Below are 510,638 nucleotides of genomic sequence, written 5' to 3'. Positions count from 1 at the left end.
GGTCCATAATTTCATTGCCATCATCCACCATAATTTTCAAAACCATAATGGTTCCCACCACCACCATAGTTAGCTCCAAAATTTCCTCCTTTGTTTTAACCCTCATATCCTCTACCAACACCACCACAGCCGCCTCTGTGGTGTCCATATCCCGTTCGGCCACCACCATAGCCTCCTCTACTGCTATAACCAGCACCACCACCATGGCTGCCACCGTCACCTCCAAAATATCCAGCCTCATCTGCTCCATATCTACCTCTGCTGCCACCACCTCCACCACCAGAGCCTCCCCTTCCACTGAAGTTTCCACCACGACCCATAGAGTTGCCAGATCCATCTCCGTGACCTCTTTGTGATCCAGTAGACAGCATTTCGTGTTTAGAAAAGGCCTTCCTCACTTCATAGTTATGCCCGTAATAATGTGGTATTTCTGAACAACGATTCTATCAAACTGTATCATGATCATCAGAAGTCACAAAAGCAAATCCTCTTTTTTCCACTCTGCCTATCTTCCATAATTTCTATGGTTTCAATTATGCCACACTTTTTGAAGCAGTCTCTAGAATCATATTCTTCTAAATCTTCTTTAACACCACCAACAAAAATGTCCTTCACTGTGAGATGGCACCAGGCTTTACCGAATCCTCTCGAGGAACAGCTCTCTTTGGTTCCACTAGATGCCCATCAACCTTGTGTGCCCAGCACGCATTGCTGCATCCACCTCTTCAACGCAAGAGTAGGTCACAAAACCCAAACCCTTGGAACATCGGGTTTGGGGGTCTCTCATCACCGCATAGTCTGTAAGCTTGCCCCATTTTCCAGAACGTTTTCTTTAACTATCATCTGTACTTTCAAATCTCAAACCACCAATAAACAGTTTCCTCAACTGCTCTGGTCTCTTTGGATCATGGCTCTCCATTTTGACACTGGACTTACCTCCTCCAACTCGAGGTCAATATGGGACTGAGAGGCAGATTTCCTTCTTTTTTTTTTTTTTAAGATTTTATTTATTTATTCATAAGAGACATACAGAGAGAGAGGCAGAGACACAAGCAGAGGGAGAAGCAGGCTCCCTGCAGGGAGCCCGATGTAGGACTCGATCCTGGGTCTCCGGGATCAGGCCCTGGGCTGAACGCAGACGCTCAACCACTGAGCTACCCAGGCATCCCGAGAGGCAGCTTTCTTTGCTTTAACTGGTGCCAAGGAAAAAAACAGGGGTGGTTACAGGAACATAGAAAAAAATTATTAAAGGTTATACAAGACACTGTTAACCGTTTACCTCTAGGGAAGGCTCTTAGGGGAAGAAAGAGATTTTTTTCTACTTTGCTTCTCTCTGAAAAATTTGAATTTTTCATAATGACTGTTATTTAAACATTTTAAAAGGTAATTTACTCATAAATAATACTCTATACAATATACCCTATAAATGACTCCAAATGTCTATTTTAATTTTCTTTTCGTTGCAGTGTAGCTCATCTCGTTGCCAGTTATCTCTTACAAGAAACACTCATTCAGGCTACATTAAGTAAACGGGGAGGTTTATGATAATGATACAACCAGAAACATCCTTGAGATCCAACATCAAAAAATGAAAGAAAGCCTGCTGTTGGGGAGCCTAATATAGAAAATTCAACAACCCAGCTACTTTCTCTGTTTCTCCATGTATCTAATTTCTGCTTCTTCTTGTCTTCCCAAATAACTACCTGCTCTCAGCAGACAGGTTTTCTTAATTCCTTTAAGAACCCATCATTATTTTATATGATCAAAACTCACCACCGTGGCACCTGAGTGGCTCAGTTGGTTAAGCATCTGCCTGCGGCTCAGGTCATGATCCCAGGGTCCTGGGATCGAGCACTGTGTCTGGCTCTCTGCTCAGTGTGTCCCTCCCCCACTCCCAGTTGTGCTCTCTCTCTCTCCCCCAAATAAATAAATATATATATATATATATTTTTTTTTTTTTTTTAAATGACCACCAGTTCTGGATAGGGTTGAGGTATCTATTCCTGAGTCTCTAAAAGTTTTCTGTCTCTTTAACCAGAGCTTCCAAATGTCAATCTGCATGTGAATCACCCAGGGATCTTGTTAGGCTGCAGGTTCTAACTGGATAGGTCTAGGTGGGCCCAGAGAAAACCAGGTGATAGCTTGATGCTGCTGGTCCACAGACCACCTCTTTGAGGAACAAAGCCTTAGGGCCTTTTTGAGAGAAGGAGTCTGAATAGCAGCTAGGCTGCCAATGATTTGGGTTGGATGCAATCATCCGTGGCCTGGGACGGCTGCATGGCATGCCCACTTGGCAGGAGCTGTGGATGGGAGCGCAGCCTATGAGAAAGAGAGGAGTGGGAGGGCAGCACCTTCAGAATGTAGGTCACTTCCCTCTTGTCTGCAACCAAAGTGGCCATAAATGCGATCCAGTTGTTTGTAGTAGAAAACGTTGCCAGTATACAACAAGTCGAAGTCAGGTCCAAAGGTAATTCCGGTTTCTTAGAGCTCACCACATCCAGATGGTGGGCGCCCTGCCTTCAGCTTGCTTCTATCTATTCCAGCTGTGGGTCTTGCCATTTTGAGCTGATAGAGTGATCAGTGGTTCTCAAGCTTGAAATTCCGATTCACCGAATCCAGTGTGGGATCGAGGCATTGGAATTTTGAACAGGCCTCATGCATGGGTGGTTCTGGGACTTTGGTGGACTCCCATCTGAGACCACAGAACTGGAGAAATGAAAGTCCTTCCCCGAGGAGAACAGGATGGGGCTCCTTCCGTTAAAATGCATGTGTAACTACATGTTACACTGGTGGTTTCCAAACTTCAGCATATATTAGCATCCTCTGGAAGGCTTGTTAGAGCACAAATTGTTGGCCTCACTCCTCAAATTCCTGATTCAGTAGGTCTGGGACTGGGCCCACTACTTTACATTTTGATGAGGTCCCAGGCGACACCGCGGCTGTGGCTGCGGAGCACGCTGTGAGAGGCCTTGTGGCCTGTGTTAACGCTGCGGATGCTCACCCACCTCACGCGCAGGACCGGCAGGAAGGAGGCATGTCAATATTTATGACCTTACTTAGAGCCATAAAAATGATAGTAGGTAGTGAATCACTTAGAGAAATGGCTAGAAGATGACCCCTCCCAGGCTTTTGCTAATATTTAAGTATCTGAGATAAAAAGGCCAACTTACAGTTGCCTTAATTCTCTCTGCACAGGAGGCATATCAGGAAAGAGGCATCCTCAAACTGGGTCATTTGAGAAGCGCTTAACAAAGGCCCTCTCTGCAAAGATGTGGGCAGGGATTACGGAAACCACCAAAAAACCGCCAATAGACTGTGCACACTCTGGGGCCAGCGGCAACAAGGAGCTGTTATCTCCTCTAGACCTGCTAACAAAAGGAGGAAGTCATCCCCCTTCTAAGAAAGGGCGGCTCTGTGAAGAAAGCCTGGCACCTACGGTGTCCTCTGCTGAGTCCTTAGAGAAGAAACCAGGAAAATAAATGCCCCAGACTTCCTCTTCCTTCTGGCCTCCGTTCTGTCGCCTGTGCCTTCCTTGTTCTGCCCTGTGACCCCCAGGGCCCCCCGTGTGTGCAGCCCACATTGGCCAGACTCTGCGTAGAGGGAGGTAGAAGATGAATCCTGGAGACAGAAGATACTTAGCACACAGGGGACACAGGCTGTGCCCACACCTGGTGGTTTTGCAGCCTGCGATTTAACAGCACAGGTAAGAAAGGAAGGTAGGGGGTTTTCACGTTTCTTTCACAGAGGCAAATCTTAGCACTTTAGGCTCTCCGAAATAATTACCCTTAAAAAAAAAAAAAAAAAAGACACAAGTGACATTTACTGTAGCATGGCACTTAGCAGAAATAATAGGTGTCGCTCTGATCCAATGTGCAGGCCGAGTGGTTATCCCGGCTCAAAATTCACAGGCACAATAACTAACTAAAAATACACCTATTAGCCTTTCCTTTTTCGTATGAGTTTTAGAATCACATGGTTTTTCTTCTGCCTGCTTCTAAGCACCAATTTCGGTTTATGGTGGGGAGAAAAAGGGCCTCATATACTGTAACTCCAACATGTATAGGGGTGAGTACTTCACATCAATTGTCAATCAAAAAAGTGAACCCTGCTTCTCTTCTGTGGCCACTAAGGGCTGTCCAGGCAGAGAAGAGATGCCCGGATGATGCATTCAGCTCAAAACTAGATCTCAAAATACCCACTTCCCCCATGGGCTGTCATCCATACACGCGTTCATTCATTCATTCATTTGATGAATATCACTGCGTCCCTCCTAAATGCTCAGCACAGCATCAGTCCTTGGGGGTCAGTGGTGAATAAGTCACCTTACAGGGCCCTCAAGAATCCTGTGAGAAATATGGGCAAGTTAGTGATATTGACCTAATTACAAAAATAACTAACGGTGTTGGGTGCCTGGGTGGTTCAGTCGATTAAACATCCGACTCTTGGTCTCAGCTCAGGTCATGATCTCAGGGTCATGAGACCGAGCCCCACATCAGGCTTCATGGTTAGTGGGAAGTCTCCCTGAGATTCTCTCTCTCTCTCTCCCTCTTCCCCTCCCTCCACTTGTACACAGTCTCCCTGTCTCTCAACAAATAAATGAATAAAATCTTTTAAAAAAAAGAGTAAGTAACAGTGTTTATAATAATCCAAGGTTTACAAAAGCATTTTTTTTTTTTACAGATGTTACATTATTGAAGTCATTTTGGGGAAGTTATTTTTATTTTTCTGATATTACAGGCAAATAACTGAGATGCTGGTGGGTACCAAGTAATGATTGGTGGAGAAGGGAATTGAAAGCCAAGTTGCAGGGCACCTGGGTCGTTCAATGGTTGAGTGTCTGCCTTTGGCTCAGGTCATGATCCTGGGGATCCGGGATCGAGTCCTGCATCGGGCTCCCTGCATGGAGCCTGCTTCTCTCTCTGCCTGTGCCTCTGCCTGGGTCCTCTCTCTCTCTGGGTCTCTCATGAATAAATAAATCAAATCTTTAATAAAAAAAAAAAAAAGGAAAAGAAACCCAAGTTGTAGGACATACACCTCTCAGCCAAGCATTGTTCTGTAATTGCCATCTTTGTTTGAAACCCAAATATGCCCAGAAGGGTAAAATACCAAGTCATTAATTCTAAAATATAAATCAGGTTTGACTGTGACAGGAGCAGAGGCCTTGAGGAAACACAGAAAAGAAAGGAGGTACGTAACAGAAGTTGGCCTAGAGAGGAGGAAAATCGTGTAAAAACAGAAAATGAGGGTCCCCAGGAGACAACATTCACTGCTTCACAACCCCGCTTAGGTTGTCCCCATTCCGGGACCGCTTTCTGGGAGGTTGGTTCCTAGGGCTGAGTCTATGGCCATGTCAACTATATTTAAGTTTGGATTATTTGTTCCAGCTTTGCTTCGAGGGAGTGGGTTACCAAGTTCCTGTGACAGGCCATGTCCTATCTGCCCTCATGGTCAGCATTTTCTGGGGCCACAATGAGTTTGACCCCCAAACAGCACACGAAGCTCCACGAATTAAAATGCCCTGTTAGTGGTCCCAACCCCATGTTTTTCTCAGTCTCCAAAGTGGCGTGACCTAATAGCGAGAGTGCAGTGAACAAGAGACAAACTCTGCTGACCCTTGAGGGAGACGTGCCCTGCTTTCCCCTCAGCTCGCCTGGCCAAGTTTGGCCAAGTTTGGCGGCATCAGGGTCTCAGGGAAGATTCAGGACGTCTCGAAATCAAAGTACATTAGAGAGGAATGTGGTGTATGTAAAGAATGAACATCATGGTCTGGTTGGAGTTTCAAGACTTAGAAGTTATGGGTACATTTTGGTGATTTAAAAAAAAAAAAAAAACACTGAACACACCTTCAAAAAATGCTACGTCCAAACTACTGTGATTTATCTCCCATCTACAAACTGTTTTCTGTGTTCCCTAAAGTACTAAGTGCAGAATAGTGATTTTTTGGAACAGCCCTATATGAATCCTGAGGGAAGCACTAATGATAACAGATGTGACGTGCCGAACACTTACCTCGGCGACAGTCACATCACAAATATTTTCCCCTAATCATCTGCAATATTTTGTGCTTTATGGGTGAGGGAATTGAGAGGTTAATCAGTTCGTCGGAGATCGTGGAGCTAAAAGGTGACTGAGGGGTGGGAGGGGGGTGGGGATTTCAATCCAGACCAATTTAACTCCAAAGTCAGCTCTGTCATCACGTCACTCTCCCCGGGAGGAGGTGACCCTTCTGACCCTCAGCTCCAGCTTTGAGAGCTGCATTGATTGTTGTGGGCAGCAGGGAAAATCCTGTTAAAACAGCTTGTGACGGTAATTTTACGGGTCGCCCTGACTGGGTCACCGAGTGCCCGGATGTTTGTTCAGCCAGACATTACTCCAGTCAAGCATCATGGGAGCCAAGCAGTGAAGGTGTTTTGGATGAAAGTAAGGCTGGAGTTAGGAGGCCGGGTAGAGAAGGCCTGGCCTTCCCCAGGGGGTGGGAGTCACTCAACCACCTGAAGACCGAAAGAGAACAGAAGTGCGCCCCGTCTGTTGATAAGCACTGATTTCCCTCATCATGAACTGTCTTCCAGCTGGGACGTCTGGCTTCTCTGCCTTTGAACTTGGGCTTGGACGGAAACTACCACCGACCCTCCTAGGCCTCAGCTCGCCCATTGCGGACGTTGGGAGGTCTCTGCCTCCAGATCCTCCGTATCTCCACCTCGTGTGAGCCATGAGCCAATTTCTTGAAAACGAATCCATCCATCAGTCTGTGTAGCTCCATAGCTCCTGGTGGCTTTGTTTCTCTAGAGAGCTCAGACTAATAACACACAACTCCTCCCAGCAGATAATCTGAGATCAGGCAATCAGCCGGTTGTTGTTTGTTCGTCTGGTTCTGGTTCGCTTCCAAGCCACGGACACACTCGTCCCTGATCATCCTCTGGAAATTCCCACTGCGCTTTCCTGTTGGCAAAATTCACACCCGCTTAGCCTTGGTGTCCCTGAGAATTTCTGGAGAGAGAAGATGGCTCATGATCCAAAGACAGCTAAAACCTTCTATTCTTTTCTTAATTCAAAAATTTCAAACATAAAATTTATTTTGGGGGGCCCCTGAGTGGCCCAGTCGGTTAAGCGGCTGCCTTCAGCTCGGGTCATGATCTCAGGGTCCTGGGCTGGAGCCCCGGGCTGGGCTCCCAGCTCACGGGGGAATCTGCTTCTCCCTCTCCTCTCAGCTTGTGCTCTCTCTCATTATCTCTGTCTCTCTCTCAAATAAATAAAATCTTTAAAAAATATATTTTTTAAAAGCACAGAGTCTTTGGCTCGAAATTCAAATGTATTTTTATGTTTTTACTGTACACATTCAGCTCAATATTTATTAATGGACAAAATATACTGTATAATCTACTTCAAATATATCTCAAGCCAGATGAAATGCAGAGGTCAGAAGGGGAGACATTAAAAAATGTAAATGCCTAAAAATTGAAATACATAATTCATCTAATTTCTAGGACCACATTTTGCATTAGATAATATAACCCACTGTGCCATATCTAAGAGAGTTTTTCTATTAGTCTCATTCATATTGAGAAGTCAGTTAAACAAACCAATTGAATATGATGTTGCCCTCGGCAGGAGCATCCTGACCCACCTGGGGAAAGGTTGCCTTCATATCTGCTGCCGAGGGGCTCTGACCCCAGCCCTCTGATCTGTTTGACATTCAAGGAATTTTCTGAGTGCCCCATGTCTGCGACCTGCAGGAGCTAGTGTGCCCGCAAAGGAGAACAAATTCATTTCCAGTATTTTAATGAGGTCAGATCCAAGGACAATTGAGCAAGGATCCTATTTTTAAAACCTCAAAAAAAAATTTTCATGAATGCAATTCAACTAGAATCTGCAAGTCCCTTGCTGCACTCAAATATCCCAACAAAGGGAGGGGTTTTTGCATATTATGACGTGTGCCCCGAACTTGTTTCATGAACCACATATTTAAATGTGTACCTATTTGCCTGCTACATCATTACGCACTTATCCATCCATTCAAAGACATCTTCCTTCCCTTTTTCCTTCCTTCCTTCTTTCTTTTCTTTCTTCCTTCCTTTATTTGACAGAAAGAGAGAGAGAGAGCACAAGCAGACGGAGCAGCAGGCAGAGGGAGAGGGAGAAGCAGACCCCCTGCCTGAGCAGGGAGCCCTGATACAATCGGGGCTGGATCCCAGGACCCCGATCATGACCTGAGCCAAGACAGATGCTTAACTCACTGAGCCCCTCAGGTGCCAGGGCATCTTCCATTTTGAGCCATGATGCTGGTACTCTAAAAGTTTTTAGGGTAAACAATAGAGGTGGAGGGGGGAAAACCAATACCCAAACAATCGAAACACAGAACAGCATTGGAAGTGCCAAGAAAGAGGAAAAGCAAAAGGTTATCAGGATTCAAAGAGGCTACAATTAAACCGAGTACTGCATGAGGAAAACCAGGGATACTTTCTGCAGGCTCAGGATGTGACTTTAGCTTTGAAGGATGGCAGGTGCCGGCAGAGGGCCAGCAGGAGCACAGGGTGGAAATGGGGAGGTTCACGCATCAGCATCTTGGTGGATGGGAAGGGTGGGGGCGCAGGGGGATGACGGACCCAGGTCCTATCAGAGGAGAAATGAGAGAAGCCTATAGGAATCACAGGTTAAACTCAACCAGAAGGAAACTGCCCTGTGTGACCTGTGGCTGGTGTGATGTGATGGAGCCAGAATCCGAAGACCTGCCTTACTCCGGGCTCTTGTTTTCTGGGGGCTCGTTGTGCCTCCAGGCCCCAGCATACGTCCACTTGTATAAAAGGGTGGCGCTGCACTGCCTACTTCATGGAGTCGTTGTGAGGATGACATGATGCACATAGTTGCTGATTTCCAAGTGTGGATTGGTAGGCCACTTGGTTAAAACTATGCTATTCAACATTTGAGAGCTCAGCACACTAAAAAATGTTAAAGTAAAACATCCTTCAAAAGTTTCTTTAAACAATGTTACTAGGCCCACAGAGATACAGGGCAAGAACGATTTAATCATATATATCCTAGCAGTGATAATAACAAGAAGTACTTATTTCTTTTTACAACCCCCTATAGATACGGCTGCTGTCATCACCCCCAAATCAGAGGAAACAAACTTAGAAGGGCTAAGTCGGCTGCCTGCAGTCATGGACCAGAGGTAGTAGAGCTGAGTCTATGAACTCAGGTGGTCAGACACGAACCCACACGCCTAACAACAGGCTGTACTGCTTTCGGAGGAAGCAAGAAAGACACAACTTTCCAAATGGTTTTAATAAAAGAAAAAACAAGGGCACTTGGTGACTCAGTCGGTTAAGTGGCTGCCTTCTGCTCAGGTCATGATCCTGGAGTCCTGGGATCCAGCCCCACATCGGGCTCCCTGTTCCCCAGGGAGTCTACTTCTCTCTCATTCTCTCTCTCTCTCTGCACCTACCTCCTGCTCGTGCACTCTCATGCGTGTGTGTGTGTGTGTGTGCATGTGTGCGTTCTCTCAAATACATAAATAAAAAAAAGAAAAAATATGTACCTTCGATGTCTATTATCCAAGAGTATTAGCCCAAAGAGACATGATTTTCAATTCTTTTATTAAAAAATTCACAGAGGAAACATATTTAATGTTAATGTTGTAACTCAATGAATTGTAGTTACATAATACACTGCATTTATTTATTTATTTATCTATCTATCTATTTATTTATTTATTTATTTTTACTGGAGTTCGATTTGCCAACATATAGCATAACACCCAGTGAATATACTACCATTAGTTAACATTTTAGCACATACTTTAAAAATTATTTGCATGTTTGTTATCTGATTACGAATGAATTCAGGCTCATCCTAGAAGATTGAAAAAATATTGACAAACGTAAGGGAGACAATAAAAACAACCAACAATCTCATATTAACATCTTATTAAATGTCTTTCCAGTCTTTTTCTTCTAAGATTCCTCTGCCTGCCCACCCGCCTGCCTACGGGCAGGAGGTGGGTTTTCTTTTAAGATTGATGACAGATCGATTGATTGATTGATTGATTGAAGAGGGAGAGAGAGAGTCAGTGGAGGATCAGAGGAAGAGGGAGAGAGAGAGAATCTCAAGCAGCCTTCCCCCTCCTCACAAATCTGAGACTGTGACCTGAGCTGAAACCAAGAGACAGACGCTTAACCAACTGACCCATCCAGGCACCCCATTCAGTCTTTTTTTAAATAGAAGGATAATATTTTTAAGTTTTTCCATCCCTGGTGAAATATGCTACATTGTTAAGAATTGAAAATGTTTGCATTTGAAGGTGAAGGTTCCTTGGTAACAGAATTCTCACTCATTGCTGGCTTTTTTCCTTTATTATATATAGTTAAACATTACATGTGTAGTAATATATAAATTATATAATATATACGCATGCATGGATAGCTCATTTAATTTTTACAAACACCCATGTACACCACCACCTGCATCAAAATATAAAACATTTCCAAAACCCCAGAAGGTTCACTTGTGTTACCTTCCTCTCAATACTGCCCCCTTACCCAGAATGACTATTGTCCTCATTTCTATCACCATTGATGGTTTCATCCGGTTTTGAGCTTTGTATGAATCATACACTATGGTTTACACATTGCTGCGTCACTCAGTGGTTCATTTGCATTTCCACGTAGTAGTCCAACAGAAGGGACATGATTTATCCATCCATTCTACTGCACTGAGGTCTTTCCAGTTTGAGGCTATTAATAAAGAAGCTATGAACATTCTCGTACCCGTCTTGTTGGTGGACATGGCACGTATTTGTGTTGGGCATGTGCAATATGGCTGGGTCGCAGAGCAGTCATGTGCTCAGCTTCGGTAGATACGGCCAAGCCATGTTGGAAAGCAGCTCTCCGATTTAGGTTCTTACCAGCAATTTATGAGCGCTCCAGTTGCTCCAGGCTGCGCCAACACAGGGATTGCCAACCTTTCAATTTTAAGCCATTTGGCACGGGTATAGTGATACCTCACTGGGGTTTGAATTTACATTTCCTTGATGCAAAAGTGATAATAAGTGCTTTTTAAAAAAATATTTTATTTATTAATTTCAGAGAGAGAGCCAGCACACAAATATGAGTCTGGAGGGGCAGATGGGAAGCAGACTCCCTGCTGAGTGGAGAACCGGATGCCGGGCTCCATCCCAGGATCCCAGAATCATGTCCTGAACTGAAGGAAGATGCTTAACCTTGACCGAGCCACGTAGGTGCCCTGATAAGCACCTTTTCTATGTCTATTAGTTATCATCTGGATACACTCTTTAGTGAAATGCCTATTAAACACTTGCTTCTTCTTTTTTTTTTTTTTTTGACACTTGCTTATTCTTAAAATTAGGCTTTAAACCTGGATACAAGTCTTTCACTGAATAAGTGTGTTACCAATCTCTTCTCCCAATTTTTTCATTCTGTTAGTGGTGCTTTTGATTGAATTACCAGCTTCTTATATGACAAAAAAATAAACTATTGTCTTCACTGGTAGATACAACAAATCCAGCAAGTTACCACTTTGTAGTTTTGTGGGGTTTTTTGTTTTTGTTTTTAATAAAGATTTTATTTATTTATTCATGAGAGACAGAGAGAGGTAGAGACACAGGCAGAGGGAGAAGCAGGCTCCGTGCAGGGAGCCCGACGCAGGACTTGATCCCAGGACCCCTGGATCACGCCCTGGGCCGAAGGCAGGTGCTCAACCGCTGAGCCACCCAGGCGCCCCTCACTTTGTAGTTTTGTTTGACAGTAAGCTATGGATAGTTTTTCATAAGATATAAAATTATTGTCCAGGCAAAGTTAGCATTCCTAAACTCAGACTGGGAGCTGACAAGCAAATGCTATTCCTTTATATAACAATAAATATGGTTTAGCCTCCATCCATTATGTCTGAATCAACAAACACAGGAAAGAATTCTCGGTTGGAAGAAGCATTATCAGGGACTCATCTGGGTGTTCATTACCCAAATTCCTTTAAGACGTGGTTTTACAGGAAGGAAGTTGGACATTACATGAAAGTATTCACTGATGAACAGAATACTCATGAAGTTGTCCCCCTTTCATACAGCTTTCTCAGCTTGGCTTGAATGACTATTCCTGATCAACCTTCAAAATTTTTTCATTCTGTCTCTTACTGAGGGTAGGATGTTGTAGACATCTGACAACACAAAGCAAAGAGGTGGCAAAATGAAGTTGCGAGTCTTTTTCTTTTTTTACCATGTTATTTTTTAAACGTAAATGCAATTAATTCATATATAACCTATTATTAGTTTCAGAGGTAGAGTTCAATGATTCATCAGTGTTCTACAACACCCAGTGCTCATTACATCATGTGCCCTCTTTAATGTCCATCACTCAGTTGCCCTGTCCCCCAACCCTCTGAAGTTGCCATTCTTGCAAAAGATGTGGAATTTCATGATATCGGTGAAAACGATGTTGGAGAATTGCTCCACTCTCATGGATAATCATGTGTTTCAAGACGCTAAGTACAAACCAAAGAAGTAAAAATACACAAAGAATAGGGTAAATTTACCTAAAGAAGAGGAAATGGGTAAAGATGATAACACAATAAATGTTTCTAAAAGGTATTGACAAATATCAAAGAATTTTACAAATCCTTCTAGAAGATTGATTTTTTTAAAAACTTATTATTAAAAAAGCCTATTATTCATGAAAAACAATCCTCCTTTGATGGTGTGTTGCACAGGGTAACGTGAACTAAAGGATGTTGCATTGTGCCACCCTACAATCTTGTCCAAGAAAATATATGTCCTCTCCACGTCAAATCAGCTCCCCAACATTCTCTGGACTAGACATTAGTGCATCATTGCAACTAATTATAAAATTTCTGTTAACTTTACGATAATTATTTTCATTATTCGCCTTGAAATTTGCTCCTTATTATGATAATAAAAGGATTAATTCACTTTTGGCTCTTTGCTGATACCGCGTATGCTTAAATAATGAGCTCTTGCTACAACTCTAGTCCCTGTGAAGAACTTTAGGGATGTAAAGCATTTCTTGCATCTACGCTGCTCCCCGGTTTGCTGATAATGTAATAGAAGCACAGAGCAGATTAATGACCTGAAAAAACCAGAGTGACAGTATTTGCCCCATGTCTGTCTGACTCCAGAGTCTATACTTTTTATATCAGAATGCCTCCCAGCACCTCAAAAATGGAAACAGACAGAAACCTAGGGTGATTCCTTTTACTCTCCAATCTTCAGTCTTTTGAATGAGAAAATGATATTTGCAGATATGCTTGTCTTCTTTTTTGGGAGGGGGGAGTATATATACATTTATTCGATTTGCTTCTCTTAAGCCAGTACTATACCAGCACTTCATGTTTCCATAAACAAAGCACCTCCGCATCTCATTTGGTCTTTATTACCATCTGAAGGTGATGGAGAAGGGGGCAAGCAGGAATCTCAGGCTCAGAAAGCTGAATGACTTGTCCAAGGACCCACAGCTCAAAAACAGCAGTGCTCTGACTAGAATTAACTCCTTTATTTTATTTATTTTTTAAAGATCTTTATTTATTCGTGAGAGACACACACAGAGAGGCAGAGACACAGGCAGAGGGAGAAGCAGGCTCCATGCAGGGAGCCCGATGCGGGACTCGATCCCTGGACCCTGAGATCATGATCTGAGCTGAAGGCTCAACCCCTGAGCCAGCCAGGCGTCCCTGGAACCGCCTCCTTTAGACTACCGTGCGTGCTCCTTTCTCCTTCTCACTCAGTGTCCTGGTGTGAAAGGAGGGCGAGGGAAGTTAGAAGAGGCACTTGTGGACAAAGTGAACGCCTACACGACACCTCCACTGAATACATGGCCATCGCATTGTGATATTTTCCTGGCAAACCACTTTGACATCTCCTTCCTGAGAGGGCTGCGCACAGTAGCAAGAGGGACGCTTTAAGATCACAAGTCTCAGGGGCGCCTGGGTGGCTCAGTGGTTGAGCATCTGTCTGGCTCAGGTCATGATCCCGGGGTCTTAGGGTCAGGTCCCCCATCGCGCTCCCCGCAGGGAGCCTGCTTCTCCCTCTGCCTCTCTCTGTGTCTCTCATGAATAAATAAATAAAATCTTAAAAAAAAATCACAACTCTCCTCACTCTGGAGGTTAAAGAAGGTTCTGGCTTTTGACCCTCTGTAGTAGTGAGAAAACCAGCAAGAAGACCAGGCCTGTGTCTTTATCCCATCCAGTGCATTCCTCAGGGGAACCAACAGAGGGCGGTTACCAAACATGGATCCTGTAAAAATTCAGTCTCTGGGTTGTTTTCTTTCAAATGACATTGTGTTACTTTCTATTCTGGAATTAACTGCTCCTTGCCTATGCCAGGGGAAGGTCAAGGCGACAGGAGCAACGCAGCCAGGACTTGTAAAGTCATTTCCCATATATACCAGGCTCTTACTGGGTGTTATACTATATGTTGGCAAATCGAACTCCAATAAAAAGTATACAAAAAAATAAAATAAAATAAAATTTATTCCTGTAAAACTTAAAAAAATACTAGGCTCTTTACACTTATAAGATTTATACTAATAAGCCCTAAAATTGATTGGACTTACCAATGCACATGCCTCCTTCTGCTATGACAGGGGTAATTACACAAAAAGTGACAGGGTCAGATTATGGACCTAACAATTATAGGGTGGGGAAAAAGCACAAAAGTCTTTGGTCTCATGGCTCCTGGGTGGTCAGTTGGTTGAGCATCAGACTCTTGATTTCAGCCTAGGTCATCATCCAGGGTCCTGGGATGGAGCCCTGCATCTGGCTCTGTGCACAGCAGGGAGTCTCCTTGTCCCTCTGCTCCTCCCATCCCCTGCCCCCCCACCTTGCTCCTCCCCTCTTTGGAATAAATAAAATCTTAAAAAAAAAACCAACCTTTGTTCTCTCTGGCACAACCTATGAAGGGAAGTCACAACTTGAAATAAAAACAAACTACTTCAAATCCTGAAATACACGCTCTGCGCTCATCTACGTCCAAAGACAGATTTTAAAAATGATGATTATTATTCCTTCTCCCATATCATGTTTATTAGGATTTCCAAATCTTTTTTTTTTCAGATAATAAAGCTTTTGCTCCATTTCCTAGTTAAATATGAACGTGCACTGTTACATTATCTTGAATTCAATTAAAGTGTTATCTAAAACACCCTGCCCAGTGCCTGGGAAATTCCAGATTAATTTCCTGGCAATTGATCAGTTAAGCACCCGGTTGGCCACTCAAGGATGCGGTTTCTAGTTGACTGAACCAGCTCAGCTGGGTTTCAATGCCTTTCTGCTCCCTGAATTAGCACACCCATCCTCTACCTAGGGAATGCTATTCTCATCTAAGAGAGCAGCAAGTTGGAAAAGATATTTTTGCAGCTTTAAGGATACAGCCATGCAAGCTCGTGTATATTGATTTTATATACGCAAGTATATATTATGTGTGCAAGTGTCTCCGTGGCTAACTGTTCAAGTAACAATTCCTTACATCCAGAGAACCCAAAGTGCAATGACAGCTCTGACTTTCCGGGCTGCATTGTCCTTGGAGAGGAGAAAAGGCAGGATGAGGAAGGGTGGAGGGGCGCTCAGGTCTCTCAGAGGTCACGCAGTGAATTTGGCCCACTGAACAGGAACGCCTGCTTGTTAGGCTTGGACTTGCATCAAAACCTACAAGCAGGGCAGCCCGGCTCAGCAGTTTGGGGCCTGCCTTCGGCCCAGGGCGTGATCCCGAAGACCTGGGATCAAGTCCTCCATCAGGCTCCCTGCATGGAGCCTGCTTCTCCCTCTGCTTGTGTCTCTGCCTCTCTCTCTCTCTCTGTGTCTCTCTCATGAATAAATAAAGAAAATCTTTAAAAACAAAACAAAACCTACAAGCAAAACCTCCATACACATGGGCCTTGACTGCCTAAGTCACTTAGAATCGATTTGCCCGAAGTTCTAGAGCCTCCTTAATTTTAAGGAAAAATAATAAATTCTTTCTTGGTTTCTGTTGTGCTCAGAACGAAGCCAGCGTGATAATCATATTCCCAGGGGTACATGGAAAAAGTGTTCTCAGAGCTCTAGAATGTGCCGATCACAGCACACACCAACACACTCACATGATGGGTCAGAGCCGTGTCCCTGGGAGGCCCCGTGTCCCTGGTCAGGAAAGGAAACCCAACAACCTTTGTCTGGCCTCTGCACCTCTGCCCATCTATTTGGCACCCCAACTAAGAAAGACAGAAGACTTTATGGAGAGTTCACCAGTAGAGGCCTTGGAGGCACCAGGGTTTAAGAAAATCTACGGGGGTGTGGGTGGGGGTGCATGGCTGGCTCAGTCAGTAGATCACGCGACTCTGGATCTTGGGGCCATGAGTTCAAGCTCCATGATGGGTGTAGAGATCACTTATTAAAAAAAAAAAAAAAAGAAAGAAAGAAAGATGGGGGCACCTGGGTGGCTCAGTGGTTGAGTGTCTACCTTTGATTCAGGTTGTGATCCTGGGGTCCCGGGATCGATTCCCACATCAGGCTCCCTGCATGGGGCCTGCTTCTCCCTCTGCCTGTGTCTCTGCCTCTCTCTGTGTGTGTCTCTCATGAATAAATAAATAAATAAATAAATAAATAAATAAATAAATAATAAATCTTTTTAAATTTTTTAAAAATTTAAAAAATAAGAAGGAAAGAAAATCCACTGGGATATTTAGTGCACAGACCCGACCTTTTCTTTCCTTTGGTATTTCAGCATTGGATCCTCCAAACTTCTGTCCTGCCCCAGGTGGCTGCTGCTGCTCGGTATGAAGCTGGCCTGGTCGCCGTGGCATCACACCTGCGAGTGTGAAACTTCTGCTCCCTTACAGAGGTGAGTGAGAGGACGGCAGGCGCAAGCAGGACCGGCCCCGACTAACTCTTCCTTCATCCGACTCCAGCAAACAGGGGGAAAGGTGTCTTCGTTTAATGCTTTGCTTGTCCTGTCAGGATTTACCTTACTCTGTGTGTGTGTGTATGTGTGTGTGTATGTGTGTGTGTGTGTGTCAGGGGGGCGGAGAGTCTCACTAATAAGGATTTGGCTCTGTTTATTTTTTACTTTTATATTTTTTGAAGATGTTATTCATTTATTTATTCATGAGACACAGAGAGAGGCAGAGACACAGGCAGAGGGAGAAGCAGGCCCCGTGCAGGGAGCCCGACGCAGGACTCGATCCCAGGACCCTGGGTTCACGGCCTGGACCTGAGGCAGACGCTCAACCACCGAGCCCCCCAGGAGGATTCAGCTCTGTTTAAGAGCTGATGTCCTCAATCTTCAAGATTCTCTCTGGAGAACGATTATTATTTCAAAGAAATAAAAGCATACTGGGGAAAATATGCTTATATATTTAATCTGTAAAGAAGAAATGTAGAATCTGGTTTTCTGTTTTTTATTTAGAAAATGACCCGAACTATATCTTTGCCATTGTTTTATCTTATAGTAAACACACTAAAGATATTTTTCTTTTGCTGAGACAGATAGATGACGGAAGGGGATGAGCGGGAGGAGTGATGAGGGGAGGGAGGGTGAGGGATGTCGGGGTTTTAGGGATTTATTTCTTTATTTAGATTCTCTTCCCTATCTCTCTCTCTCTCTCTCCTCTCCTCTCCTCTCCTCTCCTCTCCTCTCCTCTCCTATCTCCACTCTCTTAAACATCCTATTTCTGAAGACAGACTTGGGAAAAGAAAAAAAAGAAAAAAACTAAGTGTGTGTTGATACTTACCAGGCTTCCAGAATGTGCTTATATGGAGTTAAAAATGTAGAAAGATGTAAGTCCGAGCATGCCTAGACTAGCTGGCAAAATTTCCCTGAAATATTCTCAGTGTAGTCTGAGACGGGTTGTTGTACTAAAGAGTCAGATCCCAGAAAGGGGAAAAAAAAAAAAAAAAGTCCATGATACTGTTTCATGCTGGTTAATAAAACAAGCTCCTTTTTTTAAAAAAAGATTTTTATTTATCAATCATGAGAGACACAGAGAGAGAGGCAGAGACACAGGCAGAGGGAGAAGTAGGCTCCATGCAGGGAGCCTGATGTGGGACTCGATCCTGGGACCCCAGGGTCAGGGCCTGAGCTGAAGGCAGACACTCAACCACTGAGCCACCCAGGAGCCCCCAAGCTGCTTTTTTTAATGTGGTGCTTTCTTAACTGTAGGCCAGTGTGTGTGCGTATGCACTGCTAGCTTCCTTGCCAAATTTTGAGAGGCCATCTGATTTCCTAGAATTAGCCACGCTTAAGAGCAGGCTTAAGTTTCGTTTTACTTAGCTCTTGCTTTTGCCTTACTCTAAACAGAATCGAAACCACACACGTGCTGAAGACATCCTGAACCTCTTTTACAGGAATAGAAAATTAGAACTAGTGGCTTGTTTAAGCCCTTCTGAGCACCACATGGTACTCTCTCTCTTTTTTAAATGTCTTTACTCTGGTTTTTATAGGGGGTGAAAATCCATACTATCCTATCATATGATTAAAGTTTAGATGTATAGCTACCCTGGAAGCTGTCTCGATTGTATTAAGCAAGACAATCTTCCACGAACAAAAAAAAATACATTTGAAGCAAAATTTCGATCAATGTCTCCCTCTCAATTAGACGTGCTGTTCAAAAATATTTAATAATTGCCAGAACAGGGCACTGACTCATTCATGCAGACACTAGCAGTCAACAACCACCCGGCTTGGCTGGGATGAGTGCTGGGGCTGATTCACTGTCTGGGGCATGCCCTCCACTAGTCTAGTTCCAGCACGTGTGTGTTTTGTGTCCTGGGGGCAGGGGAGGGGGGCTCACTAGGAGCTATGTTTATGCAGGGTTTTGGTTTCTTGGGTAATAGGTTTGGGGTTTCTCTGGCAGCATATTTCCCTTAAAAAGTCTATTAACCTCCGTTTATATTCATTCCACCCTACAGAACTTGACTAATTATGGTTCTTGAATCGAGACTTAAAGCTGAGGGATTCTCTCACAGAGCAACAGGTTCCTTTTTTGTTGTTAATTTTGAGAGAGAGAGAGAGACAGAGACAGAAGCAGAGAGAGCCTGTGAGTGGGTGGGGGTGGAGGGAGAGGGAGAGAGAGAATCTCAAGCAGGCTCCCCATTGAGCATGGCTCTTGATGAGGGGCTCAATCTCACAACGCTGTGATCATGACCTGGGCCAAAACCAAGAGCCGGACACTTAACCCCGACTGAGCCCCCCAGGCGCCCCACATGTCAACAGGTTCTAATGCTTCATCCATTCTGTAAGTTTTCAGCATTTAACTGGACAGCAGGCCTTTTGACTGTGAAAAACTCTAGCCAGAAGAACTACAGAACAGTTCACCTTCCCCTTGCCCCAAGTTACATGTCCTCGACTGGTTTGTACAATGCGGGTAATTGTTATCTTTGCCAATGAAAAGAACCCCAAAGTATGTGCTTGGGCCTGTCCAGGTCTCAATCTTATATCCAACCATGTTTCTTGTGTTCTTCTAACTTTAGCTTTGTGCAGAGATTCCAGCTTTTTCACTCTGCAAAACTCAAGTCCGTCAGCTATTCAACCATATTGGATTTATGGCTGTAGGAAAAACGTATCTTTCTTAGAAAAACTGTATTTTCCTCCCTCCCTGACTCTCAGGCCACATTTGACAGAAACTCATCACCAGTATAGCTTCACAGAAGTGTATAGGGAGTAGTCAACATACACCTGAATTTCCTGGTATCTTTCCACCAAAGCCCCCCAAAATCAAGCATATAGTCTGATTTATTTTATTTTTTTTAAAGAGGGAAAATGTTTATGAAAAGTGTATGTGATAAGGACTTATTTGCCCAAAATTTACAAAGAACTCTTAAATCAACAGGAGAAAACAAACAACCTGTTGCAAAGTGGGCAAAGACCTGACCTGACCTCTCACCAAAGGAAATACCAGGAGAGCAAATAAACATATGAAAAGGTGGATCAACATTGCATGTGGTTCGGGAATTGCAAATTAAAATAACAATGAGATACCATTACCAAAATCCAAGACACTGAGAACACCAAATGCTGGTGAGGATGTGGAGCAACAAGAGCTCTCGTTCCTTGCTGGTAGGTGCAAAATGGTGCAGCCACATTGGAAGACACCTTGGCAGTTCCTTACAAAACTAAACATACTTTACCATATGGTCCAGCAGTCGCCCTCCTTCATATCCACCCAAATGAATCAAAAGCTTATGTCCACACAAAATCCTGCCCACAGATATTTATAGCAGTTTTTTATTCATAACTGCCCAAACTTTGAAGCAACCAGGATGACCTCAGTAGGTGAATGGATGGATAAATAAAATGGTACGTCCAGACAGTGGGGTATTATTCAAGTATTAAAAAGAAATAAGTTTTCAAGCCATGAAAAGACAGTGAAGGAAGCCAGTTGGAAAAGCCAATGGTACTTATTGTATGATTTCAATGATATGATTTTCTGGTAAAGGCAAAGCAGTAGAGACAATAAAAAGTGGTCACCAGGGATTAGGAGGAGGGAAGAGGGAAGAGGTGGAGCACAGAGGATTTTTAGGGCAGTGGAACTATTTTCTATGATACTGTAATAGTGGATACATGTCATTATATACATTTGCCAAAATCCACAGAACCTGTTGCTGTGTAACAGAATGAACTCCAAGGTAAATATGGACTTTGGATAATAAAGATGTGCCAATATGGGTTTATAAATTACAACAAATGAACCATTGTGGCATAGGATATTGATAGAGGAGGAAGTTGTGCATGTATGGGGGCAGGAGATATAGAAGACCTCTCTCTACTTTCTGCTCAGTTTTCCTGTGAATCTGAAACTTCTTTAAAAAAAAAAAAGTTTACTTAAACAAAAATGGCAACTGTTTAGCTAGCTGTTTTTGCTATCACCTTGTGGCATCTAGGGAAGTTTGAATTAATGGAATATACCGGCCCTTGAGTATAACTAACATCTTTATCCCACTTGAGAACAGCATCATTGTAGTGGAACGCAAAATTAGTTCCATGACCTGCTCATCCACAGTTAAGTTCCTTGTCAACCAAAATTATATAACACGTCTTCTTCCTTCTGTTTTACTTTAATACAGTTTGATTACCAAGAGGAAACAAGCTTCCTTTTTAGATTTAATTCAAATTCTATTCCAGGAACAAACAGAAGCTGTTTCCTTTTATATACATTTTTTTTTTTTTTTAAAAAGGCATCCTTTTAGTTCTTTGTGGTTTTGCTAAGAAGTAACTCAAGGTCAAAAAGGCTATGAATGTTTGTATTATTATTCTTTTTTTTAAAGATTTTATTTATTTATTTACTTATTCATGAGAGACACAGGCAGAAAGACACAGGCAGAGGGAGAGGCTCCCCTGCAGGGAGCCTGATAAGGGACTTGATCCCAGGACCCCGGGTCACACCCTAAGCTGAAGGCAGACACTTAACCACTAAGCCACCCAAGTGTCCCTATATTGCTATTCTTGAGTGCATTCTTTTTAGAAGTTCTTCAGAGTATGTAGTTATAATGCAATTTTCATTTATTTACAATAAGAAAAATGTATGAGGATTATCATTATGAAAATATACGATAAAGTCCCATTGCTCCCTGTATATGATTATTTTACAAGATGATCAACACATCAAACCCCATGGTCTGTATCCTTCTCGTGGCCATTGTTTCCTTTTGCCCATTTGTCAGACTTTTATGTTCTTTGGTTCTTCTTGCAATTATTGAAAGCTGAACATGAAAGACTTCATTTAATCTGTACTCACAATCAGGCCAAAGCAAAACTGAGAATATCTCTGAACAATGATCAAAACAGAAACAGAAAATAACTGAAAATTTAAAATGAGCTCATGTGAAATAAGGAAATAAAGGAAATAGATATTTACTGAGTAGTTTATTACACATGTAGTTATATAGTAATTACACAGTAATCACATGGGGGATGATTATTTCTGAAGAAATATGGTATATATATATTTCTTTTAAAAGTAATTTAAAGGTCAAATAACTTTCTCAAAGTCATCCATCTTTTAAAAAATCTTTATTTAAATTCAATTTGTCAACACATAGTATGACAGCCAGTGCTCCTCTGATCATGTGCCCTCCTCAGTGCCCGTCACCCAGTTACCCCACCCCTGCCCACCTCCCCTTCTGTAATCTTTGTTTGTTTCCCAGAGTTAGGAGTCTCTCATGGTTTGTCTTTTCTCTAATTTTTCTTCACTCTGTTTCCCTCCTTTCCCTTAGGGTCCCTTTAACTATTTCTTATATTCCACATATGAGTGAAACCATATGATAATTGTCTTTCTCTGATTGACTTGTTTCACACAGCATAATACCCTCCAGTTCCATCCATGTCGATGTACATGGTAGGTATTTGTCCTTTCTAATGGCTGAGTAATATCCCATTGTATATATAGTATAGACCATGTCTTCTTTATCCATCATCTGTCGACGGACACTGAAGCTCCTTCCACAGTTGGGCTATTGTGGACACTGCTGCTGTGAACTTTGGGGGGCAGGTGTCCTGCCGTTTCACTGTATCTGTATCTTTGGGGTAAATCCCCAGCAGTGCAATTGCTGGGTCATAGGGCAGCTCTATTTTTAACTCTTTGAGGAACCTCCACACAGTTTTCCAGAGTGGCTGCACCAGTTCACTTTCCCACCAACAGGGCAAGAGCGTTCCCCTTCCTCCACATCCTCTCCAACATTTGTGGTTTCCTGTCCTGTTAATTTTCCCCATTCTCACTGGTGTGAGGTGGGATCTCATTGTGATTTTGATTTGTATTTCCCTGATGGCCTGTGATGCGGAGCATTTTTTCATGTGCTTCTGGGCCATGTGTAGGTCTTCTTTGGAGGAATACCTGTTCATACATTCTGCTCATTTCTGGACTGGACTGTTTGTTTCTTGGGTGTTGAGTTTGACGAGTTATTTATAGATCTTGGATACTAGCCCTTTATCTTATTTTCTATGTACAGTATCATGTAATTAGCAAATATCTTCTCCCATTCTGTAGGCTGCATTTTAGTTTTGTTGACTGTTTTCTTTTGCCGTGCAGAAGATTTTTATCTTAAGTCCCAATAGTTCATTTTTGCTTTTGTTTCCCTTGCCTTCATAGATGTGACTTGCAAGAAGTTGCTGTGGCCAAGTTCAGAAAGGGTGTTCCTTGTCTTCTCCTCTAGGATTTTGATGGATTCTTGTCCCCCATTTAGATCTTTCATCCATTTTGAGTTTATCTTTGTGTCTGGTGTAAGACAATGGTCCAGTTTCACTCTTCTGCACGTGGCTGTCCAATTTTCCCAGCACCATTTATTGAAGAGACTGTCCTTTTTCCAGTGGATAGTCTTTGCTGCTTTGTCAAAGCATAGAATTGAGAGTCCATTTCTGGGTTCTCTATTCTGTTCCATTGATCTATGTGTCTGATTTTTGTGCCAGTACCACACTGTTTTGATGATCACAGTTTTGTAGTACAACCTGAAATCTGGCATTGTGAGGCCCCCAGCTCTGGTTTTCTTTTTCAACATTCCTCTGGCTATTCCTCTGTACAAATCTTAGGATTATTAGTTCCAACTCTGTGGAGAAAGTCCATGGTATTTTGATAGGGATTGCGCTGAATGTGTTAATTCCCCTGGGTAGCATAGACATTTTCACAATATTTATTCTTCTAATCCATTAGCATGGAATATTTTTCCATCTCTTTGTGTCTTCCTCAATTTCTTTCATAAGTGCTCTGTAGTTTCTAGAGTACAGATCCTTTGGTCTTTGGTTAGGTTTATTCCTAGATAGCTTATGGTTTTGGGTGCAATTATAAATGGGATTGATCAATTTCTTTCTTCAGTCTCATTGTTAGTGTATAGAAATGCCACTGATTTCTGGGCATGGATTTTGTATCCTGCCACACTACCGAATTGCTATACGAGTTCTAGCAATCTTGGGGTGGAATCTTTTGGGTTTTCTACGTACAGTATCACGTCATCTATGAAGAGAGACAGTTTGACTTCTTCTTTGCCAATTTGAATGCCTTTTATTTCTTTTTGTCATCTGATTGCTGAGGCTAGGACTTCTAGTACTATGTTGAATAGCAGTGGTGAGAGTGGACATCCTTGTCGTGTTCCTGATCTTAGGGGAAAGGCTCCCAGTGCTTCCCCATTGAGAATTATACTCGCTGTGGGCTTTTCTTAGATGGCTTTTAAGATGCTGAGGAATGTTCCCTCTCTCCCCACACTTTAGAGAGTTTTATTCAGGAATGAATGCTGTATTTTGTCAAATGGTTTCTCTGCATCTATTGAGAGGATCATATGGTTCTTGTTTTTTCTCTTGTTGATGTGACCAATCATGTTGATTCTTTTACAAGTGTTGAACCCGCATCCCAGGGATAAATCCCACTTGGTCACGGTGAATAATCTTCTTAATGTACTGTTGGATTCTATTGTCTAGTACATTGGTGAGAATTTTTACACCAATGTTCATCAGGGATATTGATGGTAATTCTCCTTTTTGGTGGGGTGTTTGTCTGGTTTGGGGATCAAGGTAACACTGGCCTCATAAAACAAGTTTGAAAGTATTTTTTCCATTTCTATCCTTTGAAACAGCTTAAGTAGAATAGATATTACTTCTTCTTTAAATGTTTGATAGAATTCCCCTGGGAAGCCAACTGTCCCTGGATTTTTGTTTCTTGGGAAGTTGTTGATAATTGCTTCAATTTCCTCAGTGGTTATTGGTCTACTCAGGTTTTCTATTTCTTCTTGTTTCGGTTTTGGTAGTTTGTAGGTTTCCAGGAATGCATCCATTTCTTCAAAATTGCCTAATTTGTTGGCATACAGTTGTGCATAATACATTTCTTTTTAATTGCTTGTATTTCCTTGGTATTGGTTGTGATCTCTCCTCTTTCATTCATGATTTTTTAAATTTGAGTGTTTTTTCTTTTTAATAGTCTGGCTAGGAGTTTGCCTATCTTATTAATTCTTTCAAAGAACTGGCTCCTGGTTTTGTTGATCTGTTTTACAGCTCCTCTGGTCTCTATTTCATTGAGTTCTGCTCCAATCTTTATTATTTCTCTTCTCCTTTTTGGTTTAGGCTTTATTTGCTATTCTTTCTACAGCTCCTTCAGATTTAAGGTTAGCTTGTGTTTTTAAGATTTTTCCATTTTTTAAAGGAAGCTTGGATTGAAATGTATTTCCCTCTTAGACTGCCTTTGCTGTATTCCAAAGATTTTGAATAGTTGTGCTTTCATTTTTGTTAGTTTGCATGAATTTTTAAAATTCTTCTCTAATTTTCTGGTTGACCCATTCATTCATAGTAGGATGCTATTTAACCTCCAAGTGTTTGAGTTCCCTCCAAATTTCTTCCTCTGTTTGAGTTCTAGTTTCAAAGCACTGTTGTCTGAAAATATGCAGGGAATAATCCCAAACTTTTGGTATCAGTTGAGACCTGATTTGTGACCCAGTATGTGGTCTATTCTGGAGAAAGTTCCATGTGCACTTGAGAAGAATGTGCTTTCTGTTGCATTAGGATGGAATGTTCTGTATATATCTGTGAAATCCATTTGGCCTAGTATGTCATTCAAGGCCCTTGTTTCTTTAGTGATCTTCTGCTTAAAAAATATGTCCTTTGCTGAGAGTGCAGTGTTGAAGTCTCCTACTATTAATGTATCATTATCTATGTTTTTCTTTACTTTGGTTATTAATTGGTTGATATAATTGGCTGCTCCCACATTAGGGGCATAAATACTCATAATTGTTAGGTCTTCTTGTTGGGTAGACCTTTTAAGTATGATATAGTGTCCCTCTTCATCTTTTATTACAGTCTCTGGTTTAAAATTTAATTTATCTGATATGAGGATTACTACCCCCAGCTTTCTTTTGAGGTCCATTTGCATGGTAAATGGTTATCCACCCCCTCATTTTCAGTCTGAAGGTGTCCTCAGGTCTAAAATGAATCTCTTGTAGACAGAATATAGATGGGTCTTGCTTTTTTATCCAGTCTGGTACCCTGTGTCTTTTGTTTTTGTTTTTAAAGATTTTATTTATTTATTCATGAGAGACAGAGAGAGAGAGAGAAGCAGAGACACAGACAGAGGGAGAAGCAGGCTCCATGCACAGAGCCTGATGTGGGACTTGATCCCAGGACTCCAGGATCACACCCTGGGCCAAAGGCAGGTGCTAAACCATTGAGCCACCCAGGGATCCCCACCCTGTGTCTTTTGACTGGATCCTTTAAACCATTCACGTTCAGAGTAACTATTGAGAAATATGAGTTTAGTGTCATAGTATTACCTAGACAGTCCCTGTTTCTGCAGTTTGGGCTCCCTTTTTGCTTACAGAGTTCCCCTTAGTATTTATTGCAGAGCTGGTTTGGTGGTCATATATTCTTTCAGTCTCTGTCTATCCTGGAAGCTCTTTATCTCTCCTTCCATTCTGAATGAGAGCCTTGCTGGATAAAGTATTCTTGGCTGCATGTTTTTCTCATTTAGCACCCCGAAGATATCATGTCAGCTCTCTTTGGCCTCCCAGGTCTCTGTGGATATGTCTGCTGTTAATTTGATATTTTCCCCCATATATGTTAGGACTCTCTTGTCCTGAGGTGCTTTTAGGATTTTTCTCTTTATCTTTGAAATTTGCAAGCTTCACTATTATATTTTGGGGTGTTAATTAGTTTTAGTTGATTTGGGGGGGTCCTCTCTATCTCTTGGATATGAATGCCTGTTTCCTTCCCCAGATTAGGGAAATTATCAGCTCTGATTTGTTTAAACATACTTTCTGGTTCTCTCTCTCTCTCTCTCTCTCTCTCTCTCTCTCTCTCTATGCCTTCTGGAATCCCAATAAGAATGATGCTATTCTTTCTCAAGCTATCACTTTGTGAAGAGTCAGAGTCTCTCCTCATGGGCTCTTAGTTTTTTCCTCTCTCTTCCTCAGCTTCCTTCCTTTCCATCAATTTGTCTTCTATGTCACTGACTCTCTCTTCTGCCTCATTGACGATAGCCATTAGAGCATCCAGTTTAGACTGAATCTCAGTTAAAGTATTTTTACTTTTGGTCTGATGAGATCTCATTTTTGTAGTAAGAGAATCTCTAGAAGAGGGAGTGGAGGATAGCCTGCTTCTGTCTGCTGCCGGGCCCTGGGACAGAGAGTGTTCACCCTGTGGAGTATGCACCCTCTCGGCCTCTCCCAGAGGCAATCAGAGAGTTTCTGTGTTCCAGTTCTTTTCAGGGACCCAGCATGGCAGCAGTCCCCCAATCTGACTGCAGTTGGTGGTTTATGGCACAGGTTGAGCTTTCTCCCAGGCTTACTGCCCTAAACCCATTTCCCATTCCAATGCTTGGGAACCTTTCTGGCTTAGGGGTCCCTATTCTTTCTGTGCCTCCAGGAATATTGAGACCTCACTGTCCCTCCAGCGATTCTGTCCTATGTCACCACTGAGCGCTTTTCAGGCAGGGAAGACTCTCTCAGGAGCCGCTTTCTAAAGGTCCCAATTTCATGTTCCAGGGCTGTATCGCTTTCCTGTAGCAGTTTGCAAAGTCTCCTACCCACCGCCACACCCCACTGTTTATCTTCTGATATATCCACTCTGCTTCTCTTCTCCACATTCCTACCTTGGAAGAAGCCATCACATTTCTATCTATAGCATTCCAGCTGTTCTTTCTTTGCATCTCAGGTTGAAGTCATAGATGCTCAGGATGGTTTAAAAGTTATCTACCTACATTTAGGGGACCAGATGAAACAAGGACCCCTACTCTTCTGCCATCTTGCCTCGACTCAAGTCATTCAGGTTTTAAGTGGCATTTTGTTTGACTCCAGAGGAGTTCCTTTATCAGTCAGCCTCAGGAAGAACAGTCTTGCAGGCAACATTAGTTCACCTTATTTAAAACTCTTTGAAATATCTTTCGTGTGTTCCATGCATTTTTTTTCATTTTTTAAAAGATTTTATTTAATTATTTGACAGAGAGAAAGAGCGTAACAGTGGGAGCAGCAGGCAAAGGGAGGGGAAGAAGCAGGCTCCCCACTGAGCAAGGAGTCCAACATAGGGCTTGACCCCAGGACCCTGGGGTCATTACCTGAGCTGAAGGCAGACACCCAGCCAACTGAGCCACCCAGGCTCCCTGCACTCTATACATTCTAATTCATTCTGCCTCATTAGAAGGTGATTTCTCTAGTAAAAATAGATTGGGGGCCAGAAGAACCATTATTTGGTTAACTTATTTCTTGAGACCACGAAGAGTGAAAGGGTTTGCTCAATAACCCAAGAGGCAGACACCCTGGGAACCCTTTAGTATAATGCAAAGGAGATCATGGGGAGCAGCTCATAAAACTGTAAAGGGTCATGCAAATATCATTATCCACTTATAAATTTTTCTTGTCAAGTACCCTCTAAGGAAGAAGTTGTGAAATTCAATGTTATAAACTTCAGGTAAAGAAGGGGACATTTGAGGCCTTTTGTTTTTAAATGGAAAGTAAAGAGAACAACTAGTTGAAATGATATAATGGAGCAAGGCCTACACCAGAGAGGCAATAGGAATAAGGGGCAGCCAGTGGACCAGGAAATAGAGAAAGACTGTTTAAACCCATGTGTGGCCTTGCCTCCAGTCACAGGAGACATATGGATCTACCATGACTTGCTATTATGATACTAATAAATAACAGGCATGTTAGGAATACATTATCATAGGTGTTTTATTTATCATTTCATATTCTCAAAACAACATTTCAAGTTCGTATTAGCATTTTATAGCAATGTTCAGTGAAGTTCAGAAATGCAAAGCCACCCAGCAAAAGTTATAGCTGGGATGGATCCCACCCAGATCCTGGGCTATTTGACTCCTAAGTGCCCTGCCCTTTACACTGCTATGCAAAGCAGAACACACATATTAAATGTATAGTCTTTTACCTAGTACATTATAGGGCCATCAGTAAATGTTAGTTTTCTTCCTGCCTGTGACTTGCCTGTTGGAGAGAACTTCAGGCCTGTTTTACTCTTGGGTCTGATTGTCAGCCACCTATAGTACCTTATTGCTGCTACAAATTTAATGGTTTAAAACAACACGAATTTATTATCTTATATTTCTGGAGGTCAGAAGTTCAAAATCAATCTCACTGGCCTAAAATCAAGACAGTGGCAGGACGGGTTCCTTCTTGAGGCTGTAGAAGAGAATCTGTTGCCTTCTTCAGCTTCTAGAGGCCACTTGCATTCCTTGGATTGTGGCCTCACATCACATTTCCTTGTTCTCTCCCTGCTTCTGTCAGCACGTCATCATGACTCTTGCCCTCCTGCCCCTCTCTTGTTAAACCCCATGATCACACTGGATGCCCCTGGATAATCTATATTCTCATTAACTCAAGGTACTCCATTTAATCCCACTCGCAAGGTCCTTTTTCCTGCATAAAGTAACATATTTTATAGTTTGGGAGAATTAGAACATGAACATCATTGAGGGGCCATTTTTAGCCCATCACACCATCTCTTTCTGCTTCATCCTTCATGTGATGTTCAGGCTGTGCCTCAGGATACAATATGCATGGAGTCAAGGCTAAAAAGCAGTTTCTTCACCCAGGGATGAAACTAGTGCATGATTTGAGGTCACTGAGAGCAGACAACATGCACACCAAGTTCAAGCGGAGCAACATTGAATACCACGAGGAGAGAAAATGTGCAAAAGATCCAGCCCCTTGCCATGTGCCAGCCCCCAAGGCCAGATTTCCTGCTGCAGGAGAAGACCTGCCTCCCACCGCACCCCTGTGAGGTCTGGCATGCGAAGTCCTAGGTGTGCCTGAGGCAGTGGCTCAGGCATATAAGCAGAACAGAGGAGGACATGCTGAGTGTGAAAGCTATTCCCACGCAGGGCAATAAGCCCAGTGCAGGCATATGGATTCCCTAGCTTGTGGAAAGAAAGTATTCCAAGTGGGCACTTGGGTGGCTCAGTCAGTTAAGCATCTGCCTTTGGCTCAGGTCATGATTCCAGGGTACTGCGATCGAGTCCCACGTTGGGCTCCCTGCTCAATGGGGAGTCTGCTTCTCCCTCTTGCTTGTGGTCTCTCTCACTATATTTCTCTCTCTCAAATAAATAAAATCTTTAAAAAGAAAAGAAAGAAAAAGAAAGAAGAAAGAAAGAAAGAAAGAAAGAAGAAAGAAAGAAAGAAAGAAAGAAAGAAAGAAAGAAAGAAAGAAAGAAGAAAGAAAAAAGAAAGAAAGAAAGAAAGAAAGAAAGAAAGAAAGAAAGAAAGAAAGAACGAAATCTAGGACTGAGGGCATTCTTATATAGCCAAGTAGGGGCCAAAAGACTGCATGCACCACACTGCCTTTCCCAACACTTCCCCCCCCCCCCAATTCCCTGATTTTGGAGCTATAACCAAGAAGTATAAGAATAGCTTCCATTTCTACCTCACCCTCAAATCCAGCTATAAGTCTCAGATATCTGTTTTGGGGGGAAACACTATCCCAAGTGTTCCTCTTCTTCCTCTGCCCTGCTCTTAACGGCCAGTGTTGGTCCTAAGGGTGTCGCTCTATGCATCCTCCATATAGACATCTCCAGCCCAGAGTTCCCAGAGCCATCATATGTTCAGGTCGTGAACTACACAACCCTAGGGGGCACCATTCATATAGTCAATGTTGTAGATTAATATATATATATATATATATATATATATATATATATATATATATATATTTTAAAAGATTTTATTTATTAATTCATGAAAGACACAGAGAGAGAGAGAGAGAGAGAGAGAGAGAGAGAGGCAGAGACACAGGCAGAGGGAGAAGCAGGCTCTCTGCAGGGAGCCTGTCGTGGGACTCGATCCCAGGACTCCAGGATCATGCCCTGGACTGAAGGCGGTGCTAAAACGCTGAGCCACCTGGGCTGCCCAATTAATATATTTTTTACATCAATTTTCCAACACATGGAAGTGTGTTGAGAAAAGAGTTCCATTTTCTAATCAGCACAATGATGTGGTATTAGCAAGTAGTGACTCTGCTCTGCCCTGAGAAGAAGAAAACGCAGCTGAGGTGGGAGGGGAACAGGGGAAAGCAAGCCTAATCACAAAGAAAGATAGTTCTCATAAAGAGTTCCTTCATTTCTTGCTCAAGAGAAGAGGCTTAAAGATGTTTTTTAAAAAACAACAATTATCAGTTGAAGATACCAAGTAGACTGGGAAGTTAAGCCGCTCCCTATTCTGAAATTTTGAGTTGAAGACCTCTATTTTCACAGTCTTTTGCAATTTGTCTTAGTCTTGGGAGATTTGGAGCAATTCCTATCAAAATCCAGCAGAAGTGATTGCAGGATGAGAAACAGTGATAAGCTAAAGTCTTTTTTACAGCTTTCTTTTTTGTTTTTGCTTCCTTTTTACCCTTCAAGGCTGCCTAAACTGGGCTCTAATCCTGCACTGTATTCAGTTCAAAAAGCTCTGTCATCTGAAGGAGGAGGAAAACATTAGGCTTTTTGTCTGCCCACCAATCTGCCTACCCTCTGTGTTATTCCACTTCATGTATTTTCTACAAGATCTGTAAAAAGAATGGAGTCCAGCTTGCATCCCCAGGCAAAAACTACTCACTATGGACATATCTAGTGCACAAATTAGAAGGGAGACTCACTTACATTCATGTGTGCTGGACCATTATGGTCACCAATCTGTGAAATATTTAAAAATTTGGGACAGATAAACAGAAATGACTTCAAAAGGTAGCTTTCCTTTGATAGATTTTGAAATATCTAAGGAAAATCATGGAAAATGCTCTTCTTGCCTAGAGAGATTTGTGGTGTGTGTGTGTGTGGTTAGGAGTGATAAGGCTTAATACTAAATACCTAAGACCTCATTGAGGACCTTGAGAAAAAAAATCTCGGTGGGCATCTCCTCAACCACCTTTATTATTATTTTTAAAGATTTTATTTATTTCAGAGGAGAGAGAAAGAGTACAAGTGAGGTGAGGGGCAGAGGGAGAAGCACCTCCCCACTGAACAGGGAGCCCAACACACAGCTTGATCGCAGGATTCCAGGATCATGGCCTGAGCTGAAGGCAGACACCTAACCAATTGAGCCACTCAGGCACCCTCCTCAACCACCTTTAAAATCCCTCTGGAAAATGGCTCCCAACACTAGTCTCCACCTCACTCTACCCTTGACAGGAGTATAAATCTTCTATCAGTTAAGCTTCTTTCCTCCTCCACCTTCTAAATCCCCTTGACCCTCCCTATACTGAATACTCAAGAGCTTCCCAGTTAACCATCCAAAAATGCCAAAATCCCAATCATCGACTGCTTCATAATAAGATTGAGCCTTTGATATATCATCTCTAAACTCCCCAAACGCTTAGGAAGACCAAATCTTAGAAATAATGGAGTCATTATCTGGGACATTTTACCTCCGTAACTGGAAATTAGAAACAGTCACCATGAAGTAGCTGTGTCCTCAGAGTAAGCCTAGGCCGTAAACAGCAGAAAATAGAGCAATTGCTTGTATCAAAGAACTTGGATCTAGCAAGAAGCATTGATAGTGAAATTTGAATAAGTATAACCGGAAGCAACTTTACCATTAAATATGAAGTCATCTTTGTGTTGTAGATTAAAATTTTTTTTCATGGGAGCCTAGGCATAATATAACATATTTTATGATTATCAAATAGTGAAAAGCAGAATTTCTTTGCCCAGCCAGGATGCATGCATTCCATGAGTAATGTAATCTTACACATACCCCATTCATTCAGTAACTGCTGATGAATCAAATGGTGGCTTAAATGAAACCCACATGCAGAACTTTGGAGACTCAATGACTGACTTCTTCCCGCCTCTCTCTTAAGAGACTTGTTCTCTGAAAATAGAAACTAAAAGCTTCTCAAATCTGAGAATAGTCATCTAGAAGACTATTAATAACCTCAAATTGAAAAGAAACAGAAACATTAGAGAAGGGTTTCTGTACATCCAGAGTGAGGTGTAGTCTAAAGACAGAAAGAACTGAAAGAAACCCTGAACTTCGTCCTCTCATCTTATTGTTTGGATTAATAGTGTTACTGTTTGGGGAGTTATTTTCTTTTTATTGTTAGGTAAAACAAGCAGTAGTCTTTTGTTTAAAAATCAAGACTTTTTGGCATAGGAGAAATGGAGGTACCATTGCAGAAATAGAACTCAGAAATATCCATATAAGCTCATGTCTTGAGAGAGAAGAAAACATGTCTTTTCTGAAGACTAAACTTGTTTACTAACAGTGGTAGTATGAATGCTTAGCACACATATTATGGTTTATAAGTCCATCATTCCACAAAAACCAACCAGGCCTCCTTGGAAAAATAGCCAATTCCATGTCTGGGTTTAGGAAGGTACAATAGGCAGAAAACAGGAAAGATTTCAAAAATTAATCTGCATGGGTCTTTAAAATGTTTTTCTTTTTTAAAAAGGTTTATTTGTTTAAGAGAGAGAGAGAGAGGGAGTGGAGAGAGAACAAGCAGGGGAATGGCAGAGGGAGAGGGAGAGAATCTCAGATTCATCGCTGAGTGTGGAGCCTGGTGTGAGACTGGATCTCATGACCCTGAGATCATGACCTGAGCCAAAACCAAGAGTCAGACTTTCAACTGACTGAACCACTCAGGCACAACCCCCACCCAATTTTTTTTTTATTTTGATGGAATTTCAGTCTTGCAAAGAAGTTGCAAGATTACTACCAAGATTCCCAGGTGCTCTTCATCCATCTTTCCCAAATGTTAACATTTAGTGTTTTTGTTTTATTTCTATCTCTGTCAATATATATTCTGAAAAATTTGAAAATAAGTTGCGGGCATGATACCCCTTACCACTAAATTCACTTATATAATTACGCAACAATGAACATTTAACTATTCACAGGAAATTAACACTGATACAATTCCATTGTCTAATACATAGAGCTTATTCAGAGATGGCCATTTATTCCAATAACGTCCTTTATAATAAGTGAAAAACTTGGGCTACGCATTACATTCAATTATCATGTCTTTTAAATCTCCATTAATCTGGAACAGTTCTTCAGACTTTCTATGTTTTAGGACATCACCATTTTTAAAGCATATAAACCAGATATTTTGTAGAACATCCCTGTTTGGGTTTGTTTGATGTTGCCTCACTGTTAGATTCAACTTGTTTATCTTAGGCAGGAATCTCTCAGGTATCGATGTGTCTTCTCAATGCATCATACCCAAAGGCACGTGATATTGATTTGTCTCTTATGGATGATGTAAACTTTGGCCAATGGGTTAACGTGGTATGGTAGAGGTTCATTTCTGTATATTTCTCTTTATTTTTGATTCACTTTGTTGGGGCTTATGAAGAAGATAACTGATTCATATCCATTAGGAATTAAAAGTAAAAAATTAGGAAGTATTCCAGCAGAGATGATATAAAAGAAAGTATTACATAATCTGGAAAAGCACTTAAATGAATATAAAGGTTTGTTATTTTTAGCAATGATTCCACTATAATATTTCCCAGAAAAAGTGATTTAATATGTAAAAAAGCTAAGCATCTCAGCTTTTTCATCTGAATTTTGTCAGAGAAAACAATCATAGGAAAGTAGAATCAATCCAAAGTCAAATGCCTTAGAAGTTCTGACGAATAACTTCTGCTTTTCCTCAAAGTGTTATGGTCTCAGCTCATTCAACTGCCCCTTGGATAAACTACTTAAAGTCTCTGAGTTTTAAATTTCTCCTTCTATGAGAGAGAAAGAGACAGAGAGAGGGGGGAAAAGGAGGTGGAAAAAAGGGAGAGAGAGGGGGAGGAAGAGAAACCATTCCAGTTGCAGAATGGTTGGGAAGAACAGATATAAAATGCAGTGCACTTGGCATAATGCACAATGCCTGGCAAAGTCCATCTAAACAAGAAGACAAATTATTGTGAACATGGTCTGCATCAGTTCTCCCTGTGGGCCCCCATGAGGCAGGTGGGATAAGTATTTGTTATTATCTCCATTTAGATGTGGTCAGTGTCTCCAGGATCACATCAACCAAGCCAGGTATGGGGCTGGTACCTGCTTTGGGGTTACTGTTTATTACTCTTTCTTTTACATGTGGCTGTAACCTTGCATTCTCTGCTTGGAGAACTCATTTTATGTTGAAATATACAGTTTAAATATACATATACAGTTTGCTTGCATTTCTGAAAGATTCCACTCAGACCAAAATGTGATCATGCAAAAGATAATAATAGCCTTGATTTAATAACACGGAAGTCATTTTGTTCTCTTATCTCTTGTGTCTAAAAGAAAGTTCCCAGTAGCATGAAAGGTGACCTGCATGTGACTGCAAAACAAAGTTATCCATCACTGTCACAGGCACCAGGGCTAATCATTTCTCTAATTTGAATTCAAGGACGTTCTCACCAATCATGCTGGTGGAATGCAAAGCGACATTGCTTCTACCCAGCACAACCTCCACTTGACTGATGACCATAAAAAAACATATGATTCGTTCCGCTTAAAATATAGTTTCTGAGCCCACCCCCCACCCACCGAGAGACCAATAAGTGTCTCTGTGGCACTCGATTTTCTAATTGCAACTTTACTTTGATCAAATGTTTTCTCAGATCTACATCTTAACTTATGAATACGCCTGCCAAAATGTGAAGAAAAATACATTACTCTTCTTTAGCTGGCCATTCTCTTTGGTTTGGCGTTATGTAATCCAGAAATCAAAAGGAATCAGAACGTTGCCAAATAAACAACTTAAGTTGCTTAATACCTTGAAAAAAGCCCAATTAGAAGGAAAGAATGCCAATAAGGAGGCTGCCAAGGCAGCATCTGTTCTCAGAACTTTCCTTGTCTCAGGGAAGCCAGGACCAGCATAGCAAATCTATCCGGGCTTCACTATCTTACTCCTGCCCTTAGACTACATCCTTCCTCCCACAGTCCCTCTCTCGGTCTCTCTGCTCTGTTTTCTGACCCCTACATTTTCTGCAGAAACAATTTAACACGAATTTTAAAAGTAAAAGGTTAATGCTGGCAAGTCTTAAAATCATTTTTGAGAAAAACTCTCTTTGTCCTTCTTCTTAAATGTAAATGCAGATGATACTGTGGTTGTTATTTTCCTTCTTATTTTGTAACACAGGACCATTCTCATCAGGATTCTGGATTAACTCATACTAACTTGGTTTTCATCACCAAAGGTAGCCCTGCGGCTGTGTTGTAAAATGGATAAAGTTTTGCTTCGTTTCCTCCCTCTCACAAATATGGTTTTTTTTAAGATTTTATTTGTTTATGAGAGACACAGAGAGATAGAAAGAGAGGGGCAGAGACACAGGCAGAGGGAGAAGCAGGCTCCATGCAGGGAGCCCAATATGGGACTCGATCCCGGGTCTCCAGGATCAGGCCCTGAGCTGAAGGTGGCGCTAAACCTCTGAGCCACCCGGGCTGCCCACAAATATGTTTTTCATTTGCCCCTGATGATTCTGGGTTTTCAGGTGTTAGATTTTTTTTTTCAGCCAATGGTGTAAAGCACTCTAACAAACTCCCCCCAGAACCAGGAAGCCTAGAGAATTCCAAATAAGCTGAATAAGATGAAGAGTAAGAAAGCCACATTGAGATACATATAATTGAATTGTCAAAAGTTAAAGACCAGAGAATCTTAAAAGCAACAAGAGAAAAATAACTTGTTACATGCCAGGGAACCCATAAGGCTGTCAGCAGATTCTTATGCAGAAATGACAGGCCAGAAGGGAGTAATACAATATAGTCAGCACGCCGAAAGAAAAAAAACCTGCCAACCCAGAATACTATACATGGCAAAAGTATTCTTCAAAAATGAAGAAGAGCTAAAGACTTTCCCAGACAAACAAAAGCTGAGGGACTTCATCACCACTAGACCTGCCTTCCAAAAAATGCTAAAGGATGTTAGCAAGTTGAATTGAAAGGATGTTAAACGGCAAGATCAAGAAATTTGAACATGCTGAGACACCAGGGGTGTGTGCACACAGAGGAAAGATCGTGTGAGGACACGGAGAAGGCCGGCAACTGCAAGCCAGGGAGAGAGACCTCAGAAGAAAGCAAACCTGCCGACACCTTCATCTTTGAGTTCTAGGCTCCAGAACTGAGAGAACGTAAGTTTCTGTTGTCTGAGCCACCCAATCCGTGGTAGCTCTTGTGAACTAATCTAGGAGTCTCTCCTGACCCCTGACTCACCATGTGACTTAGCAGGACCCTTCTCCTCTCCGGGCTCCAGTTTCCACGTCTGAAAAGGACAAGGTTGGGCTAGATGCTATGTGAAGCTCCCATCTGTTTTTGTGGTCAACTGTTCCAGAATTGTCATCAACTTCTATGTGGCAGATTTTACCATGAGAAGATAATCAGTAAGACAGATGGACTTTTGTTTTTTTACCTAACTTCCATCCCTCAGCACATCCGTATTAGTTTGCTAGTGCTGCCATAACTGAGCACCACAGCCTGGATGGAGGGCTCCCACCACAGACATTTATTGTCTTGCAATTCTGGAGGTGGGAAGCCTGAAATGAAGATGTCAGCAGGGTTGGCTCCTTCTGAGGGCTCTGAGGGACGATGGGTTCCTGCCTCTCCCCTAGCTTCTGGTGTTTTGCTAGCCATTTTTGGCATCGTTGGTGTATAGGAGCATCACTCTGGTCTCTGCCTTCATCTCCCTATGGTTCTTCTATGTGCATATTTGTGACCACATTCCCCCAACTGGTCCTATTGGATTAGAGCCCACCCTAATGTCCTCATTTTAACTTAATTACCCCCAAGCAAAGACTTGTCTTCAAATAAGGTCACATTCTGAGGTAGTGGGGGTTAGGACTCCATCAGAAGAATGTGGGGGGACATAATTTGACCCATAAATAATAGCATCCCTAACTGCTATTGAAAAAAGCCCAATTAGAAGGAAAGAATGCCAATAAGGAGGCTGCCAAGGCTCTTACCTAAGAAAATATCACAAAGAATCCCCCAGGTCAGCCTCCTGTCATGGTTTGTCTTCTACCAGTATGCTTATCTTGGGTTTTCCTGCCTGCTTTTCTGTACCTAGTACTTGGGTTTCTCTCTCTGGCTGTTTCAGAGTCGACAATTTGGAGAATCTGTAGAACAGATCTAACCTCACCTCCCGTTAGAGGCTATAGCAGTGCAAATGCATATTCTTCTAGCCTCCCTTGGATCCATATTCTCCAGCCCATGGATGTGCCCATTTTCAAACCCATCCAGGCCAAGGATCCCACCTGAGTCAAGACCCTAGACTACCTCTGGCCATTCATCTAAGAGGGAAGTGTGAACAAAAAGATCCTCACAGATCCTGAGGTAGTAGATTTAAAATGACCTCTAAAGCAACAAGCAGGAGTAGAAAAGAGACAATAGGCCAAGGAGTACCACTAAAGTTTGTAAAAACATTTATTTTGCTATATCTCATACCCTTCCTAGCAAGCTGCTTTCATGGTCTTAGATGCTTGGGTGGCTTGGTTTTGCAGGTCAACAGCAGACTCTTTGCTTTCGTAAATACAGAAGAGACATCATCCGGGTCCACACAAGAAAACCAATTCACATTCTCTCAACTGTTTGGAAGCCCTGGCTTAAGGATTAATTCCCTCCACTGGGAAAGCATAATTTTCATTTGTTATTTAAGGATATTGGTTCGTTGAAGGATAGGAATTAAATAACATACATAAAAAAGATGATTACTTACAAAAATTGATCCCTACAGAAATGTCCCATTGATGCTCAGTATATGAAAGCACAATTAGAAATGGCATTTTCTGGAGCCAGCACCAAGGTTGCCATGGTAAGAACAATTTTTTTTTTAGTTACCTAGAGAAAGAACAAAGTATCAGAAACATGTGCAGTTTGTTAGGTTCTAAACACTAGCATAGGGATGATTTTTTTTCTTTCTGAAAAGGAGAATTTAATGCAAAACAAAACCTATCCTAGACCATGACTCCTCACAAGGGTTCCTGTTTTGAAAAGAACCATAAAATGTATTTGATTGGGAGGGAGAGAAGCCTGCATTGTATAAAATGTCAGTGGGGGAGCAGTTGGGTTTTGGCTTTTTAAATATGGCCTGAGGAGCTGGAGATAACATCACCTCTCTCTCGGGCTTGGGGTTGTTGCTCATGTGTGCAGTCATCAGCCATCTTCTTTCCGTGGCCCCCTTATCTGTTATGTGCTATCGGTTTCATGCTGAGAAAGCTGGACTCACAGAGTAAAGCCTCTCAGCTCTTTAAGTGACTGAAGAGACTGCACGAGAATAGAACTATTCTAGGCTTTCTGCAGGTGTTAGAGAGGAAATGAAGTTCGGTTTGAATGGCACAACTCTTCCTTCTCATCTCAATTAAAAAAGAATGAACTCTCTTAGGTATCCCTATTCTTTAATGTTCCTTCTTTGGCTGTTTTAGCCACCAAAGGCTTCTCTTTGGTGGCCTCTTTCCACTCATGGTCCAGGCTTTGGGATTTTTTCCTAAAATCCTCATCATTTTTTTCTCTTCCCCTCCATTTTGTTGAAGAATTCAGTTCTTTAATCCTATACCCAAAGTTGCACAATCCAGACCATCATTTTACATTAGACCCCTGAATATCTGTGCGTGTGTAAGTATATATACTTATCTTTACTACATGTGACACATGCTAATATTTTCTATTTTGTTGTATTCAATTTCAATTTTTAAAATATTGGTCATAACTCTCTAACTTGATTTCAGGCCCCAGGAATGGGTTGTGACAAATGGTTTGAAAAGTGCTGTACTACAACCCACTATCAACGTCATTTGAAGTCAGGGAAGGTTCTATAGATCAGTTGCTTGTATCTCTAGGGACCAGGGTTCTCTAATGACAAGGACTCAGGAGCATCTTTCTTCATTGAGATCTCTCTCTCTAGCTATGTGTGTTCCTAACCCAAGACTGCCAGACACATCCCATATAAATTCCCAGCCAGGCCTTACCCTTAGCTCTGCACCCTCCACCTCCAACTCCTCCTCCTGTAGGAACCTTCAATCTGGAGCCTCTTTCTTGCTGCAATCTCTGAACAGGCTCCTCTATTGTTCTAGATGGTTCCCAATGAGCTACTTATACACCCTCCCCCTCACTCTCATTTAATCCATCCATTTAATTAACCTTTCTTTCCTTTAGAGCTTTTAGAATTCATAAAAAGACTAAGTGCTTTCACAGCTCACAACTCCATTCTTGACGCCCAGCATAGACTGCTTAGCTCAGACTCCATTTTAAGTCCTTTCTGGGGATAATGGCATGGAGACCCTTGCAGAAGCAATCCTAAGAGTTCTCAGGAGAGAAGCCTCAAACTGGACTGGAAGTAGAGAAAAAGCAGAAGGGGACCACAAGGCAAAAGCCCTGAGATTCAGGGTGCCTGGATGGTGAGGTCAGTTAAGTGTCTGACTCTTGGTTTCAGGTCAGGTCGTGATGCCAGGGTCATGAGATGGATCCCTTCATTGGGCTGTGCACTCAGTGCAGAGTCTGCTTAAGACTTTCTCTCCCTCTCTTTCTGCTCCCTCACCCCCGTCGCTGCAAGTGCCTTCTCTCTCTCTCTCTCTCTCTCTTAAATAAATAAATATTTTAAATAAATATTTTTTAAAAAAGCACTGAGACTCTATAGCAACCCAGGTTGGAAAATTTCTGAAGGGTTGTTGTTAATTGACTCTTAACTAGGGAGTTAGCTGAATTCTACTACCTGAATTTTACTTTTACCTGAAGTGTGTCTTCCATGACAGATATGGGTTGGGCATGTGATAGAACTGAATTTGGACTTCATCAAGCTACAAGGATGGGTGATGTGACCACTGCAGACAAGTGTTTGTTTGTGAGGCAGAGTGCTGTGTGGTCCTTGACTTCACTGTTATCTGAAAACTAGGTTGTGGGAGGAGGAGAGTTCTAGCTCTTAAGTCTTTTTAAATATTGGAGGTTACCAAAAAGAATCTAAGTGCTATAAACAATCAGATATGCTTAAGTCAGTTCACAATACCCACGAGAGCCTTGAACAGTTGGAAATGGTACTGCTTTCTTGTTTATAATTTTAATTTCTATAATTTTGTTCTTGATATAACTGTGAGGAGATGTAGGTGTCATAAAGGCCCATGACTAATTTCCAGCCAAGTATACTGGACACGTTTTCATTAGGTTCATTCCCTCCAGCAATTCTCCCTTGCTTGAGGTAAAAAAAAAAATCAGAAAAGCAAATGCATCATCATCTGTATACTCAGAGGAAGTCAAGCTTTTATCTTCACTTTATTTGGAGTTCTTGCCTCAAATATTATCCCTCACCTACATATCTTGTGCTGTCCATTCACAATGCCTATTTTTAAACATAACATTCTGTTTTAAATACTCTTTGGGAATGCCTGACTCACTTTATTTATTTATTTATTTATTTATTTATTTATTTATTTATTTATTTTTTAGTAGATGATGGTAGTCACTGCAGAAATCTGGGGTGGGTAAGGGTCATCTACTCCACATGACCTAGCTACCAGGTTATAATGCAAGAGAGCCTCAGATTTTAGCCAATTCACATATCATATATCTTTAACCTCCCCAGTGGAACTCATTCCTATCATTTGTTAAACTAATCAGCTATTATTTCCAGCAATAAAAAAATTTCTAATATTTACTATGCCAATTAGCAAACTAGGATATTTTTTGAGGTACATGTAACAGAAGCATTTTAAATAACGAGTTCTGTACTTTAGAATCCGGGATGACCTCTTGAAATGTGCATCTTTCTTCTAGGGTCACAGACTGAGCCCCTGCTGAAGTTATTGTAGAGTGAATTGCAGCTTTCTTAATGTATTTTCAGACATAATAATGAGTACTTCCACTGTTAAAGGCAATGTTAAATAAAACTCAATGGGTGTTGGGTTCCTTTAAAGCATCAGTACACTGTGTACGTGGTCAGTTTCCAAAGAGTTGATGGGGAAGCTGGTGGTGGCTCCAGGGTTCTGCACTTCCTGACCTCGGCTGGCCTTGGAGCCTTTAAGGTACTATAGTTCATGGAACTAGGGTTGCTTAGAAACTACCTTGGCAAATACCAGTCTAGCTGAGTTACATAACCAGATGTCAAGGGGGAAACCTGAAGGCTGGAAGACGGGGAATGGCCTGTAATAGATGTGAGATAACGAGCTCCTAACTAAGGGTGAGAAAGCAAGAAATCTTGGAAAATCCAATTAGACATTTAAATGAGAGAATGGAGTAACTTGGAACATTAGTGTAACTTTAGTACCTTACTGTAGAGGCAGGCAAGGCCTTCAGAGATATGCATTATCCGTGGGGTGTTGCCCATGTCTGTAAGCACCATCTATCCAGGCAGGAATCACATAAAAAGAATTCAGCATAGAACCCAGAAGTTAACAGAATAGGTGAATTCAATCAAGTGGCGAAGCAATCCGTGTGTGTGTGTGTGTGTGTGTGTGTGTGTGTGTAGGATAGGATGTGCAACAGACTTAAATCCTCTCCCCTTTACAACAAAACTCCTCAGTAGAATTTATTCTTTCCACTGCCTCTGGCTATTCTCCTCCCATCCGGTGTAGCACTGAAACCAGTCTTGTCAAGGTTGCTGTCTCTAATTGCCAACTCGAGTGGCTGATTTTCAGTCTTTCTGAATCAGTTTAATATATCATACAGTTTCAGAAGTTCATCTATTTCCTCTAAATTTTCACATTTATTGACACAAAATATTTCACAGTATCCTCTTATTGCCTCTTAAACTTCTACAGCAATCCCAAATCTAGCTGTTGGTCTCTGCCAAGTTCATTCTGAAAACCTCTTCTGGGAGCTTCTCGGCCCCTTTGTGTTTGCATGGCACTTTTCTGTTGGTGCATTGCAGGATTTTCAGCGCTATTGCTTACACAACTTGGGTTAAACATTAATGATTGAAAGTACTTTACAAAATACCAACGCAAAATTGCAGAAAAAGAAGTGACAATGGAGTAAACTAAAGTTCAGAAATCACAGAGGTCAGAGGAGCATGCCAAAGTCCTCCTCAGCTCATAGTCCTTGTGTGTAGAGCTAAAGCTGATTGGCGGGAGGGTGGGGGGACACCCGGGTGGCTCAGTGGTTGAGCAACTGCCTTCAGCTCAGGGCGTGATCCCTGGGATCCCAGGGTCCTGGGATCAAGTTCCACATCTGTTCCCCTCGAGGAGCCTGCTTCTCCCTCTGCCTGTGTCTCTGCCTCTCTCTCTGTGTCTCTCAGGAATAAATAAATAAAATCTTTTTAAAAAAAAAAATTAAAAGTAAAGCTCAATTGGCTGGGAGTGTAAAAAAAAAACAAAAAAACAAAAAAAAAAAACGACTGTAACCCTTACTTTTATTTCCTAAAAATGTTCCATAGCACTCAACACGCAGGAACAGATAGATATTAACATATAAATAAATACAACACATCTCCATGGAGATATATGCATTTTTTAAAAAACTTATTTCTCAGATGAACGGCAGTATTGTGGCCCCAGTCAGTATATAATGGGGTGTGCTTCTAAATATAAAAGGACGGGGACAAGAGTACTCATCAGACAAAAAACCCGAGTCCTCGTATGTATCCCTAAGGTAATATCCAGACACTGGGTAGAATCTTGTCACCTTATATAAGTAGTTTTGCCCTTTAACGTTTAATTCCATGCAATTCAACTAGAACAATCCACACTTATTATGTACCTAAGGTACCAGCATTTGTAGTCACCTGTGTAGACATTGATAACTATTAATCCTTTAAAACTAAATGCAGCAATATCTGCTAAGTTGTAGGATGCTAACATACCCAACTCTCTATTCTTTGAATTGCTCCTTCTAGGGTTTTTGCCTTGGAATTAATGTGAGCACTAGGAAGAGGCTGGGGAAAATGACGTCTCTTCTGTGCTGAGCCTCAGGCAAGTGTTGTGGCAAGGGCCGATTTATCATTAGGCATGATAATGATGGTGGGCACAATAGCTCAGGACCACAGGGCTTTTAGGGGCCCGTAAAAATGTTTTAATCTCTTTTAAAATCAGAAGAAATAAGGCTCAATGTTTAGACTGAATAAAATCTTTTAATATGTAATATTGATATATCCATTTTTACACCAACATGATCATAAAATGGAACTTAATATTTTTTTATGGAGAAAGGAGCCCTCAAAGCCCTCTCTGTGCCCAGTGCCCATGAGAATCCCAGCATAGTCCTGGTTGTGGCCTGAGGCAAAGGCACTTCTCTCATCTGACTGCAAAATTTTGAAGTAGGAGACAGGAGTATGGCAGAGAAATGGCCTCTTTGGGTTTTCCCAAGACAAGGGAAGAGACAGTGCCTTAAAAACATCTCTGTTTGTTGACTCTTCCTGCCCCAAATCACAGGGCTGTTCATAGAATATATCCATAGTATGGACCACGAATAGCTGTTTCCCACTCAGGGAGGGGTCGGAGTGGATTGGCTAGTACCTGGAGCGTGCAGGTGCAAAAGCAATGCCCGAGATAGGTGTGGCATGGGTAACATCAGCAAACTTTAACAAAAAGAAGCAAATCTATGACAAGAATAATTTGAAATTGGGGTGGAGGGGGAGGTGGGTGTGGCATCTGGGAACTCTTTGGTCAAAGACCAGCAAGTCACCAAGGAGTTAGTTAGGTTAGTACAGATTAGAAGAGTACAATGCCCAAGTGTCTGCAAATGAGCCATCCTACCCTAGCATCCTCACTGAAATGAGGTACATGTGAAACTTATCCGGAGAGTTTTTACAAAGTGAGGGACACCACTAAGGAGTCTAATATGGCCCCCACATACACACATACACAGGGGAAGTGTCCTTTACAAACCACCGTCATAATGAGCTGCCATTACTGATGAGAAGATACTGTGTTTCTTACTGTGATGGGTCAGAAAAAATCCAAAAATCTAGTAAGTGTTGATGCAGAAGACAAAGGAGACATTAAGATACTGAGAGCTAACACTCTCCTCTCATTTACTGTGTCCAGTTTTTAAAGTACTTCACAAGTTTTAACTCATTTGAATCCTCACAGTAATCTATCCAAGGGCTTATTACTACACCCATTTCATGGATGGAGAAACAGACACAGAGAGGTTAGGGAGCTCGACTAAGGTCATACAGCCAATAAGAGGCAGTGCTGGTGCTCAAGCCCAGGCGGCCTAGCTCTGGAGTTCCAGTCACGGAGTACAGGAACCAGTAGCTACAGTGACACGTGCATATGTCACAATACGGGTGCACGTGAACTATTTAGGAAGTCTATACATTTTACCAGTAGCATCACTTGTGTTTTTCTCAATTCCTTGTTTCATAAAAGCCTAGGAGAGAATTCCCTTCATTATCCCAGAAATAGGAATTCTGAAACCCTGGGTGGATCCAAGCAGTTCATCTGGAGGGCTCTAGCAAAGAACTATTTTTTTTTAAGTTTATTTATTTATTTTGAGAGGTGGGGAGGGGCAGAGGGAGAGAGAGCATCTCAAGCACACTCCCCGCTGAGTGCAGAGCCCCCCACAGGGCTCATTCTCAAAACACCGAGATCACGACCTGAGCTAAACTCCAGAGTTGGACACTTAACTGACTGAGCCACCCAGGAGCCCCATCCTCCCCCTCTTTGTTTAAAGAATTATTTTCTTTATCTTTAGAGGAGGGGAGTGGCAGAGGGAGAGGGAGAAGAGGGAAGAAGTATCTTGTTCCAAATTTCCCAAATGAAGTAATTTGCTAAATTATGAAGTAACTAAATTCATACTTTAAGATGTCACATGTTTTGAAACCAGTCTGGACTTAATCATATTTGTAATCATTTTTTTCTTAATATTTCAACATGTTTTTCCTCTCTCTGGGAAGTTATGGAATCTGGTTCAAATAGATTTCTCAACTGGATCTGAACCTGAGTACTGTGGGAATACCAAAAACCCCCTCTAATGCACCACTCGTGTCCCAAAGTGCAAAGGTATTAGAAACCCCTTGCTTTTGTTCTTGTTATCTTATGTTTCTACTCCCCTACTGTAAACTAGAGCAGGTCTGCAGGGCACCGAGCTCTGCTTTCAGCCTCGGCGGTCCTGCACCACCTACTGCTCTCCCACAGGCCTTGGAGGCTCAGCCTTTGCGGGCTGGCTCTATGCCCTTCTCCCAACCGGATGAGAATTTTACCTCTTGGAGAAGGTGAGCTTTTTTTTTTTTTTTTTTTGAGAGCTTTTCCTCTGTGAAAGATGGTCAGCCATCTGGAAAACCCCAGGGCAGGCTTTTCTTCTGAAGTCACATCTCCCCTCTCCGAATTAATTGTCTAAACCTAAAGGCAACCATGATTTAAGGGTGGACAAGAAATTGTTTTACATCCATGACCATAGGCCCAGCTGAAAACAGAAACAGATCCATGACAAGAACTGTGGAAAGCTATGGAGGGGAGCAAAGTGCTTTGTCTACAGGAACTAAAATGGCTTGGAAATTCCTTTTTACTGGGGTTTGTGTGTGTAGAATTTAGTGTATTTCTGTGATTGCAAAAAATAATACATAATGACCATGGCTATTTGTAAAACAAGGGCATAAAGATAAATATAAAACAGTCCATAGTTCCGCAGCCATAGATAATATATGTTAATCATGTTAACTCATAGGTGTTTATCCAGTCACTAAAACAAGGACACATCTTTTTCACTCTTTTCTTATATGATTGTTTTTTCCTCTCTAATCAATATGTTGTGATGTTTTTCACATCATTAAGTATTCTTCTACTACATGATTCTTTATCGATGTATCTGGTCTATAAATAGGATCTAAAAAACTCTGTTGGATATATATTTAGGTTGAACTACAGAAATTTGCCACTTTTGCATGTCAAAATAGTTGAATATCATCAATCTTATGTTTCAATCTAGTATTTCCCTATTGCTGGATTTTCAGGTTATTTCCAGTTTTTTATTTTATAAATAATGATACGATGGACATTTTGCATGTAAATCTTTTTGCAAGACTATCATTGTTTCCTCAAGATAAATTGCTAGTAGTGAAATTGCTGAGTCAAGAAGGATGGACATTTTTATGGCCTTGGATACATGTTGCCAAATTTTCCTCCAAATAACGCTGATTTATAATGTCTTTGGCACCTTCACTGCTTTAAAAAAAAAAAAACTCAATTATTCTGTTCATACTAATATCATGAAATCATGTAACTGTTGGTTACCTTCTCAGCATTGTCTTCTAGTTTCAATGTCATCAAACGATATTTTTAAATGGCCAGAACCTTTATAAACCATAGTTAATGTAGATGTAAAGATAAAGCTTGCTCGAATCCAGCACCGAGCTTTTAGTTCATGAAAGCATAAAGAATTGGAAGCATTACTCTACCCTCCACTCAAGTCAATTCCTCTAGACTGGAGTACTTCATAGGATGCTAAGCAATGGTTCATGCTTCATTTATGGATATCATATTGAGTTGCACCAGAAGATGCAGAAGTCCCTAATTTGATTTGTTTCTTGGTTGTTTTGTTTTATTATTTTTTTTAAGATTTACTTATTTATTTGGGAGGGAGAGACAGTGCGCAGGGAGGGGCAGAGGGAGAAGGAGAAGCAGATTCCAGTAAGCACAGTGCCTGACTTAGGGCTCAGTCCCACCACCTTGAGATCAGGACCCCAGCCGAAACCAAGAGTCAGTCGCTTAACTGAGTCATCCAGGTGCCCCTGTTTCTTGTTTGTTTTTGATGGAGTGAGTGATACAGCGAAGGGAAGCTGAGGGAGGATATGATACAATTCCATGCATGCACTTATTTGTGTGTATGAGTCCTGGATATTAGGGAGTCCTGGAGCTCACCAGCTAACAGTTGACTTGGGTGGAAAGGAAGAATGTTGGTCAGCAAGTTCTAAAAAGAAATATTTCTCAAAATGCAAACCAGGGATAGTGGGTCAAAAGTGTAGGTGACAAACCTGCATGTGAAGGTTCCTGCTTTAAAATCTTGTCACAGGGGCACTTGGGTGGCTTAGTCAGCGAAGCATTTTCCTTTGGCGCAGTTCATGATCTCAGGGTCCTGGGATCGAGTCCTGCATCATCGGGCTCCCTGCTCAGCGAGGAGTCAGCTTCTCCCTCTCCACCTGCTTATGTTTTCTCTCTCTCTCTCTTCTTTCTCTCCCTCTCTCTCTCTCGCACTCAAATAAATAAATAAATAAAATCTTTAAGAAAAAAAAATCTTGTCCCATCTTAGATATTACAGTAACAGACTTTAAGGACATGGTTGCACTTAACTTGAAAAATGTTATCCAAAATATTCTTACTATGTGGGCATCCAGGTAATTTAGAATCAACATCTTTGTAGAGAAAGGAGACCAAAAGCAATTTCTCTTCCACATGTTGTCTGCATTAGTGGTATTTTAAATGCTACTTCGGAGTTTTTGGAAATCCTTTTCTATACAAATCATGTAACTTAACAGCCCCAAATGTCTAATTTTGCCAGTGGACCTTATCTAGTAATTGCTAGTTTTATAGCTTTCAAACAGCTTTGGGGAAAACTGCCTTTGGGAGACAAGGAAAGACTTTTATGATCTTTAGAATCCTGATTAAACTACCTAAGTTTGAAAGAGGGTCCAGCAGTGGACAGTCTAAAACTTGATATAGAAAATACATCCACATAATTTGCTTATACATAAAACAGACAACATGCACATGGGGTTATCAAAGTCATATAAAGAAAATACGGTCAATGTAGTCCTTCTGCTTTCCTAAAAAATGTTAACTCAGGCTAGACATTATTCTGATAGAGAATATATTCTAAAAATCATCTATACCTCTCCCCGACCAAGCTTTACATTTGTAAATCTGGAATGACAGATGAGTGACAACTTTGATTATCAAAACAGGAACAGAATATATAAATTTAAAGGTTGTTAAAACAACACTGAAATTATAATTATCCAGGATGTTATAACTCTTTAAAATTACGGTATCGAGATTGGTACTCATGCAAGTAGAGTATAAAATAGTGCAAACTTTCTGAAAACCATGTGGCACTGTGCTTTAATAAACTTAACATTTTTATATCTCTCTTTGTAAAAGATTTATTTATTTATTTGAAGGGCAGGAGTGTAGCACGGAGGGGCAAAGGGAGAGGGAGGTAGAGAACCCCAAGCAGGCCCCGTGCCAGGTGTAGAGGCCAACACTGGGCTGAATCCTACGACCCTAAGATCATGACCTGAGCTGAAACCAAGCCTCAGACTCTCAATTGACCACTCCACCCAGGTGCCCCAACATTTTTATGTCCCATAATATTGTAGTTCTGCTAAAATAAAAGGGCAACTTGACATGTGGGGAAAGATTCATGAACAAATGAAACATTTATAATATTATTTTATTTTGTTTTTTTTAAATGTTTATTTATTTATTTTAGAGAAAGAGGGAGAGAGAGTGCACAAATAGGGGGAGGAGGAGAGGAAGGGGGAGAGACTCTCAGGCAGACTCCCTGCTGAACACAGAGCCAGCCACGGGGCTCCATCTCACAGCCCTCGAGATTACAACCGAGCAGAAACCAAGAGTCAAATGCTTAACTGACTGAGCCACCCAGGTGCCTCTGTTTTTCAGTTGTTGTTTTTTAAAGTTCACTTATTTATTTAAATAATTGCAACACCTAACAAGGAACTCAAACTCACAAGGTCAGGATTGGCATGCTTCTCCAGCTGAGCCAGCCAGGTGCCCTCATAATATTATTTTGACTGTAGTATTTCAAAACAATTCAAATGTTGTTAGAGGAACAGATAAAAAGTTCTATCATATGCTATAATATCATGTAATAAAAATGACATCTTCAAATGATTTTATAAAATGGAAAATGAAAATATTAAGTGGGTAAAGCAGATTATATACTTATTATACAAACATAAGTTGTATATGCATAAATCTTTTCGCATTACTAATTCCTCGTCACTTTTGTTAGTATAGATTTGAATGAACAGGAGAAAAATCTTGAAGGCAATATACCAAAGAACCAAAAATAAAAAACCTATGGCAAGAATGACTACTGATGACTACTGCTCTCTGTTTTACGTTTTCTTGCCTGTTCTAATTCCTCTAAAATGGATATATATTAAAGTGAAATAATATTTTGAATAACAGCATTCATAAGATGAAAATTTTGAAAGAAAAAAGAGAATAGGAAGGAAGGAGGGAGGGACAAAATAAGGATTTCAGAGTGGTCTGGAAGTGAATTTAAGGAAAATATTAATCTGAAAAAGAAAACAAGAAAATTTTTGTTGGACTGCTGAATGTGGTCCTACAGGTATGATTATTTCTCCTTTTCAAACTGTTTCATAGGATGGGAAAGAAAGGTATGTGAACTGGAAGATAATGAGAGCTAATGGGTCACATTAGGTCGACTTTGATGCCCAGAGTCTACAAACAAAAGATAATTGGGGTAAATTTGGTGCCAGTGTGTTCTGGCAACTTCGATAACTAGGTATCAGCTACCTTGGACATAATTCAAGTCTCTCCCCTTTAAAGGGACCCTTCCCCACCTTGAATGTCTGCCATACAGGCTCGTCCAGTTGCTCTATCCTGGTATTTCTCTTTCCGTGGGCCACGGTTGGTATCTTCCTGTGTCTGTACCTAGCACCACCCACCTGTCAGACCCTTGATTATTGCAAACAGAGGAGTGTATATTAGTCCTGGTTCTCGGTTGCAAAACCAGAAACTGATTCTGAATTATTCAGTACGAAAAGGAAATCACTGGGAACAATCTTGGGTTGGCAGACAGAACTGAGGAAAGGCCAGAGATCCAGATCCCTGAAAAAACAAGGGAGGAAAGCGTAGCCAAGAACTTTTCACAGAAACCACCTCTTGGCACATCATCCCTATTGCTGTGGCTGTGGCCGCGTGGCTGCAGCCCAGGGACTGATGGTGTCTGACCCCGCTCGAGAGTCAACAACTGGTAGAGGTGACTGCCTGGCCCTTCTCTCCGCCAGGGACACGGCAGCGCAATGCCCACCTCCCCTGGCTTCTGCAGCAGAAGCTGGAGCTCGACCCCTCACTATGGTTGAGCGTCTCCTCAAATAAGCGTGTTGGGATAGTGGGCAGCCCAAATGTCACCTATCCCTTGTGAACGGTGACGCTGATGAAACCCAGGCCACAGCTTTGGCTTTTGTAAAATAATATTGCCTGATCTAGCGTGGTGTTGACACGACACTCAAGGATGTGTGGCTGGATGGTCAGAGGATTAGAAAGACAGGGGACGGAGAACATCCTCCTGGTGGGCAGAGCTTCAGGACCTGGTCCGGTACCACCGCACCTGCACGTGACCTTGGTGTGAAGGGAAAGGTGATATGAATTATAGACTCAGACTGACTGGGAAAGCAAATGGCTTAGGAACCAGGAAGAAGCAAGATTATAAAGTTGAGAGTAGAGAGGTCCGGAAAAGAAGCACACGAATGGACTGGTGGGAGGATGGAGGTTTGGGCACCGTCTGCCAACCAGAGAGCACCATCACAGAAGAGGCACTAAACAAACAGTGGACAGGATGACCCAGCCAGCGACGGTCTCAGCCACCCAAGAGCCTGTGCAGTGGCTCATGACCAGAGTAGCCACGATGGCAGATGAGGAGGTGTGCATGAACCCACTGCCCAGACCCGCCCTTGCAGCATGCAGACGAATGCTGAGCCCCTGACATGGCACATGCCGTCAAAGGGCTCCCCAACCACTTGGTGGCAAGGTGATCACATCACAGCCTCCCACCCTAGGTGTTTCCTCCTGAACGGGTAAGGATTTGCCTTTCTTGCCTGTAGTATTTCAGCCAGGACGACCCCCCAAAGGCTAATCTACCAACAGGGAAGCTCATATAATATCAGCTCAGACCAAACGACCCCCTTTACGGCCGAGTCCATGGCAGGGGGTGAGTTCATGGGAAAATAACAAAGGGATCCACGGACCCTACCACATATTGTGCCTTCCAGAAGATGCTGACCCCTTAGAGGGGAGTAGAATGGCTTATTGAAGGGGTAACAACCTCCAACGATGGGGGTACTGGCCTGCAAGGGTAGGGGATGCTAACCTCAAGAGGTGGAATACCCGAGCCTAGAAAACAGGCAGTAGGAGTCGAAGGTCCCTCACTTACCGGCACTTTCAGACGCACCTGGGAAATGGGTGCTTCGTACGCCTGCAGCCCTGGCCTCCGTGGGCCCGACTGCCCCGGTTCCCCCCAAGAGGGTCATCTTAGCCACCCAGTGACAGCCACCGAGTGAGGCCTGCGCTGCTGGTGCCAGGAGAGCAGTGGGCACAGGCTGGAGGGTTGGCACACCGACCGGAGTAAGGGCTCCGAGGGCCCTGAGAGCTAGGGCCGAGGCCACACGAGGGGCTGGGGGACACTGGCTGCGGCCCTCGGTGGCCCGTGCCCCGCTGCACCTGCACCCGGCCCTGCAGCCGCACAAGCGCCCGTGGGGGCCCCAGCCGAGTGTCGGTGCTGCCTGGGCCAGCTGCAGCAGGGGGACGGCGCCCCTCAAATCTGTCCTTGCAGCTTTCCCTTAGAAACCGTGACCCCAAACGGATCCTCAAGAACCCCCATGGCAGTGCAGTGAATTCAACATAAGAAGCCAGTGGGCCCGGCGAGTGCGTGAGGAGGATATGGTGAGTGCTGTTGGTGTCGCCCAGGTCTGCTTTGCCCCCCAGGCCCCAGTCACCCCAAGGTGCTGTGCTCCTCCTCCGGAGACTCGCCTCCAGCCAACAGGAGCTGTCTCTCTCAGGAAGTCTTGCCCTCCCACCCACCACACACAGGACCTAGGCCATGACTGCAGGACACAGGCCCGCAAAGGCCAGGCCCCTTGCCTCAATATGGCACAAACGATGGGTGCAATTCACGCTCCAGGGCTCCCCAGGGGATCAAGTCGAAGGCAGGCCCCCGCCTGGGCCTCATCCCTTGCCCTGCCCTGGTTCATGGCCCCCCCTTCCTTCATCAGTGTCCTGCCTGGACAGGCCCGGCTCAGGCTCTGCTTCTAGGGTCATCCCAAACCGTCACCATCAAATTGCTTTTTTAAAAGACTTTCTTATTAATTGCAAAGAATTTGATTGTCTTAGGTGATATTTTAGTGGTACTTTTGTAAAAAAAAAAAAAAAAAAAAAAAGAGATCCTTTTCACCAATTTAAACGGATATATTTGGGTCACTTTTCTCCAGTTTTTTTTTTTTTCTTTTTCTCCAGTTTTTATGTTTTTCCAGCATGTGCTTCATTGGAAACACATTTCTCAAGATAGTCCACCACTTATTCTCTCTCTCTCTCTCTCTCTCTCTCTCTCACACACACACACACACCCAACAGTAAAAGATTTTGTGCCAACTGGTTTGACAAACCTTGTGGTATAAATGTTAGCTCAGAAGACTCATGATGCTGAGAAGGCAATACCCAGGGGTTAAGTGACCCAAGAGATCTGTTTCCAAATCCTGGCTCAGTCACTACTTATTATTGGGATCATCACTTCACTCTTCTGATCCCCCGGTTCTGATGGGCACACGCCTCACAGTTACAGCGCAAGAACTAAATGATAGAATGCATAAAAATCACTTAGCACAGTGCCAGGCACAGAGCAGTCAGCGGTAAATCATAACAAGTAAACAAATAAAAATAAGTGCCTTGAGCTGCGGAGGAGAAGAGGACTTTAAATTTGTTTTGACCACAGAATCTTTCTTAAAAAAAAAAAAAAAAAAAAGCATCAGAGAAAAAAAAACACGAGATGCATTTCGCAAAATGTGAATTTGTTGAAATCGAGTCGAACCCACCACCAAGTAGAGCACATTATCTAAAGAATGTGAACAAGGTGAACAGTGCAGCAAGATAACTACAGGCAAATACCCCATAGTGACAATTCAGAGATCTCTGCACACAAAATAAAGCAAAACGAAACAAGCCAAAAAAGAGTCCTTATTTTAATTCTAAGAAAATTAGCATCTGCCTTGCTTGTATTTTCCAAATCAACATTAATTTTCCACCTTGGCTACATACTGACGCCCAGATATTCTTGATATTTGTTTACCTAATTATATATGCCGACTTGGAAACCTGCAATCCTCCTGCATCTTGAGTCTGAGTGACCTTGGTTATAGCATCCCCCCCATAGCCCTGCGAGAGGGCATGCTGTGGCTGGAGGGCACGATGAGGCTCTGCAGGGGGTGCCTGGGTGGCCCAGTCGGTTAAGCGCCTTCCTTCAGCTCTGGTCATGATCCTGGGGTCCTGGGACCTAGCCCCATGTCTGGCTGCAGGCTCAGCAGGGAGCCTGCTTCTCCCTCTCTCTCTGCTCCTCCCCTCTGCTTGAGCTCTCTCTCTCTCTCTCCCTCTCAAATAAATAAATAAAATCTTTAAAAAGAAAAAAATGGGGGGGGAAAAAAAAGGATCTGCTGTAGCAGAACAATAGCTGAAGCCAAGGATTAGGCCAAGGTGTGTGTGCTTTGTTTGGTAAGGACAGAAGGCTTCAGCCAGAATATTTTTATAGAATTAAGTCAATGACACAGTTCTTATTCTCAAAATAATAATGAGAAAATTTCAGAAAAGGAGACTCAGTAGGCATTATATTGGTTTGCTAGGGCTGCCATATAACAAAACATCACAGACTGGGTGGCTTAAACGACAGGTATTTATTTCGTCATGGTCTGGAGGCTGGAAGTCCAAGAACAAGGTATGGGGAGGCTTGGCTTCTCCTGGGGCCTGTATCCTGGGTTTGCAAGGGGCTCCCCCTCTCACCAATGTCTTTTTGTGGCCTTTTCTTTGCATGTGTCCATCCCTGATGTCTCTCTTTTTCATATAAAGACAACCAGTCCTAGCGGATCAAGCACGATAGCTAAGACCTCCTCACCTTGCTCACTTCCTTAAAGATCCCCTCTTTAAAAATCATCACATTCTGAGGTTGGGTTTCAACATGTGATTTTGGTGGGGGGGACATAATTCAGTCCACAACAGGTGTTACTGTAGATCAGACATATTTTCTGCCTGCCATAAATTCTATCCCCTGAAGCAATATTTATTAGCCTTGAACTCAGCGAAAGAGTTGTATCTACGAATATTTACTTCTGTAGTGCACTGCAAGACACGGTTTCCCTCTCTGCACCCCTAGGAAAATGCTATTTGCATTTAGGGTAATCAGTTCAAAATCATTTGAACTGGAGAGTGGATCTCCTCTGTCACAGAGCCTTCCCCTAGAAGCTATCTGTGTCAGATTCCCACATTTCCATGTGCAGAAAGAGCCGGTTTGGAATTGGAAATCCAAATTCTAGCCATGGTTTTACCTCCATGTCATTGGCAAGTTCCCTGACTCCTTAAGGCCAGGCAAATCCACCCTGCAGCATTCACTTACAAAAACAGGTTCCCTTTCAGCTTTTTTCACTTGGGTGCGACCATGTCAGAGATCACTGGTGCTTGGCTGTTTTCGTGCTGGCTTTTTGTTACCATATCCAACATTTGGATAGCATACAAGTAGCTAGCACATTACCATGGCAGGACTCCAGGCTTACCAACTGAACAAGATAAACAAGGTAATAGAAACGCAGAACTTTATGATAGAGATTCTGATTTCAACAGAGGAAAAAGAATCCACCAAGATTTATTTTTTATTTTTTTATTGGCACACATATGGGTTTGTCTCCCCTCTTCCTTAAAAAAAAGAAAAAAAAAGTTTCTTTAAAGAAGAAAATGTGTCTCTTCCAAGTTTTTTTCTGGGATGAGTCATTTGCCGATTGTCTGTGTTTTGACGGCCTTCGCATGGGCGGGGGAGTAGAAAGAGCTGTCATCTGGAAATTCATCAAATGCTGGAGTTAAGAAAAGGGCGTTACGATAATACGGTATAAGCACTTCATTTTTTATATGGAGGAAAAAACCCACAAAAACTTGAGTTTCTGAAGATTAACTAACCAAATCCAGATGTAGTCAGAGATTGCACTGGGTCATTGCCATGTCTCCCGAGCTAAAATATGTGTTCTTCTACACCAGAGACGGTGATTTATGCTTCGTTATGGTTGCCTGTAAATCACAGGCAACTGCCGGGTACCTGTAATACTCTCTATGTACTTGTGTATCAACAATGCCTTTACCTTAAAATAATGGTAGAGTCTAAGAGCATTACAATTCTCGAAAACAAACAAAAAGACAGGTATTCATTTAATAACAGGACTATGTAAAAATATTTTAAACGATTATTACAGTTTGGTAAAATAATTGCTAAATCTGATGGGATCATCAAGGACAACAAGCATGTGATTACACAAGATGCTATGATACAGAATCAAACCTCTGAGGGTTAGTGAGCACCACAGAGATGATCTAGTACCAGCTTCTAATTTTGAAGCTAAGAAAACCAAAGAAATGACAAGAATAACCAAGATCCCCTGTGTCTTGAAGAAGGTGAGATGACTTTTTAGAGAAGACAGTGTAGTATTGACAAAGCAACAGGCAAATAGATCAATGGACAAAACTGGGAACTTACAGAAAAGATCTATACATATATAGACAATGGATATGTGACCAAGTTGGTACTAGAGATGGACAGGAAAAGAGTGGACTTATCACTGAATGATGATGAGACAGTTGGTTATCCATATGGAAAAAAAAATAATGTGGGGCATGGGCATGCTATCTCACTCCATACCAAAAAAAAAAAAAAAAAAAAGTTTTGTTTTAAAATTCCAGGTCAATAACTCTGGGAAACAAACTAGGGGTGGTGGAGGGGGAGGGGAGCCGGGAGTGAGGGTGAATGGGTGACGGACACTGAGGGGGGCGCTTGACAGGATGAGCACTGGGTGTTGTTCTGTATGTTGGCAAACTGAACACCAATAAAAAATAAATTTATTATTAAAAAAATAAAATAAATAAAATAAAATTCCAGGTCAGTTAAAAAGCATAAATGTTAAGACCTAAGTAAATGGAAATTTTACACCATGTTTATGACTTAGAGTAGGAACGGATTTTTTAAACAAGACATAAAAAGCAGACTGTAAAGGACTAGATTAATAAATGTGACCACATTCATATATCTGCTTATCAAGACACATCCTTAAAAAATTGCTAAGAAAATCCACAAAAATATCTGAAGATATTGGCAATGCATGTAGACACAAAGGACATGTATCTCAGATATGTGGAGATCTTCCATGAATTGATAAGAGTAAAATGATCCAATAGAAAAATAATGTCAAAAAAATTCAAACAGTTTCTGCACAGAAGGTGGAAACTTAAGTGAACAATAACATATCAAGAGATACTCGATCTCACTATTAGAAAATACAAATTAAAGCCACATGACTTCCCATTATACCCTAACCAGACCAGCCCAAAACTCCTAAGATACTGAGTGTTGATAAGTGTGGAGTGCAGTAAGAATTATTTTTTGTAGGTGAGATTACAAATTAGTGCTGGCACTGGAAAATGTCCCTAGTCAAGAGACACCAACATTACCTATGACCCAGGTAAGTGGGCATATGTGTCAGGGGACATGTATGCAAGCGCTCGTAGCAGCACTAACTACCCAAAAAATGATCCAATGAGAAGCCAATGAGAAGCCAATCCAATGAGAAGCCAATCCAATGAGAAGCCAATCCAATGAGAAGCCAATCCAATGAGAAGCCACTCAAAAGTCTTCTTGGCAGATTACTTGTGGGATGTTTTAACAAATAAATACTTAGAAGCAATGAAAATTTTAGTAAATTACAGCTTCATACATCAACATGAAGGAAGCTTAAAAATCATCAGATTGAGTGAAAGAAGCAAGTCACAAAAGAAATTTTTTAAGAAGATTTTATTTATTTATTTGAGAGAGAGTGTGTAAGAGAGAGCACACAAGCAGGGGAGGGGGTAGAGGGAGAAGTAGACTCCCCGCCGAGCAGGGAGCCCAATGCAGGACTCGATCATGACCTAAGCTCAAGGCAGACACTTTCCTGACTGAGCCACCCAGGGGCCCACAAAACATCTGCTGTATTATTCTTTGTACATAGAATTCAGGTGGTAAAACTACTTTTTAAAAAGCAAGAAACTGAGACAAAAGTCGAGATAGCAAAGGGAGCACATAGGGAGTGTCCAAGTTACTGGACAAGGTAATAGATCTTGTTCTAGACCAAGGTCTTATAAGAGACAAGGCTCTATTCATGACTTGGGCTATGGTTTTATGACTTTATGATTATTGTTTATATTATATGTTTTATATTATTTTCTATACGTATATTTTAAAAGTTTATTTATTTACTTAAGCAGTCTCTACACCCAATGTGGGGCTTGAACTCCCAACATCAAGACTGAGAGTCATGTGCTCTTCTGACTCAGCCAGCCAGGTGCCCCCCATTGGATACATTTTGCATTGCAGAAATAATTTTAGAAGGAAAAAAGGGTGGGACGCCTGGGAGCCTCAGTGGTTGAGCATCTGCCTTTGGCTCAGGTCGTGACCCCGGGGCCAGGGATCCAGTCCCGCATTGGGGTCCCCACAGGGAGCCTGCTTCTCCCTCTATGTCTCTGCCTCTCTCTGTGTCTCTCTTGAATAAATAAATACAATCTTAAAAAAAAGGGGGGGGGAGAGAGTAATAAAATCAATATAGAAGAAAGAATACTAGACTTAGAGCCAGAAAGTACTACCACAAGTTCAAATGTTAAAAATTAAAAAATGGTTTCTGTAAACTTTTAGTCACTCTACTGCCCAGTAGTGGAAAGAGTATTTGGAGCAAGGGGAAGTAGAGTGGTGGATAGCCTTTTTAAGTTCTTTGGATAATATCATTGACTATTTTTGAAGTCGGGGAATGCTCATGCACCATCCCATGGCCTGGGCATTAAGCACTTTCTGAGCACTAAACTCTTCACAACACTGTCTTGTGTTATCCCAACAAATCTACAAAGACTGTGCTGTGATGTGTGTCACAGATGAGAAGTCTGGGGTTCAGGGAAGTTAAAGGCTTTGCCCAAATTAATCCAGTTGGAGAGGAGATAGTGCACCAGAGAGTCTCAGACTTCACTGTGCAAATGAGTCTCCCGAGATCTTATTAAAATGCAGATTCTGATTCAGGAGGTCTGGGGACCTGAGCATCTGCATTTATAACAGGCCCACAGACCCCCTCTGAATATCGCGGGTTCCGGAGCCCCGCTGCCTGGAAGTCTGATGCCACCGTGCTGTCGTCCTTTTGTCGGGGGACAGGGAACATTCCCTTTCCTCGTCTGTAAAATGGGAGCAGTAAGACTCAGCCCATCGGGGTGTTGTGATGTCTAAGGTTATAATGTTCACACGGGGTCTCAAACAGTGGCTGGCCCTTAGAAAGCGTTTGAAAATAGTAGTTATTTTCCATCAGTAACATAGAGCGATGCTTCTAAGGAAAAGGTGTCTGTTGCTCACAGAGCTAATGAGTCATCCCAGAGAGACCTGAGCACAGGCATTGGGAGGAATTGCCCCGAGAATCCCAGCAGGGATCCCTGTCCCCTGCTCCTGGGGCTTGCCCCATCTTCTTATGTCAGGTAACTGTACAGAGGGACACTCAGAGCCCGACGACAGTCATGTGGACAGTGATCTCCTGCATCTGGCTGCAAACAGGCTGCACTCCGTGGGAGGAGGCAACTTTTCTGGGAAAACGGCTAAAGCTGGGAATCCATCCAGTTGTTTAAAACTGCTGATCAAAGCCATACTGACAAACACTTTTTTAATAGAAACCATTTCGAAGTGGAAATGTTACATTACATGGAACCGCTGACCAAAGGTATTTTGGGGGGAAATGCAAGCGGTGCTGTGTTCTTTGTTCACTCCTTTCCTTTATCTTTTTTTTTTCTTTTAAGATTTTATGTATTTATTCATGAGAGACACAGAGAGAGAGGCAGAGACCCAGGCAGAGGGAGAAGCAGGCTCCCTGCGGGGAGCCCGATGCGGGACTCCGATCCCAGGACCCCAGAGTCACATTCTGAGCTGAAGGCAGACGCTCAGCCTGCTGAGCCACCCAGGCATCCCTCTTTACTTCAACTTCTTCCTTTTCCTGTGTAGTCAGCCTATTAGATTTTACTGAGGACATTTAGAAAATGTCCCGTAGACCTGGGTTCCCCTCCATTACCCACATGCGTGACCTTAGGTGCTCCATTAACATCCCCTATGAACAATTTTACCTGCTTCTTCAGCGTCTAAGGGACCAGTGCTTGCCCTTTGTCTCATGTGGTTGCTACTTCGTGCCCATCCATTTTCCCATGTGGATATTTCTGTGCCTTCTTCTAGGGTTACACGTGGGCCTATGTGGACCTACGGACCCCTTCAATAACGGAGGCCCCACCTATAGTGCTCCACTTGAAGACTGCAGGCCCCAAAGCATTACAGAGTAGCAAAGAGTCCTTGGGTGTAAATGTGTACAGAGCAAATTCCATGAATGGTTGAAAAAAGCTCCTCTTATTTAAAGAGATTGTACCTCAGAGCCACTTGGTAAATTCGTGTAAACAAGCAGATTCTTAGGCTTCATTCTAGACCAACTGAACCTGAACTTCCGGGTTTGAGTCCAGGAGGTTTAATTTTAAACAAGTTCCATGGTGCTTTGGTCTGGATGCTTTTGTCTCTCCCAAATTCATATGTTGAAGCCTAATAATACTAAGTGTGATGGTATTAGGAGGTGGGGCCTCTGGGAGGTGATTAGGTCATCCCCCATGAATGGGATTAGCACCCTTATATGAGGCTCAAGAGAGCTCTCTCCAGAGTAGGGGCCCACTGCAGAGAGCCCCTATTAGGAGAATGCCCAGTAGAGTCATTGGGGTAGAGCTACCAGCATTGCAAAAGGAGCTCCTGGCACACAACAGTGGGGGTAGGACCACCTAAAGCCAGGGGGGCAGGGCAACTCAGAGCCTTGCAGGCCCAACATCTAAACCAATGTATCCAGAAGATACTAGGTCTTAATTAGTGCTTTAAAAGAATGGTTTTGATGTGTAGCTTGGGGTTAAGAACCAGTGATTTGGCCCCCTCTTTCTTCTATTCTCTCTCCTCTCTATGAATTCTTTACTTTTTCTTCCTAAGAAAATTTTGGTTTTGTTCATATATCTGTATTTATCTGTCATGCTCCGTACAATTCCCTGCCTCAGAGGAAGCTAACTCCACTTTCGGCTGCAGGAGTAATTTTTCACTGTTAATTAATGCTCGTTGCTCAAGAACAGTCTGAAAAATCTTTAGGAAAAAATAAGGGACCTAATTCTATCCAATGACCCATTGGAGAACTTGTCAGAGATGTCTGGAAAAATTTTTCCTCATTCTTAAGAGTAAGTCACTATTGGGCTTCCAACTTAATAACAGAGTATCTCATATTGGACTATTTTTCTGCTGGTAACAGTTATAAAATTTGAACAAAATATAAGAAAAAACAGCATCTGTTTCAAGGAACTGGAAAACAACCAAAAACAGACAAAACCTCTAAGAGACAAAGTCTTGAAAAAAGGGAAGTACGCTAGGTAAGATATCACTTTTTTTTTTTTAAGATATCACATTAAAATGGCAGTTCCCTTGAGCAAACTCCCTCATCTGCCTAAAGCAACATGAACAGAGCTCAAGCAGATAACAGCAGTCTTAGTGGGTTGAGGAGTCAGAGGAGAGTTTTGGGGTTATTATAATCACACCTAGAAACTGAAGAGAAAGTTCCAGAAAGGAAGGGGTCACAGGGAAGTAAGTTCCTAAGATCTGAATGCAACTTCCCTCAAATGCTTGGCTGACTCCCAAACTATGCATGTGCATGCCAAGGCTTCAGGAAGCCCAGCCACAAAGCAACTCTGGAGACCCAAAAGAGAGGGGCAAGGATTTTAGCAAGTAATTAATGTTAGAAAACCTGAATTTAGAGTTCAAATCATTCTAAATTGGAAGGTTTAGTATATACCTTGGTCTTTCCACTGAAATCCCAAGGACCAAGCCTCCATAGGATCAAGGTGATCCCTCTGTAATTTAACTGTCTGCTAGGAAAAAAACTCAACACATCTTAGTGGATGATTACATAATCTACAGTTTCTATAACGTGTCATTGACAATGTCTGCTATATAATAAAAAACTACTAGAAGTGTGAAGAAACAGAAAAATGTGATCATAATACATTTTTTTAAAAAGTTGATAAAGAGCTCTGGATCACCCAGATGTTCAACTTAGTAGACAAGAACTTTTAAACTACTAAAAATATATTTTAAAAAATATATATATATTTTAAAAACCAACAGAAAATAGCGAAACAATCAGTGAGGGGATAGGAAATTTCAAGAGAGACATGAAATTCCGAAAAAGAATTACATGTAAATCCTAGAAGTGAAATAAACAATGTTGAAATCAAACATTTATCAAATGGGAAATATAGAAAGACAGGACAGAAGAAAGTTGTTAAAGGTTGGTGACAAAGTTGATGATGAGTCAATAAAGAAATTATGCAAACCGAACCACAGAAGGAAGGAAAATTGAAGAAGGAGCAAGAGGAGGAGGAGAGAACAGAACCTCAATGGCTGTGGGACAGTATCAAGTGATTTAAAATAGTTATATTTAGGGATGCCCAGGTGGCTCAGTGGTTGAGCAGGGCGTGACCCCGGGGTCCCAGGATCGAGTCCCACATCAGGCTCCCTGCATGGAGCCTGCTTCTCCCTCTGCCTGTGTCTCTGCCTCTCTCTGTGTGTCTCTCATGAATAAATACATAAAATCTTTAGAAAAATAAAATAAAATAGTTACATTTAAAGCCCTAGAGTAACAAGAGAGACAATGGAGGAGAATACATATTTAAAGGTAGACTTGCAGAATCCCTGGGTGGCTCAGTGGTTTAGCGCCTGCCTTTGGCCCAGGGCATGATCCTGGAGACCTGGGATCGAATCCCACATCGGGCTCCCTGCATGGAACCTGCTTCTCCCTCTGCCTGTGCCCTGCCTCTCTCTTTTTCTCTCTGTGTCTCTCATGAATAAATAAATAAAATATTTAAAAATAATAATGATAAATAAAGGTAGACTTGGGGCATCTGAGTGGCTCAGTTGGTTGAGTGTCTGACTCTGGGTTTTGGCTCAGGTCATGATCTCAGGGTCATGAGATCGAGTACTGCATTGGACCCTGCACTCAGTGGGGAGGTCTGCTTGAGATTCTCTTCCTCCCTCTGCTGCTCCCTCCGCTAGGGTGTGCTTTCTCTCTCTCAAATAAATAAGTAAATAAAATCTTAAAAAAAAATGAAGATGGATTGGTTGAAATTTTACCAAATTTGCTTTAAAACAAACTTCCAGAGATCTAAGAAACTCAAAAACCTCCGAGAAGGATAAATGTAAAGAAAACTATACCAAGGCACATCATAATAAAACTTCTGAATATGGAAGGGAACATTTTTAAAGAGAAAAAAAGACATTACATAGAGGAATGGTGATAAGAATGACTGCCAACTTCTTAACAGAAATAATAGAGGTCTCAAAATAATGACAAGATGCAGTTTGAGTGATAAAAGGAAAAACAATGTCCAATTTAGAATTTCATATACTGCAAAGCTATCCTTCAAACGTGAATGCTAAATTAAGGAACTTTCAGAAAAACTAAACTTCAAGAAAAACTAAAACTTGTCACCAGCAGAATCCCACTATAAGAATTACTAAAGGCAATGCTTCAGATTGTAAAGGAAAGGCACCTGATGGAATTCAGACCCATAAGAAATAATGTAGAGAGCCAGAAATAGTAAATATGTGGGTAAATGTAAATGATGTTTTCCCATTTTTTTTCTTTAGATTTTTATAAAGACAACAGGCTTATTAAGGCTGTATAATAATAATGCATGATGGGGAATATAACAAGTAGAAGTAAAACATGTCAACAATAGCACCAAAAAAAGGGGGGGGGAAGGAAACATACTACAATGCTACAAATTCTGGTGTTATGTATGAAATAGTATCATTTTAATTCAATAACTCATAAAGAATACATAACATCTAATAAGAGAGATTCAGAATACAAGGAAAAAACTAACAGAAATCAAATGAAAAAAAGAAGCAAACCTACCAATATAATGGAGACTTTAACACACTTCTCTCAGCAATTAATTGAAGCAGTTATAGAAATTTTGAGGTATACCAACATCCGACTTGCTCTGGTTGGTACTATAGAACACCATACCAGCTACTGAATTCTTTGCAAGAGCACATAGAATTTCCACCAAGATAGATATGTTGATTCATAAAACAAATCTTAATTCATTTCAAAGGATTAAAATCATACAGAGTACATTCTCTGCCCAAATAGAATGAAATTAGAAAGCCAATATCAATAACGTGTCTAGAAAATTCCATAAATATTTAGAAATTCATTACATACTCTAAATGATTTTCAAAGAAGTTACAGAGAAAAATGAGAGGACCCTACCAAATTTGAAAAACCCATGATTCTCCCTCCTACTCAGGGAAAACACCCGTCCTTTCCTAGTGGGTGTCTCCCTTTCTTTTACACAGAACACTCACAACACTTCACTTCTGACACTTCTGGCCACCACATATTGGGGGGGGGTTCCCCATACGAAGCAATTCCCCATGACATCAGCCGAGTGCCCTGCAATTCAAGTCAATTCTGACACTATCTACCCAGGGATTGCATCAGATCCCATGGTTTAAGATTGCTCCCACCCCACTTTAGATGCCAATCGCAAGTAGTAGGTTCCCTATAACTTCTGTTGATTTTGGCTACAAATCAGAGGGTCCTAAGACCCCCTCCTCAGGTTTGATTAATTTACTAGAGCAGCTCACAGACCTCTGGGAAACAATTACTTACATTTACCAGTTTATTAAGGGATGTGATAAAGGATACAAATGAACAACTAGATGAAGATATACATGGGGTGAAGTCTGGCAGAGTCCTGAGCTTAGGAGCTTCCGTCCCCACGAGCTGGGCTACACCACCCTGCCAGTATGAATGTGTTCACCAGCCTGGAGATTCACTGAACTCTGTTCTATTGGGATCAAAATAGAATGTAGACATGATCAAGTATTAATTCCACTTTCAGCCCCTTCCCCTCTCTAGAGGATGGGGGTTGGGGTTGAAAATCCTAAGCTTCTAATCATGGTCTGGTCTTCTGGTTGGCAGCCTCCAGGAGCCTACCTAGAGTTATCTCAGTACAACAAAAAGTACTCCTAGCGCTTTCATCACTTAGAAAATTAGAAGAGCTTAAGGAGCTCTGTTCCGGGAACCAACGGCAGAGTCAGATATGTCATATACATATATGTGGGCTGAAATGGGCATTTATCTTTCACTTTGGCCGGCCAGCATGCAAAACCCTTGTATAGGTTAGGAGTTCTTCACTTTATGAACCGCCCACTTTTCACCACAGAAGCTAAAAATGTCAGATACTCGCCTCATACTTCCTTGTGGTTAAGGTGTAGTATGAGCAAGGCACAAATAAATGCTTGTACAGCATCTGATGGTAACTCATGAAGCTTCATGAAGCAGAAATAGAGGCTAAATATTTCTGTTCAACTCCCAGAAATAGCATTGTCATGACTTCTAGTAGAATCTGATATCTAGTGTTGGTGGCCCCTGTGGTAGATTAGCCTGTGGTGGCAGCAGTTATATTGCTACCAGAATGCGCGGGTAGATTTTGATGTTGTTCCTGAATTTGAAAACTTCAAGTCTAAGTTTCCAGGAACCTCCACTACAATCCTAACTTTTAATAAATTGCTTTTTCTTACTCAATTTGTCTGAATTTGCTTCAGCTGCTTGACACTAAAGACCCAATTAAAATTTCGTTGACATTCTCTTAAGCAGCGTTCTCTTAATTACAGCTGAAAGTATCCTAAATAATCCCAGTCCTGGGCTCTATCAGTTATCTGTAACCACATAATGCTCTGCGGCAAATAATGCAGTGGATTAAAACAACAATGACTTCTTCGTGTTCACTTCTCTGTGGGTTGCTTGAGAATCAGCTGATGTAGGCTGAGTTCAGTGGACTTTCGCTCCAAAATGTGGACAGGGTCTGGCCCAGCACCATGCTTCTCTCATTCTCCTTGGACCTCCCAGGGCTTGTCTTCTTATGGAAATGACAGTAGTCAAGAGAGCAAGACCAACGGTGCAATTATAGTCCAAGCCCTCTCATGTTAGGTATACTAGTATCCCCGTGGCCAAGTCCCACCGCTAAGCCCAACATCGGTGAGGTAGGAAATATATTCTCTAGTGAGATGAACTACACAGCACATAGCAAAGTGCACATACAGAGCGAGGGGTGAAGAATTGGGAGCTGTAATGAAACCTACTACATCCACCTACCACCCATTTCTACCCCCACAAAAGGCAAAGCGTTAGGTGACCCCTGGTGATGGTGTCATAGTGTCTGTTTCATCGGCGTTGAAGATTTTTCAGAAAAGGTCTTGGACACACCGCTTTCAGATGAAGAAATGAGCCTCTATCTTTGTATGATCAGGTGACGATAGAATCATAAATGATAGGGTTGTTAGAGATCTTAAAGACCCCTTAGTAAATCCCATTGCTTGATTGGTAAGGAAACTAAAGCACCAAAACGTGAGTGACTTGGTCACGGGGTACAGCCAGAAAACAGCAGAAGGACGACTGGAACGCACACTGAATGTGAGGGGGTTAATATTTTGGAAAAACATTGACGTGCTTTTCTCCTTTGCCTGTCTGAGTGTGTCAGTGCTCCCTACTTCCCCGGCCTGACCCGAGTGTGTGTGTGTGTGTGTGTGTGTGCGCGCACCTACAGTGCATGTATACACAAGGTGATGGTGAAGAAGGCTAGGGGTGGGGCTAAAGAGGAGGAGGGAGAGTGTAATTCTGAAAATTTTGAGTCACATAAATTCCCTTACAGTTTAGAACGCAGCCATTCTGCCTATGGCATCTAGGCCATGAGGCTTGAAGGCCTATGGGAGGATGAGGATACATTAGGACAAATCAAAGAAAATCCCATCCCCTCTTTAGCTTGAGGGGATTGTGGAAAGAAGGAGAGTGAGAAAGAGAGCCAGTGGGAGGGAGGTAAGGACTGAAGAGGGTGCCCAGACTCCAGGGGCAGAAAAATGGTCCTGATTTGTGTCCTCCTGCTTTCTTTCACACGGCCTGATTTCAGGCTCTGCTTCAGCCGGGCAGCAAGAGGGCAGGGGAGACCAGCTGCGGACTCAGTTCATCTGAACTGGGACCCGGAGGCCACACTTTTAAAGGCTTCCTGCCCATTCTACTATGTACTGGGTTGAAAACCACAGTAGTCAAAGTGAGAGAATGAACGTTTGGACCCCCCCACCCTGCTTCTCAGTATGACGCCCTCGTGAAAATAAACAGGTTAATCATGGGCAAAATGATGAAGTTACTATTTCTCAGAACATTTGGGGCCTGGGCTCATTTGTCACACATACCGTGTGTGTGTGAAAGTACAAAGAGGTCGCCGCTGGAAATTTTCATTGTCTTGAAAGAAACACGTACCCCCACGTTCATTGCAGCATTATCTACAATAGCCCAGATACTGAAATAACCGAAGTGTCAGCGGATAAATGGATAAAGAAAAGATGGTATATATGCACAGTGGAATGTTACTCACCTATAAAAAGGATGGAAGTCCTGTCGGTTTGCAACAGCACAGGTGGACCTGGAAGGTATTATGCTAAGGGAAATAAGCCAGACAGAGAAAGACAAATACTGTATGATCTCACTCATAAGTGGAATCTTAGAAGCAAAGCAAAGCAAACAAACAAAGAACAGGAAAAACCTGAACTCACAGACACCAGTAGCAGATAGGTGGCTGAGGTTGCCAGAGGGAGGGGTGGGTAAGATGAGTGAAGGTCGTCCAAAGACACAAACTTCCAGTTATAAGATAAATAAGTTCTGGGGATGCAACGAACAGCATGGCGGCTACAGTTAGTAATAGTTATATGCTTGAAAGTTGCTAAGAGAGTAACTCGTAAAAATTCCCGTCACACATGCAAAATTTTGCACCTCCATATGGGGATGAACTGTAATTAGACTCCTTGGGGTGAGTATTTCACAATATATGCCAATAACGATACCTACATATGTCAATACATCAAGACACAGCATCAAGAGAGCAAATGCAAACTTGGTCTGCATGAAGCAACTACAGGTTGTTTGTTTGTTTTTTTTAAAGATTTTTATTTATTTATTCACAAAAGACACAGAGAGAGAGAGAGAGGCAGAGACACAGGCAGAGGGAGAAGCAGGCTCCGTGCAGGAGCCTGATGCGGGACTGGATCCCACGACCCCGGGGTCACAACCCGAGCCGAAGGCAGACGCTCAACCCCCGAGCCGCCCGAGTGCCCCGCGACTGCAGGTTGTACCCCCTGGTGTCTGCTACCTCGGGGTCCACTCGGGAACCGGGGGGCAGCGCTGTGATTCCTGCCCACGTGCCACCTGCCTGTTTTCTGAACGTCCAGGAAGAGCCCCCAGGAACGAACCTGTCCCAACTGGTCTTATTTCGCAGGAGCAGAAGCCCCCGGAGAGGCACCGAACCTTCTGAGAAGCCACCCAGAGGGTCAGTATTGGCGACGGCCACAGAACTCAAGGGAGTGTCTCGACACCGAACTCAGGGCAAAGGGGGATGAGTTTTCAAAGCCAAGTGACCTGAGCTATACCTCGATCGTGGCGGTGGTTGCACCTTGCACACGTCACCCAAACTCCTCGCCGTAGCTTTGAGATGGATGGACTTGGATATATGGGAACAACAGGCCAGGTAAGGCTGGAAGCACCGGTTGTGGACATAATTGGGGGTGCGGTGCCGGGGACCAGGGGAGGGCGCTACCCATTTCTTCACTCACTCATCCTTGGCCACGACTGCAGCCTCGTCTAAACCACTCAGCTCGCCTCCTCGGTCCCTCTGGGTGACAGTTCTCGGAACTCCCATCTCACTTGTCAATAGACCTCACTTAGGGCCCAGCAGGACTTCATTGAGAAGGGGGTGAGCAGCCCTGCTCTGAGCTCGTGAGCCCTGCCGTCCGGGCCGTGGCCAGGGGTTCCGGCCTCCAGCCGCCGAGCCCCGGGAAGCCAGGCGTCATCCACCTGCTGCATCGCATCCACCAGCACCACTTCGCGTCCTCCCGGCCCCCGGATGCTCAGGCTTGAGGACGAGGCCGGGTGACCCACCCGGGAAGCAGCAGAGCCACCCCTACCCCCAGGCAGTGGGAGCCTCTGAGGAGGTTTGCTGAGCCCTACCCCACGCAGCCCCCCTCCAAAGACACCAGCCACTCGGGCTGGGGGCCAGGGAGGGACCTGGAGGGACGACAGAGGAAGCTCTTCCCCGGTGCCACCTGCCTCTCTGGACCAGAGCGCCCTGGGCCTGTGGTCAGACATGTGGTCTGACCAGGGCTGGGAGGTGACACTGGGGTGGCCCGTGGCACCTCCCAGGAGAGCGGGGCGGGGAGCCCCAGGCCAGCCCTCCCAGATGCAGGCTGGGCCCCTGGGCCCCCCAGACTGCAGGGTGGAGAGCTCCGGAGTTTCTCTCCGCCCAGCCTGTGGTTTTCACTTTCGTTTTCATTCCTTTTTTTAAATAGATGAAATCCAAGAAGGGCTCCACCCCTGGCGGTGCCTGGCCCACAGCAACAACCTGCTGCCTGGCTGCGGCGCAGACACGGACCGGCGGGGGGCAGCGAGATGCAGGCCCCGGGGGGCCCCAGCCTCGGGCTGACGTGCGTGCTGATCCTCATCTTCACTGTGCTGCTCCAGTCCCTCTGCGTGGCCGTCACCTACATGTACTTCACCAGGGAGCTGAAGCAGGTCAGTGCCGCCCGCCCCGGCTACGCTGCCCCCAGGCCCCCTCTGTGACACCCCCGGTAGGAAACCGCGGCCCGCCTCTGCCTGGGGACCCTGACTGCTCCCGCCCGGGCTTCCCCAGGAGCCTGCGGACGGCGGGGTGGGAAGGACGGGAGAACCGAGGTGGGTTACAGACCCCCCGGCACCAGCTGCCCGCAGAGGCAGGAGCCCGACCCCGAGGGCTTGGCTCTCCCTGGTTTTCCCTTCCACAAGAGCTGCATTTTTTCACGTTAGCCCTTGAACCAAGTCCTGGAATGTCGTCAGGTTTCTCTCTCTCCTCCAAGACCTGGGGGAGGGGGCAGGTCAGAGCTTTGAAGCAGGTTCTGGTCTCGGCCGTGTCGCATGTGCGTGTCGACAGCAGCGAGGCCGCAGAGGACCGGTATCGTCTCTTCCTTGGCCGAAGACACGTCATGCCTAAAGTCTGTCATGCAGCCTGTTACCGTGTGCACTCAGCATGTTATGTTCATGATAAAATCATTAAAAATAAAGTGATTGTTCTTTCTACGTCCAGGGCAGGAGGGGGCTACGAATCCAGGTACATTTGACAAGGGGAAGAAAACCACAACTCAGTGCTGTGCTAGTTCATATATTTCTCATCTGCATACGACTTTTGGAACTGTGAATGCAAAATTGCTGAAAATGAACCAAGCCAGCTTTTGGCTTCTAAGGTATATTTTGACTAATTGTGTATCACCTAGTAGAGAACTGGGAGCTGGAAGGAACTTTGGATGCCCCCCCCACCCACCCATTTTATAGGTGAGGAGACTAGAGACCCCCAGACAGAATGACAAAAGCTCAGACTGGACTTTTTTTCTTTTTTAAGATTTTATGTATTTGTTCAGGAGAGACACAGACTGAAGTAGAGCTGAGCTGGTCTGAGCTCAGGCAGTTGGGCACCTTGAGTCACACTCCCCCCTCGTAACAGGGTGACCACAGAGTTAACAGATTTGTACCCCGTGATGCACACCACATCCTGCCACGTTATGATAAGGCAACGCTGCATCTGCCAGCTGCCTAGGAAATGCAGGTAGAGGGGCTCAGAGAAATACCAATTATCCAAATGCCAGAGAATGAGTATCTGGAAAGGAAATGCACTCTGTATACCCTGCAGAGTAGAACTTTGGTCCTCTCAAATCGTTGCAAATCTTCCCTCTGGATTTGGAGGAAGTAGACCCTTGTTTGACTTGCAAATAATCCTAAAAAGGATGGGCTGCCAGCTGATAGACAAGTAAAGCCAGCTTCGCTCCAGAGCATGTTCAGAAGAGCATGAGACGGCGGCACAGCTACAAACATGCCTCTAGCTCTAAGCCTACCTGAGAGGCTGGACTACTGCTGTCTTTGTTGAGTTTGGAGCTGGCCTTCCCTAACCCTGGCGAACTTTGCAGCATAAACAAAACGAGTCTGTCTCGATTACGCAAGTCATTCCCCTCAATTTGCTGACATTACACGTTGGCCTAATTTTAGGACTGAGTTAACTAGTTCCTGACTGAGCAGGCTCCTGCACTTCTCTGTGTCTATGATCAAGTGTGTCCTTGAATTTGACTATCAAAATGGAAATTGCCAATCAAGCTTACCAGCTCCCCACGTGCCTACATTTTTCTTGACCGTGTAGCCACGTGTGTATGCATGTACGTATAGACATGTGGGAGAACTCGTTGAGAGTGCTGCAAGGGGAGGCAAACTGATGGATACGGAGCAAATACCGTGTTCCAAAGCTTGGCAAAAATACTGCTTGATTTGATCCTCATTACAATCTTGTAAACGGAATTATCCCATTTTGCAGGTAAATGAGGCTCAGGGAGTTAGGTGATTTGCCCAAGATTATGAAACAGGATAAAGGGGAAAGCCCAATTTTTGAGCCCTGGCATTAAGTAGGTGCTCAACTAACTGCGGCCGTTGTAATTAGTATTGGGACGTCCTTGGAAGTTGTGGCCCTCTTCATCGGGAACGCTCGCAAGGAAATAGGAATCTGAGTCTCTTTGGCTGTCTGTGGAGAATTAGGAAAAGCACATTTCACAAAAGTGTTAATTTCCTAAAGCAGATTCCAGATCCCACTTTGGCTGATGAAACTTTCCAGAAGATAGACTGAGCAAGGACTATAGGGAGTGTGGCTGAAGGAGGGCTGAGTTACCCCTGATGGGACCTTCACAGATGCGCCTGTAGACCAGCAGGCCCGCACGAGAAATCCGTGCTTAGCCTCTAACATTTACGTCTCTTGAGAACATTTTATGCCAAGGGGACTGCCTGTCGCTGTGGCATCATAGATGGGACGGGCAAAGGAGAAGGGGACCCTCATCCGCCGATCTCCATAAACGGTTCTTTATGCTATTTGTGGCTTGCAGAAAATGATTGTCAGAGACCAATGTCAGGGCAGCAGAGCGGGCCAGTGCTGCCACCTTGAAGCCTCCGAGCCAGCTGGCAAAGGACTCCACCCTGCAGGCCTAACAATGCTTTTTAGCTCCCGCATTTGTTGGAGATGCAAGTAGACGCCCGGGACTGGCTGGCCCGGGCCTGGACCAGCGCCGGGGGCACAGCGGCACCGACAGCCCTCACGGTGGAGATTCACCGGTAGGAAGAGCAGACGCCCGTGCAGACGCTGTCTGGTGGCACGCGAATGAAATAGCAAGCACGTCCCTCTGCCTCCAACACCCAGATGTTAATGAGAGAATAGCTCTGGCCTGAGTGTGCTTCAGAAAAGTCATGCTCTGACGTGGAAAGGATGCGGAAAAGAAGGGGAGAGAGAGAGACACACATCACGGTAATCATCATGAATCACTCTGGACCACGTACCCCCTCACTCATGCAGCTAGTCACCAGCACTGGCCAATGTCTGCAGAAGAAGCCACCAAATGTGAAAATGAGAGAAACGTGTGGGGATATAGGGAGGATGGTGGGAGCCCTCCCTCTGGGTTTCTCTTGTTCAGAAATCAGTATTTATACATAAAATATCTGGAAGGTGAAACACCGAAATGTTGAGAATTGTGGTCTCTGGATGGTATGATCCAGGATGTCTTTTTTCCTTTTTATTTTTCTATATTTTAGAATTTTCTACAGTGAATGCCAGAAAAATATCTATGCTCTTTCTGTATGATGTTTTGTGCAGACTTAAGGAACATGATATTTTCATATAGTCTGAAAACAATCATATCCCAAATGGCCCACATACAACCCTACAAAGAAGAGAGAGCATCCAGAGGTTAATGAAGAAGTAGGATTAGGGTGATTTTAGTGGCTTTTGGGTTTATTTTTCATTTGGAAACGTGTTCTTTACTTTTCTGTATTTCTGTATTTTGCAGGTTGCCTGTAGACCATCAGTGTCTCTAGGCAGCAATGTTGTCTAACTCCACTGCTGGTCACATCTCTATTCAGGTGGCCCCAGCTGTCACCTCTAGTACATCTACTAGGTTGAATGTTTTACTCTTGTGATTTAAAACAGGAAGAAAGAAAGTAAACATTTATTTAAGAGTAAATGAATGTTTATGCTGGAGTATGTGGAAGGAATTCAGCGATTCAGGTTTGTACTTTTGCACTTGAAGGACCTTGATGCAATGTCTAGGGGGTACATCCATGGCTGGTCACAGAACAATGTGACCCTGGCTGGGACCCCTCATAAACAAGTTATTTTGATTTGGAAAGAGATTGTCTTTTTATAGGAAGGAACATCATTAAGTTTGATCTTTCCTTCAAGCTTTGGAGTCCCCAAAGTTCAAACAGATAAAAATGGCCATCTTCCCATTTATTTCCCCAGGGAAAGACAATTTACATTTGTACAGGGAAACAACATCTCCTTGGTCCCCATTGTTAAAAACAAAAACAGGAAAAAAAAAAAAAAAACCCAACCAAATGGTCAACCAAATGTCTGACCTTGCATGGGCTTCCTGTTTCTCTTTGTAATATTAACTGGATATCAGCCTGGAGTGTGCTGGATGGCTTGGGACATATGTGTACATGCCTCTGTGTGTGTGTGTGTACATCTGTGTATGTTTGTGTGTTTAATAACAAGCTAGGACTTTGTTGACAATTACCTGGCCATTATAAATGTTTGCCTTCAAATGGTATTTCAAGTCTCTGCAAGTAAATCCCTACCTAGTGTGGACATTTAATTTTTAAAAAGTTAGGATTTCCAGTGGCAATATGCTTTGAGGAGTAGAAATCACAGCAATGACTAGAATTTACTCAATAGCCAAAGCTCATGTCAAGAAACACAACTTTACCTGCACCCCAAAGGCCCCAAACAATCTTTTAAATTTTTTATTTAGGATCTTGGAATTTAAATGGACTCTATTGTCTTTTTTATTTTTTTTTAAAGAGAGAGAGCACGCGTGCAGGTGTGAGTGTGAGCAGGAAGGGGCAGAGGGAGAGGGAGAGAGAGGATCTGAAGTAGGCTTCACACTGAGCTCCTAACCCAGGGCTCAATCTCACGGCCCTCAGATCATGACCTGAGCAGAAATCAAGAGTCGGACGCCTAACAGACTGAGCCACCCGGGGGCCCCTCTTTTGCCCGCTTTGTACCTAGGTGGTTTCCCAAATTTAGAATGGGATCTCAATCATCTTTGAGCTGGGAAGAAGCTCAAAGATCACCACGATGAACCAGCTCAAAAATCAAATGCAAATAGAAACACAAGAGAAGAAGCAATTTCTTGAGGGACACACAGAGGCAGGGAGGGGCATTGTGACCCAGGATGTGTGGCCTGCACCTGTATCCTTCCCACCAAATCCAACTGCTTACTTTTATTCACCAAAGGACATTGCTTACTTTTATTTCAAGCCCTGAGTTTATCCAAGGTGCCAAGGCTTCTTTGAAGCTGTCATCAGCTCCTGTTGCTTTAACCTGTAAATGAACAAAACTAAAAAAGCCCTGGTGCGTAATATTGTGTTGTTATATTCCATCTTAACCCAGATGCAGGACAAGTACTCCCAAAGTGGCATCGCTTGTTTCTTAAAGGAAGATGATATCCCCTGGGACCCCAGTGATGAAGAGAGTATGAACAACCCCTGCTGGCAAGTGAAGTGGCAACTCCGCCAGTTTGTTAGAAAGGTAGGTGGACTACTGGTCACTTCACCAGGCGGCGTGGAAGGTCGCAAGTTAAGATCATCAAGTGTAGATGCCTCATTGGGCCAAGGAGGACACTGAGGCCCAGAGTGTTTAAGTGATTTTCCCCCAAATTCATAGAACTAGGAGAGAGTGGAACAGCACCACGCAGTGGGTCCCGGCTGACTCCCGGTCTAGAGCTCACTCCTCCACTCCAGAGGGCCTCCCCCTCTAGTCTAACCTTTTTGTCTCCCACTGTGGAAATTCAGGCACAGACAGGGCAATGAGTTCAAGGCCACACGACAATAAAACACGTGTTGAGATTTTGTCGATGTTGTTGGCATTGGCGTTCAGAAGACAGAAGAAGGCCAATAATGGTGTTTTATGTTCTTCCGACCTTATTGATCTCTGGAATTAAACATATATTTATTTTTGTATGCACATGAAGAAAGAGGAAAGGGAGAGGGAAGAGAGAGATACTCTGAGGAACTGAAGGTGATGACATCTCAGTTTATGGTCAGTTAGTGGCCGATTATGAAATACCTGTTTATGGAAGTTGCTTGAACAGGATCCCTCGCAGAAACACAATGTTAGCTCACAGTGTATTTCACCAAATTACATGATTTTTCCCTCATAGTTTTATCTTCCGCCTCCAGAAAGGTCAGATAAGGATGTGGGTATGAAAATATCCTGAAAACTGTGACATGACCTCATTGTTTAAAAAAAAAAAAAAATACTGGGGACATTCCCAGGGTGGGGAAGAGGCGTGTTTTAAAGACAGGGCTGGTGGGGACAAAGCCATGGGTGGCAGGGGAGGGAAACTCAGAACCAGGGCAGAAATCTGGAGCCTGAGAGGGTGGCTAGACGCCGGGGCTGGGAGTGGGGGGCTAGAGAGGTAGTGGGGATAGATTTCACACGCCTCTCCCCTGCTCTTCTCTCCCTCCCTCCCATTCTCACATCCTGCCGATAAGCTGGGAGAGGATGCAGATAGGGGGGTGCAGATAGGGGTGGGGATGCAGATGGGGGGGTGGGAGCGTGGAGGGGAAGGTTTCCCATTGTGTTCCAGCACCACAAATGGAACAGGCTCTTTCCAGTAAATGCCCATTACAGATGGCATCTCATGTAGCCCTCATCACAGCTCTGAGGGAAGAATCATTATTATCTTCCTCTTTAAAAAAAAGAAAAAAGATGGATTGATTGATTTGAGAGCGAGAGAGAGCACTCTGAGGGGGCAGAGGGACAGAGAAAATCTCCAGCAGGCTCCCCGCTGAGCGTGGAGTCCGACTCCCAGCTGGACCCCATGACCCTGAGATTATGACCTGAGCTGAACTCAAGAGTCAGATGTGCAACCGGCTGGGCCACCCAGGCGCCCCACCTTCCTCTTTAAAAAAAAAATAGATGAAGAAATTAGAGTTCACATCCATTAAGTACATGGAGTGGAGTCTCCCAGAGCTAGTGGTTGACAGAGTTGGAACTGGCCCGTCCGCCCAGGCCGCCCTCACTCCTTTATTCTGCTCCCCACACTGTAGAAATCGGCCTGGCCTCTGTCCTGCTCCTCCTCCTCCTCCTCCTTCCTTCTTCCTCGTGTCCCAGAGTGAGAGACAGAGCGACAATGCTGAGGCCACCTGTCCCCTGCCCTCCCCAGAGTCCAGCATACGTTGTGCTAGAACCAGACCCTCCCTTGGGGCACCCAGGGGGCACCTGGGGTGCCAGGATCGAGTCCCGCATCGGGCTCCCCACAGGGAGCCTGCTTATCCCTCTGCCTGGGTCTCTGCCTCTCTCTGTGTGTCTCTCAGGAATAAATAAATAAAATCCTCAAAAACAAAAAGACCCTCCCTTACCAGGTCAGGACGTGAGACCGACGAGGGGAAAGCAGCTGGCTTCTGATCCGGGGGGCAGGGCACTGGGGAGGGGAGTTTCTGGCCATTTCAAAGTCAACAACAGGGGTGGGAAAGGAAGGCGGGACGGACAAAGGCCCAGGGACGGAAGCCAGTGCAGGGGACTTAGAAGCCATGGCCTGGCTCAGCAGTAGCTCATCTAACAGGAAGGCGAAGGGTTCACTCTTCCTTACTGGTCTTCCCCACCAGTGAGCACGAAGAAGGCGACACTGGTGGTTGCGTAAAGGCCTCACCTAGCTTGCCAGCTGGCACCTTCCTCCTGTGTGGCTCCAGCTGTGGCCTCTCGAAGATGCCATCCCCATCCACAAGCAGAACTTTCCGCAGCTGCCTCTGCTCCACACTCACCCCAGCTGCCCCCATCCCACGCCAAACCCGAGGTTCACATCTCTTTTCTTTTCTTTTTATTTTTTTAAAGATTTTATTTATTTATTAGAGACACACAGAGAGAGAGAGAGAGAGAGAGAGAGAGAGGCAGAGACACAGGCAGAGGGAGAAGCAGGCTCCCTGTGGGGAGCCCGATGCAGAACTCGAACCCAGGACCCCAGGATCAGGCCCTGGGCTGAAGTCGGCCCTAAACCAGGGGCTGCCCTTGAGGTTCCTATCTTAGCTGGAAGTTTCCTCCCAGACATCAGCAAGAGGGGCCGTAGACCTTCTGTAGTGAGTTTACATTTTTAGGAAAATTAACAAGCTTTATTCAATACTGTTTGCAGATGATTTTGAAAACCTATGAGGAAACCATTCCTACAGCTCCAGGTAGTATTCTTTTTTGTTGCTATTTTAATTCTCTACTTCCAACCTCCTGACAAGGTGAACGGCTCTCCAGCCCCTTCCTCTCTGCCCCCATCTACGCGTCCCCCTCACACTGCGACTCCCTGTCTCAAGACACTTGATTCTGTTTTCCTATTTCCTCGGGCAGGTAGTCGGCTCAGAGCCAAATCTGGGGCCCCACCGGTGGTCAAGGCTTGATTTCATCCGAATCTTGATTTCCCACCGGTGGATTTTCCTTTCACATCAATGTCTTTGGTTATTTATTTTTTACTCTATACATAAGTCATCTACATCCTTTCTGGAACGTGGCTGGGGGCCCCAACGCAACCCGTCCTCTAGGCTTCTGACAACCTCTGGGCTCCATGCCTGTCTTCACGCAAGAGCCCTCACTTGGTCATCTTTTCCAATGACCCCGTACCCGCCCTCAGTTCTCATCTTGTGGTCCCTCAGCCATGACCACCTTCCTGTTCATGCTCCGCAGCCTGCTTCTGGCCCATTTCCCCTTTGAGGCCTACAGCCCCGGCTGGCGCCTTCTCGTTTCTCATCCTATCACCTCATTTTACCTCTTTGGTGAAAACTTCCCAAAAACTACCTTTCTGAGTAAGTTCACCCACCCCCTGCTATTTCTGTCACACTTATCTTGTTCATTTCCTTCTAGTTTTAAAATTTTTTTTTAAAATCTGTGTGCTATCTGCTTCCCTACCTAGGTTAAAGATCCGCAGAGACAGAACACGTCTATTTCTCTCGTCCGTCTATAATAGCGCCTCACTTGACGCTCCACACCTAGTAGATTCTTTTATCCCCCTGGCCCTTAGGTGTACCAACTTGTGTGTGTGTGTGTGTGTGCACGTGTGTGTATTTTGGTTGGGATGAAATTCATGTAACATACAAGAAACTGTTTTTTGAGGCGTCACTCTCATTTTATTTTTTCGTTGAAGTACACATGACGCACAGTGTCATCTTAGTTTTAGGTGTACACCATAGTGATTTGGCGCGTACGTACATTACAAAATGCTCACTACAGTTACCTACAGTCACTACCTGGCACCATACAGACTCATTACAATCTTATTGGCCGTCTTCCCTATACTGTATTTTATGTCACTGTAACTTATTTAAGACTGGAAGTTTGTACCTCTTAGTCCCCTTCACCTATCTCCCCCGTCTCCCCAACCCTTCTGGCAACCACCAATTTATTCTCTGTATTTATGAAGCTGTTTGTCTTGTTTTGTTCATTTTCAAGTTCCACATGTAAGTGAAATCTTACAATATTTGTCTTTGTCTTCTGACTTCTTTCCCTTGGCATAATACCCTCCAGCTCCATCCATGTTGTCTCAAATGTCTAGACTTCATTGTCTTTTATGGCTAATACTCCACTGGGTATATGTACCACAGCTTCTTTATGCATTCATCTCTTGATGGACCCTTGGGTTGCTTCCTTGCCCGGACTGTTGTAAATAACACTGCAAGAACATGGGGGGTGGGGGTGCATAGATCTTTTCAAGATAGTGATTTCACTCTCATTTCCTTGGGTTAAATATCCAGAAGTGGAATTCCTGGATTGTATAGTTTTTCTATTTTTAATTTTTTGAGGAATTTCCATACCACGTTCCATCGTGGCTGCATCGGTTTACATTCCTACCAGCGGTGCGGGAGGGTTCCCTTTTCTCCACATCCTCACCAGCACTCGTCGTTGCTTGTTTTCTTTGTTATTAGCCTTTCTGACAGGTGTGAGGGGATATCTCATCGTGGTTTTGACTTGCCTGTCTGCCCCTGACGATGAGTGATGCTGAGCATCGTTTCATGAAGGCATGGCGTTAGGTAGAAGGTGTCCTGTGGGGCCCAGAAGTGCAATCCCCTTTGGCCACCAGAACTAGGTACTTCAGGTACTATGTGGGGTGCATGTGCCTTCCTATTGTGAGCAGGCCACAACTGCCGGTGGGCATGGCTTGCCCTGGGTCTGGCTGGCTAAGTCCCAGCTACGGCTGCTGTGGGTGCCCTGCTGGGTGGGACAGCCTGCTCTGGGTCAGGAGCCACTTTGGAGGGGTGCTGGTCTCAGCACCCACAGCCCACAGGACCACCCTGGGGCATGGCAGGGCAGGAGCAGTTTTGGGGTGACACTGATCCCAGCTGAGCTGCCTTAGAGAAGCTTGTACCAGGATGGGCAGATTGGGTGGGGCAGGGCCACAGGGCAACGCTAAGGTGAGGCCAGTGGTGCTAACAAGGTGCTGGAGAGAGTCAGAACTGGTACCAGCCCGTGCATCAGGCAGCTAGACTGAAGGAGGGCAAGAAAAAAGGCTGCCAGCCCCTCTGTTTCCAAAGAAAGTTCCTCTAGATCCCTGCCCCTCTATCACATGCCCTAAAATTAGTCAATAAATCTCCTCCACATAATGGCCCAGACACTTTTGAAACCGCTGCCTTTGTGTCAGGTCTTGGAGTGAATGAGTCTGCGCAAAAGCCCTTTAAAAGCAGAGTCTGGGTTACCAATAGCGCTGTGGCTCTCCTGGGGGTGAACCCCATTGATTTTTCAAAGCTGGACATTGTGAGAGCTTGTGTTGCCCCTGCAGGTCCTCGGGCAGGGGGCAGTGGCCCATGTGGGACTCGAACCCCTTGCTCCCTGGGGGGAATTCCATGCCCACGTATCCCCCCTCCACTTCAGATCACCTCACCTTGCTTGTGGGTCCTTACCAGACCTTGTCTCTGCCCCTTTCAACTCTCCTCCATGTGGCTTTTTCGTTATATCTTTAGCTGTGGAAGAGCTGTGCTGCTAGTCTTCAGGTCCTTCTCAGAGAGAATCGCTCTGTGTGTAGTTGTAGCCCTGGCGTGTCCACGGGAGGATGTGAACTCAGGACCCTCCCACTGCTCTGCCTTCGAAAACATCATGATTAACTGTACTGAAGTGCCCAATTTAGTGGCAGCTAGTGCAGTCACAACATTGTGCCACCACCATCTCTCTCCACACAGAAGGTTCTTAACACATATTTTTAAATTAAGACATAAGTAAATAAAACTATTGAATAAAATTTGCTACTTATTCACATTTGGCTCACTGTAGCCCCATTTTCCCATATTGATGGCCATAGAGGCCTGAATACATATACCAGAGACTGACATCCTAGGGCACAGCCCCCTGGCAGAGAAGAAACAGCTCTTTAATCTAAGTGTCCCAACGATGCCTTTCTACTTTTCCACTATCCTTTTTCAATACGACAAGCTTCCTCATTACTCACCAACTCCCATTTTTTCTTTATTAAATAGGCTTTATTAAACATGAAGGATAAGACCTGTTCCCGGGGTCTCAGCATTTTTTCCTCATTGTTTCCCCAAAAGCAAAAGTGGTAGTCAGAGCAGTGAACACCCCCCGTCTTTGGATGAAGCACAACAGATCCATGGTCCACAGTAGATGCGTGTACAATTTTCAGTGTTGTGAGAAAAGTACTCTTTTCTGTTCATCACAGTAAGATGTAGAAATCACTTACTAATCAGTATACCAAGATGTATTCACGACACCCAAATAGACATATTCATGTGTTTCTTTTCCACAAAGTGTTTGCAATAGCCAGAAAGAAATCTCCTACCTAAAAAAAAAACAAAAAAAAAAACTATTTATTTATTTATATTTATTTATTTGTATATTCTCATTAGCATTTGCTTTTATATTTAGCCTTTCCTGTGTCCTCGCGATGACCTCAAATATAAAATATTTATAATTGATTTCAGTTGTTGAATATTTTAAAACAAGGTGTTCCACAAAAAAAAAAAAAAAAAAAAAAACAAGGTGTTAAGGTCTAAGGGCGGGCAAGTCATGATGGATTCTTTTTTTTTTTAAATTTTATTTTTATTTATTCATGAGAGAGAGAGAGAGAGAGGCAGAGACACAGGCAGACAGAGAAGCAGGCTGCGTGCAAGAAGCCTGATGTGGGACTCGAACCTGGGAATCCAGGATCACGCCCCGAGCCAAAGGCAGGCGCTCAACTGCTGAGCCACCCAGGATTCTTTAACAGTGGGAGCTAAAGGTGAATGGACGCATGAACCTTGCAAGCTGAGCACTCGGAGAGTCATGCATCCCCATGGAACATTTGGTCTTAAAGACTCTACAAATGCCCACGCACCCTGAATAAGCAGCAACGGCTACCAGATAGATGGAAGAGATGCTCACTTCCCGTTCATTCCCTTCCTGTGAAATTTTGCCACCTCCTTTCAGTTCCCTCTACTACATCCTAGGTTAAGGCCCCCTGTTCGCAGTCCTGATCAGTTATAGTCTGGTAACTTGCTAGTGTCCAGCCCTCTTACCTTCTACTCATCAAACCTCATTTTGAGATAGGACAGCCTAAAGCACAGCACGTTCTCTCTTTAGTTCCTCTACCAAAATCTTTCAGAGTCTTCCCAAGTCCTGTAAAATCTAAATCTCTTAGCTTAACATTCAGATCCTCTATAGTTTGGCTCCGAGTTCAAGCCTGAACCTGAACTCTCTCATGCCTGTGTCCCAGGAAGGCTTTGTGCATCCTACCTCTGCCCTCTCTCCCAGATCTCTGAGAATGCCCGTCTTCTATGCCTTGCTTCCCGAAGTCTGCTCATCCTCATCCTGTTCAGATCATTATCCTTGAACCCTCAAATATTTACTTGCATTCCTTTGTTTCTCATTCTTTCTCCTTGCTCCTGAAAGAGTGCCTGGCATAGATCGATGGGCACTTTGGTTTGTTGGAGGAAGCGTTAGCACAAACCCTCCGCTGACCTCAGTTCTCCAATAAATAGGAATCTTTCCCTCTTCTGAACACTCATCACCCTTTATTCATATTCCTCACAAGTAAATTTCCATTTTCTAGTTCATATCTTCCCTGGAAGACTGTAAGTCCTTTGAGGGCTCAGTCAGTGTAATCAGTGATTAATCTTTGCAACCCCTGTACATCAGAGTGTAATGCCTCATTCCTGGCAATACTTGCTTGATGAAAGAATGTAATTTATCTTAACTAGTGTGAGCACATTTGGAAAGTTTGAACCAATTTTGTTAAAAGGGTACCTTGTTGAATTTGTATATTTAAAGGCTGCTCTGAAGTAAATCAGAATGTGATCAGTATTATTTATTATGATCTAGTGAATTCGTGATTTTTATGTTTATTTACTGATTATCATGACCTGTATGCCAATTCAAATTTCTTTTAGGGGGGTAGGGGCAGGGGGACGACTGTTGGATACCAGTTTGTAGCATCTATGGACCACTGTTAACACTGCTACTCCTTGAGAATCAGGATCACCCTGATTGTTTCTATATATAACTCAGTGTGGAAATTTGCCAATACTTGGTTATTTGTGTACTTTAAATGACTCAGCAGAATTATTACATGTCCACAGTTATTTGTTTATTTGTGTATTTGCCTGTTTTGGAAAAGGACCAGAATCTTCATTTTGTTGTATTCTGGTTAGACCTTACCTTTGAGATGCTGATAAATTCTAACCCAAGTTACTGCTCATTCTTCCCACCTCAAATACTTTCGAAACATAAGCTGAAATAGACGGATCATAGACGGATCATCATATTAAAATGTAGGCTGTTGTTACAAAAGCCCATATAATCAACTTGTAAGCACACTGGGCTTCCAAGTCTCACCGACAGCAGTTCTCAATAGCAATGTATTTGACAAGTGCTAGTGCTGACGATTCTTTCTCATTTTTCTTTTAGAAAAGCAGCTAAATATTCCTTACGTAGTAAGCGACCGAGGTTCTCAGAGAGTAGCTGCTCACATAACTGGAACCAGTCGGAGAAGCATGTTTCCAATTCCAAGTAAGAGAAACAATAAATATATGGCTTACAGGAAGGCAATGGAAAAATTTGTTCCAAATAATTTATTCTTTTAACTCGTACATGGAATGTTTATGTGGCTATCTACAAAATGTTCAGTGGTAATCGGGGCTCAGACTGACTCTTTTCAGAAGCAAGATTACAAGACAAATAGCTCAACAACTGCTCTCAGGAAAATTATATGGTGGGAGAACTTTGAGTTTTCCATGCCCCTATTTGTGCTTTTCTTTTTCTTCTTCAAAGTAGTTTTTCTTCCTCATTCCCATCAAATCATCTTCCTCTTCGAAGGTTTTTAATCAGTTATTCACTTTCACCATGAGTCACTAGGTATTCTTTGCGTATTTGTATTTGGTTAAACTATGGGAAGCTGCCAATATTTGAGCATTTTTCATTCACAGAAATGTCAGCTTCATATAGTTTCACCAAATATGGTAAGTTTGTTTCTTGACTAAAGAACCAGTGTCCACACAGTATTGTAACGGTGCAAGAGTTTAAGAGTCCAAATACCCATGTTGGAATACCAGCTCCTCCTTACCTAGATATAGGTTTTTAGCAAATTACCTAATCAAATCAAGCTTCAATTTCTTCATATACAAAGTAGAGACAATCTTTAAGTCATAAAATACTGAAGATTAACACAGGCAAAATTCCCGTGGTTGTAAGTACTCCATAAACAGTTGCTTTTATTACTATGAAAGGTTTTATCCCAAGTTAAAGAAATTTCAGATATCAGTTAAAATATGAAAAGATTGTGGGATTTTTTTTTCTTTTCTTTTTTTTTCTCCAGGCAGTTGCCTTCCTGGTATTCCTGAATTCATGTTTATGAATGATTGACATGTTATGCCTGAGAGTGAGATCATTATAATGTTACTGTGTATTATTCATCAGGACACACAACAGTTGCTTTACGCTGTTGAAAAACTAAATTTTGCACCAATCATGGAGATGACCTCAAAGTTTAAAGAGATATATTTTCGTAGGGCCCTTTTTCAAAGTCTTTGGAAGCTAAAGATCCAAGGGTCTGAAGATCTTTAAATCTGGGCTTTCCTTGCCAAACCTTGCACCCTGTCTTATGGAGGACTAGAGGTGCTTTCTGCTTGAATGGTACTTTTGACTCTGGATTACTGAGAAAGACCAAGAAAGAACCCAAAGAGACCCAAAGAAATAGCAATAATTTCTGAGCTCTAGGCTTAAGGAAATAGATGTTTCTTTTGGTTTCTTTATATGTTACTCATTTGAACTCACCGGCATAGGAAGAGAGGTAGGGGTTTGGGATAGAAATTCTACCCATTAGTAAAGAGTGTCATCCGAGTTAATCATCCCCCATGCTACTGTTTATTGCTGAGTGTGGCAGACATGGCATAAGTGGTTGATAAGGTACAGAAAAGTAAGGGACTTCCAACATGTCACAGTGATTTCCTCCAGATTTCCATAAGACTAAAATTTAGAATCCTTGTAAGATTGAAGGAGCAAGAAGTTTTATATTAGATTGAAATTCTTTGTGATCCCAACCAAAAAATTGGCTAGCCACAGCTACTGAGATAATTTTTGCATTTGCTACAAACTTCTTTCTTTTAACTTTCTTTCTTCCTAAACTTCATCCAGGCTCCAAGAATGATAAAGCTTTGGGCCACAAAATAAACTCCTGGGATTCCACAAGAAAAGGACATTCATTCTTGAATAATTTGCACTTGAGGAACGGAGAGCTGGTTATCCATCAAAGGGGGTTTTATTACATCTACTCCCAAACATACTTTCGATTTCAGGAACCTGAGGAAATTCCAACAGGACAGAACAGAAAGAGAAACAAACAAATGGTCCAATATATTTACAAACACACGAGTTATCCGGACCCTATACTGCTGATGAAAAGTGCTAGAAATAGTTGTTGGTCTAAAGATTCTGAATATGGACTCTATTCCATCTATCAAGGTGGGATATTTGAGCTTAAGGAAAACGATAGAATTTTTGTCTCTGTATCTAACGAGCAATTGATTGACATGGACCAAGAAGCCAGTTTTTTCGGGGCCTTTTTAATCGGCTAAATACGCTGCAAAGAAAAAAAAACTGTATTCTTTATTCACAGCAAAGCAAGGACATCTAAGCAAAGTCACGTCAACCAAAAGAGTAACACGCCTTTCTCAAACATCTCTGAAAATGACCAAGTCATTCTCAGAAAATGAAATTGCCGAAGACCTTTCCAGGCACTACCAGAGATCAGTTTGCTAGCAGAAACCTAGAAGATTCTGTAAGCAGCTGTCTTTATTATCTACTCTTGTAAAGACCCAGAAGCAAGATTAATGATCCATCTCTTTTTTATGTAGGCTCCACAGCCAATGTGGAGCCCAACACTGTGCTTGAATTCACAACTCTGAGATCAAGACCTGAGCTGAGATCAAGTATCGGACACTTAACCAGCTGAGCCACCCAGGTGCCCAGTGATCCATCTCTAAAGTAGTGTATCACTCTGGTCGCTTCCAGGTTACCATACGGAACAACATTCCCGAAGGTAAAAGAGAACGGAGAATCACTAAAAGGTCATGCTCTTGGGAGGTGACCTCTGTCGATATACGCGATGTGCAAAGGGAGTTTGCATTGTGCATGACCTCACAGGGGTAACCTCATACACCTGGATTTGGTGGAATTAAGAACATTCCACTCAAAATAATATCATTTTGTTAAAAAAAAAAGAAAACACACGCACACAAACTAAATTTATGTTCAGTGAACAAGGAACTATTTCCGAATGGTTTGTGATTTTCACTACCAGAAGTCAAGCTGGCCAAAAGCACTGATAATATTTTTGGACAAAATCAGTGAACAGCTTAATCAGAAATCGGGGAATTTGGTCTCATGGGAGCAGGAGAAGAAATGAGAAAGTGGAAATGCCAAACGCAAATAAATTAGCAGAAAAGAGCCTAAGAAAGATCTGATTCCCCTACCCCCCAACCCGCCTACCCATCCTCCCCTGCCCAATAACATTGCCTAGTATACATCTGCCTAAGGTTGTTATCATTTATTTGCCTCCGCCAGAAGAACAGAAATTGCTTTTATCTTCCAAAATTGTGACACAAAACATTTTATCTCATCGTTTAATCTGACCAGTTAGAGAAAAACAATTAATCAGAGCGTTTGTCTAATCTCTTTTAATTGTCATCCTAAATACAGCATAATTTATACTTTGGGGCTGGATGCTCAACTGTTCATTTAAATGTGTCTGACCAATTAGGTCTTTTTCAAATTTAAATTTAAACATGCTACAGACACCTGGCACTTCTGGCCCTTCTTACTCTGTTTTTTACAGTAATAGGTAAGTTCTTACATACTAACACATTGACTTACTTGTTATTGTTTTTTAAAGCCTGCCTCCTCTCACCAGAATATAAACGCCGTGATAGCAGGGAACATTTAGTGCCATTCACATCTGTAACCTCAGTACCTGGGACAGTACCTTAACATAACACCCACACACAACATATTTGTGAATAAATGAATGACTGAGTGAATGGATACCTAATCTTATGGGAAAAAAATTTAAAACATCCGCTGCCTTATCCCTCATATTGAGAAAAAAAAAACAAAAAACTGAGGAACTTCAAAAGTAATCTTAAAGTGAAGAAGACTTTTTATTTTTTTACTTTTAAAATCTTTTATAAAGATTTAATTTTTAAATAATCTCTACACCCAACATAGGGTTCAGATTTACAACCCCAAGAACAAGAGCCGTACACTCTACGACTAAGCTAGCGAGGAACCCTGAAGACGACTTTTTAAACGAAGACTTAAAACTCAAAGCAAAAGACTACAGTGTTTCTTAGCATAAAAACCTCAAAATGGGGATGCCTGCATGGTTCAGCAGTTGACCATCTGCCTTCAGTTCACAATGTGATCCTGGGGTCCTGGGTTCGAGTCCTGCATCGGGCTCCCCACAGGGAGCCTGCTTCTCCCTCTGCCTGTGTCTCTGCCCCCTCTCTGTGTTTCTCATGAATAAAATCTTTTTTTAAAAAAAAAAAAAAACCCTATCTATGAAAGAGAAAATTAATTTTTACTTTATATTTTTGTATTAAAATTTTAAAATATGTTACTTTTTCCAATAAAAATGACATATGGAAATATGTAGTTTTTTGTTTATCTAATATTTGCATTTGTTTTGGAGTACCAAGATTATTAAAAATGGGAAAAAGAGCTTCTAATCTCTTTTTTATGATTTTTGGTTGACATATCTTACAGAAGAAAGGAATTAATTGCTTACTTTTTATCTAATGTGTTAAAATATATCAGTCTTTTCCTTTACAGTTAATGCTTTTGTTATAGATTGAATTGTGTCTTCCAAAAAAAGTTATGTTGAAATTCTACTCCCCATTGCCTCAGAATATGACCTTATTTGGAAATAGGGTTTTCCCAGATATAATTAGTTAAGATGAGGTCATAGTGGAACAGAGTGGGCCTTTATAACAATAAGACTCGTTTACTTTTTTTAAAAGATTTTATTTATTTTAAGGTGGAGGGGGGAGAAGCAGGAGGAGAGAGACAAGCAGACTGTGTGCTGAGCACAGAACGTGACAGGGCTCTCTACCTCACGACCCTGAGATCATGACCTGAACCGAAATCAAGAGTGGATGCTCAACTGGCTGAGCCCCCCGGGGGCCCCAAGACTGATATGCTTCTTAAGAGAAGGAAAGTTAGAAACAGACACACAGAGCTCCACGTGACAGCAAAGACAGAGACTGGAACGATGTTGCTGCCCCCTAAAGAGCACCGAGGATTGACGTCCACCACCAGAAGCTAGGGGGGGACGAGGAAAGATTCTACTCAGTGTCAGAGGAAGGATCTGAGACCCAGAGTCTCCGTCCTCTGCTGACACTCTGATTTTGAACTCCTGGGCTCCAGAGCTTTGAGAGAATACATTTCTGTTGTTGAAAGCCACTCAGTTTGCGGCACTTTGGCCCAACAGCCCTAGAAAACTAATGCAGGTTTTCATACTACGTCCTAGAAATCTCTTCTACTGACACGAGGCAGATAGTGCCACATACATTTTTCCTAAAAGGTTTAAAGTTTGGCCTTTCATAGTTTGATGGGATCATTCAACTCTGACTTATGCGTGACGTGAGATGGGGATGATTTTAATGTTTCTATCATAGACCAAGCTTTCACGGGTCTCTTTCTGTGCTCTCTTTTCTCTTCCCCCCCATTGATCTAGTTGTCCACCTTTAGACCCATACCATTTCGGTTTCTTACATTGTGTTAAAACACACACAAAATTTACCATTTCAACCATGTTTGAGTGTACGATTCAGTGGCATTAAGTACATTCACGTTATTGCCCAACTATCAACACTATACCTCTCCAGAATGTTTTCATCATCTCAAGCTGAAACTTTGTACCTAATAAATATTGTCCCTTCCCTCAGCTTCTAGTAACCACCATGTTGCTTTCTTTATGGCTTTGACTATTTTAGGTGCTTCACGTAAATAGAATTATACAGCGTTTGTCCTTTTGAGTTTGGCTTACTCCACTTAGCATAATGTCTTCAAGATTCATCCACGTTGAAGTACGCCAGAATTTTATTCCGTTTTAAGACTGAGAAAAACTCTAGGGCAAAGGGAGGGGATGGGAGTGTGTGTGTGTGTAAAACTCAGCAACTTTTTGATTTAATAGTATCTAGACCCCTTTCTAATATTCAAGTATAATTACTTTTTTTAAAGATTTTATTTATTTGACATGCAGAGAGCCGCAGAGGGAGACAGAGAAGCAGGCTCCCCACTGAGCAGGGAGCCAGACATGGGGCTCAATCCCAGGACCCGGGATCATGACCTGAGCCCAAGGCAGATACTCAACTGACTGAGCCACCCAGGCGCCCCTCTTATTGATTTCTTGAAAACTACTGCCTAATACCTCACTGAATGACTAAGTCCTGATTCCTTATTCCACCATTAGCTTGTTCTCAGTTTGTCACTACAAATAATGATACAAGAAATTTTTTTGGCCTTGATGCTTATGTTCTGGGTCCTGAACTGGGATTGCTAGGCCAATTTAACATTTCAGATGTTAAAAATAATGTCTGGTTACTTTCTTAAACTTTGGCCACAGCTCACACTCTTAGCAGCAGGGAATGAGAATGCCCTATTTCCCATAGCATCATTAGAAGGGGGTAATGTAACAACTTTTCTGGTTTGCTGACCTGATGAATGAAAACAGTATCTAACTTGTGTGTTTTCCACTGATATTCTTTATCATGGTCAGCAAAGGTGGTGGAGGAACTGTGGTTCCTTAAGCTCACGGTTCTTCAGTAACTCCTGGAGAGCATCTAAAAATGCAGGTGCCTGGGCTTCCCTACAGACCTCCTGAATCAGAATCTTTGGAGAAAGGCCCCGAGGATCTTTTTATATTTGCATTTTAATTTTCCCAAGGGATCCTGAGATAGCTGGCTGGGCACACATCTGACAGGTAATTGAAAATCATGAACAGAACCTATCTAGAGTTGAGAAACCCAAATTTCAAAGGCTGTGCTTTATGAATCAAATATGTAAGAAAACAATGTGCCCACATCATCATTTGGGTTGGAAATCCAACTATTCAACGTACATGTGACATTTTAATGCCATGACTCATTTATAATAAGGGATGCTCATGGGTTCCTTTCTCTGATATAGAAATGAAGCCCAAAATACTGGAGGCAACTCTGAAGACGCTGTTTTAACATAGTTTTCTGACCAACTGTGAATCCCTTCCCAGACGGGATGAACCCTGAATATTCCATCTTTTTGAAAATGAAACAGGATCGGGGGGCAGGAGTGTTCTGGCATCGTTGCTGGACCCTGTCCCATGAAGCCTCCTCGCAGGAAGAAAACTGCTACTTCAGCTCTTCTTAGGATGGATTTGGGCAGAGGGCAGGGTTTTTCTAAAGACAAGGACCCTTCAGGAGAGGCCAGCTCAGCTGCTTGAGAGGTGCCTTGACGGGTTTGAGTAGCAAGGGGGGTGGCCTTGAGAGCAGGAAGGGGTCACCTTATTGTCACACTCCAGAAGCAGCCACCAGATGGCGAGGTTCCCTTATTTTCCTCAAAGCCCAAAGAGCTTTGAAAGTGGGAGAGAATAAATGACGTTCATTTCTGTCTTTGGATCAAACAGCAGTGAAGGGGACGGGGATGCCAGGCTTCAGGAGTCATGTCGGAGCCTCTCCCTGTGTGTCAGACGATACCACCCACCTTGCAGGGAGTCTGTAAGGAAATGCTTATAATGCGAGTGAATGCTGAGACCCCACCTGGCAAGTTCTAAGCATTCAAGAAGCTTCCTTTTGAAAAATGAAGTTAAAGTCAAGAAAGCCTCTGGTATGACAACCTCGTTTTGATTGCTTTTATGCTGAGTTCTCTTTGTTCAAACAAAGAGAATAAAACAAGAATTTCACAGATACGACACTGGAGAAGAGGTTTTTAAACAGATAAAATATCTTGTGCTGGTGAAGGTAGGACAATAAGAGCAAAAGGGCTTTATTTAAAACTGGTTCTCATATTTTGCTTTGAGAGTTAAAAAACGCTAAATCAAAGAACAATAAGTTACCTGAAAAATCTGAATGAAATAATGACAGAAGCTCAAATTATCTCATAGTAACTTTTATTTATTTATTTTTTAAGATTTTATTTATTTATTCATGAGAGATACAGAAAGAGAAGCAGAGACACAGGCAGAGGGAGAAGCAGGTTCCATGCAGGGAGCCCGACGTGGGACTCGATCCCAGGACCCGGGGATCATGCCCTGGGCCGAAGGCAGGCGCTAAACTGCTGAGTCACCTAGGGGTCCCTCATAGTAACTTTAAAAAAATATATTTTATTCATTTATTTTGAGAGACACTAGAGAGAGAGAATGCAAGCGACAGGGGGGTGCGGCAGCAGAGCCAGAAAGAGAAAGAGAATCTCCAGCAGATTCCCCACCGCCTCGAGGTGGGGTCATGGGGGAAGGCTCGATCTCACAACCCTGAGAACCCTGAGGTCCTGACCTGAGCCAAAATCAAGAGTGGGACACTTAACCAGCTGAGCCACCCAGCTGCCCCCTCATAGTAACTTTTCTAAACTTATTAGCACACCTAATCATTTTAATATAATTCCTGGTGTAAATGTTAAAGGGCTCAATGTAATAGCCTCTACTCAATTATACACAAATTAGAATTTGTCCTAGAAGTGTAAAACACCCTGGCTTGCTCATTAGGCTTGCCTAACACTTAAAAATATTTCCGTAGCCACACTGTGGTCGTAGTTTCCATAAAGTCATTTACCAATGCATACTATACATATCATCTCAGAGAGATCAATACAGTACAAGCCCCATGCTGTTTCCTCGTAACCTGTCCAGACAAGTGCAGGAACCCAGATGCAGTCTGCCCAAGGCAACATATTAGTGAGTGTTTCAGTTGGGGTGGTTACAGCAGCATTTAACAGAAGATCAATTCAATTGGCACCAATAAGGTAAAAAGCCTGAGGTAGGGTGATTGCAGTCCTGACTGAGGCCGTGGCTCCCTGCCGTCACTGAGGATCCAGCTTCTCTTCATTCTTCTGCTGCGCTTTGCTCATGATACTGGCTTTTGACCACAAGTTTGCAGGAAGCCTGCAGCAGATTCAAGTCAGTTGACCCTTGAAAAACACAGGTTTGAACTGCGGGAGTCCAGTTATGACTTTTTTCCCCAAAATATATAAATACAGTACTGTAAATGTATTTTCTCTTATGATTTTCTTAATAACATGTTCTTTTCTCTGGCTTTCTTATTGTAAGAATAAAGCATATAATATATATAACTTACAAAATATGTGTTAATTGATGGTTTAAGCTCTCCAAGGCTTCTGGTCAACAGAAGGCTATTAGGAATTAAGTTTAGGAGACTCACAAGTTCTACATGGATTTTCAACTTCCCAGACCATTGGTGCCTCTAGCTCCTCCCCATCCCGACCCCCAGCCCCATTGTTCAAGAGTCAACCCTACTTCACAAGGCTCCCTTGTACCCCTTTTGAAGACTGAGAAAAACTCTTCCCCACTCGCTATCCAGAATTATAAATATGCCCACTCCTAAATTTTTCGCTGGCAAGGAAAATGGAATTTCCATGATTGGATTAGATGAATTATCATCCTCCATAGGGCTGGGGAAAGGTCCACCCTTTTCTAAACTATGTGGTCTCCTGATAACTGAACAAAATCAAGTTTTTCATCAAAGGGAAGATTAGTGGATAGAATGGCTTCAAAGTAGGTGGTCAGCAGTGTCTGCTATGCCGGGTCAGAGAAAGAGCCTAAGAGGAATCTGCTTCAAAAGCAGAGCTCATGCTTTCAAGCTATTTGCCTTGTGGGAGGAGAATAAAAGTTAAAGAATAACTGGGCAGTGCTATTCCTTTTTTTCTGAGTTGATACGGCAATCTCAACCCCTGATGATTTTTTTCGGGAAAGATGAAATACTGTGATTATGTCTCTTAAAAAGACACAAGAAATTCCCTACATGGAGGAATCAGTAATTCAGTTTTAAATTTGTAACTAGGGCGGCCCCGGGGGGGCTCAGAGGTTTAGCGCCGCCTTCAGCCCAGGGCATGATCATGGAGACCAGGGATCGAGTCCCAGAGTCCCATGTCGGGCTCCCCGCATGGGGCCTGCTTGTCCCTCCGCCTGTGTCTCTGCCTCTCTCTCTCTCTCTCTGTGTCTCTCATTAATAGATAAATAAAATCTTTAAAACAAATTGTAACTAAAAGAAATTTGGGGGGAAGAATAACTGAATCAACTAGAATACTTTCAGGTCAATGTATAGAAACCCCATCTGTGACAAGCTTCCCTTTATCACAGGAAATCCAGAGGTAGGGCGGGCGCCAGTGTTGGTGGCTTTGGCTCTTTCCATGTCTTGGTTCTGCATTCTTCAGTGTTGGCTTCAACCACAGATTGGTGGCTTCAGTGGTTCCAGGTGTCCCGGCTAGTCAAGGCAAGGTTCAAAGGGGGCAGAACAGCAGCTGCCCATTCGGAATGGCAAGGCTTTTCCAAGATGCCCTTCAGCATACTTCCTCTCCCGTTTCACCAGCCAGAGAGGTCACATGTCCATTCCTGAATCCATCACTGCCCGGAGGATGGGCTTAGTAAACATCTGGGGCGTGAGAATTCTGATTGCCAGTTTGTCCTCATTGTGATTGGGATAATCAATATCTCGTCACCTCTATAACTCCAGCAAACTAATCTGGCCCATCACATGTTTTTGTAAATAAAGTTTTATTGGACACAGCCCCACTTATTTCTTTATGTAATGTTGATCTCTGCTTTCACACTACAATGATAGAGTTGAGTACTTGTAACAGAGACCATATGGCCTGCAAAGCCTAAAACATTTTTTATCTGATATTTTATAAAAGAAAAAGTTTGCCAACTCTGATCCAGAGTGAACTGTATAGTACTTCCCTTTATTTGCTTCAAACTATCTTCTGAAAATGGCCAGTTTTAAGTAGTGTAGATTGCCCTCCCCATTGCTAGTGGGCATCCTCCCGTCCATTGAGGGTCTGAATAGAACAGCAGAGGAAAGAAGAATTCACACTTTTTTCCCTGCCTCACTTGTGAGCTAGAAAATCCTACCTGAAAAAAAAAATCCCACCTGATCAGCCCCTTCCCTTGAACGGGGGTTTATACTGTCAGCTTCCTGGGTTCTTGGGTCTTCAGATTCTGACTGAATTACACCACTGGCTTTCCTAGGTTTCCAGCTCGCAGATTGCAAATGGCAGAGTGTGGGATCAACCTCCATAATTACAGGAGCCAATTTCTTATAGAATCTCTCTCTCTCTCTCTCTCTCCTTCTGTGTACACACACACACACACACACACACACACACACTCATAAGTATATTGGTTTATATGTATGTTTGTTTCTCTGGAGAACCCTGACAACTACAGGATGAAACCTAGGTTTATCTCAACCATAGTTACATGATTAGATATATTTTACCAATTGCCCATGTGATTTTTCCAAATTGAAAAACCCGGAATCCCCATAACATACCCACATAAAATCAAATCACTGACTTTCCCAACATTCACGCTGCTTATATAGTGTTCCAGCCAGGGGTGTACTAGATCCGGTTTTTACTGACTTACACGGGTTGATTGCTAGCATTTCTTTCAAACTGTGTTCAGTGGCCTAGGTAGTATAAAATTGAGCATGGTGGGTATAGCTATACCACAGGAATCGGCAAACATTCCAAACAGAGGTTGTTGGATTTTTTCCCCGCCTGAAGATCTGGTTGTTAAACACTTGCCAGCACACCGTGACTCCAGCAATTACTAGTACATTTTACGTACCTATTTCTGTTATATAACTGCATGCCAGAGAATGTCTGTATGTGATTGGGACATTGCCAATATATAATCAGTTTAAAATGAATGTCATCTGAAATAATTAGTCAATTAAATAAGTCTGAATCATTCTGAACTCTTACTTTGTTCTGGGGTGACAGTAGTGTTTACTGAGATCCAAAGCAAAGCCCAAGGTTTGGAGAGGTTTGTCTAAATATAAAAAGTGCACTCATTCATTTAAACAAATATTTATTAAGCATCTAGTAAGTCCCAGGCCATAATGGCTCACTAAAGACCTGAGCCCTGTTCAACGAAGCCTTTCATTCTAGTGTAGGAGATAGAAGTTAAACAAATAATCACATAAATGAATACAAAATTAACAGTGGAACAGAAGGAAAAAAACAGAGGTCTTTACAAGTGTGGAAAACCAGCCGACCGTGAGAGGAACTGAGAGACAGTCACTCTATCTGGATCACAGAGAGTAAGAGTAAGAAGAGACTTCCGATCTGAAATCTGTATTTTAGGGAAATCTATCTTCCAAGAGCTCCTGGAAAAACATGCCAGTCTAAGAATAAGGGGGACCCATGTGAATGGTTTTAAACAAGGGAGTATCAGGATTAGATTTGCATTTTCAAAAGATCACTGGCTGCAGGCGACAAATGAATTGTGGAATGGGAGGAATAAACAGAAGGAGATAAATCTTTTGGCTGCTGCAGCCATTTTGGTGGGGGATTATGGAAGTTCAAACCAGGGCATTAGCAGGGGAAATAGTGAGAAATATCTGGGGCCACATCTGAACTAACTGGGGTTCCTAAGAAACACTTCAAGAAGCTTGTAATGTAACTGAAGAGGTGACTCACAGGTATGAAATCACAGAAACAGTGTATAATTAGGAAGTAAACCGAGAAGTTCAAATTTTAAGGGACATAGGAATTGAGAGTGAAAAATGGGTCAGCACTCCAATGGTGAGGATTTGGAGAGAGAAGCCAGGGGCAAAAGGCAGCAAGAGTCAGGACAGTGAAGGAAGAGGCCTATAGATATGGCACATCGTGGGCAAGAACACATCTTGTTGGATATGCAGGGAAAGGCCAAATTACGAGAACTTGAAAGGGCCAGAGTTTGAAAGTCTTGATGTGAAATTAAAGAATGAGCCATTACAAATGGTTTACATAGGAAGAGTACAAGATGAAAGCAACATTTAAGAAAGTTCAGTTTAACCAAACTCTGTGATTAATTCAACTAGGAAAAACTTGCTGCCTGCATGGTTGTTGAATGGTGGGCTGGACTTAGGTGCTGGCAATTAGGAATGGAGATGAGGGATGGATATTAGGAACATCCAGCAGGTTGGAGATGTTGAATTTGCTTTAGACCACAATGAGCTTGAAAAGATGATGAGTGGGAGCACCTGGGTAGCTTAGTCTGTTAACCATCTGCCTTTGGCTCAAGTCATGATCCTGGGGTCCTGGGATCAAGCACCCACATGAGGCTCCCCACTCAATGGGGAGTCTGATTATCCCTACCCTCTCTCCCTCTCTCCCTCTCTGAGAGCTCATGCTCTCTCTCCCAAATAAATAAATAAATAAAATATTTTTAAAAAATGATGATGAGTACTCCAGTAATAAATGCCCAGTAGACAATATAGACTGGATGATATTCTTTGTAGTCTTCTGCACTATTTACAATCCCATGTTGTCTTTCCTCATTAGGGTTCCTAAAAGGAATGTTCCTTGATTTGCTCAAAGGAAATTTCTACCTTCTAAAGCATTTGGCAAGACTTTACAGAATAAAATATTTTAATATATCATTTCAATTTCATATTAAATAACATTTTGACATAATAAAACTGAATTACCCAAGTAGTCATAGGCTTGCTTGTATTCTTCACCAGTTTTATTAAGTAATTACTAATTTTTAGAAAATTTGAACTATAGATAGAATCCTATTTTAGTGAGCTTGAGGAGATAAAAATAACATAGTATTTAGCTTCTATTAAAATTAATGGGTATTATAATCTATAGCAAAAACAGCTTCAGGAGGTATTGTTGATTTTTATAGAGAAACTCATACAATCATATCTTATTTACTAATCTTCTCTACTTTATTAATACCCCACATCCATTGTGCCTTTTTGTCAGAGATGAAAGTAATCTTCATCCCTCCATCCTCTTGCCCTTCAACTCTTCTGCAATGAACTACCACCAAAATACTAATAGAGTGTTTTGCAGAAAACCTCAAAATCTCAAATTTCAAAGATCCAAACACTACAAATTAGAAACTCCAAAAGAACAATGTCTTTACTACAGAAATTAGCTTCAGAGTGGATAACAACTGTTGAAGGCATCTGCTAAGTGGAATTTTTAATTTAATGGAATTTGTTATAACTCCATCAGTAAAGTACAATTGCTGTGCACCATCTGTTGTGGCTTTTAAATTGCCTTGCTTTTTTAGAACCGGATGTAACGATCACATCCATTAAAATGGAATACTACTTTCTTTACCAACTTTTCATCTTTCCCTTTATTTTCTGTGCTATTAGAATCATTAGAAGATAAATTAGTAAGACTAAACACAATCTCAAGAGTCAAAGGGGCAACTCAACAATAGAAGAACAAACCACTTCATTAAAAAATGGACAAAGAACTCAATAGACATTTCTCCAAAGATATACAAGGGCTGATGAGCACGTGAAAAGATGCTCAGCATCACTAATCGTTAGGGGAATGCAAATGAAAACCACAATGACAAACCACTTCACACCCATTAGGATGTCTAGTACAAAATAGAAAAACAAACTAAAAACAGAGAATAAGTGGTGGCAGGGCTGTGGAGATGTTGGAACCCACATACTGCTGGTAGGAAGGCACAATGGTGTGGATGCTAAGGAAAACCATATGGCATTTTCTCAAACAAATAAAAACAGCCATCTGATCCAGCAATATCACTTCCGGGTATATCCTTAAAGAATTAAAGGCAGGGACTCAAACAGTTATTTGTACACCAATACTCCTAGCAGCATTATTTGCCATAGTCAAAAGGTGGAAGCAACTCAAATGTCTATTGAGAGACGAACAAAGAAGCAAAATGTGGTATATACACACAATAGAATATTATTCAGCCTTGAAAAGGCAGGGAGTTCTGGCACATACTACAACATAAATGGCCTCAAGGACATCATGCTAAGTGAAATAATCCGGTCATAAAAGAACAAATATTGTTCGATTACAATATGAGTTACCAGGGTAGTCAAATTCATAGAGATAGAAAGCAAATGGTGTCTGTCAGGTGCTTGGGAGAAGGGGAAATGGGGAGTCCTTTAATGGGTTATAGAGTTTCAGTTTAGGAAGATGAAAAAAGTTCTGGAGATCGATGGTGGTGATGGTTGCACAACAACAACAATGTGCTTAATGTCCCTGAACTGGACACTCAAAAATGATTAGAAAAATATACACACATATATACACACGTATAGTGTATTTTAGCACAATAAGAGACAAAAGGACCCAGGGGAGAAGTCTAATGACTGAAAGAACCTAATAAATGGCTTAAAGTTGAGCCAAATCAGTTGAATTATGCATCACTTGGCACATCCACTTCATCAGACTGGGTCTCCAGTGTCCATCACACCGCAGTGTCGGTACTGATGGATCTCATGGTGCAAAAGGCTGAAAGCAAAGAAGAAAAAGGGATCATTCGGGGGAGCTGTGGGGAATAGGGCTACAGGAATGTCTTCTCAAGAATAATTTCTTATTTTTCTCCCAGGCAGGGCCAAAAGGCAGCTAAGGGAGCCTTCAGAACATCATCTGGAAAAGCAGCTAAGGGAGCCTTCAGGACAGAGATTGCACTGAGGGAAACTCCGTCATCCAAATCTTACCCTTAGAATACACATTTCATGGTTAAACTTTTTCCTGTTTAAGAAAATAGAGGAACTGAAGTTTGTGTTATATATGCTGTTATTATAAATTTAATGCATATATATATGTATATATATACACACATGTATATATAGTGGGCTTTTTTTTAGATTTATTTATTTATTTATTCGTGAGAGGCACAGAGAGAGAGAGAGAGAGAGGCAGAGACATAGGCAGAGGGAGAAGCAGGCTCCATGCAGGGAGCCCGATGTGGGACTCGACCCCAGGTCTCCGGAATCACACCCTGGGCTGAAGGCAAGTGCTAAACCGCTGAACCACCCAGGCTGCCCTATATAGTGTCATATGTAGGTTTGTCATTATTCCCTGCTGTCTAAAATAATGGGCATTACAGTCAATACCTAAAAGAATAAAATATTGCCTCTAAAAACTCACAAATACATTTAGAGTCTAAGAGGTCTCTATTCACACCTCTCAGAGGTGGTTTCATATAACCCACTTCTCCTAGGGCTCCCTTCCTCCATTGGTTCTCTCACTCTCTTAAATTTCTTTGTATGTTTGAATCATAGTGCAATACTTCCCCTATTGTCATTTGATTTTGCATTTTGTTTTGTATTAAAAGATACATATGCAAAAGTAAATGGAATAGGTGAAACAAAATTGGCAAAATTTGAAGGTGGAGGATGGGTGCATAGGGTTTCATCATATTGGAATATAAGAATTCTGAAAAACAAAGCGTGGGAGCAAAAGAAAATTTCTAAAAATTCTAATTAGTATTCCCAGGGCACTATGGGATGACATTTCATTCATGAAATAAGAATGAGAAAGAAAAAAAACAAAAACAAAAAATTCTTTAGGAGGTCCAGTATATGAGTAACAAGAATTTAAGGAGGCTACAGGAAGTGGAGGGGGAGGTAAATAACAAAAAAATAATTCAGTAACACTTTCCTGAACTGAAGGACCTAAATTGAAAAGCCAAAAAATCATGAAGTGTAATGAATGGAGAAAGAACTACACTAGGACACATCTTGGGAAATTTTGACAGCCTGGAAACAGAGACAATTCACTGATCTAATCATCTTCTTAGTTCCTTACCATCTTCATGAACTTTCTTCAGCTTAAACTCAACGGTCAACGGTTCTAATCAATTCCTTGGAGAGAACCTCCTCTTCTTTGTCCTTCTTATGCTTTCTCATCTGTCCTGAACAAAATCATAACCTGGGTTAAATTAAATTTTCCTTCCACTCCATTACTGTACCAGCACAACTGAACATAAAGATGGGAAAACAGTCATGTTGATGAATGTCTTTTAAAATTCATCATCATTAACCTCAGGTAGGCCCTTCCTGCTGCTGAGCAATCAGAGGATATTACCGTCCTGTGGTCACTTTCCTGCTTTCTTAGACAACTCCCTCATGCTCGCATCTCTTTCCTCCACCCTCCTCCACCTCCTTCCCCACCCACTCTCCACTGTTGCCCTTGCTTTCCATATTGCTGAGGAAACGGAAGCTATCAAAGACTTCCCATGAGCCTCACCTTGCCTATCTACCTATCCTCCCACATCTGCAGTCTCTCCTGTTCCTGGAGGTAAACTAACCACTCTCCCCCCTAAAGCCATCCCTTTTGCTTGAGTACTAGGTCCAAGCCCTATTAGAAACACCACTCCAGCCATTCTTCTTTCTTTTTCTTCATTTTTTATCACACTTTCAAGTTTCTCCTTTAGAGCATATTATTCCCAAGAGCACACAAACTACTGCCATTTATCACAGCTTTAGAAAGAAATTCCCCTGGACCCACACCTTCCTTTACCTGCCACTCCATTGGTTTCCTTCCCTTTATAATGAAACTCTTTGGAAATTATACTCACTGTCTCCAGAGTATTTTCTCTTACTTACTTGAACTAAGTAGGTTCATCCTCAACATGCCACCAGGATCATCGATTAACAATTACCTCCATGTTGCTAAATACAGTGATCAAGTCTCATTTTACTTGGCCCATGGAAGCATCGGATACAATTGGCACTCCTTCTTCCTGGATACGCTTTCTTCAGTTGTCTTCTAGAACATCACATCCTCCAAAGTTGTAATTTTTATTCTACTGACCATTTGTGAGTATTTTTTGCTAGTTCCTTCTCATGATCTCCTATCTCTAAAAGTTGTAGAACTCCAAATCTGAAAGCCCTTAGACCTCTTCTCTTTTCTAGCTTATCTAGGTTATCTCACCTGGCATCTTGACTTTAAAATCTACCTATTGCTGACTGTTCCCAGATTTCTATCTCCAGCCCTGAACTCCATACCAGTATATCCAACTCCCTTTTTAAGTTGTCTTTTTAAATTTCTAGTAAGCTTCTCTAACTTTGCACATCCAATATTAAGCTCTTAATCTTTCCTTCAAAACCCATTCTACTTCCAATCTTTCCTATCTCTATTAATGGCAAATCCATACTTTTCAGTTGCACAGGCAAGGAAAACAAAATGTGGCTCAAAAAAGGAGAATGTTATCGTAAGTGGTTTGGATTTAGAAAAATCTATATCAGCATAAAATATGAGTGCTAAAGATAGATCTAACCCAAAATTACACTGAGATTGTATTTGGAAGATGAAAAAGTTATATGTGTAGGTCTCTGAATACAGGTAATGCGAGGATTAACAATGTAAAAGAGCTGAATACTCTTCTTCCATAACAATAGGTTATTAAATAATGACACATAAACCAGTGTGAGCATGGTTTAATAAGCTCTGCATAACTAATTAAATTATAATTAAGTCTATAAATTAAATTTTAAAATAATTTATAATTAAAATTATAAACCAATGTAAACTCTGATAAATTTAATAGATATATTTTGGTATTATGTTTGAAATGACCATGGTGAGAGTCATAATGCTTAACATCATATGTAAAAACCGGTTGTATGAGTACCAGCAGAAAATACGGAGTCTCACTGGAATCTCTATAGGAGAAATTTGGAAAGAGATGGATACCTGGGACTTTCTAACATGTGTGAGTTGTTAAACAATACATGTTATTTCCACAATCAGAAAAGCATAAATATTTTAACTGAATTTCTAAAATGCATAATTATTTAATTATTCATAGTGATCATTCATGGTAATGCATCTCATTTACTAGCTAGAAAACGCTTTTTAGGTGCCTGAATGCTAAGATTGCATTTTTTGTAGAAGTGCAATTTTTCTCCTCTATTGATGTACTTGATATTCAATATGGATTCTTATAGCTTGCCCATCTGAAGAGTGTATTTCTTAGTTTGAAATATGTACGCGGGATCCCTGGGTGGCGCAGCGATTTAGCGCCTGCCTTTGGCTCAGGGCGCGATCCTGGAGACCCGGGATCGAATCCCATGTCGGGCTCCCGGTGCATGGAGCCTGCTTCTCCCTCTGCCTGTGTCTCTGACTCTCTCTCTCTCTGTGTGTGACTATCGTAAATAAATAAAAATTAAAAAAAAAAAAAAGAAATATGTACGCGATATGCTTCAAAAGAGGCTACATGATATGATAGAAAAAGTAAAAGTGATGAAGCCAAATTATTAGTATATTATGTACAAGCCTTGAATGAAATGTGAAAATAAATTTTGTATTTTTATTAAAGGTACAATGTAACACAGAAATCTCATTATGAGCCTTCTTATGTGTCCTTTGTTTATATAGATGATTTCGAATGAAATAGAAATTAAATCAAATCACTCAATGTTTACTTTAAATTATCTTCCACCTATAAGATACTATATATGAAGTTTTATGGATCATTTAAGGAAAGAAATATTTTTGTTCTCAAATTATAACCTGGTAGGGAAATATGACAGAGATTGAATGTGAATTGTATATCCAAATCTAGAACCTTGGAAATGATAATGTGTCTGTCCTACTATAAACATATAGTTCCCAGCCTCCCCTGAAGAGAATTAGGCCAAAGTGATATAAGTTAGAGTGTTTGATTTGAGCTTCTAAGAAAGCCCTTCTCTTCTCTTCTACTTTTATCACCTAGACTCATTTGAATGACTATAGTTCCAGTAGCAATTTTGAACCAGGAAGCAGTCTTGATAGTGAAAAGTCAATATACTCATGAAGTATGATAGAACAGAAAGGCAGAAGGAGCACTATTCCTGATCACATCATACCAGCCCTGCACACCCTATATTCTGATTTCTTTTAGAAAAAAAAATAAATTCACGAACTTGAATCATGTTTCAGTCTCTCTCTCTCTCTTTTTAATTTCCTGCAGTATCCAATTCTAGTTTTAATTAATACAGGACATAAGATATAATCAAGCAAAATGTTCAAAAATAATATACAATTATGTTTTGCTGAAAGAAGCAATGGCACATGACAGTACACAATATTGAATAGCACAAATGAATCACGCAGAGGCAGTATCCAGTGTCCAAGTGTTGAGTCTCGACTCTGAAAATACATAGAGAAATTTTATATACTATAGAGGAGTCACTCAAATTATCAGAATAAGGTGGAATTTTTAATAAACAATGATGAAACAACTGGATAATCATTTGGAAAAGATAAAATTCGATCCATATATCACTTCACGTAGCAGGATAAATTGCAAGTGCATCAGAAATATAAAGTGTTAAATAAAAAACAAGAGCACAAAACAATGGAACAAAATGTGGATGAATTCCTTCACAAATTGGCAATGAGTAAAGCTGTTATACATATTATATATGCTATGTATAATAAAACATATTGTATTTTATAAGTATAATTCAAAATACAGAAGCAATAACAAAAAGACAAACTTGATGGCATCAAAATTTTAAACTTTTGAATGTCAAAATAAAAACCCTGTAAGTAATATTAAAAAGAAAAATAAATGACAGGAGAAAATATTTTCAATTTTTATTATTTCTAAGAGATGTCTCCCTAGCACAAAAAGAGCCCCTAAAATTTTATTTTATTTTATTTTATTTTATTTTATTTTATTTTATTTTATTTTATTTATTTTATTTTATTTTATTTATTTTTTTAGAGAGGGAGAGGGATGGAGTAGCGGCAGAGAGAGAGGGAGAGAGAGAATCTTAGGCAGGCTCCATGTCTGTTGCAGAGCCCTACTGGAGGCTCGATCTCATGAGTTTGAGATCATGACCTGAGCAGAAATCAAGAGTCCAATGCTCAACAGACTGAGCCACCCATGCACCCCGAATAAAACAACAATTCAATAGAAAAATGAGCAAAAGCCATAGCCTACAGGCTCATATGAAAAGGAAGGCAAATAAACCCTGAACATATTAAAAGATGTTTGACCTCACTCGTAATAAAAGAATGTAAATTAAAAACACATGGAGAAACCATTTCTCATCTAACAAATTTGCAAAAATTTAATAGTCGATAAAACTGCTGTAAGCGTTAGGAGAAACCAAGCCCTCTTATTCATTGTTCATGGAGATACAATTTGGTTCAACCGCATGGAGAGAAATGTGGTGATACACAGGCTTCCCCCATTATCCACAGTGTCACTTCCTGCCAGTTCAGTTACCCACAGTGAACTGTGGTCCATGGCAGATGATCTGAGTATTGGCAGAAGGTCAACAGTAGCCTAACGCTACGTCACCATGCCCACCTCATTCCCCTCACTTCATCTCATCACATAGGCATTTTATCATTTCCTGTCATTGCAAGACGAGTGGGAGTGTAATAAGATATTTTGAGAGAGACCACATTCATGTAATTTTTACTGTATATTGTTATAACTGTTTCATTTTATTAGTAGTAATTGCTATTTTTACTGTGCCTAGTTTATGAACTCAGCTTTATCATAGGTATGTATGTATAAGACAAAACATAGTATATACAGAGCTCAGTACTACCCCCCAGGTGCAGGTAACCACTGGGGGTCTTTGAATGTTTAACGAGGGACTACAGTATAATGAAACTACAGATACTTTTATTCTTTGATTCAACAATCCCACTTCTAAAAATGTAATGTTATACTTGTTATTTTATACTAAATTTCCATATGTGTTTTCAGAGCTCAGAATCAATATTCAGGTGCTATAGACTGCCTCTCCACACTTTATTTGTGCTATTCCATAAGCTACGTGTGCTATGTGCCATTTCTTCTGTTATTAAACTGTAATTTTTTATATTATTCTGTAGTATACCTGTAGACATGAAAGTGATATATGCAGCATTATTTATAGCAGTAAAAGATTATCAAAACATACAAATAAAATTAGTAAAACACCAGAAGAATGAAAGTACATCTCTGTAATGGGAATTATGTAACTTTCTCAAGATGGATAAAACTATTTTTAAAAGTATTGATATGAGAGAACTCTAGGATGTAATGTTATAAAAAATCAAGATAGTAAACAATGTATATAGTATAACTTTTATGAGGCTTCACACATACACACACACACTCTTACAGAAACACACACAAGACAGGAAGCTAAATTTTTAAATGGTGTCTATTAAGGAGTAGAAAGAAGTAACATTTTCCTGAATATTCTTTGGTTTGAAGTTTTAAATTTAGGACCATGCTTTGTTTTTAATTGTAAAATCATAGAAATGTTTTACATATTAAAAAGTAAGGTTTAGGGCACCTGACTGGCTCAGTTGGACATATTAAAAAGTAAGGTTTAGGGCACCTGACTGGCTCAGTTGGTAGAGCATGAGACTCTTGATCTCGAGCCCCACTTTGGGCATAAAGTTTACATTAAAAAATAAAATAAAATTTAAATTTTAAAATAACACTAAAACTGGAGCGCCTGGATGGCTCAGGTGGTTAAGCATCTGCCTTGGGCTCAGATCATGATCCCTGGGTCCTGGGATGGAGCCTGGAGTTCCAGAAGAATCTGCTTCTCCCTTGCCCTCTGCCCCTCCCCCCACTCGTGTGTGTGTGTGTGTGTGTGTGTGTGTGTGTGTGTGTGTCTTTTTCTCTTGTTTGCTCACTCTCTCAAATTGGTAAATAAAATCTTTAAACAATAATAATAATGCTAAAATGGAGAGTAAATGAAACAAATAAATCTAACCATAACCACACATAGAAAAGCATTATTTCAAGTAATTTTAGAACATAGTAGCTATGTATACTTAGAGGGATATATATTCCAAGGACAAAAGAGAACTGCAAAAAAATCTCAAACTTTACTTGTCAAGGTAACTATTAGTGGTAATGCTGATGTTACCAGCTTGAAATCATTTAGTAAATATAATAAATGATTATGCTTATGTTATTAGAAACCAGGATGGTCAGCGTAATAGAAAATCAAAGAAATTGAGAAAATGATTGGAAATTGAAGTATCTATAAATTTATGACTTCCTAATTTTTATATGGAAATAATTTCAAAATTAAAGTCGTAAAAATAATACAAAGAAAATCTTTTAACCCATTTCTTCATTTACTATTATTTCACTCCATTTGCTTTATCTACACACATGTAATTATTTTTCAGAAATGTGCATAAATCATGGTTGAGTGTATATTTTTGAGAATAAAGATATTTTCTTTCACATAATTACTAACTTCAGTAAACTTAACACTGATTCAATACTTTCATTTAATTACATGTCATAGTCCAAGTTTGTCAATTGACCCAATACCGTCCTTCATTGTGGTTTTTTCCTCCAGCTTAGGATCCAGTCTAGAATCAGGAATTACAGTCAGAGTTTACACCTCTTTGATCTCCTTTAGTTTGGAACATTTTCTCAGTATTTCTTTGCTTTATAGAAAATTGACTTCTGAGAAGAATTTTTAGAATAGAATATTCCTCATTTTGAATTTGTCTGATGTTCCTTTGATTAGGTTGAGGTTGTACATTCCTAGGTAGACTACTATATACCTTATGTCCTTCCCAGAGTATCACATGGGTGATATTAATTCTAATCACTTGATGAGGATACTTTTGGGGGGGTTGGGGTTTTTGCTGTTTTCCTTAAAGATTTTATTTATTTGACACAGAGAGAGAGAGAGAAAGAGAGTACAAGCAAGGAGAGCAGCAGGCAGAAGGAGAGAGAGAAGCAGGGTCCCCACGGAGCAGGGAGCACAATGTGGGGCTCAATCCCAGGACCCTGGGATCTTGACCCCAGCTGAAGACAGATGTTTAATCAATGGAGCCCCCCAGGAGCCCTAATAAAGGTATTTTTGATTAATGTACGTATCATCATCATTATCATCACATAATTTTTAAAAAAAACACGTTTTAGCTCTGTCCATAGACAGGGTCTGGTCCATAATGCTCTGGGAGCAATAATCACCTCTACTGCCCAAGTTTAGGTCTCTAAATGCCATTCCCCAATACAAGGTACCAGAAATTCTTGGAGAAATGGCTACCCCCCCCCCCCCCCCCCGTCTAGAGTAGGGAATTTACAACGTGATGTAAGAGTACCCTGTTGTACCACAAAGCAAGGAAGTTCTCAGAGTCTAAGTGAGTCATGTCAAAAGACTCTGGAACCAGCTTGAAGAGGATCTCATAGGCCAAAGACAGGACAATCAGAGCATTAGAAAGAATAAAAGAAATAACTGTAATTAATTGGTATGCATTGCCTATATAAAAATCCATAAACCCATGATGATACACCATTCAAAGGACAAGCCTGCTGGGCTCGTTTGCTCCAACGTGCCTTTGTGTCCCCGTCTGACCAGTTGAGCATATTCTGCTTAATCTGACAGAACTCAACTTTCAAGATCCAGCTCAGATACCACTTTCTCCGAGAAGCCTTCCCTAAAACCTCTGTGTAGCTCATCATTTCTCCAGATTTCAGTGGAGCTCATTGTATCTGCTTCTTCACATACATGTATCCTACTGTACTGAAATTGCTTGTTTACCTGTATTTTTCTCTCTAGACTAGAAGTAAATAAATACAAGACCTGTCTGGGTTTTATTTATTTTGTTGTTCCCACTGCCTAGCACATGCTTATAGACAATTTCATATATAACATTATGTGTTGGGAATAAAAGGACCGATTTCAATATTACCCCTGTGTCTTCTTCATCACACAATGCAGATTTGTCTGTGTTTTAGAAAATGATCGAATGTAATTGGATAGCTGGCTATTTTAGCCAACATGCCCAATTTTTACCACCACAGATCTTTTAAAAGATTTTTTCCATCTATCATCTATTGCATTATCCCTAACTAAACTACAAAGATGCTCCCAAAGTCTTTCTCTGATTTGTATTCTTAGACAATAACTTCCTACACTATTTTTATTTATCCTAGTCTATTTTGTCCCACTAACGATATGTCTGCACACACAGATCTACTGATAAAGTAGGGTGGGAAGTGTTAAAGTCAACTGCAACTGGTGGCCTGACCTGGTTGTGCTCTTTTTGAAAATAGTAGCTGGTGGTCTGAAACAACTTTTTTTTTTCTTTTTAATGTCAATTGGTACAACATCTGGAACACCCTCGTGGTAACTTATGTCGTGTTTTCTCTAGTAGGTTGCCTGTATCCCTCTTGCAGTCTCTCAGTGCGCGTGGAACCTTTCACGCGTGTGCAGATACATCCACCCCTAGGTCTCTGTGGACTCTTAAGCATTAATAGTTGAGATGCTGCAGACGATGTAAAACATTGGTCAAAGTCATGTGCAAACACGCTAACATGCTTCAGGAAAGCCCTCTCCTACACACGGTGGAAGGATTCTCATTTAGGCCACGGGCAGGTGAGATGCACTAGGTGCGCTCAGTGCGCTGCTCAATGTCCTTTGTGCTTGGGACCAATCCCCCAGGTGCTGAGGCGCAGGTGGAAAGCGGTGAGGGCGGCGGGGCCGGCGCTCCCGGAGCGCGGGAGAGAGGCCCGGAGGCCGGTCGCTGGCCGCGGTGCTGAACGCGCTCCCGGCCGATCCCAAGGCCGCGCCCGCAGAGCCCGGGGTGGGCGGGATGCGCAGGCGCCAGGCTCCGCCGGAGGCCGCGGGGCAGGGGGCAGGGGGCGAGCAGGCCGGTCCAGGGCGTCACCTCGCGAGGGGCCTCCGAGGCTTTCCACGGGGCACCGCTCCTGCCCCTTAACAGCAACCGCAGTAACGGTATCGCGGCCGCAATCTCTTTATTGAGATCCAGCGGTGTCCCCCATCCTTGACACCCACTCCAAGTGGTCCCCAAAACATCCTCTCTGTTTAAGATAAAAAAGGTTGGTGACCACAGCTACACAAATGCATCTCCCTGAATGATGCTTCCAAAAAATGTTTACTGAGCACCCTCCCCGTGCCACCCCCCAGCCTGGGCTCCTTCTCCTTTGCCTTCTCCACCCCCCAGCCTGGGCTCCTTCTCCTTTGCCTTCTCCATCCCCCCAGCCTGGGCTCCTTCTCCTTTGCCTTCTCCATCCCCCCAGGCTGGGCTCCTTCTCCTTTGCCTTCTCCATCCCCCCAGGCTGGGCTCCTTCTCCTTTGCCTTCTCCATCCCCCCAGGCTGGGCTCCTTCTCCTTTGCCTTCTCCATCCCCCCAGCCTGGGCTCCTTCTCCTTTGCCATCTCCATCCCCCCCAGCCTGGGCTCCTTCTCCTTTGCCTTCTCCATCCCCCCAGCCTGGGCTCCTTCTCCTTTGCCTTCCCCACCCTCCCACCCGGTCCCGTTCCTTAGGCTCCTCCTTCCCCGCCCCCATCCCGAGGTTTGCACAAGGCGAAGTAATCTCTTCCTCAAGTCCCCTCCCTACCACCGCTGAGATGAAGCACTGTACAAAGGGCCGGAGTTCAGAACAGAATTTATTCACGCACCTTGCCCTTCACGCTCAGAAGCCCAAATCCGGAGGGAGCCCCCAGTCTCGTCCCTGAGGCCCCAACTCGCTGTTCGACCTTGTCGGGGTGGACAAGCGCCCCCCACCCCGCCCCCCACCCCGACCCTGAGCCTGGCTCTCCTGCTCAATACGACGGGCTCTAGAACCGCCGCAGGTTCTTCCCGGGTGCGCGGGGCTCCCTCTCAGGTCAGAACCTCAACACTAGGGGCGTTGGGGAGTGCGGCTTTGGGCTGGGTTTGTTTGGACCTCCCGGCTCCCTTCTGCAAGTCCCCGGGGCACGCCCGCGTCCTCTGCCCACCGGGTCTCTCACCAACTCGTACCCCTTCTTGAGGAGGAACTCCGGTCCTTCCAGCCCGAGGGCGTTGACCCCGCCACCCTGGGAGCGACCTGCCTCCCTGGACCCCGGGAGCGACCCGCCCCCTGGACCCTGGGAACGTCCTGCCCCCCCTGGACCCCGGGTGCGACCCGCCCCCCTGGACCCCGGGTGCGACCGCCCCCCTGGACCCCGCTAAGCAGACAGCGCCCAGGGCTGCCCCGGGAGCTCGGCTCGCCCCGCTCCGCGCCGCTGGGGCTCCGGGGAGGCTCCGAGAGCAGCGGGGGCGCAGGTAGGGGGAGTAGTGGGAGGCGCAGAGGTGGGGGGCGGGGCCTGCGGGGGGGATAGGTGGGGGGCGCAGCGGGGTTAGGCGGGGGCGGCGCAGCGGGCGGCGCAGGGGTGCCGGTGTCCTGCGACGGGGTAGGCGGGGGAGGGGGGCGCGGCGGGCGGCGCAGGGGTGCGGGGCCGCGGGCGGCGGGCGCTCTCCAGCAGGCGGTGCGTGCGCGTGTGCGCGTGTCCCCGCCGCCCCCGCCGCGTCCCGCTGCGCCGCCCGTCGCCGCCGCCGGCTCCCAGTCCCGCCCGTCCGCCCGCCCGTCCGCCCGCCCGTCCGCCCGCCCGTCCGCCCGCCCCGCGCTCCCCGCTCCCGGCTCCCCGCTCCCCGCGCCATGCGGAACGCGACGGCCCGCGAGGGCCCGGGGTCGGCGGGCTGGGACCTGCTGCCGCTGTTCCCCGCGCCGCTGCTGGCGGGCGTGACGGCCACCTGCGTGGCGCTGTTCGCCGTGGGCGTCGCGGGCAACCTGCTGACGGTGCTGGTGGTGCGGCGCTTCCGCGAGCTGCGCACCACCACCAACCTGTACCTGTGCAGCCTGGCCTGCTCCGACCTGCTCATCTTCCTGTGCATGCCGCTCGACCTGGTGCGCCTGTGGCAGTACCGGCCCTGGACCTTCGGCGACCTGCTCTGCAAACTCTTCCAGTTCGTGAGCGAGGGCTGCACCTACGCCACGGTGCTCACCATCACGGCGCTGAGCGTCGAGCGCTACTTCGCCATCTGCTTCCCGCTGCGCGCCAAGGTGCTGGTGACCAAGGGCCGCGTGAAGCTGGCCCTGCTGGCCATCTGGGCCGTGGCCTTCTGCAGCGCCGGGCCCATCTTCGTGCTGGTGGGCGTGGAGCACGAGAACGGCACCGACCCCCGGGACACCCGCGAGTGCCGCGCCACCGAGTTCGCCGTGCGCTCGGGGCTGCTCACGGCCATGGTGTGGGTGTCCAGCGTCTTCTTCTTCCTGCCCGTCTTCTGCCTCACGGTGCTCTACGGCCTCATCGGCAGGAAGCTGTGGCGGCGGGGGCGCGGCGACGCGGCGGGGGGCGCCTCGCTCCGCGAGCAGAGCCACCGGCAGACGGTGAAGATGCTCGGTGGGTGCCCGCGCCGCGCCCCGCTCCCACCGGCCCCGCGCCCCGCGCCCCGCGCCTCCCAGCGCTCGCAGGAGCCCCCCGCCCGGCCCTCACCCCGCGCGAGCGCTGCCTTCGCCCCTGCCCCTCGCTTCTGCGCTCTCCTCCCCCACCCAGGGACACATGCCCCCCTGGGTATTTCCCTTGAATGCACTTTATCAACCTCGGCACTGACCTGTCTCCTGAGTCTGACTGTGGTCCTTAGGTGGTAGGGGGGAGGCCGAGCTCCCGGCTTCCACCTTGGGGACCCGCCTAAGTTGCATTAAACAGGCAGGCGGCTGGGTGGCGGGCACCGAGGGGGGCCCTGATGGGATGAGCACTGGGTGTTACGCTAGATGTTGGCAAATTGTTTTCCTTTTTTCTTTTAAAGATTTTATTTATGTATTCATGAGAGACGCAGAGAGAGAGAGAGAGAGAGGCAGAGACACAGGCAGAGGGAGAAGCAGGCTCCACGCAGGGAGCCCGATGTGGGACTCAACCCCGGGTCTCCAGGATCAGGCCCCGGGCTGAAGGCGGGCGCCAAACCTCTGAGCCACCCAGGGATCCCCTATGTTGGCAAATTGAACTCCAATAAGGAAAAAAAAAAAAAAAAAAAAGCAGGCAGGTGCGAGGTTGGGGCAGGGGCAGGTCCTGGGTCTAGGAAGTACTCAATGGCAAATGTCACCAAAGATAGATGATCAATGAGGATGGTTCTGTTAGGGATGATTCATGTTTCTTTCAGTAGCATGGTGTGCTTTCTGGACCTGCATTTTCTTGAGATAAATGCATCCCTTGTGTTCCCCCTGCCGCCCTTTATACAGCTTTGAGGCGAAGTCTATGACAAATCAGGGCTGTGTCCCCATTTGTTTCCGTGAGCAGCTAGTTCTCCCTGTAGAAGAGTCTAGGATAAACGAGGCTAGGCTAAGGTAAGCAGGCTTCCAATATGAGAAAAAGAAAAAAAAAAAAAAGACCTTGTGTAAGCTAACAGGACTGACTAGCCCTTGCTAAGGGGTCCCCCAGAGAACATCCAGGTGCAGTATCAGGACTGGAGTGGGCTGCGTATTTTACACTTACATGAACTGAAGTATCTGAGTTGGATACAAGTGAATATAAAATGTGTTCACATCCGAGCAAAATGGTAATTCCATCTGCTTTCTCAAAACCAGAATCTGTACATTTCATTATTCCTCGTGATAGTCCAACATTCTGTACTTACTTGCAGGTTTAGTGCTTCTTAGAAGTCTTTCCAGGTGGATTTTGAATTTGTCATTTTACAGTTCCTGGAATTTTGTATATTAAAGCGATACGGTGTTTTCAAAGACCATAAAAAGAGTTATTTTCTAGACCAGTGATTCTCACAATATGACTAACAGATTGTAAACCTGCTGGTGCCCTCCAGGGGATTCTAATATTCATCTTGATACTGTGGCAGTCAGTCGCTACTATGCAACCTAGTCTTCAGAATAGGTTTCAAAATTTCCTCCAATTTTACTTTTTAAGCTGTTAGTTATTCCCACTGGTGTCTCAACACTGATATGAATTTTCCTCTGCCTTGAAATTATGACGGGGATCACTAAAGTGGCACAAGGACTGAAGTATTATCTTTTGTTATTTTTCTTTGATTTCTGAATTTAAAAAAAAATAATCTAGAAATTCAGAGGTCTTGAACAAAAATTATCCTACCTGGGTAAAATGAAGACTGGGGGGGGGGGATGATAATTAATGTCAGTTGGCTTTATGGTCTTTTATGACTCACTTATGTCTATCGTAGGTGGCAAAGTACCATCCCTCTCGGTGGCTCTAAATCCCAGCTGCATATTCAGTCTTCCGTGAAACTTTAAAAAGAAAAGAGAATAGAAAAGAAAAAAGCAGGTGTCCTGATCTCCTTCCTAGAGATACTAATTTTGTGAGTCTCTATTACATACAAGGAATCTGTGCCCCCAGGAAACCCTGATACCTAGCTGTGGCTGAGTATGACCTTATGTGTTTGGTTCGTATCCAACACATGTGAAATGGCTATATATAATGTGAATAAATTGTTGAGTCAATATGTCAATCTAGTCACAAAATCACTCAAATAGTTGTTAAATAGAAATAATTGGGAAGCTCAATAAAAATGATTGAACTGTTAGGCCAGACAGACCCAGTCTTGGTTAAAAATAGGACGAAGGAAAAGCCGGAGGACATAACGTTTCTCTGAAGTCAATGACATAATCAGGACAAAACTGCGTCTTCAAAACAGAATGTGACGTGCTACGACATTTCTTGAACTCACACTCTCTCTTCCCGTTGTCTTTTTAGCTGTCGTGGTGTTTGCTTTCATCCTCTGCTGGCTGCCCTTCCACGTGGGGCGATATTTATTTTCCAAGTCCTTCGAGCCCGGCTCCTTGGAGATTGCTCAGATCAGCCAATACTGCAACCTGGTATCCTTTGTCCTCTTCTACCTCAGTGCTGCCATCAATCCCATTCTGTACAACATCATGTCCAAGAAGTACCGGGTGGCGGTGTTCAAGCTTCTGGGATTTGAACCCTTCTCCCAGAGGAAGCTCTCCACTCTGAAGGATGAAAGTTCTCGGGCCTGGACAGAGTCTAGTATTAATACATGACCGAGCACATTGCTGAGCAAAGTCATCGCTTGTTCTAAACCAGAAGCCATAGCACAGCAGGACTTGGGAGGAGGTTGAAGGTTAATTTTGGAATTAGGGACACACAGATATGGAAACACTTGGGAGGAAAGAAAAGATAGGACTTGTAGTGTGTGAGCAGTTTGATTTGATGGCACACTCATCAGTGCTCTCATACACTATTTCTGCATATTCACTGTCTATGATTTTGCATTCTGCTGTTGGTGCTAGCAAGGACTTTGCAATTTGGAGAAAGGAGGATGTGCAGGGAGAGCAATTAGGGCACTTCTTACTGAGTAAATACTAAATCCGATTTACTTTTTCATAATGATAAAAAATTTTGATTAATTAAGAGAATGACATTAAACTAAAACATTTAAAACATAACTTCGATACTAGCAATTTTCATATAGCTCCAGATCAGCACTGTCCAAGAGAAATAGAATGCGAGGTAACCAATGTAAAACTTATTAATGAGAATTTCACATTCTTTTTTTTTTTTTTTTTTTTTTCCATACAGAGTCTCTGTCTTGTTCTTTCCAATTGCAGCATGCCTTAATTTGGGCATGAAGTTTTCACCCGTAAAGCTGATGTATTTAAGTCTTGTAAAATTTGCAGACAAAAGGGTGAGTTCGTAAATCTAAGTTGTCCAGACACGCCTAAGTGTTTTCCAATAACTAAAGCCACTATAATTTTTAAATTTAAAATGAATTTTGAAAAAATTCAGTTCTTCAAGTTGCACAAGTCACCTTTCAAGTGTTCAATAACCAAATATGGTTAACAGTAACCATCTTGGACAGTGCAGCTCTAGAGTATATGTAAAATTATTGTTAATCTTATAAAAAATGTTTACAAATAAAACTCATTCCCTGAAATTTTTTTTATAGTAAACTTAGTAGAATGTTAGCATGCTAAACCCTCAAAATTACACCTAAATGCCCCATTCTTCATGCTTGGAAGAAAATTGATATGAAATATAAGATGAAATTTTAAATTAGGTTGAATTACATGTGTTTAATATTCAGGAAATGAGACTTTATAAACATTATAGAAAATCACAAACTGCCTTATTTGGCTTAACAAAAATACTTAAGCCAATCCTAAGGCTTTGCTTTGTGAATAAAAGAGTAATCCATAACTTACTCTGGAAAGCTTAGAGGACTGTAGCGAACATAGACATTTGTCAAATGGTGAAAAATTCAGATTTCCTTAAATGCTACTGCTTATTGATATTTGAAACTTAAAAAAAAATCTTATAGCCGTTTATTTCAAAATGCCTTTGCCGTATCCTGTTTCCAAATTAGTTTTGCTACTTACATCCCACTGCTTATCTGATAGATATGTTTACTTGGATACTCAGCCTCCCTCTGAGTCACACTTATGAATGATTACACACCTTCAACTAAATATTGAACATTTTGATCATAAAACTAAAATTTTCATTTGTATTGACATTGCTTCCCCCAGAGTCAACTCTTTGCATTATTAAATATATTATTCCAAAAATGATTTCTTCACAATCCCGCATAATATTAAGTCACATAAGCAATTCCTACACAAAACCTTTGGTTAAACTATGGAACTGAATGAACCGGTTGGGGAAATGATTCCCATGATCGATTTTCTCCCCTACCAAAAGTAAAGATTATTATGCTGAAATCATTGAAGATTTATCCTAGAAAATTGAAAAAATATAATTCGGAACTTTAGCAGATTGATTATTCAGTTAATTCTTGGGAGTGCAAGAGGATTTTTAAAAATGCTCTCATTCATTTAAGCCGGTGAGATACTAATTGGGTTATTCAGCATTGTTTTCCTAAATAGGGTCCAGCAGATCTCAAAGAGATCATTGACTCTCTGAAATCTTAGAGTTTTGGTCTACAAGTATATCCTACTGGAGAGAAAACAAGCAAAGAAGGCTTGACTTCCATCACATAGTTGATTGCTTTGGACAATACCAACCCTAACCTTTAATTAGTTGCCTACCTATTCAATAATCTCCCCCTTTCTTGTGGGTTCAGGTCTATAGTCTAAGCCTAATTCACTTACAGGGCGTAGTCCACATAGCACGGAGCACCAGTGTCCTTCACTGGTGTTGATGAGATTACTCAGAGATAATATTTAGAGAAGTGGATCTTGAGTTTGCCCTCTTATATCATGGCCTTGTTATTGTTTATAACATCTCTGTATCATCATATTCCATAAATTAAGACTCAGGGGAAAGAGGAGCTTACACTGAGGAAAATTGTTTCCAAAAGCCCATCATTCCCCAACATATAGTATGTGCATGGTACATTCCAAGCTCTAGAGACTAATAAGCCAAGGATTTTATCCTGATGAGCTCATGATCGCTTCTGTGTTATCTTGCAGTAGGTAACTAATAAATACGTTATGAAATAAACATTTCCAGTTGACACTGGATCAAGTTATTCTCCAGCATTTTAAGGGACTGCTCATCTTCCCGTATTGTTGTGCATTCTGCTCAAAATAAATTCAAAATGGGCTGTTCCTACACAAACCAGCCGAATTTGTAGATGTGATTAGTGTGTCTGCTAGTGGTAAAGACACTCGCAGCTTTCTTTGTTAAGGTGAGGAAAGTAAAGGAACTGGTTTCATTTGTAATTTATGTTTCCATTGTCCTGGTAACATCAGCAATGAGGTATCTGTCACCACATCTTATCCCAGGTCACAGAATCAAGGGTTGGGTCTTTTTCGTTACACCAAGTGACTGTTACATGAATAAGAACTTTTAAATGATTTCTTTAAAGAAAACCTTCTTGTCATGAATTATTTAAAATTGTAGTTTTGTGGTAATGATATTTGGAAACACTTCTGGTGACTGGTCAGACCTTGGAAACCGTTTCTTTATAGTCAACCATTTATTGCAGTGAAAGTCGTACAGATGGGATTTGACTTGAAACTCCTGCTTTTTCATTCCAATGCTTTTTTTTTTTTAAAGAGGCAGAAACCATTACAATTTACAATTACTAGTTGAAATTGGCAGTTTTAGCTATAACTTTTAATTTACTGATTTTTTTAAATTTATTGATATACTTGAACTTAGTTAAAAAAACAAAACAACAACAACAAAAAAACAACCCAATCTGTGAGACTTTTTGCAAGACTGGTGCCTGAAAAGACTCACTTGTCTTTTAAAAAAACATTGTGTACATCTTTAAAATGTGACATACATATATACATATTTCAGAGTTTTTTCTCATATTGTCTAAATGACTAGCATAGAGCTTTCTGCTTTCAGAAACACTGTATGTAATGTAAATAATGTCATTATGATAAAGATAATGGGTATCTAATGATCCTCCTATGATTTCTTTGCAATTTAAATTGCAACACTGGCCAGGATCTCTGTAAGTATAACTTGACTAGCTGACTAGTAACCGATGTTAATTCAGGGAATTGATAACACAATTTGTATCTAGAGCATGAGCTTCGAGTCAAAATCAACAGAAAGCCACATTTTGGCGGCAAATGCTGGCCAGTTTAAGCTCACGACATTTATTTATTCGTATTAGATGAATTCAGTCATGTTCATTCTTGGCAGTCATCTAAGTTTGAAATGGGTGAGGGAGAACATTTGCATTCGGCTTATTTTGTGTTTTCCCCTCTGAATGCAAACTCTTGCCAGGTGTTAGAAGCTAGCCACATCAGTTGAGAGAATTATCATCCTGAAAAAAAGAAAAAAAAAAACCTGTCATACCTATGGCCCTCCCAGTTGCCCGGATATTTGCTGGAATTCCAATTAACATTTTATGCTATGACCTAGTACACCCATTGCATGAGGGACTACTGAGTGACCCCAAAGCTGACAAACTGGGAAAGCCCTCAGAAGACAGGCCTCACATAACTGCTCAGAAGGTTTTGCCAAAATGTTGACATATGTTCCTCCCAAAAGAAGTCTCCCCACACCCATCCTCTACCCTCCGCCCCACAGAAAGTATTTGGGAGAGAACAGCTTGAAAGATTTTCTATGATTTTTAACATCTCAAACCCAAGCATTTCTCTGGCTCAAACAACAGAAACGTTCACGTTTAACACTTCGAGCATTGCAGGTGTAGTAGCCTAGAGAGCACTGGCTCAGATAAATATATCCAAACAGCATAGTCTCCTATTTCACTGATACCTGCTGTATTTTAGATATTGTGGCATTTACAGCTTTGTTGATTTGTGCTGTTACAGCGTGTCATAAACGTCACTAATGATATTTTGATTTGTGATTCTTTTTATTTAAGGTTTTTGTGAATGTTAAAGTGTTCGCTCTATAGCTGTCATGTCTTATGAAATTAGACACTGGTTTTCTTTCCTTTGGGTGTCCTAAACCAAACAATTGCTTAATAAATATCTTTTTAAAGCCTATAGCCAATTTCTTGCACGTATGGTTATAAATCTTGGTATCTGGGATATTTCACCTCCACTCCTATCAGTTCTTATTTTGTCCTTTTAATTGCTGAAGTATGTGTTTTGCCACTGTGAGGAGGTGTTTGTTATCGCAAATTTTATTTCCTCATGAGCTCCAGTATTTAATAATGAGTTAAATAATTTCTAGAAGAAGTGGCGTCTATATTAAGGAAAGTCAAGAACCCTCTGATGGACTGTGATTCCCCCGCCCTCCACCCCTTAGAGCCTGTCAGCCCCAGAGCTGATAGTGTTGCAGGCTGAATGGTGTTACCCTAATGTTGGACCCAAAGACCACCAGCTATTTGAGTCAAAGGACTACTTTTTCACATGCAGTAGTCAGCCACTCACTGAATATTGGTAGGATAAAGGCTTAAAGACTGGATTGTGTGTTACCTGGGCATTAGGTCTTAGACATATGGATTCCAGGAGCCAATAAAATTGAAAACTAAAATTGGAGGATCAATAACTGATGATTAAAGGACCTTAAAATACCCTACTACCTATTGCCACCATCATTTCTACTAAAGAAGAACATTAGAAGTGAATAAAGGATAATCGTACTGTGACAGTTCAATGTATTATTCTACATATCACAAAATCACACACATATGCTGTTAACATGAGTTAATCATGACTTTAAGGCAGGATCTAAATTAAAATGTATAAATAATACTTGGCAGTTAATTAGTAATACACTAAAGTAACCCAACATGGGATTTACTACTATCGATCTGCTAAGGCCCTTCCCAATATCTCCTGACCCCCTTCTGTCCATCTCTCCTTCAATTCAGTGTCAGCTAACGCCCCTCACATCCTCTCAGGTTCATCCCTGTGGCAGGTAACCTGAGATCAACGGAGGAGAGGTCAGCAGACCTGTCTGGGACTTGGCAGATCTCACATTCTGAGGCCAGTGCTCAAGTGTGGGTTGTTCCTTGTTTCTTGACTTAGAACTCATCATTGGTTCCTGGCCTCATAGCCAGCTTCCTTCAAGGGGTCATCAAACTAATTATAAATCAATATACATCTCCTGAAGAATAGTTTGACAGTATGTATCAAATACATACAATTTTGCCTACTTCTTGGTTCAGGATTTTCACATCAAGACAGTCACAGAGGAACACAAAGATTTACCCCTAATCGTGTCCATTGAAATCTTATTCATAATTTTGAAAGCCTGAAAAACCCAAATGTTGGAGAATAGGGAATTGGTTAAATACATCCCAGAAATGATAACAGTTAAGATTTATGTAGCACTGTGATGAGGGCTTTCAATACCTTTTCTCATATAATCATCCCAATGCAGGTTTTATTATTATCCCCATGGGGGGGGCGGCGGGGTGAAGTGGTAACTCCGAGTTTTGTCACATGGTCAGGAAATGGCAGAGCTGGAATTTGACCCCAGACCAGCCAGGTTCTAGAGCTTTCACTTTCCCTATTCTACAGTATTAGGCAGGCATTGAAAATAGTAGTGTAGTAGAATTTTAAGAATGGGGGGAAATGTTTACTTGATATTAGTAAGTGAAAATAATATTGTCCCATCCTTTAAAGAAAAAAAAAGATGTTCACAGAACAAAAGACTGGAAAGATACAGCATGTAAAAGGATGAACAGTATTTCTCTGACCCATGGAAATATTTTCCTCAATTTTTCAATTGCTTCTAACATTTCCATGAAGAATGTGCATTATCCTCCTAATAGTGGTAAATGGCAAACTGCATCACTACAGTCCAGAGGTTGACTTCCCTCTCAGACCTGCTCCAGATCCCAGTCTCTGCTTTCTCCCCCGAGCACCTTGGGTTTGCCTGGCTCTCAGGGTGACATCTCCCACACCCAACAGTAACTCCTGCAGCACCTCCTGCTCTTCCAGGAATATCAGAGAGGTGGTGGGAGAGGAAAAGCCAGTGCTCATCAATCAGGCTTGCATGCCTTCCAGTTCTGGAACTTCATGGCATTGGGCAAATTCCTTACCCTTCCCGCCATATAAAGTATCCAAACCTAGCAGGTGCTCATTAAGTGGCCACTATTATCATCTGGTCATTTGGCACAGCTTGAAGCAGCCCCATAAGTGTCCATCCTCTTAGGTGGTCTGCAGCCTAGAATCTTCCTCACTTATCAGCCAGGCAGACTTATCCCCACAACTTTATTGACCATATACTGATATTTAGAATGACTGGTAAGAGCAGCTGCAAATTTAACAATGCTGGGCAATTGCTCTGGCCAGGGTATCCACAAGCCTTTGCTAGGTTTTCAAAATGCAGCAGACGTGTTTTGGAGTGAACCCTTGAACGCTCTCCCAGGAGACAGTTGTGCCTCTACTTATGGAATGAAAAAAATAATAATAATTTCAGGCTTAGTCAGCAGGGGGCAGAAAAGATGGGACAAGAGCTTGGCAAAACTAGTTTCTTTTTTTTTTAATAAATTAATTTTTTATTGGTGTTCAATTTTCCAACATACAGAATAACACCCAGTGCTCATCCCATCAAGTGTCTCCCTCAGTGCCCGTCACCCAGTCACCCCCACCCCCCGCCCTCCTCCCCTTCCACCACCCCTAGTTCATTTCCCAGAGTTAGGAGTCTCTCTTGTTCTGTCTCCCTTTCTGATATTTCCCACTCATTTCTTCTCCCTTCCCTTATATTCCCTTTCACTATTATTTATATTCCCCAAATGAATGAGAACATACCCTGTTTGTCCTTCTCCGATTGACTTAACTTCACTCAGCATAATACCCTCCAGTTCCATCCACGTTGAAGCAAATGGTGGGTATTTGTCATTTCTAATGGCTGAGTAATATTCCATTGTACACATAGACCACATCTTCTTTATCCATTCATCTTTCGATGGACACCGAGGCTCCTTCCACAGTTTGGCTATTGTGGACATTGCTGCTATAAACATTGGGGTGCAGGAGTCCCGGCATTTCATTGCATCTGTATTTTTGGGGTAAATCCCCAACAGTGCAATTGCTGGGTCGTAGGGCAGGTATATTTTTACCTCTTTGAGGAACCTCCACACAGTTTTCCAGAGTGGCTGCACCAGTTCACATTCCCACCAACACTGTAAGAGGGTTCCCCTTTCTCTGCATCCTCTCCAACATTTGTTGTTTCCTGACTTGTTAATTTTCCCCATTCTCACTGGTGTGAGGTGGTATCTCATTGTGGTTTTGATTTGTATTTCCCTGATGGCAAGTGATGCAGAGCATTTTCTCATGTGCTTGTTGGCCATGTCTATGTCTTCCTCTGTGAGATTTCTCTTCATGTCTTTTGCCCATTTCATGATTGGATTGTTTGTTTCTTTGGTGTTGAGTTTAATAAGTTCTTTATAGATCTTGGAAACTAGCTCTTTATCTGATATGTGATTTGCAAATATCTTCTCCCATTCTGTAGGTTTTCTTGTAGTTTTGTTGACTGTATCCTTTGCTGTGCAAAAGCTTCTTATCTTGATGAAGTCCCAATAGTTCATTTTTGCTTTTGTTTCTTTTGCCTTCGTGGATGTATCTTGCAAGAAGTTACTGTGGCCGAGTTCAAAAAGGGTGTTGCCTGTGTTCTTCTCTAGGATTTTGATGGAATCTTACTCACATTTAGATCTTTCATCCATTTTGAGTTTATCTTTGTGTATGGTGCAAGAGAGTGGTCTAGTTTCATTCTTCTGCATGTGGATGTCCAATTTTCCCAGCACCATTTATTGAAGAGACTGTCTTTCTTCCAATGGATAGTCTTTCCTCCTTTATCGAATATTAGTTGACCATAAAGTTCAGGGTCCACTTCTGGGTTCTCTATTCTGTTCCACTGATCTATGTGTCTGTTTTTGTGCCAGTACCACACTGTCTTGATGACCACAGCTTTGTAGTACAACCTGAAATCTGGCATTGTGATTCATCATATCAGCAAGAGAAAAACCAAGAACCATATGATCCTCTCATTAGATGCAGAGAAAGCATTTGACAAAATACAGCATCCATTCCTGATCAAAACTCTTCAGAGTGTAGGGATAGAGGGAACATTCCTCAACATCTTAAAAGCCATCTACGAAAAGCCCACAGCAAATATCATTGTCAATGGGGAAGCACTGGGAGCCTTTCCCCTAAGATCAGGAACAAGACAGGGATGTCCACTCTCACCACTGCTATTCAACATAGTACTGGAAGTTCTAGCCTCAGCAATCAGACAACAAAAAGACATTAAAGGCATTCAAATTGGCAAAGAAGAAGTCAAACTCTCCCTCTTCACCGATGACATGATACTCTACCTAGAAAACCCAAAAGCCTCCACCCCAAGATTGCTAGAACTCATACAGCAATTTGGTAGCGTGGCAGGATACAAAATCAATGCCCAGAAATCAATGGCATTTCTATACACTAACAATGAGACTGAAGAAAGAGAAATTAAGGAGTCAATCCCATTTACAATTGCACCCAAAAGCATAAGATACCTAGGAATAAACCTAACCAAAGAGGGAAAGGATCTATACCCTAAAAACTATAGAACACTTCTGAAAGAAATTGAGGCAGACACAAAGAGATGGAAAAATATTCCATGCTCATGGATTGGCAGAATTAATATTGTGAAAATGTCAATGTTACCCAGGGCAATGTACATGTCTAATGCAATCCCTATCAAAATACCATGGACTTTCTTCAGAGAGTTAGAACAAATTATTTTAAGATTTGTGTGGAATCAGAAAAGACCCCGAATAGCCAGGGGAATTTTAAAAAAGAAAACCACATCTGGGGGCAAAACTAGTTTCTTGGTTTCCTGACTGTTTACCTCTCTTCACAGCCATATATTCACTATCTTGGCCTGTTTAACTGCCTCAGAACCGTTATTACAAAAACTTCTTTCTTTCAGAATGTATCCTCCAGGAACAAAGCATGAAAAGTGAAGTATGCATGGGCTTTGGAGCCAAACTGCTACAGAACTTTCTCCTGGGAGGGACCCCCGGGTGACTCAGTGGTTGAGCGTCTACCTTTGGCTGGGGTCGTGATCCCAGTGTCCTGGGATCGAGTCCTGCATCGAGCTCCCCTCGAGGAGGCTGCTTCTCCCTCTGCCTGTGTCTCTGCTTCCCTCTGTATATCTCATGAATAAATAAAAATCTTAAAAAAAAAAAAAACTTCTCCTGGGAGAAAATTAACCAACCATGTGACACAGAACAATGACTTAGCATTAACCTCTCTGGGTCTCAGTTGATTTATTAGTACAATAGAAATCATAAAAATTTCTGCCTGTTGTGGTTCTTGACAGATCCAGTGACATAATCTATGTAAAGGGCAGCATCTGGCACATGCAAGAGCCCAATATATGTTAACTCCTTTTATTACCACAATTTATAAGGTTGTTTACAATCTACAATTTCCAATTTGAGTTTCTTTAAAACAGAGCAAGAACCCAAAATGTGTGTGAAGAAACCTGAATCCAGAATCTTTCTATAGTTTTAGTGTCTCCCCAACCCCAATTTTAACAGTAGTTTCACCCACAGCTGATGAAGAGCTTCTTAGGGAGCTGCCTTTATTGAGACTTTCCGAAGAAGTCAGTGCAGTTTTCAAAGAAATCGTGGTTCTCTTTTTGCAATCACATTTCACCAACTTATGTAACTTTAATAAAGTAGTTAGAATAACAAGGACACTTTGGCATAGACAGATTTGAGAACAAATTACTCAGTTGGTGGAGCAAAAGTGCGAGTTGTGCTAGAGCATGGCCTCCCCGCACATAGTATATTTAGGACCTTTGACACAGAGACCACTGGATCCCAGAATCCAATTAAGGACACTTCTAATTCTGATGTAAAAGCACTTCAAATATAGAAAATTTTTTCGGCTCCATTCAAACAGAATAAATCCTAGTAGAGAACACACTAGAGACTGTCTAGAGTTCTAGGGGGCCTATTTGGTTTCATCTTATGGGCTGACTCCCATCAGCTGGTAGTAGTTCCCAGAAACATTGGGCTGAGAAGGGACACTAGGGGAACAAGTGTCCCCCTTGCCTGTGACAGTACCAGTTACTCCTACTGCCCAGGCATTCCATCTAGTTTTGCCTTTATGCTGGATTTTTCTTTTTTTAAGGAACTTGTCATTAGTAGGTGCGCTAAAGAAAGCTGGGGTGCAGTTGTCAGACCTCCAGTTGATATTTCCAGCTTCTTCCATGGTCTCGTCTAGTAACATGTGCGGTGCATGTTCAGTGAGCAGAATCCTTCCTTAACACATGGTAAACTGAGAGATGACCAACTAGAACCCATCTCTATTCCCAGTAAAGCATGCAAAACACTTGCTGAAAAAAAAACTTGGGCTCTGATACACGTTGTAAGGAAAGTCAACTTCTTCCCATCTCAGGAATGGTGGGGGGGGGATATTTGGCCATTATTTGTTGGTTTTTTTCCTCCTGTTGTGACGTGGCTCTCACCGCAATGTTCAAGATACATGGTGACGGGGGTGGCAGCAGGGTCAGTGGGAAATTGGGAAAATTATAGGAGTATGTGCAATAAGTGTAGGAAATAGAGTTCAAGCAGTCCTCCCATACAGCACACTCCAAACATTCTTGTTACAAGGGTAACAGGCTTTTCATTTTCCTATAAATCTGTTCAAATCAGTAATTATTTTAAGAAAACTGTGCCTGAGCCAATAACCTAACACATAGCACTCCAGAGGATGGATTTACATTTCAGTATGTGAAATGTAAATAATTTCGTTTAAATAATTATTCTTCTAAATCAATCTTACTCATTTTTTTTCTTACTCATTTTTTATTCTATAGCTTCTCACACATGCACCAAAAGTTCATGACAGCTGTTATTGTGTCATTTCTATTGTCAGAGGATGATCCTGGCACAAGGTTGAATGAGGCCAGTTTTATATCAATGCCATCAGACACTTTAAATAAAAGATTATTTAATCTCACTAATGGGTTGAGTTTTCTCATCCAATTGATGAAATAAACCTTTTGGGAATCATTTTGCCAAAGTGAAACATCTTATGTTGCTGAGAATAATTGTAATTTTGGTTAAATATTTCCCCATGAAGTTAAATGTATTCATTTGGAGGTGATAAAATGTAATTTTGGTGAGGCAAAGTGCCACAATAAAAATAGTGTTCTTACTAAATGATGAGTCTGGTGGAACAGACAACAGAACTTGGAACTGTGGTACTTACATAATTTGCAATTCATCCAAAGAAGTTGTGAAATTCCACCAATTAAAATAGAAGATGTACTGCCACAATTTACAAAATACACAAACACACAGAGTAACTGGGACACAAAATGTCTCAGAATGGTTATATTCATTCTCTCTTTGCTACCCATCATCAACTGAATTTCAGAAATGCTTGTGCTTTTGAAGAACTACTTTGTAAGTCAACTTTAGTGTTCTCAAATAGAATCATAAATGAGTCTTCTACATTTGTCTTTCTCTTAAAATCAGTTGAAATGTTTAATCAGAGTAGTCAACAAATGGAATACCCAAAAAAACCCTAAAAACTAATTAAAAAACTAAAAAAAAAAAACTAAAAAAAAAAATCAGCGCTTGAAGCTCTGAGAAATGTGTAAAGTATACTGAAAACACAGCTTGCAACAGAAAAACATTATAATATATATCCCTCTGAAAACAGGAAGAAACTCAACAAATTATGTAATGAGAACTCAAAATTGTGTAGATTTAATTTTGACATTCTATAACTGATCTTTGGAATATCTTTGAGATGGATCTTTTGATGGAACAAAATTGAGAAGGTCGACTATTTCCCAAGATCTAAATATTGTAAAACATTCCAAAAAATCATAGTCAATTTATTTGACTTATTAGTTTTTTATTTATTTTGTCTTATTAAATTATTTGTCACAGAAAGGTACTCTCAGTAGGGACAAAGGGACAGAATCTGTAAAGAAATTTGGGCAGAAATTAAAATTTCAACAGAAAAAAAGTAACAGAAAAGAAATATCTTCCTTTTTTTCAGGATTTGCTCCGGGATTACTAGAAAGTGAAATCAAAGATGTCAATAACTTCAAATTCATTCACCACAAATGTAACAGAGAAGGAGACCATAAGTAATTTTATTTAAAAACATAGACTATATTGAAAAAGATATATTCTTCATAAAAATATTAGTGATATCATATGAGAGACTTTTTTCTAAATGGGCATGGTGGGGGGTAGTATAGAGGTAATTCTGTATTTAAAATTTAGACACCTTCTTACATCATATGCTGGTATATAACATTATTAGTGTATTCCAGTATCAGTAATATCGTAAGTCCCATTTTGGTCACCTCCCCTAGAATAGATCTGATGCGGGATCCCTGGGTGGCGCAGCGGTTTAGCGCCTGCCTTTGGCCCAGGGCGCGATCCTGGAGACCCGGGATCGAATCCCACGTCGGGCTCCCGGTGTATGGAGCCTGCTTCTCCCTCTGCCTGTGTCTCTGCCTCTCTCTCTCTCTCTCTCTCTCTCTGTGTGACTATCATGAATAAATAAATAAAATCTTTAAAAAAAAAAAAAAAAGAATAGATCTGATGCTAGAGGGTATCCAAGAAATTAGGTCAGCAAACCAATTCCAACCCCCTGGATGCAGAAGGATGTGTTGTTCTGGGGTTTGCTGCAACCAACTGGCCTGCTGTTTAATTTTGTCCTCACGAGTTTCAACCCACATGTGGTGTTAATATCAGTGAAGAGTTGGCTACTGTACATACTAAAACATAGTCTGAGGCTTCCCTGTTATCTAGTTACCACTTTAGTCAAGGAGTCCAAAACTTTTTGCAGGTTGGTGAGAGTTGGCTGTTTCCTTAGCAATGAGAATTAAGAAAAAATTTCGACAAATTTCGTGACACAGATTGATGAGCTGCAACATCCCACTGGGGAGCAAAGTATATCCAAAGAAACACTCAGCTCCATCTGGTGTTTCCCCAGGGGGGTTCCGTAAGACACACGTGAATAATTTGAGAGCGCTAGTCCAATGGAGAGCTTTAGACTTACTGTGGACTGAGGAGGGACTAGTAACAACTTCTAATAAGCAGGGGCCTCCCTTGTCCAACTGTTCAATCAGGTGCCCATGGGGTCCTTGGATTATCCCCACAGTGTAACAGGCATGAAAGTTGTCTATAGATGAGCTATTGTGGCAATTTCTCCGAAGTTTACAGTCGTCTAGCTTAGGCAAACAACAAACATTTCAAAGCAATCAGAACTTGTATCTAATATCCACCAACGTGTGTTATTGAAATATAATTTTTCTCTCTAAAATCTCCCTCATTTCCAAAGATAGCCAAATTAAGACTAATTCGTTTTTTTAAAAAAAAAAGGTCCAGTTTTCAAAATTTTATGGCTTAATTATTTATGTAAACACAGCAAGAATAGCATTGAACCATATAAATTCTTTTAAATCTGCTTTGTTGGAACTTTTTATAAGGAAATTTTAGATAGAACTTCTAGTAGTCTCCCAAGGCCAGAAGCCAAGTCAAATACTTGCCATCAGATTTGCCCATAATACCTATATATTTGGGTGAATTCCTCTTCTCTAGGTCCCTCAAATAGCCTGACATTCCTGCACCTGCTAGGAAGGTGACATTCTTTACTCACCTGGTAAGGCTACTGGGAACTCTGTAAACAAGGTAGCAGGCCAGCATTTCCAAGGGGCTCTATTGGCTCCATAAAGTCAACCTTAGTTCCTTAAAGCTGTTGGATCATATCTGAGTTTGTGACTGTCTCTCTCAAATATGACATTCCAGTCAAAGCCTTGGTAACCTAACCAATGTTTTCTATGGTGTCATGTTATAAAGACAACAGATTCTTACTGACCTTATGGAAATAATTATAACTGCCATGAAAGAAACAATACTCACTGAGAGTTTATGAATTCTAGAGGGTTCAGGTAGAGAGAAGAGATAGTTTCAGTTTGCTCAAAGAGGAATATTTTATCGTATTTCTATATATGTCACAGATATCTTGAGAGAAAAAGTTCCCTTAAGTCGGGAAGAGCAAACATTAGAGAACTAGCAATGTTCCAAACAAGAGTCATAAAAATTGTAATTATCTTCCTCGATTCATTCAGCCCCATGTTACGAATCTTGTTCTGTTGGAATGTAGCTTTTCCATTAGTTACAGAAATTCTTACCCCATGTAGTTTACGATCTTAAAGGTATCAGAAACCTGTATTTGTCAAAAGTCCTTTTTATGAATCTCCTTGAAGATGAAACCCGTTTTGTAAGAGCGTCAGAATCACTGTAAATGACAAAAGACTAAAAAATGGACAGACATAGTCCAGGATCTGAAGAGTTTGTTATAATACAGTTGACAAGGAAATCTAGTTATTTTCGCAACACACATTTCAATCATTAGAATGTCAAGTGATGACCTTATACCAGGACATATTATAACTTTAACATTTTATTTTTTTTAAAAAAATATTTTATCCATTTGAGAGAGAGACAGAGAGAGCATAAGGGGGGAGAGAGAGGGAGAAAGGGAAGCAGACTCCCTACTGAGTGGGGAGCTGGATGTGAGGCTCCATCCCAGGACCCTGAGATCATGACTTGAACTGAAGTCAGATGCTTAACCAACCGAGCCACCCAGGTGCCCCATATAACTTTGGAAATTTCATCTGATTTTGAGAACACTTATAGCATCAACCCATACATATAATATAAGAAGATTTACCATCATTTGTTTGGCCTTGGTTTCCATGTAATTTCACATACCAAATAAACCTAATTAGCCAAAAGACTTTAGAATTTGAATTTGGGGGAAGTTTTGTTAAAAACCTCAGAAGGTTTTAAAGTTCCTGCCTAAATAGGATTACAGATCATTGTAAAACTTAATATTTAATTATTTAACCAAGGTGGCAACAAGAGATGCTACAGGTTATATAGTTAACAAAACTTAGCACCTTTAATATTGAGAAGTTTTAGCTTTCTTAAGTAGCCAAAAACCAGATAAAGACAAAACATAGAAACTTTGGCTTTCTGGGCAGATAAAGGAAAAAAAACATTGTTTATAATTTCTTTTCAAGAGCAGGCCAGGGCACCTGAGTGGTTCAGTTGGTTGAGAATTTGACTCTTGATTTCGGCTCAAGTTCATGGTCTTGGGGTCCTGGGATCAAGTGAGCCCCACGTCAGGCTCAGAGCTGAGTATGGAGCCTGCTTAGGGTCCCTCCCCAACTCATGCACATGTGCTCTCTCTCTAAAAAAATAGGCCACCTGGGTTGCTCAGCGGTTTAGTACCACCTTCAGCCCAGGGTGTGATCCTAGAGACCCCAGATCGAGTCCCGCCTCAGGCTCCCTGCACGGAGCCTGCTTCTCCCTCTGCCTGTGTGTCTCTCTCTCTCTCTCTCTCTCTCTCTCTCTTTCTGCCTCTCTCAAGAATAAATAAATTTTAAAAATCTTAAAAATAAATAAACTTTTTAAAAAAGGGAGCAGACCAATAATCTAAGATAACTTTGTCTTTTTAACAGAGAGAAAAACCTAATTTCAATCTTAGGCAAATGGACTTTTAAAACTCATTCATCCAATCTTAGTCTTGACCACACATAAAATTCTTTCCCATATACTCCTCTTCAAAAATTTTCTACAACTTTTTTTTAAAACATTCAGATTTTTCCCTAAGCCTTCTCTCTTTAAAGAACCGAGTCTCCTCTTAGAACAAAATTACTTTCCCCCCCCTCAATAAAAATGTATCCCATTCCTCAATCCTTATCACAAACACATCTTACTGCCCCTTCATAGAGAGTTGCTCTCCTTATCATTTCTAGCAGGCTTAACTACATTTAGCAGAATTTTAGTCCTTAGAAACCTTAGTTTCTAATGAAAACTAAGTAGTAACTAATCGCGAACCATCTGTTAGGCTAGAATTCTTTAGACTCTCGAGTTTATAAATATGTCAACATCTTTAGAAACGTGTTTTTCACACTACACCTCTCAATAAAGCATAAAACATGTTTACTAGCAGACCCAAGTATCTTTAGTTTCTCTGTAATAAAAAGCCAAAAGCAGATAAACCTATATTTAGTAACTAGTGTTTCAGTATTTATCTTATTTGGAAAAGACTTAGAAATCCAATGAATTCAACCCAATTAATCATTTGATAGCAAAACTTCAAAGTTTCAGGTCACCGAAGATTTTGAAAGCTATTCAAAAGTTTACCTATAAACCTTTTTATTTATTTAATCTATTTGCTCTGAACTGATTAGTCATGAAAACTTAGTGAGACAGACAAAACGAACCGTCATTTTAAGTCATTTTTGCTGACAAATTGCAGCAGATGTAACATGAGCTTATTTGACCTTTAGTAAACCTTGGCAAAACAAGTTTCATATTTAATACTGATAATTCTAAAGACATGTATATTTTAATTAAACCAACAACCTTGGCTTAGCTTTAGTATCAAATATGTTGTCCCTACGTTCGCTAAGAAAGCAATCTGTTCCTCACGGTCTATTTTACCTGGGGCTCTTGTGGGGAAATCTGAAGTGGGAAGTCCAGGGGAGGCCCCGGGCCCCTACATGCTGATGTGGGAGGCTCTTCAGCTTGGACCCCAGGAGGAGGTAGCCTGACAGCTTGGGTGCTTTTTGCTCCTTGAGAGTGAAGGTAGGAGGAGCAGGAACCCATGGCGTCGCAGACACGGATGACAGTATAGGAGCCAACTGTGAGGGCCCCCAGGTGGTGGGGTTGGGGGGAGGCAGGGGTGATGCTAGCAAGATGGGAGATGGAGTCAAAGTTTGGACTAACGTTCCTTTATTTCTGTCCCCACCTCTCCCTCCTGCAAAACAGGCTCTCTGGTTGCTTTTCGGGCCTCTGCACCTTTACTGGGAGTACGTCCTGCTGGACTTCCTTTGGGAGCAGAGGAGCAACCCCATCTTCCTGGGCAAAGGCTCAGAAAGAACACGGAAGAACCCAAGCTATGAGGACATGAGGCCAGAGCACCTCTGCCATTAGCACGTGTCCTGCCTTAAACCTTGGGGGCTTCGCTGACTGAGCCAGAGAGAAGAGAGCCGACTCAACAGCCGCCAGTTGGAGACAGCCCGACGTGAGGAAGAACGGCAGGGAGCCTTCGGGCCGACGTCCCCACCTGACCTCCTCGCAGGCCGTGGTTACAGCAGAGCAGCTCCCTGGGCGGCCTGGGACCAGCTGGAGGCTGCGGGCGGGAGACACCCCTCGGCAGACCCGGAGAGGGGCCCCGACGGGTGGCCCACTTGCCCCCACCCCAGAGCCACCAGGCCTCTCACGCTGGCTCTCCTTCCAAGAGGAGCCTGGCACCGTCTCTCTGGAGCCATGTCCCTTAGCAGTGGTGCCACCGGTTGACTCAGAAGGCCCCAAGTGGCCGGGCCTCAGGCCTACCCAGTGCCCAGCCGGAGGCTGACCCCGGGGCGCCCCTCTGCCCCCCCTCGAGGCCCGCAGCTGAGGCAGGGGCGGGAGGCCGAGCCCCACAGCCAAACCAAGCATCTGCAGGCCCCTGGGACCCGCCTTGGAGCCACTGCCAGGCCACCAGCTCGGGCAAGCGGCAGTGGCCTGGCATGTGGCCAGGGACAACTGCTGTCCCCAGTCCGGGAACAGATGAGACCTGGCGTGGCCGTCACAGCCAGCCGCTCCTTCCTGGGGAGACCCGGGGGGGGTGCACGTGATGGGGGCAGAGCCACCGAAGTCTATTACCGAGACCCGAGTTCGGCTGCTCAGCACTCAAAAGCCAACACTCGGGAGAAAAGTGTTGGTTGGAAAGAAAACGTTTCCTTACTCAGGAGGCTGAGCAGCCTGAGAAGGTGGAGGACTAACGTCCAGGAGCGTCTCCCAAGTCCTGGGCCAAGCCCAGAGGCACGGGGGTGCCGAGGGCCAGCAGGTTGACAGAGCCTTCTCGGTCTTGGGCAGACTTGCTAGCATGAGGGAAGGCTATTATCTAGCGGGGTCAAGCTGGATCTTCTGGAAACATCGGGCTCCCTGTTGGCCTCGGCTCTGTGTTCTGTTGAAATCGCCAAGAAGCTGTAATCACTCGCGCTCTAGGCTCCAAGTCAAGCGAGGCACAGGTGGGGGGTTAGAGGCGGGCAGCCTGCAGCTGCTTGGTGCACCGTTGCATCCTCTTTCACTCTCCAAAGTGTCCTAGTCTGGGCCATGAGTGTCATTGTCACCTCAATGATAAAGCCGCATCTGAGGTCTGCTGCAAGAAGTGTCGTGATCCCTTAGCGACGTCTGCTATAAGGGAGGTGGCCCTGGAGAATTTTCTAATTTTGGCAATTCTTGCTGAAGACCAAGAGTGACTCTTAATCCCTACTTGTCCTGTATGAAGGAGAAGATGCTCCTATGCCAGTGCTGGCGCGAAAGGAAGCCCCAAAGGGGGATTTTCCATAAAGTCTCCCCTAATGCGGTTCTTCTTGTAGGGCAGAGATTCTCATTTTAGTCTTGGGAACCAGTTACAAGAGTCACATATCAGAAAAATGTCAGTGTCGTCTGGATTCCGTGATTTTTTTTTTCCTAAGATTTTGTGTATTTGAGAGAGAGAAGACTATACTTTATCTTAACCAGTGTGCACACACTCGGGGAGTTGGAGCTGATTTTTTATAAAGCGTAGTTTGTTGAATTTGTATTTTTAAAGGCTGCTCCAAAGTACTTCTGAATGTGGTCAAGGTGTTATCTGTTTATCATGATCTAATGGATTAGTGGCTTTTATGTTTATATACTGATTATCATGACCTGTATGCGTAGGGCCGGGGGAGGACGGTCAGATCCCAGTTTGTAGCATCCGTGGATGCCTGTTACCACTGCTACTCCTTTAGAATCCGGATCACCCTGTTTCTATGTAGCTTAAAGCGGAAATTGGCCAATACTCGGTTATTTGTGTGCTTTAAATGACTCAGCAGAATCATTACACGTCCGCAGTTGTTTATTTGTTTGTTCGTGGAGCCGGTGTTGGGTTTGGAGTGGGTCAGTGATGGAGCAGCTTTCGCACTTAAAGACAAACGCTCTGCTGGTGGAATGGGGTCGAGAGGATGTAGTAAATATCAAGACACTTCTCTTCAGTGATCATTAAGCATTTCTCAAAGGGAAGAGTCTTTGAGACAGTGGGCAGTTTTTTTCCTACACATGTGGAAATCCAAGGGGGATTAGTGGGACCGATTCAGGGCCTGTGCTTGCCCACATAAGTCTTCAGTATAAAAAGGACAAAACCCTAAGCGTCGCTGAAGGCAAACTGTCCAAAAGAAGATTCCACTTGGCCTCAGGGCCAAGCATTGGCATTGCTGAATCTCGGGCTTTCTGGGCCATCCATATCCTCTCCCACCATGGGAACCAGCACAGCAGATGGTGGTGCAGATTGGAATAGAGAAACGGAAGCATTTTCATTTTGTTTTCAGGGCCTCCATCAACCAGCAAGTGAAGTGAATGTGAAGCCCCAGAGCCTTGGCTGGCTCAAAATTAGGAGCCCAGGAGGAGATGTCTGAATGTCTTATTTGTGGAGAATTTCTTTTCATTTGTGGAGAATGTCTTTACTGTCTCTTTTCCTTCTTTCCTTTTTTTTTTTTTTTTTTTTGTTGTTGTTGTTGTTGGTGGTGGTGGTGGTGGTGGTGGTGGTGTTTTTAGCAAAAGATAGAGGAAGGCATTCTTCAGGCTGTGGGCTGAAGCCAAATCGTTGAATATCTATCCTCCACCCCTTCATCTCAGTTGAGCAAGGGCCACACATTTCTTGAAGATTGACACCCCCAGTTTTATGCTGGGGATTAAAGGCCCTGACCAGTGGGATCTACTCAGGTGTCTACTGTATCTTCATTGTTCCCATGCCTGTCCCTGACCTCCAGCAATCTCACCTAGTGCTCATCTCTGTGTAGGTTCTGCATCATCTTCTTTTTATTTTTTCATTTAACAAATATTTATTATGCTCTCATATGTACCTGGATAATAGGAATAAAGTAATAAAGTTCCTGTCTTTATAGAGTTGACATTCCAGTGAGAGAGATGGGTAATAACATTTGATCATCTGCATTTTTAGATGTCTAAAAAAATGTTAATCCAATGTAAATTATAACATTTAAGAAACTACCAATGTGAACATTTTGTGATCATTTTCTAGATAATTCTCCATACATCAGTCACACACACACACACACACACACACACACACCCAAAGCACACACAGGGTCAAACACATACACACAAACACTGGCTTTCTTTAGTGATATATTTGGATTCCTTTCTCTTTGTTTTTTTGTATGTCTATTACTGGTTTTGGATTTGTGGTTACCATTAGGTATATCTATAACATCTTACACATATAGCAGTGTGTATTTTTTCCTCCCACCCCTCACAGTTTAGGTAGTGTCATTCTTTACATCCTTTTATTTTGTGAATCCCCTGACCAATTTTTATAGATACACTTAATCTTACTGCTTCTTGCTTCCTATTTTTCTTTCTCCTGTGGTCTTTTCTTTCCACTCAGAGTCCCCTTTAACATTTCTTGTGGGGCTGGGTTAGTGGTTACCACTAACCTTTAGTTTTTGTGTAGGAAACTCTTCTCTCTTTCTACTGTGGATGATAACTCTGCTGGATAGAGTATTCTTGGTTCCAGGTTCCTTTTTTCTCTTAGCACTTTGAATATATCCTGTCACTCCTTTCTGACCTGCAAAGTTTCTGCTGAGAAATCATCTGATAGCCTTATGGGGCTTCCCTTGTATGTAACTATTTTCTTTTCTCTTGCTGCTTTTACAATTCTTTCCTTATTACTATTTTTGCCATTTTGATTACTATGTTTCTGGTGTGGACCTCCTTGGGTTACTTTTGGTAGGGGATTTTCTATGCCTTTTGGATTTCGATTTCTGGTTCCTTGTTCAAATTCAGGAAGTTATTATTTCTTCAAATCTTCTGCCTGATTTTCTCTTTTCTGGGATCCCTCTGTGAACATGTTATTAGGCTTGATGGGTGTGCTGAGTTCTCTTAGTCTATTTTCATGTAGTAGTAGTAGTAGTAGTAGTAGTAGTAGTAGTATTTTCTATCTCCTGTTCAGCTTGATTCCTCTCCATTACCCTGTCCTCCAGGTCATTGATCTGACTTTTTGCTTCCTTGAGTCTGCTATTTATTCCATTTAGTGTATTTTAATTTCCATTATTGAGTTCTTCATCTGATTGGTTCTTTTTTATCTCTCTGTTGAGGATGTCACTGATGTCTTCCACTCTTTTCTCAAATCCAGTATCTTTATTTCAATTACTTCATATTCTCTAATGGGCATAATATTTATTTCTCTTCTGTTTAGCTCTCTGGCTGTGATTTTGTCCTGTTCTTTCATTTTGGACATTTACTCTATCTCCTCATTTTGAGTAATTCTCTGCATCTGTTTCTATGTGTCAGGAAAGCAAGCCATGCCTTCTGTTCTTGAAGGTAGTGGTGTTGGGGCCCCTGCGTGGCTCAGTCAGTTAAGCATCTGCCTTCGGCTTGTCATGATCCCAGGGTCCTGGGATTGAGCCCTGTGTCAGGCTCCCTACTCAGCAGAGAGCCTGCTTCTCCCTCTCCCTCTGCTGCTCCCCTGTTTGTTCTCTCTCTGTCTCTCTCAAATAAATAACTAAAAATCTTCTTTTTTTTTAAGTAGTGGTCTTATGGAGAAGTGATCCTGTAGTGCCCTGCAGTGCAATGTCCTCTGTTCACCAGAACCTGGCACTTCAGGGGTGTCTCTTGTGAGTGTTGTACATGTCCTACTATAGTGGCTGAGCTGCTTTTGCTTTCAGTTGTCTGCAATGGCTCTCTTTACCTGAGGGGAAGGTTTGATCCCTGTGCTGTTAATGGGTCAGTCTGGGGACAACTTGGGCTTGAGTTGGGTCAGACTAAGTGTTTGCCAGAGCTACAGTAGCACTAAACTGCAGAAACTTTTGCTGGAAGATAAGGCTTGCAGTCAGATCAATTGTCTGTCCCCAGTCCAATACTGGGGCCACAGTGGGTTTGGTGTGTGGTCATCTTCCCTTTTCCCTGGAGCAGAAGTCACTTTGGATGGTGTTGGCCCCGGCTGGTGTTGCTTGCAAACTGCCAGGCCTGTATTACTTTTTTGTATGGGCTCCAGGCAAGGCTGGATTGGAAGGGATGGGTCTGCAGAACACAGATGTAGGGCATGGTGCCAGCAACATCTACAACATTCTGCTGTGGGAATTGGTGTATAGCTGCTTCAGAAAACTTCTGCTGAAGTTGAGTTGGAGGGAGTGGGTTCATAAGAGCACGGTGGTGGGCATGCCATTGGCAAGTTAGGTGGAGGTTGATCACCTGCACTGTTTCCCACAGATGTCAGTGTGTCTAGGATGGAGAGAAGGGGAAGGAAGGGACACCCACCAGCTCTCTTGTTCTTAGAGAAGTCTCCCATGATAATTCCCTTCTAGCACATGCTCTGAAACTAGTAAATAAATCTCCTTTCCATATATCCCATGCATTTTTCCAAATGCTTCTATGCTGCTGAGCTCAACAGGCTTTTGGTTGTGTTGTCTCTTTAAGGGCGAGGAGTCTGTTTCCTCTTGGCCTCCTGGCTCTTCCAGAGCCACGCCTGCTGATTATTTTAAAGTTCTAGGTGTTAAGCCCCACTGATTGTAAGAATTTGTAAGGTTAATCCCCTCTGCTTTTCAAAACCAAATGTTCTGGGGATTCATCTTCCCAGTGCGATTCCCTCAGCCTGGGATGCCTGCTCCTGCCTGAGGTGTCCTCCCTCCCAAGGACAGCTCTCAGGCCAGTTTGGTTCTTGACCATGGCTTTGCCCTTTCTACCTTTTCCATTGTGGCCTCTCAACATGTAGCTGTGGAGAGTCTGTTCCACCCATCTTCCTGTTGTTTTCTGGGTTATTTACACTGATGTGAGTGTTACCTAGATATACCCATGGGACGAGGTCAATTTAGGATCCTCCTACTCCACCCTCTTCCTCCAAAGTCTCCACACATTTATATCAATAAGATGAACTCTACACTTATAACAGTTCAAGAAATTATTAAGGAAGTCTTTCCATACTAGTAAGTACTAATAGAGATCACCTTCTCGAATATCTGCATAGTATTTTAGTAAATGTATTGATTATAATTTACTTAACCCCCTCTAACAGCCTTTATGTTATTTTTCTTCCTTCTCTCCTGTTCCTGCCTGAAACGCAATTCCATTCATTAACAGACATTCATATGACTTGAGCCCTCACTTGCCTCAGCCATCTGCTCAAATATCAGTAAAGTGTCCCTAGGCAGCCTGTGGAGTACACTGTTTATCCCTCTTTCCCTGTTTTATTTTCCTTTATTTTTTATTTTTTTTTAATTTTCCTTTAAAGCACAAACCTGAAGGAATGAGGATTGAAACCATACTCCTTCTTGTTAATGAATGGAAGGACATCTCCAACTGGAAAAATACAAAAAAAAAAAATTTTTTTTGAAAGGCCACAGAGGGGGTTGGGGAGGAGCAGAAATCAGGCAGCAGAGCCCTGACTCTTGGCCCAAGGTTTCTTTTGCCCCAAACACACCTCCTTTTTAAAAGGAGAACATTTATCTTTACCAATTAATACTTTGTTGTCTTTCTATTAGGATCAAAGTAGTGCTTATGAAGCTTTACTGAGCATATGAATCACCTGGGGATCTTGTTAAAATGCAGCATCACATTCAGTAGATTTGGGGTGAGATCAGAGATACTGCATTTCTAATGAGATCCTAGATGTTGCCCGTGTTGCCAGGCCATAGGGCCCCTTTGGAGGAGCAAGAATCTAGAAGTTCCCAGATGGCTAACTATGGTTTTAGAAAGATACCCCAAACTCCATCTGCACTGCCAGCCTTGGGCCAATTGTTTGTTCTATCATCAAAGCTTCACCAAGAAAAATTCCCTTTAGTTTCTATTGCTCTCCCCATCCTCAGAGCCAGGGCCAGCCTTCCACATATGTGATACCAGCCCTACTTTCTCTTTATCTTCCCCATTGCTGCTTGGACTGCATTACCTGTTCTACTCCCAAGCCAAGCCTGGTTTCTTCCTATTTGATGCTCTGGGTTTCTGTCCCTGGATCAGTATGTGGCCTCATGTGTCCTCCTTAAATATGGCCATTGACAGCAATAATTTTTTCTATAGCCATGGGTCTCAACCCTCAGTTCACAGTAGAATTACTTGCGGAGGTTGTAAAAAATATTGATACCAGGGTCACGTACTAAGCCAGTAGATAAGTTTCTACAGAGAAAGCCCAGGCATAAATATTTTTAACAGTCCCCAGTGACTGTAATAGGTAGCCAAGGTTAAGAACCACTACGTTCTAAATGGATTACAAATACCATCAGTGGCTGAGGTCTCTCACCTGAACTTCCTAGATGTACTTCGTTTTCAGCAGCTTTATTGAGGAGTGATAAGTACACAATAAGCAACATATATTTCAAATTTGGTAAGTTATCATGGCCTTCTGTTATCCCCTTCCTCCTTTGCCCCCACCTCCTGGCCCTGGGTAACCACTGACCTATTCTCTGCTACTGTTGAATTGTTTGGACTTTGTAAAATAGTCTATAAATGGGATTTATAGTTTATATTTTCGATAAATGGAATCCCATAGTATCTACTTTATTCTGTTTCCTTTTAGTCAGAATAGTTATTTTGAGATCCATCTGTTTTGTTGTGTGTATCAATAGATCATGTCTTTTTATTGCTGCGTAGTGTTCCAGCACATGGATATACTGCAATCTATTTATCCATCCATCTGTTTATGGACATTTGTGTTGTTTCCAGTCTAGAGATGTTTTAGATAAAACTTCAAACTTTCCTGTACAAGTCTCTGTACAGACATGTGGTTTGATTTCTCATGGGTAAAATCTAGGAGTGGAATGTCTGGGTTGCATGGTAGTTGTATGCTTATCTTTTAAAGCAATTGTCAAACTGCTTTCTAAAGTAGTTGGAATATTTTATATTCTTCTATAGCAGTGCACGAGAGATCTTGCCTAACATGGCATCAGTCTTAGGGGTGGAGTGTGAGACCAAGAGAGGCATTGAGGACAAAACTGTGGCTTGGAGACATTAAATAATTCCCCTCAAATCAAACAGCTGGTAAGTGGTGGAGCCTGTGAACACACTTTGTGCAAATCCAGAGCTAAAGCTCACAAGATCTTTTGTACTCTTAGGCCACCTTTGTAGCATGAGAGGAACTGAGTGGGTGCCCAACAGAGCTCAGCAAAGCCATTCCTACTTCTTCCTCATGTGTGCTAAAGATAAGAAAGTCTTGGTCTCCTGTGTTTTCTAGTTCTTCCTGGAGGACACTAAGGGCCATGACAGCATCATGCATTCCTATTTTGACAGAGACCATCCCTCTGTCCATGAGTTCCTGTCTTCATCAGTTGGCCCCATTCCATCCAAGCACCAGAGATAAAACATCTCTCCTGCAACCTACTAATGGCCACCGTCTCTAAGAGACAGTTCAGAGCAGAGGTGAGCACCGTGCCTTGCTCAGAAGCCCTTTCAGGTGAAAGGGGCTCCCATTTTGGCTGAAATATCATTGTGAGCATTCTGAGTATAATGGAAGCTTTTGGACACGTATTTTTGTTGTTGTTGAGAAAGCCATTTTCAAAGAATATTCCTTTCTTCCTCCTATTTTTCTTGAAAAGAAAAAAAGGGGAAACTATTCCCACCATTTGCTACTGTATTTGGAACAATTTCAGCAGCAAGAGTTCCTGTATAACAAGCCAGTAATACAGTCAGGTTGATTGATTTTGGTTGTTACTTATATTCTAAGAATGTATCAACTACTTAATCTTTTAAGGAAGAGAGAAAATTGGGAAATTGGAAAATCTGCATGCTACATGATTACGAAAGGCTTACCATGCAACATTTTGAATGTACTAATTGCTGTTGAATTATACACTTTAAAATAATTTTGCTATGTGAATTCAACCTCAACGGAAAAATGTTTAATGGTACTCAATGCTTTTTCTAGGAGATAATTTCAAAATCTTAACATACAAAAAAAGTAGCTCGAATTAAGTCTGTGTAGAAGATATGTTTTAGTACTTCCTCCTGTGTCATAACCAGAGGGGGATTGCCCCCACCAAAGGCCCTTCTCAAAAAACATGCCTTGGCAGACATTTTTATACTACAGAATCTGTTCTTAACACAAGTGATTCAACCAGAAATAATCATTTGACTCAAGAGTAGCTCATTCATAGGAAGATGATTTGGGCCCATTATGTTCTCTTGAGATTTTCAACTAATATACTCAGAAACCGAGATAAGTTGTATTGAGGACTAGACTTTTGAAATCTACTAGGTCAGAGCTAAAGTTAAGGCAAATTATGTATAAGCTAAGATGCGAGGGTTTGGAAGTTATGACTAAGCAGAAAAACGAGAGGGAAAAGGAAAGGGAGATGGGAGGGGAGGAGAAAGATGGGAAGAAGGAGGAGAGAGAAGGCATGGAGGAAGGAAGAGAGATGCCGTGATTTTGAAGATTTTCCTGGCTCTATTTTGTGGGAGGGATAGTGGCACTTAAGTCCCTGTGCCCATGAGATTACACTTTACATCTTTATTGTTGAGGGTATAACTGATTCTAAAAGTCAAAAACATTGGTAAAGACAGGCTGAAGTTTCTCTTCATGATTTCTAAAATTGAATTAATTGCTGTATGAGCACTTTGCATTTCTCATGCACTTTAAGAGGAAATTAAGCAATCCCAAAGGGAATTCTTGAACTCTCTTTGGTCGGCCAAGGAGGGCTTGTCTTGGCTCTGGGTATTTTGTAAAAGCACCGGGTTCACTAGTCCTGGTTCTTTTTCTTCCTTCCTTCCTTCCTTCCTTCCTTCCTTCCTTCCTTCCTTCCTTCCTTCCTTCCTTCCTTCCTTCCTTCCTTTCTTTTTCTTTCTTTCTTTCTTTCTTTCTTTCTTTCTTTCTTTCTTTCTTTCTTTCTTTCTTTCTTTCTTTCTTTTTCTTTCTTCTTTTAAAGATTTTATTTATTTATTCATGAAAGACACACACAGAGAGAGAGAAGGAGGCAGAGACACAGGCAGAGGGAGAAGCAGGCTCCCAGGGAGCCCAATGTGGGACTCGATCCTGGGTCTCCAGGATCACACCCTGGTTTAGCTCTGCTAAACCGCTGAGCCACCCAGGCTGCCCACTAGTCCTGGTTCTTTCACTGAATGTCTCACTTTTCTCATTTGTCAGATGAGGTTAATAATAGCAGATTTAATATTTCATAGAATCCATATGATCAAAAGACACAACGAATTAAAAGCACATTGTAAATTGTAAATTGGTATTACAACGTAGAGGAATTGTAAAATATGACCATGGTAATGAGTGTATTGGGTGCAGGCACTCTTTTTTTTTTTTTTTAAGATTTTATTTATTTATTCATGAAAGAGAGAGAGGGAGGCAGAGACACAGGCAGAGGGAGAAGCAGGCTCTCCGCAGGGAGCCCGACGTGGGAGTGGGACTAGATCCCTGGACCCCAGGATCACGCCCTGGGCTGCAGGCGGCGCTAAACCACTGCGCCACCAGGGCTGCCCATGGTTGCAGGCACTCTTGAGGAGTGTGTGGATTTCTCTGAGCGTAACTTGTATTCATTAAAGCTCACTTATTGTCAAAGTTAATGATGTATTTAACATCCTCCATTATGAATCTCTCTAGAGTACTAACTAGTTTGAGATTGATGGTATTTTTCTGGTCTTGTCAGCAGCTAGCAAGATGTTTTGCACATTTTTTTCCTATTGCACATTACAACCCCAGGACTTATTTATTTTATAACTACAAGTTTGTACCTTTTGACCAACTTTACCATTTCTGCCCCTACCACCACCCCACCAACCCCCAATCTGTTAAATGTATCTTGGAGTTGAATAGTAATGGCTGTGACAAATAGCACATTTACTTTCCCAGCATAACAATAACCCTGGGGAGAAAGGCTGGTCATAACTAGAAGCCCAGTCCAGGTTCCATATAGAAAACATGCCAAGGGCAGCCCATGTGGCCCAGCGGTTTAGCGCCAACTTCAGCCCAGGGCGTGATCCTGGAGACCCGGGATCGAGTCCCACGTTGGGTTCCCTGCCGGGAGCCTGCTTCTCCCTCTGCCTGTGTCTCTGCCTCTCTCTCTCTCTCTGTCTCTCTCTCTCTCTGTCTCATGAATAAGTAAAATCTTAAAAAAAAAAAAGAAAGAAAAGAAAACATGCCAAGATCAATATAAAACTCCCTTGTGCGGACTGACTTGAGGTCACGATTTCCAGAAAACCATGGGGAGTGGGACTGAGAGTGGGGACAGAGGACATGTGAACGTCAAGTTTGTCTGCAGTCACTGAAATGACTGCAAAGAAGTACCAACCAGAGTGATCCATTTAGACTAAGGATGACTCCCCGTCTTCAGCAGGATGCCTGAGGTCCTCCGTGAACTAAATGAAGCCTCCCATGACCTGATGATGCCTGAATCCATTCTTCTACTGCATTTCCCCCACTTCAGCCTCCTATCCCGCATTCTAAAAAGTAAATGCTGATAGTTCCTCCATGAAATCTCTCCTTCCTCTCCTCATCCCCTTGTTGGATTCCGCCTTCAAGGTATTGGAATATCAAGTGAAATGGGATAAGCATCATTCGTTCATCTAGTGTTTGCTGAGTATTGACTTATCCTTTAAGGCACATCTCAGATGTCACTTCCTAATCCCCATCACCCCACCACCAACCCCCTTTCTCTAGGGTTCTGTAGTAGAAAGAACCTGCTGCTGTTTCTCTCATTGTATTTACCAGTGAAGTAACTATCTATTTACATATCTGGCTCGACCCCCAGAAAGTCAACTCACTCAGGGGTTTTTCTCCCTAACATTTTCTCTGTACTGAAAATAGGACTTGACACAGTGAAGTGCGCCACATGTATTTGTGAAATGATTGTGGGAACACATACTAAACAAACCATGGTTTTAAAATTGTGTGATAGTAGTAGAAGTATCTCTGTTGAAGGATCTGTGGCACAATCTTAAAAAAAAAACTGACTTGATGTCTTGTCATGACTATTTACCCTAAATCTCCTAGAAAAATGAGTCTCTAGTTTCTTAATTAAAAAAAAAAATTCAGCACTGCTACTTACGTCATTCTCTTCACGGTGCTTTCACACTCCCTCTCTCATCTGTCCCACAATGTCCCTGTGAAGTAGGAGCCCTCCTTGCAGTGAGCGAAGCCCAGAGCAGTTCCATAAGGTGACGTGACTTGCTGAGGTTATAAAGGTTGGCTACACAGGAATCAGGATTAGAATCTGGGATTAGTGCCACCTCTCTAAAAAGATACTCATCATTTAGAGATCAGTTATACTGATGTTTCAAGGCTGATAAGCAGGATATGTAGGAGGGAAAAAAAATGTCCAGGGGCTACCCTCCAGGGGCACAATCCAAGGAGAAAAGAGTTGGAGGCGTGGAGAGAGAGCTGATGTCACGCTGCCATGCCATGTTTTCTCTAGTCCTATTACCCCTCTGTTGTCCACCATGAAAGAATTAAAAGATGCTTTGATTATTCAGTGATGTGTTCCAGTTCAAATGCATTCATAGTCATAAATGTCAATGGATACCACAAAACCCTGGGTTAGGTGCTGTGGGAAACAAAAAGATGTGTTCTCTGCCATAGTGGATAATTAGACGAACAAAAGCAATATGGCAGGCTTGGTTTACGTATTTATATACAAACTTGCTCATTCAGTAACCATTTATTAAGTACCCAGGCACTACATTCTAGGCAATGTTCTAGGTACTAGGGATGATGAAAAAGTGGTGAAAAGAAAAATTTATGCCCTTGTGGTACTTCCATTTTCTTGAAGAAGAATCAGGATAGATAAACATTTATCCACCCTAAGGAATCTGCCCAAGGAACAGCGATAATGGAGCAGAATTCAAACCTCGGCAATCTGATTCCAGATCCTTGCTCTTAGCCGCCATCCTATTCGACCTAAAGCCTAAAATTCCTGAAATGGTTTCCAGGACCCAAGGATATCTTTGCAGAATTGGAAGCAAAATAAGACTGACCACATCAGCCATGAAATAGAGAAGTGAGAGCCCACCCCCAGAATTCACATCATTTGTGATACTCAATCACCAGGTCTTCAGCTGGTGAAGTAACGAACATCAAATAATGAAATACGAGATGTGCGATAGCTTGTGGCTGTTCCCGGGGACCTAGTCTGCTTATGATTATCAAATGATGCACGTTTGCTGTTTCACAACGATATCCCACTACTCTGGCCTGTGTGAATCTGCTGTTTGGGGACACGGGAAAGCAGGGGACAAACTGGAGAAGAGAAAAAAGAGAATCAGCAGGATTTAGGAATATGGTGAGGAAGAGCTGGCTGTCGCTGCTGATGCTATAAAGCCATTCCTTGGTCTTGGGTGGCCCGCTTGGGCTCCAGACACTTGACTCCTCTGGAGTAGCTAATGCATGAGAGAAAACACAGCATCACTCCTCAGGCAAGGCTCCCGGAGAGTGACCACCATGGGGGCGATGAGGGGTCTTCCGTGAAGATTGTGCCGATCGCTCATGTTAAGAATGGGGACACAGCTCAAGAATATTCGAGAAGAAACCTAGCAGTGATATAGCAATGGAGGGGATGGACATGCTGCTCCCTTTTGATAGGAAGATAAGCTGCCCAGTGTAGACCCTGGTGACAAGGGAGTAAGAACAAACAGAGGTACTGGCCGAATGGTATTTAAAAATGGGCATTTGTTGACTCGAGGGCAGCCTTGTTTTCTTGGCTCAGGAGTAATGATTCAGCCATGTAGAGCGCAGGAGGAAAACAGATCTGAGCGCAGGACCCATGATCTTGGTGTGGCTTAGGTTTCAATTCAGGCAGGATTTGTGACTTCACTGCATGGTGCTAATGAAGCCCAGGGCACATTGACTCATCTCTGCTTGACATTTAATTTGCTTCATGACTCCTAGCATGTTCTGCGGAGTGTTGATACAGGTGTTTTCAGGATGGATAAGAGCATTCAAGAAGATGCCATATTAAAAAAAAAAAAAGAAGATGCCATATTGTGTAGAGAGGTGCTGACGCTGATACTGAAAAGAAAGCGCTAAAGACTTTAAGATCCATGTTCTAAAAAAAAGAAAAATCCATGTTCTGAGCAAATTTAAAGTTTCAACTCTGCTAAATTCATGATTTTCTCAATCCTAACAGGCCATTTACGCGGCCAGGGTCCATCATGCTTTTGGCCTCCTCAAGTTTAAGACGCCTGACAAAAAATCCATAAAAGAAATACGAAGACTCAGGTAATTTCTGCTTCATGTATGTAAGAAGAACACACCGTCTTTTCCTCAAAGCCTAGAAATTGAAGGCTTTTTGACTTACCAAGAATTAAAATAATAAGATGTGATTGGTCGATTGTATGGAAGGCTTACTTGGCAATAATGTGATAAAGTGTTTGCTGCCATCTCTGGGTTTTGGCGATGTTGGACAATGACCTATTGATAGGATGTAAATTTGCCAGGAAATGGAAGAGAAAACAGAAGTGAAAAGAAGGCATCTACCCAACAAGTAGGTCTAATATTTGTTCAGCAAATGCCCTGGTAGAACCTGTGCTAGGCTTGGGGGAATATCCAGGACAATGATAGGCTCCAGAGTCTTCCAAATGTCATTTGCGTCCTACCTCTGTGGCTCTGCGATGTTGTCAGGCATCCTGATTGTCGTTGCTACCTAACGGAGTATCCTAAAATTTGATGCAAAGCAACAGCTCTTCCATTTTGCTACTGATTATGTGAGTCAGAACTTCCAGAAGGGCAAGTTCTTGGGAGGGCTCCCAGGAATATGCAGTCAGGTACCGGCTGGGCCTACAGTCACCTGCAAGACGGACCAGACTGAACCAGATACAAGAACAAGAGGCTCACCTAGACGGGTGGCAGTTGACGTTGGCTGTCGCTTGGGACCTCAGCCACACTCCGGGGATGCTCCAGCATGACATGGCTTCTGCTAGAGCAAGTGTTCCGACGGACGCAGGTGGTGGACACGTGGCATTTTATAGCAAAGGCACACAGAGCCATTTCAGCCATATCCTACCGGCATAAGCAGTCACAGCCCCGAGCGAGGACAGAGAATCAGACTCTGCCCTTTGACAGGGAATGGAAAGGTCACACTGTGGAAGGAGGAGACAGGGTTGCAGCCACCTTTCTAAGCTAAAATCTGCTGCAGTGGCCTTGAGAAAATGACCTCTCTGAAGCTCAGTTTCCCTGTCTGTGAAATGAAAATCACAATATTCTATAAAAGGCTGTTGTGACAACTAAAAGAAATAATCCTCCTAAGAGTCTCAGTTCTGGGCCGAGAACCCAGGGAGTGCTTCTTAAGTGTTTGCCATTGACTGAGAAGCCTGGACATCGTGGCCCTTACGCCAGCCCCCACTTTACAGGCCCCGGATAGAAAATCCGAAATCCCATCCCATCTCTCTGTGATTATCTTCAACGCATAAGTGCCTCTAATCCCCTCTTGCGTATTCTGGAGGAGACTTTGTTCTCCTTCTTGGGGCCTGACCTCCCGTAATGTCAAAATCTTTGTCGAGTCCTTTCGTTCACTTTCTTGTCACTGCTCCTTGGGTCCCATCTTTGCTGGAGTAAACTCCTTATTGCCAACAGGCATCTCCGCAAAGGCTGCTGGGCACTTCTAACCCCCGTCTTCTCTCCCCAAGCTCCAAACCAGGCCCCTGGGCCCGTCACTCGCCCCATAGCTCATGCCTTCTCTCACCCTCTCCTCCATTTCCACAGCCAGCCATGCCTTCTCCTACCATTGTCTTCCCACCTTTTGTCTCAAAATGAAGACCCGTCTCTCCTGGTTTCATAGGCTAAGTTCCCCAGTCGTGTACTCAGTTCTTACTCTTTCCATCTTTATGGGACCTCACTACGCTGATGATATCGTCTGTGTCTTCCACTGCAATCTCTAGGTTAGCACCTTCTCCCAATGTATTACGTGACGAAGCCTTTCCTAGTTTCCTAAATCAAAATCAACCAACCAACCAACCAACCACACCCTTTCCTCAGTCTTGCTTTCCTTCACTGTGGACCTCACTGCCTGCGAGTCCGCCTCATCACCGATCATTCTTCGCTCTCTGTAATCTGTCTTCTGCCCTGAATTTTGGAAACTGCTCTTGCAAAGAACTCCTAGGGCTTTTTGATTCTATTAAGCCACTGAGTTTGAAAGGGCGTCTGGGTTGGTTAGGCCTCAGACTCCTGATTTCAGCTCAGGTCATGATCTCGGGGTTGTGAGATCGAGCTCCGTGTTGGGCTCCACACCCAGTGTGGAGCCTGCTTAAGATTCTCTCTCTCAAAAAAAAGATTCTCTCTCTCCTTCTCCCTCCGCCCCTCCCACACATGCCCAAAACAAATAGTGGCTTGTTACACAGAAATATGTAATACCGTTGTCAAATCAGGATCTTGATTCATGTGAAGACTGCAAAACTCAGTCTCTTTTCATGTTAGCAGGTAATGAGGAGCAAGACTAATGCATTCTTTGAAGGGTTTTTCTCTTATTTTAACTGCAGTATAGCTGACATAGAGCATTATATTAATTTCAGGTGTACGATACAGTAGTTCAACAGTTCTACACATTACTCCATGTTCATCATCATACGTGTACTCTTAATCCCCTTCACTTACTTCAACCCTTTAATTTCTATTTCATTTCTTTCTGCTCTAATGTTTATTTCCTTTCTTCTACTAGTTTTTTTTTTTAAGATTTTATTACTTATTTATGAGAGACACACAGAGAGAGAGAGAGGCAGAGACACAGGCAGAGGGAGGAGCAGGCTCCATGCAGGGAGCCCGACGTGGGACTCGATCCCGGGCCTCCAGGATCACACCCTGGGCTGAAGGTGGTGCTAAACCGCTGAGCCACCCAGGCTGCCCTAGTTTGGGTTTTTTAAGCTTTCTACTTTTTTTTTTTAAGCTCCTTTAGGTGTCAGGTTACATCACTGAAGCGTTTTCTTCCTCCTTGAGGCAGGCCTGTATTGCTATAAACTTCCCTCTTAGAACAGCTTTGCTGCATTTTGGACCAATGTATTTTCATGTTCATTTGTCTCTATGTATTTTTTTTTTTGACTTCCTATTTGATTCCTTGATTGACCTGTTAATTATTTAGTAGCATGTGATTTAACCTACATGTATTTGTGTTCTTTCCAGCTGTTTTCCTGTGGCTGATTTCTAGTTTCAGAGCATTGTGATCAGAAAATACGCAGGGTGTGACTTCAGTCTCTTTGAATTTATTGAGACTTGTTTTGTGACTAACGTGTGGTCTGTTCTGGAGAATGTGCCACGTGTACTTGTAAAGAATGTGTATTCTGCTGTTTTAGGATGGAGTGTTCTGAATATATCTGTTAGACTCATCTGACCCAATGTGTCATTGAAAGCCATCGCTTCCTTGTTGATTTTATGGGTCATCTATCCATTGATGTTAGTGGGTTGTTAAAGTCCCTTACTATTACTATGTTACTGCCAATAATGTCCTTTGTATTTGTTATTCGTTGTTTCATGTATTTGGTTGCTGTCTTGTCTCTTGTCACAGTCTTTGTTTTAAATTTGATTTTGGGGATCCCTGGGTGGCTCAGTGGTTTAGCGCCTGCTTTCAGCCCAGGCTGTGATCCTGGAGACTTGGGATCAAGTCCCACATTGGGATCCCTACAGGGAGCCTGCTTCTCTCACTGCTTGTATCTCTGCCTCTCTCTCTCTCTCTCTCTGTGTCTCTCATGAATAAATAAATAAAATCATTAAAAAATAATAATAAAGTTGATTTTGTCCAATATAGGTCTTGCTGCCCTTTTTTTCATTTCCAGTTGCATGGCAAATGCTTTTCTTTTCTTTTTTTAAATTTTTTTATTTATTTGTGATAGTCACACACAGAGAGAGAGAGAGGCAGAGACACAGGCAGAGTGAGAAGCAGGCTCCATGCACCAGGAGCCCGACGTGGGATTCGATCCCGGGTCTTCAGGATCACGCCTTGGGCCAAAGGCAGGCACCAAACCACTGCGCCACCCAGGGATCCCAACAAATGCTTTTCTATTCCTGCACTTTTGATCTGCCTGTGTCTTTAGGTATGAAATTAGTCTCTAATAGGCAGATGAGTCTTCCCTATATCCTTTCTGTCACCGGATATCCTTTGATTGTAGCATGTAGCCCATTTACATTCAAAGTTACTATTGATAGGTACGTACTTACTGCCATTTTGTTACTTGTTTTATGGTTGCTTTTGTAGTTCCTCCCTGTTCCTTCCTTCTCTTGTTCTCTTCTCTCACAGTTTGCTGGCTTTCTTCAGTGATATACTTGGATTCCTTTCTCTTTGTTTGTTTGTTTTTTGGTTTATCTATTACGGGTTTTTGATTTGTGATTACCATTGGGTTTATACATAGAATCTCTTGCATATATAGTATGTATTAAGTTGATGGTTCCTTAAGTTTGAACCCATTCTTTACTCCTCTCCTCATGTACATTTCAGTGTGTAGTGTGATACTTTACACCCTTTTATTTTGTGAATCCTTTGACTGATTTTTATAGATACATTTAATCTTACTGCTTTTGTGCTTCCTACTTTTTTTTTTTCTCCTGTAGTCTTTCCTTTCCACTCAGAGTCCTTTTGAATATTTTCCTGTAGGGCTGGGTTAGTAGTCATGAATTCCTTTAGTTTGTGTGGGAAACTTTTTCTCTTCTACTGTGAATGATAACTCTGCTGGATAGAGTATTCTTGGTTCCAGGTTTTTGGTTTTTTCTTTTCCTTTCAATGCTTTAAATATATCCTGTCACTCCTTTCTGGCCTGCAAAGTTTCTGCTGAAAAATCATCTGATAGCCTGATGGGGCTTCCCTTGTATGTAACTGTTTACTCTTGCTGCTTTTAAAATTCTTTATGAGTAACTTTGGCATTTTACCCTATGTGTTTTGGTGTGGACCTCTTTGGGTTGATTTTGTTGAGGGCTCTCTGTGCCTCTTGGATCTGGATTTCTGTTTCTATTCTCAGAATCAGGAGGTTCTTCTGCTATAATTTCTTCAAATAAATTTTCTTTCCCCTTTTCTTTCTCTTCTTTTCTCCTTCTGGATTCCCTATAACGTGAATGTGGTTATTAATAGTGTCGATGCTTTCCCTAAGTCTACTGTCATTTATTCTATTTATTCTATTATGTCATTTATTCTATTTTGTGTATTTTTTATTTCAGTTATTAAGTTTTCCATCTCTGATTGTTCTTTTTTATGTTTTCTATCTCCCTGTTGAGAATCTTACTGATATCCTCCACTCTTGTCAAGTCTGGTGAAGATCTTTGTGATGATTACATTCTTTATTAGGCATATGACTTATCTCATTTCACTTACCTCTCTTGCTGTGATTTTGTCCTGTGGTTTGTTTGCTTGTTTTCATTTAGGATCCAGCCCTCTGTCCTCATTTTGTCTAACTCTGTATCAGTTTCTGCGTGTTAGGCAAGTCAGCTATGTCTCCTGCTTTTGAAAATAGTGGCCTTATGAAGAAGAGATACTGTACCCCTCAAATGCAATGTTCTCTGTCAATCAGAAGCTGGCACTTCGGGGGTGTCTCCTATGTGTGCTGCATGCTCCCTGCTATTGTGGCTGAGCTTCCTTTGTCTTTAGTCCAGGCATCTGTAATGGCTCTCTTTGCCTGTTGTGGGCAGTATTTTGTCTTTGTTTTAGTGGGCCAGTTTGGAGCCACCTGGGGCTTGAGTTGAGTCAGACCAGGTGTTTGCCCGAGATGCCATAGCACCAAACTGGTGCCAAAGCACCAGTGTTTTCTCTGTGTTGTCCCCTGAGAAGTTATTGTTGGTGGGAGGGGCTTATAGTCAGAATGGAAGACTAGCATAGCTCACTGCTGGGGCTGCAGTCAGACTGGGGTGTGTAGAGATCTTCCTCTTTTTCCAGGGCAGGAGTCATTTTGGAGTGGTGCTGGCCTCTACTGGGGCTGCTTACACACTGCCAGCACTGCTATAGATGATTCAGGACCAAGGGCACGTTGGAGGGTGCAGATCTGCAGGAGAACATGGGGTGGGTTGCCTGGTGTTAGCGGGGTTTGCACAGGTCCATTATGGGAGGACACTAGGGGACTAGACCTATCTGGAGGAGGCATATTTGTAGGAGAACATGGAGGTAGGGTGCCTGTTAGCAAGTTAGGTAGAATGCTGGCACTGTGTTGTTCCTGTGGGTGTCTGTGTGTCTAGAGTTGGGGGGCATGATGTTCTCCAGCCCCTTGTTCCAGGAGAAATCTCCTGAAGATCCCTTCCCCTGCAACACACACTCTGAGATTAGTAAACAAACCTCCTTCCTGTACACTCTAGGCCTTTTTCAAACTGCTACTTCTATGCTGTACCTTGAGAGGATGTTTGCTGTATTGTGTCTTGGGGTGGGGGTGGGGGGCTCCATTTCCTCTTGCCCTCCTGGCTCTGAGCTGAGCCTGTTGATTTTTAAACTTCCAGATATTAGACCCCCTGATTGTAAGAACTTGGGAAATTATGCCCCTCTGGTTTTCAAAGGTGAAAGTTATGGGGCTTCATCTTCCTCATGTGGGTTCCCTATGCCTGAGGATCTGTTTCTTTTCCCTCTTGGTGCCTGCTGTGTCCCTCCCTCCTGCAGACAGTCCTATGGGTTTATTAGCTCGCATGTTCTCCACCCTCCAACCCTCTTTCATGTGGCCTCTTCTCTATATTTAGCTGTGGAGTTCATTCTGCCAATGTTTGGATCATTTCTAGGTTATTTATACCGATGTGGGTGTCTTCCAGCCATATCCATGGGATGTGATGTCAGTGAGTTTAGGTGAGTTTAGGGTCCTCCTACTCTGCTACCTTCTCTGAACCTCCCAGGTGGTTTGACTTTTTTTGTTTGTTTAAGTGAAGGACCTGTACAGAATATCTAAAATAATTTTTTGTTGTTTTTGCATCTGAAAGTCTCACATTAGAGAGCATTATGGGTAAAGGGAACGGAAGGCAGGATATTAAAGGGGACTCCATCACCTGGGAAGCTTTTCCAAAACACTGCTGCCTGTTTTCACCTTTCTTCCAGCAATTTCTTCTTTGTTCCCTGGTATCAAATTCGTCAGGGTTGTTTGAATTCTCTCTCTATATCCTTGTTGAGATCTGGTCCAATCAATTTTTGTCAGGAAGAAACTGAGGTCTAGGTTGGACAAAGGAATTGCTTAAGGTCTCGAACCTGCTGAATGCCAGGATTTTGTACTTGATTTTAATGTATGTATGTATTTATATGCATTTATTCATATGTATTTACTCAATTTTAACTGAGGTAGTATTAAGAGCTTGATAGGGGTGACTGGGTGGTTCAGTTGGTTGAGCATCTGGCTCTTGGTTTTGGCTCAGGTCATGATCTCATGGATTGTGAGGCTCTGTACTCTGCAGGGAGTCTTCTTGAAGTTTTATCTCTCTGCCCCCTCCCCATGTGCACATGCTTGCACATGCACATGTGCACTCTCTCTCTCTCTCTAAAATCTTAAAGTGTCATTAAAAATGGTTGAATTTATTTTTTCCATTTTAAAATTAAGATACAATTGACATTCCATAAAATGTACCTGTGTAAAGTATATAATTCAGTGGTATTTAGTATATTCGCAAGATTGTATATGTCACCTTATCTAATTCTAGAACATTTTCATTTTCATCACTCCAAAAGGAAACTCTGTACCCATCAGCAGTCACTTCTTATTTTTCCTTCCTCAACCCTGGTAGCTACCAATCTACTTTTTGTCTCTATAGATTAAGTATTCTAAACATTTCATATGAATGGAATCACACAATATATGGCCTTTTTTTTAATGTGGCCTTTTGTATGTGGATTCTTTCACTTAGCATGTTTTCAAGGTTCATCTTGTAGTGTCAAAACTTTTTTTTATGGCCAAATATGTCATTGTATGGATATATCAATTTGTTTATCCTTTCAAAATTGATAGACATGAATAACGCCACTATGAATGTTTATGTACATACAAGTTTCATGTAGACTTTTGTTATTTCTCTTAGGTGTAATTGCTGGGTTTATGATAATTTTATCTTTTTGAGGAATTCTCAAATTGCGTTCTAAATCAGCTGTGCCATTTTACATTTCCACCAACAATGTATGAGGGTTCCAATTTCTCCACATCCTTGCTAATATTTGTTATAGTCTTTTTGTCTATAGCCATCCTAGTGGGTCTAAAGTGATATTTCATTAGAGTTTTGATTTACATTTCCCTAATGACTATTGATTGGCCATTTGTATATTTTCTTTGGAGGAATGTCTATTCAAATCTTTGTTAATATATTGAAACTGGATTGTCTTATTATTGAGTTGTAATAGTTCTTTATATTTTCTGGATAGCTGTCCCTGATCAGATATATAATTTGCAAATATTTTCTTCCATTCTTGGGGTTGTATTTTTATATAAATTTTTTAGTATCTGTGCTGTCAAAGCCAGAACATAGTTTTACATTAAAAAAAAAAAAAAAAGACTTTATTTTTTTTTTTTAGAGAGAGCACACCCAGAGGAAGCAGTGGAGGGTGAAGTAGGCTCCTCATCAAGCAGGGAGTCCAATGAAGGGCTTGATCCCAGTAGCTTGGGATCATGATCTGAGCCAAAGGCAGACAGTTAACTGAGTCACCCAGGTGCCCCTTACATTCTTGATAGTGTCCTTGAAGCACAACAGTTTTAAAATTCTGATAAAGTCTAATTTATTGTGTGTGTGTGTGTGTGTGCATGTGCACGCATGCATAAATGTGTGTTTGTGGTGTCATATCTAAGAAATTACCTAATCCAAGGTCATGAAACTTTACCCCTATGTTATCTTCTAGATATTTTGCAGCTTTAGCTCTTAGACTTAGGTCTATGTTCCATTCTGAGCTTATTTTGGTAAATAGGGTGAAGTAGGGTTCCAGGTTTATTCTTTTGCGTGTGTATTTCCAGTTATGCTGGCACCATTGGTTAAAAAACTGTCCTTCCCCATTGAATGATCTTGGCACTCTTATTGAAAGTCAACTGACCATAGTTATATGGGTTTATATTTGGATTCTAGGTGCTATTTCATTTATATGTTTATCCTTAGGCCAGTACCAGGCTGCTTTAATTATTGAAGGTTTGTAATAAATTCTGAAGTTAGGAAGCATGAGACTTCCAAATTTATTCTTTTTTTTCTATTTTTTATATAAATTTATTTTTTATTGGTGTTCAATTTGCCAACATATAGAATAACACCCAGTGCTCATCCCGTCAAGTGCCCCCCTCAGTGCCCATCACCCAGTTCACCCCCACCCCCTGCCCACCTCCCCTTCCACCACCCCCTAGTTCATTTCCCAGAGTTAGGAGTCTCTCATGTTCTGTCTCCCTTTCTGATATTTCCCACTCATTTTTTCTCCTTTCCCCTTTATTCCCTTTCACTATTTTTTATATTCCCCAAATGAATGAGACCATATAATGATTGTCCTTCTCGATTGACTTATTTCACTCAGCATAATACCCTCTAGTTCCATCCATGTCAAAGCAAATGGTCGGTATTTGTCGTTTCTAATGGCTGAGGAATATTCCATTGTATACATAGACCACATCTTCTTTATCCATTCATCTTTCGATGGACACCAAGGCTCCTTCCACAGTTTGGCTATTGTGGACATTGCTGCTTTAAACATCGGGGTGCAGGTGTCCCCGCATTTCACTGCATCTGTATCTTTGGGGTAAATCCCCAGCAGGGCAATTGCTGGGTCAGGGCAGATCTATTTTTAACTCTTTGAGGAACCTCCACACTGTTTTCCAGAGCAGCTGCACCAGTTCACATTCCCACCAACAGTGCAGGAGGGTTCCCCTTTCTCCACATCCTCTCCAACATTTGTTGTTTCCTCTCTTGTTAATTTTCCCCATTCTCACTGGTGTGAGGTGGTATCTCATTGTGGTTTTGATTTGTATTTCCCTGATGGCAAGTGATGCGGAGCATTTTCTCATGTGCTTGTTGGCCATGTCTATGTCTTCCTCTGTGAGATTTCTGTTCATGTCTTTTGCCCATTTCATGATTGGATTGTTTATTCTTTTGCAGGATTCTTTTGGCAAACCCAAGTCACTGAACTTCTGTATGAATTTTAACATATTGTCATTGTTTTTTAATTAAAAAAAAAGAGGCATGTGGAGTTTTAATGGGGATTGTGTTGAATCTGTAAATCAGATTGAGAAATTTTGGCATTTTAATAATTTTAAGACTATCAATCCATGAACATGGGATATCTTTTTGTTAGTTCTTTTAACAGTATTTTGTGGTTTTCAGTGTACAAGTTTTATGCTCTTTTGTTAAATTTAGTCCTAAATATTCTTTTTGGTGCTATTGTAAAGGAAATTTTAAAAATTTTATTTGTTAAAAGGCTCATTGTTAGAGTATACACATGCAATTAACTTTTGTATACTGATATTATACTGATATATCCTGCAGCCTTGCTGAATTGGTTAATTAGTGTTACTAGTTTTTTTTTTTTTTTGGTCTAGATTCCTTAGGATTTTCTATATATAAGATAAAGTCAACTGGAAATATATTTTTATTTCTTCCTTTCCAATCTGGATCCTTTTACTTCTTTTTCCTAATTATCCTAGTTAGAACCTTCAGTACCATGTGGAATAGAGGTAGCAAGAAAGAATATTTCTGATTTGTTCCTTATCTTAGGGGGAAAGCTTTGGCTTTTACCATTACAGATTAAGCTTTACTATGGGTTTTTCATAGATCCTTTTTATCAGGTTGAGGAAGGTCCTGTCTTTCCAGTTTATTGAGTGTTTATCATGTAGGACTGTTGGATTTTATGAAATGCTTCTAAGTTATTTGTTGAGATGATCATATTGTTTTGTCACTTATTAATATGATGTATTACATCAGTTGATTATTATATGTTGATCTTGCATTCCTGAGAAACATCCATTTACCAGGGGTTTACACTCCTTTTTACATGTTACTAGATTCTGCTTGCCGGTATTGTGTTGAGGGTTTTTGCATCTATAGTTCTCTTAAGGACTAGTGATCTTTTCTTGTGGTAATAGCTTATTTTTAATAGACCAAAGGTAGTCTGAAATGCAAATGCATTGCTCTGTTGAGGGATATTTGAATTGCCTTTTTTTGTTTTGTTTTGGTAATAAGCAGTGCTAAAATAAACATCCTTTCACATATCTGTATACATATTCATTTTATTTCTTCAGACTTTTAAGTATATGGTTGCTTAGTCAAATGGTATGTTCATTATAAATGTTAATATTGCCAGATTACAGGGGACCCCTGGGTGGCTCAGCGGTTTAGCTCCTGCCTTTGGCCCAGGGCGTGATCCTGGAGACTGGGGATTGAGTCCCACATCAGGCTCCCTGCATGGAGCCTGCTTCTCCCTCTGACTGTGTCTCTGCCTCTCTTTCACTTTCTCTTTGTCTCTCATTAATAAATAAATAAAATCTTAAAAAATATTGCCAGATTACCTTCCAAAAGTGTTATAGCAATTTACATCTTCCCAGAGAGATATGTGATTATTTCTCCATACTTTCTCCTGTGTATGATACCTTTTTACATTTTTTCCCAAGTGTCAAATACTTTTCATTACTTGCATTTTAATTTTTGTAACATGTACCAAGGTTGAACATTATTCCCTATGATAGTTGCAATTTATATTTCTTCTATAAACTGCTCATTTATTTGCCTTGTCTGCTTTTTAAAATTGGGTTGTTTTTGTATAATGTATAGGAGCTTTTGTGCATTAGCGATAGTCACCCTTTATCAATGAAGTTTTGCAATTATTTTCTCTATTTTTAATTAGTTAAGTGTATCAGTCTTTTCCTTTCTAGATTGCAGGTTTCTTTTTACAATTGTGACCTCATGCATCCCAAGGTTATATAAATATTGTGTATATTTTGTAAAAATATTAAAATTTCTATTGTCTAACAACTGACCACAAGTCCCTTTTAATTAAACAAGCTCAATAAACCAATCCAGAAAGAATCTTAGAAGGTGCTTGTGACAACTCTGCTTTGATGACAGAGGCAAAGAAATCCCAGGGCTTGGTTTTGAAGGGCTTGGCATTATTGCAAGGCTGAAGATCTCGGGAGGGCAGGCACATGGATGAACGGGTCCACTCCTGGAGATCAGGACTCCTGTGGAGAGATCTAGCAAGAATTCTTAGCGTTCCTCAGATGACCCCCTTGGCCTCCCGACACTGCTTCCAAGCAGCTAGCCATGCAGGCTCTGGACCCAAAGTCACGATGAGATCACGTGTGTTGTGTTAAGCTGCAAAACCAAACCACCTTCAGAACCCACGCCTGCATTCCCTTTCTCTTTACTCCCTGAGTACATTTACTCTTTTCTATGCTATTTCTTAGTCCCCAACCCCTGGGTGGTAGCATTTGAAATAAGCTTGTAGAAACATGGAGCAGCAGTGCTGGGGGGTGGCTGGACAGCCTTCCTGACTGGCAGTTCTGTAATCCAAGTTCCAGACGTTTATAGCGTGTGGTGCTGGTTTTTTCCATCCCAGTTGGAGGCTGCACATGTGTGGAGGACCTTGCAGACTCTTCTCTGATTATTTCATTCAGGGACTTATTTCATACAAGGACAACCCTCCCTTACTCATACATCTGACCCTGGATGGGCATAGCTGGCCCCTTTTCCTTTACCAGGAGGGGAGAGTGGCAGTAAAGGGATGGACTAAAGCCAGGAGGTCAAAGCTATAGCTGCTGGTGCTTTATATTTGTTTACATCTTATGTTACCACCACCACATGTATGAGATAAAGTCTAATGCTTGTACCATGTGGGTCACATCTTTTAAATACAACAGCAGAGGAGATCTAGAAGGGTTCTCGGCAGGCTGTGCAGCACAGGGCCGGAGTAGCCAGCCTCGGAAATGAGCTAGAGCTGGACTTGAATCCTCCACCAACACGGCTAGGCCTGCACTTCAAGAGGATACCTGGACTCACCTCAGAGTGGTGTGAGGAGTCGTAAGTGAGATAATGCATGTCAGGTGCTTGGCAGTGCTGCAGGGGCTCATTAATAAGGGCTCAAATTCAGCACCTTTTTATTTTGATTTTAATTTTAAGAAAATATAGCTTTCCTAAGTTCAGTGTATATTGCTTAAAAAGTAAAAACAAAACAAAAAACACCCTCCTCCCCCCAACACATAGAGCAAAAGGCCAACTCTGCTTGATTTCCCAGCCTAGCAATCCTTTTTTTTTTTTTTTAAGATTTTATTTATTCATGAGAGACAGAGAGAGAGAGAGAGAGAGAGAGAGAGAGAGGCAGAGACACAGGCAGAGGATGAAGCAGGAACCCTGCAGGGAGCCTGATGTGGGACTCAATCCCGGGACTCCAGGATCACGCCCTGGGCCAAAGGCAGGCGCTCAACCACTGATCACCCAAGCGTCCCCCCAGCCTAGGAATCCTTGAGGTCGTGCATTTCACGCATTAAACATTCTACCCGAAACAGGCCCTCTATGCAATATGAAATGGGTTTTCAGTGCTTTCTGTCTTTGTTGGGAATGTTCTGGTCCTTCAAGTAAGAAACTCAAGTCGAATTAGCTTAGACACAAAGGGTCATTAGGAAACTGTCCAAGGGGCCAGCGAACCTAAGGACAGAAAGGATTAGGCCCTCTTGGCCCAGCTGCCCTTTTATGCTCTCCCGAGCTCATCCTCTCGCTCACTGAGCACCGGCTTTCTCTACATCATGAAAAACAGCTGCTCGGGATTTTCAAGCTTTTCCTCTTGGAGCTCCAGCCGTTAGAGCAAGACCACCTTGAGTCGTAATCCCAAATGGCTGGAGCCAGCCCTAGATGAACGGAGTGGAGTCTGAGCGAGCGGTTTCCGGACGCAGCAACTTGTGGAGACTAAGGGGAAGGGCTGGGAGGGGGTGTTGGTAGCCCGCAGGCCCAGGACGGAGGGCAAGCAAACCCCTGGGGGTCCGCCAGACTTTTATGCTCTTCCCCGTGCCTCGTGCCTCGTGAAGCCAAAATGCTTCATCTCCGCTCCTGTGAAAATAACCTTCTAGAACTTTCAGGGTTTGGGCGAAAGCACCTGAACTTCAGATAAGCCAATTTTCGCTCCGGCAACTATTCCTAAGTGCTGAGATGAAAACTCCCGCGCCGGGGAGGAAGGTGCGGGCCGGTTACTGGGGCGGGCGTGGGATCAGCTGCACAAACTCCTGCAGGTCAACTTCCAGGTCCGGGTGGACTTTTACCTCCACTCCGCCTCCCCCCCAGAACAGAACCCTTCACATGAAGATAAAAGAACGTACTTGCAGATGCTGACTTAGTGGCAGCGCACAGGTCCAGGCCGTGGGGGGCCGCGGTGCGCCGCCTCCGTCCCCGCTCACCTGCGTCTCATCTCCACCAGGTGTGGGTAGCACCTGCCCCATTAGTGTCCTACTTCTTCCCTAAACTGTCGTACCACTTTAATCTCATCTGCTTTTCTGGGATACGCCAGATACCATTTTTCCTAGCTCAGTCCACAGAAAGCACGAAAGTCACAGATGGTAAACCCTGTCCCCCCCGGGAGGCCAGGCTCTGGTGCGGGGCCATCAGCACGCAGTAGCGCCTAAGCTCAAACCCTGTCAATGTGGATCAACATGTTTCTCATATAACTTGTTTGACTAGGAAACAAAAAAGCCTGTGCCTTCGGTCCTGGGGAAAAAAACCAAACCAAACCAGAAGCATCCTTTATTTATCCTTTGCCTCAGAAACGGGGAGAGAAATGGATCCCTTTGACGTGGTTTTGTCAACCATAAAATTGATTTTTATTACATAACACATACATACAGGTTTTTTTTTTTTTTCATCTAAAAGGCCAAAATATTATAGTTAAGGCCAAACTCCTCTTTGATCGTCCCCGTCCCACTTCCCGTCCGGGCAGATCCGAGTCTGGGATTCAGACTGTGTCCTTCCAGACTTCCTTGCCGCCGGCCCCGGAATCTGTTGGTTTAGCGTCGCTCAGGCCGCTCCCAGGTTCCTTCCGTGCCTTGAACCCCTTAGTCTTCACCTCCTCTTCGAGGGGCCTGTGTGCCGGAGGCCGCTGCATTCCAGATTGGGGAAGCTGAGCCCTCCGCCCTAGCCCTCCTCCCCTGCTCACACAATGCCTTGGGACCAGGAGAGAGGAGACGGGGGACTCCCCGGGGACTGTGCCACAGGCTTCAGCTGCCCCCCGGTACTGCGGCCTCACACATAGGCACTGAGTTTTTTTGTTTTATTTTTTCATTTGTTTTTATGGAAGTTTGATTTGCCAACAGAGTATAACCCTCCAGTGCTCATCTCATCAAGTGCCCTCCTCAGGGCCGTCACCCAGTCACCCTATCCCCCCCCCCCACCTTCCCTTCGGCAACCCTTTGTGTTTCCCAGAGTTAGGGGTTTCTCATGGTTTGTCTCCCTCTTTCCCCACTCAGTTCCCCTCCTTTCCCCTATAATCCCTTTCACTGTTTCTTATAGTCCCAGATGAGTGATGTTTCCACAAAGGCCCCCAGAAGGTTCTTCCCAGTGTGAGCTCTGGGTCAGCTCAGGTAGTGACAGGGCTCTGGGGAGCACCTCCTGGTGGCTGCAGGGGGACGGTCAGGGCTCCCATGGAGCTCCTGAGGAGGGGAGTGGATTGAGCAGGGGGACACCACAGAACCTGCTCTTCTGACCTGAGGCTCCGACTGTGACAAGGCTTCGGTGGAAGTCCAGAGCTCTGATGAAGTCGACGTCGGCATTTTTCTCTTTGCCACTGCTTGGGCTGCTTTTGTGCAGTGGGTGTACGGACGGTCTCCATCAACACCCGTGTGGCCACGTGCACAGCAAATGCCCCAGCCCATGGGGACGGCAGTTATTCACCTCTGTTGAGCGTCATCATTCCCGGAGAAGACCTAGAGTTGCCAGGTCTTTCGAATTTTAGTAGAATCTGGAATTCTGGTATTTGGATGCATCTTCCACATTTTAAATGGTACATTATTAATAACTGCTTCAATTAAAATCAAAATATTGTCCTCAAAATAACACAGCCGTGGCAAAAAGACTGGTTTGGCGCAGCAAGTCTTACGGGTGCTATCACTGCTCTGTGAACTGTTCCTCCACAAATCTTTTTTGTGGCGTCTACGTTGTGCCAGGGCATGGACTCACGCTGCAGGGCTGATGGGGACTCGCCGCCCCAAGCACTCCCTCCCTCTCTCCAGTCCAGCAGCAGCGGTGGGAACCTCCTTGCGTCGCCACTCTGAATAAAGGCTGCCTGTCCACGTACCCAATGGCTAGTTTTAATTAGCACAAGGTGAGAGATCCGGGTTTAAGAGGCTCATTTAGAGTCCCTGGCTTGGGGTGCATATGTGGGGGGCAGCTATACAAACTGGTGACTAGGGTAGGAGCAAAAGGCCTTTGGGGCAAAGGACCAGGCAGCCAGCTTCTGACCTGCATGAAAATCACTGGGGGCAGATCCCGACAGATTCTTCTTTTTTGGTTTATTCGCTTATATGGGAGAGCAGATCCTCTAGTAGCTTTGGAGAAAAGGTGCGTGGGAGGCAAATTTGTGAGATCTCACTTTTCTAAAAATGTCTTTGTGATACTTCACACTTGGCCAAGACTGAGCAGGTGAGAGATCTTTCTTTCAAATCTCAACATACTTGCCTCACTGATTTCCAACTTTCAGTGTTGCTACTGAGAAGTATAAAGCTTTTGGATTTCTAATCCTATGTGACCAGTTTGCTATTTTGGGGAGCTTCTCTTGGTCCTCGTGTTTTGAAATTTCAAGATGGCGTGCCTTGGGGGATCCATTTCTATTTATTGTGTTGGGTACCCCACCACCCTTTCATTCTGGAAACACATTTCCTGATTTCTTCTCAATTTTTTGTTCTTTCTCAAGTTCCTATTACTTGGATAATGAATGTCCTGGTCTGATCCTAATCTTCTATCTTTTCATTTGTTTTCTCTATTTTGGGGGTTATTCTCTTAATTCTAGCTTCTAACCCTTCTACTGAACTTTTAATTTGGGGAGTAGTTTCATGTTCTTCAAGCATTCTTTTCCAATAGCATTCTACCCTCGGTCTAAGGATGATTCATTTTTTTCTCTCATCTCTCTGGAGGTAACGATTGTTTTCTGAAGCTTCCCTTAGTCTCTGATTCTTCCAAGTTGTTGGCTTCCCGCTTTCCATTCAGGTTGAGCAGAGGTCAGGTCACTCTTCGTTGACTAAAGAGCCGACAGATTGCTGAGTGAGAGTTTCACCTTAGGGCCCTGGTCCTCAATCCTGGCGGCAGGGTGGAATCACCTGGGGGGGCTTTAAAAAACACTGCCGCTCCAGAAATGCTCATTTTATTGGTTTAGAGTATGATCTGGCTGTAGGGGTTCTGAAAAGCTCTCTCCCTGGTGCTATTACTGAGCAGCCCAGACTGAGAACCACCACCCAAGGGCGCTCCAGCTGAACCACTTCATTGATGATCTTTAGATCTTTTTGGCCCACGAGGCTCTCTAGGTACGACTCTTCATATTCTCCTGTATGCGCGTGTTCATTGGATCCCGTTTTTGATCTGGTACCTTTACTGTCAACTGGGGTGGATTGTGTCTTCCAGTCTAGGGGCTATTTTCACCTTCTGAGGATAAACCTGATAGGCTTCTGCAGGGTTGCAGCTGTCCAGCTGAAAATAAAATGAAACAGGGAGGAATTTTATGGATCTAATGCCTTTTTAAACAGCTTTCCACTAGTAGTATTTTAGGCTCCTTTCCCTCCACATCACTTCCAAAGGACATGCCTCTGCCAGTCTTCGAGCCCTCAGAGTACTTCACATGTCAGCTGAAGGGGTGGATCATTTCTCCCCTTGCAAAATTAGAATTCAGCTTTTTTCACTTAGGTGTCCAAAATTCTGGTGCTAGCAAGCTCTCTGCCAGTCTTCCCAGTGTCAAGGGGAGTTGGGACTTAAAAAACAAAAAAAAATCCTTTACTGTATTTTCAGTGGCGTGTTACAGGAGCATGCAAAATCTGATGTGTTCAACTGGTCACTCTTACCCATAATAACAGCTATCGTTCTTTATGACGCAAAGCTCACTTTCTTATATGAAGTTTTTCCATATTTTTTTCCAGAAAAAAAAAAAAAAAGAAAGAAAAGAAAAGAAAACAGGGATTCCTAGCGAAAACAATCAAAACATAATGAAACCATGGCCCTAGCAAGGATACTGGTGCTTTATTGCTCTTGTTGTCGAATGAGGCCCAGAGGAGGGAAGAAGGAAGTCAAAACGGTGGTTCTTGGTCACGGAGAAGGGAGCGTTCTGGGTCTTGGCATCCAGAGGTAGGCCTGGGCTCCTAAGGTTTGGCATTTGGATACTAACCAGCAGGTCCTGCACCTGTATGGTGCACGATCACATTTTAGTTGTCCCGTGTAGGGAAGTGTGAACTTTTAGCTTCTTTTGCAACATTAGCATATGCGATTGTGGCCTGGGATCTTGCAGGACCTCAACCAGCAGGAGCCGGGCTGCAGCTGCCCCCTTAGGTGGTAGAGGACGGCATCATGCACTGGGCCACCTGCCTGGCCTCCAAAGGCATTTGGATTTGCAACTTTGGGGATGTGGTTCGAATTTTTAAAAAGTAACAACAGCAGCAGCAATCCTATTCATGGCAGAAAAACCCTACTTAAGTCAGAAAGAATTAAAACATTTATTGGGCATAAATATATTACATATACACTACGATACAGTTAGGTATTACATAGAGCATAGTATTTGCAAAATCTATACATTAAAATTGATATGGCAGTTTTAATACAATGTATATGAAATAGTCTAAAATTTACAATACAGGAAAACATGATTATTTTTTTTTCTCCTAAAGTTGAAAAGCTTGGAATGTATGTCCAACAGTGAGGTAAAACATTTTGTCTTTCAATTTAAAGAACTGTGCAAGGATAACATTCAAACACATTCAATTAGGGCACTTTTCAATTTTGACAGGAATACTGAATTACTGTAGCCAACAAAACATAGTTAGAAAATGCCAACATTTCAAGTTGATAAGAACAAGGCAGATAATATCAAACAAATCTTTTAAAAAACTTTTCTTTTGAAACAATTTCTTTGAGGACAAAGGGCAGTTTGCTTCACATGATTGGAATTTCTTGTGCCAGGGAGGAGTCTGACATACAGAGCATTGGAAGCCAGCCACTCACTCATTCCTACACATCGCAAAAGGGTAAAGAAATAAGGTTAATATGACACTTTATTTTATTGTTCGTGTGTAACGGCAATATATATATAGCTATGTATCAATGTCACATATACATATTTGTGATAGAAAACCACGCCAGATGGAGCAGTAATTTTTTGACTGGAGGGATTATAATGAATACCGACTCATGGAGAACAATAAAATAAAGTGCTGTCAGCTGGTATGTGACACACTTCAGCTTTCTGGTGTTCAACAGGATGAAAATCTCAAAAATATGATAAAGTACTCCTAGCAATCGTGGCCTAACATATTATTGCATTTAAAACATTTCAACCAATTCTGAGAATTTCTTCATAGCAGCAGTTCTGAAGTGTTTCCAAAAAGGGCCTCCCCCCGCCCCCCGCATACAGAGATTTTGTACTCAGTTGAATCTTCATTGCTTAAAAATAATGCCTTTTCCCCACTTCCCACCCACTCCCCTTCCCCTTCCCCGCCCCCCGCCAAACACCTGCACGAGATGGGTCTCAGAAAATGCAGATGCAATGTTATTAGTGGGTCATAATGCATAATTAAATAGAGGGCTGAGTTTTTGGAAGGCCAGAACTTTGGCAAAAATATATTTACCTTGATGCCATCACTTTGCAAGGCTAATTAAACTAATTATTATAGTCAATAACAAAATACAAAACTCTCTAGTACTTACTACATCAATATAGGCACACAGAATAATTCATTGATCTTAGCACTTTCTTTCAAGAGATGATTATGGTTTTTTGGGTACATGTAAACGTTTCAATCACTGATAATGGATTTTTTTTGTTTTTTGGCATTTAATGCACTAGATGCTCTTATCTTTTAAAAACACAAGAAAGTGTCAGAAGATTGATAATACTACAGATGTTGCCAAGGAACAAACTGACCTAAAATTACAAAAGTATAAAACACACAAAAAAAATAACATGCTACAAGGGAAAATTAGTACATAAGTACATTTAAAAAATTTTACAATAAATAAAGATTGCACTGTAATTGGCATTTTAAAGTACTGTATGCAGAATATAGTATAAATAAACCAAAAACAAAATAATGTTGGTTTCCCCATGACTTTGGTATGGGAATATTATAAGCTAGTACAGGATACTGCATCTTAAGACAACATAGACCAAGCACAAAATCGCTATGATCAAGAAAAACCAAGTAGCAAAAATATACAAAAACAGAAGCAGGGGGATACACTGTGTCTGTTGCACCCTTTTGGAATATATTTGCACCTCCAACTCTTAAATGTCCCTGAGGTACGCGAACATTATGGACTTTATATAAATAATCCAATGACTTTGGGTTAAAATTGATTATCTCATGACTCAGAATAAACATGCAAGAGTAACACTTTGCACTCCAATAGCACCTGTTGATCAAGGATCTCAAAGCACTTACAAACATTAGAATCCCCATTTTATTTCATTTCATTTTATTTTTAATGCACGGGAAACTGAGGCACAGAGAGGTAAAGTGACGTGTTCAGGTCACGCAGCAAGTTAGTGACAGATCCAGGGAGAGAATCTAGGCTCCTTCACCCCCAAACATCATCCCTCTCCACACACACGGCCAGGTCATCCCCACAAAAGTAGGAACTACAAATTTAGAGGACTCTCTTTTGGGTTTTATCAGTTTTGATCCGCTGTTAGATCACCATGATGTGCACTGAATTAAGGGACTGAAATTCAATCACTTCGTTGATACCTCAAAGAACAGCCTAACGGCAAATCTTTCCAAAAACAATGAGCTGACATGTAAGAAGATTGCTCACAATTAGTGTAAATCATGGACAATGGGCAGAGGCACTAAACTGTCACCAGTTCTCGTCATATAACTCTGGTCAAACAACAACAGAATATAATAACTCTAGTGATTAGATTAGAAGTAGTTATACACAAAGACAAACACACAAGTTAAAGCAGCTTTTAAAATAGCCGAACAAGGAAACAACTAACTATTGCACAATGCCCTCTTAAAGTTACTGCTATGAATCGCTGGGGGAAAATCGACAATGCTCCATCATTTACAGGTGCATTTTGGTTACTTGATTTCTTAGGCAGCTCATAGTGTTAAAATCATAAGAAATACAGATGATTAAAACGTTTTAGATTAAAGTACACATTTTGATCGGAAGGAGCTAAACACAGTTAAATAACTGAGTGACAGAAGGGTTGTTTAGGGCAGCCTTATCTGAGTGAACACATCTTCTGTACGTTGTTGCTGTTGTGGCTGTAGTTGTGTGGTAAATACTATGACAACACTGAAATCCTCGACCTGTAAGTACACACACTGTGATTCACGTTCACAGATACAGATGGTCAGGACAAAAGAAGTGACTGGTGAATATAAATTACTGAACCGTAACATGGAAAAAAAAAAAAAAAAAGGCTTGCAAAAGACATCAGTGAGAACGGAATAAAGGCAAATCTGAAAATTTAAAAGAAAACATAAGAAAGCTAGCTTTTGGTATCTGGTTTGCTTTTCTTCTTTTTTTTTTTTCTTTTTTTTTAAAAAAAAAAAAATCCAGTTTAATCTCTTCCTAGTTTTGCATTTCAAAAAGGTGCACCAAAACACTGATATTTTATTTTTTCCTAGCTAAATCTGTAAAACAAGAGAAGTATATAAATCAAAGAACAGAAGGGCTTAAAAAGGGAAGTATCTGAATAAATGTGTGTATTAAAATGTGTAGAATTAAATTCATACCTCTAGTTTTGTTGGGTTTGTTTACTTCATTAAGAAGTACTGTAATATAAAGGCAAATAAAATGGACAAAGTTGCGAAGCCAACCACAATGAGGGCTGCAAACTGTTCATCAGTAGGCATCATGCTCTTCATTTTGGGATCGTCTAAGCTCCCCGTGTCCCCTGTAAGCATGACCTCACTTCGTTGTAATACAAAAGCCGCAGAGGGGCTGAAAGCTCCGCTTAGCTCCTGAGAGGTGTCTAAACAGCGGCGGCACACACACACGCGGAACCTGTAGTCTGTGTTGGTCTGGAGGCCTGAGATTTGGAATGTTGCTTCTTCTCCCTTGTATACCTTCAAACAAACAAACAAAAGTCCTGGTCAATTCATTTGTAGCAACACTGTGGTCTCTAACGTAATAATCTGGTAACACCAGGGGCCTGGTGGACCAGGCTAGTATTACTCCATACTGACCGTAACAACAAAAATTGTGTAGAAAGGCATTTCTCCTAAAGAAGGTGTGCCAACCCATTGTGAACCAAGAGAAATCAGAATGTGGTGATACTGGGTGTAAGTAATATACATCTAATGAAATACTTTAAGCACTCGTGATCTTGTTCCACAGAGCAAATTCGCATTTTTTTTTTTTTTTTTTTTTTTTACACAGAACAATTAAAAACGGTTGTGCAAGCAATAAAATGCCAAGTTTCGGTGGGATGATTCTGACAGTTGCGTATACCATGTAACAGCACACCATGAAGATATCCCAAAGTACACACACTTCTTTCTATAATTGGCTTGGCCTGTTCTAGAAGTTCATATAAGTGGAATCCTACTTCATGCCCGCGCTTGTGCTTACAAGACTCATCCATGTTATGGATTCAGTAGTTGTTCCTTTTACTGTGGGGTAGTGTTCCATCACCGACCGTACTTCGGGGTGTCCATTCTCTTTTTGATGGATATTTGTATTTTTTTCCAGTTTGGAGCTTTTATATAATAAGACTGCTATGAGCATTTTTGTATAAATCTTTGAGGACTTCTGTTTTTTGAACAAAATACCTAGGAGTAGGAGTGCTGAGTCACAGGGAAAGTCTATATATAATTTCCCAAAAATGGTTTTCCCAAGTGATTCTATCACTTTGTACTCCTGCCAGTGGAGTATGCGAGTTCAGGTTGCTCCACATCCTCATCAACATTTGTTACTGTCAGTCATTTTCATGTTAGCCATTCTGATGGGTGATAATGCCATGTCATTTGCATTTGCCTGATGCTTAATGATGTTTCCAACCTTTTCACGTGCTCTTTGGTCATTCATGGATCTTCTTTTGTGAGGAGTATTTTCAAGTCTTTTGTTAATTTGTAGGAGCTCTTTTTGTAATCTAGATATGAGTCCTTTGTCAAGATACGCATTGCAAATATCTTCTCCCAGTTTTGTGGGAGATATTTGCCTAATTGTTTTCTTGAAAACATGTTTTTTGATACAGTCCAATTTATCACAAATTAACACAAATAATTTAATGGTCTATTCTGGTCATACAGAGAGTAAACACTTAAGAAAATCCTCCTACCCCCACCCTGCCCCATTACAGTTCTAGGATAATTTCCTTCCCTTTGTTAACTCTGATATAATCACCATTAGGCCTACCATTACAGGGACTTGAAAACTACCAGTTTACTTAGTTTCCATCACCCTTTGAGTTGACTGAAGCTAACGAGTCTATAAGGAAGGATGGGAGGTCTCATAAGGTTCTTGTGTCAAAGTGATAAGTGAGACTCAAAGTTAGAGAAAATGATAACCACAGTAAAATTACATAAAGATTCATGGCTTAAATGAGAGTCAACGAATAAAGACAAGAAAACAGTACCTGGAACTCAATCAAATCAGTAAGAGATTTGGCTGATGAACAGTTAAAGTAAAACTGACTCCTTCCCGTATGAGTGGCCCTGAGCGTCTATAAAGCACTTAAGACATGCCTCGTACCTAGTCACTGCAAGTAAAAGTAAGCCATTCTACTACTTAGAATTTTAAAACACCTCCAAGCATATTACTGAAACAGCAATTAAACGTGACAGGCGTAAGCATTTTCAACCGCTACAGGCTGACTTGGTAAAGCTGTCAATTTTAAGCATTAATACAAATCCCCTAGAAAATACCAAGTATATCCGATCGTCTCAGTGTTGTCTGAAACACTCTCCAGCTATAAGGTGTTTTTAAAGCCTGGTGTGTAAACTTCTACCAAAGTGCACTGGCCATGCATTTAGTGTTGGGCAAAAGGGCCTCACAGTTTAGAAAGGGACCCAACTTCTAATGTTTAATTGATATTTAACCTTTTTCTTACGATTTTTTCCCCCTCTCTCCTTTTCAAACTTTACAAGTAGACTTTAAGTGTCTTATCATACTTTTGTTTTGTGCCAAAGTGCGAGAAAACCAACTGTCTGTTTCTTATGCTTACCCAGATTCAACTTTGCTTTTGCTGTTCCATTTGTAAGATTTTTAAGCATGCTCGCTGCTCCCCCTGAGTTACCCGATTTCTTTAAGGAGTGTAGCAAGAGCACTGGCACCTGGAGTCCTAGACAGAGCGAGGCTGGAGCAGCAACCAAGCATGAAGGAGTTGTAAGAAGACCCCCCACCCCGTGGTACTGAGACCACTCTTTCCTTACTGTTCCAAAGATGAGTTAGTTAAATGCATGGTTTAAGACGAGCTTGCTGTTACGGTGATTGCCCCCAGCCCACACCCTGCCAACTATACCACGATGGAACCATCTATGAATTATTTCCCGACACATGAGTGGTCTCAAGAAAACAGTGGTATATATTTATTTTTCTTTAAAGAGCTCTTTTAACTGTGAATTTTTTTTTTTTTTTTAAGATTTTATTTACTTATTCAGAGAGGCAGAGACACAGGCAGAGGGAGAAGCAGGTTCCCTGCCGGGAGCCCGATGTGGGACTTGATGCCAGGACTCCGGGATTACAACCTCAGCCAAAGGCTCAACAACCACTGAGCCACCCCAGGTGCCCTTGCTCTTTACTTTCTTAATCTAGATTTAATTTCTCAAGTTAAAATGCTCGAGTTGCTATTTTCTGAGAAAAGTCTTGTCTTGGAAATTGCTGGGACTGCTCCTGAAGGGAATGATGTTCAGCCCACGGGACCAGCACACCAGTTTGATAAAGATGATCCCTCCACCCTTGCCATCCGAACTTTGGGTTCTCATCTGCAATGTCTCAGAAAACAATGCATTGTGATTCTACGGTGTAAGTTAGCACTGGGGTATTTATTAAGTTGGGGAGAAGCTGCCATCTATACCTCAAGCTGCAAGATTTCCTGCTCTACCTCCTTTCATCGATTCTTCTGGATGCCACACCTCTTGAAATATTTGTCTACACTTCTCAAAGGGTGAAAGACTGTAGCTGTTGGAGCTCTCCTCTGTGCAACCCTGGGGAACTGGGTCTGGTCTGACTGGGAGGCCCTGGGCAGATTCTTCTCAAGCATGGAAACTGGAATCAGGATCCCAGGTCTAAGTCCTTGCTCTGTTACTTTCTAGTTTGTGAACTGAGGGAACTAACGGCTTTGAGTCTTAGTTTTTCTCCTCTTTAACATGGAGATAGTAACCTAACCTAATCCTAAGGAGGGTCCAGGGTTAAATGAGAAACTGGATGTGAAGAGTGCTCTGTGAGGCAATACCCTGAAGGTGAGCCAACTTTGTGAAGTGTAATCCTCCTGATTCGAGATAAACTGAGGATTGGAGAGGCTGTTCATCTCTTAAGGACTTACGAGAAATAATGGCAGGGGTAGCCCCCCGATGAAATCCCACTCCTAACTCAGACACCTGTGCTCACCATTGGAACTCCCTGAGCTTTGCTTCTCCCACTGCCTTTGGTCGGTAGTGACACCACTACCCGACCTCCCCGCTAGTCCTAGTCTAACCACCACAGTCCGACCTGGGGTCCAGTTCTCTGCGCCTGGACCATCCCAGTTCCTGCTGTCTCAGAAGGAAGACACTGCCTTTCCTTTATGTGGTACAGAAGCAGTTCCTCCACTCTATTTGTGCCAAGCCAAGGCTTGGGCAGTGTTTCTGTGATGTGGCCTCTGAATTCCTGCCATCAAACAATGATCTTGTTGTAGAAAACCAGCTAAAAACCTATCCCCACAGATGTTCTGGAGACTTTTGGAAAATGGGTGGCTATAGATGTTCACTTACGTCTATTTAAGTGAATCCTATGGTTTCCAGAATTTGCATAGCTAGAGCTTTTGAAGAAAGCTGGCCCAGTAGTGTATTTAATTTCTTAGGAACCCAATTCATGGAATCTTGAATAGTGACTGCATATATTCATTTTGATGGCTCTGCTCAACTCTAACTCCCTGGAATGAAGATCTCAGGAAACATATTTAGAGAGAAAAGGAATGCAACTTTTCTCATACCATTTGGCTAAAAGCTTAATGAAGGAAACATGGATATCTAATTGAAAGGAACTTTCTTAATGACAAGTCCAATTAAAACTTTGGGTAAAGGAAAAACATTTGCAAATTAAACACTTTCTTGTAGTTTTAATTGGAACAGCTCCCCTCTTACGAGCAGTGCCAACACACAAAAATCTTTTAAAAAAACACGACCCACATATTGAGTGTGGGACTGTGGTCTATAACCACCACAGCAAACAGCACCACGGATGGCCTGGGCTAAGGAGATGCTCAGTGAATGTTCTCTAACTAGAACCCTCAACTACTTAAGAATGGATATTCTTATACCACAGGGCTTGAAAAGAGAGGATAATTACCAGAAACAAATGTACAAACCACAGAGGTAACCGAAAAAGAGTGTTCAGTACAGGGGTGCAGCCCTCATGGCAAAAAAAAAAAAAAAAAAAAAAATAAAAAATGGAAGCATTAAGTTGTTCTCAGTGTATTGGTAGAAAACATAGTTTCTAATATATTTTAGAAATAACAATGCTGTTTAAAGCCTTTTGGATTCTTAGGAAAAATGAAAACAAGTCCCAATAACCCCCTCTTTCCCCGAGGATTCTGGTTCCTGAGGTTTGAGCTAATGGACTTGTTTTGGTGTAAATAGTCACAGGCAGGGGAATCACAAGACCACAAGTTCATCCGTCTGCCACATAGCTGGGCCTCTGCTGAAGTGACTTTTCACGGGACCCGGGCAGCTCTCCACTTCAGGATGGCAGGCCGTGGCCTGGTGTCCCTTTATTTTCATTCATTTTGACAGAGGCACCATTATGGGTTTTTCCTCCTGCCTCAACCCAATTTAAAAGGCATGGCTCCATGTAAGACTGTCTTTATTGAAGTAACCAATCATAATATCGCAAGAAGTGTATCAGCCATATTATTTTTATAAAGACTATTTTTCTGTTCTTGATTTGATGTACATTTTAAAGTAATTTTGACATGTTTATTCCAACCAGGAGGATTTACAGTAATACCCAGATAACTAAAATGAAGAATCTGCGACCGACCCTGAATTCAGAACAACATCCTGTGTCGTTGGAATCCTTTCTCCCAGCGAGTCTTTGGGGAGGATCTCTGGAGGCCCACATCGGGGCCAATGCCTGTGTCTCTATTAACGATGCCTCTTTCCTGGACTGCAAAGGGAGACATAACTGTACAGCCTCATCGCTCACAAAGCATGTCCTCATTACTGACGGGGCTGAAGCTCATGGGGACCCTGAGCTAGAGGATGAGTAGCCCAGCTTTTGCCACACAGCAGCCAAGGTTCAGTGAGGTGAATTAATTCTTCCAATATCACATGACTGTGGGATACCCCCAGCTCAAGAGGGAACCCACCGACCTGCAATATTACCCCCTCTGCAGAAGGTACAGGTACGGGTGTTACTAACGTGCTTCTGGAGGGTCTGCTGTTTTCACCCCAAAGGGCCTATCAGCTCTGAGAGCACTGACCATGCTCTTGTGTTATATGCCGGGCATCCCTCATAGTACGAGTACTTAACCGTTTCTCAATAAACCAGGGTCCTATGCCTGGGCTCCATGAAACTGAATATGTATTTGTCTCATGAATTTTAAATGGATGTAGGAGCACTTTTCTGAAGGCCTTCATCAGCTATTTTTAAAGGAACCTAAAAATCTCAGAAAGTTAAGAATCTGTAAAATGACAGCTTTTAAATACCCCTATGTTGATCTATTATTTTGCTCTGGGTTAGGACCCTTTATTCAGGCCAAAATTAAAAACAAAACCAAAAAAAATTATAAAAACCCAAAAACCACATTAGGGAACTGAATTGAAAGCCAATGAGAAATACGTAAGCCACAAGACTTTCAAATAGTTGTATTAAAAGAAGAACTTTCCTCATGGTACCTAATGTGATGCCATAAAGAAGCAATTTAAGTCCCAATACTATATTCTAAAAATGACACAAAATGAAAATTTATACAGAGATGCCATCAAATTAACTGTCAAGGTCCATAAATTTGCAGATGCTTTAAAGGTTTTCTTAATGCAACAAATCTTAGCACCAAGAATTTTAACGACCTGCCACAAATCTTGTTTCCCTAATAATTTGTTAGTTTGTTGCTCTTTTCTCAACTTCGTTAACTATTCTCTGTAAAAGTTCTTGCAGTGTGAACAGGGATATGAATGTGAATACTCTTGCTTTACATTTTTACATACAGATCACACTCTGTTATATCTTGTGAAAAAAAAAAAAAGTCACCTGTATATACATACAATTTTCAGCCTTTTCCAGAATAGAATGCTTCATAATTAATAGTGTCTGAAAAGAAGTTTTAAGCTTCTTGGAAAAAAACATTTATTAATGGCAGAAAAGCCTAATTAATATATGTAAGCATTCTAACCTAGAGTACAATCGTGGGTGAGGACTCACTACTTTAATAAGAGATTGTTTTATAATTAAGGCCAGCTGCTCGCTTCCTATTGTGATAACTGAACAAAAGAAAGCTAATAAGCTAGAACCAAGGTGAAGTTAAAGTCAATGTTTCAAGCAAAACATCAGAGAAAGCCTTGGTGCCGTACTTGCCTGTAAACCCAAGTCTGGGAAGCAGAAAGACACCCCCCCGCCCCTTACAGGGGATTTTTTTCCCCCACCGAAGTTACACCCTTGTAACCCTCCCCCCCTTACTCTTCTGTCACCACCACAGCTGTAAGTAACCCTGTTCCTTGAAACCGCCTCTTTCACGTATGCAAGAAGCAGTTACTGAGCGCCAGAGCTGAGAAAACACAAACGAGCACCGCCAGCCCGTGCGTGAGTGGCTGCTTCTGGCTGGGGCTGGGACCGAGCACACAGTGCTCCCTACGAGTGCGGGGTACATGCTCAGCAATAATTACCTCCCATTTTCTTTTGCTTTGCTTCTATGTGTTCAGAGCCTGTTATCTCTGGACCATAATGATTTTAACCATTACTCTGCACCCATAATAGAAAGAGGCTTGATTCCCTATTTCATGTTCAGAACAAGTGAATGAAATACTCAAAACATCATGTTTAAGTTAATGCTTATTGAATAGGGAGAAGCACAGAAACGGAGTACAAAGAGTTCCTGACTCAACTCTGGCTTTTTATGTACCACTACCCAGCTTAATCGTTTCTTGGGAAATGTAGTAAACACACGGTTACGTAAAGAATGCTAATCCCCATCCACTGAGCCTGCCCCGAGGTACTATGTTCTCATCTATTTCCAACAAGAAACTCGTTTATAACTACAATGAGAAATTCTGAGGTATACACATGGGATTATGTATCATATTAGGATTGATATGTCCATGGGTCTAAATATATAACATTAAGCAAACTAAAAACTTTTAAAAAAATTTAAAGATATTAAGCAATCTCTACTCCCAACATGGAGCTTGAACTCACGACCCTGAGACTGAGAAATCACATGCTCTCCAGACTAAGCCAGCCAGCGTTCCCAAACAGCTGATGAAAAAGAGCTGACCTGATGATAAGATCTAAACTACTGAATGGATTTACCTGTTTTAGCAATGCTTGCAAGGTATAGCTACTGATCAAATAATGCTGCTTTTTCAATGTCAAACAGCAATCACTATCGTTTAAGCAGCAGAACATTTTTCTAAGAACAGGTGGAAAAGCATGGTGCATGGATAGAACGTTTGTAAAATAACAATGACAAACATGCAATGAATGTACTGTTTGGACATGAATCATTCTTAGGTATGATAACCTTAGGTTAAACCATAGGCTGTGAGATCCTGTAACATTTTATCTTTTAACCATTATCACATTGCTGTGGAATAGGACAATGCTACTGGCATTAAGATGACTAAATCCAGTAGGAAAAACCCTCTGCTCGCTGAGCTGAGACCATTTTTCTGGTGAGCTGAAACAAATACATGAAATTATTTACTCTGAAATGGGATATGCCTTATAGAATGAGATTGGGAAGTCAGACGATACACCAGTGTTTTGCTCTTACAGAGGAATGATGGAAACTGGATGACATCATCCACAGATGTTAATCAATACTTGGTAGATGTCATAGTTAAAAAAATACAGGTTTTTTTGCAAAGTGTAGCTAAAGCAATTCATTCTAGGTTTTTTTGTTTTTTTTAAGATTGAGAGCACGAGCAGAGTGAGAGGCGGAGGGAGAAGCAGACTCCCCACTAGCAGGGAGCCCGAAGTGAAGCTCAATCCTGAGAGCCCAGGATCGTGACCTGAGCCCAAGGCAGACGCTTAACCAACTGAGACACCCAGACGCCCCACAATTATATTCTTTTATCTGATTCTTTGTTAACAAAGTACATGAAATGTACCAAAATTTTGTTTTATACATTTACAAGTATTCTTTATTATTAAGTAAGGAATGTGAGCCAGCAATTTAACAAAAACTCCGAATCAAATTATTTTCTACCTGTTTTGTATATCTGGAGCCTCTAGAGCTAAAGAGGCAGATCTTTACAAATTGCTAATATTTTAGAAGACAGTTACTGAGTTTGACACACACGCATGCCTCCATTAAAAGTTCTGGTAAGGAATGGGCCTCACCTTTTCCTTAGTGTAATGGTTCATATCCTGATTTCACAAAAATAGTTACTGAGTTCCTGGAAACACGACCGAAACCGATGGAGTATCTGAACCTTTCATAGCCAGTGACTGGTAATGTGTAGTTTTGGAAGAATTAAGGACCAAAAAGTGTTGTGAAAAATAATAAAAGCAAATTCTTTATCTGGCTCTATTCCTGTTACATTCTCTCTTGCATGGGTTTTTCATGTGATCTCTATAGCCTTGCTGACTCATATGATGGTTCTTGAGCTCTCACCTCACACCTACTGAATCAGAATCTGCATTTAACAGATTCCCGGGGATTCCCTGCATATTAAAGGGTGACAAACAGTGATACCTGGAGCTGCTGAATCCCAGGCCTCAAGAGCTGATAAGTCACAACCCTTCTTCTGTTATAACTCCTATAGAAAAGGCAGATGGGTGGGGGGCCCTAGGGGGCTGAGGCAGTTAAGCATCTGACACTTGATCTCAGCTCAGGTCTTTTTTTTTTTTTTAAAGGCTGGGGTTGGGGGGAGGCAGAGAGAGAGAGAGAGAGAGAGAGAGAGAGAGAGAGAGAGAGAGACTGCCAAGCAGGATCCATGCCCAGTGCAGTGAGGAGCCCGTTCCCAAGACCCTGAGATCATGACCTGAGCTGAAATCAAGAGTCAGATGCTTCACCTACTGGGCCACCCAAGGGCCCCTTAGCTCAGGCCTTGATCTGAAGGTCATGGGTTCTGGCCTAACCTCTTGAAAAGAAAAAAAAGGCAGGACACAGGCTTCAGCAGTTCAGCTTAAATTACTTCTCTATAGTCAAACCATTGGCCCCTTGGTTTTCAACTGCATAAAGATTTTGATATTTGTCAACATTACTGCCAATATCAAATACAACTATGGAATTTAAAGTTCTTTATAGGGTCATGCCTGAGAACTGAAGATTTAATACCTCCACAGATAAAATGTAAACGAGGGCATATAAATGAGTACACGTCAGGCAGATTCTATGGCTGATTTTTAAGAAAAATGCCACTCACCAGTCACTGAACTGTTCATGGCAAGAGGCAGAGGCTTGACTGATAAGCCGCACGTGTGCCATACATACTGGTTCTTACCTGTTTGTACTCAGATTCTCTTCCAACCAATACCTGCAGAATGTAGTTGACAGGGTCACCTTTCATGGGTGGTACCGTCTCCCATAAAATTTCACATGAATTTCCTTCCAACTGTGTCACTCGAGGTGCTGAAATACAAACCCACATGTCCAAGCTCAAAACTCAAAGTATCACAATAACCGCCCACATTTTGGTGATATGGAAGAGGGGGAGTGCTTGTGTCCACTCAGACACAGGGGCTTGCCCAGCCCCCTGTAACACCTGCACTGCACCCTTGACACAGCACTAGCAAGCTATTGGTGAAAAAGTCCTGTGCTCTTTATCCTAGTAATATCTCCTTGGCCTGGATTGCATTTTTGTTAGGTTTTCTTTTCTTTTCAGATTTTACTTATTCACGAGAGAGACACAGGCGCAGAGACACAGGCAGAGGGAGAAGCAGGCTCCCCGTGGGGAGGGAGCCCGATGTGGGACTCGATCCCAGTACTCTGGGATCACACCCTGAGCTGAAGGCAGACGCTCAACCGTTTTTTTGTTAAGTTTGTTATGTTTTCAATAATATTGAACATGTTCTATGATGAGGCCTTGAGCTGGAGACATTTGGAGAATGCAAAAATGGGGACGTAAACTCTGCTTTCAAGGGAATTAAGATTGAGTTGAGGAACGGGGCAAGCAAGGTAGGAGACAAATACAAAGAGAAACATCACGTAAAGGAGAGTAAGCTGGGGTGTACGAACAAAGTGGGAAGGAGAGTCTCATCTGTGTGTGAGGCTAAGGAAGGTTTGAGGAGCATGTGACGTATGAGAGTAAGTCCAAGAGAATGGCCAGCATTGAGAGAAAGCCTTTAAAAATCAAGTTATCTCATATTTACATATTTTTTTAGTTTATTTTTCACCTGTTGGACTCATAATTCTGGCTTAGAGGAAAGTTGTATTAGTTGGTAGTAAAGCATTACAACGTTAAGGGAATTTTAAAAGATTTTCTCATAGCTTATGCTATATCTCTATAGCTTAATTCAATACCTGGTATTTTATTACTTTGTAACCAGAACGCCTAACTCCTTTCTGAACTCCCTTTACTCTTCACATTTTTTTAGAGGGGGTGGTTTCTGCTTGCAATTCTGTACAACACTGTTTCAGAGAAATAAAGGTCTTTTTAAAAATAAGTTGCAGTTAGTTGGCCAAAACACCATGCAATTTATGGAAAAAAGATAAGGGATCTTTATCAGACAAAACGGTCTTCCAGCCAAGACAACAATTTCCTGAACCCAAGAGTAAGAAGATCTGATCAAGGGGCAGCGTTAGGAAACTGCCCTTCTGAAGAAAACGTACGTGGAATTCAAGTGCTTTCAACTCCGTGCTCCAATGTCCATCCACAAGCACACACTCAGAGGGGCACAGAATCACGGAGACCCTCAATGTGGCCAGCCGTCCTTGGAAGGCGAGTCCATCAGCCCCAGTTGAGCGCGGAGGGGCTGGTGGGGACGGCCTGGCCTGGAGAGACGGGCTCACCAGACCCAGGGGAGGCAGGGCCTGGGAACAGGGCCTTCTGCTCACTCCCTGTCCCCACGAAGGGACGGAATGAACTAGGCACCGGCAGGCCTCCGGACAAATACTCAGGGAGCTGAGGCCAGGCCACTGCGGCACTTTTTCGAAGGCCCCTCTGCACAGTAAGGGCTGGGGCCCGGGGCACAGGCTGCGGAAGGGGCCGGGGTCGGGCACCAGAGTCATCCCAAGGTGGATCCCAACCTTGGCTCCTCCTGACAGTCCCTGGGCAGAGCGATCCTCAAACCCCCCACAAACCCCTCACGGTCCCACCCAAGGCGGGTCACTCCAGACTGTTCCTCTTCCTTAGCTGTGCCCTGGGGGTTGGAGCCTACCACACGATTTGCAGTCCGTCTTCCCACGGACTTGAGGAAAGGCCTCCTGGGGAGGTGCCCTCCTTTCCGCAGAAGACCCGCCCGCAGCCTCTCTCCTGGGAGCTGGCTGGGCTTCAAGGGTGCTGACACGAGGGGGTGTATGTAAGGTAATTTCCTTCCGCTCACAGAAGAACTTGCCAGGATTCACTGCCTACAAACCTTTGATGGCCGGGGGGACGCTCTTGGTCGTGCTGAACGTATAGGTTTCGGAGAAGGGCCCTTCCCCAGCCTCACTGGCGGCCTGGATTCTGAAGGAGTAGCACGTGAATTCCGTCAGTCTCTGCACCTTGTAGGTGTGGCTGGGTCCTCTGTAGATGGAAATAAACCTGGAGGAAGGAGCAGAAGCCATCAGCCTGCCTGAACTTCCATTAGTGAAGAGAAGCTCGTCGTCACTGCGAACTCACCTTCGACTCGGGGTTAGGCCACGACAGTAACGCTACCTGGGCACCTGAGAAATGCGCTCTTGACCCGGATTTCCCAAGTAACTGAGGCGTGGCCGGAAAATCCCTTAAATTTTAACCTCGATCTTTTGCAAGAGCATCCAAAGCCCCTTCCCAAACCAGCAAGACGACATTAAAGACTACAGATCTTTGAGAAGACATTTTAGAAGGAGAAAAAAAGATGTTCTGCTCCTAAATCATCCATCAGGCTAAAATGATGGAAAAGCCGACACAGGTGAACTGGGCAGTTTATAAACTGGCAGCTTCTGGATCCTCCTCCTCCCGGAACCCGGACTCTTCCGGACTCTGCTAGTTGTGATCTCTAGGGGGCGTAAGCACGGAAGGCAGGCAGGTAGAAAGCAAGGCCTTCCGGCCTCAGGTCTCCCCGGGGTCTTGAGAAACGTGCGCTTTTACAGTGAAACTGGATTACCTGGAACTAGCGTGTACTACCGTCAGTTTGTCGTTTTACAGTTAAAGGTAGAACCTCTGGAAGTACCCCCCCACCCCACCCCCGCTCCAGATTATCCAGGATTTCTGTAGGTTCGAGATTTGAGTCCTGCCAGCCCAGGGACATCATGAGAACCGCCGCCCGCCCTGGGCCGACAGGCCTGTCGATGCTCCCAGGTGCCAGAGTCTGAGGACAACGCGCCGTCTTCAGATACTGCTGGAAGTCGGTCAGACTGAATCACGGCGGAAAACGTCTCGACTCTTAGGCTGACATGGCCGGGGCCGGGGGGGGGGGGGGAGTGGGGGGGTAGGCAGCAACTATGAATCCATTTAGCAAACGTCTCTGGAACATCTGCTGTGTGCCAGGCCCTGTGGCTTCCAGGATGACTAAGAGCAAATCCCTGCGGGCTGGCTGGTCCTGTGCGCGGTCAGGGCTGTCGGAAAGCAGCAGCGTTTCCCTGTGCCAGAGAAAGGTCCCTCTGGATGGAGGGAGGGAGGGGTGGAAGGATGGAGGGAGTGAGGGAAGGATGGAAGGAAAGAGGGAGGGAGGGATGGATGAAGGAGGGATGGAGGAGTCTAGAAATTCAACAACTTTTTTAGAGAACTCGTCAGAGCCCATACTTATTTTAACACCCCCACGCACTCATCGGCCTTCACAATTCGGGTTCCTGAGCCCCGGTCATGTGACTATTTAACACCCCCTCTGCTCTGCCGGGCAAGGAAGCACCTTCTACTAAGGGCTGAACACCTGCGATTCCCGGGAAAGCCAGAGTCCACTCCGACCCTGGCGAATACCATGGCAACCTGCCCAGGGCCCGCCACGCCCCTCCGCTACGAGGGCACCCGTGATGCCCGAGGCAACAGCTCCTCTTAACGTGGCCTCACCTGGGCCGGTCTCCGCCCAGAGCAACCGCCCTTGGTTACACGGCACAGCGGAACCCCCGGTTTAAGAAGTAGACAAACTTGCCATAAGAGCCCGGGCCTTGGGCACATCTGGAGAGGACGGCGAGCACCAGCACCGCCTCCCCGCCACGCCCCGCTCTAGGGAGGCCGCGTCCTTTCCAAAATAAGGTCAAACCATCTGCGTGGACGGGAGCACTCACAGTCACAGAGAACTGCACGGAGGCAGTTCAGGACTCTAACTCGCCGGTGTCATCTAAGTTGGGCGAAGAGCATACACCTCAATTTTCAAATACATCAAAACCTGCTTATGGACTGGGCTGGGGTCCCCCCCCCCTTTAATTTACTGTTTGGCTCTTTTACTGCCACATTTCAAGTTTTTAGAAATTGAAACGCGGCACCCCACATGTATAGAAGGCACCATGGACACAGGTGCTACAACGAAGGACCTTAAAAATCACCATGAGGGCACAGGGGTTAAGTCTGGGGACAGCGCTACTGGCAAACGGGAGAGGCTGCGTCTGCTTTTAGGGAAAAAAGCTCAAGGTCGACATCTACGCCCTGGCTGTCCGGGCCGGGTTCGCTGGGGCCCGTTGCGTTCAGGGAAGGTGGCTTTAGGCAGGACAGGGGAGGCCCACCCTGTCGCCGGGACTTCCCTTGGAGAGGAAGCTGGGGACGGGCAGCCTGGCGCGGCCAGCGGAGCAGCCGAGGGCAGGAGGGAAGGGGCAGCTCTTTCTCCCTCCCGTCCTTTCTAGAATGAGCACGTGTCCGACCGGTTCTCTAGTCTCACCCTCTGTCCACTTTGGCAATAAGAAGTCATGACTTGCTTGCTGCCCTGCTTTGTGACCTCTTAGAACAGGCGCGGGAGGAGCCCTGGGCCTGTCATTGCGCCAGCCAGGGACGGAGCCCCGTGTGAGAGGAGGGAGACGGTGGACGCCCTGGCTCTCTCCTGAGTGCAAGGGGCACGGCGGCCAGGGGAGACACCAGGAAGCCTAGCAGCTTTGGGAGGAACATTCCCGAAGAGCTGGCGGGGCCGACCCCAGCCCCAACACCCGCTCGGAGGAGAGGCGGTGTCCTGCCCTCTTGAGGCCTGGACCTGAGCTGGACACACGGGCCCAGGTCACAGGGAGCCGACGGGCGGCCAAGGGCCTCGGGGGCCACTGAAGACACGGACGGCAAGTGTGCAAAGGGTTGAAAGGTTCATACGTTTATCACGTTAAGGTCTCCTGTGGCCTCGTCCTCCTCGAGGAGACGCGAGACGTAGAGCAGAAAGGGAGGGAGGGAGGGCGAGGCGAGGCTGTGGGCCGGAGAGGAGGAAGATGGGAAATGGGTCACCACAGTCAGGTCTGGTCTCACGCCTCTTTATTTTAACAAAGCGGTTTATCAGACGCCGAGGTCCAGGGACTCCAGCGAAAGCTCCGTCCACGTCAGCCTGCCAGTCGAGCCGCAGAACCCTTCCCGGAGCCCGGAGCCCGCCGCCCGTTCAGGTCCCTGGAGAGCGCTTCCACCGCCAGCCCCGGCAGCCCCGACACCCCCGGCAGCCCCGACACCCCCGGCAGCCCCGGCAGCCCCGACAGCCCCGGCACCCCCGAGAGCCCCGACACCCCCGGCAGCCCTGACAACCCCGACACCCCCAGCAGCCCCGACACCCCTGACAGCCGCCTGCGCTTTTACTCCAACTCTCAGGGTTTCGAGGGGTTTCAATCTTGAGAAGTCGAAGGGCTAACACTGGTCCCAGGCTGCCTCCCCAGCCCCCCGGGCGCCCCCGCACCCTCACTGGCGCAGCGCACCCCGCGCACCACGGCTTCGTCTGCCTCCGGGTCCTCAGTTCCCTCCTCTGAGCTGTACCTTCTGATTTGAGCGAGGGCGACCACCGCAACCCAGAAAGCTCACACGCCACCACGGAAAGGACAGTCCCTCTTTTACCGCAGTCCTGTACTTATTTTCCATCATCCCAAGAGGCGGGAGAAGAAAGAATCTTCTTCCTTTGGAGCCAGTGATTTATGCCAGTTGCATGGTGGCCTCTCTAGGAGGCTCCGTAGGTTAACACCCTGTGGCTAGGACCACCCGGGGAGAGATTAAAAATATTCATCAAATATTTGTTTTACAAAGACCAACTGAATTTTTTCTCTTTCCTAAATCTTTTTTTTTTTAAGCCACCTTCATTTTAAAACTCATTAATAAGTCAGCCAGAGGCCTCTGGTGATAGAATTAAACGCATGCTGCGCGTCAAGACACAATGATCGAAGGCGACACGTTTTATGTGGAATCAAGGATCCAGCACCTAGAGCACGTCTTTGCCATGGAAAGGGGACAGGAGCCATGCAGCTTTGCAGATTCCACCCCCCCCCCCCCCCCCCCCCCCCCCCCCCCCCCCCGGGTCAGCCTCTGGGCTCCACAGGGCCTGGGATTCAGAGTCGCCACCAGGGGTCAACAGGTGTCCTACTGCCATGAAGGCCCAGACCCAGATCACTTCAGCATGTCTTGCTCCAAGCCTGGGGGAAAAAAATCAGCTGGGAATGGGGAGAATCTGGAGCAGCTGGGGTGCCTACCAAATCAACAGATGGAGATAAGTCTCTCCCCAAGACCTCAATCCCTTGACTTCTGAGGGTGAGAGGGTGGCCCAGGCAACAAGGGACCCACTCTGTGGAGATGTTCCGATGCTACAGAAACGCAATGAAATACGTGTAGCAGGTGGCACGGTTCCTGGACTATAGGAACGGCTCAGTGAAGTCACTGGACACTCTCAGTGTCAGTTCAGGCTAAGGCATATGCAGCCACGGCACCCCTGTGGAGCCACAGCTCCTTACCAGTCACCCGAGCTGGGGGCCTAGACTGGCACTGCCTCTGAGGGGTCTTCTGCTCTGTTCTCTACCCCTGCTGCCCATGGCCACATACCTCAGGTGGCATCAGCCCCGTGACCCCGGGCTCCTGGGAAGACCCAGTAAGAGTACTGGAGTGGGAACACCTGTAAAGCTGCCCCATTGGCTCAGGAACAGAAGGTACAGTGGGTATAAAGAATCTCTGCAGGCCACAGGCTTGAGTTTGAATTTAGGTTCAACAGCCTGGCGATCGTGGGCTCTACGGCAGCCGTGTAAGCCACCTCCATCTGTGTAGAATGGTGCGATAACGAACACTGTCCCCGCTCGGAGGCGGTTGTGAGAATCCAACAGGATAATGCAGGCAGCGCTCGTTACGAAATGCCTACTCCTTGTCATGATACTAATACTAATGTTATTAATGACGAGACACCAAGGTTGATGAGCAATTTACCCTGTTTTTCAATGTTGGAGAAGCCTGACGGATGCCCAGGATGGTATCCCTTACTTGCATCCTCTTAGGCTTTCCTCAGCCAGAGAGAAAGCTGTCCACGTGGGTACCACCCACCCCCCGCCACCACCGCCCCAACCCGGTCCCGGTGAACCCAGGCGGCTGAAGGCACATGAATATGGGGTTCTGTATCAGTGCAGCCCATTGATGGAACCTAGGGAAAGGACAAATGGGAAGAAATGCTCTCGTACTATAAATATTTACTTGGAAGGGGAAACAAACAAGTCAAAGGTTGGTGCGTCACTGAAAGTTTACAGTCTAGATGAATTCTTTATGGCTCTGCCTCCTACTTGTTTCAGCCTTGACACTAAACCCTTCTAACGTAGCGAGCACACGTGGATTTTTGTATTGCCAATTTAACAGTTATTTTAAAAAACTGTTCTACTACAAAGACGCATAAAAGCCTTGGCCACAATGCGCAGTCTGTTACCTTCACTACAGACTGGGACAAGTTGATAACTCTCCAGGCTGAGCTTCCAGACATTTGGGATAATAATAACCATCTTGTTCACCTGGCAGGAACGTTTATGAGATCCTAAATGAGAGGAGCAAGTAAATTCTACGATTTCTTATTAAATTTACACTAGGAAGGCAGAAACAACAGATTCTTGACAGTTTCAAGAAGTTGTAGGAGAAGGTCATACTATTAACCTCGATATTTTAGGCACATTATGAAAGATTCCTTTTTTGCAGTGAAGTGCAACTGAAGGAAGAAATTCAGACACGTTACGTCTTTGAATGTTTGTTTTAAACCACATTCGAGTAAAATGATATATAAAGAACTGAATTTAAAAATCTATTTCCTCAAAAGTTTGGTTAAAAAAAAAAAAAAAAAAAAAAGGAAAAGAAAAATCACCCAGGAATGCCCTGGATGGCCCATCACTTAAGTTCATGGTAGAAAATGAGGTAAGAGTAAGGTTTTTGTGTGTTTACTACCTTGTTGCTACCTTATAAGCCCGAGAGGCCCATTACAGGCTAACAGTAGCTCGTTAATATTAACGCCTCACAATGATCTACCAGTTGACCTAAACTGACCTCTAGTGTCCTAAAGGCTGAAGACGCACATTTCAAAAGTTGCTCTACAACACCACAAATCCACAGTAAGCTCAGTACAGCCCAGTCCCGACCTGTAATAGTCCTTAACATGACATGTCACTGCCTCCATTTTCTCTTGATCCCCCTGGACCGCATGGGCATGTGCATGGGGGGGGGGGGGGGGGGGGAAGAGGGACAATCTCCTACATTACTGAAGCCATGTTTGGGAATGGAGAGGTTCAAAACAGGAATGGGCAGTATGTGTCCTCATTCCTCATTCCACCAAGAACACGGAGTCCCGTCATGTCTATGCAGAAGCAGATGGGAGCAGATGGCATCATGTGGGGACACCTGAGGCAAGGAAGGTGCATTTCCTAAACTAGCTTTGATGTCGGGGAGCATCTCCCCACGTTCTCAGCTGCGTATACGCCTACTGGCTTGTGGGTGACCCAGCTGTAATACTTTTTCATTAGGTTTCGTTGCATGCCCCCTTTTCTAAGAAATAAAATGGCAGTATAGCTACCGATGAGCACTCTACAAAGAATAATAGGTAATTCCTTTTTTCAATTTTTTTTTGTTCAAACTGTACTTAGTTATCCATATATTAAAAAAGAGACTTATTTTTCAAAAAAAGGATCTCAGGATGAAGACCACCTGAGAACCCTGAAACCTCCCATCTGCTTTCTTTTCAAGTAAGCATATGCAGGGAATCTCATCTTCAAGAATACTCTTCCCAGAATCTTTCAAATTTCGGTTGCCTATTTCTATTTTAACGGGCTTGCCTCAATCTTACCTGACTTAGGAAAAAAATGCTGAGAAAACTGCTATCCAATTCCATTCATGTTGGAATAGATTAAAAAAAATCTATTTTCAAATAGAAAAAAAAAAACCCCTGTAATCTGAATTTTTTACTTCTGGTCCAATTAAGATCTCTAACAGTTCATTTAGCATCACTTAGCTCTGCCCATACCTGACATTTCAGCCTGAAAACCGACCAAGCTAGCATTACTCTTTATTTTGTAGGCTTAATTTTTATGCTTTTCTAAGACATAGGATGCTCCCCCCTCCCCCCCCATCCTTCAGGGACTGGAGACAGGCATCATTAGTTCCATTTTGCAGAGGTAGAAACTAAGGCAAAAAGAAGTTAAGGGACATGCCTCCAGCCATCTAGAAGCTCAGTAACAGATCAGGGATTACAGTAGAGATTTGATACCCCTGTGGAGAACCACAATTGCCTTCTGGTGCTTGAAGGTTATATCACAGTGTCATTTACCCAACAAGGGTGATCATGTGCATCAGGACTATTCCAGAAAAGCAAACTAATACCGAGGGTCTCCGCGGGCCCTGAGCTAGTTGCCTGGCATCTTGTATCTATTCAGCAATATGCTCTGAGAAACAGAAGCAGGGGTTTGTTCTGTAACAGGCACACATTAAGAAAGCCCAATTCTCCTGTAGTGCTCATCCACTCCGGCGACTTTTATTAATTGCCTAGTATGTATTTTTTCAGGGTTTCTTCCTATAGATTATTTTCTGTCCCTAACAGTAAACAGTCATATTGGGCATATTAACAAAGGCCCCCTCCCCCGCCCAATTTTGTCTGATGAGGGGAAAAGTGTCACGGGCACAAGGGCAGAGTTAAATGGAGAGCAACCGGTAATTATCCAGTCTTATTAGCGCCCTCTCCCCCATCCCCGTTTTGCTGGAAATGCATGGGCTGTAAAAGACATTGGCTATCTGGCTAAACCCGAACAACAGATTAGCCGTAAATGCATTCCTGGAACTTAAGTTCCTCTCATCTCGATGCTGTGTACAATTATCAGGAACATGGACCCATGAGGGTCAGGACGAGAATCAGCATCAACTCAAATTCTGTTAGGGCAGCATAACGTTTCATTTCAATAACACAGACAAATGCACCTTAAAAATCGTCAGTACAGCCTTACGATCTTAAAAGGCATGAGTTGATCTTGTTATTCTAATCCTTGTATTAGGTTAATGCAGCATTATGAAAATGTTTACTTTGGGTGTATACCCTTCTTGCATACACAGGAACTAAAGACATTCAGATCTTCTGTGCTAGATTGGCTAAGGATAATAGACTTAATCACTGTACGGTCACACTAGGATAATTTTTGTTTTTCTGCTGAAATTGAATAAAATCTCTTGTGCTGTCTGCTCATTGTGTTCCATTAACTTATTTTCTCAGCAAGATAAGTTCCTTACAGGGAGTCACATACTTCAAAAGACTTGGCACATTATAGTCAATCAGGAAAAAAATGATGATTGAATGATTATATTCTAACTGCAAGGAATAAACTCAGCCATATAAATATAAAGCGCGGCTCTGAAGCTGCTACATCAATATGTAGTCAGTGACCTTGGGCTGGGAGCCTTGTGAGTCAAAAGCTTGAATACAGGGAAAACAAATGTCCTGCTCAAGGGGGAAAAAAATTTCAACATAGCAAGTCCAGGTGACTCAGATGAGTTCTGGGTTGATTTACCTTGAGGCAAGGATCCCTTTCGGGATCCCTTCTATTTTACATGAAATAGCCCCAAATTTAAAAAGAACCACATGTACAAGAACAAGAATAGAAAGAGGCATTCGGCTGGAGAAATATCTGTGCTTTGGAGATTGTGTCCTTGGTTTTCCACCCAATCCTGAGTGTTTATCACTGGTCTCCAACCTAAGGCTCTTTTGCAGAAGATGATAAGATTGGAACCCTTTTAAGATTCACACACCCTCTTATCTCCTCTGAGAAACCTTCTCTGCTCATTTAATTTTAAGCCTGTAATCATAAGTTGAAATCATAATAATCATTAAAATTAAATTCAAGTCAACTTATCAAAAACAACCCATTTTTTTCATTTAGCTGGTAGAAGTCTTTGGGAGAAATCCTATCAGCATAGAAAATATTTCACTTTTTTATTCAAAAACTAGATAATGCAGATAAAAGCTCTCAATGTCTGGCACTTTGTAGGTGCTCGATAAATAGAAGTGTCCTTTAGGAAGTTTGGAAATATATTTTTGGCCCAACGTTATACTTAGAAATCTCTGGCTCATTTCAGATTTTTTTGACTGAGAGGTGAATAAATACAAGAAACAAAGCAGCACATTGTAGATATAAAGCCTTAGGGGCTTGAGACATTAAGAGGTCACTTTTAAAGAAGTTAGTAGCTTTCCCATTCTTTTCTTATTTGCCCAAAGCAGAGACTGAGAAATGAAGGAAAAATAGACCGCGTGCCCTAATCATTTACAAGAGACACCCTTTTGTAAAGGATTTTGCTCACACATGACCTACACAGATTCAGTGCTTTCATGTGAAAAAGGTAGGAAGGGACTCAGTTCACCTCCTAGTGTAGCCTCTGTTTTATGGATGAGGAGAAAGACCAATACTTTAGAGGCCAAATCAAGCCAATTTTAATTAATCATTGCCGAGCACGGAGTTATTAGTTTTTGCTGTGCTTCTGTTGCAAAATGTTTTGAGACTAACATTACTTTCATAGCTGACCAGGACAGCTGCACAACTCCCACTTTGGCGGCTCTCCCTTTCAATGCCGAGTGCCGGTGCGGAAAAGATATTAAACCCACAATTAAGTCTATACCTCTGGTTCTCACCTCAGCCACAAGCAGGGCACGTAATATTTTTGCCACACACACGATAAGAACTTATTCGTAGTTAATGAAATCAATGCATATGCTGGGGAATGTGTGTACTTTTCCCAAAAGTCACAACTGGAAATCACTGTGGCAACAAGTTCAATGAAAAAATCTCCTTGAATGAACGTCGGTACTTTCAACTGGACAAGGCAGGTCCAAGTCGCAAAGAACCTCGAGGAGACTAGCGGGGACAGAAACTATGCTAATCACGAGAATTCTAACATATCCAACTCAGATGATTTCTCCCTAATCCTTGTGAATTGAAGATCCAGAGTTAAAGGCAGGCTTGGATTTAAGGGGCCAATCGATACAAGAGTTCAGTTTCAAGACACTAAGGAAGGTCATCTTCAAACTCAAATTAGGCCAAGTTTCATCCTATTAAATCACAGGAAAATTGTTCCACAAATAGAACGAGAATTTATTATGTTCTATACTCCCATCACTTTAATAACTTTCTGAGAGCACTGACAAATCTAATTTAAAAAAGATAAATTTGGTCTCCAGATCATAAAATTAAGAAAAATAATGCTCCTAATGGTAAGTTTTCTTAAATTGCCATTTAAATTTAGGCAAGTCATTTATTTGATTAACAGTGCCATCTCTGGGCCTCCTCCCCCCACCCCACCCCATCCCCCCTTTTTTTTAAATAGCAAGAATTGATCACTGGATTCGGCACCCTTTTCTGTCTGGCGTCTATTTTTATTTATACATCTCATGACAGCATACTCATTTGGATCAGCGTTCACGGGCATCTGTACAGTTCTGCATCCGAGGTGCCCCCTGCAGACACCCCGCCCGCGCAGGGCAGGGCTACAGCAGGGTGCAGAGCCTCTGCTCTCCCCGCATTCCTGGGGGTAACAACAGAGGCAACCGCACAAGAAACCAGGCAGGCCTCCCTGTGATCCCAATTCTGCTACCAGTGTGAATCGTTTCTGGGCTTCGCCTTTTCTAAAGCAGTACACTAACTAGAGGATGCCCTCTAATGGAGATTCTCTCTACCACCAAAGGGCAGCCAAAAACCCAGGGAAAAAAACCAAAAGGCTCCTTTACAAATTTCCCCAAATGCTAGGTTTAAATATTTATCCAGGATTTCTGTTAGTCCATAATTCTGATTCTTGCCAGCCCTCTCCAGTCGAGGAGTCCCCTGCCAGTAAAATAATGAACATGCATCCAAAGGTACAGAGCACAGTGAGATGAATGATCTTGTCTACGAGCGAGAATACATTTGATCTCTAATGGACCTACCAAAAGCAGCCTCATTTTCTCTGCGCTTTCCACACCAGGACTAGTTTCAAATAGGACAATCGCTTTTTGTTCTTTTATAGTCAAATGACTGGGCTTGACAGGTCCTTCAAAGTCAAGTTGAAATGTCACCTGTCTCAAAAGAGCCATTCCTGGTCTTTGCAACCAGATGGTCCCTGCCTCCTCCAGCCTCCCAGAGCACTTCTCTCCATGGGCATTAATGTTCTGAGACCACTTGTGGGTTGGGATTATGCTGCTGGAGGCAGGGGCTTGTTCTTCCTTGATCTTGGTCTCCACCGGAGGGCCCCCCCCCCCTCAAACAGGGCCTTCCCCCCAGCAGGGCTCCACTGCACTGAAAGGAATCAAAGCAGCTGAGTCCAGAGTTAGGTAAGGGGTGAAGACTGGATGGGGGTTTCTGTGCTAACTACACCAGTTCCCTGCATGAAGGAGCAGGAGGCTGTGATGCACAAAGTGGGAAGATAGAAAGGGTTTTGTGTTTAGCAGATAGGCCACAGGGACGTTGAAGCAGGTACCTGCTCCGTCAGGGTGTCTCGGATTTTTGGTCACCCCCCCCCCCCCCCCACCGCCCCGCCACACACACACACCCACCTCCTTCACCTGATTCTCTGATTTGGACTTTTGGTCACAGAACATTCGGTCATCATTACCTTTTACTCTGTATCTGAATTATTCCTACATACAGTTCAGAAGCCCAGCTTCTGATAGGCCATTTTCAGAGGAAATGAAGTTAGGCTCAATAAATACTATGTGAAAGGCTGGATTTGATTTCTATGGCCAAGAGTATTTCCTGGGCGTGGAGTCTTATAAAGAACCTCCTGTTTGCTCTGGTTAATTTGATCTTGCATTACCCATAGTTACAGAGTACAATCCCCATCTGTACATCACCACAGCTATTTCAGATTGGTAAACATGTTTGTCCTGATGGTCGCTGAATATTTAAAAAGCTAACATCTCTTCCTGAGTTTTATTTTTCCCCTCCGTGCTTGTGACTAATAGAACGCTGTCACGTAGCATGGACTTAAGTGTGACAGTTTTCTTTTTTGGGTCATTTCTCTCCATTATCTGGCTTGGTGAAAGGAAAAAAAAAAAAACACATGAAGATTCTCACATGTCGGCAAATCAGGGTCTTCAGAATGTCAGTCTGGAACATTTTCAACGGAGAACAGAGGGTACAAAGTGCAGGACCCCCATACATAGGAAATCTTTTTCAACCAGGAGGAAGAGTGTTTTATCAGAGGCGCAATGAACAGGTGAGGATGCTCTGCAAGCTGCAGCCACAGAACGTCCCGCATTCCCTGCCGCCGTCTCACCTCTTATTTCTGTCCTCCAGCTGCAGCGTGTACACCATGTCCTCGGCTGCATGGGTCTTGGTGTTACTGTCTCCCCACTTCAGCTTCAGGCTCTGCGGCCCTGCTGCAGCACATTCCAGCCTCGGAGGCAAGGGTGGTAATGGCCGAGTCTTTGCCCTAATGAACTGACTAAACGGTCCAACTCCGATTTCATTTATGGCCTGAATTCTGATCCTGGGTAAAGGGAAAAAAAACAAAACACAAACATCGCAGGTGTAAGCAGCAGCGATTCCTCATGTGAAATAAATAAACGTTGTGTGGGGGTATTCCATGTATGTGCCCCTAGAACAATACCATGGAGTAAAGAGAAAAACAAGTAATTTGGGACAAATCAAGCCTACGGCAGCTTGGCAAACAGATTATATTCTCCCCTCAAAAAAACAGCGAAAAGAAAGCAATTACCAAGGTTTCTCCTAGTTCTTTACTTAAAAAAAAAAAAAAAAAAAAAGTCTATTGTCAGAGGGAAGACATCCTAAAACATGCTATTATATTTCGTTCCAGTTCCCTGTTAATTAATTGCCTCCAAGTCAGTTTTAGGAGTGAGAAGGGCTACAAAGAATACGTGAAATAGGAAAGCAAAAAGAGTCTCCTTCAAGGTTTAAAAACAAAGTACAACTCTTCAACAGCCTTCCTCTCTTCTTCCATATGGTGTGGACAGTTTTCTCAATAACCTGACATTTCCACAGCTCCACTCACCTGAAGACCACTCACTCTCAGGTCTGCCTCTCCTCCACCTTTTCATGCCCCACAGATAGGCCTCTAGGGGAAACCTCCACCCAGGCCCCAAAACACATGATCATAAAAAATAAAGTCAGAGATAAATTCTTAGGAAACATATCAATTTAAACTATTCTTATAATTTAGTTTGATGGGCTTTTCATTTATAGTGATTATTGCTCACACTCAACTAAAAAATACTACTTAGGTCCTACAATACCTAAAATTCATCTTGTGACCTCAAATTAGCATTAATTTTTCAAAATGTACAGGTTACATAATTCAGCAAACCAGTCTAATCATATGCCTGCTGCTGGTAGAGAAGGAAGCAAAGGCGGGTTAATTACAGGTGAAGGGAAGCAAGTACAGTCCATGCAGCCATTAAACTGGGACAAAAGAAACGCAGGAGCCATTTAAAAATTCCAAAAAAGTCCATCCTGGCTGAAGGGTTTGGGGAAGAATGTAAATTACCACCAAATCAGCACAGCAGAGAGTTCACCAGTGTTTCCCCTCCACTGTCCCCAGACTGGACTCAATGCAGCCTGAAATCTGGGAGCAGACATCTGCACGAACTGAGGGCTCTAGGGGAAGGAAGCCTGGCTCAGGGAAAGGGTTTTCTGGATGCTCAGGGTACATGGGGAAAATCCCCCATTTTTTTCGTCTTCTTTTCTGCATTCTCTCACTCCCCAGCCCTTACACGATTCCTTCAGATTAACAGACTAAAGAAGAAAAAACACACGAGCCTATCAAATGGTATAGAAAAAGCACCTGGTGAAATGCAACTTCTATTGATAATAGAAAAATTCTCTGAAAATTAAGGGTAGAAGGGAATTTTCTCAACCTGAAAAGGGTGTCTATAGAAATACCTACCGGCAACATTGTATTGAATGGTCAAAGACTGAATCATTTCTAAGATTGGGAACCACGTGAGGATGTCTACTCTCAACACTCCAACTCAACATCAGGTACTAGAAATCCCAGCCAGTGGTGGGAAAAATGGCATAGAGACAAGAAAGAAAGAAACCAATACTATAAGACACTGCTGAAAATCTTAAAGAAGAACCTAAATAGAGAGAGACATTATGTGTTCATGAATTGGAAGACCGCACAGAAAAAAATGTTAATTCTTGCCAAATTGATCTATAGGTACAATGCAATTCTAATCATATTCTAACAGGATTTTTCTTAGTAGATCCAGAGAAGTTGATTCTAAAAGTTATGTAGAAAGGCCAAAGAGCTAAAATTGCCAAACACAAAATTGAAAAGTAAGAAAAAGTTGAAAGAATGACACTTTCTGATTTAGGACTTACTATAAAGCTACAGTAATCAAGACAGTGTGGTACTGGTAAGAGACAGACACACAGATCAATATAAGAGAATACAGACTCCAGAAATAGATCCACACAAATAGGAATGATCGATTTTTGACAAATGTGCAAAAGTAATTCAATGGAGGAAATAATAGTCTTTTTAACGAATAGTGCTAGAACAATTGGATTAGCAATAGGAAAACAAAATTCGATCTAAAACCATGTATCTTATTCTAAACTTACTTCAGAGTGGATACAACATAGATCTAAACATAAAATATAAAATATAAAACTTTTAAGAAGAAAACAGTATTTGTTACCTAAAATTAGGTAAAGGGTTTTTACCTATGATGTGAAAACCTGAAAACCAGAACAAAAAACAAAAAAAAAACAAAAAAAAAAAAAACAAAAAAAAAAGAAAGAAAAAAGAAAAAAAAAAAGAAAAATTGGACTTCATCAAAATTTAAACCATTTGTACTGTTAGGAGAATGAAGGTAAGCTACAGACTGGGAGGAAATATGTGTAAATTATATAACTGACAAAAGCCCTGTATTCAAAATGTATAAAAACCTCTAAAAGTCAATAGTAAGAAAACAACCAACCCAATGAAAAAATGGGCAAAAGACTGGAACAGACACTCCGACCAAAGGGGATACACTTTATGGCAAATAAGCACATGGAAAGGTAGTTAACATCGCTGCGAGTCAGATGATGAAACTTAGAACTACGAGGTACCACTATATCCCTATTCAACTGATTTTAAAAAAACACCTCAGTACCTGGCGAGGATGAGAACAACTGCAACTCTCACATACTGCCAGTGAGAATGCAGACGGTGTAGCCACCTTGGAAAACAGCTGTAATACGAAACTCCTTATCAAGCTTAATACACACGTACATGACCCAGCAGCCCTGCTTCTTGGTCTTAAGAGAAATTACAACTTATGTTCGTATAAAATCTGCACACAAAAACGGTTTTGGCAGCTCTAGTCATACTCAGCCCAAACTAGAAAAATATCTGCCTCATTGTATGGAATGTAGCAAATACTCATCTCTGATAAAGTCTAGCAAAAATCCCATTAAAGAGAGTCTGTCTTTTCCCAGATTCTATTAAGCCTCTTTGGAAATCCTGCTTATCACTTTGGTGTGACCTTGGGGAAATTACCTAACACCTTTAAGTAATAGTTTCCTTATTGATAAAATGGGTATAGTAATATCTTTGCTGCATTTAGGAACAAATCTGATTACTTAGTAAAGATAAGGTATATGAAAAGCATTTTCAATTTTTTAAAATTTTATATTACATGACCAGAAAAGGATGGCCAAAAGTACTTTGGTGAACCTAAAAGTGCTAATTTATGGAGTTGCCATTCTCATGACTTCTTTTGAGACTGTTATTCCTTTTGCAAGGGAAGAAGACGTGCTGAGCATCCGTGAGGAGTGCACTGCACTAGGCCTGCAAACGTGCGGCCTCATTTTACTTGATTACCTACAAACTCACTTTATAATTTGAATAATTTGTCAACACCACCTATGTTTTCCAATCCTCCACATTAGGTGAAGGAACCAGCAACACCTAAAAGGATTAGCTTCTCTGTAAAGCGTCCTCAGAAGGTGAGGGGGAGACATGGTGCTGGGAGACAGATGGGGAAGTGTTAATGACCGCCACAAGGAGAGACACTGAGAACTGGCTCTGCTCATAGGACCGGGCTCTGGAGCAGGAGCTGGTACCTCCTCTTGCTTTCAGAGATGAGAAAACCGCAGTTAAACCCAAAGAGGTTAAATATCTCAACACAGTCATTCTTGGTGTTGAAGCCTAGATTTGCTATGTATGATAGTGACCTTAACTTCTAGGCTGAACCCATGAGATAGGAATTGCTCCATTTTACAAATGAAGAAACTGAGGCCTGGAGAGGTTCAGCCATGTGCACTGACCTACACAACAGATGGAGGTCAGATCTGCTGTGAACTTTGTCTTTTCTTAGGCTCCAAGTCTTTTCGTCTATTCTGGCACATATACTCTCCTCCTAGCATAACTAGAACCACACACAGTTTCTAATCCAATCAAAAGGTAATTTTAATTCAGATCATGCTTTCGGTTCCACAACTGTTTGCCAATAAAGTGGGCATCTATAACAGTTAAAAAATGTGTTTTCACATTATTTAAACAACTTTTGGCCTCAGAGTCAACCACTCACATTTTAAAAGATCTCAACTTTTTTATCTACATTTTTATACAACACATTTTGCTTCAGTAAAAATGCATGAGAAACATTTTTCTGTGTAGCTGATGCACTGAACTATGTTACTTAGTTCTAATGATAAGCTAAAACTTGAAACTGAAATACAACTGAGGAACTGATAAAATGAAAGGAGGCCACAGGGCACTTGGTTGGCTCAGTCTACTCAGCGTATAGGTCTTGACTTCAGGGTTGTAAGTTTGAGCCCTACACTGGGTCCAGAGATTACTTAAAAATAAAACTTAAAAAAAAAAAAAAAGAAAAGAAAAAAGAAATAAGGCCATGTCTTCTTGTATTCTGGTAAAAATATTACATACTCTGAGTCTAGGAAGCTGAGAAAGCTGAACAAGGACTATGATAGTTGCTGTTTGTTTGGGGGTCAAAATAACTTCCTAATTCAGGGAGAGGTCACTCAAGCCTAATGAGCAAAACAAACACTGACCTGAGGAACAATGCCAAGAATTCACTTCAGAAAAAAATCTACTTTCAAGTTTTATTAGATTTATTAAAGTCTACCCCAAACCCAAACTCGAAAAGTTTTCTCTTTAGCTGAAGTAACATGTTAATCTTGAAATTTAGATCGGATCATATCTCCAGGTTTGGCTTTTTTTTTTTTTTTTTGAATGCATTGTATCAGTTTCTGAAATCTTAAACTCTACAAATTAAGTATACAGGAAATGGAATTTAGCTCAACAATGAAGGGAAATGATATATAACTCTTGAGAAACTCTATCTTGGCCAGGCTGATGTGAAAAACCTCAAGTGCCTAGCAGTCTGCGATACCCATCAGTACACCGATAATACTGATCAAATATATTCAATAGGCTTCTTAATGAAGCATATTTTTATAGCTTTTGATTGAAAATCCACTATTAACATATCTACTACTACTACTAATTGTAGATACTAAGTATATTCCTGCTTCAGAAGATCACAGCCTTCCAGAGGCCCTGGGTGGCTCAGTCAGTTAAACGTGACTTCTGTCAGCTCAGGTGGGGAGATCCAGCCCCGCGTGAGGCTCCACACTCAGCGTGGAGTCTGCTTGAGTTTCTTTCTCTCACTCCCTCTGCCCCCCTCCTCATGCTTTCTTGCTCTAAAATAAATCAATCTTTTAAAAAAATGATTCTTATTTATTTTCTTTTTTTTTTTTTTTTTTTAAAGATTTTATTTATTCATGAGAGACAGAGAGGCAGAGACAAAGAGGCAGAGGGAGCAGCAGGCTCCATGCAGGGAGCCCAATATGGGAACCGATCCCGGGACCCCAGGATCATGCCCTGAGCCGAAGGTAGATGCTCAACCACTGATGCTCACCCAGACGTCCCCCAAAAGTTTTTTTTAAAAAAGAAAAGATCACAGCCTTCCACAATGCACTTTATTTACACACACACACACACACACACACACACACGCTCAAATTTCTGACGCTCCGTATGTTAAAAGAAGAATGACTTCCCAAATGAAGCTTCCTCAACTAGGGAAGCTGACTTCTCAATCCTATTTAGCCATCCCCGTACTCAGGGTGTCTCCAGCGTGAGGGTGAGGAGCAGTGAGGACAGCTGGGAAGAGTTGAGGGAGGAGAGGCCTAAGAGCAAAAGATGGACTTTTTATACCACCCCCACCCCCCCAACCTACCATCTAATCATCTAGGACAAAAAATATGAAAGAAGGGAATAATCATCAGATAACTTCCAAAGGAATATAAAATAATAGCTGAAAGACAGGAAGTCTCTGGGGGAAATGACGCAGTTGGGGCAATGGGACTCAGGAGAGGGCATCCTGGATGGCTCCTGGGGTACCCGTGCTGTCATCCAACACCAGGCACTTAGACTTCCTTTTGACAGGAAACCAAACTTTCAAGGTCTCCCACTGCTTAAGAAATAACACCAGATTTCCCCAGACCTATAATTTGGTCACAACCCACTTGGCGGCTCATTTCTTCCCCACCAATGTTAGCAACAGATCATTTATTGAGTGTGACTTACTGTGCATCAGGTCCCACATGAGGTGCCTGGAATCTTATCTAAAAACACATGCTTCAAGGTGGCTGAAGTTATTATCCCCTTTTTACAGATCAGAAAACTGAGGCACAGAGCGAATGTAACTAACTTGCCAAAGGTCACAGAGACAGTAAGTGAGAGACCCAGGACCGCAGTCAAGCTGTTTGACTCCAATCTGCTACTTTTGAACAACTTAGAATTTGTCTCCTAACGCAGCCCACCTCATCTTGTTATAATGAAATGATTTATGATTCATTTTTTGGCAGGCTAATGGAGTGCCTGACATACAGTAAGGACTCAATACATGTTATTTTCATCTCTGTTTTACCCAGCACAAGGAGCATAAATGGGCATAATGAACAAATCTCAGTTTTAGTGGTCAGGTAGCTCGGTATGAGTCAGACACATAATGAGGTTGCCAAAAAAAGTAATCTTAGGCAACTTTACTAACTGCTCAATGGAGAACATGTAAGGTGACAGTCTTGCTCTGCTGAGCCAGCCAACCAGACGCTTCCTGGAGGTGTGGACACTGCTCATTAAAGAGTCTGTCAAGAAACGGAACTCACCCGATGAAGAGGATGGAGGAGGTAATAGAAAACCCATGCTAGTGAAGACAGATGTGAATGAAGTGAGGATGGTTAAGTAGAGGACAGCTGACACGATAGGATAGTGACGTCTAGACCCCCTGGGTCCTACTGAACCACAGTCTACAGGAATGGGGCTCAGACTTCTGTGGGTTGGGTGATTCTTACATACACCAACACCCAAGAATCACTGCTCTAAGGCAAAAGTTCTTAACCTTCAGCATGCAACAAAATCTGCTGATCTGCTGCAGGGCTAATTAAAGCAGAGGGCCAGGCCTTACCCTTGGAGTTTCTGACTTAGCAGGTCTAGAGTAGAGCCTGACAATCTGCATTTCAGGAAGTTTCTAGGTGATGCTGCTGTTTGCTGCTGCTGGTCCAGGAACCACACTGTGATAACCACTACACTAAAGGGAGGCTCTGGCAACTGAGCAGATGTTAAATATACAGAAGTTTCGACAAAACATAATGGGAACACTATAACAATAGTTTCAGCACCCATTGCACCCACAACTATATATACAGTGTATAGTATTCCAATAGCCTTCACATATGGAACGGACTCCCTGGTGAGCGGACGCTGGAACCACACTGCCCGGTCACTGGAGACACTCAAACCAGGACACTGGGAGGGGTGACACCAGGAGATTTTTTTCTCTCTGCTCACAGAGCCTAAAGAAAGCCATGTCTCTGTTTTCAATAATGTTTCCTTCTCCTGAAACCAAAACGCAAACACAATTCCAAACTCAGTTCTAAGCTCAAAAGTAATACCCTTAAAAACTGCATTGTAAATTCCAATCAAATTCCATACAGGGTGTCAGTAAGCCAGCGGGTTGTTTTTGTAAGCACCAATGGAAAAGCCACAAATCCACTGAAACCTCTTTCTGTGGCAGTGGGTGTGCTTACAGAGGTGCACATTTCTGTTCTGGCAAAAGAGAGAAAGACAAACTCAGCATGAGAACAAAGTGTAACTGCAGAAGTTTAAAAATAAACAAACAAACAAAAGAAACAAGTCCTTTCTCCAAACCCCATAGCCTGCTTGAAATGTTTCATTCCACACTTTTGTCTAGAACATCATGATCTGTTCACTTATCTTTTAACCAATTTATGGAACAGAAAAAGGTGAGGTAAAAGTTGATTGCACCAAAATTACACCCTTAGTTACGTGAAATACTCATTTTGTATTTCATTATAATTATTGCAATTTTGTGTTTGAAACATATAAAGAACAAGACTGTGGGCTGGTCAGACTTCTACAAAAGAGCTCCCAATTATGTACTATAGAAACTAGTCTAAAGTTCTTTAAAAAAAAGACCTTAAATATAAATAATGACCATAATATCTTAAATAGAAAACATCTAATTTGTTTATTGCTTGGCCAGCAATGACAGGGGGGCAGCAGGAACACACAGTTTACCTTTCCTAAAGCTATTCCAGTCTCAACCAATCTGTCTAAAATGGGATCATTGAAACAGCCCTGCATATCGATACTGAGTTGTTTATGCTACATCCATTAAATACTTTTAAAATAGTCCTGAAGTTTTATGACCCAAACCTAAACTCATGCTTCCATAGTCCCTACATTACTAAAACATCTCATCCTCTCTAAAATAGAATTACCCTGAGAGGGACTTTTAGACATTAAATCAACCACATCTCTGGGAGATATTTTTGGTAATTTCCATTGTAAATGCCATTTCATCATTATCTGTTCCTTCCTTCAAGTCTTTGAGCTCTGGATTTCTTTCTTGAAGTCACTGGACTGTGTGTGGAGTAAGAAGAGTCGGCATTACCCTATCATCATATCCTTCCATGAGCCCTGACATTTTAAAGTCACTTATGTCACCTTTAAGGTAGACACGATGTCTGAAAGGAGGAAAATTCTTGGGCTAACAACTTGCCCTAAGAGGCCTTTCCTGATTTCTGATCCAAACATTCATTCAGAGGGCTGACCTGAGGGTGTGAGTTCACTCTGGGGTAGACATGGATGTGGATCAGAATGGACACAAAACCTTTCTGGGAGTCCCTGAACTAGTGTGGCTTCTTCCGAGGTCTTCCTCGGATTAGGGATTAGGTCAGGCAATATTCTGGATGGTGGGGGGCTGCCATTTCCTTAATCATTCTTCCTCATGGTGAGGTTTCCTTAGAGTGTCATCACTGGGGAAATTCCCTGAGGTCAAGGTGTGGACTTAGTCATTCCTGGATTTCCTCAGCACCTGGTTAGAGTGCTCTAGACACAACAGGCACTTGGCATGAGGTCAGCAAACAAGAGTCAAGACTGGTTTTTTTGAGAATGGCTAAAGAGGCTAGAAATCAAAGAATGCCCTTGGCCTGCCTCTTCATTTAAGTAAGTCATAGCCCTCTTTATTTAGTGTCTATCTCAAGTCCCGCTTCAAAGCACCCTGACCACTCTAAACCTGGGTCTTCCTCTCTGAAATAACAACAGGATTCTGTACAGTTTTATTTTCAGCCTGTGATGTCACGATAACCTACTATCCTACTATGGCTATGTAAGTGTCCCTCAACCCTGTGAGTGCTCGGAGGGCAAAGACTGGGTCTGTTTTTATTTCACAGGCCCATGCCTTATGTAGTACTGTCCCCAAAAGAGGTGTTTTTTTTTTTTTTTTTCTTTTTAAATAATGAAAGAGTAAAAACAAACAAAAAACCCCATCATTGTTTTAGAAAAGTAAAATAAGTCTAGTTGCAGAAGTCAAAAATGCATTTAATACACCTGACTACTGAGCTTTGGGGCTTAGCCTAGCCAATTTAAACATGCTCAGAACATTTCCCTTAGCCTACAGTTGTGCAAAATCGTCTAATGCAAAGCCTATTTTATAATCAAGTATGGACTATCTCCTGTAGTGGACTGAGTAATGGACTGAAAGTGAAAACGAGAAAGACTGTGTGGGTACAGAATAGTTGTGGGTGCAATGGGTGCTGACTTTCCCGATCTTGGGGCTGACTGTGTGCAGAGGCTCGCTGCTGCTGCCTGATGTCCCAAGAGACAGGATCATACCACGCCACCGTCAGCCCAGGAAAAGATCCAAGCTCGAAATCCGAAGTGCGGCTCCTACTCCATGTGCACTGCTTTCCCACCACCCTGAATCAAGACTGTCTGGAACAGATGCTCTGAAGGGGGCATACCTGAGTAACCACGAATCATACACTTTTCCTTTTGAGGGAGTGAAAGCAACTTGGAGACAGAGGAAAGTAATTTGCAATTTTAAGAGGCCATGTTGGAGAAGATGATGATGGGTGAGCAGAGGAAGAGGAGGTTGCTAGCTCCTGGAGAAGAACTCCGGGCAGGGGATGCAGATGCTAATTGAGCTTTGCTCAGTAATGTGTAATCTAACTTTTTTCCTCTGGCCCCTTGCAAAAACCTTGAGTAAAAGCTACATCACAAATGCTACGTAAGGCTGTGTCTGCTTCTGGGGAATCACAAGAATGGTGGCGCCCTGCTTCAGAGGTGTCCAAGTACATGCTGAGGATAGACGGCGTCCACAGAATGACATGAGTCACAGTAAAAGTACAAGGAGTGGCTGCTAAGAGACCAAGAGGGAAGAACTAACTTAAAGCAGTAGGTGAAATTCCCCCTCAAGGGTTAGGAATTGTATAGATTTGTAACTGACTCACAAAGGACAGAGCAATACGAGTTTTAAAGATGTATCTGCATTGAGGACCCTTAAAATATATTAAGGAAAAATGATTTGAATTCACTCGTTTGGCCTTTAGAACCTGAAGGGTCTATAGCTCCAAGAACTGATGTGTTGGATGCAACTTTAGGTCTGTTTTCCTGCACTCACCGGTAGGTGGTTTCTGGAAGGAGGCCTTTCAAAACGTGGGTGGTGGTGTTGCCCACGGTGATGACAGAGTCTCCAAGATCAATATTGTAAGCAAGGATTTCAGATCCATTATTGCACGGCTCTTCCCAGTTCAGTACAAGGCACACAAAAGGTGAATCAGGGTAGGCATTGAGGGTCTCCTCTTCCAGGACAGAGAGAGTGGAGACAGGGTCAGGGGCAGATGCTGGTGTCTGGCAAAGGACAAGCTCACTATACGGTCCTGCTCCAGCTTGATTGACAGCCTAAAAAGATAACAGCAAGACGAAGTCCACATTATACCAATGCAAATTCTAATACCCCGTGTTAGGTGCTGTTGCATCAATCTAACGCAACAGACAAATTTACTTCTAGAAACACAGTTAGAAATAAATTGCAGAAAATGCTCACTTTCACAATGACTTTCCAAAAAAAAAAAAAAAGGCAATAACAACTTTTCTGTTAATAAAGCAGAAGATAACATCACCATCATCACCATTTACGAAAAATAATTTTAAAATAACACTTTGTATTTGCACAGCCCACTTCAGGTTATACGTGGTCTTGTGATATCCTGTGACATCCACAATACCTGTCTGGGGTAGACAGTAAATGGCAAGTATTCAACAGTTTTCCATGTGAATGATAAACTCCTCTCTGAAGTCAATTCTCGGCGCTTTCTGATTTTACCTGAGAGCTATAGCTGAGACCTTCGTTATTCACTGCTCTATCAAATATTTATTCACTTGGGCTCCAGGGCCATACTCTTGATTCTACTTACCTGCTGCTGCTTCTCAATCACCTTTGCCGGTTGCTACTTATCACCTCTCAACACGGGAGGCCGCCAGGGCTCAGGCCATGGCCACCTCTTCTTTGTTTAATCTCTGCTCTATCTCCTTGTCTTGGGGACAAAATGTCACTCATATCATATCTCGGGGGTAAGTACCATATTATATTCTAATGCCATTTATATCCTACTCCCAGATTTACTTGTGTGGCTCTAGCCGCTGTCTTGAATGGTAGCCCAGTATATCCAACTGCTTTTTGGATATCTCCATTTGAACGTCAAATATGCATCTCAAACTCAGGGGTCCACATGGTTCCCTCATCACCACTCCATCCCTTTTCACCAAAAAAACCCCACTGCGCCTGCTGTAGTCTCTCTTGTCCCTTGTCCCTCAGGCTGTTCAAGTCATATCCCTGAGATATCACTGGACATCTTTCTTCCTCTCATACCCTTATCCAGGCTGCCAGCACATCCTGTACCGAACCCTGGTCCAATATATTCGACTCTCATCAGGCTACTGTAATGACGTCCTAACTGGTATGTGTGTCAGCCCTTGCCCGATACGATGTATTCACCAAGCACAGTACGGTACTGCTCATATCCCATCAGTGGCCTCCCACCATATTCAGAATAAACTTCAAAGTCCTCACAAAGCCTGCAAGACCTTATCTGACCGGCTCACCACCACCACCCTCCCATAAAAACCCACTGCCACTCTGACTTCATCACCTACCGATCCCTCCTCACTTACTCTGCTCCAGCCACGCTGGTTTCCTTGCTGTTTCACAGGGACATCAAGTCTACTCCCAACTCAGGGCCTTTCCAGTTTGCTGCCCTTCTGTCCAGGAAACATTTTCCCTAGACATCTGCACAGCTCACTCAATCATCTCAAGGGCTGCCTTTCAGTGAGCCCTCTCCTACCACCGTATTTAAATTTGCAGCCACCCTACCCCTCTTCACCCTCCGTGATCCTCTTCATTTCCTATTTCTTCTCTTCTTTGCTTTATTTTTCATCATAGTATTTATCACCACCATAGGATATACTTCATTTCTCCCAGATGAGAATGTATGTTCTATAAGGGCAAAGATGTCTGTTTGGCTCACTGTCTCCCCAGCAACTAGAACAGTACCTGATACAGAATATGTGCTCAATAAATGTTATTAAATGTCTATTTTTTTCCCCTTAGAAACAGAAAAACATTTAGCGGCCTCCTTACAAAAGTGAATGTACTCTAAAATCTAGTTCTCACTGAATTCATAAGAGGGGTTATGAGGACACATTATAAAATTAAATGAAAGTAGTCTGAACTCCTTAATCAAAGGTTTGAAACAGAAGTTGTAACATTATTTTTTAATGTTTTATTTAATTTTAAAAGATTTTATTTATTTGAGAGAAAAAAAATGAAGAGGGGAAAGAGGGGGGTAGAGAGAGACGGAGAAGCAGACTCCCTGCTGCATAGGAAGCCTGATCAATCCCAGGACCCTGAGATCACCACCTGAGCCAAAGGCAAACGCTTAGCCGAGTGAGCCACCTGGGCTCCTCTATAACACTTATATATTACTGTTGATTTCAAAGAAGTTCAGAACATTCATTTGCTAACAAATCACTCTTGAAACTCTACTGTAATATTTTGTCCTATCTAGTCCTATTTCATGACAATACCTAACTCTCTTTTTTCTTTTTGGTAAAATTCTTTTTTTTTTTTTTTTTAAGATTTTATTTATGAAAGACACAGAACGAGAGAGAGAGAGAGAGAGAGAGAGAGAAAGAGAGAGAGAGGCGCAGAGACACAGGCAGAGGGAGAAGCAGGCTCCCTGCAGGGAGCACGACATGGGACTCGATCCTGGGACTCCAGGATCACACCCTGGGCTGAAGGTGGTGCTAAACCTCTGGGCCACCGGGGCTGCCCTCTTTGTGGTAAAATTCTTAATGTCACGATTTATTTTTAGAGCATATATTTAGAGATTTTATTATTTTTAAATATATTTTTTTAATTTATCACACACAGGGATAGAAAAATAAGACATCATGGAGCTCAATGTTCATATTAATTGAGGCTTTATATCACCATGTAATAGAAGGAAAAGAGATGGCTTTTAGAGTTGGAGCTTAGTTCAAATCTGGATTCTATTTCTTATTAACTGTACAGTTAGCATGCATATAAATATGTATGCATATTGTGTGATCTTAGGCAATTTACTATCTCAGAGCCTGTTTCCTCAGATACAAAATGGGGACAGTAACACCTAATCCATAGGATCATTGTAAAGATTAAATTGATCAACATGGAAGATCCTGGCCAACAGCCAGCGCTTCCCTACTGGGGAAGATCGAGAACAAAACAGCAACCACAGAATTATCATTGACACGACACTATTAACTACATACAGACCTGATTCCAACCTTCCCAGTTTCTTCAATAATGTTCTTTTTCTACTCCAGGATCCCACTTTCTTTTACTAGCTTTCTTTTATGGGAAATGCTTTCTTGATTTATACTACTTATCATCATCAGTTTCCAAAAAACAAAACAATTTGGAAGACTCTTTTAATAAAATAAATAAAAGTATGCCTATAATATACAACAGGCCTCATGTGAATGGAACTGTTTTGGTCCTTGTTAATTAAAATACTCTTAAGGAAGAATATAAAATTGCAGAAGTTCTTGAGCAAAACAAATGCTTCACCCGATTTTTATAAAAAACACAATGTGAGTATCACAGTGATTTAATTTTTAAGATGCCAAATATTCAAAGAGACTATTTGGGTTTAGCCTGACTTTGCAGTAAGTCAAATGAAAATAATTCATATCTGGCCCATATGTGCCAAAGAAATCAATATGGATTTGAGGAGACCTTTTTCCTGACAATACATTTTTTTTGCATAGCAATGGTGGTTCTTAAAAGAATGCCTTGGGGTACCTGGGTGGCTCAGTCAGTTAAGTGTTGATTTTGGCTCAGGTCATGATTTCAGGGTCTTGACATGAAATTCCCATGTTGGGTTCCCCACTCAGCAGAGTCTGCTTGAGATTCTTTCCCTCTTCCTCTGCTCCTGTGCTCCCCCCCCCTTCTCGCTCTCTGAGCTCTAACAAATAAATAAATCTTAAAGAAAAAAACTGTACTATCCCCCTTCACAAGGTCTCATTCAATTTATGACAAACAAGTATGACATTTGAAAATACTTTTTACCTCTAAACTTTCAAAACAGAGAGGCAAGATGATTCTGCAGGCTCTCTTCTTACTCTAGTCGGTGTATCTTTTGAAATCAGTTGCAGGGAAAGAGTGGGTGCTAAACGACAACATATACCCCGAAAGGAGGAAAGGAAGTAGAAGAACATTTTAAGGGGATCAAAACTCGTAAAGTGTAGTGAAGTTCTTTCCTGTGGTGGCAGACAGTTCTTTATTTATATCCTGCCTTGTTCCAAAAACAGGAGTGTAGCACATATTTTGCAACCTTTTCCCAGTGACTCAGCACTGCTATTATAAAGATCAGATAATGTGCTGTGACCCTGACTCATTGACAAAGAGTTAATTATGTCCCAGGTGCTCCATTCAAGAAGGAAGGAAGGTGTATAACAAAAGAGTTTAATCAGAATGTTTATGATAAAGCAGGATTCAGAATTCAACAGAGAAGCCTCGGTTGATCTGGAAAATTAATTTGGGAAGGGAATATTTTCTCCAATGAGACACCAATAGGCTGATGCACTTGTAATAAGCAATTTGATTCATCACTTAAATCGGGTAGAAACCTAAATCTGGCTTAAGTCTAAACGTGTGAAGACAGACGTCTCCAAGGTCAAGAACCATGTCTGACTAATCTTTGTATCTCTCCTCTTGATCATCCTTTGATTCTGGGATAAAGTTGTGCCCAAAAATGTGAATAAACAAACGGAAAGAAATGGACAGAGAACTCTGTTTTCTCAGGAAAATAAGGCTTTACAAAGGGGGAAAAATAACCAAATCAATAAAGTAAAAGTCAAGAGTAGAGTAAACTCATGACTACCTTCACTGTTAGGGGTTAGGCTAAGAGCCAACTGTTGTTGATGTTATTCCATTTGGACTCCCAAGTCAAAGCTTCCAGCTAACCGTCCTTGGGAATGGTCATTGAGAAGTGGGAGGCGGATCCCGTAATCTAATACAGACTAGTCCAAATCACTCTAATGTTTGTTTCTGGCTCCATTTAACAACCAGCACATACATCTTCTGCCTTTTGTCATTTTTAAGCATCTGCCCCCACTGAACTGTGCATCTCAGGAGAACGCAGATGGAAGGAACCTTCTCTAAGGAGCCGTGACACCTCTGCCTTGGATTCGGTCATTTATTCAGTGAATTCACAAGACATAAGGGTGGTGAGAAGCGGAAATTAATTATAATAATGTATATATAAATAACATGTATAATAATAATATACATAATGTATAATTAATTATAAGACACCAAAAACGAACTGAATTTGTTTTTATTTAAAAGCACTCTTCTTTCCAGATCATCCCTCGATAGCCTCCATCACAAGTCGTTAAGTTCCCCAGAGTCTTTCGTGAACACCAGGGTCTACTAGTAACATCTAAGTAACGTCAACCTACCTGTAGTCTACAGCAATATTGTGCAGCGGGCAACAGATCCCTTATCTCAAAGCCGGTGTCCGTCCCGTGATAAATGAGTTCTAAGGATTCTTCATCTTCTCCCCATTCCAACCTGTACTCTGAGATGTCAGCACCAGAGCTTTCAGGACTCTGGAAAGCAAAAACTCAAGTAGTTAATTTCGTTGAGAAGAAAATGCTCTAACGTTTGTGTCCAACTACGTAACTGGGCAAAAGAGCCACATGCCCCTGGGAATTCAGATACAAAAGAAAGAGGCATGAAAGAGAGACTCAGGTCTGACAAGTGATAAAATTTCCATAACTCTAAGTGACATAATCAAGTGCCAAGGGAGATTAATGTGTAAAAATCACCTACATGTGAATTTTAGCTTTGTAGGTTTCTTGTAACTTGCATTTGGGGGCAGACGAAGTAGAAGAAACAGAAGCCGATGCAGAACACACGCCTGACTTACCTCCCAACCCACTAGGACACAGCCGTCAGGTGTAAAAGAAATACAAGGTGCTTTGCATTGTCCAGGAGGCCCTGCAGCAGTGGTGATTTCTGAGACATCAGAATAGGGGCCGTACTGAAAGAGAAGAACACACACATGCCTGCATGGACACTGTGCACACACGTGTGTCTGTGTGCATATATAAGGGCCAGGCTAACACCATCAGCAGAACGGATTGAAAAATATCACCTAATGGCTTTCACTTTCAATGGAATGTGCCCCGGCTTTTTCCCACATACATTCCCTGAGTGGTAAATGTCTATTATATACGTAATCTTTTTATTCCAAAAGATCAGGTTTACCAAACATTCTTCCTTTACTGTGACACCAGAAACAAAAACATGCTGATTTCTTTCACAGCACAGCATTCTGTTTTAACATTTCTCACAGGACGTCAAAGAAAACGAAGTCAGATGTAGACTGCAGCTTAATTGTTAACACACAAAAATCTGCTTGAAACTGGTGGCTAACAAATTCTGAGCTAATTCTTCTAGTTATTGGTATTTTCTACGTAGAAATGAATGCTCCTGTTAACCTGTTCTCAGTACGACCCCACCGTCTCGACTATCTCAAGGTTTATGCTGCACTCCTCTGTTCTTCATAGGGCCTTCGGTGATCACACTATTTCAGAGCCAACCACCATCATTCTGAGAGAACCATAATCACCCATTTTAATAGTGGGATTTGGGATACCACACATAGTTGGGGTAGAGAATGAAAGAAAATAATTTCTAGGCTAATGAAGCGTATGACTCTGTTTTTCCAAAATGGGGGGGGAAAAAAGATTAAAAAAAAAACAAAAAACAGCAACAACAAAACCCAAAACACAACAACGAAAAAAACCACTCAAATTTTCCAAGATAACTTGCAAAGATGCCGGGCAGCGGGGGCAGATGGGAGAGATGCTCTCTGGAATAGACCTCAGATGCTGACTACAGTCAGATCTATGGATAACTTTCAATGTAACAGGAATAAACCAAGGCTGCTGACAGTTTTTTAGATGATAAATTAGTGAAAGGAGACAAAGTAAAACTCAGAGCAACAGAGCGGCACATGCATCTTTGTTATGGCAGAGATGCCCTGACCAGCTGACGGGAAAGAGAGCAAAAACAGTACGACAGTTGCTGCGGCATCTGTGGTCATCCTCTTCCACACTATTTTTAATTATATTAAATTGGGTGCATAAGCTTCCTTCTCATTGAAACATTTTTGTTTAGTTTCACAGTCATTCCCCCCCCCCCCCCCCCCAGAATAGTTGTGCTGAGTCTGAAATTCCTTCCCAACTGGGACTTGGAAGAAAGTCAGCTCTTGCTAAAGGTTTGGGATCCCACTTTGGAGCCAACGTCTTCACAGAGAGCGTGGCCAACAGGCAAGGGACTGGAGACAAACAGGTTTCCCTCTGCCAGGCTCGCGCAGGGCTGCTGAAAGCGAGGAAAAGTCACTGCCAACTCTGTGCTATCAGTTGTGCTTTCTTATTTTTAAAAATTCCATCAAAAATAAAATAAAAATTCCATCAATTAATTTCCCCTACTTATTTGTATGGAACTCAAGCGTACGACCCCCAAGCACGCCTGGGGGGCTGAGGGTGCACCGGAGAGCCCGACTGTGGCCGGTTACCTTGCTCTTACCATGACTCTCCCCCAACCTACGTTAACTCTGCAACTTAAAAATAAAGGCGTAACACAGACATAGACTTTCGGTCTCTGCTGGGCCATCTCCACACCTCCCAGGGAAGCAGCAGAAGGTGGAGAAGCGTTTTCTCCGTCTTTGCTTGAAACAAACACAAGAAGCTGGCCTCCCTGGCCTCTACCCCACTCGGGTTCTGAAAACAGACCTAAGATACTGCTGGGTCATTTAGACACAGTAAAGGAGTCATTACGTGGTCCTCACCGCCTGGAACTGAGCAACACCGTCAACGAGTGAGTGCAAGATTATTTTTAAAGTGGCCAAAAGCTTCAAAAGGGTGATCTTACCGACGTTGAACCCTTTCTTAATAGGATGATATGACGGGGCGCCTGGGTGGCTCAGCGGCTGAGTGTTTGCCTTTGGCTCAGGTCATGATCCTGGGGTCCTGGGATCGAGCCCCGCATCGGGCTCCCTGCCCAGCGAGTCTGCTTCTCCCTCTAACCTCTGCTCCTCCCCCCTCCCCTTGGCTCGTGGGCTTGCTCGCTCTCTCTCTAATAAAATCGTAAAAAAAAATGATAAAAGGATAAAATGAGATTTCCAATGCTGGGTTCAACAGATTTTACACATGCTTCTTGCATGGGTGTCGAGGCTGGAGAGACACTGTCGCGGACTCCGGAGGGGGCTGGGAGGGGAGAGCCCCGGATCCCGAGTACGCACGGCGGCATACAAGCTTGCACTCACCCCGCCGTCGTTCAGAGCCCTCACCCGGAAGCGGTACACGGTCCCCGGGAGCAGGTTGCCGACGGTGCACTGGAGCTCCGGCCCATGGTACACCTCGGAGGCCACGTCCTCGGGTTCGGTCATCTCCACGCTGTACTCTGAGACCTCGCAGCCACTTTCGGAGGCAGGAACGTCTGGGAATGGAGGATGCTTTGCATCTTACAACACTTTCCTGCCTGCACCTGACCAGCTCGCACCTGGTTTCCCACCAGGTTTGGGGTGAGGAGTCCCCAGCACCTTTCTTACAGAAGACCTCTCCCCTCCCCCAAAGAAAAGAGATAAAGAAGCTTCTGAATGCTATCATCTGTAGTTGCCCAAGCAAGGACACTGAACTACAGGAACGAAATAATTTGAAAACAACAGAATCATTAGGCAAAGTTCTTTACACCCTTAAGGAGACGAAGCTACCGAAGGAATCTTTAACTTAAAACCAGAGGTCTCATGAAATCAAGATAAATGACCCAAAGCTGGTACCGATGCCATTATTTTGTAGACCTACGTGGTGGGGAAAGCAGTCTGATAGACTGGTGCGCGCTTCTATCTGCAACTTTCCATGCTGTGGACAGGAGACGCTCACACAGCCTGAGTTAACACCGCGAAGTGCCGGGACCCCCAGGACAAAAGACGAGGAGAATGAGACGTCACCGTTCGGACCTCCTCTCGCTCTCCTCTCTCAATTGCGCACAACTTTGCTTTTATGACTAACATGGAAAAGTTCCTAAAGAAGACTGGCTGCTCTGAGCGCTCCTCTAGGAAGGTGCCCTCGGAAGGACGGGGGGTGCCCGTGTGCGGCCCCAACGGGAGTGGGAGGCCGAGCGGCGGTGCACAGGGGAACACGACCCCGGGCCGGCACACGCTCAACAGGACGCGGGCATCTTCGACCCAAGGCACCGGGGTTTAGGGGACGCGGCCGACCTCCTAACAAGGCCTAAATCTTAAACCTCAGTCTCCAACCGTCCGGTTGCCAACGTGGAGATCTGCTCACTCACCCCACTCTAAGTGGACTTCTTTGTGCTTCGGTCGACCCAGGACCCTCGGGGGCCGGCACTGACCGGGGGCGATGCTCAGCGTGCGCGCAGGGAGGCTCTCGGAGCACTGCGGGAGAAAGAGCGGACAGGCGGCTCTCAGCTACCGGAACTCGCTGCGCCTCCGTGCCACGCAAGGTTACCCTGTGACTCAGCAGCCACCACAACGGGGTCGCACGTGGGATGCGGACACCTGAGTGTTCTCAACGAGACCCCTCGCGTGTGCGCTGGTAAAAATGATCACGTCCGAGGTCGGAGTCACAGACGTGGTTGCGTATTCTGAGCACACACCTGCTTTCCCTTCAACTACAATCCGAGAGATCCTCTGTGAGGACAGACGGGGACACGGGACAGCAGCGGGATGACGTTTTTAAGCAGTGTCGCCAGTGGCTGGCCATCCACATACAGAGCAGAAAGGCTAACAGGACTAATATTAATCAGCTGAGTCTGACGTTGAGCAGCAGGCTCCGCTAAGAACAGTAGGCCTTTCTGTAGGACGTGGCCGCATGAGGCCAGTGATGCGGAAGCTGAGCGTCTCTGAGACGGGGCGGGGGTGGGGGAGGAGTGCTATGTCGCTCAGCCACACGCATCCTGTCCCGAGGACTCGTCCGCCTTACGGCCAGGCGGCACAGCCTCTGTGCCGGGCCTCACCCCCAGGAGGGGCCGGCTGACCATCCGTGGCTTTGGCGGGGAGGCATCCTAGAGGGCGTTGGCACTGGAGGCCGGTCTAAGCGCCTCCATGCGGGTACCCTAGACATCACGGTGCCGCTATCCTTGCGGGGTGGGGACACGGAGCAAACACCAGACGGCACTGGAGGTACACTGACCCCTGACTGCACAGCCAGGCGCCCCGACCGCAAGGATCCCCGTGAAAAATAAATCCACACAAGCCACCATCTCTCAGTCGCTCTTAGTGTTAATGGTTTCAAACCACAGTGTTAAATATCCCTCCCATGAAAATGGCTTTTTACTATCCTGCCTTTTACTCGCTTTCTGAATGTCAGGTAAAGCCACCAGACAACTATCTGCTTCTAGGGCCCTCCCTGTAGGTCTATAAGGTTATTCTGAGCCCAGGACAACACCGTGTGGTCGAAACCAAGGCCCCTGACATGTTAAGTGGGCTGCTCTAAGGTCACATAAACAGCAGATGTTAAGGGACAGGCTGCTGCGTACAGCTGTGTAGGTTGGGCACTGTCACACGGCTTTTGTGATGACTTTCCAGCAGATGGCAGTAAAGTACCTTGGGGAAGGTGTGTCTCTCAAAGGCTGCCAGACGGGGTAGCAGCAGAGCCCTACAAGAGGTCACATCTTTTGACTCTAAATTCTATGCTTTTCTATTTTTTTAATTTTTTATAAATTTATTTTTTATTTGTGTTCAATTTGTCAACATATAGAATAACACCCAGTGCTCATCCTGTCAAGTACCCCCCTCAGTGCCCATCACCCATTCACCCCCACCCCCCGCCCTCCTCCCCTTCCACCACCCCTAGTTAGTTTCCCAGAGTTAGGAGTCTCTCATGTTCTGTCTCCCTTTCTGATATTTCCCACTTATTTTTTTCTGCCCTATGCTTTTCTATCGTTGCAATCACGGAGGCTCCTTAGCTAATGTGAATGCCAGGCGACATTCAATTTTCAGCTGTCACATGTGATCACGCCAAAGTCTTCCAGGAAACAGCTAAGTGACAAACGTACCGGGCAACACGGTAATTCAGTGGAGAATCCTCTAGGCCTTTTTTTTTTTTTTTGTCATCTAAAGAACAATTTAAAAAACAGCCTAGTTTCCATTCCCTGATGGGATACCGTGGCAGGTGGCATTACCACAATACATGTTGAGACCGTAATTTCATTCTGATGCTATCGATCGGTTGTCTGGATTTGACCCAAGAAGTTGCGTCTACACCGGAGCAGAACCAACCTGACTGTGTCCACCAGTACTGATGCAGCATGCTCGGAGTTTGTACAAAGTGCCTGGTTTCAGGTGGGTGAAGGTGTACTCTGTAGCCGATCCACTGTACGCCACTTCCCACTGACTCGCTGTAAAACAAGGCTCGTGCATGAGTTTATGCCTTCTGCGAAAATGTTAACAGTATTGACCGTTACTGATGAGAAAATGCTCCAAGGGGCTTCCATGAGAACCGGTGTCTCGTGTGTGTGTGTGTGTGTGTGTGTGTGTGTGTGTATTTTTTTAAATAGCCAAGGGCCCTCTTTCCATTTCCTTCACAAGTTAAATATTTAAAACAACACGGAGTCATTCTTACTACTTAGTACTGCTGGCAAGACTACTTAATACTACCCTTATTACATCTCCTGACTATGAGGTCTGGATGCTGGAAACTACACAAGGTCTGTAGGTGGAACAGGGTGGGAGGGGGTGGGGGGTGACAAGCAGCGACTGAGGACAGTGTCAAGCAAGCCATGAAGTGGGAGGTGGCCTTGGGCCCAGCAAGGTAAGGGGCAGGCGGCGGCAGGAGGTGCCTGGGCAGGCTGGGACACACTGCAGTCTCTCCCATGGCTCACGGTGGGTGCGGTCCCCCTGCTGTCTTCGTGGAGCTCCCTCCAGCACAAAGATGGCTGGGAGGGTGACAATGACAACGACGAGGCACTTGGCATGGCCTGGTTATTGGACTACCCTTTAGGATCAGAGAAGTCGGTGGGGCCTCGGGAGGGCTCCTGATGTCTGGGGAGGCTGCTGCCACGGGGGTGGGGGGGTGGGGGGGGCATCAGGGGCCTCCTGCCTCACAGATCTAAGCAGCTGGGCGCTCTCCCCCTAGGGCTGGGCGTTCTCCCTCCAGAGCTGGGTGCTCTCCCCCTAGGGCTGGGCGCTCTCCCTCCAGGGCTGGGTGCTCTCCCCCTTGGGCTGGGCGCTCTCCCCCTAGGGCTGGGTGCTCTCCCCCTAGGGCTGGGCGCTCTCCCTCCAGGGCTGGGTGCTCTCTCCCCCTAGGGCTGGGTGCTCTCCCCCTAGGGCTGGGCGCTCTCCCTCCAGGGCTGGGTGCTCTCCCCTCCTAGGGCTGGGCGCTCTCCCCCTAGGGCTATACAGCCAGGTGACTATTTCACAAAAGCCGTTTCTCCATGAAGTTGTTTTAGCGAACATATTTTTGCCCTCTTCCATGATATTTTACTCAAGTAACTTTTCCTCAGCTGCTTCTTAGGACATATTTACAATGAAGTCACAGGCACCAGGGACAAGGGGCGGTGGGTGGGTGGGTGTGTGTGCATGCGCGGGTGTGTGTGTGTGTGATTAAAAAGCATTATTCTGACCCTGCTGGTCAAAAACTTGTGATGGGGCAAATGGGAACAGGGACCAGCTGAGGAGACTGCATTGAGCACCCGCTTCCTGCGCCAGCAGAACTGTTCACTTTAAGTAGAGAACGGCGTCTGCTTCTGATCTATCAGAGATCCACGAACATTCCAAATACACTTAGGTTCTCACAAGCAGCCGCTGCATACACCTGATTTCTCTCCTAGGTAGGTTTTCTAACGTAAAAAATGACATCAGGTTTTTAGCCCAGGATATGATTTTACGATCAGAACAGCTGTGCCCATCTCAAAGCATTCTCCTGTTTTCAGTTTAAAATAGGACCTGACTGACGTGAAAACCAAAGTACTCCAGGTGGCTACTGTGGGACAGAATAAAAGGCAAGACCACACCTGCACTTTGCCTGTTTGCAAAAGGCACTGTTAATGCTCTTGCCATATGCCATAAATCACTTTTTTTTTTAAGTGAGAGGTTAAAGGGATTATTGGAGTGGCGAAATATGTCATTTTAAAAGTTCTGATGACTATACTTTTTTCTATTAAAACCCAATGAATTTTATTGGAAAAAAGATTCAAGAATTCTTAAAAAGGCACTATTTAGGGAATTCTATCTTTAACACTGTACTACTTTAATCCACATAGAGTGGCAAGTGATGACTACTCTGACTCAGATGTCACAAATATGGAAAGACATTTGCTAAACTTGTTATAAAAGCGTGACACTGTCACTAGCTCACGATAATACCATGTTCCGTTTGCTCTCACTGTACATGGGAATTTATAGATTACCGAACTCCTTTGCTGTCTCCACCTCATCCTTCCTGCTGATTGCTTCTGACTCTCTCTGCTTATAAGAGTTTCCAGAGAAAGCATGCCAAGACACGGGATGAAAATGTAATTATTCTATTAATTAGGGCCTCTGGTTTAAAGAAATGACATGGAAAATTTAAAGACCTGATAAAAATGTATATTTTAAGTATACTCTGATCCCTGATGGTGTCTGTACAAGAGAAAACTGTAAATGCACGATTAAGGTTTATTTGTTGTAGTAGCACTATCATTAGAATTTATGGCTGCCCACTATGACTACACAGACACTTATCATATTAGATAATTGGGAGTGCTGCTAGATTAGAGTAAAACAATATCCCAAAACTTCACCTTCAGAATTTCCATCAGTAATCTCCAGCAAGTACTTGAGTATTTCTGAACCACCGTTGTCCTTTGGAGGATCTGGAAAGTAAGCAAATGTCGTATTAGGTATGAAAAGGCGTTAGTTTTTATTGGCCGATATTAGAACACAGAGAGTCACATCACATTATACTGCCTTAATTCTGGATTTAGTAAGCAAAAGACAAAATTGTTACTGCACTATTCTTGAAAAACAAAAGAAACAAAAACGTTAAGAGACCCTGAATGCTATCAGATATTCAAAGTCTTAGAGCTAGAAATGTGAAAAGAGTTATTTAGTGGAACATGAGCAAAATTCAAAATATGAATCGATTTTTCTAGGAGTTAATAAATCTACTTCGAAAATTCTGTTTTCTGCTCTTTAACATTTAGTAATTCTTATATAAGATGAAATCTATATTCCTTTTATTATTATTTTATTCTTTACCTCACTTAGGTTACCAGTGACTAGATTCTTTTCAGACAGAGAGAGAAGGAAAGTGCAAAATTTACTGGCAAGGCAAGGAAAACATCAGAATGTAATAAATCTGTTCCAGCAGTTTGCTACTAAGCATACGGTATATCCCAAGTGAACCTGACACGCAGCCGAAGTTGCGGATCAATCAGTACGTGCGCCAAAGAGGCGTTTTGAGAAGGGGTGCTGGCTTATTTCTGGAGCCCTGTGGACTCAGGGTATTTACTCCACTGCTAACTTCGTGCCTACAAGTTTCCTTTCGATGAGAAAAATACTCTGCATTCTAATTTTGCAAGACTACGCAGAATTTACCTTTCCTGTCTGCCACCCCTCTATTTTAGATACAGATTTAGGAACTTTACTTCCCTTCTTTCACTTGGTGTTTCCATTAATGTGTACACACTTCAGTAGGAAGATACTTAAAACAGTAATGATGAAGTTCAATATTCTAGCATATAGCTAATGAAAGTACACATTTAGCATTTATAGGACTTTCTAGGATCTTCTGAGAAAAAAGCTTCACAATCTGGCAAAAAGCACACCTGGATTTTTAGTTTCTCTTAATCGTATCCATCCTCCAAGGAAATAGATACTCCAGTAATTGTGCATCAAAATTATTAGGTAACTTGAAACAGCTTTATGTTTCGATGGTTGATCCCTCAGTAGCAATTTAATAATACTGTATTTAAAATAAATACTTATGTAAGTTATCTCTACACCCAACTGGAGGCTCAAACTCATGACCCCAAGATCAAGAGTCATCTGCTCTTCCAACTGAGCCAGCCGGGGGCCCAAATAGTTGAATACTTTAAATTCCCATGATTTGGCTGCCAAGTAAAATCTTATTTTAAATTTATCCTTTTATTTTTTGCCTTTTGGGTAGCTATGAGGACACTTGAGTGATAATTATATACATCATAACAGTTTTACATATAATTGTAAATGTTTATCAGCATTCTAATGGCATTCATTTCTTTTTTCTTTTAAGTTTTATTTGTTTGAGAGAGAGAAAGAGATAGAGAGCAAGTGTGCATGCGTGTGGGGGAAGCGCAGAGGAAGAAGGAGAAAGTCAAGCAGCCTCCAGCTGAGCGCAGAGCCCAATGCCAGGCTCGATCTATGACCCCTGAGATCACGACCTGAGCAGAAACCAAGAGTGAGAGGCTTAACCAAATGTGCAACCAGGCACCCCTCTGCTGGCCTTGATTTCATTGAAGTAATCCACGATGCAGAGGTGAACCACAATAGCCTTCTAGTCGATTCCTCCAAACACCAGATTTCTGGTTCCATGCAAATAATAACAAAAACTAAAGTTTCCCTAGTTTCTAACTTAAACATTCTGTACTTCAAAATTTACTTATGAGGACATACCTAAAGCTTCAAATTTATTTTCAATATTAATTTATAAATCAAGTTTTTTATGCTAAATATCACTACTGTTTAGTAAGGGCAAGCTACTGAAGAAATGAATATATATTCAGCGATTGCATAGAAGGAAAAACACAACACGGTAGAAATCATAAAGCAAGTAAAATGCTCTTAGAATTGTCTGTTTGACCAGTTGGTGGAATTGTCTGGACGTTTCTCATACATATATTCCAAATCTGTAAAACTCCCACAAATAATACCTTTTATTTCTTATTTTGGTTTGTCACTACTGAAGTTAGTTTTTAAAAACCTGTCAAAAATAAGCAACAGTAACAATAGCAAAACATACCCCATTTGACACTAAAGCCATGAGATGTAACTGGTCCTTTAATGAGGGGTCTTGTGGGAGGCCCGGGCCGGTCAGGGCTTGTCGTACACACCAGAACTTCACTTGGACAACTTTTCCCTTCCACATTCGAAGCCGTCAGCTAGAACACGACCGAAAAAAAATATATTAACATACTTTAGATATCAGGTGTTGAAGAAATGGGAACTTTTTAACACAGCAAGATCAAGGCATCTGTAAACTCACATAGACAGACACGCACATACGTTTCCTCTGTCTCCGTCTCAAACAACTGAGTTACAAGTGTTTCCTTCCTGAGGTACTTATTTTCTGTACGGTTAGCTATTAGCAATTAAAAATACAGCAATAAAGGCGAGTTTCAGCTAAAGACATTTTGTACCATTTCAAGAAGACATAAAAAACATAACCGGTTATGTTACTGCCTGGTTCTTGGGAAGGAGAATAAGGCGAGGGGAAAGCAGGTGGAAATGCCCTTATTCAAGAGTAGGGCAATGCCACCTTGTGGAGAAATGCTAGCGCTTCCCTATGGTCTCAGAGCCAACTCCAAATAACAAGGATTTGTTAAAAATCAGAAACTATCATTTTCCTCAGTCACACACTTCACTTGATCACCTGATAGCTACTTATTTATTTATTTTTTTAGATTTTATTTATTCATGAGAGAGAGAGAGAGAGAGAGAGAGAGAGAGAGGCAGAGGGAGAAGCAGGTTCCCTGCAGGGAGGCCAATGCGGGACTCAATCCCAGGACCCTGGGATCACGACCTGAGCCAAAGGCAGATGCTCAACCACTGATAATAGCTACTTACTGAAGGACCACTACGCGCCCAACACCATTGGGCCCCCGGATCAGAGAGGGCTGGGTACAATCAGAAGACACGCTTCTCTCACCAACAGGCACACACACAGGGCTGTGTGCACATCAGTAAATAGAGCTTTTCTATCTTAACTCTAGTAAAGCGGAGTGAACTCTAACAGTTAACCCACGGGGTCCATTCGGAATGGTAAATGGCACAACGTAAGACAGCCTCTCTTCTAAGCAGTTCAGATACCAAAACGACGGACTCACCCTGAATTTATACTGTGTGCTTCTCTTGAGATTTTTCACAGTACAGGTTAAATCCTCTCCAGTGTATTTCGGGTGGAAAAGGTTATCCTGCAAAGGCAAAGCCAGAAAGAAACATCAGTGTCATTAAATCCTGGGCATTACTAAATACCTCTGTGTTTAGGATTTTTCCACTGCCTCTTTCCAACACCACCAGCGGTCAGAGGTCTGGCAGGGCCTGCAGAGAAGAGTATCAGCGTCCACGGTGCTGTGCATAGCACTCTAGCTTGAAGTAAAAATTTGACTCTATCCCACTGTAATTTCTCCTGGGTGCACTGAAGTTTACTGTGAGGCTAATACTAATGTGAAGGAGAACAATGCTCTCCCCATGAGAGGATGCAAATCTGCTTTGGGACAGGGCAGACTTCTCTGGTTACTCAATAAGCATCTTAAGCAAAGGACGAAACCACCAAGCAGCTCTATGTGACAGAGCAGTATGTGCTTTCAAAAAAAAAATGTATTTAATGTTATTATGAAAAAAAAGCCTCATCTTTCGAGGTCTTTCACTGTCCGGCTGCAATGTGCTATTTAACAAACTGCGGCTGAGGTTTCTGACCACACAGTGTCCTCTTCTGGCCAAGGAGGAAAGGACACTTTGGATGGGACAGGCACGATCCTTCAAAGGGACAAATAAGCCACTAGAAGCTGCGTGTCCAGGACTCATTCCACGTATTCTCGATCGCGCAACCCTCCATCCATCTCTCCATCAAGTTTTCCTGAGCGCCTTCTCCGCATCAGGACTCCCCACATGTTCCGGGGGTTCAGCACCGCCCAAGAACAGACAAAGCCTTGCCCACCTGGTAGTGGTGGACAGGTGGACACAGTGATCAGAAACATAAAACCTGCACAGAAACATGAAGCATGTGGTGCGGGGTTAGTGCTACAACGAAAATGACCAAGCCGGTGAGAGGACACAGCAGCGGGTCTGCTGAGCTGCTGGTTACGTAAGGCAGTCACGCGGGGCTCCCGGAGTTTAAACTACGTATAATTAAAAATTCAGTTCCTTGGGCCCACAGGCATACTTCAAGTGCTCAAGCGTCACATGTGACTAGGTGCGACCTTCACTGGATAGCACAGACTACAGATTGTTTCCATCTTTGTGACAAGTTCTATTGGGTGGTGCTGTTTTACAGGGTGGTCAGGGAAGGGCTCTCCACAAGTGACCCGTGAGAGGAGACCTGAAGGAAAAGAGGGAAATGAGTCCCAGGTAAGTGGAAGGGCCTTCGAGCTACAGGGCACAGAAAGTGCAAAGGCCCTGAGGCCAGGGCATGCTTGTGTGTTCACGAGACTACAGAGGCAGAAACAAGGACACGCAAGAAAGGTCTAATGGCACAGGACCCCGCAGGCATCCTGAGGGCTCTGGCTTTTATTCTGGAAGGGAGGGGAGGCCCAGAGATAGGACAGTTCCGAGCAGAGCCCGGACACCCTCTATTCTACGTGACATTACCCAGGCTTCCTGTGGAGAACAGACTATGGTTAGTAAGGGAGAGGGGAGGGAAAATACTTAAAGAGAGCACCTCGATAATCCAAGGATGGGGTGATGGCGGCTTGGGAAAGGGTAGTAGCCTTAGATATTGAGAAACAGCCCGATGTCTGGTCTCCCGATTTCCTGGCTTCCCCAAGCAGGAGGACAGGAGTGTCGCTCCCTGAGGTGGGGAAGACGTGGGAAGCACCAGCTGCCGCTGGCGGTGGGAGTAGAGATTAGGAGCTACTGTGGTTTTCATGGTGTTCTGTCCGTTACGATAATACCGACTTACACAGAACACACGCACGTGTGTAGAATCTGCAAAGCTTACATTTTCATCCTCCTGGATTTCCAAGGTGTAGGTGACCACTTCCTCAGGTGAACAGCCTTCCGGTTTGTTCCACTGCAACGTGACCCATGTGACCCCAGCTCGAACAAGTCTTGGTGCAGAGGGCATCTGAGGAATGTTTCCTAATGTGTAACACACCACCTCCTGGCTATAACCACTGCAGAGAGAGACCCGGTAGGACACACAGTTAGGAACATGGGAGGGCTCTGGGCATTTTAAAAGAGGACGGATCGGCTTACCTACTGCCCCGCTTGCTCGGGTTGGAAAGTCTGGGGCACGACAGATTCAGCAAACCAAGGCAAGCATCCTTTATGTGACATTCCCTCCCCCGACTCCAAATTTGCCTGACTGCTTGCCTTAGTCTGTGATGAAAAAAGCACACCACACTGTGGGACCACATAGTTAGGAAGCTATTTCCCCTGCAATCACCCAGGAGAAAGCATAACACTGCAAGGTCACTGAGCTATGACCCACGGCCACCAAGGGACCTTCAAATCGATGTGGGCACAGTCGTCTGTTGACGAAATAGAGGTCTTATAAATATATACGGTGTCGTATTTCCAGAAATCTATGCTGCTTCCAAGGCACTGACAAACCCTTGGAGCCTTTATCATCACGACTTTTCAACCAGCAGACTGAAAATGCACCACTGGCTATCACGGGTCGGGGGGAGAGGGGGCCATAAAACCCTGCAATACTCTTGAGGCTGGAAAAGAGCTGGAGGACCAATGATGCGCTGAACCTTTAAGATTTTCAATATGTGGTGATGAAAGAAAAAAGAATTTCCCCTTCATCGAGAGTTACCCAGGAAGGGCAAGTGAAATATGGTCTTTTCAAAGTGTCTTTAACCCCAGATACCCCCCCTGGACACCTGTTCTGGCTTTCCTTCCACAGCTCGGAGGCGAGCCGCGTACCCCAGGCAGTGTGGGTTTTCTCCAGTCCTGTGAGGTCTGTGTGCCCAGGGCTTGCCCACCAAGGCTGGCCCAGCACCCCTTCCTCTCGATCAGACAACCTCAAATATAACTGAAAAAGGCAACTGCATGAGTCACTTACTAAAGTGATGTAAGGACAAGGCAAGTGTTCTGAAAAAAAAAAATAAAGCCTCAATAGGGATTTCTTTCAAAATCTAAATTGCTACCTCTGTCTGGGCCTCCAGGGACCCCTTGTGGGGTCTTTGCTTCACAGCTTGTGGGGCTGCACGGAGGCCACCTGAGACCCCTTCTACCCTCCGATTAGCGGGCTTCCAAGGTGGCTGGGTGTGGGGCACGTGGATGTCTTCATGCCTTCCAGCATCACCACGTGAGAGCTCAACAGTGCGAGGGCAAGGGACCATCATACCTGGTGCCAATGTCATTCCGAGCAGCCAGCCTGAACGTGTACCCCATTGCCGGACAGAGCTTTGTCAACTTGCAGTGCTTCTGACTCCCAAAGAAGCACTGTCTGAAGCCACTGTTTCTTTTTCCCTGAAAGAGAACAGGGAGACAATGCGTGTGATTTTTAAAAAATAAATGAATAAATGAGGTCGAAGGTGTTTGGAATATTGCTTCGTTTCCTGGTTTGGGTGAACAAAACCAAGAGGAGGAAAGCTCCTAGGGGGAGTGTTCGTTTGCACACGAAGGCCTTGACAACGCAGCGTCATCCTTAACATGAAGGCACTACAGAAAAGTCCATGACGGAGACCAGACCAGTCCCGCATCATCCTTGTGGTCTTTCTGAAGTGGCTCTGGTAACAAAGTTAAAACAAAAAACAAAAAAAAGGGCCTCTCAGGTATAAGGCAATGCACAATTTCTTGGGTCGGTCAAGCTGCCCAGTCTGACCAACCGAGAGTGAGCCTGCAGCCTTATCTCAGGGATGGTGAGTTCTGGAAAGGCAGAGTCATTGCCGAGCACCCGAGGCTCAGTCTAATGGGCTGAGTGAGCCTGAGAAAGCAAGGCCTCCCCAGTCTCCTCCCTCCTTTCCCACTTTGCCCCACGTCCCTCATCCCTGAACACATGCATCCATGCAATGGGGACCTGCTTGTTGGCTGGTCCCTGAACCCTGGTCACAGGCCTGTGACTCAGTTGCCCTTCTCTGCTCCCCTCATGACCAGGCCTTGGACAATCAGGGAGCTCAGTCACTGCTGACGGACTTCAACATCCGGCAAGCGCGTGAAACGTCGGCTGAGTTCACCTCTGTGTATTAGCACTAACTCTTTAAGTTTCTTACCAGGCTGGATGTGTGTTTTTAATACCTTTCTAGCCTCATGTGATGCTTCAAATTCTTTGCAGTAAAAAGAAAATGCTCTGGAGGGTTGTGTTAATAGACCTACAAGTAAGAAAAACCCCCAGCTGCCCTGCACCCTGCTCAGGTGTGGGATCCTCACGTCGGCGGTGGGACACAATAAATATTTCACGCCCATAATCCCTGGTACTTTATCAATGCTCGTGCAAAGAAAACCACAGGCTAACCCTGAGTGAATCTTAGCATTCTGGTCAAACGGCTGGGCCCAGGGCCTTCCGAAACACGTTTGAAGTTCTCGATTTATTTTATAAAGAAGGATGAAAGCACATTTTTCTCCTAGGCAAATTTAAGCATTTCCTTCCTTGAAGCGGGCCTCCAAACGCTTACCACTAAAACACGTTCCAGGTGAAGTTTAATTAAAAATAAAATAAACATACAACGAGCTTGAAGGGTCACGAGGGCGAACGGGTTAAAAAGCACCCCGACACATTCATCCTCAGCCGAATTCCCCGCCCTCCCCTCCACAGGCAAGGCGGTGCCCTTTCCAGGAAGGGAGTGGAAGTCCTATTAATCTTTAAGATTCAAAGTTCACATGATCAAGGTTCCAGAGCCCAGGCAGATGCAAACAGGAGAGCGTTAACGGTCCCCAGCTGCTGCATGCGCAGAGTCACCGGGCAGCTGGCCTGTCGTGCCCTCGTGTTTGCGTTAACCATGACTGTTGAGGCTGCTGCAGACTAGGTGTTCAGATAAGACCGTTGACACGTACGTTTGCATAATCACACCCAGGGTCTGATTATGCTGTGTGCACGCCCCGCTATGCTCTGTACCCAACTCACGCTGTAGCGTGATCTACCTTCTTTCCTCTTCTATTTCGGAGCTCAGAGTAAACAGTGCAAGAAAGGCACATCCTGCCGCCACGGAAGCCTCATCCCTTCCAAACCCGACGCTGGCTCCCCTTCAATGCCTCATTTTTCCTATTTCTTTGTTTGGTCTCCTTTGCCCATTTCTGGTGCTTAGAACTACAGCCAGTAAATAAAAGTCAGTCTGTTCCCTGCTAGGTTGATTTGCTTTAATATGGTAAAAACCGGACTGTCTGTGGCTTAAATGAGAAAAAAGAATGGGGAAGATCGATGATGGGGACTAGACTTTTCTTTTAAAGGGGCCAAAGCACCGGGGCTCATGGGAGAATTGGGGGGAAGATGCACTCCGTGACCTTCAAGACGTTTTTCCTATGTTGCTAACATTTTTCCCCTCCTACTTCAGTATCAAGAACAATTAACTAAATAAGCTCCGACTTGTTTAGATAAAGCACGCCAAATTTTCCATTTTAATACCTGTGAAGATGTCCTACTATGCGCACAGTCCTTAACAACAGGTGGACAGACTCAGAGTTGCTGGAACCTTAGAGCCAAGTTTCAGAAACAGTATCTGTGGAGTCTGGAGGGGCAAGAGTACAAAGAGCTCGCAGCGTGAAGGGAGCAAGCTTGTTGGTAAATGTTTAGAAGTCACTGAGAACAAAGTAAAAACAAGGGGAAGCGGGTTCAAACTATTTCAAGACACGAGAGAAGTTTGGGAGTAAAAGGAAATACTCACGTGTGACACGGAGTTTAATATAAAAGGGTATCTGGGAAGGAAAAAGAATTGTTCACAAAAGTCCATGCAGCACAAAAGTGAACTACAGCTGCGAGGTCAGCAAAGGAAGGCAGGGGATGCCACGGGTGCCAGCGTCACCCTGGGCTTCTGGGGCAGGGGCAGGTGCGTGCAGAGCTCCGGGGCGAGAATATGTGATGCGGAGAATTGCTCTGTAAACCAAGGAGGCCTCCAGGTTGCAAATGGCTTTTGTAAAGGAAATATTATCCAGTTTTTCTTGTTGATAGAAAGGAGTAGGGTTTAAAAAAAAAAAAGGTAGGGATCCCTGGGTGGCGCAGTGGTTTAGCGCCTGCCTTTGGCCCAGGGCGCGATCCTGGAGACCCGGGATCGAATCCCACGTCAGGCTCCCGGTGCATGGAGCCTGCTTCTCCCTCTGCCTGTGTCTCTGCCTCTCTCTCTCTCTGTGACTATCATAAATAAATAAAAAAAATTAAAAAAAAAATTAAAAAAAAAAAAAAAGGTAATGTTTTAGAAGGCTGAAGGATTCTGATGGACTGATGGGGGCAGTAACATGTTTATCCTTGTTTAGCAGAAACTGTATGTCATGATGTCTAAGCATCACGTCAGTGAAGTTTTACAGATGGAAAATCCTAACTTCCGTATTTTTTAGGTAGCGTGGCTCCAAATGATTTTGAGAGATTATGATCTCTGGCAGGTACTCCCTTCTAGGAAGGCCTAATTTAAACTACACAGGATTACTGAGATACACTAGCTTTCCTTGGAAACTTACTTTCTAATCATTTAAGGTCAGCCGTGCGCAAAGTTCCCTACCAAAACACGGTCCTAAGAGGAATGAGCATCACTCGACGCTTTTTAGGTCTGCTGCCAATGGTGTGGTCAAGCGCAGCCGGCAGGGACACCCACGGCCCCAGCCTTGTCCCGGGCAGCTGCCACCGGTAGGCCCCGTGTGCTATGTCACACAGAGGAGAGAGAAAGAGGGGGGGGGTCCCCAACACCTAGCTGTTGGCGGGTCTACAAGGGAAGGGCTGAGACGTGGATGCTCAGAAGCTCCCGACGTCTGCACGTGGGGCGGGGAGATGGGCAGCACGCGGGCAGCCAGCATCAGAACCCCCGGGCATGAGCAATGAAGTTCCTGCCTCCCGAGGACTGAACCTTCACCCCAGTGAGTCAAAGCGCAGAAAGGAGGCTCTGAGCGCACGCCCACCGTTGTTCTGGAACAGGGCCAGGCACGGGGCTCCCGGCCCAGGTTTCTATCGCCAGCGTCCACACACCACAGAGGGCGGATCTCAGGGCCCCCGGGCTGGTTTCCACCCCAGCACCCAGGCACCCCCAGATGCTTGCTTGTCCAGCAAAACTAGGCTCAAGGACCAGATTCAGCTTTCCTAAACGTGAGGAAACGTCTGGAGTGTGAAGCCGCAGTGTGCTGCTACCTGCAAGGCACACTGTCCCCCTCCTTTCAGCAGAGTCTCCTCCTCGCGGTCCCCTGGGCCCACAGGTCTGGCTCATCTATTATCAGCCCATACCCACAGCAGCCTGGGCGCCCCGGATCCGCACCCAGAGCCCTGGGACAAAGGAGTTGGGTCCTGGCCAGGGCGCGGGTGCTGAGCTCCCGCACCCCCCGCCCCCACCCCGGGAGGCAGCCAGCTGCGCAGACACAGGGCTTCTGAGCACATGGGTCCTCCTGGGCCCCAGCTGCTCACTTTTGCCTCCACCTCCCCTCAGCACAAAACCAGAAGCACGTTGCATATCAGGTATGTTCTAGGCCCCAGGGATGTTCTAGGCCTCCTCTCCATTCCAGCCAGCCGGGCTCCCTCAAGCAGCCCACCCCCAAAACACAACCCTCACTTTGCAGGAAGGTCGCCCACTTGGTTCCCAGCCCCGATAATAACCGTCAGAGCCCTTCCAGTCCTGCAAGCTTCCTGCAGAGCGGTGAAGAGCGTCAGTACTCGGTCACCTGCACCCGCCCTGCCGGACCGAGGAAGGGCAGGGACGGAGAAGGAACCACGGGGAAGCTTCGGGAACGGGGACTTCTGCGCGGCTGAACAGCAGAGACAGACCCTCCCTCAAACGCTGGGAGGAGTAGGGGGAAAGGAGATGCCTCCTTAAACAGGTGATTCTTTAAAATAAAACTCAGAGATAAATTATAAGTGTAAAAGGCCTCAAATGTTTTTAAAGAACACAGTTTCTATTTTCCTAACTTATTTTCTGCCCTTTTCCTATTCACTTATTTTCCCCTTTCTAATCTATAGATTTTTGAAAAAAATTTCATAGCTCTTAAATCAACTCACAACGTATTTCCCTAATCATCTTCTCCCCACCCCCCGATAAACATTTTGCTGACCGCCTGCCTGCTGAGTTACCAAGGGAAGAGGACACAAGCTCCTGCTTTACAAGTGTGACACCGTGGCAGGAGAACTGTTCATCCCGGGGGTTCCCTGTCCTTATCACTAAGGGAACAGGCAGGGATCTCTTCCATCTGTTAGCGGAGAAGGGCCTGCGTGCCCCGGGCCGCACCCTGCTGGCTAGCAGACGTTCAGGTCAAGGATGAGTCCCCGCCTACCTACCACTGCATCTCTGGGCACACAGTTGTTTTCCTGCTTCCAGAACACTTGGAAGAGAAGCAGGAGCATGAGCAAGAGCTCTATCGCCTTTCCAAGCCCATGACCTTGTACGCGATCACCACAGGCATAGTACCCTGGACGCTCTGTACGTGCCATACAAAGAAAAAGGATTTGTAATGGTTTCTCATGACTAAGAAAGTCCTTTCCCTTGAATTTGAGTGGGCGTGGACGGGCCTGTAATGGAGAGTAGAGGAGAAATGAAGCTGTGCGACTTGCAGACATGGGTATGAAGAGGTGATGAGGCTTCTGACTACCCCCCTGCCCCCCAACACTCACCTTCTCAATTCTGACTCCCCCAGGGCTGCCGTGGCGTGAGGCAGCCCCAGCTGAGGTTCCGCCCAAGCCAGCAGTGACCGCTAGACTCTGCACGAAGAGTCCGGCCCCCACCGATGAGCCTCCCCGCCCACCTGGAGCTCACGTGGAAGACATACAAGCCGTTCTCCCAGCACCCGGGTCCAAGTTCCCGGCCGAGAGTCCGGGAGCGCAAGAAAGTGATTGTTTTCAGCCATTAGGTTTTGAGGTCATCTGTGATGCAGTATCACACGCATCTATTTTGATGTCCATATATGTTGAAGAGTGTGACTTTTTCAGTAAACTTTTATAAATTCCTCTCGTGCTGTAAATACCTAGCAGGTAAGGGAGTGGACATGTACACACTACAACTGAAGTGTTTGACGTCTGACTGAATACAAGGTTCCGTTTTCTACATGCACTTCGTACATGCCTTTTTTTTAAGATTTTATTTATTTATTCATGAGAGACACAGAGAGAGAGAGAGGCAGAGACACAGGCAGAGGGAGAAGCAGGCTCCATGCTGGGAGCCCGGTGTGGGACTTGATCCCAGGACCCTAGGGTCATGCCTTGAGCCGAAGGCAGGCACCGAACTGCTGAGCCACCCAGGTATCCCGAGTACATGACTTTTTTCCTCAAAGCCAACAGAGTAAGGCCTCTGAAGAGATTTTAAGAATTTTTGTAGAAGCTAAAAAATGTAACCAGATTCTTAGATGATAAAAACCAACCAAAACCGTTACGCACTTACTTCATCCAACGGAGTTACATGTAATAGCACTATCCTAAAAGCTGTAGAGAACCGTGGGAAGGTTTTTAAATACAGACACACAACGGTCTTTGGGGGATGGTTCAGGTATGACATGGCTCAAGGCCACTGGAGTGAGCAAATTAAATAACCTTGCACAGGACCCTCCACGTGTATCCAGGTTTCTGCCTCTCTGTGGCGTCTGTTACGAACACATAAAGGAATAAAGTTCCCGTGGAGAAATCAATTTACGGGTGGGTCTGCTTATTTAAAGACTGCTATCCAAGTATATTAAAAGTATTTGATCCATTTCATAAAATGCAACTAATTTTTAAAGTTAAAACCATGTTTGAAAGCAAATGTGTTAGGGACGTCTGGGTGACCCTGGGGTCCTGGGATCAAGTCCCACATCGGGCTCCCCTTGAGGAGCCTGCTTCTCCCTCTGCCTGTGTCTCTGCCTCTTTTTTTTTTTTTTTTTTTTGTGTGTGTGTGTCTCTGCCTCTTATGAATCAATAAATAAAATATTAAAAAAAAAGCAATGTGTTAATTTGTAAAACTACGTAACTAAAAGACTGAAAACAGAACTTGTTTTTCAGGTCAGTTCTCTTCCTTTATTAACTCATGGGTCTTCATCAAGCTGTCCTCAGTTCTTGGGAAGACGAATCCCCTAAATGGGTTGGTTTCCCGTTAAGGACTTCATCGATCCACGGCCGGTTCTGTACAGAGAACTCGCGCATAATCCAATTAATTCAGGCTACAGTGTTTTTCTGCCAAGAGTGATTCTGTAGACGGTGGGGAATGTGGTTGCTCTGGCTAACATTTCCAATTAGCCTGGCACTAACAACCCTGGGAGCTGGTATTCCCAACACTGGCACTAACAGATGAATTTGGCTGATATTTTCAATTGCCTTCTAATTAATAGATTGGAAAGGACCCTTCCTGTTCCTCTTTATGACAGCTTCATTCCTGGCACAAGGAGGTCCGGATGGCCACCACCAGGGCGTTGGCGTTGGAACCCACCGTGAACCACCGCCCTCCGGTCACGGGAACTCTCCCCGCGGTGTCTTGATCTGTGGCCTCCTTCCATGGACCTTCTCTTACAGGTTCTTTTGCAGTCACGCCCGCTGCCTTCCGGGCTTGCTCTCACCAAGCCCAGAGCTGCCTGCTAACTAAGTTACACCAATTTGGTTATCGTGTGTCCTGTGCTCAGGGCCCAGGGGCTGCTAGAGCCAGACATGGGCTGAGTGACGCTGGGCCGGGCACTCTCTGTGACAGTCTACTTTAATCTGTCAGAAATGGCAATGATAAATCAAATAAAAAATAAAGTTGCACTCGCCAACTGAACTCCTGCCAGCCTCCAAGATTTCGTCTGCTAGTACGTCTATATTTAGAAGTTGTTCTAGCGTTGGCCGACCCTAGGCAACATCAAAGATAAATGTTGGCTTGAGAAGTAAAAGAGCATGGATGCGTTCAGCATAACCATATAGAAGGAGGGGTTCCTAACAAGGACGGGGGCGGGGGGGGGGGCGCTCCCCATCTGGGTGGATTCAAAGGTTCCTGGTGCCAAACCTCACTCTCCCCCTCGGTCACGGCTCTTTCCTTTTGAGCACTCCGGCACAGAGGAACTTTCAAAGGTAAGAAAAGGGGGTGGGATAGTTTGTGTTGCATGTTACTAAATAAATACTGCATGCATTTTATCCTTTGGCACGCTGGTGTTTTGCTCTTGGTTCCCCCCCGCCCCCATTAGGAGGAGAGGCTGAGCTCCCTGAAATAATCCCGGATAATCATCAGGTCCTTGGATTTCAAACAAACCAACACAATGTTCCTATACATCCCTCCAAATATGGGGGATCATCTGATGTCCAGTGTTTTGATAAGACCAGAATGTTGAGACCGGCCCAGAGAAGGGAAAGGAAGGAACAAGGAGGGGCGACTGTGGAACAGGCTGCCGGCAGTATTTACGTGCGTGAACCAAGGCAGGGATGGACTCAGCCCACCACGGGTCACCGACCACCTTCCAGCTGGCAGCCAACAAGCACAAAAAACAGGAGTTGATAAATTAGGTGCCATGGACCAAGATGGGTGTGTGTCATCTCGAAGCAGCCAGAAGCTGCCCACAGAGTCTGCTACGCAAACACATCCTAACCCATCCTGTATACATGGGACAAATGACACAAACCGGGGCGGGGGGGGGGGGGATCTGCTTCCAGGGTACACAGGTCTGGGGCCGAGGTCCCTAAAACGGAGGGCTCCTTTGACCTCAGCTCTGCCCTTGGTACCTGACCCTCCCTGAGTTCTCAAGCCCCTGCTGGCCTACTTCCCTCCAACAAGCTCTCGTGGAGGAAGCTGTTCCTCTGAAGCCACCCTCGGACGTGGCAGTGAAGGTCTGTGACGTGCCAACAGTCGGCCTCTCTGCGGGGGCGCTGATTGGGCTGGAGACACTCCTGTGAAGGATGCTTCATGATGGACAAAGCGCCAAGGACCCCGGGACCCCGCTCGCCAGTCTCTGTGAGGCTGTCCCCCGAGAAGGACTAAAAGGGCACCGGGCCTGGCACGGGGCACCTTCCCTCACACTTTGGTCAGGCGTTGGAGACGGCCTGGGGGGTGCCACAGGCTTTCCCAGTTTTCTCGCTGGACCAGTGCTAGGCTACCTACGGCAGCGTGCATCTTGGAGGAAGTGGGGGCCAGTGCTCGGCTACCTACGGCAGCATGCATCTTGGAGGAAGTGGGGGCCGTGTTCTCGGAGGGGGGCTCTCCTTACGCACTGGGGGAGACCCAGGAAGTTACTCGGCTTGCGGAAGCTTCAGGACCTCCGACGACGACTGCTGTGCCACCAGAGGGACCATGGGCAAATTCACCGGTGCCGAGGAGCACTCTGAAAGACTATCGATACGAACGATGCGACCCCTAAGCTAAAAAGCAATCTGTTTAGTCAACTGGATACCCAGCACCTCCTGGGGGCCAGCTCAACCCCTGAATGAGCTAAGCAGACTCCTCCCGAACTAGGTGTCTGGGAAGCGACCCCCCACAGCCTGCTGTTGGCCCCCGTGGTCTCTGCAAGAGGACCGTTGGGCGTGGTCTGGCTTGCTCACGGGTCCCCAGGGCCTTCAGGGGCCCTACCTACCACTGGCCTTTTCTGCTCTTCCCACTTCAAATGATAGTTTCCTCGACTTCCGTGGCATTTATGTCATTCTTCGTTGCCTGTGTTTTACAGCTGTGTTGGCTCCTTAGTCACCGCAACAGCCAGATGTGAAATTCCTATTCGGGCTAGCTGAGTCACATGTGAGAAAGATTCTTGGGAACTGTACTAGTCACATTCCCACAAAGCTATTTTTCTGGTTCTCTCGTATGTCTCCTCCATGTCACGTCCGGAAGCCAAGCTAATGGCAAATTAACATCTATATATAGCGTGGACATCCGTGTTTGTTTAGTGCAAGCCAGAGACATTTAGAGTCCCTCTGTCAAAGTTCCACAGAAGAATGTCACAGTCTTCTCATCGTGGCCGACTTCTCCTACCCCCGACCCTAATGCGTGTTTACATAGGTGGCATCTGCTATGGCCCGGGCTCACCCAACCCGCCTGGGAGGTACAGGCTCTGATTTCAAGAGGGGGAGCCGAGGCTTGGGGGCTAAGTGACTTGCTTGGCTGGTTACAGGCAAAGCCGAGACTATTAATCCAGGTCCCTTCAGGTGGACACCATGGGACTGACACAGCATCAATATTGAGTCCGTGTCACGCAATCACTGCAAGACCGTGGGAGACCTGCATTCGCTCTGAGGCACCAGCTGCAGTGGCACCCCCTGGACTTCGGTATGGCTCTCTAAGAGTAAGACTCTCGGTGGGTTTCCTTTACAGAATTTATGGTTCCTAAAATGGAAGAGAAAGTTCCTAACCTGACGTGAAGTTTGCTCTTTTATTCAAGTTTCCCCCCCAAAAAGGCCAGATCACCATTCCCGAGAACCACACACTGGCCAGGCACTGAAGTGCAAGGCAAGGCAAGCTTGCTAATTCTTTTCTTCGTAAAAGCTCCTCCCTGCCCTAGAGATATGTGTGTCCTCAATCCCTCCTTCCCAGCTGCTTCTAGGGAAAAACTCCTACCCCTAGCAGACGCCTCAGGGTCAACCAGTGGAGGAGGCAGCAGGAGGAGCCAGGTCAGCTCAAGCCAGAGCCCAAGGAGGAGATATGGGCAGGTCAGGGCTGGCACCCGAAAGGGGTAGTGAGCTGCACGCCCTGGCTCCTCTTCCCAATCTCTGCCTTGTGGGCAAGAACATTCTACCTTGAGAAATCTAGCATCTAAGCCTTGTTTTGCTATTAAAAAGGTAAAAGAGGGATCCCTGGGTGGCGCAGCGGTTTGGCGCCTGCCTTTGACCCAGGGCGCGATCCTGGAGACCTGGGATCGAATCCCACGTCGGGCTCCCGGTGCATGGAGCCTGCTTCTCCCTCTGCCTGTGTCTCTGCCTCTCTCTCTCTCACTGTGTGCCTATCATAAATAAATTAAAAAAAAATAAAAAGGTAAAAGAAAAACTTTTCTCCTGTTCATAATTGTGGATCAAACTAAACTGAATTCATGACAGTAAGTTTCTTGCCGTCCCTTTAAAGCCAGCGCTACGTGGAATACTCAGAGCTTGCAGAAGAGAGAAACCCTCGTGGGGCTTCGGCCTGCTTTCTGCCAGCCTTCAGAATGACGGTGACTTGTAAACGACGATGCAAACATGAGGGAGGGGGGGAGTGTAGGGACCACACCGGGAGCAGGTCGGGGTTAAGCTATAACGAAGGCTCGTCCAGTGCCTTGAACCACCTTGAAAGTGGCTTTCTGCCTTTTGATGGGAAGCTCCTGGAGGGGAGCACAGGGGCGGGGGACCTACGAAACTGCAAGGTCAGCCCTCAGGTCCCACAGCGGGGAACACTGCTACTCCCCTCGGTTGCCACAGTAGGGGATGGGGGCAGGCTAGTGCGTACCTTTCCTCATTATGAAAACTGACCTGTTTCAGTGGAAGATGGAAACTGATGGCTGCAGCCGAGATGCCAGTGACACCCGTGTGTTCCATTTTTAGTGGCTCATTACCATCTCCCTGTCAGAGTCACTTCCCACACCGACTTAAAGCCTAAGGGCCTGTGTAGGTATAATTATTAACAGAGGAGGAAAGTAGGCAGCTAGATCTCTTGCAGAACTATTGGTGAGTAATTTCCAAGTGAATTCTTGGACCCATGATGCGGCATCAATGAGCATGAGTTTAGGGGAGAGAGTCCGCTTCCCTCTGAGTGGTAACAGGTTTCTGTTTTCTCTTGCCCATTGGGGCCACATCTGCTCTTAGAGACGAGCAGGTTTTATTGGGATGGTGATTAAAAACTGAAGAATAAAGTATCCTGGGAACTCCAACCAGTGCTGGAATACTATAAAAAGAAAAAAAATAGGACACTCGCACATGGATGGGGCCATCTCACTCCAAGCTGTGATTCTCAGAGCAGGTGTCAGAGCAGGAACGGGGCAGAGAGCTACTCCCGAACAGAACCTTCCTTCAGGACTCTGAGTGGTACCCGTCCCCTTCTCAGGTAGGGATCTACTCCTCTGTGTACCTGACTGTTCTCCTGCCCTTTGAGTTTGTTTAGACAGCTCCTTGGACAACAGCATATGGGTGTGTGGCTGGGACAGGTGCCCTGGGAGAGAAGAGCTCTGGCCCTGGAGAGGGTTGGCTGTGGGGAGGGGAGTGACTGCAGCAACCCCCGCCCCTCCAATTCTGTTGCCCCACACCACACTCCACTGGGGTGGATTCTAGAAAGAGTCCCTGTTATACCAGGCATACTTGACTCGAGAGACTACCAGGAGAAGGTTTTGCAGCGACAGCCTGAGTCTCACATGTTCATACCTCCCAGGGGTCGGATGTTGTTTTCTGTTTGTGCATTTGATTTTCTTCCTTCGTGAAGTCACGGCTTGAGTAGCATGGGAATGCGGGATGCAAAATCCAACCCCAGTGAGCTGCCTCAGGAGGACTACGGATCCCTAACCTAGCCCCGAATTTAGAAACACAAACTGTTAGATTGTTCAGTTTAGAAACTTAACTTCTGAAATGATAGAACAGGCAGGAATGAATTGGTTACTATCGCTTCTATTTTTCCTGCCAGGAAACCCAATGATAACCATTTTAAAATCTTTTTTAGAGGGACTAAAAAGGAAGAAGCACAGTATCAAGCAAAGAGGCTACGGGATGGAAAAATCTGAGAAGCATGTGGTTAGGTTTGTTTTATTTATGGCTGTTTAATAAAAACACAAGAGGACAGCATTCCATTATTTTTCCATCTCTCAGAGTAAGAACATTACCTTCCCTAGGTCACGGATCCCTCACAGGACGGTGTACATAAAGTGTTGAGGCACTGAGGGTACGCTCCACAAATGCTGAAATATTTAATAAACGAACATGCCAAACAGCAGTGAAAAGGATCCTAAAACATACTGTGATCACAAGGGACAATCTTAAATAAGGAGTTTTGAGAGAGCATCGATGATGTAAGCACACATGAGCTAATGGATAAACTGAGGACTGCATGGGGCAAGCTGCTCATATAAAAACTGGAATAGAACCCACAGCTCCTAATGGTGGTGTCCTTTCAAACATACTGTCCTCCCAGGGAGCTCACGGTACTGAAGGTCAGGGAGCAGTTACATAGACTTTGGGGTCCAGAAGTTTTTCGACGAGGTGAATATTAAGCCCCACGATACCAAAGGATTCCTACGTTAGCAAAATGCCCATAGCTGGGGAGAGTCCACTCACCTGGAGTCTTTGGTAAAGCTCAAGAGAGCCGACACCAGCGGAAGTTAGAAGGTGGGAGAGAAGATGAAGAGGAAGGGGAAGGCTGAAGAATTAAGATGGGAGCAAAGAAAGGATGGGAAGAGAGCAAGCAGGGAAAAGGCAGGAGAAGGCCCAAAATGAACCATTTAACATTGTGCGGTCACCAGCCTATAGTGGGTGCTACTGATTACACATGGTCATTAGACAAAGCTTCCCGTTTCATCCGAGGCTGTAGCTTATTCCCTCCACGCATCCTGCCAGGACACTTTCAATCCAAATTCAAAGGGAAGGAGGCCAACAACTGAGTCACCATTACCATTTCCTGTAGCACCTGGGTTTTCCTTGGAGGTTTCTCATTCAAATACTCAACTTCTCTGACCTTACTTAACTTACAAGGCCACAGGCCAAAAAACAAAAAACAAAAAACATAGGACACACACCACACACACATGCAGAGCTCAGAGAGGAGATCTGAAAGGAAAAATGCTTCCTCTCTGGTGGTAAACTCTATCTTGATATAAAACCTCAAGATATGAGAAAGGTCAGTGCCAGGCAGGTCAGTGCCACAAACCAACACATGCTTAAAAACATCTTCAGTCAACATTCACTTGTCCTTAGGAGGAAGAGGGGATAGTAAGATGGTGCCACGTGCTCACAGGGCAGCCAGGCTCCTCCTTTCCGACCTTCTGGATGGCCTATAGAAATCTCTTTCCACGAGGGCCAGAGGGGTGGGTTTGCTTTCCAGTCAAATCATCTTAAAATGAAACCCACCTAAATCTGTAAAATCTGCCGGTCAGGTGTAAGATGTCACCAATCTGCACGTAGGACCTAATCACAGGGATCCCCAGAACAATAGGTCGTTGTCTTTGGTAACTTGGAACTCCAGCTTTCAGATGCAACCCAGATGGGAAAACACGCTAACACAGAAAGTGATGAAGGGCCCCCCTTTTCACATCAAAATTTCACCCTGAGGGTTTCGTCCAATTTCATTTTACATTTGGTGAAAATATTTTTCTCCACACTCGACAAGTCACTTTTTGCCTAAGTCTGCATTCTGGATCTTTAAAATCTCCCTCGATTCAAGTCACAGAGACTAGTTAACTCCCATTTCCACATTCCAATCCCACATTTCCTTCTCTTGAAATCCTGCGTCTGTTTGCTCACTCACAGAAAGACTAGCGCAAGGGCAAGTGAATGAATAGAATTAACATCTATAGGAATAAAAAGCACAGTTCCCTTTTAGAAACGAAAGGCTTCTTTCTGCACCCAGTTATTTCCTGCCTGCGATTCTGTGGGTGGTGTTAGCAAGGCCAGAAAGGCACAAGGTCACCCATTCAGCAGAGAGGGCTCGAGAATAAGGCAGCTTCACCACAGATACCACGCTAGGGCCCCTGGTGACGGAAACAGCAGAGGGGGCGCCTGTTATAGGGCGGTCTAGTGGGCAGGGTGATCACACCCCCCCATGGTAGAGTGAGACCTCCGGGCAGGGCTCCAACCCCCCCACCCCCCACCCCCAGAGAACGCCCAACAGTGAACCACCAAAGTACATCCGTGGCTTCAACACGAAGAAACAAATTACACGCTGCCCAAGGCGTGTGCTTTACCTTATCAACGCCATCTATGCAGAATGGCCCTGAGCAGTCAAGATAACAAAGCACTCGATTCTTCATACAAATTGATGGCTGGCCAGGCTCTGGGGACTCCCCAAGAGGTCAGACCTTGTCTTTTCTTTCAGTAGCATTTCTTGCAAATAAGCCAAGTAAATACATTTAATGCCACTTAATACAATTCATTACACTACTTTAGTCTGTCTGCCTTTTCCACGGTCAATACCATAGGTTTCCATTTTTTTTTTCTACTTATGCTTTTTCTCTTCCCCATGTGTTTAGCACATCTTAAAGAATAAAATGGCATTTGTTCAGCAATTTTATTTTTGAAATGCTGTTTTAGATGGATGGATATGAAAATATGCTTACCTCATCCCATTCTAAAAGGTAGTTGGTGATTTTTGAACCATTATCAATTGGTGCCTAAAAATAGAAAAAAAATAAAGTAAGAAGAGATTAGAGAAAGCAGTTCACAGACAAAATTATGAGCTCTCAACTCGGCTCAAAGACAGTATCTATGCTAGCCCTGTGCTCTCCCCTCGGGCAGATAACCCTGGTGGCTCCAGTGTTTCCTTGGGAAACAGTATCCTACAAATGAATTTTAATATAATCCAACGATAGAGAAAGCCCCACTAATAATAAATCATGCCCCACAAAGACCCAAACCTGCTTTCCCCTCCACCTCGACCTTTACACCCTCATGGTGCCCTACTTCCTCGGGGAGAAGACTTTCAAGAGGTACTTTAAGAACAGAGGGAGGGAGAAAAAAGGCAGCTGAGAAATGTAGATGCTGCTTGGAGTCTGGTGGGTAAACCTGACCCAGCCAGGTTCAGGGTTAAGAGTATGTATTTTTTGTAACTTCCTCCATATTTTTTTTTTCATATTTTTTTTTTTAAGTGCTTAAGATTAAAAAGTCTTCTGTGCCTTTGAGATTTCCCTTAAAAAAAAAAAATTCCCCCAGGAGATTACCAGGAGCAATTAGCCCTTCACATGTTAGCAAAAAGAAGTTTCATCATTTGCTTTCCTCTTAGAAGCACGCAGAGATCTATTTCACTGAGAAAACAGGCCTTGGACTACGGGAAGGGGAGTGGAGAAGACGGAGAAGAGTGCCTGGCAGGGTCAGCCCCGCCTCCTGGAAGGGGGCGCTGCCTTAGGGTCCCTCACTGTACGGGGGGGCAGTAAGATGGAAGGAGGGAGGGGGCAGCTGGAAGGCGCAGACCAGGTCTCCCACCCCACAATGTGACAGCTGGGCCCCTCCCCAGGAAGCAGCAGGAGCCCCACACACTGCGCTGTCCTGGCCCCTGGCAAAGGCAGCCGGGGCAGCAGAGCTGCATCGAAAGCCCCGTCTGGCTGTTTGTCACGTAAGGTCCTTTGTCCGTCACTCAATATCACTGTTTAATTTTGTGTTCCAAGAATAAATGGGTGTGATAAGTAATTGGGAGAATAGAATATATAAAAATCACCTACTCAACTGCTGGGCGCCCGGGAAGCACCCGGGAAACAATAGCAGTTGTTTTATTTTTGTTAATAATAAATCATCATCAAGGGCCCAGTAAATACTAGTTACATTTGTGAAGAGACTCTTCTCCCTCCTTTCACCTTCTGGGTCATATCATCTCGGAGTGTCAAGCCCAGATTTCTGGGGAGTGCTCTATGTTCTACTGAACTGTAATTTCAGGCTTTTGTGGGCTCCCTTTGGTTTGGGAGACGGGGATACCCCTGAGGTTCTAAATAATAGACACAAAATTTTAGATGAGAACCCATTTCTGGAGTAAGAACTATGTTTATGGTGTTGATAAATTTCTCTAGAGAAACTGTTCTTTCAGTAGTTTCTTCTATGATATCCTGCCCCACCGCCAAGCTCTTAATTCCTTGAGGGTGGAAACCCTGGCTTTGGGATTTGTATTGCCCTCTCTCCTACTGCTGACTAACAAGGAGTTCGAAGATCTCGAGCTCTGTGTGTGTTTGTGGGTTCAAGGACAGGTGGGCAGTCGGAGCCCTGTCTTCCTGTCCTTGTGCCCCCAGCTGGAGCACTGTGATCATGAAATCCGTTCTAAAAGGACATTGAAATGCAAATGGAACCAAATCCAGAACTTTCAAATTTGTACATGACTTAATGGAACAAGAGTATGTTTCCGATTCACAATTCAATAAAGGGAGAAAGAAAATGTGAAATATTTTTCTCCTGATAAGCCAACTTTTCCCTTGAAGTCGCTGGTCTGCCTAAGACCTGAATTACACCCAGGTTTCAAGCACAGTATGTATCAGTGATTCCCAACTTTAGGTTTATAAGACCCCGGGGTCCCTCGGGTAATCTTAAGATTTCTTAGATTTTCCAAACAAAGTGAATTTTAATTCTTTCCTTTAGAAAAAAAAAGATATGTTTATGTATGTATATGTGCAAATAGAGAACATGTTTTAAAATGGATGTGTATCTCCAAGGACTTAAACAATGATGACCAGTTGGGTGTTACAACTCTGAAAAGGTAGGGAATCACTGACCTGGATTATCCCTGGAAGCCAGGAAGGAAAATAAAATAGTTCAGATTCTAAGCCAGTCTAAGCTCTGCCTTTGCCAAGTAACACACTCCATGTTGGCCAGTGGCTATGAGAACGCAGCTGCCCACACGAGAGGGGTCTCCAGAAGCCCGTGCTTTATTGCTAACCACTGCTCTCAAGGGCTTCTATGGACGCCCGGGATAAATTCAACCTCCTGGACTAGGAACCAAAGAACAACATACAGCTTCACCAATACTAGATCTCCCTAACCATCTTATTATTTTTACACATTAGTGTATTCCCCAAACCCCACAAATCTTTATCTCTACCTCTAAAAATTTCACATCTTAAACTATATTTTAAAATATAAACATAGATGGGTGCCTGGGTGGCTCAGCGGTTGAGCATCTACCTTCAGTTCAGATCATGACCCCAGGGTCCTGGGATCGAGTCCCACTTCGGGCTCCCTGCTGGGTGGGGAGCCTGCTTCTCCCCCTCCCTCTGCCTGCCGCCACCCCCCTCCCCCACTTATGCTCTGTCAAATAAAAAAATCTTTTTATTTTTTTTAATTTTTAAAATCTTTAAAAAATATATAAACATAGAGAAATAATTATGATAGGTATTGATAACAAGATTCAACTCTTTTTGCGAACATACAAACTGTGACTGATAAGCTAATGATACAGCGTAAGGACTGCTCTTTGGCAAGAGTTATTTGTAGCCAGTAAATTGTATTTTATGAAAACTACTATATATTTTAGACTTCAAAAAATAATTAGTAACCCTAAGTGATCTAAGGCCTAATCAGTAAAAGTTAGTGAAGCCTTAATATAGTTTAGAACACTAAACATTCTAGGCAGTTTTAAATATTGAACATTTCAGAGTCGCCACTGAAAGAAGCCAAAGGAGCCAAAACCTGACTTATTCTAAATCTCTCTTTATAAAACCTTTTTATTGAAGTCTTCAAATGTTTGTTGAATAAGCAAAACCACTGGAAAGTGATGAAATTCAGGTATCAAGTATATATGTACTTAATACTATAAAGTATTGCTTATGAACCTAAAAGATTTACCTCTGCAGAGAGAGCTAAAACTTTTTGCACTTCTACCTCCTATCACTTTGCCCAATTTTTATAGACATATAAAAGACATGCATACATACGTATCGACATATATTCAATATCACAACATTTTGTTTCACGTAGTTACTATGTAGAAAAATCAAACACTATCACCAGACTGGAGTAGTGCTAAATAAAAACGTTTCCAATGGCTAGACTTCAGACTGTTCCCGGCACTGAGCTACCCACCTTCCACTGCAAGGTTAGTGAACTTTTGCTCCTGTGTGCCAGCTTAGGTGGGAAGGGACACTCAGGTGCACAGCTGTGGGTGGTGAAGCTAACTGGCTCGGAGCAGGATCCCTTTACGGAATTGTACATGGCATATACCCTGAAAACAAACAGATAAAGACAGTCAGTGGCAGTGGCCCATCCTAGAAGACCAGAGTTTTTAGCTCAGGTTTACGCCAGGGCTTTCCAAGGAAGAGAATTTATGTAGCACACACCATGGTTCTTTTCTTCTTATCTACTGGTCTTGTCCTGACCTAACTATGGCCAGCACCTCCAAGAGATAATCACCCGAGCAGGGAATGTGCCTCTCCTTCCACTAAGTGTCAGAACTCTCAGCCCCCAATTAAGACAGGCAAGGTCTACTGACTGGAAAACAATAGGCTGAATGAGAAAATATCCTCAGGGTGCCCGACTCCTGACTCCCGGTTTTGGCTTAGGTTGAGCCCCATTGTCAGGCTCTGCACTCAGCTCAGAGTCGGCTGGAGTTTCTCTCTTCTTCTCCCTCTGCTCCTGCAGCCCTGTTTGCCTCTCTGAAATAAATAAATGCAAGCAAGCAAGCAAGCAAGCTTATCCCCAAACTGGTCTTCAAATATACATTCTAAAACCATTGAGCCGGGCAGCGCCCGTGGCGCAGCACTTTGGTGCTGCCTGCAGCCTGGGGTGTGATCCTGGAGACCCGGGATCGAGTCCCACATCGGGCTCCGTGCATGGAGCCTGCTTCTCCCCCTGCCTGTGTCTCTGCCTCTCTCTCTCTAGCTGTGTCTCTATGAATAAATAAATAAAATCTTTAAAAATAAATAAATAAATAAAACCATTGAGCCACTCTCCAGTTGACTTGGTGGGAAGGAGGATGAAAAATAGTTAAGGGTTGGCTGAGAAGAGACAAGAAGCAGTGAAAGGAGTCTACAAACTGGAGAGAGAAGTATAAACCCTGGGGTAGAATAGATAGCATCTTTAAACTTTTTCGAACATTGCAGATATTTAAGTAGGAATATAGATGTTTCACACACAGAAACATGCTTGCTACTGCCAAGTGTGCCTCGAACTCAAGAAAAACAATGTTCAGGTACAGTTTATCCATGTGAACGTTTTAGTTTTGCACCTGGCGCCGAGATTAAAGATGTGTACTCTGCGCATTAAAATGCCTGGCTCAATGCTGAACATATGGGCCCGATTTCTCCAGAGAAGCTATGAAGGAAAAGCACGTAACACGCTATTATAAAACGATACTTCTTTCAAATAGCATAATATAGGGTTATGTTGATTTTTATCTTCTTCCTTTCTGTTTCTCCATTTTTAAAAATATTGAGCATTAAAAAAAAACAACTTGAAAACCTACTCTTTTAAAAAGACAACATAGAAACTTTTGCTGCCTAAACAAGATGTAAGGATGAAGCTAATCGGAGTTGGTAAATATATCAAGCCCTTAACTCTTGAGGTCCCGCTAAAAAGATAGAAGAAAACTCAGAATCAAGAGAACAAGTAAACTTCCCACATAGTTAGAGAGTTGCCTCAAGTGAACACAGTCACGGAAATCTAACTGCTATACTCTACGGCCTACTGTCCTTATTCTCTGAATACCCACAATCCATCTCCCCTCTCCCTACCCAACGAACATAAACAACAGCTAAAGATAACATTATGGAAAACAGGACCTAATTAGGATTTCTCCTCAAGGTCTGTCACAAGGGATTTACAGAGGTCATGTACATTAAAAGTTCTAATGCCTATTTCTATCTTAAAGGGTAAGACACATATGTACTGGAAATTTGACTTGTTTGCCTTGTGGGAAGGCACAATGATGACATTTGGTCCAAACAAAGGATACTTATCAGGATGCTCTTCACCCAACCTGATGAAAATAAAAGTCCCTTTTTTGCATTCACTGTAAGTAGGAACAGGAGAATATAAAAGCAAATGGTTGACTTGGCAAAGATCATTTCTTTGTATCAGGACAGGATCACTAGGAATAAGTTACTTAAAATGAATCACAGAACATTCCAGACATGGGCAGAATTTCTGCCTAAACTTTAATAGATTGGCTGGATTCTATAGCTGGTGGCTCATAGGTTACATCTGGCCCAAGATACGCATTGGGGAGAGGGAAGAAATACAGTGTTTTAAAATATCACAGCCATCCCTGCATGAATGGAAGGACATAGGCAATGGTCAGTACAGAAAAATATAAGCAGACATTATGTACTCCTAATGAAAGACAATGCCACGATCTATAAAACCCTTGCCAGAAAAAAACTGAACCTGTATCAGATTAAGCCTCTTTGCTACTATATAGAAAACACAAAGAGAACCTATTAAGTCAAACTATAGGGATGCAGTCAGCCTAATTCATAGTGTGTAAAAATCTACAGGACCAAAAAAAAAAAAAAAATTATTCCAAGAAATAAATTGCAAAAGGACAGGAAAGAAAGGGAGGGAAAACCTACAGATTAAAAGAAATTCATGAGATACCAGCCAAATAGAATATTCAGACCAAGTCTGAATTTCAATTACAACAATCTGAAGAAACAAAGCTTTCATTTTTAGGACAGTTGAAGAAATGGAAACAGTCCCTGAATTTTAAAGACATGAAGGAATGTATCCTTTTTGCTTATTTTGGATGGGCACGTGATGATGGTAATGTGGTGCGCAGATGAACTATTAGAATGTCTGGACTTCAACATAGCAGCGGGGGCAGGGAGGGTAGGTGGGTGCAGCAAGGAAATTAAGAGGTTGGGTGACGGGTCTATGAGAATCCATCAGTTACTGTCCACTTTTGACTGCATCTGAGATTTTCTGAAATAAAAAGTTAAAGATCAAGCCAATGCTTAAAGTTCTGGAGAGCTCTCATTTAGAAAAATGAATGTCAGGTCTCTCTTAACAATTAGAAGTTCTAGTGACAGCTGCATACCTTTAAGGCGGTAACCAGATAAAGATGAGAGCAATGAGGAGGTGTGGGTGCTGTCCAATTCAGTCCTCATCACTTCCTACTTCTCCTTAGCACTGAGATCGCTTCTCAGCTTCCCTTTACCTAGCTCTTCACTCACAGAGGTTCCTAGGAGGAATTTCACTGTTCAATCACTGGACCTTTGTTTACAAATTCAGACTATACTCAGGTAGACTGGGTCCTGCATGTTCACAAAACAAAAAACAAACAAACAAACAAACAAAAAAACAGCACCAAAAATCTACATGGAAAACAGAGCAGGGGAAAAGAGGCAGGGACAGGGCCTACCAAAGGCTGCCTGACTGCAGTTCGTGATCTCGGGAGATCTGGACTCAGTCAAGTTCATTCTGGGTCTTTAAGAATCGATTCTTGGGAGTCACAAAACCCACATTTATCAGGCTAGAGAAACATGAGCGACAGAGGCTCCTAACAGCCAGGTTGGCAGGATGGCTACTGCTGGGATGAATGGAAGATCCTGGCGAAAGAATAAAAATTTGAGGTAGTTGAGGATGTACAGTTGTATGGGCCATAGAGGAGTTATTCTTCTTGTCTCACAACTCAAAGAATGTTAATAGTTTAAATCAGGAGTCAGCACTTTACACTTATAAAGTCTGTCCACAAAGGAAAAGAGATCCGTCTTATATGGTGATGATGGAAAATGCTGCATATGATAGGTATCTAGAAGTTGATATGGTATCTAAGTATCCCACGATTATATCTGTCCATTAACGGTGGCCAGTAAATAGCAACTAATTACTCTGTTTTTACCACTAGCTTTTACAGAAAAGTCTCCAGAAATGTACTTTATTTTCAAGAATGTTGCAATACTGTTTTTTCAAAGGATGGTGATGTTTTTTCTCTAAGTATCATCGTGTGATAGGAGGATCTGTGGAAGGGGATCAGGTTTTTAGGTTAAATAAATCAGGAGACACTTCAGTTCCTTCTGCATTTATCCCAGCAAAGAAGAATACATTTTTCTAATGATATGATTAATCTTGTGTTGGGTTTTCACATTTGTTTCAGTTTAAATATTGACTAAATGCTTATGAAACAGGTGCTCCAAGAATTTCAGAAATTTGCCTCCAACTTCCTCCAGCACATCTGTGACATAGTAGGAGCCAGTGTCTAGTCAGTAACACCTATTTCATAATTCTGTACCAAGACGGTCAACCATATTTTTGGAAATATTTCATCATGTAATTTTTCTGAGAAATGTTATTACGTGCTATCATTTCTGGGCAACTTCTCTGCCAAACTGCTAATGCCAATGACTGGAAAACTGCTTCAAAGTTTGTCATGCATTTGCAATCCATTCCATCACTCAAACTCCTGATTACTCCATCGCTGTTCTTGATTCCCACAATAAAATAGTTACTTCAAAGTTGTTTTAATTCTAGAACTACCAATTAGAACAGGAATATGGTATTTTTGTGTACTTATAAATAACTAGAGATAAATGAATATAAATGTTTATGTATATAAACTCATATTTAAGTCTTATAAAATAGTTACTCATGTATGACATATGTGCAGGATGTTTCTCATTTCTCCCTTTTCTTCAACATGTGATCACACACAATCTCTCTCTCCATCTCTGTGTCTCTCTCTCATACACAGACAAGATTTTGTATTGGTGGCTTTATACAATCAGCAATACAATGCCCTATATGGAAGTGCTGAATAAATCCACTTTAGTAATTGCAAATTGAATCTTTTTAAACATTCAACCAACATTAAAATGCAAAAAGCAATTTGTGTTAGAACCTGGTAACAAATAAAAAAGTGATGACTTTAATGAGAATCTAACCCAAGACCCAATACCTAAGTTTCTCAAATCAATGTAATAGAGGAGTTATTACTGTCCTCAGTCACCAGAAGGAAAAAAAAAAAAGATTGAATAGTTAGATGTGCAGAAAAGAAATACAAAAATTCATAGCAAAAAATGATCTTTAAAACCTAAAATATCTCAGTATACAATTTTCCATGTGGAATTTTGGCCTAACTGGCATGGTCAGTGCCAATCTAAACAGCCACAGATGCACGCACCTGTAGCACTGCCCTAAGGATGCCACTGGTCTCCTAGTCCAAGATTCCTAATCCCAGTGGGGTGATGGTAAGAGGTCATGAGCTATCTTGCCCAGAACTGATGCTAAGCACCAGACAGTCAATGACATAATCCATGATTGAGAGACTGCTACTTAAAAAAAAAAAAGGTTTGTGTGTCTGATTGGTGACCGCAAGCAATGCTCACTAACTTGAGGGGGGGACATTGAAAATGAAAAAAAGCACTGAATAAAGATATGGAACAATCAGAACGAAGGGAATGGAATCAGAGTAACAAGTCTAAGGCAACTAGAAATCTAAGAACAGAAGCCCTAGATGGGACTTTAGCATACGACTTGAGAAAGAAACCTTTCACTCTTTTGAAGAGTGATGAACGGAGGCTTCTGCAGGCCTTCATCCAAATGTGCAATATTAAGAACTGGAAGGAGAAGGTAGCCTGCTTGGAACTGCTGAAAGAAATATCTCGTTGTTTCCCCTCATTGGCTCTACAGACTTCCACCAGGGCAACGCGTTCTAATTGGTAACACACAAATAAATAAAAATGGCAATGAACATAATTGCTTATTTCGTAGTCATGCAGTAATGGAATTCTTCTGCAGCTTCTATTATGGAAATTTAGTGAGAAAATTATTTCCACACAGTCTTTTGAGGCCTTAGAAATGACTGTTAAATTTAAAATTTTATTTGAGGCTACTGTGTTTGATACGAGCTTAACATTCCTGGAACTAAGACTCTGCAAATGTGCACTCAACTGCATCATAAAAAGAGATTTTCCTCCTTTTTTTCAGTGCCAAGTATGACATATCTTTATCCCAATAAAACAGTAAGTGATATGGTCTAGCCATACATAGGTTTTGAACCTATGTCATGAAGTCTTTTCTACCATCAGAGTATGGAAACACTGCCACGACTCTAGAAAAACAAACTAGAACAAAAACAACATTTATATACTTGCAGATTTAGAATCGGTTTGCATTTACACTTCATTTGTTCTCACACCATCTTCCTGAGGCTAGTATCATTATTATCCTCATTTTATAAGTGAGTAAACAAGGTCATTTAAGTTTAAATGGCCTGCCTAATAAGTACACGCCCTTACTAAGTGACTGAGCCATTAACCCCAAATTCCAAGCTCTGTCCACTACGTGCCACTCTGCCTCACCAAAGCAATTCAAGGCAGAGGAAGCTAAATCTAAGCAGGAGTTACAAGCATTTTGATTCTTCTCTAGCTTGAAAAATGAAAGGCTATATAAGGCAAGACAGTGAACAATCTACAGGAACTGTGGACCAGGCAAGGGAAAAATAAAATCTAGACTGTAGACATTTTTATTAAGAGAGAATTTTTTTTTCAAATACAAAAATAGATTACGACCAAAGACAGGAAGAATTTTCTATGTGGCAAGCTGAAGAAAGGGACCAAATACCAGCCGTTGGTGCCTTAGGCTGTTGTGTGGTGTCACATAGGTGTCATTCTTGAGTGAGGTCCTCAATGTGTCAGGGAAAAGTCTGGATCCAAAGCCTCTAGAGAGTAACTACACTTCATGTTCCTATTCCTCTTGGGGCATCCATTGATTATTCCTTTTATCTGCCCAGAAGTTCAAGATGCTTATAAGACACGGCAGCAAAAAAGAACCAAGGAGCCAATGTTGTCAGAATTTACCCTTTGTAAGAAGAGTTAAAAAGAAATGAAGGGAACAACAGACAGAATGGCAAATACAGGGCAGACTCTTTATGACATTTAGGTTTCTTTAAAAAGACATTGTTAGCTCATGAATGAGCAGGAAATTAATAAAGTAAACCTTTATAAAGCAATAACAATAAACTGTTAAAAGATGGAGAGAAAAGGAAACATATGTTAACAATGACTCATGGAGAACGTTTACACGGCTCCCTATATGGTGGTACATTTTCTGGTTCCTTGTTAAGTCAACCGTTAGAAAGAATACAGTATTTCTATTATCCCAGTATCACAGATTACACCAATCTTTTTGTTTGCGCAGACTGTGAAAAGTTCAGTATGCTTGGGCTGAAGCTAACTGATTCAAAATCCAAATGTTTTGATTTAAACAGGAAGAGATAGTTGCAACAGAGTTCTTCTAAACAATAAAACAACCAGGCAGATAAGCACGTTGAGACTGAATATAAAACACCTTGCTCGTTTACATATTGGTTGAAACTTAGTTTGAAGCACTTATGCAGCTAATAAGGTTTTATAATCCGAACACATCCCTATTTCTCTACCTTTGTCTCAGAGAAAACTGTGGCCTCGATTCTTTGTAAGTATAGTTAAAACAGTCCATTCACAGCAAAACCAGACTAGAACTCATGCCTCCTCATAATCAATATATGCTCCTCCTATTAGGTTACGCTCCCTCCACGCCATCCCAAAGGAACCTCCGGAAAGGATAATAAAGAACGTGGGCTTGATATTGCAACTCAATATCACATGATACTCACATCCATAGATGAAGAAGGACAGATGCTGCTGTTGTGTATTCTTTTTAGATAAAATTACAACTTCTGGTCGCTTATAAACTAAATAATTTTTTAAGTTAAAATTTACATTTTAAAAATGTCATAGACCACATTCGGAGACCTGTTTATTTGTAAATGGATATGTGAATATATCTTTACATAATTAGATGAGCTCTGTAAAAGTTCATTATATTTACTTTCCTCGTCACAAGTCTATGGTTGGCTGGGTTTCTTCCTAAGATTAACTAGCTCTGCCTTTCATAGTAGTCACAGCAGAGATTCCAGAAAAATCAGAGTAGAGATTTCAGTCTACATATACGGATTTACTATAGACTACATAGATTATATGGATTTACTGTTTTGCCAAGTTGGGTTAATTCTTATCAGAGATAATTTGAAATTTGCACTGTTCGTCTCATTTTAAAGCCTAGTGTCTTTTAAGGTCCAAAGGTGTTCTTGCATTGTGGCAGGACTTATTCATTTGTGCTGAATAGAGTTTATGTGTATGGGTTATAACAAACTTATAACCCATTGTTAACATATGTTTCCTTTTCTCTCCATCTTTTAACAGTTTGTTGTTATAAAGTTTATTTTGTAACAGTTTTTTTTTTTTTTGCAAACCTAATGGAAACTTTATTTACTCTTCTTCTTAAAGTAATCTAATTTAAAACCAGAGGTTAAGTGAGAGGAAAGAACACAAAACCTTCCCCAGACAGACAGACAGAGATACAGAAAGGAGGGGCGGGGCTTTGGGTCAGATCTTCTCCATCTTGGAAATGAGGGCATCACAGATACATTAATATCAGAAAAATCCTTTCTGTAAAAGAAACCATACAGTCCAGTAGATCTTAGAAGATGATATAAAAGTTATTTTAAAAATAATTTCTAAAATTCAGTTCACTGTATCACCTATTTCTCTTTTACCAGAAGCTGTTCTGTGTACTCCTCAGTCACTGTGCCGTCAAGCACAGAACAGTAAGGCATGGCCAAGCTCCGGTACTTCAACCTTTGGTTAGCAAGTGCCCTTAACCAAAAGCTTTTTAAAAGGAGCGCATGATTTATCTCAGCAATCCCAATTCTCCAACACAGGCCAGTGCTCATATCCTAACTTACCTCACATGATAATCAGTTGCTGGTCTGAGATCTTTCAGGTTACATTCTAATTCTTCTCCACTGCAAAGAAAAATCACTTATTAGTCAATGATACCAGTTACAACAGTGAAGACAGGTTTTGGATTTGGGTCTCACAGTCACGAAGAGCAACGATTCGAGAACTCTCATGTCCGATTCCACCACGAACCAGAAATAAACGTGCCTATTTGGTATATTACCCATTTGGACTACAAAATTAGGTTTCCTTTTAACAATGCCATCTTAGATCGGGAAAATGGCCAGATTAACTCAGTAATGAGGTTCCAAAAGGTCTTATCAGTTCCTTAAGCTAAGTACATGAAAACAAATAAATAAGCAAGGAAATTAAATAGAGATAAATGCAAGTGTAAAATAACTATACCAGCTGTCAACTGAAGGTAGCTCACACTCACCTTGGCAGGAACCCCACATGCTTCAACGTCTCAACTTCCTGGAAGAGACCTCAGTGTGCGTCCCTCACATCTCAATACTAACGGTTTTCAGATATAAACACATACAAATCAATAGCTCTCTTACATAAAACCACTTATATGATCAGATCTTGTAAACGAAACTCAACTTAATCATGAGGCAACGGCCAACATAAAATAAGGAATGTTCCATTAAAAGTTTTTAAAAGGTGAGGGATGGGGGCATGAGTGTATTCTTTAAAAAAAAAAAAGTCAGGGTCACAAAAGACAAGCACTGTGTTAGTGTTCCAAGTTAAAGGTGAAAGGCATATGGCCACGAACTATAATATCTGACCCTGGACAGGATTCTATCCTAGAGGGGAAGACCTGATTAAATGGACGGTGAACTAGATGTATTTTATCAATGTCAATTTAAGAAGCTGGTAACTGCATTGTGGCTATGTAAGAAAAGATCCTTATTCCTGGGAAGTATACTAAAGTATTTAGCAGTAAAAGGCCTGACTGTATACAACTAATGGGGGAAAAATACAGGTTGGTCACAGAGCAGAAAGGTAGAGAATAACTGCAATAGTAAAACCAAATAGGATAAAAAGATACCAATAGGTGACATCTGGGTAAAGGATATACACATATTCCTTGATTTCTGCAACATTTTATAAGTCTGAACTTACTTCAAATAAAAAGTTTCTGAAGTTGCAAACTGGAGGCCAACGTCCACACCATGCCTACAGTTCTGACATCTGACCTGCACCGTATCTTTGCCTTTCTAAATTTGCTGAATGAGTCTGACATTAGTAAAGCTTACATAACAATTCACATTTTCAGTATTTCTTGGGGAAAAAAAAATCCAAAGAAATCAGCAACTCTAGGCCTTATGGCAACAACCTATTTTCGGCTGCTCCTTTCAGAGGAGGACAGGAGTGCTCTTGGAGCACCTCATCCCCAACCTGCCTCTTTTCTTCCCTTCCGTCATCTGCCTCACCCCTCCGGGCACTGGAGGCCAGCTCCCGCCACCCATGGTCATCCTGCATCGTTTCTTGGCGTGGCTGGGGCAGACGGTGCTCTGTATCTCTTTACCAACGGGGACTTCTCAGAATAGAACCGAATGGCTGTGAGCTGGCGTAGGGAGTTCGGATTTTACTCTCAGTACGACGGGAGTCACTGCAGTGTCCTCCCTGGGGAGTGACCCGGGGCGCCCTGGTTTCTACAGTGTGGAAGCTCGGAGTAGACACCGGAGGCAGCTGAAGGGACGCCTGCAGGAGTCCAGAAACCAGAGGGCAGTGCGCCTCCTCCCTAGTCTCTTACGCACCCTCACAGTCCCGAAGAAGACCTGTACTGGAGCAAGTTAAGAACTCAGAACAGGGCCGGGGAGACCCCAGGTCGGCAGCACTGGTACGGCAGGGAGACAGGAGACAGGACCAGCCTCTGGCAGGGGAGGAAGTGGGGTGTGGAGCACACCAGCTGGGCTCTGGGGGCCTCACACAGGGAGGTCAAACAACAGGGAGAGTAAGACCCATGTTCTGATCTCCTGCCCCACAGATCTGGGTGGTACCAGCCATACCAAAGGAGACATGGCTTGACCCTACGAATTTTTCATCACATTTAGGTCACAGCTATAAATCACTTAGATGGCTAATATCTGGAAGTCCGTGAGGCAGAAGGGATGATCCCTTACCCTGAGCTAAATTTACTTAAGAGCCTTGGAATGAAATGCTTTAAAGGACTCTTTCCTCAAGCCTAGAGAACTCTTGTGAAGGTTAAGAAATAGAATGAAATGGAAGGAAACCATTAATACAGAAGAATTTCAAAACCCAAGACTAGAAAACGGTCTGGGTCTAAAACGCAGTAATCAAGTTAAGTGCAAGACTGATGTAGATAAAAACTGGAGGTCGTTCTCACTTTTTACCCCGATAGGCATCAATGGAAATTTTTCTTTAGCACTGACATAAGCCAACATAACCAAGTGATAGCTCATCAACACCAACGAGCTCTATAAAAGTCATTTCTGATTGTAATTACTCTGGACAAAAATAACTCTTGACATTATAATTATCACTAATTCTTAAAAGGAACTATTTAAAGAAAAGTTTGCAAAGCCTCTAAGTTTTTCCTGTTTCTGATTTTCCTTATTGACTCCAATGTTGCAGTTTAGCAGCAGAGAAAACACGTGGGAATATACGCTACCTGTAAATTATCTTGTACTTTCCATCCCGTCCTTTGTCTGATAAGGCGACCTCATAACTGTAGGGGAAAGAAAGACCGCTGTGGGGTCCACACGAAAGTCCAACAGGGGGAGCCCAGGACAGCACAACTGCTCTCGCCTGAATATTAGAAACCTGAGGGGGCGGGGGGAAAAAAAAAAAAAAAAAAACAAGAAAACACAGATAAAATTACTCAAATCCATTTCATAGACATCGGACACTACTTCTTCCAGTAACATTTTTGTGATGATGAGTAGTGGCATGAAAGTGGCTCGGGAGTTAACGTAAGGTAAACACTTTTAATTATAATGAACAAAGCATCATAAATAGTATCTCTTGTCTAAGTCCTGATGTCCAAAAGAGTTCCTGAAACACCTATCCTCGTAACATAATTCACACTCTATCCTCCGGAAAGTAAAATCATCAGTCTTGTTTGGGAATTTATTTTTTTAAAGGTAAGGAGTTGACTGTGAGACTGTAATGGTCTCCGTGAGGGCCATCGATCTGCGCAGGAGGAGCCGTCCTGCAGGCACTTTGTGGTGGCCTCTCGGCCTTGCCAGCCAGTACTTTTCCGACCAGGCTCCTTGAAGGACTCCATTCCCAGAGAACCCAGTGGTGGGGGTGTAGAACCCAGGCCCAGGCTGAAACGGGTGCCGAGGTGATGCTTCATCTCTCCCAGCTCCGTTTTTTTCTTTTCCTGCTGGTGTAGCCTGTGTAAGACTTCATTGGAACAGCGGACTCCGGCACCTTCTAACACTCCGGCTTTCTTCCCTACTGAGGACCACGCTGAGCCACGTCCCAGTCCACCTGTCAGGCTGTTCCCAGCAGGCCTGGCTCCTGCTGCCGCCACCCCCAACCCCCCCCCCCCCACCGTAACCTGCTCAGGAGGGGACCTGCGGCGGGCATCCTGCCCTTCAAGCATCCCAGGCGCTCGCTCGACGTGGTGCCTGCAGCAGCCCTGCCTTCCAGATCTACTATCTGCGCTCCCATCCTTGTTTTAGAGTCACGCGTAGTCTAATTCTTTACGTCAGCTGAACTCTGATGTTCTAATTTTTTAAAGGTTATTTTGCTGCTCTCTGGATACTGGTCGGAATAGCATATTAAGAAACAACAGTTAATAGAGATGCCAACGCTTCATGTTCACAAAGACTTTATTTAGTGGTAGATTGTTGTTAGTATTCTGTTAGTTTGTGGGTGGAGATATGTAAACTATCCGGTTTCCTTTTTTTTTTTTTTTTTTTTTTGTCCATTTTTGTCACTTCCTGATCTACACAGAGCATTAAAATTTAATACAAAATAATTTTAAAAACATGAATAGCCTGGAATGTGAATACTGAATCTCTTTCCAGTTTGTCATTCATTCTGTTCTTTGCTGAAAGCCCTCATTTCTGCTCAGATCCCTCCATATCATTTCTGCTCGTTATAGACATAGAATCATAATACATTTAACCAATTCTTTAGTCAAACTCCTATTCAACATTCAAGACCCCGGCTGGGCCTCACTATCCCCAAGGAACCTTCCCTGAAGTGTTTCGTCTACCATCCGCCCTCTGTTCCACAGCGACTTGCTGGTATCTCTTTCGCTACAAATCATGTTTATGGCAATCGTCTACCTTTCCCACTGGATGGTGGGACTCCCTAAGGCCAGGACTCAAAGGCAAATTTAACTATGAGTAATAGTTGCTTCATAAATGTTTGTTGAATGAAAGATAAAAATCAAAGGGAACAGGACAGTCTGCGTTTCTGATACAGGTGACGTCGTGGATGGTGGACAGCACTATGCGTCCCTTTAAAAAAAAAATCTGAGATACTGGTACAGAATCAAAGTCCACCCTTTGTGCTGTGGCTCCACACTAACATCTCCCTCTAGCACCCTTTCAGGATGTCATTCCCTCTCACGTCCCCATACCTTAGCTTTTGACTTTCCTACTTTCTAACTGAGGACCTCTGCCTCAAAGAGCACCAACCCGGTGAAGAGAGACACATGCGGGAGAGACGGCCTCGCAGCGGACACACAGCACAGAGACACCCACGGCAGCCTGAGACCAAGTCAGGAAGGCCTCTGTACATTCCTGCCTGAACCCCCACTCAGAATCAACCACTGTTTGCTTTGTGCTCTGGCCACATTCTGCTGGTACCTACGCTGGGCAGTCACTTCATGATATTGTCCTTATTTGGTTACTTGTGTGCTGCTTCTTGTGACTAGATTTCGAGGCAGCGTTTCTACAACGTACACAGGGCATCTGCTGAATTCTTGGACGCAGCATTAGTGGGCAATCTGGAGTTACTGGGTATTATATTTGATTTTTAACTTACAGATGTTTTGCTCTGAAGAGTTTAGTTTGCAATTAAACAGAAGGCTGGGTAGGTACTGAAAAACGTTCAGCCGAGGTGGCAATTGGCTGCCGTGCGCCATTCCAAGAACACAGTGTGTTGTGACACGGATTCTATGAATGGTGGTGTGAAATAACATCATGTTTCAAAATAGCTCGGCAAACGCTAGCGCTTTAGATCCTGCACAAGCGTCCAGAGATTCGCATCCCTTTAAATTGTTTTTCAGCAGCTATTAACGACTTACACGTGGTTAAATTACTAACTGAATAGTGATGTACAGCACTTGAAGCCTCAACTCCAGCGACGCTCCCCCTTTTCTCCAGGCTCCCTGAGCAAGCCTGAAGGAGGCCATGGGTCCTCTGAGCGCAGACCTCTGCGGTGTGCTCTTCCAGGCCATCAGAGGCGCTCTGAGAACGTTCTGAGAACGCTGTGTCGTTTTCGAAGAACAGCAGCCTTGGCTTCTGGGAATGCGCTCCTAGAGCTAAGCAGCTGCCACCTCGATCACTCCTCCCTCCTGTGCTCCCGCTCCCTCCCTTTCACCAACTCCAGGCTCTCCCATTTCCTTTCTTTAGGCCCTGGGATCCCCTCAGAGAGGGAGTGCTTTGTCTCTGGGAGAACTTGGAACTCACTTCCATTCCAAGGATGATGCCAGGAGATTACACGGTGCCTTGGAGAGAATGTCACGTAAAGGGGAGTCCTCAGCACAAGACGCAGCCTCCAGGTGTGCAGCCCCAACAGGAGATTGGCGCTCTGGGCACTCTGGCTGGTGCAGGCCTACTTGAGAGCAAAAGCATTCCCACCCGAGCTTCACCTTCCAGGTCTTCCTCTCTCTCTCTCTGGAGGAAACCTTCTCGCCAGCAGTGACCAATGAAGTAAAGAGGGACAGCTCATTGTAAGAATCGTCACGGCTGATACCCAGAAACAGAAGTCTAGAAGCCATGAAACCGACTTCCTGGTATTTAATTATCCTACTGTAAATTGAAGTCAGTCTCCTTAACGATGATGATAAAAGTGGTGATTTCTAGTCACAAAATTCTTGGCCAAGATCCAAGCGGCCACTTGTTTTGGCACCAGAGATGGAAAAGGGTCCGCTGTGTGGGTTACCAGCGCAAGCCTGCGTAGAAATTAAACTGCCTTGAAGTACCTTGAAGGATTCATAACATCACCCTTTATTTCTAAATAACTACATACAGATTAGAAGTTGTTGTCGTCTACGTATTTATTAAATGCAGACTCCAACTGGAGGGACGGGGCTAGGTAAAAGCACATCCATGTGCATCCCCATTAGGAAGTAAATGACCCCCTGCATGAGACTGTAGCTCTTTGATATACAATCTTTAGCTCTTTTTCTCCTTGTCCCTTTTTCTCTCCTGTTCCTTCAGTATTTTAATACTTTCCTGCAAAATTTTACTATCTTAATTCTTGGACTGTATTGTATGCAAATGATACTCATTACTTGCATCAAAAATACAATCTACTCTCATAAAACTACTAAAACGATTCCTCCCACGTTAAAAAAAAATATTTCTATGTAAGTTCGTGGCTTCTAAATTTGGTCAGAACTTTGGAGTTAACTATGTGGGAGGCCTGCAGATCCAATTAGGGAGCACGTTAAGGAAATATTACCATGGAGATATTGGCTTCACTTCAAAAGTACCATCAAGAAAAACAATACCACGATGGAAAATTGAAAAGGAAAAGGTCAGAGATCATTATAAAACAAAAATGCTCAAATCTAGGATTTCACAATCCTCTGTTTCTGTAGCTCCTTAAGTGCTTGCTAAAGACCTCAAATCTTTTCAGGTATACAGCTGTTTATTTTTTCGAGGAATGGCTTCTTGGAGGGGCGGTTGTTTCTCTTAGGCCAGTTTACTCCCTTCTGGAACCGGCAAAGCAATTGTTTCCACAAGCTAAACATTAGCGGATGGAAACAATGCAGGTTACATTTATTTACATCCTGAAAATAAACAGCTCAGCAGTATGTGGGGGACAACATGTAGCACCATCACCCGGGCAGATTCAATCCTGCGGGGCTGGCGGCAGCGCGTGCTGATAGAGGTTTGGTCCAAAACCGCTCAGAGTAACAGCCGCCTCGTTTCTGTGATGGAGCAGCGGCCAGGCCTGCGGATCGGATCGCAAGGCACCTAAGTCACCGCCTCAGGACAAATATCTCGTAACTTCATACCCTGTTTTACTCAATGACCAAGCCAGCTGGATCTTTATAGTATCCAGGTTTCTGAAGAGTCAATGACTTGCTTAATTCAGGTGGCCCCGAAGTTCTAGAAAGATGCCTAGAACCCACACATCCTAAATATTGTTTCTATAGCAAAAACAAATCATCTACAGAATCTCAAAAGGGAAATATGTGCCTTGGGAGCCTGGGTGGCTCAGTTAAGTGTCTGCCTTCAGCTCAGGTCATGGTCCTGGGGTCCCAGGATCGAGTCCTGCATCAGGCTCCCTGCTCAGCAGTCTGCTGCTGCTTCTCCATGAGCCTCCCCTATGATCATCCTCTTCCCCTCTCTCTCTCTCTCTCTCTCTCTCTCAAATAAATAAAAATCTTAAAAAAGAAAAACATGTGCCTTTTATTTAGAGGTGTTATCAGATGTGGCTAAAAGAAAAAAGAAATTCCCCAAGTGCCCGACTGCTGTGGCTCTGCTCCCTGGAAAGCAGCCGGACCCCCGTCCCATTCCGGGGGTGGAACAGGGAATTTCGCTTTCCCATCGGGATACCCTATAAACTACAGGGCAACACTCCATTCCGAGCCCTGTGCAGACAGTACATAACTCATGTCTCACATAGTCCCCTGTGGCAGTTATCATCCCACCTTTCAAAAGTGAGGAAACTGAGGCCCGGGGAGCTTGACGGGGGGCCAAGACCACAGACGGTTATAGCCCCGAGGGCCAGACTGCAAAGCAAAGGCCCTTCCTCTCTGTGCTGCTGCCTCGAGCTCTGGCACCCGGCTGTCCCCACATACCCCCAGGCTGGCTGGACCGCATCGGATGCCGGCCAGCCTTCAGGCATCTGTCGCCCTTGCCAGAAACTCGCTGCAGCCACTGCAGCCTGCCACACATCGACTCAGCAAATATTTGTTAGGGGCTCACTAAGTGCCAAGGACAGTGCTGGGTATTAGAGGCACAAAGATAAATAAGACACAGTCATGAATAGGAACTTCAGGCAGAGACAGGGGAGGAGAGGCAGGGAGGGAGAAGAAAAATGTGTGAACCACTAACCAGGCTAGGAAGGACGGGGGCGGCGATCACCAGGCAGACAAGGTTATGTGGGGGCCAGGGGTAAGAACGACCCCCGAAATACGTCCACGTCCTGACCCCTAGAGTATATGAATACATTGCCCTGCAAGGTAAAAGGAACTTTGCAGACGTGAGAAGCATGAGGACCTTGTGAGACAGGGACTGTCCTGGACATTTCGGGTAGGCTCCGAGAAGGAGCTAGGAAGATGGAAGGAGCCACAAGCCAAAGAATGCAGGCGACCTCAGGAAGCAGCTAGAGAAGATGAGGAAACAGAGTCACCCCACAGGCTCTGGAGAGAGCCCTCCCAACACCCGGACTTTAGCCTCGTGAGGCCCACTGTGACTTTCTGGCCACTTGGATGACAATCTTGCCCATTCTACACCGCGTGCCCTATCTGTTCACATAAGAGCTAGACTATCGATCCTGCTCTAAAAGAGCCTACAGTTAAATGCCTAATACATGCTGAATCAGGAAAGGACTAGAGCACTTCAACAGTGCTTTAATCTTGCTAGAGCCACACGACTGTCACTTCTGGGGTAAAGAAACGACAAGGAAAACACTTGTGTTCACACGAGGGAAAGACAGGGCTGCGAGGTCTTGTGCTGACATCTGGGCCACTGCACTCACCTGTCTCTCTGCCCCCTCGCTCTGCCCACGACTCAGAGCGGTTTCCTTATTCTGCTGTGCCTTTCCCATGACTCTCTCCCCCAGCCTTTTCTCACCTCTCCCCATGCTCACTCCTCCAGCCCCACGGCTGTCACCCCCTGCTCTGCTTGAACCCTAAGTCCAGGCCCTGTGCTCTCTGACCCCATCCGGACCCTGTCCCCCCAGCACTGCCCTGTCAGACACCTGTCACGGCCCGCTGCGTTCACCCTCCCAGGTGCCCCGCTAGGGAAACTAACTCAACACGTCTAAAACTGGCATCCAAGTCATACAAAAGACACAGACACCAGCCCATCCTAGAGGAACCCACAGATTCCCAGGAGACTCAGACCCGATGAGTATCAGGTATCACACACCTCCACGCAGGCATGGTGAAGCTAGGATGGGACCGGAGCTCTAAGGACCACGTGGAGAATCCCACTCAAGGGCAGGGGCAGCAATCCGGTGAGACTCCAAGGAAGCCACTCTTCAGGGGCGGCATCTAAGGCTAAAAGCCCAGCTACCTGGGACACCAAGCACCTGGCAGGTTCTAAACCTTACTGACGTCTCTCCGTCGCTCCAGCATTCACCTTCCCCTTGCCGCGCACGCGGGGGCCACCACCCAAATTCTGACTCCTCTGTAGCCTGTCACCAACACGACAGCACCAGCTTCCTGACGCTTGCCTTCCCGGGATCATCCTCTTCTCAATCCTGTGCATCTGTCAACTGTTTCATCATCCTGGAAGTAGAGCCCTGACCAGGTACCTTCTCTGCTCAAACACGCTCGATGGCCACCTGCTCCTTAACCAGCATTCAGTACAGATCCCACGGCCCAATGTCGACACCCCACAGGTTCCACTGCCCAACTTGATGTCCCACAGTCCCACCACTCAACGTCGACGCCCCACAGGTCCTATCGCCCAATGTAGACGCCCCACAGGTCCCACCACCCAACGCAGACGCCCCACAGGTCCCACCACCGACCAATGTTGACGCCCCACTGGTCCCACCACCACCCAACGTCAACGCCCCACAGGTCCCATAGCCCAACATCGATGCCCCACAGGTCCCACCACCGACCAACGTCGATGTCCCACAGGTCCCACCGCCCAATGTCGATGCCCCATTCCTCTCCCCGTTCCCTACTGGACCTGTCCTCCAACACGCTTCATGCTTTCAGGTTTAGTCAAACTCAACTGTGCGTACCCTGAGGCATGTTAGAACTCTTCTGTTAAAAAGCCTCAGTGTTTTAAAACACACGAAGGATCAAGGTTTTCCAATTAGGCCAGAAAACATCCCAAGAACTTTGGCTCTCTGACCACACATGAAAGGCTGAGTCAACATTTTGAATTTTTCACTTGAATTTCAAAGCATTTGGCAACATCAAACTGAAAACCTCACAATATCACCACTCCTACCAATTTTTTTTCCCTTGCCATTACACTTCAGTATTTTAGACTTTTTTTCCCCCCTCAGCTAATATTTAAATACCTTTTTGAAATTTACCTGGAAAAATACTTGTGGAGTCACTGAGGTTTTCAAAAATTATTATTACTACATTTACACAGGCTAAAGGAAATCACCAAAAAAGAAAAACGTTCTGTAGACCTGTGGCGGGCGAGGGTGTGAAGGGGATGATATGTATCCTTGAAACTAGGAAAGAATATCTAATTGCGTTCAGAGTATCTAAACAGAGAAGACATTCTGGTGGATTCTGGATGAATAGAAGGCTGCTGTTCTATATTTTCATGCTCCATTAATAACAACACTGCTTCATAGTTTATAAATAATCGGCAATAGAAAGGGGCCCTTTTGTTTACCTCCCATGTGGTGAAAGAAAAGTACACTTGAAATGCTTAAGAATGTGTCATTTATGCTGAGAAATCCAGAAGACATACCTGTGGTTTCTCTATTCCTGAAAGAATGTCTTGCACCCTCTTTACTTCCAACTCATACTCTGTGTGGAAAAAGAGAAAAAAGAAGAACCGTTAATTCCAGTAGAAGGCAATAACGTCAAGTTCCTTCTCCAAGGCCTCCTCTCCAGAGCCATGAGGTCAGTTGCCAGTTACCGCGACCGTTTGGTACCAAGCACGAGATCATGAAAAATCGGGAATGGGCATGATGATGCAGGGGTGGGGACTTCACTGTGGTCGTGGTAACTCGCCACCCTACTGGTTTACACAGTCACAAAGTCGGCAAGAGTAACACCGAGTTCCATCTAATAATGCGACAGGCAGCAGAAAATAAAAGGTCCAAGAAGAAAGGGGGAGACTGGAGCGGTTACACGCGGAGAGCAATGGAGAGATGAGGTTGAAGGACAGTGGCCAATTCATCCAGGGCTGTGAGTTCAGATTTTTTTAGTTCAACTTTTATTCTAAGTTTAAGTGGAGGGACTGACATGGTCTTTTTTTTTTTTTTTTCTTTTTTTTTGAAGTCTTAAAAGCTCTGTTTGGCTCTCATGAATAATGGACATACAGGGAGTGGGAGAGAACACAGAGACATCAGTCAGAACATTGCTGCGCTGGCCTGGGTAAAGCACAGAGCTTGCCTAGGCCGGGGATGGTAGCAAAGATGGGGAGGATGGGGAGGAGAGAACTGGTTTTAGAGGTACAGGTGTTGAAGGACTGGGTAACAGAATGACAAGAATCAAGGATGCTCCTCAGTGTTTGGCTTGATCAACTGGAAGGATGAGGATATCTTTTAAATAAGATGGGGAAGTTGGAGGTTTTGCAGTAGAGCAGGAAGTGTTTTAGAAATGGAAATGGGAAAGTGCTTGAAGTAGAGAGGATGGGGAGTGAAGAATGGGTATTAAGAAGATAAAGACTCTAAACTTAGGACTACATTTTGTAGAGGAACCCCTTGACTTTCACAACCTACTCGACGTAATCTAATTTTGATTTTTACAGATTTATTCAAATGGTAAACCTAATGATGTAGGAGGTAAATGCCGGAGTTCCATGATTGTCAAGACACAGGTCCTCACCCTCAAACAGTTCAAGTCTAGTGGGGGGAAAACGAAAGCAATGCCATGTGATAGGTGCTTTGGTCAAGGTGACCCAAGACAGATCCTTCTAGAAGGCTTCCCGAGAACCAGCATCTCACTGCCCCTGTGGACAAACAGGTGTTTGGAGGTGACAAGGGAAGCAGAACTAGGGAGTGAGAGGTTAGTAGGCCTAGCTCCTCACAGGGCCGTTGAGACTCATTGCTCGGGTGTAATCTCAAAAGCCGCCTTTTCACAGAATCCTACCTCAACCCCACCCTCTGCCCAGCCTCCACTCATTCTCTTATCCTACTTATTTCCTTTCTATCCATTACCAAAATCTAAAATTTCTCTTGTTTATTGTCTTTCCTACGAAAATATGCACTTCAGGAAGGCAGTCATCCTACAGACTCAAAATAAATTTTCTTCTGTAAAGAACCAGATAGTGAATATTTTTGTTGCCTAAATGAGACAAGCCTAAGTAAAGAATAATAAGACTTCAAGTTGGCACCACCCTAACCTTTAAAAGGATCAGTCCTTCATTTTTTCCTATTGCATTCTATTTAGTACAACCTGTTTACCTCTATTTTGGTGAGAAAAAGAAACAGGCTGGTGGCAAATTACAACTGCAAGAAATTTCACATTCAAAAGACCAAGTGAGATCCTTATTTATAATCATGTATTCAGGTTATGATACAGGTAATAGTTTGTACCCCTAAGTCAAGTCAAACATGTACATTCGCTCATACTTTCGGGAAGCTCCTACTAAGGAAACTATAAAGTGTAACTGAGAAGTTAACTGTCCACAAAAATAATAATAATAATAAAATAAAATAAGCACACTTGGAATAAACGAACTGGTTCAGGTGTTAAAAACAAAGTTTTCTCAATCTCTGGTTATTCTAGAGTTTGTAGGACCCCGTGGTTTCAAGCACTCACACACACAGATCCATTCCTACAGCTCGCTGAAGGAGGTCACTGCTTCCTTCGGCCACCACGGACACAAGGCTAAGGAGCCAGGGACCAGACACCATCCTTGAGGTGATAAACGTTTAGGCTAGAATGGAGATAATCACCTATCCAACAAAGAAGGAGGGAAGAACTAAAGAGCTCGGCAAGAGAAGAATCCTCCGGACCATGTGGTAGATACAGGGCATGAGAGAAAGGCGTGAGAAAGGACGCCTCATCCCACAAGAAACTGAAGGCCCTTCCCCCTTGCTTTGGGCCCACAGGCTAGCCTCTAGCCAGCTTTCAAACACAGTCAACAGGACAGATGCTCAGGCTTTTGACAGGAAAAGGAAAAATGAGAAAGGAGGTTGTATTAGAGGGGCTGGGGGGGGGGGGGGCGGGGTGCATACTGGTTTAAGACAGAAAAGAATGGGTTTCAGGTAAGAGCCAGAAATCTAAGTGAAAGGTCCTGACTGGGATAAAAACAAGTGCCAAGGGGCGGTCACTCAGGACTGGCCTCGTCTGTCTTTGCTTAGAGCGACGAAGGCTGACCTTGCCGGAGCCCCCAGGACCAACGTGCGAGGTGGACGGCCCGTACCCCAGGGCCTGGCAGCCGGCAGGCCTCAAGCCCATCCTGTACACCGTGGGTGCTCACCTGGTGCGGAGGAGCGGGGCCGGGGGGACTGGGACTGCGGCCAGCCCGTGGGCCCAAAGCAAGCAGAACCTCCGACTGCATGGTGACAGACTCGCAGCACCTGGGGGCTGGGGGCCCAGGGGGAGCACGTGGGGGGCGAGCAGGGGCCTGAGAGCGGTGGGCGTCCGCGCTGGGGTGCGCGGGGGGAGGCAGGCGGCGCAAGAAGCCCTCCGGCCAGGTCCCACGGCACGGCCTGTGTTGTTGGGCTGGTTTCTTTTTTTTTTTTCTCATCTGGGAGAGGAGCTGTCAAATAAATGGAGCAAAGGCCTTTGGATCTGGGAGAAGGTATGTGAGAAAAGGAAGAAAAAGTAGGCCATGAATGGAGCCAAATAAACAAAGGATTCTGAGAAGATCAAAAATAAAAAGGGCAGGGCGAGGGGAGGAAAGGTAGTGACAGGACAATCACTGCCCTATTATATCAGGAGAAATGCAGTTTCAAAGCCAGACCGGATTCTTTCTTTCGTGATTCTAAATTGTGAATACAGAAAAAGAAGAGAAAAATGCATTCACACCACATTTACTGAACGCTTTTCCATTTGCGCTGCCCCAGACGAAGAGAAAAGGGTAAATAAATGCCGGGCATACAGCTTGCACACACAAGAGTGAAAACAAAATCCGCTGAACTGAGCTAAAGTGACCGTTACTTACCCCATATAAAATAAACTCCTGTACGAATGCTAGCAGCCCGGAATGAAATGCCAAAATTCACAAGTCTACCACCTAAACAAGCGACTTCCCTCGGGCCTCGGCCTACCTCTCCCGAAGCAAGATTTAGCTACGCCTCGGAGAAGTCTGCGAATTATCACCCTTTCCGTTAAAGAGCTTTGGAGCTCAGCGACCCAGGATATTTCAGAGTTTGGATCCAGCTTTCGCCCTGCTTTCTTTTTCTCTGTGGCTCCGTCTCTCTCCCTCTCTCATGCTCACGCACACACAGACCGTGTTGCGAATATGGAAAAATAAATAGTAGCTAATGCTCTCACTAAAATTTAAAAACAAAACCAAAAAGAAGAGTTCCGGTGATCTGCCTTCAGGAAATCTTTTGTATCAAGGTAAAAAGAAAATAGGTCTCATTTTTGTTTCTGTTTCTACCTCCTTAAAGAAAGAATCTGGTTTGCAACAACTGAACAGCAGATTGTCCTAGAAGAGGCAAAAACAAAACAAAACAAAACAAAACAAAAAAAAAAAAGAAAAAAAAAAGAAAAACAAAAGCAACCAAGGTTCTGGCACAAGGTTGTCAGATGAGGTTCTTTTCATTCTTCCCTCTGGTTTGCAGCAAGTCAGTAAATCCAGAGGCAAATCTTAGAGGCCAACTTTGTATTTCTTTCTCCTCACATTGAAGCTGCCATGAGCTAAGCAAACAGATTAAAATTATTTTCCACCTGCTTTAATTTTGTTGCCACCATGGCTGACGTGGACGGACATGACAACTCAGCTTTCACATCACTACCTTCGTAATATTTGGAAGCCTTTTCCTTGTAATGAAGACTGCTGATCAGGAAAGAAGGATCATAGGGTACTCTCAGACACTGCCAGAGAATGGGCATTTTGTCTTATAGATACAGACACCTCTGGGGGGATACGTAATTTCCTGAAAAAGAGTGAAGAGGGAAGCCCCTAGTTTAAACATGTCTCAATGAGTTGAGAACCACCCAATTTGCAAATGCCAAAGAAAAGGGGTGTGGGGGGGTTCAGCTCAGTGACTTACATTTTCCTTCTCCCAAAACCAAATCTCCTCCCAAGAAAATAAAGCATTTTTTAGCAAAGGGAACGTTAAAATAAAAATATACAAGCAAGCAAATACTTTTAAAAAAAAAAAAAAAAGAAAGAAAAGAATACCAAACAAAACAACAACCCACACACATAGAGGGAATATGTGTCATGTGAAATTTAAACTTTCCACAAATAATGGTTTTCATGTTTGCTCCAAAAAGAACTGTAAGTTCAGACTGTTTGAATAACAGTAAGGCCTAAACTAATTAAAATAGCCCCCTTTATAAACACAATTTACTTCTTTGGTTTGCTTCACATTTTTTCCATCTTAGAAAAGAAATACAGCTAGACACTTAGCTGCTAGCTATAGAATGTACTTATGGTTGTAAGAGCCCCTTCATTCCAATGGGATGACATCAGCATTATTTCTCTGTAAACCTTCTGTCTCGTTCTCATCCGCACGGCTCATTTACAGATATGCCCGGCATAACATAATATGCTTTCTCAAATCTGCCAAAGAGCTGACTTTGCTACTATCTTTAATACATTATATACAATAAACTAGGGGCAAGGAAAATATGCAACTTCTGGTCATGCCCATTTTTGGGATAAGAGGCTTAAAAGCACTCGATACTCAATAAGGAACTAAATGAATGGAAATAAATACTTTTGGATAAAAAAGAAAAATATGACTCAATAAGTAAGGAAGAGTTAAATATCCAATCACGGCCTACCAATGCTATCAAGAATGAGTGGGGATGAGGCAAGATGGTTTAAGAATGCTTGCTGAATTGCTTTTCTAATCAGAAAAAAAAAAAAAATCTGCTATCTTCATTTCTACACTATTACCTATGCTGAGGAAAAAAAAGAAGAATCAATAAATGCATACAAAAGTAGCACTAATTACTTAAGAACTTCCATTTAGTGATTATAATCCAGAGTTAATGGTGTTAAAATCAAATATTAAAAATGTACAAAATCGCAAGGAATAAATTTGCATAATCTAGGACAATGCAGTTGGTCCCCAAGGACAAATATTCCAGAAATACCTTCGGGTATCAATCATCCTGATGCTAAAAATGCAAAAGCAGACATCTCTCTAGGCATTTCGCTGGTTAAGTGTTTGGTTACTCTACTGAAAATTCTGAAAGATAGCCAAGGGAATTTCAGACTCTCAACACTAAAGAGAAAGCAGCAAGCAGGTGAACATATGTTGTGGGAAGCTGCCTTCCAGTCTAGGAAAGTATTTTCAAGAGAACTTGGGTTCCCAATAGATTCTGGAGCCTTAAAAGGAGAAGTGAATTCCTTTTGCAGGTGGAGTGCCCGGCTGGACAGGAGGGGTGGTCAGAGAATGTAAATGGGACAAGGAGGGCTCATTTCCTCTGAGCTTTTGTCAATATTTCTGAAACTAAATAGTAAAGAATGATTTTCTTGCCTGGCCCAGGATTTGAGCAAAGTCCTACTGGGAATATTCACATGAATCCACTCGTAGGCAAGAATGGGTCTCTCTGGACAAAAGCTATCTAACACCTGTTACATAGTAGGAGGGGCAACACAGAAGGGTTAGGTCTGGGACTTGAATGAAAGGGAAAGCACCAGATAAAACACCTTTGTTGACCCCCAGGGTCAACTCAAAGTTTATTTCTCAACCACCTTCTTGGAATGCCAACTAAACTGGGTTGGTTCTCCCTGAAATACTAGGAAATTCTACATTCACTTCTGTCAAGTTCCCAAAGGAAAAAATCCTTGTGTTTACTTCACAAAAATCACATTCATACACAGAACTGGACAGACATAGCTAGTGCTTTTAAGAACATCAAATTAAAAAAAAAAAAAAAAAAAGAACATCAAATTAAACAGGGATGAAAACCCCACAAAAATGGATAAAGTATTATATAGATATGCTTGCCAGGCAGGCTGGACTCTAGGCCAGTCCCATCCTTTCCCTCACTCTGTTGTGTTTGAGACATTTCACTGGCTAGCTGAGTCCTAACCTGTGCCAGATATAGCTCTTTTATTTTGGGGGAAGGCTCAACTCCATGATTATCCGGTAAGAGTTGGTACCCTCCCTGGGTGTGTAACAGGAAGGCAATCGCTTAAACACAGGATAGAACGACTTACAAAGATAATTAAAGTTTATACACTACTTTCTGCGTTGGCATCTGTAAATGTTTCCACAAAATGTTTTTTCATTAAGATCTGACATGTCATGTTGAAAACTTCTCAAGTGGCTTATTCAAAACCTTTGCAAGACTGTGTCAACTGACATGCAGAATCCAGAGAGAACAATTTTATAACACATTAAATCTGAAAGAGAACTTTAATATTTATGTCACCTATACAGCATGTTTTGAACACTGTTTACACCTACATTTTCTTAATTGGTGTCCCATATGACTAACATAGATGTTTGGGGAGGAGGATGGATATTCAGTTAATGGCCAAAGAACCCAGTGAAGCTCATCAGCTGATATGGAGGCCAAATTCAGAGCTAACTTCATGTACTATAACCCCAAAATATTCCCCAGAGTTTTAGCACATGGAAAAGTCATTACTACCAGTGGTACAACCAACCTCACCCAGGAAATCAGCAAAGGATGTGCCTGGGTATGTATTCAAATCCATATTAGACACCAGGCAGGTAACATCAATGAGTAAAAGAAGGTGGTCATATTAGGCAAAAGGGAAGGGTAAAGACTATGGAAAACTGCAAAAGCCCTCACCCTATTTAACAGGGGCAGCTGCTACATATGGCAGTCAGTTATCACCAGGCAGGATCATTGGTCTAAGGTGGACAGATATTGCCATTTTTCCAAAGAATCTAGAAATGGAAAAATTTTCATGACATTTGGACAAGCATACCTTGGCAAAATATTTTTAATCCATAGAAAAGTGAAGGAGTTAGTGCTATGAACACGCGCATGCCCTTCACCTAGACTAATTTTTGCTAACATTTTGCTATGCTTGCACACTCACATTTTGTCTCTCCATATACACACACACAGTTTTTGAGAACCACTTAAAGGAAGTTGATCTTATGACAAGATCTTAAATTTACCCTAAAAGCTTCAGCACATCTTTCCTAAGAATTAGGACCTTCTCGTACACAACCATGACAACGTCACAACCAAAAAATTTAACGCTGATAGAATAAAATCTAAAATACATCCCATATTCAAATATTCAGATTACCCCAATTGTCCCAATAATATATTTAGTTTTCTCCCCCCTAATCCAAGCTCCAATCAAGGAACACACGTTGGATTCATCTGTCAGGTTTCGTTAGTCTCCTTTAATCTAGAACAGAAGTCCCCATGTTTTTCTGTCTTCCTAAAGTTGGTATTTTTGAAAGTCTAGACCAGTTTTCTTCTAGCATGTAGCATTATCTGAACTGTGTGACTATTTCCTCATAATTAGATTCAAATTAAAAACTTTTGGCAAGAATCCTATATAGATGCACTTCTCATCCATTACGTGAGGAAGCACATAGTACCAGTTTGAATCTCTTGGTGATGTGCTACACTGTGATCACGGGGTTACAGTGCGGTGTAACTGGTTTCCCCATGGTGAAAGCATATTCTCCTCCTTTGGCTTAATGCTTAAACACTAATGATCTTTGCCAGAAGATATTATTATATGAATAATTGCAAGATGGTGATATTTCCAATTTGATCATTCTTTCAATGTTAACTAGTTCATTCTTCACTTTAAGTACTATGAATTCATGGATTCTTTTTTATTTTTTAATTAAAAAAATTAGAATACTCCATTGCAACCACTCTTTCCAACGCTAAAAGTATGTACCCAGGGGGAGGCCCTTCAAGCTGTTTTCTATGCCCCTTTGTCCTTTTCTTTAGAATTCTGTTTTGTACACCTGTTAAATATTCTGGCTTAAGGTCACTTGGCCAATAGCACAAAAATGTGCAGACTGCTGGTTGGAGATTTTAGTAGCATAAAGTAGAATTTATCCAAATTATTTGGATTTGTCAAAAGCCACTATTAACCAAGGATTTTCTTATTTAAAAGTAACTAAAAAGAAAAACATCATGCAAATATTTCTAGTTTCTAAATATTTTAGAAATTAAAGTTAAAACAAAGTAGCCCAATAACCCAAAAACCAGCCATCTTAAATGACATGTTAAAATACAACAAACTTGAGACCCCTGGGTGGCTCAGTGGTTGAGCACCTGCCTTTGGCTCAGGGCATGATCCCAGGTCCTGGGATCGAGTCCCACATTGGGCTCCTTGTGGGGAGCCTGCTTCTCCCTCTGCCCATGTCTCTGCCTCTGTGTTTCTCATTAATAAATAAATAAAAATCTTAAAAAATCAAAAGACACAGCAAACTTGAAACAACCATCGGGTAAAAGAAGAAATCAAAGGGGAAAAAATAATAAATTATCCCAAAAATGAAACACAACAAATCAAATATTATGGGATGCAGCAAAAGTAGTTATGAGAAGAAAGTTTACAGCAATAAACATGTATATTAAGAAGTTAGAAAGACCTCAAGTAAACAACTTTCAACTCAAGAAACTAGAAGAAGAACAAACTAAGCCCAAACTTAGCAGAAGGAAGGAAATATTAAGGATCAGAGCAGAAATAAGTGAAGCATGAATCACAAAATAGAATCAATGGACTCACGAGCTAGTCTTCAAAAAAGATAGTCATCAAACCTTTAGCTAGAGTAAGAAAAAAAGACTCAAAATTAGAAATTAAAAAATTATACGACACTACAGAAATACATAGTATCATAAGAGATTATTATGAACGATTACCAACAATTTACATAACCAAGAAGGAATGGTTGGATTTCTAGAAACATACAACCATGGGGATCCCTGGGTGGCTCAGCAGTTTAGCACCTGCCTTTGGCCCAGGATGTGATCCTGGAGACCTGGGATCAAGTCCCACGTTGGGCTCCCTGCATGGAACCTGCTTCTCTCACTGCCTGTGTCTCTGTCTGTGTCTCTCTCTGTATCTCTCATGAATAAATAAAATCTTTAAAAAAAAAAAAAAAAGAAAGAAACATATAACCTACCAAGACTGAATCAAGAACAAAAAAATCTGAACAGACCAATTATAAGAGATGAAATCAGTAATTAAAAAATTCCCAACATAGAAAACTGCAGGACCAGATGACTTCATTGGAGAACACTTAAAGAAGAATTAATACCAATCTACCTCAAACTTTTCCAAAATACTGAAGAGGAGGGAACACTCCCAAACTTATTTTAATACCAAAATCAGATAGATACTACAAGCAAACTGCAGGCCAATATCTCTAATGAATATAAATGCAAAAATTTTCAGTATCAGCAAACCGAATTCAAGAACACATTAAAAGGTTTATACACCATGTCCATGTGGGATTTATCCTTGAGATGTAAGAATGGTTCAATATACACGAGCCAATAAACATAACACATCAATAAAATGAAATATAAAAATTACACAATCATCAATACTTGCAGAAAAAGCATCTGATAAAATACAACATCCTTTCACACACACACACACACACACACACACACACACAACTCAACAGATTGAGTACAGGACTATACCTCAACCTAATAAGGCCATTCATACATAACAAGCATTATACACAATGGAGAGAAATTCAAAGTAGTTTTTTTAAAGAATTAATTAATTAATTAATTAATATTTTATTTATTTTTTCATGAAAGACACAGAGAGAGAGAGAAGGCAGAGACAGGCAGAGGAAGAAGCAGGCTCCCCATGGAGAGCCCGATGCAGGACTTGATCCTGGGACTCTGGGATCACACCCTGAGTGGAAGGCAGATACTCACCACCGAGCCACCCAGGTGTCCCAGATTTTATTTATTTGACAGAGAGAGGGAGAGAGCACAAAGAGGGAGAGAGGGAAAAGCAGGCTCCCTGATGAGCAGGGATCCCGATGAGGGGCTCGAGCCCAGGAATCTGGGATCATGACTTGAGCCACAGGCAGACACCCAACTGACTGAGCCACCCAAGACACCCCCAAAGTGTTTCTACTCAGCTCAGGAACAAAACAAGGCTACCCATTTTCACCACTCCCATTCTATATAGTACTGGATGCCCAAGTTAGAGCAATTAGGCAAAACAAGGAAATAAAAGGCATGCAAGCTGAAATGGAAGAAGCAAAATTATCATTATCTGCTGATGATATGATCCTATACACAGAAAATCCTGTACAATCAGTTCAAAGCTGTTAGAATTAATCAACAATTTCAGCAAACTAGCAGGATACAAAATCAAAAGACAGAAATCAACTGCATTTCTTTACACTAATGGGGAAGCATCTGAAAAAGAAATAAAACATTCCAATCATAATAGCATCAAAAACAAAACACTTAGGAATAAATCTGACCAAGGAAGTGAAAAATGTGTATAATGCAAACTACAAAATTTTGCTGAAAGAACTCAAAAGCAGAAATGACATCCCAGGGCAGCCCAGGTGGCTCAGTGGTTTAGCACCACCTTCAGCCCAGGGCGTGATCCTAGAGTCCCGGGATTGAGTCCCATGTTGGGCTCCCTGCATAGAGCCTGCTTCTCCCTCTGCCTGTGTCTCTGCCCCCCCCCCCCCCCCCCCCCCCCGTGTCTCTCATAAATAAATAAAATCTTAAAAAAAAACGACATCCCATATGCATAAATAAGAATTGATATTGTTAAAATGGCCATACTACCCGAAGCCATCTACAGATCAACATTATCCCCAACAAAATACTAAAGGAGTTCCTTGCAGAGAGAAACAATCCTCAAATTTGTGTGGAACCACAAAAGATCTCGAGTAGCTAAAGCAATCCTGAGGAAAAAAGAACAAAATTGGAGGTATAACACTTCCAAATTTCAAACTATACCACAAGGTCACAGTAATAATAACAGAATGGCACTGTCACAAAAACAGATACATTGACCACTGGAACAACTGAGAGAAGCTAGAATTAAACTCTGGCATATATGATCAACTAATATTTATCAAGAATATCAAATGAAGAAAGGATAATCTTTTCATTGAACAAACGATGTTAGGAAACCTGGAAAAACATGATCTGAATAATGAAATTGGACCCCTACCTCAAACCACTCAAAAATTAACTCAAAATGGGAGTAGAATCTGGAAGGAAAAAAAAAAAAACAAAAAAAGGAATAAGCAAAAAGCAGAATCAGACCTATAAATGCAGAAAACTGATATTTGTCAGAGAGGGGAGGGATTGGGTAAAACAGGAGAGAGGCAGTGGGAGATATAGGCTTCCAGTTATGGAATAACAGCACAAGGAATACAGTCAATGATATTTTAACAGTGGTACGTAAGGGCAGATAGTAACTGTACTTGGGGTGAACATGGCATAGTCCCTAAACTTGTCCCATCACTATGGTGTACACTTGAAATTAATGTAACACTGTGTGTCAACCATACTCAAATAAAAAAATAAATAAACAATGGATGCTACAGCTTCTAGCTGGCTTCAAGGTACAGGGGATAGCATAATGGTCCCCAGAGAGGTCTAGATGCTACTCCTTAGAGTGGGTGAATATGTTCGGTTACATGGTAAAGGAGAATTAAGGTAGCAGAAAAAATTAAGGTTTAAAATACAGGTCTTAAAAATAGGGAGATTATCCTAGATTATCCTGGTGGGACCAATGTAATCACAAGGGTCTTTAAAAATAGAAGAAAGCAGAAGAGAACGTCGGAGAGATGCAATGTGAGAAGGACTTGATTGGCTATTGCTGGCTCTGAAGGAAGAGGAGAGGAGCCACGAGCCAAAAGACAGAAGAAATTCAAGAAGCTGTACAAGGTTAGGAAATGGATTCTCTCCTAGAGCCTCCAGAAGGAAACACAGCCCTGCCAACACCTTGATTTTACACCTGTCTTGGACTTCAGATGTACAGACCTATAAAATGATAAATTTATATATTAAAAAAAAAAAACAACAACACACACTTCAAGGGCAGCCCCAGTGGCACAGCGATTTAGCACGGCCTGCAGCCCGGGGTGTGATTCTGGAGACCCGGGATCGAGTCCCATGTCGGGCTCCCTGCATGGAGCCTGCTTCTCCCTCTGCCTGTGTCTCTGCCTCCCTCTCTGGATGGATGGATGGATGGATGGATGGATAGATAGATAATATTAAAAAAAAAAAAAAACTCTAAATGGATCAAAGGTCAAAACATAAGATGTGATACCATAAAGCTCCGAGAAGAAAACATAGGGAAGAAGCACATTGAAATTGGTCTCAGAAATAATTTGGGAGGCATGACAAAAAACGTAAACAACAAAGGGGAAAAAAAAAATCAATAAATGGGACTACATCAACTCAAAAGCTTTTACACAGCAAAAGAAATAACAAAATGAAAAGACAACCTATGGAAGGAGAGAAAGTTTTGCAAATGATTTATCAAATAAGGGATTAATATCCACAATATAAAAAAGAATTTAGTCAACTCAGTAACAACAAAAATCCGATTAAAAAATAGGAAGAGTTACACAGACATTTCTCCAATGAGGACATCAAAATGGCCAACAGACACATGAAAATATGCTCAGTGTCACTATTTCTCAGGTAAATAAAAATAAAAAACACAACGAGCTATTATCTCACACCTGTTAGAATGGCTATCTTCAAGAAGACAAGACAGCAACAGGTGCTGGCAAGGATGTGGTGAAAAGGAAATCCTTAATCAATGTTGATGGGAATGTAAATTGGGCCAACTACTATGGAAGACAATATGGAGAGATTCCTCAAAAAGTAAAAAATAGATTTCCCATATGATCCAGCAATTCCACCTCTGGGAATTTACCCAAAGGAAATGAAAACAGGATTCTGAAGAGATATATGCACTTTCATGTTTATCACAGCATGATTCACAATAGCCAAGATATGAAAACAACCAAAATGTCCATCAGTAGATGAACAGATTTAAAAAGATGTGGTGTATATGCTCCATGGGGGTAATTACTCAGTCCGTGAGAAAGAATGACATCTTTCCATTTGTGACAACATGGATAAACCCGGAGCACATTATGCTAAGCAAGAGGTAAGTCAGACAAACATCAGTACTATGTATCACTTACAGAGAAGCTAAAAGTTAAAAACCAAGAAAAAAAAATGGAATAAAATGGTGGTACAAGGCGATTGGGAAAAGGGGAGTAGAAGGGGAGGAGAGTGGTTGAGGAGATAAAAGTGATGGTATTTAAGGGTACAAGCTTATAAAGTGTAATAATTAAGCCATAGGGATCTAATGCACAGTACAATGAAAATGGACAATATGTGCCATAATTATGTAACGTGATAAATATCACTAATTGGCCAAAGGTATTACAAAAGATAAACGTATCACAGTAACACACTATACACCTTAAACTTACACAATGTAACACACCAAACCCATAGATAACAAAGACGTAATCCAGATTAAATACAAATCTCAAGCCATTATCTGATTTAGCAGGTTATAAATTCTGGAAAACGACTCCTTAGTCCCTGACCATAATAAACCTAAGGAAACGAGAACAAACACACTATAGCAAACTTGAACTCTGGAAAGTCAAATAAGAATCACGGTAAACTTTAAGTAAAAAAAAAAACACTGAACACATTTGGCTCTTCTTAGACTGCACAATTTCTGCTCTCAATTTAATCTGGCCACGTTTCACTTCTTGTTCTTCCTAATCAACATTTCCCTTTAAAAAACAGATAATCAAAAGAGACAGCACCATCTGCCCCAGTCCAGAAAAGAAGACGGACTATATTCTAAACACATCACAGAGGAATAAACTAAAATGGAAAGTTAGATTGGGCAGAAAAAGTCTACACAGAGCAGACAACGTCTACATGGAGGACGCTATCAGAGATTCTTCTCCAAGACTAGCATCACTCTTTGACGACCAGAAGCCCTCTACTCCTAAGGTTTTGTGATTTTACTCTCTCAAATATCTATGGCAGAGCAGATGTCTCACAAATCCAAGCTCAACTTGAAAGAAGTTGTGCGTTATTTTCAAGAAAACTATATACCCTGTACCAAAGTCACATGCGCTGATCTTGCGGTCTCATTCTAAGTCTTTCATAAAATTAAATTACTTGGAATTTAACATATTTAGTTTTTGTACAAAATAAAGGATTTTATTAAGCTATGCAGCTGGTGACTGTTGTTCAAATGGACCGGCCTAGTTATTCAAAGCAGGGCAGTCACAGGCCTTAATACAGAGAGGCCTTTTGCAGGTACGTGGAAAATTCAGTTACAAGGTCTGAGAACTGCAATATTACATTTATGCCCCAAACTAGCACTACAAGGGGCACTCCTTACGAGGCCCATTTTCATGTCTGCAGATGATCAGCCACGCTCCTCTGATCTCCATCTCCTAGTAGCTAAGGTTGTACAAGCCTTGGATTACGGTGAGCTCATCAGGTCTGGGGAAAACCCATCATCAAGAGCAGCCATTTTATTTGGGTCACAGAGCAAACTGGACAAGAAGTAAAGATGCACAAGAAAAAACAAGATAGCACAGAAGGAAAAATAGAAGAGATCCGGCCAAAAAAAAGTAGAGCGGGGCGGGGGCGGGGGGGGGGGGGGGGACCGAAAACATTATGAAAGATAAAGAGATTCACAATATGGCTCTCAGCAAATACATCAAACTGACAACCCCTCATTTAGGCAATTTTATAATGATAAAATTCCTATTATGCAACACCAAAATATAAGAGGGTAATTTGTAACAGACACTCTTTTAAGTTACCCAAAGGCGGAAGAAGCAGCACATGAGTCTGTCCATCCCTTCCCGGTCTAGCTGATGCCTCCCTCCTGTCTCTGCTGAGAGATCAATTCTTCCAGGCAGTGTTGCCTTTATCCCCCAGTCACAACGGTGTTCTTTGTAGGATCTCCCCTCACATCCTGTCCTCCTCTCCACGGCCCACTGTATGTTCTTATTCACAGTAAGCCCCTTCGCCTCTACAAAAATGGTTAAGGGTGAGCTTCCTGAGCACAGGAGCCAGATCTGTGCCCTGAGTCACTGATTCGCCAGGGCCTAGGCTCTGTGCTCAGCACTGGAACGTTTACTGAACGAATGGCTGAATAAATGGAGAGAAGCACTACCTATAAATGCACATACTCTGCTTTTAATCTCTGCTTAATCTCTTTTAATCTCTGCTTTAAAAAAAATCTCTGCTTAATCTTTTAAGTACACGATAGACATCATGATGGGGAGAGTTGCCAGGGGAAAACACTTGGATAGCTCATGACATTATTCCAGATAACATATTATGACCCAACTGTGTCAAACACCTGTAGATCTTCATTTTTACACAGGAAACCAGCATGCACATATTAAATAAATTCCGTAAGAATCCTAAATTTCTTGTGGTTTAGAAACATTTCTATAACTAAAGCTAAGTCTGCCGGACACACAACTCAACAAAGCCATCAAGCTTGCTGTGATGATAATGCAACTGAGTACATAACTAATCAAGCAACGGAGAATTCCTGGATCTCACTCTGGACAGTATCTTGGAAAAGAACGGAGCATTTTATCTACTCATGGTAACTTTTTAATTTGTTATGTACTAATCTAATTGCAGAAAATTAAATCAGAATGCACGAGGTTGTTTTTAGTGGCTAAAATGCCCTGGTTTTGTTTAGTCAAGTTAGTTGTTTTCCAGCTTTCCTGTTCCACAATAGTTTTTTTTGTGTGCACAAATCCTGCATCTCTAAAGAACCATTTGAGATGACTCTATTATGCCTATTTAGCAATTAATTACTCAGCCACAGAGGCAAATGTGACCTGCAAAAGTATTTGCAAGTCTCCCTCTTTGCAATCTTAATGCATGCTTCCAATTGCCCTGACTACCCTTTCTCCTTTTCGCCTTGCAGTATGTGACCATCTGGTTGCCTTTCTTCCCATAATTAACAGTCCTCCGACTGCAATCCCAGTAAACGAAAAGCTCAGCAATTTCCATTAAGGGATCTCATTCTTTGCATTGCTCTCTATCCCAGGCCCACAAAGTCTTTGGCTTCGCTGCAGGCTTGGTCTTTACCAGCTTACCACCTGTATAGCAAGCAGTCTAGCAGTTAGATACTTTGAGTAAAACGGTGCCATTTGCTCAAACTTTAACGACGAAATGAGTCTATCTACCCTTAAGCAAAAAATTAATTTATATTTGATGCTGTTGGCAGTAAGCAATTCAACTCACTGAAACTTCCCCCATAAAATCCCAGATAATCCTCTACAACTAAGAGTCAAGCAAAAAGATGTCCTAAGAGATAGGAACCAGAATGGTGTGTGCACCGAAGTTCCATCTAATGCCTACAGAGTAAAAGGTGCATCATTTCACTTGCAAATTAACCGTAAAGAAAGAAAACATCAGTGAGTCTTAAATATCAAGTACAGTCTAAGAATATTCGTTTGTAACTAGATAGGCCTCTATACTGTATTGTTATTAGCTGAACTGCGTTCCCTTTCAAATTCATATATTGAAGTCCTAACCCTCAGTATCTCAGAAAGTGACTGTATCTGGAGACCGTGTTTTTTGCAGGGGTAACTGAGTTAAAATGAGGTCGTTAGGGCGTGCCCAAACCCAATCTGACTAATGTCATAACTTGTAAGAGGAAGAAATTTGGACATAGGCACATACAAAGGGAAGACAATATGAAGACACGGGGAGAAGACAGCCATCTAAAAGCCAAGGAGAGAGACCTGGAAAAGATCCTTCCCTCACAGCCCTCGGAAAGAATCAACCCTGCCAAGACTCTGATCTTGGACTTCTAGACTCTAGCACTGTGGGAAGATTTCTGTTGGTGAAACTGCCCAGTTTGTGGTGCTCAGTTACAGCAGCCCTAGGAATCAAATACGTGTACCATATATTTGCAAATATAATAGTTGGTATCAGTACCCATTTTCTAGATAGACTCTGCCAACCAGAGATTTTAAGAATTTGAAGATCACACAGGCGAATCAAAAAGAGCCCCCAGTATGAACCCTCGGTCTTCTGATTCTCAGTCTATTTTTTCTTGGGGAACCTCCAAAACCTCCTCTCATCCTGCCATCTACTACATCCAAAGGGAATAAGAGAAGGGTGGGGAGAACAATTTTACTTAGGATAGATAAATAAATCAGTTTGAAGGGACTGCTAGACTACTTGGTTCAGTACAAAATAATTACACTGAAAGTTAAAATGTGTTTATACTATGCTTCCATAAGAGGTCACATCCAATGACAGAGGCCAATTTAGAAATCCAAAAAGAAGCTACCAAAAATCATTTGTAAAGCAGATCCAAAAAAAAAGACCACTTCTTATAATTCTACAGGCTACTCCATGCCAATGCATCAGTAACATAGTATTTTCTCCCCTTCCCCTCCCCCCGCCCCCATGTATAGAAATGGATCATTCAGGATGTTTTGAGGCTAGAACGCTATTATGCAGTAATTGCTTCCAAAACACATGTTACAATATTTTTGCAGCTGACTGTGGCTTTAGAGAAGAAGCACAAACTGGCTCCAGAAGAACAGAGACTATGTTGGCCCATAAACTACAGCTGTTTGCTGTGCAGGGCCACCTGAAATATCTGTGTGTTGTTTTCTTCCCAACTAGCTAGTACAGAGTGTATCCAGACTACTCAACTTATTTATGGCTCCAGCTGCTTTGCTATATTTTCAGACACTCAGCATTAGCTCCAAAGGAGAGCAGCCATTTTTCTTAAGTCTTTCATCAGTAAGGATAAAGAAGTGGCTCAACTGTGTAGCAGATATGAAACCTATTCTTAGATGAAGTAACAGCCATTAAAACATAAATTAACATCTTTGCGTAGTCATAGCAGAATGGAGCTCCGAATCTGACCTTCTTAAAACCACTGAGCAAAAAAAGCCCCACAAATACCTTCCTTTGTGAACAGTGTGGCCCAGGCCTGTGTTCCTGAGAGGAACAGATGCTCTGTTGGAAGGCCCCCATCATAAGCCGGCACAGAGAGGAACTGGACCTGGGGGTTGGGGGTGTGAGGGCAGTGGCCTATGATTAGGCTATGGGGTACTTGAAGGTGGCTGGCCTAGAGGACTTTTCTGACTGCATGGAAAAGGAATTTCTAATGGAGTGGACACACTGAAAAAGAGCCAAAGAAATGGATTCAAGAGTTTCTTTCAGCAGCAAATGGTTGAACAACCTAGTTGTAATTACTGAAATGTGAACTACTCTTCATCATCTTGTAATTACTCTACGTTGGTCATGTTATTGCAAAGTAGTCTTCACTTCTACATCTCGGATGAAATGGAAAAGTCTTCATCTCTCTTCTCTATCTACTGAGCCTTAGAGAAGTACATTATTAACAGTGGTTACTACAGTGCAGTGGGGATAGAAATTGCATGACCGAATCACGAACGACATCACCTATTAAGGCTCATCACCTACAACAATTAAGGTATCACAGTCGACCAGGGTTTTTTTTTTTTCCAGCAGGATAGAGTGAAATGAACTAGAGAAAACTCAAATAGGTTTTGTGCAGATTTAGGTTTACTGCTACCTAAGATTGTGAAATTATAAGCATTCCATCTGCTCACCAGCTGTGGTCCCTAATCCTCTTTAATAACTTCAGCTTGCACAACTCCATGAGAATCCGGGCGTCTTCCAAATTTTACTTTACATTAGTTGCCAGGACTGATTCTGAGACACCAGTATCCAGTGAAAGCAGCATACAGTTGATCTCGCTGGCAGGTGTTAATTTTCAGAGGAGTGAAAGGAAGTCGGAAGAGAGATTAAGGATAGGAAGACAAATTAAGAAGGTTCCAAGATCACCACATTGAGGTTTTAGGGTTCCGTGCTCTCTAGCAAAACCCAAAGACTCAAATAAAGAATATTTGCCCAAAATATGAAATTAAAAATTCCCTGAAACTTTTAAGAGGTAACACCTTAAAACAAAAAACAAAACAAAAAAAAAAACACGTCCAGTTGTGTCTAGAATGAGGTTGTGTCTTCTGCAGTAGTCCTTTTCCACACTGCAAACCCATAACCTCTGTCTGTTAATTACCAACCAGACACAGGATCAGGGTGCTGGAAACTGCTCCCCATTGCCACAAAACTCAGCTACTTTTCCGTTAAGGCTCTAACGGCGCTAAAGGCACCTCTAGCTAGACTCTATGGAGTGGTCACCACAGCTCAATGTGGGAACAGAAAAAGTGTTCTAACCAAACAAGACATCCAAGTTTTATTAAAGTCACAAGCATGACTCACGGTACTGTTTTATTTCTTTTAAGCACTGAAATACCTTTCCATCATCCCCCACCTTCAGAGTTATTGCCGAGAGCAGGAGAAGGAATGATTCTGACTCCTGATCTTGGTGACAACATGGTTTTCAAGCAAACACAGGATTATAATATCTCCTGTATCTTGAGTTCAGACTGCTAGAATCTTTTGAGAAAAAAGCTGTAACTAAGGTCTCTGCTCCAGCCGAGTGGTTATGTGGACCTCAGTGACGGTATCATAAGGGCCAGGATTTTGCTTCTTATTCAGATGGGCTCTTCCAGAACAAGCATATCTCCTAGGCTACATATCACAGAGGCTTTCTTTCCTAGAATGCTATTACAGGGGGATAACACTCTAAAAGTCAACCGTGCTGCTCTCTCATTCTATTAACATCTGGAAGGTGATATATCCCCACTTTTATTTCTGGCCCAGACTGGAAGTCCACTTAAGAGCTTCCTCAAAGGAGCAGGGTAACCACGTGAGGAAGCCCTGGCTGAGAAAGCCAAGCGGGAGCAAGTGGGGCAAACAGTCCCTAACACTGGTACAGGGTGGTTAAAAAGTCAGGATCCTTGGGGGATTCCTGAGTGGCTCAGCGGTTTGGTATCTGCCTTCAGCCCAGGGCGTAATCCTGGAGACCCAGGATCGAGTCCCATGTTGGGCTCCTTGCATGGTGCGGTTAAAAAGTCAGGATCCTTGGGGGATTCCTGAGTGGCTCAGCGGTTTGGTATCTGCCTTCAGCCCAGGGCGTAATCCTGGAGACCCAGGATCGAGTCCCATGTTGGGCTCCTTGCATGGTGCCTGCTTTTCCCTCTGCCTGTGTCCCTGCCTCTCTCTCTCTCATGAATAAATGAATAATATCTTAAAAAAAAAAAAAAAAAGCCAGGATCCACAGTGTTTCCCAACAGAAAAAAGTATTTTCATCTCATCTTTCTATAGAATAAGAATGTATAAAACCACTGTGAGTGCCAAAGGTGCTAAGTAACACAAAAGAAGTTGTAACATCATTTTTTAAAAAGATTTTTTAGTAAAAGTGTTAAGAGAAACAGTCTACTAAAAGCTGTTGTCTGAAAAACACCCCCAAACTATGGAAGAAATCAACAGTTTCAAACCAAAGGTTGAATCAGTTTCCATATAAAAACTTTGGTTTAACATTCCGAAATATATCTACTTCCATGCAGTTGGGAATATCTGAATGAAGTTTTAATTTTAACTTAGGAATTACATGAAACTCAATGAAAATTGCATAACACAAAGTCCAGATTCCACCAAAGGGTAAGAGCTAATGACAGCAGAAATGATACTGGACTGCCCAAATGGACTCTGAAACCCCCTCCAAACAGGGTAACTCTTAGTAAACGAAAATGGGGAAGAGGGGATATGGTGATGACAGTTTATGTATTTAGCAGGAGGGAAATAGAAGACTTCATTTATAGAAAAGGTCTTTTTCTGTGGGGCTGAAATAGGCGTAGCTTAAAATTCTTACCTGGCAGTTCAGTTCCTCAAAAAAGCATTCAACGCTACATGCTGTGCAATTTTGGCATACGAACGTTCGTAATAAACTATCTGCTAACTCCTTCCAACTGCAATGGAATTCCATATTTTAACTCAAACCTTATAAAATGAAAAATTTTAAATAAAAAACAAATTCAGCAATTCATATTATCCAAAAACATGTCTGAAAGTCCCTTTGAATGAGCTCTGCATTTAAACTTCTGACAACTCCAATCCATTTCTAATACGTTCAGGGTGAACTCTGGGGGGTGCATATAGACAACACACATGCCCATGAACAAACACGACAAGCTCAGCCAGTGGTAGGCGCCAGGAAGAATATTTTTGAAAGGGTGATGTGACGGGGTCATCCAACAAGGCCTCGCTGGCTCTGAAGCACTTGGGAGACTCCAGGAAGGATGAGGGGGACCTTCCACACACAAAGAACAAGAGAACTTTGGAAGCAGAGGGAATAGAAAAAAGGAAGGCTCTACCATGTTAGAAAAACTAGAGGACATCCCTGTACGACCTGAGCCCAGAGGGCTGGACCAGGCCTGGAAGCAGCTGAGGTAGCAGCCAGGTGAGGCCGACTTCGGATTTGGGGTAAAAGGTCTGCACTTCACGTTCAATTCAAGAGGAAAACACAGAGGGTTTAAACAAGGTCTCCCTGGTTGCTGTGGTAAGAATGAACTGTAAGGGAACAAAAGTTAAAGCAGAGAGACTAGCTTGGGGAATAAAGACTCTATGAAAGTGTGTACACACACATACACACACAGATATAAAAACAAGCCCTGTGGGCGCCTGGGTGGCTCAGTCAGTTGAGTGTCTGCCTTTGGCTCAGATCGGGTCCTTTGACTGGTTCCCTGCTCAGTGGGGAGCCTGCTTCTCCTCTGTCCCTTCTCCCCCGCCGGCCCCCACTTATGCTAGCACGTGTATGTGTCCTTTTTCTCTCCAAAAATAAACAAAATCTTGGGATCTCTGGGTGGCACAGCGGTTTGGCGCCTGCCTTTGGCCCAGGGCGCGATCCTGGAGACCTGGGATCGAATCCCACGTCGGGCTCCCAGTGCATGGAGCCTGCTTCTCCCTCTGCCTGTGTCTCTGCCTCTCTCTCTCTCTCTCTCTCTCTGTGTGACTATCATAAATAAATAAAAATAAAAAAAAAACAAAAATAAACAAAATCTTTAAATAAATATAATTTCATATCATATAATAATCAAGTGCTGTACATGGGAAGTCTCTGTACTTTCTTCTCCATTTTGCCCATGAACCTAAAACTGCTCTTTAAAAAGTAAGCAAGGCCTACAGTAACACTGAAAATGTAGGAAAATGGTCACATTTGATAAAATGTGTTTTAGGGATCCAGAAACCTAGGACTTGTTTTGAAATCATCAATGTGATTTTCTAGACCCAAGTTTTAGTAGATGGGACTAATATCTTAAAGTTACGACTTAAGTGACAGAGAATATGCACTCAATACCCCATAGAAAAACACAGGTCTGTAACATACTTGCTCTATAATCAAAAGAATCCACAAGAGAAAGTTGTGGATCATGATAAGCATGCTTCACTGTGGTCGGATTGCTGCTGGTCAGAGACATATAGTTGTGTAGCCTGTAACATCACTTTGGACAGCAAGTAATACCAAAAGAAAGAAGTCATTCTCTACATTTAAGATTTCAACATATTTCCACGAATGTTGTGGCTCACAAAAAAAGCCAAATTCTACTAAATGGAAAATATATTTTGGTCTCCAGAGTTGTTCTCAAATAGTAAAACAACTTACCAGACATACTTAAATACTTTTTCCCAAAGTCCTTTATTTTTCTCATTTAAATTGGTTCCAAAAGGAACTGGCAGGGTATAGTATATGCTGTGAGTGAGTGATTGATATTCTTATGGAAAAAACACGTAAGTAGCTAAAACTAAAGGCTCATGACTACGGGCAGAGTTAAGTGGTTTAAATTGGACAGACTTAATGTTTTAAAATCATTAAAAGTGAGATTAGAGAAACTATTCCAAGCAGGTAACATGATGTGATTCCCTCAGCTTCTTTCCCCCTTTATTAATACCTTAAGAGCTGGTTACACGACTAAACTAGCACATTTGATACAGCTTCAACCTGGCTACAGGCAAGACTGGGAGCTACATGACTAGTACTTTAATTTCTCGATTTCCTATCTGCAGACTGGCATGGCATCTGCACCTGCTATTTTCTGTCATGTATCATCTTGGCAGATACTGGATAATCCAGCTGAGTTTTCCAGGTCTTGTCAAAACTTCATTCCTCGCGCCACCTCCCCCCCCGCCCCCAATGGCCGGATCTTCTTTTCTCTTCACTTAACCAATCCAGGCTCTGTACTTCATTATTCTCATTAACCTCTTGTTTTAGAACTCCTTATAACTGTCCAGGTCATTTTTGAAAACCTCCAGCAGATACAGGGTCCTAATTTCCTCATCCAACAGTGATCTGCTTTAAACTCTACAGTTACACAGAAGACACGTAACGTTGATACATTATTTCCCACCAAGTACCTGAAGCAGGTAAGAACCTTTATGGATTTAAAATACTATCTTATATGAAGATTAAAACCCTCCATGTCCTTCCATTCCAGGCAGAATACCCACCAAGAGGGGAAAAAGGAAATCTGTGAGACACAAGTTTTATTACCCCAGGCAGTAATCTAAAACCCAGCAACAGACAACAAGAATGCGCGACTTATAACCCCCACAACTCTGCATTTAATTCTTCAGAATTAAACCAATAAAAAAAAAAGAACTAAACCAATTAGGAGACCTCACCTACATAACAGTCACCACGAAAGGGACGTATGTAACTGATCTATAACATCAGCTATTCAGTCAATACCTAACAAGCATTGAGTATGTGGAATCTCTTTAGGAGCATTCTATAATAGTTAGTCATTACCATCACAGAATTACTAGGAATTCTTTTAAAAGCTTGGTGAGTCTGATCGCACGCTAGGTGAAAACTATCTTAGTTTCCTTTTGGTTTTTTTTGTTTTGTTTTGTTTTAAAGATTTTATTTATTTACTCATGAGAGACAGAGAGAGAGAGAGAGAGAAAGAGAGAAGCAGAGACCCAGGCAGAGGGAGAAGCAGCCTCCATGCAGGGAGCCCGACGTGGGACTCGATTCCGGTCTCCAGGATCAGGCCCTGGGCTGAAGGCGGCACTAAACCACTGGGCCACCGGGGCTGCCCTTAGTTTCCTTTTGTAAAAAAATATGTTCCAAATAGGTTTCTTTCACTTCTTGGGGAATGCCACTAACCATTCATCTGTTAAAAGTAATTAATTATACAGGGGCACCTGGGTGCCTCAATCGGTTAAACGTCTGCCTTTGACTCAGGTCATGGTCTCTGGGTCCTGGGAGCGAGCCCCACATCAGGCTCCCCACTCAACAGGGAGTCTGCTTCTCCCTCTGCCCTGCAGGTGCGTGTGAGTGTGTATGAGCTCTCTCTCTCAAGTAAATAAATCTTTAAAAAAAATAATTATCCAGACCCTGACCTTTAACTTCTATTAAATATGTCCTGAAAATACACAACCACCGTTTTACATGTTTATACACACGCACAACCGTGAGACTAATCACTTGTACTTTCAGAGTTAAAGTGAACAGTTGTTACAGCATTTAGCTTGGTGACTCGACTTCACTAGCTTAACCTACTGTGCAGAAATTTCCCCAAAGCAACCTACCTTACGGAGGAGGTAGCTCCGCTTAATGCTTCTTGGCCTATGTTATGAGAAACAGATACTCGGTACTGTTAGTGGCCATTTACATTAACTGTAGGTCACTGAAGAGGCTGTGGCTGGTGCTGAGAAAGGTGAGGGACTGCCTCAATCAGACTTGACAGCAGGCAGGCCAAGGGGCTGGCTCTGGCCAGGGTTTTAGCCTGATGAGATTGAAAGGAGCCTGGGGTAAGGCTGAAAACAGCCCCCAAAGGCTATCCACATCCCCATCTCTGGAACCAGGAATACTGCCTTTACACGGCCAAATCTTTGGAGATATGATTAAGGACTCAGAGATGTGACAATTACCCTGGATTACTTGAGTGGGCCTTCATTTAAATAGTATGTATTTGTGTAAGGAGGCAAGCAGAAAAAGATCTGACACACTGAGAGGAGAAGATGGAGCAGAGAGAGGTTGGAGGATGCTGGTCTTGAAGAGAGTGATGCGGCCACAAGCCAAGGCATGTGGCAACCAGGAAGAGCTAACCAACAGATTCTTCCCTAGAGCTTCTGGGGGGAGCTCGACCTGTCACCACCTTGGTTTCAGTCCAGTGACACTGGCTTCAGGCTTCTGACCTACAAAATGGTCCTCTCTAGATTCTCTCCAGAACTGTGGAGGTCAGGGAAGCGAATACCTAGGCTATCAGAGGTAGATGCTCCATTGTACTAAGCTTCTTCACAGACAGCAGTGAATCAGTATGAAGACAGAACAAAGCAGAACTAAATAAACTGAGTTCATACTGTGTGCCAGGGCTGTGCTGGAGCTTAATCACAAACTTTTATTCTGAGTCCATTCTCCTACTGATACAGACCTGGAATTTGCTACTGAATTTTTGGGGTGTGACAGCAGACTTTCACTACACTGTCTTATCCCAAATCTAGCACAGGGATTAAAAAAAAAAAAAAAAAAAAAAAGATGGAATATACTGACATCTATTCCTGCTCAAAAGCAGTTTCTTTGTCACAGAAACTGATGCCTATCTCTCTCTTTTGATTTTCCATTTTTTTTTCCATCTTGTGCATTAAAATGATTCCAAAATGCTGAGGGAACATCTGCTCACAACAGTATAACAGAAAGAAAGACAAGATGCTTTCCAATGAGCCTGATGGCAAAATGTTCTTTTGGTAGCAGATACTATGTACAGCCCCATAAATCTAGGCCTCAAAATATTCCCTGTAGACCTCTGAAGTCGGATAAAACTGAAAAATTACACACAGGAGTTTCCACAAAACATTCAACTCTCTAATGCCTCAAATTTTGGGGGAAAAAAAGTAATTTTCCAGGAACAAAACCACCAAGTAAATAAAGTATAATTAACATAATCGTTACCTACGATTACCACTTGTCTAGGGATGGTTTATTTTTCATTTTGGTGTCTCATTCACCAGCATTAATCAATAGGACTCTAGCCACTGTTTTCAAGTAAACATCCTGGGCACTGTGATCTTACTCCATCTTATGCCTTGGTATCTTTCTAAAACCCACCAATAACTTGCCTTAAATGGGTAACTGATCCACTGTACCCCAAAAACGTCACTTGTGGGGTGCCCGCATGACACAGTGCTAACCCATGAAGCATCTGATCAGGGGTCCTGGGATTGAGCCCCAGGTTAGGCTCCCTGCTCAACGGGGGGGCCGCTTCTCCCACTGACCCTCCCCTCACCATGTGCACCCGCTCTCTCTCAAATAAATAAAATCTTAAGAAATCACTTGTCATATGCTGACTACAAAAACTAACCTATTCATTGGGCAAATCATCTGCATTTCTCAGGGTTCACGGTTTTCTCTTCCCAAGCCTCTTAGTCTTTCTTGACATTTAAAGAGGAAAATAACACTGAAAGAGCATCGCAATAGGAGAAAAATAGAGATACACCTCGCAGGATACTTAGGATTATCAACCACTGGGGATCTGGAACGCATTATGAGTTGAATCATAAAATTTCTTTTTTTTAAATCCTACAGTTTCTAATATTCAATTGTTTTTGGCCAAAAAACAAAACAAAACAAAAAACAAGAAACAAGTTTCCTATGGGCCTATTCAATATGATGAATGAACCCTGCAGATAGTTCTGAGCGTCACTCTAAGTATCAGGCTCTCCTCACACACCAAACCTCTACTGGAGCTATGAACACCAGCCACCTGGACACATCCTCCCTATCCTCCTCCCCGGGGCTGTTTACTCACTGGGGAGGAGATTGCCGAAGAACAACATGGACAAAAGGGGTGAGCAGGAAGGATACGGAAAAAATAAGGGGGCACAGATAACCAACCATGTGGATCACGCTCCTGTAAAAGAAGGGCCAGGAACTTATACTGAAGAGCTCTCTCTATCCCTTTCTTCCGATGAACTCAACGAGCCTGAAACCTAGTCTTAAGAGCAAGTCTTGAACTTTTATTCTTCAAAAGTAACAATCAAGTAGTGGAAAACATTCTTTTACTTCCTTGAAAGCAAAACGAAATGAAAACACCCCAGTAGTAAATGAACAAATGAATGAATTAAAAAGTTCTGGATTTTAAAAGGCCAGAGTATTAGTGATGATAAATAAGGCAGGTCAAGGAAGGCAGGTATACAGAGTAGGGGGAGAAAAGAATTCACAGAATTTTAAAATGCAAGGAATAAGTAAAGTAGGACAAAAAGAGAAGAATGTGTGAGAATCCTAATTTCTGGATATAAAGCATCCCATGGATTATCCAATTCAGGAAACCAAACTTCTGAAAGCTTAAGTAGAGAGACTAATGTATAAAAGAGGACTGTGAGTATCTCCCATTCCAACTATGGGTAGCGTGAACACAGAATGCTAATCAACTGGCCTTGAAATGATTTAGAAGAAATGATGCAGAAAACAGGCATATATGCACTGCAGAATCGTGCAAATCAGGAGAAAATCCTACTGATTCTACAAGGCATGGATCTTTACTACCTAAAATATAACCTTTCTTTGTGAAACACTAATACAGGAGTTACTTAACAAACCTAATAGAGACAGCTCTGCCCTCATGCATGATCTTCTAGATGGTGTTGAACCCACTAAATCCAGAGAAACTGATGGAGAATAACACTTCACAGACACGGAAACCTTCAAGGAGATGCCTCACTTCAAACTGAAAACTGTCTGCAATCAAATTGGAGCCATTCTTTCATGGGTGAGACTGTGAATAGTAAATAATATTAATGGTGTTAGCGCATTTCGAAAAAAAAAAACTTGATCGCTGAAGAATTAAGGCATTAATAACCATTTCTCACTGAAGTAACACATGATTTTTAGCAGCTTTCAAGAGATGCTGATATATTATGAATTTTCTTGGAGCAACAGTCCACCAAAATATAAATCTTCGTGAAAGACTAAATATTTTTTTAATGTGCTTGGCAAAATACTTAAATAGTTTTGAGGAACTCAGTGAACCAAAATATGGCAATTTCTCCATTCCTCTTGGTTTTAAGGATCTTGCTGTTCCATATAATAATTTGTGTCTTTTCAAATAATAGGGGAAAATAGGTCAATGTAAGTTTGCTGTGTGAATTAAAACTAGCAGTAATAAATGCATTTCTGAAAATTCAACAACGACGACGACAACTGCTAGTAGACACAGCTCTTCCCTCCTTTTCCTCATCTTGCTTTCATAGTGTAGTTCTAACATGTCTAGAAAGTGAAATTTGGTCATTTAATAGAAACGCCATCCATACTACTTCCTACTATATATAAAGGTAAGTAAAAGAGAACTTTTTCCATTCAGGAAAAAAAAAAAAAAAAAAAAAAAAAAACAAAACTGCATTTCCAGTCACCTCAGTTACTAAAGTCACTTCAGTAACAGGACCTGAAAGTAATTACACCATCTTCAATTAAAGCAGGTTACTTTGAACAAAATCACAGTAACTCAAGGAGAAGGGCCAGGAACTTATACTGAGTTAGTTAGAACTTATCCTTGTTAGTTTTTAAGCTAAAACCAAAAAAAGGGGGAAACTACTGAATTTCCAGTTTTTAAGCACATCCCAACTCTGAAAATATCACTTTAACTACATGTCACTATTCAAAAACCTAATACTTCAATCTAATGTACTGCTAACTCCTTTCAGACGTCTATGTAGAAGACTTCATTTCTAATTTGCTTATCAATTCAACATACCCTGGCAGTAGATGCTCTAAGCCAGCACAGGAGGAAGGCCTGTTAGGAAAGTCCAGATAGGAAAAGCATTTTATTCACACGGAAATTTTGTTCAAAGTGAAGCCGCCAGTAAAAGGGCTCAAGGACCACAAAAGAGCAAACAGGCTTTCCCCTCTCCACCCTACTCCTCTGGAAAATGTTAACCTAGCAAGAGAAGTGGAAGGTACAGAAATGAAACCATGAATCCCCTCTGATTTTCTATCTCTTTGTTTTTCCTAAATTAATGTTATTCCACATTCCATCTAATCTTCCCTGTCTACTGCATTTATTCCTTTCATTCTACTTGTTTTCCTACTTTTACCACTTCCTTTTATTTCACTGTTGCCATTCCCCCGAGGTCCTTCTCATTTCTCTCTGGCCTCCTTATTTTCCAGTCTTCCTAAACCATCACAATTCCCTTTTGTGCCTGGAACAAATCATCCCCACCACTATGACCTGGTCTTTCCTGCCCCCTTTCTGAGCAGAACACCTACATGGAAAAGCCCCATTCTTCTGATGCAGCTGGAAAGGAGTGCCGATCTTGGCGGGAAGCAGAGTTAGTTTTTTGAAATGCAAATTCAGCACCAGAGGGGGGAGAAAAAAGAGGAAATCTTATAATCAACTACAGAGACATTTACACTGTTGACTTTGTAAATCCTCAATCAGAAGCACTAAGCTAGCATCACCATTGTTTCCCTTGGACCGGTCCTATTTCACACATGTATTCTCCACTCTTCTTAACAGAATTTCAAGGTCTTATTAAAGCACCCCAAACTGGAACAGGGTGATACAGTCTGTGACACGGTGGTGTGTTGGGTTGGGCAAATTAAATTTAAACTAAAAGCCAAGGCTGCTCATGGCAAAAAAAGGATGCTCTATATAATAAATGCACTTGCAATGTGACTACAATTGTCACACTATAATAAGCTGGGCCTCCAAAGCCCTCTTCATATAGCAGTTACAGGAGGGATCCCAGAGGACCCTTCCACGGAAGGAGATCCAGTGACAGGATCCAGGCCGACATAACAGTTGGAAAGTTGCCAAAATTCCATCACAAATGGTGAGACTATTTCAGATGGAGTATTAATAGAAACGGTTTCTGGTTCCACACAGCATGTGGTGGCCAGCCTCTGTGATGCCACCCTACCCCATGACGATCTTCTCCTGGTATTCATTACCTCTGGGCCTTCCACAATGTACCAACAGACACAATATATGACCAACAGGATATGAGCAATGGGATGTGGAAGTGATGGCTGTACGACTTCTGAGGTATAAGGAAAAACTGTGAAAGATTATGAAACCTAGTGGGTTTCCTAGTTAGCTTATCCTCTTGGGTTAACCTAACTATGCTACAGCAAGTAATATCAGTGTTGGCAAAATAAATATAGGCCAGCTGTCGTTAGCCCGAATCATCTCCGGCTAACCTCCTTCCCTTTTTTCCCCCAACACTAGCAAAATTGATTTGAAGCAGTCAATATGTTGAGCAAGTTCAAACATGGACCCAGGCTGGCCCAGCATGCTCTCTGCTCCTCAATCTCAGAAGAAGGCAGAGGAATGATGAGGAGAAAGGACGGGACTGCCTTCTTGCTCAGGATTCTTCGGGTTGTTAGGAGTAGCAATGGTGAAGAGAATTTGGGGGGGACTGGATGCTCCACAGAATCCTCTTGAATCTCAAGTCCTTGGCAGTCAGTATTACTCAATGCTGACCCAGCCTGCAGGATGCCTCGCCCTTCGGCACTCTGAGGGGTACGCTCCCAGGAAGCTGGGGTTCTGCTAACATGACCCACAGGAGGCAGTTCTCAGAAGCAGAAAAATGTCATGGTCTTTCTTCCCCCATGCCCTGTAACGCTGTTAAAGCACATAGTGAAGGAAATCGTGTGGACAGCTCGCGATAGTCTCTGAAGTAAGTGCTATTATTACCCCCATTTTAGACACACGAGGAGAAACTGAAGCTTTGGGAGATGAACTCTCTTGCTCAGAGGCACAGAGCTCACAAGCGGCAGAGCTGGGACAAAACCTAGACCTGCTTCTAAGTCTGGCACATTTGTGATGATGACCTCTGATCCCAGTAAAATCAGAATTCAACGTCACTAAATGAGAGAACAGCATATAAAAGTTCCAATTCAATAAAACTGAAGGTTATGTATGTACCAGAAACAAACCATATCATCACTTATACCTGCTGTTTAAAGGGCTCTTGGGAATGCCATGTATTTAGCCAACACGGGTTCTGATGTCATCTAAGTGCCTCTGCAACCAGTTCCCAATAAAGCAAAAAAGGCAGAGAAAATAATATGGGTGCGCGGAGTTAAGTACTACATATGGTAGAAACTAATCAAAATTCTGCCCTCAGTCTTCGGGTGAACGTTCATTTCAAAAGAGAACTCAAAGAATGTTTTCACATGTTATCTGTCTTTTCCTATGCAAGGGAAAAATGTCAGCCTTCAAGTATGATTTAATGGGTTAAGACTTCTTAAATTGACATGGCAAAAATATCTCATCCTGTCTGTTCAGAGAATCATGTCGTTAACATCTTTAAAACATTCCAGACTGTGAGAACAATGCTGGGGGGGGGGGGGGCGGGGAAGAGGGCAAAAGGCAAAGAGATAAGTGATGTGGCTCGATAAAGACACACCTACACACACTACTCATCAGCTACAACTTGGGCCACCCTAGTTCCCTCTTTGTGGAGCCACCAGTGGGCCTTTGCACCAGCAAAGTCAGTCAAACACCTCCATAAGGAAAAAAAAAATCTGGCACCCTGGAATCCTAGCAGAAAAAGGAGTTATTCGCCCTTTGATTTCTCCGGCTCTGGCCTTGAGCGGATAATGCCCAGGTCGGAAAGCACATGTCAACAAGCGGCGCATTCCTTCTGCAGACTTCTATCCCCGGGCTCGTCTCCTCTGCATCCCACACGTAGGCAGCTGTTGCAGGAAGTCTGCTCAGACCTCAAGCAGCACTGCTCAGAGGTCTCCAAGACCTGGACGGCGCTGGCTGGCCACATTTGAAATGGAAAAGAGGGTGTTAACTGCCCAGTTTCCTGCTAGAAAGAATGTCTCTTGCATTTTGAGCCAGGGGTCCACATAGCGTCCTTCAAAAGAAAAAAAAAAAATAGAAGTTATTTGGGCTTGTTTGGACTATTTTCACTTTCAGACTGTACTTGGCAGAAAGATGGGGTGAATTCCACTGACCTGAGCTCACTTTTAATTTTTTTCGTGTTTTCTTGATATTTTTGCCATGCTTAGGATTCATCCACAGCTGCAGACAAGTGAAAACACACAGGATTTATCTGCAACTACAGACCTGAGAGATGAAGCCCTGATGGGAATCCATCTAGAGGGCTGCACGTTTTCAAGCGCAGTGGAGAAAGCACGCAGCGCAGGAGGAAGGAACGAGCCCCCTGCCCTTCCACAACCAAACAGCCTGCCTGAGCACACCTAGAGGGGTACATGCTCTGGAGACAGAAGAGGTTGCAGGTGTAGGGAGCTACCAGCCACTTGCGAAGTGTGCGAGCCCCCTACGTAGCTTACACAGAAAAGCACCAGTGTTGTCTCTTACAGGGAGCCAAGACCAGAAGAGATTCCAGAACAAAATCTGCCTCGACTCCCAACATTCCAGACCTTATTAACATTAGGTTCCTCCTTCCAAACAAAGGGGACCACTGTGGCCCTCCGCAGGTGCATGTAGCCACCCCCTCCGGGGCCTGTGCCATCCAGCAGGAGGATAAACTCCAAGGCCTCCCTAATGTCCACAATCTCAGACCTCTAGAGGAAAACGCCACCCCCAAACTTACTACTGTAACTCTCCTAGGCGGAATGAATAAGCTTTCCAGCTAAGTTTGGGTAAACAGACCCTGGTGGCAGGTTCTGGTTTCTGAGCAGGGATAGCAAAATATAAGAGATTAAAAAAAAAAAAAAAAAAAAGGTCAAGGAAGAGGAGGAATTAGGATACAAGAATCTGATAATAGGGGAAACTTGTTAGGGTCAGAAGGCAATTTGTGATGTCCAAAGGAGAAAAGCCTAAGAATAATGCTTTTGTCACCAGCTTCCAGTGTTACAATCAGAAATTATGACTCTCTGTGGTGGAATTTCATCTAAAGTATAACTGAATCTTTGGATTGTCAACAATTCCAAAGGGCAAAGGTCAAATGCCAAAAGTATGCTGTATCCTCATTTTCTTCTATATTTGGAATTCTTAGCATTTTGTCCCAATTCTTTTCCACACGACAGTGAAAATTCTAGAGGTCTCCACATCAGTTACTACCTATAGGTCGGCGGCACACATGGAACTCTTACACCAACAGTATAGGCTGAGGGCCCTACCGGTGTACCACAAAAGGCCTATGCTTCCCCTTAAATCAGGCATTTTAACTGAATGCCTCCTGGAGTCCCCTCCCTTTTAAAATTTCACTCACGAATTGTGTGGCATTCAAAGGGCCAGAGGCTCTCAAGTGTTACTGTCCCCACTCCCCATCTTTTTAGAGCCTAGGGAAACACAGATAGCTGGTTTGGGTCTGGGGCAGACCATGAGTGTACGTGTATCTTACCAGCCCCTCCCTGGTGCTGAGGTCCAGATGAGGGCCTCACCTCAGGGGAAGCCTTGTGGAATGCTAACAAGGACCCAGGTCCCCTGCTCCAACCATAGCGGCACCAACTCTACCTGCTTTCAGGTATATATGTGCCCAAACGTGTAGGAGGGTGGTATGGGATAAGGATCTGTATTTAGATAAGGATCTACACAAGACTGATAAAGGAGGAGCTACTCATGGGTAAGATTTTGAAAATCATTGACCCTAATTCACCAGTTCATCTTACTAAGGGAAAACTGAGGCCTAGGGAAACATAACTACCATCTCTCACAATTCTGCTAGGGTTTGAAGATGAACAAGTAACGAGTGAGAAAGATATCCTCACTCCTGGGGTAAACCCACAGATGAGGTAAAGGTCAGCAGACATGGACACACAGTGGAGATCGTGATTCCACAATCAAACATGTACTCCCTTTCTTCCCCTGTCCTATCCCAGACACAGACAGACAGACACAGACACACACACCCATAATTAAAGACACTGCTTAGGTCTCTTTCATTTTACTAGACAGTGGGACCTCACAAAGTTTTTATTTTTCACTCTGGACTCCCTTAGTCCTTTCAAAAACAGTATCAGCAGATAACCTTGTTCGCTTTTCTGAAGATGTATGTAACGGGACTACAATTCTGATCGAAAATTGCAGGATTTCAGTTTCAAACCCATAACCACTGGGTAACTTCCTTACTGTCATATGCTTAGGTTCTTACTGAGGATAAAAGGGAAGGAATGAAACTTCCTTCCCACCCAGTGACGCACACCAGTAAGTTCTTTAGTCTCCGTGATGAAAGATGACAGGACAATTTTAACTGGGTCTTGGCCACAGAATAGTCTCAAGGCCCATCAATTGGGCAATATTCTGCTGATGAGAACAAATTTTCCCATAGCCTATGATTCAGCAATTCCACTTTGGAGTATTCATCCAAAGAAAACAAAACCACTAATTTGAAAAGATATATGCAGCCCTGTGTTCACTGCAGCATTACTTATAGTAGCTACAACATGGAAGCAACCCAAGTGTTCACTGGCAGGTGAACTGAAGAGAGTATGTGGTGTGTACACACACACACACACACACACACAGGAATATTACTCAACCATAAAAAAGAATGAAATCTTGCCATTTGCAACAACATGAATGCCCCTAGAGGGTACCGTGCTGAGTTAGAGAACGACAAATACTGTATTTTACTTATATGTGGAATCTTAAAAAAAAAACAAAAAACAAATGAACAAATAAAACCAAACCAATACAGAGAATAGATTGGTGGTTGCCAGAGAGGAAGAGGGTTAGTTGATGAGGGAAACTGTTGAAGGGGATCGAGATGCACAGACTTGCAGCTATAACATAGGTAGGTTACAGGGAGGCAATGTGTGGCATGGTGACTACAGCCAAGAATGTTGTATTGCAGGCACGTGGCTGGCTCAGTCAGTTAAGCGTCAGCCTTCACTGCAGGTCATGATCTCAGAGTCCTGGGATCAAGCCCCACATCAAGCTCATCCCTGCTCAGTGGGGAGCCTGCTTCTTCTTCCTCCTCTGACCCTCCCCCCCTGCTCGTGCCCACACACTCTCTCTCAAATAAATAAATAATTAATCTTTTAAAAAAAGATTAAAAAAAAAGAATACTGTATTGCAAATTTGAGAATTGCTAAGAAAGTGAATCTTTAAAATTCTCATGACAAGAAAATCTTTTTTTAACTTTATGTGGTGACAGACAGTGACCAGACGGACTGTCGTGACCATTTAGCAATGTACGCAAATGTCCAGGAATGCAGGGTGTAGCCTTCCAAGTGTTAGAAGGAAGGCGCTTCTGGCTTACAGGGGAAGGAGCTGCAGGAGGAGGGCTTGAAAGGGAAGAAAGAAGGCAGAGAGATCCCGGTTTAGAGAATGGGATGTCCTGGATGCAAGGTGATCCTACGACTACAGGAGGGAGACAGCAACAAGGGTGACCGTTATGTTGAGGTGTTAAGAATTGAACTAGGCTACTTTTAATATTTAATAGAGAATTAAAATACCAATTTTACAGATGATGATACAGAGATTCAGGGAATACTAAAAGCAAATAGTTAGCAAGTGACAAAGCCGGATCAAGTCTAGGCCAAGTATGCCTGCTAACAAAGTCCCACCACCCTATGCCCACAACACACCATTAACTCCAAGGTAATACAAAGAAACAAGAAGCCTACATGTCCCTGAGGGTGACGTGGGCCTCTGTCCTGCCTCGGCTGTTTTCTTGAAGGTAACAGTAAATGAAAGGAGGGGCCGGCTGCAGAGCAGTACCCTTAGAGGTACAGCAGCTCTTCCTAGGGACAGAAACGGTACAACAGCTCAGTGTGTGTGTTCAAACAGAAGACCTGTTCTAGAAAACAAACCAATTAAGAATACAGAATTCATTCCACAAATATTTGCTGTGTACCTACTGTGTACCAGACACAGTTTCAGTAGGTGAGAATGGCGAAGTAAAGTTCCTACCTCCTGTCGTGTGCAACTTACTGAACCACAGCTACCATAACCATCCTTAATTTTAGGACAGTAGTTCTTTATGTTGGCGGACATTATTCCCAGGGGAGGCCTGATTAAAACAACAAGTATCATGAAGCCAGATCAGGTGAAGAGATTCTGATTTAGTAAGTCTGAAAATGAGGTTTAGAGATCTACTTTGGTTTTTTGGTTTGTTTCTGAATCCAGAATGTGATTTTATTTCATTCTACTATATTTTCTTCAATTATACTCTTGTCTATACATTGATTCATTTGCTTATTCTTTAGTACTTTATTCTATCTTTAAAAAATAGCTGACTCATTTGTTTTTTTTTTTTTTTCTTTTAAAATATTTACAACTGAAGTTTGCACTTCCTAATCCTCTTTATGTACCGCCTCCCCACCCCCCCCAGGTCCCCTCTGGCAACCACCAGTTTCTTCTCTGTATTTAAGAGTCTATTTTTGTTTTTTAGATTCCACATATAAGTGAAATCACATGGTTATTTGTCTTTCTCTGATTTATTTTACTTAATAATGCCATCCATGTTGTTCCAAGTGGCAAGATCTCATTCTTTTTTATGGCTGGGTAATATTCCATTTTATGGATTATATATACCACTCTTCTCTCTCTATCCATACATCTATCGATGGATATGTGGGCTGCTTCCATATCTTGGCTAATGTAAATAGCACTGCAATAAATACAGGGGTATGTATTGTTCCAAATTAGTGTTTTTCTTTGGGTAAACAGTCACAGTTTTAATTTTTTGAGGAACCCCCATAGCATTTTCCACAATGGCTGCACCAGTTTACACTTCCATAAGCAGTGCTTAAGGGTTCCTTTCTCTCTTTGTGCTCACCAACACTTGTTATTTCTTGTCTTTTTGATATTAGTCATTCTGACTGGTATGAGTCCACATCTCATGGTTTTGGTTTGTGTTTCCTAATGAGCATCTTTTCAGGCACCTGTTGGCCATCTTTATGTCTTCTTTGGAAAAAAGTCCATGCAGGTCCTCTGCCTATTTTTTCATCGGATTGTTTTTGGGTGTTGAGTCATATAAGTTCTTTATATATTTTGGATATGAACCCTTTATCAGACGTATCTTTTGCAAATGTCTTCTATTCAGTAAATTGCCTTTTACTTTTGTTCGCAAAAGCTTTTCATTTTTGTGTAGTCCCAATCGTTCATTTTTGTTTTTGTTTCTCTCTTGCCTGAGGAGACATGTTCATAAATACACTAAGGCCCAAATCCACAGATTATTGCCTATGTCTTCTTTTTAAGAGTGTTATGGTTTAGGGTCTCACATTTAGGTCTTTAATCCATTTTTAATTTATTTTTGTGTATGGTATAAGAAAGTGGTCCAGCTTCATTCTTTTTCATGTAACTGTCTAGTTTTCCCAGCACCATTTATAAAAAAGACTTTTTTCCTCATTGTATATTCTTGTCTTCTTTGTCACAGATTAGCTAATCATAGGGACACCTGGGTGGCTCAGTGGTTGGGCTTCTGCCTTTGGCTCAGGGCGTGATCCTGGAGTCCCGGGATCGAGTCCCACATCGGGTTCCCTGCATGGAGCCTGCTTCTCCCTCTGCCTGTGTCTCTGCCTCTCTCTCTCTCTCTCTCTCTCTCTCTCTCTGTGTCTTTCATGAATATAAAATCTTAAAAAAAAAAAAAGATTAATTGACCATAAGCATAGGTTTATTTTTGCAGTCTTTATTCTGTTGCACTGATCTATTTTTCTGCTAATACCAGACTGTTTTGATTATTATAGCATTGTAGTGTATCTTGAAATCTGGGTTTGTGATACATTCAGCTTTGTTGTTCTTTCTCAAGATTTCTCTGGCTATTTGAGATCCACACAAATGTTAGGATTATTTGTTCTCGTTTCTGTGAAAAATGTTATTGGTATTTTGATAGGGATTGCACTGAATCTGTGTATGGATAGTTTGAACATTTTAATTTTTAATTCTTCAATCTCTAAGTATAGAATATCTTTCCATTTCCATCAATTTCTTTTTTGGTGTCTTCTTCAATTCCTTCCATCAATGTCTTAGCTTTCAGAATAAAGGTCTTTTACCTCCTTGGAATGTGGTCTTCTCAGATTGGCAAGTTTTTTCAGTAATATGCATTTAAGGTGGCTTTACCTCTTTTCATGCTTTAACAGCATTAGGAAATATTCCATTGTCTGCATATACCACAGTTCGTTTACTTACTGGAGGACATCTACGTTGCTTCCAAGTTTTGCCAATTATGAATACTGCTGCTATAAACACTTCTGTGTCAGTTTTTGTCAGGACTTGAGTTTTCATTTTTGAAAATGAATACTCAGTTTTTAAATCCAATGTGTAAACCTCTCAGATCCTTATGGAAATGAGGCAGAAAACATAATACTCTATCTGATTATTTCGTGGCTAAACCATATGGAGTGTTGTACTTAGAGTGGTTTTGAGGAGGTAAATAATGCAATGAGAAAAGAAGCAATAGACCAAGTTCAGACTAAATCTGAGAAAATAATTTTTTTCTAATTTTTCATTGTAAAACACACACTCCCCTAAGTGCATAAAGTGATCTTACTGTTACTATCATCATCATCATGTTTTCTATAAAACAGCAAAGAGCTTAAGGTGCTCAAAATAATTATACTCTCATTCATTATGTATAAGACCAAAATGTTTGTAAACACATAAATGTTAGGAAACATTTCAGTTTCCTAACTAAATTCATGCTTTGTTAAATAGTATAAGAATAATGCATGATAACTACATAAAACTTTGAAAAAATATAGCAAAGTATAATGAACAAAATTAAAAGCATCTATAATACATTTCACTCTGAGAAATTACTGGTTGCTTTTTACTGTATCTTACTATTCCTGTTTTTAATGCTACAATTCACTCATAAATAAAATGGGGGGAAATGCTAATGACAACAGCTGGTTTTACCTCAGTTTCCTCAGCCCCCAAAGAATCCAGTCTTCCCCAAGAATCCAGTCTTCCCTACACAAATATACACAAATTCTGTCTTTGTCATTCACAAACACATTCTCACACACACAGTCCCATTCCTACCTGGATGAGGTCTGATAAAAGGCAGGTGCATATTTAATGAGGGCTATAATCACTTCTTATCCTGGCTTTTATAGTTGCTCATGTCTTTCAGATTTATATTTGAAAACTCACATAGCTTTTAAAAATGTTCCCTTATTCTGTTTCAATTAAGTCAGCCTTCTCCACATGCCTACATCAAAATCCTGTTTTTAACTCCTGTGGCATCAAGAGGTTGTTTCTAAATCTTGGCTAAACACTTGATTCCAAGCACATATACCTTCTTCCCCAAATTAACCGATCCACAGCCCCAAGAGTAATCAACAAAAACAAAAAGCCAAAAAAACACATGCCCTTTGGAGCTGATGTCTCATATGGAGTGACCTTACTTCTTCCATCTCACGCCTGGGCAGTGAATACTTTATTCAGCAGGCAAAGGTGGTGGTGGTAAGCTAGAACGGATGCCTGAAACTAAGCAGACATGTATTCCTATTCCACAATGATAAATTTCACTACAGAACCAAGTAATTACATGTGGTTTTATGAGGTGTAATTATTTTCAGAGTTAAACTAGCCCTACACTTCTCAGAAAGGCTCTTTTACTTTGGATCTCCTCCCTGTCTGTCTATTTGGAGGGAGACAACAGGAAGTGGGCTAATGTGACAAAACCCATTCGGGTCCTGGTTTCCGAGGTTACGTAAAATGTCACATGGCACTTGTGACCAAAGGATATTTCTGCCACAAACTATTAATTTAAAAACAAGCAGGGGGTTGGGGGAGATACAATATTCTGCTCTTATTCAGAAAATGATCTGAGAAGGGCTCCCCAGTCATTTCTGGGAGAAAGACCAACGACATGACACTGGGATGGAAAAGAGGTGTTTTTCAGGCTCCAGTCTCCATGCTTTACTCTGTATGGCAAGCATCTCTGCACATTACCTTGCAAATCTGAATCATTCGACTTTGGACTGCTTCTTGCTCGCCGCTCTGTCTTCTTGATTCCCGGCCCGCCTCCGCTGCCGCCTCCGCTGCCACCACCGCCACCAGCGCTGTGGCCCTTCCCGTAACCATTGTACACGGTTGTGCAGTTGCTCTTGTAGATAGAAGACGGAGGACTGTTGAGACGGTTCTGGCGGTCGATCTGGCGGTCTTTCAGTTTTTTGTGTGGAGGCTTGCTGTACTGGTCTTCCCGGGTAATGTAGCTTGACATTCCATACAGTGGTATAATTTCTGAAACAGACGATTAGGACAAATGCAGGCTCAGTTTACACTCTAAATAAGAAATCTTATGTGATCAAAAGACCTGGCTCCTGAAGGAAGACATTTAACATACTACCGGAGTAAACAGTTTTCTAAATCCTATACATATACGAAATACATGTTTTAAAATATTCCCATTCATTTTGAACCAATCAAGGGACAATTGTTAAAAAACATATTGTGTGAAACAACCAACTACATTGTGTGTTCATGAACATTCTAGAAATTATGTAAAATACTGAAGACAAGGTTACTGTCCATAAAGAGTTCATGATCTAGTTGAATTTATATGTAAATTTGATTTTGCTATCAAAGCCACGGTCAAAATGTTTTTAGTTGCAATATGTATTTTAAAAAATCAGAAAAAACAAAATACCCCCATAAATGTGTCCTTAGAATCAAGATACTTAAAAGTATACTCATCCTTACAGACAAGATAGCATTTCTATTGAAAAGTGTATAGCAACCAGAATCTAAGGAGTTGGTTGTGGCATCTGAAAGAGGCAACATTTGAATAAAACTTACTAAGATGATGAGATAAAAAATTTCCATTAAAAATAACCAAAGCTCATGGAATCAAGGGAAATGCTCAAGGAGAAATAGTAGGGGTAAACACAAGCCATCTCTGCAGCCTGGTGCCACACATAATAAGCTGTGGTCTCAAACTTCTATTTTGGACTAATTAAGAGGCAAGACAAAAACGGACTAGTAGAATGTCACCTGGCTTCCCTATGTAGAATGGGAGCCTACAAAACAAATTCATGATCTGAGAGGAAAACATTTATTTTAAATTAAAAATGTTAAATCAATTAAAAATATTTAGGCACTAATAAAAATGACAATATATAAGAGAAATTGGGTCCTTAAATGTTTATAAGAAAAAAGGGCCTGACCAAATAGAATGAACAAATAAATTAGCATTCCAAACTAAATACTTTGGAGAGCAAAAAGGTAGCATTCCTAATCATGTTTCTGGACAAGAGATCTAAACCAGGACTGTTTTAAGCATACCAGGACTGTGCATACTGACGTTTCAATTATCAGTGGTAGAGCTCCACTTTTCTTTCTGTTCATATAGCTTAAGGAAAATCTTTAAAAAGCAAATCTTCACAAGGTAACAAATTTGCACTAAAAAAAAAAAAAGTGAAAAAAACAAATGCAATCCGATTCAAAGAGCCTATGCCTAGGGCTCTGGGGTGGCTCAGTTGGTTAAGCGTTGGACTACTGATTTCAGCTCAGGTCATGATCTCACAGTCATGAGATCATCGACCCCAAGTCAGGCTCCCCACTCAGCAGGGAGTCGGCTTAAGATTCTTTCCCTCTGTCCCTCCCCACCCCACTCATGCTCACTTTCTCGCTCTAATATAAAATAATCTTTAAAAAAGAGACAATGCCCAATTAAATCATATCCAAATATACATAAAGGATGGCAAATGTTTTAAGTATCACGACGCATTACACTTGAGATTTAAGAATATTCACCGTGGACACTAACATAATACTCTCTTAAAACATGTTGAAATTTTACTCCTATGGTGTGGGAAATTAAATGTTTAATTTATTTTTAGATATGCACATCGGGAAGTAAGGTAAGGAAATGTATAAATGGGTTTTTATCTATACAGCAAACAAAAGGATTTTGTTTTTTGCTTTCTTTAATTTGAAATCAATGAGGCACTTTTATCTGTACATTAATGTATTATGTTATTATAATGAAATTAAAGCAAAATATCCTATGAAACAAAGATGCTATTTTTTTCTTAATTCTAATGACCATTTAAATCATACTGTCTAAATTTGCAGAGGATAACATTTACAAAACATTAACTATGTGGCATCCTACTAACACACTGCTGACCTAATGGAGATCACACATTGTCCATCAAGCAATTAGACAGTCACCAAGGCTTTTGGTCGTTAAGCTCAGACCAAATCAGAAAACTCTGCCAATACTCAAATATTTAATGGACATTGTGTCAAAGCATTGAATACTTTTTAAAAAATGATAGTTAATTTTTTTCAGATTTTATCCAAATGTTTTCAAGGCATCTCCTCACTACTCTGATGTTTTAGGGTGTTATGTCACTAGGCAGGAAGATTACACTAATACAAAACTATTGATGCCATCATTTCTCCATGCCCCACCATAATAGCACTTGGTTCTTTTGAATTTTATATTAAATTTCTAAGTACTAAACAACCAACCAGCCAACCAAAACAACAAAAACAAATTCTATCCCTAAATTGGAATAGAAAATTCCACTTAAAGTAACCATCTCAAGTTTTTCTTTGGCTAATAAGAAAATAATTATAATGTGAGATAAACACATAGGGAAATATATATACATCCACACACATATATAATTAGTAAGAGAAAGTGAGGTGCTAACTTGCTATGGTGTAACAGCAATCCTTGTGTTCAAACCAATATAAAAAATGTCTGAAGTGATAAAATGCTTCAATTCATAGAAGAAAATCACTTTGCAAAGCCTTAGACAACTTAAACGTTAAAGTCTGATTTTTACCCTCACTTAAATGGTTTCTTAGACTTATCCTTTTTAGGCTAAACCAACACCAAGGACAAAACTAGAAATACACAATGGCATGGATGCCTAGGCAACAATGTGCCACAGTTCTGCCTCAGGCCACTGTCACATTAAAATATGTAATGGGACACAAGAACATGTGATACATCACTTATTTCTCACTACAGTAAGAAGTGGCTATCCCACTCCCTCTTCTTTGTGTGGTGGGTGCAACAGGGGGCAGAATTTTGGAAAATATAAAGAGCTGCAACCCACAAAGGAACCTTAGCAAGACATGCTTTGAGACAAAGAAAGCTAGGAATTTCTTGGGAGCTGACTACGCAGCAGGTAGATCCCCTTCCAGCAGGCTCATTACAGAAGATACAAGGGGGGCTCTCTGGTTCTCCTAAGCTACTTCCATGTTGTGACCAGTTTCAACAGCTCCCAGTGCCAGCAATAATCTACTCACCTTGCTCACCGTATATTGTAGGGGGAATATGGTGCTGAGGAAAAAACTGAGGCGGCATATCTCCAGGTCCAGTAACAGGTGGGTAGTAAGCCGTGTGTGAGTTATGAATAAAATGGGGGTGGTGAGTCAGGTAGGGGGGTAGGTGATGGGTTGGAGACATGGCTGAGGGGTAGCTTGGGGGGTAACACTCAGGAGACTGGGGTGTGACCACCACCCGGCGGACTCCAGTATTGTCTTCGATCACCTAAAGAAAACAGCAGAAAGAAAGAGTGTTGTATGTATTATCAGCAAACATCCTGTGAAAAAATGTATGTTACTTCCCTTAATATATTACTTCCCTTAATTTTCTCCCCTTATGGAGAAAAAAAAAATTGGTGCATGTTGAATTCTGGTTCCCTAACTAGTTAAATGAGTTTTAGAAATAATACCATTTAACAAAATTTGTGAAAATCAACTTTTCATCAACCACTTGATTCTGATTACACAAAACTTTTTGGAGAGATCAACGGCTTGATAGTAAATCTTGTGTGTCTCACAAACTTTTCCAAGAACACTTGGAAGACGACTTCTGAAGATTTCATCCAAAACAAGCAAATTTAATGTGTGATTTAGTTGATCTGAGGAATGACTTTGAATATAACTAATGGTTCAGTGGTTCTCCAGAAAGAAGAGATTTCTGAGGAACATAAATGTGCTTCACTGGGCAGAGCTTTCCAGATGGGCCTGATGACACTTGACCCATTTCTGCCTTAGCATGACAGTTCCATTCGTACAAGGGCTTCAGGAAATAAAGGGAACATTAACTTCAGAGGCCATAGGAGTATCAAAGGTTCATTTAATCTGGGACCAAGGGCAGCCCGGGTGGCGCAGCGGTTTGGCGCCGCCTGCAGCCTGGGGTGTGATCCTGGAGACCCGGGATCGAGTCCCACATCGGGCTCCCTGTGTGGAGCCTGCTTCTCCCTCTGCCTGTGTCTCTGCCTCTCTCTCTCTCTCTGTGTCTATGACTAAATAAATAAAATCTTTAAAAAAAAAAAAAATCTGGGACCAAGGGGGTGCCAGGGTGGCTCAGTGGTTGAGCATCTGCCTTTGGCTCAGTTCATGATCCCGGAGTCCTGGGATCGAGTCCCACAGTGGGCTCCGCACAGGGAACCTGCTTCTCCCTCTGCCTATGTCTCTGCCTCTCTCTGTGTCTCTCATGAATAAGTAAAATCTTAAAAAAAGAAAAGAAAAAAAAAAAAAAAACCTGTGACTAAGGATACAGATGAAATGAGGGTATTCCAACCAATAAAAAACTTGAACAATATCAAATCAAGATGGGCACCTTTGCTCCCAAGATGTCCTGATGATGTAATGGGTGCTGTGAAGGGAGACATTAGGACAAGGGACCTACTCTGAACAGAGTGAGCCCATCAACACTCTACCCATGCTGTCTTCAAATGCTTTCTAATTCCTCCAAGGAAGGTCGCTAAGGCAGTACAGTAACAATGTTTCTTGCCTCTCTGGCCAACTCCATGAAACCTGCTCTAAAAACAAACATATTTGTTGAGATGTAAGATAAGAAATAATACAACAAATACCATAATCAAGCGGGCAAGCTGAGGAACGCAGAGAGCAAGAGCAGAGAAAGGTAGAATCACAGGGATGCTTTAGGGATGTGAAAGAACTGGTGGTGCTGGGACAGCTTCAGGGAAAGGCCTCTGCTGGGTCAGGGCCGTGTCAGGAAGGGGACAATCGGGGCCTAAGAGTAGACCTAGAAGCCAAGGACACCAGCTAGTCTAATCAAGTATTTAAAACAATCAGGCACACACACTGGTAGGCAGCTTGCTTTTTTTTTTTTTCCTTTTTTTTAAGATTTTAAAAAATTTATTTATTCATGACAGACACACAGAGAGAGAGGCAGAGACACGGGCAGAGGGAGAAGCAGGCTCCATGCCCGATGTGGGATTCAATCCCAGGATCCCGGGATCATGACCTGAGCCAAAGGCAGATACTCAGCTACTGAGTTACCCAGGCATCCCCATCTTTTTTTTTTTGTTTTTTTTTTTTAAGATTTTTAAAAATTTATTTATTCATGAAAAACAGAGAGAAGGAAGCTTGCTTTAAAAAAAAAAAAAAAAAAAAAAAAAAACAGTAAAACCACCATCACCAAAAAACACTGCAAATCAAATTTGTATATTGAAATGGATATCTCATTACACCTCAGAAGGCTGATTATGGACCAAAAGAAAATGACTTAATCATGTCTAAAACTAATAAAAAAATTATTGTAAGCTTGTTTTTAAAATACCGTTTAATACAAGATGTCAAGTTTATCAATGTTAGTCTGTGTGTGTGCGTACAAGACAGTCTCGTATGAGTTCATAGCTATTCATCTTTATGTTAAGAAAACAAAATCTTTATTAATGAACCAATTAACATAATAGTTTCAGAATTAACCATGTTAACAATTCATTAAGAAAGCAGTATTAACTCCTTAACATTAAGAATCTGAGTCATACTCCTTACTAAAGCTCAAGATATGGTTTTCTATGTATTCTTTAATAAATGTAACCTCTTCGGGGTTTTGGCAAGCTAATCACATTAACCTTATTTATGAAGGCATGGCTGTCAATTTAAGGTAGATGTGAAATGATGCTTAAACTATGACATCAGAAATTCTAATGCAGAATATGCTAGTATCTTCTGTATTATCCAAACTGCAGGGCATGAAAATGACATTTGGTAGCATACTTTGTATAATTTTCATATACGTACAGATTTTTCTTACTATCTGATATAAATATGCATTATTCTATAGTGTCTTTTCTCCTCCCCCACCCTGCCACTGGCTAGTAAGAAAAAAGTAAGGTATATTCCAGATGTTCCTCTTTCGTGGAGCTTTCGATTCAATCCTGTGCTAGATACTGGAAGGCCCACAAAAACCAAGTATTTGTTTTCTTGAAACTTGCAACATTCATTATTTTCATTATTGTAAAACTTCCAATGATCAACCCACCACATAGACTCAGCCAATACAGTAAAAGAAGAACAGGGCCCTCACTAAATATAAAGAACTCTGGGCTGGGAAACAGGAACAGTTATAGTGAAAAGAAATTATTTTCATTTCATCATAATTTCTGACTTGTTAAAGCACTTCAAAAATGAGGTGAACAGAAAGCACTTACAAAGATAAGGATTCTACTAGGTGAAAAAAACAGATATAAGAGATGCATAGCTAAAACATCAGCTTTTTACCACTATATTTTATAAGTATTGCCACTAATTCGAAAAATTAATAAATCTGATGCATAAATTACTCTTCATACAGAAAAAAATAGGTTTCCTGTCAGAAAACCAAGTAGCTTTTTAAAACCACAAATTGCCTACATACATGAAAACTGCTTGACAGCCCCATTTTTAATTATCTTAAATTATTCTGTGGTATTTATGAAAGACATCTATTTACATGTATATGAATAATGGGACTCTTACAGAAATCTGCTCCCTTCCCAGTCAAGGCCTACCTCATCATCAAAACCATTTTAAGAAATGAAATATTAATTCCAAAAGAATCAGAAAAAAATTTTTAAAATATGCTGAATATTTAGTTCGTTGTTCTTTCATAGCACAAACTGCAATATATTCAATTATCAAGTTCAGTTTTGAATCTATGTCTAAAGAAATTATGCCTATGATCCCCCAAAGAATAAGAAAGTCCAAGGAGCAAGAAAGATGTACAAAATAATAAGCAACTCAAGAAATCTTGGTAACAGTACTCTGTTTCAAAATTAGGTTCATAAAAAAATAGTACTAGAGAAGAATTCAGGCATTTGAAAAAGTTCAGTCCAAAAATCCTGGGACGGTAAAATGTGCCTTCAGAAGGGACCACTGAAAAGACAGATTCATTTGCTTTTCTTTTTCTCAAGATTTTTTTTTTTGAGAGAGAGGGTGTGAGTGAAAGAGAACATGAGCCTTGGGAAAGGGGCAGAGGGAGAGGGAGAAGCAGACTCCCCGCTGACTTTGGATCATGACCTGAGTCAAAGGCAGATGCTTAACCCACTGAGCCATCCAGGTGCCCCGGATTCATTTGCTTCTTGGAGTGAATGAGATTGTGACAACATCCGGAGGCAGACAAATCACACCTGTATTCAATTATTTCCTAACATATACTATGAGCTAAGCACTGGATTTTCAAAAGTGAGAAAAAAAAATAGGTAGGACTCATCTATCTACTCTAAGAATCATATCAAGACAAATATCAGACTAAGTTCTGGTAAATGCTATTCAAAAATCAGTACATAGTATTGTGTGTGTGTCCCCCCCCCCCCCCCCCCCCCCAAATCACAACAAAATGTCCTTCATTTAGATTTTTTTTCCGGCTCTGTGACTCAACAAGAGTCACTCACATATCTTTTCTAGAGAAGCAGAAAGCCTTGGAAAAGATCACTGCACTAGTTTGTCAGTCACCCATTCTGAGCTGAATTGTGCACCAACACCCCCACTCTTCATCAATTCATACACTGAAGTCCTAACTCCCCAGTAGCTCAGCATGTGACTACTTGGGAGACAGGGGCTTTAAAGAGGTAATTGAGGTAAAACAAGGTTCTGTGGCTGGGCCCTCCTCCAACATGACTGGGACTGCTGTAGGAGTAGCAAATCAGGAGAGACGCAGAGGGCAGGGGAAGACCATGTGGGAACACCAAGGGACGATGGCCACCTACAAGCCAAAGAGGAAGGCCTTAGAAGAAACATATAGCCTCCAGACTTGTGAGGGAATGACTTTCATTGTTGAAGCCACCCAGTCTGTGGTACCCCGTTATGGTAGCTCTAGTAAATTAACACACCATAGATCAGAGCCTGATGGCAAATACGAGCTGGCTTGATTCTTGACCACGTCACTTACTCTGCTCAGTAAATATTCAGAGAAACTTCTAGGTACCTAGCGTTCTTGCAAATCAGTGGCCTAGACACAAGGACGAGAGGCTGGAGGACAAGGTGTTCACAACAGGGAGAATCTTTGTCCTACATACGGTGTCCTGAGTGTTTTTAGATGTAGGACCAAGAAAGCCATTGAAACAAAATGACATATCCTGGAGGCAAGAGCAAGAGAGTGGTCAGGGGAGCAGCTTGGGGAGGGAGAAGAGAAAGAAACTCACAGGCCTGTGGTGCCAGCAGCTTGACATGGATGATCTCATTTAATGTCCTTAACTCCTACACAAGCAGGTATCAGCATCCCTTGTTGCACGCCAGGAAACCAAGTCACGGCATGATTAAAACATAGAGCTAGTTCAGCTGCAGAACCCAATTTTCATTCTGATCTGTACTCTGATCTGATCAGTTTTCATTGTGTGGAGAATTATACAGAAGTTAGGTATGCTGAGAAATAAATACCTAAATAACGAACCACAGGAAACAATACTTAGGTGATTAAGAGATGGGAGAGGATTCAAGGCAAACCAGTATTTACTGACAACTTGCTGCTCTGCTTTAATACCCTTTATCTGAAAAAAAAAAAAAAAAATAAAAAAATAATAATAATAATAATAATAATAGCTTTATCTGGAATAAGGCCAAACACGGTAAGGCCCTGGGACAGTAACTGGTACTTGAGAGAAAAATCTTACCCAGCCATTACTACTACTAAGGTAGCACCTCATTAAGTCCTCCCAACAATCCTGTGACGCATACCCAGTTATCCCCATTTTAGAGATTAAGAGGAACGAAGCTCAGGAAAGTTCAGTGAACTGGCCCAAGGTCAGAGAGCAGTGGGGGAAGGGAGGGAACAATTTTGAGTCCCAAGAACTAAAACAGATCTCTTAATAATACTTACGTGTTGAGCGTCTTTTCCCATTGCCCACAGAGGAGGAAGGTAGTAATTCCCCTTACTGAAGTAAAATGCTCCCCAGGAAATGTTTTTTAAAAGATTTATTCATTTAGTTGAGAGAGAGAGAGAGAGAACACAAGTGAGAACCGGGGGGGGGGGGGGGGGGGGGGGGGGGGGCGGGGAATCTCCAGCAGACTCCCTGCTGAGCATGGAGCCTGACATGAGGCTCCATCTCACCACCTTGAGACCATGACCTGAGCCAAAATCAAGAGTGGGATGCTTAACCCACTGGGTGGTCCTCCACAGGAAATTTTAATTAACTCCTCAGTTCCAACAATTGTCTCCCTTCTACTTTTGGGTTGGAAGTGACAACAATCAAAAAGAAGAGCTTCAGTGGTAGGTAACAAAGAAAAATTTTAAAAGGTTGTTCCAGAAGGCCAAGGATGATCCAGGAAGTGGGCAGAGCAGAATGCACGTGGCCATGCATGAACCCACACGCATCCAGGTGCTGTGTGGGGCCGGCCAGCCGGCCTGCTGCAGGGGCAAGAGCGCTGAGCTGACTGCACACTGGAAACCCAGACCAGCTCGATCCCTAACTGCTGCCAACACACTTGAAATGGGTTCCCAGGCCGTTCCAGGAAGGGAAGAAGTCTCCGCTAGAACTGAGCACGCACGCAGTGAACAAGGAAAGAAAAAGGCCAGGCGACAGCAAACACAGGGACAGAGGACTGAGCAAGCCACCCGCTCAGGCTCCCCCCACCAGACGGGTGCCCCCGCCTTCTGTCCCGTAGCACAGGCTACGGATCTGTCCCTTGCACCCACTGCAAGTCCCCCAAGGGCACCTGGACACACAGGTGGCTTGTGATGAAGGCTAAGGGAACAAATAAATGAAAGAGCAAGAAGAGAGGGAGGGAAGAAAGAGGGTGGGTGGGTAGCTTCCCTGCTTAGATTTGATGTCCACCAAGCTTACTTACACATTCATTATCAAATGTTCTCTCTTAATTCAGGTAAGTCTCTGACAACCTATTCTAAAATTTCACTTAATCTAAACCCAGTTAATTCCAGACCTGTCATTCCTGACCCTCTTATTTTACCTAAGTGTGATTTTACCAAAAGACAGACACAGAAAAATGTACATTTCCAATGTAAGCTCTACTTCAGTCCCAAATGCAGCCGAGGAATTTTATTCATTGCCAACCAGGAGTCGAAAAGCGTCAGCTCCCACATTTGCTTCTTGCACTGACTCTTCAGGCTGCATTTTCTAATAGAGTGAATAACACAAAAGAGTAAAAGCAATAAAAATTGGTGGCAGCACTGAATGTATTTCCCAAATCTCTGGACTTGCTTCTTCCTATCTTCTTAAGTTTAATGATTACAACTGTGGCTGAAAACACCAAACACACAGGGCTTGCTCCAGAGGTGACCAGTATAAAGAGATAACCTCATAAACAGTAATCACTCTTCTGCTGGCTTTGTATATGCCAACACTTTCATACGCAGAGAAACAAGCCAAGCTACTCACGCTTACGTAAATATTGAATCCGGAAAAAACACAATGAAGGCCCATATAAATGAAATCAACACGTAGTCCTTTACTACACACACTTAGCTCTTTTCTGGGTAACTACCCAGTGACTCATAACTAAGACTGCTGAGGGCTAGAGAGAAGGATGGAAACAGGTACCTCGTCTCTAGCATCTCTTTAACCCACCAACTTTGGTAAAGCATGTGACTGCTGTAGTTGGAAAGGACACGGCAGTAATTTAAGACCTTCCAAAATAAAGAGGATGCCCAGCAAAGGTTTGAGAAACACCTCAGGAACCGAAGAACCAAGGTCCTACCTGCTCCGTCCTACCACACTCAGCTGCCACAACGTGAGGATCCCACAGGGAGACAGAGGTCCCTGCTTAGAAAGAGCTAAGCATCTTAAGACACTGCTAACAGGCAGGAGGCCTCCCTCTTCTCCGAACACAGCACTGTCACTGATGCTGAAGGCAAAATGGCAAATGGATTTATTTGGTGTAACAATTAAAGGTGACAGTAACAACTCCTGGCCTTTGTATATCATTTACTGGCTTATAAAGTGCTCAGCACAGAACTTAACTCTCATAACATTCAGCAAACCTCTAACCTCTCACATGGGCAACATCATAGTCCTCAAGGATTCAAGGGGAAGTACCTTTAGGAGCAATTAAGTTACTTAACCTAAGGCTAGCTAAGTACGTGTCAAGATTCATAACCAAGTACTCTGGAAATGCTATGCCTTTTCCTATCATATTTTATTGTTTATCACCAACCTAAAAAGAACCACATTTGAAGATCAAAAATCAAATCTAATCCTCCCCCAATGTGCACACAAGCACACTGGACAAGTGAGAATAGTTACATCTACAGAGTTTCAATCAGTAACATCGACCAAATGAGTATTTCAGACTCAATGGAAATGCTATTTTAAGGACCAGAATATGTGTCAGAAGACAAAACAGTAAGTAGAGATCTGATGGTGCAATTTGTGCCAAACTGAGCTGCCTTTAACATATTAATAAAGATATCACTGTAGCCTGCAGGTAGTCAGTGTTTGTTAAGTCTCTCTGGATCTGCCCAGAAGAGAGAGCTAATCACATCTCTTCACTCTAGCATCTCAGACCACACTCATGCTCATGGCAACATAGATTATTCTAGATTGGAGCTATGAATTTTACGTATTATAGTTAAAAATGCCTTTCCAGTCTGTCAGTAGGCTCCATGGCACAAGGATTAAGAATCTGTTCTGATGGTACTCAGATCGTATCTATCACAGCAAAATAACTCTATCATTATGAAAGTTCAAGTAAACCAGATGGATTTCAAAGAGTGTGCAGGAATATAAAATCCCCCTACCTTGCTAAAGTTTTGTACCCGGCAAGTTGAACAAAGGTATTTTTCCAAGAAAATTTGTTATACGTGACATATGTGGATGACTAATTTAGAAAGACAAATTGTGCAATCAAGTTAAATGTAGTATAATGCACATAATTTAATACTCATTGATTCAGAAGTCATTTCTACATGTGGCACTGTCTCAATATTATTTTTTAAAGATTTGAGAGAGTATGTGCAAATGAGGGGACCCAGGCAGTGGGGCAGAGAAGCAGACGCCCTGTTGAGCATGGAGCCCAACACATGGCTGAAGCCCTCAACCTGAGAACATGACTGAGCTGAAATTCAGAGTCAGACACTTAATCTACTGAGCCACTTGGGCACTCCCGTCTCAATATTATTATGATAAAAATCAATTATCATTTTCCTATTGAAGTAAAATACAGTGTTCTGGTCAACAGAATGCTAAACACCAAGGGAGTGAGTCACACTGTTTTGGTATTGCTTATGGAAACTCACTTGTATTCTTAGTTGGTCTACAAACAGTAGAGGTGAATCATCTACTTTAGATCAGAAAAGAACCTGAGATCCTCACACATTTTCCTTTCCCTTCTCTCTACAAGATGAAAATGACACCAGCCGGCCGGCCACATTTCAATAATGGCCTGTTTATGTGCTGGGCACCTTTCAAGGAACTGGAGATCCAGGGATGCACAGCACACATAGGATCCCTGGACTTGTAAAGCTTACATTACATGTTAACGGGGGGAGGAGGGGGAGAGAAAGACCCACAATTACCAAGTAAACAAACAAGGGGAACACTCAAATAAATAACCTGAAAATACTCCTAATATGTAAGTGATGAATCACTAAATTCTACTCCTGAAACCAATATTACACCAATGTTAACACCAAGCCAATGTTAACTAACGAGAATTTAAATGGAAATTAGAAAAAACAAAAGCAAACAAAACCCTAAAATTACATAAGGGGTTGGACACAGGGCCCACCGAGCTCACATTTCCCCCTGTTAATCCTGTGTCCTACACTGTGCCACAATGTCAGGTTCTCAGAAATGAAAGAAATTCAAGAGAAAAGACAGAACTGGGAGACCAAGAAAAAGCTCAGAAAGAGGAAACCCACACAATGCTTTGAGGGAGGGTACGGCCCTGCTACATTTCTTTAATGTAACACTGCCAACTGTGTCTGTAATTCATTCCTCAGACAAAATAAGCTATAAAATGAAAAATAAAGTTGCCATGAATCTGTTAATAATGGAACTAACACAGAATGGACATATAAATCCTCTCTGATCTTTTCCACAGAAGCTCCCAACCACTCTGCACAGTCTTCGTTGTGGAAATTTTCCTAACTTTCTATATATATATAAAAAAAATCTATTCTTCTAAAGGACTTAAAGTCTTGAAAGAGATGGCTACCAAATGGGTCTGATTCTCAAACTGTCAGGGCACAGGGCAATCCTCTATGCTCCTTTCTGCTCATCGTTTTCATAATCCTGAAGGTAGAACCCAGCACTGGTTTAATCCCAGGTTGGAATTTACCAAAGGGAAGCAGTTGGGGCTAATATTTACAGCTCTCAGCTGGCTTCACTGAGCAAAATGGAGGAAAGCATTCTACGCCTTCCATCTAACAGACCCCATTATTTCTTCACAGGGGCTCTGATTTCTGGCCAACTCTTGAAACAATACCCAATGGAGAATGATCAACCAAAATATAAATGCATTTTTCAACAGATTAATCTTCTTGCCTCTCCCTGGTCAAGGGAAAGGAAATATATATAATTTCAACAGGTACCGACCCATTAACAAATCCCCAAAACACTGAATCAAGGTAAAGTGTGTACTTGTGCCATAACAACAAAAACACTTAACTTTGATTACTATTTGAAGTTTTTGAGTTATGTCAGTTAATCTGGGAAAAAAAAAAAGTGATTGCCCAAATGACAGAACATGAACTTGAAAATTTCGCTTTTTCTTTTCATGGGCTTAAATAAATCTTTTGGTCTACATGAAATTTTTTCCCGTAACAGCTGAAAGATATTTCGTAAATTACCAAGGAAGCATGGAAAATAAAACTCAAGGCGTCTGCTTAAGAAATTTTTACATATAAATTATTCATAAAGTTAATATGGAGGTTAAAAAACTGAGGAAAACCATGGCCAGTATACAGCGAAAGGAAAAATTTGCGTCACACGGTGCGATCTCAGTAGGCATCGAGGAAGGTAGAGTCTGCCAAACTTTCTTCGAAATTGTTCTAACAGTCTTCTTCACAATAGTATCTACCACTTTCTGAATGCCCACTGTGGACTACATACCTCACATAACATTTCTCTGAATCCTTACTGCTACGTATGTGGCAAAAGAATTCGTCAAAGCTACATGGAACGTAGCCATGGTGAAACGTGGTGGGATTTGAAGGCAGGCCTCTTCAAGTAATGTCCATATTCTTCCCAGTTGTAGTCCTCGCCCTTACCCCATGGTTTCAACCCTAATCACACTCACAATCATTTTTACGGAATAGAAATAATGCTGATGAGAGTGATAAGACTAAATGCCCTCTTATCTAAGTCTACTTTTTATAGTTGGGGGAAAAAAAAATTTTTTTAGTCTCTATTTTCTCTTAAGTTCAGACCTCTCCCAGCCTCTCACCAAAAAGTAAAGCACATGTTTTAACACTTAAAAACCGGAGCTATCAGAGACCACGGAGCCGAAGTGACAAGATCCCATGGCTCTCCCATCCCACTCCAAGTCTACGGTATCTTTAGGTCCATGGCTTCAGTCCTTCTCAATCCCACCCCCGCCCCCCACACCAAAACAGACTGTGCAAAGCTGTCTTCCAAAGCTAGATGTTTATCTTTCTATAAGATGATGATCTCTTCATTATTGACATTTGTATTTGACCAAACTGGTCAATTGTCTTTAAAGCACTTTCAGTACTAAATTATCTAATGAGGGGCCCCTGGGGGACTCAGCAGTTGAGTGTCTGCCTTCAGCCTAGGGCATGATCCTGGGGTCCCGGGATCAAGTCCCGCATCAGGCTCCCTGCATGGAGACTGCTTCTCCCTCTGCCTGTGTCTCTGCCTTTCTCTGTGTCTCTCATGAATAAATAAATAAAATATTTTTTAAAAATTATCTAATGAATGCTATAATCAAGAATTTCTCCACTGATTCCAATTAGTGTTACTAATGTCACATCTTTAATCATTCACCTGCCTCCCTCTTCAGTTTTCTTCCATTGATGGACCACCTTATTTATATGTGAGCAGCTGGTATTTTAGCACTGGAAATGCACGAGCAGCCACGCCACACATACACCCGTGCATTGGCAGAAAGTAATGTCACAAAGCAAATATATGTATCAAGGAAGGCTTCTGATGCTGACTCTGAAATCACATTTCAGAGGAAACTAAGTCTGTGAACTGAGAAACACCTAGGTCACAATCCTGGTTCTACTTGGGACCTCAGTTTCCTCATATGTGAAGTTAAGATGGTGAAAACGAGTGAAGTAAGGAAAGCCTAAAGCACAGTGCACACCACACACAGTAGTCACTCCCACCGTCACAGGCTGCACCAACACAGGCTGGCCCATGTTTCCCAGCTGTGCCATAATAAATAACTAGGACCAGTCACCATCTTCCCCCCTTCCCTTCTCTTTCATAAAAGCTTTACTGGGATAGAATTTACATACCATAAAATCTATCTTTTTAAAGTACCTCATTCAGTGGTTTTTAGTATATTCACAGAACTCAATGACCATTCACATTCATCACTATTTTAAGTTCCAGAACAATTTCATCACTCCTGAAGAAGTACCATACCCACTAGCAGTCATTCTGTCTCCCCCAGCTCCTGGCAATAATTAATCTACTTTTCAGTGTCTATGGATTTACTCCTTCCTGACATTATAAATAAGAAGAATGATACCGTGTCTAAGCTTCTTTCACTTAGCATAGTATTTTCCAGGTTCATCAACATTTTAGGATTTATCAGTACTTCCTTCTCATGGCTGAATAATATTCCATTGTATGCATATATATCATATCATGTTTATCCATTCATAAAGCTGAGGCCATTTGGGTTGTTTCCACTGAGGGGCAATGATGAATAATCCTGCTATGAACACCTCAAAGTTTTTGTGTTAACGTGTGTTCCTTCCTCTTGAGTACACGCCTAGGAGTGGAAGAGCTGAGTCATGTGATAAATCTATTTAACTCTGAGCAAATGCTTTTCTTTCCAAAGCAGCTGTACCATTTCATATCGCCACATGCAGTGTGTAACAGTTCCAATTTTTCCACACCCTTGTCGACACTTGTTATCATCAACCTTAACTACAGCCATCTTAGTACCTGTGAAGTGTATTTCACTGTGGTTTTGATGGGTATTTCCCTGGTGGTTAACAATGTTCGGCATCCTTTCATATGCTGACAATTTACACATCTTCTTTGTAGAGATGTCTATTCTGATCCTTCGCTCATTTTTAAATTGGGCTGCCTTTTTATTCTTGAGTTAAGATTTCCTATATAAATACTAGGCCCTTCTGAAATCTATGATTTGCATATATGTTCTTCCATACTTTCAGTTCCCTTTGCACTTTGTTGATAGTGTCAAAAAGTTCGGATTGAGCATCTAAAATTTCATTTGGATGGCATCAAATTTATCTATTTTTTTCTTTTGCTGCTTGTGCCTTTAGTGTCATATCTAAGAATCAATTGCCTAATCCAAGATTATGAAATTTTACTTCTAGAGTTATATAGTTTTAGCTCTTACACACTTAAATCTATAACCTGCTTTAATTTTTGAATATGGTATGAGGTAGAGGTCCAACTTCATTTTTCTGCACTTGTATACCAGTTGCCCAGCACCATTTGTTGAAGAGACTATACTTCCCTCTTCTGCACTGTCTTGACATTCCTTTCTCTCTGAAATCCACATTCAGAGAATTTCATTCTTGTAGGTATCCATCCCTCTGATCTTACTACTTTTCCAACTATCAGGCATTTTATTACTCCACTTGAACCTCCAAATCGTTGAAGCAAACCTATGCTATATTTACTTTATTTCAGCTTGGCCAGTCACTTACATTTAAAAACATTTATCAAGTACCTACGATTATAGACCAGGCAGTATTCTAGATTCTCAGATATAATACCAGAGGCAAAAAAAAGAAAAAAACCAGAGGCACCGGGAGTTCTTGAGGATGGATATAAAACTGTATCATACTTCATGATGGAGACAGGGATGAAGCAACAAAGACGTAGAAAAAACAGAACCACCATTTCCGTGTTGGAGGTTCTTGAAAGGGTCACATTGAAGGGGGCCATCTGAACAAGAAAGGGGACTGAACTGTTCAGATGAAGAAGAGTTCTAGAGTATTCCAAGAAGAGGGAAATAATGGGTACAAAAGTAGGTAGTTGAGAAAAGGCCAGATATATCCAAGGGACAGAAGAAGTTTAAGGTGGTAGCAATGTAGGCCAACAGAAAAAAACTTTACTCTCCTAGGAAGGAGAGTAAAGTTGATTATTAAAGATCCATCCATTATACTTGAGAACTTGAATTCTGCTTTGATGCTATGTACACCCAGAAGAACTGTGGGGATACAATGCAGAGTTGATAGGCACAGGGACAGACTAGTATGGGGCACTTCTCAAATACATCTGGCTGGGAGGAATTTGTGTGTGGGGGACTCTTTCCACAACTACATGACAAAATGTACTTTGCTCCTTAGATCTCTTGGTGATAACAAGTCTCCTAAGACATTTTACACTTGGCTCCCCTCCCTCCTCATTTCTTTGAACGATACATGCCATGAGCTTTAAAAAGGTGTTGTACACACATTCTACCAGATTCTCAGTCTTCTTCCAAATTAATCATCCGTTTTACACAGACACAGACACTTCACTGTCTGACATCATTAAAGAGGGAGCGCTACCATGGAAGGTCATTTAACTCTGGGCCCATCTTCTGATCCGGGAACCCATCTAAATGAAATCGAATACATGCCTTAACACATGGCTTTTTTCCCCTTTTCTCAACTCAGAATCCAAATTATTCAATTTCTACTCTTCTTCCAATATCCTCTAGCATTTTCTGCCCTAATTGTCAGTTGAGAAAGTGCTTCACAATGTAATGTTTGCATCATCAGTTTTACCAAAGTGAGTTTACAGTCCTGCTAGTAATCCTTTTACTTGGATTTTCTATAATAGTTTTTATAGAATCAGAAATATACCACAGCCTAAACTTCTCTATTTCTCCTAGGACTCTCAATAAATGTTTTGCAATTAATGCAATCACAAGAAAAAAAAAAAAAAAAAAAGCACTCTGCAGCTTCTCTTCACTAGAAATGTCCCAACTTTTAACTGCTATTCCTTAAATGGGCCTTTAGTATAAAAGGAGGTGTTATTTCTGCTATCACAATTGTGAGAACTGTACTCGGTTCAATGGAATGAAACACTTCCTCAAAATAAATGAGCAGGAGACATAATGGAATTCTACATTCCTTGTTCTTTTCTGTTAATTGACTGGTGACGTGAATGTGATCCATCATTACGTGTCCTGGCTGGACAGGCCTGCTCTGCACCCTTTCTCCTTCCAGTGATTCTTATTTACAAAGACTTGTGTAAAACAAGTCATTTATTTGCAACAGTGGGGAGACGGGCCAACATTTTGACTATTCAAAAAAAATAAAAGAAAGAAAGAAAGAAAAAGAAAAAGAAAGATGTCAAATTGGCTCACGTAGAAGTAGGGATGGAAAAAATGAAATTATAGTGGCTGCACTACGGTTTAGACAGTGAAGAAATGGCTAAGTTTTAACATCAGAGAAGGATAAATCTTTGATTCCTGCCTGCACTTTAGCAATTTTCCTATGCAGCTGCCAATTTTTTTCGCCCTAGCAAAATCATTAAATACTGAAAATTATACATTTTTAAACCACTTCAAAAGTGGAGAGACAGAGGAAAAATAGAAAGGAAAAAATCCAGAAGGATATAATCCAAAAAAATGTTTATGCAATGATTCTTCTGTGGGTAGTAAAATTATAAATATTTTCTTCTCTATTCTCTTCTGTCTTTTCTGATTTTTTTTTTTCCTAAGGAGTAAAGGATGCCCTTATAATCACACACACACAGACACACAAAAAAAGGGCAGGGAGAGAAAAAAATAGTCCAGCACCTGGAAAAGAAGCTGTACAGGAAGACAGGCAAAGAAGTGCACATTCCACACTGAGCACAGGTCAAAATGAAAGTATGTACAAACATCCACATTCTAGGTACCCTGAACACTGGAAACCTTGTCTAGTTTACCATTTAATATATTTTTTTTAATTCTTCCAGTGTACCTCTGAAATTGTTGTTACTTTTTAAATTGCTATTGCTATTTTACTTAAGGAAAAAAGTCAAATTTCAGAGAAATTGAAGTACAAATAGCCAAGTTCTCACATCATACTCAGCAATTCACCAAGCCCAGGTGGGGCCACAGTACAGAGAAATGGGACTCCAATAATAAAGGGTAGTCCCTATTTGCTTTAACAATGTCTCCTTTGGTATTTTACCAATTAAGTCTACAAACTCTTTTTTTCCTACAAATTGTGGTACAGATGGAAGGAAATCTCTACAGCACAACCGAGTGTGAACACACCTTGGCTGAGGACTGCCTAACAGCCTACTGTGTTTCTCTCCCTCTGGCTCTCTGACAAGTCAAGAGAGCAAGACTTGGGAGGGGCCATGTGGTGCTACCAAAATGAGGACAACTCTCGCCTTACCCTAACTCAGTGAACCTTGGAATAAGTTTTGGAAGCCTCAGCATATATTCTCTTGGAACAATGATAGTGCTTATAGTGAGTGGAGAAGCCTGTCCAGTGGTTTACCTGTGAGATATAACCTGGAGGCACATGGATGGGAGGAATGGACCCATTAGGTGACATCATGGGAACTTCAGCAGGTCCTATGAGAGACAAAAATAAGACATTAACAGCTGAAGGAATACACATTACTCAAAATAATTATTGGTATTTTAAAAATATTATCAAGAATGAAGACAATTAATTACTTTGACTATTTTCTCTTCAATAATTGGGACACATGCCTAAGAATTGAAATCATGGATAAAAACGAATTCTCCAGCTGTATAAGTCAAGGAGGAAAAAAAAAAAAAAACCAACAACACAAAACTATGAGCATCTTTATAAATATTTAATGATTCCCAGATCCTCAAGTTCCATAAACCAAGGCTGCTCAGTTAAGAGTCATCTAACAAAGTACAGCAAAATGATTTTTTTTTTTTGCCTTTAAAAGAATGTATTGGTAATAAATGCTTAAACAAATGTTTAAATGTGTTTGTCTCCTCTGGTTATAGCTATCTATCTATCTATCTATCTATCTATCTATCTATCTATCTATCTATCTCCCTCCTCTGGTTTAAAAGGCTCCTGTACACTTTGGGTTTATAATTTTCATTTCAATTATTTTCAATAAGTTACTATAACATACCAGCTATTTGAAACAGAAGAAACCTTTAAAATACTCCAAATGAGTTTGGTATGCCTCTTACATTATAAGACAGGGGGAAAAACAGATCACGTTTTAAAACTAGGCATTATCAGAATCAGGCATATCAGAATACTCATGTCAAATTTACCTGGATTATTTCAAAGTAAAGCATTCAGTGAACAAGATGTTAGTTTCAAAAAATTAAATTCAATATATGTTAATCACACATCTATGGCAAACAAAGAATAGAAAGGCAGCACTCAGTTATCTAAGACACAGTCTGAGTGAATAATTACAAAGAAACTGATGGTCATAACATTAAAATCAACTTCTAACACCCTTCCCATGACCCTCTGATGAAATGGTTTCCTGAGAAGCGCGAGCACCTCACGGTCACTGGTTTTCATTTGGGTGCCTGGCTCCCCTAGTTAGAAGCCCACCGCCCCGGTGTCAATCCAAAGCTGTGTTTCTAGTCTGAGATGCGACTTCCTGGCTCCAAGTGCCTCGTATTGTTTATTTGCTTTCTCCTAATGCGTGTTGTGCTGCCGGCGATTAAAACTGTTCGGTTGTAACAAAACCCAAGAAAAACACAACACTTTCCTTGGCAAAAAAAAAAAAAAAAAAGACCGATGCCTCCACCCAGTGCTGCATCTACACTGTAAGCATGATGCACCTTTCTCCTCAGAGGGCAATCCAGTGTGATGTCGCAGCAGAGAGCCAGTGCAGCGTGTGGAGGGACAAGGATACTGGGTGCCTACTAGCAGGTCTGCAAGTATAGGAGGGAAAAAACTAGGGGCGGGACAGAAAAGATGCTAATATTCATGCAACACTCCTCATGACTAGAGTTCACTCCAACTCCATGGACAATACACCCAAACAACTATCTGTGAGGCTCTAATACACACAAAACCACAGCAGTTGCTCACATGCTAACACAGTGGTAGGCAATTAAAGCAAAAGGCAACAACAACATGAGTGGATAATTGCATGAAACCATTCCCTCTGTAAGTATGATTTAAACGGATACATCCACCAGCCCCGGAGGCACTTTCCAAATCATCTTCCAGATCCGTCTTTCTCATCAGCCTTAACATTTTGGCCACAGCCATCAAGACATTTAGGTGTTTACTAAACATTTTTACTTGATTTGACTCACCTGGAAAAAAAAGAATCCTAGGCAAGGACACCAGCCTTAGCACTCCCTGAAACCTGAGTCAATGCCCTCGGCTCCATAAGTAGGCATCAGAGGCCTCCGCCTGGGTTTCAGGCCCCAGCTCACTATTCATACGGATTCGGTGACCTTAGACAATTTAGACTTTCTGAGCTTCACTTCTCAACAGGTGCACATGAGAATGACAATTCTTACCCCCCTGAATTGGGTTTAAAGATTAAATTCAATAATACATGCAAAAGTGCTTAAAGCACTGCATGGTACAGCAATCACTCATGAAAAAGTTAGCGATTTTTACAATTTTTTTCATTTGATTTACAACTTTTTGCTTTTTCTTGTTTGTTACAATTACACTGAGTACATTTTTTTTTAATACTCCATGTTCCTATAATACATAAAATCAACAAGTGTACACTTTGTACGATACCGACCCAGGAGGCAAAGCTTGCTCCTGCGATAAATACAGTACAGGCTGTGAACAGAAATGCTTCCATCTCCATAAAGTATTGCTTTTTAATCACCGAACTATATACCAGGCAAACAGTCTCTTAACCCTAGGCATGACCCCTAAAACTGTTAAAGTCATTTGTATAAAATGCTTTAAAGCATGTAGGACAAGTAAGTGATTTACAGCCAGAAAATGTTTTCTTCCTGGCCTTGATTTCAAAAGTAGCCAAATGACTTTACCATGCTGGTTCCCCCTTCCTCTTGTCACCGTCATCAAACCCTTTCAAAGGGCATTGCGAAATATATAGCCATGGCTCCCAAAACTCAACTATGCCTTGGAACCCCAAGTTCCTCTCCTTTCTGAAGCAACCCACTGCACCCACAGGCATCTAGGAGTGTAAAAGCTAGCAAAATTAAATCCATTCACAATGGTAGTATGAGAAGTTCCTGTTTCTCTTAAGTACTTAACCTCAAAAACTGTGAGTTTACTGCCTCTGCACAACTGTTAGCGTTTGAGAACCTTCTGGTATTATTACAACCCTTCCCTAATTAAAACAAACTTCTCTTCCTAAACTTCTAGGGCTACTTGGTTCCTTTTGATTTTTTAATTGATGCCCTTTAATCACACAGGACTTAAATGATAAGCCTCTTAGAATATGGTGAAAATGCTCTCTTCTTGTTCAAACTAATACTGGATAGGTTAGGCGGGGAAGCCACGTAATTTTCTTAAACAAGCCAACCTCTGACTTTACTGGGAAATCACTGAACTATTAAACTTTTTTTTGGGGGAAAAAAAAACTTTAAATCTCTGAGTCATTTGGAAACTCCTTTAATTAAACCCTTGTGTTACATCTAGATGGGTCTACACAGATAAATGCATTCATAGATTAAATAATTTGAAAACCAAAGTAAACAAACATATAACTTCAAACTACAGTCAGATTTTTTTTTTGAGAAAATAATTAAGAAGCAAGCTCAGCTAGAGACCACATGAACTCTTCCATAGACAGATGAAAAATGTCACATGCACGATTTTTAGAATGGAAGCAGAATGTTCGCTAAGAGCCAAGTAACTCCATGAAAAAATGCCTTGGGAAATGTGATCGATTTCAGGTTTTAGCCTATGACTTTCAAATGTCAAGAATTCCTTTTTTTAGTTGAACAAGATGTGAGACACAAACAAGAACTATGATTGCTTATAGTCCTTAAAAAATTAAAGTGCAATATGTAAGTACGTCATCTAACATCTTAAAATTCTGCTAGCATTTGTTAACAAATTGATTTTTGGTTTGCTTATAGCAAAGGTTGGAGAACAGTTTAGTCAACCAACAGTCATTCCTGCAAGGATGCTAGGACTTCACTCCCACATCAAAGAGGCTGAAGGAAAGCCCAGCAGTGTTGTATTTTTAGGACCACACATGGCCCTGGAGAGCTTCTGAGCTCCTGCCAAGGCTGTGAGTGAGGACATCCTATTTCCCTCTGTGCTTCCTCCTGCTACCAGTGACTCTCAGAGCTCACATACGTAGATAACCCAGGCTCTGATGCTAAACTCAGCGTTTTCACCTATTCTGGGAGCAAGGTTACCTAGGCTGACTTGAGGTGAATGTACAAAGGAGAGTCAGAAATCTGAAAGGGGTGGAAAATCAGAATATGGGGTATTAAGTATCATTCAAACCAGCTTTAGAAAAAGACTAGCTATAAATAAATAATTACACCACAACTCTGGACAATTTTAAATGGTATTTTAAAAAGCTGAGTATTCACCAATAGGTAAACAAGTAGTGAATAAATAGTTCATCTGTCTACAAACTAGTACTTGTGTGTTCAAATGGCTATTTTCAACAACAGCCCTTAGTAGCAATGGATCACATTCTTATCTTGATATTTAAATATTATCTTATTCAGGGACCCCTGGGTGGCTCAGCGGTTGAACGTCTGCCTTTGACTCAGGTCATGATCCCAGGGTCCTGGGATCAAGTCCCACACTGGGCTCCCTGCGAGGAGCCTGCTTCTCCCTCTGCCTGTGTCTCTGCCTCTCCCTCTGTATTTCTCACGAATAAATGGATAGAATTAACAAATATATATTATCTTATTCAAAAAAAGATGTAAAAGAGGCTGAGACGACAAACAGCAAGGTAAAACAAAAAACAACAACAAAAAAAGCAAAGGCACAATAATGATGTGACAAAAATCCAATAAACCCTATAAAAGTGACCACTGTGTCTTTCTAAATAGCCGAAGGAGAAATTCCTGGTGGCAGCAGTAGTCCTAAGGATAAGTCCATAGGTAGCAGGTAAGCAGACACTTAGAGTGAAAGTAATTATCAGAATAAATGGTCTAAATAAAGTGTACTTGTGCTGTTTGCCGTTGATCTAAAACTGAATATGAAATATGAGGTTTTCTGATGAATGCTGTGAATAACTAATAATGAATCTCCAATTATTTATGGTGACACAAGACATGTAGACAAGGTAGGAGATTGTGTAGGCACTTTGGGAAACTCTGACATTCTTTTTTTAATTTTTATTATTTTTTAAAAACTATTCAACATGGATTAATCTCACAAGAGAGCTAAAAAGAATACAAAGAAATAAAGCAGGTCTTCAAAACACATGTCCTAACCTCAAAGATGGAGCACAATCGTTCTTAAACTTCAGCGTATACCAGAGTCATCTGGAGGGTTTCTTAAAATCCAGATGGCTAAACTCTAGAGCCAGTGGCAAGTATTAGTGTTTCTAGCCAGTTTTCAGGTGATATACAAGCTGCTGGCCAAGGGCCACACTTTGATAACCTCTGACTTGGTGGGTTGAAAAATGATAAGCATCCATAGCTAACACCATATTCAATGGGTAAAGAAATCTTTCCCCCTACCACCAGGAACAAGACAAGAACGCTCACTTTCACCACCACTCTTCAACAGAACAATTGAGGGGTGGGGAGGATAGGCATCCAAATTGTAAAGGAGGAAATAAAACTATATGTACTCACAATACATAATCCCATATGTGGAAAATCCTACAGATCCATAAAAGAAATTAGAGCTAATAAATGAATTCAGTATATTTGCAGGTTACAACAGCAACGCATCAGTCAACTGAGTTTTTCTATACCAACAATGAACAATCCTGAAAAGGAAATTTAAAAGGACCAATCCCCATTTACAACAGCATCGAAAAGAATACCTAGAAATAAATTTAACCAAGGCGTGGATGTGTGAAAATCTTATTCCTGAAATAAATTAAAAAGAAATCCAACTACAGAACACCTAAATAAAGACATGGAATGAAGACTTAATATTGTTAGGATGGTAATATACTCAAAGTGACCGACAGAGGCAGCAACGTAACCATCAAAATTCCAATGGCCTTTTCGGTAGAAATGAATATGGAATTGCCAAATGCCCCCAAACAGACAAAAAGAATGAAGTTGGGCCTCTATTTGTCGTCACATACAAAAATTAACTGAAAATGGATCAGAGACTTGAATATAAGGCCTAAAGCTATAGAACTCTTAGAAGAAAACAGGGTGCATTTCATGATATTGAATTTGACAATCGACTCTGAGATAATACCAAAAGCACAAGCAAAAAAAAAAAAAAAAAGGGAAAATACCCTGGAATTCATCAAAATTACAAACTTTCGTGTAGAGGACATTTTTAAGAAAGTGAATACAGAAATTACAGAAGGAGGAAGAATATTTACAAATCATGTATCTTGTAAGAGACCTGTATCCGAAGTATGTAAAAGATTCTTACCAAAAAAAAAAAAAAAAAAAAAAGCCCAATTTAAAAACGGGCAAAAGGCTTGAAGAGACATTTCACCCAAGATGTACAGTCAACAAGTATGACATGTTCAATGCCATTAGTCATTAGGGAAACACAAATCAAAACCACAGTGAGATACCAATTCACACCCACTGCAATGGCTCTTCTCAGAAAAATGGAAAGTAAGTGTTGGGGAGGATGTGGAGAAATTGCAACTCTTATACATTGCTGGTAGGAATGTTAAATGGTACAGCCCCTGTGGAAAGCAGTTCAGTGCTTCCTCAAAAAGTTAAATATAAAATTATTATATAGTCCATCAATACAACCCCTAGGTATATAACCAGAAGAATAAAAAATAGGAACTCAAATATGCACGCACACCTGTTCCCAGCAGCACTACTGACAATAACCAAAAGATGGAAACAGCCAAAATGTCCATTCAAGGATGAATGGGTAAATAAAATATGATATAATGCAATGAAATATTACTCAGCCATAAAGCGATCAAGTAGTGATACATGATCTCATGCTATGAAGACGAACCTTGAAAACATGTTAATTAAAAGTCAGACACAAAAGATCACATATTGTACGATGATTCCATTTATGAAATATCCAGAGTAAATAAATCAGTAGAGACAGAACTCAGACTTGAGGTCTCCAAGGGCTGAGGAGTAGGAAAGATCTGGAGAGAAACTGCTTACGGGGTGGGGTGCAGGGTTTCTTTTTGGGATGATGAAAATGTTTAAGAATAGAAGCAGTGATTGCACAACACTGCGATTTTACTAAATGCCAATGAATTAAAATAGTTAAATTTACATTATGTGTGCATTTCACTTCATTTTTTAAAGATATGAACATCTAACCAAAAAAAAAAAAAATGTAGGGGTGCCTGGGTGGCTCAGTTGATTAAACATCTGCCTTCTGCTTAGGTCGTGATCTCAGAGTCCTGGGATGGAGCTCCAGGGTCAGGCTCCCTGCTCAAGTCTGCTTCTCCCTCTGCCCCTCCTCCCTCTTCTGCACCCTTCCCCCCCAAATAAATAAATAAATAAAATCTTTTTTAAAAATGTAAAATAGGGCAGCCCGGGTGGCTCAGTGGTTTAGTGCCACCTTCGGCCCAGGGCGTGATCCTGGAGACCCGGGATCTCCCAGTCGGGCTCCCTGCGTGGAGCCTACTTCTCCCTCTGCCTGTGTCTCTGACCCCCTCCCCTCTCTGTCTCTGTGTCTCTCATTAATAAATAAAATCTTTAAAAAAATCTCAAATAGGAAAACTGGGGTTACTAATAAACTACCAGAGGCAATGGAGTATAAATCTCCTATAGCACAACTTCATTCCTGATACATTAGTATTTGGGAGGATGCTATTTCGAGATGCTGTGCTCAGCAAAGACCAGTAAGATACATTCTCTCTCCGCAAAGGACTGATAGTCTAATTACAGGGATACAGACATATAAACAAATAAACACAAGGAGGCATTTCAGGCACTAAATTTAGCAAAATTTTAAGAGATTGTCATCCCATGGACATGTTAGTAATTACAGAAATGAACGTTTATAAGGCCCTTTGGATTTAGTAGAGTAGTTCGGTTGTTTCTAATTTTACTTTCCTTTGGGAGTAAGACGTGTTATTCCTGAAAATGTTGCTGCTAAGTAAGTCATTTTCCCTCCAGGTGTAAGTTTCCTACAGAAGCCAGGTAGAGAGGGCACATTTCTGTGGCTCAGATAAGCTGCTCTGTGACCTGTAACTACTTCTTCCCAAAGGCATCCTGCCAGAGAGGAAACAGGCTGGGAAGAGTAGAATCTGAGGCCTGCAAAGAGCAAAAAAGCCTTGAAGCTAAGGAGGCCTGGGTTTGAAAGAACCTCACCACTTTCTAGCATGACCTTGGGCAAGTTTCTTAAAATCTCTCTGATTAGCAGTTTTCTGACCTAAAAAAAAAGGATGACCAAAGGCTATTGTCAAGAGTTGTTCTGAGGACTACAAGGTGTCAGGTACAGAAAAGTACCTCCTGGTGCCTGGTCAGATACCGGTGTGTTAACAATGTTAACACTGTGCAACTAGAAGAAAAATACTGCATGAACAAAAAGATTAATAGTGTGCAATCATTTACCACAGAGACAAATGAAGAATCACAGTCTCTCAAATGAGCAAGTTAATTGTTTGTTTTTGACATTTTTTCTCTTAAAAACAGTCCCATCTTGTAGCTTGGAAACAGTACCCTCCATTGAAAAATGCAATGCACTCTAGATATATTCATTATGATGAAAAAATAAGAACCAAATTTGAAAAAGGGAAGGAAGGATGCTTTCCCATGGTCATCTACTTCTCCATCCTAATCCTAGCTCTCTACCTTTCCCTCAAATTACCTGCTATCTTTCCCTAATTTCTAGGAAACCTTAGAAAGTTGGGTGTGCCTAACTTCCAAAAGTCCTGAGACAGCTCTAAGTCAAAGGACCAGCCCTTGTTTTCTGAAAGTCAATCCTCTACACGTCTCTGACATTGGCTTTCTTACAAGAATTTCTAGTCTGGCTCAGCCATTGTCCTTAAAAGTAGCAAGTGACCATAACAACAAATTGCCTAATGACTAAACATTCCTGCTGAAACCTTCTTGAAGTCAACTGCTATACCGAGAACCAAAACTGAGTCACTGATAGAATTCATAAATAACGGGTCACCGCCTCTTATCACTTAACCATTTCAACACACAAGGAGGTTGTGCGTTAGTTATTAAGCCTGTTTTGCCAATTTGAAATGCAAGTCCTTCCTTTCCAAATATTTCTCTTGGAATTTGCCTTGCTGCTTAGCTGTTACAAGGGCTTTAGGAATTGGGGGAGACAAGGATTTAACTCTCACATGAGACTAAACTCCCTGAATCCCAATTTTCTTCAATTTCAATAAAACTGAGATATCTACCCAATTTACCTTATCAAGTTGTTTCTAGGCCTAAATGTTAATAAAATCCATATAATTACTGTGTGATCAGAGTGCTCCAGTTACATTAGTTAATATTTTTTTGAACTCCATTCAATAAACCCTTATCGTACAAGATGCTGTAAGGAATTAAAAGCCACAGAGAGGATTTTACAACAGCTATGTTAGCAATAAACTACTATATAAATAAGCAGCAATTGCTTTATTAGAGGCCAAGAGCTCTAGAGCTGGACAATAAAAATCATCCACAGGGTAGGTAAGGGAAGCGTACTGCAAGCTCCCAGTGATTGGCAAGGAAGAGTGAAGTGAGCTGCTGAATCCATTCACTACAGGCGTCATGATCTGACAGTTTTAAAAAAGAACCTGATTTAAATCCAGGGCTTCAGAAATACAAACTCATACTGTCAAAGATATCAGGTACTAGGAGAGGCCAGTAGGACAGCCCTCAGCTCCTGATTTCAGGACCCTTGCCTGCTGCTTTGTTCAGTTCCACAAACCTTTGCTGAACCCGATCTAGCTGCCAGACCCTGCGCAGGATGCCAAGGACACAATGACATTGAAGAGAACAAGCATTTCTGGTCTTAATTATGGAGAGAATGGCATGCAGAATGAGTAATGCACAGGTGCACGGGCGTGCGTGGGGGAGGGGAGAGCCCAGCTTTGTGGCCCGAGGCTTCTGGGACAGACACTGTGCATCTCGGCATGGAGTCAGGCGCATAGCTCAGACATCCCAAGCAGCAGGACTATTTGGTGCAACCGTAGTCTAGCAATAGAGATGATTCAAGAATTAGGTAGAAGGCCTAGGAGGAACAGTTCAAGAAGTTGCTCTTTGGAAACAAAACAAAACAAAAACAGTGGGTTCACCCTGCTGCTGAAGCTGGACCTCCCAAGGCCTCGGGAGGCCTTGCTTTCAAGGGTCCCTTTATTGTCTTATCCAAATGCAGGATAGAATTTACCAGTCTGCAAATGAAGCACGTTGACTATCACCCTGTTAGTGAAACAATCTAAGCGAATAGTATCATTCGGTCTGTCTCTGTTTTGATTTTTAATGTCAGGTTTTAATGTCAGATAATCCAGGAATTTGCTTGTATATACTTAAACCCAGACCCTTCTAAACTTCAGAGCTCTCAGGAATGATGCTAATACAACTCAACAGTATTAAGGAAGGGCTTCGGATATGTTTTAAGTCTCTATAAATATTAGCAATGAAGTTAAAATAAAGGGATCAAAAGGGGTAGGATGCCCTTTATTTCAAAGCCTTCTTCCCCAGCATATTTCCTATTGTGCCCATTAAGGGCATTGGAGGCCCTCACCCCTCCCCACAGAGCCAAGAGGACCATATCGCCCAACAGCTGGTATTCCCGCTAATAAGGGACCCAAGGGGGAGTCACCAGGGACACTGAGCTGCCCGAAAGGGCTCAGCAGAATTCCCGTGAGCCCCTCAGGCAGTCTCCTTGAGGGCAACAATTTACTAGAGCAGAGTATTTCACATTTTATTCTAAACATCCTACAACAAAACACAAACTGTCGTCTTTTAAAGACAATCAGGAAAGCCTATTAGTTTTGTAGGGGAAAGAATCAGAAAGATTGCTCCTTAAAAGCTGATGCAGCAGGACGCCTGGGTGGCTCAAGAGGTTGGGCGCCTGCCTTCGGCTCAGGTTGTGACCCTGGGGTCCTGGGATCCAGTCCCCGCATTGGGCTCCCCGCAGGGAGCCTGCTTCTCTCTCTGCCTTTGTCTCTCTCATCTTTTAAAAATTAAAAAAAAAAAAAAAAAAAAAAAAGCTGATGGCAGGAAAGCAGCATGCCGGCAGGAACGGGTTTCCCGGGGTTGCCTTCATTCTCTCGACCAGCTTCCTCCGCTCTCCGGAAGGGCCCTGAAGGGGAGGGGGGTGGAGGACACGTCCGCTCTTCCTCCCAGGCGCCCCCACTCCCGCCCCACTGGGCTGGCCACAGGCCCTCTTCTCGCAGGACGGATAAACAGCAAGCAAACCCCAAGACAGCCAACAGCGATTGTCCTGACAACTCTGAAGAGCCGGGGGACAACCGTGCACTCCCCTCTCGGGCCGTGCTCGGCTTCCCAATTCCAAGGCCATGCGCTAGGGGGACAAGTCTGAGAACAGCCCCGAGATTATTAACGAGGCCATGGGCGACCGCATTCCTTATAAGCTGTTGGACCTGCTCACGTTACACGGGAGAACACGAAACCCCCACCCACCTGAGGGCCGGATTACAAAGGGAGACGGGCGCCCCCGGCCTGTCGCCACCCGGTACACGGGGGACAGGCAGTCACCGGTGCCCTCACGAGGTTTGCAAGACAGACCGAAGAGGACCCCCTTTGAAACTACTCTGGGGTTGGCTCCTCGGCGGCCCCCGCGGGAGGTGTGCCATCAGGGAAAGCCTCGGACTGGAGCTGAAGCCTCTTCCTGACCACATCCCAACACGGTTACGGGCTTCGTTCTGTTAACGCACCTCACGTCGGAAGGCGAGACAGAAACGTCTGAGATCCTGGAACGGGGCTACTTTTTAAAAAGCAATGCTTATCATGGAAACGGAAAAAAAGGAGCTTCGACATGTCAGGAGACACAAGGGACAGCTGACCTACCCGATGCCATTTGCGCTCCAATGGAGGAGGCCGCGCCCTCACTCAGCCACCCAGTGTCAGGCTGGAAAGGGTCTCCCCCAACCAAGACCTGCGCTCTTCCGAAATCAACCTGATTTTACAAAAGCGTTTTGACTGCTAATAAAAATTCTCTCAATTGTCCCGCGGCTGGGATCTAATGATGGGTTTTGGAATGACGAGCTGGATGTGGAGCTCCGTCTCGGCCTTACCTACAGCACCTCACGGGGGAAGCCCGGGAAGTAAAGGAGGGTTCTACACACCAGCCGTGTTTACACGGCCTGCTGCTTTTACTCCTGTGTTTGTAGGGGAAAAACAAAGGGCAGGCCCGGACTGACAGTAAACAACCACCGCAAATGGGAGAGACTCTCTCATTTGAAGTCTGATCAAAGGCAGTCAGTAAACACCTCTGGGTAACTGTGGGAAGGCTGGGTCACCCTGGCCAGCTATTTTCTCAGCTATAAAAATGTGCTGACATAGTTACTGTTGGAGGGGCAGCAGCCTGCTTTATGGCATCAATACTTCTAGTCCTGGCACACTGGTTCCACAGAAACAATTCTGCCCAGCAGTCCACAATTTCACTTTTAAATATCAACCCTCCCCGCACTAAGGGGATCTGGGACAAATGAAACGAAAGGGTCTATGCTTAGGGAAGAGGTCACCCAGAAAGGTTGACTCCCCGCTGACTCACTGCTGTTTTTTTCCTATGCTGAAAAGTAGCAGGCTTCTCACGAGAATGGATATATTTTATTTAAATTTTACTTTTTAAAGAGGATTTCTTTTTTTTAATTTTAGAATGAGAGAGAGTGAGAAGGGGGGCGGAAGGGAGACACAGAATCTCAAGCAGACCTATGCAGGGTCAATCTCACCCAAAATCAAACGTCAGATGCTTAACTGACTGGGTCACCAGGGCAGGGCGTCCCAGAGAATGGATGGATTTTAAAGTTATGTCATCCAGACAACTCCCAGCCCTCAGTTTGCTTAATGAGGAATGGCCAAGACTATGCCTACAGCCTAATAGGATAGGTCAGAAGGGGAGAAGGCAAAATTATCAATGTGCTCAGTAAAAACGAACAAATTATATCCAAATGGGAATCTCATGCTGAGTGGTTATTAAACAAGAGCAGAGCCACAAACAGATATGCAACACATACAACACATGGCAACTCCTGTAAAGTCCCTCAAGGTAAAATGTGAGGACTGTACCCCTCCCTTTCCAAACACTCCTAACTCAGACTGAACTGTGAGCATGAATATTTCTTTTCCTCCATCACTGCCTCTGAGAAACCACTGTTGCTTTGTGACTCCTCTTCCCCTTGATTTCATATAAAATAACCCCCAGGTATATATGTGCACCTGTCCCGAGGTTCGACAAGACACACCTTCCGCCATGTACACTTTTGGTAGACTTAAACGTCAAAACATTCAATCAAAAATTTTCTGGCCACAGATAGGAGGTCAGGTCGGTTAGGCCACGTGCTACTAGAACAAAGTGAATAGCAGATACAGAGAAGGAAGGGTTTGGGGTAGAAAGCTGACCCTTTCTTTGAAAAGAGGGGAGGATCTAAACAGCCTAACAAATAGTCTTGTGGGCTTGGGGCGTTGGTTTTGGTGGGGAGGGGAGTAGAATACAAACCCGCAGAGAACCACACTCAGACAGTACAGGGCCGCAATTAATCTCAAATGAATTGTTTTCCAATCAAGGTGACACATTAAAAGGTCCATGGTGACAGGAGCATGATATTCAAGATGGCAACATATAAAGAGCATCACTGGAATACACCAGTCACTGGTTCACTTTAGCTTTTGAGGGGTATTTTTTTTAAAGTTCTTCTCTTCAACATGCCCCTGAGCCCCAAACCAATGGTGCTTAGGGGAGATACAAGTTCCAATCTGCAGGGCTTCAGGCAAGTCACTTCACTGTCCATATTAACTGCCTCAAATGCAAAGTAAAAGAAACCTAAGAAATTCTATGCTTTCTTGAAGAGTAATACACTGCATGGCATCGTTGTCGTGTACATCTATGCTTTGCAGAGTCTTTTTTTTTTTTTTAAGATTTTATTTATTTATTCATGATAGACATAGAGAGAGAGAGAGAGAGACAGAGAGACAGAGAGGCAGAGACACAGGCAGAGGGAGAAGCAGGCTCCATGCTGGGAGCCCAACGCGGGACTTGATCCCAGGACTCCAGGATCACACCCTGGGCCAAAGGCATGTGCTAAACTGCTGAGCCACCCAGGGGATCCCCTGCTTTGCAGATTCTAGAAAATAGCTGTTGGTTGACAATCCCTAAAATCCTTCCAGGTGTGAACCTCAAATGTGAGCTACATTAGAATCCCTGGGGCCTTCTGAAAATGTAGATTTCCAGACCTCTGGTATCTGCTTTTTTCCCCCACAGGCTGGCCACCTCTCCTTGCCGCCGCCACCCCCACCTCCCACCAACCACACACTTCACTGATTTTGATATAGGTGCTCTATGGATGAGTCTGGGAAATAGAAAGCTAGACAGAACACAATAAAAATAAGTAAAAGAAGCAAGCACATTCAAGATCCTTGAGCACATCTCCTCTGTACTTACTATAAGCAAAAGTAGCGGAGTCTTCCTTTCAACATAATGTTAAAAAGTGAAGAGGGAAAATAAGTCAGCAGAGTTCCATACGTCTTATCCCACTGATGGGTATTTAGCTGAATGTATTTTAACTAACAAAGATGACTATAATTTGGCAAAAACTAATCCTCTAGTTTTAATCATAATAAAGCAACTATCAGTTATACTTCAAGGCAACAACAAATGACCCTAAGGTTTCCTATAATATAGAATAATAAGCACTGTGAAGAAATAGTCTTATATAATCACTGCATTCATTTACATGATTCCTGGCCACCAGTCATAGTTCACTATGAAACTCTATACACCTAAGAATAGGTAAACAGGGGACGCCCGGGTGCCTCAGACAGTTAAGCATCTGCCTTGGGCTCAGGTCATGATCTCAGGGTCCTGGGATCGAGTCCCACATCACAAGGAGTCTCCCAGCACATAGGGCTCCTTGCTCAGCAGGGAGCCTGCTTCTCCCTCTGCCTGCCCCTCCCCCTGTGAGTGCACGTGCTCTGACACATAAATAAATAAAATCTTGGGGAAAAAAAAAAAGAATAGGTAAACAGGTAGAGCAGATAGATCAAATCTTTATAAATGTTTTCAGCTGACTGCCCAAATCACAGAAATCAGACTTCCCCTCGGGGTGGGAAGGATCTTAAAGGTTATTGGATCCAGTTCCCCATCTGAGAATTGAACTGCTAAACAAACTACCTAGCAAGTGGCCAGAATATTTCAAGTAATGTGGAGTTCACGTCCTCAAAATGCACCAAATCCATTTTTCCGCAATCTTACTTGATAAATGGTTTTCCCTTTGCTAAAAAGAAAACCACAGGCCCAAATGGCATCACTTAGGTTAAGGCCTCAAATCAGAAAACCAAGACTTAATACCTAACCTAACTGTAGTTTCAACCCCTTAGGAATGTAACCTTTAACCAGTCAGTCAGGAATTTTCTGGTCAGCACCAATAAGGTAATGCTTCACGTGGGCCCTCTTCATCCCCCAAAGGAAAATGATGTAATGTAACCTCCTAAGACCCTTTTGTCCCCAAATGAAGGTGACCTCACCTGAAATAATCCTTTTTTTTCTGTTTATGACTCCGGTGTCTTGGCTTTTAAAACCTTTCCCTTTCTGTAGCCCTTTGGAGTGCCCTTCTACTTGCTCAAGGGGATGCTGTCTGTTTTATTAATCAATTAATAAAGCCAATTAAATCTTTAAAATTTACTCAGTTGAATTTTTGTTATTCTTAATAATCTTTTAACAAGCAGAGAACCTAATTCTGTTCCTAAGAGATAAAAAGAGACTAAATGTAACCTCAATCCCATAAAATAATCCTTCAGATATTTGAAAGAGTTCAATCTCATCAGGCCTCCTCTTCATAGACAAATCCACTTGGGATTTCCAGGAAATAGCTTCCAACTGCATTCCCCCTGGGTCATTCTTACAATCTACCTTTCTATGATCTTTTTAAAATTAGGTTCTAAAAACTCTAGTCTATTACTCTGTAAGCACCAAGTGAGGATTATCATCGTTCCATTCTGTTTGTGGTTATGCTCTTGTTTAACCACTCGTAGTACTTATACGTGAGATTCCCATTTGGATGTATTTTTGTTTTTACTGAACATGTTGGTAATTTTGTCTTCTCCCCTTCTTACCTATCCTAATTTGGTGTAGGCATAGTCTTTGCCATTCCTGATTAACAAACTAGGGCTGGTAGTTGTCTGGATGAGATAAGTTTAAAATATATAAAATATGTATCTGTTCTCTTGAGAAGCCTATCGCTTTTCAGCTTAGGAGGAAAAAAAAAAAAAAAAACCCAGCAATGAATCAGTGAAGAGGAAGAGACCTTTCTAGTAACCTATGCATAATTTGGGTGTTCATAAAGCAAATCTTTTCATTTCTTGCACATGGCTAGAAAGTTTTTCAAAAGTATCACAAAGGGGTGCCTGAGTGACTTAGGCTCAGGTCATAATCCCAGGGTCCTAGGATGGAGCCCCACATCAGGCTCCCTGCTCAGCAGGGAGTCTGCTTCTCCCTCTCCCTGGGCTGTTCCCCCCTCCACTTGCGCTCCCTCACTCTGTCAAATAAATTCTTAAAAAAAAAAAAAAAAAGTATACAAAACATGTAGAATCTTAAGAAAAAGAGATAATAAATAGAATACCTTACAATGTAGCAAGGAGGTCTGTAAATACTCTCCTAGGTAAAATTCACAAATATTTTTGAAAGTGCCAAAATAATTCATGAAATATTCTAGAAAGGTTTTATTCAGAGATGCTTGCCTCTATTTGATTTTGTCACTTTAAGAAATAAAATTTTCCTTCCATGAGAACTCATTTCTTTATTTTACCCCAGTGTGTTTATGAAGACTGTTCGTGGTATAATCATATAATCATACTGCTCTGAGCTTATAGCAACATATAAAACTCTTAAACTGATGAGGTTCACAGAGGGATTACCCATTCAAAAATAAAATATAATTCATTTAATGCTTATTAGTAGTTCAAAGTCTAGAATTCCTACTATGGCCCAACAGAGTAAGAGGGGAGGAAAATGATGCAGCTTTTTACGTGTAGTACAAGGCCATTTTTTTTATAAGTATCATATTACTTCACCAAATCTGTGATACCATCAGTAGGATGCAAAAAGATTTACATGTTACTAAAAAAGACAAAACCACTGCCATTCAACTGACATTCAACCAATTGTAAGATGCTTGCCAATTTAAAAGATGTCAAAATGGGAACAGAAGCGTCCTTTTTAAAATTAATGAAACACAGTATATAATCTGAGAATAAACTGAAAAAAAAATCAGCAAGTTCAAAAAACCTAAGACAAAGAGCTATTTAATGGTCCAATGATGCCCAGTAGGGATGTAAGAGCTTTGTGGACATGATCACATAATGTGGCTGTGAACGACCCAACCTGGGTCTATCATAAGACCCAGCTTTAAGTCTAATGTCTCAGAATCTATCACCAAAATTCATTTCCTGCACAAACCTTTCAAAATGTAATGATGGGGTAGCTCATCTAAATAAGTGCACTTGACCCCTTTTTCTCCTTTTAACTTCAAATTAGGATCTGTTATACTTCAGCTGAACTCAGTATCCCTATAACTAACTCATTCATTTTACTTTAAATATCAAGGAATTTTTAAGTTTGTAAATATTCAAAATTTACAAAAAGATGGGTCACTACCCTCTTGGGGACTGGCAGTCTCATTACCCACTAAATCTAAAATTGAAGATAATTTCTGAGCAGCCATGAATCCAGTGTCCTCATATTCTGAACTCATTCAACCCCTGGTTCTGAAGTCTTAGCACAACTGGTCAGTAGAGCAAAAAAATCTGCTCTCAAAAAGTCTGGCGTCTTTGGACAGATGGAGTGTAAACAGTCTTAGGAAAGTTCCGTCATCCCATAAACTCTACAATACATCTGATTTGCATTTAAATGCCATGTCTTATAAATACATGTGTTTTCAAAAACCCAGTCTCAACATAATGAAAAATACTGCTTGATCCCGTGTGTTAAAGAGTTCTACATCCCCCTAGTCTCATTAATTCTTGGAATGTAATAACCAATAAACAATACTCTCCACTAAAAAAATCAAATTGTCCTCTGCCTTCTCCATTTCTTCCCACCTACCCCTGGCCCTGTCCCCCTATCCACAACCTCTAGAAGAAGGCTGTATGGGGGCTGGGGCTAGGACTGGGGGGTACAGTGCACTTGGGTGGCTCAGTAGGTGAAGCATCTGCCTTTGTCCCAGGTCGTCCTGGGATCGAGCCCCCATATGGCTTCCTGCTCAGCAAGGGAGTCTGCTTCTCCCTCTGCCTCTCACACAGCTCATGTGCACTCGCTCTCGCTCTCTCTAATATAAATGAAATCTTAAAAAAAAAAAAAAAAAAAAGACGATGACGACGACGGCGGCGGCGGCTATTTGGGGAGGAGCTTAAGATAAATACATGTATGGGGGCACCTGGGTGGCTTCATCAGTTGAGCATCTAACTTGTTTTCAGTGGGGTCATGGTCTCTGGGTTGTGGAATCTGGCCAGGGTCTCTGGCATAAGCATCTGCACTCAGCACAGAGTCTGGCTAGAAATTTCTATCCTTCTCCCTTTCCCCTGCTTCTGCTCCCAACCCCCGCCCCTCTCTCAGATAAATAATTGTTTTAAAGAAGATAAATACATATACTATTATTCATATTTTGAAAAAGCCATTTCTGACGGTGGACAGCAAGGATGTGTGTACACCTATGGCTGCTATAACCGCGTGGTAAATTAACATTTGAACTATTGTTCTCCAGTAGTTGGGAGAAATGCCAGATTCCTTCAATCTGAGCTTTATCATACCCTCTGTTTTTCTTGCTCCCAGGTGCTCATATCTAAATATTCTTATTAACGTCAGCCAAATGAAAGGAAATGAAAGTCAGATTTTAACTGGCAACATGCAGTCCTAACCTGGGCTTTGCAGAATTAAAATTACCAGGAAATTAAAAAACAAATCTTCCCTCTCAAGACTCTGGAAAAAGAATCACTGTTAATGCCAAAGTTTTATTTAGTTATCTTTTACTCTCCTAATTTTTACTGAATTCACTACTCCCAAAATGATTCAAGACATCTGGAGGAGTCTAGCCTACCAAAATTTACCAAACAGAAACAGAAAAGTCTGAAGCATATGTACACAAAAGCAAAAAGTGGTCACAACTGATCACAGGGTGCTTGAGTCACTTTCCCCCCTCCCCCAGTTATTTCTATTGTTTATTTGATATTCAGGGTCCATTTGCTCTCCATGATTGGGGAGCGAGTGCTAATAATGCTATCAACTACTACTTTTGAGTGGATAGATATCAGGCAAAACTAACACCAAACAAGTTTTCCCGTTTCTCCAGGTTTTCACATAAATTAACATCTCAGCTGCATTTCAGATTAATCCTAAACCAGACAGAAAAGACTGCTGAAAAGTACTGGCTCGCAAGGTGGGACTATTAAGGTAGTGATCAGAGATGTCCTTCAGAAAGCTAGGGCTGGGAATTCTTTGGGTGTGACGTCACAGCTCCACAAAAACAGGTTCAAAACAGGTGAGACAGACCCAAGACGTGTAAAAGCTACAAAACTAACAAAGGCAAAGGTGGCCAAAACAAAGATTCCTCTAATGAGGCAGACAGCCGAGCTATACTTTTCTGTCCCAATTTCTCTCTCAAGGGAAACTTGAACAAATGTTAGTTTTAGAGCAAACCCAAGACTAAAAATCCTGTAGACGATTCATGTGCATGACACATTTGCACAATTTTTTATATCAGCTACAGGGCTTGCAAATACATAAAACATCATTAATAGATGATCTATTTTTATTTTTTATACCTAGTTTTGCGGAACACAGACTCTAGGGAATACCCCTAAATAAACTTACTTTGTGATGGGCTCCTAGAAATAAGACTTGCCTTATGTTATTCACGCAAAATATTCTGACGCTATTGAGGAGTCCTAGGACTTCCTCTTTACTTGGTGCAACATTTCAATTGACCGGTAACTACTAAAATAGCATTAATGAGTGGCAATAAATATAACTCCTATAAAAATCATCTTAAACGGGTCGATTTCAATCAGTCCTACAGTCCCACGAGCAAAACTAATTATGCTGCTAATAGTCCTATCACCTCACAGTAGTAAAAATCTGAAAACACTGCTTCCAAGCCTTATTTATACTCCTTATTACTTTCTTATAAAGAAACATATGATTGAATTTATATATCTGCTTTTCATTTTTTATACACAGCATGCAAGTTTACGTAAACATCCTGATTTTATACTAAGACACTTCATAATGATTCTTCGGTTTTAAGTTTAAAATCAAAATGCCAACTAAGCATTGAACAAAATGTATCATTATCCAGCTCTATCCACGAGACCACAATGCCAATTAATTTGTAATTATCACTACTAAGGAATAAGTTAAATATGGAACATCTCTCTGATAAAAACAGATAAAGGACAGAGGCAAATTCCTTTTCCTATAGAATATATGATTTCTCTGAAGTGATCTCCACTTCCTAGTACTTGCATTTTGAGCAACTTTAAATACTTATCCAAAACCACACTGCAAGCAAAGGTAAACTGAAAACGCTTCAAGGAGAATGCAGGTGTTTTTTGTTTTCTGGTTTTTTTTTTTTCCTAATCTAGTGTTTTATTAGCTTCAGCTGTACAATACAGCGATCCCACAGTTCCACCCATCACCCAGTGCTCATCAGGGCAAGTGCACTCCTTATTCCCGATCACCTATTTAATCCATCTCCCCAGTCCACCCTATCCCCTCTGGTAACCATTAGTTTTTTCTCCATAGTTATACAGAATCTGTTTGATTTCTCTCTCTCACTCTTCGCTCCTCCCCTTTGCTCATTTGTTTCTTAAATTCCACATACATATGAAAGAGATCATATGGTATGTGTCTTTCTCTGAATGACCTTCTTTCACTTAGCATAATGCCCTCTAGGTTCATTCACGTTGTTGCCAATGACAGGATTTCATTCCTTTTTATGGCTGAGTACTATTCCATTGTGTATATACACCACCTCTTGATATAGGGGATTGCTGAGAGTAGGTTTGTGATGACAGTTGCTCCTCAAAAGGGTATTTGTCCTCATGGTAGGACGTAACCTATAAAGGCTGTGGCTGTAGTTGCAAATAAAAGGATGATTCCAATATTTCATGTTTCTATGAATACATAAGAGCCGTAGTATAGTCCCCATCCTACATGTATAAATAGGCAGATGAAGAATACGGAGGCTCCGTTTGCACGTGTATAACGAATGATTCAACCGTAGTTGACATCTCAACAGATGTGGGTAACTGATGAGAAGGTTGTTGCTGTATCTGATGTGTAATGTGTGGCTAAGAATAAACCTGAGATATCTGTCTACTGATGGGCACTCGGGCTGCTTCCGGAGAACCCAGGGGTCTTTACCGGCCAACCAGAGTAAAGTAGTTGTGGCAGAGATACGGGAGCCATACTCTGAGAGATTTCCTTCCAAGCTCCTTCAGTTCTTAGTGAGGGACCATAGGCAGATTACTAACCCCTCTCTGTGCCTCACTTCCTTACCTACACAATGAATAAAGCAATGGTGCCAAATCTCTCGAGACGGTGGGAAGAACTGAGGTAGACATGAAAGGCTTCAAAGGAGGCCTGGCACGTACCAAGGGCTCCAGGTGGGTGTGCTGGGACCGTTATCATTACACCACAGCCACAGGTGCCACGTCCTCTCCTGCCCTGACGTACCTACTTCTAGTCCTGTTACATTCCAGTTTTCACTGGGAAAATTAGGGACCCAGACTTTTCTAGGGGGGACATGTAATTATGAATAAAAACATCCAGACAACAAATGATTAATACCAGAGCTTAGGATGGGGTGATGATTCTGATTTTAAGCTTTTTATTAGGTGAAGTAAAAAAAATAATCACAACTCCAGTAGTTAAATCAATGCAGATTTCTCATTGACAAGGGAAAGCAATATAGTTTATTGCTGCACGGAATCTCCCTTCCCCTTCCAAAAAGCTTCTGACCTTCCCGAAAACGACAACCACCCTCGGCATTTCCCCCACAACGCCAAGCAAGGTTTGTTCAGGGTTTCACAGGGTCTTGGTAATAAGTCAGGCCAAAATGGGCACATCCTGTCCAGGCCAGCGGCTTACTTAGCTCCTCAATGTTGTTGGTTCTCATCCACCCCTACTCAGCCAAGGCTTCTAAACCTTAAGACAAACGATGGGTAATTGCAGGGAATGTCCAACCTTGTCCCTCTGAGCTGTGTCCTCCTTTCACACAGCTAATACGAGACCCTGCGGGAAAGTAACTTTGGGAGAGAAAATGACTGAAGTGACTAAAATGACAACAGCAGCAACGGTTTTATTTGCACTCTTTAATACAGAAGAAGTTCGGAGCTCTAAAATTAAAAGAGTTTATAAAGTAATGAAAACTCTGTATGTCAATTAAGCTTTTTAAAGAAGCTTTCAGGTGGAATAAAACTCTATCATCCCTTCAGTAACAGATCGTGACCGCATCACATGCTCTGGGAGGTGTGTGTAGGTAAAAGTGAACAGACACGAATCATGAGCTGGAAGCTCAGTGCTGAGAGTTTTCTTTTGCTCAGGAGAAATCAGGAATATTCTCACAAACCTTTCTATGTACCAAGGCGGCCTGGTTTATTTACGAAAACTCGGCCACAAGTGGCCAGAATAGAGGCATTTCAATGGGGCTGTCTTTTACTTTCTTCCTTATTCTCTACCCCTTTCTCATTCATTCTCCTTAAGAAGCGTCTCTGGTGCATGCTTGGTTTCTAAAGGTCTGATGAGACTATGGATGCTACAGTGAATGCTGAAGTCTGAAAGAAATATTTCTCTCTCCCTCTCTTTGAGTCAGAAAATTCTGAACACAAGAGGATCCATTCAAGGCATGATGGAGTGCCTCACAGAGGCAGCAATATGTTCACAGTTGGCAAACAGAGATCTGTTTGGACAGTGAGCACAGCCATCCACTCAGCAAACATCAGCTTTCCTATTAGTTCACAGCAGAAAGAACCAGACGCTGGCGGCCCTTCTTTCAGACTCCAACACCACTTTGGGACAAGCCTTCTAAACAAAATGCCTTTGTCCAACAGTCACAATTCAGTGGGTCCCAACGGCTTTCCTAGAAGCCATGTCTGACTATTCACAATTGCATTCGGGCCCCAAAAATCATTTGGAAAGGTCGGGAGGAAAAAAAAAGTAATGGGAAATACCCCGGTTTCCATTTACAATAACAGATGAGGAATGACTGAACAGCTTTACGCCCATCAGCAAGACCTGTGGCAGGAGAGGTACAAAGTGTATGATGACTCTGAAGGGCTCTCTCTCCCCTTGGGGTGCTTAGGGAGCACGGATGCCGCTGCCACTGCAGCCTAGAAGAACATCAAGTATAACCTTTTGAAGGGAAGTCAGAGGGAAGATGGAGTAGATTATGTAGGTGAATGTGACCATCCCCTCCCACAAGGTCTCCAAATAATATGCTCATGCAGTTTAAGAACCATCAGTCCTGAAAGGCTCCATAGCTCACCAAGACGTCCACTTCTACCCAAATCCTGCCTGAGAAAAACAAAACAAAACAAACCTAAAGACAGAAGACAAACTCATGGCCTGTCGGGCTTTCTCCCACTTTGGGCGTGAACTTGCTGTATTACTTATTCCCATATACCTGGTAAGAGAAATCCACCAGAATGTCACTTTGTTTCATATAAAGGTGAAATCAAATGAAAATATGATACAGTGTCCCAGAGGGAGGTCAGAGGGACGGGGCAGTGTCCCCCAGGATGTCATACTGCCCACAACTCATGACCTATCCTTCTAAGTATTCATCTGTACCTTACTTGGCCATCGACATCACTTCTATATAGGTCAGAAATGAAGGGTAAAATCTCAGAACCCAGAAAATTCTCCATACGATAGATTTCTAAGAGTAAACTCTCCTACTTAGGAAAACTACTACAAGCCCATGGCTTGTTTTTTGGGTTTGTTTTTGTTTTGGTAAACCCTAGGAGCTAAAAATGCTCTTCATGTTTTTAAAGGCTGTAAAAGAAATAAAGAGGAATATGCATCAGAGGCCATATATCTGCAAGATATTTACTATCTTGTCCTTTACGGAGAGTTTGCCAATCCTGCAGCAAATCATTAAAAAGATTATAACTCCAGATTCTATTTAAGCCAATCATGGATGTGAAGCCCACTTATGAATATGCTTGCAAACCATCTCTTCCAAGGGTCAAGGACCAGAGACCCAGGGCAGGATGAAAAGGAGGACAGAAGTGCCCCCACCAGGATACTACTCTTCCAACAACAGAGGCTTGATAGGACAAACATAAGACTTTGAAAGACAAACTCTTAATCCTCTGGAAACGTACCTAACAAATCATTCAAGTTGGGGGAATTTCTAACTTACAAAATTAGGAATAATAACCACCTGCCCTTATAAGAGGGTGTTAGTTGAATCCAGTACCTAACAGAGAGTGAGACAGATCTCTGGTCTTCTTGTAGAATATGCCAAAGGAAATACTGAACAAATAAAAGAAAAAGGCAGAGGCTTTACAAAACCGTTTTGTTTCCTACCTGCACAAATACCCAAACACGGACAGCTAGCTTTTTCAGTGAATAAAGGAAAGAAGTTTTCTACAAAGAGAATGCTTAGGGAGCCCAAACATCTAACTTACAAGCTGAAGAGGCATTAAAGAGAGGGAGAAATTAAAAGATAAATAGAAATTCTGACACTCTAACTTCAAGCTCCTACCTCAAGATGGCCAACCTAACTGGAATCCAGCAAATGAGATTTGCCAGCGCAACTGCAGTTCAAGTTGCCTTTTAAGGAGGGCTAAGATCGAGCCTCAAATTTTTGTACACCCAAGGGCTTATGTGTGAAGGCTGCCAATTTTCTAGAAGCTGATTTTATGTGTGTATATGTATATCTGCATACATATATATCCACAACTGTAAGTACAACTCAGATCCAAGTTATTGCATCATGCAAAACCTCATGAAGTAGGGTTTGCCAAATAAAAGACCATAGTCAGGACACGCGCAGTTAAATTTGAATTTCAGATACAAAATAATATTTCATGTAACTGTGTTCCAAATACTGCCTGGTTTGTACACTAAAAATTATTTGTATATATGAAGTTTACCTTTAGCTAGGCATCCTGCATTTTTATTTGCTAAATCTGGCATCTGTACATAAAGACGTGAAGGGAAACCTGGTATTTGTTAAACGGCTGCCATTTTGAAATAATCCATAGGCTGGAAGGTGAAAAACAGGTGAGGATGACTTAGACTCTCCGTAGGTCAGCAGCCTGCAAAGAATGCTACAGAGAAGGAGCGGAAGACACAGCAGGAGATGCTCGTTGCTTTACTCAGGGAACCACAGGGAAATAAAACGCCCGTGACTGGGAACCCCTCCAGAGGCCCAGACTTACCTTACAGCAAGCCCTACCACGAGTTTTCATGAGGTCACCCTCAGAGGAAAAACGGGGGCAGAAGAGCCCCGCCAGGGAGCTAGCAGAAAGGCCCACCTTACCCACCCCCCCAAACACAGTGCCCACATTCCTAATGTGGCCAAGCAGTAGTGTTACAGTATTTTTTTAAAGGGAGAAAGAAAAGAAGGAACTCCAGACACTAAAAGGTCTGGCAAGCAGCCAGAATCTGGGTGGAAAAACTCCACCCTGCACTTTCCCCGCTGGGCCTAGGGCTTTCTCCAGAGGGGCATGCGGCCAGAACCAGCCCCCGTGATAGGTTTCCAATGGAAGCGTTAACAGAACTTCACCGTAGGAGCCCTGAGCCAGGGAGCTCTGAAAACGTGGCTGGCCCCAACAGCCACACAGGGGTAAGATGGTAAGTGTAAAAACTTCTGAAGCATCGTTCGAATAAATCCACTAAGAAGCTGGTTTTAGCGAACAAGTGCTGTTCAAGCTCTAACTTTGTACCCACATATGCATATGGAAGCAATTATGTTGACAGCAACTGCCACAAAGATAGCCTTTTTATTAAAAACTAAATAAAAGCAAAGGTACTTAGGTACACCTTTGAAAATAAATACTCACCGCTTCAAGGGCTCCTCTCCCCAAACTACAAGACCATTTTTTACCCAGTTTTCAGGTAGAGTTTTACGTTTCAAACTAAGCCAATAAACTCAGGGCACACATACCACTGCATTCATGTGTTTAAACTCAACTCAAATGACAAAAAAACAATTACTAGTATGATAGTGTGGTCAATGACAGTGTGGGCAAAAATGAAATACTCTTAATAGTCATCCCTCCTTCACTTGGCAGGTTTGAAACATGAAAATAGCGCCTCATTTATTTCCTCCTCCTCTTATTCCCTATCCCCAAGGCCAGCATCCCAGGGTCAGGGGGTCAGCCTGGCACAGGGAATGACAGCTGTAGAGGATGCAGAGGATGTCCAGGGATGGAGGCAGCCCAGATGGAGTGTCCACATAAAAGTGCAGCCCAGCACAGAAATCTGGAGGCCAGGCTGAAGAAAATGTCAAGCATGGTGGCAACCTGGCACTGGTGTTGGAGTCGGAACAGGGCAAGGAAGAAGTCTGGCATGTGGTACCAGAACCCAAAGGATGACGCAGGAGAAGCATTAGGAGGCTGACTCCATATGGAGGGAGCCAGATTTGTCACAGTCATAGACATGGTAGGAAAATTAAAATGAACCCTTGGCTTTAGATTAGAACTGGATATATCAGTACAATAAATATAAAATATGCACAATTATATCTATGTGACTGTGTAAGTCTATACATTTATACAATACATTCTTCAGTTCCATCCACTGACAGTCCTGGAGATGTACAACCCCCCAGAAACAGACACACGTATTACCCAGATGTCAGCCATTTTCCACTAAAAGAAACCAGGACTTCCTAGGAAAATATTTAATTCAGGACGATGGCAGGAAAATTTCAGATAAGCCTGGAAAATCTTTATCTTTTTTTAAGATTTTATTTATTTATTTATTTATTCATGGAGGGCGGGGCAGAGACACAGGCAGAGGGAGAAGCAGGTTCCATGCAGGAAGCCCAATGTGGGACTCGATCCCAGGTCTCCAAGATCACGCCCTGGGCTATGGGCAGGTGCTAAACACGCTGAGCCACCCAGGGCTCCCCTGGAAGATCTTTTTGTACAAGAAGTACTCAGAGAATGGTGGAGATACGTTCAAAGGACATGTAAGATGACTGGAAGAGATTTTATTTGAGCATTAAAATAAATAATGTCACTAATGGATTATAACCCACTGAAACTAAAACCATGAGTCCATGCAACTCTTAACCTCAGGGTTGTGAGTTTAAGCCCCATGTTGGGCATGGAGCCTACTTCTAAAAAAAAAAAAAAAAAAAAAAAAAAAAAAAAAATTAAATAAGCAAACCAAAACCATGAGTCCAGACTAGAATGAATAAACGAGTCAACAGACATTTTGATACTGATTTATTTACATCCCTACAAAATGCCTATTACAAAGGGAAAATGAGAAAATCTGTAATAGAGAAGGCTGGCAGTTACCACCCCTTCATCAACTGATCAAAATGATCATCATCAGTAATGGGACAAATCAAAATCTTAAACACCCGATAGGAAACAATGATAATATGAGATCACTTCTGTGATGTTCCCGCTAAAGATGGATAACCCGAATCTAAGATATATCAAGAAACCAAATAGAAGGACAGTCCACAAAATAACTGGCCGGTCATCTTCAAAAGTTGAAGTTCGCAGAATTCTAAGAAAGACTGTCCCAGTCCCAAAGAGATTAAACAGATATACCAACTAAAGGCCACACGTGATTCTGAACCGAATCTTTCAGTTTTCTTAGGATTCAATCCCACCCCCCGCAAAATACTTGGTTTTAGCTAACAAGCGCTACAAAGTATTCGGTACTGTGTTTGCAACAGTTCTAGTAATTACGAGGTTGTTCCATGAATTTTGAAGAATTACTTTTTAAAAAGAGGAAAGTGATGGTTTGAAGCATGTATTTAACCCAGACGTGTAGGGAATGTCGTTGGAGGCCCCTTGAGAGCGCCTGCTGCTTTCTTAGGGAAAGACAAGAGGGACATGCTCTCATGTGCGTGGCCCATTCTGACTTGATCGGACTTTGGGGCCGTCCTTAAATCCAGGTCTCTTCCTCCGTCCAGGCCGGAACCGCTCACCCCACCGCCCGGAGGCCAGAGCCCGGAGGCCGGAGCCCGGGGGCGGGGGGGAGGGCACTGCCGGCGACTCCCACCGAACCCCACCTGCACCCCTCCGTTTTATGGCTCAGAAAACAGGCCCAGAAAGGCCAGGCCTCAGGGCCACATGGAATGGGAGGAGGAAGGACGAAGGGAAAGGAGCTCCCGAGAGGAAAACCTCAACACACACCGGCGAACGGACAAGCTCTTCTCAGCAACTGCCCGCTTCCTGGGGGGCCAGCCCAACGCGCCCCCCCGACCCCGGCAACGCCGGCCGCTGGCCTGGGCTCCCAGCGCGGCCGCCAACCCTGCCAGGCGCCGAACGTCGTCTCGTGGACCCTCCCTCCCGGCTCCCGCAGGTACAGGCTTCTCATCCCTCCTTTACTGCAGAGGAAATTAAGGATTAGGGTCATTATGCAACTCATTTCAGAAAACCTGAGGCAGAAGGCCCCAAACCGGACCCAAGTGCGAGCCCAGACAGTCTGGCCTCCCAGGCCGGGCCGGCACCGAGGGCCTCACCTGCCGGGGTCAAAGGGCAAGGAGCTCCTCCGGCTTCCTCCAGCCGGACAAGGTCCAGAACCAGGTGCTTGATGTGCCGAACACAAGCCCATGGACAACGTGGGAATGAGAAGACAAGACCTCGGAGGGAACTCCAGGCACCCACGCAGCCGCTGGGCGGCCCAGGCCCCGGCTCTCGAGCCTCGCCGCCTCGCACGCGGTGGTGACAAGCTGCTCTCCCGGCCCGTTGCCAAAGCCAGGTCCCTGCCCTGAACAGAATTCTGCACCCAGCGACAGGTCTTGGCACATTTAAAAAATTAAAAAAAATTTAAAAAGCAACAACAAAAAAACAGTGACATAGTATAGCATTTGTTTTCTCATAAACTCATTTCATAGCAAGATAATGTCACGCCTTTTTTTTCCTCAGTCTCAATTCACACTCTCATGTGTACATTGTAAAGGCACTGCCAAGAGTCACTCCGAGAAAACAAAAACGGAATTCAAAGTTAAGGAGGAAGAGAAATACATACCATTCAATGCACACAGGGCTCTAATCTAACGCTAGTAAGGACAGCTTTGTACCTTGGGTCACAACTTTAAAAAAAAAAATAAAATGAAATAACCAGAGGTCGTGATTTAATTTAAAATAACTTGGACTTTCTTCTATGTCAACTTTTATAGACCCAGGTTTGGTTCCCTTCCTGATGAAAAACTAGTTACAACCTGGGAAACAAATTCTGTGAAGGTCCCTTCGCAACTCCGATTAACCACCTCCCAGCAGTGCTAAGGAGGCCCAAGAAGCCATTGCTTCACCAAGGCAACCTGATAACATAACGGGTTTCTTAGCAACATGGTAGTCACAGTAACCATTCACCATGGCATTAGAATTAGGTTACCCACCCGGGTAGAGGCCAAAGGAATAATTTAAACTCATTAAATCTATAGGCCCAAGGTAACAAGAAAAACACCATTTTTTAAAATGCCACTTGTGATTCACCTATGAAATTAATAAGCTCTTATGCGACTTTTCAGTGCCAGACTGGATGAGTGGATATTTAGAAACGTAATTCCCAATTGTAAAACAATCCTTCATGTTTTTAATACTTTTTTTTAAAAAAAAAGAAATCTGGAGCTAGGTGTATGATCTATGTTACAATTAGATTCTTTTCAATAGTGTATTTTCACCAATGGTGAAAACTTAATGGCACAATGTATAATTTTGATGAGGTGATTTTATAGAAGCAGAAATTTTAATTCAAACATGAAAAACAAAACTTTAGAATGTATATGAAAATATTCTTAAATTCCGTTAATAACAAAAAAATCACGATGTCCAATTCATTAAAAATATTTGTGAAACAAGAGTGATAATCTGCTTCTGAAGTCAAATATGTATATAACCATTTGCTCACATATTATAGAAGGTTGATAAACGTTCTATAGGTGGAAAGAAAAATTCAGAATTTATATAAATACCACTTTCCAAAATCTACAGCAGACATTGCTTGTGTTGGGAAAAGATATATTTAACACTGCAATCAAGAGTGACGTGAGCTATTCAATTTTCCAGTACTTGCAACGCCAGTCATTTCCACTGTACCTAACATCACTTAATAATTCACTAAACAGAATGTTTTCCAAAAAAGCTAGGCTTTTGTGTTAGGAGCTTTTCGGTTTCATCCCACCACTAAAATAATATTCCACAAGAAATATAAGCCTGGTTATCAAATGGGACCATTATCTTTAATAGAGATGCATGATCCCATTCATAACTGTATAGTATAGATCCTGTTTATGTCTTATTTCACGTGGCAGGAAAGCTCATCTGAGGCAAGAATAATGCATTTCCATTTTTATAGCTTCTCAAAATACCTACTAGAGTACCTGGCAAACAGCAGGAGCTCACCAAGGGCTGCTGGTTGGACAAATGCTTGAATCAGTACTACTCCCCAACACTGTAACTCTTATTATGGCTGTGTAAATGTTGCTTATTCACCTGTAATTAGTGTATTCTCTTTGCCATTCGCCTTTCAGTGTGGGCACTTCAGCTATTACAAGGATGATGCAATTTTTGAAAAGCTTTATTTGATCTTCCTTTTGTGGGCACCACCTTGAGTTATTGTAGTTTCCTCACAAGGACTCATTTCTAGACATCAAAAACATCTTCTCTTCCAGCAGAGTCCCAGCATGAGAAGGAAGCAGGACATCAGGCCAAGCAAACCCAGACAGAATCCAGGCATCCCAAATCCTAGACAAAGTCCAGCAGTGGTGAATGGCCGAGACGCCCCCACCCAGCAACCAAAATGCTATGGAGCATGTGGAGCAGGAAAACACCACCGAGCACAAGATTACAAGTCAATAATTATGCGCTACCAGCCAAATGAAAAGCCATTCAAAATAATCAGTCTACTAAAAATGGAGTAATGTGACCCGTACTCTGCATTTGAATAGTACTCTGCAATAGCTTCGAATATATTTGAGACTAAAAACCCAAGTATCATGAAAAAAAAAATGACAGTACCAGTAAGAAGGAAGGTCAGAAGAAGACCTCCTCAGGAAGAGGACGGAGAAAAGGCAGACTGTGGCCTAGTGTTGAATACTAGAGGACTCTTGAGAGGACTCAAGAGACAGAAAGGAGGAATGAACAGACCATCGCGAGTGGACATTTAAGACAGTCACTTATTTGCAAATAAACTGCATGCTTCTGGATACTGAAACTCTATAGATAATGAATTCTTTCGAATAATTATCGGAGTTTTGAAGACACTGTTGTTTCTAGCCTGAAATAAGTTGCATTTGATACAAATTATTATCCATCAAGGTTGGATGTGTCTGCAGAGCCCTGCAGTTAAGTCCTTGTTACCATAATAAGTACACTGGGGGCTCTAGACTCTTCCTAGAGGAAATACCAAAAGTAAGACGAAGTCAGAAATTGTAATGACCTATAATTAGAGATTATAATAGTCAAAATAAGATAGAAGGTCAGACACTTATGGAATTAATCCTTCCTGAATAAATACATGTGAGTATACTCAATAGTGGGAAGGCAAACAAACTATGGAACTGGTACTAGTACTTACAAAACAGTCCTCTGTGAATTTGATTAATTGGAGTTGGTTTCCCGAGCCTGTTCACAAACCCTATCTCCATCTTCCCACGTAAGCTTAAAAATCAGTTTTCTATCCCGTGAAACCAAGAATCAGATTGTTACGTGAGGAGAGACAGTCGATTTGGCAACGTATATGTCACATGTACCACCTCTGACCCCAATCCGGGGCTACAGCAGCCCTCACCAAACACTGCACCTTGCCCACCGAGCCCAGATCCTGTTTCTGGATCCCGCACTCAGCACTCCCATTGACTACAATTTCAATAAGTCAAGCGGCGGCAGAAAAGTCGAAACCTCCTTTCCCTTGCTACAAAACAGACAATATTTGAAAATTAGAATTTGAAACCTCAATCCACCACTTAAATCGTTGCAGCTCTGAAAAACTCGGGCCTTCTGACCTCTGGAATGGGCCTGGTGATGAGGACAGCGATGACCACGTCAGTTCTCGTAGCATTAGTGGTGATGGCTCAGATTAAGGGTAAAATTTGCCCAGCAGAAAGCAAATGTTTACTCGATGTTAAATTCCTCTAAAAACACTCCCACTGGCCCCCAAGTACACCACTGTGATGAGATTAACAATAGCACCTACGCCAAATACTGAAACAGGAGGAAGGGAGTCTAAGTGTAACAGTGAGGACCAGGACTAAATTACAAACACTAACTATCCACAGGACCCAGCTGAGAGCTCAGGGACATGAGACCTAAAGGACTGAGTCTCCAGTAGCAGCAGCAGCGGTGTGGGCGCGATCCCAGGCAAACAGCATTCGCTTCTCGGAGCCTCAGTCCCCTCACCTGGAAAATGAGGAGGGCTGCGTATGTTCTCTGCTCTCATTTACTTCTCATACCGCATGGTCTTATAAGTGAAGTGAGATTACAGGTAAAGATAATTGTAAAATTCAATGTTTTATCATGAAACGAGATGCAAATGGTTATCAAACCACAATCAAATTTTTGAAGATTTAATCCTCCACCTCCCGGCACCCTCCACATGTTACCACTGAATAAACTTACCCACTATAGTTTAGTTGAACCTATCCGTTTACACCTATTCATACCTACAGGGATGGGATTTACGAATTGACTACAGAAGGAATGGAATTTTCTAACAGATGCTGTGTGATACAGATGCTGCGATCAGATTCCAACCTTACCATTTGGAAGAACACTAAAAACGTTTCCACCTCACCGTCTGATAACCCCCCCAGTTTGGGGGCCACCTGCAGCCTCTACACGCAGGGTTACACTGCACACCATACAGGATGGCTCACTACACGGAATCCCAAGGGGTCTCTGAATCGCCACCCTTCCCGCAGCCCCATGCTCCCCGCCATTCTGTTCACCCCAGTCCTGCCCGCGTGGGGCCACACACCTTACAAAGCGCCTTCATAAAGGGCCACACACTTGGAGTAGGGGCACCAGAGCGGCTCAGTTGGTAAAGCATCTGCCTTCGGCTCAGGTCGTGATCTCAGGGACCTGGGATCGAGCCCCACAGCAGGGCCCCTTCCTCAGCAGAGTCGGCTTCTCCCCCTCCTCGTGCGCTCTCATGCACATGCGCACACTCTCCTCTCAAATAATTTTTTAAAAAATAAAAATAAAGGAGCAGACACTCGGAGTAGGCTGGATGCACAAGGCCCCAGCAGGACAGAGACATGGTTTCGAGTCGCCCACCTGAGGTCGTGCTGCCTGGGCTGGCGTTCCAATTCCTCTCCTTGCCAGCTCGGTGAATTTCATCGAGGTGCCTGACTACTGAGCTGCAGTTTCCCCACCTGTGCCACAGGAATAAACACACTACACCGTCAAGACACACGAAGCAACTAGGAAACATCAGTTGCTAGGCCGCTGACAATACTAAAAGATCACAACTAAATAGGTCCCTGGTACCTCCCCATTCCAAACAATGTAAGAAATGTGACTGCATGGTATGATCTTAAAGGAAGCGAAGCGCCGAATTTATTCAAAACACTCGTTTTCTAGGACTATTACTTATTAGATTTAAGAAGGTGCTGCTTTCACACTCCAAAAATGACAAAGACTACGTCGTTGCCATGGTGAGCACCTGTTGAGGTGGGGGCACCCTGTCACACAAAATTTGAAACAGAAAGCAGCTGATTCTCAATGAAGGGTGCTGCAGAGGAGACGCCAACAGAGAGCTGGAGAGGGGATCAGATGCCCTCGAACAAACCTGCCCCGAGTGAAGATGTGGTTTTAGAACACTCAGAAAAATAAAGAGTGTGCAAATGCACAATATTCTAATTGAGCCTTTTTTAAAAAACATATTTCCCCCTCTAAACTGGTACCGTGGTAAAAAGGAAACTGTATCTTACAAATAAGTGAACATTACAAACTGTGAATATCCCATCATTATGACTGAAATTTACAAAGTTTGGACAAGTTCACTGTTCTTTGAAAGCAAATATTAATGCTAATAAAAATACTCACAGTTCCCTGACTATAAAAATACATGGTAAATAAACTTTAAATGCTTCCCTTCCACTGAGACAGCTCATTCTTACAGCCCTTCTTCCAACAGTAGGGGAAACACCTGGCAGTGATAAAACAAGAGCGAACAAAATAAAATGATGTAACTGAGTGCAAAATTATACAATGCACTGTAAAACGTCGCAAGGTAGGAAGATACCTGGGGCACAGTGAAGGAAGGGGCGTGGGAAGAGCTTCACGTTTAAGGACAGGGTGGGACACTTGAGGCATGGAACCTACAACAAAGATCGGAAGGCAAAATGTACAGCATGTGTGCTCAGTATAGCTCACAGACTTGAAATCTTTTCAACTCAAATTCAGTAACATCCCTTGATACATAAAAAAGCAAGGGTAAATTTTGTCACAGCAGTACTGCCTAACGGTGCTTACAAAACTTTGATTAAAAATAAAAATGAGGTTTTATTTATTTATTTATTTTTAAGATTTTTAGTTATTTACTTGAGAGAGAGAGAGAGAGAGAGAGAGAGAGAGAGAACAGTGGGAGGGGCAGAGGGAGAGGGAGAAGCAAACTCCTTGCTGAGCCAGAAGCCTGACTCAGGGCTCATGGGTATCACGACTCGAGCCGAGAGCCAAAGGCAGACACTCAACCAACTGAGTCACCCAGATGCTGTCCCAAAAATGAAGTTTTAATTATAACTCAATTTATATTCTTCCTATGGTTCAATTCTAATTAATAAAAACAGAGTAACCAAACACATCAGTAGTATGTTTTCAGGCTTAAAGTCCACCAAAGTTGGTTTAGGAGTTGTAGACGTAACTGAATTAATGATGTCTGAAATTTTGTTTTTTCAATTCTACATCCTCTAGAAATGATCTCTGATTCCTGTAGTAAGACAATCATTCCGGGGCACCAGGGTGGCTCGGTTGATTAGGCATCTGATTTTGGCTCAGGTCATGATCTCTTTCTCCCTCTCAAAGAAATAAGTAAAATCTTTAAAAACAAAAACAACATGCACTGAGTGCCCATGTGTCAACCACCCCTGAGTGACAAGGAGGTGAACAAGACTGCCAACATCCTACTCACAGGAAGCTCACCTTTTTGGCTGAGTGCTCGAAAGGTCAGTAACTAATAAAGTAATTCTGTTACACATTACTACTACCCAATAAATAAGCAGAGGTCAAGTAATGTGTTCGCCTAAAACAACTGCATTTGTTCTTCAAAGCAAATAGGATTCTTTATAACAGGATTTTAAGATGTTATCTTAGAAGGAGCAACACAAACATTCAAAAAGAAAGATGTGGGCAGCCCCAGTGGCCCAATGGTTTGGTGCTGCCTTCAGCCCAGGGCCTGATCCCGGAGTCCCGGGATCGAGTCCCACGTCAGGCTCCCTGCATGGGGCCTGCTTCTCCCTCTGCCTGTGTCTCTGCCTCTCTCTCTCTCTCTCTCTTTCTGAATCTGTCATGAATAAATAAATAAAATCTTAAAAAAAAAAAAAAAGGAAGGACATTTTACAAACACTTTTGGACAGATGAACACATATAGAGCTGACCACCCCAACTACAACATGGGGAAGTCAACCCAGTGTTTCTACTCTTTGCCATATACTTCTGATACCTCTGAAGAAGCAATAGGACATGGAAGGAACACTTCTGTGGGGGTAGGCAACTGTGCAATAACCCAGAAGACCTCACTTAGAAAAACCAAGCATTATATCCCCACCTTAAACAATGATGGAGACAAGACTTTACAATAGTTCCCTACCTCTAGCTGCTAAATAAAAAGAAGTCAGAAAATAAAAAAATAAAATAAAATAAATTTAAAAAGTTAAATCACGTTGTCATTGACAACTTTGGTTCTGAAACTCAAGTCACACAAATTCTGGGCCATGTAATCCCCTCTGGTTGTTGACGACACGGACAAGCCACGGTGAGGTGCTTGTGTAAAGGTATGTTGATAACGCAGCTGACAAAGTATGAGAGAGAACAGGGTAAGGAAGAGAATGCTGAGACAGAAAAGTCTTCACCCTCAGCCTCTCCTCACCATCTCATCCATTAAAGACAAAACAAAGACAGCGGAGATGCTAAATGAGGACACTCAGAACATCCATTATTCTCCTCCCATCTACTTTACTTCTCATGCTGGCGTAGGATTTGTAAAACAGGAATAAAAATAGCATAGTGCCAAAGCACTAGAAATCAGAGACTTTGGGAAATGGCATGTGCATCTTCTCTTCCCCCCTGGTCAAATTTATGCAGTTTGTTGGGCCTTTCCAAGGCTGTGGAGACTGGGAGTTGTTTTGGGGGAGGGGGACACACAAATGTGTCCTACCTATAAATCTATAAATTCTTAACGGAATAAAGCAGGCATTTTAGATGCTTTTTGAAGGACTTGCCACAATGATCAAATCCCAAATTTGGAGTTTTTTAAACAAAATATTACCAACGGAGGTGAGGAGAAGAGCATATGCAATCCCAAATTTTATTCAGACATCAAAAAGAAACACATGACACTTTATGATCTCAACTATTTACTTTTCCTAGTTTCCATAAATTAAAAAACTATAGCAGATGGAACAACACAGAAAAAGTACCATTGCTGGAGGAGGGCAGTGAGGCAAGTAATTCTAAGAACACTTATTTCATGGAAATTCTTGAAGCTCCCCAACTTTTGAAAAGTCCTACTTCAGCTTTCACAGCTCTCTTCCTCTCTTAGCATCAACATCTGTCGATTATAGTCACTCTTTTTGTTGCCTCGTCTTTTAACATCTTAGTCTCTGAGTAAAACAGAAGGTATGGTCACCGAAAGCTGTGATGGGTTCCAAGAGCTAGCAATTCAGTAAGAATTCGACATACACTTACTAACTTTTTTAGAGAAGAAAAGAAGGCACAAAATCTACACTAGCTTAGTGCAGTATAATTAGTTCCTTGCAATTAGAAAACAGTGAATACATTAGACAAATTATCTTTCTTCATAAGGAACTAAATTACCAATACAAAGTTCACAGAACCCTTTGGCCTGTTTTCTGGCAACAGTTGATAAATTTTCCTGTCACTACCATCAACATATTCTAAAATAAAATGATACAAGTTAACATGACATACTGCAAACAGGCAGGAATTAAGTTTTTTTTTCCCCGGAGTTTTTAAAATAAAACATTTTCTTTCAAATCTCAGTGAGGAATAGAGGACAAAAGAACATCTTTAAACACCTGAAAATAAGAGAAATGCATTCTGTAAAAGAACTAAGTATCTCCAACTTTCCCAAAATAAGAATGTGAGTAATAAAAACAGAAATGTTCTGCTTTCTATAGCACAAATAATTTTTCAGAGGTGAGGCCTTACACAGGATTAGGGGTCTTCTGTGTCTACCTGGATTGCTGGTCTATGGATTTCTAGGCTATGAGGCCAATCAATGGGTATGGTGAGAAGAAGAAAAGGGGCCAGAAAGAGGCCAGGATATTTTTTTAAGTCTACCTATGGAAAGAAATGGGAAATCCCTTCTCCAACCTTTTATAAATGAACGTCTATCTCAAGTGCAAGATGCTAAGTGAAAGAAACTACTAGAGAAGAACCAAACCAAGTAGATAATGGAGCTGCACTGGGTCTTCTGTGACAGACTGGTATTCAAGACAGAGTCATTGACAAAAGCACACAACTTCAAAATGGTAAATAGTACTGGCCTTTGTCTACCATCCCAGAAAAAAAAAAAAAAATTCAAAGGTAGCATTTCACTGTTAGGACACCAATTTCCAGACCACTCATAGCACGGCATTCTTGATATTTGAATTTCGAGGTTTTTTTCCTCCTTTACTTCCGAATCTTAAAAACTTCATTTGTGGAACAGGTGGTTGACAGTGTTTATGAAGTGATCCAACTGAAAGGCTGCACATCCTGGACTTCTAGACTGTCTGGGCAATTTTGGCAGAAAGGTATTATGAAGAATCGTAGGCAGGTGGATCCAATTTCCACCATGATAAAAGGTCTCTACGGAACCAAAGAGGACGTCTTCCTTGTTGTTCCTTGCACCGTGGACAGAAGGGAAGGTCAGATGTTGTGAGGGGGACGGCCTCCCGAGGAAGAGGCCCATTAGAAGAAGAGCACAGAAACACCTGGAGGGATCCAAACAGAGCTGGCGGTTGGGCGTACTGTCCTTTTTATCTCATCAGTGATGCAAGCAGTAATATGAACAGGGTATAACCGATTTCCCAACGCTACAAAAGAGGAATGGTTCACAAAACTGGGCAACTATATAGCCCAATGCCGGATGGTACCAATCCGGTGTAGTCCTGAACTAATTACCGTCAAACAATCCAGAACGCCTCGGAGGCACCACGGCCCAGGCTGCATGTGCTCCAGCTGCTCTTCACACCATCTGCGCGTTCCCTGTGTGTTTATGGAACCTCTGGTCCCCTCACCCAACATATCTAGGCCTACTTTTCCCCTAATCACAACTTGGGATCTGATGTATAAATCCAATATTGCCTGTATGATGCACGACTGCTCTAAAGGAGATTATTTTGTGTACTTTATGTACCAGAATAGCATACACTGCCCTACAGCATTAAGCAAAAAATCTGCACCTAAACAATGCAATCAATTATGCAAGTGTCATACCAACCAAAACATTCAACAGTGAAAAAAAAAATTAATATATGAGAATTATCAAAAAGGCTAACAGTGAAGGATCTGTGAAATAATTTTAAAGGAAGTATTTCCTAAAGAAAAGGAAAACCCCAGAAGAAAATTTTCCACAACTATTATCTGAAAGACTGGTATTTATTATGCTCAGAAATAATTGGACCGTTGGTGCTCCCAGCCTGCAAACCTTCAGCTCCTTCACATTTACTGTCTGGCTGGTCATGCCGTCCTGTGAGGGATACAATCAGCCTTTCCAGTTTGTAGGGCTGGCAAGCCAGTCTGCCAGTAAAATCACCATTTCATTTAAGCTTTGAAATTTTACTGGTCCCAAAATTTTTTTTAAGGCTTAAATTTTTTTTTTCTTGCTTTTGGTCACACTGTTCTAGGATGTTAAACAGAACCAATGACTAGAAGAGTGATCTCTTATTTTTATCATAAGTTTTGCCAGAAAGCATACCCCCGTCATCCCTCTAATCACATTTTCTTCATAGCCATAGTCGGTAATGGTATATGTCTATTCATTCAGTTCTTTATTGTCTGTATCCTGTTTGCTCCACTTGCTGTGGTCTTCTCAACATGAAGAACCATACGTGGCAATGGTCAGAGCTCATTAGTATGATGAGCTGAATAAAAGAACAAAGCAAGAGGCAGCAGAGATTTAAAGTCAAGGCTTTGAGGTCAAAAGAGACCTCAGTTCAAATTTCCACTCCATCCCTTAATAGCTATTTGGCTTGAGATGAATTACTCATATTTTCTACGTCTTCCTTTGTATTTTAAATAATAGCACTTCTCTCAAAGTAAGTATGGGGATCAGAAGAAGGTTACACACCTAGCCACACACCTAGTACACATTATAATGAACAGAAGTTGGCTAGTTAATATTAGTGCAAATCACTATGCCAAGATGGGGGTGTGAGGAGGGGGGCAGGGAGAGAACACCACAAGAAATGCTTAGTCTCAGGGTAACTGGTTGAAATCCTGGAAGGCTACCAGACTCAACAGATGACTGGACCTCCAGCCTTGCATCTCCAAAGTGGAAGAGCTGCTGAGGGAGGGAAGGAAGAAAATACATCTCTGCTACGGTTCAATCATCTTATAATTAGTTGAATTTGTTAACACTGAAAGGGTTATCTTAGTTAAAAACTAGAATAGACCGGGCACAGGAAGTGCTACGACTAGCAACGCTTGGATAAGTGGAAAAACGAAATGCCACTAGGGACAGAGAGAAACGTAATGTTTCTCAAAAAACCAAAAGACAAAGTTTCTCAAAAGTAAACCGGCAGTAAGGTCAATAAAACAGCCTCACTGTATTTCCAACAACAACCAATCGTGGATTAAGATGACACACAACCTGACAAAGCTCGAAGAGCCACAGCAGACCTATAATTAAGCAAGGCACCTCGCTGCAATGACACAGCCAAACAGAAATAAAAATCGGTCTTTTAAGTATACTGCAAAGTAGAGGAGAAACTCCAGGTGTTGGTACATGGCGATGATAAACCCCTGGAAATGAAAGTGGGAGCAGGGGGGCAATGTTCGTCTACTCCATCGGATATTATAAATGTGAATTTTGTAAAACAAACTGTGTTTTTAAAAATCATCAAACGGGAAAGCTATCAGACAGGAATTCTGACTCTCTAATCAGAAAGTCTCACTTCTTAAAAAGCACGGGGAAGCGTACGGATGACCTGGATCTGTCCACACAGACTCCAAAGAGCTACCGCCCAGGGGCTGCTTCTTTTTTTATATTTAGAACCTTCATGTCACAGAAAGCGAAAGCAATCTAGAATACTCATCTTTCAGCTTGCTGTGTCTTGCTTTGACTTGCCAAATAGACAACACAATCAGCTTTCTGTCATTTCTCTGCCTCTCGTGCGGCAACAGGGTGGGGTCTGGGAGCAGAAAACTTTGTAGAACACTCTGAGTTCCTTTTTAACCCTTTCTTAAACTAATAAACTACGGCACCTCAATTCCTCATTCTCACACCTAAAGTTCATTACGTCCCGGCACCAAATTAAGCAGATTCTATGAGAACATTTGAAAGTTATCCCAGGTATCACCATGTTTTTACTTGCACTGGCATCACAAACACAGAGGACACCTCAAGGGACAGAGCCTTCTCAAGATCCCATGCCAGAAGTCCCTGCTGCGGGGACTCCACGGTGGTGCCTAAGGAACACTGCTGATGTGGTCAAATGCAAATCACATCCTGACCACTCGTCTTGCAAATACCTTTAGCGGAAGCGTGCCCAGAACTGCCACCAAGCTCAGCCTGGGCTGACGCCCTGGACAGGGAAGGGGTCACACTCCGCAAGGTGTGGATTACTGGTTCCCCACAAGAGGAAAAGGCCAGGAAGCTGAGTCTCAGGAAGTCCACTTGGGAGTCTGGCACGCCGTATCCACCGTGCTGTCCCGACCCCAGGCCGGGAGGCTCTGACTCAGTGTTCGGACCCCGCTCTCCAGCTGCTGGTGGGAGGAGGCCAAGGACAGTCACCAGGCTGACTCACGCTTCCTCCTGACTCTCTCCGTCCTGGGACCAAAGAAGCACCATGAATTGTTCACCCAGCCTTCGCTCGCTGCCTCCCATCCTGTTGGCAAAGGGCTTCCCGCCATCTACCTTGCTGATTCTGGTGGGTCAAAGGAAGTCACTGCCCCAGGTGCAAAAGCACCTCCATGCTGAGGTCACCGCTGTTGAGAAGGGAACACACACGGAAAACTACCTCTGGTGTTGGAAACTCAAGGCCCTTTTCAACTCAATAGGCTACTCTGCACCCTCTCAGGCCACAGCAAGGAAAAACACAATCACACACACCCTTCATTTGTTACGCAGTCTAGGGAAACACGATGAGGCTTCCCAGGGACATCCGCTCAGGGGTGAGCGGAGGTCTATTCCCTGCGAAGGCCTGGGGAGCAGCTCTCTTTCTCAGCTTCAGGAGGGAGGCAGGTACTGAGTGGTTATCTTTAAAGAAGACATACCAACACTACTTGACCAACCACACAGTACATCCTAAAAGCAGGTGCCCACCCACCCCCAGCATCAAATAAATATATGCTAGGAATGCCTGTCTCATTTCAGATCTTACTTCCAGGTTATTCTGGTGGAGATCCAAAATCAATTGGAGATTATGAAGGAAATCAGCTCCTGTTACGTGGGAGAGGAAAGGTCACCTCTACCCCTAGTGGCTTCCCTCGTTATTCCCACCCCATCCCAACCCCCCTGCCCGCCACCTAAACCACAGCCTCCACATGGCATCGGGTTTTCCTGCTTCTGAGCAGACTGAACAGGGTCCTCCAACGACCTCCCAACTCTAAGACACTACGACTCTAAGTACTAATAGGTTTATAACTGGTTCCAGAAATGCAGGCATATTTGATCCTCACCCTGCGGGTTCCCATTTCTACAGGCATCTCCTCTCCCAAAGCTGCCACTGGCTCTCCCTGCAAACCCATTTCTCTCAGGGTACAGCTAGAGTCCCAGGCCCAGCCATAGGCCGGCTCTGACCTCTCCTCACGGCCCTATCCCATCCTGCCTCCACTCCCCACCGCAACGACACAGGGCTGTGTGTGCAGCGAGCTGCAAATATTTTTATATGAATAAATAAACTAGATGATTACAACTTATTCTCAGAAGTTTCATTTATACACACACAGCATGGCTGCTGCTCTCAGGGCACCTCGGGTTCTACCTGAAGCCCACAGCGCCCACTCAGAGGCGCATCATTTAGGCTCTCTCCAAGTGCACTGCACCCAAAGGTCACTCTGGAGGCTTGTTAAAATACAGACACAATCACGCACACCCTTCATCTGTTATGCATTCTAGGAAAACACAATGAGGCTCCCCAGAGACATCCGCTCAGGGCAGACAGCTGTCCCTCCAGAGGCTTATCCTTGATAGGTCAGAGGTCCAGGAATCTGTACTTGTGCCAAACGTCCAGGAGACCCACCGCCCACATTCGAGGAACACCGTCGAGCTGGGCAGACGGTAGGAGCACAAACAGAGCCAAGGGACACCACTGGCTGCCCACACCCACTTCCACGGGCTGCGGAGGGAGACACGCTTGTTTGGCCTGGGGACCCACTAAGTCCAAGGAACAAATGCCATCAAAATAGGCCAACGTGGAGAGAGGAAGAAGACAGGAGACGTTTCCGTAAGTCACTAGGTCATGATGGGGTCAAAGGGTCACCACAAGACTATAGCTGATGACTACGGAAGGTAAAACCCGAAAGAGGTCATTCAATCATCCCCCTCATCAGACAGAGGAGAAGAACAGGGCCCAGGGGAGAGAATTACCCTCTCTACACCCTTATATTTGGGGACTGTGTGCACACTGCCAGTGGGGAGGGGATGGCACAAAACCTAGATAATCCCACTTCATACCATCTCCCCTTAGATACGGAGTGCTTTGTTTTACTACAGATGTTTTAATGGCCTCAAAGTAATTTCTGACCTTACCCCCTACCTTTACCTTGATCTCACAGTTATTTTTATGAGACCCCATGGTCCACCGGTCTCCAGAGAACATCAAATACATCAACTGTCTGAAAACTCTGCATTCCAAAACCAGACCAATTTTCTGATCAAACACTAATATTTATGGAATTCATATTTAAGTCATGAGGCAGAAAGATGAAAATCACAAATGCTTACCCACTGGGTGTGGGAAGGAGCTGAACTTAACGGGCGATGTGGAAGGAAAAGGCCCTGAGGTTTGCAGAACATGGCAAAGGCTTTTTACCCACAAACAGCTTCAGACTTCTTCCAATTCTCCTCATTTGTGGGCTTCTATTATAATTTGCATTTCTATCCCAGTTACCACCACTCTCTACAGGTATCTTTGGTCCTAAGACATAATTAAACAAGCATATGGGACCAGGGACGCCTGGGTGGCTCAGCGATTGAGCATCTGCCTTTGCTCAGGTTATGACCCCGGGTCCTGGGACTGACTCCCACATCGGGCTCCCTGCGTGGAGCCTGCTTCTCCCTCTGCCTGTGTCTCTGCCTCTCTCTCTCTGTGTCTCTCATGAATAAATAAGAAATCTTAAAAAAAAAAAAAAAAAAAAAAGATTGTGGGACTGCAGGGATATCCCAGCTCCCTGGGTTTTTACATATCAAGATTTGTTGCCTTTTGCTCCTCCCATTTTCCTGTTGTTCCCACAGGGATGGCCTTGATCCCCTGCAAAACTTCAGCTCCTTAACTCTTACCAGATTGTCCTAGCATCTGTCAAGGAAAAACATGATGAGTGTTGATTTAAAAAGTCTTATCAAAAGTTCCTGGGAAGCTTTAAGTAAAGCTGGTGATCTTCTCTTTCCACCTGCTTTAGAAAGTCAGTACGTGAGCTTTCAGGTGATAAGGCAGCCAGCTTCTCACGAGTGTTTCCTAGGCCTCAAATTTACCCATCGACATATCAAGCCTCATGGGTGTGCCAGGATTTTAGTTTGTCTGGCTTCCATGGGCCAGCATCCTGGCTGTACTAGCCTGCTGCTGCAGAGATGTGTTAGCCTCTGCTCACCTCCCCTCACTCTGTCCCATCCCCACAGGCTGGGACCATCCACACTCGGCAATCTAGAACAGACTGAGGCTGAGAGCTTGGGCCTCAGTCTCTGGTCAGATTCAAGTGTATCTCCTTCGTGACTAGTTATGTGGCTAGTTACCTAGCCTTTCTGACCTTCAACTTACCCCCATGTAAAACGCAGGGGTTATAAAAATCCTACCTCCCCCCCAGAGCTATTGGGAAAACCATATCATATAAGCAAATTACAGAGAGCGCATAGCAGGCTTTCCAGTGGAAGGTCTTTCACACCTATTTCCAAGACAAAAGATGTTTGAAAACCCCTCCATGTGCTAACACCATGGTCACTCTGAGCTACATTCGCACTCCCCTGCTATCCAATAGCAAAGTTTCACAATTGGCAACCACAAACTTCAAAAGGCTGTAACTTCTAGTGTAAGAAGCTCTAGTGCAAATAAGAAGGAATGAATGCCCAACAAGTGTGTTAAAATGCAGATTCTCAGATCCCTATCCTCAGAGATCCTGATTCAGTAGACTCAGGATTAGGCCTAGGAACCTAAATATTTAACAGTCACTACAGGTCGTTCAGAAAAGTAACATCAGCCACACTTTAATAAATACTGGACTAGTTTCAGATTGAACTCATGATCCCTCTAGCACTTTCCAACTATACTGCACTCTCACATGATCTCACTTGACCATCATCACCCTGGACAAGAATTCTAAAGGGAGGCGCCAAAATCATCTCTAACCCCTGGACCCTCCCTCATCCTCCCCGTGAAATCTGTAGTTACAGCAGGAACTAAGTCTTCTACCCCAACTCAGATTATTTTTATTTGGCTCATATTTTAGGGTGACAAAAACCTCTCATTAACACAAAGAATAAACTGAGATATTCCATGGAAGGTTAAATAAGCCTCTTAAAGCATCAAACTTTAAATAGAAACCTCACTGCAAGCTACCATGCTCTCAGAATCCTTGGATCAACTTCCAGGTTTTCAGCTTATTGTTACCCTGTCTCTCACAGCTCCCCTTCCTTAAGATTTGCGGCGTTCCATCTTGCTGGGTCTGAGTAACCAAAAGCTTCGGTGGGACCGCAAGCAAACCAAATGCCACCAGGCAGTGGTGAAGGAACAAAGGAGTCTTCTATGAATCCGATGCACATGGCTTTCAGGTTGATTGATCTGAACTTGGATTGGCTAATCAAAGGCACTGCAACCAGTTACCCGGCTTACAACTGGTTTGGGAACTGAACACAAGATGGTGCTCCTTTAACCGACATTTCAGCTAAGTAAGGCCTGACTATCTATAGTAAGCTCTCACGTGATGGGAGAAAATTTCTGTTACATGACCAAAATGGGTGCATAAAAATTACCTAGATAAAACTATTTGGGGCAGGAGAGTTTTCATTCCCATCCCCTCAGTGCAGAAACAGAATATTATGGCAGAGGTTTTTTTTACATCTCTACTGACTTTGCCCCTCAACCCGCCCACCCCCAAGGAGAAACAATGTCCTCCTGAGAGGGCCCTAACACCTCATCTACATTCAACAAGTTTCTCGCATATTCTGGTAATCAAGTGTTTATGAATTGGCTTTGGATTTATGGTTTTTCAGGGCACCTGGGTGGCTCAGTGATTGAGCATCTGCTTCTGGCTCAGATCGTGATCCTGGGATCAAGTCCCACATTGGGCTCCCTGCATGGAGCCTGCCTCTCCCTCTGCCTGTGTCTCTGCCTCTCTCTCTGGGGCTCTCATGAATAAATAAAAATAATAAAAAAAAAAAAAAGGTTTATGGTTTTTCTGTGTAGACACTCTTAGATTTATTTAAACCTCTTTAAAGAAAGAACATAGGTCAAATTCATTTTCTCTCTTCCACATTAATTAAAATATAAGAACAACTCACTAACTTAGGTATTTGGCTCAATGAAGAACCAACCACCCAACACTCTTCTTACTGTCGTAGCTGTTAAATCCATCCCAAAGGTGGATTTTCCTCAGATGAACATACTCCAAATGGCCTCTTTCTAGATGTGTTTGCCTTTCTGCAATGGGACGGAGAAATGTCCAAGGTGAGAAAATGAAGGGTGGAAAGACTAAGCATGCAGCTATCATACCTCCTCCCCAGGACTAAGTCTTGAAGAAACCATTTCAAACAGCAGCTCAGAAACTCCTTAGGGAAAAATCCTCCCTCTAGTCCATCTCCCCTCCTTTACTCTACAAACGCCCACAGCTGATGGGAGCAGAAATGGGGACATCATCTTCTCCAGGGTTCTTCCCTGACAATCACTAGCTCCTCTGTCACGAACCCGCGATAACTGAGCCCCAAACGCAGTAGGAGACCGGATCCTCGGACTGTCAGGTAAATTCAGGGAACATAGCAGGTAAAGCAAAGCCGCAAGGGCCTGAGAAGGAAACAGAAATGAAAATGAGGAGAGCAGCTGGGAACCCCTCTGAGAAAGCATGGCGAGAGAGGAAATTGGACCAGGGGACCGGATGGCCGCCAAATGGAGGGGGGCAGGGTGGTCTGCGCAGGAAAGGTCTCCAAAGTCCATAGAGAATCAGCAATTTGGCCAAAGCACGTATGAATAATCGGGAATTAACTGTATACGCAAGAGACTTCACCTCATTTACCACAGCAGTTAGATAAACACTGTACAAATCCAGTAAGGCGCTGTTGGGCCGCGGCCTACCCGGGACCATTTGTCCTCCCTCTCCTCCAGGACCCTAGAGAAACCTCCCCGTGCCTTCAGTCACCCTGGGATTCGCAATGAGGCTTCTGTTTGTTTTGAAGAGGCTGGTTCCACTTCCCAAGACTGAGGCTTGAACAGGACTACCTTAATCCAGATGCTCTTCCTAAAAATCTTCCCGAATCCACCGATTCAAAACATTAACATAAAAATAATCAGACCAGCTGTTGCAATTAACAAACTGTTTATTGGTTCCCTTCCACTGGCTTAAAAGCCCTCGAAGGAACTTCAAGCCAGGGGAGATTGCCATTCAGCTGTAGGACTTCTCAAATACATGGTTTTCAGGATGTTCAGGCTAAAAAAATAATAGCCCGTCTATCGGACTCCGTGTCGGATAAACAGGCTTCAATCCACGAGACTAAACTAAACGGGGGTCTCGCCCTGCGGGAGAAACCGAGGCAGGCAGAAACTGAATAAGGTTCAGGATTTGGAAACTTCTGGTCGGAGAGAATTTTCCCACTAGAACACAAGAGTAGTCTTCCCCAAATACATTCAAAGGCTTCTGGCCATAGGGCATGGAGTGGGGAGTCCACCCTTCGGGCGGGGAGGAGTCCTCCGGCACCCATAGGTGCCTTCGGAGCCCTCACCGAGAGCCTCGGGGCCCCAGAAACACTCCCCAAAGGGCAGCATCTGCGGGGCCAGACTGGGCTCCCGGCTGGCCGGGGGACTCGGACTTTCCGTGTCAATGAGCCGCACGGCGTCAGCACCCCACGAGCCCTGCTAGCAGCTCGGGTGCCCCCCAGCGCTCGGGCTGAGATGCCCCCCCAGCGCTCGGGCCACAGCGACAGCCCCTCTCCCGGGCGGTGCGAGGCTCCAGCATCTTCAGCACGGCTCGCGCAGGTGCTCCACAATTACGCACCACATCTTCTATCAACGGGGCTCAGGAACCCATCAGAATTGCTGGCCACCTCTTGTATCCGAACGGAGCAACTCCCACTCAGGTGTGTGGTTATCCGCGGGCTTGATTTTTAAAATAGTGATGGTCAAGTTCCGGACCCTTGTGATAGAAGAAACGTGATAGGAGCCTGGGGACCACCGCCCAGGAGATGTCCAAAGGAAGAAACAGATAACCTCTACCAGGCGCAAAGGAGATTTCAACAAACTCCTTATCATTTACCCCCTAGCAAAAGGCTCATAACATCCCTCCTTCACTTTACTGTATTCGTTTCTTTTTCTCCAACTTGATGCAAAAGGAAAAGAAAAAAGTCCCTTAAGAGACTTCTTAAGAAAAGTTAATAATTTTGGGGATCCCTGGGTGGTGCAGTGGTTTGGCGCCTGCCTTTGGCCCAGGGCGCGATCCTGGAGACCCAGGATCGAATCCCATGTCGGGCTCCCAGTGCATGGAGCCTGCTTCTCCCTCTGCTTGTGTCTCTGCCTCTCTGTGTGTGTGTGTGTGTGTGTGTGTGTGTGTGTGTGTGTGACTATCATAAATAAATAAAAATTTAAAAAAAAGTTAATAATTTTAAAACTTTTCTATAAATGACTTTACAAACTAAAGAATCATTTCAATGCCCACATTCTATGGAAGAGAGACATTAAGATAGAAGATTAATTACAGCTGTAGGAAAACTGACATCAGAGTAGAATAAACCCTTAGTGATCCACTCCTGGGCTTGTCTTTCCATCTTTTCATTGAAGAATTTCAGAAAATGAAAGAAAGGAGAAGAAATAGGATCCTTATATTCAAATCGTGATCGTTTTTTTAAAACCATGACTTCATGGAACAACTGGAAAACAGAAGACCTAGGTGATATAAATGCAAACAAAAATAGGTATTGAACCATTAAACCGGGGGTGCCTAGGTGGCTCAGTTGGCGAAGCACCTGCCTTTGGCTCAGATCATGATCGAGGGTCCTGGGATCGAGTCCTGCATCAGGCTCAGTGACCATCTGCTTCTCCCTCTCCCCTTGCCACCCCCCATCCTGCTCATGCACTCTCTCTCTAAAATAAATAATCTTTAAAAAAAAAAAAAAAAAACATCAAACCAGTTTGTCTAAACCTACATTTATATTAAGCTATCTGACATGCAAGGTTTCAAAAATCTGGGAATTCCCCAGCAGAGTTTTTGGAAATGTATTTTTGCTGTGTTGCCATAGAAAGATTCTTCTTCAATACCAGTTCTACTTCATTTCTTCCCCAGGACCAGTCAGGAAATGCTCCCTTTCCCCAGTAACGTACTGCTTTGGAATTTAAAAAAGGAAGAGGAGGAAGGATCTTTGAATTTTCCCTCAGATTTTTGAACTTAGATATCCCTTAGTCACACAAAAAAATCCAGAAATTGAGACCTAAGGATCTAGATAGTCCTACTCCTAATTTGAGATATTCCTTATTTGGTCACTATTAAAAAAAAAAAAAAAATCCAGGAATTGGGGCACCTGGGTGGCTCAGTCCATTAAGCGTCTGCCTGTGGCTCAGGTCATGATCCCGGGGTCCTGGGATCGAGCCCCACAGGGGGTTCCCCGCTCAGTGGGGAGCCTGCTTCTCCCTCTGCCCCTCCCCACACTGCTGTGCTCTCTCTCTCTTGCTCATTCTCTCTCAAATAAATAAATAAAACCTTTATTTAAAAAATCCAGAAATGCAAATATAGAGAGCCTTTGATCACGGGTTTAAATACACTTGAACAAAAGTACAGAAATTCCCACAGGCATCACAGAGAAAACGTCCATTTCCAGAGATGCCTTAGAAAACATCTATCAAATTGTCGATCCCTCAAACTCTCATTTACCTCCTGACAGCACTAAAAGCTGCTAAATGATTTAGACCAGGGGGTGTCGGAATCCTGATAGGAGAGTGTATTTTTGCAGGCACACAATGTTTTCTTTTTGTAAGAAGGCCAGGCAGCAACTGGCTCTCCTTAAAATAATAAACCTTAAAATGTTTCTAGTCAACCACAACATACCTATTTTGCTACAAACATATCTACTTTCACCACATGTCTACCTCTCAAATGCTGGCTTCCATTTATATCCCTGAACAATGGTGCTAAAATACAGGGCAGACGCAGGGTAAAACCCCTGTACACATCTGGTGTTTATAGGGGAAAACACTACTATTGGATTTTTTTTTATTTCAAAGTACTTTCATTACTAATGTATACAGCTGTTTTCTGTTGGCTAATAATCAGAAGTGTAACACACATGCACCCTGGCCCCAGGCATAGCTGTGCCAAGCTGTCTGTGCTCAGCTGTAAAGAGCTGGAATTCTGAGTGTCAAGGGAGATGCCCTTGTACTTCCCTCCTCACCCCACCCCCCAAAAGAGGGGGGGGGGAGGTTAATACAGCTGTTTTCCTCTGAGGAATGCCCAAAGAATGCAATTCCTCCCTCCAAGCCTCCCCCAAGCCCATCTCCACCAGGATTATGTTCCCCGTTCATACTAATATGTGAAGAGAGCTTTAAAAAGGTATCCCGTTCTTTAATAAAAAGAATGGAGGGAAAAAATGCTGGGCATCCAAGTTTCCAGTGGTGATATGTGCCACATCTACAGCAAGGAAAACGCAGACACCAAGCAGAATTTTCTACTAAATAAGAATGTGCGTGCTACATCATACTCCCATAAAATGGCAGTTAAATTCAGAGAAGGTGAATGTGTGCTTTTGAACCATGTGTTTTTAAAGGTCGTTTAAGCCTGTCTTAATAGAATCATATGGAATGTTTATGTACTTGTAGGGTGTGGCACTTTGTTTCCTAAATCAAAGAGCAACTTCATTTTGAAATAAAGGACATAGGAGTTTGAGCTTTGCTTTTCCGAAGCCTTCCCCTCTCAGCTCGGCTTACCACCTTTGTAGAGCCAGAGAGACCCAGCACAGAAGGCCTTTGTGCATAGGTCTCAGCCACGTATCTTCATACAGCCACTGGCAAAGGCCTCCAAGGAGTCCCTTTCTTTCCCAACTAAACACAAAGGTTTTATCTTACAGTAAACAGAGAAGACTTTTAACATTAGAGCAATACTAAGGCACTGATGCCATACAAATGGCTCAAAGATTTGCATAATGAAATTCTGTTGTCTTGGTTTGAACTCAAAACTAGCTATTAAAAGAGAGAGAGAGAGAGAGAGAGAGAGAGAGAGAGAGAGGTCAATAGTGGGAAGGGCATGTTGCAATACCTGAAAGCTGCAGGTACAAAATGTGTTTCATTTCAGCCGTGCATTTCTGCTGGTTTATCTAGGGAGTGTGGAGAAGATCAAGCGAAAGGAACAGAAGCTCTACATGGCCCTGTTTCTAGGACATTCCCAACAGTCTCCATCCACGTGGCTCCTTCACATTCCCCAGCAAGCCCACTTGGCTCCTGGAGTAGAAGAGGAACAAGTCAGGATATCCTTCCTTCCTCTCTCTCCATCGGCTTTCAATGTCACCACGGAATGGAGACTGGGGGCAACTCCAGGCAGGAAAAGAAATGAATTATCTCTTGGTGCCCCCCTCCCCAACTCCAACCGTCACCACGGCAGAGGTCAAGTTTTGGTGTCTGCCCTGACTCACCAAAGTCCTCTCTTCTATGTGACACCTGTGGCCTTGATCATGGGGGGGGGGGGGGGGGGGGGGGGGGGGTGTCATGTCCCATGGGTGACCATAAACATATGAAATATATGATTTGTCCACAATTCTACACCCAACTGAAGAGTGACACAGAAAGCAATGCCACCTCCTTGGAAAGAAAATGCTACAGGAATCTATAGGATCAGGAAATAATTTTCCCCTCTAGCCTCATATTTCTAATTTTTAATAAAAGTCATGGGGGGGAGAAGAATAGAACTTGACTAATCTTTTGAAACATATCAATTGAATAACAAAGATAATGAAATTCAAACAAACAAAACTTAGATTTGAACGTTAAGTATCCTACTTGAAGGGAGGGAGATGGCAAAGCCTGACGGGAAGTCAGTGTGTAGAAAGCAGCAGGAGCAGGACAGGGCCTGACCACAGGCTTAAACTGAAATCAGAATGGCTTTTAGGTTCCTTCAGTTTTCAAACATCCCAATGTTTAAGTCTAATTAAGCACTGAATTTCCTTCTTCGTGGGAAGCATAAAATGTAAGATACTACGTGAGCGTTTTCATGAAGTGCCGTTTAAATGGGAATAGGAGCAGTGAGCTTTCAGAACAGGGGACTAGGTGACGTGTCCAAAAGAAGTGAATGGACCAGAGCCACCTATTTGGCACACACACTGCTTTCATCATTCAGTGTTACGTGGCATGCTTCCTAATGAGGACAAGCTACATTCAAGCCCGCTCTTTTCAAAAAGTGGGTATCATAAAGTCAGTTCCTGTAGAAGGTTTTCTGGCTGGATGGCCCTATCCACGAAATGGTTCTTAATTATTTGATATCGGCTACGTAGCCAGGAAATACATGACTCATCTCTACTGTTCTTCCATGGTGTTTCCCAACAAAGTCCCCTAATCTCCGCAGTAAACAAAACTGGCCTGCTTAAAAAACAACAACAAAACCATCCCTTTAGGAAGCATTTAACCCTGCATTTATTTTCATATTTAGCAACTGCTTTGTGAGCACACACAAGCACCAGGTCCCCCCCCCGCCACGCCTACCCCCAATTCCCAAGTGCACCAACGGGCCTCATTCTACAAGCAGGCCTTGCGCTCAGCAATGTGCATTCAGCAGAAGGCTGCGGGACATTCCAGAGCCCTGCTCAGGCAACCCCTTCAGTTGCTCCTCTAAAGGGCTGTTGTGCACCTCTGGCAGCATCGATGAAGCTTTCGGTGTTCTACAAGTGTTTGAGGCACCTTTGGAACAGAAAGGACGATGGGTGCTGACATGGGCAAACCTCAAACATCAAGGATTGCATTCTGGGAAGTCACTCCAGAAAATATGGCTGGGTGGCATAAGAAAAGCTTTTACATTGAGGCAGGAGCTGGGGGGCGGGTACCCTGAGCAGTCTAGCTTAGCCGTTTGACTCTGAGGCCCATATACATGTATCTACCAATAGGACTACACTATGAAATGCTGAATTACTAGTTATGCACCAATATACCTCCAACGCCAAGTAAATAAAAATGAGTAAAGATACCAAATTGTGTCTCAAAAGCCAGCCTGACTCCCTGGGCTCTAAAAGTTTATGAAACTGGGGGTGTCTGGGTGGCTCATGTGGTTAAGTATCCAACTTTTGATTTCAGCTCAGGTCATGATCTCATGGGTCGTAAGATGGAGCCCCACATCGGGCTCTTCACTCAACAGGGAGTCCACTTGAAGATCGTCTCTCTGCCCCTCCCTCCGCACTCTCTCTTTCAAATAAATAAATCTTTAAAATAAATCCTACTTATTTAAAAAATATTCTATAGTTTATGAACTTATTCTAGATTTATATAACATCTATGCACAAAAAAACTGAATAATTATGATAAATGGATTTCAGCTAAGGAGGAGACATTAGGTAATTACCGTTTTACAATGCTCTATTTTTTTGAAAGAAAGTTTTCTAAAAATAGCCTTTAATGCCAGTAAATAAATCAGTACAGTTTGCCACATACATACATCTGAGTTGGTTCTAGGTTTGCTTCGGTGCTAAGCTGTGCCTCTATGTCTCAACTTTCTTCCTCACTGCTGTCTCCTTATCTCCTAGCTGTTCCTTTCCCTCACTGTGACTAAATATTATTATCAAGAGAACCATACAAATAACACAAAAGATGACAGTATCAATCTCCTTCTCGTTTCTAGGCATCCCACTGAGTGTGTGCTGGTAAATATTTAATAACAAATGGCTCTCCAGGAAAAATTAAAGTGGGGGGGGGGATTGGGTGAGGGAAGGTATGTCCTGGGTTGCAGTGTGTGCCAACTTCCTCCATATAAATAGTCCCACTGTGGCCAGGATCAGCCCACCCACATGACACCACTGAACATGGACTTGGGAAGACAAGTACAGCAACACTCTGCTAACCAGCATTTCTGCCATCTGGATACAACAGACCTAAAACACCTCAAGAGTACAGATCTATCTGCATGGACTAAAATAACCAGGAAGTGAGAAGTTTTAAGGACTTAGGATCTCTGTTATTAAATATTAAACTGTAAGTCTGTATCGTTTAACGATGGCCATGGGTAATAACCGGCTCAGGGATTGTCCGAAAACTTGACAACCAGCTCTTGTGAGATGGTCCAAGCCCTCTGCAGCACTCCAGTAACGTGATCTGCTCAGTCCCATTGCATCACTCTGGGCAAAGGTGCAGTGGAATGGTAGGGAAATAGCAACGCCTTCCCTGGTTCCCACAACTTCAAAACAGGAGTCAAAGAGTGGAAGAAAAGAAGGGCTACTCTGGCAAAGTCCTTTTATAACATAGTAGGAAAGTAGGAGGGACAGACTATTGTCTGCAACGACCCAGTTCATAGGAGCAAACTGTGCCAGGATATGGCAATATGCGTCCTAAGGGCCAGTATCAGTTATTTTCACGGACTATAATGATGTGAAACTGTAACTTGAAAAATGAGGGTAAATAGTGCATTACATAAGATTTAATCATGAACATACTACAAGTGGCCAACACACACAGTCAGAAGCATGTTCTATGTAGGGAAAAGATCTATGCCACACCATGAAAACAGGTGCTAAGCCAAAATCCTGTCCATGTTAGGAAATACAGGATAAGCATGCCACTGGAATAGGACCACTTTTGTCAGAAAGGTAGAACTCAAAATAATCTCTCAGAAACCTTAAAGGAACTACAGTGAAAAGAAGAAAACTATATGCAGTGTCATTTGAGTGACTATGTAAAGAAATGACTGTTGTGATCTCCAAGAGTTCTTACAGATTCTGATTCTTTAGCTATTACCTTGGACAGTCATATTCTGTTTTTTTTTTTTTTTTTTTTAAGATTTATTTATGTATTTGAGAGAGAGAAAGAGAGTGAGAGCACAAGCAGGATGGGGGTGGGGAGACAGAGAGAGAGAGAGAGAATCTGAAGCAGACTGTGCTGAGAGCGGAGCCCAAAGTGGGACTTGATCTCACAACCATGAGATTACAAACTGAGTCAAAATCAAGAGTTAGATGTTTAACCAACTGTACCACCCACGTGCCCTATGGACACTCATTATTATTCCTAAAAGAGAAAGGCATATAGGAGAGCTATGGATCTAGATTCTAGAGTGCGTGGAGAGGCAGACCGTGACAAGAGCACATGCATTCAAGAGAATCACTTCTGACTAGACTCACAAGAACCACTTCAACGGGGAGAGATCAAACAACTCAACATACCACACATGCTCTCAAACGATCAAAGAAAGGCTGATAATCACTTATTCATTCCTTCTTTCACTCCACGAAGTTATTCAATAAAAATTTAGAGGGCATGCTCTGAAGCACTAGAAATACAGTAGTGATCAAAACAGTCTACTACATACTGAAAAAAAGCCAAAGATTCACAAGTTTAGCTGTAAGATTATAATCCTAATTCAGAATGAAATAGGTAGCTTTAATATGTTGACCTTTCTCCCCAAAGTCAACGCAGGCACACACTGTGCTCTAGATTTTAATTCATCTAGAATGCAAAAATCTGAAACAAATCTCAGAGATGTTTACTCTGAAATGTACAGATTTTAGTCCCTGGATTCCATATAATTTAAATCTCTTCTGTTTCCACTTCAACAATCTGTAATGTGCCTGGCATAACTTGTCTCTGGCAAGATACAATATAGCTTAAGTAAATTATCTATTGAAATTAATTAAATATAATTTCCTAATTTTATATATATATATATATTTCCTAATTAATATAAATCAGTATTTTCAAATGTATCAAATAATACTGAGAAGACATCCTCAAACTCCCATAGTCTCAACCTTCCACAGTACTCATTCTGTGAATGAGAAATATCCTCCAAATAATAAAAGTAAGCACTTCTCAAAAGAACAGAATGAAACCATCTGTCCTGAAGACCAAATTATTTTCTAATAAAAATAGATGTATGTTGGAATATTACTGGATTTCTTGACCTAATATGATTCACGAACACTACAGCAAAATTCAAATCTGTGAAAATCCAGGTCCTATAAGTAAACAATTTCTGGCAGTCTTTCTTTTTTCTTTTTTTTGTATCTACCACCATCTTTTGTAAATGTTGTTCTATAATATGGACATTTTTATGACACAATTTATAAAATAGGATTTCTGTAGAAAACAGAATAAAAATGTATATTACATTAGAACTAAAATTCAGCATACTGAAAAACAGACTAATTCTGCTCTTTATGGTATAGTGTGAATTTTCAATTTAGAGAAAATCTGTAAAATATATTGCAATTGTATATATGAGGAAACAAACTAATTTGGTCAAAAATATATTTAATTATAAAAACAAAAAATGTAAAGTGATTCAACAGTCCTATTTAGATTTCCAGTATCAACGAGAGAAACTGCTTGAGACCACCCCTTCTCTCCCACAAAAATATAGAATTCACTTTTGGGTTAATTTTTCTTATAGCAGTAAGAGTGCAATATTCCTGGGATATCTTGAAAAATACATAATACTCAAGAGTAAGGTATGAAATAATTTATGCTACTAACCAAAAACTGTAGTAAAATACTTGATGTGGTGAGACAGAAGGTATTATCCCCCAAATAGCAAACTTATATTCACCTATATTCCAAGAACTGAAAGTAAGGGCAGTAATGCATTAATTTTTCTCTCATAGAGCACTAGGCCAACCCCCCAACCCCCAAGATGATGCTCACTCATGGCTATTTTTTTAAAGTTGAAAACACACACACACACACACACACACACACACACACACAAACAAAACCCCCAAGTAGAATGTACTACAATGAAATTTTCCTCTTCTATAAGTCATATTCGTAATTCTTTTAATTTCGTACCAAAAAAATTCTGCTTTCAGCAGATTTCCTCACATTTGAAGTGATAATCTTTTTCTCATTAAATTCAGCTAGATTTGCTTGTAGGTTTGCTGTTAAGTTTTCAAATGATTAGTTTTCCCCTCTAAAAACATTAACTTCCTGCCTCTGGCACCAAATAACCAAAAAGATAAAAATGCCACATCTTTCAGTACTTCCTTGCACATATACAGACAACATACACAATACACGTACACACAATGATACACATCATACACACACACAAAAGGTATTACTTCCAGTATCTAGAATCTTTTAAACTAGATGTTGTGAATTCCTCTGAAGTGTAAGTTCTCAATTCACCATAAAAAAGAAAAAAAGTACAATTTATATAAAGTGGGCTTAGAAGCACCTGGGCAGCTCAGTAGGTTAAGCATCCAAAGCTTGACTTGAGCTCAGGTCACGATCTCATGATTGTGGAGCCTCCTTGGGATTCTCTCCACCACTCCATTTGCACACACCCCCAAAAAAAACATTAATTTTTTTTTTAAAGTGGGCTTAGAATAGATAGTGGAAAACCACAGACTTATTGCTTGTAGTTGCCTGTAAGTTAGGTAAAACATACTAAGCAACTAATAAACAATTCCATACATTTTTAACTTTTTTACATGGCAAGAGAAAAATCACTGGACCAAAAAAATCAGATGATATTCACCCAAGTGATCTAGTATTAAGTTGTAATATATATGAGGAATATATCCTCACAATGATTTTTCAACACAGATAAAAGCATCATGTAACTCAATGCCAGCTTCCCTTCTAAGAAATAGAAAATATAACTGCATCTGTATAATTGGTGAAATTTTTAAAGTAGTAAGATACTTAGGGATATGCCAATTAAAAACCATGATGAGATACCATCAGCAAGCTACTTATTAGACTGGCAAAATGCTTATGTATGTGAGCTTATTTTTAAAATGAAGTCTAAAAAAATAAAAAAATAAAAAAATAAAAAAAAAAATGAAGTCTACACCCAATATGGAGCTTGAACTCATGCCTGAGATCAAGAGTCGCACACTCCCCTGACTGAGCCAGCCAGGTGCCCCTGACAAAATGTTTAAAGTCTGAAATTATTAAAGGTTGGTAAGGCTGGGGGAGAAAGCACTGCAGCATTTTGGGGAAAGTTTGGCATTATTTAGTAAAAGTGTATACCTAATTCCGGAGAAACTCCTGTAGATCTGGAGACACAAATGGGAATGTCTGTGGCTTCACTGTTCATAATACCAACAACCCAAATGTTCATCAAGAGAGGAACAGGGAGGGCAGCCTGGGTGGCTCAGGGGTTTAGCGCCGCCTTCAGCCCAGGGCCTGATCCTGGAGACCTGGGATCGAGTCCCAGGTCAGGCTCCCTGTATGGAGCCTGCTTCTCCCTCTGCCTGTGTCTCTGCCTCTCTCATGAATAAATAAATTTAAAAAATAAAAATAAAAAAGGAAAGACAAACATGGAAATAAGGAACTCAAACCATATATGATAACCAAAGCACGAACAAAGATCTACACATAATCTTTGAAGTTCATAAACTAATGTTTAGCAAAAGAAGTCAGGGAAATATGCATAGTATGGTTTCATTTAGGTAAATATTAAAAATAAGCAAACTAAACTACATTTCTGTGTGTGTGTGTGTGTGTGTGTGTGCGCGCGCGCGCGCGCGCGCGCCTTCATGGGCGTCTACGAGAGCTTATGTGCATACAGTAAAGCTACAAAGAAAAACAAGAAAAACGATTATCCCCAAAGGTAAGTGATGGGGGGGGGGGGCGGTAGGGAGGCAGGAGGGATCAGATTTGATAAGGAAAGGCACAGAGGTTTATTTATTTGTTAATGATTATTCATGTTTACAGTATTTATATACTTTCTCAGTCATATTCCTTATTTACTGTTAGCTAGAACTGTAGATTTCTATTTTATGGTCTAAGTGGGTTATATGGGTATTTAGAATTGTTAACCATACATAAAACATATATATGCATTTTATGTATATATTTTACATATGAACACCTTTTTTTTAATTTTTTTTAATTTATTTATTTATGATAGTCACACACAGAGAGAGAGAGAGAGAGGCAGAGACATAGGCAGAGGGAGAAGCAGGCTCCATGCACCGGAAGCCCCACGTGGGATTCGATCCCGGGTCTCCAGGATCGCGCCCTGGGCCAAAGGCAGGCGCTAAACCGCTGCGCCACCCAGGGATCCCTGAACACCTTTTATACATTTTTTATGCATTCTCAGGTATAGCTCAAGATTACATTAAAAAGATCAAATTTGAACTTCTAAAAAAGAATTATTTTTTGTGTTACCACTGTGGTTTTGTCCATACTGTGATTTGGGGTCAAGGTCAGAAACAAGGAAGCATGCTGGCTCTGGCACAGAGCTTCATTAGAGCTCAAACCACACCATAGCTAACCACAGTCTACTTCCTTGAGTATGTAAATGCCCATCCCCCAGAAGGAACAAATGCTAACAATGCAAAAGGGGGGAAAATGTAAAATTGCACCAAAGGAAAAAGAAAATATAGCAGCCCTCCCCCACGGTTCCCTTCACAACAAGTGTTGGTGGTAATGTAAACTGGTGCTGGCGCCTTGGAAAACAGTCTAGCGGTTCTTCAAAAAGTTAAATACTGAGTTTCCATATCACCCAGCTAATCCGACTCCTAGGTATATACTTAAGAGGAATAAAAACATCTGTCCACACAAAAGCTTGTACACAGATGCTACTAGGACCATCATGAATAATAGTGACAAAGGGGAAACAACTTAAACGTCCATCAGTTAATGAATGGATTAATATAGTATATGTACACCATGAAGTATTAATCTGGCCATTAAAAAAAAAAATCAAGTATTGATACATGCTATAAAACAGATGAACCTTAAATCTATGCTAAGTGAAAAAAAGCCTATTGCAAAAGACCACATATGATACAATTCCATTAATATGAAATGCCCAGAATAAGCAACTCCCTAGAGATAGAAGGAGATTCATGGTTGCCTAGGGCTGGGAATATGGGAAAGTTGGAGGTGACTGCTAATGGCCTATTGGGCTTTTTGCAAGTGATGAAAATGTTCCAAAATTGCAGTGATAGTTATACACTGTGAATACACTGAACGACTGAACTGTATGTTTAAATAGGCAAACTATAAGGTATGTGAATTATACCTCAGTAACACTGTTATTTAAAAAAAAAATGTATTACAGGTGATCCCCACTGTAAATAATACATGACAGTCCTTAGAAGAATTGCCAGGCTTTGGTAAACACATGCACGTGTCAAATGAACTTCTAAGGATGCCTGGGTGGCTCAGCAGTTGAGCACCTGTCCCTCGCTCAGGGCATGATCCTGCAGTCTCAGGACTGAGTCCCACATCAGGCTCCCGGCCTGGAGCCTGCTTCTCCTTTTGCCTGTGTCTCTGCCTTTCTCTGTGTCTTTCATAAATCAATAAACAAAATCTTTAAAAAAAAAAAAAAAAAAGAAGAAGAAGAAGAAGAAAGAACGAACTTCTGTATTTTCCTCAAGTCTGGGGAAATCTGACTAGTCATAAACCTAAAGGCTGCACAAAATGGCTTTGTTTCCAATTCTTGGTATGGTAATCAATAGGTTTTGATTCTATCCATCTGAGGTTGAGCAAGAATCCACGGCAGCCTGCACGATGTGCGAAGTCTTATATGCACACCAAGCAGTTTCTTCTATAAGTGACCCATAACCTCTTTTCTGAAGTGATTTTCCAGGACTCTCCGCAAGAGGAAAATCTGAAACTCACTAAATTCGTTAACCAGAAGGCTTCCTTGTGCTTTCTTGACTTCATATGTAGAGACTTTTTTTCCAAACCACACTGGAAAATAACAGGATTGGAAAAGCGATCAGTTAGTTCACATTCCACCTCACCAATATCCAACAGCCTGCCCGAATGCAGACGTGAAAGCAAAAGCGTCCCAATGTCGTTTGGCACTATTTGTAATGAAAGTTCTATCTAACAGTTAAAAATGAACACAGCTGAAAAAGTATAGAAATACTGTCCCAAGAATAATCATTGACAGAAACAAGAATGAGATTTTTGAGAACTTCCTAAAGATAAACATCAGAATCACTCCTGGTTTCCTCTCTGGTGGACTTTGGTGGCCTCGTTTTCTAAACATCCCCTTTTTTCTACCACTTTTAAATTAGTTTTCTTCCAACATATAGGGTGCATAACTATAGGCTGCCATCAATCCTCCCAACAGCAAGTTGGGGGTGAAAAGACAGGGATTCCTCCCATTGTTCTGCATTTATAATAGTCACAGCCCACATAAATGTTCCATAATAGTTTACTATTAGGCAGCTTCTTTATTTTAAGAACACAATTTTTAAAAAAGCCAACATTATAAAAATGTAACCATCATCTTTATAGACACTGAGTACACTTTAAAAAAATACAATCCTATAAATTTTTCTATTAATCTTACTCCACTATTGGATCCTGCCTCCCTAGCTCATCAAACTGACACTTCTGATTTATAGTTGGCCTTTTCATTTCTCTGTTCTATGATGATCCTGGAAGGAGCAGATCAATATTCTTTAGAAGACAGTTTCAATTTTAATGTTTTTTAGCATTTCCTCCATAACATTTATGATTCTCAGAGTTGGGGTCTGAACCCTAGATGTTAACATAAACCACAGCAAGGACCAGACAGACTCAAGTTAGCAAGGTGGTGACCATAAAGAATAAAAGATCGCAGAGAAGAACTTGAGGAAATGTGAAGTCGACAGCCACTGGGCACAGGAGTAGCGCCTGCCCAGCAGGTAGAAGCCAAATCCACAATGGGCACAGTCCAAAGGGCATAGCCAAACGTCCATCTAATTCCAGGCACAGGTCTACGAACAGGGGTTCCGTTCAGGGGGGAAGGATGCAGGCTTCATTTTGTGTAGTGTGTAGTATTGCCGAGCAGGGGTCCCCATTTGTGGGCTTGGCTTCAGGACCACATCGGATGAAACAGAATGAGGCAGAAGGCCAACACGCTCCTCAAAAGGCGCACCCCAGGACAGGCCCCAAATACGCAGACTGGACCCCAAGAAGCACTTAGTACAACCGCAACACGGATGCAAGAAGGCACCCACCTCCCGGTAATGCTGTCCTCCAAGCTGGTGGCCCTTGGGTGTGGCGTCCCAGAAACTATCTCTAGGTTGTTGAGGCTACAGCTCCTGAACCAGTTTCCATGCTCAGTACCCACATCAACAGTCAGGTTACGACCCCAGAGAGATGAAGGGGGGGCCCTTCGAGACAGCAGGGACTGGTGGGCTGCCCACCAAGTTTGGTATCCGTTAAAGCTAGTGGGTGAGCGATGGGTTCCGAGGGATGGAGACATACCCATCAGGCCCCTCTTTTGTCTGTAGCGCATCCTTGCAAGACAAGGTCTCTGCTGGACCCACAGGGGAGGGGCTTCCCTGTATAATGGTCGGTACAGTGAACGTGCGAGTGTTCACAGGACACTGCCACCTGCCCCGGATCAACATGCCCTGTCCACACAGGGGCTGTCTGCCCTGCATGATGTACCTGCCCCCTTAAAGAAAGACCCTGTTTCCTACCTGTAAAATGGGAAGGAGAAACTAACTGACCTCTGCCTCCCCTCTAAGTCTGAAATGTTAGAGAATCTGTGCTCTCTGAAGAGTACAGAACATAGAGAAGGCTTACGTGCGGGTGAGATACCTCAAAATCCACACATAACAGGTGAGCTTTTTAAAATGCACTTGAAAAAAAAAATAAAATAAAATGCACTTGAACTTTTTTTTTTTTTTTTATACTTTCTACTATTGCAGTTCCTTTTTGATCATCAACAGCTGGTATTTCAAGCCAAACAGACCCAAAGATCTGGTCTTCATGGTCACTCTAGATTGAAAGTCGCTCGGAGACATCAGTGACAGCTATACAGAACTTCAGACCAACAAAGCAATTATTATTTAACCTGCCTTCACGTTTTTGCACACTTCTTTTGTGGTCTTCCTACTGATTTTCTCAGAGTAAGTCAGAGCTGAGCCAAAACTCCTAAATGAAAACTCATATTTACAAGTATTTATTTAAGAAGAACGGACATGCCTCTTTCAGGTCCTTTATCCTAAGTACCTAGTCATTTTTAACAACCATTTTAAAATAAACATCATTTTTAAAAATACCAGGAGCCAATGTTAATGCTTACAATCATAGCAACAGTAATCAAGACAGTACAGTAATAAAGACAGATACATAGATCAATGGAACAGGAACAGACGATCCAGAAATAGACATACATAAATACATGCAAATGATTTTTTTTTTTAAATTTTTATTTATTTATGATAGTCACACAGAGAGAGAGAGAGAGAGAGAGAGAGACAGGCAGAGAGAGAAGCAGGCTCCATGCACTGGGTGCCCGACGTGGGATTCGATCCCGGGTCTCCAGGATCACGCCCTGGGCCAAAGGCAGGCACCAAACCGCTGCGCCACCCAGGGATCCCCATGCAAATGATTTTTAACAGAGGTGCAAAAGCAAATGCGATGGAAAAAAATAATTTCACCAAATGGTGCTGGAATAACTGATCACTGATGGGGGAGGAGAGAGCTTAGTGGTAAGACCAAATGCTGGCAAGGATGAGGAGAACCTGGACCACTCACACACTGCCGGGAAATGTAAAATGGTATATAGCCACTCTGGAAAGGACTGTAAGTTTCTTATAAAATTTAGTATGGAGTTGACATACAACATAGTACCATACATCCCAGAGAAATGAAAAACACATCCACACAAAAATCTGTACACGTATGTTCATAGCAGTTTTATTTCTAATTCCCAAATGTCCTCCAACAGGTGAACTGTCAAGCTGCGACTCATCCACACCAAGGAGTATCTACTCAGCAATAAAGAGGAACTATTGGTACACACACCTTGGGCAGATTTCAAATTGTGCTCAGAGGAAAAAAGGCCGATCTTTAAAAAATTATAGACTGTGTGATTCGATATATTGGATAGTCTTTACGTAAAAGGACCAAGGAGATGGAAAATAGATGAGAGGTGGTTAAGAGAATAAGAGAGAGGATATAATATTAACACAAGGCAGCCTTTTTGTGAAATAACATCCTTGACTCTGGTAAGGACTACAGAAACCTACAAACACACACAAATGAGTCTCTGCAAAGCTGGTAAAATCTGAATAAACTCTGGACGGTACCAATGTTATTTCCTGCTTTTGAGACCGTACTATAGCCATGCAAGAGTGTTACCATTAGGCATAACTGGATCAAAAATACAGGGGGTCTCCCTGCTTTTTTCCCTTTCAACTTCCTGTGCATCTATAATCATTTCAAATTTTAAAATATTTTGTTTTAAATACCAGAAGGTTCAGGATCATCTTGAGGTCAAATTCTAGTTCTGCTACTTACTACTGTAGATAAGTTATTTGGCCATTCTGAATTTTTGCTTCTTCAGATTTTAAATAAGCTTAATAATATTAGCTGGCAGCTTAATGAGAATTAAAGGGAGGGGTGAGTAGCTTGTCTACAATAAAAGGGACCAGGCGGCAAGACAGTTCTCAAAAATGTCTCCATACGTAGTACTGCTTATATGATTAAGTCACACGCTGTACCTACAACTTTTTACAGTCCATTGTAAATATGACTTTCCTTATTTGTAGACAAAATTAGGTTTACACTTAAGAGCATTATTAGAGCACTAGCCATGCCACCATGTAGATTAGAAAATTGAAGACAAACTTTCAATAGTCCATAAGCTGATGAAATAAACCTCAAAAGGTTATGCAAACACTCTACCAGGGAAAGCGATTTGACCTGGAATTTGATATGGTTCATTTCCACATGAAGATCAAACAGATTAATTAGCTGCTCTTTAACCAAATAAATTCCAGTTGCTCTGGAGAAATAAAATGAAATAAAATGCCAAGCATCAGCAACGGCCACTCTGCGTTGTGGATCCTCAGTCCAAAGCAAGGCTTTCCAGGCTCGAGCAGGAAACAATGTCAAGGCCTGTTCCAGGTCTGGGCTGGCAGCGTGACCCTGTCCGGTCTACCCGTCCCCTCCCGCCGTGGAGCGGACTTCCCTGTGGCCGGCCCTTGCTGGCAGCCGCTGGCAGCGTCCACCCGCTATCAGCCGCAGAGCCTCCCAGCAACACCCCTGGGCCTACCCTGAACACCGCCTCTTGCCTTCCTCCACCACCACCTGGCAGCTGCCACTCAAGCTGGGTGGCTAAGGGTGGGAACAGCAGCAACTCTTGTCCAGACTTACTCCAACCATATTTGGGGAAGAGACGGAAAAGAGACGAGACACCAAACAGATGAAGACCTAAGTTCTTTGCAAAATAATTGCATTAGTTGATGCAACTGATGACAGCAAAACATATGAAATTAATAAAGACTTTTTTTTCCCCAATAAAGCAAAGAGGCTTGTTAATGTGGCTTTGCAAAGACTCTGAACTTTCATTTCAACAAAGAATGTCCTGAAAATTTGTAATGCACAAATTATCTCATTACCATCACACAAAAGAATGATCACTCCCACTGCCCTGGCTTCCTACTCACAGTTGTATTTGAAGAAGAGATTTACCAAGAACATTTGGAAATAAGGGTCTCTGGTTATTTATTTTTTCCACAGTCTGAGCTGAGAGGAAAAATAGTCTATGAATTACATATACGGCACCTCTACCACTGAAACTGGATTAACAGATAAGCTGTTTCTCCGCGTCTAGTCCTTCACAAAGCGTAAGCCCGGCCAACAACAGCAGCAACAAGACGCCATGGACGGTTCTGGGTAACTTTCTAATTCCACCAGCTATAGCCTATGCAAAACAGATCCGAGCCTCTTTATTTATTTTTTTTTTAATTTTTTTTTTTTTTTTTTTTTATTTATGATAGTTACAGAGAGAGAGAGAGGCAGAGACACAGGCAGAGGGAGAAGCAGGCTCCATGCACCGGGAGCCCGATGTGGGATTCGATCCCAGGTCTCCAGGATCGCGCCCTGGGCCAAAGGCAGGCGCCAAACCGCTGCGCCACCCAGGGATCCCCTCTTTAGAGGAAATCAGATGACTTCACTGAAAACCTAAGTACACCCATTATTACACACTTTTATGGAGTTATTATACATCCTCTCTAGGCGCCCCTTAACTGGCTTGCTTCTCCTGTGAATTCATTCGCTATGGGCAGAGGCTTCTGTTTAATGAGCCGAGGTTCTGCTTAGGGAGCAAGGCTTACAGGGAAGAAGAAATGCCACATATATGGCCAACATAAAGGACTTCCAAAATGTGCTGGAAGTACAAGGCCATCTGCACTCGACATTGAAGCAGGAACGAGATCATGTGCTACGCCTGAACCTGCCTCAGTTTTATTCCATAATCCAGGGTCAACAGCCCACCAAACGAATTCAAGTGCGTTATAGAAATAAGTGGTACACCCGGAACTCGGGGTGACAACACAAGCCACCCAGCAATCTTGGAGGGATGCTACGACAACCGAAAAAGTGGGTATCAAATTGCTTGCCATCTCCAGAGTCCTCAATGAGAGGAACTCCTTGGAGCTTAAAAGATCAAGAGAACTTTTTGAAAGCTGAGAGTCGTCCCAATCTCTGTGGCAGATGGGCTCCACGCTCTCCCTCTCGCCCTGGCTGAGCGTTTGAGGGTCATCTCCGACTTTCTCTTTGTAATTTTCCAACCTCTGTTAATTTAAACCATACTTAAAGATTTAAACCAGGCTCTAAAGGTGCTGACGGGTCTTGCTGTCAAAGGTCTCCTTTCATCTGCTATCCTACTGCTCTCCCCCCTCACCCCGGTCACCTCACACCTCGAGGGGTGCCACCATCCGGGTCACGCTCCACGACCTCTAGCCTGCGACACATACAGCGCGTTCTAACAGCAGCGCGCGTCCGAAAGCCGTGCTGGAGGCACAGAGACCAGGAGGGGCTTGTGCCCCGAGAGGCGACGGCTCCAGGGCCGGAGCCGGGGACTGGGACTCTAAGCCGCCTTCTCTATGGTGCTACCTACCAAAGTGGCTGCCCGAGAGGCGACATGTTCTCATCCACAGAAGGAGACCGGGGACTAGCCGGGTGACTTATCAACGTATGTGTGTTAGGAGCACAAGGGGGGGCGGCGGGGGCTGAAGGGCCGCTGGCAGAAGAAAGAGGAGCAGGTGTGTCCGGGGCTCCCCGCCCCCAGCCGCCCCCCTTCCATGGAACTGCGCTCCACAGAGCAGGTGCAACGGGAGCAGAAGAAAAGGTTCTCGGACAAGTTTCAGAAACAGACGAAGCCACCAAAGGTGTGGCTCAGGACAGAAGTCTCCTCTCAATCCGAAACTCCAGTGACTTGGTTTCTTCGGCCCTGCTGGAAGGCAACAAGGATGGGGCGCCCGGGTGGCTCAGCCGTTGAGCATCTATCTGCCTTGGGCTCAGGGTGTCACCCCGGGGTCCTGGGATCGAGTCTTGCTCCCCGCAGGGGGCCTGCTTCTCCCTCGGCCTGTGCCTCTGTCTCTCTCTCTCTCTGTGCGTCTCTCATGAGTAAATAAAATCTTAACCAAAAGAAGGCCGCAAGGAGCTGGCCTCGGACCTCCTGGAGGAAGCAGAGCAGCGCCAGGCCGCGGGTGCCAGGCCGACGCGGAGCCTCGGGGGCCCCCGGCACAGCCGCAGCGCCCGGTGCGCCCCCGGCCCTCTCCCCAGTGCCTGCCCCGCGCAAAGAGCGGCCTCGCCCGGGACGCAGACCGCGGGGGGCGGGGGGCGGGGGGCGGGGGGGGGGCAACCCCGGCTGCCCGGACCCCCGGAGGCCTCGGGCCCAGGGGGCTCACCCAGGAGGTCACTCCTGCTGCCAAGAAACCCCTCCTGCGGCCCAACAAATCGCCCCTGCTGTTTTTCTTCCTCCTCCTCCCTTCCTATGAAAAAAAAAAAAAGGTGTCTTTTAAGTCTATCTAGAAGGAAACCCGAGCAGCCAGGCGCTTTCCGTCTCAGTTTGTCCCCGTCCCGCTGGTGAGTCACGGCCGCAGCTCCCCCTCAGGCTCCCCCTCAGGCTCCCCCTCGGCACTGAGGCACTGAGGCGGCTCTGTCCTGCTCCCTCGGGGCAGGGCCACGTCAGCAGGAAGGCGCGCCGGCCCCCGGCCCCCGGCCCCCGGCCCCCGGCCCACGGCCCACGGCCAGGGCACAGGCGGCTCTGCGGCTTCTCCCAAGCGGATGCAGCAGCTCGGCCCAGGGGGAGGCACGGGCCTGGCCACCTGGGGGAGACCCCAGACACAAGGGTCTCGCCCCACGTTCCCCCCAGATATTCCCAGTTACAGTGACTGGTCCCCCTTCTCCTCCCCTTCTTAGAGGACTTACTGTACTGCCTCCAAACTCCTATTTGGAAAAGGCGGCCACGAGCCAAAGCAAACTTGGTGGTGGCTTTCTGGCTCCTGAGCCCGACGGGGGAAACCGCGCCGCAGACCGACCTGGCCGAGGACGGAAAGGCTGACCCGAGGGGCTGCCCCGCAGAGGGGTCGCGTGGGCGCTTTTTTCCTTCTAAACACGCAGTAAAAACAGCAAACAAAGAAGGCACACCGGGTGTCACCATGATAGCCCCCAGGACGGGCTCGGGCAACTGGCCCGTGAGTCACCCTGGGCAGGGAGACACGAGGAATTAAGGGTTCTGCAGCGGGCCCCCCCTTACCCAAGGTTTTGCTCAGCAGACCTCGTTACCCACCAAGCAGAGGACCCTCCCTCGGACCTGTCGTCCGAAGGCCTAAGGCTCCGTCACAGGGCCTGTGTCATTGCTTCGCCTCATCCTGTATCTCGGGCCATCATGGAAGGATGAGCACAGAAGAAGATACGCTAAGAGACCACATTCGCATGACTTCTGTAGAGGACGCTGTCACAACTGTTCTATCTTATTATTACTCATTGCTGTTAATCTCTTTCTCAGCCCAGTTTAGAAATTCAACCTTATTGTAGGTACGTATGGATTGGAAAACACATAGTATGTACAGAGTCTGGTACTCTCTGCAGCATCAGGCCTCCTCTGGGGATCTCTGGGCGGATCCCGGAGGACAAGGGGGGGCGGGGAGGCTGCTGCACCATATTTTATGTTGCCGGTCCAGTAAGTTCCCAAATCAATCCTGCTCGTGTAAACCAACAGGATTAAGGTTAACATGCTAAAAATGGTAGGGCTCCAATGCACCAAGGATGCAAAGTTTCTTGATTTCCTGCAAATGAGAACAGAAATTCTGTGAAAAGTAGAAACGTGATTTTTTTTTTCCCCTGAGAAAGCTCCTAAATTGAGGGTTCTCCCCTCCATTCTTGGAAGGTCTTCCTAAATGGACAGCCCAAAAGTCAAATCTTTCTCCTCGGAACCACGTGTGCGCAAGAAAACATCCCTTCCTGCGGAGAATATTAATAGAAGAAAATAGGAGAGGAAGGAAGTGAAGACAGAGTAGCTCAGGACACAGAGGAGGGCGTGCTCATGCGAGAGGAGGCACAGAATGGAGGACAGTGACACGCGTCAACACTGCAAAGACACGGCAAAGGCAGTCTGATCCTGTCAGTTCTGGGAGGCACTGGGCTACGGCGCAGAGAAGGCGTTAACGCCCCCAAGCACACGTGTGCGCACACAAACCCAAATGCAAAAGGGACGATGTGGCTGCCAAGAGGAGTCCATAGGAATAGAAACATTAGGAACAAACCAGAAAAGGAAGGAAACCACACAGAGCCAGGAGGCTCCATGCGGCTGCAACACTAATTTTTCCACGAGGAACTAGAGACTAAAACAAAGACCAAATGTTGTAAGCACTTATTGGAGATTTAGTGATACAGAAGGTCCTCTTTTAATCCTCAGCCGCTGAGAGAATGAGCACCAACAGCACACCTATTCTGAGTGGCATCGCAGACCTGGTCTTCAGACAGGAACTGAGTATCTTAAGCAGATGCCACCGGCACCTCCTTATGGGGGAGAGAGAAAATAGGAGATTTGGCCACCTAATTCATTGACTGAAAAAACACCAAACAAATATTCTAAGTTCAACTGGCTACCTCAAGCTTTAGCATAAATCTAACATTTTCACCAAAGAAAAATGCTCGGATGCCCTGATAAACTACAATGAAGCTTTAAAACCATCTCAAAAATAAAAATTACCAAACCTCATATACTGCTTGTACACTTGGGGTACACCTCGTTCTTATGCAAGGAAGGTACTTAGAGGTGAATGGTCTAGATCCAAAGGTAATGTAATTCTTGGTTAGCACTGGAGGCCAAAAAAAAAAAAAAAAAAAAAAGCAAAGCAAAGAAGGTGAGGGGCAGGGAAAAGTAACAAGAACTAAATGTTTTCCATATAAATGTTAGAAGCACATGATAAGATTGCTGAACCGGGTCATACTGTTTTTTAATAGGAGGAACCACAGAGGAGCCCTGGAAATTGTAAAAAGGAAACTCAAAGTGAAAATCTTACCAAAAGTTTTCAACAAAACAGAACATGCACAAGTGGTAACACTGGCAGACAAATGCATATATATATATATGTGTGTGTGTGTGTGTTCGTACATACATATGCATTTTTTTAAAAGCCTTTTGGCATATTTGGTGAGAAGCTAAACTGAACAAAGAACATCACAAGATGATGATTTGTATATAAATCCTCCAGGACCTACTCAGAAGGGATAATAGTTAAACAAATGAGTCACATTTCTACAACTGTAAGCTATTTCAATTTTTACACACACGAGGATACGTGAAATGATAATGCAAACACAGAATTAGGAAAAGCCCATATTACTCTGTGATGTCTAAGGACCTAATTAAATCTAGAAGAGAAATTAAAAACTAAATTAGCGTATTTCATTGATTCCAAGTAACTCTCTTTCCTCATGTTAACATCTGAAATAGGAAAGCGTTTTACGTTAACGGCAAGTCATCATCTGAAGACGCCATCTCCTCTTTTATGGAGACATGTAAAATAATGGCGTATCTTAAAATCAAGGATACTCTAGATTCAAAAATGTGATGGCAAATCATCCTATGAAACCAATGCAAAAAGAGCAAGCATGGGTGCTGCTCTGTAGATGAGAGATAAGCAGCAGGGCCATGTCATCCAGTTCGCGGAGCACAGGCCGACACAGAATGGGAGCCAGGACACACACAGGGACCCTTTAGCGGAGGCAGTACACCTACAATGAGAAAGCACCACTTTTTCATGCTTTTAGGAAGTTTTCCATTCACAAGTAATTTAATACCTAAAATAGTAGATGACATAAAAATAAAATTTACCAAATGTAATGTAAATTAATGACACGTTAGACAATTCTACCTTTAAAATCATACTGGGTACCAATCACATCTAATTCTCTGGAGGTAGGGACCCAAGCATCCCTTGTTTTAAAGCCCAGATGATTCAGCTGGACAGCCAGGGATGACCACCAGTGTTGTAAAGCATCCAGCAGGTGCACAAATACTTTTCTTTTTTAATTTTATTTATTTGACAGAGAGAAAGAAAGAGCACAAGTAAGGGGAACAGCAGGCAGAAGGAGAGGGAGAAGCAGGCTCCCAGCTGAGGGAGCTGGGCTGGATTCCAGGACACCAGGGTCATGACCTGAGCCAAAGGGTCACACCTAACCAACTGAGCCACCCAGGCGTCCCCACAAATACATTTGAAAATGTGGCAAATTATTAAGAAGCTAATTAAAAAATGGTGCCAGGTACTGCAATAGTAACAGAACTTTGCTGTTTTCTGGAGTTTTGTGAGTTTTTTTTTTTATTTTTTTATTATTTTTTATTAATGGAGTGTGCTAGATGTCTCCATAATTGTGTTGAAATCACTACAGAACCTTTACGTTTTTGCTATTGATAACAAAACATACTGCTACTGGTCTCTTTATATAAATACATACATACACATGCATTTATATAAATACACACACATATATACATTTATATAATTTGAATTTTTGCAAACATTAGCTGTTGTGTCATCTTTAGGAAAAGTATCCCAGTTATACCATATTGAGTTGGCATTGTACAGAAATCAACAGTCATATTGATCTAGAAATGTTAAACATAATTTTCTCCATTTGTACAGGGGCAATGCACTGCATTAAATATGTAAGGTTTTACCTACGTGGGTCTGATTACAGAAACTAATAGTCTCTAAATTTTAAAAAATATGGCAATTATTGAAACAAGAAAAAAAAATTACCCTGGGTAATTTTCTTTCCCTTTTTTGTTCCGAGTAAAGATTAACTTGCTACTAATAAATTTTAGAGCAATTCACGTACTATCTAAAGAGTCTCAAATGATAATTTACCATCTCACTTGCAAATAGAAAACTCTTGAAATTTGCTCTTGATAATTAAGCTCTTGAAATCTGCCCACACTTGAACCTCTTCGAGAAGAGCTTAGTCTTTTCATGAAAATTAGAAACATATAAATGGCAGAGAACTCCAGAGGAATTCAAGTGAGAGAGGAACGAGAAGTTGAAAGGTTAAGAATTTTAGACACGATCTGATCCAATCCTCTTCTTCTCAGGTGAGGAAAGTGAGGCTCTGATCCACGGAACTAGACTGAATGGGAAGGAAGTTAACCTTGTATCCAGGGACTCTTCCTCTCATCAGAGCCACAAGGTTTTGTCAGGTTTCTTCTTTTAAAAGGGAAGAAGAAAACCATATAATCAGCTGATTTTTACTCAACGAGTTCAAGTCCAGTGACCTGGATGCGAATGTGAGTCAATAACAACAAAAAGATGCAAAAAACAGAGAATCCGTGGAAGGGGCAAAGTGAAGAATTACATCAACAAAAGGAAACAGGCTCGACATACATTTAAAGAGGCCAGGTTAGCAAGGCTATTTCACCCTTCTGCTGAGCCGTTCCCCAGGTCTCCTAAACACATTACCCAGGGCCACTTTGCAGCACTCTGGCTCAGATTCGAAAGACTCTCATTTTCTCCAAAGTCAGCTCTGTGGTTAATGACTTGCCTTCTGACTACCCCGGGTAAAGCCCAGAAACAGGTAGAATGTACCTGTTGTTCTTGAGCTCCATCTGAGATGGAGGCTGGCATTCTACTTGCCTCTGAGGAATGTTAATTGCTGATACCAGCATGACAGGTGCAATGAGGAGTAGAAAAATGATCAATGAATTCAAGTCGCAGAGCAGCAGCAGAACTAGAGAGCATGAGAAAGCTCCCCAAGAGCTGTAACTTTAATTACTAATAATCGGTCTGGAATTCAATTTGACCCTTGAAAACAGATTTTTTAAACAGGGCACAAAGTTCTAAATTTCTACAATGGTACCCTGTCCGCAGGAGAAAAAAAAAAAGAAAGAAAGAAAGAAAAGAAACAACATGTATAATCCTGTTTTCCACGTTACTATGGAGTCCTTCACCAACCCCAACGGCCTCCCTCCCATGGCTCCCTTCTCCTCTTCTGCAGACGCGGTTCCTCCATTCCAGATCCTTACTGGTGCGGAGTCCTCTCTATTTTGAATTGAGTCACTTCCTTTCCCCCTAGTTTTATGATCTAAAATCTTCCTGTTTCTTTAGAATACACATGCCGAAGCCAATTTCCATATCGGTCTACCCATTTTTTCCCCTCCCCTTTAGGTTTTTTCTTTTACTATGACACAGCCAAGTGGGGGAGGGAATGCACTTGCTGGTTACCTGCATAAAGTGTGGTACGGTTTCTCTGTTTGGAATACTTTCCATATTTAAAGTTTCATAACTCCATGATCCCTAATATACATAATGTTACATTCATTAAATTTAAAAATATTCCTAAGATATCTTTGCCAATCATACTTATTCTCAGTATGCGGGAATGGAGGCGCAAAGAAACAGGAATTCCTGATAAAATGGCAATTGATTTAGAAGAGGTAAACTTGAAAGACTATTTACAAACAGATCCTCTGAAAATAGAGTCCCTGATTCAGACATCAGTTCATTAAAATTCTAGAAGAGGAAGGGGAAAAAAAATTTCAGACCAAGAAAAAAATTCTATCTTTGAGCTTATGACTAAAGAATTTGAGCCAATTCTTTCTTAGTTTTCTGCATTCACATGCACTTTTTTCCCCCCTTTTGTCCATTTTGTGACCAGAATGTATCTCAAGTGTTCTCTCTTTTGTTTAAGGGCATTACTTTTGTAAATCCCATTTCCTTCCAAGGGCCCCCTCACCCCGACAATCTCCTACTTCACCTCAGCTGTTCTTAAAGCCTGGTCTCAGAACACAGAACATCAGTATCGCCTGGGGTAACTTCTTAAAAATGCAAATTATCAGTACAACCCCACCACCACCACCACCACCACCACCACCACCACCACCCCAAACCTAAATCAAAAACCCAGGGGGTGGTACCAGCAATCTGTATTTTAACAAGCCCTCCATGCTCAAGTTCTTGGTAATTATCAGCATCTGACACCAGATAGAATACCCTGGATTCAGATATGCTGTGGGGACCACCTGAGTCTAATGCCAAGATGTTTCCTGGGTACTTACATCCTTTCCAACATACTGGGCAAAATCTAGAATGAAGGAAACAAAAGAGGGAAGCAACCGTGCCAGCCCAATTCTTTCATACATAGAAAGAGGCTAAAAGCAGCTTCTCGAGCACCAAGTTGTAAAATGGTTCTTTTCCATCTCACTTTTCAAATCCATCCACCCTGCACAATCTTATGTGTTCTAATCAACTCTGAATTGTATTAGTTTACAACAGAATAGGTGAATAATTGTGTTTACATCTAAATAAAAGTAAAACAAATCTGTACTCTGCAAGAGGAATGACCTCAAATTCCTCTTTTGATGACCCTTGTTTAAATACTTACAGAAGTGTATAACAAAAACTAAAGAGCAATTTTAATTAATAAGTATATGAACGCAAGATAAAAGATCTTTAAGCACTTAGAAAAAAATGCAAAACCATCCAAGGAACACTAACCTGAATGAAATGGACACAAATATGCAGCACCTGCAGTGTGATGTAGTAGGAAATGCATGGCCTAGGGGTTTAAACTAGTCTGAGGATTAGGGGAACCAGAGATTCTCAATCTCCACGGCATATTAGAATCAATGGTGAAACTTTTCGAAACTATAATCGCCCAGGCCTTACCCTTCTATGATCTACAATTTCCTAAAAACTAGCCTAAAGATCAACTGCCTATTTTTTTTTTTTAAAGTTCCCTAGGTAGTCTGATGTGCAAAATTAGCAAACCACTATGTTAATACAACGGGCTTTAAAACTCTAAAATAAATAAATTTAAATTTAAAATATTAATAAAATTCTGACATGTCAGAGATGTTATCTTAAGCATATGATGTAGGAACTAGGTCATTCAAAATGTGAATGCTTGACCAACAGAATAAATACCATCTTGATCGTGAAGAATAAATTAACCAGGGGTGCCTGGGTGGCTCAGTCAGTTAAGTGTCTGCCTTCAGCTCAGGTTGTGATCTCAGGGTTCTAGGATGGAGCTGGAGGGCTGGCGTCAGGCTCCCTGCTCATCGAGGAGTCTGCTCCTCACTCTTTCACTCTCCCTCTCTCAAATAAATAATTAAAAAAGAAAAGACTAAATTAACGAAATTAACTCAGATCTTCATTTCTAATTGGTAGGATAACAGTCATGCTTGAGCTATTATTTTCTTAACATTCTGTGACTATTTCATGCTTACACTCAAAGACAATTTAAGTACTGGGATGCCTGAGTGGCTGAGTCGGTTAAGGGTCCAACTCAGATTGGATGGTGAGATGGAGGCATGGAGCCCACTTAAGATATTCTCTCTCTCTCTGCCCTCTCTCCCTGTCCCTCCCCCCAAAAAAGACAACTTAAGTATAAAGGTTGATTATACTACCAGCAAAGATTGTTCTTCCTCAACAAGAGGAGACAAATTCTAGTTGTGCCAAAGTACTCATTTCATCCACATTGTTTCTATGCTGGTCCAACAGCCACAGAAAATTGACACTGCTCATCTAGTGAACCACCCCCACCCAACAGATGTTAAAAGATCCAATCCTGGATAACCAAAATAATCCAATCCTGGACAACTGTTAAAGACTTGGCACTTCAAGAAAAGAACAAGCAAACCAGAGTTTAATAGGACATTTACATAAGCTAAGTGTATATATCCACTTTAATGAGAACTGCAAAACAAAACAGAATTCATATAGTCAGTCCTCTAACAGAATAACACTTTCAATCAAAAATACACTAAGAATGAGGTGCCTGGGTGGCTCAGTCGGTTAAGCCTCCAACTCTTGGGTTTTGGCTCTGGTCATCTCAGGGTTGTGAGATGGAGCCCTGCATCAGGCTCCACACTCAGTGTGGGATCTGCTTGAGATTCCCTCTCTCCTTCCCTCTCTCTAAAATAAATAAATGTTTTTTAAAAAATAGAAATTACCATTTGCTAATAATTGGAAGCTTTTAAAATTAAGTAAAAATGTGGAGATTCCTATAGCTAGAAAGTTACCACAAAACTGGTGTTAATTCTGGCTCTATAATGTAACCTATAAAGTGTCCATAAAGGTATCGTATTTAAAGTATGAAATGCTTCCATTTTGACTCAAGATACAGGAAGACTTGAAGAGCTGAAAAAAACTTTTCTCTCCAAACTGTAAAAGGAGGAGGGTCAGGGAGGGGAGAGGAGGTTACATGGAACCATGTAAGAAATGTAGGTATATTCAGAGAACCCCAAACCAAGCATCATTAAGGAAAGGCACTGATGTGGGTTAATTCTGGGGCCAGCTTTTAGATGGTCCCAGAAAGAAGCATTAAAACATACTCCCCTTTTACCAAGCTGTCTTCACATCCTCAAAAATAGTCTGCAAAATGACTTTCGACTCACTGAAAACTGCCTCAGAGAAGCAATAGCCAAGTTGACAAGCAGAAAAAAGTATTTACTTTTTTTTTTAAACCTTTTTTGTTCATCCTATTGCTTGTCCAATGAGGATGGAGTACAACATGTTCACTATTAAAGGACAAAAATTTTTCTAAAAGACCAGATTCCTCCTATCTTAGAATGTACAATTCACTTAGTGCCCATCGCTCACTCCTTCTCTTCAGTGTGTCTCCCGTTGGCCAGCAAGTCATGATCACCTCCTAAGCACCTCTGATTTCTGTTCCCATTTCTACACACCCCCGACCCACCCCCACCCTCACCCCAGCTCCCCTGGCTGACCCTCCCCCTCCCCCATCTCACCTCCCCCCCAATCCCTCCCATCACACTGGTGGTAGAGAAAAATTACTCCATTTAATTCAGTAACCAGACTCCTTTACAATTTAAATTGTGCTCTATTCCTGGGTGTTTGAGGGTGTACTACTACAAATACAGTAATTGTTAATTGCATAAAAACATTTATAAAACAGTAATGAGTAATCTACACAAAAATATTTTCTAATAATACAAAAGATAAAGTTGGTCTTTTACTATTAAACAGCCTTAAAATATTTTCTAAGATATTCTCAGCCTACTCTTCACAAAAGGAAAAAAATTTTAAGAATGAATAATCATCCCCTCACACTTTTACAGGTAAGCAGATCTAACCCATAATGGACTTCTTCAGAACTGCTCTGTGATTTTTGAAAAGACTCTTACCTGGATTCATTGTCCTAATTTGAAAAACTGAGAGTAAATATAATTAAGTAGGACAACAAGCAAAAAGAAAAAAGAACCTCTGTGAAGTAACTGAATTTTTCCATCACTTTGACATGAATTTTTAGCAACTCCTTAGTGACTTTCCTTTATTCTGGATGCCTAGTAGGTGCTGGATAGGCACGGAGATATGAAGATCACTAGATCTGACCCCTACCCTGAAGAACATTGCCTCTAAGGAGCCCCTTATGGTCTTCCTTAAAGACCCTTCCAATGCTTTCCATTTCAAGTTGTAGGAGTAAAAATACAGAAAGAAGAAAGACAGACCCCAAAGACTACAAGCTATGAAATGTGGCAGACAAATGACATAATGGGACACTGATGCCTTTTCTTAAAGATCTGCGACATTTAAGGAACTCCAAGCAGTGGTACCTTCAGAAATGACATTTTAACCATTGTTCAACAATCTGAAAGGCAAAAGGGCGCCCAAGCTAAATTCTCATTGCATAATTTTTGAATGCATTACTTTGAAGCATTACGACAAGAATGTGAAGACATCTAAAAAAAAAAAAAAAAAATCCTAGCCAATCCCCTTACATAGGCTTTCCTGGATAGAATGCTTTAAAAATGACAGGTAACAAAAATGAAGAGTCATTCCAGGTCTGGCCATAATGGGGACAGAGGGCCTAACAACGGCTCCTACCTACTGGAACTTACAATGACTCTAAAACTTTCTACACAATGTATCATTTAATCCTTAGGGTAACCCTTCAAGATCGATAATGTCATTCCACTTCTACAGATAAGGAAACAGAGGTGTAGAGAAGTAACTAATTTTGTGATATACGAGTAAGATGCAAGAAGTCTCTAAACCAGGTCACCTCACTCCAAAACCCACAAAGATCTTACCCATACACCTTACAGCCCCTCAGTACTGCCTAACAGCAGGATGCACAAATGAAGATTCAAAGTAGTAGGAGAGTAGTATGAAATGTGGATCTTCTGCTGGCTCAGTGGAGCATGTGACTCTTGATCTGAGGGGGTCTTGAGTTCAAGCCCCACAATGGGAGTGGAGCCTACTTAAAAAATAATTTAAAAAAAAATAAAAATAGTGTGGAATTTAATCAAAACGTAGAAGGCAAGGCACACCCAGAGTCACAGCTTTATAGGCCTGTCTGAATATGGCCACTCAGGCGCGTTGTGAGGGCTAACTACTTATTACCCCAAAGAAAAGCAGCATCTGAAGCTTGACCTACAACAGAGCTTAGTGTAAATGTCTGGAACAGTGGGCCCGTGGTTTTATCCACAACCTGCATCTGAACAATCTATACATTCCCACACATCTTTATCAAAAACATTTGATCTGCTGCCATCACCATCAACCCCATGAAAGCAAGCCTGGGATATGCAGGCAATACAATAGAGGTCAGGCCTTCCACTGATTTCCATGAGTCCAATGACCAAGCCATTGCCTACAATTTATCATGACCTCTCCCTAGAACAGAATAACCAGCAAAGCTGTGTACATTACTAGATAATGGTGATGATGATGGCAATGAAGGCTCTTACGATGATAGGTATTAGCATTATTCCCCCTTTATGAAAGAAAATGGAGACTAAGAGGTTAAGCATTCACTAGCAAACAACCAGGAGTCCTACTACATAGCACTGACTCTTGAAACATCATCCTCATAATTTCTAACTCAAATCACTAATACTTTACTGGGAGAAAAAGGCCAAAGTCTGACGACATAGTATTGGGTGAAGGTTTTGAATTCATTATGTAAATACAAGAACAGATATAAACCGTCAAGCTAACTGTCAAGGGCAGAAGGAGAAGGGCAGAAAGCAGCAGACACACTGGGTACCTCCCTTGAGAGGGACTTTACACCTCTTGGGAAGCAACATCATTGGCCCTGATGTAACCCAGCCTCATGACATTACTCAATCCCAGCATGACAGCTGCATGTGTGATCACAGACCTTCCTCCCAGCCCTTCCATAAACTGGACTTTCTGCTCTAGGCCATTCACTACTTACCAGCTCTTGCGGAGACCGTGCTCCCGGTCAATTTCTAGTTGCTCAGCACCAAGCTATGGTCTCAAAGAGGCCTGTCAGGTCCACCTCCAGAATGCCTATTTGCAACAAATGGCTGTACATGTCTATGTAGTGACAGAAAAGTCAAATCATCCCGTTCAAAAGAGAGTTCTCAAACAATTCAGAGGTCAGGTATACTCCAAAATGCTTAAAGTGACCTGTGACCCAGTATTACACACATACACAGACGCACACAGGCCAAAAGACTGCCTTGCCCTGCAGCTAGCATTTAAGAGAGAGAAGATGAACTGGCAAATGGAGAGGAATTCAGTCTTCCTCAAAACTTAGACTCTCCCAGCGTAGAACCTCACTGGAGGACTGTGAGCTGACTCTCACCAAATACAGTTCTGGATCAATCAGAAAGACAGGCGGACGCTGGGGCTAGCCTGGGCAATTCTAAAAGATTTTCGAAGGAGGCCTACCTCTTCACAATAACATTTCAGATTAGCAATCACTCACAAAACGCCCTCCTCCACCACTGCAAAATTAGTGAGTCTCCCAGGGAGTTTCTTGCATAGCCAAAGAACCCCTCAAAATCCTAGTCTTGTAATAAGAAAAAGATTTTCCACTTATAATGCATTCTACAAATATAATCAAATAACAATTACGTGTTCAATGCAATGAAAGTTTGCGAAGATTCCGAGGCAGCTAAGGCACTCACACTTCACCTTCAAATCACCTAAATATTTTTGCTGAGAAACTCGTTTGCAGATGTAAGCCAAGGCGAGGGTTCAATCAGCCTTAGAAGACAGACTTCATTTACCACAGGTCTTCTCCCTACGTCCTAAGCCACTGAAACAAGAATTTCTTATTTATATGCAGAGTCTGCTTTAAAGGAGTGGATCATATAGAAGCTCTGCTTGTGAAATTATAGTCTACCTCAGCTTGTAAACCCTCGCCCCGACACCATTCATGTCATTTCTCGGTACACAAAGCAAGAGACGAGAGTTCCCCAGGACCTGTCATAAAATTCTCAGCAAGAATGACAGGTCAGTGTTTTAATGTGCCAAACAAGTCTAATAAATGCACTTAAAGTACCAAATAAGGGAATGGGGGTGGGGGGGGTAACATTAAAGTCCCCGTGGCAGTCTGGATGCTGAATCATACAAAGAGGGGAGGGGGGGATGGGAGACAAACGAAGAGATTCAGAAATGTGGAATGGCTCTCAATGGTGTCATTCACAGAGTCCCTGAGCAGAGCGTGGTCTTCATCAATGATACGGTTCCCACACTCAGTGGGGCAGGAGGAGAATCAGCCACAGAGCTGAAGAAGGCCTGCAGAGAATAAGGCCGGGGGCGGGGGGCCCCCACTCTAACGGCGGCCCAGCTACAGCCCAGCTACAGCCGTGTCAGGGCTTCACACATTCTGCTGGCCTTTCAAGGACTCAGTCCACTCAATACAAGCCAGCAGAGTAAACCCCATCCGTAAAAGGTGTCTACATTATTGTGGGCAAAACACACCAGCAATTAGGTATCCTTAAATAGAACTCTTTATTAAAAATAATGGTGCTTCCCAAGCACTTTACTTTGTTTTCTCTTCTATCACCATGACATCCACTGCTTTTCTTCGGGCTCACAGTTTTGTATAGAAGTCTTCAAACAGGAATTAAAACACATACACACACACACACACACACACACACACACACAAATTGCAGTTTTAATATTGGGTCAACATGAAAGTATTTTAGATTCTAAACATGCTTCTCCAAAGGACACTGATTAGCTTCAATGATCCAATGTTTTTGAAATGTGGAAGTTCTTCTATGGAGACTTTAGAGACCGTGAAAAGTATTGACCTAATAAACATCTTTAAGCTCCCAGCACAATAATAAGATTTAAAAGAAAAAAAAAAAATCACAACTGATGGGATGCCAGAGTCAGTCAAGGATCTGGTTAGCAACTATCAAGAGGCTGCGGGGCTGGGTGGGAGGGTGAGGATGCTCTGTCACGACCGGGTTCACAGTGTAATACAAGAGCTCCAGAAAGGTCCACGCATAACCGGCCTGCTCTATACAATGCCACCTCCACCTGTCCTCCGGGAACGCAGAAGTCGAAACGGAACAGAGTGGTCTAAGAGGGCTTCTGGAGGAGACAGACCTGGAGCCCTAAAGGAAGTGTGCTATTTGTTTTGGCTGAAGGATTTTACAGGGAACAGAGAAATGGCCCAGATAAAAAGATGGCATGTGTGGACAGGAAGGAAGGCTGTGTTGCCAGCACCTCAGCCTAGACAAGGATACGAAAATAATGGGAGAGACCCGCAGCTGCCCTCTATTAATTCCTGAATTTAAGCAAAGGCAAGAATTCATATTGATTGCTAAGATTCTTTTTTCCCCCCTAACAATTGGCTCTTTATACTTTCATCTGGCCTAGGAAAGAAAAATCTTTTGTCTAGGATGCCATAGGTACAGGGCTGCCTCCAAGTGAGAATAAACTATGACCTTCTGTGGCCCCCTCAAGACCTATGATTCATGTTTCGTGGAAAATATTGAGAAATATTCCATTAGAAATGAATCTGCTTTCACAGCATATTGTATGTTTCCTGTGTTTTTCTTCCTTCATTATCACCAAGGACATTTTCATGAAAACAAAATCTTGTTTTTCCCCCCAGAGTAACCATATTCTTTATACTAATTTGAATTTCCAAACCGCCTCTTCATGGCATCACAGTGAGCTTCTGGTGTCTTGCTGGTGACGTCATAAATGTCCTACAGAGAACATTACTAGGCTAACAAATTCAACTACCAGTAAAGAGGGTTGACCTCAAATGGTGTCATTTCAAAGTCTCCAAGAAGGCCCAGCACCCAACTCGGCTCCCTGCCCCTAACTGGCCCCCTCCCCACCCCCAGCAGCAATCCCTAACCTGCTGAAATAGCAGTGTGGCAATAGCAAACCTATTAAACTGACAGTTTCAACCATGGTATAAGCAATGGTTAGGACTTCCAAATTTCCAGAAAGGCAGCTTGGAACTTCCACTCCTCCCATCCCCACCCCAGCCCCAAAACCACCTCCCCACCTGCTGGCTGGTGCTGAAAGAGCACAACTAGGGCTCCACTTGCTTAACTTTAATCTCTAGTACCATGCAAATGCTTCTTTCAGAAAGTACCCATTACAATATGATTCAATTTCAGATCTTTTCCTGATCGGTTTCTTAAAGGTAGGCAAGAAGACTGCCTTCCACATTACCAGCCCTCTCCCACTCTACCCTGCCTCTTCCAGTAGCTGGAGCTGGAAGCCCCACCTGGAGGCTCAGCCCACCCCAACGTTGGGCTCAGTCCTAACTTTGGGCAGAAATAACTTAAGGAACTCTAAATCAGTACTGCTGTGTCACACTGTCTGCTCTTAGTCCTGGGAACAGGACATCTGCCTCCTCCCAAAGACCCAGCCTCTACCATATGCTTTTGCTCTGCAAACCATCTCTCCTTCATCTTTGGCCATCTGAGTTCTCCTGCTGCTATCCCGCCCAGAATCCTCTTATTGCAGGAATAGGAACCAGGACCCCACCTCGCTCTTGTCACATGCCCAAGACAACGGAGCCCTACTGCTGGAGTCCCCTGATGTAAAGGCACAGGGCCACACAATAAAGAGCTCGTGCCCTCCAGTCACACCAGGAATGAAAACTGAACCCCGCCTCTTCTAACGATGTGAATTCAGGCGAGTGGATTAACCTCCGCGGGCCTCAGCCTCCTGTTTAGGTGTCATACCCATTGAGGGAATACAGAGCACAGCATAAGAGCCAAATATTAGCAACGACAGGAATGTTAATAAAGGTGAAAGAATAAGATGTCACAATTTATACTGGAATTTACAAACTTATCGCCTATTCCCACATTCTAGGTTGACCTGCTCTACCACCTGGAATGAGCATTCCCCAACTCATACTGGAACTCACAAGAAGGCTTATTTTAGGCTGGGGGCCGGCGGAGGTGCTCAACGACCGCCTGTTATGCAATGGTGACAGTCCATGGGTCCTTGGAGACTCCAGGTTCCTTCCAGCTCCCGCAGTTCATCTTGTCGCCCCAGGGCTTCTCAAGCCCTAGCAAACCAATTAGTCCCCCGTCCTAGGCCCTGGCATCTATCCTGTGTCATTTCAAGTCATCGGGCCAGGTACCACGATGCCCCAAGTGAAGATAACCATAGCATCTGGGTGTTCAGAAGAGAACAAAGGATAGGAAGGCTGGGGACGCCAAAGATAAATGGCTCCACAATTCTGCTTTAGTCAAAGGCATTTCTGAAATCACTGGAAGGGGGTGTTAATGTCACTTATCTCAAGGTATCATCATGAATAAATACAAAGCTCCATTGTGAACACGGTGATATACTTGCAACATTCCCCACAGAATACACCAGTTATTGACATGAACCAAAAAAAAAAAAAAAAAAGTGGGAGAGAGGCTAACCTGATGAACACACACACACAACAATAAAAGGCAGCATAAGGAGTGGATTTCATATATGTAGATCTATTCAGCAATTTGCTTTTATGGATTCTATTACACACACTTGGTTGTAGAGGAACACAGTCTACCTGCCAATTAATTCATGGGGCTCCACTGTTAACCAGGATCAAGCTCAAATGCTTTCCTACTGAGCTGAAAGTACCAGGTTCATTCTACATAGGTGCAATAACTTTTTTTTTTCCCTAGCAGGATTTTTTTTTTTTTACTTTAAATTAGAATTTAAAAGTGGATTTTGAGGTTTTATTTGTTGCCAATATCTATTTATTATAAAACAAGTAGGTAGATTTTATATCCCATACTATTTTAAAATATCTATTTCCTTTCTTCTTTCACCTGAAGTTTCTCTGTATGATTCATCACGAAAGCCTAGTTTCAGGTTTTAAATGACTCAGAACACCAAAGATCAATTTCAGGAACATAATGGTCAGAGACATGCAGTCAGTAAAAATCATTAATAAAACAGTTAAGCCATTTCAGATTATCAAACTGCAGTCAGAATTCATTAGGCGTGAATTCTTGAAAACACACTCCTTTCTCCAAAAGTAAAAGTTTTCCTAAATTTTGTTCTTATAGGTACAAAAACAAGTAGCACAACTACAAAGCGGCATGCTCTGCTATTAAAGCAGGAGAAAAATCATCTTTTTCCATGCTGCTCATTATGGGAAACTAAATCTAAAGGGCATTTTCATCCATTCATTTATGTATTGGTGAGCAAGTCCAGTAATTAAAAATAAGGCCTTTGATTAAATTCTTGACCAATCGATAACCTAGTATCAAACTCTATTACATGCCAGTTTGCCATTTGCCCTATAATCCCAATCACTGCCAGAAAGAGCGGCCACGAACAGTGCCCTCCAACACAGCAGTGTACACAGGCTGTGGACTGAGCTTCTTATGGTTCAACACCTAAGTCACTTCTTTCTACAGTGAACTACAGAGAGGAGGCACTGTACATACAACTAGAGACTGAGATGCCCTAGCAGTCGTACTGAAAGAACTAAACCCAAGGAATGTCATCTACACCTGGAACTTACTTAGATGACAAGATTCTGGATTCAAAGCTGAGGCTGTAATGGAATAAGACATTTAGAGAACGTGCAAGGGAATATTCTGCAAATGGAGGGACAGGAATTATTAGGGACCGAAGGTGGACGATGGTGGGTAGCTTCCTAAAATGACCCTCAGTGATTCCCACCTGCCTATGTCCCCACACTGTGCAAATTCCCTTTTTTGAGTGGGCTGGACCTAGTACCGCCCCCTTGCCCTCCAGTTGCTGCCCCGATGAAGCCCGCTGTCTCATGCAGAAGCCACTTAGCCAGGAACTAAGGGAAGCTTCTTGCCGACAGCCCACAAAAACTGAAATCCTACCAACAAACTCCGTCAAGCAAGCCTGGAAACAGACGGACCCATTCATGCCTTACAAAGATGGCAGCTCTAACCCCCACCTGGATTTCGGCATCTTGAGAGGCACAGGGCCGTGGGACACAGCAAATTCCTGACCCACAAAAACTGTGGGATAATTCATGTTGTTATTTTAAGCCACTAAATTTTGGAATAATCTGTTAACCAGTAACAAATAACAGACACTTAGAGATTTTTACCTCGAAAATCATCAACTAGTTAGCATCCCAATATATACTTGAAACCTTGAACTAGCTTGAAAAAGTTCCTGTTCTCAGCTGAAAATTTCAAGTCTTTCAAAATCTCAAACATTTTCCAAATTCCATAACTTATTAAAAGACACTACAAGCTTTCCCAGGTTAAATTAACTCACTGAAAAGTCAACAGAATACTAGAGGCATTTCACTTTGTCCCTCATATATCATAGGCCTACATTAACATCAAGACCCTATTTTACAGAAAAATTTAAGTTTCTGAAAATCCAAGATAGATTTTACTTCCGGAAAAAAACACACAGACACAAAGAAAAACTTTACTTCCTTAAAACAATAAATAAAAGAGGAACTCCTTTGATTGGAAGGCTGACAAGAATTTCCTTACCTTGAATGCACTGAAGTGTTCCATCCTCCGCTCTTATTGTAAATGTCTCACCTGGATTAACTTGAACGAGAATGACCTGCACAGAAAAACATTAATTTCAATTTAATACTAGAGCATCTGGGGTTTCTCTTCAACGGTTTTATTACTTGAATTTATGTACTAGACAGGAAGTATGTGGCACAGAATCCTGTATAAACACACGACTTAGGCTAGGTCTTAGACCTGGTTCAAATGTGAAGGGGGTAAGTACATGCATTTGAACTTAGCTAAACTGAATTCTCCTGTGTTGGTTACGATGCAGTAAACCTAAAAAACTCCATTTTTTTCTTTCACTAATGTAGAAACAACAAATCAAGAAGAGAGTAGACCAGAAACCCTAAGGACAGAAGCTTAGGACAAAGGCACAGATAAATGTTTGGCTTTGGCTCTGGCCAAACACTGTTGCACATACTCTTCCCAAGTGTCCATTACTGACTTGAGTTATATGATTCTACTGTGTAACAAAAGGTGGCAATTTATAAGAAAAATGTTTGGAAAACAGAGTTCTGGAACTAACAATAAACCCTATAAAATAAATGAATAATATTAGAAATAGGCCTCAACGCTTGTATCTTTAAATCTATTATCTAAGTATCAGTGAACATTAATATTTGCTTATTTTAAAAATTTTATTTACCTATTTTGAGAGAGCATGCAAGAGTATACACGAGCAGAGGAGGTGAATTTTTCAAGCAGGCACCCGACTGAAGTGAGAAGCCCCACACAGCACTCAATCCCCAACCCATGAGATCATGACCTGAGCCAAAACCATGAGCTGGATGCTCAATGGATTGAGCCACTCAAGCACCCCTAATATTTAATATAAGTAGACAACTTCCAAGACTAGACCAAAGACTACAGTATGCACAGGAACAACCAAGGATGTCCTTTCAGGAGCTTCAGTTTTAGATCTAATCTACTTCCTTTAGGTAACAAAAGGAAAAAAAAAAATCATTAATTTGTATCTAACTACGTATCAAAGGATGTAATCCGAATTTGAAAACTGTACATTAAAACCACTGTGTGCAAGGTTAACACTATTAAAATAATTACTGTACACTTCTGGAAATAGGAAGGATGTGGGTGTCACATTCATTTTAGGGTCCCTGGAGCAAGCCAAGCCCTGTCCCCTGACCAAAACCATCAAGAATACTGTTCCCTCTATCTGCAATGGTTTCCCTGGCCTGCTGCACCTCTGCCAACCACCCACCCTACTCCTGCTCTGACCAGTGACGAATGCCTAGTCATTCTTGTCAGCTTAAGAAGTGGCATCTGCTTCCCAGGACGGGTTGGGTCTCCCACTGTATGTGCTAACACAGGCACGTGAGCCCACACACCTATGCTTCTCCTTCCCAGGATCTACAACTGCAATTAGTTAAGCAGTCATTTTAGGGTCTGTCTTTGCTTCTTTAATATTGACCCTGGAAGGACAAGTTCTGGCATAAAATAAGTGCTCAAAAGTATACGCAGCACAAAATTAAGTCCTCGGTAACTATTTCTACTGAATGAATGAAAGTCATAAAACAAAACCGCTGCAGACAGTATTCTAACTTAGAAATTAAGCTTTAATATTCAATTTAGAAAAATCAACTTAAAAAACCCTCAACTTTATTTACTGTATGTCCCATAATTTCTATTCTCTAAAAATGTTTGAGATCAAAGCCGTTTCATCTTTAAAACTTAAACCTTTAATATCCATGTATTTTGCTGCTTCTAATAATTCACCACAGGAGACACCGTTGGGATATTAAAATTATTTAAATCAGGAAATACACTAACTGGAGAAAACAAGATCATTCAGGAAAAAGCAGTCCAAGCATCATCCCTGGTGCTTCTCATTATCTTGAATTATAACGGTGGTTTCAAGGCAATTTATTTTTCCTGTACAGTAACTATGTCAATAATCTTTCAGTCTTAAGTATTCAAATTCTCACCAATGTAAACACAATGTGCCATTTTAAGAACTCAAAAGGAAATCCCTTCAGATCTCTACAGAGTGATTAAAACATTTCTATTGCTTTCTTGAAACTAAGCTTTTAAAGTTATTCCTAACACGAAAATAGTTTTAACTTCATTTCTACATAAACATAGAACAGAACTCGACTACAACGGAATAAAAAAAAAAAAAAAAAAAAAAAAAAAACTCCAATAAAGAAAATTATTCGTGTCTTTTTAAAAGTCCTTAGACCAATTCCAACATTACTGTAACAGAGCAGACATCAGCTGCTTGTGTTGAAACCTCTAGGGATAAGACCTATAATACAGGCCTGCAGAATTAGAGAGAAAAAAAAAAAATCAAAGGACACCAAGACTATGCCCCAGAGAGTGTCTGACAATCCCAAATTCATGTACTGCCTCTCTCCTGCCCCCTCTCCCAGGTGTCCCACGTGTCCTGGGCGCGGGGTCTCAAAGTACAACTGACCAGTATCGTGGGAAGTCCTGGGCAAGAACAGGGATTTCTGAATGGGGCCGCGCTCCAGATTCTGGCTTTACCTGCGGCCCGCAGGCCCGGAAAGGGTCTCTAACGGTCCCTTGGCGGCCACGGACGCCAGGCCGCGGTTCAGAGCTTCCAGAAGCCACCGACGCATCCCGCTGCTCTCACGGCGACCCCTGCCCCCTCCCTGCTCCTTCAGGGAGAAGGACGATAGGTAAAGAGCTTTTAAGCGTCCAACTAAAATACCTCTCTTCAAATGTTTAGTTCCTGTGATTTTCCCTGCTGCCGGGTTGCTGTGACAACCAGATTGTCACCTCCCGAGTCGCCGCAGGAACCAGGCAAGTCTCCCGCGTCCCGATACCCATTTTTCCTCGCAAGAGCCAGAGCCGTCATGGAGCAAGGTGCCTTCCTCCCGGCTTGGACCTGCTCTCAAAGAAAGCACTCTGTCACCCGGAGGTCGCCGGGCCAGGGCCAGAAAATAAGGTCTTGGCACAGCAGCCCAGTGCGCTCGACCTGACGACAGGCCCTAGGAAGCGCCCGCGGCACCGCCTGGTCAGACAGAGCTGGTACCAGTTCCCATAACTGCACGGCGGAAGACAGCCCATCACCGTCCAGACCTCATCATCATCATCATCGTTTTTTTTTTGGGGGGGGGGGGGTCCACTCGCGAGCATTTCCTGCTTTTCCAAAGTCAGCATTAAAACAATCCCCGCCGCATCCTGGGGCTCGTCGGAGGAGGACGATTTCAGCCGCCGATAGACTGTCCTTCCCCAGGGATGTTGAAACAGAACCGCGTTCATCAAGTCAGAGGAGCAAACCTCAGGCTACGCTTGCTTGTCACCTCGGTGGCCAACGTGTCAGGGCCACAGCCACAGCCCAGAATAGCCAGAGGCAAGTTTGTCAAAACCTAATGAACAGGAAGTGACCATTATTCCAAAGTCTTAAGCAATAAAATAAGAGGTAGAACTCACGCAATTAAGCAAAAGGCTAACACAGCAAGGCGAGAGCGTCGCCCCACCAGGCCGCTCAACAGGCGTGAACCGGCCTTTCCTTAAAGCTGCGGCTCTAACCCGCTTCTTACCTGGTAGACGAGGCAGGGGAAAGCTCCAGTTGCCGACTGAAATCACGGGTGCCTGATTAACCAGATCAATGATTATCTAAGATTATTCCTGGAGGCAAATTCCTAATTTCTGCCTCAAATAAAATATTACCAGCCCCCTGACCAGACAGGCCCTGCCACGTATGTGTCCATCACAGAAGCTTCTGTGGGGAGAACGGGGCTGCCTAAGGATGGAATGTTACAGCTGCAGTTTTCTTAAAAGTTAAATCCAACAGCCAGACAATCAAGACCTAAACTGTGCCAGGAGAGGGGATCCTGTTTCATTTTTGGAGCTTCCTCCACTTGCCACACGCTGTGAGGCTTGTCTTACTCTTCGCTGTAGTAGGTAAAAACGAACACTTCTCACCGGCAGCCAGATTTATGATTATCCAACGGATTATCTTTAGGGGGAACAAACGATACAACCTAAAAGCTGCAGAAGAGTTAGTTCCACATAAGGACGGAGTCTATCGAAGAATATCTAATAATTTTTTTAAGACTGTATTTATTTGAGAGCAAGAGAGAACGTAAGCAGGGGGTGGTGAGGCAGAGGGAGAGAAGCAGGCTCTCCACTGGGCAAGGAACAGGAGTGGGGCTCAATCCCAGGACCCCTGAGATCATGACCAGAGCCGAAGGCAGACACTTAAACGAATGAGCCACCCAGGTGCCCCAAGAATACTTAGTACCTTTTAAAAAGTGACTTCTGATTACATGAGAGGAGGAATAGCATTTTTTTTCTGGTAATACACATGCACACTCCAGATGCCCAAACTCCAGAGAAATCCTGGCAAGCTCTACCCAGGCCCTTGAAGGCCCAAACCATCCATCAGTACACACCTTTGAGACCCTGGTGTCTGGGCTAGAGACTAGAGTTGGTCTCAGGCAAACTAGAATAGTGGGCATCATACGTTTCGAGTCCCTTCTCTTTGCTCCAAATCAGGAAAAAGGAGAAGATGAGCTTCAAATAACCAATAATTATCTTTATAGTAATAACATACACAAAGGAAATGTCCCAAGATTAAAATGTGATGGGTAAAATAGAAAGGTACTAGAAGATGGAAAACCACTGGTGGTTTCATCTGCTCACCCGTCCTACCTGATGCCTGACTCCAAAGCTGGCAGGAAAAACACACACACAAGACCAGGAAGCCTCCAAAAGTACTTACACCCTGGGTCACGGCAAGGGGACACGCGTGGTATGTGAAGCTGCTGCTCAGTCTACAGCAATAGGACAAACAGTCTTGTTTTGTTTCTTCCTGGGCATGAGGACTTGTTCAGCTTTTTTTTTTTTTAACTTTCTTAAAGATTTTAACACCCAACATGAGGCTTAAACTTACAACCCCGAGATCAAGAGTCGCACCCTCCAACTGAGCCAACTAGGTGCCCCTGGACCTGTTCAGTTTAAAGCAAGGAGCAAGAACACTCCAAAGATCCAAAATTTTTAATATTCTGATTTCTCCAAAGAATGTAAGTTTCAAAAGTCGTTGCCCTCAAAAGACCATTACATATCTCTAAAATTAACTCAGAATGATGCAGGCTACTTTATCAACTCCTTTCAATAGCTTTTTTTCTAGGTTTTATATAATAAATAACAGTTATCACTAAATCCCTACAGTCTGCCAGAGAGGTATTATTATATAGATTATATAGATGGGGAACTGAGGCTTCTAGAGGGTAAATGACTGGTCTAAAGTCACAAAACTACAAAATGACTGAGTTAGCACTGGAATCCAGCCCCATCTGACCAAAATGCACACTCTGCTCTATTACCCAGGTTCCCTCCTCTGACAGGCATGGGCTTCAGAGTCAATTCTTTATGAAGATACATTAATAAACAGCTATAAGGAGAGAACTCACTTCCCTGGGTCAAAGGCATGTCTCCAAGGCAGGCTCTGAGGACGAGTTCTGTTCTAAGAAATGCAAGCCCACTCCCTGAGCCAGAGCCCATAATTCCCAATATGACAGTTAGGTGGTAAGGGAACCCTTAACTAACAACCAACAGTGGCTTTTATACAGAGGAGGTTTTATTCTCATAAAATCCTTGCCAAGTCCTTGAATTCCACTCGAACCCTAAGATGCACCAAGTTGCTAATCACTGACTATCACAATCACTAGATGCCACTTCTCATGGCCCAAGAGTAGGCATAAGAAAAATAAAAGAGGGCTCCGGGGACAATGGCATCTCTAGCTTCTATGCTTCCCAAAGTCACCCATCATTAACAAAAAAGACAAGAATGGATTAATAGGTAACCAAGGGAAGAGAAATCAGACAAACCAGGGAGGACATTTTTATGCACTGAAATCATGCCACTGCCTGCTGAAAATCTAGAATTCAAGAGTTCAAAAAGTCCATTTCATGAAACAAGCATCCTCAGAAGAATTACTGCTACATCTCTATTAATTCAGCAAATATCAGTAAGAGACCAGAACGGGCCAGACATTAGGAATAGAACGTTAGATAATACAGTTTGGCCCACTTCAGGCTGATGAACAGAACTTACATGGGATGAAGAAGGGTAGTGCAGGGGAAGGGTGGGTGTAGAGTTTAAACAAAAAGAAAACATTTATAGATAGTGGTAAGGGCTATAAAGAGAATACAATAGCAGCTTGTAACAAGTCCTACATTGCTACTTTAACTGTACACTGCCTTGAATAAAGAGATTCTATTACAAAAAAGAGCTGCTAGTTGCTAAGAATAAAAATATAGCCTTAACTTAAATGGAAAAAATGCAAAATGTAATATAGATGGCCAAATGTAGGTTAAAAGCCTCTTTTAAGAGAGCCACAAATGCCAGAGTCTAAGGTTTCAACTACAGGTCTTTCAAGATAAAAACCAAGAATCTAAAAGACCAAAATTCTATGTAAGCTTTCCCTTGCTAAAAGTAACAGCTACCAAATATCCTTGGGCACTTGAAGCACCATGACATCTACTTCACTAATTTTTGTTTTATTAAATGTATTTTTCACATAGCTCTTCACCAAAAATATAATTCTTTCTTTTCCTTTAGTTGAAAATTATGCTCACAGAAAACAAAATCTGGTTACTGTCAATACCACTTCAGGGTTAATCTTTCTCAAAAATGTCCATCGGGTGAGGGATGCCTGGGTGGCTCAGTCGGTTGGACATGTGAATCTTCACTTCAGCTCAGGGCATGAGATTGAGCCCAGAGCTCAGAGTCTGCTTGAAGTTCTCACTCTCTCTCCCTCTGCTTCTACTCATGCTCCCACTGTCTCTCTCTCTCTCTCTCTCTCTCTCTCTAAATGAAATCTTTAAAAAAAAAAAAAAAAAAACTATCCAAATGAGATACAACTTCTTCTACCCCTCACTTCCATCAATGCACCCCATGCCCATAGGCTGGGCTCTGGACACACTCACAGGGAATGAGCAGTTTAAACTGCTTTTCACCTAACCAGCCCCACCTTGAATATGGTTTGCACACTGATTCTAAAATGTCTCCCACCATTTAGATCCAGCTACCCCATATCTAGTTTTGACTGGCTAACGAGGAGTAATATGACCCATGCTGCTGTGGTACTTCATGTCACGCACCTCTGGTAAGCTATGCATTGAACCTGAACAAACTATCAGAATCTCAAGGTCAGTTCAGTGAAGAAACATTTAACTGCCTATAGTCCCAATATTCCAATATCTTTTAAACCTATTTCCATGTTGGCCATGTCCTTCAGTTAACACTGTTCTTCCCCCTAAGACATAATCAAGAAATTATGTACCCACAAAGAATGTTCTCATCCTTCTGATAGGAAATCAGTCCCTACTATTCTGTCATTAAATATTCTAGAGCTAACTTTTTCTTTTTCTTTTTTTTTTTAAGATTTTATTTAGATATTTGACAGAGAAGAGAAAGAGCACAAGCAGGGGGAATGGCAGGGAGAGGGAGAAGCAGACTCTGCTGAGCATGGAGCCTAATGCAGGGCTCAATCCCAGGACTCTAGGATCATGTGACCTTAGCTGAAGGCAGACACTTAACCGACTGAACTACCCAGGCATCCCCAGAGCTAACTTTTCTATATTACTCTATTTTTTCAATTGCTTAAAATTAACACTACTATTGCCTGGTGGCTTACGCCCACTGACATAAAATCAGAAGGGAGTACTAATAGGTCATATTCCAGGGTTTGGGAAGGATTTTACAGAACAGAGAATGCTCTCCCTCCCCACCACTGTACAGTATGTTGTTACTTATTCAGCCCTTGACTTTCCATCCATTAAACTTATTCAAATCAAAGCCCAATGTAATTATTGAAGCCTTGATTTTTTGAAAACATTTGCTGAGTAGTTACTATGTGTCAGGCCCTTTATAAAGCACTGATGATTCTAAGATGAGAAAGAGGACATCCTACTTATTTGTGTGCTGGTACAAGGGTAGAAAATACAATTAATTGTAATGACATATGACTATTTGGCTTCTAAGAGCTATGGACACCAAAGAAAGCACTGAGAAATCAGAGAAAGTCACAGATGGGAGGGACACTGAAGGCAGGAGCAAGAGACTGCAAACAGATAAGCAAAAGAACAATTGCACGAGCAAACGCATGCACGGAGGCCTGCACGGGAGGATGTATTTAGAGTCCCGACATGGCCCTAGAGGCATACGTGTGGCACAGAGGGGTACAGGTGAGCCTGCAGAGCAGGGATACCTAGGAAAAGCCTTTGTTCACCCCACTTAGAAGCCTGGACCTAATCCTGTGAACAGCAGTCCTTCCCGGTGGGAAAGCAACACTACTAAAATGACTGAGAGCAAGGAGAAACTCAAACTGAGATGGGAGACACTGAGCACATGGAGACCAGTGAAGACATTAATGGAAAAAAATCCACTTCTGATATAATTCAGGGATCGTGTTGTGCAAAGGTTGTGCGAGCCAGGTCCCAGGGTTTGCTGCGGACAAGTCCTGCCCTACCTCTTTACCAACGTTGAAGTTTCTAAGATTATGGATGCATTGTAGTGTCTACAGCTCTACTTCCTTTTTTTCCTACTTCCCGTCACTCTAGTGCTGTTCTCTGTGACTCCGCCACTTCCATTTCCACCCTGCTACCATTGACAGGCATCCATAGTCAGCCCCTGGCTCGTGCCTCCTCAACTTCTTCTGTCGTTTATTTCTTCTCTTCGGGTTCTTGACCCTTACTCTAAAAAGCTAAGCCCAAGAGCATTCAACAGGCAATCTAGCATTCCCTTCCTTTGTATCTAGTCAACTCACTGAGCAGTCACAGATTATGTTGTCCACCTACCACACTTGTGATGGGTTTGCACACTGCGAACAGAGGACTTGTAGGATACTGGGAAACCAGATCTAATTAGGAGTCAAGGAGAACCCATTACTCATTTCCAAGGGTCCAAAATTAATCATATCCCCCAAACACTGGCTTTCTGATTCTTCAATAATTCCATTTCAAACTAGTTAATTCATCGTTTAAATCCCGAAGTTAGAGTTTGCCTTTTATCATACTGTACATACACAAAGAGGTTTGAAAAGGACTCACAATTTTAGATAAAACCATACCACCTACAACACCATCTTTAAATTTAAAAAAGCCAATCTTAAGCACTTCAAAGATTTTTTAAAAATGAGTATGCAACAGCACATATTTCTTCCACGTGTTTAAGCGTCTTTTCCTCCCATGCTAGATGTTGAGATAAAATTAAATGGAGCTCAGGCCAGAGCTGTCTTCTAAACAACATGCTAGATTGTAAATATTGAGTAGTTAGGTCACTCTCTGCTACTTTTAGGTCAAAAATGAATTGAAATTAAAATAAGAGTCAAGGGATCCCTGGGTGGCGCAGCGGTTTGGCGCCTGCCTTTGGCCCAGGGCACGATCCTGGAGACCCGGGATCAAATCCCATGTCGAGCTCCCGGTGCTTGGAGCCTGCTTCTCCCTCTGCCTGTGTCTCTGCCTCTCTCTCTCTCTCACTCTCTCTCTCTGTGTGACTATCATAAATAAATAAAAACTTTAAAAAATTTAAAAAAAATAAAAATAAAAATAAAATAAGAGTCCAAAAAAAAAAAAAAAAAAATCAACAGAGATAACCAAGCCATACAGTGAGAAACGCAAATCGGACAGATAGCAGGTGAATCCTGGTCTGCTCTTACAGGGCACTTAATGTTCTATCTCCATAGGCCTTCATCTAAAAAAGAGAGAGAGAGAGAATACCTCACATGTGCACTTAGAGAAAAAAGGAACCCTAATGCAGCCCTGGCATTAGGCCTTAGATGTAATATGTGCTCAATAAACAACTATTAGTGCTTCTTTTTCTTCAAATTTCTACCGGGGACCAATCTCGAAGAAAAAAGTGGCCTCTAAAGGGAGAGTAGGTTTAAAAAAAAAAAAAAAAAAAAAAGGAATCTTTGTTTCATCTTCTTAAAAAAAAAAAAAAAAAAAAAAACAAAAAAGGCCTCAACAAACAAAAAATGCAGCAACAACAAAACCCACAACCTTAAAACCAGCCAATTCTCACCTCTGACCAGATTTTCTGAGACACATTCTGGCTTTCCTTAAAGGTTCACCTCCCAACTCATTCACATTCCTGTGTCTGGTCAGCTTCCGTGGATTCGGGCAAGAATAGTGACTTTGGAATCCATTCACAGAAGTTCTGAAATCTAAGCCCTTTACATCCACATAACAGTTTGGATTAATTGGAAATGTGTCTAATTAAGATTATCATAACGAAAGTCAGCAACAAAAAGTGATAAAGTAATGCCACAGTAGGTGGAAATTTCCTACTAACTATTCAGAATTCCAGGAAACCCTTTTCTTCACCCATCAGCTGCCTTCTCCAAGAACACAGGAAGAATTCAACTTGGCCAGACCCTCCAAGGAGCATCAGGCCTTTGCCTTTTCAAACACTTAAGCAAGTAGCTTGAGAGGTTATCCACCATACATTCCAGGAAAACAGAATCATACAGCTGGATACTTATGACCATTAAAAAGTTTAAAGAAGCTGTCCAGATTTAAGGTTTCAAGACAAACAGACTGCAAGCACTCCTCAAAAATGTAATGCTTTAAGATTTTCCTTTCTAGATCTTGGTAGCAGAGCTCCGCAAGCAAAGCTTTTGGAAAGCTGGGCGCACGTTCGTCCTCCCGGGCTTGGAATGAGGCTCTCCCTGGGTGCGCACACATACCGAGCTGTACCAATGGACGGATTAGTCCAATTCTTCCCTCATTCTGCACCAAGTCCAAATTCAGGGCTGACACTAGTCTCTGCAGACAACGAAGGGAAAAATGTGACAAAGATTTTCCGGCCAGCCCCTGCCCGCCTGCCCCCGCCCTCGGCACACACTAGCACACAGCGGGTTCTGTGCACAGCTCTGATTCGGGGCCAGTCTGTGCACCATGACATCAGTGCAGCAGAATGAGCCAAGTTTAAACTCCATCTGGGACAAATAATGTCCAGGCACACTGTGACTTCTTTTGTTTATATACACTGACTAAATATGTCTTGGTGGTAAATGAACTAACGCTTAAGATTTATTTCCCAAGGCCTCCAAAACAATATTCTGCACCCCTGAAGCAACCCCCGGCCTCTGCGTCTCCTTCCAAGGCTATGCGTAAGTGATTTTTAACAGAACACATGATTTTGAAACATATAATTAACATCTTGAGGAGAGACAAAGTCCAAGCAGCCCTTCATCAATCTAAAACAAAGGGAACGAGGAACTGGCTAGCGAACGGGTGTGGTGTCCTGGCTCGCGGTGCAAATGCTGCGGGACACTCACTTCTGCAGCCGCCCGGAGAGCCAGCAGAAGCCAGCAGAAGCCGAGGTGGGAGGCTTAAGAAGTGCCCAAGCAGCAGAGGGGCCATTTTCTTTCCCTTTGAAGGATAAACTTAGGGTGGGTTTTTTTCTCTTGTAATTTTGGCATTACTTGAGAGACATAATTATAAACGCAGAATGGAAAACAAACAACCTAATAGGTTCAAGTCTTACAATAAGTTTTTAGACTTCTCCAGACACAAAAACTCTGCCTCTGGGCTGATGTAATTTTTGAATGGAAATGAAAGGCGGGGCTTGGGAGGAAAAGCAGGCAGACAAAAAGGTCATCTCCTTAGCTCCCGGGGTGAGCCTCCCTAGGACAAGGAACCCCTGCTTCCCTTCCTTGTCATCAAGGGCTCAGGCTCTGTCTCTCCGAAGTTGCTGACAACCCCAGGGGGGAATCTCCAGGAAAGAACCGTTCCCCCAAGGAAAGAAAGGGAGGAGCTCTGGTGACCTGGGCCTCGGATGACTTCACCCCCAGCTCCTCCTCCAAGCTCAACCCACGCCTCCAGGCCTCAGACTCCACCACTACCACCTGGTCGGCAATTTTCAGAAGCTCTAGATCCAGGATCACTGCCACCTTCCAGAGCTACTGGGAAGATGACAGAACAGGAACACTCTTCACAACGAACTGTATAATTTACTATCAGGCAAAAACCCAGTCCCCAGAGTCTCTCCCAACTGTTTACCTGAACAAGACAATATAATATGCTTAACCCAAGCAACCCCACCCTTCCTGGAAGGTAGGTTCTGCATGGACTCAAATCCCAGTTCTGTGATTTGCCAGATGCAAGTACTTAACCTTTCTTGCCTCCGGTTCTGTCCGTAAAAATGATCACCACCTTATGGGGTGTGTGATTACTGGATGAAATGATGTATATAAGTGCTTAGCACCATTCCTAGCACCTCATAAGCCCTCAGTTATTATTCACTCCCTCCACCACAGAGGGAACAAAAGGAATCAAAATATCAAACAATAGCCATTCTTTCCAACAACCCAACTTACAAGCCCACAAATAACCACTCAACTAAAAGTGGAGACCAAAAGCCCACTGGTGATCGGCAAGCTAACAGAGTAACAACATTGAGGTTTGAGGTAAATGCCAAAAACTCAGATATTTGGAATTCTTTCAATGTCAAACCTCTGACCTTTAATCAACCTTCTACATTGCCCTGGAAGAGGCAACCTTATAGAATCTTTTCCCCTTGGTGTTACAATAATGGTCAGAAAATGAGTCACTGCTTCCCTCCAAAGGAGGAGCACACAGCCTGGTGTGGGGCCTGTCCTCAAGGCTCCTTATGGGAGGCTCTGTTAAGTTCCAAGGCCGCTTGAAGAAGCAGGATGTGCAGAGGCAGTTGATTAAAAAAAAAAAAAAAAAATGGGAAAACTCTTCAGCGCCTGACCCTGAGAAAAAACACTTTAAAAATGAGACAATGGGGGCTCTTGAAAAGTAAACTAGTTGTGAACACTCATCTATTAAGGGATAATGTCCTCCATCACCCAACTCTACCTTCAATGGACTCCCCGGGTCTTTAAGACAGGCATTATTCACAGACAGGGTATATAAAGCCTAAGGTCCAATTTCCCTTCACAATCCCTAAAAGAAAAATATGGATGCTATTCCTTCATAATTCATATTATATTCATATTTATATTACTTTTATTTTCAGTCATGATTAAAGTCACCAAATACATTAAAAATAGCCATTTTTTTGAGGACGCTTTTTATATGGACTTTGTACAATAAGATGGGTCTTAAACAGACCCATTCTGACAATACAAAATAAACATTAAAATGGTGATGTCAGGGGCACCTGGGTGGCTCAGTTGGTTGAACGTCTGCCTGCCTTTGGCTCAGGCCATGATCCCAGGGTCCTGGGATCAAGCCCCGCTTCGGCTCCCTGCTCAGAGGGGAGCCTGCTTCTCCTCTCCCTCTGCTCCTCTGCCAGCTTACGTGCTTGCGCGCTCTCTCTCTCTCTACAATAAATAAATAAAATCTTGGGGAAAAAAGTGGTGAACTCAGAAAAGATGTATGAGGTGCATGACTCTGACCAATTCAGCTACCAAACCACATCACTAAACGAAGCACACGATTCAGTCTGTCAAGGTTTCATTCTCCCAAGAACTAAAACAATCCAATACAAAGACCAAAGAAACTTGTCTGAAGTAGTAATACATTTCAGTCAATGCTGAATTTTTCTAATCCTTAGAAAACGCAAGAACATCTCTACACCTCTTAAAAACTTAAGTCATGAAACATAACCAGGTAACAAGCACAAGTCCATTTCTCTCCAAATCTAAGATCTGGCTCACATAATTTAATTTCCATTTCTTGAAAACAATAGGAATGGAACCCCGATGGCAGCTTTACTGATACACACTTTCTAGTCAACCTGTCCCCAAAGCTAGAACAGTTAACTCCAGCTCTGTGCTGTCTCCATTTAACTGCCCAATTATTTGCCAAGCAGAAACCTTTAATGAAGTAATTTTCTAAATGCAGGCTGTCCATTTTATCCAAATGCAAACCTACTCTACCGCAAAGGGGTAAGGAATGGGCAATAAAGAGTGGATCTAGGAGAGGCAGGGTCAAATTATTCTAATTAATGATCGTGCTAAACACACCTGCTGCCCATAAAACACATTCCCTCTCAGCAATGATCTGATCTGATGGTCTCCTATTAAGGAAAAAGGCCCAGGGCTGAGAAGCAACACCGACATAGGAATTAACGCTAAAGTGGCCCGTGAATTCCGCTTTTTTCTGGAGGCCCACTAGAGCTCAGCTTCAATTTATTCTCAAGGTAGAGCTGACTGGAAAATTACTAAGAGGCACCTAGTTCTGGCCAATCCCAATTTAAACGGGGAAATAAATGTACTCTGAAGGCAGCTAAACCCAGAATTACCTTGATAAAATACTGTTGCTCCAGCAGCTGGCTCCTCGGCAGGCTGCTTACTTTACACACAGGCATTTTGAACTTAAAGATTCATCTTACTAATTTTATACAGTTTGCACACTATTGTCTTGTTTGGAGTGGAACATGTATCATTTCTATATGAGCTTATTTTTAAAATCAATCATTTGAACAAAAATAGAGAAAAGACTACCAATGTGAAAACGCTTGTATGCAAACATATATGTCTTGACACATGTAAATGGAGAACTGTCCCATCTTTCCTTCCTCTGTGTCTATTATTTTTACTGCGCTAGGAGATCCAGCAAGTCACATCACATTTTAACAGGACAAATACACATCAAAAGTAAACAGACCTTAGAGGCTGGGAAACCATCACAGTTCATCTTACTCTAAAGAGAAAATTAAGATACAAATGGTATTAAATGCCTCATCTAGGTAACACCAGGGAAAGTCTGCTTTTAAAAAAAAAAAATCTGTTTCAGGAAGTATTTAAGGAATTCTCAATTCTCGGAGCCTCTAAAACGAGATCATAAACACAAGTATTTGCATCTCTGCCCTTGGAACGCTGATAGCTTGCATCTGTGTTTAATGTCCCCCAACTAGTCTGTAAACAGCAAAAGCAAGGCGCCTCCTGCCTTTCCTAAGCTTTAGTGAGTGCTCAATGTGGCACCGAATGGGGGCTCAAATTCTGTTCACTAAAAAGCAGAGGCCAAAAGAAACAATACATGGGCCCTAACTTGTAAGACGTATAATTGAAACCCTCCCAACTAAAGCCAGATGAACCAGAGCCCACACCAGTTCATTTCACAAGCCACAAGTAGAAAACTAAGAAGCTTAAAATCCTAAGTATGAGACACAAATGAGCATGCCTGAAAAACCAAACATTTTTGCTCTAAATAAAACACGAGAAGAGTGAGCACAAAATGCAGTTTTGTTTTGTTTTGTTTTTTTAAGATTTTCTTTATTTGAGAGAAAGAGAGAAAAAGGTCACAAGTAGAGGTGAGGGGAAAAGAGAGAAGCAGACTCCCCACTGAGCAGGGAGCTGGATGTGGGGCTCGATCCCAGGACTCCAGGGTCATGACCTGAGCCGAAGGCAGACGCTTAACCGACTGAGCCACCCAGGCGCCCCACAAAATTCGATTTCAAAGATAAAATGTTACCAGTTTCCAGGTGCCAAACTCAGACAGCCACTTGCACAGGCAAGTGCAGAAGCTGAGTGAAGTGGTCGGAGTACAGCTCCTGTCTAGCCTGGGCAGCTGCCACTCTTTGCCAATCAACTGTTGCCACGCGGGCAGACCAGCCCGGTGTTACTGGAGCTGCTGGGTTTTCCAGATTAACAGAAATATCCAGAATTTTATGTAAAGCTTCCAGTCTCTTTGTACCACCACCTGATTATCTCTCTTCATAATTGTATCAACTGTACAGAGGTGGGGAGGAGGACAAGGCCTGTGTGACAAATGCAACAGGTGGCCAGTTTTCAAGGCCTGGTTTAGATGAATTAACTGCTCATTTCAGCCATCCTTCACTCGTTCTGGGGGACTGACCCAACGCCACCTCAGACGCCAAGCAGAGCATGAAAAAGAGACGCAGTGCCTACTCCTGGAGTTCACAGCGCGAAAGACCGTCTAGCTCAAAACAATCATAATGTTAAGACCACGGGAGAGTTTAAAATTGCCGTTATTTTGCAGCGCAACTTTGCCATGCCAGTGTTTTTCCTTAATCCTCTCCTTTTTGAAGGCGGCTCAATTTCTACCATTTGAAGGCTACAGACTAGAGTTTGTCTCGTATTATTACTGCCTTTGGCTAATTAAATTCTGAAGTGTCTCTCAACCCAGACAGCTCAGAGCTGTCATAATTATATGTCATACGTTGTAATTATTGTGGGTGCCACATATAACAACACCCCCTGATAATATGGCATCAACATTTTCCTTCATGAGACAGAGATTATGCGGAGGCTATGACTTTTCAGAAGCCTTTGTAGTGAGCGGAATTGGCAAACCTCAGGCAGAGAGTACTGTAAGCTCAGTCCACAGGCCTAGATAAACTCACACCTTTTTATTTCCAGTTAGAAGCAGCCCCTCAGCAGCAGAGGCGGCTTGTCTGTGATGCTGGCCAGGAGCTCTGGTTGAGGGGTGCTTGCAATCGGCATCTCTATGGGATCGGCAGCCCTGAGGGACAGACAGACCTCGAGGGGTGGACAGCCACGCTGGATGCATCCAGGACAAAAAGTTTCATTAAGAAGGGAAGCCTGGGTGGCTCAATGTTGAGCATCTGCCTTTGGCTCAGATCACGATCCTGGGGTCCTGGGACTGAGTCCCACGTCGGGCTCCCCGCATGGAGCCTGCTTCTCCCTCTGCCTATGTCTCTGCCTCTCTCTCTCTCTCTCTCTCTCTCTCTCTCTCTCTCTCTTTCAGGAATAAATAAATAAAATCTTAAAAAAAAAAAAAAAAAGATGATGACAGCTGAACAGCCAAAGTTCAGAGAACAGAGGGTAGAATGTGCAGACACGGCCTGTCTGGGGTGCTACTCACACGAGCTCTGCGCTGAGCCTGCTATCCCTACACAGCACTCCCACTTCGTAAAACAGAAACCGGTCACATGATCCACAGAGCTGAGCCACAGCCCTAGACTTGGCTGCAAGTGAGGTGCCTGTCCAGGCTCAGCCTCCCCACAGACGCTCCCAACCCGGCCTGGGCCCCCGCCCGCCGGTTCCCCTCCCGTGTGCTCCCAGGCCAAGGCACATCCTGCAATCCAAGCACTTCTCCTGGGGCTCTACGTATGTGTACGTTCAGCCTTTGTATTTTGGCAAGCCACTGTTTTGCTCCCCAACTCGGCTGCTCATTCCTTCAGGGTGAGAACAGTTGTCTTATTTATCTTCGCGTTGCCAACACCCAGCAGCACCTAATACAGCGCCTGCATGCAAGACATTTGACAAATACTCATTAAAATGAACAAATCGGGCTCCTGGGTGGCTCAGTGGGTTAGGTGTCTGCTGCGGCTCAGGTCACGATCCCAGGGTCCTGGGACTGAGCCCCACATCAGGCTCCCTGCTCAGCGGGGAATCTGTTTTTCCCTCTCCATCTGTGGCTCCCGGCTGCTCATGCTCTCTCAAATACATAAAATCTTAAAAAAATAAATAAATAAAAAAGAAAATGAGCAAATCTATTACCCAGTGCCTCCTGAAATTCAGTTGTAAATCCTGCCCTCTCGCTCCTTTCCATCCCAAACCTTGAAGACAAGAAGATGACAGCATCTGGGCACCTGAGGCCTTTATGAGCGTCAGTGGCAGACAGCAGGTGGATGGCAGTTTGCGATGACCATTTTCTTACAACACTGGCACAAACCACATACTTCTCATACGTCTTGATGCTAAAGAGTCTGCCCAAAGACCAAGCCTCCCCACGCTGAGCTTGCCAAACCCAACACCTGACCAACCTCTTTCCATTTTCAACCCAAACTCCAGCCTCTGAATAGGAGTCTATCATAAAAGGAGCCATTACATAATGTTCAGCAATAACAGCTACAGCCTCTATTTTAACTGCCAGTCCCATTCTCATCTGAATATCTCTCTTCTTCTGGGCAAACTTCCCAAGAACTGTTTATTCATTGGTCTACGCTATACGGATTGTAAAATGCCTTCTGGGTCTCCCTGACACGGTGGCTATAGGGATATTTAAAGAGTAAACCTGCGTGGTGAGAGGATTTGAACTCCTGAATGCAAGACGGGAGCCATCAAGAAAAAGTTATTAAGAAGATATCAACCCGAAGAGAAAAAGTCACTGGATTAGGAGGAGGAGCACATTTGATGTCAAAGACACGCCGATGACGAGCACCATCTGAATGTGGAAAGTTTTAATATGTTTAACGTGCTGTCTGGAAACGTGTACTCAAAAGAATGCTCCAGGAAATCTCTGGCCGTGTATTCCATCTAGGAGAAACAGAGGCGTTCGGAAAGAAACAAAAGGAGGAGGAAAAAAAAAAAACCTCAACTCTTGATAATATGACATGCTCAATGCTGATAAAAAGGCAGGGACAAAGTCAAGAGAACTGTGGACACGGCTGAGGTACTTTAACCTTCTGGCTTCCAGGGCAAGCCTGTTCGCACGTCACCCTGAACTGCTGGGAGAAACAAGTTTTCTGTTTACATTTAAGGAGATCTACTTCCTGAAGAAGAGGTAGTAGGAACACTCATTTGGCAATTAATACCTGCAAGCTTAAAAGGGTAAAAAAAAATGAAGACGACGTAAGAAATATGACAAAACATGTGCTAGTTGCCCTCTAAGAACAGTAGGACGGAGAGGCATCTGACTCTCTCCCTACCCCACTGGTCCCCTAATGAACATACATAGGAGAAGAGTCCCCAACAGTACAAGAATATAAAGTGGCAGACGTACCACCCTCCAGGAGGGTATAACTATCCCATATTAAATAAGCAAATCAGTAAAGTCTACATTAACACTTCTGTCCTTAACTTAATGGTTTCCTTACTTAAACACTGGTGACTGTTGTAATTCTTCTTCAGAGATTATTAAAATCCTAAAACCAAGAGAAGAACACCTGGGTGAGTCAATCAGTTAAGCATCCAACTCCTGATTTCAGCTCAGGTCATGATCTCAGGGTTGCGGGATGGAGAGCCCTGCATCAGGCTCCCTGCCCAGCACAGAGTCTGAGTTTCTTGCCCTCTGCCCCTCCCCCCTGACTTGTGTGCTCACGCGTGCTCTCTCTCTCTCTAATCTTTAAATAAAAAAATAAAATACAAAACCAATAGAAAAAAGTTGGAAATTGGGCTGATATTTATTCTTTCTTTTCATTCTTCAAACTAGCAGTTACCTTTTTATTTTTTTATTTTATTTTGTTTAAACCTCTAAAACCAAAGACAGTTAAATTTATGTACCATAGGTTCTGAAAATGTAGACACCAATATTCTGATTGCTGATGGGCATTCACTATGGTTTATATAGCTATACACAAAACCTCAGGTCAGGAAACCTGGCAAGCATAGTACATTGTCAGGCATATGAAGGGAAGCAAAACTTTATTTAGCTACACTGATCTATTCAGAGGTAGGAGAAATTATAGTGAGAGGAGCAGAGGTACTTTATTTAGAAAACAATAATTCAAAATACAGCTATTCCATTTCACTCCTCGTTAGATATCCAAGAGAAATGAAAATATAAATCCACACAAAAATTTGCACACAAAGGTTCACAGCAGCATTATTCATAAAAGCCAGAGCGAAAACAACCCTAAATGTCCATCAACTGATGAATGGATAAACAAAGTGATAGGCCCATGTGACAGAGTTTCACTTGCCAGTAAAAAGGGTTTAATGTAGTGATCATGCCATTACATGGATGAACCTTGAAAACACTACGCTAGGTCAAAAAAGCCAGACACAAAAGACCCCATGTTGCAGGATTTCATTTATATGAAATGTCCAGATTGGGCAAAAGACCTACAGAGAGAGAGTCGATTAGTGGTTGCCTAGGAGTATGGGGAAGGAAGAACTGGGAAGCGACAGCACCAGAGTTTCTTTTTATCATGATTAGAAGGTTCTAAAATTGTGGTCATGGTTGCACAACCATATAGCAAATTCCATTGGATTGTATACTTTAAAAATAAGTGAATTACATGGCATGTGGAGGATATCTCAATAAAGCTGTTAAATAAGCAAAGCTGCTGAGTTGCTTCTGTCCACACTGTGTTCACTATTGTTCTTATTCATTTAGCTGATAATATATATATTCTTAATCTTCATTCATAATGAGGATGACTTTTCATGTTAAGGAAAGAATCATCCTTTCACTGTTACCCCTATAAAATGACCAACCAAAGTTTCGAACTTAACATGACTCTGGATAATGAAAATTAACAGTCTCTTATTTAGAGGGCCAGAACAGAGCAGCATATCTTGGCAAGAACTTGTACTAACTAAATCCAGAAACCATCAGGACAAAAATCGGGAGGAGGCGGTGGCCTGTGGGGGACTGGAGAGCTTTCTCATGACTGTGGTGGTTCTTTTGCATATACGGAAATGTTTAGAATGTCCTCTGCACAGCTGCAAAGTATTAAGGATGCTGTAAACACACACAAGGTAAGCTTCGCCATATATACTCCTGACACATGTAGAGGCATAGTTCCGTGGCCAGTGGGCAGCTCTCTGTGATGGTATTATCCAACAGGTGGTTCAAGTGCAGACCCTCCCTTAAAATGTCACCCCACCCCACAAGGGTGTGCCAGGCAGGGCCTGCGTTGTCCCTCATTGAGGTCAACCCTGTGTCTCCACAGGTCCTGGTTGAGATGCAAAGGTAATGAACGCCTCCGATGCACAGCACAGTGAAAGCCTCAAAGCATGAGTAGAGTTCTCCATGCCAATAGTGCTCTTGCAAACATGGTGAACGTCCTAAAACCCACCAGGCTTTGTGCAAGAAGGGTGGCAGGCACCAATCTCACAAAATGGCACAGTACAAAAAAGGCAAAGATCGCTTTATGCCCAAGCGAAAGTGGCATTAGGAGAGGAAGCACAGTGGCTCTGGTGGGCCTAACTATGCCGATTTTCTGCAAAAAGGATAAAACTACAGAGAAGATTGTGCTAGGCTTGGATGTGTTGGGCCCAACTTCAGAACTAAGAGAATGCCAGCTATCGAGTGACGCAAACTGAGGCAGCTGGCTGGCTCAGTCAGTAGAGCATGCTGCTCTTGATCTCGGGGTTATAAGCTTGAGCCCCAAATTGGGTTTAGAGATTGGTTAAAAATAAAAATTAAAAGAGATGAAGCCTTTTGAACTGGGAGGAGATGAGAAGAGAAAGGGCCAAGAGATCTAGTTCTAAGCTTCTATTTTGTTATATTATGAAGACAATAAAATCTTGAGAGTATGCTCAGAAAAGTAATTAAAAAAAAAAAAAAAAAAAACAGAAAACATTTGGAGAGCTCACATTCTCTGAGGAGTCCTGATCCTTGAACACAGATCCCCTGAGCATCACACCACACGGGCCCTTAAGAGGAGGCAGCAAATACCAACAAGTGTCTCAGGCAAGTACTCAAAACTCATGCAGACTTTTGGACCTTTGGCCTTTGTTCTTTTTGGTTAACCCCCCATGCCTCCTCTCTCCCAACCTCCTCTCCTGGTATTTTCCCATGGATTTTGGTTTTGCTTGCTCCTTGGGTCTGTCTTCCCCTTCATCTTAGCCCAGGTTCCACACAAGGCCCCCGAGGATACTGCTATACGAGGTCAAAGCTAAATGTTAGAGCCCAAAAGAAAGAGCAGAGGAAATGAGGGAGACCCAGATGGAGCCCCGGGGGGGAGGAGGGGGAGAGAAGAAAAATGTCAGGCACAGAGGCTGCTGCCCAGGCCGAGGCACAAGGACATAGAGGCAAACTCAAGGCAGGATAAATCTTGGGTTGACCCTGCTAAGATGGCTATTTTCAAACCACTCTGCCCACTTAACAACTGTGTCCCAATAAGAGGAACTTAACCTATAAATGTTCATGCTGTTAGAACAATCATACCTGATTAGAAAGACAAATATTTCCCTTCAATGAGAATTTTTAATTCTTAATTATTTATTTATTCATGAGAGACACAGAGAAAAGAGGCAGAGAGACACAGGCAGAGGGAGAAGCAGGCTCCCTGTAGGGAGCCCGATGTGGGACTCGATCTCAGAACCCCGGGGTCATGCCCTGAGCTGAAGGCAGACGCTCAACCAGAGCCACCCAAGTGCCCCCCCAGTGAGATTTTTAGAATACACATAGCGCCAGTTTGAGAAGTTTGAGATTCAATGGTGTATAAAACAAATGAGCAGCTTTTCTCATTCCAGGCTTTAAAGACTGCTTCCTAAATAAAATATAAAAATGTGATTTTATTAACTAAGATTATTAAGCAGCTTCTACTTAGAGCTGAGGTAGACACGGAGAGCAGTGACATGCTGCATGGCCTGAAGATGTCCATAGTCTTTTCAGATTTTGGTCATTTGTAGGTGCAAGAAAGTTTACTTCTGAAGAGAGAATTAGAAAACTCTAAGGCTGCTGGAGATCACAAACTACAAAAGGGTGTTCTGTGCACACCAAATTATAGCAATGAGGAAGAAACCATCAAAACACAGAAATAGAGCGCAAGAATATGAACAGGTAGGCAGCCCCTGTGGTACAGCAGTTTAGCGCTGCCTGCAGCCTGGAGTGTGATCCTGGAGACCCGGGATCGAGTGCCACGTCAGGCTCCCTGCATGGAGCCTGCTTCTCCCTCTGCCTGTGTCTCTGCCTCTCTCTCTGTCTCTATGAATAAATAAATAAAATATTTTTAAAAAATATGGACAGGTGGTCTCAGGGCTCCAAGTACATATGCAAACAGGAATTAGGTGATTGAGCGGAGTCCCACGATGCTTTCCAAGTTGAGTCACATCTGAATACCTTGGGTTTTTTCTCCTTTTAGTTAGTGAAAAGGGAGACCAGACGCTGCACTTTAAACTATTCATGGCACTTTGGAGATCTTCCTGGGAGCAGAGCACAGGGAGAATGATGAAGGGGCAAGGGCTAAACCCAGAAGGCTGACAGCCACCGCCCTGCACTTGGATGTTACTCCAGGTGTGACAGGACAGCTCTGAGTGGGGCACTGACATGATGTGGGTGTTTTTCAAGATTTTATTTACGTATTTGTTTGAAAAAGAGAGCGAGAAAGAGAGCAAGTGTGTGTACATGTGCAAGCAGGGGGAGTGGCAGAAGGAGAGAGAATCTCAAGCAGACTCCTCACTGAGTGCAGAGCCCAACGCGGGGTTGGATCTCATGACCTGAGCCAAAACCAAGAGTCGGATGCTCCTGAGCCACCCAGGTGCCCTTGATGTGGATATTTTTGGAAACTCTCTCAAACGACCTCTGTATGGCAAATATCTTCTGCTGGCAAAAGTAGAAGCAGAAGAGACCAGTGAGAAGGACTGTCCAACCCTGGTGAGAGATGCCGGCCTGGGAGTCCAGCAGCAGCAGCGCAAATGAAGTAGACGTGGCAAATTACGGCTTCAGCAAATGCTCCTGAGACAAAGCCAACAGGCCTTGCTGACAGGCTCGAGAGAGGAAGACGACAAGATGCAAGGGAAGACTCTGGGTTTGATGCGCAATGGAGCTGAGGAAGCAGAGGCTCTACTCAGAGAACACCCAGGGTAAGGGGGGCAGGGACAGGAAGTGGTAACTACACAGGGATGCAGAGTCAGGGGAGAGCATCTTGTTCTGTTGGGTGATGGAAAGGCATAGTTGTTTGTGGGTTTGAGGTAAAAGATACTATAGTACGTCTGGTGGAAAAGACCCAGAGAGAGATTAAAGAGTCAGGAAGGGAGATGACTGTATCCGTGGTAAGAAGGGGCGACATGCGTTCCACCGGCAAACATTTACTGAGCACCTATTAGATATTCTTTGTTCTTGAGAGGTTCATGGTCTAAAGCAGAAGAAAGTAATATAAATAAGTCAGGCAGCAAAGTAAGACCCAATAGAGACACAAAGTATGACTGTACGACAGTGGATACAGGGTGTTCAGGTACCAGGATAGAGTGTGGGGAGGAAAAGCAAGCACATACGGATATCAGGTGAATGGCTGATTAATTTATTTGAATTACTGATCCAGTTTGGGTAAATATTTCTCAAGCCATTGTTCCCAATTTTACTTTGCATAAGACAGACTTTTACTTTCATGCTCCTAAGGAACTTCACAGAGACAAAGGATATCTGTGTGGTGTAAAATGGAGCAAACCCAGTTTTCGTAGTCAAGAAAAAAAATCTGTTATCAGAACAGTTCATCTAGTAATCTTTTTTTTAAAGCTTTACTTACCACTTAAACTTCTTCCCAAGTGCTATATAAATGAGTTCCGAAATCTCTTTTCTATTTTGGGACATTCAGTAATACTGACAAACAAGTTTTACAGAAAATAAGTACTGTCCCTTTGTGAGCAGTGGGCTCTACGTTTGGCAGCACCGCTCGAGGGGCCAGGCGGGGGTCCCTGTGGGCCTGGGCATCTTGCCGAGGTCGGTCAGCCCCGGTGTGAGATCAAAACCTGACTCACCTGCTGAGTGTCCTGCTCTGGCCAACCGGGCCAACCAGTCAAGTACAACAGAGGACACGAATACACAGTCCTTGTATTCCAAAGATTTGTACACATTGTCAAAATGATCCATCAAAAAAAAAAAAAAAAATCAGACTTTTTTTTGATGCTTCAACAGTAGTATCAACTGAATGAGGCAAGATTTCCTGTTAACAAAAACTGCAATTGGATATTTTTAAAAATCATCTAGTAATTCTACAACGAAAACGCTTACCTCTGGAACTATTAATGTTCACCATCACAGATCCCTGAATCGCAAGCTAAAACGATGCCTGGGTTAGTGTTTTCCACTTGCACAGTTTGACCTATATCTCCCTCTTCCCACACCCACCTGCTGGGCTGCGTCTCCATTCACCAAGTGAGGCATCATGGCTACTTCTCCGTTCAGCAATGGTGGCAGTTCCAGTGGGATCTGGTCGGTCATCATCATTGTGACGTACATTCATGGAGAATTTCCCTCAACTGGCTTCCTGCAAAAGAACCGCCATTTCTTAGAAAGGACTCAGGACCCCCAAAAGTCACTTATAAGAACATCAGCAACTTCAGTGCACCATCACGAAGTCAGCTGAAAATCAAATTATCCTAATCCCATAGTGCTGCATTATTATGCCAGGTCTGAGGCAGGCGTGGGGGTGGGGGGGGAGTGGAAATCAAGCAAAAGCAGGGAAACAGCTTGGACTAAACCACCGACTCCAGTCTCCAAGCAGCCGTGTGAACATAACCTCCCGGACCTAGACTTGATCATTGTTATAAAAATTTTTTAAACGTATGAATAATAGTAACTACCCTACCCCAGGGATCTTTCTGGGGCTAAAATGAGAAAATACTGTGAGGGGGTCAAGTGTCAAACAAAAACTGGTGGTATCATTACCTTTAATTACAGAAAATAAGGCCAAAGAGGATGGCCTATAAAAACAGGTGTTCCCTTTCATTAGGATCAAAACACTGTTCATAAGCAGTTAATCCAAGTAAGTTAACAAAGGTTGGACTGCAATTGTTGCAATTTCTGACCTTGTCACTAATTTGGTAATTAATCATGTTCTAATTCTCTCTGCCCTCGTCATTTCCTTGAATTGAATGCACCTGCTGTGCATTTATACATTTATCACCGTGCAGCTCTTGAACCTCCTTGTATCTGAGAGAGAGCCCACGGGCCTGGTGCGGAGGAAGGCTGAGGCTTTCAGGTAGACCACCTTGCCTCCGCAGAATGATTTTCATATAAATACTCAAAACAGCACAAACCCCAGTCTTATTTCAAAATGGTACTTGCTACCAATAACTAGCTTTCCAATTCAACAGTGGGGAAAATGACAAATTCCTATTTAGAATTATAACTTGTTCTTCAAGAAGTACTTATATAACCCTTCACTTATGCCTAAGAACTTAGGGCACAAAAAGTTTAATATCACCTGCAAAGAAGAGTAAACAAAGACACATTTTAAATCCATACAGAAATAAATACACATATATATTCATCATTCATAATGAAGACCCTCCCCCCAATATCAAATTCGAGGGTATCTTATCAATGAATCCTTCAATACTCAATATCCAAATCAGGCAAAAACAGTGGGACAAATCATTTAATGATGGTCTCAAATTTGTCTCAGACACGTGACAGAAAACATTTTTTCTCATTCTTAAACCCCTCCATTCTGAACATTAAATATACTTCCCTCTCCTGCAATCCCACCCAAAAGAAACTCCTTCCCTGGAAGTATCAAATGATGCATAAAAGCCACCCAAGAGATTGTAAAGTTTTTTATTTTAAAAAGGTAAAATTTTACACTATTCATTATAACCCCATTTGGAGAAACTAATTATTTTAAGCACCAAACAACGAAGTCTTGTCCCAACTAGGAAAGCACATTCTATAATAACAGGTCTTATAATTCAGTGTTAATAGTACCATCATGCTGTTTTATGAGGCAATTACTCAGTTCCTAAGCAAATAAAAAGTACAAAACCCAAAGCCCAATAGTTTATCCTGATGAAGGAAACAGATTCTTACACAATAAAATTAACGAAGATAATTCCATTGACACTATCATGACATCACTGTTTGACTGAGTAGGTCAAATAAGGGAGAACTGATGTCTATTTCAATTTTATTCCTAATATACTTAATCCTCCTAGTGCATGAGGACAGGACAGCTACTTTCCCCAGACTGCTGATGCTACACAGGCTTGTTTCTTAAGTGGAATGTTTTATTTCATGCTTCTTCCAAACTGCAGGTTGGATAAACAGGGCAGTAATTTACATCAGGGTCTGAGTATAAAGCCCCCGGGGTGAAGTAGCACTCTCCCCCCCCCCCCCCCCCCCCCGACTCCTCCCAGGAGCAGTTCTAAGGCATCTGCTGGTGAGGCTGTGGTGCGGGTTATGGCTCGGACTTCCCTCCCTTCCCTGCTAGAGCTGGGCCAAAGCCCTTTGCCACATGAGCAGCCCCGGTCATCTCAGGGACAAGTGCAGGGATGGAACCCGCTTCTCTTTTTCTCACCCCGAGAGGCAGCGGGAGCAAACAGACTTCAGGGCCTGCCCCCACGTATTTTGAGCCTCTCAGAGCTTCCATTAGGCCAGAGAATAGCAAATAATGATCCCCACCCCCCCAATCCACCCAAACCACACAGGACTGAGGTCCTCAGTTCAGGACCTACTTTGGGGTGTAGCTCCTTATGCTCCATGGGGTCCAACCCAGCTGCCGGATTTTGCAGTACTGGGGCTTGAGACTCCGATCCTATTAGCCAGTGTTATTGTATTCCTAGTTCTCACTGCCTCTTGGGGATAACTGCAGGTACCGGGTGGCAGGAGACAGTTGTAATCTGAAACAAAATTCAGGCGTTCCTGGTCTCCTGTCCCTAATACCAAAGACCATCTCAAAGCCAACGTATCTAATGGTGACAATTCCAATTTAAGAAAACTTCTGGTGGGTGCCAAGTTAAACAATGGCACTTGCTATTAACAGAACGCTCTCAAGCACAGATGTCAGGTCCAAATTATGGAGTTAAACTCCAGGCTCTGCCAACTGGGGGCTTAAGGGGATAGAACCTCATGAGGCTTAGAAAGGTCCTATAGATGTAGGATGGGAGAGGAGGGGAGACTCACACAGAGTCACGAAAACACCCAGAGAAACCACGCCCACTGGCAAAAAGGAGATAACTATTATATTTGCTTTTGAAAACTGTACAGGCAACTTTGGGTAATGCAGCTATTCTATAAAGAAAAAAAGATGCCTGAATCCTTTTTCCCCCCCACTACAATGGATTATCTACCTCATAGATATTATAGCGGTTATTGCAGATGACCCAGAGGGGGGCCGGGAGGGGAAGACGGGGTGAACTGTACATAAAAGAAAGCCAACTATAATATGACAATCACCCAGACAGCAATCAGTGAGAATTTATAAACATCACACACTCCTAATGTCTAAACTCAACCACACTGTTAATCACAGAGGAAACTGAAGAATGAATAAAGTGAATAAAAGCCACCCTGAACTCTGGCACGGAGCCTCACTTCTCCATAACCGAAGCTGTTGATCCTCTTTTCCCTAGGCCACCGGCTTGCTAAAATCCACGGCCTGTTTTCTAATCCCTACAGAGTTTTATCAGAGGTAAACCAGACTTTATCCTAAGTGGAATATCAGGCAAAGATTCACCGGGGTGGGGGCAGGAGAAAAGCAGCAGACAGTATCTAAATTCTCATTTCTAGGCTCTGTGCACACACATAGAATAGTTTAATTTGCCTGGAATGCAAGAGATATATTGAAAAAAGTAAGTTATCTCGAGGCAAGATAGCGCCCGCTATTTAGCAAGGCAACTGCCAAGTTGGCCTTTAAAATTATCACGGGATACAAACAATTTAGCGCCACAGATTGAAGAAAGGACAAGAGAAAAAGCAAGAAGGGGATTTATAAAAGAATGAAAAGCACGGATGCAAAACGTAAAACTTAGGATCCATACTAGTATCTTTTTGGTCATTTCCCAGTGATGGGTGCGGGGCGAAGAGAAGCAGAGAGTTATCCCAATACCAGTGCCAAGTCAAGTACTCAGGTCATAAACTGGGAAAACCACACCTCCCGAACCACTGACAGTTAAAGACTGAGTGGAGCCAGAAGGCTAGGAAGGCTTGCTAGGCATCAATCATTCGATCAATCAGCTCCTGAAAAGTGAGTCTCCACTGTTTTGACTGGTAACCCAAACAAACAGTACAGGTCCTCCAGTTAAGCAGGTGTGCCTCAACCCCACCGCTTGGAGGAGGCATACCAGACACCTGACAACTTTGTAAATGGAAGGAAGACATGAAGCAATAAACGTGGAAGGCCTATTACGCCGACGGTTAACTCGGGAGACCAAAACGTACTCTATTCGTAATGACTGCAGATGGAAAGGACACATCTCCTTCATGATAGAGCAGGCTGGCCACAACTTTATTTTTTTCTTAGGGATGTGGGGCTATGGTTTAGGACAATACCGTGTACACATCACAAGGTGAAGGTGTTCAGGACTGAATGCATTCAGACCTGATACATCCAGAGATACTCAGCCCTACTTTGAGATCTTATGTGTAATTTTTATTTCCCCCCTTTCTCATTAGAGCAATACTGTAAACCACATCCTCTCGCGTTTCAGGACCATATCCTAAATTTGCTGCCTTACATCTTCCCTGGGCTAAGAAGCCAGATTGCTAGTCATGTACACACACGGAAGAGGAATGATGCCTGTGGGGTCACTGAAGCTCCCCTACGTGCTTTCAACCATTTTCCTTGATCATTTGCTGATTATCAGCTCTAAGGGAAGCTGAGTGGCCAGATGGGTAATCCCTGGAAAACTGAGCTAGACTGTTTTTTGTTATAGTCAGAAAGTCTCGGGAGAAACCACCTTGACAAGACCCTTATTTTCCTGGTCTGGGTTCCTTCTCCTCTAGACAGATGTGTATCTGAGCTGGCCAAATGGATCCCAGAACTCATGTATTTTATTCAAGGCTGTACCACAGTCACATTGTCCCCCTCGCACACAACCAAGTTCTTGCAAGGACCCCCTTCTTTAGACCACTAGCCTTCACACATGAAGAATAACCATGGGCCGTAAAACTAACACGGATTAAAAAATGGAAAATAGACGACCCCTACTACAACGCTTTTTTTCCCCTCATTCTCTGAACTTTTTTATCCTCCCCACCACCACCACCTACAGAGCTCCTATTCTTCATTTTGTTCTTTATACCCATACTTCCATTTCAAAGAATTTGGTAACAACCACAGGCCTTCACCACCTCTCCCCCTAACCACACATCCGAACACTAAAACCACAAATGCTTCATGCCCAGTCCGTTCTAGTCTTGACTGACAGGGGTGGGACGCCACGTGAGCACTTGTGGTTACCTTCCCCCTCTCCTACAAGAGCAAGTCCTTTGCCATCTCCGTTACCTGCTAGCAAGGCCCAGCATTAAGAGAAGACATCCCGAGCTAAGGGCAGGCAGGGGTGGGGGCTGGGCCCTCTGAGAAACAAAATGAACAGATCCTCACTGTTACTAAGACATGTAACTCCATCCAAATATGCCCCAAAGCTTTTAAAGAACACCTTATTTTAAAAGACTGTTACAAAAGGTCTTCAGTTTTTACATTACTCTAGGCAACTGGCTTATTACTTTTTCCTCGTATTTTGCTTCCCCTACTCCAAGTCTAAAAAGGTTTTCCATGGTATTTTGGCCCGAGCCTATACCAAGAAACATACTGGCCAAATTCATGAAAAACCTGATTCTCAGGAGAGAACCGCAGATCCATTTCCAAAGGCCAGAGAAAGCAATTATATACCAGGAAGCTTTTCTAACTTGAAAAAACCAAAGCCCTAATCACTGCTAGGAGAGTTTCAAGTCACTGGACCTGGCCTTCAAATTAGTAACAAAATGTCCCTGTCCCTCACTCCGTGGGCCAATGACCCAAATTTCCTTACATTAATTCAAGATGTGAATTAGCAGTACAGTACCCAAATTAGTTTCAGATGACAAGAGAAAAAGAAACCTTAACAACACCAAAAGGAACAAAGTATAACCATCAGAACCAAACAGGCCAGCCCAGCTGCACGCAAAGGAGGGGACTCTCCCTGTTAAATCTCAACTCAGCACTGAGGCAAGGCTCCCCAGCTCGCTTTACGCACACTGTGATGTGGTTTTTGACTGACTTCTAGACTATCCCAGGGAAGTGTCTAAAAAGGCTGATGCAGGAAGAATGCATCTGATCTGTGTTAACTTTTTGCTTCCCTTCTGCAGTTTAAAATGCACTTTCCGAAACCAAACGGGTTCCTTGACAAAAGGGAAATTGATGGGAACCCATCGATTACAGGAAGCTTTTATATAGCGACTGGACGAATAAATAATCTAATAAATATTAATCATCTTCAAAATTCATACCAAAGATAACCAGGATTCCATAACGTTTGTGCGTTTTCCAACAAAATACACATGAACCAATCCCATTTGCATGATCTAAACAGCAGGTGAACATTTTGCTGGCAGCATGCTGGTTCTACAGCCTGAGAAAAATATCGTCATGGGCACGTTAGCAAAATCAAAGATTGATTCACACTTCAAGAAAATTTCCTTCTCGACCAAAAATACCAATTGATTTCTAATTGCGAGAAGCTATCGTGGGCTTGGTTTCAGAAAACTGTCAAATGTATCAGGTAAAGGTTCTAGCGATTTATATAATAGTAGTAAGGGGGGAAAAACCTTTTTCCTGTTGCAAAGGCAAAAACAAAACAAAACAAAAAACCCCAGCAGTAGTCAGAAAGACAACTGGACAAACTTCTCAATCACAGAAACCAGGGGTTTTGCTTTGCTGGGTTATGTGTGGGGCACAGGGGTTTGAGAGGTTACTGAGAAATTACTGTATTCTCTTTTAAAACAATGTGACTATTAGGCAGCTAATGCTTTATGAGTGATTACAAGTTTCTAAATGGCTCCCAACATAAAACTTATAAGTCTAATAAAAATTTATTATGACAAACGTTTGTGCAGCTGATTTGCACTTGTTTGCACCACAGCTGTAGGAATAAAAATGCAGAAAAGTCAAATTTTGACAAGAGAATCACAGAGCATAGAAAAAAAGAAACAATAACTATGTTCCTGAACCTCCTCTCATAGCCATGGCTTTTATGCACGTATGCCAACAGGCACGAAGACTGACAGCTCCCTAATGTGTGGTCTTCCTTTGTAAGCTCTAGGAGCAAGATTTAGAAAGACAAGGGGCGGGGGAGAGGCGTTGGAGAAAGGAGGAGAGAGAAGGAAAAGTTAGCTGTACACATTCCTACAACCACTGTAATGTCGCCATTATCGTTTGCTGTTTTATTCTCCTCCTCAAAAAACTCTTTCCCTACTGCTCCACACTGGGTTTAAAATACCTTGACTGGTATTTCAAGACCTAGAAACTGAATATGCCTGTCATTTCTGGCCTTCTGAGCAAAACCAGAAACAGCTTTCTAATGATAACTATGGAAACACCAACAGCAACCTGAGGGGGAGAAAAGGATACAAACAAAATACTGTGCAATCATCTTTACCTCTGAAATTGAGAAAAAATCTGCTCAATCAACACACATCTGTTTTAACCACTTGCCCACGACAATGAGAGCAGAGCTTTTCTTTCCCTTCCCTACAACATGAAACCAGTGCCCTGCGCCTAGCTCTGCCCATGCAGGTTAGCCTGTGGCCATTTAGGAACCTAGACACAAGAAAACTGGGGTGGTTTTAGTGCTTTTGCTTGCACTCACCTCTCCCATACTCTGTGAGCTGGGAAGGTGCTTGGGTACAGGCAAACATACTCTACTCTCTTTTTTTTTTTTTAATAAATCAAATTATTCAAAAAAAAAAAAAAAAAAGGACATGGAGAGGGACTAAAGAATTTTATCAGATTTTTCACAGCCCCTCTGCAATCAAGAGCTCAAAGGACTAGTGAGTTGTAGTAAACAGCATTACAGTAGAGCGACCCCAGGACTGAGTATTGCAAAATCTGAGTTTTAATCCAGGGTTTGCCCATTTACTCTGAATTTGACTTTATTTCTCCTTTTATAAAATGACAAGATTAGAGATTAGCCTTTAAGGTTCCTTTCTGCTCTTAACAGACCATGTTTCAAACACCATTGCCAACTTAATACACATTAAACTCAAGCTAGGAAAAGTTTACTCAAACTCTGAAAACCTATAGTTACTCTTACTTATAAAAGTAGAACCTGAGCCTTCTGCATAAAAGAGAGGAAGAATCTAAGTAAATGTTGGAAAAAGAATGTATTGAGCAAATAGTGATGGTAATCACTGTTTTTATGCCAATGAAATCTAATTTTACAGCTGAGTTCCACACAGCTGTGGAAGAAAGACTCTTGCCATGGCTTGCCACTTGAATGAAAGAAGGAGTGGTGATAACTGCTCATGCAGAAAAACCTCTTGAGACATGAGCAGTACCTGGAGGTATGCACCCAGCTGGTCGGTTGAGGCACAAATTGTCTGGAATTTGTCTTCTTGTCTGATATGGGTTCATTAGCGAAGTTAAATCACAGTTGTCTAAAAAAGTTCTCAACCTTAAAAACACTCTTGCTTTTTGCATCCAATTATAAACACAGGATATTTAGGTACAGCGTTTAAATCCACAAAAGAAATCCTAGGAAATCGAGTTTGGATTCAAAACACCACCATGTTGCTGCTGCCCCAGATTAGAATATATAATGGTTTATGCGACAAATAAAAAAGAATTGTCCATGGTGATCTGGGGAACAAGGAGGGATACCAAGTAATCTAATGTAGGCCCTGCCCTCAAGAGTACCTAGATGCTTTTTGTGTGTGCTTTTAATTTGCTTTGTTTAAATGGCAAAGCATAGCCATGTCCGAACTCAAATTTACTATACAGAAGGCACTGTTTTAGTGGGGGCGGGGAGAGAGAGGTCTATGCATCTAAGGATTATTTGTAAACATTAGAGTCATCTGAGACTACTTGTATAATTCTCCATAAATATTGCTTCCATAGCACCCAATTCCCAAGATGTCCCAAATCTTTAAGGAAACCTAAAACCTGAAGGGGAAAAAAAATTATGTCCTGTATATTTACAATCTCTGGACCCGAGATCCATATCCATGTATATATAAGTAACAACTTGGTTCTGCAAATATTAACTAAAAGGAAAAAGGGCCCATCTACCAAAAACAACAACAACAACAACAACAGTTGACCAAATGTTTGTTTGCTTTGTTCATTGTTTTTAAATGATGTTTAAAGAAGTTTACAGGTGTAATTAGACATTTTTATTAGAACACCTCAACTCTAGCTACAGTCTGCACAATAAATCCGACATCCCAAGGATGATAATCTAGCACCTATAAGGAAACCTTCCAAAGCTACGAACTCTTATTTACACATATATCTAAGCTAATTTTCTCATATACTTTAGCCATGGATGAGAATAACTGAAAATATGTATTTTCAATGACATTTGGACTGTGCAGTCATTTCTTTATATCCCTTTCTGCAGAACTTTGAAGAAAGTCTAGAAAACTACAGGCCAAGAATGGAAAGGTCATTTCTCAAGGCCCCTTCAGTTCCAGGCCTTACCCCCCCACCCCCACAGCCCCACCCACCCTCACCCATCTATCTCCCAGCTGCCAGAGAAGGTAGACAGAGATGAGAGGGAAGTCAAAGACATGCTCTCTTCCCCAGGACCAGAATCTCACTCCCCACCCAGCTCTGGGGCACAACCACCTGCCTGGAACCCTCACAGCACTGCCTGTCATCTGTGGTACTCCTGCACAGGTTCTGTGTCTGTTTCTTCGTCTGTAATATGGGTTCCTTAACACAACTTCTAGATTCTCCTTAAAAAAAAAAAAAAAAAAAAAAAAAAATGTACCTTTACTACTCTGTTTTCAGATACATATCATGAATTACATTCACTCTTGTGAAACCACTGAGTATCTAACAGCCATGCCTAACACCTTTTATTTGGGGGGAAATGTATGTTATAAGCACCAAACCACTGACTGCTTTCTGGAAGACAGAGGAGCTCTGACCAATGCTCTTCCTTCAGCCTGGTGGGGCAAGGGCAGTGGGTGAAGCATCTGTACATTAACGCTCGTCCAGCCTCGTGATTTCCACCTGAAGTAGGAGGCGTTCTCCTTTGCCAGATGCAGCAGCCAGTGAGTACTCTGCCCAAGGGGACTCAAACAGAAAGCGACCATAGGAGTCATTGCTCTCTTAGCCAGCTGCTTATAATATTTAAGAATCTCACAATCAACACAGAACTGGAAAAGCCAATGAAGAATTCATAGGTCTTAAAAATTAGATAATGATGGTGTTTCCCAATGTACATACATCATTGTTGAGTCGTGTTGTGCACCTACAACTAATAGGCTACTGAGTGTCAACTTTTTTTCCCCTTTTATTTTTATTTTTTATTTTATTTTTTTTTTAAGATTTTATTTATTCATAGAGACACCGAGAGAGAGGCAGAGGCACAGAGGGAGAAGCAGGCTCCATATAGCAGGGAGCCCGACGTGGGACTCGATCCCGGGTCCCCAGGATCAAACCCCGGGCTGCAGGCGGCGCTAAACCGCTGCGCCACCAAGACTGCCCTTTCCCCCTTTTTTAAATTGAACAAGCACAGGATACAAAATTCAAAAAGTAACTTTCAAAGACATTTGATGAAAGTACATTTCTCTCCTGTCCAGTCAGCTGCTCCCCTACACAAAGGCAACTCTGAGGTTTTTTTTGTGTGTGTGTAACCTTACCCAGATGCAGATTTTAACAATTTTTAGAACATTTTTAAAGCAACTTAAGGAAGGTTAAGCAAATTCACTGTATTATCATGTAGTCTAGGTGGTTAAAACTTAATCAGGGAGGAACAACAACAACAAAAAACCCCTGCATAAATCTGATTTTAAACTCCTGAAGGGATATCCTCCTCGGTGATTTTTAATGAGATGGGCCCTGACTAAATACAAAAGCAAAATTACTTTCACAAGGGAAGGCAGCTTAGCGAGTTATTGAGGAGGCTGTTAGAACAAGGCCTTTGCTACAAAGGGTCTCAGGATTCCATTATTTTCCATATCTCAAAAGGACTTAATTGAAAAATACCTTCTAGGGGCACCTGGGTGGCTCAGTGGTTTAGTGGCTGCCTTTGGCTCAGGTCATGATCCCAGGTCCTGGGATGGAGCCCCCCCGCCCCGCAGGGAGCCTGCTTCTCCCTCTGCTTGTGTCTCTGCCTCTTTGTGTGTGTCTCTCATGAATAAATAAATAAAATCTTTATCTAAAAAAAAAAAATCTTCCAAAATAGCATCAAACAAAAGGACCTGAACAAAATTATCATCCATTTGTTGCAACAAATATTTATTGAGCACCCACTATATGCCAGGCACTGAACTAGAATTCTAGGATTCTAGAAATACAGGCATGGGGTTAAACAGCATACAGTGAAACATTATACTCAGTAAATCCACACTGGACACTTCTGATGAAACAACACAAAGTCAACAGACCTCCATGCTCTATGAAACCTTTCATCTGAGATAAGCTCCAGTGTCTAAATTTGGTTTCCCAGCTGTGGCCTCTTTTCTAGTCTTAAGTGTTCTAGAAGATGAATTTGTCTTCAAAACATGCCCCCTACACCTCAATCTTCACTTCTGATCAGCCAGGAGAATACTCAAATTATTTCTTTAATCAGCTCATATAAAATTCAACCGTGCTTGTTTTATAAATTCAGTTTTGTTTACCGATAAAGATGTCATGTAACATACATTATAAGGAAAACAATCTGCACCATTAAAATCATTGATGTCTGACTTATTCTTAAATACGTATTTAAAGATTTCTGATTATGACATTTCATTACTAACCGTAGATGCTGGTTCAATTTCTTTTTTTTTAATATGATTCTTTTCTTCACCTCTGTGGGAAGGAGGTGGGTGTCAATGAGAGCACAGTATATGATACACTGAAAATCAGTTTATAAGCAGGGTGTTATTTCTGAAAAATCACTACAATTGATGACATTCATATAAGCAGCTTAGTATTTCACTTAATGTGACTGAACATAAAGCAAACACCAGGTGTTTCTTAAACCTTATAATGTACTGAAACAGAAAATTCACATGAAATGACAAACCTTGCAAAGAAACAAATTAGCAGGTGTAAAGATTTCTGTAAGAGAACATCTATTTACAATTTCAGAATTAGCCCATTACTATAAAATTTTAATATGAGATAATGCACGCAAACCATATTACTAATTCAAACTAACATTTTTAAAAACACAGAAATGTGGAATTCTTTAGGAAAAAAAATTTCTTTTCAAGGGGGGAAAAAAAAACCCTGTCACATACCACAGAGCATTAAGGAGGCTGGTTTTAACAGATGAAAAGTAATGACTGGTGTACACACATGGTTTTACATGCAAATGGATGAACCTAAATGTTTGTATGGTGCTTGCCTATATTCTAAATATACCCTGTGAATAATGAGGACATCATTAATTAATATAAGTTGTTAAGAAAATGTAAGGGGCAGGATTCATGTATTTAATGAATATATATCTAGGTTCTGCTCTGTGCAAGATACTTTTAAGCTGAAATCATGCAAATTCTAAATCTGAAGAGTCTGTTAACAGACTTCAAAATTTTTCCAACAAAAAAATTTTAAATTTCAACTCTGATACAAAAGCCGTGTTCTCAAATTTTCATACTTCTCCATCTGAAAATGCATAAAAAACACACCATTAATTCTATTAATGTGACTGAAGAACTCAGAGGAACAGAGAAGGAAAAAGACAAATAACATTTTAGAGTTAGTAATAGGGGATCCCTGGGTGGCGCAGCGGTTTGGCGCCTGCCTTTGGCCCAGGGCGCGATCCTGGAGACCCGGGATCGAGTCCCACATCGGGCTCCCGGTGCATGGAGCCTGCTTCTCCCTCTGCCTGTGTCTCTGCCTCTCTCTCTCTCTCTCTCTCTGTGACTATCATAAATAAATAAAAAAATTAAAAAAAAAAAATTAAAAAAATAGAGTTAGTAATAGTTAGGATCTCACAAACCTCACAAAAGAGTCTTAGGAATGCCCAAGATCCCCCACACCACACTTTGAGAACCAATGCATCAAACCAAGCTGCTCAGATGTAAAAAGAAGAAAATTTAAATTCACTGTCTAGTAGACCAGGATGGCTGTCCTTATTTTATATTCTGTACATCCACAATTCACCTGACAGAGTCTGAACAAGAAACATATTAACACAAATGAAGAGCTATCCAAATTCTAGCATGGATTTATCACTCTGGGACTTCATGTTACATTCTTTAAAGCACTTTGGTGAAACAAATTCATTTGGTAAAATCTTGAAGGAAGTTAAGAGCAGTAGGCTGGAGGGATAAGAAGATGGAGTCAAGGGCCAGGTCCTCCCCTGCAGGGACGGTCCACAAAGCTAGAGTTCAGGAAGAGGGTAGGACCTGACTCCAATAAATCCAGGTCCACTAGATGGAACTCCCATTCAAACTCCCCTGATCAGACTCACGCCCTGCATTCAAAGCAAATGATCAACTCACACCACAATTATGGAGGACCTGATGGACCGATGCCCAGGTCACGCATCAGCACCAGCACGCTAGCTTATTAGTTCATTGACCGGCTGGTCTGCTTCACAAGGAGGCTGGTAAAGGTATATCCTACTGGAAAAATGGTTATTCTTTCCAATGAAGAAGAAAAGTATGGGACCACTAAGTTGAGAGTCCCTTAAAGAAATCCCTGGAATTGTGGCAATAGTTGTAAGAATAACAGCCAAGGCAACCATGATGTGTGCATCTTAAGTCCAGTTTAGAGAAAATAACCATCATTTTGATCTTGGACTTTTTAATGGAGCTGTGAAAATTACCCATGAGTTTCCTCAGTTTTCCTCTGGGGCTTGTGCAATAATGATTGATCTTGATGAATTTTTTATGATTGCAAATGAGCTACACTGGAGCCTGTTAAAGGAGGCCCCTGATATTTAAGGGAGAGTTTTCTGTGTTTAATATTTGTTTTCTTTTTAATTTTATTTACCTAACTTTATTAGAGATTGTAATATCCCACTTTTTTTTTATAATTTTTATTTATTTATGATAGTCACACAGAGAGAGAGAGAGAGAGAGGGGCAGAGACACAGGCAGAGGGAGAAGCAGGCTCCATGCACCAGGAGCCCGACGTGGGATTCGATCCCGGGTCTCCAGGATCGCGCCCTGGGCCAAAGGCAGGCGCCAAACCGCTGCGCCACCCAGGGATCCCCAATATCCCACTTTTGATAGAACTTGTATATTCACAGTTCTCACTTAAGTCCTCATCAAGAATCGCTTCTCTGGAATATGGTCGGATAAGATGCAAGAACAAAGCAGTTGCATTGAGTTTAGTTTTGTTTGATTAATAAAAGTTTAAATGGTTTAAAAAAAAAAAATCAAGTCCAAGGAACAAAGACAAAAAAAAACTGTGTTGCCGTTCCCCAGGAAGAATCATACCCTCTCTAATCTTTAGACCTTCACTTACTGCTCAATGAGCCCATCCTAAACCCAGACTACTTGATCTAGTATTTTCTGGGGTCACTAACTTATTTTCTTTTGCCATAGCCTATTCCATCTTTCATCAAAGAATCAAAAAAAAAAAAAAAAAAAAAAAGTTTTCTGTTGCCTACAAAGAACTCTTAAAACAAGAAATTCAAGTTTCAAATACAGACAAGTCAGCCAGACTGTGAAATTCATCTCCTAGAGCAACAAATTAGCAAAATTAAAATATGGCACAGCTAATTGATTTGCATTCAACAAACAATACCCGATAGGAGGCATCCCTTTTATTTTTAAAAATAGATTTAACGGGCATATTCATTTTCCACTGGCCACTATAAATAAATGGAACTCCAAAATATCTTTCTTTGCGAGGGCGGGCCTCCTGGCCAGTCACTGTTAGCCTGACCCCGAGTGGAATGTGTATTTACACTGCGGAGAGGCAGCATTGTGTGCTGGTGGGAAACCACTTCTCACAGACCTCCCATTCCACCGAGGCTCCACAATAGGTACTCACACAGGAAGCAGGCTTTGCTGAGAGCACCTCTGGCTGTCCAGGGACAACTTTCACAGGGCAGCAGGTCGGTGAACCGCTGTGAATGCCATGGTCACAGGCCCTGACTGCTACACTTCCAGGTCCGCAAAGCTAGTGTGGTCCATAACCACAGGCCAGAGTCCTTCCCAGGGTGAAACTGAAAATTGCCAACCATTCCATTTCATTCTTCTAGCTAACCTCTCAGGATATCACTTTGTTTTAAAAAAAAAAAACTCACAGAACCATAATATTCCTTTTCTCAAATACACTGTAAAATACTCTAAGCATCTACTACTTTGCAAAGGCCTATGAAAAGTGTTTATACTGAGTATGTGATTTAAAATACCAAAACTTCAAAAATCACTTCATTATCTCCACTGAAAATTATGCTTTCTTAAATATTGATTTTTTTTTTTAACTGCAGAGGAAAAAATAATTATTTAATTCCTCGCAGAAAAGCAGGCATGGTCAACATCAATCAATAATGACTTCCGGGGCCACCTGGGTGGCTCAGTTGGTTAAGTGTCTGCCTTCATTCAGCTCAGGTCATGATCCCAGGGTCTTGGGATCTTGCAAGCCCTGTGTAGGGCTCCCTTCTCAGCAAGGAGTTGGCTTCTCCCTCTCTGTCCCTCCCCTAGCTCATGTGTGTGGGCGCTCTCTCTCAAATAATGAAAATCTTAAAAAAAAAAAAAAAAAAAAAGGAGGGGGGATCCCTGGATGGCTCAGCGGTTTAGCGCCTGCCTTTGGCCCAGGGCACGATCCTGGAGTCCTGGGATCGAGTCTTGCATCGGGCTCCCAGCATGGAGCCTGCTTCTCCCTCTGCCTGTGTGTCTGCCTCTCTCTCTATCATAAATAAATAAATAAATAAATAAATAAATAAATAAATAAATAAATAAATAAATAAATAAATAAATAAATCAAATCTTTAAAAAAAAAAAGACTTCTGCACACATATGTGAGGGAATAATGGTGACCACATATATACTCCATCAAATCCACGAAATGGTGGCTAAAAAATACTTAATAAGTAGGCTTTGCCAGTTCAATACTAAACTACTGAACTACTGCTAATTCTCTTTCCTCCCCACTTAACACCATGTAAAAAACACAACCTGGTTCTTTCAAAACTGTGTTCATTAAATTCTCAATGCCCCAGTTTCTCAACCTGCAAAAGGGAGGTAACAGCTGTTTCCTACAGTAATATTTTTAGGCCATTAAATAATTTAATGATATTGGGCAAAGGGCAACTCTTCTGGATGGTTTTTCTCATTTCTCTAATTAAAGGACTGAACTCCACGATCAAGGTCCCTGCCAGCCCGAATAATCTATCAATTTGGGTCCAGCAACAAAGAATATCACAATTAACACATACCTGGATTTATTAGAAGTGTTAATACTTAAGGCAGCCACCGTAAAAATAAAAAGTATCTGCACTCATGCCAACCATAAATAATACCACTTACTAGCCACAGGAAGTCACTTTTACAAAACAGAACCAGAAATACTGCAAGAAAATGCTCACAACACAATGTTTAGTGACAGATACCTAGTCAGAATATGTATGTATATCCAATTGTTTAAGACGACTGAAATGAAACAGAATCAAAATGTTAACAATGGTTAACCTACATGGATAATGAGATGAGTGATATTTTTTCCTTTGTACTTACTATAATTTTTAAAGTATCCTACCATGAGCAACTGTAATTTTTATCGTGATAAAAGTTAACTTTTGGTGACTTGATAGAATTCCATTTATTTTATTCCGTATGATGGTTTAAATTTTTGTAATGAAAATAATATCAGGGCACCTGGATGGCTCAGAGGTTGAGCATTTGCCTTCGGCTCAGGGCGTGACCCCGGGGTCCTGGGATTGAGTCCTGCTTTAGGCTCCCTGTGGAGAGTCTGCTTCTCCCTCTGCCTGTGTCTCTGCCTCTCTGTGTCTCTCTCATGAATAAATAAAATCTTTAAAAAAAAAAAAAAAAGGAAAGAAGAAAGAAAAGAAAAGAAAAGAGAAAAGAAAGAAAAAAATATTTTCAAATCATTGCCCAACAAAGTGAAGACCTAAGGGATGAGTTTATCTCAGTCTCACAGAACTGGTTTCCACCACTGAACCCTAACTCTGGGACACAACCAAGGGAAGAACATCTATGGTTAAGTAACAGATTTGGTAACATTTACAAAACCAGCCCTCAGGTCATGCTTGCTGCATAATCCCTAGATTAGGCATGCTCACCAGGACCAACCCAAACAGTTTTGTTGGCCTTTTTTTTTTTTTTTTTTTTTTTTTTTTTTAATATGGGGAGTAGGGAAAAGGCAGGTTTCCCCAACCTTCCTTTTTTTCCAGATAACAAGCACTCCAAAGAATCCTCCTCCAACTGCCAAAACAAATCAAACTTTCTGGGTGGAGAACTCTCTGTCAATCAAGGGAGACTCAGCAAAGATAAACTAATAATAGAAATCTGTTACATACTTACTTAGCTGTGCTAACTATGCTAGTCCTTAACTAGCACAAAGGATTTCAAAAACCCTGGCTCTGAGAAGTACAGGGTGGAGTCAGAGAGCTCCCTCCGGGTTGGCAGGCCTCCTACTCAGTGGAAAAGTAACTACCCACTCCTATCTTTGTGGGTTCTCTCCACCGCACCCTCCCTCATGTGAAACCTTCTAAAAATATTTGTCCCATATTTTCATTCCCTCATCCCCATATATTATAACATATAACACATGTTCACTCTAGGAATCTGGAACTACAGAAAAGTAGGAAGAAAGTTTCAATGCTTCAGAATCCTATCGCCAAGAAACAGCCACTGTTAAAATGGTGATGTGTTTCATTTTCAGCTTTTTTCTACTCCCATGAAATGTATACAGTTCGATGGCTATCATCTACCCAGTACAGATCAATCTGCCTATTTTTCACTTGATACTTCATGATCACAACAGTGACATTGACAACTTTAAAAAATAAGAACTGGTTCCTAAAAACCACATTTTCAGAGATAGTGACAAAATCCTCTTCTAAAAAAAAAAAAAAAAAATCCTCTTCTAGGGTCCTTGACCTTGGCAGAAAGACAGGAGAGGGAAAACATTTAGTCCATACACCCAACGTGCACCTAGCCCAGTGTGCAGCCAGAGGCTCAACTTCCTCCTAGAAGGTATCAGGTCACAAGGACATAATGCTCTTAGATTGTGTGCAAGTATTCAACAAGAATTATGAAGTGAATGATCCCCACGAATTACTGTGAATTCAATTCGCTTCCATGCTTATATACATTTAAGTTTCTAAAGAGTCAAGTCTTATTCTCTACCTCCTAAGAGCTACAGGATGTTTCATGTTACCTGTGCAGGACACTTCCTTCACAACTATAAACCCACCCTGTCCTCTCAGCAGAACATACACACTAGGAATCAAGGCCAATTGCACTATGCCCCCAAAACACTTACCCCGGAGCATCTAGGTGTAGGGTGCCAGAAAAATTATTAACAAGAGAATCAAACTGGCCAAGACTCTGATGTGATGTAAAATATTTTAAAGTATTAAGTCTGAACACATATCACAGCAAAGAATAGTGAAAAGTTGGAAACGCTCTCATCCATACAACAGAACGCTAATTTTAAATGCTGCAGAAATGAATCTGTTAACAAAAGGAAGACATTCACAACCCACTGTTATTTCTTTAGGGAAATAACACCATAAGGGCATCACATAGTAAATAAAAGGTCTATGCCATGGCCTTGTTTTTTGCGAAACTAGCAATATGTTTATTTTTTTCAAAAAAAAAAAAAAATAGAAGAATATACCCTAAAGTGTTCACAGTGGTTATGGTGAGAAGGTAGGATGAAGAACTGTTTTATTGACAAGTTTGGATTTTTTTCTTTTTTTAATGATGCTTTTGTTGGGAGTAGGAGCGGAAGTGTATAGAATACAGAGCATCTTGGGGGTAATCACATTCTATCTGTCAAAGAATCTACTGGAAAAAATGAGAAACAGATCATGGATATCTGGTCAACGACAATCCTATTACACAAAACACAGCTCTACAACTTCCTGATCAGGGCCTCGGATTGGAACAGCCCCATACTGTAAAGCGCTGCAACAGCTCACAGGTGTGGTTTCCCCTTCACTGTAGGCACAGCTGGGAGACCAGCAGCCAGGCCGAGGGCCGTGAACCTCCTAGAAGCTATTCTCAGTTTCAAGAGATCAGAGAATTCTAAGTCTAAAAAGGAACCCTGAAAAGTTCAGTTCTGACTCAGACTTGTACAATATCCAAACATCTCTAACAGAGCAGAGGCTTGAAAATATCATCACCCCCCAAACTTTTTTATTACACGCTATACCCTTCAGTTAGTGATCCCAGGATATCCTCTCCCAAACAGTAAAAATACAGTCCTTTGGAATAACAGGATGATGGGAATAGATAAGGTCAGAATTAGACAGAACGGTGTCTGAGTCAGTGAAAAACAAACTGTTGATTATTTTCAAGTCACCGCTATTAAAAGGATTCTTCCTTTGATGTATGTTATCCCTCACCCTTCCTTTCCATTACTACCGCAAGCATAAGCACCCTCACTGAGGAATTACATCACTTCTAGATTTCTGGAAGCGTCGGAGACCAACTCATTCTGCCCACTGTCTCTCTAGGGCCCCTCCCCCATCTGGTCCTCCCTGCACATGCAGACCCTGGAATTCACTTCTGGAACATCAGCAGCACTAGGTCACTGCTCGCTCAAACCCAGGGATTCCTCAAGCAGAGGCGGGAGCAGCAATGGGGGAACCTCACTGTAGGAGACGCCGATCCACAGCACTAACCACCAGGGTCGTGTTTCTCCAAGTGTGAAGCAGGAACCCTGTGGCCCAATCAAGTGAGGAGCTCGCTAAGGAATGGAGCTTCCTCACAATCGCCTGTAACGGCATTATTCACAAGAGCCAACCAAGGAGAGACCACCCAAACATGTCAACTTTAGAGTAAATGAAATAGGGTACATCCATACATTAGAATATGCTTTGGTGATCAAAAGAAATGGGGATCCCTGGGTGGCGCAGCGGTTTAGCGCCTGCCTTTGGCCCAGGGCGCGATCCTGGAGACCCGGGATCGAATCCCACGTCGGGCTTCCGGTGCATGGAGCCTGCTTCTCCCTCTGCCTATGTCTCTGCCTCTCTCTCTCTCTCTCTGTGTGTGACTATCATAAATAAATAAAAATTAAAAAAAAAACTTTAAAAAAAATTTAAAAAAAGAAATGAAGTACTGATACATGCTACAACGTACACCTTAAAAATAGTGTGCTAAGGGGCTTGCCTATGGTCTTGCTATAGTTTGCGTGACCCAGACTGCAATTCTCTGCTATTCTCCACCAAAAAAACTATTTTTGTGAGCAGAGGAGTGTGCTAAGTGAAAAAAGGCCAGTCACAAAAGGTCACATACTATGTGATTTCCTTTAATTTTTTTTCTTAAGATTTTATTTATTCATGAGAGACACAGAGGCAGAGACACAGGCAGAGGGAGAAGCAGGCTCCCTGCAGGGAGCCCGATGTGGGACTCGATCCCAGGACCCCAGGGTCACAACCTGAGCCAGAGGCGGATGCTCAGCCACTGAACCACCCAGGTGTCCTGTGTGATTTCCTTCATACAAAATGTCCAAAATAGGTGAACTTCTAGAAACAGAAAGTAGATTGGTGGCTGCCTGGGGCCACTGGGTATGGGAGTAGAGTCGGGAGTGACAGCTAACTGGTAGGACAGGCTTTCTTTTAGAAGGTACAAAAATGTTCTAGAACAACTACCTGGAATAGTGGTGATGGCTGTATAATCCTATGAATATGCTTTTAAAATGCCGAATTTTACTTCTTGAATGAGTAAACAGTATGGCATACGAATTACACCTCAACACGATTGTTTAAAAATACAGATCCCTCAGCTCCACCACAGAGCAGAATCTCTGGAGGGAGGCCAGGATACCTGCCCTCTAACAAGGGTAGAGGCTGTCCCCAGCCCCCCCAGAGAAGTCCTAAAGGCATTAAAGTTGACACTGCCTCAGCTTTTCTCCAAAAAATCTGTGGATTCTGTACCTCAAAGATGGGCCTCAGGCCCACGAGATCTGCCATAGTCACCGCCCCGCATAAACCCACGCCACACGCACCTGCACAACCAGCCCTCCCACCCCGGACTCCCCCCAGCAGCGGCTGCTGGGCCCCAGCTCCTTACTGTCCTCCAGGGACATCCAAGCGGCCTTAGCCGCAAGTACCCCCAGCTACCTCAGGGTCACTCCAGGTCACAAGACCTCTGCTGAGGGCACTGGGGCATTCGGACCCTCGGGGGGGGGGGGGGGGTGAGGAGTGTGATGGGCTACAGGACTCTCCCCCATGTCCGACAGCTTGAGGCTCCTCCGAGGAGACACTCGAGAGAAATTCTAGACAAGCGGGCTGTCTTCCAGTTTACTGGTTAAATCCACACAGTGTGTCTTGTGCAACTTTTCCCCCTACTTGGGGAAGTTAAATAGCTTGGGTTTTTTGTTTTGTTTTTATTTTTTAAAGGCTAGAGGAAGTGGACCTGTTAGAGGGTCCTCGGCATTCTGGAATAGGATCTGGCCTATGGAAAGGGCTCAGGTGACCGACGAGGTGACAGCTACCAAGTCCCTCCTGCAGCTGGCCTAGTCACATGCTCCTGGATCGCTGAGGCATCCATACAGATCTTGGTGTGGGGAAACCTATAATTTCTGTACTGCTTCTGTGTCACGTATGATGCTTGCCATTCTTTTCCAATACTACCAACCCAGATCAGAAACACCTATAACATGTGTTGGTTTTTCTACCAGTAAGGATGGCTTTGAGACAGCATTTGAGAGAGAGTGGTTAAGGTTAGAGGTACATTCCACGGCACGAAATGAACAAAAATAACTGGCCCATCTTGTGAGCAATCTGCCAGCTCTTTCTCCCAGGCAGGCTACAGCCATCCATTCCAGCCCTCTCCCCCACAACGCAAGGTCAGTAAACGCCAGGGCGCTCGGTAACATCACTGGAAGCAACACAATTTTGAAAATTGCTCTTCAGTGACTATTCTTATCAAGATGAATAAACACAAATTCCACATGAAAATGTGTGTCAAAAGGCACTGCCTAGTAAGAAACGCCAACCTTTTGAAGAAGGAACTTTTGAATCACATTTTATAGGTCACAGATATGCATTTTATCTCCAGCAACTAGAGTGACAAAGTTAACTTTGTAAAGCTGAACTCCAAGATGGTCCAGAAGACAGACCCAGGGACACACACACATAGACATACAGGCATACATGCACACACACTCTCTCTCTCTCTCCCAACTGGGAAATCAGTGCTTGATATTACAATGCCATTTCTAAATCTACAAAATACCTCACTTCCATAATTTCTAGTATTTTTTCAGATGCTTGCAAATTAAGAGAGAACATCCACTTCTTCAGATTATACTACTACTGTCTTTTCACATCTTATTATTATATAGATAGAACAGCACTTTGGTAATTCAAATTGAGGAAAGCCCACCTAAATATGTGAAAAGAAGCATCCGCAATAGCAAACTCAAATGCAGCTAACCCTTTCCACTTGGTTTCCAAGTGGAACCCAACCTGCTCTACTTAACAAGACATACTTGGACCTCTAACAACTGCTACTTAAAAATTACTTCCCCCAGTAGTTCAGAAGTTGTATTCTATTCTGTTCCTGCTCCCCAGTTTCCCAGTCCCAGCCTAATTTTGCTAAATTATTTTTCACTCTTCATACACAATGAAGAGATGATCGGGATGAAAAATTAAATTTGCTACATTATCTCCTTACCCAGATTAAACAAGGTAAAGAATGACTTAGTTTCAGTTTTGCAAGCTGGGCCCTAAGGAAAGGTATCAATTTATGTTCATAAACCTATCCTGCTGCATGAGAAAGCAAAGTGATAGTAAAACTATCCTGGAGAATCAGGAAACCAGAAGTGTCTGGATTCCACTGAGAACTTTCTCCGTTCCTAGGCACAGATCCTTCTCCAGGTTGGTGAGAGCCCTTGGTTTCTCCTCACGTGCCCACCCCAATTAACTTGGTGCCTGCCTAGAGAACAGTGTTGAAAAAGATTCACTGCACTGGTTTAGTGATAATTGGAGAAGGCTGCCAAGGTCCTGGGATTAAGGATGGAGGAGAACCATGTCACATGCTTGCCACCCATTGGTCAGGAAAAAGCACCACAGACCTCCCACTTAGGTGTTCTCAGCAGATCAAGAGCTGCGGTGCTTTGGGTGTCGGGCGAGAAGCAGTGATAAAGTCTCCGGTCTCTGCCTCTAATTCATTCACCATTTCATGGACAATATTAATATCTGATCATTCAAAAGTGACTAATTTTTTTAATGTGAAGCTATGTCCAGTAAGAGTTTAGATTGGTGGGTGGGAGGATGGGTGAAATAAAGGAGTACAAGGTACAAACTTCCAGTTATAAAACAAGTAAGTGGCAGAGACGAAAAGTCCAGCATTGGGAACATAGTCCATAAGACTGTAAAAACATTTGGTGAGGATGAAGACTATACTTACCATGGCAATCACTGAGAAATGTACAGAACTGTTGAATCATTATGTCATACACTTGAAACCAATATAACACTCTACCCTAAATACACTTCAATAAAAAAAGTTTTATGACTGTTAAAAAAACAACAACAACAAATTTAGGATTAAACACACCCACTCAACTCATTGACCAAATGGCAGCCGACAGATACCACAACCAGAGCACCACTGCAAATGAATGATATACCTGGAAATCGTATGTGTGATTGAAGTCCTAACTAGTTGAGAGGACCGATATGGAAATTTATTCCCTCGGCTGTACAAACACATCCTGGGTACCTTACCTACCTGGCACTGGGCAGACATGAAATCCAGCTTTGCACACTTGGCCGACTGTACCTGAGCTAAGATCTCAATAGTAATGAATGGTGAGTGAGAGTTGCAAAGCTCCAGGTCTTGGATCTTTACAGGACAACCTTATTGGAATTTTTTTTTTTTTTTTTTTTTTTTTAGTGTTCCAAGATCTTTCTGTCATAGGTATTAGGATATTCCTATGATTGAAATTATGATCTAAAAATCTTACTGTTGAGGGCTTAATAAATCTGATATTCAACTTGCCGGCTACCCCCTACCTTCAATCAACTGATGACTCAGTTGTGACTGTCCGGTGGAAATCCTCCGAACCACCGCAGACAGCTGTGCCACATCACACTCTGTTTCCAACACTCACTAACAAAGTTTCCTCACCCCTAATAAATTCTTACCATTTTTTTCCAGGGTTTAAGAAAATCCTGTGGTAAAACATCTTGTCCCAAATTCCTTTTTATACTCCTATAACATATATTCTAAAAGATGTTTTTGCACATTCTTGATTCATATGCTTAAATCAGAAATAAGAATAAAAGAAATCATTTGTTCAAAGCTAAGTTTTACTTTGCAGAGTCCTACAGAGATTAATTACTCGCTGTGAGTTTAAACACGAGGAGCATCCGGCTGACGCATTCCATAGAGCATGCAACTCTTGATCTCAGGGTTGCAAGTTCGAGCCCCATGTTGGGTGGAGAGATTACTTAAAAATAAGGATTTTTTTAAAAAATAAATAAAATCAAATAACTCACAGCACACTGAAAATACTATTTATTCAAAGCTAATCCCATGAAATTCAACATCAAGACAAAGCACGTCTTTCCCAGTGCCCCTTCAGTCCATAAGAAAGCTTATTTCCCCCCTCCCCCCCACCAAAAAAAAAGAAAGAAAGCAAGCTTATTTCCCTATCACTTTAATCAGAACCCTGAATATTATTTGGCCATTGTCTATATATCTTATAAGTCTAATTGCCGGATAAGTGAGCAAAAATACTACTTTTTTAAACCTTCTGCATAAGCTGATCATTTTAAATATCACATATATCCTAAGAGAATGCTGTCAACCCAAATAAGATCATACTCTCGGACCATGACAGCTATCTTTTTGTATAATTTTTAAAAATCGTTTTTATATGATCAATTACATTTCAAAATATACTCATGAAGATGCAGATCTGTGTAACCTGCTGTATGTACATTATTCTCTTCCAATGTTTTAAAAATATTTCATAAACTCTAGCACTAGATAGCCTGCCTGAACTCTACATGAGATGAGGAAAGAGAATCTGGATGGCAATCCGAAGATCTGGATTTAATTCAAGTTCTATCACATACGGCAGCCGTGTCACTTAGGTTTCTTAAAGACTGTATCTGCAACATGATGTGGCTGGACTAGACGAGCTCTGATTCCCTTCTAATTCTAAATTCTGTTTAGATGCCAGTTTCACCAATTTCAGATACATCCTAAGTAAAAGTCTAGTTAGAAGAAATTTTCCCTAGAAAGTACTTTGTTTAGCCGCATGTCTTTAAAGAAAAATTACAATAGCTGTACAACACTCATTCGGGTCACACCTTGAATGATAAGCATTTTTAGGCTGCTGGCTTTTCCAGGAACAAGATGAGGCAAGCACTTCTCTGGAGCTAAGCTTCTCATTACTTACTCTAAAATTGAGCGGTTGGTTGATGAATGTTAAAAACTTCAAGATCTGAAGGCAGAAGTGGTATACACTAGACTATCGATCATTTCTTCCTACAGTGCACTGTGTCCTGAAGACCTCTGAATAAAGGTCTGCCTACAACTTCAAATTTTCCTGCAGCTTTCACGTGGTATAAGAAGGTCACAAGTACAGAACCGCTTAAATCTTGTAGCCCCCGGCAAATACCAAAGATTCCACATCATATTTTTACATCAGCATTAACTTTTCTGCCATGAGGATTTGATTTCCCTTCTTGCATGTTACAACCTACACAAATTTCAAAAATGCAACCTTAGCATTTAAAATTTGCAATGAAATTTTTTTTAAGTTTGTTTCTAAATCAGCAGCACCTTCAAGATTATCCAATCTATCCCTTATTTTTGAGATTTTCCACTGATGAATGGAAGGGTAAGGTCTCTCGCCTCTCCAATCACTTCAAATTTCTCAACATATTTTCTACTGAAGTTCATAAAGGCAACTTAACCAAGTTATGAGCTCTTTACCACACCCACACAACATACACCAACTCTTGGTTGTTCATCATCCTCCCACCTTCCCCTCCCATACCCCACTCCCATCCATCAGCTTCTATCCTAAACCAGGCAACTACTGAGGCTCTCAGAGAAAACAGGTTATTACCTGTTAATATCAGGAAAGAGCAACAGCACAGGGAAAAGATGACCACATCTAATAATGGTGGTTTACAATACAGGTAAGTTATGTGCCTTAATTAGAAGCACATTCCCTAAAAATTTGGAATACAAATCTATCTGTAGTGACTTCCCTAACAAACAAACAAGAGGACTCAAAATTATCCACTACATTCCATTTAGATTCTAGGCTAAGTTTTTTTTAACCATGTCATTGCAAAATATTCCTGGGAGTAGAACAGAAGAAAAGTAATTGCAAACCTGAGTAAAAGTAAGGCAAACAGACAAATCCGCATGGAAACACGAGCCAACTACATGTTATATCAGTTTTGTTTTGTTTTTAAATCCCTCCAGGTAGAAATTTCCAAAGTATATGACCTGGAACAAATATTCTGCTTCGTACTTATACATCTTCTATGGAAAAAGAATTCTATCAACCAAGCTTGAAAAGTCTAAATGGAATAGCTAGAGGTTCCGTAATACCAGACTTCAAAGAACGAATATGCACAGAGAAGCTCAACAAGGTCAAACTGTTTTGAACACACAAACTTGTCTCAAGAGCTAGCTAGCACGCACCAGATAATGCTCTTGGGTCATACTGCGCTAGTGAGCTAATTACACTAGCTAATGAAATCACGTGAAACCTCTTATAAAGTCATCTAATAACATGAGACGTTATTAGCACTTCACTTACACTGTTTCTTCCCATAAAAACTTAGCCCAACTATTAGGTAAAGAGTTAAAGAAAATCGGATCCACTGGTTAACTCCATAATCAAGTAAGCAATTCACAAGTCTAAAGGACTGACTGCACAATCGTCTTCGCTCCTATAATATCAGAATATAAGTCACATTTCCACATTAAACATGGTTTGAAATTGTCTAGTTATTCAAATTTCCCCTACGAATAGCAGGCCATTTGTTCTATTAAAAGGGATCCAAGGCTCAACGTACAAGGCAAAAACAAATCGGCAACATTCACTTACCCTGAATGAAGTTATCCCTTTTCCCAAATAATAAAAGGTTTTCTCAACCTTTTGCATTTCAGGCCACCACTACAAACAGAAAAACAGTGTCTCTCCAGTGGACAGGAAATGTACAGAGGGACAACATATACCTGGAGGGCCCTTCTAATGCCATACCTGAGCACTCAGCGATGCGGTTGTGCACTTTCAACATCTGAACCAATTATGCATTAACAGTTCAACAAAGGAAGCATTTTTCCCCAGACTCACATTCCATGCTACCACTTCACAATCAAAGCACTGAAGTTCATTCCTCTAAGTCTGAGCAGCTAGCTCTTCCCCCTTGCATGCCATCAGCAATCACAGCTACAATCATAAAAAAGCTGGACCTGAAAGAGGGAGAGATCTTAGATAACCATTGTATCAGGAGGCACCGTGATGTTCAAATGCCCACAAGAGCCAAGGAGATGACGTCGAGGACTAACGGGGCCTACCTTCCCTCTTTCCCCCCTTTTGGAAAACATGGCTAGAGAGAAAGACCTCTTTACATTTTAAAATTGAAAAGTTAAAGTACGCAAAAGGCAACTGGCAGCTTCAATATGGAGAAGTCAACAGAGGGCGGTGGGGCCTGCTATGAACTGGAGAGTAAATGCCCCTGTAAATGGGGAGCTCAGGGGTGCCTGGGTGGCTCAGTGGGTTCAGTGTGTCTGCCTTCCACTCAGGTCACGATCCTGGGGCAGGGGGTGGGGCGCGTGGGAGGTGGTCCTGCTTTTCCCTCTCTCCATTCATGTTCTCTTTCTCTCTCTTCTCTCTCCATCTCTAACAAAGTCTTAAAAAAAAAAAAAAAAAAAAAAAAAAAAAAAACCAAACCAAACAAAAAAACCAGGGAGCTCAGCTCAGTCCTCGCTACTATGCAGGAATGCATGCCCTCGCTGCCAGATTTTCAAGAAAAACCAGAAATTTCACTTTATATGAATTCTCTTCATTTCCAAGTGTTGCTTCCAAATTAAAAACCACACACACGTCGTGCAAGGCCAAAAAACCAAAATCTGCAGGCCACACCTTCCAGCCCAGTTTACAAATCCAATCTCATCAAATCAGGTGGAGCAACCGATGTCACCCAGAGATGTCCAATCAGAGATGTCCAGCTTTAGGCTGGAAACATAATCTAAGAACTAAATCTCAACACTAGACAGCGCCATCTATACACCACCTGCTGATTCATTTAATCAACAATCTACGGAGCACGTATTGTGAGTTAGATGCTCTTGCAGACTTTGGAAATTCACCAATGAACAAAAAACAAAAAAACAAAAAACCCCTTCTAGAGTTTACATTCTAGTAAGAGGAAACAATAAATATAAGACATAAGTTATGCAGTGATACTTAATGTTCAAAAACCAGCAGGGTAAGTGGTAACAAGAGTACCACATGTTTAGTTTCATGTGGTCCAAAGATTTTTTTTGGGGACCCAAATGTTTTCTAAGCAGTTTCAGAGTCTAAAAAACATGGCTGACATATATAACTGGGAATATAATGTTTATAGGCTTCAGTTCCCTTATTCCTCAAATAAAGATACTGTTACCCGGCCTAGTTGACACCCACTATTATAAGACACTCTTCAGCTATTTGAGAAAAGTGAACATATTATAATAATATTTTAGCAATAGAATCCTAACACTGCCTCTAAAGCCTTTCTAGGCATGCAGAAGACCTCCTGAGTGCCCAAGAGCTTATTAGATCCTAGCCTTCAGATGCAACAAGTAGCCACTACAGCCGTTATTAACATTTCCTCTACCTTCCCATGTTGCCTGGTCCAAGGGCCACACAAGTGTGGCAACCTCTATGCACTTGGAGCGGGGTGGGAAGTGTGTGGTGAAAAGGAGGCTTTTACTTTTTTATACCTTCCTAATGTTTAAATCTTTTTTTAAAGATTTTATTTACTTATTTATCTGAGACAGAGACAGAGAGAGAGAAGGCAGGAGATGGAAAGAGAGAGAATCTCAAACAGACTCCAGGCCTGGCTCAAATTCATGACTCTGAGATCATGACCTTAATGGACTGAACCATCCAGGCACCCCCTGTTTAAATTTTTTTTTCACCAAATATGAATAATAATAAAACCTAAGGCCACAAGGCAGTGAAGAAACAGAGTGAAACCTAGACCTAGGTCCATCCACGTGGCCATTACCACTTTCATTTCACAAAGGATATATGGACTTAACAGTGTAGAAACAAGATTTATGGTCCCTGAAGTTTTGGTTGTGATCGTTTTTAGTATGATCAAACCACATCCTGATATAGCATGAGAAGACGTCAATTTATGGAAGAAATAAAATGAAGTTGTTCGTATTTTCCTCCCATTTTCACTCTGATTACCCAGCACTGACCATTTTCTCTTACTATGAATCTGCTTCCTAACAGCTACATAGGTCTTTTACTCTCCGTGAAGTTGCTAGTAATGCATTCTTATCTGATCATCTCTTTCTGACAACACAGAAACGGACAGAAATCACAGGGCATCACTCCGTCTCCTTCACGTCCTACCAGGTTTCTTGGGCTCCTACACATCCTGCCGGGTGACCAAAAACACAAATCCCTGGCTGTCCTGTACGCAGGCTGTTTCTCAGAGTTCCCTGTGCAGCGAACAACTTGGACAGGTGGGATGATGTCTCTGCTCTGGATGAAGAGCAAGTTCACTCACTGCACCCTACAAAAGCAGCGGATGCCCCCCAGGACTAGAGTTCCTCAGCAGAAACACAATCCCATGTGCGCACAGCTTCATCCGGACACTCCGTATCAGCCCCGCGGGCCTTGGGGACAAGGGGGAAAGGATACAAGTACGCTGATGTGTGGACCACCTGGCATGCCCCTGTGTGTGGCACAGGAGCCCAGAGCAAACAGCAACGGTAACTCTTAGCTTCCGGCCCATCAAACCTTAGGCAATGCCAAATCTAAGTTAAAGAATCACATCTTTCTTTGAAGAGGTCATTCCCAGTCAGCTTATGTACGACACTTGCAAACCACCTTGTCCTAAGCACAGGCCTAATTTCTTCTGTACGTTAGAACTACCGTCCACAAACATGTACGCATATTACTACATAATCAAGTACCTCTGCATTAGGTTTCAGAAATAGCTCTTAAGTTCCCATCAAACCCAGCTATCACTAATCTTTAACCTTGTCTAAATTAAGTAACTAGAGAGCTACATCAGAACCTCTACCCGGCATTTCCCATCAAGTCCGCCACCCTGTCTCCCTCAGCACAGGCCACCTCAGGAGACAGCAGAGGAAGTTCTGGGCAAGGAGTTCTAAAAACCCGGCTCAAGTCAAACTTCTCGGGGCCTGAATCTGTTTACCCATAAAGTAAGAGGGCTGGACCAGAGGGATTCATCTTTTCCCCAGTTATAATTCTGATGATTCTACATGCAGCCTATACATGGGTGGAACATTCTTTGCTGCTTTGTTCAGTGCTGGAGTGGTTTATGAAGTGTGGTCCTGCTGAAAAGCTGGAGAATGAACTACATGTCCTCTCAAGATACCTCCTGGCCCTATAATCCCATGATGTGCTTATAATGGAATTTGGCTATCCTTATAATTAGAAATGTAACTTGCTGGTCACACATCTGGATCAGATAAATCTGCACAAATAGCATTTCACCAGAAGCAGAAATGCCAAGCATATAACAGCTGTGCTGTTACATCAGCCTTGCAAATAACAAGGAATACTATTTATCCATAGAAAGTAAATGACTACAAGCAGACAGGAATAAAGCAGACTTTATTCAAATGACTTGGGTATGGGAGAAATGTTTATAAAAGAAAAAACATATATACATATAGGTTGAACTTCATTAGTTTGTAAGACTGGTACAGAAAAGAATTCCTATACATACCTCATATGCCAAAACACTATTTCCTTATTTCCTGCAATCCTAGTTAATGATGAGTTTCTAGTTACTGAACTTTTATAAATATAATGGGCTCCTCTGACTCGAATGTCAACATATCACATGGAACCATGAACCTAATCCACAATTAAGTATTATCAAAGTGTCAAACGTACTCTGGGAGCATTCACATCCATAGAAAATAAATGTGTTTCAAGTTAACAATTAATTTCACTCAACCAACGTGCTGGATAATGCGAAACGAGAGGAAATTATTTTCCAAAAAGAAAGAAAAGCTCTTCCTAGCCAATTAGGTAAGCATTAACTACCTTACACTTTGAAGCACATTTCTTAAACCCAAAAACTGAATGTGTTAATCCAATTGCTCTGAGGAACAACCTGACAAAATGCACGACTAATGGCAAACAGGTATGAATACAAAATCTGTCACCGACTACTGAACTTAGCAACACAGCCATCCGCTCTTCTCATGTACAACACTGTTCATGATTTTACTTTCTGCATTCAACATTATATTCAGGCTATGGATGATAATGATGTGTCAATGTGGTGTCAATCAGTTGTAACATAACAAGTGTACCACTCTGGTGAGGGAAGCTGTGTGTGTGGAGGGCCAGGGGCATTTATGAAATCTCTAGATCTTCCTCTCAATTTTGCCATGAGTCAAAAATTGCTCCAAAAACACACAGACAAAAAAAAAAAAAAAAAAAAAAACACGAAAACCTCTTAGGTGTCTTTGCTATATTATAGATTTAAGAAAAGTAACTTTTATATCAAGTCAATGCCCTATTTTGAAATACGTGTATGAAATAAGATCCTAAGATTTTATCCTATAAACCTACAAAGCACAGATATGGAAAAGCACACTATTACCATAATGAACTTTACCTCAAATTCTAGACTCAGGTCAATATTTGTGCCACATAAAGAAAAAACAAGGAGAACAAAGATCAGAGAGACAATGAAACTAAAGATATACCATAGGAACCAGGGTTACATTCCTGATTAATGGAGAAAACAGATGATTGAGGAGGTATAGTAAGACACAAGCATATTTCTTTGGCCGCCAAATGGGGGAATCCAGAAGGTAATCTGTCCCTTCATGTTTTCTAATATCAACTGAAAACTACTAGGAAGAACCAGTGTCTTCGACTCAGATCTGAAAGAGTACAGGGATTTAAAAAAAAAAAAAAAAAAAAAAAAAAGTTGACTAAACAAATGAATCTTTGGAAAAACAGAGTTAATAAATCACAACCTCCAACTTTTATATAGCAATCTTTAAGCTAAAACCATAAGACTAATATGACATCCTGATGGTCAGTTAATCAATTTTCAAAAAAGCATTCAACAGCTATTTCCAAATACTGGGAAACAACTTGATTAGCTGAAGTCCTAACTGATTCTGATTCCTAAGGAAGTTACTATAAGGAAACTAAGTTAGCCCTTCAAAAAACCTAACTGCCAGATTCAGAGACTCCAATAGACACACACATTTTAGGCATCATCACGGGGTGTGTTAACAAACACAACTAACAGGAGAGCACCATTCTAACCCGTCTTAGGGGCCTCGAAGCTTCTTACTAAGTAAATATCAACTTTGAACCTGTGATGGGTTTACCAGTAAATCACCTTTAAATTACAGGCAAGAACAGAACCTTCTGGCCTTATGTCAAAATAAAACATCACATGGGCAGTTCCCACCCCCTTCAAGTTATTGCTAAAAATTCTAAAATTCAAAAGGGTGCCTTCAACCTAAAAGGGCAAGAAGTCTCAGGATAAGGTCGTAGCTGAACCATAGTCCACCTTCAATAATCTATGGGACAGCCAATGGTCTACCAAAGCCCCAGACACAAGGCAATTAGTGAAACTGGGTAATGCCTTCCCCCCTCCACCCTTCCTAATAATCCTTTCAGGTAACTGAACATCATTAGCAACTAGGCCTAAGAATTAGGTATGAACTTTTTATAAGATAAACCTCATTTTTCTGATGAGGTTCTTTCAAAGTTCTGTTTTCTGGATTTAGGAGTTTAAACAACCTCCTCGTTCATACTTTGTAAAAAAAATAATAATCATCATCATCACTGGCCTATTTATCAATCTTTTTTCTTTCTCCACCCTATTATTCTAAAGCCATTCTTTTGTTTTAGAACCCTGTTTGTGACTTCAGATTCGAAACCAAGCACTGGAGATCTTGCACAGCCACGTAGCCGGGATCTCAGTTACAGAGGCTGCCAAATCAACAGCTCGGCCAGCACTGCAAAATTCCAGCCTCTATCTTTTTTTTTTTTTTTAAGAAATAGATTTCTGCCTCCATGCTTTCCATTTCCAGGAATAATTCTTCTCTCATGAATAGCAGAAGTCTAAAAAACAAGGAGCAGAGCCCTGATCAGAGCTCAGCCTTCCCTCACCCAACACCTCACTTTAAAAAATGCTCTGAGGTCCTGTCCTTCCTCACTAGAAACTGAATGTCACCATCGTCAAGAACACTGACAAGTGTCCCACACGGTGGCTGGCTGGCCATTACTTGCCATCTCTACATGTTTTCGTGCCTACGGAATTGAGTGCTCCAGGCAGACCTCGACAGAGACAACACAGGAACAATCCCAACACCTCTGCTTTGGTGGTAAAAATGTCCTGAAATGCAAAATTCCTTTCCAATTCTCTAAGAGGTTTGTGTCCATATCCGTCCAACTCACCTGCCAGCTTGCTCTTCCTGGTCCCTCCTCCTATTAAGCTAGCAGGAGCCCTTGGACTTGCAGCTCCCAAACCAAATCCCACCAAGGACAAACTTAAGCAACTTTGGAAGAAGGCAGAGACCTGCTCCGGATTCAAAAGGCACCTTCTTAGATTCCTGCATACACACAGATGCATTCCCTCTACCCTCACACGACCCAAGATCCTGAGGCCTCATCTCAGATTCCAACTGTGCAGCTTCACAGCGTGACATTTATAGTACTTAATGTAAGAAATCACAAATTCCTATTTTTGATGTCTCTCTGAGCCTGGAGAGTCGCTGATCTATACAAACGTCAATCCCTGCCCTGGCTGTACGACACACCATTTCTATAGGGTATGGGTTCCATGATCTCAAACGTGGCTAAAATACCTACAGAGGAGCTGGGGTGGGGCGGGAGAGGGGGGTGAGAGGGGGAAGGAAGAGGTTACTGTGTCCTTTATCTCCTGTATCAAAGTGTCAACAGATAGTCAAGTAAACACATTCCCGTGGCAATCATGTGACACTCATCACCAGAAGAACTTCCTGTGACAGGCTACCTAGGCCAGAAATCTCCAAAACTATTCTCTGAATTTCCTCAACCAAAAAAGCACTGGAGTTTTCATCTGCCACAACCTAAATGCTTCAGGACACTCAAATATTGACCTCAATCAATCTACCGCTCACAGTGATGCTAGGATGAAAAGGTAGATTCCTTCTTAATCTGAAAGTTACTATTTCCACGAAAATGAAAATGAATACTTTGTACAGACACTGTCATAGTGGTCAAATGGCGCCTCTTCCCTTCTCTTGAGGCAGAGATCTGCATTCCGTTGGACATGGACACCTGTGCTCACCCTCCCAAACCTCCAAATCCATTTATGGGACAATATTAAAAAAAAAAAAAAAAAACTGTTTTCACATATTAGTGGAGGGGAGGGGCATTTTAAGAATTAGTACAAAGTGTCAATTGACTTTAAAGAATGTTAAGTGGAAGTTCACAGAAAAAGTTTAAAATATGAAATCTAATTTGGATCTTTGCTTGAAATCCTACAATCAGACAGATTCTCCTTTTCTGTGTCTTTTATTTGGGTTACCTCTTTTGGCTCTGAGGCTTCATTCTCTCTGAAGACAAAAATATGATTTTTTTTTTCCTAAGGTGATTTTAATACTAATTGCTTATCTACTTTTTCAGTTCACGTCTGTGAACTTAAATTACTAGGCAACTTAAACATATTCCAGTTTTCTTCTCTGGGAAAAAAAGAAAAGTCAAATATTTCTATAGTGGGAGCCTTTTTACATGAGATCACAGAAAAGAATCCATTAATTCTCTCTCAGACAACCACACTGGAGGCCAAAATCTTTGTCCAGGGAAGGGAGAGAGAATTCATCAATTAAGGGTAGTTACATCCTAAAGCTTTGTTATAAGTCCAGCATAAATTGTCACCTATTAACTTAAACTAGAAAGCTTTAATTGATATACATGTAGTTCAGAATAAAGTAAAGGAAGAGGCAGGCCTGTGTGAAAATGCCACCTCATAAAGATTTTCCTGCCTCTAAATCAATTCAATCCCAATCTGACTGAATAATGTCACATGTAAGGCTTACTTTCCTTGTTCTTTCATTCTACACATTAGTTTTCTCACGTTATTAATATATTTACAACTTCCATTTTTAAAAGTCCTGTTAATTTTTTAAATAGAAAAAATTCCATTTTTAAATTCCATTTTTATGTAAATATGCAACTTTACCTAAGCACAGATTTAAGTGTTCCAGATCCCTTAAATTACATTTAACTTAGAACAGACATGACTTTTTTTAACCAATCCATTCCCATCTACTTCAAATGCTAAGTCTCCAGTTAATCTCTCTTGAATAATTCTATTTACCTACAATCATATTCGAGTTGTACTTAAGCAGCTTGATCACTCATTTACTTAATTTTGTATATGTGGATTGTATTTCCCTAAGATGAATGCAAACTTTGAAGAGCTACATTTTTATTTTGATCGATCACTTAAACCTTTTCCCCCTAATATGTAACTTTACAGACATTTTTTAAAATGCAATCTCTAAAACTATTAATGTTGGTCCACATTTACCCATGTCAAAGTCACTCTAGAAATAGCTGTAATTTTATTTTAAAAGTATACTTCATTGTCCTAAAAAGTTAAAGACCTCTCTTGATGCCCCAGTGGCTTGAAGAGAATTTACAGGCTTTCATCACATATAATGGAAACTTTCAACCTTCCCTTATCCACCCTGAAACTCAGGAAAAATAATTTAGTATTTCCGAACTTTGATCATTTTTTAAGTCTCTAATTTCCACTTAATTCTTTTAATGAGTTCAAATAAAGGAAAACTTCATACATGTACTCTCTCCTAGACACTGACCTCTCATCTTTGCTGAGATGTGCACTCAAGTGGAAAGGCAGGAAGAGCTCACAATCAAAAGGGAGATACCTCACAAGCACACAACACAGAGCTATAAAAGACCACGTGCAAGTGAGCCCTAAACGAGAGCCCTATGGGCAAGGGCCTGGGTAGGACTCATGGTCCTACGTCTAGCAGGAAGCATAGTTCTGTACAACGTACACTCTCTGAAAGCTGAAATTTTTGTTTTGCACTCTGCTGATCTCCACTGCTAATGACGCTCTCCAAATGTGTGCAGAAAAAAAGAAGTATAACACACAGCAGACATTAGCAGAAAAGCAGACAGGTAAAAGACCTGGCGGCAGTTACATTTTGAGATTATATTTCTTCTAGGCACCATTACTTTAAGTATGGATGGGCAGATGACCATGATGCTGGGGAATCGAAATATACAAGGAAAAACGTCAAAAACTAGGGATCTTAAAGCCTGTAAAAGAGAAGAACTAAAGGCAAATAAGCCAACTCTAGTTGAATCTGAGTGGAATTTGAAGAAACACACTTATTCTAGGTTGCTATGGAGTGGTGTTTTTTGAACTAGAGGTCAAGACCCGTTCTTGGGTCATATAATCAATTTAGTGGGTCACTGACTGGCATTCTTTGAAAGAAAATAGAATAGTATAGAATTGCATCAAAGGCAAGTATTGATTTAGGAAACTTCTGATTCAGCTACACATATCTAAGTATTTCTGAGTCTGTGTATTTATGAGCTACTGTGTGTCTCAAAGTACGTCCTGGTCAAAATATGGGGGGGAAAAAACTAGCCATGCATTAGAAAGCCTATTTTAACCATGATAATTTGGGTTCAATATAAAAATGAAAGAGGTAAAAAAATAAAAATTAAAAAAAAAAAAGAACCGATTACTTGTTAAACACATTCTGTCAATGGATATTCAGGAGATCAAGAACTAAAAGAAACCTTAGTAACCACCTGGTCCAATTCTTTCATTTCACAAAAGGTAGATCCTCACACCACCCTGGTAGTTAGGGGCACACCCAGAAGTGGAAGGGAGTCTGCAGGCTCCTAGTACAGCTGTCCTGTTAGTGGACCACAATGATTCTAGCGCACGCTGGTGACCATGTGTCAAGATGTCATGTGGGTGGCCTTGACACCAAGTTGGAATAAAGAATTAGATGGCCTCTCTGGTGCCTACAGATCAAAACTCTTTAATGTAAAGCTACAATAAAATACTGCACTTATCTTTTAACAATCAGATCTATAAATTTTCTGTTTAAAGATAATGGGGACTCCATTTGCATAGAAGTCATTATATAGAGAACTTCAAACATGATAAAAATCATTAAGGAAAAAAATAAAAGCCTCTCCTTTTGAAGTAGAAGACACAAAGACAAGGAAAACATTTTTTAACAAAAAAAGTTTCGATAACCCTTAAATAAAAGAAATTCCAGGGGTACTTGGGTGGCTCAGCCAGTTAAGCGTCTGCCTTTGGCCCAAGTCATGATCTCAGGGTCCTGGGATTGAGCCCCTATATCAGGTTCCAGGCTCAGTGGGGAATCTGCTTGTCCCTCTCCCTCTGCCCCTTTCCTACCTCTGCTCATGCTCTCTCGTTCTCAAGTAAATAAAATCTTAAAGAGAAAAAGCGATGCATCTTGAGATAGGTTACAAAACTTAAAATCTCTGAAATCAGAATGCCCCTTGCCACATTCTCCCCATAAAGAGAAATTAACTCCCAATCTTTAAGTATGCGCAGAGAAGTAGAAAGGAAGTATTAACGAGACCCGCTCATCCAATTTCCAATCAGGCCAATCCCACCGTTTTCACCACCCCTCCATTTCCTTTCATAAGAGCACAAAATGACAGAGCAAACCCCTCAGAAAACAACCACTTCCATGAACATTTAAAACTCTATTAATTCACATTTTTAAGTCACTAAGTTTTGGAGGCCTGTCCATCCCTGTATTATTTAAGACCCTGGGTACAAGATGACATGATTTGGGGAAATCTTTCTTCTTCCTCTTAACTTGGTAGAAAAAAATCACAGGTGTGCCTAATACAGAGAGTGGAGAAGTGTGGAATCTTCAATGTATTTGAACTTGTTGATTTTAATAAGACAAGCACACCTCATTTGACTCCACTTCAGATACTATGTGGGGTTGTTTTGGGTTTGTTGGTTTTTTTTTTTTTTTTTTGGGTCTGTTTTTGTTTTGCCTCAAACTGAAGGGCTGTGGCAACCCTGCAACAAGCAAGTATACCGGCACCCTTTATCCAATACCATTTGTTCACTTTGTGTCGCTGCATCACATTCTATAAAATTCTCAGTGTTTCAAACTTTTTATTATTATTACATTTGTTGTGGTCATCTGTGATCAGTGATCTTTGATATTATTGTGATCATTTGGGGGAATCACAAACCACACCCATATGAGATGGTGAACTTAATCTATAAATGTTGTGTGTACTGATTGCTCTGCCTACCAGCCACTCCTCCATCTCTCTCCCTCTGCTCACACCTCCCTACTCCCTGAGACATGACAATATTGAAACAACCCCAATTAATACCCCTACAATGGCCTTTAAGTGTTCAAGTAAAAAGAAGAGCCACAAGTCTCTCATTAGAAATCACAAGCCAGGGGCTCCTGGGTGGCTCAGTTGGCTAAGCGTCTGCCTTCGGCTCAGGTCATGATCTCAGGGTCCTGGGATCAAGCCTCACATCAGACTCTCTGCTCAGCGGGGAGTCTGCTTCTCCTTTTCCCTCTGTGCTTTCTCTTTCTCTCTCTCTCTCTCTCTCTCTCTCTCTCTCTCTCTCTCTCGCACACAGGCCCTCTCTCTCAAATAAATAAAATCTTTAAAGAAAAAGAAATCAAAAACTAGAAATGATTAAACCTAGAGAGGAAAAAATGCTGAAAGCCGAAAGCTAAGCCTCTTGGACCAGCTGGCCGAGCTGTGAATGCAAAGGACAAGTTCTAAAGGAAACAAAAAGTGCTATTCCAGTGAACACACAATGATAAGAAGGAGAAACAGCCTTATTGCTGATATAGAGAAACTTTTAGTGGTCTGGGTAACAGATCAAACCAGCCACCACATTCCCTTAAGCCAAAACCTAATCCAGGGCAAGGCCCTAACTCTCGTTAATTCTGTGAAGGCTGAGAGGTTTTTTGTTTTCTTTTGTTTTTTTAAAAAAAGAGCTGCAGAAGAAAAGTCTGAAGCTGGCAGAGGTTGTTGGTTCGTGAGGTTGAAGGAAAGAAGCCGTCTCCATGACAGAAAAGGACAAGGGGAAACAGCAGGTACTGAGGGAGAAGCTGCAGCAAGTGATCCAGAAGATCTAGCTCAGATCATTCATGGAGGTGGCCACACTAAATGGCAGATTTTCAGTGTAGACAAAACAGCCTTATATTGGAAGGAGAGGTTATCTACGGCTTTCGTGGGTAGAAAGAAGTCAAAGCCTGGTTTCAAAGCTTCAAAGGACAGGCTGCCTCTCTTGCTAGGAGCTAGTGCAGCTGGGGACTTTCAACTGAAGCCGATGCTCATTGACCATTCTGAAAATCCTAGGGCCCTTCAGAATCATGCTAGATCTACTCGTTCTGAGCTCTATCAACAGCCTGGATGACTATCTATTTACAGCATGGTATGCTGAATATTTTAAGCCCACTGTTGACACCTATCCTGCAGAAAAAAGAGATTCCTTTCAAAATATTAACAACACACCCAATCACCCAAGAGCTCTGATGGAAATGTATGATGAGATTAATATTTTTCCATGTCTGTTAAAACAACACCCATTCTGCAGCCCAGGAATCAGGAGTAGTTTGACTTTCAAGTCTTATTATTTAAGGACTACATTCCATAAGGCTACAGTTGTCAGAGATAGTGATTTCCCTGATGCAACTGGGCAAAGTAAAATGAAAACCTTCGGGAAAGTATTCACCACACTAGACTCCATGAAGAACATTCATGATTCATGGGAAGCGATCAAAATATCAACATATGCAGGAATTTTGAAAGAAGTTGATTCCCACCCTCACAGAGAGGACTTTGTGGAGTTCAAGACTCCAGTGGATGAAGTAACTAGAAATGGTAGAAAGAGCAAGGAAACTAAAGTTAGACATGGAGGGGCGCCTGGGTGGCTCAGCCGGTGAAGATGCTGTGAAGGCTGTGGAAATGATAACAAAAAATTTAGAATATTACATAAACTTAGTTGATAAAGCAGTGTCTGGGTTAGACAGGGTTGATTCCAATTTTGAAAGAAGTTCTACTTTAGATAAAACACCATCAAACAGCATCACATGCTACAGAGAAATCATTTGTGAACGAAGAGTCAATGCATGTGGCAGATTTCATTACTGTCCTATTTTAAGAAACTGCCACAGCCACCCAACCTTCAGCAAGCACCACCCTGATCGGTCAGCAGCCAGCAACATCAAGGCAAGGGCCTCCACCAGCAAAAAGATCACAACTCACTGAAAGTTCACATGGTTAGCATTTTTTCTTTTTTTAGCAGTAAAGTACTTTTTAATTAAGGTATAGACATTTTCTTAGACATAATGCAACTGCACACTTCACAGACTACAGGATAGTAAAAACATAACTTTTCTATGCACTGAGAAACCAAAAACTTCACTTCATTGTGATATTCGCTTTACTGTGGTGGTCTGGAACCAAACCAGTAATAGCTCCAAAGTAGGCCTGCCGTTGTGATTGGATCATGGCTAAAAACTCTCTAATTCCATACACATAGTCACTCATACTTTCACACATGCAAGGCAAGAAACTTTTGTTATTGGAAGGAAGTTGGCAGAACAGGGTGAGTAGTTTGACACTGATGACAACATCAATTATGCCAGATGTAGGTCTGCAATAAGCTAACTATAGTTCCCAACTGGTAATCAATCATGTGACTGTGGCCACTAATGGCCTTGGGGCCTGCCAAGCTTCATGTGCCCCACAGTTACGCAATAGCTTCCTTTGCATGTGTCTCAAAACAGACTTAAATTACCTTTTTTTCCAGGCCTTAAAGCATAACCCATGCTATCAAGTAGCAAACTAACATATCTGAGACATCTTCCACCATGAAATCATCCCCAACAGCAAGAAAGCAAGATTCTACAGTCGTAAGCACCAAATCTCACGAAAACAAGTCACTAACGTGCAAAAGCACATGGTAAAGGGCTGCTCTTAAACAGAACTAATCTGCAGTCTTTAAATTAGTAAAGTTTTAACTTTATGCTTACTTTTCCTTTTTAAGAAGAGCACAAGGCTCAACTGTCATTCCGTGTCCTTGGTACAGGCTGCAGTATACGTGTAGCAACACATACCCATATGTTTTGGTGTTGTTTTTTTTTTAATATTTTATTTATTTGGGGGGCACCTAGGTGGCTCAGTGGTTTGGCACCTGCCTTCGGCCCATGGCATGATCCTAGAGACCTGGGATCAAGTCCCACGTCGGGATCCCTGCAGGGAGCCTGCTTCTCCCTCTGCCTGTGTCTCTGCCTCTCTCTGTTTCTCTCTCTGTATCTCTCATGAATAAATAAATAAAATCTTTTTTAAAAAAATTTATTTGAGAGAGAGAGATCGCAAGCAGGGAATAGGGGAAAGAGGGAAAAGCAGACTCCCCACTAAGCAGGAAGCCCATGCAGGGTTCGATCCCAGGATGCTGGGATCAGGACCTGAGCTAAAGGCAGATGCTTAACCAACGGAACCACTCAGGTGCTCGCGTATGGTTTCTAAGTTACAGAATACACAGGATTTGTCAACAGAGAACTAGATCTGCATGCTGGCCGAGGGGAATTTTAGAATTGTTGCTACCACTAGCAGAACAAGACGGCCACGGTGGTGGCTGTTACAATAGTCACAGCTATACTTCAGCACCAATGCGCAACCAACCGTATAAAGACCTCTCTCAAGACAGAGGCACACACTCTGTTACAACGGAGCCAACCTGTGTCTGTTCATGTGTAGGCAGCTACTTCAATACATCTTTTGCATGGTCATAACCCGATGACGTCCTTTCTCTGGATTCATCATCCTGTGATACCACCCTGACTCGAGATGCAGCACAGCACTGTCCAAAATTCATGAGGGAAGGCCTGGTTTCCAGGAAGAGAACAGTTTTGTTCTTTTTAAAGATTTTATTTATCCATGAGAGACACAGAGAGAGAGAGAGGCAGAGACACAGGCAGAGGGAGAAGCAGGCTCCATGCAGGGAACCCGATGTGGGACTCGATCTCGGGACTCCAGGATCAACGCCCTAACCCGAAGGCAGACGCTCAACCACTGAGCCACCCATGCGTCCCAAGAGAACAGTTCTTAAAGGTCATGTGGGAAGGAAAGCAGGCCCACCTGTGATTTTACTTCCTGGCTAAAGCATGGAGAGCTTCTCAGTGAAAAGGACGTAAAGCAAGTCAGCCAGGAAATTCACCTAAGCTGTGCAGTCACTCCCCATCACAAGGCCGACTTAGTTCTAAAGCTTCGGTGAAGAAGGTAGCTAGCTCCAAAATATACCGTACGGTGACCCGCACGAGCAAAACTCATCCCAAATGTCTCTAAATGATGCTCACCTGCTCCTTAAGTCATCATTAAAAGTGTTAAATGGGGAGCTTACTGGCAATGGGGCAGGTAAACATGGGAACTCACCCCTTGCAGCTTTTATTCTACAAATAAACCCTAGTTCTCTTTTCAAGAAGTCAAATCACTTTCTCATGATATGCGGTTTCCCATCCCCGAAGAAGTTTTACCAAGTGGAGAAGTCAATACCCACAGTAACTGAATGATCCGCTCAACTTCAAACAGAAGCCAGGACCAGAGCCAGGAAGAGGGCACATCTGAGCTACCATTCCATCCTTTTTGCCTTCAAGTCCCAATCCACTTTCACATCCAATCCCGACTCTCCACGGTCTAACTTTGCTACCTTTGAGAATCACAAATAGGAACTGGGCAAACAAGACCTGCTGAAAACACCCCACAGCCATCCTAATTCCCAAATGTTTGCGGAAACTTTTCCGTACAAACCTTTCAAAGCAGAGCTCCAGACCCAGTACTTAACACAGTAGCTGATAGAGCACCTGGCTATAGTACTTCAAGTCCTTCACTTAAACGCTAATGATAACAGTTCAATCCCATAAACAAAGAAAAGGTCTGTTTTAGAGCTGCAGACATGGTTAATTATGTCTGCTGAGTGGCGAAGGTCCAAAACCCGCCACCATCTGGAGCCTCTGCTCGCCTGCATTTCAGATCCTCACCGTTGCTGATGGAAACAACCACTCTGGCCCTTTTCATCAACATAAAGGAAAGATTAAAATAATTAGGTTTAAGTGCCCCATAAAGACTTAGATGAAAGCACATTACAGGAGGCATCAGTGCCATAGTTTATGTGGTCTCATTTGAAATGAAACCTGGCTTCGTTACCAGTGAGTTTTCTTGTTGTATTTTCATCGATGGGAGCTCTGTCAACACGATTCGACTGGGGTGGAGGCTATAGGAGAGAGATGAAAAGCTCCACACTTGCTTCCTAAGAGCTGCCTTTGGCCCGCAAAGTCCATTTTACTATCTTATTCCTTGATGGTAAGCTTGACCAAGGAGCTGGACTCTTTACAAGAACTCCTCTCCAAGGCTGAAAAGCATAAAGGAGCGTCAAAGCAATTTCTGCTCTGCTAGAGGAATAACGAGGGGAGGCCTCCAGATGTGGTAGGCTGACCACGTCTCATGTTAGTGATCAAATGGGATTTGGTCGTTAGGTATTACGGTTCTAAACATTCAATTATCTGATTTGTAAAAATATGTTCACTCATTAAAATCATTACTATTTAATGATACAATCACTGACTATCCTAGTGAGGTCAAGATGCTGAATCATAAAATGTCAAGAAGTTGTCGGTTCCCCAGGCAAACACAAACTATGAACTCTCTCAGGTCTCTTGGACTCTAAAACTTCAGTGTCCAATAGTGAAGCCACTACATCTACACATAGCTATTAAAATTAAATAGAACTTAAAATGTCACCCCTCGGGGGCACCTGGGTGGCTCAGTGGTTGAGCGTCTACCTTTGTCTCAGGTTGAGATCCTGGGGTCCTGGGATCGAGCCCCACATCGGGCTCCCCATAGGGAGCCTCCTTCTCCCTCTGCCTGTGTCTCTGCCTCTCTCTCGGAGTCTCTCATGAATAAATAAAATCTTAAAATGTCACATTTATTTATTTATTCACATTAGCCATATTTCAAATGCTCAATGCAATTAGTGTTTATCCTACTGGATAATGCAGATAGGGTACCTCAATCATTTCAGAAAATTCCATCAGACAGCAGTGCTTTAAAATGACATGTTCTCATTGACGAAAATGCAAGGTCTATGAACTATTAGCATTTCACCTTATAAACCAAGTGAAGCACTCTAGCAGAACTGTTAAGAGCCTAAACCCTAGAGCCTAGCTGCTGAATTCTGACAACTTACTGACTGGGGCTGGGACGAGTACCTACGAGCATCCCTGTGCCTTAGTTCCCTATCTATAACACAAGGATAGTTACAACACCTATCCTCATAGGACTATGGGAGCAATTGAATGAGGTAGTTAAGTGCTCAGAACAGCAAGTACTAAGCTAATATTTGCTATTATTAAGCCTGACAGTACGCTTCAGAGCCTTAAAAATGCTTATAGCTGTTAATAGTTAATGAGTATTTTGGTCTTTTTAGTATGTGTGACTACCTGTTACAGTCTCCAGGCTATCCTGGGACACTAGAGAAAAGGGCCTCCTAAGTTTGACTACCGCTCACGAAGTAAGCTCCTCACCTACAAAAAAATAAAGATTTTTGATTCTTTATTATATACAATAAAATTATGATTTTAATGAATCAATTGATCATATATAAACAAGGTTAGTTTTCCCAACTCAGGTTAAATTCATTACATATAAACATTTTTTAAATATATACATACACATATAAATAAGGCCTGTAAAGCCATTTACTTATTCTATAAAACCTGGGAATTCTCCTGAATAAGCACCTGCAATTAGCAAATACAGTCCTTGAATGGAAACCTGCTATTAAAGTTATATCCAACTTACTGAAAATTCCCTACCAGTAGAGCCTAAATGATTGCAGAAGCTTAAGGTACAGTATTTAGCCTGTTTGAAATAGCTGGGAAATATAAAGCTTGAAAGCACCCAAAGCTGAAGAACATGAATGTTGCTACACAACAGTTCAAAAGTTTATGAAGCAATTTTTGTTCAATAAGAACAAAAATTGTCTGAAAAATAAATTTTTAGCACTACCAAGGCACACATTTGTTTGTTACTGTGAATAACTTTTCCCCCTGTTTCAGAAAGTTTGTCAGCCAAAAATCTGAAAAGTGCTGATTAGTTAGAAATTGCATAATCTCAACCACAAATTTATACAGCAAAAATTCCAACGTTTCATCTGTAAAACTCTTCTAAATAAGAAAATAAACTTTGGAAAGACCTTATCTGAAAAGAATACTGAAATATGTAGAGATTAAATGATAAGAGATCTGGGATTTTCTTCCAAATCTTACTGCAGGAAGTGGGGAAGGGACGAGGGTGGGGGTAAAGTGAAACCAGACTGACCATGAGGTACTGGTTGTTGAGACAAAGACAAGAACACAGGGACTCACCACTATGCTCTACTTTTATATAGGTTTGCTACTTTTCATAACTGTAATCTAAAACCAACAACAACAACAACTCACCCAAGTATGAGGTTCTTTTGCTTAAAGTAAAAGGTAAAGGTTAAACGTCATAACAGATGGTCACCTGGTCCAAGGTCAACAGCCAAGTGCTACCATTTTCCTATTCCCCTCCTTGTCAGCCACTGTGGGCAGCAGAATTTATGATTTTCCCAAACAACTGTTATGTCCAAAGGAGTGTTAATTCTTTCATGTGACTTGGTTTTGGATTTTGTTTGTCTCTTCACCAATTCCACTGAAAGAAAACCACAAGGTAGATGAGCTAACCTACTCCAGAAATAGCCAAGGGCCCTATTTAATATAATTCTTTACTCAAGATGGGCCTTTTTTATTTTTTAAGGCTGCATTCTGTTGATGGATCCCAGTTTAGTATTTGAACATCTAAAATTACACAATTATGGTGACCTAAGTGATTTCTAACTCTATCCGTCATTTATAAAAATGTCAAGATACTCTACTAACAGTCAAGGAAAATGTCAGCACGGTAAAAATATTTCAACGCTCTTATCATTAAAAGTGCAGAAGACATATGCACCTATGGATTTTCAGTTAGAGGAGCTTCACTTTTGAAATCATAGCATGCCCTGGAACGGGCGAGGGGGATCTGGAACTAGGAAATTGCGATTGGACTTCTCGCCCGATTGTTCACTCTATTTGCTAGGCACCCTGGTCCTTAGCAATAGCATGCCTCTCGCGTTAGGTCTTCCTGTCTGTAAACTGGGACAATCCTCACTTTGTTTACTTCGCAGGGTCCTGTGAAAATGACGCAATAAATAACATATAGAAAACGGCTTGGCTTGGTCAATAAAGTGCTGTCTGAATAGACGGCCTCAGCCTGTAAACTACTTCAGTAGCCCCACTAAAAAAAATGGTTCCAGGCTATTCCCCTACTTAGGACAGAGGACAAAAGGGCCCATCCAATGAAGGACACTGCGGGGTGCTGGCAGGGGAGGCGTCGAGGAGGGCTGGGTGCTGAAGGCGAAGGGGGTCCGGGCGCCCACTAACTGAGGCCGGCCACTGAGGTTAAGGGTCCTGGACAGAACTTCTCAGACTCCCTAGTTCTTTGAGGAGCCAACCTTTGTGTCCACCCTGCATCTGCTCACTGGGGCTTCAGGCTGCGTAAGAGCCAGCAAACATTTTACAAAACGTTCTGCTTAGCAAAGTCCCACGAATAAATAAATACCAAAGAAATCCTGCTGGGATCCCATTCAGATACACAAAACCAGCCCAACAAGGCCACCTCCTGAGGCTTGACTGGGGCGACCTTCCTGCAGGGCGGGCAGTGAGCAGTCACCAGGTCAAGGACGCTGACAATGACCTTTCTCAGCAAAAACACAAGTTGACCCACGTAATGCGAGGAACAACGCATATGTGACACAGGAACATTTTTATTCTGGCTGTAAACTGAAGGGCTCGGGGCGGCCCGGGGGCTCAGTGGTTTGGCGCCTGCCTTCGGCCCAGGGCGTGACCCTGGAGACCCGGGATCGGGTCCCACGTCGGGCTCCCTGGATGGAGCCTGCTTCTCCCTCGGCCTGGGTCTCTACCTCTCTCTCTGTCTCTCTCATGAATAAATAAAATCTTAAAAAAAAAAAAAAAAAACCACAACTTCAGTACTCCTCAGAAACCTCTCTGGCGCAAATCCCCGCCCAGCAGTTTGGAAGGAGAGCGGTGCTCATCCAAGTGGAATGCTGGAGGGCGGCGGGCGGCTCACGGGGCCTGGGATGCTGCGGCCATGACAGGTGAGCCTCCGATCGCTCCAGAGGAGCCCCCAGCCCGAGGGGGGGGGCGGGGGGGAGAACCGGCAGGTAGGTGCGGACAGCGAAGGAGCGCCTGGTAAGTGCTGTGGGGCTGGAACAGGGCTTCGGCTCGGTGGGGTGGGCCCGCAAGGGAACGGGGTTACAGTGCTCGAGGGCAGGGCGGGAGCAGGACACCCCGGGACACCCCACGATGCCACACCCCCGGGGGGCCTAAAAACCAGTGTTTTACCATTCATCCTCAGAGGAAGGCTCTTCAAAACAAACAGGAAGGGGAAACCCCTTAAAACGTGAATAAGTCATGAGGGGAAGTCGTAGGGAAGATTCCTGGTTTCCCAAGGGCTCGGAGGGAGCCTGTTCTGCAGGACGGTCTCCTCGACCACAGTCACCAAGAAGCCACAGTCTTCGGCGCCTGGGTGGCTGTCAGCTGAGCGGCTGCCTTTGGCTCAGGTCCCAATCCCGGGGTCCCGGGATGGAGCCCCACACCAGGCTCCCTGGTGGGAGGGGGGGGTGTCCTGCTTCTCTCCCTCCCTCTGCCCTCCCCCTGCTTGTGTTTGCTCACAAGTTCACACGTATTCTCTCCCTCTCTCTCATGAATAAATAAAATCATTAAAAAAAAAAAAAACTATAATCTTCTACAGACACTTAATAGGCCTCAAATCATTTTTCCTAAGGGTGAGGACATTCCAGTCCCCTGATACAGGGAGACTGCACCAAAAACCCACCCAAAACAGTTTCAGATAAAAAAATTCCTGATGTAACTGTAGCTCTAAGACTCATGGTAGCTGTCTTTAAAAAAAATGTACATTTTATGATCATTTATAAAATAACAGCACTGATGTGCCATTCATAATTACAATTCAGTAACAGCAACTAAAAGGAAAGCCCTGATCTGGGCCTCTGTGGCTGAGGAGAAGCCTCTGAGATCCGATTTACATTAAGCCAGACCAACCCACCTCCACTCCACTTTGATCCTCCTCATCAAAAAGGTAGCAGGACTTCAAAAAGCACACCAACTGGAACAGGGTATCCCTGCAGTTCAGGATCCAATCCCAAAAGAACTCGTGAACTAATTACAGTGTCATAATCTACAGAAAAAAATAATACCACCTAAACAACATCTCGACAGCAGATTTAAGAAGACAAAATTAAGAAGCAGAGTAACAACTTAGAGGACGCTTCTGGAAGCTCATGGAAGACTGAACCAGAGGGAAAAAAAACTGCTAACAGGGTCTCAGGTCCGCAGAGAAAAATCACCCAGTTAGAAACTACCCCACGCAAAGCCGGGACTCGGGAGGAGCTACCGGCTAGGAGAAGGCCGAGCCGGCACAAGGCCCAGGTGAAGGACCACTGTGTGCTGGCCGGCTGCTTCTCCACCAAGTGCTTCAAAAAAGCTGCCTCCGTCAAACACCTGGACCATCCTGAGAACGTGAGAACCAAAATGATGGATTTTTTTTTCATTGTCCTCAATTTACATACCAACATCTCAAAAGAGACCGAAATTTCTTCGTGTGGTATGCAAACTGAAGGCCACTTCCCCATGGGTAGCATTTTCTTCGAGGACAGACGCTTCACTAGTGTTCTTCGGACTCACCCTGTTACCCAATAACCACAAGGGTAACCGAAAACTGTGTGGGAGCAGCAGCCTGCCTGGGGGCTTAGGTCTTAATCTGAGCCTTGTGACCAAGCTTTACTAAAGGGATCCAGCTTCAACCATCTCCGGGTTTCCAGAGGAAAATGAGCTGTATTTCCTGAAGCCTGTGGTCACCCCTAACCTGAAGGGGCATGAAACTTCTAATAAAATTTCTCTAAAATTGTATATAAGCAGGCAGCAAAAGAGAACTATTTGGTTATTACCAGGGTTGGGGGGTGGGGGCAGATTATCCTCTCTTGGGAATCTCAGTTTCCTCATCTAGAAAATAGGACTCCCATCGTTCCCTTTCCAGGACAGGAAGGAAGGTAGGTAAGGTCAGGCGTGGACGGGAAGCTCTCGCGACCAGGGGACCCAAGCCTGGGAAGCGCTGGTGAACACCCTGACCTCTCCCCAGCCCCACCTCACACCCATACTGGAACACCTACACTTCACTGTTACTCTATCAACCACAGAATCATGGGGAAACATGAGAAGAGATGAAGTAACACCAGCTCCCATCAGAGATGGGCCAAACGACTAAGGAAAGCCGCTAAACAACAGTTGTGGGCTAACAGCCAGTTTATCACATCGGCACACACACCAAATGAAGCTTCTGGCCAGAATTTCCCAAATCAACCAGAATGGTCTTGGCATAGCTCTACATTCCAACTCTTCATGCATCCTCTGTAAATACTAAATATCAGGGGTACCGAGGCCGACAAAACAAGGAGAGAGACCACATACCCCACCTCTGAGTCACTATCCCCAAGAACAAAGGTATTCCAAACATCAGATTCCATATTCCACCCGCCTCCTCAGGGGGGAAAAAATTAAGTAAGAACTTCAGCGAGGGATAAAGTAAGAAGTCAATGCTCTAATATAAACGCGACAAGCCCAATTCTATCACTGCAATATACTCTTTGACTTCAGTACAAAAATCTTTTCTGACCATCTGGAGCTACTCCAGGCAGGAGGCCAAAACTTTGCAATGCCTTTTCAAAGTAAATGACAGATCAGTAACTGCCACGTTGCTAATGCGCGGCCAAAAGGGAGCACCTCCTATCCTAGTCGGTGTTCCCTGGAGTTTTACACATGTAGTAAAAACAAAGTGCTTCCACATAAACCTGCCCGCTGACCAATATTCCAAACTGAGAGCGATCCTGTGGCGTTTGAACCAGGTGGCACTTTCAGGGTGCGATGCTATCACCCTAGCTCACCGGCAGGAAGTAGGATCTTCTGCAAGTTTCACTAAGAAGAGCCATCTCTAAACCAGAAGGAGACCTATGTATGTCAACAGTTCAGTTCTCCAGAAACCGTGCGTGCAAATCTGCTAGACATTTTGAGTCTGTCCCCTGCAGTGACTGGGATGCTGTAAGGCTGCAATAATCGTGGGGTCACACGATACACAGAGCAAACAGGGGTGAACCCAAGATCAATGGTGATCAATCAAGTCGGTACAGACTTCTTTTTCCACCGAAAAAGACCAAACAGCAGCACCTCGTTCTTCATGCATCCAACAGACCAAACGGAGAGCCTACTATATGCCAGGTACACACAATAATGGTGAATGGAAATAGAACTTCCCAACGCCTCTGCCAAAAACGTCAATATGAGAAGTTCAAAGCCAGTTTCATGTAGTATGCTCATAAGAGTAACATGAAAGCTCAGGGGCTTCACTTTGGTCACCCTCCCCCAGAGCATACTGAGCCCAATGATGTCGACCAGCAGTGGCGATGGACTTCCTCCAAGTATTTTTTTCCAGATTTCAAAGACATGGAAGTTATCTCTAAAGTCACACTTTCCATTGGCGAACTAGCTTATTCCTTAAGAAAAACATTTTAAAGTTGAACAATCTGAAAATGTGTCTGGTAGCAGACGGTTTCTTACAGAGAAGTTACAAGGAGGTTTACATACAAGGAAACAAGAGCTAAACACTGATCACAAAATTAAACTGCAGATAGATCACAAATAAATAGAGAATAGGCAATTATGGGTCTCACTCTTCTGATGAACACACTCCTCCTCCTTGAGGATGAATTCAGACTCAGAGGGAAGAGCTCCGGAAAACTCGTTAGTACTAATGACAGTCCCATCCGTCTCCGCCCCCCCCCAACTACTCCCACCCCCCATTCGACCCAGCTCACCTCTTAAAGAAGCTATTTTGTGTATGTGCCTTCAAAGCATCAAGTAATCATTACCAAATTATTGGTATCTGAGTGTCCTGACCCAACTTCCAATGAAACCCTCACGTCCTGTGCTGAGAACAGGGAGGAGATGGGCAATCTCATCAGGCACAGTGGCAAGAGGTGGCAAGAGAATTCATATCCTTGTAAGAAAACGGGAGCAGAAACTCTGAAGCCCAAGAATCCTCAGCACGAGAATGCAGAAAGGGAGGATTCTTTGTCCTTAGTCATTTGGAACCAGAGAAAGAGAAGTGAATGCTGACAGGATTACCTTTCCCGAAGGGTTTAACAGGCTCCAGGGGAAATTCCAAGGCAAGTATCACCATCAAAGGAAACTTCTGGGGAGGAATGGTGTAGGAGGAGAGGGCATCGACAACTGCAAGATTCTGAATAGGAGGAAGACTTATAAGGAAAAGCAGGACTTTTTGAAGACCTTCTGGGGTGAGGCAGGTGATCTGGTAAAGTGCAAAGAACAGGCTGCAAGCACGAAAAGACCAAGAATGCTATGTAATTTTGAAGGACTATGGAACATTTGAAGAAAAAGGACAAAAATACACAAAAATCCAGGTTTGCCTCCAAAATATTGAACAAGGAAGAAAGGGAGCAAAAGATACAAGCAAATAAGTAGTGGCTGAGGCTCACTCCAAAGGGAAACCCTAATGATTTAAAGGGAACACATGTGATTTTGCCACAGTAGCTAATACAGCAATCCTACTTCTTCCAAAGGAGTCACCAGTAACTAACATTTCAGAGAGGGAAACTACCTTCTGACTCCACCTAAATTCACCTCTTTGTTCATTCTCCTCTCATTTTTATCTCTATTAGTTATTCGCTTCGCTTAGTTAAGAGTGTATTTTTTCTCCGTGATCTACGGACTTCAGGAAATAATTAACCGAAATCAAGATGAGAGAAGGATGCATGAATGAATGAACGCACAAATGAGAAAAGCACTTAGAAATATTATACATATAAATCAGCTCTGCTCACAAGGCAGAGTCCATCAGAATGCTTAAAGACTCATCAAGCAGTGACAGGGAGAAAAATCTCACTTTCAGGATTTCAGCAGAAAAGTAGAAGATTGGGGTACTAGAGACAGGTTAAGAGGCATGAGCATAGGGGTGGGGAGGGGGAACGTGCCAACCATAGAAGAGAAAAAGACTAAATTTACAACCGGCCTGCAAGGAGGGGTGGGGGACCCAGGGGGGACCCGACTCTTCAAGGTAATGCCAACAGTGCACCAGCTTGACTTCTTTATTGCATGCATAAGAAACTGTTAAGAAGGAAGTAAAACTTAACTGCACAAACTTAACCTCCACACCAGCATGAGCATCTCATGCAACCACTTTTCTCAGAATCCTGAAACAGGCAGACATTCTGACACTTAAATAAAGGAGGCTTTTTGATAAGTGTCCCCCAGTAACCAGGCTCATGCATCATGCAAGCGTTTGTGGAACAGAAAAGTTAATTCTGGGGGGGGAAAGATCAGAGATCTCCTTGGTTCTTTGCTCCAACTTAGTCAAGATTGTGTAACTTGTACAAACATAACCACTTCCTGCCCACTGAACAAAGCAATTAATGGACTGGGCACGGTTTCTGAGAGGACTTAAGGGAAGAAATCAACCTGGCCATGTCTCACTGCAGTTCATTTTAAAGAAACAAGAAACGGGAAAATATAGATATCATTGTTTGCTTGAATAGTGGGCATTCTTCCTTTACGTAAGTTTCCTCCCACAGTCAGACTGTAAATGACACACTGGGAAAAGAATTTGCTTCAGAATGGCTGTAACAATATATCTACCAGCAATGCCTTCGGTTCATTATTAAGAGGTAATGTGCAGACTCTGCCGTTTTGGAAGGAAAAAAATAAAAACTGATAAACCTTTATGAGTTCAGAAGCATCGACCATTCACGGAGGATGGACTCCACAGAGGAAGCAGAAGATCACAAAGGAAGGAGAGAGAGGAGAGAAAGAAAAGCAACCATAGCAAAGCTCCTGGCAACTTCTCAGGGCTGGTTCCTTGACCTCAAGAGGCCCAGGAACACGGTCTTCGTTTGTTGTCCAAAAGATTCAACTTTTTTGCTTAAGCTCATTTGAGTGGGTTTTTTATTTGCCAGACAAGTAATTCCTATCATTAAACACCCAAAAATCACTCGATTGTCACATATTTTCAGGCAATTCAGTAATTTCATCTATTTTTTAAATGATTTTGTTTTTAAATAATCTCCACACCCAATGTGGGGCACGGACCTGAAACCCCACCATCAAGAGTCACATGCTCCGCTGACTGTGCCAGCCAGGTCTCCCACCTCAGTTATTTTATTTTTTTAAGCAACTTGGGAATTTTTTTTTTTTTTGTAAAGATTTTTATTTGAGAGAGATAATATGGGGGTGGAGGAGGGACTCTGAGATCAGGGCCTGAGCCAAAGTCAGATGCTTAAGCAGCCTGAGCCACCCAGGTGCCCATACCCCCCCCCCACCCCGACCTCAGTTCTCTTAAAGTACAAATCTCATACTTCCAAGAATTAGAACTGGAACACAGCTTTAAAATCAAACAAGTCTGAATATCAAACAAGTTTCTTCCTGGTTCAAACACATGGGATATCGGTGTCAATGTCTTGCTGTCATAAATGCCACTAAGTCGTTGATTCAGTAAACAGTTACGCACACTACTTGTTTGCCAGACACCATATAAAAAGAAAGGGGCGGTGGGGGGTGGCACGCCTGGGTGGCTCAGTCGGTTGAGCTGCCAACTACTGATTTCCGCTTTGGTCATGATCTCCGAGTCCTGGGATCAAGCCGGGGTCAGGCTCCCCAGCAACATGAAGTCTGCTTGTCCCTCTACCCCCTCCCCCCACTCCTGCATGCTGGCTCTCTAATAAAATCTTGAAAGAAAAAAAGAAGAAGAAAAAAGAAGGAAAGGCATGGTCCCTGCCCTCAAGGAATTTGTGCTAGTGGAGAACCCAGAGGGGAATCAGAAGGCTCCCTGCCCCTTCCTTTCCACACACCTGGAGAGCTGGACTCCAAGGCTACAGCTGACTGAACCGAAGCCTCCCTAAGCTTCAGGTACTGGTTCATGCAAGGCCATTCGTTCCGACAACCTTCTACTTCTAAAGGGGAAATGAGAAGTACGATGTGGGCCACTAGGGTTTTCTCTCACCACAGTGGGTCATCAACCTTATAACCTGGGGACACCGAAGAATGCCTGGGCAGGGGCCCGACTCATGAATGTGCCTTACCCTCCTCTTCTATGCCCCCGACTCTCACCTACAGCCGTGAACATACCACTACCACCCCCTATGGTCATAGTCTATATTGGGTTATGCATTACGTATAGATTATTAACCAACTGGCTGGAATTTGTTATAGATTGTCTAACCTATTTCTTTGAAATACACCTGGTGCGTTCAAGTTTGGCAAGAAATCAGGGCAAGGATACAAATTTAGGCGTTATTGTTTATTTTTCTTAATCAGTAACGCAATTCGTGTTTTGCCATGGAAAAGTAATCATTGGAAACATTACACCTGATAGCCTATATAAACTTGCTTAACCTTTAGCGTAATGGTATTTTTTTCCAGGTACTAAACGGATGATTGCGTATAAGGATGTTTATCTATAGTTCAGTGAATTTAAACTTTTAGACAAACAGAAGCCGTGGAGCACTTATTCCTAGCGCTCGCTGTTCTTTTGAACGATTTGGTTCAGAAGAATCTTCATTCTGAAATGTTTTAAACCAGGCACCTGGGTGGCTCAGTCAGTTAAGCATCTCCCTTCGGCTCAGGTCATGATCCCGGGGCCCTGGGATGGAGCCCCGTGTAGGGAACCTGCTTCTGCCTCTCCCACTCCCCTTGCTTATGTACTTTCTTTTTGTCACATAAATAAAGTTTTGAAATGTTTTAAACCAGCTGGGCATCTTTTGAGCTATACCTTCCCGTTTTCAGCTTTAGGCAATACATATTTGAATTTGCAGGCAAGTGAAGACTTAACCAGGTGTTCAGTTCCTGGTAGCTAGGAGAGGTCTTTGGCCTCACTTGACTGTTGCTTATTAAATGCTGTGTAGTGTAAACCATCTTGAAGGGAGGACCCCCATAATGAGCCACTTGGCATTTAATTCCCAAATGTTCTCCCTTAGGATTCTTGTGACTCAATTTTATAGTGAACCTCTGAATATGTAAAAGTGAAAGATGGTTGGAGTGCCCGGCTGGTTCAGTCAGTGGAGCGTGTGACTCTTGGAGTTGTGCGTTCGTGCCCTACATCGGGTTACAGAGATTACTAAAAATCTTAAAAAAAAAAAAAAAAAAAAAAAAGTGAAAGATAGTGGGATTTTATTTTTAAAGATTTTATTTATTCATTCATTCATGAGAGCCCAATGTGAGACTTGATCCCAAGACCCCAGGATCACGCCCTGAGCCAAGGGCAGATGCTCAACCACTGAGCCACCCAGGCACCCATGAAAACAATTTTTCAGATGAAAACATTTGACTTCCAAACACTCACTGAATATCAGGTGAAATTTCTCAAAGCCCTTTAATTCTATTTTTATATGGAAGTTTCAAATTCCCCACGCCAAAGGGTGCAATTAGTGTCAAGAGTCCTGAGGAGAACTAATCTCAGGGTTGTCAAAGAAAAAAAACAAAAAAACAAAAAACAACACAAACCTGAAGGAGAGGGAGTCTATGGTTCTTGAGACCCTTATTATGGAAAAAGCTAACAGAAAGCCAGATCCTTTTTATAAACGAAATATAAATATGGATTTTAAAAATGTCCCCAAAATATGTTCAATGTCATGTGCTACTGCTAAGATGTAATTTTACAAAACACACATATAAGCTACATATGCTACAATTACCAAGAAAAAATCCCATGCGTTGCTTATTCTTATACATAATTACGGTGACGAACGAATGAGGAAAATAAACATCATGAAAAATGTTGGAATTGATGACAACCAGAAGCAACCTATTAGGAGCCAAATGGTCACCACTGAAGGCAAACTGCCAAAAAGTTTTAGGAATTAAGACAAAGAGAAAGGACAACCTTCAGAAAGGCTCCCCTGGTTCACCGTTCTCTTCCCATAAAGATATTACAGACTCCTTTCTAAGAGATCATTTTAGAAAGCAAAGAAAAAGTTCTAAGTATACGGTCAATGCAACAAATATGACAACCTTAAATTATGGTGCTTCAGCCACAGAACCCAAGACATTCTGTTCTACATGAATGACAGATCCATTAAATAGAATGGTTTCTTTAACCTCTTCTAGACACAAAGACTGAAACATCTGCTTCTTCAAGTGCTGGCTACTCCTGTGATTCTAAGCAAGTCCCTTCAACTTAAGATTCTCCTTTCATCACGTATTTCTGGGAAAATCCAATAGCTTTTGAAGGTCTTAGGAGAACGAATTATGTACCGAGAATCTGTAACAGAACATCCCAATAAAGCAAATATCAAATAGCAATAAAGAGCTTTTGCCTTGTTCAAAAAAAGAAAAGATACAGGAGGGGTATCAGCTTGCTTAAAAAAAAAAAAAAAAATCACATTTTAAAAGAACGTCTAAAACAAAGACACAAAAATATGATTACGATATGCAGGGACAGGCTGACGTATTTTCTCTGTAACATGAACTGATACCAAATTTCTCTTCTTGTTATTAAGTGTTATTAAGACGACAAAGTAATTGACTGCCCTAATGAATAAACAGATTTTCTTTAACATGAATGTTGCTTTTCAAAAGTGAACTTATCTTCTGAAAGAAAGCTGTGACAAAGCCTTCCTTCAAGCAAGTTTCCAACAGCCAGCCAGTGGGAGATGGGAGAAGCTGGGCAAGTTTGCAAACCTGTGGCATGACGTCTAGAACTGAGCCAGTTCTGACAATATTCAGAAAGGTTCTCTATACACCTAACGTGCAGGAATCCACTCACGAGGGGCGCCTGGGTGGCTCAGTGGGTTAAGCGTCTGCTTTGGGCTCCGGTCCTGATCTCCAGGGCCTGGGATGGAGCCCCGTGTTGGGCTCCAAGCTCAGCAGGGAGCCTGCCTCTTCCTCTGCCCCTCACCCCCACTCTTGCGCAAGCACGTTCTCTCCTCTCTCTTGGATAAATAAAATCTTAAAAAAAAAAAAATCCATTCATGATTTCAACGTGGATAAAGGCCAAATGTCCGTATAATAGAGATGAAGAATATCAAGGTGATTCTTTTTTAATGACATTGTTCTTGTCCCAGACCAACAGTCACCTTCTATGCTGCACTGTAGGATTTTTTTCCCCCTCCCTGCAAGTTAGAAAATTTAATTTTCTACATTTCCAGCCAGGGGGCACTCAAACAAATCTAATGGGTGTAGACAGCATTTCCTGCCTTCTGTAAGAAAATAATAGGATTGCCATTATTAACATGGCCTGAGGCATGCACTGAGGTGGGGCAACGAAGAAACTGACCTTTAATTTTCATCAGTTAGCCTACACTCACTGCCTGGGTTTTGTTTTTGTTTTTCTAATAAAGGTGAAGGTTATTTTTTTCCTCCAACGTTAAGGTCTAACAGTGGCTCATTCACTCTCATGGAGCAAGACAGGCTCCAATCCCTATTATCCTTTCCATTCAACTGTGTTTATGTCTAGAAAAACCCTGCCAGTAAACAACCAGGCAAAACCCAGTTTTGTTTTTCTTCTCTTACTTTTTCAGACCCCTGCTCCCAATTTTTAGGAAGTTGGTGAGGTTTAGGAACTGCCAAAGCAGAGAAAACTATTCTATTCACGGACACCTCTGCCATGTCATTCTAAAGAAATGGGCATCCCAACGATGAGTAGCAAAAGTAGCTAAGATTTCCAGACATACTTCAAGGTCTCAACCTGCGGCGCACTGTTCCCCAGCAGTGGTGGATTTACGCCATCACAGAAATGGGGGACACCGTCTGAGGTGGTGACCCAGAGATGAAAGGCAGGTCTTGGGAGCCCCATGGTTTCACCCACTGATGTCAAGGTCTGATCTCCTCTCTTAAAAACGGTTAGTACAACATCCACAAGAAAAGCGAGAAGGAATGGGAAGGAGGGATTCTCCTTTATTACAACTCTCCTTTCATCCTACACTTTAGGAGAGGAAGCAGAGCTGTCATATATCTACTTTAAAAGGGACCACCTCTCTGAGCGGGCAGGAAGGAAGAAAAATACTGGCAGAAGTAACACTTGGAATAATTAGTACTGCTTGGCATTCAGACATGCTTCTTTCTCCCCCCAAAGGGCTACTTACACATATTATTTCATTTTCTGCCCATACTACTACTACCAAGGCAAAGAGCTCTGAGCATGGCTTCAGAGAAGAGCTGCAAGGCTGTCACTTATACAATAATATCCAAAGAGCCAGTGGCAAGGCCAAGAGAAAACCGAAGGCTAACATTCATATACACTTAAAATAACTGGGAAGGTTTTTTAAATAACGATCATCCTATTAAGAAGTATGTCCAACAGTTAAATTTGTCTGTAGTCAGTGAACAAAATATCAAAATAGCAGCTATCACTTGCTAAGCCCTTGTTTAAAGCTGTACACCAAGCCGGAGAGTCCTAATAATTCCCGTTTAAGAAGCCACTGAGGGGGCACCTGGGTGGCTCAGTGGTAGAGCACCTGCCTTGGGCTCAGGGCGTGACCCCTGAGTCCTGGGATCGAGTCCCACATCGGGCTACCCACAGGGAACCTGCTTCTCTATGTCTCTGCCTCTCTCTGTGCATGAGTAAATAAATAAAATCTTAAAAAAAAAAAAAAAAAAAAAGGCCACTGAGATTGAGTAATTTAACCAAAGTCCAAGATCTGCCCGGTGCAGTCTCAACCTCTGGTCTTATTCTCCAGAGCCCACAGGTTCAATCATTCCACTACAAATGATGATTAAGGATCTACCTTATTACCAAAAATATTAATTCCAAGTTGAATCAGTTTCTCATGCCCTCCTAATATAAAAGTCATAGGGGATAATCTGCTTTTACAGACAGCAGCTGAAGAAGTCCCAAGAATGACTTTCTTTAAAAGGTATTTCCTTTTCATCTACTTTACCTTGCCACCAAACTTTCTAGAAAATTATTGTATACTTTTTCATGAAAAATGTTATGAAAGTTATTTTTCTATGAAAGCTATTTCTTGAAACCTTATTAACTGAAGATATACAAACGCAGCTATCTGTATTAAAAAAAAAAAAAAAAAAAAAAAAACACTTTTTAAAAAAGAAAAAGGTTCTTCATTCATCTGCCAAGAAGAACACCTGACAGCAGACGGGAACTGTCCCTCTCCTGAACTCATGGATGACTCAGTGGAAACTAGAATTTGGAAAACTTGCCATCCCACATGAAATATAATAGGAACAAACTCGCTCACCTTTGTTGGTGCTACCTCCTTCCCAAATCCTGGCCTCCCCTCCTCGGGCTATAATCCCCGCTGTTCACAAAGAGCAAAGAAGGAAAACCTGCAAAACTAGCAACTTAATGGCAAACACTTGGGACCCCAAGTGACTCCAAATAAAATGAAGCTTAGGTAATCTAGTACCGAAATTTATTTGAATCCGTCATTCTTTCACGATTTAGCCAACTACTATGCCCTGATAGGTCCGAACAAACTTCTGAGAACCCTGAACTAATTCAGGAGAATCAGAAAGTGAAACATAAATAGGAAGTGACACTGTTTCCATGTTTAAATTTAATATAACAAGCAAATGGCAAAGTCTAAAAAGCTAGGTTTTAAAATTCTTCGGATTCTTACAGGTATCATTAAGATCCAGTTAAGGCTACGGCTCAGTAATCACATAGTGGGATTAAAATATGTCAAAAGCAAATAGAACTGGAAATAACTGTGTTTCTTCATTAATGAAGAAATGTTTTGGTAAATGAAGACATGTGCTGTTAAAGGCTTAAATAAAAATATAAACCTTTTATAAGTTGCTACCCATTTCTTCTCCTCCCAAATCTCTTAAAAAAAAATTTTTTTTTAACAATCAGACTTACTACCTTTCTAAGGGGCTCAAAACTACTGATTGTATGATTTCTCTGAACATGAGACTACATACCTGGGCTACTTGTGGTATCCCTTACCCCAAATTAAGTAAATTTCCACCTTTGGGGTGATGATGGCAAAAGCGTATAAGGGTGAGAGAAGATGGTCCCAGCAATTTAAAACAAAAATAAGCAAATAAAACGTCCAAATCTCAAAATCAACACATTCTTTTCTTTAAATAGTTGCTTGAAACTGTTCTCTTTACATTTTAAGGGATTATAATAGATTTTTAAAAGTTAAGTATTCTCCTGACGTGCAGCCAGGGTAACCTGCAGACTTGCCCCCAGCCGGCCTTGAACGCGGGGAGCACGCGGAGACGTCCCAGGCCCCGGCTGCCCAGACAGGAGGCCCACATGTCTCCGCACCGACGGCCCCCCTCCTGGGCAGAGGAGAAAGAAGGAAAGCAGGTTCTAATGGGGCCCTCCCCGTTCTGTGGAAACACAATCCCCAGAGCAGCACCGGGCTAGCTGGCTAGCTCGTTCTGGGCCCTTCTGGGAAGCAGCAGCACCCGCCGAGGGAAGAGACCCTGAGGGCGGCACCTTCATTAGCCTCTTGGTCCACACCGCCCGCACGCAGGAGGAAGGCAAGTCGGGCCCCACTTCAGAGTCTTGTCCTCAACTCACCTCAGTGAACTCACTTTCTAAAGATGGAGTAGAGAACTAAATGATTTCTAACAAAGGAAGCATTTAGGGTTGCCAGCTCCCCAGGTTTAGCCTGGGCCGTCTGGGAAAGCACAGGGCTCCTCTGAATCCTGAGGTCACCTTTCATTAAACCACAGGAGCTGCTGCTTTGAGCTGAGACCAGGCTCCCTCTAGTCGGTTCTGTGCTGGTCCCATCTCTGTGGCTGCCTCTGGGACAACCCAAACACCACAGACTATTAGCCTTAAAAGGAGAGAAAGGGTTAGTATTAGGAGGAGCAGGCTCTGCTTTTCCAGGTGCAAATTAGAAAGACAGGATCTTGCTCTGTGTAAATTAACTTAAATGAAAGGCTTCGAGGGGAGGGATGGAAGATGAACAAAACTGAACTGCCACTCAGTGAAAAACCTCCCAGAGTTTTTCAAATGCCTGAATAAGGTAAAAACTTCACTACCATTTCCCAACCAACTGCTCTAGATTTTTTTTTCCATTCACTATAATGGGTTTCCTCTATATCACTTTCTACAAAGTATACTTTTATTCTCTGGTTTCTCTCATCCCAAGATTAAGTTGCTATTACAGAAAACCAGCTAGGAATATCTCTTGGGAAAGGTCCAGAATATTATTATTGTTTCAAAAATGAATTTTAGGTTTCTGGGCAATAGACAGGTTGAGCACGTGGAAGGCCTTAGAATCCAGCTAGCTACCTGGGAACACAGGCAGTACTCCAAGCCTGGAGATACAGATGAGGCATAGGTCATGTGAACTACTGAGAAGTAGTGTGAGGCAGCTGAAAAAAGTTCCAGAATCAGTCTAGGTGACATTTTGAACCTTCTCGAGCATGCCTTCCTCATCTTCAATTCACTTAACATTTATAGGGCACCTGGTATGTACCAGCTTCTGCTGGAGATACTGGAAACACACAGAAAAACAGAAAATAATATCTACCTTCCAGAGTTAAGCTTATGAATATGGGATGGATATATATATATATATATATATATATATATATATATATATATATATATATATATATATATGGAAATGCCTGGTGCATGGTAGGTGCCTGGGAATTACTGGTCACTATTATTATGTTTTACATCTGACTTGTGGTCAGAGTGTTTTGTAAGTTTAGTGCACAAATGACAAGTGTCCTAAACTCATTTCTATATAAAACTGCCAAGAGCTGGTTATCGTTTTACCTCAAAGAATGTGAGGATAAAATCACTTTAAGTCTGAACCCTTCAGTTCTGCCCTAATTCTAACTGGAGTCCCTCTGGTCTCCAAAGCTCACCCTCCACCTCACTTCTTTCCAGCCACTGGTCAATAAGGTCAATCTCCCAAACTTGTCTGATTACATCATTCACCTGAAACACTTAATAAACTAACAACTCCCAGATGCTACCCCGAACATAATGAGTAAGAGCCCCTTGCACCCTCCAACCCACTCATGGTTATACATGCTTTAAGAGATTCTTCTCTTCTCCAGCATACTTTAACTCCACCTTCTGAATAAGGTAAAACTCCTCACCTTCAAATAGCTGAGGTCACTCTCCTCAGGTTTCCATGATAGGCTCTTTGACCCTTTCTCCATGGCTTAGTTTTAGACCAAATGGTTTGGCCACAATCTAACAGAATCAACTACCTCAGCTGGGCCCCCAACACCTCAGCAAGGCACATTTTGGTTTAGTTCTATCCCTTCCTGTCACCGTTCTAGAATTTCCCTATAAAAGGATTATTTTAAATTACTACAAATCTCTAAAAAGTTACCTTTTTCATAAAATAACTTTCTTAGTTTATCAATTCCCAAACTGAGTCCAATGGATATGCAAAATATACATAATCAAGGACCAGTTTTAGGGAACAGAAATGGAAGCTATTTGTTAAAATTTTCAAAATCAGTGATCAACCTAACATAGACATGGAAAAGTCCATTTATTCTCTAGAAAACCTTTTTTTTTTTTTTTTTTTTTTTAGGTAAACTACACCCAACATGGGGCTTGAACTCACAACCCCGTGATTAAGAGTTGTATGCTCTATTGACTGAGCCAGCCAGGCGCCCCTTTCATTTCTTTAAAAAAGTAATAAATGCAAAGCCAGACCTGCATTGAAGGTGACTCATGCCTCTGTTTTGCTTTGTTTAAATATTTATTAGATCCTTACTATGAGGGGAAAAAACCCCAGGAACACTGTTGGAAACAAAAATGTCCACAACATCGCCCATGCTTCAAAGAGGTCAACTTCAGTGGAAGATATACTGACGGAGCACCTGAGGAGAGGCATGAGGTGTAAATGGCACATTCAGCCTGGGAATCCATCCATTCAACCATCCAAGGAACATTTACTACGCACTCACCATGCAAGACCCTCAATTAGTAATCATCCCTACATTCAAGTAAGGGGGGGGGGGGGGGACAAGGAGACAATCGGACAACACTGAAAAGGACAAGTGTTCTCAAAAGTACAGATAAAGTGCTAGACGAATTTAAAGAAAATTACAGATGACCTAAAATAAAGCTCTGGAACGTAATGAGGATATGCAGAATGGAAAGGGCCATTCTTTTCTTTCATGGAGGCCAAAATCAATGAAGAGCATTCTGGAAACATGTTATAATTCTTTATATCCCTGCTAGATATAAAGAGATCACGGGCTCTCATTGCCTTTTGATATCAGTTGGTAAGGAGAGTACCTCTGGAGTAGGCCACGAAAATGGCCTGCCCTGGCATGAATGCTATTTCCATACACAGCAAAAAAAAATACAGCATTACCCACACAGCAGAGCACACACTCACTACCATCATATACCCTTGCAACTTCATACTGTTTACCAGGAGTCCAGGAATTAATGAGATATGATGGATGACAAAGCCTTTTTTAATTACTTTAATTACACACACATATAATTAATATAATTTTCCCCATAACTTATTTGTATATGTACTCAAATCTTTCCACTTGAATTTGTATAGTTCCAGTATTCCTAACATGCGCTTTCTACCCGATGTTTAAGTTTCATACTTAATCGCCTAAATGAAAATCCTGCCATCTTTTTATAACCGACCTACCCAAACTCAACACCAATATTCCAGAAGAAAAAAAAACAAAAAACAAAAAACAAAAAAGAAACCCACCAACATTCAGGGTGCAAGAACTACCACAAAATTATTAGCTGCCTGGGACAAGTTCAGAATACTACATCCTTTCACTCTATCCCTTCCAACAGGGTTTAGTCTAAGGAACTGAAGAATGTTAGCACCTAAACACTGCCAACAGGAGTACAAACTGAGAGGACTTAGAATGTTTTTCTGAGTGGAAATCAAACTTTTTCCTAAAGTACTGAAGATGATCAAATGGAATAGAAAATATGACAAGTCTAATTGTACATCCCTGGTTTTTAGATGACTCACAGTGAAATTCAGGATTGATTACGTTGCCTTTATGTGCCTACGTGGTCTGTAGATATTAATAAACTACCTGGTTCGTCTAAATATTAAAATGTCTTTTTTTATTCCCCCTCCAGAGATCTATTACTTTTAAACAGTTTCTTAAATTCAAGACCGTTAATAAAATGAAGACACTCTCATCTCTAAAAACAGCCTAGGGGAATCTCTCTTTAGAATGCAAAAGAAAGAGATTGGGGGGGGAGGGGGGGGGGACATGGACACAACTACCTACAAACCGGCAAGGAGGCAGACCAAGGGGGAGCAAAGAGACAAACCGAGATGGTGTGGAATAAATTTCCTTCCATATTTTTCTTTGTTTTTTATTGTGGTAAAATATACATAACAAAACATGTATCATTTTGACCATTTTTAAGCACACAGTTCAGTGGCATTAAGTACATTCACAATGTTGTGCAACCATCACCAAGATTCATTTCCAAAACTTTATTACCCCAAATGGAATCTCTATCCCCATTAAACAGTAACTTCTATGCCCCCTCCCCTTAGCCCGCCGTTCATCTCTATTCTACTCCTTGACTGTGAATTTACCTCTTCCAGGTACCTTACAGAAGTGGAAATACACAGTATTTGTCCTTTTGTAAGTAGTTTATTTCACTTAGCATACCGTTTTCAAGGTTCATCCATGTTGTAGCATGTAGAGGAATTCCAGGCCTTTTTATGGCTCAATAGTATTCCACTGTAAGTGTACACCATTCGTCTGTGAATGGACACTTGGGCTGTTTCCACCATTCTGATATTGTCAATGCTGCTGCTATAAACACTGGCGTACAAGAATCTGTTGGAGTCCCTGCTTTCAATTATTTCAGGGGGTACATACCAAGAATGGAGTTGCTACATAATTATATATTTAATTTCTCAAGAAACCACAAAACTGTTTTCCATGAAGCTCTACCTTCTACATTCTCAACAGCGATACAAGAGGGTTCCAATCCAATGTACTTTTAAGTCTTTTCTGATTCACTAATTCAGAATAATATTTACTTCTATTACTCTAAATTGGAATTATTTCTCTTGAGACAAGAAAAGCCCCAAGAAAAACCAGAAACAACAATATCTAAAGACAGTATTTTCTGCCTAAACTTACACAACGGAAGATACAGTTTGAGAAAAAAAAAAAACTTCAAAATATAAAAGGAAGCATAATATCCTAGAAATATATTAAGCATCCCGCACATACAACTTGTACTATAAAAACTGGTCAATGTGACCCCTAGAAAGTCACATACTAGAAAAGTTCATTGTCTGAGTAACTGGACGTAAATATACAGAGGTCTTTTTAAAGACCCTTACTCTTCTTACCAGTCAGTTCGTTCAGTACCTGGAATTAAACAGCCCAGGAAGGTCTCGCTTTAGGAAAAGCAGAGGAGGAGGGTGCCTAAAGGGCTTATTTAAATACTACTCGCAGGCCTTTCCACAAGGCAGGGGAGATGGGCAACTAAAAGCAATAATGATGTTCTTAAACCTTTAACACCTGCTCTCACCGATCTGTCATCAAGTCCTTACAGGTGATAAAAGAACTTTAACAAGTAGGGAAGCGAATGTCAACAGAAAAACTCCAAAACAAATCAACAGGCCTAACTGGAGTCTACTAGTGGGAGGAGGGGGTGACAGATATTTGCTTGTTGTTGTGATTTACTCTGCATACAAAAATATAGTTCTAACTTTTACTAGTAAACTGTTCCTAGCCTGGGATAGCACTGAGTAAGCCCCCCAGTGTCCAAAGGCTCCTACGATTCGATGAAAGGCCCAGCAGAACTAGCTCCAATCCCTACTGCAGTTTTACACTGTTTTTAAGTAAACTGATTTTTCCAAAGTGCTTAAAAGTAGCTTGTTCTCCTAATTTGGGAAATATTCCCTCTTATAATCTATTTAAACCCCTGTTACAGTAAAACCTTTTCATATAGAGTAGGAAACCAAACTGTATCCTAGACTTGCCTGGATAATTGCAAATTCCTAATTAGTTACATCAAGAACAATGCAGTTATTTTTAATAGAGACCCCTCTTTCACCAGTTGTGGAGAAGCTGAGTCCCTTAAGAGTAAATTAAATCATGCTATTTCCTGGGATTTTAGGGTTTTCAATTACTTCTCAAACGTACTACATTTGCTTGTGTATAAAGACAATTTTCTAACAATTATTTCAACAGAAAGCTTTTCATAATTGAAGACTATGAGTTGGTATTCTACTTAGTTTAAGTAAACTTTTCTGATTGGTTGCCTTTACAAAAATCTTTGTCTTCCAGAGTCAAAACAGGGATGTAACAGAAGCTTTAAATTCAAATATAAATTTAGTTTTTTTTAAACATAGCCTGTAAGTCCTCCAATTTTAACAATTCTCAAATTTCAGAAAGGATCAAAGAATCAAAGTTGCCACCACCCTGCCCTAAGTGTCCGGTGACAGACACTATTCTCTACACAACATTCCAAAAATATGAGCAAAATACCCCTATGAATTAATTTTTAAAAAATGCTTTGCATTTGCCCCCCCCCAAAAAAAAAGTCATCGTAGAATATTCCATTAACAAAGAATCTAGCCTAGAACTTAATAAATGCCGTCTGAGGCCATAAACAAGTGAATGAAATCAAATTAATTTTAAACTTAAATACAACCATTTAAAACAGATACTTACTAGAATCTCAAATACAGCTAACCTTGGCTCAATACCATCTCACTAAAATCTTCTCCCTCCAGCTATTTAAAACTGACAAGCAGTTGTCAAGATATCAAAGAAACAAAACACTAGGAGCCAGTGCCTGAAACAACAATGAGTACTGCCAAGGGCATCTCATCGGTCAAGGGCACTGAAAATTACAATCCAGGAGTTTCAGAATGCTAACCTTGCACATCTCAACTACGGGCAAAAAAGACAAAGACTCAAAGATGGATCCACTTCCAAAATGAGAAATACCCCCACCGGTAGATGGCTCAACACTGTATCTACCTTTTCTATTTACATTTGGTGGCTTAAAAACTTTCCGTTCCCCTATCGCCTCTCCCAACCCCACATACTTTTGGTCCACAAGGACTGATCCTAGACCCTAAACCTGCACCATAGACAACTCCCCTCCGGAGAAGCTAGGGCCCAGCCTCTCCAGAGATGTACCTTGCAAAGCACCCAAGTATCAAGTCCTCCTCCCAGTGAACCTGGGCTTGACTTCTACAGAGCCCTGCCTCGAACTAACCACAATGATTCAAGTATTTTCTGCCTTGCTGAAACACAGAACACCATATAGGCTTTATACTTTTCTAATGATTTATTTGAGAGACAGAGAGAGAGAGAGAAAGTGCGAGAGTGCGGGGAAGAGCAGAGGGAGAGACAAAGAAAAACTTGAGCAGACTCCTCGCTGAGCACAAAGCCTATGCAGGGCTTGATCCCATAACCCGGAGATCATGACCTGAGCTGAAACCAAGAGAGTCGGACGCTTAACCTACTGCGCCACCCACCGACCCCACCATACTTTATATTTTAAGGCAAACAAGTGTGTGTGTACGCACTTATGAACATTTTCTTATATTCAAAGGCATTCCGAGTAAACTAAAGAATAAAGCTTCTCCTCAAGCACTTAAGTGGATTCCCAATTGCCACAAGGATGAGAATTTAGGTTCGCTTGAAAATATCTCACCACAAAAAACTCTCATTTAATGGATTAACCTCACTGATGTTAAGAAATGGCAATTATGATTTCTAAAATGGAAACACAGGTAAGTTGCAAAGCTCCCTCTACCCTGAAAATATTCTCCTCCCCCCCATTCTCAGCTGTAATTACTGAAAGTTCAAATAATAGGCTAAGATAATATACAATGACTAAAGCCTTATGCCTCTATCATTCAGTATTCAAAGTTCCTCTGAAAGATTGCACACTTCTTTCCCCCAAGAAAAACCCCATATCAAGCAGACTGTCGTGTCCACGTCAGCAAAGCTAGCCAGCTATTAGCTACATCTAAGGAAACACTTCTCCAAAACATGGAGCGGGATGACTTACGCACAGTACAATTTGTGAGAGGTCACAAATCAACTATTCTATCAGGACAGGGAGAAAATGAACACAGCAATCCAAAGCTTTAAGCTTTATTTAGTCATCAAAAATAGAAAAATTATTTTTCAAACTGTCCACTTGCAATTTGGAGGTCCCTCAAAAGGTGCAAAGTAATAAATCAGGAACGTCTATTTAAAAGTTTGGAATATAACAGAATATAAGGCTGTACCACACACTTTTCGATACTGACGCATTAATCCCTTGGATGACCATTTTTTTTTTTTTCCCTTGGATGACCATTAAAAAAAAATAAAAAGTATGGATGAGATGTCTTCTCTTTATAACAAAATCAGGAAACCCAAACTGAGAGAGGTTCAGAAGTTTATGAAAAATACACAGTTAAAAAGTAAAGTAAGTCCTTGGCAGGTCTCACTAGACATTTAAGATTTCTAATGCCTGCCCATTATTTGCCCATCTTTCAACATCTTTTAAGATTTTAGTAAGTCTCTCATTTGTATTAAGCGCCTTGACGTTCGAAAACTGGAACCATGTATCATGAGTTAAATGGTGTTTCCCATACTGGTCACACTCACGAGAACACTGTAGTCCTATTTATAACGTGGTCTTTATCCTGGTTCCTTGAAAATAACTATGCTCCCAAGGGTCAGGAATGGGTATGAAAAGGGTGTTTCAGCTATCTCAACAGTGTCATTAACTAATGACTTACCTGTAATTGAATTTACAAGTCTGAGAGAGCTGGAGGCCATGCAATTCACATTACACTAAAGTAATACAGATCAATTTAAAACTGATTTACAAGTGTAGGTCTTTCAGGATCCTGTAATGCTCTAGCATCAGGATCATGAACTGCAATTAATCCTAGGAAGTACAATAACTATGAAAGGCAAACAGATTCAGATAGATTTATAATGAACCTAGAAGCTACTTCTTTAAAAATTCTAATAAAAAGATTAATCATTTGTCTTTTCCTGAAAATAGTATGCCCTCCCCCCCCCAAAAAAAAAAAAACAACGTATTCAGTTACTGGACATTTATGGATAGAATCCAGATAAATGCTCACTTTAACAGAAGCTCGAATTTCCACTATTTCATTCAAAATCAAGAAAGTCGTTGAAATTCCTTCTTATCAAATGAATTCTAAAATGCAACAGAGATAAATTAAACTCACTAATCAGAAAACTACTTGACCATTTGCCACCAAGAGTATTTCTGGCTGTTTGCTTTCTTCTTAAATACATTCTTCCCAAGTCATAGATGAAATCTAGTGTTTTATATTTGAATTTATACTCTGATAGTAAAGCAATGATTTTAATTCTTCAGGTTAATTCTGCAACTACATTAGGAAAAGTGAACGATGGTTTCTCTGTATTATTTACCTGCCACTTATGGAGTCATATGAAACATGGTTAGCAGGTAAACATGGTTATTAGCGGACCTTTTTTTTTTTAGCCTCCCATCAATGATATTTCATATTGCCTGTTTACACTCCTTTATTATGCTAAAATAATCCACATGCTCTGCCTTTCCAGCAATTCCAAACAAGAAAATGTCATTTAAATTTCTGTCCATCAGTTTAAACTATGTTACGTAAGCATTAAAAAAAAAAGTGTTCATTTTATCCACTCAAGGTATAAAAGCAAAACTGAGCTATAGCTAACTCAGGATTTAACTTCCATTAGAAGGTGGAATCTAAGCATCTTCTGGTGGTAAAAAAAAAAAAAAAGAAAGAAAAAAAAGAAAAAAAAAAAACAGCGAACTAGATCTAAATAGCAGCATGATCCAGTTAAACGTGAACATACTGGGGAGTCAGAAAGTTCTACGTTGTGATTTCCATATGGTAACCACGAGCCACAAGTAGCAGTTTAAAATGATTAAAAGTAAATACATATATTTCTTAAAAGTAAATAAAATGTAAAATGGAGTTCCTCCTGTTGCACCAGCCACATCTCAAAGGCACAACAGCTAAGGAGCCTTGTGTCTGCCACACTGGATGTGGATAGCACTGGTCTAGGGCCACTTCCCTCACCAAAGAAAACCCTGCTGTCGGGAGCATTGCGATCTTAGACAAACCAGTTTAATTCCTGTGACCCTCAATACCCTTGTCTGTAAAATGTCCGTAAGATCACATAAATTTAAAGACTGTTAATATATCTTAAAAAAGCACACACAGGGCTTAGGACACTTCAGATATCCAAGAAAGAGTATACAACCCTCTATCAGACTTTGGCCAATGGTGGCAACCCCGAACAAGCCACTTTCCCCCCCCCGGGCCTCATTTTCCTAAACTGCAAAGTTTAAGAAGTTCTCCTGGCGAACTTCGAAGGGCACTACCAAGTCCTACCACGTTAAATGAAGTGTGAGGCAAAAGGGGCACAATCTCCTTCTGAATAAATTACTACCTAGGCTCCTGTAGCCTTGCAACCAATCTCAAGCTTTCTCGCAAAAACCCCAGAAGACTGGCTCTCCAACAGTCCACAGTCCGATGTGGGCTATTTATAAAGTCTGTCTTAAAAGGTTACGGGAATATCCTTCTGAAACTGTATATACTGTAATTAGAAACTACAACCCTTATTCCATGATGGTATCTTGCACTTTTAACATCTCTTTTAAGTGAACACTATCTTTACAGCAAGTTTTTCTTAGTATTTAAACCAAGACGCTTTAAACGCATACATTATGAGTCTAAACACAACTTTTTAATGATTTTTTTTTTTTTTTTTTACCAGCGAGGCCTCATTCTTAACCAGTTTGTGGGTGACCCTCTAGTGTCTAAACAATGTAAGAATGAACACCCTCACGGATGAGGTCCCCTTGCAGGGCCACAAACATGCCCAGAGACTTCTTACTCTGTTTAACAGCTGCTCCCTGGGAACCAGGAAACTGAAGGTCTGTCCCCAATGACGGGGAACCAAGCCCCCCCCCCACAAGGCACACAACCAGGGCCCCTGGCCTCCTTGGGATATGGGGCTGCCCCCTGCCCCCCGCCCATCCAGGCCCCCAGAGTCACAGCTTTAACTTGAACAGTGGAAGAGCAACTCTGGGGAGGAGAAATCAGAACAGAGCAGTGCATTTTTGCCCAAGGCCTGTAGCCTCAAAAAAAAAAAAAAAAGTGTTATTCCAGAGCAGATTCCTTTTCTTCCGGGTCCGTCTGCTCCGTCTGACTCTTTGCCCACAACCGCGGTGCCTCCCCTTTCCTAATGCCCCACCTCTCGCCACTCTTCCCAAAAAAAAAAAAAAAAAGTGGCTTACTCCTCTCCTTCAGTTTTCCCTAGCAGGGCCTGGAAACTGGAGGAAATGCAAATCAAATTAGCTGCACATTAAAAACTAAGCGGGCAAGCAATCGAAGGTGCCCACCCAACAAAAGAGGTGTCCCGTTCCAAGACATGCTCAAGCCTGGGTGTCGGGAGGGAAGGGAGACTCGAAGCCCACCGGGATGGGGAGATGGGGAGATGGGGGGGCGGGAGCGGGGCTGGGGGTGGGAGTGGGGATGGAGGTGAGAGTGGGGATGGGGGTGAGGATGGGTGGGAGTGGGGATGGGATGAGGATGGCGGTGGGAGTGGGGATGGGAGTGGGGATGGGATGGGCTGGGGTGCGGGTGGGGCGGGGGGCGCGCTGAGCGTCGGCGCATCCCGGCCAAATCCCACAATGTTTCAAGGAATCGCGGGGCTGAAGGGAGAATAAAAAGTTGCGACTCCGGAGGCGGCGAGCGGACGGCGGCGCGGGGCTGCGCGCGGGGAGGGAGCGGGGCCGCGGCTCCGAGCCCCCCGCGCCTCGGCCCCCCCGCGCGCCGCCCCCGCCCCCGCCCCCCTGACCCCCGGGCCCTTGCACAGCCGCGGGCGGGCCCCCGCCCCTCCCCCCCGCGGCCGGGGCGCCCCTCGGGGTGGCCGAGTGACCCGGGCTGCGCCGCCCGCTCTCCGGGGCGCCCGCCGCTCCCCGCCCGGCCTGCAGCGCTGGGCTCGCCGCCCCCAGCCCGGGGGGAGCCGGGGGGGCCGGGGGGGCCGGGGGGGCCGGCAGCGGGGCCCGGGGGCAGGCCGGGCGGGGAGGACGTGGCGCGCGGAGGTGGCCGGCGCGGGGCGGGGGAGTGTCCTCGCCGCGGGCAGCCCGCGCCCCCCCGACCCGCCCAGCCCGGCCCGGCCCGGCCCCCGCCCTCAGCCTCGGAAAGTGACACGTCGAAGGTTCCCCGGCCCCGCGCCCCCCCCGCCCCCGGGCCGCGATCCTGCCGCGGGGACTCCGGGGGGGCCGATTCCGCGGACCGAGTCTGCGGGAGGGACGGGACGGGGCGGGCGGGGGGGGCGCTGCCCGGGTTTTTCCTTTTTTTTTTTTCAGCAAAAAAATGTACCCGCTCCTCTCCGCCGTCCACGCGCAGGCCCAGCCGGGGCGGGGGGGGGGGGCGCGGGGACCCCGGACCGCGGCGGGGGACCCCGAGGCGGCGGCCGACCCCCCCCCCTCTCCCCCCTCCCCCGGCCCGAGCCCAAGTCTGGCGCCAAGTTTCCCCGGGAAGCCGGGCGCGCCGGGAGCGCTCGGGCCGCGCCGCAGTCGGCGGGCCGGGCGTCCGGACGGGGCTTCCCGCGCGCGGGGGTCCCGAGCCCCCCCGGCCCCCCGGCCCCCCGGCCCCCGCCCCGCCCCCACCCCGCGCGCCCTACCTGCCCTCGGGCCGATCGCGGGGCTCGGGGCGCCACCCGCGGGCCGCCCACGCCTTCCCGGCCGGCAGCCGAGGACCCCGCCGCGCCGCTGCTCCCGCCGCCGCCGCCGCCGCTCTCCCCGCCTCCTCCTCCGGCCGCCGCCGCCGCTCCAATAACTACCAGGCGGGTTTGCGGGGCGACTCCGCCATGTCAGTGATGTCGGGACCACATGGGGCCGCCGGCCCCGCCCCCGCCGTAATCCGCCGAGTAGCGCCGCCGCCGCCGCCGCCGCCGCCGCCGCCGCCGCGCTCCTGCGGGCCCGCTGCTCGGCCGCCTTCCCGCCTCCTCTTTCCTTTCCTCTTCTTTCCTTTTAAGACTTGACTTATTTATTCATGAGAAACACGGAGCGACAGAGAGGCAGGGACACAGGCAGAGGGACAAGCAGGCTCCGTGCAGGGGGCCCGACGCGGGACTCGATCCCGGGACCCCGGGGTCACGCCCTGGGCTGAAGGAGGCGCTCAGCCGCTGAGCCACCCGGGCACCCTCTTTTCTTTTTTTTTTCCCTTTCCTTTCCCCTCTTTTACTTTCTTTCCTTTCCTTTCCTATCTTTTCTTCTCTTTGCTTTTTTCTTTTCTTTTTCTTTTCTTTTTTTCTTTCTCTTTCCTTTCCTTTTCTTCTCCTCTTTTCTTTCCTTCCCTTTCCTTTTCTTTTCTTCTATTCTCTTTTCTTTTTTCTCTTCTTTTCTTCCCTTTCCTTTCCTTCTCTTCTTTTTTCTTGGGGCGGGAAGGAGAGGGGGGGAGGTGGGAGGGGGAAGGGGAGGGGAGGGAAGCCGGGGGGGGGGGGCGGGGGGGGGGAGGTGGAGAGGGGGGAGGGAAGGGGAGGGGGATGGGGGTGAAGGGGAGGAGAGGGGGGGGGGTAAGGAGCGGTGTGGATGTGTAGGGGGGAGGTGGAGGGAAGGGGGGAGGGGTTGTCGGTTGGAGGGGGGGTCCTTGCGATGTTGGAGGATGGGGAGCTGGGGGGGGAGTGGGGGGGCAGGAAAGCGGCTGTTGCTGGTTGTGTCGGTCCTTTGTGCTTTTTTTTTCTTTGCCTTCTGTTTTTTGACTTTTCCTTCCTTCCTTCTCTTCTCTTTTCTTCTCTTTTTTCTTTCCTTTCCTTTTCTTTTCTCTTCTTTTCTTCTCTTCTCTTTTTTCTTTCTTTTCTTTTTTCCAGCCAAGCTAAAGAAGTCTGAGGCTTAAGAGGGGAACAAACAGCTCCTAAAAAAAAAAAAAAAAAAATCAGGACGGCACGACCTGCCACGCAGAGATGGCCAAACGCCAGGATACATGCAGCCTGTGCTGAGTAGTAACCAGAGCTCAGACTCTAAGACGCTATTTTTTTTTTTTTTGCATTTGCAAGTTACATCGTAACTTTTTTTTTTCTTACATCCCCACAACCTTGTGAGCTATTCTGTCACTCGCTTGTCTGCTTCAATACCGCGGCACCTGTCCGCGCCCCAGCACAGCCGGGCCAGCCCGCGCTGCACCGAGGCCACAACGTCTGGCTTCCCCTTGCGGTGCCCGGTGCGCAGGCACCGACCCGGCCTGTGCTTCTGCGGAACGTGACCCCTTGGGTGACTCTTAAGTGTCTATTAATTAAATGGGTAACGTATTCCTGTTGTAGAGGCTCCAAAATGATCAACAGGCTGCCTCCCATCCCCCTCCCTTCCTCCCTCCCCCCCCCCCCCAATTATCCAAGAGGCGAGAAGGCAGAGGTCCTCCCACAGAGGCCCCTCCTCTCCTTAGCTTCCCAGGTATTCCAAAGGAACACATTGGGCATCAACTGTTGGTCACCAAGCCCTGCTCAGCACTGACCCCAAGCAACGCCTTCCTTTCAGTGACCTAAAAAATAACAATCATTTATCAGATAATGCACATAGGACCACACTGAGGCCCGAGAAACAAGAAAACTGAGATGAAAAAACGTTCATAGCACTCAGGTCTTAGCTCAGACATGCAGAGAGATGGAAGTAGCATCGCAATTGCCTGTTGAAGGGGGCCTGCGGGGTGTGGGGAGAGGAGAAAGACAAGAGAGGAAGAGGACGCATCCAGATTTCTCATGAATGAGTTTTCTTGAATCTGGCAGAGGACCGAGGTTCCAGGGCAAGCCACTAACCCGAGGCTTCTCCATTCCTCTTGCCTGCTTTCACCTCCTTGCCGAGCCCGTCCCTCCATGCTTGAATCTAACCTTCTTGCCTTCTCAACTTTGTCAAAGTGTCTACTCATTTGGGTTCTTCCCCATAGTTTATAAATGATTTATTCAACAAACATGTATCAGGGATACCTCATTCAAAGCACAAAGCTTAGGTTGGTTGATGCTGGGGATGCAAAAATGAAGGAGACCTGTCAATAGCTTCAGAGCAATGCGAGAAGCACTGAAAAGAATTAGGAGTTTCTGGGGGAAAGAGCTATGAGACTGTGGGGAGGCCGGGAGTGATGTTAGCTGGAGCTCAAAGCCGAGGAAGAGATCTTAGGACAGGGAAGAGGAAGAAGAGTGCTCCAGACAGGGAAAGCATGCAGGCGAGGACAGAGGTGTGCTTCGGGGTCAGGAGAGTTCAGCGGGGCTGGAGGGCATGGCCCCCAGGGAAGCTGGAGAAGCTCAGGAGGGAGCTAGGGAGCCACCGCTTTTTCTTTTTTCCCCTCCCCGTGCAGGACCATCACCCAGGATCAGAACCATGTTTTAGAAAGAAGGCTTCAAGAGCCCCTTGGGAGACACGTGGTGAAAGAAGCCAATTAGGACAGAGGGCCCCATTTGGCTGATTTCACTAATATCCCACACAGCTCCAGAATCAAACTGGGAATTCCAGAAAGAAAGGACCTATTTCTCAGTCGTTGTCTTCTTCTTTTTTTAAGATTTTATTTATTCATGAGAGACACATGAGAGAGAGAGGGAGAGGCAGAGACACAGGTGAGGGGAGAAGCAGGCTCCCTGCGGGGAGCCCGATGTGGAACTCGGTCCCAAGACCCCGGGATCATGACCTGAGCCAAAGGCAGGCACCAAACTGCTGAGCCACTCAAGTGTCCTTCCCCTTCCTCCTCCTCCTCCTCCTCCTCCTCCTCCTCCTCCTTCTTCTTCTTCTTCTTTCTCCTTCTCCTTCCTTCTCCTTCTCCCTCTCCCTCTCCCTCTCCCTCTCCCTCTCTCTCTCCTTCTCCTTCTTCTTCTTCTTCTTCTTCCTCCTCCTCCTCCTCCTCTTCTCTTCCTCTTCCTCTTCCACCACCTCCTCCTCTTCTTCTTCTTCTTCTTTTTCTTTTCTTCATCCTAAAACAGCAAACACTTGAATCTTACTTCTCTTTGCACACTCCTGTTTCTCTCCAGATCTCATTATTTCTGCCTACTTCTTCTACTAGACTGATTTTGTTTTAATTAAGAATCAACATACACAAAAAGGCCTTAAAATTTTAAACGTATGCTCATACAGATGACCTCAGTGTTTCATTCATCTTCCTATCCTAGCACCTTATACCAGCGTTGGCACAGCACAGAAACCACAATAAATGTTGCAAAATAAGAGGAAGTATGGTGTAGTTGCAAAGAGCATGGAAATTATAATTAGACAAAAGCCAGTGATGTTGGGCAAGTTATTAAAGTTCTCTGAGTCCTCTCTTAAACATTCAAAAACATTTTATTTGTTAAATGGTGATAGTGCCTTCTGTTCAGGTCCTAAGAATTAAAAGCCTCAAACATCTGATACCTGGTAAATAAAAAATGGTTTATCTTTGAATGAATGAATGAATGAATGAATGAATGAATGAAGATGTCTTCCCTGGAGGGAATTAAAAGAACAGGAATTGGAAACTATAAGGAAAAGATGGGACCTTTGAGAGAGCTCTTAACTACACGTTGAAGGATTTAAATTTAATACAATGAGGTTATAGAGGCATGGAGTGATTGAAGTAGGTTTCAAAGCTGACTATTCTGGAAGCAGGATGTAGAACAAGGTTCTTGTCAGAAAACCATGACCTGACTCCAGCCGAGGTGGGAGATGATAGACTTAAGCCAGAGTGATGGTCTGCAAGTGGGAAAAAAGAGCCTCAATACGAGGCGACGAGTCTCACTATATGGAGTTGACAACCCAAGTCACCTGCCACGCTAGGTCCTAAATTATGGAGAACCATAGTCATAACTTTGCTCCAAAAGCAGGTCAGGATTTGCTCAAATACAAAACTTCAAATTCAAATGGAGATGCCTGGAAGTTAAGGCATGTCACAAAATATACAGATGTGTAAGCCTCTCTATTGTCCATGTAAGATGAGTCTATTAAAAAAAAAAAGATCCAAAGTGATACTTCCTGATTTCAAATACCTTATAACAAAAGACATGTAACTTTAACATATATAAGAAAGCATTGGTTTTGGGGGCACCTGGGTGGCTCAGTGGTTGAGCGTCTGCCTTCCACTCAGGTCATGATCCCAGGTCCTGGGATCGAGTCGTCCCACATCGGGCTCCCTGCAGGGAGCCTGCTTCTCCCTCTGCCTGTGTCTCTGCCTCTCTCTGTGTGTCTCTCATGAATAAATAAATAAAATCTTAAAAAAGAAAAGAAGAAGAAAGCATGAGTTTTGAACTTAACACTGAAAAAAATCTCAAAGCATTAAACCTCTGAATACTTCTCTAAATCTAAAATGTTTAAATTTGAACTTCTTTCTCAGAGATGACTATAGCCAGCAAGGCATAGTGTCTAGAAGTTCCAGCCAGGTTCTCAGTCTCAATATCCTTCCTTCCTCGCTTTGCCCATGGCTAGGGTCACTAGATGCTTGCAGGCAGGCCCAGTCTTGCTTCTAATCTTGAAACCCGGTCTTGGCCTTAGATCTAGGGCATTAACTCTTTGCATTTACTTTTTGTTCTGACGTCCTGAGCCAGATCTGATACCAGCTTCAATATGAACATTGACAAAAAGCCAATTGATCCTGTTTTGAAGAGCGTTCAGAACTTACTAGAGTCCTAACTGGTGTAAAGGACAGCCAGCTCAGTCAATAAGCCAGTCGAAGAGCCACACTGCAACTTCGGTCAAACCCACTTCTCCAGAACAATGTAACCGGTCAGGGGGGGGCAGCTTCACCTTCCTCACCATTGTTCAAGCCAAGACACAGGCAAATTGTAGTTCAACGTCTGTCTATTCTTGAAGTCATTTCAAACGAGAACATCCATCCCACAGTTATCGGAAGCTCTTCAGGTGGAAGCTGTACGACCGCCTGCCGGGGCTCACAGTAAGATCGCAGAGTTGGAAGGAGCTAAAGCTTTTCAGCCCGCTTGTCCTCCCCAAAGCAGAATCCTTGTTCCCACGTCCATGACAGCTAAGCACCCGCCCAGCCTGAACACACCAGGAAGAAGGAAACGTTTCTTGCCCAGACAGCCCTTTATCAGCAACTCCACATCTATACCCAGTCTTCTGACACCTGCCTCCTTGCAAACTTTCCCCCAGTGGCCCTGTTTCTGCCCTCTGGAGGCAGACAAAATAATAACAGTGGCCTTCCACCTGACTTCCCTTCCAATGAGCTGGCCATCCCTGTCACATGCTCCCTAAAGACTCTCTTTTCCTGGATAAAGATCTCAGACATGCTGAATTCTTATCTCATCACATGGCTTCCAGATCTCTCTCCTCCCTTTTCTTCTGCGATCTCTGCAGGTCTACTTGTTCGACATCCCTGAAAGGTGGGTACCCGTAGTCTATTCATAGTCCGGGGGTCATCGGAACACGACCAGAGCCTCAGCTTGGACAGAATGCTGTGTCACTCCAAGTTACTATTGGGCTGATTTCCTTAGCTGCCTCCCCATCCTATTAAATCATGTTTCTTCTTCCATGAAAAGTGGTCAAGCTGGGTGCATTAGGAACGCAACTGATTTCCTCTTACTTGATTTTAATTAATGTTAATTGGACGGCCATTCAATTTCATGACACTGAGTCTTTCACCAAACAACCTCTACCGGCTTTGCAACATTGGTAAGTATGACAAGCATGCTTTCCATGTTGCCGTCCAAGTCACTAATAAAAACACAAAACAGGACAAGGCCAAGGACTCCCACTAGCAATTTTTCTCCAGGTGGAGGCAAATTTGAGGCAACGTTTTTTAAGAAGCTGTGAATGTGTCCATCCCCCTGACCTACCCGAACCACAGCACCATAGAGGAGCAGGTGGGGGTCTGACTTTCTTCATTGCCATTGTCGCCACCCTTGTCCCACTCTCACACCGGATTGACACCTGTGGTCACTTTCTCTACCTAAGAGATCAGGAGCTCTATGTGATACCTGAGTCTCTTCATAACAAACATGCTAAATACAGTCTTCCTCAAACAAATTCGAAATTTGCCCGGAATAGAAACGCTTGGAGATAGAGATATAGATACAGATATAGATCGATATAATGCATCTCTCACAGAGAAAGGAAGCAAAAAAAAAAAAAAAAAAAAGTCTTTAGCTTAGCTACGTGCACTTGGGATACAAACCATTTTGATCAAGGAAAGATTCTGAAATTTGACCAAGAAGCAAGGAGTTGAAAACAGAGTAAACTTACTACAGAGACAACTGTGCCCGTTCTGTTTGTGAAGGGTAGGGTATTGTATTTGAAATCATTTCTACTCTTTTATGTGGTTACCACAACATTTCTTTTAGTCCTTGGAAGCACACCCTTTGGTATAGTACACGCAACCTCTGTGTCTCAGACCTCACTAGGGAGGGGGTTACGTTTTGGTCATGTTAACAAGCACCCCTTCTCTGACTCTGGCAGCCACCATTATTGTAGGGTTTCTCACTCCCCTTGTCCTCTTCCCAATTCTCTCTAGGAAGGTTCCTGTGAATTTCTGAGCGAGTTCTTCAGCTTGCTTCAGTAACGTGTTCACCCAGCCAGAGCAGCTAATATTGCACCTGCCACTGTGCTATTGGTAGAATTGCAGCAAGTCCACCCGAGTTACCCCATGAGGCCGGCACTGCAGATGCCCTTCCTCTCCCTGGACAAACTCTGTTTTACTGATCACCAAACAGAGGTTCCTTGGATCTTCGTATCTCCTGGTCTATAAATCACACTCTGTTTCCACGAATTTGGCTCTTTTAGATTCCACATATAAGTGATATCACACAGTATTTGTTTCTCTGTCTGACTTATTTCACTTAGCATAACACCCTCAAGCCCCATCCGTGTGGTCACAAACAGCAAGATTTCCTTCTTTCTGATGGCTGAATAATAGTTCATTATCTTGATGAAGAAATAGGCTTCTTTTATTTGACAATGACAATAAGGTAATTTATTGAGGTTCCCTTTGTCCTTGGTTGCTGAGAAAATCAAGATAAATTTTGTTCTCAATTATGGCAATTATCCTTAGCCTAGAACTTCTGGTAAGACCATTCTTCCTCCCTTTTTATTACATAACTCATATTCATGTAATCCTTATTTTAATGAACCTGTCTTATTATATGCTCTTCTATCTTTATGGGAGGTAGGTATGTTATTTAGAGCTCTTCGGCTTCAAGGAACAGGAAACCAATTCAAGCTACATTGAAGGAAAAAAATACTAGGTTTAGAATGGAACAGTTTAAAATTCGTGAACCAAGCACTCACTTCATCAGTACAGATACTAAAATTGGAATGATACAGAGATTAGCATGGCCCCTGCACAAGGATGGCACACAAATCCATGAAGCATTCCTAAATAAATAAATAAATAAATAAATAAATAAATAAATAAATAAATAAATTTTAAATAATACTCATACAAATAAAACAAACTATAATCATTTTTTAAATTCACAAATTTAAATAGTTTATAGTGACAGATCAACAAATACATTGTTTATGCTTCTTAGGATACATTAACATTCTTTCACTTGCTTTTCATGAATTAACTAACATTTTCTATCCAG

General features: G+C 42.7%; 3 protein-coding genes and 1 non-coding gene across 4 annotated transcripts; 3 read left to right on the top strand and 1 right to left on the bottom strand.

The window, feature by feature from the left end:
- The first annotated feature begins 69,367 nt into the window (after positions 1-69,367).
- On the top strand, positions 69,368-85,069 carry TNFSF10 (TNF superfamily member 10). The gene is given in 5 exon segments (NM_001130836.1): positions 69,368-69,490; positions 74,427-74,564; positions 77,167-77,209; positions 82,905-83,006; positions 84,630-85,069. Coding segments are annotated over 5 exon segments (846 nt in total).
- Positions 85,070-109,874: 24,805 nt separating this feature from the next.
- Positions 109,875-113,242, top strand: GHSR (growth hormone secretagogue receptor). Its single transcript, NM_001099945.1, is given in 2 exon segments — positions 109,875-110,621; positions 112,938-113,242. Coding segments are annotated over 2 exon segments (1,050 nt in total). The 5' UTR covers positions 109,875-109,876.
- Positions 113,243-163,130: 49,888 nt separating this feature from the next.
- FNDC3B (fibronectin type III domain containing 3B) lies at positions 163,131-502,869 on the bottom strand. The gene is made up of 26 exons (XM_038583908.1): positions 502,773-502,869; positions 429,789-429,927; positions 405,123-405,198; positions 319,375-319,451; positions 302,832-303,075; positions 299,517-299,807; positions 259,427-259,485; positions 251,287-251,438; positions 248,654-248,713; positions 240,019-240,157; positions 236,580-236,633; positions 221,665-221,789; positions 220,309-220,483; positions 218,477-218,563; positions 217,393-217,531; positions 215,195-215,266; positions 212,694-212,812; positions 210,743-210,848; positions 209,715-209,887; positions 207,309-207,422; positions 206,839-206,988; positions 201,455-201,735; positions 190,768-190,980; positions 178,544-178,710; positions 176,470-176,597; positions 163,131-166,731 (listed from the first exon to the last, which is right to left on the bottom strand). Exons 2-26 carry the CDS (start codon positions 429,897-429,899, stop codon positions 166,420-166,422), a joined length of 3,624 nt encoding a protein of 1,207 aa, XP_038439836.1. The 5' UTR covers positions 429,900-429,927; positions 502,773-502,869; the 3' UTR covers positions 163,131-166,419.
- Positions 502,870-510,328: 7,459 nt separating this feature from the next.
- On the top strand, positions 510,329-510,432 carry LOC119867555. The gene has a single exon (XR_005384073.1). It is a non-coding gene; the product is annotated as a U6 spliceosomal RNA (small nuclear RNA).
- Positions 510,433-510,638: the final 206 nt, after the last annotated feature.

The sequence above is a fragment of the Canis lupus genome, chromosome 34 (genome assembly GCF_011100685.1).
Source record: "Canis lupus familiaris isolate Mischka breed German Shepherd chromosome 34, alternate assembly UU_Cfam_GSD_1.0, whole genome shotgun sequence".
Lineage (NCBI taxonomy): Eukaryota > Metazoa > Chordata > Mammalia > Carnivora > Canidae > Canis > Canis lupus.
Note: the sequence above shows the minus strand (reverse complement) of the source record. Positions and strands in the feature narration are given on the sequence as shown.

Bases quoted from the DNA above. Each gene is read 5' to 3' on its own strand.
- FNDC3B (XM_038583908.1), bottom strand. From the start codon at position 429,899: ATGTACGTCACAATGATGATGACCGACCAGATCCCACTGGAACTGCCA. The intron at 248,714-251,286 runs GTAGCGTATATT...TTTTCTTTGCAG, and splicing joins AAGTACAAGATAATTTACAG to TGGAGAAGAATTAGAATGTA. The intron at 212,813-215,194 runs GTGAAGTTTTGG...CTTGTTTTACAG, and splicing joins TACTGATGGAAATTCTGAAG to CGAGTCAGTGGGAAGTGGCG.